This window comes from Lissotriton helveticus, chromosome 9 (genome assembly GCF_964261635.1).
Source record: "Lissotriton helveticus chromosome 9, aLisHel1.1, whole genome shotgun sequence".
NCBI classification, from domain to species: domain Eukaryota; kingdom Metazoa; phylum Chordata; class Amphibia; order Caudata; family Salamandridae; genus Lissotriton; species Lissotriton helveticus.
Window position 1 is genome coordinate 1,039,707,733 of NC_136070.1, and position 576,716 is coordinate 1,040,284,448.

The window sequence follows — 576,716 nt, forward strand, 5'->3', positions numbered from 1 at the left end:
CCCTCAATTCTGCTGTGACCCCAATATTACGTGTGAACATGTAGAACTCAATTTGACCATACAATCGATTGACTAAAGTCAGACATTAGCTCAAGCAATGTCTTATCTGCATATCCAGTCTCACGCCGAAGTCCCCCTTCTCGACATCCCAGCCTTGGTCGGTTCCTTTAAATTGACATCAGATCTGTTGCCACCCCCTTTGCTGGGTTACCGTTCATACTGTGTCTCAATCTTCTGGCTGGGGTTGCCTGTCTCTGTGTTTCCTGGGCCCTTGTGTAGCATCATCAGTTGCCTCCGTCTTGTTTTCTGTAGTGTTGCCTTCACTGCTAGTCGGGTGCTGCCGTTTTCCCACTCTCCCCCACCCATCTAACCACTACCACGCTTTCTCCGGAGTAGAGAACCTCCAGGTCTTGCCTTCTGCTATCACCCGAAGTGTAGATGGGAATAGCATGGAATATTTAATGTCCTTTGCTCTTAGTGCCTTTTTTACTTCCAAGAATGTCCTCCGGGCTTGTTGTACTTTTGCATTAAAATCAGGATAGGATGTTATTGCTGCATTGTCTATCTTGAGTCATGAGATCACATCCCGGTCCCTATAGTTGAAGATACGCTTTATAATTGGGCATGATGGTGCCCTGGGTCTCGGCCCAATTTTGGGTACTCCATGAGCCCTCTCCACTGAAAAGTACCTGGATAGGGCCCTAGGTAGGCGTTTCTTGGTGATGAAGACATCAATGTAGAGATCGACAGAGGGACCCTCCGCCTGCTCCAGCATCCCGATTATTTGCACGTTATTTTGGCAAGACCGCCCATTCTGGTCTTCAAACTTTGCCTCCAATGCCTTCGAGTTAGAGGGTTCCTGCACACGCTTCGGCAGCGCTTTTGTATCTTCCGACAGAGTGGTTGTGATCTTTTCAATTTCTTTCACCTTGGATACCATGTTTCGCAAATCAGCCCTCAACAAGGACACTTCCGTGGTCACTGTGTCTATCTTGCCAGCTAGGTCTGTTCTCACACCTTGCAACATTGTCATTATATCTTGCAGCGTTGGCCCCACCACCTCTGCACTGGACTGTGATCTGATGTCCAGCTCGGTCTCGTCCATGTTCATAACAGTGGAATCTTTGGTCACTGTGTACTTGTCTAGCTTAATTTGGTGGGCTCCCCAGGTACCCCTCCTGCCTGTCATGCCTCTTAGGCCTGTTGTTTATCCCTACGGATTCATCCCTTGGTCCTGTTCACAGCAGGCAATGGCAACTTAGTTCAGGAGATGCTTTGAGCCCAAGCAGTATTCACTGCCGCCTGCTCAGGATCTCAGCCCCTGAGGCTTGTTGGTTTTCCTGCCCAGGTCTCTTGATTCTCGTCCTTGGCTCGGGCCAGTACTCGATCCATCAACCAAGCATTCCTGGGTCTGCTCCTACGAGGTCTTACTCGGTCTTGTCCTCTCCGGGGTAGTAGGTAGCCCCCCCCCTCCTGCAGCACGGGTTCCCAGTTCTTTCCGCTTTTCCTGCCGTTGAATAGCTCTTGCCTCCCTGATTGCACTTCTTTCTTCCCTCGTGCTTCAGGCCCTAGAGGTTCAGAGGCCTAGTTGTTGCAGGTTGTTTTCCTCCTACCAGTCTGTGCGCCACGGTACCTGGGTCACCCCTTCACTACCGCTGTTTTAAGTGGGTCTGTTCTGTGCTGCTTGGGAGGCCTCCACTATTAACACCTCAGCACTTCCTCAGTCGTTCCGTAGCCCCTTCACTTCAGCCCTCACGGATTGCTGTCCCTCTCCTCAAATCTTCTGGACTGCTCCTGCAGGTGCTTGTATTGTTCTCTACTCGCCTTTCATTGCAGCGTGTATTGTCGCGATGTGATTCCCCGTTGTTGGTGGCCCCTCCTCTGTTTCGAGCAATTAGCTAGTTTTCTCCTCCGCCCGTTGATAGGATTCCCAGGCCCCACGCGATGTTTGCCCTAAGTTGAGATTGGAGAGAGGATGGAGGGGCCTCTGACTCAACAACAGGCCCTGTTGCTGCACGCCCCTTTCTTCCGCTTCTCAACGTCCAGCCAGCTGAGCTAATCCAGCCCGTGAATTTCTGGCCTATCTTTGCCGGGTATCTTGTTACGGTTCCGTATGTCCGATTTGGCCCCTTCTAGTGCTGTCACTTAGTTTAGGGGGTCCTCCGATCTCTTCCTCGTTCTTCACAGCCCTATTTGGACGGATAAGCATGGGTTTCTCCATCGCCACCCATGCTTCATCTTCATTTTCAGGAGGCTTAATATATTGCACCCCGGGTAGCCCCTTGGGATTTCTGGAATCATTGAGTGAATCTCTAAGTCATTACACTCTTCGCTATCCCCATTTTACCCTCCTAGGGGATTTTAATTTACATTTGGAATCTAAAACCGAACTTCAGGTCAACAGCTTTCACCACACCCTGGAAATTTTCGGACTTTCTCAAAAAATAGATGGCATAACTCACCTAGCAGGCCATACACTGGACGGGATTTGTTCCAATTTTCCTGCACTATCTACCGACACCCCAATACCCCAAATTTGGACTGATCATTGCTTTATCCCTTTCAGCATAAAGCTATATCATCCTACGAAAAAGGAAGTAAAAGGCTGTACATACCCCAACACCTTAACAAACTGGACAGGGATAGCTAAGAACAGCAGTCTTAGGCAATCAGTCCAGTCAGGGGTTCCTACCCTGTCCGGAGAGGTCGAGCAAGACTCGAAAATCTTCCATTCCTGGATACAGACTGCCACGCGAAAATTTGTCTCCCCGAAGCGTCCCCATAAGATGAATAACAAACTTAGGAAGTTAAGTGCCCCATGGTATACACAGGCCTTGGTGGAAGCCAACCTCCAGTGCAGGAAATGTGAACGGAAATGGAGGAGGGATTATGACCCCCTAGCAAAAGATCTTTATATTATAAAAAGGCGGGAATATCTCGCGTGTATAAAAACAGCAAAGAGAAGCCACTATACTAAAATGATATCAGAGGCCCAACATAGACAAAAGACTGTCTTCTCTATAGTGAAAACTTTCACCCATCCGAAAGCCCTGCAGCCAGAAATTCCACCTTCCCAAGACCTTTGTGACCGGATCGCAGATTATTTCGAAGATAAAATAAAATCGATTCAGGAAGACTTTCCCCAAGCAGCGCTGCTAACCGGTATGGAAATGAAAGGCCCCAAAAGCAAGGTACCTAGCGCCTTTAGCACTTTTCCACCTGTCACCTTAGCTCAATCTAGGGATGCCATAATGTCTTGTAAATCAGGGTCACCTCTGGACTCATGCCCCCGTTTATTCTCCACCAAGTAGTGGATATAGTTAATCCCATTATTAACAGTATAGTTAATGGCTCTCTTAGTAAAGGGACCGTGCCAAGAGACTGGAAAAAAGCCACAGTGAAACCTCTAATGAAAAAACTAAATAAAGACCCCTCGGAGCTTTCCAACTTGCGTCCTATTTCCCTTTTGCCAGTTCTTGGGAAAATAACGGAATCAATGGTCCACAAAGAACTTTCGAATTTCATGGAATGATATGACCTTCTGCATCAACAACAATCAGGTTTCCGTAGTAAGCATGCTACAGAAACTGCCTAATGGAAGTAACTGAGATCATAAAATCTATTCAAGATGAAGGAAAAAATGCCGTCTTGCTATTGCTCGATCTGTCGGTGGCGTTCGACACCATATCTCATGACATCCTCATAAATAGACTGAGAGGGAATGGTGTAACCGACACAGTTCTCGACTGGATTGTTTCCTTCCTCACAGATAGAACACAGAAGGTATTTTTAGGACCTTTTCTTTCAAAAGATAAACAAATAAATGCAGGGGTCCCCCAGGGATCGATATTGAGCCCTCTTCTTTTCAATATTTATATGGCTCCCCTTATCACTCTCATTGAGTCGTTCGGCATATGCGTTACTTCATATGCCGACGATACGCAACTCATTCTATCCCTGGCTAAAACTACCACCAGAGCAGAGGCTAACTTTCAAAATTGCTTAACGGAGGTCTTTCGGTGGATGACAATCAACCACCTTAAATGCAATTCAAATAAAACAGAAATTCTGCCTATGGGGAAAGATAACAGTTTTTGCCCCAGTAAATGGTGGCCCGAAGGCACCACCCCCCCCTCCTGATGTGGTTGAGTCAGCAAGAAACCTCGGTATCCTCTTTGACTCCTCCCTTTCCTTTGATCATCATGTGAGAAACTTAGCAGGCAGCTGTTTCAATATGATAAAATCTCTGAAGAAGTTCTTTGACTTCCTTCCTATTGAAGTGAGAAAGTCTGTGGCAGCGTCACTCCTACTTTCCCGCCTAGATTACTGCAATGGCCTAATGGCCGGAATTAAGAAACAAACATTAAAGAAGATGCAAAGTGTCCAACATGCGGCAGCACGGTTAGTTTTAAAACTTCCTAGAAGATCTTCAGCATCGTTAGCCCTTAGAACTCTGCATTGGCTCCCGATGCATAAAAGAATTCTCTTTAAGATCTTAGTAACTGCCTACAGAGCCTTAAACGATATGGGACCTAAGTATCTGTCGAAAAGACTATGTCGCTACAATCCAACTAGAGTTTTGAGATCAGCGGGGCTCAATCTTGCTAAAGTTCCCAAATTTCATCTTAAAATGAAAGGAGGCAAATCATTTGGCGTCCTTGCCCCTAAAGCCTGGAACGCCATGCCAAATGACCTCAGAATGCAACACACTGAAGCGGCCTTTAGAAAGAAACTTAAAACCTGGTTATATAATCTGCCAGACTCATATGTGTTTGCTGCCATCTAGCGCTTCCTCGTATATTCCATGGAAGCTACTTTTCCAGCGCCAGGATGCTCCTTCCGGAGCGACAGTCTGCGCTCTATAAATACTTGTTTACATTACATTACATTACATAATTACAGGATATTGGGGGGATTACTGGGTCGGCTCGGCGGAGCTCTCCTAACTTGCGCCCATTTTCTCTCGCGGCAAGCCATGCCTCGCGGGTGAGCACTCTGGAGGTATCTTCAGTCCCTCCGTATCATTATTCTCACTCAAAATAATTCAAAACCCATTCAAAACAAGTAGAAGAACAACAAACAATCACAGGAAGGCTATACCAATGGTTAATCAATCACAGCGATTCTTTGAATGCAACGAACTAATGACAGTACAACTCTGTGGAGACATCTCACTAACCCCAGCGTGACTCCTGGGCTGCTTAACCAATCGCAGAACAGCTGTTCCTGTGAATGGAAAACAATACACAGCCTTTTTCTCACTGAGCACACTCCCGAATAAACAAAATAAATCTTGCCTGTTCAATTTAAATACAAGTTAATCAGAAGATTAAACAAAAATAATCTCACAATCATTAGAAACATGACAAGTACGTTCACTGCACTTGTGAAGCACAATTCACACCAAAGCAGACTCCCATCCAGTAGCATCACATCTCTGATTAATGTATTCACTCCAGGGCAGAGGAACAAATGACACCAACCTGACTTAAACACTCAAATCCCTGAAAATCCTTATCTGTGTGAATGTGGTGCCTCGCAAAACACACTACAGTTTTTTAGGCAAGTTGAACAACATCACAAGATCTTGGATTACTACAACTCGATCACTTAACTAATAATAATATCAAAAATGTATCCGACACAAATAAGGCAAGTACGTCAAAATCACAGTAATCAAAACACCAATTAAACCAAAAAGCAACATAACATACCTAAAAGTTCACATGCAGCATAACAATCCATCACAAACACAAACCACACTCTCACAATACATTATCAGCACACCAAAACATTCTCAATCTCATGAATCACTCTGTCCTACTAATACTTAGATTCCTGTGCTCAGAAACAGAACGGCGCTGTCAGTAGCTCAGAAAATACTACACTGGGAAAACCCACAGAGGACTCTGGAATGCAGACAGAAGCCAGACTAGAGACTGGGCAAAAAGGGATCTCTGAAACCAAATAGGAGTTTACTTCGCACCCATCCTCGGTTACCAAATATTTGTGGGCGCACGGAAATTGGACACCCCCAAAAAGTCATCCTAACAACATGCCCATAGGTGGAAAGATGGATCAGAGACCGTGTTAAACATCAATTTCATGACATAATCTGTTCTCAACAGAAGGCACCATAAAGAATATCATTATAAAGTCAATTAAGTGAGGGCATACTCAATAAGTGAAGTCTAGGGCAGAATTAGAAAATATCAGAGGATTTATTACAAAAATTCAAAAGGTACAATACAGATAATATAAATGCAGATGCATAAAGTCTTTGCCATGAGGGCTCTCAGTAATAGGTCAATACAGAAAAAATAAGCAAAGTCACAAATTATTCCAAGTCCAAAATGAGCAGTAAAATCAATAAGAAATCGGACAGCATCCCTAGTAGTATCAGAAAAGTCTGTAGGTTTCTCTGACTCACACACAAATGTAAGTGTTTATATCGAAAATATCATGAGACAGAATGAAAACTGAAAATCATCATGCTGTAAGCAAAATTAATACAATTTGGACAAATCAGAGCCCATAATTGTTAAACGTCATATTGCCTTACCATCTAAGCACTATCCCTCTACATAAATAAATTCATTCAGCCCACTCTATGCTAATGCCATCCAGAGATGGCAAAACTAGTTACCAAACTACAGAGAACTATTGTGAATGAATTCAATACAGAAGGCAGCAGGCAAGACCTTGAGCAGTTGAAACATTCCGGAGCCCATACTGGAAAAGATTTATTTGAGAACAGCGACAAGAACGTAATTCGGAAACAAACAAACATGACTTTGCTAGACTTAGTGCAACAGAAATATAAACAGTGAACGTGCAGAATGAGACATCCATTTTGAAGAAGATGGTGTCAAGACCTAACTGAGGCCTAGTTAAAATAAGCCAAGGGAAAGCAATTTAACAGGTAATAGACACATTGTTTCAAAGGAAATAACATCTGATAAGTGTATACATGTAAATGTACATCCATAGTCTACATGTTGTTAATAATGCACAATAATAAGGGCACAAAACTCCCACAAACTGAAATTAGCTTGGAACACACCACAATACCAACAAGCATTTACAATGCAATGGTTTTGCCTTTGTTAAAGTTAGAGCTATTGGCATTGCTCTTGACACTCTGAAGCTCCACTCTGAAGCTCCACTCTGAAGCTCCACTCTGAAGCTCCACTCTGAAGCTCCACTCTGAAGCTCCACTCTGAAGCTGCACTCTGAAGCTCCACTCTGCACTCTGAAGCTCCACTCTGCACTCTGAAGCTCCACTCTGAAGCTCCACTCTGAAGCTCCACTCTGCACTCTGAAGCTCCACTCTGCACTCTGAAGCTCCACTCTGCACTCTGAAGCTCCACTCTGAAGCTCCACTCTGCACTCTGAAGCTCCACTCTGCACTCTGAAGCTCCACTCTGAAGCTCCACTCTGCACTCTGAAGCTCCACTCTGAAGCTCCACTCTGCACTCTGAAGCTCCACTCTGAAGCTCCACTCTGCACTCTGAAGCTGCACTCTGAAGCTCCACTCTGCACTCTGAAGCTGCACTCTGTAGCTCCACTCTGCACTCTGAAGCTCCACTCTGCACTCTGAAGCTCCACTCTGAAGCTCCACTCTGCACTCTGAAGCTCCACTCTGAAGCTCCACTCTGCACTCTGAAGCTCCACTCTGCACTCTGAAGCTCCACTCTGCACTCTGAAGCTCCACTCTGAAGCTCCACTCTGCACTCTGAAGCTCCACTCTGAAGCTCCACTCTGCACTCTGAAGCTCCACTCTGAAGCTCCACTCTGCACTCTGAAGCTCCACTCTGAAGCTCCACTCTGCAGCTCCACTCTGAAGCTCCACTCTGCACTCTGAAGCTCCACTCTGAAGCTCCACTCTGAAGCTCCACTCTGAAGCTCCACTCTGAAGCTCCACTCTGAAGCTCCACTCTGAAGCTCCACTCTGAAGCTCCACTCTGAAGCTCCACTCTGAAGCGCCACTCTGAAGCTCCACTCTGCAGCTCCACTCTGCAGCTCCACTCTGAATCTGCAGCTCCACTCTGAATCTGCAGCTCCACTCTGCACTCTGAAGCTCCACTCTGAAGCTCCACTCTGAAGCTCCACTCTGCACTCTGAAGCTCCACTCTGCACTCTGAAGCTCCACTCTGCACTCTGAAGCTCCACTCTGCACTCTGAAGCTCCACTCTGCACTCTGAAGCTCCACTCTGAAGCTCCACTCTGCACTCTGAAGCTCCACTCTGAAGCTCCACTCTGCACTCTGAAGCTCCACTCTGAAGCTCCACTCTGCACTCTGAAGCTCCACTCTGAAGCTCCACTCTGCACTCTGAAGCTCCACTCTGCACTCTGAAGCTCCACTCTGCACTCTGAAGCTCCACTCTGAAGCTCCACTCTGCACTCTGAAGCTCCACTCTGAAGCTCCACTCTGCACTCTGAAGCTCCACTCTGAAGCTCCACTCTGCACTCTGAAGCTCCACTCTGAAGCTCCACTCTTCACTCTGAAGCTCCACTCTGAAGCTCCACTCTGCACTCTGAAGCTCCACTCTGAAGCTCCACTCTGAAGCTCCACTCTGAAGCTCCACTCTGAAGCGCCACTCTGAAGCTCCACTCTGAAGCTCCACTCTGAATCTGCAGCTCCACTCTGAATCTGCAGCTCCACTCTGAATCTGCAGCTCCACTCTGAATCTGCAGCTCCACTCTGAATCTGCAGCTCCACTCTGAATCTGCAGCTCCACTCTGCACTCTGAAGCTCCACTCTGCACTCTGAAGCTCCACTCTGAAGCTCCACTCTGAAGCTCCACTCTGAAGCTCCACTCTGAAGCTCCACTCTGAAGCTCCACTCTGCACTCTGAAGCTCCACTCTGCACTCTGAAGCTCCACTCTGCACTCTGAAGCTCCACTCTGCACTCTGAAGCTCCACTCTGAAGCTCCACTCTGCACTCTGAAGCTCCACTCTGAAGCTCCACTCTGCACTCTGAAGCTCCACTCTGAAGCTCCACTCTGAAGCTCCACTCTGCACTCTGAAGCTCCACTCTGAAGCTCCACTCTGAAGCTCCACTCTGCACTCTGAAGCTCCACTCTGAAGCTCCACTCTGAAGCTCCACTCTGCACTCTGAAGCTCCACTCTGCACTCTGAAGCTCCACTCTGCACTCTGAAGCTCCACTCTGAAGCTCCACTCTGCACTCTGAAGCTCCACTCTGAAGCTCCACTCTGAAGCTCCACTCTGAAGCTCCACTCTGAAGCTCCACTCTGAAGCTCCACTCTGCACTCTGAAGCTCCACTCTGAAGCTCCACTCTGAAGCTCCACTCTGCACTCTGAAGCTCCACTCTGAAGCTCCACTCTGCACTCTGAAGCTCCACTCTGAAGCTCCACTCTGCACTCTGAAGCTCCACTCTGAAGCTCCACTCTTCACTCTGAAGCTCCACTCTGAAGCTCCACTCTGCACTCTGAAGCTCCACTCTGAAGCTCCACTCTGCACTCTGAAGCTCCACTCTGAAGCTCCACTCTGAAGCTCCACTCTGAAGCGCCACTCTGAAGCTCCACTCTGAAGCTCCACTCTGAATCTGCAGCTCCACTCTGAATCTGCAGCTCCACTCTGAATCTGCAGCTCCACTCTGCACTCTGAAGCTCCACTCTGCACTCTGAAGCTCCACTCTGAAGCTCCACTCTGAAGCTCCACTCTGAAGCTCCACTCTGAAGCTCCACTCTGAAGCTCCACTCTGCACTCTGAAGCTCCACTCTGCACTCTGAAGCTCCACTCTGCACTCTGAAGCTCCACTCTGCACTCTGAAGCTCCACTCTGCACTCTGAAGCTCCACTCTGAAGCTCCACTCTGCACTCTGAAGCTCCACTCTGAAGCTCCACTCTGCACTCTGAAGCTCCACTCTGCACTCTGAAGCTCCACTCTGAAGCTCCACTCTGAAGCTCCACTCTGAAGCTCCACTCTGCACTCTGAAGCTCCACTCTGAAGCTCCACTCTGAAGCTCCACTCTGCACTCTGAAGCTCCACTCTGCACTCTGAAGCTCCACTCTGCACTCTGAAGCTCCACTCTGCACTCTGAAGCTCCACTCTGCACTCTGAAGCTCCACTCTGCACTCTGAAGCTCCACTCTGAAGCTCCACTCTGAAGCTCCACTCTGAAGCTCCACTCTGCACTCTGAAGCTCCACTCTGCACTCTGAAGCTCCACTCTGCACTCTGAAGCTCCACTCTGAAGCTCCACTCTGCACTCTGAAGCTCCACTCTGAAGCTCCACTCTGGCTGAACATAACAGTCTGCAGTTTCACACGTTACATTTGTGTTAGCTGCATTACGTCATAATTTATTGTCAAAGGCTGGTTCAAATATGTTCTTTCAATGTTTCAAGCTGTTTTCAAGCGTTCACGCTTTAGTCAGCCCACTACCGAGCAGACTGACCCGGACCCAGCCCAGTCCATCCAGGGCTTTCAGTGGCATTCAAAGCGGGAGGGGGCGGGAAAGGGGGAGGAGAGACGCTGACGACGGCCGGCCGGAGCACGAAGGCGGGCACCAGGAAACAAGCGGGAGGGGGAGCAAGGGAGGTGCCGGCAATGCCGGAACAGACTCGGGGGCGTTCCCGGCGTCGCGTGACGTCGGCAAAAGCCAAAGAATGTCGGGAACGCCACCGTGTCTGGTCCGGCATTGACGGACAGGCCCCTCGTCCAATGGCAAGGCTCCATTTACGGAGCCAGCCAATGAATGAGGAGGGCCGACCCAAAGCACACTACAATTCTCATCAGGTTTTCGCCTGCGCGAAAAAGATGCGCAGAGCGCATCTTTTTGGCGAGGCAAAACCTAAAAACGAGTGTGGTACCACCAACAAACGATTTATATGGTGATTAAAATCTGTTATCACACTCTATATGTGATCCTTTTTGTGACCCTCAAAACATGGCATTCACTACAATGTATTTCAATTGGAACCAAATCCCGTAGTCCTGTGATGGCTGACACAACATATTTTATAGTTTGTGGCCAGCCAACCAGGAATATCTAGTCCCTTTTTAAAGTGGCTAATTAGAACATGTTTGGACACCAACAGTCCAGATATCATTCTCTTTTTATTCTGTTCATGACTACCCCAAGCACTTCATTAAACACGAATTTCATTAAAAATGCTCAACGGATTTACATCAAATCACAAAAAGCACATTTTCTGAATAAAGTCATAACTTGCTGCCAAATTTGGTGTAATTTCATTCAGTTGTTTTTTCTGTATCACTTTCCCAAAATTCGTATAGAAATTAACATGAGAAAAACAATGTTTTGGGGCTTCCTGATTGAATTAATTGGCACAAAACTTTCGAACAAGGAGCTGAGGTCAATGAACTTTTTTTTTTTTTAAATAAAGGTTATGTGAAGATTTGTGAAATGACGCCAACGTTATCAGCTAAACAAAAACGTTCTTCATTTGGAAAGTCTGACTTAACTATAACTACATGGTGGCAACTGCCACTGTAGTTGTGAATATATATTAATTTCTGAATTTGTATTACTGGTGAAACAGCTAAAAGTGCCTCAAGGCCTGACTTTAAAAAAAAAAGACTATATATAAACAGATGAATATTAACTATGGATTATCCTAATTTTTCATCGCTTTCCTCCATTTTGAGACAAGCTAATGACAAATAAAAAAATACTATCCATACAATCAACACCCAATTTTGCTTAAAGTCAATATTAGCATTTTCTAGGTAGTCCTTTCGATCAAGGCACTCGGGTGAAGGAGAGAAAAAATGGCCATTATTGTGAACTCGTGTTTTGGGTGGACGTTTCCTATTATTTCTTCTCTCTGTTTGATAGTAAAAATCAAATCCATCAGAACTGAACATATCTTCATTAGCTTGAGATGCAAAATGGGTCTGAATTTCTGAAGAGTCTATGAAAGTTTTAGATGGAAAGACAGATCCACTTTCTTCTTGGGCTATAGCCTTGTACATTGGTTTAATGTCAACAAACTGCTTGGCATTTAAATCCATCCATTTAATCAGGTCTCTTGCTCTACATTGAAAAACACTTATCAGAGTAATTGTATCACCCTCTGCTGTGTGAGTATTATTTGGGTACTCCTTGAAAAATCTGAAGTACAAGTCACTGAGGCCGTAGTTCCCCTTCTTGGGGGCAAACTGCTGAAAGTGGTTGTCTGCACTGTCTAGCCATCTCATGGCTGTCAGAGTATCAGCACAATAAACATCATCAAGGCACAAGAGCCCGTATTCAGACAGCTCAACTTTTAACAATGGGAAGTCATAGTGGTAACCATTGTGTGATACAAAACACACAGGTGGATACTGTCGACTTAGGAAGGCCTTGATCCAATCTAAAACATATGAGTTGAAGCTCTGTTTCCTGTTTTTGAAAAGAACTTCATTATTAAGTCCTGTAAGGGTTTTTGCTGATGACGTGAACTCTTTTTCTGGGTCGATACAAAGGCAGAGCTTATCCACAACACGAGGGAAGCGTGGGACTGGTCTGAAGGAGTTGGTGAATTCAGTGTTCTCCAGCGAATGCCTGCTCACTGCCAGTAGGCTGATTTCTGTAATTTTAGGCCGTGATGGTGGCAAACCTGTAGCTTCCAAGTCCATGAAAACAAATGTTTCAAAAGCCGCCCGTTTGAAATCCCACGTTGAATACATTCTGCTACTGCCTATGAAAAATGAAAAAACAAATACATATTTAATGGTTGGGTATGTTTCTCATCAACACATTTGGTGACTTGCTAAAGATGAATGTTTGCGAACAGTATACAGCTGCTGTTATTAAGCTGTTGTCCAGAGACCCCTAGGGGTTTGCGATTGTCTAGAAAAGTTTAACATGGTAATAGGTGAATAAAATGTAATGTATATAAATAAAGAAACTAAATGTAAAACTGAACATTTTAAAACGTTCTATTAATCTGAAGGTTTTTGAAACTGGAAGCTAAAAAATGTAGTTGGTATCCTCAGACTGATTTGTGTGAGCAGAATATTACAGGTAGGATGGGTGGCCTCAAATACATTTAGAAAACGTTCCCATTAAAATAAAATGTAAACTGTCAACACACCTCTAGTGCTATGAAGTGATAAATTACTAAGAATTGTCTCAGCATACCCTTGACCACACATACTCACTCACTGTCGGAGGGAAAGCGGCAACAACTTTCAAGGATCTCCATCCAACTGATGTCTCATAAATGCTAACGAGGCATTCCATTAAGCTTGTATGGCCACTTCTTAGGGAATTACCAGCACGTGCAGAACCTCAAGACTGCGCTCCTAACAAATGAAGGCTAGTCAGTAATCCTTTGGTGGCTGAATGGCTAGAATTTAGATGCTGGGAGTCAGAATGCGAGGGACTTCATAACTGTCCCAAACAAGCTGGGTAACTATCCTACAGAGCCAGAGAGCCATTATGGCTATCTTATAGAGGTGGCGCAAATACTCTATACTATATCACACGGTGTGATCAGTCACTGGAGGCTACTTTGTAATTTACTGGGCGGGATGGATAGTCTGTGGGGAGTGGAGACTGCATGATCCTCAAAACTGCAGGGTCATACCATGGTTTAAGTATGGTCAGGACTTAACCGGCTACCCCTTAAAGTAGCATAGACAACCTCAGAAGCCTGCATGATCAGAGCCTGCAGCTTGCATGGCTTGCCACTGGGGATTGCACTGCTGTCCCCCAAATTTCTTAACTACTAACCATTAGAGAGAGAAAGCTGGCAGGTATGTGTACGTGTGCAGAAAGTGTGCGACAGTCAGAGGAAATGTATATCAGTGTTCGGCTGTATGCATGACAATGTGAGGTAGTCGGTCTAAGACGGAGTATGCATGATACTGTGCGTGAGAGTGTGTTATAGTGACTTAACCAGACACCATGAGGCTTTGCGAGATCTACTAATGCTGTATGTTTTAAATGTAAGACAGAGACAGATTTACTATGATTTCACATCTGGGCACATTGCACTGCCTTGCATTAGTCTGCGGCAGGTAGGCATTACATGGCTGGATCATCTGCATTCCCATGCACCCACCCATGTATTTTGACAAAAACCCAGATTTAGAAAGACTGGTAAACCTGGGTTTGCGCCAAAATTGGTGCACCTAGCCGACAGAGGCGTAATAAGGAGAAATATTTGTATTTTTCCTCGTTACTTCCTCTTTCCATGTGTGCTGTATTCTACAGCACACATGGAAAGAGGAATGTGACCCCAAGAATTGGTTTTATTGCATGAAGATCTTCCTTACTGCAAAAAAAGCAATCTAGCCTGGTAAAGCCTGCAGTATGGTACGAAGGTACCTGATTGGGTGCTAGACAGCCCACAGTGTATCAGTGTAAGGAGAGAGCAGAAATGCTCTATATCTTTGTAAATATGGAGCATTTCTGCTCTCTCACTCTCACAAACGCTTCGCAGCAAGTATCCTTGCTGCACTGCGTTGTATGAAATAATGGTAAGTGTGCCCCAAAGGGGCATATTAACTACTATTTTGCGATGTGTTTTCATCACAAAAGTAACACATATCGATGCAAAATCTTTTTTCCCCCAATGTACTTTCCAGTGCAAGAATCATTCCATTTGTGGTGCATGGGCATTTCCATGCAATCACCCATGTTTTTTTACGCAAGACTATCTACTAAAAAAGTACCCAGGGTTTTGTGTACAAAAATAACACCTTTTTGAAATAGGCCCTATCAAGGAGAAATGCTTGTATTTCTCCTAGCTATTCCAAATTTGCAATGTGTGCTGCAATGTACAGCACACAAATAATGTAGGGAAAGTTCTAAAGTTACTGTACGCATTGTGGGCCTCATTTATGAGACCCCTTACGGCAACGGCACGTCACTTTTTTGATGTTCCGGTGGCGTAATGTGCCCCGGCATATTTACAAGGCCACGTAGAGCAGTTTTATGTGGATTTTCATGGCCTTGTATATATGTGCCCCTTTCATGCAGGGGCGTTCCATGGGTATTGTTGTGGGTGGTCCCACACAGCACCCATGGAATCCGATACATTTCCAGATTTACAAGAAATCGTAAACCGTGGAATGCGTCAGAAACTCACACCACCCCTGGAGTGGCGTTAGGGAGCCACAATGAGTAGAAATGTTTTAATTTCTCCTTGTTTTCCCTTTTTGTGTGTGCTGCATTCTTTAGATCACATAGAGAGAGGAAATCGCCTGAACGGATTGATTTTGTGCAGGAAGGTGCCACTTCCTGAGCAAAATCAATCAGACCCCCCAACACAGGAACTCTTGCACCATGTGCAAGGGTGCCTGCGTTGGCGCACAGCAGCCCATTGTGCGACTGTGAAAAGGATAGGAATGCACTATATTTTGTAGGTATGGCGCATTCCTGTCCTTTTCTTTTAACGTAGGGCAGCGCAAATAGATACCTTGTGGCGCTGCCTTACCTCAAAATCTCATAAATGAGGCCGAATATTTGTTACTGGAAGGGTACCCTTCCAATACAAAACCTATATTAGACTGTGTGCACAGCACTCGGCAGCCTGATTGCAGTTCTGCCAAGTATCACGCATCGTGTGTGACACTAACGCATACCAGTGCGGTGCTCCGCATCACCACACTGAAATGTATTGTCACGCATTTAGGCATAGCCCCACAGCTGTCACTCAAGCCGTTAGCGCTGCCTAAAACTATTAAAATGGAGTGGCAGCTGGCAGCGCGCACTGCTCTCATTATATCATGCTTAGGGCTCGCTCGCGGCTGGCTGAATTATTAGTGGCTGAAAGTGAAACATTTACTTGTGTGCATTGAGGACGGGGGGGGGGTCATGCCCTGCTGATTGAGAGTTAACCTGAGGGAGGGGGCTGGACTACTTTGCGTCTAAACGTCATGGCGCAGCAGCGCTGTCTGTGGGCACCGTCGGCCGCCGCGTGGCTCAGCTTCTCAGTCAGAAAGCTGCAGTAAATATTTGAGCCTCAGCCGCGCCGCCCGCGGTGATATAAAATTGCAAAGAGAGCCATACAGGAGTGACCGTTGCAGCAGCAGTGATCAGGACTGTCACTGGAGGACCTGAATGGCCTGGCTCGGAGGACTGAGTAAGCAGGGCGGCAAACGGCAATTGCATGGTGGCTCGAGGCCTGCCGCCTGAGCCTACCGCGCAGAGCAGAGTCGCTGCAAGAATTACTGGCAGAGAAGTATGTGAGAAAGTGGTGAAATGCAGCTAAAACACGGTATGTGCGATTGAACAATTCCTTCAGGCAGCGCGCGATCAGCAGCTGCCTGCAGTCAGTGGCTCAGAAGATCTGTAGTGTCCTGGCTTGGCTGCATGATCTAATGTCGATCGACACCCTTTATTATATAAAGAATATAATTTTACTCTGCTCTGTCACACGTGCATTCATACCGGCCCAGCTGGATTCTCCCCTGAAGACTTTCCCTAATTACTAAAACTGCCATGCCCAGGGGGAGGCTCACTGAGCTGACCTGTACCTGCTCGCTGTCTTCCTCCCTGAGACTTCAAAATTTGCAAACATACGTGACAAGAATTTTCAATTCTATTAAGGACAAGGAGGCGAGGATTACGCTTATTCTCATTTCTTTAATGAAATGCTCAGCAGCCAATAAAATACCTAAAAAACTACATTTCCCATGAACACTTGGGAATAACCATAGAGTCTACAGTATAAAGGGTCCTAATGCTAGTCCTTCTTCCTTTTTCTTTGTGGAGGAAACAGTTCAAGTCCAGAAGGCAATCCAACGTAGACCAATAAGAATAGAACCAAACACGCCGCAGATATCCAAAGGAACTGGAAACAGACAGCAGAAGAACTTGGAGTCCTCGAGCCAGGCAAGGGATGAACTTCAGGCGGATGGAATCGGCAAATTCTACTTCGGGTCTGAACCTGAAAAAGATATATAGCCGTAATATCCAAATAGTGCAAGAAAAAGTAAAGTCATTCCAGGGGGGGGGGGGGAACAAGGAATAAGATTTGCAACAGCATGAATACAGATTATAGCAAATAACAATGCAAATCAATTACAATGGGTGGGATAATCCTCGCCTCCTTGTCCTTAATAGAATTGAAAATTCTTGTCACTTATGTTTGCAAATTTTGAATTTTATGTCAGGACAGGAGGCTTCGATTATGCTTGTTCAAAGCTGAGCCACCACCACAGAAACAATATGATCAATTGGTTTATAATAAAACGTTTTGAAAACTGAATCAGAAGACCAATCTGCGGCCTTCATAATGTCAAAAAGGGTGACACCCATGGAGAAGGCCTTAGAAGCCATCGCTCCACGTGCAGAATGTGCACCAAACACAGACACATCAATGCCCGCTTCGGACATGAGCCACCACACCCAGCGTGCCAGAGTAGCTGGAGTGACAGGGCGAAATGGTTTCTGTAATGCAATTAACAATTGACCCTGCATATCTGAACGTAAAGAAGCAGTACTTACCTCGTAATCCTTGAGGCACTGCACAACGCAAAGGTTGGGATGAGTGGGAAAAGAGGGATACGTAATCAAAGTAGTATTAGACTTAGTTCGTCTAGAAAGACGAAAAGTAACACCGTCAGGCGTGAAACTGCGACCCGCAAGATCTAACGCGCGGACATCCGACACACGTTTTTAAGAAACAAGGCACAACAACATGGTCAACTTAGCGGACTACTGTTTACGGGACAACAACGGATTAGAAGGCCAAGCCTCCAAGAACCGCAAGACAATGGAAACATCCCATAAAGAGACGTACTTAGGAGTGGGCGGTTTCGAGAGACAAATACCTTTAAGCAATTTGGAAATGAAGGGGTGTTCACCAGCAGGCTTGCCATCACTCTGGATGTGGCCAGCTAAAATAGCGGAACGAAAATTATTGACCGTCCTATAAGCCAGGCCTGAAGAGGCCAGGGACGCCAAAAAGTTAATGATTAAAGAGACATCCGCTGAAACGGGATCAACTTCCCGTTGAACACACCAATCACGCCACCGCTTCCAAGCGCCTTTGTATCTTTTGTGAGTATTGGGAGACCATGCCTCACTAATGAATTTGGAGCGTCGCTAGAAATGCCTGGGATCGTCCAGCGGTCCCTGAGATCCACCACGCCAGCAGCTGGAGAGAGCCGGACAGAATCAGGGGATGCGGATCTTCGAGAGGATCCAGCAAAAGATTCCACTTCTGGGGAAGAAGGAGAGGAACCTCGCAACACATTTCCAGAAGAACCGGGAACCACGCTTGAGCCCTCCAGAGCGGAGCAATCAGAATCAGATCCGTTCGAAAGCGTGTGGCGTAAGCCAGGACTCTGGGAATCATCATGAATGGGGGAAACGCATAACAGAGTCGAGGGCCAAGCCTGAAGAAAGGCATCCGTGGCTAGGGCCAGCGGATCCGGTCTCCAACTGTAAAACAGCGGAAGTTGCGTGTTGAGGCGAGAAGCAAACAGGTCTATGTGACACTGGCCCTCACGCCGAAGAATGGAACGGAACACTCGAGGGTGAAGCCTCCAGTCGCTGAAATCCCGAAGATGTCTGGAGTGCCAATCCGCAATTTGATTGTTGCGACCTGGAAGATACTCCGCAATAACAGTGATCCTCTGCTGCAGGCAAAAATGCCAAAAATTCTTGGCTATCTCCGCCAGTACCTTGGACCGAGTCCCGCCCAGCTTGTTGACATAGCGGACTGCGGACACGTTGTCCATCCGGAGAAGAATGCAGCAACTGGATTGAAGGGGAGAGAAGCACTTGATCGCAAAGGAACCCGCTAGGAGTTCCAGACAGTTTATGTGGAGAGACAACTCCTGAGGGGACCAACGACCCCCCGTCGAGACAGGACCGCATCGGGCTCCCCAACCCCAGCGACTGGCATCGGATTCTATCACTAGTTCCGGCGACGCACCGAAGAGAGCTCGACCATTCCAGGCCTCCATGTGGTCTAGCCACCATTGCATCTCCCACCTCACTTCCTCCGTCAGAGGAATCCGATCTGAGTACCTGAGGCCTTTCCGGAGATGTTGGATCTTGAGACGCTGCATTGCTCTGTAATGCAGAGGACCAGGAAAGATCGCCTGAATAGAAGACGCTAACAGACCTACTACACGTGCCAACGATCTCAATGACACAGTCTGTCTGGAAATAACAGATGTCAATTCCCTCTTGATGTAACAAATCTTTTGGCCGGGCAAGAGGAGCTGGCAAGCAACCGAGTCTATCTTGAAACCCAGAAAATCTATGGATTGGGTCGGAGTCAAAACCGATTTCGGAACGTTGATCTGAAAACCGAGAGATTGCAAAAGACCTATGGACCACTCCAGATGCGTCAGAAGCCTGAGCGGACAATCCGCCATAAGGAGAATGTCGTCCAAATAAATAATCAGCCGGACACCCCGAGCTCGAAGATGTTCTACAACTGGTCTCAGTAGCTTCGTGAAGCACCATGGGGCCGACGAAATACCGAACGGGAGAACCTGATACTCGTACCAAACTCCTTGCCACTGAAACTGGAGAAACCAACGATGGGGCCTGAAGATCGGTATCGACAGATACGCGTCCTTGAGATCCAGACGGACCATCCAGTCCCCTTCGCGCAGGAGATCCCGCAAGAGATGGATGCCCTCCATCTTGAAGTGCCGGTATACCACCCCTCCGTTGAAGTCTTTCAGGTTGAGAACCAGGCGAGACCCCGCCTCCCTTCTTCTCGACCAGAAAGACTGAGCTGGCAAATCCCGTCGGATGACGGCTGGTTGGAAGAATCGCCCCTTTCCGGAGAAGAACGTCTATCTCTTCGGAGAGGCATGCTTGATCTTGAAGGGAAAAACTTAAACAAGGGGGAGGACGGGTCTGATGCATAGGGTGATAGAACTCTATCTTTAACCCTTGTACGGTTTCTAGCACCCATGCATCGCTGGAGATCATGCGCCAGTTGTCGAGGAAAAACTGCACTCTTCCCCCCCAAAACCACATCGCAAGCATGAATCAGGCTCACCTGCAGAGTTGGAGTCCTGATAATGGCCCTGTTGTCCTCCGGAACGACCTTTGCCATATTGTCCTTTACCCTTGCGGGAGGGATAGAAGTTAGCTCTGGTGGAGTATCCTGAGTCGTGTCCTCCTCCACTATGAGAGGTGTTACCTCGCTGGGACTGTTGAGCTGACCCACGGTGTCGTCCGGCCTTGGCAAAAACCGGACGCATAACCCGGCGCAATGATGCCTGCGCCTTGTCGATGCCACTGAAGGTGGAAACAAACTTGGTAAGCTCCTTCAAGAAAGGCTGCCCAAACAAAAGACCTTGCGCTTCCGGACCCGACTCAGAGGTCGAAAGCTCCGCCAGTTTCGGGTCCAATTTTAAAAGAATAGATCTGCGCCGCTCAGCGGACACAGCACAATTGGCGTTACCCAATTGACAGATTGCCCGTTGTGCCCATTCAATCAGTTCATCTGGATCTACAAGGGCCGAAGCCTCCTTCGCCTGGAACCCAAGATCCTGAATTTTGGTTAGAGGACCAAGGACATCAAGCAGCTTGTCTTGGCAAGACCTCCAAGACCGGTCAAGGCCCTTTTTAGGGTCCTTTGCATATTTCTTTAAATAGGTGACCATCATGGGATCGACCTCTGTCGTATCCGCCAAATGATCTGCGAGGTCAGGTCTCGGGCATTCAGAGCGGAGTCTAGCCCGAACAGATGCATCAAAGGGCTGACGAATGTGTGCCTGAATATAGGCTGCGACTGCAGGGGAAGGCAACCATGAAGATGAATTAGGGTGCAGGATATCAGCGGGCTCAAAATTCAACACAAAAGGACGTTCTGGAGCGTCAACAAAATGTTCTTTGCAGACACGCTTTCTGGGCGGGGGGGAATTATGGTCTGAAGAAGCTGAAGTATGAGCATTGTCAGAATCGTCAGTATCCTGAGGCGCAGAAGACTTGGAAGCCTCAGCCGCCAAAGTTTTAGCCAGTTTCTGGAAATCAGACTTATGGGGATTGACAGGAGACTTGGTGGATTTCTTAGCCGCAGGCAACCATCCTTGTTGCTGCGCATACATGTTTAAATGACGCTTGAGAGGATTAATTGCACGCACCAGCGCCTTATTGACAGATTGCTGGACACCTTTGTCCAATTCCTCCACTAAATTATGCTCCAACGAACCTTCATCCTCGTCCCCATAATAGTAGTCATCATCTGCGTCATAGTATTCAGCCATGATACACAAGTGTATTAATTAGAGCCCACAAGATGACTAGCAGAAATATGGAGTGTCAAAGACACAATGCAAGAGGGAGTGTGAGAACCTCACAGCAGGCTTCCAAAAGAGCAGGCACAAACCTGTCTCCAAATGATGTAAAATGTGGAGGGAGCAAAGCCTGCCAAGCCAAAACACACTAGGCAGAGCCTATGCAACAAAGTCACTACCGAAGCCCTCACAGGACTCCAGCGTCGTACGGGGTTAATTTTAAACAGGCTGTGGGCATGGGCGTTGAAGAAACGACCTCGTCACTCAACCGGCGCTGCGAGGGAGTGCAGAAGCCGGAAACGAAGCAGTGCGCATGCGCGACACTGCCCCCTGAGGAAAAAACCCGACTCGCGCTCTGTGCGCGAGCCGGTAACCCCTTCTCCCGCTCCACAGCGTTCGCAGGCAACACACAGGCTCCCGGACACAAACGGAGGTGAACACACGCTCCAAGACTGACCACGCCGACAGAACGGGTGAAACAGGCAGAAGCGCAATAAAACAGCCGGGGCGCTCCAATGAAGCGTGAACACAGCGCACTACCAAACGCTAAAGCCTAAACACAAGTAAGCAAGAAATACCAATAGTACAGCAAGCATACAGCAATAAGCAAGCAAATACAGGTAAAGGCACTTAACTGGCTGCGGAGCAGCAAAGAAAGAGGAAGAAGGACTAGCATTAGGACCCTTTATACTGTAGACTCTATGGTTATTCCCAAGTGTTCATGGGAAATGTAGTTTTTTAGGTATTTTATTGGCTGCTGAGCATTTCATTAAAGAAATGAGAATAAGCATAATCGGAGCCTCCTGTCCTGACACAGAATTTCCCTAATTACTAACCTTCATTCCCATGCCTCTGAGCTGACCTGTACCTTCTGACCCATCCCCGTGATCCCCTCCAGTTTTGCTCCGTAGGCATAGAGCAGATCACGCTGCACTATGGTCCAGGGGCTGCCTCTCACAGGCCTCTCACAGTCACAGGCCTAGAACAGAAGGAAGCTCTCAGCCGGCCCCTCCGCCTCACGCTCAAAAATATAATAATCGGAGAAACAGACTCGGGGTGCAGTCTGAGGGTGAGACGTCTGCCATGGGCGGCGTGCCCACTGGTGCCTGCACATCGCTACCTGTCATCCAGCTACTACCCCTTCACCCTGACTGACCCCCACAGAGCTGCGAAGGAATTTTGTTTAATGCATGCAGCCTGCTTTCTGAAAAAATCGACATTCTGTTTGTGGTCTGGTAACCCTGGATCTTTCAGTCAGAAGCTGGGAATGAGCTCAGTGCTAGAGCAATTTCCACCGGCTCGGAGCAGAGAAAATTCACTGCCAACTGTCTCTTTAAATGTACAGCACAAAGCAAACATATAAAGGATTACTTGTTGCACTTGAACCATTTCTGCTCACCACTCCCTGGCAACCTCAATGCTCAACGATCATTTACTTTAGGATGCACAGCGGAACCTGTAGAGCCCATAAAGACCGGGTCCCTTCAGCAAAGATGGAACACTTTTTGTATGACCCACATTTGGGGGTCCACAGACACTACTTATCGGAAGGTGCAGGGTGCTCGTCCAGCTTCCAGGCAACAGTACAGTTATTCACAGCAGAGCAGCACATTCGTTTTCCATCCCATAACCGAGATCGTATCTATAAATTAACCAAGCAGGCCAGCGCACCTCTGGCTATATTTACTTTCTGCAATAGCCATGTCAAATGCCTCACATTTGCTTTTCCACTTCCATTTCAGATTTTGCCCATCTCTCTCGCTCCTCCAATATCACCTATACCCTTTCTTTTTCCATCGCTTTCCTTCTATTAACGCTCTCCTCCTTTTATCTACCTCCTCCCCCTCTCCCTACTCCCATTGTCTCCCTCCTTCCCTCTCTTCTACCGCCTCCTATTTTCTTCTTTCTTTTCATCCCTCTCCCTCCACCTTTTACAAATGTATACATGTGTAGTCTGCAGTTAATGGCATGTGATGTCTTAATGAACAGCCTGTAATCTACAGCATGTTCAAAACAGGACAGTATAGTCTGCAATGTCACTGTCGTTGTAAATTTAATGCTAAAATAATGAGAATAGCTAATGGGCAACTGGCTGACGGCCGTGGTTAGAGCTGTGACCAGGTGTGTGTTTCTGTCTCCTCCTTTACGTTTGCGGTTTATTTCTCAAAACCGCCGGGGGTAATTTAAAGCAGGTTTCTGACAATAATAAGGTGTCGGCTATGTTGTATAGGAGATTACTGCGCAAACCTCAGCCTGTGACTGGACAATGCAAAATGGTGCTCGTCAGCCTGTCTGCGCGTGAATCAGCTGAGAGTGAGGCACTTATCCAGCTGAGATGCCTCTGAGTGTAACTTGTTCATGTTGAGGCCTCACACATCCTTCCTGTTGGGCCAGGTCCCACGTCGACAGAGAACATCATGGTCTTGGACTGCCGGCCACCTCCCCCCTTAAACACCGACTGAATTACCCAATTCAACCAGTCAACACATGGGGGTCTTTGGAAGTCAAGGGGGGGTACGGGGCCCCCCCCCTGGCCGTATTTATTAAAATATAAAAACAAATCAAAAATTGTAATCAAATAAACATTTCTGACAATTATTAAAATGCACACTTTTCAGAATATTAGATTGACATCCGTTTCGACATGGTATGATGGGCTAACCTTAACAAATAGCTAATACAGCGTGTCTCCTAACGTAATCTAATCATCCTGAAAATTAAACTGCATTCTAATATTTCCAATACTTTTTAATAACTTTTTAATAACTTTAATAAAGGCCTACGGCAAGGTCGCCAACCGGTGTCAGATCCTTTTACAGCTGCGCTCTCACGTTGAAGATGCGCATGCGCAACCCAGGGCACGTTACACCCACGTGCGCTCCCCGAACTCCATTTAACCATAACAGGAGGGCCCAGACACTCGCGCACCTTAGTGACGTCATAGTGTTGTGAGGGGTGGCTACCAGCCTGAGGAAAGCGTAGACTCCCTCCCCCGCACCCTTTAAATTAATGGAGATCATCTCCTGCCCCTGAAGTTCTGAGAGAGACCAAATGGCCCCTCCCGCGGGCGGCCCCTTTCGTGAATGGGTCCGCCCCCCCCGTAAGGACCTTAAAATGCTGCTCACCGATTAATGACCTTACCGCCAGACACACATAATAAATACGACAATGCTATTCTAAAAGGAAAAAAGGCCTAAGGATAAAATTGTTAACACACAGCAAAGCATAAACATCTACATATATAATTACTCCTGTAAGCGGGAAAAAGGGGCCTAAGGAAAGAATTGGTTAAAATCACGGCACTGCACCAACGTTTAAATTCTGTACTTCCTTCCAGTAAACAGGAAATTCAAGGCCTACTGGATCAAGTCCCCCTTACATCTATGTTCCGGCACATTGACAAAACCTGATACTCACCATTTGCCAAGCCCCAAGGTCTGCTAATAAGGGATGGAGGGTGGGGAAAATTAAACGGCCCCACGGTGGGGCGAGGAGCGAGCCTGGGGAGCGCGGTCACAAAGAGGCCGCTTCCCGCGCTCCCCAGGCTCTTAACCCCTTCGCCGCCGCGACCCCGCCCCCTCGCCCCGGAAGCACACCAGTACTTCCGGGGCGAGGGGGCGGGGAACGCGGCCCCGAAGGGGACGGGTTGTGGGAGGGACCGGGCCCCGCCATGCTTGCGTGGGGGTCTATTGGCCCCCCCTTGTATCATGGTCTTGGACTGCCGGCCACCTCCCCCCTTGAACACCGACTGAATTACCCAATTCAACCAGTCAACACATGGGGGTCTTTGGAAGTCAAGGGGGGGTACGGGGCCCCCCCCCTGGCCGTATTTATTAAAATATAAAAACAAATCAAAAATTTTAATCAAATAAACATTTCTGACAATTATTAAAATGCACACTTTTCAGAATATTAGATTGACATCCGTTTCGACATGGTATGATGGGCTAACCTTAACAAATAGCTAATACAGCGTGTCTCCTAACGTAATCTAATCATCCTGAAAATTAAACTGCATTCTAATATTTCCAATACTTTTTAATAACTTTTTAATAACTTTAATAAAGGCCTACGGCAAGGTCGCCAACCGGTGTCAGATCCTTTTACAGCTGCGCTCTCACGTTGAAGATGCGCATGCGCAACCCAGGGCACGTTACACCCACGTGCGCTCCCCGAACTCCATTTAACCATAACAGGAGGGCCCAGACACTCGCGCACCTTAGTGACGTCATAGTGTTGTGAGGGGTGGCTACCAGCCTGAGGAAAGCGTAGACTCCCTCCCCCGCACCCTTTAAATTAATGGAGATCATCTCCTGCCCCTGAAGTTCTGAGAGAGACCAAATGGCCCCTCCCGCGGGCGGCCCCTTTCGTGAATGGGTCCGCCCCCCCCGTAAGGACCTTAAAATGCTGCTCACCGATTAATGACCTTACCGCCACAGGCCAGGTAGTTAACCGACTATCTGGCCCCCCCCCAGAACTCCCCCCTTCTAGAAAGGTCATACTCTTCCTGCATAAACTTCCACCCATGCCAGGATGTTTCTTATAAAAAGGGCATTCCCTTCCTCTGTTAAGTGCACCCCATCCCGCAGGTAGAAGTGTTCCCCCCAAATGCAACCGTGAGGGATGGTCTGTAAGACCGGAGTCCTAAATAACCTGTCCAGCTTGTTGTTGACCCTCTTTAACGAGCTGTTCAACGCGCTGACTGAGTTTCCCCCCCTCCATTGCATCCTTGGTATCAGTTGTGACCATACTACAACACTACCTGGTAACCGCTTTGCTAGCCAACCCGCTGCAGATATAATTTCTTCCAGGAGGACCCTTCTGCCCAGACCTGCCAGATCATTCCCCCCTAAGTGAAGTATTACCGCCGAGGGTGGTGTAGTATGTCGCGCTAGTAAGTCCGACATATAGTCCCTGAACTGATTGAGGCGGAGCCCCCCCCTGCCATGGAAGGAGACCCTGCACCCCCTACTTTCCACCCTTTGTTTGCCTGAACCTGCAAGAAAAATTTTGTTAGCACGTTTGACATATGAATGCCCCACTACCCAAATGACTACGGTCTTCTGTCTGTCCTCCTGGTCCCTCCATGTTGTAGTAAAGTTGCCTTGATGCTCCATGGGTAGTTTCCGTCCTGCGTCACAGGCCCGTGAAACTGTAAATAACCAGAAAAACAGCAGGTATTAGCAATACTCCACATGGCGGCAGCTCTCACAACATGTGCAACCGCACGTAGCGTTTATAAGCGCTTGAGGACCATCTCCCAATTCTTTGCACACTCTTTGTGGTCAAACCCCTAGCTGTTGCTTCTGTGGCTGCCCCTATCCGGAAGGAGTGTGTCCCAAACTCTTTGTGATTATAACCCGCTTTTGCCATGCTCATGGCTAGTACCCTCTGGAACTGAAACCTGGTAAGAGGAGTCCCATCCCCATGCATTAGCAGTGACCCCACACACTCCTGTGCCCGCTGTCTTATTAGTTCCTCCACATGTGTCACCGGGCAGCAGGGATTGTTCCTTGCCCGATGTAACGCCAAACTTTGGCCCCTAGCGTCCTGATCAGTTTTAGATTTCCTGATGCTGATCCACATAGTGTCGCCCCTTATGCTGATATCCTGCAGCTGAAGGCCGCCTATCTTATCACCTTTGTTGGCCGCCACGAGTTCACCTACCCTGAATGCCCCATAGAAGGCTAAAGAGAAAGCAGCTTTAAATAGGCCCACCTCAGACGTAGAGCTACATGTGTCCGGCAGCGCGAGGAGAACAGCTGACAGACGTTCAAAACCTATGGGTTTCCTGGAATCTATGGAGGGGGGCTGCATGCGCCGCCATCCTTTTAATGCCCTGTGGGCCTGGAAGCTGTGTGTAGGGTCCCTGCCCCCCCGTGCCCGTGCGAAAAAGGAGATAGCGGCCTTGTGCCTGTTGCCACCGTGCGCCCTTCCTTGTGTAGGCTGCCTAAATACTCATTGAAGCTAGCCTCCATAGTCCAACTACTCTCCCAGCCCTGTCCCAGAAAGTGACAGTAAGACCTGAACGCCCCTTCGTATGCCGTCCTGGTCTTGGGTGCTAGGCTGGCTGCCACGAGGTCATGTAGTTGGGGGCACCAATTTGCCAAAGAATCGCCGGGAATTGGGCTGGCGCTGTCTCTGCCTCCGGCAAGTGATCCCTGAACACCTGCATCTTAAAGCGAGAAAGGGCATCAGCTGCATTGTTTAACACCCCTGGGACATGTTTTGCTCTGAAAAGTACATTCCTTGTCATGCAACACAGTACAATCTCTTTTATCAAGCGTAAAATGAGTGGACACCTTGCAGCTTGTTGGTTGATGCATTCAACCACCGACATATTGTCTGACCAGAATATTACCGATCTGTTGGCCAGTTCCTCGGGCCAGACTTTCAGTGCCACCCAGATTGGGAAGAGCTCGAGGAAACCAATGTTCACCGTCAGCCCGCTCTCCTCCCACCAGGCGGGCCACTTCTGCGCCACCCATTTCTTGCCAAGGATGGCACCAAACCCAACACTGCCCGCCGCATCGGTCCATAAACCAATGTCCTCCGAAGACACCGTGGGTGCACCCCACAGCACTCTTCCATTGAAATCCGCCAGGAATGCCATCCATATCCGCATGTCCTGGCGCACCTCAGCAGACAGCCGTGTCCGGTGATGTTTTTCACGAAGACCCCTCATGGCCTGTGCAATTGAGCGTGAAAATGGGCGAGCCATAGGAATTACTCTCAACGCAAAATTCAACTGTCCCACTGTCTGCTGCAACAGCCCTAAATTCACCTTCTTCGCTTGTAAGCACAGTCCTAGAGTCTGTTTGAATTTTTGGATCTTTTCTGCTGGTAATCTAAAACACCCCTCAACAGAATCCAGTTCGATGCCTAAAAATTCCAGGCATGTCACTGGTCCAACTGTCTTCCCCTGCGCCAACGGGACCCCGAAAGAGCGCATGAGCACGCAAAATTCCTGCAATGCCGACGCACACTCCCGTGAACCCGCCGGGCCCAGAAAAAGAAAGTCATCCAGGTAGTGCATCACCCACTGGTGACCCGTATGTTGTCTTAATGCCCATTCCAAAAAGGAGCTAAACTGTTCAAAATAAGCACATGAAATTGAGCAACCCATGGGCATACACTTATCCATGTAGTACTTTCCCTTAAAGGAGAAACCCAGCAGGTGCTGGTCCTCTGGGTGAACCGGGAGTAGTCTAAAGGCTGACTCAATGTCTGACTTAGCCATCAGTGTACCTGCGCCCAAACTCCTCAGCAAATTGTATCATCAATAGCATCATTCAATGATGCCCCCCTTGGTGCGGATAAGTTGTGGATGAGCCTAAATTCCCCTAGTTCTTTCTTAGGCACCACCCCCAGAGGAGAGCACACAAAATTCTGCGTGGGAATGACGTGAAATGGTCCTGCTACCCTCCCCAAACGCACTTCTTTAGCTATTTTTGTTGACACCACTGTTGGATTGGCAAGGACTGATAGCTGATTCCTACACTGTGGTCTCCCGACATACCCCCCAGCAGGAATTCGAAAACCATGTGTGAAACCCTCTTGTAATAATCTAGCAGACGTGTGATTCGGGTACCTGTTCAACCAGGGGATCAATGCTGACAGCTGGATGGGTGAATGTGCTATTAGCGGGTGGATCTTACTATTCAGGTTTCCTCCTACCCCTGCTTCCTGCACCACTATTTTTATTTCGGCATGTTGTTTCGGGGTGGGACGTGTGGCCACATACGCTACATGCGTGCCTGAACTTACAGGTACCTGGTGCCCTGTTGCATGTCCGCCTATTGAAGTCCCAACATACCCCCTTTGCCCCTCCATTTGCTCTCTGCTTTTGGGCCGTCTCCCCTCCCGGTGCTGATCGAAAGGGCTGTTGAAACGCCTGCTGCGGCCTAGGGAAATAACCTCTACCCGCATTTGTGCTTGTGCTTGCCCCCTGACCCTTCTCGAATTGATTGTGCCATGAGATAGAGTCTACCTTGTCCCATGATAAAGTTTTATCAAATTCTTTGGACTTTCTGAAAGCGACATCATATTCCTTCCATACATCCCCTGCATGATTCTCATGGAACATTGTTATCCTACTTTGGTAGCAGTTCATGGCTGGTTGCATCCCCTTAAAACGTTCGCCCATTACTGCGCCGAACACTGCAAAAGCCCTCAGCCAGTTGATGAGGTTTTCTTCCACCCTAAACTTGTACAACTTCGCTCTCCATTCACTGGGCAACAACATTTCCTTCTGTGATTTTGCATATTCCCATTCCCTGTTATCTATCAGCAATGAAAACATGTTCACATACTTGTCGGCCCATATCAATTCCTTTACACTCTGTGACACATGCTGTGCTAAGCACTCACCCCTAGAGGGCAATGTTCCTTCGCCCAGCAAAGGCAGGGCAATCTCCTTACCATTCCCATTGTCGTTGGGTAACATTGCTTCCGCGGTCTTGGCACTGCCTCCATCATTCGCTGGACCTGTTTGGGGAGAAACCGGTGCAGGCGGCGTTGCGCCCCTACCACTAGCCAACAATATCTGAGTCACCAATGTTTGTTGCTCCGTTGTCAGAGCAGTATTGACCGGCAACGCACCCCCCCCTAACCAAGGGAGAATAGCCGCCACCTGAGCTGCCAGGTCTATTGGCACGGGCCCTGGCGCGGGAGTGGGAGTAGGGCCCGCACCTAGGGGCACCGGAGCCTGTGGTGGCGCGACGGGTGGCACTGGTGCCGCCGCCGGTATTACTGGCACATTTGGTACTGCCACTGGCAACTGGGGCACCGGGGCTGGAACGGGCACCGGGACCTGAAGTGGCGGGAGTGGGGCAGCAGGGGGTACCTGTGGTGGCAGAATTGGTGCAGCAGGAGGTAGGATGGGAGTAATATTCTGTGGCTGCCCCCCCACCCTCTTATTTCTTGCTCGCCTGGGTGGTGTCACAAAGACGCCCCTTGGCTTGGGCGGTACTATCGTCCGCTTGGGTCTACCAGATGGACCGGCCTGGGCATCTACTTTGGCCCCCAGAACCGCTAAAGCCTTATCCATTTTATCAACCTTCCCCAGTCTCTTATCCATTGCAGACATTCTGCGCATCATTTTTTGTAACATTACACCCACATTTGGATTGACACGCCCCCTTCTTTGAGACATATTTATGAGCACACCGTGCTCCGTACCTGACCCAGCTGGTGGTGCACGACCTGTAATACCTGACCCGATCACAAGCGCCTGTGCTGATGTATGGCGACCACAACCTAGTCTCGCAGTCCTGCAAAACAAAGAGCGTTACCTTTCCCACTAGTGACCATGAACTAGAGAAACACCCTATCCTTGATATTATCACATAAAACCCAACATTAACTGGCCGGGCACCTTTAGCGTTTTAAATCGTTAAAGTGTAAAACAAAACAACTCTTGCACCGTATTAGCAATACTTACAACATACACTTCAGATAAAATTATACCAGCCGTGATATGCGGCAATAGATTCCACGATACGCCCTTAGCGCGCTATTCCAGTTAAACTATCCCCACTAGTTAACTCTAGCACTGTGTTGCAATTGATTTTTTATAAAACATGGATTTCAGTCAATAAATCACAACATAGACAGTCCTGGCTCCTTTTAGCGTGCAACTTCAGGTAAATTATCAAACCACGTGATATGAGGCAGTAAATCCCAACAGCAACCAGCAGGGCACCTTATCGTGCTAATACAATTAAAATATAAAAACTAAACAATTCTAGCACTTTGCTGCCCTTGGTTGCTCTAATACAGGGATTTCTGGTCTCCCATCCGGCTTCTGCCCTAGCTGCCCCTGCTTCGCTTTGTTTCAAAGCTTGCGCGTCTAATCCACAACTGCCTGCAACCACAAATTAATTAACAGTTTGCTGGGGCACTCGCGTGTCAACTTTACAACTTGTCAATTTCACAAATTCATTCCGCTGTGCTGGCTCGTTTAAAAAACGGCTTTTCCCCGACGTGCACTAAGCCTTCCTGCCGCTGCCCCCGCCCCGCAAAATACCTCGTGTTCCGCCTCTCCCTGAACGGTCTCCACCGCACGGCTGTGTGGCGCCTCTCACTCTTTGTCCCGGCCGCGTCCTCCCGCCTTCCAGCAGCAACCGCTCCCGCTCTGATTCACAAGGCGCCGGTCTGTGCTCCCCGACACCGTGTCCTCCGCTGCGACCCGTTCGCCACGCTCCGATCCAAGGCGGTCTGCTGGGCTCCTGGGAAGATACCGAGTCCTCAGACGACACAGGAACCTGCAAAAACCTGTAACAAAGAAAGAGAAAATTAAACGGCCCCACGGTGGGGCGAGGAGCGAGCCTGGGGAGCGCGGTCACAAAGAGGCCGCTTCCCGCGCTCCCCAGGCTCTTAACCCCTTCGCCGCCGCGACCCCGCCCCCTCGCCCCGGAAGCACACCAGTACTTCCGGGGCGAGGGGGCGGGGAACGCGGCCCCGAAGGGGACGGGTTGTGGGAGGGACCGGGCCCCGCCATGCTTGCGTGGGGGCCTATTGGCCCCCCCTTGTATTTCTGGTGCTTTGCAGGAGTTTTAAGATTTTCCTGGAGTTTTTTGTTGCTAAAATGCGTGTAACTTCTGGTATTTATGTGTCCCTTATCTTCATTTCGCTCGAGAAAAAGTGTCACTCATAATCATTGAAATGTCACTCATAATTACACTGAAAATATTAAAATGCCACAAATAGGAATTTGAAACCTTGGCAGCTATGTGATTGTGCGCCGGACTTGGGAGAGAGGAGGAAGGTGTCGTATTCCTGGCGCTGTCCTGCTCTCTATTTCTCACAATACACAGGAGGGGATTTATTACAAGTCCCTTGCGCCGCCATTACGTCACTTTTTCCTATATTAAAAGTGACGCAGCGACGGCGGAAGGGGCTTGTAAATAAGCCCCAGCATTTTTGACTGCAGCGCTGCATTGCGTCAGACTCTAGTAAATAGACCCCGGAGTGTACAATAGTGTATTACCGGCAGTGTTTGTGATGCTGAATGTATGTGCCCGAGACCTTGTTAGTGTGCTTAAATAGCTGTGAGAGAGAGTATTAGAGAAATAAGATTCAGAGGGCGCACAATAAAAGAACCACTCCGTAAATATATTCAATTAATACAGATATTTAATCATCATACCGCAAGCATTTCTTGAGAACTTACGGGGTTATATTTGCATTCAGAAACGAACGGCAAGGTGTGGCAGGGATCCAAGTATTTACAAAGTGCGCCCGTCTGTTTCTGCCATCTTTTGGGCTGTACTTCTTTCACAAAGACACTCTAATACACGGCTCTCAATGAGTCATTCTTAAAGAAACGAAACCGAAACTAATGACAGATTCACCAAACTCTAACCATTCTTCCGGGTTGAACGGACTATAAATAGGAAAAGAAGCCCAACTCGCTTAAGATATAGAACAGATCCCTCTGGCTGGCCATCAACAAGCATTGGCATAGCAAATAGGTCTCGCCTTTGGGGCTTAAAAATGCAACAGTTGATGTTGTTGCTTTAAGGATATTGCTCTGCATGACTAAATACTTGTAATGTCCCAGAAGCGAGACTTATTGGCGATGCTAATGTTTTTGTAGCATAAGTATGTTTCTAAACAGTGCTACAAAGTAAGGAATTGTCTGCTATTACAAATTGCACCAGGTTCGTTTTTGTAGTGCCAAAGAGGTGTGCGCAAATGTATGTAAGCGCTTTGGTGCTGGGCGTTCCACAAGATGTGGGCAAATGCTTTAAAGAGCCAGCCCTGCCAGCATTAGTGTTAATGTATTGGCAGTATTTTGTATCATATACATAGCTGCCAAGGTTTCAGAATGCTTTGTGTGACTTTTCATAATTTCAGTGTAATTATGATTGACATTCCAACAAATATGAGTGACACTTTTTCGAAAGCAAAATCAAGCAATGAAGATGATGGAAACATATAAATATCAGAAATATTACACTTGAGCAACAAGAAACTAACAAGTAGTTGAACTAAAGTGTACTAACAGCAGGCAGCTGAAAGCAGGGCAGAGTCAGACCACGAGAGTGCACAGTTCTAAGACTCAGAACACTACAGGCCCAGGGTGAAAGAAGCTCAGAATTATTGAAGCATTCATTTCATTTATTAATAACAGCCATAGCAAGTTAGCTGAACTACTAATACTCAGATGCCTTAGCCAACCTTTGCCCACACTCCGTCCCCTGGATCCTCCCTGCTGCCAGCATCAATCAAACTGATCAGGATACCGAGCATCAGTGGGGGCTCCAGGGGCCTTTCTGTCACAAGTGGGACCAGGTCCACAACAGATGGATGTGAGGCCCCAACATTAACATCTCTTCTCAACTGCCAAACACCGTCAGCTGACTCACAGACAAGCTCCGGGCACTGGGCAAGCCTCGAGTTGAGGGGCACACAGTCCCACATAGGTTATAGCTGGCAGCCAGAGCTCTGTAGTGTTATATTTCAAAAACTACTATGAGTCTAACACGTAGCACTGGGCAGGGCTGTGCATATCCGATGCAGCCAGTTTCATATATGTAGGTGTAACTGTCCTGATCGTGATACTGGACAATAATTTCTCAGACAAAGAGAGAGTTTCTGTGGAAACAGACAGCACAGCCAAACATAGCGGTCCGGGTAAGGATTCATAAACTCTCTGGTTAGGATAGAAAATGAGAGCAAACATTGGCCTAGGCAAGACAAAGAACTTCTCTGGAAAAAGAAAGGCAGGACTGGCCTGAGAAAAATGATAAACTCTATTGGGAAGCTGAACTAGTCTGTGAAGGACGGAGAACTCTGTAGCAGAGAAGTGAGAAGAAGGGCTGTGCTGTGCAGGCCTGCTAAACTCTCAGGAAGTGAAGACAGAAGCAGGTCTGGAATATGCAGCACTGCTTAATGAGTGTTTGGAAATAATGAGCCCGGCATGATAATACATCATATCTAAAGCCAGCTCAGCTTGCTTATACAAGCAAGGCACAGCTCATGTCACCCGATCACCAACACAACTCCTGCCGCCCCTTCCACTTCTCCCAGCACCCATGCCTCCTCTCTGCACGGACGCTCTCAGCCACCCAGTCCTATTTCATACCTTCAGTGTGTGACTGACCACCATCCATATCCATAGCTTGCAGGCATCAGGGAGCTATCCCATCTCATGTGAAGTATAACGTGGCTTTGAAGTTGACTTGCTGCCTGTCACAGTGGGTTCTCAGACAAGGACTTGTATGTGCAGCATCAGTAGAGCTGTATGTTGATATTGATTCTTCTTGTAATATGGCGGACAGTAGTCATTAGCCCTTCCTTAGTGTTCTTACCTACTTAGTCCCCCAGAATACCTGTGAGTGTTCCAACTTGTACCAGAGTGTTCTATGAGTGTCAGTTGATGGTCTGGTCAGCTGGCAAGGTTTTGTACTCAGCTGTGTCCTACAATAAATCTACATGTAATCAACTAGAAGTATCCTGTCATCTATCACCATCCTATCTACAACACTGTACTTTCCTGACAGTGTCAAGATTTGTCTCAGGCGCCATTCCAAGCCAAAACCCTATCACAGCCTCCAGTAGGACTCTGCAGCTGAGCATCCCAGTTATGCTGAATGAGAGGCTGAGGGGCCAGGCTGCCATATGATGAGACACTGTCAGCTATTCCTGTGACAACCACCTCTCCACGAGCCAAGCTGCAGAGCACGCTGGCAGCAGCTAAATGCGAACTGCTGCTCTTTCCATTTTTCAATAGTTTTAACAGATACAGGCACTTCACAGTGGATGTGCTGCTGACCCCCCAAAGGATCGTGAAATAGATTTGAGTTTGAGGTGTCAATCCAGTAATGTGAGGATAATCATTAATTTGAATTATTTTAAACCATATGCTTGGCACAGTGGTCCTTCACACACAAACATTCACATACTTGCGCAACACACAAGGTCTCGCCACCAAAGAACTACCCATACCCACCATATTCACTTACCCCTCTCGTAAGCGGGGGCCTGTAACTCAGATTGTCCTCCCTCATAGATTCCTGTGTGGATATATATATATATATATTTTTTTTTCCAAAGTCTAAGAATCATTACAAACGGCAAAAAAGTAGTTAGTCAGATTCAAACAAACTGTCCGGCACACATCCCAGAAAGGACACATTTTATTGTTTAAAGACATGAAAAATAACACACTCAACTTAGTGTGAAATGCTATTATAGGGCTGTACTAACAAAGATACACATCATAAACCAAAAAACATTGTAGAATTTGTGCTCCATAAATTAAGTTACTTTAGGAAATGCCTAAATCACGAATAAGTGTTCAATACCATTTGGCTTACAAACAAGGGAAATGAGTTAGTTCTTATTTTAAGCTAGTGGTTGTAGGTGGGCCCACCAACACTTATTTTTGGGAGCCAGCAGTTACTTTTCCTAATTAGACTTTTACCCAGAGCAAGACAGAGTAAAACACCTGGGAGCGGGGAGAGAAGTGAAAACAGTTATAAAGGATAAAGCAGAGATGAAAAGGAATCAAAGAGTGAGATAAAGAGGCAGTGGGTGTCTAGTGGTGGATGAAAGAGGGATGACGTGGAATCAAGACTACGCAGCAATGGTATTCGGTACCCCCGATATTCCTAGCACCGGCTACAGGCTTTACGAGCAAAATTTAGATCCCTCACACTTAATACTTGACAAATTAAGCACTGGAAATGCCATTGCACTCTTGAAGCACACTAAGCAATATGCCATTTGAGAATGAATACAAATATGGTAGTGGCTTGGTCAACAGCAGCCTTGAATATTACAACATATGAAAAAATCTCGACATGGCTTCCACCTAAGGCACACAAAGAAATACACTTTATTCAGTACAAGAAAACAACACCATGAAATGAACCCCATTTTGACTATTTTATAAAAATGAAATACACAGAAAAGAAACAGGCACGTAGGAAACTTGTTCATGCAATTTTAAAAGCCACATTTTTTTCAGCAGCATTCACACTGCCCAGGTGCATGGAAGGCAGGGGCATGGTAGCACGTGTGCAACATAAACTGACAAGGCCGGAGGAGGTAATCAAATACGAGTCTACTGACAACACCATCCTGCACTCTGGTATATTATTCTGCTCTCTTCAATAAAGCTGCAGCGGATGGATAGCGTTGGATTTGCTGGCTCGAGCACTACCAAATGACCAATCCCACTGGCTCAGACTTGGGATCTGGCTGGATTCCAGTTGACTCTGTTCCACACTACCAAGCCACTAAGCAAGGAGATGGAAGTAAGTCAGAGAGACTGGTAATGTACATGCCCACATCAGTCCAGTGGACACCTCCATCCACCGTCCCTCCCTCATTTTCACAAACCAGAACAGGCTTTTTTCTGATAAACAGATGGATTGCTAGAGAGTGACTCAATAGTGTCAGCACAATAAACCTAATTATGTTGGCATCTGTTTTCACTGGGCTTGAGAGGAGCGGTACTAGACCTGGAATTAGATGCTTATTATAATTATACATTCATCCACCACATCAATGCCTATCAACTCTTTGTAGACAAAAGCAGGGGGGCTTGTAAGTTCAGCCATGTAACTAAGGAAATGATTCCTTTAAGCGCATGTTATGTTTTCCAGTTTACAAACGTCATGAAATAACTTACTGTGATTCAAAGAACTGATGATTCACACACTGCTGAGCAGCAAAACCAGGCGTGATATCACTGGTTGGTCCGTGTGGATATTGGATATTAAGAAATAAGGGCCTGGTAACGGCACATTTTAAGGCCCGCTTTTCTCCACGGTTCTTAGCACCTAAATCATACAGCCCGCTGCCCATTAAAACCATCTCTAGGCCTCCACAATGCTAAAACATTGCTTTTCCTTCTACATTATTTTCATGCATGTCCATTTTATTTTTTTATTACTCAGAAGTGTTTTACCTATCATGGTATTGATGATGTCCTCTTCCCCGTAATGAAAGATCCTAGATAATTTCCTATCGGCATTATCTCATTGCTTCTTGTACAGACTTTACACTTAGTAACCTTTATAAGTTGGCGTTTTAGTCCAGTCAGTTCAGCTAACTTGTACACGGACTACAGCTTCCAGAATAGGTAAGGGTGTCAAAAGTTTGCATATCAATGAACGATGATGTGCCTTTTAACATGGAGTCCTCTGGTACATCTTTGTGTGCCTCTAAGAAACCCTTTCTTAACTGAGAATGTGTGTATGTTATCTCAGGAGTGGCCTTGAAGATCTCTTTAAAAGTGACTCATGCAGACTGTCTTCCTTTTATTTTTGACTCTGCCCTTACCAACGCTTATGGTCTTGTTATAAAACATTTTTTAATATATTTATTGCTTGTAGAGCGCACTTTCACGCACAACAGGTATTTTAGCTCTGTCCAACTATCAGCCAAATGAAAATAATCACGGTGGGACCAGTTAGCAAATAAAACTGTTTTTATAAAAAACAGAGAAGGAATAGTTCTTAAAAACAGCAAGGCGTTCCACAATTGAAGGTCAAGTGGACTAAGAGAGCGCCCTCCAGATCTGTTTTTTTTTAAAGCATGAGACAGAAACAGAAGTTTAAAATTAGATTACAAGGGTTCTTCCAGAAGCGTGATACAAGTGACCATAAAAACATTATGCATGAGACAAAGAGCTTTAAAATAGATTATTTTCTTCTCTGGAAGCTGGTGACAGATTCTGGCTTGTGTAACGATCTCATATCTTTTAGGTGAGCAGTATTACACACCGCAAAGGTGTCGATTCATTAAACTAAAATAAAGTTTTTCCCTTGGAATCAACTATCAACCAATAAGCCACATTAAACCATACGTAATATACATCACTTTAATAGATGTGTACTTTAGAGAACCCAGCATATATTTATAAATACAAGATCACAATATAATATAAAAATCACATACATTTATTCAATATACATAAATACTGATCACGAATACAAGTCTTTAAAAAAGCAAACACTGTCCAAAATTCATAAAAACAATTCATATAATAGGTCTGGAGGAATTCCTCTTGAAGAGAGTTTCTCACATATTGTCTTCTTCCATAATTCCTGTTTGTTCTTGTGCCCCTTCTGGCGCGTTGATCTGAAAAAGAGGAAGTAGAGGTACTAGGACCATATTCCTGATTTTGGTGGTTACCACCTTGATCTGGTCTAGTAGTCCCTTCATCTTCATTACTAGAGCCCGATGTATCTGAGAATATAATGCGTTGTCTCCCGCCTCTTGAATAGACTGGTTTATGGAAAGGCGGTCTCTCCCAATTTTGTTCCCTCTTTTGCTGATAATAGTCTTTCCCTAAATAGGGCTAATTTAGCTTTATACTATATTTGCCCACATCGTTCCTTAATTCTTTAGTCTTTTTATTTAACAAATAGTCCTTATATCCATCTACTTCCATATTGAGCACATCTAACTGTTTTTGGCTTCATCTAAGGCTGTATTGTTTTTAATTTCTAATTCAAGTTGCTCTATTTCTTCCCTTTCTAAGATGATAATCTCCGGGGTAGTTTTGATAATGAGTAAGATCCAGTCCCTACTGCATCTGTTAGAGATCTGGGTCAAGGTCTCGAGGAACTTTCTGTTTTCAGTAAACAAGCCATGTTCATTCCTGACTTGTAGACCAATTGGAATAACACCAGATTTAATATATTCAATGAGAGATTCTGCGTGCATTTCGGTCCAAATAAGTTTTATCTTAAGGTTTAGAATTTACCCCAATTTGTCACCGTTTCCTGAGAGTATAGTTAGTTTATTTCCTTTTTTTGTACTCCTATTTATTTTATTACATTGTTCCTCACTAAACCCAAACGTTTTGATTGAGTCCATAATGTCAGTAGGTTGCATCCAACTCTTAGACTGACAGAGGTGTGTATAACCTCAAAAACAGGTTTTACCAAAAAACGTACCCTCCCCAGCCAGATAGCTCTACAGACAGTTTTGAAAGAAAGGGAGTGGCCCTACTATCCAAGGGACAGGGTGCCAAATATAGTAACAATATTACTATAAACCAATAAGCCACATTAAACCATACGGAATATAAATCACTTTCATAGATGTGTACTTTAGAGAACCCAGCATATAATTATAAACGAAATCACAATATAATATTTAAAATTAACATACATTTATTCAATATACATCAACGCTGATCACTAATACAATTCTTTAAAAAAAGCAAACTCTGTCCAAAATTCATAAAAACAATTCATATAATAGGTCAATCAACAAAAAGAGACAACAAGTGATATATTAAAAATCATCAACAAAACATTAATTTGATTGAATCTATATCGGAGTCATATCATTCTAAAAAGTTTTCTGACTCAATAGTTCCTCAAATTTACCACCACAGGAGCGTCAACGCGTTTCGGTGTGCTAACAAATTTTGCACCGCCTTCATCAGGACCTTTCACGATAATTGTCTCTTTATTGGAAATAGCACAAAGTCATGTGTGCCTGTGTTGGAACAAAATACATATATCAAATATTATATGTACACTATATCTCTCTATCCACACAATCATATACAAAATAGTATTATATCAACTGTGCTTAAACATTTCTAAAAATCCATAACCACATTACATTCTTTTTATAATTATTGTCGGGTTCTCCAAAAAAGATCACAACTAGATTCATATCACTGAATAAAGGACACTAAGTCCAGAAACAATCAACCATTTAGAGTAGAGGTTCAATTATCCTACTCCTATGTCCTGGGTCTGAACGCGTCTGTAATGTTATTATCGTCATACCTCTAGGTCCATAAATCTTTTGTATATTATTGTTATTAGTCATACATCGAACACTACATATAATAAACAAAGTATCTATACACATACCTAACTAAAAATGAACACAGAGGACAGAGCTTAGTATCTGCGTAGTCTCCACTCTGGAGTCCTCAGAATGGGGGTTGTATTTAAATAAGAAGGACAACCTTGTTGAACTAATTCAAGCACAATGTATGTAATGCTAAACATGTTGTGGGTTTGGCTCTGTTCTCCCACCTGTTTCAGGTCAAGTGCATGCTTACGACAACATCACCACTCATGGCAGATGGATTCCATGCTAAACAACATCAGAACCTATCATCAAATTCGTATGGTACATTTGGACCCTATGAAAAATATGGAAAAAATATATATAAGAAAGAAAAGCGAACCCTCATAAACGACTAACTTGATCATATAACTTTCAGAGTTCTAATCAGTCACAAGTAAAGGTGGCATTACTCCAGATCATAAGCCTATCTTCATGTACTTCTTGGTTAAAAACAACGTTGATATGTTGTCTGAATACAGAATTTTAAAATCTATATTGTAGCTCACGTATTCATTAAAATGCACTTGGCCCCTAAAGAGAAAAATTAAAAAGAATTTTGGAACCAGATATCTACATATTATAATGCAATAGTCTAATACTACAATACAATTCTTGTGGTGTAATCCGCTTATCTGCATAACTTAGCGTGCTACTATTTGTAATGATGACGGCTTCGTCCTCACGTCTTTACTGTCCTCCGTTTTCCAATCAAAAACAGTCTTAATTGTTACCGTCACAGAGATCCTAAGATGATACATATCCTGTTAGGAAACGATTCGGAAACTATGTCGCTAGTATCTCACTCTTAGATGCAAGTAATTACAATGCTGTCACACTAGACCTACATCTTCAAAAATTCCCGACTGTGGGACGGCAGTGTACTCCAGCACTAAAATAGTATACAAATTCCCCATGGCTTACCTCAGGGTTGAGTAAACTATCGTCTTAATAGATGTCCGACGCCGCTCTGCAGTCAGGAAGTTCTGAGTCTCTATTAAGCTGCGATTAAATACCCAGCCATCCATTGTTAACGTGCCACACCCGTGGGGCACTGAGGCCTCACCTATGATGTCATCAAGAAGTGCCGAACATGTCTCACAAATCGGCTCACGAAATGTTTGCACGTTAACATAAAAATAAAGAAAATACTACAAATATTCATTCGGAGTACGTGCTAAGTTAAAATCCTCGATGTATTCAAACAACCATAATTATTTCTTTGAAATATGTAAAGGTCAAACATATTTACCGGAAACCTTTTATTTATATATATATATATATTACTATTAAAATTAAGAGAAACTAACATCTCGGAAGTAGAATTTTCCTATATCTCGTTGACAACCCAGGCACCAGCGATGTTGAATGCTGATGTCTACTTAACCCAAATGAAGGGCTATGGGACATGACATTCTCTTAAGAACAAGTGAAAGCCCCTCTCGCAATGATCACGTGGTACGCCAGCCGGGACGACAACCACGGATTCAGTATGTGTAGGGTACCTAACTCCATTTCTTCAAAACTTCCTATTGTCAAGAAGTATCCCCAAAAACTTAAATAAGCGAAAACATTTTTTTTAGTTCATAATCTCTTAATGGGGTACCTCCCATATCAGAAGACCAATAGTTTGAAATACAAAGGTAGATAAATCCTAACCTATTAATTTCAACTAGTCTTCTTTAGAGTTTAATCCAGTCCTGATAGTGTCAAGGATGGATATATACCACTGCTCTCAATTTTTATGTTTGACAGTGATATCACCACCTCTTTTGTTGCCTGTTATTCTTTCAATAATAAACCACTTAAAATCTATACAGGTATGACCAGATTTCAGAAAATGGTCTACTAATGGGGCATTCTCTGTCTGATTTCTTATTGCTGACTTATGTTCTGATACGCGTATCCTTAATTCCCGTCCCATCTCCCCAACGTAGCCCATATTGCACGGGCAAATGACAAGATAGACTACATTCCTACTCTTACAATTATTGAGGTCCTTTGCCCATAAATTATGTTTATTATATACTACGTTCTTCCCTTCTATACATTGATAGCAAATTATGTAACCACCACATTTATGGTTGCCTATTGCTCTAGTGCCCTCAATGGTACGTTGTCTTATTTCACTTGTTTCTCTATATGTGTGTACCAATTCCTTCCTAAGATTATTATTGCGTTTAAATGGAAATATGGGACGATCTATGCTGATTTCTTCATTGTCATTTAGAATGTCCCAGTTTGAATAGATGATATTCTTTATCTTGCTGCTTATGCTAGAAATTTGACTCACAAAAACAATTTTCTGAATCTTATCCTTATTTGGTTTCTTTATGTTAGAATTACTAAGCATGCTATCCCGGTGGTAGAACCTGGCACGTTTGAAAGAGTGATTTATTAGTCTCTTAGGGTAGCCTCTGTCTTTTAGTTTTTATTTTAGATTTTCTAAATGTTTGTAGAAGTCAGTCGGTGAGGAACAGTTCCTTCGTAGACAAAGGAACTGTTCAAAAGGTATATTATCTTTTTGGGCTCTGGGGTGATGGCTAGTATAATGTGGTGATGTATTCTGGTCAGTGGGTTTTGTAAAAAGTTCCACCTCCAACTTCCCCCTACATCCTTATTCTTCAGATGCAAAAAGCTAACGGAACTCCTACTGTAGTGGGCAGTGAATTTTAAATTAACATCACCTAGATTGATCCATGTCAAAAACTAATTTAAAAGGTCCTCAGGTCCATTCCAAATAAACGGAATATCATCGATGAACCTGTGCCAGTTGGTCACATTCTCAAAAAAAAAGGGCAGCCTCATTAAAAACATGTCTCTCTTCAGACTGACCAACGTATAAACCAGCCAGACTAGGGGCACAGGTGGCCCCCATGCTGGTCCCCTTACATTGGAGATATAGGTCGTCCTTAAATAAGAACATATTCTTCTTCAGCACTAGTTTTGTGCATTTGATAATAAACTCTGCACTAGCCCCTCTACATACAGCATCATCCCCCAGGATGTATTCTACAACAGCTATGGTGTCATCCTTGTTGTAGAGGGCTTCAAAGTCGAGGGTAACCAATATCTGAGATTGATTATTAAACATAAATCCCTCAATGATGTTTATCATATGGGCAGAGTCTTTAATATAAGACCGCTGAGCTTGTACTACCGGTCTCAAAAAGCTGTCTATATATTTACTCAGTGGTTCAAGAGGTGAACCAATACAGCTTAAATAGGTCTTAAAGGGGGGTTATTCTCACAGTTATGGATCTTAGGAAGACCATTTATGGCTGGTATCATATCCTTATTCGGAGTTAAAAATGTGTGTTCACACTCCATAATTAACTCATTGCACAACCACCCTGCAGAAAACCCACTCAGGAGCCCCCAAGGACCCCTGCCCAACGCACATATTTCATAGAGCCGCTGGCGCCATCGCAGCCGAACTGGGACGGACCATCAACACCTCCTTCATGTCCGGCATCTTCCCAGATGACTGGTAACGGGCGGAGGTTGAACACCTCCTTAAGAAACCCAAGGCCGACACAACCGACCTGAAAAACTACTGGCCCATCTCTCTCCTCCCTTTCATGGCGAAAGTCACTGAGTGACTCGTGAACGCCCAGCTGACCACCTTCATCGAAGATAACTCCATCTTAGACACCTCCCAGTCTGGAATCCGCAGCAACCACAGCACCGAGACTGCTCTCCTCGCCGCCAATAACGACATCCACTAGTTACTCGGCCAGGGACACACCGTTGCCCTCATCCTCCTAGAGCTCTCCGCAGCCTTCGATGCCATGTCTCATCGCACCCTTGCAGCCAGACTTCACGATACAAGTAATGGCCCTTGACTGGATCCGATCCTTTCTCTCTGGTGGCAGAACCCAGAGGATCAGGCTCCCTCCCTTCCTCTCCGAACCCACCGATATCAACTGCGGAGTACCCCAAGGCTCTTCTCTCAGCCCCACGCTCTTCAACGTCTACAAGGCCCCCCTCGCCGCCATCGTCAGACAGGATGGGCTCAGCATTGTATCCTACGCCGACGACACCCAGACCATTCTCTCACTCACGAAGAATCCTGAAGACACCAGATTCTGCTTCCAGGAAGGAATGAAGAACTTGGCAGCATGGATGAAAGACAGCTGCTTGAAGCTCAACTCAGAGAAGTCCTCATCCTCGGACCCTGCACCTCTGCCTGGGACAATATCTGGTGGCCCTCCTCCCTCAGGAATCCACCCACTCCCACCGACCACGCACGTAACCTCGGCATTATCCTCGACTCCTCCTGAACTGCCTGATCAACTCCGTTGCCTCCACCAGCTTCAACTGCCTGCGCATCCTCCGCAAAACCTTCAAGTGGCTCTCCCGACTGCAGAAAGACCGTCACCCACGCACTCATAACCAGCAGACTGGACTACGGCAACGACCTGTACGTCGGAATCAACAAAACCCTACTACACAGACTCCAGACCATCCAGAACACCGCCACCACTCTTCTTCGGAACGCCACGTTACGAACACATGACCAAACACCTGCAAGACCTCCACTAGCTCCCTGTTGAGAAAAGAGTCACCTTCAAACTCCTCACCCACGCCTACAAATCCCTCTACAACACCGGACCCAAATACCTCAACGAGAGAGTATCCTTCCACGTACCTAAGAGGAACCTCTGCTCAGCCGACCTCGCACTGGCAGAGCTCCCCCGCAGAAACAGAACGGGCAGGAGCGCTTTCTCCTACATAGCAGCCAAGACCTGGAACAAGTTCCCTGTGAACATCAGACGCTCACCAACCCTGCACACCTTCAGGTATAACCTCAAGACCTGACTCTTCGACTGATACGGAGCTCCCCCGCCCCAGCGCCTTGCAACCCTCACGGGTGAGTAGTGCGCTTTATAAACCCATGATTGATTGATTGTCCTTAGCTGAGGATAGGAGATTGGTCACTTTAGCCTTTAATGTTGTCCAACATCTCATAGGGACCATAGAGTAATATTATTCTACATTGAGAAGGTTCAAAATCCTACGTTCATAATCTTGGGTATCAAAAATGACAACCCCACCCCCCTTGTCTGCAGGTTTAATCGTGATATGTACATCGTTTTTAAGAGATGTCATGACTTCCCTATATGGTTTACTCATGTTACTATTTATAGGTGGAGGATTATCCCAAATACTATGTATTTTGGACTCAAATATTTGAGTGTTTGAATGAAGGTAGATTTTGGTCTCAAACCTGAGATACTGTTATCATTAGCGCATTCTCTATTCTCAAAAAATCAATTTAGTCTTATCTTTCAAAAAAATAATTTTAGATGCTTTTCTAACATGAATTTATTGACAAGTAGTGGGTGCTAAACTAAAAACTTTTTCTAGGACTTGTAATTCCGTTTTTTTAAGTACTCTTTTGGAAAGATTAATTTGTTTAACGCCAGTATTTCTGGTTCCTGGACTGGAGGAATTCCTCTTGAGGAGGGTTTCTCACATATTGTCCTCTCCCATAATTCTTGTTTGTTCTTGTGCCCCTTCTGGGGCGCTGATCTAAAAAAGAGGAAGTGGAGATACTAGGACCATATTCCTGATTTTGGTGGTTACCACCTTGATCTGGTCTAGTAGTCCCTTCATCTTCACAAGTAGATTCAGTAAATGACAACTTGCCTGGGATACTAACTGCCAGCCTCCTCCGATCAAGTCTGTTGCTTGCTTTTACGAAGAGCACGTGTGATAGAGATCAGGTTGCAGACAGCCTCGGGTGCACATACCTTCCTAGGATGAGATGGGGCCATGGAGGCTTGCTCCCACCCCATGTTGACAAGTGAGGAAATGGGTGGTGAGCAGTCATACGTAGTGCACCCTCTCTGATTGACAAGCAGCCTTGGAAACGCAGGGCTTCTGCTTAAAGCGCCCAGGCTGCTTGCAATCGGCGAGCTGCAGTACATCAGAGGGCAGGGACTTACACCGGGGGCCAGGGCTGAAATCAGGTAAGCCCTCTAAAACATGCAACGGCCGGCACATGCGCTCTAGCACATGTGCCTGGTTTTACCTGACCCTCGCTCAGATCAAGGATCGTAGGTGTAATGAATTAAACAATACGCATTCTTTAAAAGAATTAGGAAACAGTAATTGAGGCAGAAATTTAAGCGGGGGAGCCCTGACGCCCTAATCAGGAAAACACCCCTGCTCACCAGAGCCCTTAAAGTAACAGTTTGTTTTTTCAGCAAATCTTTCACTTCCGACTTTATCTTCACCACCTTTTTTCCCGGTAAACTCAAAGGTTCCTTCGTGTTTACCATGAAACCCAAAAACTCAAACACTGACTTAGCTCTAGAACTGACTTCTCTCTGTTGATCAGAAACCCCAGACCTACCAACGGACATACAGCCACAGGTAGTTGCTCCTTCAACTCTTCCTGACTCTAACATTATTCAGAAATCGTCCAGATACATGATCATTCTTACACCTCTCTCCCTGAGAAACTTTGCCACTGGTCTCCAAACCTTTGTAAAACACCAAGGTGTCAATGCCAGCCCAAAAGGAAGGCATGCAAACTGATGCAGAACTTCTAACCACCGGACCTGAAGAAATCCGTCACTCTCTTTTGATATCGGAACTGTAAAATACGGATCCTTCAGATCCAATTTTACCAACCAATCGTTCTCCTGCAAAATATCTCTCAACAGACGGATCCCCTCCATCTTGTAATGCCTGTAAATGAGAAATTGATTCAATTCCCTCAAATGTGCCAGGGGCCTCCAGCCCTTGTTCTCCTTTTATGGTCAAAAAGATTGTACTTTTACAAAACCCCGATCTTCCACAGACACACTCTCTATAGCTCCTTTCTCTAGCATCTCCTACACCTCTGCTTTTACTAAATTCTATATCTCCTCTTGAAAGACTAACTGCCTTGGCTCCCCCATCTGCCTTGGTTTCTTTCTAAACTCTCAAACATATCCTTGTACTGTGAGATGCACCCACAAGATATCTTGTTAAAATCTTCCAACTGTTCACAAACCACCTTAACCTTCCTCCTACCTTTTTTGGGGGTTAGAACCAAAAGGAGTCTTTATATTTACCCTGAAATCCTTGAGCAAACTGCTTGTTCTTCCTCTCTGGGGGAAAAACCCTGTGGCAGGCTGAAAACCTCTGAATGTACCACATCCCTGGGTCGGTACTGGGACCTTGATAATGATCGGCCAGGGAAATGTCCCTTTGCCAAGGCCTGATCAAAAACACTTCTGCTAAACACTCTTCTCAGAGAGGATTGACCATTGTCTAAGCTGGTGAAGTTAGACACATACTTCCCTACCCCCTTCACCAATCCTTCTCCAAACAAATATCCGTTAGGGTCCTCCGAAGGCTCTTTTTTGGCAAAATCTCCCAACTTGGGACTTATTCTCATCAAGACAGCTATGCATCTCTCAGCCATAATTGCTGTATTTGAGTTTCCGAGGAAACAAACTGCACTCTTCAAAAATCCATGCAGCAACTTGTTGTCCATCTGCACAGACTTCATCTTTGCTTCCTCAGCCATGTCTAAAATTCTGGCTAATGGCCCCAATATATCCAGCAAATGAACATGACACTGTTGAATTGCCCTCTCTAACCCTATCCTCAGATCACGACCCATCTTGAACAGGAAACTGATTAAATCAGGATCTAAATCAGGCGTCACACAAGTTTTATTCTCTACAACAGTCCGAGAGCACTCCACCCTCATTAGAGCCCTAGAAAGCTCTCCCTCTTAGAAAACCTCCCTCTAAGAATTAAATAACTTCAGTGGAAATTTCTCTAACAGCACCCGCCTCAATCCATCTGGAATAAAGATCTAAAACAACAATTAAATAAGGAGTGTCACATTCTCCATGTAGAGGACCAACAATATCAATTGAAATTTCACCCAAGGATGATTGGGCAACTTCCTGCAAACCATTGGTATTTGTTTGGTCTTCAAGATTTTATCACTGGTACAATATTCAACACACTCACAAACCATCCTTTCAATGTCTAAATCCATGCCAGGCCACCAGACTTTTAACCTTAGCAGCTCTTTTGTCTTTACTATTCCAAGGTGACCATTATGAGCAAAATTGAGTAATTTACTCCTAATACCCACAGAAGGAACTAATTTCGTACCTCGAGCAAGCATACCATCAACAACTGAAAGTTCTTCACAAACAAGAGCCCAAGGCTTCTCCAAACGTTTGTTGTTCATCAACAACTCCATCACTTTCTTTAACTCATCATCTTTTTCAATTTCAGACTTCCAATCAACCTCACTAACTGCACCATCAGTAATTTCACATACATTGATTAAATCATCTTGGCTCACTTCATCCTCAACGCATTAATTTACATGAAACAATTTGGAAAGACAATCAGCTGATTTGTTGATGATGCCAGGAATGTATTCAACTTCAAAATTAAATTCCTGAAGAGAAATTATCAATTTCTTAATTCTAGACAAGATAGAATCAAGACCTTTTTATGAAAACACTTCTTTTAGAGGCTTATGGTTAGACAACACACCCACTTTTGTGCCCCAAATCAAATTCTTTAATTTCCTTAATGCCCAAAATATAGGCAAAGACTCTTTTTCTATAACAGAGTAGCTTAGTTCTGACCCCCTAAGACATCTGGAGGCACAAGCAATTAAACAATCTTTTCCACCTTTCTTTTGAAGTAAGACTGCGCCTAATCCTTTTTCACTAGCATCTGTCATGATGTAAGTAGAATCACCAGGAACAAACGCTTGAAGAGATGAAGCTTTTCTCAATTCATCCTTGATTGAAACAAACTCTTCCATACACTCGCTTGACCATTGAAAAACTACATTCTTCACAGCAAGTCTTCTAAAATTATGAGTTTTGTCAGCATAGTCTGGAATGAATTTACTATCAAATTTCACCATGCCTAAGAAAGAGAAGCTCTTCCTTATTGACTAGTTCAGAAATCTTAATAATGGAATCAACCAATTCTTTCTTAGGGAAAACACCTTGCCCAGTTATTCGATGGCCAAGATAATTCACCTCTTCCACACCAAACACATATCCTTTCTAAGCGATAAACCAGCCTCCCGGAGTCGTTCCAACACTGCACAGACAGGTACATTGTGTTCTTGCATTGAGCTAACAAAGATGAATAGTTACTTACCTGTAATCTGTGGTTCTCCAGTATTGGTGTCTTTCATAGATTCACATGCCTGAATCCTTCCCCGTCGTCGGAGTAGGAGTCCCACGGTACATAAAAAAGCAGTAATATGCCATTTGTACATAGCAAATAACAGTATACCAAACCAGGAAGTAAAGTAGCCCCAGCTACCATGGAAAAAACTTCCACATTAGTGACTATCCAAGTCATTATGTATAGACCAAACTGCAGCCAATCAGGCCACAGCTCCCACCAGAATACTCTCCCCAGAGACCCAGGCTCTCAGATTTTGTAGCACCGGAGTGTACCTGAGTATACATATATATATATATTGATAGTCTGGGTGAGACTCTGAGGGGAGGTGGGTGGGTGCATGTGAATCTATGAAAGACACCAATACTGGAGAACCACAGATTACAGGTAAGTAACTATTGTTCTTCTCCAGTATTAGGGGTGTCTTTCATAGATTCACTTGCCTGAATCAGAGTGGTTAGCAGTAATACAATATATCGCTCTTAGACGCCAAGCTAACAGTTTTCATGCATGAACATAATGTAATGCAACAACATATAAAAGCGTCAAAAGAGCAAGAGGAGGTGGGAGAGATCATCAGAGGCTCACCTTATTGAAAAAGATTACGCAGGACTGCTCTCCCCACCGAGGCATCGGTATCACTTGAAGAATCCAGACAGTAATGCCTCGTGAATGTGTGCCTGCTGGACCATGTTGCCGCTCTGCAGATCTGCAGGAGAGGTACACCAGCAAACAAAGCAGTTGAAGAGGAGACTGCTCTCGTAGAATGGGCTCTAGGTAAGGTCTGTAAGGGTTTACCTGCTTGTTGATGGCAGAGCCCTATCGTTGAAGAGACCCACCTAGCGATAGTCTGTTTTGTCACTGCACAGCCTTGTCTCAGTCTGCCATGCGCTACAAATAGCTGATCCGTCTTCCTGATGGCAGCTGTCCTTGAAAGATAAAACTTAAGACATCTCCTAATGTCTAATGAGTGTAAAGTCCGCTCAGCTGGCGACTGCGGATTCGGAAAGAATGTCTTAAGTATCACTGGCTCATTTAAGTGAAAATCCGATGGCACCTTGGGCATGTACTTCGGGTTGGTGCGCAGTATCACAGAGTCATTCGTGAATTGCAAGAAAGGTGGTTTAGACGTGAACGCTTGCATGTCACTCACTCTTCTGGCTGATGTTAACGCCAGCAGTAATGCGACCTTCCAAGTGATGAACTTTAGATCAACTTTATGGATTGGCTCAAAGGGATGGCGCATGAGCTGAGCTAGTACTATATTCAAATGCCAGGATGGAGGAGGTCTACGTATTGGTGGAAACATACGAAATAAACCTTTAAAGAATTGCTGGATTATTCTTGAGGAATATAGAGAATTCGTACCATCCTGACGGTATCGGGATATAGCCGCTAAAAACACTTTAAGTGTTGAGTGCGCCAAACCTGATTTAGCCAACTGCAAAAAGAAAGGTAAGATCTTTTCCGGTTCCGCATTCATGGGATGTAAATTCATAGTTTGGCACCAAACACAAAAACGCTTCCATTTAAGTTTGTAAGTTTTGTTCGTTGAAGGCGCTCTAGCATTGGCTAGGACTTCTTGACAGTCATGTGGAATGTTCAAGTGTGCAAACTCATGGTGTTGAGGAGCCAAGCCGATAATTTCAGAGAATGAGGGTCCGGATGATATACCCTGCCTTCTTGAATTGTCAGAAGATTTGGAATTTGAGGCAGCTGGACTGGTTCGCGTTCTGAGAGAAGAAGAAGCTGTGTGAACCAATATTGTCGTGGCCACCGTGGAGCAATCAGAATTATTCGACACGGTTGTCTCCTCATTTTCTTGATGACCTTGGGAATCAATGGAATTGGCGGGAAGGCGTAGGCAAATATCCGCTCCCAATTCATTGACAGAGCATCCCCGCAAGATTCTTTGTGGGGAATCCAGCTCGCAAAGTGTGTACATTTCTTGTTCCGATATGTTGCGAAAAGATCCAGATCGGGGTGACCCCATTTCTGGAAGATCTGATCCAGCGCTGGTTGATGCAGTTCCCATTCGTGAGTGCTGCTCTTGGACCTGCTCAGGGAATCTGCCAGCACATTGGCTACTCCTGGAACATGCACCGCTGACAAGTTGATGTCGTGATTCAGAGCCCACTGCCAGATCTCTTGAGCCTGTTGGGACAACCGGGCTGATCTTGTGCCCCCCTGCTTGTTCAGGTAATGCATGCTCGTTGTGTTGTCTGTTCGAATCAACACTGTCGAGCCTTCCAGAATCGCCTGAAAAGATTTCATGGCGAGGAAAATGGCCCTTAATTCCAATAAATTGATGTGCCATTTCTTTTGTTGTCTGTCCCATTTGCCACTGATCGTCATCCCTTGAAGGTGAGCGCCCCAACCTTCTAGCGAGGCATCCGTGGTTACGATGAATCTGGGGATTTCTGCGAGGAAAGCACAACCCACCTGCAGGTTGTGTTTCTGACTCCACCACAGGATTGCATTCTTCATTCGAGGTGTTAATGTGATGATATCCTCGAAGGAACCTGATACCTGCACCCATTGGTGACTGAGTTCCTCTTGCAAGGGTCTCATTCTCAGACGACAGTTTGGAGTGAGAGGGATGCACGATGAGATCATCCCTAGGAAAGATTTGAATTTTCGAACAGAAATGCACTCTTTCCTGAGGAGTGTAGTCGCCATCTTTTGAATCTTCTCCTGTCTTTCGCTTGAAATGAAGACCTGTGCGAGCTTGGAATCCAGCGTTGCTCCTAGGAAAGACTTCCTTTGTGATGGTACCAGATCTGATTTCTCGAAGTTCACTGAGAAACCCAGGCTTTGAAGCAGGCAAAGGCATTTCTGGACATGTCTGCTTGTTGTGGCGTAGGAATTTGCCTTGATAAGGCAGTCGTCCAGATATGGGTATATCTGAATACCCTGTAATCGTAAGTGGGCCGCTACAGGTGCTAACATCTTTGTGAATACCCTTGGGGCTGAACGTAGTCCAAAGGGAAGCACCTTGAATTGGAAATCCCTGCCAGCCACTCTGAACCTTAGGAACTTCCTGTGTCTGGGGAAAATGGGTACGTGGAAGTAAGCATCCTGAAGGTCGAGTGTTGCCATGTGGTCCCCTTCTGTCAGAAACTGGAGGATCTCTTGGAGTGTCAACATTCTGAACGCAAATCGAGGATGGGGCGCCATTCCCCCGATTTTTTGCGTATCAAGAAAAAACGAGAGTAAAAACCTTTTCCTCTCTGATGTTGAGGTACTCTCTCGATTGCCCCCTTTCGAATCATTGAATTGATTTGGATGAACAGCTCTTTGAGATGTGCTGGGGGCGGTCCCTTTGGGGGTGAATTTGGAGGGGTTTTTACAAATTCCAATATGTGGCCCTTGGAAACCACATCCAGGACCCATCTGTCTGTGGTAATATTTGACCATTTTGAGCAATGTAGGGATATTCTTCCTCCAATCTGTTTCTGGCTGGGGCAAAGTGGTGGCAGGATGTGGTTCTCACTTTTTGTTAGTGTTGTCTCTGCCCCGATATGTTGTTTTCCCTCGGGGCTGTGAATAATTATTTCTTCTCTGGCCATAAGGTTGTTGCTTATATGGCTGGTACCTCTGGACATTTTGGTTGTTCGTATATGAACGTTGCTGGTAATATCCTCCTCTATTTGTGAAGTTACCTCTTCCTCTAGCACCACGAAAGGAAGATTTCCGATACTGCAGAGTACCCAACGATCGTGCAGTTTCCGTATCCTTCTTGATGGCATGCAAAGCCTCATCCACATGCGAGCCGAATAGGTACTCGCCATCATAAGCCATGTTCAGCACCTTGGCTTGCACCTCCTGCCTAAAGGATGTAGATTTCAACCATCCCTCTCTTCTAAGGACAGCAGCTCCTGCCAACTGCCTAAATCCTGTAGCTGCCACGTCCACTGCAGCATCAATGATCTCCGACGAAGCACACTCCCGTTCCTGCAGAATTTTTGTGGCTTCGGTACGGTCCGGTTCAGGCAGTTTTTGAATGTATGGCGATATGTCTGACCACATCTGCCTATCATACCTGCCGAGAATTGCCAACGAATTAGCAGCCCTAACTGTGGTCGCTGCAATAGTCGATACCTTTTTCCCAATGGTATCGAGTCGCCTCCCATCTCTGTCCGTAGGAGTGGAGATCTGAGATGATGGGTTCTTCGCTCGCTTTTGAGCTGCTTGCGCAATGACTGACTCAGTCTTGGCCTGGCCGATCAGGCAAGCAGGTGAAGAAGTTGGTGCCCTGTACTTCTTGTCCACTCGCGGTAAAACCGCAGGTAAAGAATTTGGTGTGGCCATGATCTTTAGACCCTCTTTCCAAATGAAGTCTATAATAGGAATAGACCAACTTTGTCTCTGAGACAAACTCTTAAAGTCGTACAGGAAACATTCGTCCTGTTTAGCCTCCATGGTAATGAGAAATCTTTTAGTTGCTTTGTCCATAATCCTATGGAAATTTGCAATATCCACCGGTGGTGACTCAGCCTTTGGTTGTTCTTCTGGAGCAGGTGTGTCAGCTTGATAATCTTCATACTCCGACGAGTCCGTTTTATCTAATTCCCCTTCTTCATGAGTTTCCTCATCAGTATTCTCATCCTCCGTTTGGTGGTAGGGCACCGGTGTGGATGGTCGGGCATGCTCCGTGTCTTCTGTCATTGTAGCTCGAGGCCGTGGAGAAGAGACTTGTGATTCGCCTGACTCTGAAGGCGGAAAACGGCGATAATAATCGCTCAACATATACTGCAAATTTCGGAAAAGTTCCATAGGCATTTGCATCCCTGGCGTTGGTTCAGTCTCCAACCTAGGCGGTTGCATCACTTGCTCCTCTTCCTCCTGATCCTTTACAAGTATAAGCAAGTCAGATGGGCTCTTAGCTGCTTAAAATAAATCATCACCAGATTCACCTTCTTCAGAATCCAAGAGCTTGTCTGGCATCTTTAGTGGGGACAAAGATGCAGACTGTGATGATCGCCTATGTAATACAGACGTAGTGGTGGCTGGAGATGGCAGCTGTATCACATTGCTCCTTGCTGACCAGACTTGAAGATCTGTGCAAGATGACAGCTTTGGTGTTGTTGGATTCTCTTGAGCCACTGGTAATTCTGTTTCTTGTGGCTTAGACTTCGACGTGGACGATGCACTCGTCGACGAGAAATGCTCCGTCGACGACTGTGGCTGTTTAGTCTTCGTCGACGAGACGGACTTCATCGTCGACGACGAAATCGTCGACGGAACTATTTTCGTCGTCGACGGGGCCGTCGACGGGACTATCTTCCTTGTCGACGAGGCCGTCGTCGACGGTGTCTTCCTCGTTGACGATGGGATCGTCGACTGCAGCTTCGTCGACAATGCCGTCGACGATGGTAAGGTCTTCTTTTTTGAATGTAAGGCCATCGTCGACGGCAAGCTTCTTGTCGACGCTGGTACTAGCTTCGTCGACGGAGGCTCGTCGACGAGAGGTGTGACTATTTTCGTCGACGAGATGGGACGAATCTGGACATGTACAAACGTCGGAGAGGACGCTGAGGACATCACCATAGAAGGTTGTGGTGAGGAAAAAGTCACAGTAGAAGTCACTGCAGTGGCTGTCTGACAGGAAAACGGCAGAGTAGTCGCTGCCTTGGTTATAGGCCTCTGAGGTGACAATAAAGACGCAGTCTTTTTTGATTCTGTTGACCTCACATATTTCTCAGAGGATTTTTTCATTTTTGATGTAGAGGGTTCACCAGCGTCTACAGTGAGCTGAACCTGTCTTGCCACCTTAGCCTTAGGAGTAGTCACATTACTCTCAGCCATCCTCTTCCTAGATCCCATAGAAGACCCTGAGGCCAAACTTCCTACCTCAGAGAGTGGCATATCCTTATCCTTAAGCCGCTGTATCCACAGCAGCAGGCGACCCTCTCTGTCCTTGAGGGTCTTTGAAGGAAAGGTCCGACAAATCTTGCACTCCTTAGCCTGATGATCAGGGTACAAGCAGTAGATGCAGAGAGTATGCGGATCCTCCTTAAACAGCCTTGCTTTTCCGCAGGATTCACAGGCCCTGAACAGGGACTTTGATTTAGACATGTTAGAAAGTGAAAACTTTCAAAAGTAGAGAAAAAACTGAGCAGAGCTCAGAGAGACTCCCTATCACACGACGTGCGGTAAAAAATCTGAGAGCCTGGGTCTCTGGGGAGAGTATTCTGGTGGGAGCTGTGGCCTGATTGGCTGCAGTTTGGTCTATACATAATGACTTGGATAGTCACTAATGTGGAAGTTTTTTCCATGGTAGCTGGGGCTACTTTACTTCCTGGTTTGGTATACTGTTATTTGCTATGTACAAATGCCATATTACTGCTTTTTTATGTACCATGGGACTCCTACTCCGACGACGGGGAATGATTCAGGCATGTGAATCTATGAAAGACACCCCTAATACTGGAGAACAATAGATCATCTTGGTAACATTTTACACCTAAGAGTCCTCTAAGAATCCTGGACATGATGCGCTGAAATACTGAAGCAGCAGAAATAAGACCAAATGGCATCCTCGGAAACTTCTACATTCCCATGGGAGTGACAAAAGCTGTTAACTCTTGCGAGGATTCATCTAACTCAACTTGATGATAGGCCAACGCCAAATCAAGAGTAGTGAAGTATTTTGCGCCAACCAACGTACCTACCATCTCATCAATATTTGCCAAAGGGAATTGGTCTACAATAACGTCCTTGTTCAAGGAGCGCAAGTCAATGCAGAGACTTAATTCTCCACTGGCTTTCTTAGCTACAACTATGGGAGCCAACCACTCTGTGGCTTCCACTGGTTCAATGACCCTGATATCCATTAGTCTTTCAATTTCTTTTTGAACACCAGCTTGTTCATTTAATGGAATTCTAACTTTCGCAACTACAGGAACAGCACCTTCTCTTAACTTAAAGCAATGTTTGTACCCTTTGAGACAACCAAGACTGTCTCTAAATACACCTGAGAACTGCTCAGCAAACATAGAAGATGAATCATCTACTTCTTGAACCTGAAGTGAAGCATTGGGATTGAGCCGTACCCCAAGTAAACGTTGATGAGGCCAACCTAAAAAGAGAATCTCCACGTTTATCACATATACTTTTCCTGCAATTATTCGTCCACACAGCTTGATAGTAGCTAAGAAATATCCTGACATTTTAATAGGAATTCCCCCATACCCTAAAGGAGAAAGGTCACTTTTGACAAGCTTAACTTTGCTATAAAAATGTTGACGGAAAACATCCTCCCCTATCATTGTCAAGGAAGAACATGAATCAAATTTAAAATTGAGTAATTTGCCTTCAATTCCCACCAAATGAGAGGGATGTTTTGCTCTTTGCCCATCAACTTGAAAAGCAACCACTTTTACTTGTGGTTGATCTTCTCGTGATAGAAAAATCACCTCTATTAACTTTGCTGTTACATTTGGCAAAATGACCTTTCCGACCACAACAGGCACACTACACGTAAAGCAGGACAGAAGGAAGTATTTGCAAGATGTCCTGAATTTCCACACCTAAAACAAACCTTTTTCTTCCATAAGTAGAGATACCAGTGCTAGGAAACAATGAAGTACTTTTGTCGTTGTACGTCGTGTTTTTCTTCTGCACCTTAGCTGCACTAAGTTTAGGTAGATGTTCTAATACTTCTTGCCTTTCACATCCAAGACAGTGTGATAATAACGAATGTTTACATTCAGCACTCAAATTGGTACCACAAACTAGCATCATTTATAAATATTTTTTTTCCATTCTGCCATTTCACATTCGGTTCACCTGGACTAGCTAAAAAGAAAGAGGGTTGGGTTACATTCTGCATAATGCAGTAATTTCACATTGCAAGCACTTAAAAAAAAAATATATATATATACTTCCAAGCTGAACTTATTTTCTCACTTAATAACAAAATGACATTTACCAGACAAAAGTGATAAATTCTGCACATGGAGTGACAAAGAGAAAAATTCGACTGTCTATTTAAATTGGATTTATACCTCCTTTGGTCAAAGGTGTGCCAGTCACCGAAAACGCTGACTCTTCATGCAGGCTCACGAAGAAATGAATTAAAAGTTGAGTAATACGATTAAATAATCCCCGTGATAAATAACAGGGAAGTTATCCATTAATTCAACCCTAAATGATGTGCATATTGTAATGTTACTAAATTGCGAGAAACTGAAGAAAGCAATCCTCTTGTTCAAGTTGTCAGAACAAATACGCGTTATGACAATCAACGATGTTGCGCGTATTACCGTGTTCCAATGTTAATGCATTGATGTAAGCCCAACTTAACAAAATAGATGCCGATTGTGACGTTTAAACATCCGATTAGTTGAGTCGGACACTCAAACTGAATGCCTTGCGTAGTGACGCACGGTGGGTATCCAATCACAACAACACTGCAGAAACAATCAACTACGTCATAGGCCCACAACTAGCTGCAACGCAAGAAAGTGCGGCCTAGCTTCTCTTTTAAAATGCAGTGTTGAAACGCATATGCGTTTCACAACACACGCCACCCTCCGTTCGCTACACCGCACATGTTAGGGAATGTCCTCATTACAACCTTCACACTGGTAGACGAGAATCAGCCGCTGGAGAAGAGTGAACTTCTCTTCAAAACTACGAACTGCTGCTGGAGGAGGAAACTTGTTTCCGGAGGATTATCTGGTGTTGAGGTGACAACTCGCCCGCTCATGGCCAAAGAAATGTGGTGTTCTCCAATAATATTGGGACAAGAACACGATGAGTAGAAGTACGCAGGTAAGATTTATTGTACCTCATCCACCAACAGCCAGCATCAACTGACCAGTAAAGAATCTAACAAAGGCATTCTAATACAAACATTCTTTAAGAGAACATTAAGTATGGTTCTATGTGTGTGTGTGAATAAGACAGCAACTAATATCACACTTACTTCCTCTTGCACACACTTCCTCAATGAAGCATCCCCAACACCTGAAGATTCACCCTCTTCCCATCCCTTAAGTTTTCTCTCTCAAATAAATGAAAAGATTTAAAATGTATCCCTACGCCCAGACAAATCACTTAGTGAGAAACTTGAAAATCTCCTTTCTCATTTTTTTTTAGATCACGCTCCGTACTGCTGCGATCCTACCTAACCTGCAGACTATCAAAACGCTGTGAGAAACAGCTGTTGTGACAGTTGGCCTGAGGTAACAATCGCCTACTACCTTCTCGAAATGGCGATCTTTGCCTGCAATCCAATATGTCTCTTTCTAAAATATTCCCCTTTTTCGAAATGACCCATACGTGACGCCTTCATGTACGTGTGCATGACAACATCACATTAACCATTACTAACACCTCCGCCTGTTCCCGAGGTGCCTGCAAGAAGCCAACACAGGATCCGACCCACGCAGGAAGGCTCACGCGAGCACCAGTCAGTGCCTGAAAGCCTTACCGATGCAGAGCCCGATGAATACACTCGTGCCCCCGTGGATTCAGTCAATTTTCTTATTTATAACAAAAAATTCCCCAAATCTATATACCTACCAAAATGCTTCTAAGTCATACATTGGGTTACACTCCATAAGGATATACAGTTGAAAATTGAAAATCACCACCATACACATGCTAATTGCCAACAACCATACTGAATTAATCTCAAAACACATAAATATTAAACAATCTTGAACTTAACTTGAAATACATACACTACAGTAAATCCAAGTTCACACAGTACTTATCTATCAAGGAGCAGCATATAAAAGAGGAAGATGGCTGCTGTGATGAGTTATATAGGCTCAAGGGACGTTCTAGTTCTGGAATGTTGGTGTTGGTGATGTTTCCTTTAAAGTGCTGCAAGGAGCTGGCAATGAAAGATATATGCATAATGCTAGCCTCCAGTCTGGACATGAAATTCACACCATCTTTCTCAGCCATATGAAAATGAAGTCTGACAGTTGATTCCCTTGAATTCTTCTGCAGCCTCCCAGAGTGTTCTAAAGAACAACTAGAGTGTTAAACATGTTACTTATGACAAAAGTATGGCACACCTGAAACCATGTTAATTGAATCAAACTGGTAAAAATTAAAATATTTAATTTAGAAAGGACCAAACTGAGGGGATTCAGTTTGTCATAGAAATTTTAGTTCGTGCTGTAGAAAGAAAAAATATGACATTTTAATTGAGTTCTTAAATATCTTCCTTTTCTAATTTATTAAAACATTCTGACATGCAGACTGAAACATCCACTTTCAACACATTCAGACTGAAACATGCACTTTCAACACCAGCAGCAGACTGCCAGTTAACTCCCTGGTGATCAGCAGTTTCGCTACAGGGTTCTAATGACCAACTAGAGTGCTACCATTCAGAAATTATGCCAAAGATGTGGCACATATGAACGCCATCTTGATGGAATCAAAGCAGAAAACTAAAAGCATTTTCTACTGAGGATACTGCAGTAAATAATGAAAATTAGGGGGATCATAACAAATAAGTCTCCCAAGAAGGCCACTGGAGAAAAAGAGCACAAATAACACCAAAATGTAGCCCAATGACAGAAGTGAAGCATGCAAAACAAGTAATTATTTAGTTTTTTTTGCAATGTTATTTAGTGCAGACTTGACCCAAAGGTATAGGAGTGCTTTACATGAGCTTCAGTTACGTTACACAAGGACACATTCATTTTGGTTTTAGGCATTGGGAGATTAAGTGATTTGTCCAGAATCACAGGATGTTGAGTTGATGCCGAAACTTGAACCTGGTTCCCCAGTTGCAAAGTCTGAAGCTCTGGATGTAACGCCACAACCTCTCCCTTAAGTGTAACATATTATCAAGTGATCAACTGGATTAGAAAAACAAAGATGACAAATTCTTTTAAAGTGCTTTGTTGCTTTTGGAGAGCTCAGAAAATAAATCCTCATTTTAGTGGTTTAGAACACTAACCATAATGTCTTTAGGAATAAGACCTTCTCGTGGAGGAGGGTGCACTGGCAACAAGTTGACGAGGCTGGAGGGCCAATGGCTACACAACAGACCATGGAGGGCAGGGAAAAGGAGGGCAGGGCAGAGGCAACAAACCAACCAAGCAGTACAGGCAAGAGAAGCTGTGGCTAAATATCACTGAGGGCAAATGGAAGAGGCAGTGACAGTACCTACATGCCAACAGACCCGATTCAGGCAGGAGATGCTTTTATTTTATTTGTCTCCGGACAAAATATCCTCTTTTTCCATGTAAGTCAATGGGGAAAATCAATTCCCCAGTTTTTTTTCAAAATCTCCCCCTTACCAAGTTCAACATGTTGGCAAGTTTGGTACATTGCTTCACGGGGGCAGAAGGAAGGGGGTAAGGACACAGAATCGGATAAGAAAGGGCAGGAGGGAGATGGGCAAGGGGACCAAACTGACCTTACAGGGCAGTCGTCAGGGTTGGGGAACAGAGGGCAGGAGTGGAGAAGGCTGTTTTTCCTGGTCTGTTGGGTTGAGTGGGATTTGCCAGTACCCTTTACATCCAGAGTACTGATGTATTGTGCTTCCCCTAGTCTTTCAATCATCTTGTCAACTGGAGGGATAGGATAGGTGTCGAATTTAGATAGGTTATTGACCTCCCTGAAATCTTCACAAAAATGCACCGATCCACAAGCAAATTCCATTCACTAGGGATGGCTCTATTACCCATAATTTTAACATATTTTCTACTTCCTCTGTTATGGCAAAAAGCTGGACCTCTGGAATTCGGTAAGGTTTTTAAAAATAAAATCCAGGCTTGGTCATGAACATATGTGTATTACATGCATGCACCCAGGAATTAATTAAAATATTCCACAGTACTGTTTTAGCCATCCCTGAAGCCTGTTTTTGGTCTTAGCTTAATTCTGGATCAATACAGTGTAAATTCTCCGTTATCTCTGTGGTTCACGCTCCATAAAGGGTGGGTGTGGGCCCCTCCCACTTTTTTTTAACAGATTTACATGATATATTGGTTTCTTTTTTCATATGGTTGAGCTCCAATCTACATGCCTCTGGGTTTACTCTTTCTAGAACTTCAAATGGGTCTTGCCATTGGCTTAACAATTTGTTTTCACTTGAGGGTAATAGGAGCAATACAAACTGTCCAAATTGTGTTTTTTTATCATATAATTAATTTGGACTTGTTGACTTCTTTCCATATTGTGTCTGACTAGCTCTCTTATCTCCCTTTTGTTTTTTAAAAACATTTTTTATTAGTTTCATAACAGCCAACAAAATACGTCCTCCACAAACTTCACGCATCAAATCTTCCTGTAGTCCCTCCCCAGCATATCACAGTTGAGCTGTCAAGTGATATATCTGAGTTCAATACAATAAGGACCTAGCGATGTGCATTTTACCATGTAACATTTCTCAATGATGTGAGTCTTAACCACCCTACTTATATTACTCCCAACCCCAACCCCGGACCCTCCCTAGCCCTCCCCTCCGGTGTGTGTTACATTGAGCACTTAATTCAAATCTCACTTTGTCATTTAACTGCAATCCAGCGTTTCCCACAGTGTACCTATAAGGGGACATTCTCATGCATAATAGTCTCCACTTACTCCCCGTCTGAGTGGAGATCAGTCAAAGATTGTACCAGCATTTCCCACGCGCTTGCAGATTCTAGGGCCCGATGTAGGTAAAAGACATTTACCGATTTAAAAATACCGATTTTTACCGAATCGGTATTCTGAAATCGGAAAATGATATGTAGAGAAAAGAAATCGGTAAAATACCGAATCGGTAACATTCGGTATCGTGTTTCGACACTTACCGAATCGGTATTGACCGAATCGGTAATGGCAATACAACCGTATGGCCCAAAAGGCCCATAGGAATGCATTGGCTAAACCGAATCGGTATTTCCCGAATCGGTAAATACCGAATCGGTAAACACGTAATCGGAAAGCAAGGAAGTGAAACTAATGAAAGCAGCCAATGAGGTGGAAGCACCCTCCCCCACCCTAGCAGGGAGTGGCAACCCAGGCAGGTGCAACTCATCAGAACTTTCTGGAGAGGCAGCCAGAGCTCAGCAGTGAGAGTGAGCAGCAGAGAGAGTGTTTGGAGAACTGTGAACACAGTGGAAATGGCAAGCAGCTCTGAGAGCCAGAAGGCTGACAGAAAGCGCAAGGTGAAGTTCAGCAGCATGGAGCTGCAAGTATTGGTGGAGGAGGTGGTGAGGGTCCACAGGCAGCTGTATGGGAGGCTGTCCCTCTCAGTCCCTGAGTCAACAAAGAGGAAACTGTGGAGTGTCATCAGTGAGAGGGTCAATGCTGTTGGTGTGACCCCCAGGAGCATGGATGACCTCAAGAAGAGGTTCTATGATATCCGGAGCCTCACCAAGAGGAAATTATCGGAGCTCAACAAGCAGGCAGGACTGACCGGCGGAGGCAGGAACCCCGCGCCCCCCCTCACTGAACTGGAGGAACTGGTGTCCACAAGGATTTCGACGGAGAGTGTGATTGGAGTTGGGGACATGGACAGCTCAGCCAGAGCCAAAGCAAAAGGTAAGCAGCATGCACAGCATGACACACCCTACCAGACACCTCCCCATTGGCCCCAATGTACAGCCAAACCCCAGTCCAGTACTGCTAGCAAAATACATGAGCAATGCATGATGGGAAATGTAGACAGCTAATGTAGGAACATATTACAGTGCACATAAAACTGCAATGCACCTTAAGAAAGAATGAAAATGACATGTGCAATGCATTTATTGTAGTGACAGTAAGACATTTCCACTCAGTTGACAAATGCTACTTTATTCCTAGGGGCGCCATCAGGTAGTGGAGCAGCAGCTGCACAAGTGTCAGCTCCAGCAACAGCGGACAGTGCGGTGGCAGGGCCAAGCAGCATGGATGCCTCGCAGGAGGTGGAGGACAGCAGTGCCATGGCTAAGGAGGATGACTCAGGACATGCCCTCTTATTTCACCACTCCCCCCAATTGTCACAATCCCCAACATTGCTGTTCTCACCAGAGAACTCACCCACACGGTCCCAGCCAGCACCTGCCACAGCTCCAGCCAGGAGGAGTATTGTGGCCCCATTGTCCATCATGGAGGGAGCTGCGGGTCAGGCACCAGCACCCACACCTGTGACACCTGTGGCACAGCAGGCCACCCAGCAGACCAGCACCAATCGCCGCGGTTCACGCACTTCCAGCAGTGCAATTCCATCACGGGAGGGCACCGTCTTCCAAGGGCTTGAGGGGCGCATGGTGCAAATCCAGCGGATGCAGGCCAAGCCCATCCTCGCTTGCCACCGGCAATTGCGTCAACATAACCTGCAGATGGTGGAGATGACAAAGGGATTTGTGGATTTTGTGGCAAGTAACCGGGAAATTGCTACAGGAATGGGTCGAATGACAACTGCCATAACACAGCTGTGTGCCAAGATGGACCAGCATGAGCACATAAGGCGCAGGGATGCCCGTGTACAAAACCGGGCAATTAACCGGCTTGCCGCAGCAACAGCCCTGCAATGCCGCCGAGGGGCAAATATGGAGGAGTGCCTCACTCAAAACACTGCGGAGGGGACCAGGGGCATGGCCCGCATCACCAGTGCCATGGAGACACTCATCATTTCCAACACAGTGGTGAATCCTGCCCTGGACGTGGCTGAGGCTGGGGACAGCAGCAGCCGCAGCAGTCCGGCCAGCGCAGTGTCGGAGCCGCGCCGGAGCTCCAGGCGCTCCGCAGAGGCAGCCGGACATGCAGAAGGGGGGGAGCCGCATCCCAGTGGGTCTGCAAAGCTCAGCACGAAATGACACTGCCAGTGTGGGTGAGGCAACCCGGCCCATTTCCTGTCCCCACATTGTAGTTAATCTTTTCATTTGTTGCACATCGGTGCTGTAACATTGTACCAAAAATTAAAACTTTACATTTCTTCACATACATAACGTGTCTGTGCATCTGTACTCACTCAGAAATAGTTGTCTGTTATCTCCTCACGTCTCAACCTGCCATCACTTGGTGTAGACACTCCAGCAGGTTGTGTTTGTGGCACAGCAATGTCATCGTCAGGGTCCTCGTAGTCAGACAACTCTACCTCTGTGCCCTTCTTGACCGCAAGGTTGTGCAACATTGCACAGACAGCAATTATCTTGCAGCAGGTGATGGGGGTATATTGCCTTGCACCTCCGCTCTTGTGCAAGCATCTGAACCTGCTTTTCCAGATGCCGAAGGTCCGTTCTACTACATTCCTTGTGCTTTTGTGCGCACGGTTATACCTCCTTTGGCTGGGTGTTGAGGGGTTGAGGTAGGGGGTGAGAATGAATGAGCGGAGGGCATATGCACTGTCGCCTAGAAGGAAAAGGGGTAACATTACTCACATGCATACATGTACTTCACACTGCTATTTAGGTTATGGGGGTCTGACACTGTATCTTACCTAGGAGGTATCCTTCACCGAATTCCCCTGCCGTCAGCCGTGCATAAATTCCGCTATTTTGAAAGATGTAGGAGTCGTGGGTACTCCCTGGAAATTTTGCTACCACGTCAGTGATGACACACTTAGCATTACAAATCACCTGCACATTTATGGTGTGCCGTGACTCCGATTGCGGTATACGTATTCCGTGTCAGCAGGGGGGCAAATCGGAATGTGTGTGCCAACTATGCAGCCAATGATGTGGGGGAATCTTGCCATCTGGTAGAAGTCTGCTTTTGTCTTTACCAGTTCTGCATGGGTTGCAGGGAAGGAAATGTATTGGTCCATCCTTTGTATCATGGCGTCAAGGAACCTGTGGAAGAACCTTGACAGGCTGCTCTGGGTCACCCCTCCTACCGCAGCTACTGCACTTTGATAGCTGCCAGACGCAAGCAGGTGTAGGCTGCATAGCACCTGCACGTGCACTGGGATTGCGTGTGCCCTTGGGGTGGTGTGCTGCAACAGGGGTTGGAGGTCCCTAATGAGCTCTAAGATTGTCTCTGGGTCCAGCCTGTACCTCTGTAGGATCTCTGCATCTGTCTGCATGAACAGGGTGATCCGCTGTCTATACACCTGCTCCTGTCTCAGCCATTCCCTCTCTCCATCCTGCTGTAGCCGTAGCAGTCTTGCAATGACATATAATGCCGCCATGGTGCAAGAAGAATTGCATTTTGGGTCCATTTTTATAGGTTGCACCTGGTTACCACCTGATTCCAATCTATGGTAACTACCGATTCTTAAATACCGATTTTGACACTAATTCGGTATTTCAGAGCTTTCCTACATCTCAATCTTCAGTTTTTCACACAGAATCGGATTTATACCGATTCGGTAATTTTACCGAATCGATGACTTCACCGAATCGTTTTTTTTGTCCGATTCTGTGTTTTTTCCGATTCGGTATTCTACCGATTCGGTGATTTTTCCGAATCCCTATTTTTACCGATTCGGTTTGTTGCCGAATCGGTATATTTACCGATTCTGTTTCATTTCAGATTCGGTATTCTAACGAATCGGTAACTTTTCCGATTCGGTATTGTCACCGATTTGGGCGGTTTTCGGACTGCTACATCCCGATGGCTCGATACCGATCGGTAACGGCCGAAAATACCGATTTTCGGCCGTTACCGACCGACCTACATCGGGCCCCTAGTGCTTTCTCATTATTCAGACGTCGCGCCTGTTGAAATCTGAGTGTACTCTCGCTACTGGCCCATTTTTGCACCTCAGCCTTCCATCTCTTGCTATTGGGGCCCTCTTTCGACTTCCAATGCCTTGTTATTTACCTTTTGGCTAGTATTAACCCCATGTCCACAAATTTACTTGTCATCTTTGTTTAGGAGGTATGTGGGAACCAGTGCAGTATACATGTTGCAATGTCAAATGTTAAGCGTCGCTCCGTGACCACATTCAATATACTCCCCACTTCCTCCCAATAATCTCCTAATTTGGGGCACTCCCACAGAATGTGTTCCAGCTCCACCCCTTCACTCGTGCACCTAGGGCATGCTGCATCTTCAACCTTAAAATACTTCTGAAGCCTACCCGGCGTCAGATATGCCCTGTTTAGTATAAAGAAATGCACCAGTTGGAATCGTGCATTCCTCGTGCTTTTCCAAGCTCTACGTATTATCTGTTCCCATGTGGTTTCTGGTATAGGTTTCCCATTTTAATCTCAAGGCATCCAGTGGTGCCAAACCCTCATTCAGCATCCTGGAGTACAGGCACATGACCGCTTTAAGTCCCAGCCGCCATCGCTTCATACTGGCATGCCATTGTTGTTTTGGGTTCCGTGAGTCCTTCCCTCCACTGCGTCCGTCGTGCATGAACCAATGTGGCATGTAAAAAGAATCCTCCCCCAGGGAGATCATACCTCTCCTGCAAAGCCTGGTAGGACAGCAATTCCCCGTCTTCATACAAATCCCCAAGTACCTGGATCCCAGCCTGTTCCCAGTCCATCAAAGACATCCAATCGCCCCCGTGGGGTAATGCTGTAATCATCCCCAGTGGAATTTCGGGAGCATAGGGATGTAATACTCCAACCTTACGTTGACTACGATTCCAACACAATCGCAACGTCTTCTCCTCTAGGGAAAGATCGGTAAGATCTAGCTTTTGTTGCAAAATTATAAAGGATAGAACGTGCCTTGGGATCCCCCTTCCTCTCAAGTTCTCAGGGCCTCTAAACTCTCTGATCTCCCTTAGCCTGGTTTTTAATTGGCTCATGTATTCGAATATATGCTTTGGAAATCCTATCCAAGAGAATATCTCCACCATAGCTATGGCTATTTCAATAGTATTCGGCTGATGTACAGGAGCTACCTCTAGATACCTCACTAACATGTATCGATGCCCATTCTGCAAGGGTAACTGGGTTCCTATAAGGTCCATCCCTACTCTAGAGAAAGGTTATTCTATAATGGCAAAGTACATAAAGGGGTGTACAAGGCCATCAATTTGTTTTTGTAGTCTTCTCGGTGTGCGGCCTTGAAGTTTCGATTTGATTCCCCAACTGGAAAAGGGTGCTTATCCCCACCAGTATTTCTTCTTTTGCCAGGTATCCTGCACTAGAGATGTTAGTTGAAGATAATCTGCACCGACAATTAGACTTTCTGGTAACTTGGGAATCATTCCTTCTTTTATTGGGATTGGGGGTTCCCCTTCTTTCCCTATATCCACATGAACAAAGTGATAAGCTGTTTGTTCTTCATGAACACATTCTATAGTGACCATTTTTAGGTCGAGCCTCTGTGAGGCATGCTGTAATAGAGTATGCAGTAGAAGCCCCGCCAACTCTCCACCCATACTTTTAATTGGCTGGTGTCATTGTCCTTCGTAAACTCTGAATTCCGATTCATTATGAGGCTTGGTAGTCTTCCTTGGGTACTGTCTTGTCTCCATTTTTACGGCCCATAATGAATGAACCTCTTACTTGGCTCGTTACACGGTCTGCTCCATTTAGTGGGTGAGCACTATTTTGTTTATTGACACTAATGAGGACAATGGCAGCTGCTCTTTTTTTGGTTGTATTTGCATGCTGAGCGTGGAGCCTGCTTTAGGGACACTGCGCTCAATTTAAATTTAATTTTTAAAAGTTTGTTGTTGAGCGCGGCGCTCTTTTCAGGGACACCGCGCTCGGTTTTATTATTATTATTTTTTTTACTTTAATACTGAACGCAGCACCCGCTTCAGGGACTCCGTGCTCGGTTTTATTATTATTATTTTTTTTACTTAAATATTGAGCGCGTTGCCTGCTTCAGGGACACTGCGTTCTTTCCTTTTTAAACTTTTACAATGCCAATAGGTTAAAAACTTGCAATTGTGAGACCTATTGCATTGTAAATGCTTGTGGTAGTGTGGAAAATGACTAAAATTAGGTATACATAAGCGGCGTTCATTTATGTTCACCACAGCCACTGTTGAAAGTAAAGTGAATATCGCGAAACAGTGGCCACGCCATCTTGTCCCTTTTAGGCCCCATCATGCACGTAGGTGGCAGCCATTTTGTGTGTCATGAACTCTCTGCCCACTGCCAATAGCCTGCGCGTCTCTCCCCCTCACTCCCCGGCCTCGCAAGCATTCCCCCGCACCCCGACAGCCCCCGGTCTCTCCTGCTTGGGCCATAAACGCACCTCTAACGCGACCCGGTCTCCGAGCCACATCCCGTGCTGAACCCCCTCGCTCTTTTATCTCATTCATAGAACAGGCCCTTTTGATAACCTCTTCCTCCCTGCCCGATTGTCCGGCCTGATCCCAGGCCATCACCTAGCCCAACAGATGCAGTTTATTGCCCCCTACAGTAGGACCTCGTCTCACATCAAAGGAGCGGGGGTTAATCAATACCCTCACACCTCCAGATCCGACCGATCGCCCACTTTCCCGTTCCCAGCGGAATGTCCAGCTGCGCGATAACCACCACATGCTGAGATCGGGGTGGGAACTCTACTGTAGATGTGTGTGGGAACGGGCCTGGACCGGGGATTCCGAGGATGTCTTTCCTGGCCTTCAAAGAAACATTACGGGTGCAATGTATGTAATAAAGCCATAAACCTGTGTATAAGAGGCCAGGCCTCAGCGATGCGGTTAGAGCACCTCGAGAAGATACCCTGTTGTCTGATTTGACGTGTTCTGCTCCGTCGGAATAAACTCCTGTTTCCTGCCTTCCTGTCTCCAGCACCTGCCTCTTTGTTTGGTAATATTGAATGGTTTGAGAGGCGGCTATCGCCGGGCAAACACTGAAGGTTCTTGGTCGACATCGGCCCTGCCGTTTTACAATTGGCGTCCCAAACGTGGGGCCCATCAGCGACACGTGGATCCAGTGGGAGAGGTCCCAACAACAGAGTGAACGACTGCAACGATCGGGAAGTGCACCTGCCCGATAGACCCTCGTCTGGCAGCCGATCATCCGAACTTCACCAGTTCTGAGCAGACCTCTCTCGAGTGATCTACGGTCCTGACTGGGAACCATCAGGAGTGCCACAGCAATTACGGAGAATAGAGGACGATCAGGCGCTGGAAGCGGAAGACGAGAAACTGTCCATGCGGTCCGGGTAAGGTCGTGTAACACGACGAATTGCGAATTGATTGTTTGATTGTTTGAAAATACTAGTATTCCTCATTTGATTGTTTGAGAGATTCTGTGTCTGCAAACAGGGAAGAATAGGAGTATTCTCTCTTTGCAGATAGTGAGGGGTAGGTAACGCAGGCCTTTGCCCCCGTTGTAATCCGTCGTGCCTGCTTCCCTCTCCATTTGATTGATTGTTATCCAAGCATTTACTGTTTTGGAATTGGTTCTCTTTGGATCATTCTCTATTTGCAAACAAGCACAGAGTCGCAATACTCTGTTTAGTCTTTGCAGATAGTGAAGGATAGGTAACTCAGGCTTTTGCCCCCGTTGTAATCCGTCGTGCCTATTTTTATCCCTCATTTGATTGATTGTTTGTCCGAACATTGATCGTTCGGAATTGGTTCTCTTTGGGTTATTCTCTATTTACAAATAAGCACAGAGTCGCAATACTCTGTTTAGTCTTTGTGAATAGTGAAGGATAGGTAGTGCAGACTTTTGTCCCCTTTGTAACCCGTCATGCCTATCTTTGCCCCGTTTGTTGGTAGTTGGTTCAGCCCGGACCGTTTATTAGAGGTAGATCACCCGGCTCCACCGGAGGGCACCCCTAATAAGAAGGACATCTACATAAAATACGGATTAGCCGCTGTATCTTTGCAACGAACTATGACATAAAAAAATCGCTAGGAAAAACAAAAGGAATCGAGCGAAGTCAGTAGGCCACTGATGGGATCTCTTTTTTTTTGACCTCGCTAAAATAGAAACATTAGGAACAACCCCTCATGAGAAATATGAAACTAGTCAGAGGAGCCGAGCTCGACGCCATGATGGCCGCAAGACAGCTCGACTCCGCCGCCCACCCCGCCCAAATGACGACAAACCCTATACAAATACTATAAATATATACAACACTCCAGCAAAGTAATATGTTAAAACGTTTTTATTATACAAATATTTACATGGCAACCGGCTGCAACATCAATCCCAATGCATTCGCCGTCTGCTTGACGCTGTTCCTGTCCCTCCTTCCTTAAAGTAGCAATTTTGGGCTACTTTTTAGTTGGCTTTGGGCTATAGAAAGTCTACAAAAGCCATCAGCCGGCGAGGTAGCATCGGTGGCGGCCTGGGGTGGAGGACCGTTGTGCGAATAGCCCGGAGGCAACACCGCGCGCCGAGGCCCGTCCCCAGAACGTCCAGAGGTGGTGTCCAGCTAGTTGTGTGCGGGGGATGCCTTGCTGATGGCTCTCCTCACCCTCCCCCCCCTCTTTTTGTTGCCTGGCCCGGCTAGCTCAATCGATCGAGCATGAGACTCTTAAACTCAGGGTCGTGGGTCCAGCCATTTTGTATGCCTTCGCCAGGAGATGGCGTGGGGCGCCCGCGGAGAGGCGGCGCGGACGGCCCCCTCCCCCTCCAGGTGGAGGTTACTCTCCAGCACTAAGATTGCCTTTAGTGTTCCACTCAACGGGCCCCCGCGGTTGACTGGCCGGGGGACCCGCTCCGGTGGCCGTGGTGAAGGGCGGCTGCTGGGGAACTCTCAAGATGGCGGCCGGCTCCCCGGATTTGGGCCTGGTCCACTAGGATGGCTCTGGGCTACCATGGAACTCGGATGCTTGCCTGCTTGGGCATGAGTCCCACTCTTGAAGACGTCCTCTCAGTTTTAAAGATTCTACGAGAGTCATTGGCCCTCGACTCCCGCGGGCTTCCGGTGGGGGCAACCGCCACTGTTGCTCGACCATCCCCCCCATGGATATGCCGCTGCCCCGGGTGACCGCCGCCTTATCAACATCTGGTGCCGTAGGAAAGGCTGATTCAGCGCGACGGTGGAGGGACACGCCTGCTGTCCCGCTCCCTGGAGTGGCCACAACGTTGTCCCAAGATGGTGGTGCTCTCATGCTGACGCCAGCTTTTGTCCGAATTACTAAGAGACGCTGTAGACGGCCAACTCGATCAGCTCCGGTGGGACCTCAGCGTGACCCGGTAGGGAAGATTTTGCCTTCCTCACCTTTAAGTCGCAGTTCATGCCGCCTGTCCTTTCTGCTGGCGTTAACGGAATTTTTTTTTACTGCCGAAAGGGGTCCGACCACTAGTTATTGGAGGCATTTGGACTATACTCTGGACCCGCCCGACCTCGACCAAAATGGCGCCAGTATAGGCGGGACTTGCAACTCCTTATGACGTTCTAGTTGCTTAAGCCTTGATGTTATGGGATATGTATGCGGTCTTTGTGCACACGGCGGGCGGGGAAGGGTACTAACTGGGCATTCGGACAACCCTATTGATGTGGTTTTTAGTCATTATTGATTATTGTATTATTATAGCTTCGAAGTAATGTTACTCATGATATTCGCCCATGGTGTGCGTATGGACGATTTTATTGTAACTGATCCTGTTATACATCCAACTATAAAATAAACCTTCACTGGTCCTGCAACCGTTAGTCGCGTTTAGTTTTTCAAATTAAATGGCTCGTCCTTTACTTACTTCTATACTACAGTGTAATGTCTCCTTACCTCATGCATTTCCCATCTGCTCCGTGACTGGCCTACATGGTTGGAGGCCCGTATTTGAATGCGGACATCTTCACAAATAAAGTTTTTTTTAAACATGTGGAACTAGCCTCATAACAGTCACTTAGATTGGTAGATTCTCGAATAAAGGCTACTATCCTCAAATAAATAAAGGGCAAGTAAAATGAAGCAATTTTGGTTATGAAAAATTAGAAAGACATGGTACACAGAAATAATGCGAAAAGAATAGTCAGGATCTGTCGTATTTTACATTCCTGCAGCATAAGCAATAGGTAAAGATCCTGATATTTAGATATATCTATGAATAGGACAGTAGACCAGTTCCTCTGGGCTTCAATGCCGAGATGCAAGATACTGCATCCCAAAGAAGATAAGTCAGGTACATAGTAGGTAAAAACATTTTCGTGTTTATGCGCGCTGATGTGCTTTGAACGCCGTCACCCCCCCCCTCTTTTCTTTTTCTGCAGGTTAATATCGGAATTTCAGCTGAAGTATGGAGAAGACCTAGAATGCACCGTGTTCCACGCAGAAAGAAAAAAAACATTTTTTGTATGGTATGAATGTGCGCATGGGCCCTGATTTGTGTCGTATGAATGCTTATGTGTGGCGCACGTCTGGGTTGACGAAAGAATGCTTTTTGTATGACTGAGGTGTTGATCGAACGGTCAATGGGATAGGAAAATTAAGCCCGAACATGGTACCTGCATGTGAAAAACGAAAAAAAAATAGAGCACATTCCTTAATTAGAGACGACTCGCTCTCTGGAGCTAGTAAATGGGAGAGTGGCCTACACCAGAAACTTGAAGGGTTATTGCAGTGCAACGAACCCGACCCCAACCGATACCCCAAATATATATATCCGTAATAACGCGCACCAGTGAGTCAATTTATATGCTGACTAAATAAGAGAAGTTAAGAGTACCCCGGGTCGGGGTTCATCCAAAATCCCCCTCAGCCCAGAAATTAGGGATGTTGTCATGTTTTAGATTTACCTCTTCTTCTTCCACCCTCATAGAAAAATCGGAATTGTCCCATTATCATCATCATTTGCTAGATGTTGGAAGACCCCACCGTGAGTATAAGCACGACTGGACTGGTGTCCGACCAATTAAAAGGAGTAAAGTATTTATGAAACGAGGTTACCAACAAAAATTGTCTACTATTAGGAAGGAAGGAGAACAAAGAGCTCGACCCCCCAAATTAATTAATTGGAATACTGAGAATACGCAACACGCATGAAAAAGTCCTTTTGCCCAAAATAGCTCTGTGTTTTGTCTTAGGTTTTCGTACTTGATGTATGTACTGTCGCGCCCTATCTGGTATCCATGTGTATGTGAACTAGGAATTTATGTTTTCCCTCAGCTTGTGTTTTTACACGTAAAACTGACCCGTACTGTTCTATATGTGTGTGCACTGAATAGCCTATTATTATACACGTTTTTCCTTTCTCTCTCTCTCTCTTTATGTTGTACGTGTACTAATAGCCTATTTGGTGAGCACGACGCTCTCTCCCTCTGAGGGCTTCCTTGCTCCCTCTTGAATAAATGACGACACTGTACCTCGCCGGTACAGGTATAATTGGCTTTAGACACGACAGTGTTTGAACAAATTGACAGGAACAAAACGATCGTATTATTGGCATATTTCTACCTCTCCTTTCTGTAAAATGATGGAACTTAATTGGCTGAGAAAGAAAGGACAGGTAAGACGACTGATGTCCCCTAATCTGACCCTTAAAAGGGAACTATATGTCAGTGGCTTTTGTTTTAGTGCTTTAGTAACACCACCCTCGTCATTCGTATTACCACCGCCCATTGCACAAAAATAGAATGTCCGAAACGTCCCCGTTTTTCCAGAATGGTCCCAGTTCTGTACCAGCCGTCCCAGAAAATCTTAAAGACTGTAGCTAATGACCTTGTTTTTAAAGATAAATCGTCTAAAACTGATAAAGGTTAGCCGTTACTTTCAGAAAAGAAAAAATGCTTAACGTATGTCCTTCCCTGGAAAAAGTAGCTGTAAGCCCATGATAATAGCACTTCACACTTTTTATAAATTAGCAGACCTTGAAAAAAAAATATATAGCTCAACAGGATTTGTTTTAGAAAAACACGAGTCTTTACTGGAGGAGCCGGTTTGAATTCGATAAACCATGTAATTTTTTAGATATCAGACTTCTTGCCACGTTCGCAAATATAACAGGAATAAATACCAGACAGACATGATGTTTGAAAATAGAAAAATGCTTGCCGACCTGCACTACAGCAATGATGCATGAGTTAACAGCATACACCGATGTAAGGATTACTAAGCATCCACCCTATCGTGACCAATAAACGTTTCCCCAACTACTTGGGGTTGGGAGAGAAATTAAAGTGTGTAAACGTCTTCCCCTGCCAGTTCTCTAAGACTTGTTTTTTTTGTACTCATTTAAAGATAATGTGCAGTCGTCGGAGGAGAGGGGCCGGACGTGACGCACAGCCTGGCTGCAGATCGGGGAATACCTATGACCTCGACCAAGGTGGAGCCACAGAGCAAAGAGTTGCGGGACAAGGCACCATTCTCAACGTGGAAAGTGAAGGAAAGAAGGGCTGCCCAGAAGCCCCTGCATGTTGATGAGCTCGTGCCGAAAGTCCCAGCCCATTGTGCCCGATTGATGGGCCCACTTGCTTGAAATTTCTGCCCTCCTTGGTCCGTCTCAGATCTGATCCCACTCCACCCTCTCTTCCCTCGGCCTCCCAACGCACGCCCCCATCACCCCCCCCCCTTTTTTATATATATGGAGTTTTTGAACTTGACTTGGAGAAGAAACACAGCACAAAAGATAGAATAGGGTTTGTCACGAAGGAAGAACGGAATGCGGGTACCCCGCCTAAGGTACCTATGATAGATTAGTTAGGGAACAGGACAAAAACAGGACTGTGGTCCGAGAGCAAAGAATGGCCACACCCTGCAACGCGAAATCTGAATTAGAGCTGGACGCATAGCTCCACCGCCGGTGCTCAACAGTGCCAACGAAAGAGGAAGAACAATGAGAGCCTACCAGTGATGGCTCGCTGTAAATAAGACACTGGAAAGACTAACCCTTTTTGAACATTGCCACCCCTTGACTGTCCCTTGTATTAAGTTGGATTCCTCTCCCAACCACTTTGTATTGATTATCACCCAATTGAGCTTTCGAAACCTTACATCGGTCACTTTCAACTGTACATGGGTAACTAAGAAAGCGTTAATTCTGTATCATGATGATTATAGAACACCAGTCATACACATGAACATGCTGTCTAGTTTTGATCCTCACAGAGTACAGACCTCAAGTAATGTACTCAATAGCCCTTATTCTGCCAGAACATTTTTTTGTATGACATCATGTTTGTATTCAAACGAAATCCCCTACATCATCTAAGTAATGTCCCCATCTCCAGGTCTAATGTATGACACAGCTAATGTAATTTTGTATGCACTGCCTCCCCGCCCATCACATTGACTACATATGGTTATGTACGATTTTGTCTACATTGATAGCAGAATTATTTCCATCTGCCTGTAATGCATATGGGCTACCAAAGCGAATTGTATAACTAATGTCAGCTTGTACATCCTCACCTATGACATGAACAGGAATGAACTAACTTATGATAAAAACTGGGGACTGTGGAAAATGACTAAAATTAGGTATACATAAGCGGCGTTCAGTTATGTTCACCACAGCCACTGTTGAAAGTAAAGTGAATATCGCGAAACAGTGGCCACGCCATCTTGTCCCTTTTAGGCCCCATCATGCACGTAGGTGGCAGCCATTTTGTGTGTCATGACCTCTCTGCCCACTGCCAATAGCCTGCGCGTCTCTCCCCCTCACTCCCCGGCCTCGCAAGCATTCCCCCACGCCCCGACAGCCCCCGGTCTCTCCTGCTTGGGCCATAAACGCACCTCTAACGCGACCCGGTCTCCGAGCCACATCCCGTGCTATACCCCCTCGCTCTTTTATCTCATTCATAGAACAGGCCCTTTTGATAACCTCTTCCTCCCTGCCCGATTGTCCGGCCTGATCCCAGGCCATCACCTAGCCCAACAGATGCAGTTTATTGCCCCCTACAGTAGGACCTCGTCTCACATCAAAGGAGCGGGGGTTAATCAATACCCTCACACCTCCAGATCCGACCGATCGCCCACTTTCCCGTTCCCAGCGGAATGTCCAGCTGCGCGATAACCACCACATGCTGAGATCAGGGTGGGAACTCTACTGTAGATGTGTGTGGGAACGGGCCTGGACCGGGGATTCCGAGGATGTCTTTCCTGGCCTTCAAAGAAACATTACGGGTGCAATGTATGTAATAAAGCCATAAACCTGTGTATAAGAGGCCAGGCCTCAGAGATGCGGTTAGAGCGCCTCGAGAAGATACCCGGTTGTCTGATTTGACGTGTTCTGCTCCGTCGGAATAAACTCCTGTTTCCTGCCTTCCTGTCTCCAGCGCCTGCCTCTTTGTTTGGTAATATTGAATGGTATGAGAGGCGGCTATCGCCGGGCAAACACTGAAGGTTCTTGGTCGACATCGGCCCTGCCGTTTTACAATAGGGTGGAGTGTAGTAGGAGGGCAGGCATAACTGCCACCACTGAGTTGGCCTTTGGTTGAGGGGTGGCTGCAGCTCATGCAGGATGGGTTCGCACAGAGCTTTCCGACCTGACCACCGGTGGAATGCAGGATGCTCACGAGGGGTTAGGCAAGGGCAGAGTGTGTGGGTAGTATTAAGGGTGATTACTATACATTTCCAGTGTGTTGGCCTTGTACGCATAGTTGTTTAAGTAACCAAGACAGATCCAAGTACTTTGCTTGGATGGTCTTCTTTGATGTAGCAGTTCTGTATATTGTGCACGAACGCACACACACACACACTCTGACTTGCAACCAACACATTCACATACCATGTGCACACCCAACACACCCGCCCCCACTTTGCCCTTTGCACAGGCTGGACACAGTTCTCAGAACACCAGCAGCAGCAATAAAGAACTAGACGATTTGACAATGACGTCACATGGTCCAGTATTCCGGATTTCGTGGCCTCACCCTCCAAGATGGCTTCGCTCTCTAGTAAGCCGCCTTTCTGAATGTGCTTCTGCACTGCCCTTTCTCATTAAGGGTGGGCTGTGTTCATGTGCAGTGGTGATGGTGAAAAATGAAGTATCTTTGTGAAAGGAGCAGTGTCTGCGGACTGTGTGACAGCGGTGGCTGCTCATTGAAAATGAAGATTCTGGCATAGCTTTCTACTGTGACACATTGGGTTTGCCACCTACCGTTTTTTTTTTAATTATATGAAGGGCAACCAAAAACAAAAAGCGACTCATCACCAAACGCTGGTTAATTGTTCAGGTCTGTTGGTGACAGAGAAGTGGAAACTTATCCTGGCTTAAACTGCTCCCCACCCTCAATTGTATGAGGGGCGCATCAAGCCAGATTAACAGTGCCTTGAGGGAAGGAGTACTGTGTGTAGCACCTCTTTGAAAAGATGAGTTAGCATAGTTTAGAAATAATGGCCCAATCATGGTGTGAAGCAAACCTGAACATGATAGGCAGACCTGAAGCCACAAATCATAAATCTTTCAAAAGGCCTTGAAAACCTGGTTCTTCCATAGAGCATAACGTTGTGCCTTCTTTAAACCCCCCGCACTCCATCCCGTTGTCTGCGCCTTCTTAACCCCGACCCCCCTCTGCCGCCCTCTCTCCCATTGTCCATGACGCCTACCCGTTGCAAATCAATAGGTCTCGCATTTACGCGAGTTTAAGCTATTGGCATTGTCAAATATTTATTTTTTGGTTTTAAAACAGAACTAAAATGCATTGTCATTTACAATGCCAATAGCTTAAACTTGCATAAATGAGAGACTTGTTGCATTGCAAATGCTTGTTTTTGGGAGTTGGAGGTGTCCCCTTCAAATAATAGAGGCTGCATAACAGTTTGTCTAATCCCAGTTTCTAGAAAAGTCGTAACAGGATTCCCGTTGACCATTAAAAGACAATAGTATAAACTTTCCTTTGCTTGCCTCTCATGCATAACACGTTTGGAAAGTGCTATCTTCATGGGTCCGGGCTTCTGGGGTCAGAATAGTACTATACGCCCCAATCCCCAGCAAATTTAACATTGGGGACCGGGAACAATGGGGTGTAAGGATCCTACAACTGGATGTAATCCCTCTCCTTTTCTGAGATTACCCTCCACACGACGCACCACCTCTGGACAAGGAGATGAAGGGAGTTCAAAAACGGTTTGAAATATATTTTCTTTAGTTTGTCTTCTTTCGTAGTCGTCTTTAGTTTCAACCACCTACCCGTTAGATCTTGGACTCTAAAAAAACAAGGCTCGAAGAGTTTCACTAGGCCTCTCTCTAATCTGACGTGTCTTAATACGGTCTCCTAATTGACTCCCAATCTTTCTAATACGCTCCTCTTAATGTCGGCAAATGGTAACCAGCTACAAAAGCCTCCATTTCCTCATATCCAATTTATGATATCACTTTGTGGAGGGATGGTGGAAATAAGGCTTCGGAGACTTTTCAGAACTGCGAATGATGGCTTGCTTTAATGGCATGGGGGAAAAACCAGACAAAGGGTAACAAAAACAAATGTAAGGGAATTTTCCCAGTGTGTAGGAATCAATGTCTCTTCACTCAATCCTCGCAGGGGTTAGGATGGTGTTGAAACTGGGTATTTAACAGGTCCTCCTTCTATTCAGGTCTACTGGGACATTCCCACCAACGCCCTTAGGGAAAGAAACCACAAATAAAACTCCCCAGTTAAGCACATTCATGTATAATTACTGTATCTCTCTCTGGGATGGAGGGTTCTCTCTCAGACTATCCCTGTAGACCGTCGCCGCTTTGTGAGCATGATTTATACATAGGAGTAGTATGCCCATACCAGTGTCACCAGCTTACCGTCCTGTAACCCTCTCGCGAGTGGGGCTGGTGTGGGTGGTGGTGGCGCGGGGGGTTAATAATACATTTTTTTAAATTTAAACATATCTTCGCCTCTGGTCCCGTGTCACGTCTCCTCTCTCTGCGCCTCTCAGGAAGCAGGCAGCCTCCCTCTCCTCCCCTAAGCCCAACACAATTTTGCAATGGCTGTGTTGTGATTGGCTGGGACGCCGACCCCACAGGAGTCTATGCGGAGGACATTTTCTCTATGTAGGCTGCATGCCGCCTACATAGAGAAAATGCAGAGAGCGCATGACTGGTTTCGTCGGCCCTGGGGCTGACCAGACAGTCAGCACCCACAACAGTGGGCAAGCCATTCCTACCCTGCCTGAAGCAGGAACGCTTACCCGCCCACCACCAACCCCAACTTCTGCTTTCTCGCAGTGCGAGAAGCAGAAACAAAATGTTATTTTAAATACCATTTTATGTTTCTGCTTCGCGCACTGCAAGAAAGCAGTGAGGCGACACTTCTCCGCCCACGTGGAGGAGCCATCCCTGCTATTGATTGACTCTTATTAGTTAATAGGGCATCAAATTCTCCTTGGGACTTTAATTGTTAGTTAGGAAATTCGAAAAGTGAGGCATGTCGGTGAGAGCGTAGAGAAAATAAACAACAACAAAAGTAAGAGAACAGGCTCGATCGCTGCCTTCATCCCTCCCTTGTCCTTGCGCCGGGTTATCCAACTCACCCGGTCAGCCACAACTTTCCTGTGTTGGGCGGGCTGCTTTGCGACTGCTGGCCTCATCCAACAGTCTTCCAACCAGCCCTCCTCCTCCCCTTTTGTCTTGTCTGCTTCGACTGGGTCCTTTGCTGCTTCGCCTCTGTGCTTCCCAGGAGTTGCACAGATCAGATCTCCTTTGCCTCACTCATAGGGTCAGTTTGGGCACTCCACTCATGGGGCAGATCTCATCTCGCCTTCGGTTGCTCCCAGTGCTGTTCCCTCCTTGCCACGCCTTCCTTCCTGCGTCTCTTTCAGGCCTCCTCCATCTCTTTTTTCTTTAAAGCTCCACCCTCCTCCTGCAAGTAGTAGTCCATTCTTACTTTTGTATTCCTTCTCTGTCTTTCTCTTGTTTCTCGGTTGGTCTCCTTTCTCTCTTTCGACCCTTCTGTCGTTGTTGACCTAGTTTCCGGCCCTTTCCTCACTTGTTGCTCGCTTTCTCTTTTCAGATGGCGATAGGCGTGGACCTTCATTATGTTTACAGTATTTGCAGTTAATCCCTTTCCCCTAACATAGACCATGCCAATCTCATGACTAGAATGTGAGGAATGGTTGATGAATTTAATCTACTCAATGGTACTGGGAAATATCCAGAACTTCTCCATGTCACAAAAAAGGCAATACGCGATAATGATGTAAAATATAGTTTGGTGGTAGGAATGAAGTAGAGGTAAAATAAATATAAAACTTACCTGAATAATGTAGTGGTAGGTGATGTAGGGAATGGAGCAGAATGAGCAAAAGTTTGGGTTGTGTGGCAGTTTTTGGATCCTACCACTGAGTAGCTGGAAATAGGAGAGAACTGAGGTGTAAGGATATTTATGTTGGGATAAGATATCCTCAGTGTGGGCACAGTAAATGCACACAATTTCCTAGGCAGATAAAAAGCATGTGCTCACTTAAGGCAAAACTGGGGCCAAAACAACTGATGAGTTTCTAAACGTCTTATTTGTGTTACATGTCAAGATTAAAAAATGTTGCAAAAGAACAATGGCAGCTTTAAAAATGTGTTTTCATTAAGGTAATTTCCCTTTATAAGCATAAATTGTAATTTATGAAGTTGTCAATACTGATACATTTCCTTTGTCCAACCAAGCCAGTACATAAATGTTCACTTTTGTGTCACTATTTTGACAAAGTTAAATAAAAATAAAAGACATCAACGAACAAGTGAGAGAATACACATTTAGGGTGACAAACACAAAGTGCAAAATCACAGCTCCTGATTAGGCAGACCTCAGTCTGTGTGACTTTGTAATGCACAAATTTCAATTAAATGGTTGCTCAAAAAGTGACTATAGTTTTTAATTTTTTAAGCAGTTTCAAGTATACAGAAATCCAATTGTGTTTGTAGATCTGGGACAGGGTTCGGATGTAGAAGGCATCTTCTAGAATAAAGCACATTTTCTGCACTGCTCAGTAAGCTGAAGTGGGCCATGATAAAAGGACAAGAAGGTAAAAGCAGGAGCTTTTTGGTCCTTTATACATTTAAGAAGTGAAAATGTGTCCGCAAAAGCACGTCACTTCAAAAAACCTTTTTTTCGAAAACAACCTTTATGTGTTACACAGGACAAGTACAAGTGTACCTACTATTAATCAGTAGAGTATTGTCCAAAGTAATCATACTAATTTATTTTTTTCGATTTCCAACCGTGCAAGTACACAAAATAAATGTTCAAACTATATTTATATTTGACTAAAATTACCCTTACAAAGATGACATTTTTTTTAACTTAATTTCCAAATATTATTTGAAAGATATGTACAAAGGTTTTCCCCAATATTTGCAGCACAGCATTTCAGAAATTCTTCTGGTTAAGTAAGCGTTGTCATTTCGGGTTTTCTGTGGAATGATGGTTTGGTTAGTCACAGTCCATGTCTTGGTCATCCATCTCGGGTTCAGGAGGACAGAGGTCTTCCAAAGCCAGCTCTGAAAGAAAAAAATATGACTGTCTAAAAAAGATATCCACTAAGTTCACAGAGAAATGCAACATGGACTAAGCATTTCACACACAGTATGTATTACGATGGCTGTTGTTAGAGATTCCTAATTAGTAAATATACTTGGGCTCTGATGGAACAACTCCTTAGAGTGCAAATCACTGAATAGGTTAACCCATATTTTCATATTATTAGTTTTATCATAAGGAAGAGAACAATTAACATAGGCATGCCAAAATAAAACAAAAGCACACATTTACTTTTGTCCAAATTGCAATCACTACCAACAATAGGCATACAAATTTATATAGGCCTAAGCGTCTTCATATACAAGTTTCCATATGACGATCTTTGCATAACTTGCACCTACCTACCACCAAAGGCAGGCCAACACAGACCTACTATTCCATATAAAGTTAGTGCTGTTATTGTACCCTCTACATGCCCATGTTGAGAAGCATGCAACTTTCAAGGTCCTCCACTACTATCAAAACTGTTATTCACACAGTTGTCGCTCATTATGTAGGACCTCGTTCTGGAAGGGGATCATTCCTGGGAAGTAAATATCCATAATTGCCAGGTGCATTATTTACCGCTGTGCAGTAACTACAGAAATGTAGGGCTGCATACTCTGAATATAAGCTCTGGATTTAGGCCCAGATCTATGTACTGGGGTGAATGTATGACATTGTTCTGCATGCTGTCCATCAACTGTTGTTTTTGCATTTGTCACCCCGAGTGGGACAGGTATGCTCAGACGTGAGTCCCGTGCTCACCACACCACTGGAGTCAAGCTATCCTGGCTGATGATGGCTGATAGCCAGAAACCGGTACTAGGATGCTTGATTCCGGTCCAGGGAAGACATGGCTTGGCATTTCGGGCTGGACTGTTCCCATGAGGCACAGGGTCAAGGCTGATTTGCATATGGCCATGTCTGAACTGGGGTGGTGGGGAGTTTAAAAAAAAAGATGGATTTAGGCCAGATCTCTGTAATGGGGTGAATGTATGACATGGTTCTGCATTCTGTCATCAACTGTTGTTTTTGCAACTATACAAGAAAGACAGAATACCCCATATTGTCTCGCCAGAATTTATGGTTTACATTCTGGGGTCCCGAGGAAGGTGCTTTTGCATTCTTGACACCACCGAAATGTACGTCGACTGTATGTGGAAAACCCCAGCCCACAACAAAACATCCCTGGATTTAATCTAAGATGTATGTGATATTAGGCTGGGGTATGAATGTGAGACTGTAGTGTGAATGTGTTCGTGTGAGGTATGAAGTAGAGAGTGAATGTACATATGGAGCATTATAAGGAAACATTTGGTGGAATTGTTTTATTGTATGACATTGTGCTTTTGTCATGTGTGTGTGTGTGTATATATATATATATATATATATATATATATATATATATATATATATATATATATATATTCACTGAAAAAACCATAGGTTATAGACCATATATAGTTAGGAATTAGCATTTAAAAAACCTTATTTTACTCACACAAAACCATTGAAATTCCATATATAGTTAGTTGCACTAACTATATATCGCGCACCCGCAATCCACTGCTGATGATGTCACATATTACATCATTCATGACATGGTCAGTGACATCACTGATGACATCTCAAATGACATCACTGATGACATCACTGATGACATCATCCAGTGACTGTGTGTTTCTGTAAAGTTTAAATATGTTTTACATATTGAAGAATGAGTAGATGTAGAAGTGTCTGGATGAAGGATTTAGTAGGTGCGTGACTGACTGTATGAGTGAGTGATTAAATGTGTCTCACTGAGTGCATGGGTTAGTGACTAAACTGTCTTAATTTGTGCATCATTATGTCTGTTGTTCTGTAAACTGCTGCATGTGTTGATCAGTAGCTATATGAGTAACTATATGGGTTATTGATTGATTGCCCAAATATTTGTATGGGAGACTGAGTGTGTGTGTGGCTGGCTGGGAGGTGTGTGACTCTGTGCAGATCAATGTGTACTTGTATCAATGATTGTATAAGAGAGTAATTATGTGTTAGTATATGTTTCAAAATGTAAGGTGCTCTATGTTTAACTGTATAGATTAGAAAATGGAAGTGTGATTGATTCTTTACAGGACTGACTAGGTGTGTGAGTAACTCCATGGATGAGTGACAGAGTGTGAGAGTCTGTATAGGTGTATGAGTGCATATGATAGTGTTGTAAAGATGAGTGATTGTATGTATGAATGATTGTATGGGTAAATGAGTGAATGTGTGTGTAAACATAGGAATCACTGAGTGCGTATGTAGTAACTAGTATTGGTGTGTCAATGGTTTCAAAAATTATACTCTGTATTTAACACTGGGTGTAACAGAGGTTATATTAAAGTGTGAAGAGATGCATTGTATTGTCACATGAATGATATCATCAGTGATGTGGTCATTGATGTCAAATGAGATGTCATCAGTGATGTCATTTGAGATGTCATCAGTGATGTCATCAGTGATGTCACTGACCATGTCATGAATGATGTAATATGTGACATCATCAGCAGTGGATTGCGGGTGCGCGATATATAGTTAGTGCAACTAACTATATATGGAATTTCAATGGTTTTGTGTGAGTAAAATAAGGTTTTTTAAATGCTAATTCCTAACTATATATGGTCTATAACCTATGGTTTTTTCAGTGAATTTTCAAGGTTTTGTAAATGCTAATTCCTAACTATATATGGTCTATAACCTATGGTTTTTTCAGTGAATTTTCAAGGTTTTGTAAATGCTAATTCCTAACTATATATGGTCTATAACCTATGGTTTTTTCAGTGAATTTTCAAGGTTTTGTAAATGCTAATTCCTAACTATATATGGTCTATAACCTATGGTTTTTTCAGTGAATTTCAATGGTTTTTTAATAGCAAATATCATAAGCTGTCGAATGTCAAGTACGTGGTAAGAATTTTTTTTTTCGTGTTTATGCACACTGATCTGCTTTGATTGCTGCCCCCCACCCCTCATTTCTATTAGGAGTACTCTTTCTTTGCAGATAGTGAAGGGTAGTTAACGCAGCCCTTTCCCCCTTTGTAATCCGTCGTGCCTGCTTCTCTCTCCATTTGATTGATTGTTCTCTTTGGTTCATTCTCTATTTACAAACAAGCACAGAGTCGCAATACTCTGTTTAGTCTTTGCAGATAGCGAAAAATCGTGTAAAAAAACAAAAGGAATCGAGCAAAATCAGTAGGCCACTAATGGGATCTCTTTTGACCTCGCTAAAATAGAAACATTAGGAACAACCTGTTGAAAATAGCAATGCGTATGTATATAAGCGGCGTTCATTTGTGTTCACAGTACCCCTTGTTGATTGTTTCAATCGAGCATTGAATTGTTCGAAGTTAATTCTCTTAACGATCTTCTCTACCTGCAAACGAGGAAGAATAGGAATATTCTATCTCCCTTTGCAGATAGTGAAGGGTAGGTAACGCAAGCCTTTAACACGTCGTACCTATTTCATTCCTCATTGATTGATTGATTGTCCGAACATTGACTGTTTGGGAATTAGTTCTTTTTGGAGGTATTCCCTGTTTGCAAATAAACGTAGGAAAATCTTTGCAAGTAGTGAAAGGGTACGTAATGCGGACCGTTCTCCCCCGTTGTAATCTGTCATGCCTATCTACTCCCCACTGATTGATGCACCTTTTTCACCCGGACCATTTACTAGAGATACGTCATCTGGCCCGACCAGAGAGCACCCCTAGTGAAAAGGACATATGCAATAATAACGAAGTGATCACTGTATCCTGTTAACAGAAACTTTACCATGAAACAACCTGGAAAGAAAAAAATAGGAAAACGAAAATCAGTAGGCCACTGATGAACATGAACTTTTATTAAACAACGAACAAAGAAACGATAACATAACGTAATGATAAAACCTATTAATGTCCTAGAAACAAGAAAACGTTAAAATATGCCAGTGGTGAGAGACCAGAAAAACAGTAAGAGAAACCAAATCACCCCTCGCTGTCCCACCGCCTGCCACGCCAAAAAAATCGATAGACTAGGGAAAATGCAAGTCAGTAGAACATCCACCCCCACTCTGGAAACTTCCAAGGTGGGGCAGGGTTCCGGCTACGCCCAGCCGGGAGCAGCCCATATAAGGCAGGTCCTGCTGCCACGCCTCGGCCAGGAGATCCTAACGTAGGGTGTAGCCGAAGGAGAGGCCGAGGCCAGCGGGACCCGGCCAGGGGATTGCCTTTACAACGCTGAACAGTTGCAGGGGGGGGGAATGTCTCCTCGACCCTCCCCTCTCTCTCCCAGTCCGGCCGCGGTGGCCCTTGAGAGTTGCAGGTAGTCCCGCCACATGCTCTTCCGGTCCGACCACCAACGGTCGGGGGGCCGAGGCCGACGGGATCCGGCTGCAGCCGATAAACCAAGAAACCCGTTCATGGGGCCAGAGCCAGGGGCGTCCGGCCGACATCCACCGGAAGCCCGGCCCGAAGACGGACGGGACACTTCTTTCTTTTATAATGGCTGCGACAACACTGGGGGGGGGATGTCTTGCACATGCCTCCGACCCCCCCCTCGTCCTCATCGCCTGGTCCGGCCATAACAAATCTCAAGCGAGACGCCGTGGGGTGCACTGGGAGGGAGAGACGGTGCGAACAGGCCTCTCCCGCCTCCCCAGGTGGAGACTTCCCAGCTGCACCCTCAGCGCTCCAGGCGGTGGCATCCTAACAACTACAGTGCTGCACAGTTTCGGAACGACCTAGATAACGGTTCTTCCACTGTGGCCATGCTGCAACGTCTCGCCCGGCAGGGTGGAGCCCGTCCGCTCATGTGACCCCGCGATCGCCGGTAGCTGCCGAACTCTCAAAATGGCGGTCGACCTGGCAAGAGCGGGCCCAACATAAAGAAATGGCCCGGTCACTGGTTGACTCCACCACCGTAGTCCTCCACGACCTTGAAGATTCTAGAGGAGCCGCGGGAGTCTCCGACCCCCGATGGGGAATGACTGCCATGATCGCCCGTGGAGTGACGAAACTGTATCCGCGGGACGTCGGCGCTCCCATGCTGGCGCCAGCCTCACTTTGAATTACTACAATCCTGCAGACCTCACTTCCGGTGAAAGCACAGTGTGACCCGGTAGGAAAAATTATTGCACCCCCTCCCCTTTTTGACTGATAGTTCAAACCACCGATCCTTTCCTTTGCCCTTTTAACGGAACTTTGGACTGCCTCCCCCTCTTTTACATTTTCTAGAGAAAACAAAACATTAACCACTACATTAGCATAGCAGTTGACACCAGAACTGTTTTCAAATTGAAAACCAACAACATCTTCAACAGAATCCTTTTTGTTTCTGCTGTGACCCTGCTACAGCACAGGCATTGTCCCCAGCAGTAATTCTGCAATGCCGGTAAGAATAGCTGTGGTGCCTACTGGACTCACTCACCCCCGCGGTGCCCCACGCCGTTTTTTGCTGGGCGGCAACTTACTAGACATCACTTTCGTGCCATCTAGATTTCAGCGCATTCTGCTGCCTTGGAACTATTCGCACAACAGACCGCTACTGACAAGAATATTTCATTATTGGTGCTGTCAATTTCAATAAATCTATTGGATAATTAAAAAGAAATTGCCACGGTCTCTTCGTTGTTTAAATGTTTTTACTGTTTTTGTTTTGTTGTATATATTTATATGTTATTAAAGTTTTATATTCCTACTACTTTGTTGGAGTGCTATATATTTTTAATGTGACACATAATTGTAAAAACTTTGATGTACAAAGAGTCATTCCTGGAATCTTCCGCTTCAGGCTCGGTCCCCTCCCCAATCACAATACAGGATGGTTTTCAGATAGTAGGAACACGTGTGGTGTGACGGATCTCATCGAGTGTGGGCCTTGATCTACTATAACTCCTTTGAAGAGGGGTGATTCTTTACAGCTGGGGCCATAAACTACATCTGCAGGGCTAGCTGATAGCCTGGACAATCGGACACAGAGAAAGAGGAGTGTCAGAGGGTGCGGTAGTGAATAGGGCGAAAGGGAGGTGTCGGGCGGGCACAGAGTGTGATTCTCAGGGAAGAGCAGCGCAGATGGGGGGAGGTTTATTGCCCATGCATAAGACAGAGAGCGGTGGTGACCAGTGCCTGGGGGAGATGCTTACGAGGGTGAGGAGCCATGCTACGAATCGACAGCGTGCAGAGAGTGGGTCTGGTCAAGACATCTAAAATGGCTGCCGTGCACGACAAAAGTGTGGCATTTCAAAAAAGGCAAGATGGCGCAGACAATGTTTTTCAACACTTCCTCATTTCCTTCGAATCGAACGTTAACAGACGTTGGGGCATATTACCAAAGTTAAGCGATATTTATCGCTAACGATGCTTACCAACCAATTTTTTACCACTAAGCATCGTCAGAAATTATCAAAGATAAACCTTACTATTATCAAGGTTTATCGCAAATGCGATAATAAACGGCCGCAATGCATGAATATCGCTAAAAACTCAGCGATATTCATGCATTACCGAGCTAATACTCTTAGCCATGTTATCCACCTCCCATTGGATAACATGGCTAAGAACTGCTCAGGGCAGGTGTTACTTTTTGGAGATATTCGCGCTTAGCGCGAATATCTCCAAAAGTTGGTAATAGGAGATAGATATCTTGCATGTTGTAATGCAAGTTATTGTGGTATATGGAACTCATACCATAATCTCTCAGGAAAGCAGAAACTGATCCTTTTGGGACCGCCTAAAAAGGCCTAGGGGGTGAGGAGTACTCTACTTTGCCCCCTTTTCACGTTCCGAACTATTTTATTTTACTCTCTTCTGTAATTACACAAAATACCAGCGATAAGATGCATCGGAGACACACAGTGAGAGAAAGGAGGCCGGAGATGAAGAAGACATGTCAAATACACATTGGAGATAATATAGTGGCAGAAGGGAAGTAAATATGAGTAAACTTACCATGTAACATAAAAATGTTGCACTCTATACTATAAGTCTCATTTTATACTACAATCACTTCGCTACAACCTCATAAATTAAAAATAAAAATGAATAATGTCTCAAACAATTTTTGATTTCTAAATATAAATTTATTCTTCAGAATTTTCTAAATTTGAAAGAACTAGTAACATGTCCTCATCAGCAATGTCCTCATTAAAAGTCTCCAATGATGATTCTTGTAACTCTATGGTCTCCAAACACTCGATAAATTCGCCATCAAGAGATTGATCAAAAAAATCATTCAAGTCATCTCCTCCTTGTGACAATATTTCATTATTGGTGCTGTCAATTTCAATCAATGTAGTGGAATCATTCAAGTCATCTCCTCGTGACAATATTTCATTATTGGTGCTCTCAATTTCAATCAATGTAGTGGAATCATTCAAGTCATCTCCTCCTTGTGACAATATTTCATTATTGGTGCTGTCCATTTCAATCAATCTAATGGAATCATACAAGCCATCTCCTCCTTGTGACAATATTTCATTATTGGTGCTCTCAATTTCAATCAATGTAGTGGAATCATTCAAGTCATCTCCTTGTGACAATATTTCATTCTTGGTGCTGTCCATTTCAATCAATCTAATGGAATCATACAAGTCATGTCCTCCTTGTGACAATATTTCATTATTGGTGCTCTCAATTTCAATCAATGTGTTGGACAATTCAAAAGAAATTGCCACGGTCTCTTCATTGTGAGCCATTTTATTTTGAAATTGCTTGCTGTAAATTGCAGAAAAAAATAATCACTTTCATTTATCGTCTTTAGTAATACATAATATAAAACTAACTTTATCAAGTATTTAGTATAACAGAAGGACTGCAAATAAATAACAGAAAACATTTTTCAAATTATCTTCAAGTGTACAACATAGTTCCCCATACAAATTAACAACTCACCTTTTTAAAAGTAGCAGAAGTGTTAGTACTGTGTAAATCAAACACCAGAAATTCACCACCAAAAATTCCTCACAAATGTACCTCAGACAGTAGTATCACAAAATGGCTGTGGTTTCCTCTCATTTGACATATATACATAACCAATTAACTTTCATCACACACAAATACAAAACCAAAGTAACATTTTAATTGGTTCTAAATTTCAACACTTTCAAATGTGTTTTCCCCATGCAATTTTCCATAGGACATTTACATACGTCTACAGCCTGAATGGCTGAACGGAATTACACCAAACTTGGCAAAATGGTACATCAAACCTAAGAGGTCAGGAAGGATCTACTATGCCCCCTTATGGTCATTTCCCCCTTCGCTTTGGCCTCCTCTTGTCTCTCAATCCTACCGAGGGACAAGATGGCGGCCGCTACGGACTGTTTGGAATGTTGACAGACGCCGGAGAACCAATCAGCTTCGCAAAGCTCCGTAACGCGAAAAGTACGCGAAGCGGAGCGCTGTTACAGATATATATCTTTTTTTCAATGTTAATTTCTCAAAATCCACTGGAGCACATATATTGAGACCTAGCAAAGGCACATCGGGCTACCAGTCCCTAATATTTTGCCAAGTTTCGTGCAAATCCATTCAGCCGTTCGATTATTATTATTTTGTTTTTTTTTTGCCCCGCGGGGCCCTTTTAAAACCTCCACATCAAACCTAGGGGGTCAGCGAGGATCTACTATGCCCCCTTATAGTTATTTCCCCCTTTGTTTTGACCTCCTCTTGTCTCTCGATCCTACCGAGAGACAAGATGGCGGCCGCTACGGACTGTTTGGAATGTTGACAGACGCCGGAGAACCAATCAGCTTCGCTTCACAAAGCTCCGTTGCGCGAAAAGTCCGCGAACCAGTGCGCTGCCTGGTCCGCGCTTACAGATATATATCTTTTTTTAAACGTTAATTTCTCAAAATCCACTGGAGCACATATATTGAGACCTACAAAAGGCACATCGGGCTACCAGTCCCTACAATTTTGCCAAGTTTCGTGCAAATCCATTCAGCCGTTCGGGCTAAAAGTGAGGCCAACCGCCCTATGGAAAACTCAATGTTAAAAACACGTTTTGGGACCCCCCTTTTTTCTCGGCCCCCACTGGACGAACCCCCCCCAAATTTTCAAGGGCTGCTCAGAAACAAAATGTGCCATTTTCCTGAAAATTTCAGCCAATTCCGTCCACAAACGCCAAAGTTATTAGACATAGAATTTTCAAAAAACCCATAGAGAAAAAATCCTAACTATATATACCTACTGGCGACTGCCAGTAGGTAATATATATATATATATGTGTGTGTGTGTAAATTATTTCTTGATAAAATTGTATATTTTGTATTGGTCTATGTATGAATAAAAGAAATGAGTTTGAAGAATAAGGTTGACATTGTTTTTATAAGTTACAATAAAAATATACCAATTTCATAAAAACCTTAATGGAAATGGCATCAGTTGGTGGTCGAGGTGCCAGGCACTAAGAGACAATTTTGAAGATATTCAGGTCAGGTGGACATTCACATATTCTTTACTTGATGTTACAGGATCTCCATCCCTGTGCTTTTTCCTGCTTAGGAGGGGCTACGCTGGTTTCTCCAAGACATGATCCAACCGATGAAGGCCCAGGTCTTAACTGAGGTCACCCCAGATTGTGGAGGACTGTTTACAATCCTTTTGGGCATGACTTTCAATCCGGCAGGCTCCTGCAGATATACTTGAGCCCCAACCGCTTTAAATGGGTCGATGAGCTGTCTCAATTTCCATCTTTTTTCCATTGTAGCGTGGCCCAAATCAGATCTAAAAAATATCGATAAAGAGTCAACCCCAACTAGAGAATTAGGCAGGGTCTTAAAAGACAATACCTGTCTTAACAAAAAGTTCCCCCCAAAAAATCAAAATAGGCAGAGGATACCGGGCCTTGAGTCTTTGGGCTGTTAAAGGAAGCCTGTGCGTTCTTTGAACCTGGCAGTCCTAATCAGACAGATCCGGGAAGACTTTTTGAAGAAGTTGAACCACAAATGCTCGGGGGTAGGCGCCCTCCTTACCCTCCAGAACCCCAAACAATCTTAGATTGTTTCTCCATTGCCGTTTTTCTAAATCTTCAATTTTGGCTTGACAGGCCAAAAGCTGTAGATCGTGAGACTGCACGGTTTTCACTATAGTGGTAACTGACTCATCTGTCTCTGTTAGCCTACTTTGTAGCTCAGTCATGTCTCTTGTAATTTCGACCACTGTACCAGTCACCTCATCCAATGATAACTTAATACTAAGACAGTCTGCTCTAATCTGAGCATGATGGTACTGAGCCTCACGTCGTTATTCTTTTAAGGCCTGCAGTATTACCGCAAGAGACGGCTCTTTAGAAGGAAACTGCTCAACTGTCTCATGCACCATATCTAGTGAGGTTGGCTTAGTCTTATTGCCTAGCTCTTCAATGGGCCCGGGCGAGCTTTCTAAGCTGTTCCCATTAGAGTAGTTCACAGAGTTAGTTAAGGGTGTCACTTGTTCCCCAATAGTCTAGCTATTTTCATTATTCGCAGCGGTCTCCGCACATTGGCCACGAGTCAGGCCGAGGCCAGAACCAGATAGCCGAGATATCAGTACCTTGACCTCTCCCTTTGCTTGAACATATTTTCTTAGTGGGCTGCTCTCCATACCACCTCCCCTGCGAGCTCGAGAGCTATTGTGCCAGCTAGCCCCTTGCAAATCAGTCACTCTCTTCCGAGGTTTGGCTACTTTAAGATCTTTTTTACTGTTGTTTTTATTTTTGTTTCCAATAGAAGTATTAGGTGTCTTTTGTGGATCCCGTCGGTTCTTCCCTATGATCATGGCCTCAGGCGTAGCTTGGGATGTGGTTAAGCTCTTATTTTTTGATTTAGTGCCCAGATCATGGTGCGTGGGAGTCATACCGTGGCCACATAGTATACTTTTAGAACCATTTCCATCCACCTCAGGACTGGACACATTGCAGCACTGAGAAATATTACTAGGGCTCTCGCCATAGCATCTGACTCGTTATCCTTAGTACTTCCCGCCGCCACATCAGACACTTCTAGAATAGCATCCTCCTGAATAACTGAGGTCTCCCCTAATTCAGTGGTCTCACAATGGTCCAGCACTCTTGGTAGTTCGTCAGCATCATCAGATTCAGTCTCCCCTTCTGCGCACCCCGCTGGGTCCTCAAAAGATAGTCTGTGCTTAGCGGGTGGCTCCTTTGTATCTTTCTCCACAGCGCTACATAGTATAGATGCTATTGCATCCGCCGTTTGAACTAGAAGCTCACCCTCTGAAATTTATTCAGCAGTTTTACCTGCTTCCAGAAGCCGAAGTGCGGGTCCGCCAACTCGCATTGGGGCAGCTTTAGCTCCATTCCTCATGTTCGGCACAGTCAAGCCTTCTTCGCCCAGTGAGGGGGGGGCGTGCAAGCCCGCAGTCCTTGTAGCGCGAGCCGCTTTTACAGTGTTTTTCGGGATCGCCATACCACTCCTTAGCACTAACTCTGGAGAAGGAAGGCACGACGAGCAGAGCTCTGATCCATAGGAGCTGCAGGGGCCAGACAACCAGCAAACCCGCCAGCAGACCCGCCGCGGCGTCCGCCAATGCCGCCAGAGATTGCACCCGGGTCCAAGCATCTAAGTTACAGAGTCCGCCACAACGCGGGGGAGCAGCAGAGTGTACTTTCTAGGGAATCACCCGTTTAGGTATGTCGGCGCCTCAAACTTTGCGTCCGCAGCTTGCGATGATGAAAGCTACTGAGGTAGCCAGCCAGGAGCTTCACGGTGCAGCGAGACGAGGTGCCACTAATCCGCCATCTTCCTTCCCCAAGTGTTTTGTGTTTTATATGGCTCTAATAAGGACGATCCGACATTATTTGATATTTTCTTAGAATTAGTGGGTGGGCAGGAGGCGCTCGTTGTAATGGGAGATTTCAATTGTGTTATCAACTGTGGTATGGATTCTACTAACCGGCCACTTTCCCCAAGAATGACGAAGGTGAGGGCTTCCATTTTAGAACTAGGGCAATTGCACTCGCTGCAAGATGCGTGGCGCTCTCTATTTCCAACTTCAGCGGGGTACACGTACTACTCTATGCCACATCGGCAGTACACTAGGATCGACATAGCTTGGGTCTCAGATACCAACTTGATGGGGTCAGATATGGAGATTTGTCCTAGGATCACATCTGACCACAACCCCATAATATTATCTTTTTTGGCCAGCCCTATTCCTAAAATGGGCCGTTCCTTTTCTTTCCCACGCTATTTTGTTACGGACTCTGAATATTTGGCCTTTATTTCTAAGAACATTTCAGAATATCTTACAGATAATATAGGGTCTGCCTCGCCATGTGTGGTATGGGATGCTATGAAACCATTTATTCGGGGAACCACTCAACAGTTTGTTTGGCAACAAAATAGAGAACGGGAGAAACTAACCAAGGAAGCCTATCAAAGGCTTATTACTTGAGAGCTTCAACATGCTAAGGTTGTCTACTGCGAAAGGCAGATCAAGATTCTTTGTATGTCTCTTTTGGAGCACAGGGCCGCGCAAACAGGGTGCTAAAAGAGAAGGTAGCGGCTTGTTTTATTAAGCATAAGACACTGCAATATGAGTATAGGAATAGGATAGGGAAAGTCTTAGCACATCAGTTCATGGACAGCCGCCTTAAAACTAAGATTAAAGCTATTAAGGGCGAGGGTGGAATTTTATACAAGTGCCCCCAGGAGATCGCAATCAGTTTTCCATCTTCTACCAGCAACTATATTCTCCCGATCCAACACAAGACTTGACTGGCATGCAGAGCCATTTGAAGGCGAGCAATTTACCGACTTTGACAGAAGAGGATTCTTCTTTATTAAAGCAGGAGATTACAGTGGATGAAATTATGGAAGTGATCGGGGGTGGGGGGGGGCTTCTGCTAGGGAAGGCGGCTGGCGACTATGCTATCCCGGCTGAGTTTAATAAGTGGTGTAAAAACCTTCTGGCTCCGGTGTTTAGAGATGTAATTGCCCAAGTGGGGGTTACTGGTAGAGTCCCAGATTCATGGAATATGGCCAATATAATCTTTTTTCTAAAAAAAAAATAAAGCGCCAGAGGAACGGGAATCGTATTGCCCAATTTCTTTAATAAACGCAAACGCGAAGGTGTTTGCTAAGATATTGGCCACCTGGTTAGCTCCAATGATGGCCAGCCTGGTTTCTCCCCATCAGCATGGTTTTATTCATGGGAGAGACACCACTGCCCATGTCAGTGACGGCTTTTGATGCTGTGGGGAAGTTAAAAATCAACCTGGGCATGGTCTTATTGGATGCAGAAAAAGCATTTGACCAGGTGGCCTGGGAATATCTCTGGGCAACATTTATTGCATTTGGGGTTAGGGAAAAATTTCGGAAGCTGGTTGGGCTATATATTACAACCACATGGCCAGATTAAGATATTCTAATACTCAAACTACTCCTTTTTTTATTCGCTGTGGCACAAGACAGGGCTGTCCTCTTTCCCCCCTTCTTTTTGCTCTCTCTATAGAGCCATTTATTCAGGCATTACTAGTTAATAATATGATTTGCCCACTGAATATTGGACAGAGCCCCTTGAAACTCACGGCATATGCAGACGCTATTTTTTCTGTGGAGCCAAAGGAGGATATAGAGAGCATTAATAGGGAGGCAAAAAGGTTTGGTCTTTTCTCAGGCTACAAACTGAATAGTAATAAAACCCAAGCCCTTCTCAATTTTCTGCCGGAATCTCCGGTTTAAGGGGCTTGTCGGATTGCTACCTATTTGGGTGTAAGAATTTCGCCTAAGATCGAACTCATCAACTCATTAAATTACGATTTGCTACTAGCTGCTGTTACTAAGCAACTGAAGCTGTGGCATAAGCTCCCATTAAATATCTTATGTAGATGCAACGTCATAAAGATGTAGATACTTCCCAAGTTTTTGTATCTATTCAGGTCAATCCCGTTACGAATTCCTAACTCGTTTTTTAGTAAGTTGGGTAGCTTCATCTGGGGCTATAAAAATCAAGACGTGCCATTGGATTAATGAAGCTCCCATATAATCAAGGTGGTTTAGACCTCTCTGATTTCAAACCTTATTTTTGGCCCGCTTTTGTTGGCCGTTTGCGCAGCCTCCTGAATCCAGAGCAAACAGATTTTTGGCACTGGTTGGTTCTTGGGTCAGAGAGCCAGATGTTTTCATACCAAATCAATGATCCTAATTATTTGAAATGTGTATGGTTTAAGACCATTAGAGACTCTGCATATATTTGGAAGGGCATTAAAACCAGATCCTCTTTATCCTGTATACACAACAACCTCCCTCTTTGGGGTAACCTGATGTTGCCCGGAATATTTCAGGATGCTACAGCCCGCCAATGGGCCAGGTACGGTGTGTACTGTCTTGGGCAATTATATGATTGCAATGGCTTGAAGTCATTTGAGAACCTTCAGCTAATGTTTAATATTCCTCACCAGTAGTTTTTTAAATATATACAGGTCAGGGATTATTTTGTTAAAAACTTAGCTGTTCGGTGTGTTTCTGGTTCAGATATGTGGGAGTGTTTGTATGACCAGAACCGGAGTGCTATCATTAGTAAGGCTTATCAAATTCTTTGCCAGCCTAGAGCAGAGGACTGTGAGAAACTAGCTTCCAGATGGACCGAGGTCTTGGGGAAAAATATTGCTATAGAAAATGTGAAGATAGCCTTTGATACTATTGCCCGTTCTGTTCATTCAGCGAATTCACGACTGCAATTCCGGACACTTTGTAAACTAAGTCATACCCAGGAGAGGATTGTTAGATGGTCTCAAGGGGGGGGGGGCCAGACTGGGTGGGGTCCATGGAGGTACGCGTTATAATTGCCCCAAATGTGGGCTTTATGCTGCCAGTATTATCAACATGTTTGGTACGTGTCCTGCTTTAAGCCTTTTTTGGGATAAGATATCAGCAGCAATCAAACTTGGACTCGGTGCGATTTCATACTCACGACAGCTGAAAAGATGCTAGGACACAAGGAAGATTGTGGCCGGTATAGGTCTATAATGGCAATCATGTGGTTGCTGCCCGGCTGGCGGTTGCAAAAGCTTGGATCGCTCCCAAACCCCCCACTGTGATGGAATGGTGGCGAATTGTTAAAGAAACTGGGGAAAGGCGTTAGCTAAAGTAAGGGGTATCCAGGCCCTGAAAAAATACAGGTCCATATGGGGCTGCTTGGAAGAGGCGTATGGTTAACGGGGCGGGCGGGAGCTCTAGCCCGTAGTTCTTTGAGACCCTTCCGATATTGGTTTGCTTATAACCTTTTCTAAATGTATGTTTATGTAATACCGACTTTCATATGTATACTTGGCTGTGAAATTGCTCAGGAGAATTCTCACCTTCTATGTTATTGTGCTTATCTTTTTGACTGTACTTTTTGACTATATATATATATATATATATATTTTTTTTTTTAAGGAATCTTTTTAGTGGAGTAGTCCAATTTGCAGAACGAAGAGGATGGGGGCAAAGGGGGCTTCGGGGTTCGTGATGAATCTACAGTTAAATGGAGTCTCTTCCAGAAAGATAGTTACTGAATGTAAGTAAATTGTTCTTCAGAGAATTCGAACCACAGATTCCTCACCTTATAACTAGATACCAAAGAAATACCTATTCGAAGGTGGGTCTGATACTTTGCACAAACCATAAAGTCCTGTAGAGCCGTGTGGGCGAAGTGCCCCTCTCTGTAAACCAAGCTGTCCAGACAGTAGTGCTTCATGAACATGTGGAAGGACACCCATGGAGCCGCTTGGCAAATGTCCAGGACAGAAACTTCATGTGCCAATCCAGTGGTAGCAGCCTTGGCTCTGGTGGAATGAACCTTTAACCCTGGCTGCTTGGTAGCCAATGCGTAGCAGGTCTTTAAGCAGACCACGATCCAGCGAGAGATGGTCCTTTTCTAAAAAGGTTTTTACCTTCTTTGGTGTTGCAAACCCCTCAAAGAGCGGATTGTCCATTCTGTGTTCTCTGGCACGATTAGTGTAAAAGCTCAGCGCTCTTTTAGGGTGTAGGCGATGGAGTCTCTACTCCTCCATAGAGCGGTGAGGCGGAGCACAGATCGCAGATGAGGAGATGGTTTCCGATACATGTAATGGCTTCACTACTTTGGGAAAGGATACCCTAGTATGCTGAATGAGTTTGCCTAGCTAGACGGTGATATACATTGGTTTGACAAAGCGCTTGGAGCTCATTTACCCACTGCGCTGTTGTAATAGCAACGAGGAACACAGTCTTGAGGGTGAGAAGTTGTAAAGGACAGCTGTGTAAACGTTCAAAACGCCGCACACATCAAATATGGGAGGATCAGGTTAGGATTTCACTGCGGCATAACAAAGAGAGATGGAGGGAACAGATGCTAGAGACCTTTCAAAAAACGCTTCACAACAGGTGGCTTAAATAAAGAGGGCTGGTCTTGCACCGTAAAAAGTCGGTAAGGTACCCCATTTCAGCAGATACGCATGTCCATTTCTGATTTTTTTTAACAGTTGTACAGCAAGACTTCCTATGGACTGTGAAAATGTACCCTTTTCTAATTTTCGAACAGTGGTACCTTATCACCATTAGGGGCAAACTAATGCAGTGCTATCATAATATGACATCCCAATAGATCTGGCACTGGTGAGCCTGCAATACGTCTTGTTAATGTTTGCAAACATGCATTAGGCACCAAAGGTGTAAAAATAACAAAAAGAAGAAATGCAACGGTTAAAGATAGTGTGCATATAATTAAGAAAACAAATTCACAAAAAAAAACATGAAAGCAAAATTTAAAGTAGAGAATGGTCTACCAAAAAAGGAACGCAAAAAAGCACTGCCAATTAAAGTATAGGCCTACCAGCCCTGGCTCTGAAGTGGACTACTTTCGAGGTTGATGTGTGCATATGAACACTCAAAATATTGTCACTCTTATTGAAGGCAGCGAATGGCTGAAGTGCGCACATCCACTGCTCCATGCTCTGTGGCGGGTGGAAGTGTGTATGTGCATTTTTATTTTGGCAAAAATGAGGTTGGCAAAACAGTTAAAGCGGTCTCAAGCTAGACCTAAATACAGGATGTGACAACCTGTATCACACCGTTGCTTCACTTCCGTCTCTTTGTAAAAGAGCTTTAATTTCGGTCATTATGCTATTTTGTTACATTGTTTAAATGGGGCTATGCTATTACTTACATTAGAAGAATCAGTTCTACAACTGTAGTCTTTTTAGGTCGGGCTTAATAACATACATGCCACCAGATCTTATGTGGTCAACAGAAAAAGAGCTTTAAGAAACTACTGAAATAGAAGCTCTGGCTTCGCCCACCTGTTGATTTCTTTGAGTACAGCATTTGATTGAGCACAAGATTTGAGCTTCCAATAAAAAAACAGTGCTTGTGTTGCACTGTTGCCTTGTGGGAAAGCGTATGCGGAGTACAACGGAACAGAGTTGGGTTGGTTATTATGGCAAGCCACTAATCAAACCTACAGGTCCTATCTGATTATCCTGAAAAGTTACACAAAAGTCTGTAGGCCTGAAGGTTGTTTGTGAAAAGCATACTTTAAAGTAAATGGACGTTTAAGGGTAGATTTCTATTAAGTAAAGATTATAGACATGTATTCTTTTACTTGGGATATCAAAGGTTACTCTGGGTAAAGGTTTTGGTGTTTGCCCCCTCTGACACACCTTTGGGGTAGAAGGGTTGACATGTTGTCAAGCCCACTTAAAATGAGTTGTATTTTGTTTTTCTATCAGTATTTTGTACTTATTAGCAGTTATAAGACTGTGTGCCTGGTGGGAAATCTTATTTGCAGTACAGTTGGTCTGGGTTAGTTATAGTGGCAAGCCAATGATAACGAGCACTTGGATTGGTTCAGTAAGAACAGTTGAGTCAAATGTTCTGATTAGTTCATTATTGAAAAGTAAGAGAGTAAGGTTGGCCTGAATATTTATTGTAAAAAGCCTATGTTGGAGCCAATACAATTACACTTTGTTAACGCCTGTAAACAGGTATTTCTTACTTGAAATTGCACATACTAAATTTTTTGGTTAACCCCTGTGACAGATGGGGGTACACACTTTTTGTGACTGTGCACTGTGAGGGTGCCGCGCGCTGCGGGCTCTGAGCTTCATTGTCTGCCGCCACGGACTCCCTCATACTTCCGTCCGTTCGCTCCACATGGCCCTGGCCGTCTGCAAGCGGCTGTGGCAGCTTAAAGATGTTGACATCACTTTCCTGCTGCCACTGCTCCTGCTCCCTTTGCCGTTACTCACCCAGAACAAGGAAGCAGCAAGTGCCTACATTCTCATGGTTACAGCCACTTTATGGATCTCCGAAGCGATACCTCTTGGTGCGGCAGCGATGGTCCCAGCCTTTCTTTTCCCTTTGTTTGGCATCATGAAGTCGAGCGAGGTGGCTGCTGAATATTTTAAGGACATTCATTTATTGGTATTTGGAGTGGTGTATTTGGCGGCATCAATTCAGAAGCGGAATCTGCACAAACGAATTGCACTTTGGATGGTTCTGTCTGTCGGAGGCCAACCCGGATGGACACTGGACGACTCCTCTCGGCAGCGGACTCTGGACGGTGATTTAAGGTCTCCTCGACGAGGCTTCCCGGGGCTGCTCTCTCTGTGATCGAGGAGCCCACGTCCTCTGTGCAGTCGCAACCAGAGAGTGCTGATCGCCTTAACGCCCGACGGTGGCGTCTTGCACGTTAAAAACGCTGTGTCGGCTCCCGCGACCGGACCCCCCTGCAAGCTGACCGGGGATGGATTGGGACAGGCGCGGTTCGGCATCACCTTTCGGATCCATAGTGAAGTAGTGTGGCTCACTGGTTAGAGGTGGCAGACCCGAGAGCAGAGGACGGCCCGGGACCAGGGTTCGATTCCCAGCGCGGCAGGTTTCTGGACCAGGGTCAGCGGACTCGATAATTCTCTCGCCTCGGTGCCCACTCTGATCAGCGTTCACACTCGGCAACTCTGGGCATTAGCTTGCCTCATCTTCACTAACGGCCCCACCAGACCGCCGGGGATGCCTGGTCTCACCCTGGAGATACCCATTAAGGGACCATCTCTCAGGGAAGCCAGGAAGGGTTTCGCAGCGGTCGAAGCGCCTTGGGACCCTACGGGTAAGTAGTGCGCTATATAAATGCCTATACATACATACATACATCGAGCGCCGCATTGGAAGTTGGCGGCGCGATCATGCAGTGCGCCGTTCCCTGCGTGGACCCTCTTCGCCGGACTCTCCTTTTTCATCAGCGGGCCTCAGACGGAGGTTGGGTCCCTGGTGCACGCCTTTGTCGACCTGCGGGGACATCCCGACACGGACTTCTGCTTGGGTGGTTTTATTTGGCCATGATGACCTCAGCCTTGTAGCGCTCGACAGCCTGGCTGCCCTCTCCACACGACCCGGCGCGCTATCTCAGCTGCATCCACCGGTGAGCCCATCGATGCGCACATAATTTATGCCCGTGGCTCCTCTTTGGGGCCTCGATACCGGCCTAGTCTGCTCGGATCACCCGATCGGCTCCCCGCATTCTTTGCTGATTGTTTGGATCTGTGCTCTGGCAATGGTAAATCTTGGCCTGTTATTACGTGATTTTGTTTTTGTTCAATCGCTCTATCACAGCAAATCTCGTGCTAGACCACTTCTCCTGACTTTGGCTCTGCCAATCTACGTCAGCCACTTTCCCACAGGCAATTTCGAAACTAGGCTGTTTCCACTCTCAACTGGCAGCCATCTTGTAACGGTTACCGACTCAGGGGTATCCATCTGGGACCTGCGCCCCTCTGCTAATCTGGTGTGTTCCATCCTTCTGCCGATCTGCTGTTAATCATTGACTTTATTTTGCAGTAATTCAGGTCTCTTGAAATTGATTTAAACTGTAGTTTTCCTCCCATCAGCTGCATATCTATTTCTATACATAATGGGTGCTATAGTATATAGGATATACACTGCAAACTCTCGCTGGTTTTAAGACTAATGCTATCTCCTGACCTGTCATGTACACTCCCCCCCTACACCCTACCCCTCCCCGCTCTACTCTTCTCCACTTATCTGCTACTGACCTTTGCCCTCTCTGGTCCTGGCCCTTAGCCCCCACCCTGTCTATCGTTGAATTTTCCCTAGTCAAATTGAGACCTAGCTATTTTGTCTGATCCCGATGGAGCTACCTGGTTTAGCTAAACGGGAGACAGGTCGGGGATCTCCCTCCTTGGACATCACCTACCCAGTCGGTCTTTAGACAGACTTCCTTGCGTCTCTCCTGTCGTCTCTTCCTATATCCTCCCTCTATCTATGTCTCTCCCTCCCTCCTCTTTCAATTTACTGAGACTGAACTATTTTGACTGATGCCTGATGGAGCTACCTGGTTTAGCTATAGGGGAGATGGGCCCTGGATTCCCTCCTTGGTCGTCACCTACCCAGTCGGTCTTTAGACAGACTTCCTTTCGTCTCTCCCCTTATCCTCCCTGTCTCCCCTCCTCTGCCCCCTCCACTACTTTTTTTATTTTTTTTCTCTCCTTTCTCTCTGCTCATAATGTATTACCTAATTTTGTGATGTACTTTGTAATTGTAGATCTTTTTCTGTTACTTTGTTGATTTTCATGTAAAGCGCTCTGATACCTTCGGGTCTAGCCAGCGCTATATAAAACTCTTTCAATAAATAAATAAAAGTGATAACCCTTACTAGACACTCATAGGTGGGCCGTTCAGGTTTACTTGTCTGCCTGGCTCTTGTAATTTTAAAAAAACCTACAGAAATACATATCTAGATTCAAACATTTACATGATTAGTGGGACTTTGGGTCAGCTCTAATCTGCCACTGGTCTGTTTGGGTATTATTCACATTCTGCTTCTGCCAATGACTGCCTACACCATATGGAAATGGTGTGCCCACTTCTGCCACTTGCTCTATTGCCTTGTGAGTGACAGCAGTTTGCCTGATCATAAGTACACATGTCTCATAATGAGTACATGAGTGTGCTTTAGGGCTTTTGGGCCAGTTCAAACAATCAAAAAATACTTTTATTTGATTTCATTAAAATCATAAAAGGGTGGACGTTCCACCATGTTTCATAAAACCAACAATCAACATTTTAAAGCTGGAAGTTAAATAGAGACAAGAGTTGTAGGAGGGTAATAAGACAAAAAGGGTTTGAAGCTAAATTGTGTCAACAGGCGGTAAATTAAGAAATTAAAACATTTTTATGCTTCCTTTTTCCAAGAGTTTGTGACATAATGAAACCGTCCTGGACATATAGCTGCTTATACATTAAAAAATTATATGATCAGAGCAGATAAATAGCCGTGTACAATAATTTTCAAGCTGCTTATGTTAAATTGCTACTTTTGTCCAGTTCTTTTGCCGCCATTTTCCAAAAGTTTATGGCTCTACATGAATGGACGTTCCTCCGAGGCATTTTATAACTGCCGCTCTGCATGTCCTTATTTGTGCGTTTCTTAGTGCCTCTCGCAAAACAGATTTCCTGGTTACTAGTAGTGCTGGGCAGATACATAGGAGGTGCAACAAAGACTCGTCCCCCTGTCCACATAGCTGGCATGCTTTAGTTGGCCATATGTGTTTCCATTTGGGGGTTAGGTCCTTCTTAGGGTATACCCCCAGCCTCAACAATGTCAAATAAGGAGGAGCCTAGCTCGAGGACGGAATGGCCGCCTTTTAGCTCGGCTCCGTCGGCCCTCCGGCTAACCTCGACTATCCTGCAATATATCCTGCACTGCCACGATACTTCAATACAGAATTTGAAATTTAAAGATCCACTCTTACTCACCGTCTGGTCCGGAGGTTCCTGTGTGCTGTGGGTCCGCAGCTGTGCCCTCGGTGAGATTGGGGCCTCCAGGCACCCGAGTCCAGGACCTCGCCTGCGGGACCCAACCGGCGGAGAAGAGATTGCCGGCCCCGGCCGCGAAAGTGAGCCACAGGTGGGAACCGTTATGCGTGTGCCCCGGAGATCCTGAACCGGCCCTGACGACTGGGCCGTGCGGCTGGAGGGGGACGAGATGTGTTGGGGGCTGACCGTGTGAAGGGGACCCTTCGCCTTTGTCCTGTCCGGCGACCCTGAACCCCGCGCCTGGCTCTCGCCTGTGGGGCCTGCCACTGTTCGGAGGGGGGAACCCCCCCCTCTCCCCCCCATCGGGCGCTCGCTCATCCTGTGCCGGTGAGGCCGTTGTTGGGAGCCTCCGGAGGTCTGTAAAGTCCTCCATTTGGGAACTGTTTGGGGGCCCACGGTGGAGTGTGGGGCGGCGAAACTCACAAGATGGCTGCCGACAACGCGGGGGATGCTCCGCTCTGCATTGGCGCTCCTTACCGGCCGGATTGTGCGGAGGCCTGGGTCTGTGCTCGGGCGCCCACGCCCGGAGATGTTCTGGACGCCTTGATGTCATTGTACGCTGTCTTGACCCCCGGTGCCTCTGCCGACCCCATGCGGCTCGCCGCCATTTTGGGCCGCCGCTCTTCCATGCACCCCTATCGTCCTGATGCCGCCATTGCTTCGCCCCCTTCGGCTGCGCCAGGAGTTGCTGTTGTTGTTCTTCGGCCGATTGATGGGCCGGTGACTTTTGACCCTCTGCCTCCTCACCGCCTGGATTTCGAGGACTTCCACACGCCGCGGAGATCTGCTCCTTCCCGGATACCTGGGTCTTATGGTGGGCCGCTGTTCGATCCTGCTTCGTTAGATTCGAACTTTTGTCCTGGAGGGGTACCTTTGTATTGTCGAATTGCACGTCTGGACTCCGGCTTGCCTTTGCTTGCCCTGTCGTTGCTACTACAATTGACTTGCTTTATTGACTTTTTGTATTCCCTCCGTACGAAGGCTCTCCCTGATTTATATCACTGCCGTGACTCTGGACAACATTACGATTATTTTGTGCTGGGTGGTCCGCTCCACATTCTCCTTTATTGGGTTGGTTTCGTGGTTAAGAAGGGTTGGGGGTGAGTTGTACGACATGATAGTTTGCTGGTTCGCTTGCCCGTTGCACTGATGTATGTACTCCCTGAGACGGTGAATCGTTACAATCTCTTCCTCCTCCCCCGCCCTGTGATTTTTGCTGTATGTGAAGATGTAGTATTGACTTGATGCTTATTCATTCGTAGGTCGGGGGAGGGTCGCGGCCGAATGTGTTTGCTCATATCCTCTGGCTCCTCCCTCACATTTATTTTAGTTTTGTATCTCTTCTCCTCCTCTTTTTGTCTTCTTCCTCTACTCTCCTTTTTTCACTATATTTCGGGTTTCGGATTAGGGCGACAGGCACGCTGTTTGGAGGGTAGGCCGTAGCCTTCTGCAGGGGTGCGGGGTGGGACGGGTGGGCGGGGTCTTTCAGATGGTTTCTTTTGGTTCTATGGCCCTTTTCTATCCCTTTTTAGAGGTGCCGCTTCTGTCCTCGCTTCTCAGGCATGAGTGGGTTGGGGTCTGTTACTATGCCACTTTTATCGGTCTCGATGCTTCGTCGCGACTGCCATACCCTTCTTTTTGCCAGCTCTTCACTTTCTTCTGTACTATTAGCCGCGGGTTGCCTGGCCCGGGGTGGCGCCCATCTTGCACGATTGTGTTTCTCCTTTTATACTTCTTATTTTGTTCTTTCTCCTTCCTTCCCCCCCTTTCTGTCCCCCCTTTTTGGTTTCCTCCCCTTTGTTTCCCCCCCCCTATTTTTCCCCCTTCCCTTTCCCTATCCCTCCCCCCCCCTTCCCCCCCCCTCCCCCTTTTTCCCAGGCTCGTATTGTTAGAAGTGGGTTAGGTTCGTACATTTTATCCGTTCCTCTTGCCTCTGTTAGCTGTTATTGGGTGGGGGACATAAGATCTTGGTAGCACTTGTATGCTTTTCCACTATATTTTATGTTTATTCTGTGCTGCGATCGACTAGTGCCCTTACATCCTCCTCCCCCCCCACGCCCCCCCCCCCCTCCTCTCGTTTCAGCATGGGTGTATTCCTGTTTCTGGGTTAACCCGTATTTGTGAGTCAGTCATGAGCCTTGTCCCCTTATCATAAAATAGACCTCTTTGATCCTGAGATTGGGCCGTTATTGCCACTTATCCCATTTCTAGCATTGTTTAATTATGTTTGCTTGCCTGCCAACTGGCCTTGTGTCGCTTATTTTGATTCTTGATCGTCTTTGACTTGTGGCCGGCCGGATTGGTTGTAGGCCCGCACATGTTTATCCTAATGATGCAAATAAAGGTCTTCAAAAAAACAAAAAAAAAAAACAATGTCAAATAATGCTTTTTGTTATATGAGAAATGTGCAGACAGATACTGTTGAGGTTTAAGAATCTGGTACGATTGTATCACTGCCCAAGCGTGATTTTTTTTTGCGATAGCAGTTTTATCGGTTAGTAGCGATGTTCGTTTGATCATATTATTCACGACTTTTTAAAATCCAGAGAACGTTGTGATGGTCAACCAAGCATCCTCTAACTGTAGTGCCTGGAGCGAGTTTTTTAACACTGATGTAATAGAGTTTTTTAGCATAGTTTGCATTTCTATCTCCAGCCAACAGCAATGTGCTAAAGTGTTCTCTTCTGCAGCTCTCATCCTCCAGTAATATTTAACTAGTGCGCCTTGTCTGGCTGGTTGCTGGTTTTTTAATCCATATTCCAGTCGGATTTGGGCTTGCGAGATAGATCGGGGAATTAAGAGCAAGCGCTTGAATAGGGTGGATTGTGCTGTGTTTAGTGCTGCGGCGTCTTTGGCATTCAATATTTCTGAGCAGTATGCGATGAAGGGTATAAATTTAGCAGCGATTACCTTGAGCAAGTGCCCTGTTGAGCAACCTGAAAGCTTTTGATGTAGACTTTTAAATGCAAAGAGCAGTTGTTTTGCTTTCAAGCGGCCTTGGTCAAGATGTTGTGTGTAGTTGAGGTGACAATCCAGTTGGAAGCCTAAGTATTTATACGAAGACACCCTGATTAATGGTTTCTCATCTAGTTTCCAGATAAATTTAGTTTTTTTACTTGTGGAATGGTGTTTGGAGAAGCACATCACCTTCGATTTTTTATGGTTGATCGTGAGTTGAACTGAAGTGAAGTAGGCTCCAAGTTTGGAGATGTGTCACTGCAGACCTAGTGGGGTTTGTTCTAGTAAGTCTATATCGTCCGCGTATTGAAGACTTGGAATTTTGCCCAATCTTTGGGGGTCAGCTTGAACAAGTTGGAGGTGTTTATCTAGGTCTGCGGTATAAATATTGAATAGGCAGGGGGCAAGTACACACCCCTGTTTTAGCCCGTTAGATGTTGCAATCTTACTAGTTACGCTGCGCCAATCTCCTTTCCTTATTTGGACTCATGTGTCCGAGTACAGGTTGATGATGGCCGCCAAAAGCTTAATTGGTACCCCCCAGCTTTGCATCTTAGCCCATAATTTGGCTCTCGATATCTTATCGAACGCAGCTTTGAGGTCTATGAAGCAAGCGTACACGGTGTTTGAATTTGATATGGCTTTATTAGCTAAGAGCGTGACTGCAGAGATGTTTGTGAGGGTGCCCATCCCTGCCCTGAATCCAGTTTGAGTGGTAGGAATAAGGTTTGACTGGCGAACCCAATCCTCTAGGTCTATCAACAGGTTTGAAGCTTACATTTTTGCCTCCACATCGATTAATGCTATAAGTCTGTAGTTGGTTGGGTCTGAGCGTGCGCCCAGCTTGGAGATTGGGTTTAGGATACTACCTCACCAGGAGTCGGGAAGCGTACAGGACACAAGGGCGTGGGTGAAGAGAGGGGTCAGGAGACTGGACTAAAATGAAGGGTCGTGACAAAACAGGGCATTTGGCAGGCCATTAGGTCCTGGTGCTCCCGCCGTTTTCAACTTGTTGATGGTTTTAAAGACTTGCTCTTGTGATATCTGCGGGGAGAGGTCGGATGCGTTTAGACTTGGGGTGTCATTAACTGGTCCAGCATTGATATCCCCTGTTAGTATTTCTTGAGTTGGAATGCCTAGGGATGGAATTTCATTATATAAATGTTCGATGTGGGCTCTCCAGGTGTCCTCCATTACATCCGAGTTGTGATGTCGGTGCCTTCCATTTATTAGTTGGTTGATGTTTCCCAAAAGAGTTTTGAATCTCTTCGTTTGCTAGTATGGAGGAGTTTTGCCCAGGTTTGTTCATTGTACATTTTCTTGGCTCCCCTGATGTCCCGTTTTAAGTCTTTTTTTGTTCTGGATAGAAGTAACAAATATCCTGGGAAGATTCTGGATTCCTGTTTCTTAACTGTCTTATATATTTATTCAAACACTGCTTTTGTTTCAGCAAGTTGTTGGTGAACCAAGGTGCCCCAGGTTGTCGTCCGGTTTTATGGCCTTTAGTCAGGGTTGGGAATATGTTGTGTAATTCATGAATGAAAGACTCCCAGGACCTTGGGCACAATGCTTCTGATATGACGTTCTTTAAGAGGCTAATGCATTTGCACATGATATCGTCGATACGTTCACATTTCCAGGTTAGCCGTTTAAGATTGTCACTTTGGGTTAATTGGGACATTGTTTTATTTTTAACTGTAGTTGCCATGTTTCTATGCAGCATGAAGGTTTGGGGTAGGTGATCACTTTCCGCTCTTTCAATTATTTGAAAGTTTGTGATCTGTGAAATCAGCTCCTTGTCCACGAATGTGCAATCTATTGTGGATCTTGATTTTTGAGTTACCCTGGTGAAGGCCGCCAGGTGATCGATCTGGCCTTGTCCATTAAGCTTGTACATTGAGAGTTCCTCTAGACGGGCCGAGCATCTCTTGCCATGTCTATTGCTTCGATTTGGGGCTGATAAATTGCCTACTGTACTTTCTTTGGTGTTGTGCAGTAGGTTCATATTAAATCTCCTGATAGTATTATGTTAGCATCTGAGAAAGCGAGTTGGATTGTTTCTAATGTAGATGTTAAGTTCTCAATTCTTGACCTCTTGATTGGTGGCAGGATGTATGTAGATGTTCAATATTAACAGGCTATTGTTGGACGGGAACTCAAATTTTGTACATTGCATCCAGGACAATTTGAGATCTATTGCTGAGGCCTGCCATGGAATGTCAGTAGAAATTTTGGAAAAAAAAACAGTTGATGAACAGAATGCAGAACAATGTCATACATTCACCCCAGTACAGAGATCTGGGCCTAAATCCATCGTTTTTTTGCTCACCAAGCCACCCCAGTTCAAATATGGCCATATGCAAATCAGCCTTGACCCTGTGCCTCATGGGAATAGTCCAGCCCGACCTGCCAAGTCATGTCTTTCCTGGACCGGAATCAAGCATCTTAGGACCGGTTTCTGGCTATCAGCCGTCATCAGCCAGGATAGCTTGACTCCAGTGGCGTGGAGAGCACGGGACTCACGTCGGAGCATACCCGTCCCACTCGGGGTGACAAATGCAAAAACAACAGTTGATGGACAGAATGCAGAAAAATGTCATACATTCACCCCAGTACAGAGATCTGGGCCTAAATCCATCGTTTTTTTGCTCACCAAGCCACCCCAGTTCAGACATGGCCATATGCAAATCAGCCTTGACCCTGTGCCTCATGGGAACAGTCCAGCCCGAACTGGGGGTGAATTTTCTGCCATCGTGCAACATTCCTTCCATCAATAATTGTTGTTTTTGCAGTAGAAATGTTGGGCCAGTTCTTTAGTTTTACATTTTTCTCATTTTAGGTCCTGTTTAATGTATTTCCTATTATTAGTGTTATTTTCTCAGACTAGCCTGCAGCTCTCCAGATAGTGCTACAGGGCCACTTGCTCTCTGCTCATTTCACCTGCAAAGCAGAGCATCCCACGGGGCCACTGCTTCTAAAACGGTGGCCATCTTGGAATGGTATTGTTCATGGAGTATCAGTTTTAAAATTCAAAGAAGCCTGCCATATTTAGATGCATTCCAGCACCCATTTTGGGTTGATACAAAAATTATACACTATGCTCCATGCCATTATCATTCTGCAGCGTTTCCTGAGAGGCCATCTTGGAATGGTATTAGGCGTAGTGCATCACTGTTTTAGTGCTCCAAGATGACGAACACTTGGCTTCTAATGGTGGCAGCCCATTTTGTAAATAAAAATAATACACTGTACACTAACACTGCAGCAGCTGCCTGCTGCTACGTTTAATTTGATTTTTTATTTTAAGCATATGCTCACAACATTTAAGCGGTGGTATGCTTTTATTTTTCTATTTTTATTCATTAATTTATCTTGCATGTATTTGTTCAGTTTGTGAGTGTGTGTTTTACCGTTGATGAGAAAGAGTATGAATGCAAGAACGAGTCAACAGGTGGATGAATTGATGCACACGAGCGAGGATGAGTGACAGAGGACATGTACGGAAACTCACTAGGTGCATGAACCCATAAGGGAAAGTGATAAGCCACACCTACTGGATTTGCAAATGCTTTATTGTCACTGCTTTGGATTCCAAGCCATGCCACTTTAGGAGTAGATGAAAATAATTCAGGGCAGGCACCTTCTAATGCCTCTATTCTTACCCTCCCTCAGCAGAAGGGGTAGCTCTGAGCTTCAGCAAGAAGTGCAAGTCTTTATTTTGCAGACCTGTTGGCCTCTGCATATCCACCCTCTAGTTCAGGAGTCGCCAACCATTTCTGTAGTGAGAGCTACATCTGGTCACCGAAAAGCATCATGAGCTACCATCTAATATATGTGTGTTAGATAATGGTACATAAAGTCCACGTAACATAAAACACTGCCTCTAGATTATCCCAGTCCTGCTCTAGTGAATATACAGTATTTAGTCCTAATAAGATATAGCAAATGTTCTTGTGGGGTCCCCAAGGATCTGCTTTGTACCATGTTTATGAATCACACTCAGAGTTGTGAGTCTACTTAAGACTTGTGTACTCATTACTGTGCAATACAGAAGCAGACACTGCACATTTTGCGAATTGGGGCACAAAGCACCATAAGCAAAAATACAGTCTGTGAGGCCCATACAGACTTCATAGCCATCTACATGTAAACATATCTCTGCAGTGGCCTTCACACTTTACAACAGTCGGACAATAAAATTAACATATGAAGAGATTGATTTAAGAAGTTAGGCAATCATTAAACAAAGGGAGAAGGAACAGAAGAAAAACCAAAATAGAGCAATGGTAGATGGAAGAGAAAGAAAGGAGAGGTAAAAAAAGAAAAGGAAGTAAGGGAGGAAAAGTGAGGAAGAAAAAGGAGGAGAGTAAGAACGCAAGAGACAAAGAAAGAAACTAAGAGGAGGAGGAGTGAAATGCATGGAAGAAGGAAAGAAAGGAATAGACAAAGCCATTGAAAGAGAAAAGGATACAAAAGAGAAAAGCAGAAAGAAAGGGGAGTGGATGTGAGAGAAAGGAAGGGAGAGAGAGAGAGAGGAAGGTAAGGTGAAGGACAGCATGACAGAGAGAAGAAAGAAAAAAGATGAGAAAAAAGAGGACAAGGGAAAATGAGAGAAAAAAGATATGCGAGAAGGCAGATAACAGAGAAAGAACAAGAACAAAAAAGGAAAAAAGAAAAGCAACAGAGGCTAAACAAAAAACCAATAAAAGAGAAAAGCAAAAAATGAGTAAAGAAAGAAACAGGAAGTGAAAGGAGAGGAATATAGAAAGTGGCAGGAAAAGTTAAGACTGAAACAAGAAAAGAACATTTCAGTTAGAAAAAGTGAAGGGGGGGCGTGGCTAGGCGCCGAAGGAAATGGCCGCCTGAATCCCCAGCTCCGCCGGGGCCGTCAGTGTCCCGTTATCAATCCACACTAAATCCTGGCTAGGGGACTAATCGAAGGCAACCCCTAGCTCCCCCAGGCCGGGTAACTCATCGGACCGATTCCCAGGCACTGCGAACCTTCGGAGGCTCCGTGAGGTGGCCGACGGCCAGCAGCGGCGACCCGGCGTCCCACCCCTGGAGCCCGGGAGCGGCCGCCTCTGCCACTCGAGGCCCCGGCTTTCGGCCTGCCGCGGTTCGCGGCTTGAGAGGCGCGAGGACTGGGGCGTGGCCTCCGCAACGGCGCGAAATCGCCGAGGCGGCCGGCGGGACCCATCGGACCCAGGAGACCCGCACACCGGGACCCGGACCTCCAGATACCACCTACTCGAACAGTAAGGAGGGCTGCTGCACATTGCGCCGCTACCACAGAGGGTGCGGGAGGAGCGACCGGCCTGTGCTGCACACATCCTTGCGGGGAGCTGTCGCCCCCGAGCGCTACACTGGGAAGGCCCCAGAGGTCGGACACAGGCCTGTGATTGTGGAGGTGGCTGGTCGTGGGCAGACAGGGGGACCGGCCGAAAGTGACAGCGGCCCTGAAAAGGACTGGGATAGCGACGGAGGATCTCGGGGCGCCCCCCCTACAGCTCCTGTACCGTATGTACAGTTCTGACTGCGGACAATTGGAGGTGAGGAGTGGACCAGATCTGGCGACAGCCCGGAAGAAGGTGGGTGGCGGACCCTCCGACCCCAGGGGCACCAGAGCGACCATGAGACCCAAGGGGGGCGTAGTGTCTCAGACCAATAAACTTGATCAATATACGGTGCCCAAAACGCAGACGCAGTCCGGAGGGGCGCCGAAGAAGGTCTCGGAGCAGGCGGAACCCTCCCTAAAGTCTATAATGGCGGCAATCCAGACCCTCGGTACCAGCCTCGAAACGAAGATGGACAAAATCACCATCGAGGTGAATCTGCTCCGCACCGACTTGGGAAAGACCACGGATCGCTCGAAGACCAACGAAGTGGATATTAAGGCACTCCAGGAGTCGGAGAAGAAGCTTGAAAGCAGAGTCAGTGAGCTTGTCCACCAGCACCGACAGATGGCACTTCGGCTCGACGACCAGGAAGGCAGGGCTCGGAGGAGCAATATACGCGTGGTGGGCGTAGAAGAAGAACTTGAGGGTGACCGCACGGAGCTCTTTCTCGAAGACTTAATACTCCGCCACCCTAAACCCAAGAGGCTCTCCAAATTATTCACTGTGGAGCGGGCCCACTGAGCCCCGATTCCGAAACCCAAGCCTGGAGCCCCACCGCGAACAATCATTGCCAAAATATTCAATTATCGAGACCGGGATGCGATCCTACAGGCTGCCAGACAACATGGAGACCTGCAGTATGAGGGATCCACAGTAAGGTTCTTCCCTGACTTTACGCTCCAGGTGCAACAGGAGCGGCGCTCCTTCCAGGGGGTTAAGGCGGCACTACGTGATCACGGGGTGCGATACATGATGTTCTTTCCCGCTAAACTGAAGATTATACAAGGCGGCAAGTCCCATTTCTTCACCTCGCCAGCGTCGGTGCAGGAGTGGATTGACACAACGTTGGCAGAGGCCCATCCTCTTCAAAACAGCGGACGGTAGAGAGACAACGGACAACCGTCACCGGGATCGGCGACGGGGGCAGCTGAGGCTGGTGTGCAGAGCCAATGATCCTGACGTTCGAGGTCGAACAGTCCCCGCTGGGACTCACCCGGAGATAACACAGCGCGATGAAGCGGCAAGCACTGGACTTGGAAGCGGCAGGACAGTAATGTATACTGTGTGACTGTTTGTGTGCATGGGCACTTCGAGGGGACAGTGTGGGGCCTGCCCACGGTTTAAGGGACGGGCTCCCCTAGAATACTATTACACCCCTGGCCTGGGGGTCTGATTGACCTGGGACACTGCGGGAGGGCGGCCGGGACGGAGCTGGCCACGTTAATCCAGAGTTAGAAGTTCCTCGGTGTCTCACCGGGGTAGGGTTGGGTGACAGGCGCTCTGCTAATTGGGGTGGTGGGTAGTTTGGAACCCACGGAGCAGGGGGCAGGGAGGGGGGGTTTTGTTTTCACAGAGGTGGGCGGGATGTGGGGGGTCGACATGGGGAGGAGAACGTGGCAACTGTCAGATGTTCAGATTAATGTTTGCACTGTTAGCCCTGTTGGGGGGGGCCCCAGGGTGGGCTCTGGAGTTGGAAAGTTTAGCTGCTGGGGGGGATCCGGGGAGGGACGGGAAGTACTGGTTATGTTTTGGTCGTACAGAATTTATGTCCGTGAAAACTTTACTGGTTCAGGAGTGCTGAGAAGGGGCTGCTGTCAAAGTAATGGTTATGGCTAGCAAATGGGAAAAGAGTCTAAAAATATTGAGCTGGAATGTGAATGGACTTGGGGACAGGCTTAAGCGTACTGTAGTCCTGCAATTCATTAAACGACACCAACCTGACATAGTTATGCTGCAAGAAACTCATTTACTGGGAAACACATGCCAGGCCCTTAACCGGTGGGGTTACACGCTCGCCTCACACTCCGGCTTCACATCAGGCTCAAGAGGGGTGGGAATCCTCATCCGCCGCTCCTTGCCCCTCCATATCGATGGCACTAAAACTGATCCTCAAGGCCGCTTCACGGTGGTCACAGGCAGGTGGGAGGGGTACGTGTTGAACTTGCTCTCGGCGTATGTCCCGCCGGGCTTGCAGGCCTCGGCCTTTGCAGACTTGGGCAAATTGTTACTCACCCTCCCCGAAGGTCAGTTGGTCCTGGGAGGGGACTTCAACTCGGTGGTGTCGGGCACGGTAGATAGACAGCCCTCCAGAACCATACCCCAAGGGCAGCAATGGTTGGCTGAGTTTCTTGAGGCCTTTGGTCTCACGGATGTCTGGCGCCACCTTCACCCCACAGAAAGCCAATTCACCTTCTTCTCTGGGCCACACCACACCTTCTCACGACTCGACTACATCCTCACTGTCCTACAGCATCACACTTTAGTGCGTGAGGCAACACTCCTTCCAAGAGGCATATCGGACCACTCGCCGGTAACGACGCACATTACATTCGGAGAGAGGAGGGAGGGATGCGTGGCGCCGATAAGCCCCTGGCACCTGCGCAATGATGACACTCGGGGGAAAATCGAAACCTCTATCACTCATTACTTTGAAGAAAATGAGGATTCCGTGGACTCCCCTGTCACGGTATGGGAGGCGTTTAAAACGGTGGTAAGGGGGGAAGCGCTGTCCATCATCTCTGGCAAGCGGAGAGAGCAACGCAGAGAAGTCACTACAGCTGAGGCGGAGCTGGCGGAGCTCGAGGCACAAGCACTCGAGACAAAGGGGAGGGCGGCCAGACACAAGTGGCAACTCAAGCTGGCGGAGTATAGAGCACTGGTCTCCCAGGAGGCCCAGACAGTAGCTAGACATAAAATGGGTAGACTATACGACCAGGATGACAAAGCCGGAAAATTAATCGCCTGGCCTGACAAAAAGCAGCAGGCCAAGAAGACTGTGCCGCTAATACATAATCAATCAGGGGAGATTCTCACTGAGCCGAGGGAAGTGGTGAAGGAATTTGCCAGACATTACAAGCAGGTCTATACTAGGGTGTCTGACCGCCCGGAGGAGGACTCTATGGCCCTCCTCGCCGATATCCGAATGCCATGTCTGTCGGACGTGGAGAGAGACACCATTGATAGCCCACTCACTGTGGCTGAAATACAGCAAGCAATGATGGAACTCCGACCCGGGAAAGCGCTGGGCCCTAACGGTCTCCCGATCGAACTGTATAGGATTAAACCTGAGACAGTTAGCAAACATCTGAAAGCCATGTTTGACACTAGCAGAAAGGATGGAATACTGCCACGAGACCAGCGCATCGCTACAATTGTGGCTATCCCGAAGGAGGGGAAACCGGTAGAGTCTTGTGCCTCCTATAGGCCGATCTCCCTTCTCAACGCGGAGCCCAAGATACTGGCGAAAGCACTCGCTAATCGGCTTAAACCAATACTTAATACACTGGTACATCCCGACCAGTCAGGCTTTATGCCACACCGAAACACGGCCCTAAACATCAGACGCCTGCACGGGGTGATCGGCCACCGCCATAACTTGAAGGAAGACGCAGTTGTGGTCTCACTGGACGCCACCATGGCGTTTGACACCCTGGAGTGGCCGTATATGTTCGCTGTCTTGCGGAAAATGGGCTTTGGGCCCCATTTTGTGGAGTGGGTTCGTCTCCTCTATACGGAACCCCTGGCGCAGGTCCTAGTGAACAATAAGTTGTCGGAAGTCTTTACTTTGGAGCGAGGAACTCGACAGGGCTGCCCCCTCTCTCCTCTCCTGTTTGCCCTCTCCCTTGAACCACTAGCGGCCTGGATCAGACACGACGTCTACCTTCATGGAATAGAATGGGCGGACGGATGGGAAGACAAAATATCCCTCTATGCGGACGATATCCTCCTCTACCTCTCTAAGCCACGACGGTCAATCCTTGCGGCCCTTGATATTTTCGCGAACTTCGGTCGGAATTCCGGTTTCGGCATCAACTGGAGCAAATCGTGTCTATACGTCCTCAGCGGGGATCCCCCGAAACTCCCTGACACTTGTCCCATCGCAGTTGCTGAGGACGGCTTCAAATACCTGGGAGTGTTCGTATCGAAGGACAAGGGCCTGTCCTACGAGAGGAATCTCCTACCTCCCCTCCGGCGTCTCCAACGAGAGGCCAAGTCCTGGCAGGGCCTCCCATTATCGTTACTAGGCCGAGCTGCCTTGTTCAAAATGATGGCGCTGCCCAGGTTCCTCTACGCCCTTCAAAACTATCCGGATAAGTTGCCTAACGCCTACTTTACAGCAATCGAGGCAGCTCAGCGCACCCTCCTGTGGGCGGGAGCCCCGCGTATCGCTCTTTCAAAATTATCACTGGGGTGGTACGATGGTGGCATAGCCCTACCCGACATTCGCAAGTACTACTGGGCGGCTCATCTCACCGCGATAAATCAAGGGACTTACGGGGACGGAAATGATCCGGCCTTTGGGATGGACAGGTGGCAACTCCCTGGGGGGAATTATGAAATAGCTCTATACTCTACCCGGAGCAAACTTCGCCTTACAGGACCGACACAACACTCAGTGCAGATCTGGCACACAGCACAGAAACAATTGGGATGGTCGGGGGTCCTCACCATGGCTACACCACTCTGGACGTCCGAAAAATTAGGCAACCTGGGTCGGACCAAAGGGTTCAGGAAATGGGACCTTATAGGCATCTCCCAAATAAAAGACATCTGGGGACCTGAGGGAGTTCTCACATTTACTCAAATGCAGGCCACATATGACTTGTCGCGCACCGAACACTTCAGATACCTACAGGTGCGACACGCCCTTCAGACACACATTCCACCTGGCACTACACTGCCACAGAGTTCCCCTCTGGAAGACAGGCTGTTAGACGGGATCATCCCAGAGCACGCCATATCTCTCACGTACAAAAAGCTGATAAATAATTCCTCTGACCTGCTACTACCCTTGAAAGAGAAATGGATTGCCGATGGGTTGGAAATTGATGAGGAGGAATGGAGGTCTGCTTTGGCCTCCCCTCGTGAGGTGGCCATTTCTGCCCGCCTGCGCCTAGTTCAACTAAAAATCCTACATAGAATTTATATCTCCTGTACGAGGCTGCAACTGATGAGAAAGGGTGGAGATGGACTCTGTCGCAGGGGATGTGGTGTAGCGGGCACCTTCTTTCATATCCTGTGGGGATGCCAGAAAATGCAACAGTACTGGGGGAGAGTGGTGCGATGCATGCAGGAGGTATGGGAGGTTGAAATTAGACCTGAGGCCAAGAAATGTCTACTCAACATCTGGGAACCCACTGACCTGTCGCACAGGGGGAAACTGTGGGTGACACTTGGGCTGGTAGTGGCAAAAAGAAACATAGCGAGGCTGTGGGGGGACCCTAACCCGCCGAAACTGAAAGACTGGCAAAGTGGCATGGACTGGTGCATGCTACAGGAGAAGACAGTATATGTGTGGAAAAGTAAATTTTGCCATGTTCTGTGTCCCTACGTGTTCCCCATGTTATGTTATATGTGCACGATTAATATGCATATGTATTCCCCATGATCGATTAAAGACGCAATTACAGTTGTATCCATCTCTAGTATGCCAGTTTCCAGTCCTCGTGAAAGCTACGAGTATTAGGCCTATGTAAAGCTACGTTGCCACGTTTCTCAGTGTGCACGTTATTTCATTGTAAAGTCCCTGTTTCTAGGCCTCAAAAGGGCCCGGACTCAGATTCAGCTCCTGTCTCCTGAACCCTCGCCGAGGAGCGATACAGCCCCCACCTGTATCCCTGACCCTTCACTTACTTCCTGCCTCACAGTGCCCGGCTCGGCCTGGCTCTGCCTGTCAGTCTGCCAAGAGTATGTTATGATTCTAGTTATCAGTCCAGCTCTCCTTCTCTGCATTCCTAAGCTACTGAATCGCATCAATAGTTTCAGTCATCGTCTAGCCTTTACGTCTCCATGTAAGAGAAATACTGTATTTATGGTCATTTAATATTCCTCAACACACACTACATGTAGAACAATGCATGCACCAGTCTTAGTGTCTGTTAGCCTTTGCCCTGATAACTTTTGGATTCTATCAACATGTTCTCTAAACATCAGATACTAGATAGTGTTTAGGTACATGTCGCTCTGACTCTCCAGACTTTCGTCTCTCCTTCTAGCTCAGAAGTCATAGCCCCCAGCTTCTCCCTGGTAACACGGCATTGCCAGTTTGCGCGCACCACTAGGTTAGAGGTCCCGGCTCCTTAGGTAGCCCCCTCCATGTTTCCGCCCCATTTATGACATATTCCGTTACGTTTACATCACATGTCTATGTATACGCCCTGTTCACGCCTCTTGTTACACCTACTTTCAGCCTTATCTTTCGCGACTGCTATAGGCCCCACCCACTGTTACGCCTACTGTATGTACTGTAATGCAATTGTTTTAACTATATATACTTGTGTACTGTTATTAAAAGCCAGCGCGCTCATTCCAGCTCCTGCCCGACAGCTGTCGGGGCCCCCCTGTTGGCTAGCCATCCCAGATCTTGCCCGTGCAGGTTGTCCTGTTCCTGTCCTTTATGCTGTATTAAAACCTGCAAACTCCTACTACCTCGAATCTTGACTCTTATTTATTGAGCTATTTGTTATTGTTATGTCCAGTCAAAAATAGAGGTATTATTTATTTATTTACCACATAATGGCGCCCGAATAGGGACTTGCCCTTTCCCCACGCGCCGGTGAAGCCACGCAAGCCCCCTGATCCTCTGCAGCCGTGACGGAACCATACCGTGCACGTGCAGATATTTCTGCTTCAAGTATCCCTCAGGCCCACGGAGGAGACGGAGGTTGCGGTCCAGCATCCAGACGAGGCGGTGGAGGAACGCGGCGAGTCCCGACCAGAGCCCAAGCCGAGAGTCCAAGGTCCGAGGTATCCGGAGGCCCACCCGTAACAGAAGTCCGAAGTTCGTCCGTCCGGTGTCGAAGCAGTCCAGTCCAGTCCGAGGCCTTCCGTTCTTGCTGCCCGGTGAGTACCGTTGCTGGGGTAGTATCTAGACAGGGTCAATTGCATTGTCTCTGGTCCGTGGGTTTGGGTACGCAGATCCAACACGAAGTGTCCACTTAGGTGGATGCGGGTCCTGACGTGTCTCTTTATGAGACCGGTAAGTTTCGTACTGTTTTAGCAGTGCATCTAGTTTCTGTTCTAGTCCGTTCTGTTCTCGAGAAATTCATGTATTCTGTTTTCAGTATTCCAGGTAGTGTTTTGTCCGAACTGTTATCCTAAATGTCATTCATGTATTTCAATGTCGTGGTATGAATGTGTTGTTTAGTAATCATCGTGTTCATTGTGTATTGTATTGTGTCTAGACTCCAGCCCAGTCATGCCATTGTTTTCCAAACTACGTCAGTTAAAAACTAGAAAAGGTCTGTTAGAAGAAGCAGTTCCTGTCCCGCCTAGGGACAGTCCAGGTCATTTTATGTATCAGAAGCATGGCATAAGTGCCATATTATATCTAGATTTATGGGTGGAGTACACCAAACAGTTAGAAGAAAAGTACAGATGGCCTGTATCGGGTACATGGGATGCCGAGTGCATCATGCGAGTAGAAGAAGTATTATGGAAAAAGAAAGCCAGACAGTCACAGAAAGATGCCATCGAGTTATGGCGCAAAGAATCTCATAAAAGAACCGAAAAAGAAATCAGAAAGTCAGAATTAAGTAGAGAATCCTTAGAAAGAGCCCAAGAAAAGGAATTAATCGAAATAGGTGAACGAGTTAAAACCGAACAGTCAGACAGACAGAGAAATGCCCTTATTAAGGGTATGTACCCTCTTCTTGCCGAGGGCTTGCCAAAAGCAACCCCGGAAGCATCCAGTAATTTTCCGCCACCTTTAGTTCCGACCAATCTGCGTCACAAACAGACCGCAGCTGAGATTTTTCTCTCGTCCTATTTGGACGACACAGTCCCAGAATATGCAAATCCTGTTCCGCCAGCTCCTGTAAATAATGTAATTCATGATCCTCCAGCCACCGGGGCACCTGTGGCAGTACCTGTTACGGTACCCCCGGTCCAGCCCGTAGTACAAATTCCCGCCACATCAGTCACTTTGCCAGCACGAAGAGTATCAGTCGACGATTCCAGTATAGGGGCCGCGGGAGGAGGTCCTCCTGGTACCCCGCCGCCAAGTAGACGTTTAGGAGCAGTCGAGTTACATGAACGTGCGTTACAGCGTACGCCTAAATATAAGTCCATTGCAGAAATCAGGCGACTTCTTACTGAATGCTGTTATGATCCAGTCCCAGGCGAGGATAGTATGGTTATATATTCCGTACGTATAAGGCAGGTGTCCGAGTATTTGGTCACCCTACCGAATATGAAAGAAGATCTAGACAGAATGTATCGTTTCATTCGTACAGGACAAGATCCAGAAAGTATTGCTGAAGTCATGTCTCTCAGGAAATCTGAGATCCAGTTCATGTTATTAAAGTTTCTGATCAATTGTTTAATACGGGAACAAGATTCCCCGACTAAAGATCCGACCGAAATGAGAATTCTGACAAAGTGGAGTGATAATATAGCCGAGGGTAAGCACAAGACACTCAATAGTATAGAGAGTATGTACAAGAAAATACGTAAAGAAATAATAAGGTTACACGAACAACGCAAAGAAGCACAAGTAAGCGAGAAAGAAAATGACTCTTCTACTGAAGAGGTAGACGACGAGAATACCGCCAGAATAGCGTATGTAGGTAAATCTAGAATTCTAGACCGACATTTACGCCTAGAACACAAGAAAACTGTTCATCTTCCAGCACCAGAACAAGGTTCTCTAGAACAAGTATTTCAAGCTACCGATCAAGTTCTGAAATCACGAATCGGTTATAGTGAATTAAGTACTATGCATGAACAAGAACTAGCCCGATCAGCAGTCCGATGGATTACTGATTCTACCACTTTTCCAGACGAAATAGTGGCACAAATGTTTCTGAAACTGCCCCCAGCCGAGCAGCGACTGGGGGGTATGTATATGATCCAGCACCTCATTACGCTGTATGAGGGTCAACATTCTGATCCAGGTCCGTTACATGATATCCTGAACGAGTTACTCCAGTATAGATGGAAAGGTTTAGGTACTGATATAATTAGTGTCATTCTAGAACAGCGCCACAAATATAGAACGTTTCTGAATCCGCATTTTGTTCACGTCTCACCCCCAGAAAGTAAACCGTTTTACATAGACAGACAGCATCCGTTACGAGAAGTACACCCAGTTAGGACACCAGATGGTGAAATGCAACGAGTATTTGTTTACACCCCAGTTACCAAGATGGAACTCTTAGAGATGAAGAAATTAATTCCCTGTCACGATAAAGATCCAGCAGGGTTCCACCGAGAATTAAAAGACATGCTCCGTATGGGAGAATACACGTATCCAGATATTATTAAAATGCTAAAAGTCCTGTTGCCTGCGGGCATATATGAAAAACTCAAGGAACAAGATTGGGAGGTGGGAGAGAAAAAGATCGATTGGACAGCTCTAGAAGCTGAAGATAAGATACGAGTACCAGGTACCGGTCTTGGAGATAAATGTAAAGAATTACCAGAATTACTGATACAAGTTTTGCCTAGATTATTAGCCACTAAAAAGGAAGACTGGGATGCAATCTCAGCCTGTAAACAGAAACAAGACGAAGATACTAGTGATTTTTATTCTAGATTTGAGAAATGTTTTAGCATCAACAGTGGTTTGAAGACGAGTAGTGAGTCATACCCTCATCTTTTTGTTACTAAATTAGTCGAGAATTCAAGTCCACAAGTTAAGAATCGAGTTTTGAAAGTCGAAAGTACCTGGCAAGCTAGTACCCCGTCCCAGATGTTACAGATGCTCCAGTATCACCAGAATAGAATCAGAGAAGAGCAAGAACACGAGAGAAGACGTATGAAAGACACGAAAATGAAAGTACTAGTTGCACAATCTGTTCCACAAGACAGTCAGAAGAGGGGTCCGAATCAAGCCAGTCATCCCGCAGCTCCCGTTAAAGGGACATGCAATTACTGTAAACAGCCAGGTCATTTTATAAACGAGTGTGCAGTTCTGAAACATAATATAGCGACGGGTAAAACTAAAGAAAGACCACGTCCGCCTAGACAAGAACAGGTTTCACAGACTTCTCAGCCACAGAATGCACAACAGACAGTTCCAGCACCGCAGCCTATAGCTGCAACACAGCATGTTACACAGCAGATGTACCAGTATGCACAGACAGAGTATCCAGAGTATCAAGCGTATTCATGAAACAGCCTAGAGAGGGAGGTAGGCTTGCCTCTCATCGAGATTCCTGTAGATCAAGAAAGTCCCTATGTTCACAGTCAAGTATTAGGGAAAGACAGAAAGTTTCTGATTGATACAGGGGCAAGTAGGACTACCATTAGTCACGACGAGGTTCCTGGGGCTCCGCTCTCAGGCTCTAGAAATGTTTCCCTTGGATTTTCAGGAAAGCCAATTGTTAACGAGATTTCCAAACCAGTTACTCTAGAAGTAGGTCCATTGTCCCGAACTACTGATCTATTGCTTACGAAGTCATGTCCAGAAAATTTGTTAGGTATTAAGACACTGAAAGAATTAGGTGCAGTTATTTGCTGTTCCCCAGAGGGAATACGTTTGTTTTTACGTGACTTCAAGGGTCACTATGTTTTACGAGATTTTGATCCGAGATTGTCTAATGTTCCGCAGCATCTATGGGCGCAAGTCCAACTGATGTTGGTTTTATACAAATCACACCCCATCGTGTGACTCTCAAGCAAGGTATAGTCCTGCCAAGAATCAGACAGTACAGATTGCCACCTGAGGCTGTAGCAGCCTTATCCAAAATTATTGACGAGCTCATTGCTCAAGGAGTAGTTGTAGAAACTGACTCCAATGTATGTAATTTTCCTATCATTCCAGTCATGAAACGTACTGATCCAAATGCACCCCCAGTATATCGATTAGTGATTGACCTTCGAGAACTCAATAAATGTATCATTCCCCAGTACCCAGTTGTTCCAGATATCTCATCTCTATTGACAGCTATTGATCCTGAGGCAATATTCTTTACCGTAATCGACCTCAAGAATGCATTTTTCAGTGTCCCCATTCATCCAGACAGCCAGTACCTTTTCGGATTCTGTTTAAATGGAAGGAGCTATAAATTCACACGAGCTCCTCAAGGTTTCACAGAAAGTCCTAGCATCTACAGTCAAGCACTTAAGAGACAACTAGACAACATTCACATGCCAACTGACACTGCCCTGCTCCAGTATGTCGATGATCTACTGATCACAGCCCGTTCTGAACGTGCTTGCGAGCGAGCATCACTTACAGTTCTGTATTTCCTAGCCGAGATGGGGCACAAGGTGTCCCCTTCAAAGCTTCAATTCTGTGTCCAGCAAGTGATCTACTTAGGCCACTTACTGTCCAAGTGGGGTAGGCAGTTGACACCTGACCGTATCCAGTTAATAGCGAGTCTTCCTCAGCCCAAGACCCAGAAGGAGGTACGTGCTTTTATCGGCCTCACTTCTTATTGCCGACAATGGATTCCTCAGTATGCATTTCTAGCCAAACCACTGATACAGTTAACGACACAGGAGGCAGCCGTATCGACTGTTCTCCCTTGGACATCTGAACATACACTTAGTTTTAATGAATTAAAGAAAGCTTTATGCCAAGCTCCTGTTCTAGCAACACCGAACTACAGTAAGCCTTTTACACTTTTTGTCACAGAACGTGATGGTACAGCATTATCCGTTCTCACACAAGATCAAGCCGGACAATACAAGCCCTGTGCTTATTTTTTGAGCACACTAGATCCAGTAGCCCAGGCTCTGCCTGCGTGCCTCAAGTCAGTTGCAGCCACAGCACTAGCTATCAGACAAAGTGATTCCATAGTATTAGGACATTCCCTGACAGTACAAGTTCCACACTCCGTGGAAGTTCTTTTAAACCGAACGCAGACCCAGCACTTGACAATTGCACGTTTGACAGGTTATGAACTAACACTGTTCCAGCCACACATAGAAATCAGACGCTGCAACGTTCTAAATCCTGCTACACTGTTACCGTCAGTTACTTCAAATCCTGCCACACATGACTGTGTGGAAGTTGTTAACACTATGACTAAGCCAAGACAAGACCTGACAGATATTCCATTACCAGATCCCGACCTGACACTTTATGTGGATGGTTCATGTATGAGAACGAGTACAGGAGAACTAGTAGCCGCGTATGCAGTGACTACTGACACTGAAGTTATTGAAACACACCGTATTGACACCCTGTCTGCTCAAGCAGCAGAGCTAGTTGCTCTGACTCAAGCCTGCATACATGCCAAGAACCTGAAAGTTAATATTTACACAGATTCACGCTACGCATTCGGAGTTGTACACGACTTCGGAGTGCTCTGGCAGGAGAGAGGTTTCATGACTTCTCATGGAACCAAGATTCAGCATGGTTTCCTTATTCAAGCTCTGTTAGATGCAATACATTTACCGACATCCATCGCTATTATGAAATGCAAAGCACATACGAAAGTTACAGACATTATTTCTCAAGGTAATGATCTAGCAGATCGAACAGCCAAGCTTACAGCACAGACACCAGACATACCAGTTAACAAGACACCGACATCCACTCTAGAACAGACTACTTGTATGACAGTTAAGGACCCTACTCAAGATGTCATAGATATCCAGTTACATGCTACTCCCGAAGAAATCAAGAAATGGTCCGAACAAGGAGGGGTCCAGACAGATCAGGGATGGGTGACGAAGGGAAAGGCCACATGGTTTCTCCCCGACTCTATGGTTCAAGTCATTATCAATACCGCACATAGTCCAGCACACTTAGGAGAAAAAGCCATGATAGACAGTATCCAGAACATCTGGTTTAACAAGCATTTACGAGCTGCAGCCAAGCAGAAAGTCCGTACTTGTATGATATGTTGTCAATTCAATCCAGGTAAAAGTGTCCCGGTGGAACAAGGTGGATTCCAACCCCCTGACCACCCTTTTGAAGTCCTCCAAATGGATTATATTCAGATGGAGCGATGTCGAGGTTTCAAGTATGTCCTTGTAGTTGTATGCGCTTTGTCCAGGTGGACAGAAGCATATCCAGTCCCAGATTACACAGCCGCGACCACTGCCAAGCAGCTGGTTCGTGAATATTTCCCCCGCTATGGACTCCCTAGGGTCGTGTATTCTGATAACGGCCAGCCATTCTCATCTGAATTAATGAAGCACGTTTCCCTTTTGTTAGGGTACCAGTGGAAGTTCCATTGTGTACGCCATCCAGAAGCAGCCGGTCTCGTAGAGAGACATAATCAAACCTTGAAAATCCGCATTGCCAAAATCTGTCAAGAAAAAGGTGTAGACTGGTTAGTTGCCCTGCCAGTCGCTCTGTTCTATATGCGCATGGTCACACATTCCAGATCAGGTCTGTCCCCTTATGAGGTCGTATTCGGCCGCCCCCCGAATGTATGGGGTACACCCAGACCCCGAAGTATTACAGATGTTTCCAGTAATATGCTGACAGATTACCTAGCTTCCTTGATGTCTGCCCTACACTCTTGTCGTTCACAGGTTGCCGCCGCATTTCCAGACAATACCGAGGTGAAACCGCATGAAATCGTTCCAGGAAGCTTGGTTCTCGTCCGGAATTTTGATCGTTCAAGTCCGCTGGAGCCTCGCTGGAAGGAGCCGAAGTTAGTCCTTCTAACCACCCGTACTGCCGTCAAGTTGGAAGGCAGGAAGGGGTGGGTGCATCTGTCACACGTCAAGAAATTTCACGGACTAAAAGCTGTTTCCAAGAACATTTCCAAGGATTGTCAAGATTTTAAAGACTGCCAAGAAACTATTCTTAAGGACTGTCCCGCAAATGACATGGATACCAAACCTCCCCTGTTAGAGAAAACTCCACAGCAGGAGTATAAAAGTAAGCTCCGGTCTAGTAAAATAAGTCAGCCAGTTTAATTGTCTAAGTCCTCCCCTAGGTGAAACGGTTAGACAGGTATCTGACATGTATGAGATAGACCCCCATAGTGAGAGAGTTAGTCAAAACTCAATCCGATGTATCGTTTTTCTAAGTTTTATATTGTTTTTAAGCTTAATGGTTACCTGCACGAGTTATGCATTTCATTTATGTTTTCCAATTTCTCATGTAAATAAGTCTTCTAATGCTACAGTAGAGCACACGTTTAGTGATCTACCTCCTCACGAACTATCCTATCGTCTTGCTATGCGCAACAATTCATTCATCCGTATGTTACATTATTCACACCAGACCAGCAATGCCACTAATTGTTGGGTGTGTGGTCGACTCCCCCCTTTCCAGACACCGAAAGGAGTTCTGCCACTCTTTCCTTATCCGTTTTCACATAATGGTTCATGTGGAGCATGGTCCACGTTAACGTCATCCTCAAATGATACGTCCCTTCTGAACAGTACATGTTTTCCAGACAAGCAAGGTCTTCCCCACAGAACAGGGTTAGATCTAGAAAATGAAGTTTATAATTTGGGTAATTATTCTTCGAATTTCATGGTCCTGAATGTTCAGTCTGATCCTACTCCAGACTTACCTGCTATTTCAGTATTACCAGTCAAAGGCGAATTATGTGTCAGAAATAATGGTTCCGTACATGTAGGACATAGTGATTGTACTACTATTGTCAAGTATAGTGACAGTGGGAAATCTATTTTTAAAGCTTCACGTCATTCTTATTTTGTTTGTGGTCAGACCGCATATGTTCGTCTGCCCCTCGATTGGGAGGGAACCTGTTACATTGCCTTCCTACTGCCACCAGTTTTCCTAGCCCCGTCCGATTATCATAGAAACACACATCTAGTATACATTAGACATAGAAGGGAGATTGAATCCCCGATTGTCGATCAAACTGAAACTGCTCTAGAACAGTATACAGATTTCAATAGAGGATTCTTTTTCTTTATAGGACCTATCCAGAATAGTAAGTTAATCCGTAGATTAACCAGAACCCTTGAGGCAGTAGTGAATGAGACTGCTTCTGCCCTAGGTAACTTAACCGAAGAGCAATCTGCTATGAGATTTGTCGTGCTCCAAAATCGTCTCGTTCTTGACGTCATACTGGCCGATAGAGGAGGAGCATGTAGAGTCATCGGATCTAGTTGCTGCATTTTCATTCCAAATAACGCGCCGTCTGTTTATTCAGCTATAACCAGACTTCATAAAATTGCCCATCAGTTACACCAGGATCCAGGCACCTGGACATGGTCCGGTTGGTTTTGGAGTATTATTTCTGCCTGGGGATGGAAAATATTGTCATTTCTAGGTATTGCAGTAGCGATCATATTCAGTTGCTGCCTCTGTATACAATGTGGCCCTGCGATTTGCGGCATTTGTGCTACCTCTTGTATTCCTAGTCCCAAGTCCCGTCCTAAATCCCGTTCCAAGAAAATTCGAGACGAGCAAATGATACTGTATGAAATGATAGATGGTATCATGAATATTGATGTTTCCTGATGGAAACGTAGTGACAAGGAGGGAATGTGGAAAAGTAAATTTTGCCATGTTCTGTGTCCCTACGTGTTCCCCATGTTATGTTATATGTGCACGATTAATATGCATATGTATTCCCCATGATCGATTAAAGACGCAATTACAGTTGTGTCCATCTCTAGTATGCCAGTTTCCAGTCCTCGTGAAAGCTACGAGTATTAGGCCTATGTAAAGCTACGTTGCCACGTTTCTCAGTGTGCACGTTATTTCATTGTAAAGTCCCTGTTTCTAGGCCTCAAAAGGGCCCGGACTCCGATTCAGCTCCTGTCTCCTGAACCCTCGCCGAGGAGCGATACAGCCCCCACCTGTATCCCTGACCCTTCACTTACTTCCTGCCTCACAGTGCCCGGCTCGGCCTGGCTCTGCCTGTCAGTCTGCCAAGAGTATGTTATGATTCTAGTTATCAGTCCAGCTCTCCTTCTCTGCATTCCTAAGCTACTGAATCGCATCAATAGTTTCAGTCATCGTCTAGCCTTTACGTCTCCATGTAAGAGAAATACTGTATTTATGGTCATTTAATATTCCTCAACACACACTACATGTAGAACAATGCATGCACCAGTCTTAGTGTCTGTTAGCCTTTGCCCTGATAACTTTTGGATTCTATCAACATGTTCTCTAAACATCAGATACTAGATAGTGTTTAGGTACATGTCGCTCTGACTCTCCAGACTTTCGTCTCTCCTTCTAGCTCAGAAGTCATAGCCCCCAGCTTCTCCCTGGTAACACGTCATTGCCAATTTGCGCGCACCACTAGGTTAGAGGTCCCGGCTCCTTAGGTAGCCCCCTCCATGTTTCCGCCCCATTTATGACATATTCCGTTACGTTTACATCACATGTCTATGTATACGCCCTGTTCACGCCTCTTGTTACACCTACTTTCAGCCTTATCTTTCGCGACTGCTATAGGCCCCACCCACTGTTACGCCTACTGTATGTACTGTAATGCAATTGTTTTAACTATATATACTTGTGTACTGTTATTAAAAGCCAGCGCGCTCATTCCAGCTCCTGCCCGACAGCTGTCGGGGGCCCCCCTGTTGGCTAGCCATCCCAGATCTTGCCCGTGCAGGTTGTCCTGTTCCTGTCCTTTATGCTGTATTAAAACCTGCAAACTCCTACTACCTCGAATCTTGACTCTTATTTATTGAGCTATTTGTTATTGTTATGTCCAGTCAAAAATAGAGGTATTATTTATTTATTTACCACATAAGTCACGAGAGGATGTCCTCGCAAATGGGTAGAACTTTGGTCCAGATGGAATGAATACAGAGGGAATATATGTGAGCCTCCTCCAACCACGCAATCTAGCTCCTTGGACATGTGACATTGGCCATGGCTAACCGAGTCAATGCTATTAAAGACATCTAGTCACTTTGCGCACACCAGCACTGCCCAGAACCAAATAGTTCTGTAACCTGACGACCAAGTTACCGGGGGGTTTGTTTTTGTTAGTTCCTTTCTGGAAGCAGAAGTTAATACTATGGACCTTACTATGTGCATAATATTGCAAATTGTAAAACTTGACCTTCCTCATCCTACACCAGCCTTCTTGATCTCGTATCCTTGAACACCGATACGCCGCCGTACCCCCGGGTTGACGGCACGGGGCTGTGTTATTGTACTGTTACCACTAAATGCTTGATTGTACGCCGGCCCGATGGGTTGTAAGCAAGGATTGTCAACTGTGATCTAAGCACTAAAGGTCTTTATAAAAAAAAAAAAAAAAAAAAAAAAAGTGAAGGACCGAGGAAAGGAGAGCCAGTAGTGCACCGGTCGAGAAGAAAAGGTAGAAAAGTAGAGCAAGAAAGAAAAAACAAAGGGAAAGAGAAAAATCAGGAAAGGAGGTTATTGCGAGACGGCTGGAGGGAATATAAGAGGGAGAAAAAATAGACCAGGGAGAGAAGTAGAAGAAAGGAGAAAAGGAAAGAAAAAAACAACAAGAACAGAGTGCAAGAACTCAGAAGTAAAAAAGGAGTCAATAAAACTGAAAGATAGAGTGAAGAGTAGTAAAAAAAAAAAAAGAAAGTGGCAAGCAAAGGAAACAAAAAAGCAGCAAAAAAAAATGAAAGAAAAACAAATAATTTTTCAAGAGTGTGGCCGACATGGTCCTACATTGTCAGCTTCCCAGGCCCCACCGAAAGCAAGTGGTGCACTGTTTTTTTACAGTACTACCGTAACATTTTAGCAGGTGCATATGGTCAAACCAGCTGACAGTCAATGATCATGTGCGAACTAATCAGAAATAGCATAAGAGCTACTGGTAGCTCGCAATCGACCTGGTGGAGACCCCTGCACTAAACTATGATATTCTCAGACTGTGTTAATATTCGCTCTCCCACCCTACATTAGTTTAATCCTTTTGGTCCTTTAACTCCCCAGTCTTGTGCTCTCCCCCTCTTCTGGACTCTCTCATCTGATGTGATGTTACCCACCGTGCAGTCTCTAAATTCACAAGCTCCCCCAACCTGCACCTTTAAATTCTGATATCTCTTCTTTACTCCTACTCAGTCCCTATTGTATCCTCTCCTCTCCCAATCTCTTCAAACTTGTGCTCTTCCCCATCCAATACGCAGGCACACCTTGCACCCTATTCCATCATTTACCCTACCTAAAGATGCTCTGCTCTCCGGAATCATCTCTCCCAAAGAGATGCCCTTTCACTCTTTACATTATGTGCTTTCTTTCTTTCCATCCGTTTAATGAATTGTGGATGGTGCAGTGCTGGAGGGTGAGCAAGGAGACGCCTTCCGAGTTCTCTTGCCAAGATCCACGATCTACGGCTCACCAGTGTGGCTCCCGGGGCCTCCAAACTCTCGGAGCCTGAACGGGAATGCATGAAGAGCAGCCGATTGCACTGCGGCTGAACTGAGTGGCCTTGGAAGCCAATCAGAAAAGCCAAACAGAAAAGATCCATGTCTTGTGCCATCTCTCTGGGAATAACAGTGGCACCTCCACGCAGATTGATGAGAGAAAGTCAGCTGCCTGTGGCAAACCTCCATTGACCGTGCAGATAACGAGAGACCTGATGGCCTGGGTGAAACACTGGACAAGAGGGCAAGGTGGGGACAGGACTAGAGGAATTCTCCAAGTGCAGGGTCAACGTTTCGGGCCCAAGGGGACCTCTCATGAAATATCCAGCAGCATGTGGTGAGCTGGGATCTCAGCCTACGGAGACATTGAGATCGCCCCGGCAGCCTAACCGCGGCCATATTTACTGTTTATGTTATTGAAAGATCAATTCTGCTAGCAAAGATGGATGACAGGAGACATGCAAGGAAGATTTACATTCATGAGGTGGCCACTCTAACAAAGTTAAAGATGCAATGGGTGTGGAATCTGGTGTGTAAGCCGACCTTCGCCAGGTGCAATGATGCTCTTATGTTTCTATCAACTAAAAGGAGCCAGCTGAAAGATCAGCCAGTATTCAGACACAGAGAAAATCGTAAAAGGTAAATTGAAAGGTTTGACAGTAAGGGACTGAGTGGCAACAGGAGATTGTAAAAAGAAGAATACAAGTTGAAGAACAGTCTCAAGAGACCTTCAATGCTGTGAAATGGCATATCCGGTTTCCACTCAAATGTGATCGAAGCGATTTCCCCACTCGAAACCATATTTGAGTGCCTCAACAAGTGGTATACACTTGAGTGATGGTTGTAGCGGTGATACCCAGGCAGCAGCATTAAAGGACAATTTCTGCATTGTCTTCCTTGAGAGCATACAAGATAACTCGAAACTGGTAAGGTGACAACACTGCAGGTACAGGAAAGGTGATGATCACTCTTTTAATGACTGAATTGAGGGATAGACTGTTGAAAGCTGCTGTAAAAAAGGGCAGAGTGATGCCAGTGGAAGAACAGGCTCCTTCCTTTCCTCAACCTTAGCCCTGGGACATTGGCCAAGAAAAAGGGGGTTACTGGTGGTGAAAAAGTGTGGCAGAGAAAGGAATCACAGCTTCTATGGGTTATCTAGTGCGACTGAGGTGGCTGGGAAGAAGTATATTTTCTTGCAGGTGGACACGGCCAATAAGCTTTTGGAGAACTTGCCATTTTACTCTGGTGGACCGAAATGAATGGTTATCTTAATCGATGGGAGGAGTAGGACAATCATCAAGCAAGGAGCCCTCTGTTGGAAGATTGGATACAAGGGTTGGAGATAGGAGACAACCAGTTTACCTCTGGGCCTAGGAGGTGGATTATTTTTATGGCTCTACTTCTTCAAGTTGTTATTCGCCCTTAAAGCCCTACACGGACAGTTGAAGACATATTTGAAGGATTTCCACAGGCGCCATTTTATTGTTAGCATCGAAACTTAAGCTGGGACTTTTCTATGCTATAATGGTGTAATGTACATACTATGCTTATGATGATTGGAATTTACTCTGTTCTGTGACACTAATAGAAACAATTTAAATCTAAGGAACTGTGGATTCTGGATATTTAGATCACTCTCAAGAATCAATATCCCTAAGGGGTGAACAACTTAACTGCATTCCCTTTTCCCAAGCCATAATGCGAATTCTTATCTTCAGTCCGTGAAAGGACGACTACTCGCCCTAACTGTTTTACAAGCCATTGCTTCATGAAGTGAAGCTGCAATCCTCCACCCTCAGTCCAAAGTACGAAGTCTAGCCATTCACACAGGCTAGGATCTAGGGTTTATGTTACACTACACCTTACTCTAAAAGTACCCACACACCCTTTGCTGGGAGAAAGTGGGGTCCACCAGCCCTAGCTCGCTACCCAGCTCCTTGTTGTGATATCTACAAACTCTAGCTCTTATTATCTGTCGGATCCACAAAGTGAAGACAACTCACACTAGCTGTTGCTTCCTGCCCCTGAACTGGAAGGGAAGCCCAAGCCCTCTTAATTGCGATCCCAGGCTCCAGTCCATGGCTGAAAGTAATAAAAGTGGTAGGTAACCCTACTTGAATCCATAAATTATACCAAACTGCAGATACTTGTTCAGACAGCTGTTGTTAGGCAATGTGTTATGCAGACACATTATATTCAGTAAACAAAAATTACCTTCGCTCTCCTTTAAGTCAGGTAATTTCCGGAAGATAGCTCGAATACCAGGCACTGCTTGGTCATACTGATGAAGAACCTCCATGCAATGTTCATTAAAAGTTTTATCTTTTTGAGAGAGGCTATGCAGCAACAACAGGGTGTCGCGTAAAAACTGAACTGCTTTTTTCTGAAATCCACAAAGCCTTTTTTCAGGTCTTCTCACTTTCAGCCACTGTCGATGTAGCATTATGACAAGTGCCTTTACAGCCTGCACCAAAAGAAAACAAATTAATTAAAATTCCAATATTAGAAGCAAGATATGTTTTTGTCAAGTTCCAGGGGAATTAAATCAATGGAAGCCTAATTTTACCCTCCAAATGAACAGTATGGACAACAGAAGCTTCAGGTAACATGATATGATGTTGCCAAAAGATCTACTCTCCTGGAGATTTTAGATGAAATCTAAATACATTTGCTGAATATAAATGCAGACCCTTCACCATGCAGAGTTTATGTTATTACAGAAGTTAATTAACTCATCAAAAACAGATACCCTTTTAATCCCCAGAAGAGTGAATATGCCTATTTCTCCCATCCACATACTTAAGTTAAGACTCAATCACACATTAATATCAAAATACATTTCCCGATTTATCCTTACATCCTATTGCAGACAAAAGACTGTATATGGATAAAATTCCCTCTAGATCACCAAACACAATTCTCCAAAACATGAGGGTTGAATGCAGACACCCCAACACATCCATTGTACAATAATCGGATTTCTGGGGACATGAATCATTATTTTCAAGAACCCTCATAATGGACAGATATCTGCCATAAAATGTGTCTTCAAAGCATAATGCAAATTCTACTACAACTACCCTTGCCTTAAAAGCGAACAGAGAAATGTATTGTGAAATATATATGCCTAAGAAGACTTAAGAACGTTAAAGCATACACGAAAAATAAATTAAATTATTAAAATATGAAGCCCCAAAGGTGAGCATTATATCAGATTACAGTAAGATTCTGATGAAGAATATAAGCATTCAAGCCCACAAGGTTTAAGCTAAATATTACATTTCATTAAATGAGGGCCAGAAAAATACTAGCTATTAACAGTAAAGACAATAACCTTCCAGGCTTAGTGCCCCACATAAATTATGCAAAAAAGGAAGAAGGGACCTCTGGCTAGTTCCCAAGTTTAGGCAAAGAACAGCTCCTTTATATGGAGCACGCCTACAACACCACCAACACTCTGAATCTGCTCACCTCAAAGCAAAGGTCTGTTTTTCTAGCAGCGTTCTTAAGCAAAGGATTAGCACAGTGCCATGAACGCCGAGCTAGAAATAACTATAAAGTACAGACAGAAGCCAAACTCCCATTACATGCTTTTGAAAGTTTACAAACAAAACCATTCATATAGACGTTGGAGTTATATTTCAAGACTATTGTCAAACAGTTTATACAGATGCCACTGCCTCAAAGGATAATATCAATTGGTCTCCTGGACAAATGTTACCTGGCCACATTTAGAAATCCTAGGGAAACAGAAGACAACCTAAATTTAGCACTTAAAAATTCCTACGAAGTAAAACACTTTTTAGTGGAATATCTTCCTGCCAAAACAGCTATGGCAATGAAATATACAAAATGGTGGCAAAAAAATCGTCCGAGAGCGGTTAAGGATGTTCAGGAAATTTGAGTCACAAGGCAGGATCACAGGGTCATTCATGAAGGCAAATATTATGGTCATTCGTAAGCACGACAATTAGAAAGATTGATTATAGATTTGTATTTTTTTATATTCTATCAGCTAGTCCCGAATCAGGATTCAGGACTAGCTAGATTCCTCAAAGACAGTTTGAGAGAACTGTTTAGTATAATCACTTGTTAATCTAACAGCCAATAGCTCAAATGACACGCTTAGTCTTTGCCCCCAAAAACAATATCCAAAGGGATTTCTAGTTGTTTGCACTCCTGCTCCTTGAAGTCTAATACCCTAACATTACTAGAAAGGTAAATGTCTCTTTCACTCTCAGAAAGACTGGATTAATCTAATGACCTTATAACTTATAACTAAATGTTCCTTTGCTATCACCTATTTCTTTGTTCTCAACAGTTTCCACTATGTATACCTTTAAGTTCGTATTTTCCTTGCACTGTCATATGTATTGCTTAAAAAAACACAGACTAGATGTATTGATTGCATTTGTAACAAAACATGAATAAAACAAAAATAACAGAAGTACTCCAAACAATCACTGGCAAAGTCAATAGGTGTTACTTTGGCCCCTATTGGCTCTGCCAATGAGTTTTAGCCATGCAGCCCAGCTTCACTGAAGCGGTGCAGCATGGCTAAAACAAATACTAAAAACCCCCCAAAAACTTTTGACGCAGGTAGCCACGTCCTTTTGTAGGCATGCACGCCATGCCTGCGCGTACCCACAAAATGATGCTAATGCTTTTGTTGCATTTTATTAACTGATCTGAGATGTATAGGAAATGGTGCGATAGACCACCAAGGAGACGCAGGGATAGCTGGAAAACACACATTTCTTTTTGGTTACACACTCTGCAAGAGTGTGTAACTAAAGAAAAATGTAACACTAAAAAATCCTCATAAAAACGTGTAGTCCAAGGACACAGTAATTCATATGTGCTTAAGGGGAGGGACAAACTTACAACGAGGATATAAAGCCCACAGAATCCATCAACTAAAAAGCAAGCAAATGAATGACAATGAGGCAAACCAATTGTGATAAATAGGCAGGATGTAAGCCCATTGTAAGCTAAAAATATGTCTCAGAACAGTAAATGTGCTGTCTTAGGCGTGACCTAAAAAGGAGGTACAAGCAAAGGCATCACACTATGTAAAGGATATCTACTTATGCAACCCCAATCTTGATCCACTGTATACAAGATGCATCCCACGAGTCTTCTGTGAAAGATGTTCTGAGTGTCTGCTTTAAAAAAAATAAAAAATAAAAAAATATATATATATATATAAAAAAAAAATTTGAGCAAGGCACAAGGGTGCCGAAACGTCATGTTACCGACAGGCGAATAAAGAAATCTAAAGCCGTAACTCTGGTCCGTGCTTTGTATATCTGCGCCGGCAGGGATTGCTACGCGCAGAAAATACTTTGGTTTTGAATATGTATGTATGTATGTATGTGTATGTGTATGTGTATGTATGTATGTGTATGTGTATATATATATATATGTATATATATATATATATATATATATATATATATATATATATATATGAATATGAATGCTCCGATTGCGCCGAAAAACGGGGCTCAGGCGGTGGGTGCCGCTGCACGGTCGACGCACCGTGTAATATCGATGCTCCAGCAACCCCTCTCCCAGCCGAGAGAGAGGTAGAAAAGCAGCACTCGCGGGGTGGGTTTCAGAGTTTCTTTATTTTCAGTGCAGACGCGTTTCGGGCGAAGCCCTTTGTCAATGTGTTTACAAAACGCTAGCAGGAAGACATTTTATGCAGCGCGTTATTCCTGATGGAAACTGAAAATGGACTACCCGACTCAGAACTGCGGGCGCCATATTGGAATGTGCAAAGTAACGCAGTTACAGTGATCAAAGGGCAACGTAATAACTTTTCTCAACATGATTCATTTAGTTATTAAGCTGTGGATCAGCATACAATTAGAATTCAGTTAATAATTATTGTGACAAAAACTATGAGCAAAAACAGGTAAATTTTAGATATGCTAAATATTGCATGCAGATTCCATCCGTCCTTTTACTTATTTACTGTACACGGTTACTCATTTAGTCACAGGAAAGTGAATGTAAGTGCCCACTCGATCGAACATTCCATTCTTATCTTGCCGTGGATCGGCTTAGGCGGCTCCTATTGCTAGAAACCGCAAATCATAACCCGGGGCACCCCCCAGGTCAAAACAGATTCCATCAGATTTGAGTGAGACAGCAGGCTGTTGACTGATGCAGTTTATTTACCCAGATGGATGGCTAATTCCTCGCCACTGTTCAGACCGTTTGGAATTTTGGTCTGTAGATCAATGATATAACGAGACTCCAAACGTCTCAGCTTCAAAAGTCTGTTCCCACCCCTTTCATTTTCCGGAACTTGGTCCACCCCGAAGTATTGTAGCAAATCTCTGTTGCTCCGATGTTTAATGGCAAAGTGTTTGGCAACAGGAGAAGTCAGATCCTTGTTGGCTATCGCCCTCATATGTTCGAGGATTCTTAACTTCACGCTTTTTATAGTGCTCCCTATATACTTAAGGTTGCAGGGACATACTAGGCAATACACCACATACGGTGTTTGACATGTAATGAAGGACCCTATGTTTTTCTTCCTTGTGACCCCAGGGATTTCATAACCCAAGACCCTTTTGCTATAAGCACAGGCCTTGCATTTGCCACAAGGATAGAATCCTTTCATTTCAGCCAAAGTATTCGTCCTAGCAACTGGAGTCTCTAGGTGGCTATGTACCAGTAAGTCCTTAATGGACTTCGTTTTTCTGAAAGTTACAAGTGGGTTATTAGGGATATCAACCCCAATTATGGGATCAGTCTTTAGGATATACCAGCTGTGGCGTAAGATTCCTTTGAGTTGGTTGGAATTGTTGCTATAAGATGTTATTAAGCGGAATTTGCCCTCATCCGTTTTGTTGGAGGTTATTTTATCTTTCAACAATTCAGCTCTGTCTATCCCGGACACTCTTTTCAGAGTTTCGGTCAAGAGAGCCTGGTTGTAACCTCTTTGTTTGAACCTGGCCAAACTATCTTTTGCTGCTTCCTGGAAGTCCTCCTCACGTGAGCAATTCCGTTTAAGACGTAAGAGCTCCCCGTAAGGAATACTTCGTTTCAGGTTCGTCGGGTGTGCGCTTTCAGCGTGCAAGACGCTGTTGCCAGCAGTCGGCTTGCGGTATAGGGATGTTGTTACTTGGTTGTCAATGATAGTTACACGGAGGTCGAGGTAGCTCACTGCCACTGAGCTAACCTCGCCTGTGAATTTCAGATTGACATTATTGGTGTTTAAATGTGAGATATATTCTCTGGCACTCTGTTCTGACCCCCTCCACACCAGGAAGAGGTCATCGATGTACCTGTGCCACTTAACCACATTGTTGGTCCAAGTAATGTTCCCCTCTGACCAGGCCACCTGCTCCTCCCACCAGCCTACGAATAAATTCGCATAGCTGGGGGCGAAGCAGGTTCCCATAGCGGTCCCGGAGATTTGCTTAAAGAGTTCACCCTGAAAAAGAAAAATTTTATTTAACAGGCAAAATTCTGTTAGCTCTAGCAACATGGTACTGTGTCCCGCATATTTCAGTGGTCTCTTTTTCATAAAATATTCCACTGCTTTCAAGCCTTGCGCATGATCAATACACGTATATCAACTCGTGATATCCATCACAATCATGACATACAAGGGATCCCACACTAGGTCCTGTAGTTGTACAATGAACTCTTTTGTGTCCCTAATGTATGAAGATAATTGGAGCACTGATTGAAACAGGAAATGGTCAATAAACACCGAAAGATTCTCTGTAAGGCTGCCCATTGATGAAACTATTGGGCGGCCAGGCGGTGTTTTAAGATCCTTATGAACTTTGGGCAGATGGTAGAAAGTAGGGATTACAGGATGGCTAGATCGTAAGAAAAGATATTCCTCAGTGCTTAACATATCTTTATTGTGCCATTTCTGTATTAACTTGTCATATTCTTGGATGCTCTCCTGATATTTCCTCATAGTGGTGGGTTCATAATGTTCTTGATTCGAAAGTTGTCGTTTCGCTTCCCCCACATACATGTCCTTAGTCATTATTACTACATTCCCTCCTTTGTCGGAGGGCTTGTAGATCACAGAGGTGTCATCCTGAAGGCTTTTTAGGGCTTTCCTTTGTCCCATAGTTAGCGGGTTTGTGGCATTCTCTTTCATGTTCTTTTTGGACATGCGTAGTTTAATCAGATCTTTTATCACAGTCTCTGAGAAGATATCAATCGCATCTTGGGCCATTTGTGGTAGGAAATGCGAAATGGGTTTGAAAGGACTCTGTGGGGCTTCCTGATCTACGCCCACCTTCCTACTCCTTTGGGTCAGACTTGATTCGTCAGAATTGCTCACTGTTGTTTCCGATCTTATCTCTTCCAAGATTTCTAAAGTTTCCAGATCACCCAGTTGGATGGTATCAGTCTCCAAAATTCTATTTTGTCGTCTTTCATATGTTGTTGGCTTAGTTTTATAATATTTATGCAACTTTAGTTTCCTGGTGAATCTGAAGAGATCGATCCTTGTTTGAGTAAATTCCAGATCTTTTTGTGGGCAGAACGAGAGGCCCAATTGTAGCACGATTTCTTCATCCTTGGTCAGTTGTTTAGGACTAAGGTTCACAATAGTTAAAGATTCAGAAGTGTCTAGCGGGTTCCCCCCTTCTTGGCTTTCCCGCGTGCCGGATTGTTGCCTCTGCCTCTTCCGCGTCCTCTTCCGGCCGCCCCTCCTTGTTTTTCTGCGCCCGAAACGCGTCTGCACTGAAAATAAAGAAACTCTGAAACCCACCCCGCGAGTGCTGCTTTTCTACCTCTCTCTCGGCTGGGAGAGGGGTTGCTGGAGCATCGATATTACACGGTGCGTCGACCGTGCAGCGGCACCCACCGCCTGAGCCCCGTTTTTCGGCGCAATCGGAGCATTCATTTACTTTGACGGAGGCACCGCCTGGGCACAAGGACTACCTTTGAGGTCGTTTTTCCGAGGACACATGGCTGGCATTGGAAGCATTCAAGCAACTGCCGGCGTAATCGGATTTGAACAAGAGGAGACCGCGAATATGGCAGTCTGGGGTAAGTCTGTACCCACACCATAACAATTTGAATCGGACAGTGTGTTGTGGAACGCCGCGGCGTTGGTGAGGGGTGGAGTTTCAGAGGACTCTCCAGTGAACGTTTGAGACGGAGACCGGGACCGGTTCTCCCTAAAAAATACAGGAACTGATGTTTAGCAATGCAGCGCGAGAGGAGGCAGCAGCTGGCATGTTCAATAAAAAAACTGGCGGGCAAACACGCACCATGGTAGCCATTGGCGCTAAAAACATAGACCCTTTGGCTCAAAAGTATATAAAGCTCGAGAGACTTTTCGAGAGAGAGACTCGGAAGTGGTGGGAGGCCACCTCGCTTGAAAACTACATCAAGGTGGGGAGGGTCCCACGGGGTCTGCGTGTGTATACTATACCAGCATACGAAAATCCAGATCCCCAACTTTTGGAGGAGTGGCACGTACATACCGCGGAATTTTGCAAAGGTAGCTTGACATTACTGGTCAAATTCGCGTGGAGTGACAGGGAGAAGGCCATCAATGAGATCAAACTACTCGAGGATGAATTGGAAAAATCACCCGAAAATACAAAACATCAAGAAATGATGGTGGAAATGAAGAAACGGTTGACTAGATATGAAACTAAAATCAGATTGCGAAAGGAAGAAAAATTCGACAGGGACGAACGGGATTATTCAATGGGGAGAGTACTCACTTTCGCCAAGAAATTTGATGGCCCAAGGAAAGATCTATTTAAACAAAAGCAGAACTCTGCACAGCCCCCCGAGAGAATCGAAACCTCAGAATCCGAAGTCACTGGATCCGATGAGGAAGGAGTGGCAGGACCATCCAGGCCAACAAAAACTCCTTTTCACGAGGAATTCGATGTAATCCGTCATGCTTGGCTCAGGGGGGGGAAAGTAAAGCCCCCGGAACCAGACGCAGAAAAACAAGGAGGGGCGGCCGGAAGAGGACGCGGAAGAGGCAGAGGCAACAATCCGGCACGCGGGAAAGCCAAGAAGGGGGGAACCCGCTAGACACTTCTGAATCTTTAACTATTGTGAACCTTAGTCCTAAACAACTGACCAAGGATGAAGAAACCGTGCTACAATTGAGCCTCTCGTTCTGCCCACAAAAAGATCTGGAATTTACTCAAACAAGGATCGATCTCTTCAGATTCACCAGGAAACTAAAGTTGCATAAATATTATAAAACTAAGCCAACAACATATGAAAGACGACAAAATAGAATTTTGGAGACTGATACCATCCAACTGGGTGATCTGGAAACTTTAGAAATCTTGGAAGAGATAAGATCGGAAACAACAGTGAGCAATTCTGACGAATCAAGTCTGACCCAAAGGAGTAGGAAGGTGGGCGTAGATCAGGAAGCCCCACAGAGTCCTTTCAAACCCATTTCGCATTTCCTACCACAAATGGCCCAAGATGCGATTGATATCTTCTCAGAGACTGTGATAAAAGATCTGATTAAACTACGCATGTCCAAAAAGAACATGAAAGAATGCCACAAACCCGCTAACTATGGGACAAAGGAAAGCCCTAAAAAGCCTTCAGGATGACACCTCTGTGATCTACAAGCCCTCCGACAAAGGAGGGAATGTAGTAATAATGACTAAGGACATGTATGTGAATCAAGAACATTATGAACCCACCACTATGAGGAAATATCAGGAGAGCATCCAAGAATATGACCAGTTAATACAGAAATGGCACAATAAAGATATGTTAAGCACTGAGGAATATCTTTTCTTACGATCTAGCCATCCTGTAATCCCTACTTTCTACCATCTGCCCAAAGTTCATAAGGATCTTAAAACACCGCCTGGCCGCCCAATAGTTTCATCAATGGGCAGCCTTACAGAGAATCTTTCGGTGTTTATTGACCATTTCCTGTTTCAATCAGTGCTCCAATTATCTTCATACATTAGGGACACAAAAGAGTTCATTGTACAACTACAGGACCTAGTGTGGGATCCCTTGTATGTCATGATTGTGATGGATATCACGAGTTTATATACGTGTATTGATCATGCGCAAGGCTTGAAAGCAGTGGAATATTTTATGAAAAAGAGACCACTGAAATATGCGGGACACAGTACCATGTTGCTAGAGCTAACAGAATTTTGCCTGTTAAATAACATTTTTCTTTTTCAGGGTGAACTCTTTAAGCAAATCTCCGGGACCGCTATGGGAACCTGCTTCGCCCCCAGCTATGCGAATTTATTCGTAGGCTGGTGGGAGGAGCAGGTGGCCTGGTCAGAGGGGAACATTACTTGGACCAACAATGTGGTTAAGTGGCACAGGTACATCGATGACCTCTTCCTGGTGTGGAGGGGGTCAGAACAGAGTGCCAGAGAATATATCTCACATTTAAACACCAATAATGTCAATCTGAAATTCACAGGCGAGGTTAGCTCAGTGGCAGTGAGCTACCTCGACCTCCGTGTAACTATCATTGACAACCAAGTAACAACATCCCTATACCGCAAGCCGACTGCTGGCAACAGCGTCTTGCACGCTGAAAGCGCACACCCGACGAACCTGAAACGAAGTATTCCTTACGGGGAGCTCTTACGTCTTAAACGGAATTGCTCACGTGAGGAGGACTTCCAGGAAGCAGCAAAAGATAGTTTGGCCAGGTTCAAACAAAGAGGTTACAACCAGGCTCTCTTGACCGAAACTCTGAAAAGAGTGTCCGGGATAGACAGAGCTGAATTGTTGAAAGATAAAATAACCTCCAACAAAACGGATGAGGGCAAATTCCGCTTAATAACATCTTATAGCAACAATTCCAACCAACTCAAAGGAATCTTACGCCACAGCTGGTATATCCTAAAGACTGATCCCATAATTGGGGTTGATATCCCTAATAACCCACTTGTAACTTTCAGAAAAACGAAGTCCATTAAGGACTTACTGGTACATAGCCACCTAGAGACTCCAGTTGCTAGGACGAATACTTTGGCTGAAATGAAAGGATTCTATCCTTGTGGCAAATGCAAGGCCTGTGCTTATAGCAAAAGGGTCTTGGGTTATGAAATCCCTGGGGTCACAAGGAAGAAAAACATAGGGTCCTTCATTACATGTCAAACACCGTATGTGGTGTATTGCCTAGTATGTCCCTGCAACCTTAAGTATATAGGGAGCACTATAAAAAGCGTGAAGTTAAGAATCCTCGAACATATGAGGGCGATAGCCAACAAGGATCTGACTTCTCCTGTTGCCAAACACTTTGCCATTAAACGTCGGAGCAACAGAGATTTGCTACAATACTTCGGGGTGGACCACGTTCCGGAAAATGAAAGGGGTGGGAACAGACTTTTGAAGCTGAGACGTTTGGAGTCTCGTTATATCATTGATCTACAGACCAAAATTCCAAACGGTCTGAACAGTGGCGAGGAATTAGCCATCCATCTGGGTAAATAAACTGCATCAGTCAACAGCCTGCTGTCTCACTCAAATCTGATGGAATCTGTTTTGACCTGGGGGGTGCCCCGGGTTATGATTTGCGGTTTCTAGCAATAGGAGCCGCCTAAGCCGATCCACGGCAAGATAAGAATGGAATGTTCGATCGAGTGGGCACTTACATTCACTTTCCTGTGACTAAATGAGTAACCGTGTACAGTAAATAAGTAAAAGGACGGATGGAATCTGCATGCAATATTTAGCATATCTAAAATGTACCTGTTTTTGCTCATAGTTTTTGTCACAATAATTATTAACTGAATTCTAATTGTATGCTGATCCACAGCTTAATAACTAAATGAATCATGTTGAGAAAAGTTATTACGTTGCCCTTTGATCACTGTAACTGCGTTACTTTGCACATTCCAATATGGCGCCCGCAGTTCTGAGTCGGGTAGTCCATTTTCAGTTTCCATCAGGAATAACGCGCTGCATAAAATGTCTTCCTGCAAGCGTTTTGTAAACACATTGACAAAGGGCTTCGCCCGAAACGCGTCTGCACTGAAAATAAAGAAACTCTGAAACCCACCCCGCGAGTGCTGCTTTTCTACCTCTCTCTCGGCTGGGAGAGGGGTTGCTGGAGCATCGATATATATGTATATATGATATATATATATATATATATATATATATATATATATATATATATATACACACATACATATACATACATATATATACATACATATATATATATACATACATATATACATACACATATATACATACACATATATACATACACACACACACACACACACACACACACACACACACACACACACACACCATCAGATATCGCCCATTTCAATGTGAAATGCCTTTGTTTTACTCGGGATTCTACTATTAATTGTCAATCTTATGTCAGTAAACGAGCGCCTACATTTTCTTTGTACTTGCACCACTTAAAAATTGCTGAACTACTCTTGTTATGTCCAGTAATGATGATAGAAATGTTCTAAAAGTGGTCTGTAAATTTATGGGACCAGGAAATTGTATCTTACCCTTATTTGTAGTTAATCAATCAATCAATCAATCAATAAATTTGTATAGCGCGCTACTCCCCCGGAGGGTCTCAAGGCGCTTGGGGGACTGCTCGAACAGCCAGGTCTTGAGTTGCTTCCTGAAGGAGAAGTGGTCTTGGGTCAGACGAAGGTGGATGGGGAGGGAGTTCCAAGTCTTGGCTGCCAGGTAGGAGAAGGATCTTCCTCCCATGGTGGCTCTTCGAATGCGTGGAACGGTGGCGAGGGTGTGGCTGGTCACTCGTAGCTGGCGGGTGGGAGTGTAGAAGGTCAGGCGGTTGTTGAGGTACCTGGGGCCCAGGTCGTGGAGGGCCTTGTGTGCGTGGGTGAGGAGTCGGAACGTGATTCTTTTGCTGACGGGGAGCCAGTGCAGGTCTCTCAGGTGTCCGGAGATGTGGCTGTGTCAGGGGATGTCCAGGATGAGTCGTGCGGAGGCGTTCTGGATGCGTTGGAGTCTTTTCTGCAGTTTGGCTGTGGTTCCGGTGTAGAGGGTGTTTCCGTAGTCCAGTCGGCTGGTGACGAGTGCCTGGGTGACCGTCTTCCTGGTTTCGGTGGGGATCCATCGGAAGATCTTTCGGAGCATGCGTAGGATGTTGAAACATGATGACGAGACGGTGTTGACTTGTCTGGTCATCGAGAGGGAGGAGTCCTGGATGAAGCCCAGGTTGCGTGCGTGGTCCGTTGGTTTGGGTGCACTGCCCAGGGCAGGGGGCCACCAGGAGTCGTCCCAGGCAGAAGGTGATGATCCAAGGATGAGGACTTCCATCTTGTCCGAGTTCAGTTTCAGGCGGCTGTTTATCATCCACTTGGCTACGTCTTTCATCCCTTCGTGTAGGTTGGTTCTGGCGGTGGCTGGGTCGTTGGTGAGGGAGAGGATCAGCTGGGTGTCGTCGGCGTAGGAGATGATGTTGAGGTTGTGTTGGCGTGCGATGGCTGCGAGGGGGCTCATGTAGACGTTGAAGAGGGTGGGGCTGAGTGATGATCCTTGTGGTACGCCGCAGATGACTTCGGTGGCCTCGGATCTGAACGGGGGGAGGCGGACTCTCTGGGTTCTTCCAGCGAGGAACGAGATGATCCACTCTAGTGCCTTCTCTTGGATTCCGATGTTGCTGAGGCGCTGCACAAGGGTGCGGTGGCAGACAGCATCGAATGCTGCGGAGAGGTCCAGGAGGATGAGGGCCGCTATTTCCCCGTTGTCGAGCAGGGCTTGGATGTCGTCGGTGGCTGCGATGAGGGCGGTCTCGGTGCTGTGGTTGGCTCGGAAGCCGGACTGCGAGTGGTCGAGGGATCCGTTTGTCTCGAGGAAGGCGGCAAGCTGTCTGTTGACGGTCTTCTCGATGACTTTGGCAGGAAACGGGAGGAGCGAGATGGGGCGGTAGTTCTTGAGGTCGGTGGGGTCTGCTGATGGTTTCTTCAGGAGGGCGCGGAGTTCGGCATGCTTCCAGCTCTCCAGGAAGGTGGCGGTGTTGAAGGAACAGTTGATGATGTCCCGGATTTGGGGTGCGATGACGGAGTCGGCTTTGTTGAAGACGTGGTGGGGGCATGGGTCGGTTGGTGATCCGGAGTGGATGGTGTTCATCGTGTGGATGGTGTCTTCGGTGCTGACCAGGGTCCAGGCGTCGGTTCGGTGGTTGGGTGCGTGGTCTGTGCGCCGAAGCTGTTGTGTATGTCGTTGATCTTGCTGTGGAAGAACGAGGCGAGTGAGTCGCAGAGGTCTTGTGAGGGAGTGATGTCGTTGTTTCCGGCGCTGGGGTTGGAGAGCTCTTTGACGATGCTGAAGAGTTCCTTGCTGTTGTGTGCTTTGCTGTCTAGTCGTTCCTTGAATGCTGTCTTCTTGGTGGTGTGGATCAGCTGGTGGTGTTTGCGGGTGGTGTGCTTGAGGGCGGACATGTTGTCTGTAGTCGGGTATTTTCACCAGGCTTTCTCGAGGGTACGGCAGTTCTTCTTGGAGTTCTTGAGGTCGTCGTTGAACCAGGAGGCTTTCTTGCTGCAGGGCCTGCTGGGATGGTTTTTCAGAGGTGCGAGGTCGTCAGCGCAGTTGGTGATCCACTGTGTGAGGTTGTTGGCTGCTTGGTTGGGGTCCGTTGGGCTGGCGGGAGGGTTCTGGTTCAGTGATGTGGTGAGCTGGTCAGTGGTGATCTTGTTCCAGCTCCTGCGGGGAACCTGTTGCGGGTGGTGGTGAGTCGTGGTCCTTCTGAAGCTGAAGTGGACCAGCTGTGGTCTGTCCAGTGGGGTCCGGTGGAGTGACTGAAGGAGATGTACTTGCTGGAGGAGGAGACTGGGTCAAGAGTGTGTCCGGCGTAGTGGGTGGGGGTGTTCACCAGTTGCTTGAGTCCGAGGTTGGCGAGGTTGTCCAGCAGGGTGGTGGTGTTGTGGTCGTTGTTGTTCTCCAGGTGGAAGTTGAGGTCCCCTAGGAGGATGTAGTCAGCGGAGGGGAGGGCGTGTGGGCTGATGAAGTCTGCGATGTCTTCGCTGAATTATGTGCGGGGTCCTGGGGGTCTGTAGTTGAGGGTGCCTCAGAGTGTGGTCCTGTGGTCGGTGTGTATCTGGAAGTGAAGATGTTCGGCGGCTGTGAGGGTGTCGTCGGAGTTGGTCGTGATGCGGATGGTATTCTTGTGGACGATGGCGATTCCTCCTCCTGTCTGGTTCACGCGATCCCTCCGGGTAATCTTGTATCCGTCCGGGATGGAGATGGCGATGTCGGGCGCTGAGGAGGCGTTCATCCACGTTTCCGTGAGGAAGGAGACGTCTGCAGATGTGGTGTCGAGCAGGTTCCATAGTTCAACGGCGTGTCTGTGGACGGAGCGGGTGTTGAGCAGGATTCACTTCAGGTGGTTGCTGCTGGTGCTCGGCTTGGCGGGTGCGGTGCAGGACCGGATGCAGTTGAACTTGCAGGATTTGCAGGTGAAGGGTCCGTGGGTGCGTCCCGGGGTGGCTCAGTAGCAACTGGGGATCCGGCCGGTGTTGAGTGCGCGGAGGGTGGCGTCGTCGTAAGTCCGGCGGGTGGGCTGGCATCTGCGGGGACCAGGGGGTCTGGCGCTGGGCGCGGAAGGGCGTAGACGGGCTTGCCTTTGGCGCACCATTGGCGTGCCCGCTGCGCGTGAACGCTGCGCGTTCATGCCGTCTCTGCCATAACTGGAGAGTAGGGGGGGGAGGGGCGGAGCGAGGGTGGAGCAGCTGGGAGGCGGGAGCGGGGTGGCGAGTGGGGAGGGGAGCGGTGCGGTGATGCTGGAGGAAACGGAGGTGGGGCCGCTGGGGAGCAACGGCAGGGAGCGGGGTGGAGCAGCGGGAGAAAAACAGCGGTAGAGGCACAAAAACAATCAGGGGCACAACAGTGGACGAGAAAAAATAATTACTGGCACAACAGTGGAGAACGAGATCAGGGGCACAACAGTTGACAAGAAAAAACAATTACTGGCACAACAGTGGAGAACGAGATCAGGGGCACAACAGTTGACGAGAAAAAACAATTACTGGCACAACAGTGGAGAACGAGATCAGGGGCACAACAGTGAGGCAGATACAATACTGGCAGCGGCGGTGGCAAACGGAGACCGGGCACACTCAGGATAGGCCACGCGGCGGGTGGAGCGACCGGCTCGGACCAGGTCAGGTCAGGTCACAGCTCCCCGCCTCGCGGACACCACCTTATGTATCCAGTGGGAGGGAGGAGCAGCTGGGAGGCGGGAGCGGGGTGGCGAGTGGGGAGGGGAGCGGTGCGGTGATGCTGGAGGAAACGGGGGTGGGGCCGCGGGGGAGCCGCGGCGGGGAGCAGGGTGGAGCAGCGGGAGAAAAACGGCGGTAGAGGCACAAAAACAACCAGGGGCACAACAGTGGACGAGAAAAAATAATTACTGGCACAACAGTGGAGAACTAGATCAGGGGCACAACAGTGAGGCAGATACAATACTGGCAGCGGCGGCGGCAAACGGAGACCGGGCACACTCAGGATGGGCCACGCGGCGGGTGGAGCGACCGGCTCGGACCAGGTCAGGTCAGGTTATATTGACTTCCCATGAACTGTTGTAGTACCGTTAAACCAAGATGCACTACATTCAATGCACTTAACTTGGCTTGGCCAAACATTTGGTGCTAAACTAAAGAATTACTATGGGCCTCAAGGTGCCCAACACTGGAACACTCCTTGCAATTAAAATTATTTTGTTCCATAACGTGCGTTACAACCAAAAAGGTGTCCTGGCGCTGTTGCTGCTTTCAATGTTTAAATATTTATCAATACAGATGGGTTTTATATAATCCCCTAAAAGTTTTAAGCTTATTAGTGGTTCTTAACTCATTAGGAAGTGTATTCCACAGTCTTGTTGCAGCATATGAGAATACACAACTTCCTTGTCTGGCCCTGCATATTGTGGGGCGTTTCAAAAGGCAGACAAGGGAAGAATGCAAGTTCCTACCTTGTGTATGGACCTCAATAAAATACTTTGCAAACTTATTACTTTGGCTGTGTGGCAGATTGTCTGTACTTTAAACTTAACTCTCTTCTTCAGTGTCAAAAAAGTGTAGTTTATCTAAATACTGAGCCACTGGTGCCCTTCTTGGCAAGTGCAATATTGTTCTTACTGCCATGTTTTGTAACACCTATAATTTAAGCAAATGAGATTTAGGGAGGCCCACGTACACCTAATTGTAAATTATCCAAGTTATTGTCAAACGAAAACCCCAGATTCCATACAGTATTTGATGGAACTGGGCAACATTCCATGGAGGCTGGCCCCTATAAGCTACTACTATACAGAAGTGAGATCTCTCTTTATGAAGACCTCAGGTCTGTCAGTCTTATTTCAGATAATTATCGCTTACCTTGCCACCAAGATCATACAGCTGTTAAAGGTGGCCTGTGAGAATGAGGCATTTAGAGCCAGTCTGAAAATAATCTGTGCACCATCAGCATAAGTCATAACTTCAAGACCACAAGATCTAACAAGGTGAACCAATGGGGCTACATTCATGGTTAACAACAAAAAGCTTAACGAGGACCCTGTGGGACACATTTGTAAATCCTTGTGCATCCCATGTTTAGCACACCTTCTCTGCTGCACAACTCAAATCAATTTGCAATAAACCATCAGTGTCTGGACACCACTCTCTGCCCCCATGCCTCTCCAAGTTACAAAAGGTTTTATTGTTTTAGAAGGTTTCATATTTGGAACTTATAAGTGCTCTGGCAACATTGTGAAAATGATACAAATGGTTTGTTGAGGCATGTCAAAGATGTAACTCATAAGGAGCTGCTTGATAATATTCAAGAGAGAATTAGAAATCAATAAAAAGGCATGTAAGAAAATGAATGCCATTCGTTTTTCATCCATGCTTTTTCTGCTACTTTTGACATGATTGGCAGTAAAGAGATTAACCTAAAGTTACCCTTAATGGATGGATCAACTGATCTTTTTTGAACAGAAGTCTTACAATTGCTTTTTCAAATCCATTGGCACTACAGCAGTTGTAAAGGAGCAGTTACCAATATCTGACAGTCTAGGAGCTACTGATTCCACAGCAAGACGTAATAATATTCTTTCCAGCCTAGTTGTAAAGATTTCTACTGCAATTGCAACCTTACTTACGCCATCCTCCTCAACTGACCTAAACTGAGTAAATAACTCTACTTCCTTATCTGCTTCCCTAAGTGAATGCTGCCCACCACTTTCTGACATTTCCCCACCAAATGCCACCATTTTTCTGTCTCTCGCCTTTGAAAAGATGTATAAAAACGCGTGATTTTGTCAGCGAATAGCTAGCTAAGGAATTAAATGATTCTAAATTAGTAACAAATAAAGTGGCTCCGCAGGTCGGGATGGACAATGAATTTACAAATTTGAAAATCTCTCAGTGGTTATTCGATGTAATATTTCTATTAGTATGAAGGGTCCCCTAAGCTTCCTTAATCATTAATCAACTTTGTATATTCCTTCCGAGCATTAAAAAACTGTGCTGTTTTAAACAGTCCTATTCCTTCAGGCAATTTCTTCCTAAGGCATCACACGCTTGTTCATTCAAGCTTAACTTCTCCATATACCAAACTGGCAGCTGCTGGTTTTTTTCTGAACAAAGAAACCAGTCTTAATGGTGCAAATTGGTAGGTGCCTCGGTTAACCACTGATTAATATCTTTGGTGGCTGTTTTGCTATCATAATTGTCTGTTTACAATTCTACAGAGTTCATGAAGCCAACGTGCTCAGCATTGATGAGGCCCTCAGGAACCTATGTTAGATTAGATTTTATTTTCACCCATCTTCTCCAAAATCTCTCCCTACACTGGCTCCGGAACGGACATCAGCAAAAGTCTGAACTAGAACTATAATGAATATATTAAGGAAGGTGCTTGGTCTTAAGAGTTTTTTACATTTAGTAACTACAGCAAAATCACTTGTACCTCACGGTTACACTGGCAAGGTGATTGACTGTTAGTGGTCTGAGGCCCAAGACACTGCACACAGAGCTTCGTCAGGAACTGAATAATCTGAGACAGAAATCAAAATATCAATTAGAATGCAAAATAATGACATATAATAAATAATAGCATTTCGTAAAATATTTGCAATGCAATGTAGTTGACTGATGGCGTGTTAAACTGCTTAAACCATGGACCAATTACTTCTAAGCAGTTTCAAACCGGATAGTAATTGACAAATGTTTTTAAAGATCTTTTTGAACACGCTGAAAGCATACATACAGAAAGGGTTTCTACAAAAAGCCTATAATATGGCAAGACAAACAATCGGTTATCAACTCTTTACAGGCCCACAGACACGTCATTAATAGCAACAGGCTTAAAGACAAATGCTGAGAGGCAAATGCAGTGGTGTTCTCTAATTAACCTCAACTTTAGAAACCACTCCAAGTCCTGTTTGATGGGTGTAAGACCATTGTTCTATAAGGAATGAAACCGTGGCCACATCTAATAGGTCTGCTTTACGGTGACTACTTGCTTTAGAGGGTCCTTTAAGTGATCTATCTTCCCTTTTCATTCACCATCAAAAGGCTCTGTGACAACGGATCTTTTTATAAAAGAGTTTTATATAGCGCTACATCGGGTATCAGAGAGCTTTACATGATCACCAGTTTCGTTACAGAAGTACACGTTCATTTTTGTTCGGCACGGGTAGATTAAGTGATTTGCCCAGAATCACAGGATGTTGAGCTTTGTTGTAGAGACTCGAACCTGGTTCCACAGCTTCGAGGTCGACCGCTCTAGCCGTAAGGCTACATCCTCTCCCTTAAACTGGAATATGGAAGCAGCTTGTCTTGCAAATGATCTACCATGGTGTCACTGACCGGACATCTTCTGCAGTGTTTCCAGTGCGTCAGGACCACTTTAGCAGACTTCCTGATAGGTATCAGCCAGGGAATGATCTTGCCTGCCCCTATGGACACAGTGCAATCTCTCTGCTCCCAAAATTGCTAATTATGAGCATCTATTCCTAGTTCACATGATATACTATTCTAGCAAATCCTCATTCGCTACCATACAGTGCTGATCCTGGGGATGATTTGCCACTGAGCCTGCAGAGCAGACACTGTGGCTAGGGAAACACCGCAGGTATGATCTAAAAACTAGAATGAAACCTAGAAAGGGGAAGTGCAGTGAGTTGCAAGGAACAGGTAAAGTACATGAGAATGTAATCTTTCAGAAATCATTACATAGTCAGAAAATACATTTGTGGAAAAAAAGAGGAGCACTATAAGGTGTTGTTCCAACTCTTTGCTGAAGAATATCTATAGGCTTAAATGGCTGAATTACACACCTTTAATGTGTCAACTTTAATAGCTGGCCAGAGAGGCATTTACATTTAGGTATTCCTCTTTGAATATTGGTTTATTTCCTCACTGACAAACAATTTAACTCTTTGCTCCTATAAAGTGCCGTAGCAGAATTGTTTTGGGTGCAGCTAAATAACTGTAGAAAACCTATTTAACGCAACATAAAACTAACAGTGATTTGTCCAATCATTCAAACTTTAGGGACTCATTATTTGCATTACACATTGAATCAACATTTCAGTTGTAAAGCAAAATTCATGGGTTGTACCATATTAGGACAATTTTAAGGAACATGTTACAATCTATTTGTAGCTTAAATTGCCGCAGATACACATGATCTGGATACTTTTGCCTTTTAATGTGTGGGAGATGGATGTTGCAAGTTGTTTTTTATGTCTAAATTTCGGGCGGCCACATGACCCCTCCCAAAAACCCAGAATGCACCAGGACAAAGACTCCAATTCAGATTGTGTTGTTCTCCCTTCCAAACAGGTGAGTGACAATAGGTGGAGAGAAGCAAAGTAGGACAATAAATGTACAAGCGCGCTGTTGAAAGAAAGAATAATGTAAGAAATGTACAGCAACTGAAGCATACGCACGCATCCGGGAGTATATGAAACTGCAGAGCTATAAGCTACAAACCGTTACAAAGCAAGTAACATTTGTAGAATTAGTAGCTGTAGATCATATGCTCTGCATAGACTTGAAAGCACTGTTCCTGCCTTACAGCAGTGACTTGCAAGTGGATTAAGCAGGTGAATGGAATAACGTTTTAAAGACCGTTTTCCCGACCTGTGTATCCTGTCGGGCATGAATGCCCATGCAGTAATATTTGGAGAAAGTGTGTGGTATGAACCACATAGCTTTACATAGGTTTGCAAGTGAACTGTGTCAAGGGAAAGCCATTGCTGCTCGCTAGTAGAATGTGTTCTAGGCACAGAGTGAACAGTAAGTTTTGCTTTAGCTCGACTTGGAAATTGAATTTCGTAAGTGGGGTTTTGCAAATGCAACAAAAAATGCTAGGTTTTGCAAATGGACTTGGTACAGTTAATATAAGACATTACAGCCCTCTTTTCCTCTGGGTTGTGCAATGCTCGTTCTGCCACTGGTTGAGGGTGTCGAAAGAACATAGGTAAGTAAATGGCTTGATTGACATGAAATGAGGAGCCAACCTTAGGCAGGGAGCATGGATTCATCCTGAGGGTGACTATCTTTAGGGACCTGGATGAAAGTGTCCAACATTGTTAAGGCCTGCAACTCACTAACCCTGGTCAGGGAAGAGAATGCTTTAAGAATTGCTTCTTTCCTGAGCGATATTACACCCAATATGGATATAATGGCTTCAACAGACTTCCCAGGAGGCTTGTGAGGACCACATTAAGGTTTCATTTAGGGACCAGTGGTGTCCTTGGATGAATGACTCCTACATACTTCCATTAATGCTTCGAAGACTGGAATCTTAAATAGAAACTGTAGCAAGATGGCTGCGCTGTAGTGAAGCTCTGCCGGCGGAATATACAAATCTGTCCAATATACTGAGTTATGACTGCTATCCATGCCTAAAAGAACAAGTTACTTATCTTCTGTAATGATGTATCTGGTAGAGTCATAGTCTAGCCGCAGATTCCTTAACTTAGAATATCCCCCAGGCGTCAGACCGGTCCGGAAAATTTTGCTCAGCACCACCTCTGCGCAGCGGGGGGCGGTGACGTACAGCTCCGCCCTGGAGTCTTCCATGGACGTGACGTCAGCGGAGCCATATATGCCCCGCCCTGGCGCGTCAACATCAGTTTTCGTCAGAAGACTTTTCCACCCCAGAACGCGAAACCACCACCAAAAACTGTGAAAATATGGGAACAGTGTTCAGAAAAAGAAAACACAAGGTATGGTGAAAAAACATCACCATAGAAAGACAATGCCAGGCACCGTATATTGTAAACTGAGGAGGGGAGTGGGGGGGAGGGGGGAGAACAGAGCACCACTCTGGGAGGGACCCCCGCAATTATTAAGACCAAAACCTCCCCCTGAGGCAGAAGAAGATGAAGAGCATAGGCAGGATTCGAACACTTGGCCTGTGTGAGCCTGTGCCACCAGAGGCACAAGATTTACAATTGAGCCATAGCTCCTTGGTGAACCATCACAGCAGCCAGCAGAAAGGCTGTAACCACAATATAAGACAGTGAAGGACAACCAGTCCAGACCCCAGGAGTAAGGATAAACTAACATAAGGTGTCACCCAAAAGGAGACGTCGGATCTGAATAAGGGACCTACCGAATTTAGCATTGCCAGAGACTGTAACAACTAGCTAGAGTGCAGGGGAGGCAAAAACCCTCAAGCGGTCGAAGAAAGGATCGAGACACACAACGGGCAACCCAGGGTAAGGGTTGTAAAGGACACATGGCATATGGGCCTACCGTCCAAATACAAGGATGGGTAGAGCAGAGCCACGAGACAGAATGTAGCATTGTGAGTCGGAGAGAAGAGAAGACGTCACCCCACAGAGGAATAAAGCCACCCAAAGGGAGGCGAAGGCAAGAAGCCCAACCTGAAAAGGTTGTCGCAGGACGGGGAGGACGGGCGGGCATTAAGGAATCTGCGGCTAGACTGTCTCTACCAGATACATCGGTACCAAAGGTAAGTAACTTGTTCATATGATAGAGACGTCTAGCCGCAGATTCCTTAACTCAGAATAGATACCAAAACCATACCCATAGAGGAGGTGGGACTGTGACTAAACCCCACCAAGGGCCAAAAGAACCTACCCGTCAATAAATGACCAAAATAGCGTTGTCAACCAAAGGGTGAAACACAGTGCAGACAGAACTGACAGCGCAGCCAACCGCCAGATCCCTATGCCCTGAAGAGAGCAGGAATCAAGGGGAGGCCTGGGCACCACGGCCCATCCAGAATAACAAGAAAACCTTGTATGTAGAGGGGATGAGAGAAGGAAAAACACCAAGCCAGAACGCTTCTGCCTGATTGACAAATGCCGAACTTCGAAAGAAGATGATCAAAGAGGTACAGGATCCAAGGTGTCGACAAGAAGCCAGAGCTAGCCCCAGCCAAAAAACTCGAACACCGTAAACACTGTTGAACCTGCTCCTGTAGAGATACGAAGGAAGCAGGATACTGACCCCTGCCCAGCATGGGTCGACATGGAACAAAAACATACCTAGTAAAGAAACTGGCTGGAAAAGGGAGTTCAGCACCTTGTAGGGAATAGAACTGAACCCCATGGCGTGAAAGAACCACAGGATGCGGCAGTCGACAAAACCATCACAAAGGACTGGCTACGTGGTATGGCGGAGAGAACGCGCAGCGCCCTCACACGTACCACAGAAGACGAGTACTGCTGAGACCCTTTCCAGTCAGCTACATGGAGAACATCAAAAGCATGCCCCTACATAGCCTGAAAGACACTCACACGCGGCCAGCGGGAACACCAGGAAGCAAGACAGCAGGAACAGCTGAGATGCGCCCAATAGCAAGAAGGCAACGGGCCGCACAAGCCATGAGGAAGAACATGGCGCAAAGTCTGCAGCACGAAGATGCTGAAAACTGGCCAATCCAGGCAGTAGGGTACGCTCAAAAGTACCCGCAGTTATACGGAAAGTGGAACTAGTCGAGGCTATAAGCAATGTGTGCCGTCAGTCCGGAAGAGAGAGAACAGTTCCCTTGCAGGACAATTTTTAGAAGAAAAAACGAGCCGAACAAAGGAGTACTAAGGACCAACTCACGGGTCTTAGACGCCAGAAAGAGCGGGGTTCAGGGAGAACCATCTCTACAAGTCCGCCATATCTAAGAATGCTAGTGGGACGTAGAAATCCCTGCGCGAAAGTAGCGGGATGTGGAGAAAACGGTTTGGGAATAAGCCAAAAGGCCGTAACAACCTACAACAGAGAGGTCCACGGCAACCCCCTACTTGGGAGAACAGCCTAAAAGGGGCTGGAACCAAAAGCCGGGCCAGAGGACAAAAGCAAGATGTCAGGCCCTGGGAGGTAGAAACTACCGAGCATAGACCCAGACCGGAGTTTGATAACTACAGACAAACGAGCGGTGTGATCCTGAGGGATGCCATAAAAGGGAGGTATATGAGCCCCAGCGGGATACCCATAATGGATATTCCACAGGAGCTGCCACCCGCCAGAAAAGGCAAGGGTTAACCCCTGGCAAGAAGGGGGGGGCCTCTTGTCAAAACCGACAATCCGAGGACTTAAAAACAAAAACAGCCCGACCAGACGGCTATACAGACAATACAGAGGCACCAACCTGCCTCTGATAAAAACTGGTCCGTAAAGGGACCGTAACAAAGAAGAAAAGCCAACCGGTCAGTGGCACGGCAGAATTACTGCAGCCCTGACAGAAGCCTGGAGATCGCAGAGTCACTGTGGGGCCCAAAAAGGTCTGTCCCTTTAAACGGCATGCCTTGGAGGCTCTCCCGAATATTATCAGGGAAGCGACTGTCACGCATCCAGGCATGACGGCGCAAAGCCACCGACCGTCCAAGAGCACTTCCCACAGAGTTTGTGGTATCCAGGGAGGAGCGTATTGTAAAATGAGCCATTTCCTTGCTGTGAAGGACCAGACGGAGTAACTCAGGGCACAATTCCTCCGGAAGGGAAGGACGATGGTTAGCCTTGGAGTCCCAGAGTGCAGAGGACGCCCGTGCAAACACGCATGTAGTGTTTAAAGCGCGAACGGCCGCGCTGGAAGAAGCAAAAAGCTATCTTCCACATGCATCCAGTCACCTGGATTCCTTGAGGGGGGAACAAGGGCAAAGTGGAGGAGTCCTGCAACCCAAAAGCCGCCTGAAGCACCAGGCCCTGAGCAGTAGGGTGGAGGGATAGACTAAGTGGATCCCCGCGGCGGGGTGGTGCCTACCAGCAATGGCCCAATTAACCTGGGCCCCGGAAAAGGGCCGTGCCCATGCGTCACGCAGTACCCCTATTAAAGCGCCCCAAGGGGTAGCAAGAGCTCCACAGTAATGGGCTCAGGATGAAGCAAATCCATTAAGGGATCAGGAATGAGGGGTACCACAGGAGGCTGAAAGCCGAGGATATCAGCTGCCCGATGAATAGTCTGCGCATCGGCGGCCACTAGCTCAGTATTCACCCTAGGAGGGGACAAGAGGCCATCCGTAGGAGACGGTTGGAGACTAATCCTCCCAGTTGCCATAATGAGCAGGGCCGGGGAATGACCCGAAGGCCATGCCACACTAGGGACCTGTACCAGTGGCTCCTGACCAGGGGAAGCAGCAGCATCCGAAAGGCGGAGACCGGTGTCGCTCGACCTCGCTGAGGAGAATCCGGAGGAAGGTCAATCCCATGCATGGACACCAGTGTTGATGAATGAATGGACACCGGCGGCGATGGATGCGTTGGTGGGAGCCGTGTCGGAGTCGACCGGACATCGACTGCCTCCACTGGGGATGCAACCTGGGCGTCGACTGAAGCGTTGCCCCAGACGTGGGCTCAGGCTTAGAGCTGGGTGTGGGCTTGTCCGAAGTGGAGCCCAGCTCCAAGCTTGGCATCGTCGACGCCGCCCCCGCCGTCCGCGCAGGAAGCCGCACAGGGTTATGCGTTGACTGGCAGTGATAGCCTGGCCTCGAACCCGGCATCGCCAACGCCGCTTCCAACGTCCGCGCAGGAAGCCGCACAGGGCTATGCGTTAACTGGCGGAGTGTGCAAGAGCGACTAGGACGATCTAGGCCATGGCCCAACGTCATCACCTCTGCTCCGGAATTGGAGTCGGTGCACACAACCCTGGTCGGGGAAAGATCCGCCGACGATGGCTCGGCCTGAGCACCCTCCGCCTCCGTAGATAATGTGGCAGGAAGAGTGAGAACCGTACAAGTAGATTGTTAAAAACTTTTTTTATTGAATGTAAAGAACAAGAAAATAAAGAAACAAAAGAAAACAAGGCAGTCCAGTACAAGCAGGTCATCATGTGGTTTTGCGGGGAGGGGGGGGGCACAAACGTAAAGCTAACAGTATCGCATTCAAAATATATTGTGGGATGGGGGGGAAGAGAAGGAGAACAGAGGCAATCAATATATCTATACTGCTGCGGAGGAAACATCAGGTTGGGAGGAAGACAAGTCGGTATCAAATTCCGAAAGGGGGGGGGGGGTACATATATCTCCACGGTACACGTTCCATTGAGTCCAAATTTTCCCCCACTTGCCAGGTCTGCCCCGGGAGACATACACAGTCTTTTCACGAAACATGGACCAGTCCATGTTCTGTTGCCATGCCAGAACCGTAGGAGGCCTCTGAGCGCCCCAAAGCTGGGCAATGTCACGCTTGGCTATCATGTTACCCAGTGTCACCCATCGAAGCTGCGCTTGGGTACAATCATTCGGTTCCCAAACATTCAACAAGCATCTTCGCGCTTCAGGCTTCAACCGCACACCCGTAACCTCACTCATTACATCATGCACGCGATTCCAATAGTGTAGTACAGCAGGGCATTCCCAAATGATATGTAGGAACGTGGCCACCATACCGCAACCACGTCTGCACAATCCATCCGCCGAGAATCCCATGCGCACCAGACGCGGACCAGTCACATATACCCTATGAAGAATTTTGAGCTGGACAAATCGAAGGCGTGCCGGAATAGCTACCTCCTTAGGAGAAGAGAGCGCAGCCTGCCAGTCCTCATCATCCAGCTCCAGACCATCACTAGTCCACAACTCCCGAAGGCTATCCAATAGATCAATCCTAATATTGATTAACTTTTTATAAATGAGGGAGATCGTGCTATCAGGGACATGCCCATCCAGTATCCGATCCTCAAGCGGGGACGCTTCCGGAACATCCGAGCCCAGGGGGAAAACAGACCGGACCGCGTGTCGAACCTGCGCATATCGAAAGGATTCTCTATCATTCAACCCATATTCAACTTTCATTTCATCAAACGACTTGATCCTACCCTTGATCCATACATCATCAACCTTGCTGATCCCAATCATGTCCCATCGATCGAACCCCTTCGACCGCCAGAGGGAGCCAAGTTTATCCGAGGCATAAAGCGGCGTGGCACGGGTCAACTTATCAGCCCAGCCTGTAGCAGCCGTGGCCCGATGCCACACCTGCACGACTGTTTTAGTGGGCCCCGTAAGTGACCCGACGGTCAACTTCGCATACAGAGCCCTGTTGTAGTCACCACCGGGCAACAACCATTTATCCATCGCAAAGGCCGGATTTGGCGAAGGAGTGTAGGTGCCATGATTGATGGCCCCCAGCTGAGAGGCCCAATAGTAGCGACGGATGTCAGGGAGAGCGATGCCGCCATCGTACCACGGGAGTGTAAGCTTCGAAAGGGCAATGCGAGACCGGCCCCCCCATAGCAACTGCCTCTGGAGGCCCTCGATCTCCCGAAAATAGCTAGCCGGTACAACATCGAGCGTATTCTGAAGCGCATAGAGAAATCGGGGGAGCGACATCATCTTAAACAACGCTGCTCGTCCCAGAGGAGAGAGAGGAAGCCGACTCCACGTTCCAACATCCGCACGGAGGCGCTGGAGGGGGGGCAGCAAATTGCGTTTATATCGAAGTGCGGGGTCCAAGGTAATAAAGATCCCCAGATACCTAAAACCCTCCAGCGCCACCGAGATGGGACAGCCACGTCGCAAAAGTGGAGCGTCACCGGAAAGAACATAAATAAAGGATTTCGACCAGTTGATAACTAGACCGGAATTTTTATGAAAGGAAGTCAAAACATCAAAAAGGACGATTAACGACTTTCGAGGTGACGTAAGGTACAAAAGTATATCGTCTGCGTACAGAGATATCCGATCCTCAAAGTCCGGGGACCATCTAATTCCCTTCAAGGACGGTTCCCACCTCAACCAAGCCGCCAGTGGTTCCAGAGCTAGGGCAAACAGGAGCGGGGACAAAGGACAACCCTGGCGTGTCCCCCTACCAAGAGCAAAGGGGGTCGAGGCCCGCCCATTCACCACCACTCTGGCTAAGGGGTCAGCATAGAGCAATTGCACCCAGCGAATAAAGGCGGGTCCAAAACCAAATTTACTGAGGACCGCCCAAAGATAAGGCCACTCGATCGTGTCAAACGCCTTGGTGGCGTCCAAGGACGCCAAGATGGCCGGCTCCCGCAGAGTCCCCGCTCTCGCGAGGACTCCATGCAGTCGCCGAAGGTTAAGTGCCGTGTTCCGGTGCGGTATAAAGCCGGACCGGTCCGGGTGAACCAGATCGCCTATAACAGACACCAGACGATTAGCAAGGACTTTAGCTAGGATCTTAGGTTCAGCATTGATCAGGGAAATAGGTCTAAAGGATTCACAACGGTCACGTGGCTTACCCTCCTTATGGATAACTACTATGGAGGCCAGTCTCTGGTCAGGAGGAAGAAATCCCTCCTCCAGTGACTCCAAGAACATCGATCGGAGATACGGCGCCAGTACATCCGGACAGAGCTTATAAAGTTCAATGGGGAGCTCATTCGAGCCCGAGGCCCGCCCCGAGCGGATAGCGGTCGCAATCTCATCCGCAGTGGGCGGAGCTTCCAACAGATCCCTCTCTTGATCAGACAGGCATGGGAGCGATATATGACGTAGAAGCAAGTGGGAGTCCCGCTCCGGCCGATCGGACACCGAGGAGTACACCACCCGAAAATAGTCAGCAAAGCGCGTGACGATGCCAGCTGGATCAGTGACATCCACACCATTTTCATCCACCACAATAGGAACTACCCGACTCGCGCATTCTCTCCTATCCAACCAAGCCAGCAATTTCCCAGCCTTATCACCCACATCATACAGCCGCCCCTGCTGTTCACGACTCATCTCTTTCGCAGCATCAGTCACCAGCGCTCTATATTCAAGCTGTTTCAGGTTTAGAAGGTGCAGCTTCTCAGGGGAGACCCCAGAATCCAACTCCCCTTCAAGGGCGGAAACTTCAGACTCAAGACGGACGACCTCCTCCCGCCTACATCTCTTAACATGGCCAATCGATGAGGGCCTGGCCTCGAATTACAGTTTTGTACGCTTCCCATAGAGAAACAGAAGAGGTCACTGAACCAACGTTGTCAGCAAAGTAGTGAGTGATCGCTACAAAGTAGTGAGTGATCGCTTAATCGGGGCGAGACGACCCTCCGAACCCAGATGTGCGTTCACAACCAACCACAACGGGGAATGATCCGAGATACCCCTGGCCAGATGTTTAACCTCCCCTATAAGGGAAGCCTGAGAGGAGGGCATCAGTACGTAATCAAGTCTCGAAAGGCTACCGTGGGCCCCAGAGTGAAGGGTATACTGGCGTTGCCCAGGATGATGTAAACGCCAGCAATCAGCCAGCCCCAGCGCCTCCAGAAAGTCCCCCAACCAGGATTGAGATTGTGCGATAACACGGGGAGGGTAACGGTCAAATGTCCCAGACACTACCGAATTGAGATCCCCCCCCCCCCACCACCAGCAAACCTTCGGGGACGCCCAGAATCACTCTTCCCAGATCGGCATAAGTCGTAGTTTGGAGGCCCGGAGGTATATAGACCGAAAACATAGTGATCACCTTCCCCTCCCAACGCCCAACAATTGCGGCGTACCGCCCTCTATCATCAAGTATAATATCGTCTACAGCGAGAGGGAGGGAGGTCCGAACCATAATACCCACCCCCCTGGAGCCAGAAGTGAAACCAGAGTGTGCAATGAGACGATAGCCACGCCTATTCAGTGCATGGCACGTGTTGCCGAGCAGATGCGTCTCCTGAAGCAAAACCACATCCGGAGACAAGCGTCGCAGCATCTGCAATACCACCCCCCTCTTAATTCTATCACCCAACCCATTGACGTTCCAACACAGTATACGTAGTCCCCTATCCCCCATCCCACAGGCCACCCCAAGGCCCCCCCCACCCCCAACGCAACACGTAAATACAGAAGATCATCAGTACAGTGCCTTGAAGAAAACAGAGAAACAAAAATCGAAACCCCTCAACCCCCCCAAAACATCACCATACCCCCCCACCCCGCACCCCTGCGTAAGACTCAAGAGCCACCCCAACTTGCAGTGTGCCTGTCGCCCTAATATACAACTAATCTACGAAAAGAACCCCAGAGGAGGAAGATTCACCCGACCCCCGCCCACACCCCGTTCTGACAACACAATAGCAAACAATAGTTGCGTAGCATCAAACCACTGCCGAAAGTCAACATGGCGGCCCGGGAGCCGAGTTCGCTCCTCATTCCTGCTCCACCGGGCCGTCCCCCGCACCACCGGAGTGATCAGGACAGTCAAATTGTTCTCGAGGGGGCAGTGAGTCCAGCCAGTCGCTGGCTGCTCCAGGATGATCAAAGAAAAATGTTCTATCATTGTAGACCACACTCAGGCGAGCCGGGAAAAGCATGGCATATTTCATGTCTCTGTCCCGCAGTCTCCTCTTCACCCCCTGAAATCCAAGGCGCTGCTTCTGGACCTGCTGGGTGAAGTCCGGGTAGAAGTTAACCGAAGCATTCTCATAAGCCGTAGGGCCCGATGTGCGGGAAGCCTGGAGGATCACGTCTCTGTCACGAAAGTTAAAGATCCGTGCAATGATGGGCCGCGGGGGAGCTCCAAGCTTAGGCGGGCCACCCGGGACACGGTGGGCCCGTTCTACTGCAAAAAACTTGCTAAGGCCTTTGGGCGCTAAGTGATTCAGGACAAGGTCCTCCACTAGTAGATCCATCGATGACGATTCCGTCGTCTCCGGTACCCCGACCAGTCGGACGTTGTTCCATCGAGCGCGGCCTTCAAAATCATCCAGGCGCCGAGAGAGGTAGTCACGGGCGGACCTCAGGTTACCAACTTCCGTCTGTAATTCGGAGACGTCGGTAATAAGGCTAGATGTCTTCAGATCTAGGGATTTGAACTTCTCGTTAGTCTTCGCAAGGTCCGCCCTGATCAGGGTGACATCTATGGCAACTGTGTCCAACTTATGGGTCAGGGCCTCGTATTGCTGTCCTAGCGTGGCCTTCATCCCATTAATGGCGCCCATGACGTCTTTCAACGACAGATCTCCATCCAACAGGGAGTCGTCCCCAAGGTTGGCAGGGGGTTTACTCGGTCCACCCGGAGAGCCCTTAGTGAGGGTGTATCGATCCATGACGTTGGACTGCACAGAGCCTCCTCGAGCTGCCGGTCTGGTCTTGCGTCTTTCTCCCTCGGGCTTGGTGGCCATTTTGGGTCGTGCGCCCCGAGGGGTACTCTGAGACCTAGTGAAAATGGCTACACTCGAAGTGCCCTCAGCAAGTCGGAGAATCGGTAAAGGCCAGCCACCAGTCAAGAAGCAGGGATAACCAGGATCGCCAGCGCCTGCGTGCCAGGTGAGAGGATCAAATCACCTAGGCGACCAAGGCAGAGTCCATGAGGTGGAGGCACCGGAACCGAAACCGAAAGTTGGAGACCGGGCAGGGGAGAGTCACACTTGCCGTTGTTATTCAATTACCACCCGGCTGGCAGGGAAAGCAAGCCCGGGGCAGTACCATGGAGCAGGCCAAAAACGGTCAAAAGTCCATATTTCCGGCTCCCGGGAGCCTAGACGAAATGCGGAAACGAGGAAATGATCAGCAGGGTCACGACCACAAAAGCCCGTCGTCCAAATCAGGATAAGGTGCAGGATAACCGGTGGAGGTGGCGAGGGTCCGGGAGCTCTGAGCTCACGCGACCATCTTGGGTGCGCGCTAAGCTCCTCCTCCCCTACAAGTAGATTGTTGGCGGGGACCCGTACTACAGGCAGCGAGGTGAAGGAACGCTCATCGACAGGGAGGCTTTTGGTGTCTTCTCTGAGAGGCTCGAAAAGTTTATAATTCCAGCATTCTAGTTTCATTATGGATCCCTGTTATGTGGGAACGCGTTCCCTTGATGTATAGGACTTGCTTTGAGATTGAGAGGGAGGATGAGATTCCAGATATGTCTATACCCTTGTCCTGAAGAAGGCGAAAGAAATTGTGGGCTGAAACGCGACCGTGACCACGTCCACATATATAGGAGGAGTCCAATTATTTTGAATTTGGTCTTAGATTAGTGGCGCCTATAAGCAAATGAGAAAAGAGGTGCGATACCTCAGGTGCAAAGAGGACTACCTCGGAGTGTATTACTCAGAATAAGGAGTGTACATTAATATAAGTTACAATTAGGGTTTTGTAGATGTATATATTGTGTATATGTATTGTACTATAGATGTGATTATGATTTTTATGTGATTATGTATTTGTTTATGTCTTGTATATATTAAGTTTGATGTATTTCATTTTTGTACCCAGTCCCACCATACGACACGTGTATCTAGTAGAATCATGGATATTTATATGTATAAAATATTGAAAGCGTCAGGGTAATTGATGGTGCCTTGTACGAAAATAAAAAATTGATTGATCCCTACATACTTTTTTCTGTTCTACATCTCTGTAGGGACCAAAGGCGCGCCAAGGAGAGAGGGGGGCTCAAAGTAGGCCTGAAGAGCCCGGGAGTAGGCCTCCATTTGAGCGCCCGTCGCTCCAACTCCTGGAAAAGTAGGATATGGAGGTGACCTCCAGGCGCCCATAGCTGACTCCATAAGAGAGGAGTGGGCGCCAGTGGCACGCCTAAGAGGGGTGGACCTCAGTGGACGCTTGTGGCTCCGCTTACCTTTTTTAAGGCGCCGTTCGCGGGAGCAGCCTCGGGAGCGAGCCCCCTCTGGAGAGGGAGAGCGGCGACGAGAAGCTGGTGGGCCGGACAGCCGCACGGCCAACAGCTTCATACGGCGTTCCCGAAGGGACTTCAGCTTCATCTGTTGACAGTCGCCGCATTGCTTGGAATTGTGGTGCACACCAAGGCACCACATGCAAATAAGGTGCGGGTAAGTGCCGGACATCTGATGCGCACAGGCCTCACAGGCTTTGAACCCAGAGGGCATTGCACACTGTTCCGGTACAACACCAACGTGCCGAGAAGGCCCGAAGTAGGTCAGGGACTGCTGGTTTCCAGGATCCGCGTTGTGACGCGCAAAAGAAGAAAAACTGATGTCGGCGCGCCCGGGCGGGGCATATATGGCTCCGCTGACGTCACGTCCATGGATGACGTCAGGGCGGAGCCGTACGCGCCACCCCCCGGCGCACAGAGGTGCTGCTGCGCAAAATTTTCCAGACCAGTCTGACGCCTGGGGTATATTCTAAGTTAAGGAATCTGCAGCTAGACATCTCTATCAGATACGAGGAACACTGCTGCTGAAGGTGGCATGACCTGAATCTGCCTGCCAAATCGCTTGCGTGGCCAAGTCTGACAAAGATTCCCCCGGTCTATAAAGGTCTTTGCAGAAGCGTGCGAAGAAGAAAATGGCAGCTGCCCTGAGAACCTGGAGAAGAAACGAGTCGCTGCGGTGAGTGAGACATGTGCTAGACTGCGCTGACTAGAGAAGAACGCTCGGACACTGCAGGGTCCGTAATTGCACGGACTCCCAGGGTCTACAAGGGCACCCACAGTGGAATACAGTACTGGGGCTGGGGCTGCGCAGTAGGAGACGTGCTTGCAGGGAATCATGAGCTGCGTCCTGCAGCAAGCAGAGATGTTGTGCACATAACTGCCGGCCCGGGCTGAGCACTGAGTCTCTCCTTGAAATACTGGCCGGGGTCAGGCGTGTGGCTAGGTGTGCTATTATGCGACTGAAGTGGAAGCAGGTCTTCGGGAGGAAGGCGCTTAATCTAAGAACATGGTGAGGCACAGAGAATGTCTGCCCTGTAATAAAAAACCATTGAGTAGCTCTGGCGTAGCAACCTCACATGGACACCTGGCCCTGGGAGTGGCGCGCCACCCTGTTAGCTGCCTGACAGGGGGACTGGGCCTAGAAGTTACTGCCTATGCATTGCGGGCTGATTGCTTAAGGCCCCTACTTCCACTGAAAAACAAGGGTGCTCGGAGCATTGGATAAGGGCGCCTGTCAATGGGATAGAGTTGCACTGGCAGTGGGCACCCATAATTAAGAGAACCCAGTGGCTTGGTGTGCACCGCACTAAGACTGCCCGGGAAAACAGAGTTGATTTTAACCAACTGAGAACTCTGGAACATAGCCACTATGGGGAAAACAGAAAACAGCCAGCACGCCTAACATTCAAAACATGGAGGCCTACTAAAACCCAACAACATGCACTCTAAGCAAGGACCTCCATCTAGGGAGCCACGGCATTGTAAACTACTTTCCTAGCCATGCAGCAATGCCTGCAATCAATAGCCGGCATAATATAGATGCTCAACCTGCATAGGGACCACATGGCAGCTAAACTACATAAACAGGGCGCCAAACTGGGGGAGGCACAACAGCAGTGTAATCTCAACAGGAAAAGATGGCCTACAAACCGTCACCATAAAATGTTTAAATATTGAGAAGGTGTTCGCTGTAATGCAAGCCAAGATTAACGACTTAAAGGCACGCCCGCCGCAAGAATCTCCGAAATACTGGTTTACCCGGGTCCACCAATACCGGCAGATTGGAGCTGTACGTCAAAAACATGCTGCGAGAGATATTTGGCTCGGAACATCTGTCTGAAGAACTGAAAGTGGAGAGAGCGCATAGGTCGCTGGTGGTGCGGCCTGTACCGGGAGTTCCTCCACGTCAGATTATTGTTAAATTATTAATAGGGATGCTGTGCTTTGACGAGTGCAGGAGAAGCAGACCATAAACTACCAGGGAAACGACATCACGTTTTATCCGGATTGCACTGCAGCGGTTCAAGCAGCGCGTAAAGAATTTCTATAAGTAAAAAAGAAACTTCAATTTGAACACCTTCAGCCCGGCTGCACATAGAGGTTGGGGCCAAGAACAGGATTTATGCTTCAACCCAAAATGGCCATGGACTAAGACAAAACAATGCGAAGGATCCAAAGAGAACAGCATGAAATGATGGCTGTTGGCATGACCAATAATCAATATTGTCTAAATGGAGTACACCGGTGAGAGAAGGAGGCTGCAATGGGGTGGCAGACTCTAAGTGGTAATAACTGTCCCAGTTCTGAAAGGAGCCTCCTGACTGGACTCTGACTGCATAGCAGCTTTGGTTTGATGTAGGTTATCTATATGAATGTCAGGTATTTACTGATTTGCCCCAAGCGAAATTCATAGCTCCTATGTTATTGAGATCCGGATACATATGGTATTGTAATGCCCCAAGTTAACCACATTGACCTAATGCAGCCTAAGTGGTGTAATTCGGCCATTCCCAACCGTCGGGAGGGGTTAAAGGCATCTAAGATGCTAACTGACTATGCCCCCGTTCTGCTGTAACTTGATTGACATGTTCGCCCGCCGTGTCAATGGAGGCTTCAGCCTTCTTCACTATTAAATCTGGTATTTAAAGTAGGCAGAAGTGATGCAATTTCACACTTTTTCAGGAGAATAAGGGGTCTGTAGAGGGGACGATGTAGGAGACGATCAAGGCCACCATATGCGGTGAGAGCATAAGAGTACAAGCAGCTATCCTGAATAGACTGAAAAAAATAGAGGATACCCTACAAACACTAGAGAGAAGCCACAAACGGTGCCCCACCCAGACCACACTGGCTCAAATACGGGATTTGCTTACAGAATACACTGACATAGCAGAAGAGGAAGTACATCATAAGTTCAGAAGACGTGAAGCGAGGTCGTATGGGGAAGGTGGAGGACCAGGGCGAACTCTAGCCTCTAAAATAGCAGAATCTAAAACACAGGCACACATTGTAGAGATTGCAGAACAGAACCGTGTTAAATGTTACACTCCAACAGGTTTTCTATCAGCCCTAATGGATCTCTACACTGGCCTATATGTGCCACATGAGACACTGCTTCAGAAACTTAACTAGCTCAATACCTGGAAGATGTGGCCTTGGGATGGCTCTCCCAGGGACAGAGAGAATATTTGACACAACCAATAGCACTAGAAGATGTGAAAGAGGCCATACGCTCTTTGCCAATTGGAAAGGCATCAGGTGGGGATGGGCCCCCAAGTGAATTTTATAAAACATTTGCAGATCGCCTGGCCCCACACTCAATTGACACGTATACAGAGGCATACAAGAGGAACATGCTACCCCCCACCCACCCACTGTGAAGCCCTAAAGAACACACTTTTGAAGCCAGATAAGGACCCAGACAGGCGTGACTCATACAGACGGCTATCCTTTATAAATATAGACACCAAAATCCTGGCTAAAATAATCGCTTCCAGATTGCAGCCTCTCTTACCCAATCTGGTCCTAACGGATCAATTGGGTTTTGTACCAGAGTGTTCGGCATCGCACAAATTGCGGACATTGTTTGCAGTATTGTATCAACTAGACCCGGAGATGAAGGCTGCGGCGGTGTTGCTAGACGCCGCCAAAGATTTTGACTCGATCCAGTGGGGTATGTGTTCACTGTATTGCATTGTATGGGAATACCGCAGGCATTTCTGAAGTGGATATGAATATTGTACGCTGACCCAGTAGCAAGGATAAGAATCAATAAGTTCATTTCTGAACCAGTTCCATTTTGCAGGGGCAGCAGGCAAGGCCGCCTATTATCATTAATGTTATTCTCCCTGGCTCTGGAGCCACTGGCGTATGTAATGAAGCAGAGGCATGCGGAGGCTGCACTGAGATTCAGACATTTCCAACTTACTTGCCATTTCCCTATATACGGATGATGTGTTTCTATATGCCCGTGTACCAGAGACATATCTGGTGCCCCTTATACATGAGTATGTGCGATTTGAAAGATATTCAGGTCTCAGCATAAACTGGGATAAGGCTACCACATCCCCCTCACTCAAAGTACTGCCCCACATGACATGAAATTCCCCCTTGGGTGGGAAACCAAACCCATCAACTATTTGGACATATAGATACACAGGGACCCAGAGGTAGTGGTTCGCATGAGCAACAGACGTGCAATTGTGAAACTGACGAACCAAGTGGCTAGGTGGATATGGCTACCACTATCATTGGCTGACCACATAGCAATATTGAAAATATCTGTCTTGCCCAAGTTTTTTATATATGTTTGTGAAAATACCCATAGTACTGACCAGTGTGATTTTTAAGACCCTCAAAACATGCATGATAACACTGGCATGGGTTGGCAAGCAACCTAGATGCAGTTGGGATGTACGGCCAAAAACATATGAGAGGGGCGGTTTGGTGCCCTGGATATGCAGCTTTATTACCTTCGTGCACAATCATAGTTTACATATTATTGGTACTTCCCAATTTGCTACTTGCCACATCTAGCGGTAGAGACTGACGATGCACACCCCATACCGCCATTCTACTACAGACACAATCCGAAATCACACGGCTAGAGATCAATACTATACACAGTACCTCAAAGTCCTGGCATGGATTGAGTGCTAGGGCAGACAGACCCTCTATCTACGCACTGGCTATGCCCTTGGCAGCTCATCCAAATATCTCTGACACACATGAATCTATGGCAATGGAAATATTGCAGAAAGCAGGGGTGACCACACTTCGAGGCCTAAACTTTGACGGACAGTTCTTGACGTTAGACCCACTCACTGCCACACAATCTTCTAATATGCTACTAATGCTTGTATACACCAGACTTCGGGCAGCTGTAACGTCATTATACCCCAAGTTTCCGGAGGAGCCAGATATGCTGAAAGCACTGCAGGCGCTGCTAACATGCAGCTCACGCAAAGGCCTCATAACCAGATTGTACAACACATCCTTCCGGGAAAACCCAGAAGACAAAACAGTGGCCCTAGATAGATGTAATGCAATACTGGATACGCCATTGACTCAGGAGAACTGGGAGATATGCTGTACACTTACGGGGCACCTCACAGCTAACTGTAAAGTTAGGAGAATCAATTTCAAGTGTTTGCAACAAATATATTCTACTCCTCTCAAACTGCACAGGTATGGGCTCAGAGACCGCTCACGGTGTGGGAGATGCGAAGCGGTGAACGCCGACTTCATACATCTGGCCTGGAGCTGTATGCTTGTTTATAAATTCTGGACACAGGTGACACAAACTTTGTCGAAATTGGTAATGGAGTGGGTGCAGTGCACTCTTCAGTTATGTCTACTGGGGCTGGCCACATCGTTACAAACATGCAACCACAAATTGGTGGCAATCACTAAGTTGCTAGTTAAATGACTGGTGGCGAAACACAGGGGAGGAAAAACAGTTCCTAAGGTGGATCATTGGCTGAAAGACGTAGTCTGTTGCAGAGACCAGTTAGATACTTATGCGGAAGTATTACCAGTTGCATCTAGACCCAAGGACATATGGGTACCAGTAACAACGTATTTATTAGAATACCCTGATATGACAACTGATGTAGTAAGGAAGGCTGTCCAGCAAAGATGCAGGACGGTGATAACAGACTGAAGTGGGAGGGAACCTGTGGGTAACAGTCTCTGTGGAACGGGTAATTATGCTATTGTCTGCTATATGTACTGTAATGAACTGCCCTGTTTGTTTTTTATTTCTAAATTTCCTGTTTGTAAGTGAATGAAAAGAATGCAATAAATAAAATATAAAATAATAGAAGCTGTAGCTGAAAAAGAAAGCCTTACATGCCAATCTGGACTTTTGCAAGGGTAATGTAGCAGATCATTTCCTGGAACAATGTTGCAGTGGCTGTATATAGGATTGCTCAGGTAGTAAAGTACACATCTTTTCCAACTTGCGTAATGGCAAGCTTGCATAGTAGGTCTGCAAGCTTCACACAAAATATGCATACATTCCTCTGGAAATTGCACATAACTAAACTGTGAAACCTCAGGGCACAAACAAATGGTCTTTTTTTCTGAGATTTGGACCACTCAGCTGATGCAGAGCTAGGATTATGTTACTTACCATGTAAGCATCTGTTTGTGGCATGTAGTGCTGTAGAATCACATGTGCTGCATTATTTTGCCATCAGGTGTTGGGTCCAAGTTGTTTTTCTTAGAAGAAGTCTTTCGAGTCACAAGACAAAGTGACTCCTCTCTTGGGGATATTGCTCATGGGCATCAACTCCATTGTTAAACTGTTTTCCAGCAGGCGGGTGAGAATGGAGTGAAGTAAGAATCAATAAAGAAATGTCCATGAAAATGAACTAGTGTAAAGGTACTGCAATGGCCACAGGTGTCCGGGGAGGTGGTGGGCACATATGGATCTACAGCACTACATGCCATTAACAGATGCTTACAGGGTAAGTAACAAAACCTGTTCAATGGCATATGTGGCGGGAGAAACACAAGCTCGGCATAGAGGGTAAAGCAGTCCCTCTCCAAAAACAGTGGCTATCCTATGGGTGTTGCAGTGGTTTGAAAGAGTAAGTAGCACTGCCTGTCCTACATTGGCTTCTTGGTGTGCTAAAACATTCACACAATAATGTTTAGTAAATGTGATTGGGGTAGACTATGTTAATGCCTTAAAAATATCAGCTATTGGTATATTACCTAGAAAAGCTATGAAAGCCCCTATTTTACATGTAGAATGTGCCTTATGGTGTGTAGGCAGGGTTCTTTTAGCTTTGGCATAACAGAAAAGTAACTTATCTCCAGTAACAACTTATTTGGTAGAGACATCATCTAGCCACAGATTCCTTACCTTTGAATTTCCCAGGCGTCAGGTTGGATACGGAACACTTTTGCTCTAGCAATACTTTTGTGCACCAGTAGGTGGAGTCATCTGCACTGGAGGTGATGCCCACGTCACCTATATAGGTGCCACCTCAGGGTGTTGAAGACAGTTACTTTTCACAGCTTTTCACGTCAGGAGAGCGGAGCCATGAAGTGCACTGACAATGGTCTGTTTAGACCAACTAGGGTCCTGAAAGGGATCAGCTGTCCGCAGTGTGGGGAGGATGGGTGGGCGGTAAGGAATCTGCAGCTAGATCATGCCTCTACCAGATAAGGCGTTACCAAAGTAACGACCATCTGATAGAGACATCTAGCTGCAGATTCAATTCCTTTGAATAGATACCCAAGCAATCCCATCCCGGGAGGAGGGACTGCGAACAAGGTTAGACCTAGAAGTCCTGCAGACTTGACTGTTCAGGCAGTAGTGTTTGGTAAACATGTGCAAGGATGTCCACGTTGCTGTCTGGCAAATGTTGAGGACTAGAACTCCACGTTGCAATGCTGTGGTGGCAGCCTTAACTCTAGTGGATTGAGCCCTTAAGCATTCAAGAAGCTGTTTTGTGGCCAAAGCATAACACGTTTTGATGTAGAGGATGACCCATCAGCGAGATAGTTCTCTTCTGCACCACAGACCTTTCTTTGATCCAACGTATCCCATTAAGAGTCGGTCGTCCATGTGGAACTCCTTAGTGTGGTCAAGGTATAACAACGCTCTTTTTGGGTACAGCCGGTGGAGTCGCTTCTCCTCTTTAGATGGGTGTGGAGGAGCATAGAAAGTGGGCAAGGTGCCTGATTGCCCCACGTGGAATGGTGTTACCACTTTAGGTAAGAAAGAGTTCCTAGTATGTTGCGCCATCTTATTAGGGAAGATGGTCAGGTAAGGAGGGTTGGATGACAGAGCATGCAATTCGCTCACCCTCATGGCAGAAGTTATTGCAACTAAAAAGGCTGCTTTGATGGTAAGCAGCCGGAGGGGGCAGTTGTGCAGAGGTTTGAATGAAGCACACATCAGGAAGGCGAGAACCAAATTAAGGTCCCACTGAAGCATGACGAATTGGACAGGAGGGGAAACATATTTACAAGCCCTTTAAGAAATCAAATTACAAATGGGGATGTAAATAATGAGGGTTGGTCTGGCAGCCTCAAGAAGGCAGGAAAAGGCAGAGAGGTAGCCTTAAAGAGTGCCCAGAGCAGAGTCCTGCTGAGCAAAGGTAAAAATAAAGAGAAGGACTTGAGAGAGGGAGGCAGAAAGAGCATCAATAGACCTTACAATACAATATTTTACAAATTTCTGCTACCGGCAGGCATACACGGTCTTGGTAGAGGGACACCTCGTTGCCAAAATAACATTACAGACGTTTGGAGAAAGGTTGAATTATGTCAACTGCCGCAGCTCAATCACACTCAAAAAGGCGTAGAGTTGACAGGTTAGGGTGGATGACCCTTCCCTGCTGCTTGCAACAGAAGATCATCATGAAGGGCAGCCAGATCAGAGGATCAATGCTCAGTTGGAGAAGCCCGGGGTACCAGACTCTCCATGACCAGTTCGGAGCCACAAGAATGACTTGGGCTCAGCTGCTCGGGATATTCTTGAGCACTCTGGACAGGAGTGGTACTAGTAGAAAGGTATATAGGAGGCCCGAGCTCCACTCAAGTCAAAAAGCATCGCAGTGCGAGTGCCGCCTTGGAAACTCCAGCGTGCAAAACTTCTAACATTGTGAGTTGTCGGCGGAGGCTAACAGATGAAACCAAGGCTCGCCCCACTTTGAAAGAGACCTTGCGCCACCTCCGGAGGGAAACGCCATTAGTTCGAGTACATTCATCCTGGCATTCAAGGAACCTGCCAAGTGTTGAACCACCAGGGATATGAACTGCTGTTTCAGCCATGTACAGTGATGCAGGGCCTCTTGAAAGATGGTTTGACCCAGGTACCCGGCCTGCCCTCATGCCCGACACTTCGGCTTGACAACCGCTTTCGCCGCTCCGGAACCCGCCAGAACCGAACGCGCTTCAAACCATTCACTATGCACACAACTCCGGTCTACATTTACTGATCGACCGTGCCTCGTCGTGGGTACCTGTTCGGTAGGACTCTGCCTTCCAGTTCCTATGGACTCCATCCGGCCCCCCCTCTACTTCACTTCTCACTGATTTGCACATTACTCCTGCACCGCTATTCAGTAACCTGGTCCTGATGAGGATCCTAAATCGCTAGGATCGAAACGCCGTCGACTTACCAGCGGAACTTCTGTCGCCTTTTACTATGGTTCACGAAATAGCTTAAAAATACTTGTTAAAACTCATGTGAATAACTAACTGTGAACCATAAGTTCTTCTGTATATATTTGTCACTTCTCCACTTTGCGCCATCGCTGTTTTTTCACTTGTCATATGCGCCTGCCACCTTTGAGTGTCATGAGCACAAAGTTTTTGGGTTATTGGCGAATTAATTGCTTACAGTGCTGATACAACTGTTCACAATTCTTATTAAAAAAAAAACCTGTTTCCAGTGTTCTGCAAATGTTTTGTACTCTTCCAAATATATGATGCCTAGGGCACATTTAAACGTACTATGAGTCTCCCTACCTTCCTTTCTTTCTTGCAAAGTTTGGTGCATGCTTGATAACTAGGCCTCTCAATAATAACGGTTGAGATATTGTTGTTTATTTATGCTGCTTGTAGAAGGGACGCTGAAAGGAGCCACGCGAAGCAGGGGTTTGTAGCGCCTCCATTGATTTAGCTACTTCGATGTCCCTTTTCATTTTTTTCAATGCTTGGTCCACCTAGGGACCAAAGATGATCTTTGTCAAATGGTAAATGTAATATTGTTTGTTGCACTTTTGGTTAGAAACCAGATATATGTAGCCATGCATGTATACACAACAAAACACTTGTGTTTATGACTATGGCGGCTGTGTCCACTGAGTCTAGAGTACATTAAATGGAATTATTGGAAATTAACTTTCCCACTTTGACATGCTCATGTCCCCTTTTTTATATTCCTCTAGGAGATGTTGGAGGAGCTCCTCCATCTCATCTCAGCCTGCCTGTTTATATTTTGCTAAAAAGGCTTAAGTGTTAGCAATGCACCAATGATTGGAAGATTGAGCTGCTACCCGCTTGCTTGAAGCATCAGTTAGTTTGGATTCTTTATCAGGTGGCAGAGCATCTGCTGAGGATTGAGAAGGGTCTCTCTTCCGGGCATTACATAATACTAAAAAGTCTGGGAAGAGCGGACCTTTGATGTAAATAAGGTCTGAGAGTGCAGGCTTATACTTTTAGCCAACACAGAATGTGATTGTGTGCGCGCACTGGGTTCTAAAAACATCATCAGCATTTCTAAGCATACCTTTAAGCATAGGCAGGCATTGATACGCTCTATGGGTATTGGAAAGGGTTTCAAAAGGGAATAATTCTCACTAGTGTCTTTATGTGGAGGAACTTGGTGATAGGCAGCTGCCCTAGTGATGAGGTCTTAAAAAGATGAAGCATCATCAAGGGGTGATGGTCTGGCTGAGTAGAGACCTGGGTTAGTATCGCCCGGGGGATCAACATCATAATTAGCCCAGGGATCTTTTGACAAGAATCCTCTCCTCCCCCATAATCATGTGTAGGAGACCCTATTGGCATGAAGTGTTAGGGTTCACCTAGTGAATGAGGTGGTGAAGGTGGTGGTTACGGAGAAGAGGTTGGGGTGGTGGTGGTGGTGGTGAACGAAGATGCAAAGGGTTGGTTGCAATGTCCTTTTTAGTAGGCACCAGTCCCCTTTGCGGAAGCCATGGATGAAGTCAGCGTTTAGATGATCTGGACACCGAGTGCACATGCTGAGCTAAAATACGACCAGTTTGAGACTGCATGTGTAGCCTTTTCTGTTTCAGATCGGGCAGCTCCTGCATGATTTGTAAGATGGATTCTGGTGGCAAAGTCTGTTTTCTTGCAGGTCTCTTGCAATTGCAACAAGGAAGGAAGTGGTCATAAAGACCGTTTCCTCATTCGGAACATTAGACATTTAGGTACCAAGTGTCGGTACGAAGTTTAACCTGTGAACTATCAGAACTTTCACTACCACTTCAAAAGAGGAATATACTTTAATAGCGGACTTAAAAACAAAGACAAGTTGGAAATTACCTCTTCTTCAAACAAAAGCCACAGCTTCTCAGATGCCAGTTTGTCTGGCCGTAAAGTGATGTATGTATACAGTGCAAGCAGAACACAGGTTTCTATAAAGAAAACAAAGAAGAAATGATGTGTATTAACAGAATAGCTCAATTATTCCAAAAATGCAAACACTGTAACCCTTGCACAAAAAACATTTCTTAAAAAAGACCAGTCTGAACTTTAAAGACTGACCGTACATTTTTCCAGTGAAAGCTATATAGTCAGGTTAAATAGATGTAATATCACAGTTCAAAAGGTACTCTGCGCTGGGGTGGCGGTGCGACTATAACCTCCCATTGTCCCCTTCTAGCATGCAGTAGTAACACCCCACCCCCCATTTGGGGGGGGGGGGTTGAAAATCACCTGGCCACCTATCGGCCAGGTATTTTTTGCGCCACCTTTTGCGCACACTCTTGCCAGGGGAAGGGGAGCGGGGTAAACTCCCTCGTTTGTTGTTGGGCGCGCTGGAGTGGCCCAAACTGGCTTTTTTCAGGTCCCCGGCAGCCGTTATGGCGCCGCCCATGAGGCTGCCTTTGGGGAAGGGCTTTGCAAATCACAGTTCAAAGAAACAACTGACACAGTTTTACTTCATACATTTTAATCATGGCTAATTCTCATCACAATTCACATACTGTGGACTAAGTGTGTTTATTCCTTTATTAAAACCATTTTAGTCTTAAAATCACTTTTCTCTGTGGGTTACAGAACTTCACCCGTTGTGAGTTTCCAATGCAAATACTGGACTATATTTCAGCTTAAGAAAGTCAAATGCACAAACCCACATCAGCAAATGGTGAAACTTTAAGTATATCTGTAACATTGTGCTTAAAAAGAAGCCCTTCATTTTTATTACATTTTCACAAATCAACACTGATAATTGTATTATCAAACCATGAAAAGTACCATACCTTTTTTCCTCATAGAAAAAAAAGAAGGGTAAAAATATGGACTAAGAATAAACCATGAGTAATAAGAAAATAAACCTGCCCCTAAAGAAAAACACTAGTTTTAAATAAACTAGCAGAATTTCTTTACACCCATATTACAGTTATGGTCTAATGTAAGAAACTCCAAACAGCACACCCTTAATAACAAGAACTAGAAGAATGGGAGTATTCATCAAAGAACACTCCATACTTGTCTCAATTTAACGGCATTAATTAAGAGTAACCAAGCCACCTATCAAAATATATCTCCATTAATAAGGGTATTAATTAAAGGAAGAAATATTGAAGATAATACCAAACTCACATTTCCAAAAAACACACACCCACGAAAACCCAGAAATCCTCTTGTTGGGACAGAAAAGTAATCTACTTGGTAAAGATGTGTACCCCTGCCCTGAGTGCCCAATTGTATCATTGTCTGGATCCCTAATGCTGATTTTTTTTCTCCCATATATGAACACGGATCATGTGTGTGCGCTGTGGCATAGGCAAGTTTCATGGATTGCGGTCTTGTTGGACTATGAGGGGTGCAGATAGCATTACCCTCATAGTGGTGAAAGGCTACTGCCTTCACCAGGAGTTAAACAGCACGAGTGCGGTGGTGGCAGTATACTGTGTGATGATTAGTAGTACTTTTTACCTTAAGTCACTGGAGTGGGACCTATAGGATCACACAACTTTTTAAAGGTTCCGCTGCTCACCCTTGGACTACATCAGGTCGACGTAGAAGGGCTCTGTATTGAGCGCATGTGAGTGCACAAGACATATACTACACAGAGGGTACAGTGCAGAACAGTGTGCACATGGTAAATGTGTGTGCATAGGCAGAGGGTGCTTAAAGGAATATACTCTGACGCAGTACAGAGAGACTGTAGTATTGAACAGTGTGCTCAGACTGAGTGTGTGTGCTGCATGTGGAAATGCTGGTGGCAGCATGGTACATGGGCACAACAAAACTAGACAATGTAGTGTCTTGTGAATTAATGCCGATTGCAGAAATTCCAGCACTGATACATTACAAGGAGGACCTTGGATTCCATTTTGGGAAGCCGAGGCCTGTCTGGTGAAAACATGACGAGTAGAGGATGTGAGAAGTTGGCCTGATATATAATGTTCACTATTCTAGTGAACACTTTGTATCAGTCCAAACAACCCTTATTGATGTTTGGTTGTAAGTCAACCTGATAGACCAGCTATCCTAGTAGCATGGACACGTGCAGTCTTTAGGCTAAACTCTAGAGGGCGTGTTAAGCCAGCTGTTTTACCATCACATTTACCCCTTGAACACCAAGTGAAAGGACACCACACAAGTTGTTATGAAAAATAAAGTATATTTATTTATAACAAGACTACCCTGGCTCTTTATGAGACAGGGAGCTAAGCACACAACAAAACTATACTTAAAGTCGCACAATTTACACAAATGCCCGAGGGGCACGAAAAACCATATACTACACAAGTGGAATGCGAATTACTAGCAGGTAAGTAACTATTCTCATAGTCTTTAGGATCGCTAGGACTGGACTACTGAACCTTTAGATTACAAGCAGGAGGCCTAGGGACGTCGTGTACAGAGTGGGAACTCTCACGCGTAAGGCGGGAAAAAGTCTATGGAGGCTAGTAAAAGCAAAGTTAGTGTTTTCGGGCGAACCCGACTAGGTAGGTCAAAAACGAAAGTGGATCTAGACACTTAGAGAGTTGGTCTACGCTGGAGCACCGGAGTACTCGGTTTACCTAGCCCAGGGGCTGCGGCTGCATAGGGTTCAAATGTCGTCGGGTTTCTTCGTTGATGAACCAGGAGCCTGAAGGAAGAAGTTGCTGGCAGGCGACCAGTGAAGAAGTTCGTGGGGATCCAAGCCTGGATCGGGGAAGAGGAAGACCTGTAAGCAGAGGGGACCAAGTTCTGAATCACTAGCCAGTGATTTAGGTGGGCACCAGAGTGGCACCGGACGCAGTCACCTCGACCAGGTGAGTGGGCGCTGCTGGGCTCTGCAGTCTCTCGGACCAGGAGGCGTTGTCGGCGACCAGGATGGAGGTGCGAGCTGTCCCACGAAGATATCTGCTGTCGACGTCGCTGGACCCAGGATTGGGGCAACCAGTCTTGGCAAATGCAAGCCCACGCGGTGGACTTAAAATGGCGTCTGGAGTGGACCAGGAGGGTACGGGGTGCTCCTCTGTTGGAGGGGAGCAAGGGCCAGTCTGGAGCAACCAGACCAGCAGTGTTTGTCGTCGAAGTTCGTCATCAGAGGGCCACTAGCCAACGGGCAAGTGACCTGGACAACGCGGTGAGCAGCAAAGAGCAGAAGGGCCCCACGCAGATCTCGTGGATGCAAGGGGGCTGAACTTCGGTGCTGGAGCTGCTCAGGGTTGGGGCTTCTCTTACCCCAAAGCACTCGGTCGAGGGTCACTCGGTGGTCGTGCTGGGCAAGCGTCGTGCAGTCTTGAAGATGGCCGGTCCCTCGAGGTCTCGTCACACCCACGGGTCTCAGCTGGGCTGAAGATGCAGGTAGAGGTCAGAGGTGCCAGGGAAGCCGGTTCTCGTCGAGCTGGGCAGTCTTGATCCGAAGGAGAGACTTACAGCAGACCGCGATGCTTGGATGGTGCCTGCTGCTGCAGGGTGACTACTCCTTAGTCACAAGGGAGAAATCTTGAGAAGAGTCTTGAGTTCCTTTCGTGGAAAGTCGGTTCAGGATTCAAAGATGATCTGATTTGGAAGGGGGCCTGATCCTACCTTTATCCTGCAAAAGGGGGCTGGCACGCGACTAAGTCCTGCCCTATGGGTGGGACTAGGAAGGGAGGTGGTTACACCCCTCTCCCATGCCGGGCTTTCCCCAGCTCAGGGGCTGGTGTGCCCCTGGAACTGGTTCAAGCCGGCATATGCACAGTGAGCACCGGGGTGCCACTTGCAGTCACCTTCCTCTAAAGCCCTGCCTACCTAGGATACACAAAATCCTGTCTGGGACGGTGCTGGCACCGCCCCTGGCAGGAAATCCTTTGTCCTTGCCTCCCGCGCTGGGAGGACTCCCAGCAGCAGGAGGGCAGACTTGTGTCTCGGTGGCAGCATCCATCTTGTGGAGCTGAGGCTATGTCTGACTTTAACCGGGGTTACAGGTTACCAACATGTCGTGTCCCTCTAGAAGGGTGGAATGCTAACCCCGTCGCCAGAATTGGCGAGGGGTTAGTATTCCAATTCGTATGACACCTTACTCGACATGTTTTGATAAAGCGATACCAGAGTTGGCATATAACCGCGAGGATTATAATGCACTTAAGAGTATATGGTATGCGTTATCATGGAACAGCTATTAGGACTTGGTTCCGCAAGCTGCAAACGGGCTCAGCTCATGCCAGAGCACCATTTCAAATTATTCCAAGCACTCTGCCTTCAGGATTGTTAAGGCCTGCCATAGGAGTGACTGATAGGAATATATGTGTCCATTTTAGGGTTAGATATAGGAATACTATATCTAAAGCAAAGGGCGATTACACCACCTTGCCCCAGCTGTCGTGCAGCCAGTTGTGTCAGATTTGGATGGCCAGCCAGGGGTGGCATAATACATGCTGCAGCCCCTGGTAGGCCCTGGGTACACCTATGCCCTGGGTACCTAAGGTACACTGTACAGGGACTGATAAGGTGACTCAGTATCCAATTAGATATGTACCTAATGTACATGGAATCCATTTTACAGAGAGAGCAGTAGGCCTGGGGTCCTGAATAGCAGGGCCCCAGGTCAACTAAGTCAGAAAACCAGCAAAACACCAGGCAAAAAGTTGGGGGCAACCATAGTCAGGGATCTACCTTCCTACAGAGGAATCTCTGCTGCAATCATGTAAGCTGGGTGGAATAAGCAAGCGAGGGAAAGCTACGCTCTCACTGTATAATTTCAAAGGGCTCTTTGATTCAGTGACATCACAAGGAAAGGGGAGAGGATGTGGTCCGACGGCTAGATTGCTGACTTTGATGCTGGAAACCAAGGTTTGAGCCTCAGGGTCATGTCCACATCCTGTGATTCTGGGCAAATCACTTAATCTCCCTGTGCCTGAATGTCCTTGTGTAACGAAACAGGTGCTTATGTAAAGCGCTCCAATACCTTCTGGTCGAGTTCGTGCTATATAAATTTGCATTAAAAAAAAAAACGGGCCTGGACAAATCTCAGAAAGAGGGAGCTGGGGGTGATAAGGAAATCATAAAGGGTAGGGCTGGGGGCCCAGGATGAACCTTCAATGCACAGATCACTGTGGCTGACTTCCAGGTGTAAACTCTGGACACTTCCCTGAATCACGTTTTTGGTTAATCAGTTTCAGAGTACTGCCTGCTGTGACAGACCTCTTTTCAAAGGAAGCATGAGGGTTAGAGATGTCCCTATCAAAGAAGCAGAACCCCAACATAAAACTTCAATGATTCAGACCTTAAATCACATTTGATGTCGGGAAAAGAACTATTAGGGGAGTATCATAAAAGACACATGCGGTTTATAATTCTCTGATGTAAGTAATTGAGATTGAAAGTAAATTGATAGAATGATGACCTTCAATGTTGATCCAAATGTCAGTAAAGAAACATGTTAAAAAAAAAAAGTAGGGGGGTCTGAGACCCCATACCATGTCATCTGCCGAGAAGCCAGCCAGCCAGGCTGCATTAGGAGGGGAAGCTCTGCAAAACTTCAGCCTGTGACCAGGACTTGGGGCCTAGCCTGATAGTCTCCCTGCTGGGTGAGGGACATCACCCAGGGAAACCATGATCACTTGCTCTGAAGTCTGGAGCACCAGCACCTGTGTGCTCAACAAGACTGGTCTGCCAGTGAGGGAGCGGAGCGTGTGAAGGAAGCAAGATCCAGAGTGGAGTCAAGACCTGTGGGGCTCCTGAATAAGGTGTTAGGAGCTGTGCTGCACCAATCCGGCCGTTGCCCATGTGCCCTGCTGCGAAGTTTGGTGACCCCGTATGCCAGGAGGGGCCGCAGTGCATCAAGGACAGTGCCACACCGATTGGGCCGTTGCCTGTGTGCAGAGCTGTGGAAGCTGGTAACTCCGTATGCCAGGAGGGGCCTCCATGTGCCAAGAAGCTGTGCCGCATCAATTGGGACATCGCCCATGTGCGGGAAGTAGCCTTGACCTTGTGTGTAGGATAAGCAGCGGAGGAGGTAACCTGAGGCCAGCGTGATCGGATAATGAGGTTCGTTGGAATGACCCCTATACGCCAGGAGTGGCCACTGAAAGCGCGGAGGCCGGAGGTCCAGGTCGTAACTCGAGACACAAATTGCTGCGACAAACCAGACAAGGGAGGATTTGTATACAAGAGAAGCCAAAGAACAGAGGAGACACTGTCAGATTCAGGAGAATGCCCCATTCCAGAGAGAGAGAACGAGACTTACTGTGTATGCCTGGAGCTGCAGCTACTTTGATTGTCAGGACGCTGGTAAGCGAGGCTCAGGAGAGAGAGCCAGCACCTGCCAGAGCTGCGCTTGTGAGCGCGTGCAGCCTAACTTTGCCGAAACGGACCAGGACTGCACTTCACCAGTTCCAGGATTCATTCTGCCGGAGCAGGTAAGCTGAGAACTGGGCCTACCAGGGCCCGGGGGATATACCGCCTTTGGTTTTTACAACCCTCCTTGCCTTGAACGCTAAGGGACTACACCTTATTGACCATGGGTGTTGCTGCATGTGAGTGGGGAAATAACAGTACACCCTTTAGATGGGAACGTGGTTGCCCGGGGGTGGCCTAACAACTACTTTGGTGCCTACCTCAAGGGAGGGACTTTGTTATTATTTATTGAATGTGGTTTACCTTTGCATGTAGAATTAGAATTAAATACTTCTTTTAAACAAAATAAGTATTTGACTGGACATTGATTTATTGTGTGCCTGTTGAGTTACGAGTCATGTTCACTGATCTGTATCTACACTTCCCATCGAGGAAGTCTGGACTGCTCGCACTACGTTACCTAACTGACAGTGAGATTCAGCAGGGGGTGCTTGACCCAGTTGAGGGGGATCCATAGTAGGGCGGGCACCGGGACATAAGGAGTAAACGGCCTCAATCACCTCGGTTGTGCCCACTAACCCCTGTTGACCATTTGGCCCTCTTAACGGGGTTCTGACACCTCTCTATTAACCTCTTCTCTTCTTTCTGTTAAACAAACAAAAGATATGATCTGTACACTGCATTCTACCATTTTTTTTTTAATGAATAAATAAGCCTGCTCAATGACAAACAACTTACAAGCCTTTGTCAAACCTATCCAAAGAACAGAGTACTCCTCATGAGTGGTATTCCTTCCTGCATTCGTACTCCAATGATTCTCAAAAAGAAGGTTAGAAGTTTATTTTTAAACAGCAACAAATGTTAAATCCAGAGTACCATTCACAAAACTGTTTTAGAGTAAGGTCTGATAAGGGAAAATCTCGATAATACATTTTCACTTGTAAAACATATGCTAACTTTTCCACAGGGAAGTAGATGAACGGTCTAAATATTTTCATGGTCAGACAGAGTGGAGTGGTGTGGCTCACTGGTTAGAGGCGGCAGACCCAAGAGCAGAAGTCGGCCCGGGACCAGGGTTCAATTCCCGACGCGGCAGGGTCGTGGACCAGGGTCAGCGGACTCGACAATTCTCGCCTCGGTGCCTACTCTAACCTGGGGTCCCACTCGGCAACTCTGGGCATTAGCTTGCCTAATCTCCACAACGGCCCCAACAACGCCGGGGATGCCTGGCTCCACCTTGGGGATTCCCAGTAGGGACCATCCCACAGGGAAAGCCAGGACGGGTTCCCCAGCGGTATACAGCGCCGGGACGCCCCTTTGCTGGGGCAGCTGTGCGCTTTACAAGTATACAACATTTAACATTTAACAGACAAGTGCAGTGGGGCTTCCTTTTTATTCCGGATCACTGTGAGGACCGGTTCAGATGAGGTCTGGATTTACTGAGGAGCCTCTGTTTTTGCCATATTGTTTTCCAATTACCAGGACATAAGCTTTGACATTGCTACATTTTGTATCCTAATTTTCGTTGTCTAGGGGTTAACAAACTCACGCTCTTAATTTATATAATTTTAATTTGATTCTAGAGTTTATTCCTCACAAGGACTTAATGGTTGTCTATTGCTGCTCGTTAGTATGCCTAACCCCCCCCCAAACTACTTTGTACTTTTCTAAATTATATCAATTCATAAATGTGACATATGAAGACTGTACCATTTCAAAGAACTTTGTAAAGGGCTAACATTCAATGTGCACTAGACATTCCAAAAAATGAACAGATTCCTGCAAGATGTTTTTCTAGGGCTGTGGAGATGTCCTCGCGTATTGTTTCGGAATGAGGCATTCTGTCTGTTGATTTTTGATCAATCATATGTTTTATTCCAAGATACCAGTTTTTGTTTTTCAAAGTCACAAGCTCTCATTTTTGCTCAATTGCACAAAAGTACTTTGTGTGGAACATTACCTTCCTTGGAGTCTTCCTGGGCATGGGTTCCATGGGTATTCAAATACAATCTGCCACACAAAACCAGATAAATTCAATCCCTCACCTGATTCAACTTGGTTACAAGATATCATCAGCATGTTCAGATTCCAATTCTGGTTGTGGGTCTGGTCAGTACTACATGAGGTACTTCTCTTTTGGAATTTGGGGATGCCCCCTTTTCCGTTTTAATACTCCTGTCTGGATTTCTTCCTGACACCTATCCCCAGCTATTTTACCAAATGTTAGAAGGAAATTTGCTTTCTTTCACATTGGTGACTTGTTATACTTCTCCATTGATACATATGATGACGTAGACAGTTTATGTGCTAATGGTTTGGGACTTATGATTAACTTCATTAATCCGAGTTCAAGTCTTCCCCTTCACATTTTTTGGATTACTGCTTTACCTGGTGCCACACTTGTGACAGAAAATGTTAAGTATCAAATGGGTAAGCCTGTTTTTCTCAGAACTTGGGTATAATATATTACATTGTTATATTGGTTCTGCTGGGTTGCACTGACAATATAATACCTTACGGTGTTAAATTGTCCTATTCACATGTAGTCCTAGTATCCCACAGAATTAGGGTCGAGGTACTGATCATTTATTTGTTTAGCTGATTAAACAGCTTAGGCGGATCTAGCCGACTGTGGACTACTGGAAGCAAAGACCTACCACAACACATCTAACCAAACCCCCATCTCTAGCAAGCACCTAGTACTTGGGGTCAGTGTAGCTACTACTTTGCTAATGCTGTGTTTTCATTCCCTGCTCAGTTATTGGCATTTTATGTAAGAAGCTGTTACTTTTTGGACTTAAAAAATAACAAAGCTCACTAGAAAGAACATTTATACCTGAAGAGGAACAAAGCTGAGCAGCTAACGGTTGATGTTCTGCAAAAACAGCCAGCAGTCGTACAGTGAAATGGGCAGCAGACAACGGTGCCTCAGGACACAAACACCTTAGCAGCACTGGACTAGTGAGAAAACTCTGAAAACTAAACAAAGAAGATACAAATGTGACTTTAAACTTTGTTAACTGCATAGGTGTTAATACAACTAATTGTTTACAAAGAATTTGTATTTGCACAATTCCAAACAACGTCTTTAGTGCTTGGGGGAGGGTGCAGAGCAATGTGAGCTCTCTAATTTTCCAAAAGATTTTTCAGCATTTGCAGTCAAACGTCTGCTGACATAGCCAGACACATTCAACATTTCCCTTCCTTAGCTCTAGCAGACTTACACCAAAGCTGTTCCTAGACACTGCGCATGCTAGAACTATTTTGGGTGACGTGCAAAGAAGGAAAACTGCTACCCCTAGAGTGTGAAGAAGGAAAGAGATGAATTTTAGAAAGGCTGCTTTATTAGGGAGAAAACATGTTGCACCTATGGGTCAATAAAGCAGGGCCTCAGATAATAGGAAACAGCACCAGAAAAAGAAGGAGGGAAAATCAAATTGGACTCTGGTAGGATAGAGGGGAGTTGCAGAGATTACTACAGCAAAAAGGGCACTAATGAAGACAGGCCAAGGGACTTGGCAAGAGAGAAGGGACATAGAAAGCAACTTGTTCTGAGCAAGCAAAAGCCCCATCCAACCACATGCGTCCTATTATCTGGCACACACGCACACAGTAACACTGAAGTCCTAGCACCTGCGTCCAGGTTATTTATACGCTTAACGCTTATTGTAGATGGTGACATCTAAACAATGAGTAATGGGATAGGGGAAGGTAAATGGGCTGAAGACAGGTAAATGAGACACACTGGAGGGGAGAGAGAGACAGGAAAAGAGGAGCAGGGAGCAGAAATGAGATGCAGGCAATTGGACAGGGAGAGACAAGCGTGACAGGAGCAAATAAATCCATCATTGCTAGCACTGTGCTCCAGCTGCTCGGAGCATCACTTACGCATGCATATCCAGTTCAGCGAAAAGCAGCATGGCCTGTGTTCAACAGTAAAGATGGCGTTCTAAAACAGCAGAGAATCATTTCTATAAGGAGGATCAATGCGCTTTCACTGCACTACATGAACCCTTCACAACGCACTGCAAGCTCATTTGGCAACATAAAGATACTTTTTGGGTCCAGCTATATTGTGCAGAGTAGTTAATTTCTTGAAAAAGTATACTTCAATAGTTCTCTCCCCTTAGCACTATCACTCTACAATGACAATACATAAAACTAAATGATACTGTGAAGTGCTCAGCTGGGTAATCATAAAATAGTAATGTATAGAATTAGTCATGGTAGTCTGTAATTAGGTAAGGAGGATCTGCAGCAGATGGTTCAAACTATATAACGCTAAATGCATTTCCCAGCCAAAATATTCTTTTTCCTGCACTTTACTATGCAAAGTTATGTCTAATGATGCTAGTTTCAACATGTTGTGGGTTGATATTAAATGTCAGCTTTGCAGTAAGATTTCCTAATCTTTACTCTCGTGTAGTTCTTAAAAATACATAGGATCTGTGCTTTTGTTGCACAACATAAACTAAGGGCTTGGTGTCAAGACTGCTTCCGACACCTCAGCAGGATATGTTGGCCTATAGACCAGGTAACTCAGTCACTAAGCTCACTTGTTCTCAGAGAAATAAACAGATTAAACTTTGGCGATGCTTTCGAAAAGTATTTATTCAACCAGTGTCATTCTAGTATAAAACATATGTGCTGCAACAATCAGTAGACAGAGGCAAACGTAAGAGATTACAAGCACTAAGAGAGTAAATAATAGATATATGTCTACAATGGCGCTAAAGCAATGAATATATGTAGTCTACCAGATTACAATAGCACAACTACTTCATGTGATCTGACCTTTGTCTGACTTTACCACAAATATTTAAAATGAGATTGTCTTGGCATTATGCTATTGCCCTCAAATCTCACCAAAACTCCACCTACAAACAACAGTCTACAAACCTAGATCTGTATAAATCCATAGCAGCGCAACATTTCCTTTCCTTAAACATATAAGTATTCTGTTGCACAAACGTTTTCTGGCCCTCTTGTCTATGGTTGGATATTCCATAAGTTTGGAGGAAGGAAGAGAGGAGGTACAGTAGTTCCTGGTCCACAGCACTGCCAGAAAGAAATATTTGATGGATAAACAAAAAAGTGATCACCTTTTGGATTCTTATAGAAACCAACGTTTCAACAACATATTCATTTACTGCTGTTTTCAAGGTCCTCACGTGTAAAAAAGTGTTAACATATCACTTGGGAAATATGGATCAAACATTTTTGATAAAAGTGACAACTGATCTGACCATCTTTCGAACTACTGTATTCAAACAAACAAATGGCACATTTCTAAGAAGGAGCAGTGTGGAATGTCACAGAAGACATTTGATGTTGCTGTATTTCCAATATAAACACAATAGAAGGACGAAATGGCTTTACTGTGACTAGGTTATTTGTTTTACTATCACAAGTGATTGGTATCATGCCACCAAGTGCCTGGTCAAGATACTGCTTACAAAACCTACAAACTAAAGCTGTGTGCAAAGGGTCACTATGAACACATGCTTATTGTGGCTACTTTCTTTTCCATGGCCTGCTATGCATCCTCATCAGTTGATCAAGGCAAAAGCTAATGAACGTGGCTTCTTTACCGATATAGAAGAGTTGGCAGGAGAGCACTGTCGATAAAGGAGACCTTGGATTAGTGATTGTAGAAAATGCCCCATTTTGACATGGCCACCCCCACTTTTTACCTAGCATCTGATGCAATTTTGACAGAAGTGCACTGGGTTGCTGCTATCCAGGCCCCCAGTTCCAGATCTCTTTCCCTAGAATTATATAATTGTGCCCCAATTGCCAAGACCTTTAGCACCCCTCTAAGCCCCTAGTAAATGGTACCCCTGGTACCTAGGGCATGGGTACTAAAGACGATCCCTAAGGGTTACAGCACATATTGTGTCTCCCTAAGGAACCCCTCATCACACGTATGCAGACTGCCATCACAGACTGCGTGAAATAGTGCAGACAATGGTGAAGACACGACATGGCACACATTCTGCGTCCCATGCCTACAGACACTGCATGTAATATCTGTAAGTCACCTCTACAGCAGGCCTTACAGCCCTAAGGCAGTGTGCATTATATTACCTGTGTGGACATTTCTGCATGAGCAGATATGCCCCTGTGATGTCCAAGTCGATTCTTGGACATTGCAAGTAAACAGGGAAGCCATCTTAAGTATATGTACTGTGCACTGGTGAGTACAGGTTTCCCAGCTACATGATGACTTCACTGAAACTAAAGGTGTTTGGTATCAAACACCTCATATTGACAAACCCACAATGATTCCAGGGATGGATTTATTAATGCATGCACCCAGAGGGTGTACCTTAGAGGAACCCCCTGAAACCAATTATTCCTCTAGTGTGAGGGCCGACTGGTACAGTCCAGCCTGCCACCACAGACACGCTTCTGACTCCCTTGGAGGTGAAAGCCTAGCTCTCAGAGGTCATGAACAATGCCTGCTCTGGCAGGAGGCATTTACACTTCTTCCAGCATGACTAGGTTAGAGGCTTCAAAGTCTCTGCCACCTTTGATATGCGACCCCAGCTTTCCCCAGACCTAGTAGATGCCACCCCCTGCCCCGAGGCCCATTTGGCACCAGGACAGGCAGGAAATTAGTTAAGCAATGAGGCGTGGAGCACACTCAGGTCAGACGCACCCCTAAGCGAGCTGCTTGATATGCCCCACTCTAGGAAAAGTCTGCCATCTTGGTGATGGCAGAATTAGGAACACTGGGACAGGGTTATGTCCACTTCCCACAGGTGGTCATATAGTGGGCATAGTGACCCCAGGGATAAGTAGCTCATTCACTGCTACTCTACACTCCCCTAACATCCCTAAAATGAGTATTTAGGTGGGCCCCTGGCTCTAGAACTTTAGATTCACCCGACTAAGAAGAAAAGGACACCGAAGAGCTGCTCAAATAAAGAATTGAAGATTGCTGTGGACCTTTGGTGCCAAACCCTGCCTACCCCTCCAGACTCGACAATTTCAAAGACCCGGCTCATCCTGCAGCTAAGCATCCCCCAAAAGCCTCAGAGGGTTGCCTGTACTTCGAAAACCATGCATCATCTCCCTTGGAGTGGAGGATTCACTTTCCTGCATCCTGCAGGCATCGATCGCAACAACAGATTCCAAAAAGCTGCTGATCACCGGGTCCACTGACATAGTAGCTGCCCAGGAGGAGGGCAGCATACTCAAAGAGGTCAGATCGGTCTCCTTGCCAAGTTTGGAGACGCCAGGACCCCTACGAGCCTCCCCTCACCCACACCTGGGGTACAGTAAAAGTAAAGTAAAGTCCACATTTGTAAAGCGCACAATCACCCGTAAGGGTCTCTAGGCGCTGGGGGCCGTCGGGAAGATTAAGCGAGCTATTGCCCAGAGTCACATGGTGCTGGGCTAACCTGCCGCCGGAGCCGGGGATCGAACCGTGGTCCCCAGATTCCAGCGTCAGTCGCCCTGGCCGCGGCGCCACACCTCTCCCGATGCAGGACTCCTAGACGGGACCAAAACTTGTCCAATCCAGACTCCAACGATCCGAAGACCGACCAGCCGATGAGGGACGTCAGCTCTGCAGAGGCCAGCACAGAGAGTGGCTCAGCTGTCCAGATTTTCCCTCCTTTCTTTTCTGGTCCAGACCGAGAACTGGGACCGCCTATGATGCACAAGAGTTAGTCAACCAAAATGCTCTGCATCGGAGCTCCACGGCCGGGTCCAGGAACACTGACAGCTTCCCCTTGCTCCCGTGTCTCTCACAGACTGCGCCTCCCATTGGGAGCTCCTGGACTTGTCCCAAAGTCCGCCTTTGCAGCCTATTTCTAGGTGGCTCTCCTCTTTGCCAATGGTGTAGCGCCAAAGGCTACCAACTCGACCAGCACCTCTGCACTCAGAGACACCAAGGCAGGTAAAACCACACTGCTGGTGGAACATGGGACCTTGGCCCCCCAACATCTCCAGACCTAAAGAGGACTCTAAATCCTATAGCAAATACCTGTAATGCAGTACATTTTCTTTTCTCCATAAGAAAAGCATTACCGCGTTAAAACTCACTGTTTGCAACATAGCTAAAAACTGTATATTGCAAGTAAAATTTATTAGGCAAGTAGAAAAACGACGCGTTTCGCCATTACGGCTTGCTCACGCTCACCAAACATTTCAAATCGCCATCTTAAATACACAAACATGTAGAGTCATCACAGTGCAAAAATTTAATGATCTCGGACATTTTGGCATGGACCTCTGGCAATGGTAGTTCTACTCCAACATAACAATCACCACATCCAATGTGCGTATGATTATATATTCATTTATCATTTTCTTTTTTATATATTTTTTATTTTTCAATTTACGCACACTTTAAACATTATACATTTTTCATCATTAATTAAATTTCCATTAATTCATGTCAATCACAGATATACAGTATCCAATACATTTCGTTATCTTAGTTATAATTATATAAAAGAAACGCCATACCCCTAGCAATTTCAACTTCAACTTCAGCCTAGTCCCTCCTTCCATCTCCTTATAGGATCCCATATTCTCAAGCCCATCGTTTTCCCTCTCCTTCCTTTTCGGGCATATATATTCTTCTCCATATTGTATGCCGCTAGTAAGTTAGCCAGCCAGCACTGCATTGACGGTGGGTTCTTATCCAGCCAGGCCCTAGCTATTGTTAATCTGTATACCGCCATTGCAACAAACATGAACTCCCGCTGTACACCATCCTTATCCATGCCAACCCCTAATAAAATCCAAGACGGAGTAAGCTTGATTTGGATCCCTAATGCTCTACCCAGAAACCCCTCAATATCTCTGACCAACGTATGGAGTTGCGGACAGGTGGCAAATATATGTATACTATCAGCTTCAGCGGCATTAACCTAGGACAGGTAGTACCCGTGGTACCTCCCCATTGTGCTATCCTGGCTGGAGTAAAGTAAAGTGAATATATGGTTTTGTAGTGCTGAGATTGGAGGGGGGATGCACACAATATCGTTCAACCTAAATCAAATGATTCCTGGAACCACCCCATTTCCCCACCTGTTTCCTCCGCCCATCTATGACTATATTTTTCTAAATCATCGGTTTTCTCCTTTACCAGGCTTGCATAAAGAGAGCGAATAGTTCGATCCCCTGCTATTCTTATTTTTTCCAAAATGTCATTCTTGTTAAATCCTGCTGGTCCTCCTTGTTTACTGGCTAGAAAACTCCTGATCTGGAGATACTTAAAAAAATCTCTATTGCTCATATCATATTTATTTCTAAGATCCGCAAACTGTACCATCCCCTCCTAGTTCAATACATCGCCAATTTGTACAATATCAGGGTTGATAGGCCCTCGGGTAGAGGGGGCGGACTAGCTATTATTTTTAAGGAAGGGTGGCACTTCGCCTCTGAGCAACCTGCTGCAGGGGCTGATGGTGAAGTTCTCCACTTCTCCCTTATTATCACTCCCCACTTTACCTTGGGGGGTTCACTGATTTACAGGCCTCCGGGCCATGCCAGTCATTTTATTGACACCCTGGAAGAATGTATAGTGCCACGGGCCCTAAGCTTTCCAAAATTTCTTCTGCTCGGCGACTTAAACATTCATGTAGATGTCTCTGACTCTCTCGAAGCTCGCCGGCTGGGGGAAGTCTTGGACCTTGCACAGCTTAAACAATGGGTGGCCTCGTCGACTCACGTTGGAGGTCATCTTTTAGACGTAGTCTGTTCCAACTTTCCCATTGAGTCTCTAAGCTTAGAGAAAGTAACGTGGTCGGATCATGATCTTGTCAGGTTCTCGTGGGAGGTGGAGGGTGTAGGTCGATCAGCATCCGCATCTCCCACGAGTCATACCCAGAAGGTCAATCTGGTCGCGTTCGGCCATGCTCTTTCCAGAGCTCGCCCTAAGCTTACTTTTGCGGTGGATGAGGCGCTTAGTGGTTTCAATGGGTGGTTGCTGCAGGCGGCTAATGCATCTATGAAACGTACTACGGTGTCCAGGCTCTGCCGCACCCCCTCCCAGCCCTGGTTCGCTCCTGAGCTGAGGGAGTTGAAATTGAGGTGTAAAAAGCTGGAGCGAGCTTGGAGACTTGGGTATAGTTCGGAGTCAAAGTCCGCCTTACGCACAACCCAAAAAGACTATGCCACTATTAAGATAGCCAAAGGGAATTACTAAGCAGGGAGAATTGCCAAAGCAGAAAATAACAGTAGAGAGATCTTCTCTATTGTTAAAAGCTTTGTATCCCCTGCTGCTGACACTGCCATACTCCCCTCCTCGGCGCAATGGTGCGAGGACCTGTCTGATTTCTTTATCAACAAAATAACTAGGATCCAACAGGACTTACTTTCAGCGCTATCAGCGGATTGCTCAGTGGCTGGCCCTCCCTTTATGCCATGCCCCTGTGATTTGCAACAGTTTACGGACTTTTCGCTGGTCGCGGACTGTGATGTACTGCCTCTCCTCCAATCTCTTAAGTCGGGCTCTCCCTCTGACCCTTGCCCTGCCCGGGTGCTTTCAGAGGTGGCAGCCATTGTCTGTAGTGAGGTCACCCACATAGTGAATCTCTCTCTATCTTCTGCTGAGGTTCCTCTTAGTTGGAAGCGGGCAAAGCTTTTGCCGCTTCTGAAAAGACCTGGGCTCGATGCTACTGTTCCTGGGAACTATCCTCCCATATCACTTTTGCCAGCACTGGCCAAAATATGTGAGAAGGTGGTCTTTCATCAATTGGAGAGCTTTGTGGAGACCTCTAATGCTCTCCATCCAGCTCAATCAGGCTTTAGGGCGGCCTATAGCACGGAGACAGCTTTGGTTGAGATGGCGAAATCGATCCGGGAATGTTTGGACGGAGGCGGAAGAGCGGTCCTGATTTTATTGGACCTCTCTGCCGCGTTCGATACCGTTCCATACGAGCTCCTTCTCGCCAGGCTGTCTGCTATTGGCATTGGTGGAGGTGCCCTGGCCTGGTTGTCCTCATTTATATCTGATAGGACACAACAGGTCTGGATGCCGCCCCACGCCTCCGAACCCAAACCACTCCTCACCGGGGTCCCACAAGGATCTACCCTTAGTCCCCTACTGTTCAATATTTACATCACTCCCCTGGTTTATCTAGCGGAACAGTACAGGGCTAAGGTTATAGGGTATGCCGACAATACACAGCTGCTGTTTACCTGGCCAGATGATCATCTGGATACTACAACAGTTCAGCTGTGTTTGTCCTCAGTCTTTCGCTGGTTAACTTTGGCCCAGCTGAAATGCAATGAGGACAAATCTGAGGTGCTTTTCTTTGGTTCTTTCCCCCCCAATTTCAGGAATTCGTTGTGGCCCCCGAACATTCCCAGCCCCAAGGTGATGGGTGGCCCCGCGAAAAATCTTGGCATCTGGTTCGGTGAGGACCTACGATTTGAGGACCACATAAAGAAGCTATCTGGGACTTGCTTTGCCACGCTGAGAATGTTACGCAGATTCTTTCCTCTGCTTCCTAGAGAAGCAAGGGAGACGGTTGCTCGCGCACTCATCCTGGCAAGGCTGGATTATGCGAACGCCCTGTTTAGCGGTATCCCAGCTTACTTGGTTAAACGCCTGCAGGTCATTCAGAATGCCGCGGTCCGTCTCATATTCAACGTCCCGAGATGGAAGAGTGTTCGCTCACATATGTGTAATCTTCACTGGTTGCCAGTATCACAACGCATCCTGTTCAAATCCTTAGTGCTCTCGTTTAGAGCAGTCCACGATCAAGGACCTGCTTATTTGAAGAAGAGATTCACCTTTTATGCCCCCACACGAGCTCTCAGATCATCCACTTCGTTTAAAATGACCCATCCTTGCTTTAAGCGAACTAGACTTGGGGGCCAGTCGATAGCTGTAGTTGCTGCCCGTGCCTGGAATGCTCTTCCTCTTCACTTGCGTTCCATGCAAGGTGTTGCCCAGTTTAAAAAAAATTCGAAAACCCACCTGTTCAGGAGTGTGACATAAGTTGCTTTCTTTTCGTTTGTTCTCCTCTGCTTCTTCCCAATCGCGCCAGGATACTCCCAAGTAACAGAGCGCGTTACAAATATTTCCAGAGGGAATTACCTGTTTTTATACAATCTAACATACCGATTGTATCTCCCCAATTTGGACTTTTTCAGAAAAACATTCCATACTTTAACAGCAGCCAAAATTGTCTTGAACCTCGTTCTTTTGAAGTATCCATAGTCTATGCAGTTTAAAAATCAATTTCCAACATCCAACCCTACTACAGCTGTATATACTTTCGTGGAGAAACTATTAACTCTTGGGTCACAATCATTTCCGCCTATTAACCCCTGCATATATTGCAAAGCGGCTGCCATGTAGTAGAGTCTAAAATCCGGGGCACCCCACCCACCCCTCTCTCTAGGTAGGGACATAAATCTGTAGGCCCTGCGTGTCTTGCCCTGCGCCCAGATGAACCTATTACAAATAGCCTGCAGAGTGTTGAACCAGCTGGCCTCAAAAAATAAGGGGATTGATCTAAAAAAATAAAGAAACTTGGGAAGGATCACCATCTTAATTACATTGGTGCAACCCACCAACGACAAATGCAACTTATTCATCCTCTCCAAATCCGTTTTTACTTGCATCATTAAGGGGGTCATATTGTTTCCCACCACCTGATCCAAATTTGCTGATATTGCCACCCCAAGTATATTGCTGAACTAACAACCCTATCATCATTACAGTTCAAATAGCTATTCTCAACAATCTGCGTTTTAGACCTATTCAAGCTGTATCCGGAAACCTGTCCAAAACAATAAACCTCTGCTTCCGTCGCCCTAATTGCAGCTATGGGATTGGGTGTCAAAATGGCCACATCATCCGCGTATGCCAGTGTTTTTACCCTGCAGCCATTTATGTTCATTGCCGGTATCCCTGGATTTCTTTCTAATCTGCGCAGATCGGGGTCCAAATATAGCGCGAATAGTAGGGGAGATGATGGACAACCCTGCCTGGTCCCTCTGCTGATTCTAACAGCTGTCGAATGTCCCCTATTAACTCTAATCTTGGCCGTTGGATTTTTGTATAGAGTCTGTATAGCTCTTATGAAGCCTTCCCCTATGCCGCTCCAGCTCATGACCGACCATAAGTAACCCCAGGAGACCCTATCAAACGCTTCCTCTGCGTCTAAAAACAGCGCTGCCATAGGGTCTCCTAGGGTACTTGCTGCGTCAAACATAGTTATTACTTGTCTGACATGCTGTGTTGTCCCTTTTCCCGGGATGAACCCATGCTGGGAAGGGCAAATCAAACTTTCAACAACCGTTGATAATCTTTTAGCCAGCATTTTTGAGTATATCTTCACATCCAAATTCATCAGAGTGATCGGGCGGTATGAGCCTGGGCCGGTCGCCAGTTTCCCTTTCTTTGCAATGACTATGATGTCGGCCCCTCCCCAGGATTCAGGTACCAATTCCCCCTTCTGTGCCAATAGCATGATATTAAACATGTCCCCCATAAGTATTGTTTGAAATGTCTTAAAGAATTCCAGCGGAATCTGGTTCGGACCTGCAGCCTTCCCCGAAGGTAGGCTGCCTAGCGCCGAAACAAACTCCTCTAGCTGAAATGTAGCATCTAGTTGAGCCTTGTCATCCAGAGAGAGCTTTGAAGGGAGTACCTCACTCAGATATCCTTCTATGTCCACCACCCCCCGTGTTATCTGCAGCATACAGATCTATATAAAATTGTCTGAATATTTCCCTTATCTGATCTGGTTCTCGAACAGTGTTTCCTCGTGCATCTATGATCTCCTTAATATCTGCTGCCGCTCCTCTCTGCCTAGTCCGAACAGCTAAGATATGGCCCACCCGTTCGCTAAGCTCATAAGTGCTCTCCTTTTTGGCAAAATACTTTTCAGTTGTTTTCTTGGCGATCCCTTCCAGCGCCTCTGCCCTTAGTGCTATACCCTTAAGCAGTATCGGATAGAACGGGGAATGTTGTCTAATAGCAATTGCTAACTCTTCTTCAACTCTCTGTTACGCATCTCTTCTGCCTTCAGCTTCTCCCTCCTCTGTCTTGAAAAAACAAAACTCATTGTCTCCCCTCTGACCCCGGCCTTAAACGTATCCCACACTACCCCTGGGAATGCGGTCTCCCTGTTTATATCCCAAAAGCTCTTGATCCAGCTTGCCATGGCTGCTCTATATTCCTGATCCTGCGGCAACGCCCTTTCAAACGTCCATTGTATCTCTTTCCTTTGAACCTGACCCAGTTTAACTGTTAATACTAACGGGCTGTGATCCGATATGATACGTGGGTGCCTTTCTATTTATGACCCTGTTACCAAACTATTTGAAATTAAAAAATAATCCAGTCTAACCAGTACCTGGTGGGGAGCTGAAAAAAAAGTGCTACCATCTAAATATGGGTGCCATTTTACCCATGGATCCACCAAAGCATTATTTAACACCAACTCTGACAGTGCTCTATAGGTTTTTTTCTTCCTACCTAAATATTGGCTCCCAGGTTGCGAAAATGAACTAACTGGGTCATGCAAATTAAAATCACCACAGCATATGATTGGTTCAGGCCATTGTGCCAATTACACATCCAGATACTGAAAGACATCCGGGTCATCCTCTGTGGACCCATAGATTGAAACCAGCGTAATTGTCTCCTCTTTAAAGACTATTTCCAGCAGTACCCACCTCCCCCATTGGTCTTCTTTTTTCCTTTTCACCACCGTGTCTTTATTTCTACCCAACACTACCACCCCTCTAGTTTTTGTCCCTTGGTTAGTTTTTGCTAAGACTACAAACCCCAGCTGCTCCATAAGATATGCCTTGTTACCTTCTATGTGAGTTTCTTGTAAACAAACCAGGTCCAACTGCAAAGTGTTCAGAAGTGCAGCCACTCTATGTCTTTTATTTATTTCGTTCAGCCCGCATACATTTATTGAGGCTATTCTACACGCCATCTGGGTTGATTCTGTAACCAACAACTACTGATCCGCTAGGTAGAGAATACGACTGTTGATACCATGCATTTCCTTCCGTGTCCTGTATATCTTGTACATATGTTGCCATATTTCCTACCCAAGTGTGCTGTGCCAAGCTCAAATCACCATACCGTCGTGAACCCTTTCTCCCCCCCTGCCCTCCCCCGCCCTTCGCACTCTTTTACCTTCCCCCCAGCCCCCTACCCCCGTTCCCTTACAGTCAAATAGGTCGTGAGACCTATGTGTGACTGCATCAAATTGTGCAAGTCGCTTCCCTCCACTGCTTCATTCTATCCAATGCTGTGTTGTGTTACTCCATTTTCAAAGTTTACCACAACCAAAAAAACCACAAAGAAAAGAGAACACTTAAACCCTACAACTAGTATGAAGGATTCGTCAGTCCTACCCCTGATACAGCTTTCTGCTTCTTAATCTCATCTAGAAAGTGCTGGGCTTTGATCTCTGAAGAAAACATCCAGACCTTCCCTTTTACCACAACCTTAAGCCTTGAAGGATACAGGAGATATGCTTCTGCCCCTATGGCCTGAAAGGGTGCTATCATTTGCCTCAATTTCCATCTGCGCTCAACAGTGGTGTGGCAAAAGTCGGGACTGGTAAAAAACGTGACACCCTGAAATGAACGCCTACTGTCTGGCCTTGCTTTATCTATGATCTCTTGCCTTAACAAAAAATTCCCTATGTTGACAAGAATTGCCCTAGGTAATGCACCCTGACCTCCTGCGGCCTGCCCTTTCTTTAACACAAAGGGCAACCGATGTGCCCTCTGCACCTCTTTCCCACTGCCACTGGGATTCTGGAAAGGCCCCCTTTAACAGGTCTACAACAAATTGCCTTACATCCTGCCCTTCTGTCCCTTCTGCCACACCCAAAATTCTGACATTGTTCCGTCTCTGCCTATTCTCAAAATCTTCCATCTTCCAGCGCAGGTCCTCCGCCATCTTCTCATGTTCGGTTTTAAATGATTGCCAGCTCCCAACATCGTCCTCCAATTTTCCTGTACGCTCTTCTACCTCCGTTACTCTGCCCACAACTTCTTTATACAGTTTATTTACTTTCCTAAGGGATCCTTGAATTTTCTTAGTGGCCTGCCTTGCTCTGGGGGGCGCAAGATGGCCGCTGAGGAGTTGTGCTGAGAAGTCGCACCACTTCCCTCTCCTGCTTATGCTCGATATGGTATGCTTAAGACGCTGTGGACCCTAGATGGCTGGTGAACACTGGTGGCAGCAAGGACTGAAAGAATATATACGCCTTATAAAGCAGTTTTCCAGGGTTGGACTAAGCTGGGACTGGTTGAGAAAGAAGCTTGTACGGTGGGATGGCGTTGTAGACTGCGAAAAGAATCAAGGGTTGGTCTTCAAGATGCCCCCTCGGCCTGCTAAGCAGGACAAACTGAAAGAAATGTCCGATTTATCGACACCAAAGAAGGCAGTGACGGCGGCTACACCGAGCACCGAAGCAGGCATTGGAAAGGCTGGGAAGGCTCTGGGGGAGATACGCAAGGTCCCGGCTATCCCGGCTCCCCCGGCAAAAAGAAAGACAGAGCTTCCCGGCAAGATAGCGGAGGCGGCGGGAAGCGCTCTGGCTAATACTGCAGAATATCGAAACCAAAAAGCGGTCAAAGCAGATAAAACAGCGAAAGGAGCAGATGCCCCGAAAACTAAAGACTTAGGGATGCGACAACCTACCCTCAATGAAGTGTTCTCCGCGAAGGTCCCCGGGCAGTCCGAAGGAGTACAGGAGCAGTTGGAGGCCGGTGGAAGCGTCCTCGAGGACACTGCGGAAGCAGCAGTAAACGCGGGGCATCAGGTTGCTAGGCAACGCTTGGATCCCGTGGATCCCGTGCGATGTTCAGAAGCGGCGCAGACACCCGGGCAACAGGTTGCTAATGGTAATAGCTCGCGGATAGAGGAAGCACCAGAGGCTCGCACGGCAGGATTAACACCCAAGGTGGCGCAAATAACGGTAGGAGGTACAGACGAGACTCTGGGGGACACAGACCAGGGGAATGCGGATATGCTGGGGGGTTTGCTGTTAATGGAAGCGGAGATGATTTCCCAGAAGCAGACAAACAATATCTGGGGCAGCAGGGATAGTTTGACTGGCAAAAGCAATCAGGGGAGAACCAGGATTAAGAATCAAACAGAATGGGGTGAAGGTGGCTCAATAGAGGGGGAGTGCTTTTTTTCTGTGAATGAGGACACAGAATCCGAATCTATAACTTCAGGAAGCCTAGAGGAGGAGGAGAAGGGAACAGATTCAGGCTCTGATACTTCTGGAAAAGACTCCACGCAACGAAAAAAAATCCCCAGATCTAGGAGGCGTGCTTCTGGATCTCCATCTCAACCTGAAAGACGTTTAGTATGGGACTATTCGGCTACATCACAGGTATACCAGGATAATGGTGCAGCTGGGGGCCCCTCTTCTGAGGCCCCATTTCGAAGTGACTCTTTTGAAATTCTATTCACCACCCTTAAGCAGATGCAAGCCGAAGCAAGATCATTTATCATTTTCAATGCAGCTGAATTGTGGATTGCGAGAATATCAAAAAATGCAAACCTTTGAAAATTCATATTCAATTGTAAAACATCGTATTAAAATGCCAATACAATTTTAGCCAGCCTAAATTGCATGCTGAATACCTAGTGTGTCATCATAACAGTTTATATGCCATACATAGGACTCCAAATTAACGGTTGTCAGTTGCGTGTCACGTGATATTACACGGTATTGTAAACTAAGCCGTCATTGGTTACCTCCCAAGACTCTGTTATCGGCTTGTTCATTTGTCTCAAAGACTGGGTTGCTAGGAGATCATCCAACATTCGATTACTGTTGCCGTGATTCTGCCCTAGATAGCGGACATCTTTTCCCTCCATGCGCCAGTGGGCAATAGCCAACCTATTAATATTAAGAGTCCAATTTGGCATAATAATCATAAATCCTCGCCCCAGTGGGCATTCATAAACTTCTGATCCACAATCATACAGCATCACAATTGCATTGTCCGTCTAGAAAACAAGTGCCCCCACCTGAAAAAGAGGGCACCATCGCCTGCGGCTCTGTAATGAGGAGCGGCAGGATGAAGCTTAAAGCATCCAAACTTCATGGCTGTAAAGGAGCGCAGGACTCGTCATTTTAATAACAGCGCGCCAAAGCACAAAAAGCAAGCCTACACAAGGCATCAAATTGAAGCATCATTTACCCAAGATTATCGAGGTGTATTTTTCACCACGGACTACAAATCCCATAATTCCAACTTAAGAGGCCACATGCTTGCCTATGGATTTGCCTGATAGAAAATGTCCATAAATACCGTGAAATACATCGAGATTTGACTGGAAGCAGCCCCTGATGACGGGGGTGGAGTCCCCCAGAAACGCGTCGGGCACATTACTCTTTGCAACGTGGAGAAGCGCGCTGAGACATTTCAGCCCGGAGAGGAGAGCCCTGCAGTGTGCCTCTCATGTCACAGGCATCTTGTTTGAATATTTCTACGCGGCAGCCTGGCCGCGGAGAGGGCACCATCGCCTGCGGCTCTGTATTGAGGAGCGGCAGGATGAAGCTTGAAGCATCCAAACTTCTTGGCTGTAAAGGAGCGCAGGACTCGTCATTTTAATAACAGCGCGCCAAAGCACAAAAAGCAAGCCTACTCAAGGCATCAAATTGAAGCATCATTTACCCAAGATTATCGAGGTGTATTTTTCACCACGGACTACAAATCCCATAATTCCAACTTAAGAGGCCACATGCTTGCCTATGGATTTGCCTGATAGAAAATGTCCATAAATACCGTGAAATACATCGAGATTTGACTGGAAGCAGCCCCTGATGACGGGGGTGGAGTCCCCCAGAAACGCGTCGGGCACATTACTCTTTGCAACGTGGAGAAGCGCGCTGAGACATTTCAGCCCGGAGAGGAGAGCCCTGCAGTGTGCCTCTCATGTCACAGGCATCTTGTTTGACCAGGTTAATTACCATTGATATACGAGGAAATGTATAGGTTTTTTAACATTTGGTTGTATACATATATTTATTTATAGTTTGAATTACTTTGGTGTTGGGTTACAGGCCCCGTGTGGACCTGATGTATTTGTTTTAACTCGTTTTAGCACATACATATTTTAAACATGGAAACCTTGGCACTCTAGTAGTGATTTTCAGCATGAATTTGTATGACTAATGCGTGACAATTTCGAAATTAGATGTACCCGTTTAGGATTTGAGGCTATAGTAAAATAGACTGTATAGATCCCTGTATGAGTAGAGATATATTATCCTGTCTCCTCACCAATATTATGAATCAGGACCCCAGCATATTGCAGTATAAGTATTTGCACATTGCCTATTTTGCACATATTGATGCACTTTCAAAGCACTTATGCACTTTAGAAAGTTAGCACGTAGCACTTTATATGTATTTTATGCTGGGATTCCTGAATTGGAAAACAAAACTGTGAAATTTTTCTCACAGTTTTGTAATTATAATGAACGGGGTTTCTTTCTATCTATTTATATTTTATAAGCCTTGAACAATCTGGTCCCACTGGAGGGTGTAAATATGCATGATTAGAACCACATGAACCAGCGTGCATTGCAAAAGAACTTTACAAGAAAAAGGCACACCTGAGAGCAATTTGTTTTGTTTCATAGACACGCCTGGTATCCTGTGGGGACGCAAGCAAGCTACGGATTGTTCAAGAGCCTCTGAGGAAGGAGGGAGACACCCTCTGAAATGCGTCAAGGAGGGAGACACCCTCTGAAACGCGTCAGGCAAAGAAATAATCAAAACGGGATCGTAAGCTGCCTGTTGACAGAAATAAAGGAGCCTCCTTACTTGTGTGTTGTGCGGCCTCATTCTGCTGGGTAGATGTGATGAATATTTGACGCGGTCCCCAGACCGCGGAGGGAGCGCACCATCCAGAAACTGAACGGATGCTTGCAGGGGGAACCCTTCCCCTTGCGCGGAGGCACATGAGGACGTCATTGAACAGGCAAAGTACGATCCGGGGGCCCAATGGAGGGTTAAAAAATATATTTCAAAAGACTTGAACAATCTGGTCCCACTGGAGGGTGTAAATATGCATGATTAGAACCACATGAACCAGCGTGCATTGCAAAAGAACTTTACAAGAAAAAGGCACACCTGAGAGCAATTTGTTTTGTTTCATAGACACGCCTGGTATCCTGTGGGGACGCAAGCAAGCTACGGATTGTTCAAGAGCCTCCGAGGAAGGAGGGAGACACCCTCTGAAATGCGTCAAGGAGGGAGACACCCTCTGAAACGCGTCAGGCAAAGAAATAATCAAAACGGGATCGTAAGCTGTCTGTTGATAGAAATAAAGGAGCCTCCTTACTTGTGTGTTGTGCGGCCTCATTCTGCTGGGTAGATGTGATGAATATATATATATATATATATATATATACACATATATATATATATATATATATATAAAGTTATTTTTTTTTATTGGTTTCGCGTTTCTTCTTGAGTGTTGGTCTCATTTATTGACTGTGGGTGTTCAACAAATGCATTAACACTACCCTCGGATAAGCCTAAACTGCTCGCCCACACTACCATTAAAGAGCGCATTTAGGATTATTAATTTAAACCCTGTAAGCCAATATGGGTCATCTGGACTTTCTACACAGTGTACCTCTTTTTGGTACCCTACATGAAAAGTCTTTTTCTTACAGTCATGAGTTACCAAACGGTTAACGTAATTCAACTCCTGCTTACTTTTTAATTCCAAACAAACTACTATATTACCCAATAACAGGAAGACACAAAAGAAAGGATAATAAAAAATGGCATGAGGTTGTCAATGAGCTTTAACCTCCTTGGCTGTGAATCAGTTGTGAACAAATAGTCAACAGCCTAGTGCAGACAAACACACTAGTGATACTTCTAAACGGATACAAGTTCATTCATGCTCATATTGGTTTGATAACCTACACATGACTTCAGGGACTCCTCGTGGGAGAAAGGGTACGGTTCATTTCTTTTGAGATGTAATGAACTGAATATTGTGAACCAGTCCGGTCTGACTAGGTTTCCTGAATTGAATAAGCACCAAGAACACTTTGCATGATGACTGGGCATACGCGGATTGGGAGGACCCGGCATTCTATCAGGATAGGATAGGAATGGGAGAGAGGAGCTACCTGCACGTGCTGTACAGTGCCCGACTGCTGCACAGAGCAAGCCCAGCAGCAGGGACGGAGGTAGATACATGGAAGACATTAAACAGGGAAATGGGATGGAGTAGCTTGCCGACTCCAGGTTGCCATTGAGTGAGGAGTCCAGATTGTGCCCAGTGGTGGCCTTGCAGGGTTTCAGGGTTAAGACAGCATCTGCCTCTTCACGCTCACCATGTGTGTGATGCCAACGGGGTGGTTCCCTTTGCCTTAGGAGATAACGTTTGTGGTGAATGGTCCACCTCCAGATGTCTTGGCCTATGTGTGACAGCTGGAGAGTGTCCCCCCCCCCCCAGTTTTTGTATGCAATACATAGCTGTCATGTTGTCTGTATGTACCAAGACAGCTTTGCCTTCCAGATGAGTCTGAAACGCCTTGAGAGCTAGAAAAATTGCAAGCAGCTCTAGATGACTGATGTGAAGTAACTTCTGTTGACTCCACAGGCCTTGCACTGTGTGTTGTTTTAGATGAGCTCCCCAGCCAGTGAGGGACGCATCCGCTGTCAGTATTATCTGTGGAGCTGGGTCTATGAAGGACCATCCTTTTGACAAATGTGTGTTCCACCACTGCAGAGAACGAGAAGTACGGCCGCTTACCAACACTAGATCGGTCAATAGACCCTGTAACTGGTTCCACTGACTGGCTAAGCATTCTTGAAGTGGACGCATGTGCAGTCTGGCATGGGGGACGATTGTGATACGAGATGCCATCATTCCTAGCAATTGCATATAAAGCCGAGCTGGAATCCAATGATTGGGTTGAAAGCGGAGAACTAAAGCCTGAATACTTCAAATTCTGGCTGCGCTGGGAACCGCCAGGGCTTTCTGAGTATTTAGCGTGGCTCCTATGTAGTTCTGAGTATTGGCTGGTTGGAGATGTGATTTTGTCACATTGATTGTGTACCCTGGTTGATGTAGTAGCTGAATTGTTCTGAAAGTGTGCTGAAGAAACTGCTGGTACGTGCTGGCTTTGATGAGCCAGTCGTCTAAGTATGGGAAGACATGTATGCTTTGTCTTCTCAGGTGAGCAGCTACTACTGCCAGACACTTTGTAAAGAGTGGGGGCAGTGGTGACTTCGAATGGAAGTACCTTGAACTGCAAGTGTTGACCTGCAAACATGAACCTGAGGAATTTGCGATGAGCAGGGTGGATTGGAATATGAAAATAGGCGTCTTTTAGATCTAAAGTAGACAGAAAGTCGCCTTTTTGCAGTAGAGGTAATACTTGTTGCAGTGTCACCATGTGGAAATGATCTGACTGGATGTAAAGGTTTAGTTCTCCGAGATCTAATATTGGTCTGAGAGAACCATCTTTTTTGGATATTAGGAAGTAAAAAGAGTATACGCCCGACCAGTGATGTTGCGGTGGTACTGATTCTATAGCACCTTTTAGAAGTAGAGACTGAACCTCTTGTTTGAGGAGGTGTAGGTGATCTGGTGAAAGTTTGTGTGCTTTTGGTGGAATGTTTGGAGGAGTGTTGATGAACTCCAGGCAGTAACCAGAATGGGTAATTTGTAGTACCCAATTGTCTATTGTTATTGACTGCCAGATTGGTAAGAAATGTGACAGTCTTCCCCCGACAGGTGTTAAGTGGTCGGGGGGGGGGGAGTGTAGCCAAGTCACTGCTTTGTATTGGAGGGAGAGATGCATGTGTTTGAACCCCTACACCTGCCTTTGCTGTTGTTACCTCGGTAACCGCCTCTGAAGTAACCCCTAGATGGAGAGGGTTGATTATTGCCCTTATAGGTGGACTCGGTCTCTGAGGAGGTATTTTTAGAGCCTCTGCAGTAAAAGGAGTCCGAAAGGAACCCCAGCTTTGTGCTGACTGAAGGGCTGCCATGGATTTGGCCACTTCAGTGTCCTTTTTTTTCGCTAGGCAAGAATGTACCACTGGGCCAGATAGATGCTCTTTATCAAAGGGAGTGTTTCAAATGGAAGTTTGCACCTCTGGTTTGAACCCTAACATGCGAAGCCAAGCATGTCTTCTCAAGAGGACACAGGTGTTTACCGCGCTTTCAGCAGTGTCTACAGCATCTAGGGAACATTTTATAGCCTTATTGGAAATAAGTTGCCCTTCACACACCTGGTCTTGTGCCTTAGATCTGTGTTCCTAGGGCAAATATTGTATTAATTGCTCCATTTCGTCCCAGTGTGCACAGTCATATTGTGCTAACAATACCTGAGTGTTGGAGACACACCAGAAATTGTCCGCCTGAGAGGCCACCCTTTTCCCGGAAGCATCAATAAGTTTGGATTCTTTATCAGGGGTGGCGCATCTCCTGTGGCCTGGGAGTTGTCCCTTTTCCTTGCATTGGACACAACCAGGGAGTCTAGAGGCAACTGACCTTTTATATATACTGGGTCCGATGGTGCTGGCTTGTATTTTTTGTCTACTCTAGGGGTAAGAATACGAGCTTGATCAGGTCATTAAAAATGTAATCTACATGCCTGATCCTCTCTTTGAGCATGGGTAGTGTATGTGATGACCTCTGCGTGGTACTGAGGGTTTCAAAGAGGAAATAAGGACTCCTTATGTAGCTGCACCCCATGGAGTTGGCAGCTCTACCCAGTAACTCAATGGACCATACACTGTCATCTGCTGGAGAGTGCTCGTTAGGATATAAATTAGGATCATTGCCTGTGGGCGAATTGGTAATCATCCCACGGGTCTTGGATTGGTTGATTATCAACCCCAACCTCATTGTCCTCCCCATCATCCTGGTTGTCCGGTGTATGTGGTGGTGGTGAACGTTCAGGTGAAATAGGGTGAAGGAAGTGAAGGAAGAGGAATAGGAGGAGGGGAAGGGTTTTTTCCAATAGTTCTCTTCTTTAAAGGAATGTGGTATTCTTCCTCTGCATCAGTCCTTTTTTTAAAGTCACTTTATGGTGATATGTCCAGTTTGAGGATGCATATACAGCACTTTTTGTTTCGGATCCAGTTTGTCGATCGGAGCATCAAAACTGTGTCTTTTGGGTGATTTCAGCACATCAGACTGTTTCGGCGCCGAAGGTTTCGGTGCCGAAGTCTTAGGTATTGATGTTTTCGGCTCCGAAGTGTGTTTCGGTGCGAATGGTGGGGGTCGGTGCCGGATTTGTGTTTCAACACAGAAGGTTTCGTATCCGAACTTGATGTGAAAGGAGTCTTTTCTGAGCTGCAAGGCTTTTTAATAGGCTTCGGTGCCGAGCCAGAAGGCAGGGCGTCTGAAGCATGGTCTCGGTGCTGATCGGAGCACGAGGGCGCGGGTTGGACTGGAGCCTTTTTCTTTTGAGGAGCTGGGTCTTGGGATGAGGGGAGAGCTGTACTCCGTGCCATGTGGGATGTCCTCCTCTTGGTTGGCGTTGAGCTCTGGGATGGCGATCGGCTCCTGCTTCTCCCCGGTTCCCATTGCCTCGCCGGCCTCTTCGTCCGATTGGTGTCCGAAGATGTCTGAAATGGAGCTTATGTGCTGGCTCTGCATGTCGCAACGTCGAGCCCGATGGGCGCGAAGTGTCTTCCTGGAGCGTAAAGCGTGGCACGCGTCGCAGTCCTGTGTCTGTGTTCGGGGAACAAACACAGATTACATACTTCGTGTGAGTCGGTGTGTGGGTATTTCACGTGACACCGAGTGCAGCATTTAAAGGGAGTTTGTTCCATCTACTGCGGGTCAGCCCGACGGCCTTCCACGAGCTTTCCGATCGAATGTTTGTTTTTTGCAAGTAAATACGATACGCGATAAAAGGGAAAACGCGATCTGAAACAATACCGTCGTGGGTGAGTATCTTGTGCAACAAGGGAAACAGAAGGAACAGTGTAGAACTGGAGAGCAGGGAACCCGATGGCGGAAAAAATAATCTAACAATGAAGTCGATGCCCATGCGCAATATCATCAAATGGAGGAGTCACCTACCTCGTGACTGGAAAGACTTCTTCAAAGAAAACCAAAGTGCAAACATCCGGACCCAACACTAGATGGGGAGCTATGCACAGTATGTGATCTACAGCTCACATGCCTCAAACATGTTTTTTCTTCTTCCCTTTGATTCCTCCAGTTTGTGTGCTTGTATTAAAGGTACAGGACTTGGAAGCATGTTTTAGGTAAGGTATAATTATTTTACACACTATAGATAATCTCAGTATATTAAAATCATATTAGATCTTTAGCCAGTATTTAATTATTTCACTAACTAGTCATAAGATTCAGAAGACTCTTGGCCAGTATGCACGATCACATTTACCCACAGCCAATGAATAGGTACAACCTTTTGATACATCAGCCCCCTTTTCTAACAAGTCAGTATTGATAACAGGTCAACTGCCAAACTGCCAAACTCCCCAAGCTTTACACATTCACTGCACAGTGTAGTAACAGGTGTCTGCGAAAACAGTGGTGTTGCAATGCACATGGCATAGTGATAAAAACATGACAAGACAATCCACATACCAACAAAATTCTATGTCAGGACTGGAGGAGAGGATTATGCCTTCTTTCTCCACTTTATTGCATAGCAGCGAAGACAACACAACTACACTTCCCATGAACCACAGGGAAGGGAAGTAAACAAAGAACAATGGCAGCAGCCAATCACTAGCCCCAAACACGGTGTCCAATGGGGGATCCAGACAGTCCACATAGTCCCTCAACTGTGTCCTCTCCTCCTCTTTCTTCGGTGCTACGCAGCAAGATAAGTACTCTTCAGTTGTCTTGACTGTTTAGTGCTTGGTATTGTGCTTAGGATTGTTTCTTGTGGTTATTTATTCATTGCACATTGTATGCTCTAATATTTCTTATTAATTGTGCATTCTTGTCATTGCTCTTTATTCCCGATTAGCGCAGTGCGCGTTGTGTTTTTCTTGACGGGAGCTGCTCTGGTTTTGATTACCGCGGGCGCGCCCCGTCTCTCCCGTGTGTGAATTCTTTCGTTAGACGCGCTGCGTCTTCTGTTCACGCCTCCCGCGGCAGGGGCTGCGCTGCAGAGATGCAGGCCGCGGGTACGGTCGGGTTCGTACCTACGCGGCTGGGTTGCTGGCATGTGCCCGGTCCTCCCGCCACTAGAGGGCGCAGAGGTCTTCATGGACGGCGCGACGTAGAATCTCTCTTCTGGGAGTTTTCGAACGTCGCGCCTCCGTCTTTGGCCGGGTCCTGGTCTGAGGTGGACGCCGGAGGGGTGTAGAGCAGCGAGGCAGCGTTTTAACGTGTATTAACGCCTCGCAGCTTCCTTTGTTGTTACGCTTTCCCTCGCGCCCGATCTTTGCTTGAGGGAGAGCCTGTATCCACTGTGGTGGGCTGAACGCCTCGTATTCAGAGGTCTGGTATCGATTTTAGCGCTACAGCTAGGGACTTTTGACCCAGACCATCGCTCCCTTCTCCAGGGGGGTTATTTTGCATTACTACCTTGTGCCAGCAGTTAGTCCCTGGGGTCATCCCCGATAAATTGGTGGTCTTTACCACTTCATGACCTTCTGGTTGCCACCCAACCTTGAGAGGCCTTTGAGTTGGGCCCTGTGGGAGTTCCCTCTTGTAGTGTAGAGCCTCCCAGGATGGAGTATTATGATGAGTATAATGAGGAGGAGGAAGACCCCCTCGCGGACATGCCCTGGGGAGACGCCTTCTATGAGGCGGTTGATTCTTCTATTTATAAAGCGGTGGACCAGGCCATGTCCCCATTAGAAGATAGGCTTTCCCAGCAGATTCAGCAAGCCTTTACCCAGCTGTCTCAGCAACTGGCCCCTCCGTCCCAAGCCCCTTCCACCAGTGGGTCCCTGGGCACCATGGGTCCCCCGCCACCTAAGAGGTCCCGTGAAGCAGGGGTGGATGTAGACGCTTTTGATCGTCTCCGTCAGGCTTTCCTTGCCAGCCGTTCAGCGCTCCCTGGGGTTCCCCAGTCCACGGCTCCTGGGCCTTCTGGCCCTCTCCCAACGCCAGGGTCTGACCCGGCGCCCGGCCCCGTCCCGGTAGTCCCGGTCCCTCAGGCTATCCCCGGTACTTCCCAAGATCCCCCAAATACTTCGGATATGTTGGATCCGAACGATATTGTGCACCCGAGGTCATCGGAGTGGTCCCCAAGCGATAAGGTGGCCGCCTATGTGGCCGCCCATATTCGCCGACCTCTGGAAAAAGAGGCTCGGAATTGTTGGAGAGCAGAATGTCCTCGCCCTTCATTAGATGATAAGGTGGCCCTTACACCCGAGATAGATTCCCGGATGGGTACGTTCCTCCAGAAGTTCATTCGGGGCCCCAAGAAGGGCATAGACAGATCCTGGCGGGCATGCCAGGATAAACTCCTGGATGCCCTGGGCCCCATTACAAAAATCCTCGACATGGCTGAGGAGGCCAAAGAGTCCGGGTCTGTCATTTCTCCCGAGGCCTTGTCGGGTTGGGCGCAACGAGTCATTGTTTTTATGGGCAACGCCAATTGTGCCCTTTCTACAGAACGCCGCCGGTTGCTCCTCATTAAAATTGATCCAAACCTTGGGGACCTGGCGGATTCTGAAGCGGGCCCAGGGTGGGCTGTTTGGAGAGCCCTTTGTCAAGGAGCTGGGCAAGTTCGTGAACACATTCACTTCTTTAGATCGGGCTCAGTCGACCATCAAGAAGGTGTTCCCCCGTGTTTTTCGCGGGGCTGGTCGAGGAAGGGGCCGCTCAGCCGGTCGTCAGCAGCGCCAGACCAATCAAAGAGGCTTCGAAGGCTTTCAGCCTGGGCGCGCGTTTAGAGGATATTCTCAACGCCGCGGACTGGTCTTCTGACTCCACGTTCAAACGGTTCTATTTTAAACCGATTCTGAACGTGGCCAATTTGGTTGTGGGCAAGCTTTGAACGAGCATAATCCTCGCCTCCAGTCCTGACATAGAATGAAAAATTTCCTAGCTAACGTAACGGAAAGTTTCAATTCTATTAAGGACTCGGAGGCGAGGATTATCCCGCCCTGCACTCCTGGAGGAGATCCCTCCCCGTATGGTAGTAAGTAAGCTAGTTTGTACAGATATGTTTAAAAAATTTCTGTCTATGTATTCAAGTTTGATCTTGCTGTTCCTGTTCATTTATACTGTTTATGACTTGGTCTCTCTATGGCCGATGGTAAAGATATTTTTCTTGTCCTCAGGCTCCGATTCTCACAAGCAAGATTCCTGAAGAGTGAGGAATGCTGTGCTACGCGCTCCGAAAGAGGAGGAGAGGACACAGTTGAGGGACTATGTGGACTGTCTGGATCCCCCATCGGACACCGTGTTTGGGACTAGTGATTGGCTGCTGCCATTGTTCTTTGTTTACTTCCCTTCCCTGTGGTTCATGGGAAGTGTTGTTGTGTTGTCTTCGCTGCTATGCAATAAAGTGGAGAAAGAAGGCATAATCCTCGCCTCCGAGTCCTTAATAGAATTGAAACTTTCCGTTAGCTAGGAAATTTTTCATTCATACCTGCAAGGTGCCCCATTATTATATGTGATACCTTCAGGAAATCTGTTTTTTTTGCCCAACTGAACTTTAGTTCTAGGAGTTTTAAGCTCATAGTTACAATTTTAAAAGCAAAATTTCAAGTCCAAGCATATAATGTGATGCCATAGGGACACGTCAGTTATGAATATCAATACAACAGCAGCACCATCTTAATATAGTCAGGCAAAGAATGCAGAAACGCAGTGGGAAGCATGCTTAAAGTGTCAAGTACAGGTGCCTAAGAATGCAGGGCTACAAATTATTCAGGTGTAGGGTTGATAAAGGGCTATATGTTGGTGGGGTTGACTAGCCCTGCAAAGTCATAATATTCAGAAAGACTAGGTGAATGACCCCTTACTGTGTCCAGACATTTTTGTTAAAACATATGAATAGAGGACGCTTACTTTTTAATCTATTAATTTAACCAGACAGCTCCCTGACAGAGTTAGTGTGAGAAGTAATAAGATGTGGGAGAGGGTAATGAGATGTGAGCGTGAATGAAAGTGCAATACACAGTCTTTCTATGCTTAAAACAACTTAACAATAAGCCCATTGCACATACACCCAATGGGAAGACACAACCTATTCTGCATTACTTATCCATTAATTTAAATATGTTTTCTAACAATCAATGCTAAAAACAGGTTATATAAACACTGGAAAAAGCACAGTTTGTCCATGCCTGTCAGTGCCAATTGGAACTGGTACAGACACAACTGTTGCAGAACACTGACCCTGTGCAATAAACTACCAGAAAACTGTCAAGTAACAAAATATGAACATTTAAGTTTGAACTTGTAAATCTATATGGAAATGAGTAAGAGGTATTTAAACGGGTGGAGGTGGAAGGGGCAAAAGTAAGTTTTTCCATTAAAACTCGAATAGGAAATTCTTGGATATCGGCCTAAGGAATACTATGGGGTGGGACAGCAGACACAAAGCATGGCTAAAAACCACGTCCTCTGCATAGTACCCATTGCACAAAGGTACTAGCTGTAGGGAGACTGGATACACAGCCTATGCCCATGTGCTGTAGTCGGGGCCTAGAGGTTGGGAGCTGTGATTCTGGGCACATATTTGATCCTACTAAGTAATGAAGGCAACCACAATCTCCCTTTAGCAATGATGAGATCAGGCAGCTATTTTTCTGTATTATTGAACAACTGTTATTCTCTTGGCAATGAGATTAGGGAATGAACGGGTAGTTCCATCACCACTGGCTTGAATACTCTCTAAACATATATCCTTTAGCTTGAACCCTAAATCTTCCAAAAGATACAGTAAGAAAGAACAGGTTTCAAGCAGTTTGAAAGACGTGCTACAAAGTATGCAAACAAATGTTATAGATTCAGTGGCAGAGCTAAGGTTGGTCATATTTCTAAACTATTGATCTGTCTTCTGTTTCATAAGGACGGTGTCAATAAATCAGATATTGTTGTGCTTGTCCCATAAGATTGCAATAGTATACACGCGTCAAGAGCCGCCCTGGAGGTTAAGATTGGAGAGGTAGGATCGGAGGTTACCCTACTGCGTCAGGACTTCCGCAATTTAACGGAAAGGGTGACCATGGCGGAGACAAGATTGGGTGACGCAGAAGATACTATCCACACACTTAAGAGAGACGTGGCGGAACTCCAGGCATCCCATAAGCAACTCCAATGGAAGGTCGACAATGCGGAAAACAGGGCCCACCGCAATAACCTCCGCTTTGTGGGATTTCGGGAAGGAATTGAGGGGACCAATATGGCGGCCTTCCTCCATACATGGCTGCGGAAGACCTTCCCGGCGGTAAGCTTCTCCAACTGCATTATAGAGCGGGCGCACCAAGCACTGCTGGCGAAGCTCCCGGAGGGAGCGAGACCCCTACGGATTATTGCCCGCTTCCTGAACTTTGCGGACAGGGATTTAATCCTAAGAGAAGCTAGAGAGTTGGGAGAAATTCGAATGGAAAATGCAATAAATATGTTCTTCCCGGATTATAGTCAAGAAGTACAGAAGCAGAGGCGCTCCTTTGACTTGGTGAAAGCAAAGCTGAGAGACTTAAAGATACAGTACATGCTGCTCTTCCCAGCGAAACTAAAGGTGATCTACAGGGAGAGGACGCATTTCTTCACACACCCGGACGATGCGTGGCAGTGGCTGGAAGAGTGGCCTCCGCGGCAGGGAGCGGAGGGCGAGAGGCAGGAGAGGGCGGCGAGGACGCCGGCCATGGAGGCCCAGTGGGCTCCACCGAAGGCTCAGATCGAGAGGAACGCGGGGACGCAGGAGGCTGAAGACGACCCCGTATCCTGCGCTGACCCCGACCAACCGACAGCGACGACGATCGGCGTCCCCAGGGGCTGGGGGCACAGCGGGATCCAGGTTTCGCTGCTTGGAGAGGACCGCCCGCTCAGAGGAAGAGGAAGACATAGCTGGTAACACATCCGGAGAAGAGGACAATGATACGCAGTCCATGCATCCGGTGGTAGCAGTGATCACCGAGATGGAGCAGGAATCGGCCAGGGAGACTGGGGCCTCACAAGACGCTGTCCAGGACTCCCACTCGTGATTACGGGGCAGTTTGGACAGGACGTTTCTGGCTCAGCCGGAGTGCACGCAAGTTGATACACCCCCTACAAACTTTTTTAGTTTCCATTGTTTGGGGAACGTGGCCTTCCTGTATGTAACTACGGTGGAAGGGAGTTCTGTTCGCTCTTGGACTACTGTCCAGGAGCTGGGTCCTAGGGGGTCTTCAGGGGTGGGCGATAGACCTTCTCTACCCGAAAGTCCCTGATGAAGCTAGTAGCGATGATGGGGCTGGCCGGAGGGGGAGGTAGGGTTGGGGGAGGAGGGGGGATTCTGTTGTTCCTTGTTTGAGGGTTCGTGGGAGAGATTGGTATGTGTTTTTGAGTGGATGGATGGATGGGGGGAGTTGGGGGGATTTTTATGATTGTCACGTTGACCATACACACACACGTCCGGACGAACCAGTGTGCAGGACAATGGACACGTTTCTGCCTCAATGCAGGATATGATGCGGGATAGCCCTGCGAGGGAGAGTCTGCCCTGTGATGGTCTTAAGGTGTTGACATGGAATGTCAACGGCCTGGGCTGTAAAATCAAGCGGGGGCTGGTACACAACTACGTGAAGAGGTCAGGGGCAGACGTCATACTACTGCAAGAAACACATCTACAGGGTACCAAATGTGCCTTCCTTGCTAGAGGGCAATACAGAGTTCTTGCACATGCAGGTTTCACATCGGGCTCGAGAGGGGTCGCAATCCTGATTAAAAAACATCCACCCATGAGAATAGCGCAGACCTGGACGGACCCACAGGGGACATACGTGGGAGCGCGGGGTCACTGGAGGAGGAAGGAAAACACGTTTATATAGGCATATGCCCCACTCAAATTACAGGCAGGCACACTCAGAGGCGTCACTGACATCCTCCTCAACACGTCCGACACGGTGCAAGTCTTAGGGGGCGACTTCAATGACGTTATAGACCTGGCGGCGGACAGGACGGGAGACGGAGACAGGCCCCCGGGCCCTGCTGGCTAAAACGATGGATACAGTGGTCCTGATAGATGCCTGGAGATGGCTTCATCCTGAGACTAGGGTGTACTCCTTTTTTTCCGGAGCGCATAAAGTGTACTCCCGCTTAGATTATATATTTATGGCTAGACAGGCGCTGCGTGTCACTGACGTGGCAGAATATCGCGCGCGAGGCATATCAGACCATTCACCCCTGCTGCTCGAGGTGGGAGGGGGGAGTGGAGGGAGACCCGCGGCGCTGCGGCTGACTGCTTGGGACCGACAAAACACGGACATACTGAGAGGCCTGCGGGCAGATGTGAAGGTTTACATGGCAGAAAATGAGGGTTCGGTGACCTCCGGGTGGTGCTATGGGAGGCACTCAAAACGGTCCTGTGAGACAGGGCGCAAAATAGGTTAGCAGAAGACAGGAGGAAAGTACAAGCAGAGGTCCTAGCCCTGGAAGCCCAGATACTGGTTCTGGAGCTGGAGCATCAGACTGCCAAAGACTTGGGGACGCTTAGACGACTATTGGATGTACAAGCCCAATACAAACACCTGGTTACAGGAGAGGCAAAGGCAAAGGCGCAGGCCCTGGCGACTCTGCACCGCCTGTACGATGTGGGTGACAAATCCGGGAGGTTACTAGCATGGCTTAGTAAGAAAAAGAAAGATGAGCGATGGGTGGAGAAGGTGAGAGATGGCCAGGTGGGATGGGCCCGAGCAGATGAACAGATAGAGGAGACTTTTACAGGCTATTATGAGGCCTTCTACGACGTAAGGGACCTAGGGACGAGAGAGGATGCGCTGCACTACATGGCACACATCGAACTCCCGGTTCTGGAGGAAGCAGACCACCGTGACCTGGAGGCGGACATAACGGAGGATGAAATTAGGGAGGCCATGGTTAGACTCCGGGCGGGGAAGGCTCCGGGCCTTAATAGCTTCCCGGCGGATTGTTTTTTTAAAACGGCGGATCTCCTGAACCGTCACTTATTGGGCTTCTTTGTGGACGCTGAATCGGAGGGCGTGTTCCCACTGGACCTCCGACAAGCCACGATCATCCCGGTTTTCAAGGAGGGTAAGCCACCTGATGAATGTTCGTCCTACAGACCCATCTCCCTTCTAAATGTGGAGGCGAAGCTCTTCGCAACGATACTGGCCCTTCGCCTGAGGCGGGTGATTTCGGGGCTGGTGCACCTTGACCAAACAGGGTTCCTCCCTGAAAGGGAGACCAGATACAACCTTAGGAGAACCCACAACTGGTTGATGGAGGTGTACACTAGAGACGATCCACATTGGTTCCTATCCCTCGATGCCGAAAAGGCATTTGATGCAGTCCACTGGCCCTTTTTAGAGGGGGTACTAGAACGTTTTGGTTTTGGACCCAAATACAGGAAGAAGATCGGTCTGCTATACACTGACCCCAGGGCGAGAGTTCGGGTCAATGGGACACTGTCTGGGGATTTCCCTATAAGACGGGATACCAGGCAGGGATGACCCCTATCCCCACTGTTGTTTGCCCTCTCCATAGAGGTGATGGCGTGCGCAGTACGACAGAACGAGGGAATTGGAGGGTTTCGAATAGGACAGACAGATGAGACCGAAGAAAAACTATCCCGGTATGCCGACAACGTCCTTCTGTACATTACGAAACCTGATGTTACCATACCGGCGCTGTTCTTGGAACTAGATCGCTACGGGGCCAAAGAGGGCTACCAGATCAACTGGCATAAATCGACTCTTTACGATCCCCAAGGTCGGGAGGAATGGCCCACGCTGCCTGAGAGGCTACAAAAGACTACAGAGGGATTTGCCTACCTGGGGGTATTTATAAAGACTGATAGGACACTCTCCTATGATAGGAATATTAACTGTGTAGTGCGTAACTTTAATGAGGACGCGGCGCGATGGAAATTGCTCCCCCTGACGCTGCTAGGCCGGGCAGCAATGTTTAAAATGATCACGCTCCCGAGATTCTTATACGCCTTTCAAAATGAATATTTTCCCCTGCAGAGCCGTTTTTTCAGGGACATTCAGGCGGAACTACGGACATTTTTATGGCTAGGGAAGCAACCCAGGGTGGCGCAGTCGACCCTGCAGAGACACCAATATAATGGAGGTATCTCTCTGCCCGACTTAGAGGCTTACTATTGGGCAGAACATTTGGTCTCCATAAATAAATGGATACACGCCCCGGCCACCCACCCTACCTTTGTGCTAGAAAGATACACCATGGACACCCATATGTGCCTACATTATTTATACGGAGTCAGGGGGAGGGCTAGACTACTGCCTGCCACAAGACTCACACTGGGGATATGGACGAGAGCGACAAAGGCGATAGGGTGGGAACGCAAGCCGACGAAACAAACACCACTGTGGAAATGCACCTGGTTAAAGGAGCTTAATAAATTGAAAGGATTCCAGAGTTGGGTTGCCATTGGCATATCGACTCTGGGAGACGTGATAAAGAAAGGGGTGCTACAGTCCTTTCTTTTTTTTTTTCTTCTTTTTTTTATGTTTCAAAAACCTTCATTGATTCATGAAGCATGGTACATCAATGCAAGAAAATCAAATTTTGACATTGAACATTAGAAAGCAAAGTCAAACCATCTTCCCATGCTGCGTTGTACTAGTCATTGAACTAAGATTGAAGAGATAATTAACATTTACCCTAACCCCTCCCTCCCCCCCTCTACATAACGAGGATTAGATCGTAGAAAGCAAATGTCCATAGTAGTCCGGAATCAGGCTATATGCATTGCAAATCACAAACGTTGAAGTAAGGGTATCGTCCATCTCCTGTAGACAGTCGTCCCGAGTGCTAGTAAGGAGGCATGACAGTCGAGCAGGGACCCCAACATAGGAATCCTAATTGGTCCCAGTTCTATAAGCAGACAGAGCAAACAGCCAGTACAGGTATAGCACAAGAAGCAGGTGAGTAAAAGTGCAGTGTATGCGGATGAGGATTCACTTGGATGTTGCAGTGTGCGGTGTTGCAATGGGTAGAGCCTCCCCAGTCTGAACTTCCTCCTCCTCTGCACTCAATTTGAGGAGGTATGCCGTGAGTGGTGCCCATATGTCTTTCGGCTGTGAGGTGGGGGTAGGAGCTCTGCATAATCGTGTAATCTCTCTTGCCATGTGGACATAGAGTGAATCCAACATTTAAACTTGGGGGCACGGCCTCTGATCCAGCGGCACGCTATTAAGCGCTTAGCAAGCAACAGGCCGAGGGCTAGAAATGTTTTATGTACAGTGACTACAGATTGCGTCAGCCCCAACAGTGCCTTGAGTGGGCATGGGGTGAGTGCTACACCGAGCATGCTTGTAAGTCCCGCAAAGACTTGATCCCAGTACCTAGCAATCTGGGGGCAAAACCACGCTAAATGTATGAAATCGGCACCAGCTGCGCCACATCGAAGACAGCACTCAGTGTCTCGTAAGTGAAACTTGTGTAGTTTGGCAGGTGTGTGGTAGAGCCTGTGAAGGAATTTATAATAAAGTAGCCGTACTCTATTGTTGCTGGTAATCGCCTGTGTTTGAGTGCAGCTGGCTTCCCACTAGTCGTCCGTGAGAGGTGAGTCTAGGTCTCAATCCCATTCCAATCTAGCTCTAACAGGGGCAACGCTGGGCGCATTCTGCGCATGTTTGTAAAGCATGGATACCACGTGCCGTGGGGCTTCAGGTTGTACTAGAGCGTGAAGTGGGGGAAGTGTATCAGGTTCAGCGGGGAAAGAGGGAGTTAGGGCTCGGACATTTTGCCATAGTCTGGTGAATAGGAAAGTATCCATAGCAGAAGGAGGCACATCCCCGAAAAACTGTTCCGCCGTGCGGAAAGTGCCCAGTATATACAGGTCTCCCCAGCAGCATATTTTCAATTTACGGAGCATTACATGGCAAATTACTTCGCAGGTGACTTGTAGCCTCGGGTCATTAAGCAAGGTAAGGTTGGGCGAGTAGGCAAATGGGTTATCGAGAGCCTTGATAAGACGGTTCCAGGCCTGTACAGTGCAGTCCACAGTAGAGGGGTAACGACTTCTCTGACTGACGTGGGTATGGATATAGCCGGTTGGGACAATGGGGCTCATATAGCCCTCCTCTACGGCCAAGTGAGCCATATATGGTGGTGGGTGATACCAATAGACTGCGAAGTGAGCTTGCGCGCAGTCGTAATATCGTTCGAAGTTGGGTACTTCAAAGCCACCCAGGTGGAAGGGGAGCATAAGAGTGTCGAGGCTGAGTCGTGCATGTTTCCCTCCCCAAATAAGACGCGTAATCTGGGATTTGAGGGTGCGGGGAAAAAAAGCGCCTGGGTTGTACGGGATATTTACAAATAGGTATAATAGCTTGGGTAGTATGTTCATTTTAATTAGCGCAATGCGACCCGCCATGGATAGGGGAAGGTGTAGCCATTTTGTGATGTTGTCTGTGATCTTGTCTAGTGTGGTGCCATAATTGGCACGCATCATTGCTTCCTTGTCCCTGTGTATATGGACACCTAGATATTTCAAATCTTCCCGCTCCCACACCAACGGGTAGTCGAGCTGAAAAGGTTGCGTGCTGTCTGTGAGCGGGAAGATAGCGGATTTTGCCCAATTAATCTGGACTCCAGCAATTCCTCCAAATTTCGTAATTTCACAAAGTATTGGGCTTAGATTCTCGCAGGGTTTTTCAATGTACAACGTGATGTCGTCAGCGTAGAGCGACACCAGAAGAGGTCGGGAGCTATAAATGAGGGAGCGATGGTTGTGTTTTTGTCGCAGCATTGCAGCCAAGGGCTCAATCGCTAAGGCAAAGAGGATGGGGGATAGTGGGCAGCCTTGCCGGGTCCCCCTTTGGATAAGAAACGGAGTGGACCTGGACCCATTGAGGAGTACAGTAGCTGTGGCCTGATGATATAGCAATTTCACCCAGTCCCGGAAGCTGAACGGTAGACCTATGTATTGTAATGTGCCTAGCAAGTAGTGCCATTCTAGGGAATCAAATGCCTTAGTGGCATTAAGAAAGACCGCCACAGCGTCACATTTGGGGTTGAGATCTTGGAGCACAGCATGAAGTGTGCGAAGATTGTGAGAAGTAGCTCGATTGGGCACAAACCCCGCTTGGTCCGGAAGAACTAAGCATTCAATGAGGAGATTGAGTCTCGTGGCTAATACCTTAGCTAGTATTTTAGTATCGTTGTTTATGAGGGAAAGTGGTCGATAAGAGTCGCATTGTGAAGGGGACTTGCCAGGTTTAAGTAGAGAAGTAATAAGCATCTCCTTCATGGTGCGGGGCAGGCTTCCCTCCTCTAGGGCGGCATAGTATACCTGTTTTAGGATGGGGGCCAATATGGGGGCATAGAGTTTATAAAAATCAATGGGAAGGCCATCTGAGCCCTGGGCTTTGCCGGAACGCATACTCATAATAGCGTCCGTTATCTCATCAAGTTCCAGTGGAGCATGTAGGAACTTCTGCTAACCCTCCCCCAGCCACGCCAGCGGAACATCATCAAAATATGTAGAGAGGTCAATAGGCTCCCTTCTGTGTGATGAGTACAGTGTCTGATAGTGGTCTCGGAAAATGCGGATGACATCGGGGAGGTTCCTATGTATGTCACCACTCTCATCCTGTATTTCTGTGACGTAGGTCGTGAATCTGGGGGGTTTGACAGCATTCGCCAGGGCTTTCCCGGGTCTGTCCCCCTCTCCATATATACGAGCCATGTGTGGGCGTCCCAAAAACTTTCCATCCTTATCAGCCAATTGTGTGTATTCAGAAATTTTGCTGCGCAAGCGTAGAAGAATGTCAGGGTCATCAGGGTTGCGAGCACTGGACCTCTCTAGCTCCTTAAGCTCAATTTCTAAGTTATGCAATTCAGTGCGCAGAGATCTTAATACTCCGCCCCCTTTTGTGATGCACCATCCCCTGACGGTAACCTTGAAGGCTTCCCAGACAGTGGTCACACTGTCTACAGAGGAGATGTTACACTCGAAAAAATCGCGAATATCTTGTTCGAGTTCGGCCTTGAAGGCCTCATCTCGAAGGTGAGCAGGATTGAGACGCCATGACAGGTAGGGGGGACCACTGTGCATTTTGTCCCATCCCCCCCTCCCCCACCCACTGCAGAAACACAAACTTGCCAGAATATTCTCCCTCCCCCCCCAACCCAAAAACTTCCCAAGGGTTGAAACAGTCCCCAATAGTCAAATCTGAAAAACGGGGTATGCCCATAAGGGGGAACACATAAAGAGCGCACAGCCACGTCTTCCTCCACCAGCCCCAGGTGTCTACCGACATCTGAAAGACCGGGGAGGGATAGTGGTCCCTGACATACATTACCACTGGATCATAGGCACAAGGCCTTCACAGGGGAGCGTCCAACGTCCCAAACCAGGCTACGCCACATATCGTGTAAGGTCTTCACAATCAACAAGATTAACAAGTGGGGATCTATCATCCGATCAGGCTTCCTCATCAGTGTCCGGTGAATTCTCCTGTTGCGCCGCTTCACCACCGTTGCCCCTTCGTTGTGTTTTCCTAATGGCTTTTAGATATTCTTCCACCTGGTGAGGTTTAGTGAAAAAGCGTTGTTTCCCCTGGTGCGTAACACGAAGCTTCGCAGGACACAAGAGTGCATAGTCAATTTCCGCAGCACATAGCTTCCGTTTGACCTCCAGGAATTTGCGACGCTCCTCTTGTACAATTGCAGTAAAATCCAGGTAAATGGAAAAATTCACTCCGTTGTATGACAGGTTTTGCTTGGCACGGGCAGCACGTAGTGCCACATCTCGGTCACGATAGTTCAAAAGACGGGCTATAAAGGGCCGAGGCGGAGCCCCAGGCTTGGGTACAGGACCCAATGCTCTGTGCGCCCGTTCGACTATAAATTGTGCAGAGAATGCATCAGCCTCAATGGATGTTAGAAGAAGTTTTTATACATAGTCCTCCATCCGCCCTGTGTCTGTGGACTCTGGAATGCCCGTGACGCGGATGTTATTGCGTCGACTGCGGGCTTCCAAGTCCTCATTCTTTGCAGCGATAACTCTTAGTAGGTTGTCCATACGTGCCAGTTGAGTCGTGTGGGTGGCAGTAGTGCCGTCATTGGTCGAAATCCTCCTCTCGGTCTCTGCAAGTCGCTCTTCATGCTGGTCCACCTTATGCACCAGGGCATCCATTCTGGAGGTAAGTCTATCAACCTTATCCACAACTGTGGCAAATCCTTGGCGCATTTCCTGTAATATCTGTTGCATATTTAAATCCCCAGGAGGGGCGTCACTGCACGTCGCGCCCATACCAGTTGTTTTGGGGTCAGGCGTGGCAGGTTTGGACTTATTTTTTTGGGCGGCATCAAAGGTGATTTTCGGCTGTCGATTGTCCTGCCGCACCATGGTGCCCCTGGGCTCGCCAGTTCTCAGCGACACAGTTGATCCTTCGTACCTTAGGTTGGACAGACGCACTACAATAAGGGATCTGCAGCTGTGCCCCCGCAATAGGGACCAAACGCCGTTACAAATACGAGCTCACCGGAACCAAGAAGTCCCACGCCGGAGACAGTTCCCAATGCAGTGCACTGAAGGAGCTGGCACTATCGTCGGAGGAGACGTCGCAATTCACAAGAGGCAGTTGTAGGCCCGGATGTCTGCTGCCCCAAGCACAGCAGTGTACAAGGCCAGATAGCAATATCGAGGTGCCCAGTGTAGGTATGTCCACACAATTCAATCCACTCGGCAGGTATCTCGTGGAGGTGGGCAACCAGGAGGCTCCGTGCAGCACTCGTGATCGGGGGGGGGTTATCCGCATCCGTTCAGAGCGCAACGCAGTCCACAGCAACAGAGTACCCTCAACTCCTTGCAGGTCCCCACACGCACCTTCTCACCGCGCTGCAGGCAAATCAGGTTGCCGCCTCAAGTCGGAGCTTCCGATGTACTGTATGGTCACGGCCCGTCTGCCTCGCCACAGAGCAGTCGTATGTAGAGGAGGGGGGAGGTCACCAGTGCCCCGGGATATGTGACCTCGCCCGCAATCACGCCAAGGTCCCACTCACCGCTCAACGGCCGGCCCGGGGCCGGGTGTATTCCCGCTCCGGTCCAGGAGAGCAGTCAGCCACCGAGTGGAGGAGGGGGAGTGTAATCTCTCGCAGGCTGGGGCCGAAGAGCAGGAACGCCGCCCGTGTTCACCGAGCCGAGGTCTTCTCCCAGCTCCTGTCAGTTAGCGGGGGGTGGCAGAGTGAGCACCCCGCCCGCAACGCGGCAAATGTGGCGCGCGCTGCGGTACTCACAGCAGGATCTTCACTTTAGGCCTGGCGCCTCGAGGGACGCCGCGGACTTTCCTAGTGCCACAGCCCGAGGCGTGCTATAGCAGGGGGTCCAAAGGCTTCCTCGGTGGAATCTTCCGGACCAGATTACTCAGACACGGCTGATCGGAGCCACAGCAAAATTTAGTCGAGTCTGGCAATGCATATGGGTAACTCAATTACGGAGTTTCAGTGCAATTGGAGTCCAGTAACCCAGGATTAATATCAGATAAGTGAGTCAGGGAACAGGAGCCTCACCGAAAGGCGGCCATACTGTATGTGCGCCCTCTAGCGCCCCCCTGGCGGTTGAGAGAGTTACGTACAAGGCAAGGGGGTGCCCTAAGAAGTTTGGTAGGGTGTGGGGCAAATGGCGCCGATATCATGGACTAGATGGAGGGCTAGGAGTTGATCAGGAAGCTTGGGTTCCTACTCTCTATTAAACAGAAATGGATGAGGGGACTAGGGCTGGTTTCTGGGTGGATTTGGGTGAGAGACTTGGAGGAATTATCGGACAGAATAGACTGTGTCTTGGACCAAATGGTGGGAAGTGAGGGAGGGGAGACGGGTGTGTTGCTCGATACTGACATGCTTGTTGTATGATTTCGCACTAAAAATGTTTATAAAAAAAAAAAAAAAAAAAAAAAGAGTGCAATAGTTGTTAGAAATTACCAACAGGAAATTACAATTGGCGGTCAACGTTAACTCATTTCATTATTGAGACAGCTTACCAGCACCAACAAAAAATGGTAACAGCATTTATGACTATCAGAGTTCAATAATTGCTGCTGCTTCTTTGTAAATATGGACTTACAGATACCAGATTGAAACAAGTGGATACAAAAACATAAAGCAGATTAAGTTTACCTGGTTAGAAGTTCTGGAGTAGAATTTTCAGCCAGTTTTACCAAAACGTTGAGACACTGGTTCACAATATGTGCCCTCTGACAACCTTGAATGGTCGTAGAAAGTCCTAAAAGTTGGAGTGTTTTTTTAAATAGCGGATGCTGTGGCTCAGTGTCACTGTGACCTTTCGGATGTCGAGGAGTTCTTGGTTCATTATCGCATGGGTAAGTGGTTGCTGGGTCATTACCCACCTTTAATGTTCCAGCTACACCAGCAATGGATCCTCCTTTTCCACTGCACAACAATGTGCAAACAACTTCTTGACTATAAAACACTAAATAATACAGGACACCTAGTGATGCAACTGTGCAATCCTCCAAACTGGATAAAAAATCTTCTGTGCTGGAGCCAATACTTTTTGTTGTGCTAGTGGATGACAAAGACTGCTTGTCAGAAGGACCAATTCCTAATTTCTCCATGCCTTGTAGTGCCTGGCAGTACATTGTCACATGGTGCTCAACCAATGGCAAAATATGCACAGCACCTGAAAGCTTACATGGCTTTGGGAGGCTGAATAAGGCCTTTTGGGTATGTGCTAAGTCGTTTTTTGTCTGCCCATCATCCATCGCAATTAGATGCAATCCTGTAATCGCGAGCTTTTGTGCTTCTCTCAAAGAAGAAGGGGGAGCAAGTGGACCATCCGTGGAACCAGTAGTCTTGATCGTCGACAACCCTGTAGATTCACTGTTAACAGAAACATTGACAGTGAGAAGCTGGCATAGGAATACGTTTAGATGGTTAAACAACAAACAATGACAATGTTTTCCCTAGTCCCATCTGAATACCTAAAGATGGTAGGCCTGAACGCATATGCTGAGGAGTTTTATCAATTCTATTAATATCTTACCCTTTTATTAACAGATGAGACTTATAACTTAAAAACAAACTGGTCAAATCTTGAAGAACTAATTTGATGGATTTCACCCTTGAACTTCAGAGCAGAAATTGTGAGAATAGAGTTGGGGTTGATTACATTACTTTTTATAGGGGAAACAGACTCTATGCCTGATGCATGGCTTGGCCACATGGCTGTTATATCTCATAAGGCTAAAGCTCTCATATATGCTCACAAACTTTAGGAGAGCTAATACAAGAATAACATTCCTCATGTACAAGGACACCACATCACTCAGGAAATACAAGAGGGGCAAACCTAATAAAGCCATTGGGTTCTTTACATCAAGCATTTGAAGGAAGCTAATGAGTAATGGTATAAAGACATAACAAATAACTAAAAATCGAGACATCATTCTAACTGTAAATAAAACACAACACCAGTCATGCAACACCATCAAACATTTTTTAAATATATAGAAGGAGAATTTTGGGGCAATGCGGAGCTACTTTTACATTTTTACCAGATCTATGTCTGGCCAAGAAAATGCTAGGACTGTGAAACTTAAAATCGCACCCTTAGTTAAAACAACTGGCTCCGACCCCAAAAGGAGGAGTGTTATATCTTACTTACTAGTATAACATGTACTCTAGCCCTGCTGCCTCTAGCTGCTCAGACAGAGTGTGACTTGGTCTTAGAATGTTGGTGTGCCAGTGATGCGTGGAATGCCTGGGTGTCTGAGTGGGATGAATGTGGCAGTTAGAGATGGGCTGAGCAGCTAGGCAGGCTGCTCCTGGTGGGGCTGGTACCACACTAGGCTGGCTGGAGTCAAGACAGATGTAACCTACAATTGAAGACTGAATAAAGAAGACCTAAATATACATCCTGGATCCTGGTGTCTTTCTACATAGAACACAACATATTTTTGGCGACGACTGGACTTGAACCCTAGAGACTCTTGGTAGATCAAAGAAACTAAGGAACTAAGAAACTACAAGAGAAACCAAGAGATCCTACAAGCTACCACCACTACAAAGAAGGTTTTTCCAGGCAAGCCAGCGCAAACCCCACCAGTGTCCCTCCAATAGCCAGCCCCAACGAGCAGTGTCACCACCAATTGACACTACAGCCTGGAAATACTACAGCCACCTAATAGATTACAGTGAGTTGGAGGAGTAGTACAACTACAACCGCATTTGGTGTTCCATCCACAGAGGACAACAGTCAGTTGGTGGAGTAGTTAAACTACAGCCTCATCTGGTGTTCCAGCCACATGGTAACGTACAAAAATGTTTGTGAGTTGGATGGGTAGCCTCTCTACAACCAGGTGTTGGTGTTCCAGCCACATTGCTCTACAGCAGGGGTCTCCAAACCGGTCCTGGAGGGCCAGATCCATGCCAGATTGTGTGCATATCCCCATTGAGATACATGCAGTTATTTTAAAAATCTGGCATGGATCCGGTCCTGCAGGACCGGTTTGGAGACCCCTGCTCTACAGAGTCTACAGCGTCCTAAAGAAAATGACACAATTTGGGATTTTACGTCATAAAGTGGTTAATACAATCAGCGTGCAGTGCTTGCACAGATGGTGAATTTTTGGTGTTTAAATGACATTAGCAGCATATTAGACCCATAACCAACGTCAGTATCTTCTAGAAACAATGAACCCGATGCGTCTTTATGTCTGTCATCCTCTGGATATGGGTCCTGGAGGAGAGGTGCCAGTTTGGAGTCTGGATGTGATCCTTGGCTGGAGCAGAGATCCCCACAGGGGGCTTTGCTCGGGAAATTGGCTAGCATAAGGACAGAAATGTCTTCAATTCTGCAGTGACTTCAGGAACCAATGTGAATGCAGCAATCACAACACTGAGTGCAGCGCTTGTTCTCGTGGATAACTCTGTTCCACTTTGTCATGTGTTCATGAGGTTACGTGGGTGCGCACTGGTGCTACACAGGAACGGTGTGGCTTTGTGAATATAGTGTTCTTGTGCCACAGGATCAACACTGTTGCGGGTGTTTTCTTTGAATTTTGCTCTACAAACAACATGGTGGGGTGAGCTTTATTTTTTTGTATATTTTAACTATTTCTAATTATCTCTGTCAGTGCTGCATTTTTGTCAGTTCAACTGCTGCTCACAGGTTTGAAAATCTTGGCGCGCGCCATCGATTGTCCTCGCGCAGCTTTATCTCCTCTCTTTGTTCCTTCATCTCACCATGGATTCCGAGTGACGTTCTTTCTTGCTCGCGCTGCCTTGCTGTATCCAGAAGCATCATGCACGGTCGTGCTGAGATCCATCCGGCAGCACGTCTATTACGCGCCGCCATCGTGCGCCTGGAAGCGTCCCCCAGTAGTGGTTTTCTATGCTAACCACATTATTTTCTTTGATTGTACCAATAAAGTTTCAGCCAGGTCGGTCACTACGCGCAGTTCTTTATCTTCACAATGTTCATTATTCTTCTACGAGGGATTCCAAATACAGTTTCTACGAGGTCGCATGGAGTTCGAGGACAATGCGAAGGTATTGGCTGTGCAATCCTGTTCGGGACATTCTTTAGGTGGGCTCCTCCATTTCATGTATGTTGGAGGTGTTGTCATGAAGCTGTTTTTTTTAAAACTCTTATTTTCTGGCAACCAGGCCTGCTCACAATTGTATGTTTCAGAAGGTGCAACTTTTATTCAGGATTACATCGGAAGCCCACTTTTATTTTTGGTTTCTAAATTGAAGGGAAGAAAAGCAATGGTATTTCTTACTTTTTATTTCTGAAGTAACTGTCCTTGTTGGCTTCTTTCTTGGAACATGGATTACATAGAACTTTTGTATGAATGTAACATTATATCGTCTTCTGGTAATCCTCAGTGCTGAGTCCTCCGTTTCATGTATGTCGGAGTTGATTTCAATGTCATTATACCTTTGTTTTTTTAATAATGAGACATTTCCTTATTTGAGTACTCGCACTGGCATGTGGTTATAGTTCTATTTCTTATAATTTGGTTAAAACTTAGGGTGTTGTTGCATGTCTACTTTTATCCATTTTGAGGACTATTTCAAGGACAACTCTGGTGGGAGGTCTCTCACCGGCGTGTCGCATGTGGGCTTTCGAGTTTGCCTATTGTATGGTGTTAAAAAGCTTTAGTATATTAACTGCATAGAGTTTAAGCTGTTTCTTTTACAGCACTTGTGAAGTTGTGATGCCACAGGTTTGCACTTTTTTGAGGATGGGTTTTCCTTCATTCCTTGTGGGTGGTTTTCACAGTTCCCTTACACAAGGGATGGTTGTGGGTCTAATTTTCCTATTTATTTAGACTGTTAGTTACCCCTTCTTGGGGGTATGTAACCTCTACAAGGGGTTTGGGACATGCGTTAGTTCCCATACGTATGTACCAAGGTAAAATGTAATCCCTTTTACAGGTGCGCGCAGTACAATAGTACAGCCCTTCACGGGTGTTCTATGGGTGACGACCCATTTATTTTTGTTTCCCTTACTCTTGGGATTGAAGTTGCAGGGTGTTCTATCTTTAGCACTATTCATTGTTATGCTCTTGGGCATTTGTGTTGTGGGGTCTTTTACCTTTTCGTTATAGTGCTTTACGTTACAGTATATGTTGCAAAATGCTATGTAAGGAAATATGTTTAAGAATTCGCTTTTTAAGGGGGGAGGGGGATATTGCTATTCAAATGTATGTATCTTAACCATCCTTTCTTTACCTAATGGTTCTTTCTCGTGATGTTTTGTCTTCATTGCTGCATTCTAGAGATTAGTACTTTTATTGATTTTTCTTGTTTTTATGACTAATCTTCTTTGATGCTTTGTCCATTTGCTGCATCTTTGAGATTAGTTATATTATTCTACTTGGGCTTAGTTCTCTGGTTTCCTTTTTGCTTTTGTTTAAAGAAAAAGGGATAGTGTTATATCTTACTTACTAGTATAACATGTACTCTAGCCCTGCTGCCTCTAGCTGCTCAGCCAGTGTGACTTGGTCTTAGAATGTTAGTGTGCCTGTGATGCGTGGAATGCTTGGGTGTCTGAGTGGGATGAATGTGGCGGTTAGAGATGGGCTGAGCAGGTAGGCAGGTTGCTCCTGGTGGGGCTGGTACCACACTAGGCTGGCTGGAGTCAAGACAGATGTAACCTACAATTGAAGACTGAATAAAGAAGACCTAAATATACATCCTGGCTCCTGGTGTCGTTCTACTTGGACACAACAAGGAGTCTCCATCCAAAAGTGGGAGTGCTACTCAAAAGGGTGCAAGCATGTATTTTGGACAAAGGAAAATAGTACTGTGGATTTAACAGGCGAGGAGGCCATTCTAATATCACATAGGTATGAACGCATTCTTGAATAGGTAAACACTGAAGTTCTACTTAAAAGGCTACAGGAAAAATGACGATGAAGTAGGAGAATGTTCTGACTGGATAACGGATGCTTCTACAAAAACCAATGCTGACTAGAACTCTGTGCCACAACCTATTTATGGAATTCCTATTACAAAAACCAGATGAGAGTAAACACCTATAGCCAGAAGTGGAAAGTGCATATTAGTTAAGTCGTACAAAGTTCCAAGCATTAGTTTAATACATTGTTTTTACTTCTACTACTTAATGTCAGAAAGGCCTGCCAAGTGCATTGTCCCATGTTATCATAGTAGGGATTAGCCACAGCATGAAAAATTAATTAAAGTACAAATGGTACTTCACTGGGTTGGTCATGTATACCTTTAGCCAAGTGGTCACAACAAAGTGATTCTTTACAATTGGGCAGGTTATCTTTATCCATTTCCATTACTGGAGACAACATGTACTTTCACAGGAGAGATTTATTAAAGGATACCTTGGTCAACCCAATCACTAAACATTCTTCCTTGGTCAACCTTGGAAAAGCTTCTGTCAGATGTGCCCAACAATTCTACGAAAGGAATACCACACATAAAGGAACTCTAGAACATGCCACTGAAATGTTATTTGGATTTAAGTCATTTTTCATAAAGAAATTGCTACATACCTACTACTGGCAGTTTTCAAAATGACAATCATTAAATGATCTACATTGTAACACAAATCCTTTATCTCCTCTTTTAAATCAACAAATTGCGTGGTTGAGGCTATTGTTCAAGAACAGACATGCACTACAGTGCAATTCAAAAGAAACATGGCAAGCCTTATTACCAAAACAAATCTAATAGGTACACTTCTTGTATCCTTCCACCCAACCAGTACTATGAAAACAAGCCATCTATCAATAAATCAGTCCGATTTACAATAACAATACTATCCGAGAGGAGATCCCCACCAGGTAGTTATTGATTGTTGTGGAGTAAGGCCCCTTTACTCCACCCAGATCAATAACTGCAAGGAAGTGCCCTGCCCCTTGGGTAATATTGCTTAAATAACATAAGTGAGAGAGAAGGGAAGATTTACATTTTTCTTGAACATACTCGCCTATTAAAAATGTTAGTCTGCAACATAACTTCTGGAAGAGGTTCTGGACTACTGATCAGTAGGTGATAGAGGCCTAATGACCCTGGAGCCATAGACTGTTTCATCAGTGCATTCAGCAAAATGGAACCTGTAATAACAAGAGAAAGGGGGCACAAAACTCATGATCAATAAATCAAATTGTCTGTTCAAAGTGATTTACGAGCAGGTCAAATTTTTGACAAAACAGTTTGTCCTGAAATCTTGTCTCCCGTAGGTTTATTAGCCTTGGTCTAAGTCTTATGAATGACAATCCAGATCCTGCACATCGACGCTCTGAATTAGTTACATTATTGACAAAGTTATTAGCTATTTTGCTTATGTCAAGAGACTTCAAAGTATACTTGAAAACGTGGGCAATCATGTATGTAGCAAAGGATCGGTTCCTTTTCCTTATTAAGTATGAGTTGACAGGAGTAGGCGACTACGTAAACGTTCATCTTGCATTATTCAGAATTAGCCAAAAAATCTCAATGTGTAATATAAGGTTGAGCCCCCAAATAAGTAGACGTAATTGAATGGATTTACTTTTTGCACCTATCAAAGAATTGTTCAATTACAATATCAACAACCTGTAGAAGGGTGCTACAATCTTTAAACTGGTGACAGCACAGTTCTCCCGTGGATGAGGTGTGCCAGTGACACGTAAAGTCAGTGAAAAGCTTATAAAGGTAAAAATTATTTGGCTATGTGAACTCAGTCAAGAGAAAAAAGTTATTTATTTTCCCGAGCCAGGTAAATTGGCCTACTGAGTCCACAATCATTACTGTTAATGTTTAGAACTTTAGTCTGTCTTCAGGAAGATGGTGGTCTTTATCAAGAGTGTCAGTGACAATGATAGCAGGAGCTCTATTAGAGAAGGAACATAAGTTGTATTTAGGAGAAATTGCGTATATCTAATTTAGGAGGACAGTTATGGCAGTTCTGAGTAATGTTTACCTCTATGTTAGTCATGAGGAAATCTAAAGGAAACAGTACATGCCAATCATTGCAATCTCAATATGCAACAAAAAGAGGGCAAGCACAAGTTGAATACATCACATGGCCACATCAATAGGCTTCGCAGTCAGACTTGAAAAAGAATTGGAATACAATGGGAGAGCGACCTTAAAATAAATTGTGAGATATAGCGTGGATAATTGCTAGAGTGGTACTGAATCTGAACAAGTTACTTACCCTTGGTAATGCTTTTCTGGTGAAAACTATCTGACCGCAGATTCTTTACCGTAGCATACCCCCCAGGCACCATACTGGACCCGGAAACTTTTGTTCAGCAGTGCTCCCATGCTGCTAGGTGGCGCGGTGTGGCTCCGCACTGGCTTTGTACTGCCCTGGAACTGACAGAGCATAGGTGCCTCCCCTGCACACAGACGTTAGTTTCTTCAGTTTCTTTTTCTGTACCCTCAGACGTGAAACATGAACAAATGTTGGTACCAGTGTAATGGACACTACCGTGGTACCTTTTTAGATGTTAAAATGAGGTTTGTGCGGACTCAGTTCAAAAAGTCTTGCAGGACCAAGTGGGTGAAATGTTATTCCAGCCAGACCTGGGTAGTGCTCCGTGAACATATGCACTAACGCCAACGTTGCAGCCTTGCAGATATCAAGGACAGGCACTCCATGTGTCAATGCAGTGGTAGCATCTTTAGCCCCAGTGGAATGGGTTCACAGCCCTTTCAGGGGCTTCTTAGCCAATGCATAGCATTTATCTTATTGCAGCAGATTATCCACCGCAACAAGTTCCACTTCTGCACAGCCATCTCTTTCTTTACTCCAAAGAACCTCACAAAAAAGTTGACCGCCCTCTTGGTCGCCCTTGGTACGATCAATGTAAAAGCATAAAGCCATTTTGGGGTCCAGCCAATGGAGCCTCTAGTCCTCTTTCGAAGGGGGAGCCAATAATGCAGGATAAGGGATGGATTGCCCAATGTACAAGGGAGCCACAACTTTTAGCAGGAATATCTTCCGTTTACTTGGCACCAACTTTTCTGGGAAAATGGTGGTGAATGGAGTTTATACTGAAAGTGCCAGGAATTCACAAACCTGACGAGGTGATAATCGAGTTGATGAAGTCAGTCTTCAAAGTCGGGAAATGCAGCAAGGCAAACTATGTATCATTTTGAAAGGCGTATATGTGAGAAATGTCAAGATCAAGTCACGCTCCAACTTTGGCATCACAAGTAACTTGAAAGGGAATGTGCGTGCCAAACTTTTAATAAATCTCATCACAGTAGGTGGTTTATACATAGACACCTGATCCGGTAAATGCAGAAAGACTGAAAGGGAAAACAATCTTTAATAATAACCACTGTAAGAAGTTGCCGGGCAAAAGTTGAAATAAACATAAGGGTGTCCGATATATTTGCTTGTAAGGAATCAGTCTTACGAGCGCCACACCAAGCCACAAATTTGTCTCTATGCCCGGCATTAATGGATTTTGTGGAAGGGCGCTTGACAGCAAGGATGATATTCACCACATTGGGCTCCAGATTAAATACTCTGTTAATGCTACTCAATCTCCATGCATTTAGGTGTAGACTGCACAGATTTAGTTGGGCACCATGCTCTGATGCAGTGGCAGAATAACTCAGGAAGTGGCAGCCTGATCGGAGGACAGATGCCCAATCCTAAAAGATCAGAGACCAAGCTTTCCTAGCTAAATCTGGAGGCTCTAAGTTGACTTGGACATGGATGCTCTGGATCTTTTGCAGACCTGGGGCAGGAGGGGTCCAGTGTTCCATTATAGTCGGAATGCATCTCCTACCGAATGTTGTTGCCAAAACTCTAATGCACATAACTTTCAACATTGCACCTTTTTGACAGTTTTCTCCAGACATGGTTCTGTCCACTTTTGGAAGATGCCCAGTGCCACCGGAGGATGTAGCTGCTACTCGTAATCTGTCAGACTCCAGGTGATCATTTCCACCACTCCAGCATGAAGGGCTAATGCCAGGTGGCTTAAGGGAAGTGCCCCAGCACTCCAACCGACCCCATATGCGTAGGCCCTCCTGGCACAGAGCCCAGGGCCCTCCTCTGTCCTGCTTGTTACAATTCCACAGGGCAGGGATGTTGTATGTGAGAACCTCCACCAATCTTCCTCTATGGACACAAGAAGGCCTTCCCAGCCAGACAAATGGCCCAAAATTCCAAATAACTGATGTAGAGTCATATTTCTGATGGAGATCAGAGTGCTCCAATCTCCAACTCTCCCAGATGACTGCGGCAACCCAGCAGGGGCCCATCAGTTACCACCCTTAGCTCTGGGTTGGGAAGGGAGAAGGGCCTGGTACCATACCAATTTCGGTCGAACCGCCACTGCTGCAGATCATGAACTGTCTCCTTCAAGATCTGCATTGCATCTGTCCGAGTTATTTGATACTGAACCCACTGGAACTTCAGATTCCAAGGCAGAGCTCAAGTGTTACTTGGCTCAGATTCCAATGAGCATGGACAAGTCTAAGTGGCCAGAAAACCTCAGAGCTGCTCTTACCCCGATCCAGGATAAGGCTGAAACGTCCTGGACTTGTAGCCGATGGAAGGTCTAGAACTGCACTGTGTCCAAGACAGCACCAATGATGTAAGCCTCTGCAAAGTAGTCAGGTGCAACTTCAGCTCGTTGATTGTGAACCCTAATGATGTCAGGAGGTTTGCTATCTTCTGTAGGCAATCTATGACTGATTATGGTGAGCCCGCAGTAACTGATGAAGGAAGAAATGGTATATCCCCACCTCTGAAGGTGGGAAGCGACTAAGGAAAAGTGTATGAAAAAAACTGTGCTGTAGGTCCAAAGATAGCATTCAGTCACCTGGGTCCAGGGCAGCCATGGTGGGGCCCAGCATGAGCATTTGGAATTTATCCTTTTGCAAGAAGGCATTCAGAGGCCAATGGTCCAAAATAGGCCTTAGGCCCTTATCCTTCTTCCCAACCAGGAAAAGATTCAGTAACAACCCTCTCCTCTTTCAGAGTCTAATACTCTCACTCAATAGAACACTTGGAAAGCAATACCCACAGCTTATGCAGAAGAATGGACAGGGGCCCGTCTGAAATTCAGTTTGATTTGGGGGTGGCGGCTAGTTGGGGGCAGCGGCAGGAGTAGGGAGACATATTTGGCAGGGCAAAATTAAGATTAGGGCACAAATATTTTGAACAATTTGTAAGACCCATCTGTTGAACATTTTTTTGGATCACTACCTGTGAGAAAGCAATGGATTCTTGCCACTCATTCCCCTCCCCACTGGGTGGGCAGGTACTACTAGAGATAAACTAAAGTGATTTTGTGGCTGCTGCAGCAGGGGAAGAGGAATGGAAGTACAGATGTCCCTGCTGGCCTGTGCGCTGTCTGCCAAATCCACATTCATGGCCTCAGAAGGTGGTCTTCCGGGACTGCTGGCAAGACCCCGACTGACCGACCCAGTAAGCAAACTGCATTTACCAACAGCCATGTCAGACTGGCAGAGGAAATTATAAGCTTGCCAAATGCCTCAATCCTCCTAGATTCCCTATCTGAAGGAGTGGTTGAAAATAATTTGGGATTCACTTTTCTGGTTGAGGCCTTAAACACAATGTTACCTGGAAGAGTATATATCTGGTAAGACTATTCATGTCGCCAGTAGCCTGGCTACTCGTCTATTTACAGGTGTGCAGGAAGGGAGCTTCGACCAAGTGGCCATCAAGGTATTAGTGAAGGCCTCATTCAAAAGGGAGCAATGGCTCAGAAGTAGCTGGCCAAAGGCTGAAAGATTTCTGTCTGGACATTTGCTTTGGTTTCAACTGAAGCCAGCTGTAAATCCAGAACTTAACCGCATGCGTGCGGCCTCTATTTTTGCGCTGCGCGGCTTTTTTCAAAAAGCCGCGTTACATGACCATTACCTATACCATGTCTCGCTGCACCAACTACCGCGAGACCCGCCCATCAATTAGGAATATTAGCGCGCCAAACCTTGTTTAAATATCAGGTAAACATACACGCACAGCTACGGCGGCATCGGCGAGACGGAATTCTCAGCGCGGATACTCTAAGCAAGTAAGGACATTTTCAGCCAGAACCCCTTGTAATGGCTCTCTGTAACTTCGCTCTTCGGCACCTATGTCGGGAACCACATTAATGTGTAACCGGCCACTCAATAGGTGCCGACTTAAACACTCACTTTTGAATTTTGACTTAATCTTCATTATTGGCTATCGTCACTCGAGCTAATGTAGACGCGAGCCACATGTTATGAGGAGGCCGGCTCTACATAGTTACACTCTGTTTTTTTCCTTTTTTCTATTTTTTTCCATTTTTCATACAAATAGGAATTCATCTTTCCCAGCTATCACTGCTGCCACAACAAGAAATACTACAGACACCTTGCCAAGCCTCCCCAAAAAAAAGGGACAAGCACAGATTGCCGATTTTCACAGGTATAAATTGTCATATATTTAAGATAAATTAGAACATTGGTCCCTTAGACAAGCTGTCAAGGTCTGCAACAAAATTGCTTCTTCTTTTCTTTGGTTGCAGCAATCCCCGCAGCGCCGATGACCTACATATAACCGCCCATTTTTAGCCCTGTTCACGACTGCCAAGCAGACAGGTACATATTATTGAATAATCAATTCATTATAGGAATTAACAAGGTATAAAGCAACCTAATTTAATAGGGATTTTTGTAATTTTATCTCTTGACAGTATCTACATCATCTGACAGAACCTATTAACACAGGAGTACCTACTCCACTTAGAATCCATCGCCTAGTGAACTTGAGCTACATAATTGATGTCAGATTATATCAAACAGGTACTACAGATAATTTTAGGGGCCTCAATTAATATAAGCATACAGATAGACATACATGGTTTCTGATATTAGTCCCACATCTCCTCATTACAGATTTTAACGTCATCTAGGACCTATTCACTGCGTAATTCCAGATACTGTGTCCACATTGTCACTAGACACATAAGGTATGACTTATAAACATCCATTTCTGTTAAAAAAGCGACCACATCCTAGTACTAAATCTGACGCCAATCTGCAGGCGTTCATACTTCTATTAAATAGGAATCAAGATGGGGAATGGTGACTGAAATGAAAATAAAAATGTAAATATATGTAAATGTAGATTGTAAATATGTAAATTGTGATATATATAAATGTGTATATAGGAAGTTTGCCAGCTGCTAGGGTACATAACCATCGGTACTAGGAGAGGGTGCTCATGAACAATGAAAATGTTAGCTAAATATAGATATAACAATTGTCACATGTTGTTCAGTATAGACTGTTTTGTGTACAAGAAATATTAATTGAGTATTTTTTACTATTATAGTATCTAATCATCAATTGAAAATACAGAACTCCTGATGAAGGCCACTCGCCGAAACGCGTAGGATTCAGATTCGGTTTTGTATTTGGCGACAAAAAAATCAATTGTTGATATATGTATCAGAATATATATTATGAATTATTGTTATTAGGTGTATATTTATGATCACAATTTTGGTGAATTATTGTTATAAAAGAGTGTACAAAATTGTCTAAAAAATAGAAAAAAACAATATGATAATTGTGGAAAAATGAGAAAAAGACAATTAAAAAGAAGTTTTATAAATTTACATATCATTGTGTTCTTCAATGTCTTGAGCAACATTTGTGATAATATTTAGGAAATACACACATAACCCGGTGTCTCGGCCAGTTTTTTCAGAAATGTTATATCCCTACTAGGGTTCATCCGTTTAGGTAGGGGCCTCTTTCTTTCAAAATAACTCATTCAAAAGGGAGCAATGGCTCAGAAGTAGCTGGCCAAAGGCGGAAAGATTTCTGTCTGGACATTTGCTTTGGTTTCAACTGAAGCCAGCTGTAAATCCAGAACGTAACCGCATGCGTGCGGCCTCTATTTTTGCGCTGCGCGGCTTTTTTCAAAAAGCCGCGTTACATGACGAGCTGAGCTCGTCACCAGCGTGCGAGCGGCACAACTCATGATGAGCTCAGCTCGTCATGAGCGCAGAAGGGGTTAAGGAGTCCTCCAGACCACCATTGCAAAGGAGGCACATTCTTTCATTAGAGTCCCTAATTAAGAGTCAAACAGTACCTCGGGAGGCGTCAAGGCCTCCTGCCTCTTGCAAATCCATGTGTTAAGCACCATCTGTATAATGAGTGGGAGAAAACCACCACGATCATCATCATCCAAAATGTTGGGCTGTCCCTTGTTCTTAATCGTAGCAAAATAATGGAGTCTCTGATGGTGTATACACCCTAATAGAGGCACATGTACAAAGTGCGGGTGAATGATAATCCGGTTGCTGATTTATGATTTCATAGCCCAACAAAGTTTAAGATTGGCGGAAGACAGTTTGGTGCCCAACACTGGTATCAGTTTTGGATTCTCTTCCGGCACAATCGGTGCCAGTGTCAATAAGGAAGTTACCAACGCGTATCTCAGAGCTGGAATAGAAATCTGTACCAGTCTCAGTACAGGGTCACAAAGGGGGCCGTGAGGCGCTGAGGAAGGATCTGCTGGCTGTAACTCGACTGGGGGCCCTAGCAGTTCCTTTGGGCCTCGAAGGTGTGCCAAATGGGACCGGAAGTGCACCAAAAATTTGCAACATGGCCTCCTTGAAGGCTTCAATCTACTGCTGGGTCTCGGATGGCCTGGGAGATCTGGGAAGCACTGGGATCAGTTGAGGAGTCTGCTCAGGAACTGCACATCTTGAAGTCAGTCATGTATATTTTGTGGGTGATGGCCTGCGTTTCTCAGTAATGTATTGCATTTCATTGGTTTCTTGAATAAAGTTCTAGGGGCAGGGCCAGTGCTGTATAAGGTACATGACTTTTTCATCATTTTCACAGAACACATTCACTTATTAACTTAAGTGCCAGCTCATTATATTTCGGTACAAACTCACCCTAATTCATAATCTTTCCCCCCTCAGATTTCAAATGCAATAACTCTTTACCAAGCCATCACATGCATAGCCCCTTGACATACAAATTCGATATCCTGATTATAAAGCAAAACTCTGCCCAAACTTCTCCCGTTACCCAGTTTGATGCCTATCAGACAGCACAACTGTCTGGTTTGCTAAAGACATCTTGAGAACATTCAGGAAGTTGACCTAGGAATGCATTCCATCCGTTGCTTGCCATTGGCTTTGTGATTTGCATTTCACATTTTGTGGCTATTTGTTGGCTTTATTTGCCTTGGGCTGGCCAGCTTCAGTTCATCCTTCTTGTTGCCCAAACCTTGTTTACTATATTCTTCCATGAACTTACGCTCTGTAAACGGACCTTTAAATTTTGTCACATTTGTTGTGTATTGAAAGACAGAGGTCAAAAGTCAAGGTCAAAAGTCAAGCTCTCGCTTCCAGAGGGAGCTTGGTGTTTTTTTTCTTCATTTTCGGACTTCAAAGTGAGAGAATTAATATGACAATCCTGCTGAGTATCTGTGCGAGGGGAGAGGATGTTTTTTTCTAGCACAAAAAAAATCTGTGCTTATGTATCAGAATATATCAGAAATGGTACAAATGAAGCACATTTTCTTGTAATTCTGAAGTGTGGTGGAAACAGTTGAACACAATCAAAACACATCAATACACAGCTTATTATATGTGCAGTAAAACCGCATTTTGGTGCAAATGTAATGGTTATTTCAACTGAAAATGTGTTGTCTGTAAAGGCAGTGGACTTCCACACTATGCATACAACACACTATGCCATTGCACCCTATGCCCGCCACTCTATTCTGCAACACTCCATTCTACGACATGCCAGTCTACTTTATGCCCCTCCACTGTAAGACATTCTATGACATGATACTCTAATCTACGTCCCTCACTCCACGACACAACACACCACTACCCTCCACTCCACTCCACTCCACTCCACTCCACCAAACTGGAATCTTTACCACTCTACCCCAACCTGCTCTGCCCCCCTCTAATCCAACCCACTCCACTTGACTCTACCCTACTCCACTCCAATCTACCCTACTGCACTTCAATCTACCCCACTCTGATCGTCTCTCTTCAATCTACTCGAATCCACTCAATCTACTCCACTGCACCCTAATCTACCCCACTACACACCACTCAAATCTACCTTACTTAACACTTCCCCAATTTATCGCCCTCCAATCTGAACTCCAACGTAACTCCACTCCACTCAAATCTACCCCATCCAGCTCCAAGGTACCCACTCCAATCACCCAAATCTACCCCACTCTACCCGACTCCAATCAACCACACTCTACCCCGATTTACTACACGCTACCCAATCTACCCCACTTCACTAACCTCCAATCTACCACATGCCACACAAATCTACCCCACTAAAGTTTGATCTAACCCACTCTGCCCCAATCTACCCTGTCCCACTTCACCCCAAACTACCCTACTCCAATCTACTCCATCCAATCTGCCCCACTACAATCTACCCCAATTTCCCACACTCCAATCTAACCAACCCAATCCCAATCTGCACCACCCCACTCTATCCAACTCCACTCCAATTTACCCTACTCTATTCCAATCTACCCTAATCCATCCCAATATACCCTAATCCATCCTAATCTATCCACTCCACCCCAATCTACCCCACTCCACCCCCAATCTACCCCACTCGAATCTACCCAACTCCACTGCACACCACTCTTCACCATTTTAACCCATTCTACTCCTATACTTCCCACTCAACTCTACCCCACTCCACCCAAATCTACTCCAATTCAATCTACCCCACTCCAATCTACTTGAATCTACTCCACTCTACCCCACCCTAATCTATACTACCCAATCAACCCTACACAACTCCAGACTACCCTAATCTTACCCACTCCATTCTACTCTGCTATAATCCACCCAATGTACTCCACTCCAATCTACCCACTCCAGTCTACTCACATATATATCCCACTCCAGTCTATTCTAATCTACCCACTCAACCCCTATCCACCCCACTCCAATCTACCATGTAAATCTACCCCACTCCAATCTACCCCAATCCACCCCATTTTACTCATCCCCACTCCAATCTACCCCTCCCCATGTTTCTAACTTTAAGCCATGTTGAACAGCAGCAACACTGGTATACATAATGGCTAAAACACAGTGCCAACGCCAATAGCTCTCGCGTAGGCAAGACCTAATGGCTTTGTCAATGCTTGTTCTTTCTCTGCTTCTTAGTCGTTTTGTACTCTGAAAATCCATAAAATCATTTAAATTTAAAACAAAATACACAGTACCTTTAACCCTTTCACGATTTTCCATTCAATGTGGAAACATACTGTAGGGACTAGGCAGCTACATCATTTGTCAGTGGACTACATTTTTAAATCTCGCCTATCAGACAACACAATTTGCATGTTAGCAAAGGACTCTCAGTGGGATTACCCAAAAACTTACAGTGGGCTCACAGTCTGCCCACTGCTTATCATGGTTTGGCCTTATTGTCACTCTTATTTGCTGGCTTCTTATTCTATGACTTTGCTGGTTGCATCTTGTATTTCAATCCCTCAGTCAGCATCTATATACCGCGTCTTATCACTTAGGGGGGTGGGGAGATTCCAAGTGCTGAGGTATTGGAGGGCCTAAGTAGTAGAGCCGGGTCTTGGGTCTCTTTATGAAGGTGGCCAGGGAGGGGAGGTTTGGAGGTTAAGTGAGAGGTCTCCCAGGACTTGGCAGCGAGGTAGGAGAAAGAACAACCTCCACTGTCCTCCAGAAGAGGGGGACATGTGCGAGGGAGGCGGATCGGAGCTGTCTGGTCGGCTGCTGGAAGTTCTGATGGTGGTTGATGTAGGAGGGTCTGGGGTTGTGGAGGGCCTTGTAGGAGTGAGTCAGCAGCTTGAACTGGCATCTCTTCTGGACAGGGAGCCAGTGGAGGCTTTAGACGTGGGGCGTGATGCTGGTTCGTTAGGGGAGGTCGAGGATGAGTCTGGGTGCAATGTTCTATATGGCCTGCAGTCGCTTGAGAAGATAGGTGGAGATTACGGCGTAGAGTGCATTTCCGTGGTTCAGTCGGGTGACCTTTTGATTGACTGAATTGCATCCTTCCACTGCTCACATTTAGAGAACTACTTTTCTTTCATATGGCTAAGCACTCTGAGTGGCACGGTATCCCACAAGGTGCAAAGCAAAACCCAATGGAAGAAACCTTCAGGTCTCCCACAAAGCTGGCTAAAATTCTAACTAAAGCCAGATCAGATGGAGCTCCGGCCCAAATGGCCTGCCACAGGCCCTGTTCCAAAAGAACATTCTCTTGTGGTCCAAGCAGCTAGCCAGTCTGTTTGACTACTGTCTACAAAGCTCAACCATACCAGACTCTTGCCATGGCGCCATTATCCAACCTATTCATAAGTCTGGCTCAAGATCAGCGCCAAGTAACTACAGGCTGATAACACTATTGGACAATGAGGCGAAGTTCTTTGCAGCCTGTTGCTGGAAGACCTGAAGTGTGGGCTGATTCAAAGGGACTGCTACCTAAAAATCAAACATGGTTCATGACAAATTCAGGTACAATGACCAATTTCTTAGCTTTATCTATCCTCATTGACAAAGCAATGTCATCTGCTACAGTGCTTTTCTGCTGCTTTGTGGACTTCAAAGGAGCATTTGATCATGTACCAAGGGAGTCCCTCTGGGCCAAGCTATCCTACTGGGGAATACCAGCCAAATTGCTGGAGCCTATCATACAGCTCCATTCTAATACCTGGATTTAAGTTAAGATCAGCACATGATTGCACCGATCCAGAAAAAGTCTGACAAGGGGAGTGAAACAGGGATGTGTGCCAGCCCCTCTGCTTTTTAATCTTCTTTTAGCCTATCTTTTCAGTAGACTTGGATACAACAAACAATCGCAGTCACACCCCCCCCCCCCCCCCCGAGGATTGGCGGCGCACAGATTTGCAAGCATTTAAATGCAGATGACCTCACTCTCTTTAGCCGTACATGAGTCGGACTGCAGCGGTTTGTTAAACACTCTATACAGTTACGCCATCATGAACAAACTGGAGGTAAACCTAAAGAAAATCCAAGTGGTCATATTTGGCAAGAAGCTGTACAGAGGTGGTGGCTGGTCATATGACAACGTCCAAATTTCAGTTGGTAATACCCAAGGGTACCTGGGAATTCAATTCACATCGACTCAAGGGGCACACTAATCAAACATCGTTAAGAAATTGCCATAAAAGCCACGGCTCTTCAAGTTAGCATCTCCAAGCTCTCTAACAAAAACAGACTGGCTGGGAGTAAATCGAGCCAAGATAGATCCCACCCTGTCGTACGTTTTTTGAGATCTCTCTTGGCAAGCTCAGTACTGCTCTTAATCAACACGTGATAAAAATCTATAAAAGCGTGCACTGGCTGCCAAAAACGTCTGCTTCGAGCTAGGTCTTGTAAACTATGTCTTTCAAAGCACAACGGCCTTTCTCAACCTTTGCCACAAACTGAGACAGGCCAGAGCCTGGTGGGTCACAAAGTTGGTACTTCAACGAATGCAGGCTACAACTATCATCAAAAGACCGGGGGTCTCTCAATCCTTGCAAAAAAGCATTTAAACTAAACAATAAGAAGCAAATTCATCTATTTTCTAGAATGTTAGATAGAGAGACTCTAGCCAAATGTACTTAATTCTTACCAGCTGGCCAATCCCCTGCCAAACTTGGCTTGTTCTTACTCCCTACATCTAAAGCAAAGATTCTTGGCATTCAGGCTGGGCGAGTGGCTCCTCTTGAAACATCTACCTTCATGGCAGTGCTCCTCAGACAATCCCGTGTGCAGGGGATGTGGAAAATCACATGACTCTCTGGAGCACGTTGTATGCATTTGCCCAGCGCGGTTAGCCCTGCGTAAAACAAAGTTGAGATCGGAGTGGAACAAACTGGGAGTTCGGACCTGTAGCCAGGGCATCATTGCTGCCTTGAACCCAGATAACCCGGCTTTACAATTTTCATCCATCTGGCTTATCGTCAGTTCATGGTCCGCAAAGCCTCTAATTCAATCAAGGCAAACTGAGGTACCCGCCAACGCCGGTCTCAACCGAAGGCTCATAAAAGCAGAAGTCACAGGTGCTAGTCAATCGCTTAAATTCGCAGGCCTTGCTATTCCTTCTTCGCAATTATCCCAGATCCGTCCTGATTGCTTACATTAAATTGTTGTAGTAGACCATGGATTCTTTCATCCTTTCTAGAAAATTCTTTTTAAACTATCTTACCACTGGACTAATGATCAGCTGGGCCACTTGGATTTTAAGTTCTACAAATGAACCACTTCAGTGACCTAACTCCTGGCCTTGTTCCCATTCGTATTTCAGAGCAACTTTGAAGGGCCTTCTCTTTTTTTTCCCCTACTGTATATATCAAAATATGATCATATTGTGCAACCAGCTAATTATCGATGTTCACTCCCGTTGTAACAATCTTATGTTCAAACAACAAACCTATTAGAATAGTATACAGAGGGTTATAGGTCCCCCCTCTCTTGGTCTCTATGAACATTTGTTGTGTAGTTTTACATTTTATCAGAGGAGCGATTGCAATAAGAAAGAAATATCGATAAGGGAAGGTCAGCGCATTCTGTATTGGTCTGTTGAATTTTTGATTTATTGCAGATGCTTAGAGTTGCATTGATCCAATGGGGGTGCATCTATTTTCTATTACTTACTGTGATTAATTTTGTGATTTGTTTTTACATGTTTTTTTAAATATGTTTTTACAATGAATATTTGTACATGTGCTTTTATGATTTAATTTAAATCTAATAACGCTTGCTTGCATAGTGCACTCCGTGAAAGTGCTTCAGTTTTGCAGTTCTCTCCACACTCTTTTCCCCTGCAGTCAGTGTTGCAATATATTTTGCATGCTTCTCCCTTGCACAAACCCTGTGTTCTGTGTTGTTCTCTCTCCTGTGCCTTCCACCCTTGCCAAACACCCCCATGCCACGGATTCATTTTGTTCTTGCTTGTAGGAGAGTAGGGTCTGCTATCCTATGGTCACCCCACATTTTTGCTTTTTGCTTCACTGGTTTTAGACTACTGAGGCTGTGGGCCTGCTAATCAGACCCCCAGCCTGCTGTTCTCTCTCTAAATTATTAATACATGTGCTATAGGTACATACCACAATTGGAAATGGACTCCTTATCAGCCCCTGTACCATGCACTATAGGTGCTCAGGGCATAGGTGCCACCAAGGCCTACCAGGGGCTGCAGCATATCTTTTGCCACCCCTGGCTGGTTCTTAAATTGACACAACTGGCTGATCACTCAGCTGGGGCAAGGTGGTGTAATCATCCCTTGCTTAGATATAGTATACTTATATCTAAACCTATATCTGGACACATATAAACCTGTGAGCCTCTCCTATGGAAGGCCTTATCAATCCTGGAGGCAGAGTGCGTGGTTTAATGTGAGATGGAGCTCTAGCATGAGCTGAGCCTGTCTGCAGCCGTCGGGAACAAATCCCTAAGCTGTTTCAGGATAATGCCATACCATATACAATTAAGTGCATTATAATCCTCGCGGTTATATAGCAACTTTGGTTTGGCTTTATCAAAACATGTCGTGTAAGGTGACATACGATTTGGAATACTATCCCCTCGCCAGTTCTGGCGACGGGGATAGCATTCCACCCCTCTAGAGGGGTAAGACATGTTACTTTACTTAAATGCGGTTAATTTCTAAAAGGGCCTCAGATCCACAAAATGGATGCTTCTGCCACAGACACAAGTCTGACCCCCTGAAGCTGACCGAAACTCAGCAAAAGGGGCCTGGACAAAGGGTTTCCTGTCGCAGGGAGGTGTTACACCCCCCCAGACAGGAGATAGTGGATTGTAGCAGGGAGGTTTGAAAGAAACCAGACACTGCCTGGGGAGCACAAGGCTGCCCCTTGCATAATCCGGCCAAACCGGTTCTGGGGCACTCCAGCCCTCGTGCCAGCGCGGCCTGGATCAAAGGAAGGGGGTGTATCCACCCACTTCCTGGGTCCCACCCATAGGAGGGGACCTAGCAGGTAATCCAGCCCCCTAGATTGGTATAAGAATGGGAGCAGTGCCAAAGCACTTCAGATTATCCTGATGAAATATAAGAAACGAAACTCTGGACCCTTCGACATCCTACTCAACGTAGAAGACTGAAGAATCTCCCTTGTGGTCAAGGAGTGACCACCCTGTGCAAACAGGCACCATCCAGCCCTCGACGTCTGCTTTGTTGCAGTTCCCGCCGGAACTCGAGCGACAGAGATCGACGAGTTCAAGCTTGCCTGCCTTCTAACAGCCCGATCCACAGTCCCTGCAGAGCCGAGACCCGTGGAGGCGACCGGAAGCGTGGGGCACGCCATCTTGGAAAGACCACGAGACGCTGACCGTGCAGCCCACGAGTGACCCTCGAAGCTGTACAACGGGGTTTGAGAAGCCCCAACCCTGAGCCACTCTTGCACTGAAGTTCAGCCCTCCACACTCGACGAGTGCTGCGTGGGGCCCTTCTGCTTCTTTTGGCTCAACGCGTTGGTCCGGTCACTTGCCAGCTGGCTTGTGGCCCCTGTGTCGACGAAACTTGAAATTCGACTTGCGATTCTGGTTGCTCCAGATTTGCACCAGCTCCCCTGAAAAGGAGCCCCCACTCTGACCCTCCTGGTTCGAGAGAGAAGCAATCTCCCGGTTTCGCGTGGATTGCTTTTGCCAAGTGTTGTTTGCTCCAATCTTGAAGCCGACAGCGCCGACGGCGAGAGCCTGCGTGGGACAGATCGTGACCTGCTCCTGGACTTCGTAGATGCCCCAGAGCCCACGTGACAGCGGAGAGAAGCTCCTCGACAACCACCTGATTGCGCCCGACATTGCCTGGTTCCATCCTGGTTCCACCCTGGTCACTGCTGAGTGACCCAGACTCTTTCCCCTCTGCTTTCAGGTACTTTTCGACTTGAGTCCACCCTTGGACTCCACCGGACATTTCTCTTTCACCCCGCCTGCAGCCCTTTCAGCTCCAAGCACCAAGAGCCTGCGTGACGAAACCCGACTCAACTTCGACCCTGTGCACCCACTTCCTGTGGGTGAGGTAACATTGCAATGCCGGTGTTCCCACACTGGTACACACCTCTAGGGTCTGTGTCTTAAGTTTTGTTCCTCTAGGTTCAGCGGAAGTGTCCTTAAACTCTAACTTTGTAACTTTTACGCACCATTGGTTAACATTGATGCATGCGTGCACTTTCTGCACTGCACCCGAATCCCGCGGGCTTTTCCCGACTTCAGCATTGCTTGTCCCGACTGCTCCCAGCGATTCCCTAGGCCCTAGGCCTAACCACTGATCGAATGGTCCCTCTTATACCATTTATTTAGTATATGGTTTGAGTGGCCCCTTGGCCTCATCCAAAATTGTGCAACTTTGTATGTTATACTGTGCTTTTGATTTAACGCTTGTGCCCCTTTATTCATAAAGAATACTGGGGATTGTTTTTAGTAAGAAATACATATATTTTTATAATATATACTTGTGTGGTGTCCTTTCATTTGATATTACAGGATTGTATTTGGTAAAACAGCTCGCTTAACATGACCTCTTAAGTTAAGCCTTTAAGGCCGCTTAGTCCATGCTACCCCTAGGATAGCTTGTCTAATAAGGTTGACTTACAACCAGACACCATAAGGGTTGTTTGGACTGATACAAGGTGGTTCCAGAATTGGAAACATCATATATCAGGCCAACTTCTCACATTGCTTGTGTGCTCCCCTCGTAGTTCCACATTCTCCTCTATGTTAATCGGTCATTTGTGTGCTTTCTCCCACCATACACCCCCATGTTTCATGTTGATCTCTCCGTTAGTGCGCTTCAACCAGCCAAACAATCTCCATGCTCCATGTCACTACTTTTGGCATGTGATTCCCCACCCCATGAAAACCTAGAGCGCTCAGTGGTGCTCTCTCCCTTGTGCAACCCCCCCTCCCCCCCCGATTGCCCCCCACGATTTACATTGTTTCTACACCCCCCTCGACCCCCCAACCTTCATTATAGACAATGCTGCACAACATTACCAAAGGCAACAGCATCTAGAGGCCTATTTGCTTTACAAATGAATGTTTACTTTCCCCAATGTTTTAGAGAGTATCTGAATGCACCCTTTTGGAAATTGACCATCATAATGTTGGCATACATTTGATAAGGATTTTATTACTTACCCTGTAAGCATCTGTGTGTGGCGTGTAGTGCTGTAGATTCACATGCTCTGCATACTCCTGCCAGCTAGTGTTGAGTTTCGAGTTGTACAAGTTGTTTTTCTTCGAAGAATTATTTTGAGTCACGAGGTAGAGTGACTTCTCCTCTCAGTATTACTGCGCATCGGCATCGACTCCTTTGTTAGATTGATTTCCCGCAGGAGGGTGAAAGAGGTGTGTAAGGAACGTGTAAAATAGAGATGTACATGCTAAAATGTGAATGTATACGAGAGATGTGTCAAAACATAACTGCAACGGCCACAAGCCTCTGGTGAGGAGGGAGGGCGCACATTAATCTAAACCACTACATGCAATGAGCAGATGCTTGCAGGGTAAGTAACAATCTGTTCGATGGCATGTGTGGCTGTAGATAAACATGCTCTGCAAATACTGTAAATCAGTCCCTCCTTAGAAGCGGTGGCTAGCATGTGGGAGTTGCAGTAGTTTTGAAAAAGGGTACGTAGCACTGCCTGACTTTAGTTTGTTGCCATGCTAAAAGATCCACACAGTAGTGTTTAGTGAATATGTGTGGTGTAGACCATGTACAGGCTTTACAAATATCAGCCATTGGGATATATCCTAAAAAGGCCATAGATGCTTCATTTTCACAAGTGGAAAGTGCTCCGAGAGTTATATGTAAAGGTCTTTTGGATTTTATGTAACACGTCTGAATGCATTTGACTATCCACCTACCTATGCCTGATTTGATATAGGGGTACAAAAGGAGGTGGTGATGGACGGAGCATCTGAATCAATCAAACACTCACACCTAGTCAAAAGATCTGGGTTTAATCCATCACCGTTCTTTAGCCCACTCTGCCACCCCAGTTCAGACATGGCTATATGCAAATCAGTCTGACCCTGTGCCTCATGGGAACAGTCCAGCCCGAACTGCCAAGCCATGTGTCTTCCCTGGACCGGAAACAAGCTTCCGAGGACCGGTTTCTGGCATTCCAGCCGTCTTCAGCCCGGCTTGCTTGAATCCAGTGGCAAAGTGAGCAAGGGGCTCATGTCTGAGCATACCCTGCCACACTTATGGCGGCCAAAAGCGGTACAAAAGGGGGTGGTGATGGACGGAGCATCTGAATCAATCAAACACTCACACCCAGTCAAAAGATCTGGGTTTGGTTCAGATGCTCCGTCCATCACCACCCCCTTATGTACCGCTTTTGGCCGCCATAAGTGTGGCAGGGTATGCTCAGACGTGAGTCCTCGGTGATGGATCAAACCCAGATCTTTTGACTGGGTGTGAGTGTTTGATTGGCTCAGATGCTCCGTCCATCACCACCCCCTTTTGTACTGATTTGATATAGGGCCGCCTTTATAAGGTGGAAAAAAGTCTACAAAGAGTGGTTTTGTTTTTCTGGAAAATGTAGAACATGAGCACGCTTTACAACAAGAGTATGGAGAGCTCTTTCAGCAACAGAATCAGGGTTATAGGAAAAAAAACAGGAAACTCAATAGATTGACCCAGATGAAACTGGGAGACTACTTTGGTAGGAATTTAGGATTAGTACAGAGAACCAGTTTGCCATTATGTATTTGAAAGAAAGGTTCTTCTAAGGTTAAGGCCTGGAACAACTCAACATGCCTGAGTGAGGTAACAGCAACTAAAAATGCTACTTTCCATGATAGAAACTGAAGAGGGCATGAGCACAAAGGATCAAAAGGAAGACCCACGAGCCCAGTAAATACTAAGTTCCAAGAGGGTACTGAATGTACACAAAGTGAAATAACTTGTTTGATCCTTCCATAAGTGCTGTTAATGACTAGAATCCTAAAGAAGGATAGAGGCTGTCTATTTTGGAGCTAGACATCTATGACAGCAAGATGCAACCTAATGGGAGTATATGCTAAATTAGATTTTTGAAAAGTAGCAAATAAAAAATAGTATCCTGTACTGTGGTTTTAAGGATATTTATTTACTTAGGTTGACAGTATCAACATTTTGTTGGTAAATTCAAAAAATCTAATTCTAAGACCTCATGTGCCGGATCACTAGGTTGAGCATCTTGGGATCTGGGTGTCTGATTTGTCCATGATCCTGAGTGAGAAGGTCCGGCCTGTAGGGAAGGAGAACTTGTGGACTGAGTTCCCATTCGTGGGTTTGCTGTGGTGTCCTGCTGAGCGGGTCCGTAAAAATGTTGTCCGTTCCCGGCAGCTATTTCACCAGGAGATGAATGTGATGGTGAAGAGCCCAATTCCATATGGTCTGAGCTAGGTGTGACAGCTGAGATGACTGTGCCTCCCCACAATGTCAAATTGTCCGTCCGGACTAGGACAACCTTATGTGATAGGTGAGGAAGGAGAGCTTTCAGTGCTAGGAAGACTGTCTGAAGTTCCAAGTAGCTGATGTGATGGGATTGTTGCTTGGCATCCCACAGACCTTGTACGGTTAGGTCTTCTGGGAGCGCACCCCATCCTGTTTCTGATGCATCTATGGTTAGAATTATATTAGGCATTGGGTCCAAGAAAGGCCGCCCCTTTAACAGATAGTTGGAATTCCACCATTGCAGAGAACGATAAGTGTGGCAGCCTATCAACACTAGATCCTGTAGGTGACCCTGTACTGAAGACCACTGGCGAGAGAGAAACTGTTGCAGTGGTGGCATGTGTTGTTTTCTGTGTGGAACTATGGCAATGCAAGACGCCATCATTCCCAGTAGACGCATGACATTCTGAACTGAGAGGGTGTTCGTTGGCTGGAATGGAGGTAGAATGGTTTGAAAATGTTCTATCCAAGCTGGATTGGTATAGGCTAACCCCAACTGTGTGTTGAGTGTTGCCGATAAGTATGGTTGAACCTGAAGACGTTGAAGGTGAGATTTGGGGACACTGATGGTGAACCCCAAGATGTGAAGTAGATCCACGGCCGACTGAATTGTTGTTAACACTGGTGATGGGTGCTGGCTTTAATTAGCCAGTTGTCTAGGCATCGGAAAACGTGAACATTTTGTCATCTTAAGTTGCTGCCACTACTGCCAAGCAGTCTGTGAAAACACGAGGCACGCTAGTGACTCCAAACGGAAGAACTCTGAATTGGTAGTGTTTTCCTGCTATGACAAACCTGAGTTATTTGCGATGAGCAGGGTGTATGGGTATGTGAAAGTAGGCATTCTTTAGGTCCAGTGTGGCCATAAAGGTGCCCTGTTCTAGAAGGGTAATGACATCCAGAAGAGTGACCATGTGAAAATGTGCTGAGAGGATGTAGTAATTCAGGGGTCTGAGATCCAAGATTGGTCTTAAGGACCTGCCCTTATTTTGGAATGAGAAAGTATAGCAAATATACTCCTGTGACCGGTTGTTGAAGAGGGACTGGATCTAAAACCCCTTTGAGGAGAAGGGATTTCACTTCTTGCTTGAGAAGTGTTAGGTGATCGTGTGATAACCTGTGAGAGCAAGGTGGGATGTTGGGTGGAGTGGTAATGAGCTCCAGACAATAACCATGTTGGATAATGGTTAGTACCCATTGGTCAGGATGGAAAAACTGAAGTCTTCACCTGACTTGGTGTTGTGTGGTCGGGGGGGGGAGGGTTGGGCAATCTGTGTTTTGCAGTGTAGGATGCTCCATGTGTGGAAGCACCCCTGCCTTTACTGTTACCACCTTTAAAGGAACACCAGAAAAACCCTTCTGAGAAGAATACTTGTAATTATTCCTCTTGCGGCTGTGTCTGCTGCAGCTAAGGCACATCTGATAGAGTTATTAGTGATGGCCTGACCCTCTGCGACAATTTGGAGCCCCTTTTTACGATACTCCTTAGGGAGATGTTGTACTAACTCTTCCATCTCAAACTAGTGAGCCCCACCGTACCATGCTAGAAGGGCCTGGGAATTGGCAATACACCAGTGGTAAGCTGCTTGAGCTGCAGCCAGTTTCCCAGCTGCGTCAATACACTTGCTCTCTTTTTCAGGGGGTGGAGTATCTCCAGTTGCTAGACTATTATCTCTTTCATGAGCATCAGTGGCAACTATAGAGTATGACGGTACCTGAGATCATACAGAGGGTCTGATGGGGCTGGTTTATATTTTTCATCTACCTTAACCCTGGGATAGTTAGGTTTGTTGATAATATCAGCGTGCTACAACATACCAGGAAGCCTAGGTAAATACTGTGTGTCCTGGTGTGTAAATGAGTGTCAAAAAGGAAATCTTGTTCTAATGATTCCTTGAGCAACTCAACAGAATGCTAGGTAGCTGCCTTAGCAATAACCTGTTGGTAGGCACTAGCATCCTCAGGAGGGGAGGGTCTAGCGGGATATAGATCCCGGTCATTATGAGTTATGGGATCAGTATCATATATACCAAGGATCTGGGTCTCCTAATGGGCATCCTAATAGGTCTCCTAAACTCCCAGTGTTTGAACTAGGTGAGCCTGGAGGTGTAGCATCTATAGGCTCATGATGAAGAGATGTAGATGTTGATGGTGGTGGAGGAGGAGGAGGATGATGAGTAGAACTTGTAGCAGTGTCCTTGGTCCTTTTTTTTTCTTTTTAGACGCATAGGAGTGTCCAAGGCATCCTCAAAAGTCAATTGCCTCTTTGGTAGAAGAGAGGCCATTATTCTCCCAGTTCCGTATTGTATTTGGATTTTCCTTTGCCGAATATCAATGGTTTCGAGGATAGGGTCACCAGGAGACAAGGAAATTGTGGGATGTTTAGAAGTTTGTGTCTCGGATGGTTTTGGAACGGAAGAATACTTAGAGGATTTAAATTAGGTTGGCTTTGGAACTGAAGCTTTCGAAGTGGAGGAATGTTTTTTGGCCAGCATCGAGGCGAAGCAGCCAGTTGCTGGGTTGGTTCCAAAGAGTGGGAGGAGACAGACACATGTGCTCGATCTGAGGAGGTTGAGACTGAGGATTTAACCTTGGTAGACGTTGTTGGTGCCAAACCTGAAGGTGGAGCATCTGAAATGTCTTTTCAGAGTTAACCATGGCTTGGTGACAGTGGAGGTCCAGTGACCTCTAATGAAGAACAGGGGTCAGGGTCGACAGTACTTATGTGCTGCCCAAGTGGCAAGGTGTACTCTTCCTCCATGTCGGAGCGAGAAATTTCCTCGACAGAGATAGCTTCCTCTTTCTACCCACCAGCATGCTCTTCCTGGGCATGCTGTTCTCTGAAAATCTCAGACGTGTCGTCATCAGTACGACAGGACATTTCCAGCTAACACGCCCTTGATCCCGGAGAGTCTTTTTTGATTGGAAAGACTTCCAGGCGTCACAACCGGCCTCACGATGATCGGGTGAAAGGTAAAGATTGCACACGAGATGGTGGTCAGTGTGTGGGTATCTGACATGACACTGGGGGCAAAATCAAAGAGTTGTCCGTTCCAGGAGGAACATATCTTAAGCACCGACGGTTGCATGTGGAACATAGGCTCGAGAGGCGCGGCGCCCCAAGAGGCGATCGGTCGGTTACCAAACCAATGAAATTGAAGTGGCGCTGTAATGGAACAGCGCAACTAAAATTACTATACCTTCGAAGACAGGATAAGACCGAGAAGTCGTACTGAACAGTAGTCTAACACTGAGGAGAGGTACATACGTCTGAATAACACAGCGGAGAGAAAACAATTTAACAAAGGAGTCAATGCCCATGCACAGCATTACCTAGAGGAGGAGTCACTCTACCTCAGGATTCAAAAGAATTCTTCAAAGAAAAACAACTTGTTCAACTCTGATCCCAACACTAGACGGCAGGAGTAAGCAGAGCATGTGTAGGTTAACCAGATTGTTTAGCCACTGTACTGCAGTGTAAGACAGACACCCACATAATGACCCTGTAGATCAGCATATGCCTTTTAATGGAAAGTCACATCTGGCACACTGGTTTCCAGTTTTTCACAGCTGTGCTGGAGAACAAAAGATATATTGTAGGAGTTTGTAGTTGGAGAAGAAACACTCTTAATTTCACAGTGACCAAAACAAAAATAGAAAGTTACATAAAAGACACAAAAAAAGTTAGTATATGCACTCTGGGTGACTACATTATCAAGGCACAAGAGCTAAATAAGGTATGCTGGGATTTGCTATAAACAAAATGAAAAGGTGGATCAACAAACTCACCCAAAATAAACTTATCGGCATGAAATTTGGTAAGTGTCTCTAATGTAACTACTCAAAGGCAAAAAACTGACCAGGCATTAGAAAAAAAGCCACTAATAACTTTAATAAAGATTACACAAAGACTCCATATGTCTGGGATTATTTCCACATGTTCCATTCTACGTCTGAGGAGGAGGAAGATAAAGGATGTTTATAAAATACAGCCCTAAGAGACACACTAGCAGTGTGTGGGAAGGATTAGTTACTTACCTGTAATCCTAGTTCTCTTCCAGGGGTATACTCATTAAAGTCATAAGCATTGAATTATCTCCGCCCATGAGCGGGAACCCGGAACACATAACAATATACATATATATGTGTAAATATATCAAAAAGTACATTGTACTAAAATAATTATACACATATACATGTATAACAACCATAATATGCAGCCTAACATATACACATAGGCTAATAACGCCAACCTTACACACGTTCTCAAGCATGAAAATATGCTAAATATAAATGCAATAAACAGGCATGAGCCCAAAATGCATTTCATAACCATGAAAAACTTTTATTTTCATCAAAGAACCTGTTGTAAACAGTTATTAGCCTAAAAGGCTGCATATGAAAAATTGTCTGTGTACAGAAAATCAGACTGGCACCCTGCCTTTAAGGCCCCAGAGAATCTGCACACTTTGCCTTTAAGGCCTCTAGGAGAACTCTGTTCCCATCATGCACCACAGGTGACAGTTAGGTCAGTTCTTTTGTACGGTACAGTAAACTTTCAGCAGGAATCTGCACTTAAAAACTTCATAATACATATTGAAAAAACTTCAATGCTACTGCTCGCCCGGGGAGGCGGGAGGGTGCTTATGACTTTAATGAGTATACCCCTGGAAGAGAACTAGGATTACAGGTAAGTAACTAATCCTTCTCTTCCAGGGGATACTCATTAATAGTCATAAGCACTGAATAGAGTAGCAAGCTCATACCCACTAGAAGCGGGCGAACAGATAAATGCATAGATGCACTTTTAACAACAGTGTTTAACTAGAAACAGCAAACAAATTTCTGAGTGATGCTTGTCCCACTTGTGCATCAGTCTGCGCATCAGAATCCAAGCAGTAATGGCGTGTAAACGTATGCACTGAACGCCAAGTAGCTGCTTTACATATCTCTTACATAGCCACATTCCTAAGGAGAGCTGTGGTAGCAGCTTTCCCTCTCGTAGAATGAGCCCTAGGTCTACCTGATAAAGACTTGTGGGCTAGCTGATAAGCCAGTAAGATACATGACACTATCCATCTAGAAATGGATCTCTTGGATGCTGCCAAACCAGTATTCGTAGGACCATAGTTCACAAACAAACGGTCCGTGTGTCTCAAAGACTTCGTTTTATCTAAGTAAAATTTCAAAACCCTCTTTAGATCCAATGAATGCAAAGTCCGCTCAGCCGGACTCGAAGGGTTTGGAAAGAAAGTAGGCAATGTTATGGATTGGTTCACATGAAAATCCGACACCACCTTTGGTAGAAAAGCAGGATGAGTCCTAAGCACCACTCTGTTTCCATGAAAAACTGTGTACGGTTCCTTGCAACACAGAGCCTGAATCTCGCTCACTCTACGAGCAGAAGTGATGGCTACCAGGAATGCTACCTTCCAAGATAAGTGTTGCAAAGAAGCTTTATGTATGGGCTCAAATGGTGGACCCATCAACTTAGTCAATACCACATTAAGCTCCCAAGGTGGAGAAGGAGACCTGACTGGAGGAAAAACCTTCCTTAACCCTTCTAGAAAATCCTTCACCACAGGCATCCGAAAAAACGATATCTGTGTAGGCGATTTTCTATAAGCAGTTATTGCAGCAAGATGGACCTTGATAGAGCTAAACTGCAAACCAGACTCAGCAAGGTAAAGAAGATAAGGCAAGATCACCTGTTCTTGACCATGAATAGGATCAAGACCTTTACTCTGACACCAGAGGTAAAAGCGTTTCCACTTAAATCCGTAGGATTGTCTTGTAGAAGGCCGCTTTGCCTCCATAAGAATGTTCACACACTCCGGATTCAGCTGTAAATGTCCGTACTGGATGACTTCAGGAGCCATGCTGCCAAGCGCAGGAAGGGCAGATTCGGGTGAAACACTCGCCCCTGCTGCTTGGACAGAAGATCCGGGCGACAAGGCAATCTCCTGTGTGGCCTGATGGACAACTGGAGGAGATCTGGGAACCACCACTGGCGTGGCCACTCCGGGCAAATCAGTATCATTCTGGAGTTGGTCTTGTACATCCGGTTGATCACTGCTGGTATCAACGGTGTCGGTGGAAAGGCGTACAGCAAATTTTGACACCAGTCTATCAAAAGGGCATTCCCTTGAGACCCTTTCTGGGAAAACCTGGACGCGAAGACGGGGCATTTTGTGTTTGCCGCGTCTGCGAACAGATCGATGTCTGGTGTTCCCCAAGCCTGGAAAATGCTGTGCGCGACGTCTCCGTTGAGAACCCAGTCGTGCGCTTCGACGAAGTCTCGGCTGAGGCTGTCCGCCTCTGAGTTGAGACTTCCTGGTAGGTGAACTGCTGTTATGGACAGGTCCCTTGCAAGTAACCAATGCCAGATGGTCTGGGCTTCTATGGACAGAGTCCTGGATCTGGTACCCCTCTGCTTGTTTAGATAATACATTGTGTGGTATTGTCTGTTTGTACCAGAAGGGACCGAGCCTGTAGAGAGGGAGCCAGAGACTTGAGAGCAAGATGGACCGCTCTGAGTTCGAGTAGATTGATGTGATATCCTTTCTCGAAGTCTGACCATAGCCCTTGTACCTGAAGAGGGCCCATATGTGCCCCCCAACCAAGGAGAGAGGCATCTGTGATGAGAGTCTGCGTTGGTGGGTCCTGATGAAAAGGAACTCCCTTCATCAAGTGTGCCTTCTTCATCCACCACCGAATGGAATCTCTTGCCGACTGTTGGAGATGAATTCGATCCTCCCAGCGTCCCGTACTCTGTTTCCACTGATCTTCCAGACACTGCTGCAGAGGACGCATCTGCAAACGTGCGTTTGGCACGATGAATATGCATGATGCCATGGACCCCAGGAGAGAGGATACTTGCCGAACTGTCGGACGAGCATACTGGAGGAGAAGCACGCACTTCGCCTTGATAGATGACCATCTCTCCTCCGAAGGACACACGTTTTCGTTTTCTGTGTCCAGCTGCGCACCCAGGTAGTGGATTTTCTGGGTGGGATTCATTATGGACTTCTTGTAGTTGACTTGCAGACCCAACTTGCACATGAGTTGGAGGCATATCGATAGATGTTCTTCTAGTAGCGATGGGGATGAACTCTTCAGAAGCCAGTCGTCTAAGTACGGATATATGAAAATCCGTCTCTTTCGAAGACAAGCTGCCACTACCGCCATACATTTTGAAAATGTTCTGGGAGCTGATCTCAGGCCAAAAGGGAGTACTGAGTACTGGTAATGATGAACCCCTACTTGGAACCTGAGGAACTTGCGATGCTTTCTGGATACCGGAATATGAAAGTACGCATCTTTCAGATCGATGGAGCACATCCAATCCCCTTGGTGTAATTGAGGGAAAATCTGATGAAGAGCCAGCATTCGAAATTTCTCCTTCCGAATGAATTTGTTCAATACTCTCAGATCCAGAATGGGTCTGAACTCTGTAGCTGGACCTTTTTTCTGTACGAGAAAAAAATCGAGAGTACAGGCCTTGACCTCTCTGTTGAGATGGTACTGGTTCTATGGCGTTCTTCTTCAGAAGAACTTCGCTTCCTGCTGCAAGCGCCTTATATTCCACTGAACCATCCTTAAGGGGCGAATGACAGGAGGGGGCTTCTTGAATCTCAAAAGGTACCCGCTCTGAACAATACTCAGCACCCATCTGTCCTTTGTGATTTGCTTCCACTCGTCCAGATACCACACAATACTTCCTCCAACCGGAGTGGCACACGGTTGTGGAGGAAGCATCCGTTCATTGTTTTTGAGGCTGCTTGGTAGCAGAGGATTGCTGCCTGTTTCCATTGCCTCTGCCTCGCCCAGGTCGTCGCTGTTGAAATTGCGACCTCTGCTGATTCTGGCCTTGATTTTGCGAGGACCAATTCGACTGTTGGCCCCTCTGCTGAAAAGATCTTTTGTCAAAGGGACGAAAATTACCCCGACGTCGAAATTCTTTTTTCTTTTCAAGACCGACAGCTTTCAGGGTGTCCAACTCCACTTTCATTTTAGACATTTCGTCATCAGCGTGTCGTAATTTAGCAGCGATTAGATTAAGCATTAGCAGAAGACATCCTGTATTTAGAGACTATATTGTCTTTCTATGGAATCCATTTTGTATTTGGCAGCCATTTTAGATGGCCATGTGCTCACCATGTACTCAGTCCTATCTTGCTGTTCTCTGCTCGGTATATTTAGCCTCTTCCTCCTACTTTGCACATGCTCAGTTGTGCTTGCAGCTGCTAATATTCTGTAACTGTCAGGATGTGCTTGCTAGCATTGGCAAAACTGTTAGCTCCTCCTACTTGTCGACTGTGCATTTTCTGTATGACCATCTATGTGTGTAACTCTTCTTATGTGCACTTGTACTGCCCTTTTTTAGCCCCTGTGAGGGTATATAAGAGATACTGTGGCCTTCAGTCCTCAGACCATCTCATACAGAGTGCTGCGGCTTCTGTGTGACATGGCCTCACTTGTTGTAATTTAATAAATATGTTTCTCTTGATTACAGATTCTGTGCCAACTTTTTTCATGCTGCTTTAAAGGATCAGGTGTTAGTGCAAACCCCTGAGATGGGATTTTGGATTTCCTTCATTTGGCGCCCAACGTGGGGCTAATCAGAGCGGTGACTATCTGCAGGAGCGATTTTTGGTCAGGTGACAGAAGTTTACTGAGGAAGACAAGGCAGGATTCTACTAAAGGAGGTACCAATTCTGGGGGTTCTTAGTCTCTGTAGCCCAGTCTACTTCTGATCTTACTGATTTTTGATCCTCCACATGATGGCACCCCTGACTGAGAACATTTCTGGCGTGAATATTTTAAAAGAAAAGACTGTTAGGTCATTCAAAACTTGGCAGATAGAACCTGGACGCTCGTGCTTGGTAAGAACCATTTTATGGTAATTACTGTGAGCTTATGGTAGCCAGTGACTCGCAAGGCAGTTTTAGGATACGCTTGCTGTGGCTTATGGATATGTATGGATGATCGATCATATTTATGATATGGATTATGTGATATATGCGTTGCAACACATGTAGGCAGGTAATGTGGAGATGTTTCTCCATTTATGGTTATGAGCGGCGCAACGATTAAGTGCCATTTTAGATTATGATAATGCATATTTTGCATTATGTTTGTTTGCATGCCTGTTCCAAACTCACATGTAAAATGTGTAGTTTTATGAGAGGTACCATAGTGAGATATGAATTGAATTAGCCGGCTTCCCCTAGAGGGAAAACTTAAAATAGGTTTTAGGTATGAAAACATATTTCTTCCTTGGTGAAATTTTTCCCCAGGGAATTTAAATATGCCCATAATACACATGAGGATCCTTTGTTCTGTGCAATTTTATGTATGAAGAGATGCAGAGCGGTTTTTGGTGTTCTGCCAGCCTGAATTAGTGAATTGAAAGTATTTCTACTTCAGTTTTTAGAATACTGTTGAGAATAGGGTTTCTCCTTGTAAATATGACTTACAACTGGGATTTACATAGGTGGTTTGGATGCAGTCTGTGAGCTGTGTTTTGTTTCTGGCTTTAGTGTTGACCCATGGTTTAAAAGGTGTGTTTAAATGTCTAGCTGATTTGTGGGTTTTTCCCATTCATGTAACTTTTGCTTGTACATTGCGTCGTCGCTATTTACGAAACATGGCTAAAGCGCTGTATTGTGTGTCTTTTCTGTTTTACCCCTTTCTGTTTATGTCTGAACTGAGCTCATATGTATTTTTGTGGTTATTTTTGATGTTTTCAGTCTGTTCAACATACTGTTAGATTAATTAATATTGGATAAAAATTCGATAGAAATTCAGGAGTGACCTATGTGATGTGCTAACATAACTATATGTTGCTCTTTAAAGTTATAGGGTAAGGAATAGCGCATATGTACAACTGTTAAATGTTTAAGGGATGAAACTAAAAATTCTTATTCACTAGGAATATTAAAGGCCTATAGCAGAAAAATGAAATTGTGTGTTTTTGTAGACAACACACTCATAGCGTGTTTACTTAATATACATTGCATTAAGATGCTTACAGGCAAAACAGTTTAGCTGGAGTGAGTTTTTCTGAACTTAAAATATGTATTCTTAAACACGCATTTCAAAGCTTGGAATGTCTGTTTTTAGTAAGGCTGCCTCCAGGAAATTTAACACTGGGTAGGGCCTGCCGTCAAGGGCACAGCTGTTATTTTCGCAGGCCTCGTTTATTTAGCCAGGACTTCTTCCTTAGTTAAACGTGCAACTTTGCATCTCAGAGTGTTATTTTGGAAGCAAGATTTACAAAAATAAGGTTAATTATTTGTATCACAGACAGACATTTCAATTTCGGTTTTCCTTCTCTTTTAGCATTTTTCTCGTCAGCACATGTCTGGCTCTGTTGCTAATATCATTGTCCTTTTCAAACAAAAGTGGCGCGAAGTTGTCGTATATTTAAAATTGAGCTTATGTACTTAGGCTTGTGAATAGTTGCTCTAAAAACATAAGCAAGGGGCAGATTTATGATAGGGATGCAGCTTGGTTTTAAATATAGGATTATTACAAAAACAAAATATGGAGAGTAATTTTGAATTATGACATAAAAAAAAAATTGGGAAAAAAAAATAAGTGCTTTTTAAAATCGTTTTTTGATATTCATAAAGTTCAATACTCATATTGTGACCTCCTAGCATTATAATTTAATTTAAGTTGTGCAGTACTGCATAATTAGGACATTTATGTATGGGACCTTCACTTGGCGCAGGCGTAAGAACTCATTTTTTAAAGATTTACATGAGATATGTCTAAGTCTGATTTCTGCAATCTGTAAAGAACATTCTGAGGATGATTAATATGTAACACAAGTATAGGTTATTTATTTTTAAGTACCTCAAATTGCAAAAACGATATTGAGTTAAATAGACCGTTTTAAAAGGCTTTCTTGCCATTTAAACTAGTTTTATATTGCCTTAGGCTTCAGTGAATGCATACATTCAAGTATAATACAAAATGTGCACGTTTGCTTTTTCATAGCTTAGTGAGTTAATGTGCCCAGCGCAGAGGCTTATGTTTAATATCAAGGTTGAAGGTTTTGACTTCAGCGGGCCTACTGAGCCATTCATTCATTTAAGGTTGATAAAATGTGTAACATTGCATGGCACAGTGACACACATTTATTCTGAAGCTGGTATGGTGTGTTGTTATGTTCCATGAATTATTCACAGTAAATGTGTTAATGCTCTGAGAATAAATAAATTGTAGTTCTCTAAAAGAAGTAATATATTTAAAATGTCTTTTTTAAATAGGGTTGATTATTGCACAGACTTGCAGAGACTTATTGTCTTTGTCAGTTTCACAGTGAGGGTCCCAGGGAGGTTACAAGAAAGCTTGGTGCTCCAGCCAGATTTTGACCTTTAGGTCAGTGTGGTGGGGGCTTAGGAGTATGTGACAACAAATGGTGAAATGATTGCTTGGAAAAGCGTCACGCAAAAGAGCCATTCACGTCAAAATTTGAAGAGTGCATTCCTGACACGGCTTTTTATAAACAGCAGGGCCTACACTGGGGGGTTGGTGTAAGGGACACGCAGAGGCTGTGAAAGAGTTTTTGCTTAAGATATTTTGTACATTTACAAAAGCTGGGTGGTTCCACTTGAGATTTTGCGTGTTATGTGAAGTATTGGCTGTATGATGAAACAAAGATGTGTTTTTATGACTTCTTTGAAATGAATTATCTGTGCATTTTCATGTTTTTTGCATTTCTTCCATGAATTTTCCCTGCTTTTCCTGTGTGTCTGACGCGACACAGTAAGTTATATTTGACAGCTGATCTTCACTGACTGCTTGATCTGCTGTCAAAAGGGTGAGGATGGATTAAAAGAAGGTGTTATTTAGGTATAAGTCTGACAAAATTAAAATGGGCCCGAATGTTTTTTTTAATGTTATTGGAGTGTTTATTGTGCAGAAAGTGCATGAAATGGTGTTGCATGCTATTGTGTTTTTTCTGTGCTTCGGTATATAGCAAAGTATATCTGATGGCTTGGCATGAAATGTCCTATATTATGTATGTTTGTGATCCATGTTGTTGCCTTTGTAAGTTTTGCTGTGTTGTGAAGGGATGACATGACGATGTATATCCTTTGAGCAACAGTGGTTAAAACTTGTTAAGTGGTAAAACTTGCTGATACTAAATTATGATATATGATATTGTTATATTGTGAGCAAGAACAGACAGCACTTCACCAAGTGCATGCCTATGTGGTTATAATATATACAGCAAAGTGTGCCACCTTTAGTCGTTACTGCTCTTTTCCCTTAAGGAAAAGGCAGCCTCACATTTATATTTCCTTGATTGGACCTAAGGATGCAATTATAGATCTGTGACTCTTATGTAAGGTGACCTAAATCCTATATAGTATTAGTTAAATGACGTTCTGTCTTAAAAGGAAACCAGGTTTCATTTTTCCCGAGAAAGGAAGGAATGGGATCACTAGCTGAGATTACCGTAGATGGTGTAGTGGCCAGCGGTAGAGTTATAATATGTGTACTATTTTTGACTTTTTTGTATCACCCATGCTCTTGGCATTATGTCACAAACTTGATTATCACCCAAGTCATTTTTTTGTCCTTCCTATAGATTTTTCTTTTGCTACTTCTCCCCTGATTGATGTCACATTGTGCCTAGTTTTTGGGGATTTTAGCTGTGTTCTGGTCCTATTTTCTTTTTCGTTTTTCTTTCACCATTTAGAGGTTTACATTTCCAGACTACAGTGATGTATCAGGTTCCTCTATAATATGTGTAATTCCCTTTTGTATGACCAAACTGGTTTTCAAAATTTCTTCAGGCCTACTCTGATGTTTTCTAGTCTGACTGTTAGGGTAGTGATAGATTATAGTAAGATCAGTTGTCCACCTCAATAGGAGATACTTTCACGAGTATTTAGTATGACAAATTCAAATGCCTATTCTAATTTGGTTTTTAGTTCTTTTTCCCTGCTGCTTTAATTTTTGGTGGGATCAGATGTGTCCTAATCATAGAAATACCAGGACTCTAGTTCTTGTCTGTTGTTTCTACATTGCTATTAGCTTTTGTATTATATAGTCCACCTGACGCACAATTAGTCTACATGTCCCTGATAATCTGTATTATGTGATTTCTCTTTTTGAGGTGTTCTAGATAAGGAATTTAGGAACACCTAGACTTAATCATTGAGGAAAGTATGTTTACCCCCTTAGACAATGTCACTATGTGTAAAAACATCCACTCAAACAGAATTTTTTATGTAGCTGTTTTCCTTTAGATGGTAGAGGGTATGCTCTCACATGGAAACCCAATTGAAGAGGCTAGAGGTGCTGTTTTACCTACTACCTTTTGTCTTTGTACTCTATGACAATTACAGTATTTTGTTTTAGATCACTATAGTCCCATGGTGTATGGCCACTCCTTTGAAGATTGCAGGCCACCTGCTTGCAAATCCCCTGCAATGAATTGTTTTTTGTATACTTGCCAATAGGTCCAGCCTGTGTTTTTCTTTACTCTCACATAGATAGATGGAAGTGGTTCTTGGGTGCCTTGCTAATATATGGGGCATCCCAAGACTAGGAAGTATTTTCTAACACTCTGTTGATAGTCTGTTTCTGTGCCTTGTCTAAAGACAATTTGTTCTGTCCACCAATAGATATTTGCTGCTGTACAAACCACTACCAGAGGGGCCAGGACATCAGATTCAGCCTGGGGAGTCAGCGTCAGCACCAGTGCAGCTTGAAACCAAAGTGAAGGTAACCAGCACAAGCATTGCTGGCAACTAGGACCTCAGTGAAGGCGGAAGCCCTGTGATTAAGTGTGTACCCCTGCCACTGTTTTGAGCGAAAGACGGGGTCACAAATCAGAAAGGAGAAATCGTGGATCATGCCCAGCTGAGAGTCACAGACCGATCAGAATGGCAAGGAGGCTTTTGCTTGAGGTGACCCCTTCTGAAACAAGGGTTGCTTCAGAGATCCTAGAAAAAGGCCTCTGATTTCTGGTCCTATGTGAATACAAGTTTGCACCTTTGTTTGTTGGTCAAGTGATACCTGGGTACACTGGATGCAAATGTGTAGCCCCAATGAATGAGCAGTGTGCCAGCAGAGCAATATAGGAGACAGGGAAGGACTTGAGATTAGGGTTCAAGTGCTGTGTCTCTGGTGCCTGTTAGATTGAAGTGAAGAAAAGTGGTGCACTGTTTGAGACACTGGACAGGATCGCTAAGAGCATTTGCCTGTTGGGTGACTGCCCTATCCTGAAAGAAGAGACTTTTTTTCCTTGAAACTGGACTGTGATTCTTGAGTTGCGAGTTGTGCAGCTCCACCGTGGAAACAACAAGAGCCTGCCTGTGAGGCTCAAACGGACACAGGGAGAAGACTCCCCCTCTGGTTGGTTGCACAACGGCTTCAATTTCCCCAAGGACTTCTTTTTGTCAATAATGTATCCCTTTAGTTGTCCCATTTTTGAAGAGCAGCCCTTTGCAGCTCTTGGTCCTAATTCCTATGGCCCTTTGTGGTCCTCCTGGTCCCAGATATGCTTGATGTTCTAGCCATCATAAAAGGAAAATGTAACAGTCAATTGGAAAATGTTTTTATTAGATATGAGCTGTTAGCTATTCTGAAATTTAAAATGAATAGTCACTGAAATGCATAGGAGCCCTGAAAATGTCTACTAGATAATTTTAGGATTTGCTTTAGCTCAGGCCAGGAAAAATTATAATTCTGTTTATAATAGTGGCCATTGCTTTCTCCTACTGTCTGTATGTTTATTATGATCCAATGCCCGTTTTTCTTGGATTCCTGCTGATACCCTTAGTGAAATGTTTAGACTGGAAAATGCTCCCCTAGCAATGAATTAGGATATAGATAAATTGTGAAAATTAATGTACAATTATTTTCTATGTTCTTACTGGATCATGGGAATGTCTTCAGCTAATGCTGAAAGGGTCGTCTGTCGTAATTTAGCAGCGATTAGATTAAGCATTAGCAGAAGACATCCTGTATTTAGAGACTATATTGTCTTTCTATGGAATCCATTTTGTATTTGGCAGCCATTTTAGATGGCCATGTGCTCACCATGTACTCAGTCCTATCTTGCTGTTCTCTGCTCGGTATATTTAGCCTCTTCCTCCTACTTTGCACATGCTCAGTTGTGCTTGCAGCTGCTAATATTCTGTAACTGTCAGGATGTGCTTGCTAGCATTGGCAAAACTGTTAGCTCCTCCTACTTGTCGACTGTGCATTTTCTGTATGACCATCTATGTGTGTAACTCTTCTTATGTGCACTTGTACTGCCCTTTTTTAGCCCCTGTGAGGGTATATAAGAGATACTGTGGCCTTCAGTCCTCAGACCATCTCATACAGAGTGCTGCGGCTTCTGTGTGACATGGCCTCACTTGTTGTAATTTAATAAATATGTTTCTCTTGATTACAGATTCTGTGCCAACTTTTTTCATGCTGCTTTAAAGGATCAGGTGTTAGTGCAAACCCCTGAGATGGAATTTTTGATTTCCTTCAAGCGTGAGAGCCAAAAAGAGTCGAACCATTGAAAGGTAAATTCACCATCTTTCTCTGCGCCTCTGGCTTAAGTCCCGTAAGGCGAAGCCAAGCCGTACGTCTAGCACAAACATCATGTGCATAACCATGAGCTGACAGATCCGCCGCATCAGCAGCCGCACTAATACTCTGGTTCGCCACCAATCCTCCTTCTTCTACTATTTCCAGGAAGTCTTTCTGATCCTCCTTAGGGAGTTTATCTGCAAAACGAGTCACTGAGTCCCAAAGCAGACGATCATAGCGACCCAATAAGGCTGACGCACTGGCCACTCTCATGACCGAACCTGAGGTGTTGCACATTCTTCTCCCCAAGGAATCCATACTCTTACTATCCTTTTCAGGTGGAGCAGAAGAGGTAGATGCCGCAGAATGTGCTTTTCTGACTGCCGCCACAATAAGTGAATCCGGAGGAGGGTCAGAACGCAAAAATAAAGGGTCCTCTGCTGGAGCCCTGTACTTCTTAGCAATCCTAGAAGGACCAGAACCCACCGTGGCCGGAGTTAAGAAAGTTCTCATTGCTGGTTCTATTAGTCCGGGCACTAACGGTAGAAGAGGTCTACCAGTCGTCTTGTGATGTAGGGTTTCAAAGATGACGGACGTTGCTATTTGAGGTACTGCCATCTTGATCCTGAACTTATTCGCCCCACGACACAACACATCATTAAATGTGCCCAAATCATCCACTGGAGACACTCTGGAAGGGGGAGTGGATGAGATTGTGGGAGAATAGTCTCTATAGGAAGATCTTAAAGAAGACTTCGAAGACGTAGAAGATGAGGAAGGAGACCTACTCCGCCTCGGAGGAGTTGCCGATCGCTGCCTCATTCGCTCCCGTGAACGTGATTTCTCTCTCACTAAGGACCTAGAGCGTGATCTTCTATGCAGCTCCGTCTGAGGGACCGGAGCCCTCATCCCCATCAGTCCTGCATCTGGACGCATTTTCCAATGTCTCAGGCTTTCCAGCCACCTCGGTGACAAGTTAATAGGCCGCCCTACACGCTCAGGTGAAGCCTCAGGTGACACCTGCACAATATGCAGTCCAGTTGAAGACTTGGAGGCTCTGGAAACTACACTGTGCTCAGAAAACAATGAGCCAGATGGAGTCCGTTGTCTGGGCACCAATTGTCTATCATCCGACACCTGTCCTGAGGTTGAGCCCGAATGAGCCACCACAGACGAGTCCTGGTGCACTACTTCTTGTCCCACCGCAGACCTGTCGTCTTGCTGGCCACGCGGAGAAGACAGATGTTCTGGACTGATGTCTGACCTCGACAAAGACCTAATTGAGGTCCGAGAGGCCGGTCTGGATAGTCTCGACGCCGACCCATGTTCGGGTGGGGGAGACCTAGACACTCCATGCTTCGAGCCCGAAGCAGACTTCGACATCGACCTATGTCGCGATGGAGACCTTGATCTTCTCTTTTTAGGTCTCGACGTCGACTCCTTCGACGTCGTCCTTTCTCTCGACATCGACCTCTTCTTCAAAGACATCGTAAGTCTCTCTCTCGACCTCGGTCTCTCCTTCGACGTCGACACTTTCCTCGACGTCGACACACCATCCTTCGACGTCGACACACCATCCTTCGACGTCGACACACCATCCTTCGACGTCGACACCTTCGTCGTCGGACGCCTCTCTTCTCTCGACGTCGACTTCTCACGAGCCTTCGACGTCGGACATGGCACCCCCGACGTCGTCTTTACAGCAATCGACACCAGATGTCTCGACGTCGAAAAAGATTTAGACGGCGACCTCGACGCTGAACCTTGCCTTGCCGGCGAAGTCCTCGACGTCGACGGAGCCCTCTTCGACGTCGACACTGTCTTTTTTGACGGCGACGCTCCCTGGAGTCGAGTTTTCTTAGATCTACCTTCTGGAGACGCTGATCTTCGACGTTTAGGATGAGAAGAAGGCTTGGAAGAGGAGAATAAGCCCTTGGAACTCTTCTCACCACGGTTTTCTCTCTCCAGGAGGCCCAGCAACCTCATTTTCTCCCTTTCTCTTAAAGTTCTACTAGAAAGGTTGAGGCAGTGATAACAATCCTCCACCTTATGAGAAGCTGGAAGACACACCACACAAACAGAGTGTGGATCCGTTTTGGACATCTTCTTCCCACAGGAAGGACATTTGTAAAATAAAGGTGGCATTCTGACTAAAAAATACCAACAGTTAGTCAGAACAAGATAGAAAACACCACCAAAATATTCTTTTGTCAAAAAAAGGTAAGAAAAAACCAACTTCTGACAGAAAATACTACAAATGAGCAGAGCTCAAGTTCCAGGTTCCTCACAGAACAAGCCGGAAAAAAGAACTGACCTAACTGTCACCTGTGGTGCATGATGGGAACAGAGTTCTCCTAGAGGCCTTAAAGGCAAAGTGTGCAGATTCTCTGGGGCCTTAAAGGCAGGGTGCCAGTCTGATTTTCTGTACACAGACAATTTTTCATATGCAGCCTTTTAGGCTAATAACTGTTTACAACAGGTTCTTCGATGAAAATAAAAGTTTTTCATGGTTATGAAATGCATTTTGGGCTCATGCCTGTTTATTGCATTTATATTTAGCATATTTTCATGCTTGAGAACGTGTGTAAGGTTGGCGTTATTAGCCTATGTGTATATGTTAGGCTGCATATTATGGTTGTTATACATGTATATGTGTATAATTATTTTAGTACAATGTACTTTTTGATATATTTACACATATATATGTATATTGTTATGTGTTCCGGGTTCCCGCTCATGGGCGGAGATAATTCAGTGCTTATGACTTTAATGAGTATCCCCTGGAAGAGAACTTGGAGATACCGTGCAGGTGGGACTAGAAATTGAACCTGGTTAATGGCAGAGATAGTATGACAGGGCAATTGTAAAAAGAGAAAAATAACAGAGGAAAGGCGAGTGAGAGTGTGGGAATACATGGGTCAGTTGATATGGGCTTTCTAGTTAACTGAAAGCAGCCTTTTCAGATTCATTGCCCCATAACAGCGGCAGGCGCAACACAAAAAAAAAACCACTTGTAGCTAAAAAGCGAAATAAATAAATGAATAGAAGTGTAGTTTTATAAGATGGCCAAGCCATGCGCTAAGAGTTTAAATAGAAGATGAAACACTCCCTACCCCCGGGTCTCTCCTCACCTTCCATATTTTGGTGTTCCTTAACACTTTCATGGAAGCTGTTCGGTTCTCTGTAAAGCGCTTTAATACCGCTCCAGTGACAAAGCGCTATATGAGAACTGGAAATAAATAAGCTGTAATAATGGAGGAAGGATTTGGCACAAGAAAACAGTTCTTGCCTTCCCATTTTTTAAAACACATCTAAAAAACCTACTGCAGTGCTGTGAACAAATTCCAGATTTGACATCTTTATTCCCAATTGCCCTCTCAACAATGAGGCCTCTTCAAGTCATGGAAATCCTGCGCTCTACAAGCATATCAGGTAATCCTCATTCTACAAGGACTAAAAGCACGACTTGCTTGAATTCCGAGCAATATTTGATAACCAAAAAGGAAGGGCGGATTGGCGCTGAACAGAGCATTTCTGATGGTGGTATAGTGCAGTATTTTTTCATTTTAAAATCACAAGCATTTCTCCTACAGCCGGCTTTCTTACAAGGAAGGTACAGGGTGTTAGAGGAAATAGTAAAGTAGCAATAGTTGTACCCCATTCAATAGCTACTGCAGCGGTCTGGGTAGTAAGATTGTTAATATGCTTAACAAACAATCTGCAATACATTTGTACTGAACCCTTTGCCATTCTTGTTTACCTTGAGTATTTTGTCTTTGAACACAAGCGTATGAAATGGGTTCATGAGTCTTCTCCAGATTGGTTTCGGGGAGCAGGACTTTGGGGTCTGCAAAAGAAAGAATATTCTGCTGGTAAGATTTAATATCCTTCAACGTTTTGGTAGACTTCGTACAATGCCGCTTTAGATAAGAAGAAAATGCCAATAAGCGATAAACTGATACAGTTGCACATGTACAAGTTCACAATATGACTGCACACCGAAGACGTAAATGCTGCTCTTGCTGAACCTAAATAGAGTGTTATGGAATCCATGTTCAAATAGTGACATTTTATGATGTCCGCAGTGTCCTCTGCATCTGGGAATCAGTTATAAAGTGGTTTTCAAATGTTAAAACTATGAAAGAATTAACTGTGTATTGTACTGTCTTTTATAAATAAAAAGGTGCAGGGTTCCTTTATTAAGTGATTTTCGAGGAGACAACCCAAACAATGGAATAACCATAAAGGAATAAGTTACTTACCTTTCACAACTCTCTCTTTCCTAGATACTCTAACAGCAGATTTCTCACTATTAGAATAAATGCAGGTGCCAGACGGGATCGGGAGCTCTTAAAGCAAATGATACAGCACGCCAACATGTGGAACTGTCAGACTTTACAATCCCCTTGCGCCACTGCAGTAGAGATGCGTGAGCCATTAAAGGCTCAGGCCAGATCTTTGGCTCAGAGTGAAATGCTCTTGGGCACTCAAGCCGAGCTTTCACATGGTGCCTGCATGTCACCCATGCTCTAATCCCATGCAACGAGAATCAAAGATAAACATTGAAATCCAAGAGCTATCAAGAGTCTCAATAGAAATGATTTTTGTATTTTATTTTTATTTAACAACAGCCTTGGGCATACACGCTAATCCCTACTCAAGGAACCCTCCTAGTGAACCTCTTCCTCTCCCTGGGTACCAAGACAGTACTTCCGGATTGGAAAGCTACATCCACAAGCGCCTTTGACAAATGGTGGAACTTGCTGTGCTCGGTCAGAGGGGTTGGTAACATTGTACATACACTGCACTGCAGGTCTCAGACGTCTGTGGGATGCTTTAGACAGCATTTACAAGAAGGTAAACCACCATGACTTTGCCATGAAGACCACCCCTGCCACATGGGGGATTAACTGGGGTGTATTTCGACTTGTTGCCCACATCCGGATGAAAGCTCCGGCAAATATTGCAAGCCCGGCCCAGTGTAGCCAATGTCCCTTCCCTACTTCGCTCTGTCTCTTTCCCCGGTCTTTCCTTCAGCCCTCCTTAGTGCTTTAATCTGTTAGTCAGTTGCAAACATGAACGGGCACCTGTACTTTGGTTATTAGACCAGGGCCATCATCATGTGGCCCCCCTCATCCTTTGACACTAGACATGTGGTGTACCACTATAATATTACAAGCGGTATCCACCTTTCATGTGGTTTCGTGACACAAGAAGCCTTGGATGCTTCTGCTACACTTATATGTGGACGTTTATGATCAATAGCCCTGATGAAGTTCTAGTATTTCTTTGGTTATAAAATATGTCTACCAACATGTATGTCTGAAACGGGAAAGATTTCACCTCATCTGTTGCGATATTCACCCGATGCTACTGCTTCTCCTATATGTACTGCAACAAGTGTGTACTGCATACCATTGTTATTTCCCTTTGTTTTTGTATGAACATATAAATTACATGAACAAAAACTAAATCTGATGTAAAACAGGAGAAAGCAATACCATCTAGTGGTTGGCATGCACAACGTAAAGCCAGAAAAACTGACTTTGCTGCTTGACCAAACTGTGTAATGTCAGGCAAATATTTTATTTCACCAAGCGTCTTTTTTTATTCATAAGATTAACTTGACATGCATAAGTTCAGTATGTGTGATGCATAACAACCTATTGTGTTTGATTTAATAGACTACAATGTTACCTAACAGAGCAGTAACAACCAAGGCCACATATAGGATGAACATGACTAATGACTTGCCTCTTAGGGTTCTGATTGGCTATGCGTAGGGTTCCCACTGGTCCATGGTCACCTGATCACTAGGTTTACTTAACCCTAGGGCTCAGGGCAACCACTTAAAAGGCAGCAGGTTAAGGGTGTTGCCTGTTTGGGCCTGGAAAGTGCCTACGGCCAGAAACTCTGCATCTCCACTATGAGTATTTCAGGTAAGCAACCACTCACTTACAAAATATTTCTTTGTTATTACTGCATAAACTCAACCTATACTAAATGGCCATCCCTTGAATACATTCACAGAATGACTAACTATTAATAAAACACCCCATCAACCATCTAACCTTTTCAGCAACTAAAACAGCTACACCAACAACACACAAGCTATCACAAACAATATATCATTTCAAAAACCACAACCCAAAGAACTAGTAAACACGTCACTTTTCGGAAGGAAACTAAAAATCAAGGGAAGGCGCGAAAGTCTGATCACAAGGTTTTCTAATCTTACCTTCCCACTCCCTAAACTCCACTCAAATCACCAGACTCATCAGTGCAAAACCATTACCCACCACAAAAGTCCACACACACAAACATATCTCAAACTTATCATTTCTACAACCTAACAACCTCCCTTCCACCTCCAACAAAACCGCAACAACATGATATGATATGATAAAATTATTTGTTGAGTGCACGTTCACCAGCGGTTTCATGGCGCTTAGGCGGAGAGGCATTGACAGAAGCGGCGGGAGGGAACTAGTTGTAGGTCTGAGGAAAAAAGCCATGTTTTGAGCGATTTCCTAAACTGGGGATAGGAGGGGATTTGGCACAATCCTGGGGGAGGGAGTTCCAGAAATGTGGTGCCATGGACGAGAATCTTAGACCACCGTGTTTTTTCTGTTTAAATAGACAAGGGGTCAAAAGGTTCAAACTGGATGAGCGTAGGTCACGAGATGGAACGTAGCGCTGTATTCTGGAGGCGATAAAAACAGATCCGTGGAAGGACAAGGCTCTGTGAATCAGGCAGTCAAGTTTGAAGAGACTGCGCTGGGTCACTGGGAGCCAGTGAAGACTCTTGAGCAGGGGTTTCGCGTGGCTGAATTTCGGCTGGCCGTGGACAAGCCTAGCGGCTTGATTCTGTACCATTTGTAACTGGTGCGATTGATATGCAGGGATTCCGGCATACAGTGAGTTGGCGTAATCGATAGGTGACATAACGAGGGCCAGGGTGACTTGAATAAGAGCCTCGTATGATAGGAGTCTGCTGATTTTCCAAATTCTTCATAAGTGGAAGAGGCAGACAGAAGCCACCGATTTGATCTGGGCCTTCATGGTAAGATCGCTATTTATAGTAACACCTAGGCTCTTGACCGAGCTGACTGGGGAAGGCGGGCATCTCAAGGAGTGGGGCCAGAAGTTAGAGTTCCATGGATTACCTGGGGACCCTGTAAGGACCAGCTCCGTCTTGTCGGGGTTAAGCTTTAACTGGTTTAGGTTCATCCAGTTACTGATGAAGGTCATGGTTGATTGAAAGTTCTCCATAGAGGAGGGTGAAGAGTCAATGTTGAAAATAAGCTGGAGGACGTCAGCATAATTAAATGTGACTACTTCTCTCTTCTGGAGATCAAAAATCGGGGTGAGAATGTACAGATTAAAAAGAATGGGGGAGAGGGAGGACCCCTGGGGGACCCCGCAGGTCAGTCTTTTTTTCTCTAGGAGGAGAAGCTGGAGAGATGAACCGCTTGATAGCGGTTGTTAAGAAAGGAGGTGATCTATCCCAACGGAGGGTCCCGGAGCCGGCGCTCTCGACCCAGTCGAGCAGCAAATTGTGGTCGACGGTGTCGAAAGCCGCAGACAAATCCAGGAGCACCAATGCCTGCGTGATGTTCTGGTCGGCCCCCTTTCTGAGTACATCGTGGACAGCCAGAGCAATAGACTCGGTGGAGTGTTCGGGCCTAAAGCCGGCTTGGTGAGGGTCTATCCAAGTAGTAGGAGTGTTCCACAAATGTGCTCAGGCAGTTTGCAATGTAAGCCTCCAAGATTTTACCCAGAAAGTGTAGCAGCGATATTGGGCAGTAGTTGCTGAGTACCGGAGGGTCAGCACCTGCTTTTTTGAAGATAGGTGCGACTTCCGCTGTTTTGAAGAGGTTGGAGACAATGCCCGTGGTGAGGGAGTCGTTGAGGAGCGATAGGGGAGGTTCAGGAATGTGGAGAAAAATCTCCTGGGCAATATGAGGAGGGCAGCTGTCCCTCGGAGAGCCTGAGCGAACGTTTTTAAGGAGGGAGAAGAAAACCGGAGTAATCGGAGGGAAAAGGGCAAAGAGAAAAGGGTTACTATGAACGTAACCAGGATCAGTGGGTGAGGTGGCCTTGGGGATACTAGTTTTTATGTTAGTAATTTCATCAATGAATAGGAATTAAGAGAATCACAGAGGGTTTGTGAGGGGGAGGGTTTAACAGTGACACGATCGGGTTTCACAAGTTCATCCACGATGGAGAAGATGTCTTTGGCTTTGTTAGTGGATTCCAGGATTTTCAAGGAGAAATAATCAGATTTGGCTGTAAGAATGGCAATTTTATAATCTTTGAGGGCTGATGTCAAAATGGATTTTTTGATGGGCAGTAATCTTGTCTCCACTTGCGCTCAGTTTGGCGCAAGGCAAGTTTCTTATCCACGAGGTCCTTGGTGAACCAACGCGGAGCGTCATGGGGCCTCTTGTTTTTAATTCTTTTCAGGGAAGTGAAGCTATCTCTTGCCGAGGCCAACCAGGCATTGATGTTTTCTGCCTGAGTATGCGGCGAGACCGAAAGGCCCGTGGGCTGAGGGGTGCAAGGCAAAGAGGTGGATAAGAAAGTGCAGAGAGTTGTGATATCTACCCGGCTCCAGTTCCTGACCATGGAAGACTCTGATGTGGGGACTTTAGTGGCTGGGGTGTTGGGGACGGAAAAGGAAATAAAATGGTGATCAGACCATGTGCAGGGAGTGATCTGTAGGTCAGTGATATCAAGGTTGGCGGTCCAGACCTGATCCAGGTATGTCCTTTTATGTGGGTGGCTACTTTGATGTGCTTGGTGAAGTTCATTCCATTCAGCAAATCAGAAAAATCTGCCGAGCAAGGGCTTTCACGCGGCCAGTAGTTGAAATCGCCAATGATCAGGATTCTAGCATGGTTAATAGCCAGCTCAGCTATCAGATTACCAAATAATTGGGGGAAGTTAGGCATATGGGCAGTGGGCATGTAGAATAACGCACATGTAAAAGAGGAGCTTTAGATTCGAACTTAAAAAGGAGGCTGTCAACAGAAGGGATTGTTGATGTGGTGAGAGAAGTGAAATTATGTGACTGGGAGATTATGGCCGCGACTCCCCCCCACTTTACTCTCAAGCCTGTTAGCCTGGAGGACATAGTAGTTGTCCGGGATTGCGGCCAGAATGTCCGGGGTGGATTCGGCTGTTAGCCAGATTTCAGTTAAGAGGAGTATGTCTGGCTTGATGGAGTCTAAAAGATAGAAAATCTCTAATTGGTGCTTAAACATCGAGCAGGTGTTAAGGTACCATATGGCCAGGTTGTCCAGACTAGGTCTGGTAAAAGGGGGGGGAGTTGTTGGGGAGGGCGTCCCTCGGGCTGGTAGGTGGCATGTGACACAGGAAGATAGGGGGTGGTACTGCAAGTAGTGGTTTTGCGGGACAATATCCCAAGTGTGTCTAAAATTCTCATACCCAGCCTCACCAAAATACACTATGCCCCTGCTCCTCCGCCCATACTACACAGCATATCCCATTCAAAGCACTATGACAAGAAGAAAGAAACACAAAATCTAAAATACGTACTCTTCAATGCAAGAAACAAGAACAAAATGTACTTCATAATCTTTGCCCTACTCTCAAGATGCCTCACCTTCATTACAGTAGTATGGCTCGGGAAAGATTTTGCACCAACATAACACAAAGCCAACCCACCTGATTTTCTCATCAACAATAATTGAATTGGTAAAATTGGAGGAGGTCTGGTTATCGTAAAAAAAACAAAAAACACTAAAAATAACACTAATTGAAAACCTCACCATTGTCGGCTGTGGATCCTTGATGATGTCTTCCAAATCTAACTAGAACATATTCCTTCCTCTTAATAATATAGACAACCATGCAGCAATGGCAACTTTAAAGATATCTTACTAGCCACAGAATGCACTCCTATGTATTGGGATAGTGTGATTACCTTGGACTAAAATTGTTTTAGTTGACAATGTGTTTTAATTTACTGGATCTTGAAATCATTTATGTGCACACTTGTGATTTCATTTCGTGACTCCTTACAACTTCAAGAGTAGAAGTGCTTAGCACAGAGCAAAACAGCCTTGCCTGGAACAGATCATGTGGGATGTGAGTTTGAAAGATTGAGAGAGAGAAATGTGTGGAATGTACTTCTCTGCCTCCGAGTGTGCATTATGTTGTCCATTGGGAAATGAACGTTCGACTATTAGCTTTAACGTGCCGTAACTCCATCTTGAATTCTGACTCTGTCTGGCTTGAGTTATGCACGCACAAGCAGGCCCTAGGTTACTCACAGTCATTTAGGTTACTCACGTTCAAGATAGTTTTCCTCTTTGAGGGTGTTTTTATGCTTGTGAGATGCTCATGCTTCACTAAGATAAGGGTCTGGAACATGTAGTGTGGGACCGCAAGGAGAATACATGAGAAATCCTTTGCCTTGGAATGCTTGCAGGAGCTTGGCCAGCAGCAGTAAGTTTCCTTGACGTAGAGGGTGTCTATTCCAACCTTCTCGTGCATTGAGAATATTACAAAAACTGGGGTTTCTTGGCTTGAAAACTGGGTTCTCTCCTGAGAAGTGGAAAAATCTGCTCGATGCTGCATTACCCGGCTTGAGGAGTCTCATGACCCCAGGATTGTAATTTGGCCACTGGTGTCTGGGAAATCTGACCTTCCTGTTTCTCATGTTCTTGTTATTAATTAGATCATTATATATAACAACAATGTCCACATTTTTATCGTACACACTCTATACATTTGCAGCCTTGAAAAAGTCGATGTTACGACAAAACATACGTGGGCTGCCCAATGTTAAAACTTTAATGGAATTTTGGATTAATTGGGAACTCTAAGTGGTACAAACACCCCTCCAGTGCTCTCATTTGTAGCTTGGAATCTGGAATGAGTAGTGTACATAGGCCATCATACCCATCAGCTTCCCCATAACCCTCACTGCCAGTTGTTGCCGATTCAGATAAAGGTGAAATTGCTCTGCTAATACCAGTATTCTATTCTGGGTAGGGAATGATTTCCCTTCTTTAGAATCCAGTCTGCCTCTATGAAGGCCTTTTCCCACTCCGCTGTAGGGGGATTACTGTAGATGTCAATGTGACAAAGATGGCCCCACCTCAACAAAACTATGCAGAGTTCTACAACTCTGTGGCTCACAGTACAGACAATCTGAGGAGAAGAAAGAGAATAGACAATCTGCTGAAAGGTAACATCAGAATCCTGCATCTGCCAGCTAAAAACAAGATAAGGAATGGCCTGCAAACCTAAATGTAAGTGACTTGAATAGTCTTTCCAATGAGAGGCGGCAGTGTTCTCAGTTTTCAGTCTAAGATGCAAGCATAGCCTGCTACAAACACATGGATTCACAACAGGTTGCTTTTTTATGCTCCCCTATAGTGCTCTTACGTGTAACTGTATGTGGAAATAAAGGTGTTAGAAATAATGTTACTCTCCCTTCATTTATCACACATTTTTACACACAAGTGATGGGAAACGCTGTAAAACTTAAGAAGCAATAAAACCATGGCAGTAGACAGTACTTTTTCAATATTTCTGACATCCATGGGAATTATCTTCTGTCAGGATCTCAGTAAAACTGAAAAAGACTCCAGAGAGGACAAACTTGTTAGTGCTCTGGAAAAAATTATGTAGGAAAATGTAACATCAAGAACCATTTTTGAATGTGAACTCTGTAATGAGAACACAACTTCTTTAATAATTTAGAGGTCAACATTTGTGCTGCTTGTCATGCCTGCGTTCATAATGTAGTCGCTACATTGTTTTTATGGCAACTCCTGATTTTGTTTCTTAACTTTTAATTGTTGTTTGCCTGTCTATCAAATGCATCATTTAACACACATCAGAAATTGTTAGACAGTGAAAACAAGGCCAATGGAAGAAAAATAGTACAGAAAGAACAGCCAATCAGTACTTTTGCATTGGCATAACTAGAAACTGGAATTCCATGACGAAAAGCCTCCAAATTGCTTCAACAGATTGTAGAATGCTGAGCTTACTGTAGAGCATGCGGTGTAATTTTACACGACTGCTTACCTTCCTTGTTGAAGAGGTTTCGATTGACTTGCTGGGCTAATGGCATCGATGTTTTTGGGGACATTTCCGCACTGAAAGACTCCTTGGTAGGAAATTTATTTTTTCCAATTTGCGACGAAGAACAACTTTCTGGTTTCGAAATTCCTGGTGAACCCTTTTTGGGACTACAGAAAAATACCATTTTAAACTTTGGCATAGTTACAAATGCTTCAATTAAATATTCAATAAAAACAGGTGGTGACACAGCAGCAATCATAAAAAGTGTTTTTGTTTTAAGATGTCCAACTCCTATTTCCTGGCACCATCAAATTATACTCTCCGAACGACAGACAACCCCCTCCCCCCCCCCCAAGCTATTTCAAACCAGAGGAAGTGGCAGATTGTGTACAGGTTTCAAATAACACAGAGTAGAAGCAAACTACTATTTTTATTTTATTTCTTCGACAAATATAACACTGGTAATGTAGAAGCTTGGCAGATGATAACATGCACTGAAAAGTTTCGGGCAACCTGTCTGAGTTGTAAATGTATGTCATGTGGCACAACTGAAGGTAGTGGCACAATTGGGGGAAATCATTTGTAAAAAAAACCTTACAATCGTGAGTATCTCTCAATTGTCAATAAAACGTTTCGCAACAGGACCAGGCTCTGAACTGACTAATCACTTTGTTATCTGCAAAGTACATTGATCTGTCAGATGCTAGCACATTAGAGCAAATACAAGTCTTCAAATTGGGTTACGTCACAACATACCTTTCGACCAACAGCAACTCGATGAAAAGCAACGCATGCTGTAAAAAGGGAATGGTGCAGTACACTGTAGGCCTTTATATTAATTTACTTTTTTTCTGTTCCACATCCCTCCTACAGCCTCCTTCAGGGCTTTGGTCTCAACATGTATGATGCACTCTAAGAGATGTATCCCAACCAGGTTGTGGCTGAGGCAACATTCCCTAAACAGAAAGATCTTTGATGCGCTACTGAACCAGGGAAGGTAGACATTCATTCCATGTAGAGCAGGTTGCAGAAATAGTCACCAGAGAAATCCGGAGTCTAGAAAAACAAGGGATGGCCTTCACAGAGGACATTAGCCTGAACACGATTCTGTGAGGACCGGTTTGGCGTCTGTCCGGCCAATAGCCCAAAATCCAACATTTATCAAGACATAAAATGCACATCCATCGATGAATTAAACACTGCTGTATAAAGGAAGTAAAATACTATGTATGATGCCTTGGTTGTCTCCCTTCTTGCTGTCCATTATGGCCACAAAATGAGCAACTGCAAAGGAGAAGCTACACCGACCGGGGAGCAGGACTCCAGCCCCCAGCCAGCATTGCAGCAGTATAGCCGCCAACGCCGCGCCAGGAGGTGCCTTAAGCCACCCAGGGCTCCTGTGGCGCGGGAGACCCTTCAAGCTATGTGGACCGGGGAAGCAGGACTCCAGCCCCCAGGACCACCATGGGAGCAGGACCATTACATTGCACAGCTGAAGCGATATCCACTCACTAGCTCTCCTGATCGCAGGCAGACCCCTGCCAACTATAAAAACAAATGGTAGTCCCAGGCCAGTGGGATGGAAAGTGTATATGGTGAATATCCCTAAAATCAATCTCTCTCCATATAGGGAGGATGAAGAGTCATTAGAAAATAAGGAAATACACTGGATTTGACACAAGCGTAACTGTTTATCAGTAATACATTCTGATTTAGTGGAGGTGGAACGCCTGTCGAGTAAAAACGTAGCCTATGACACCTTACTCCTTACATTAAAAACAAAGAGCTTAGCTGTCTGGTTAATAGCACTTGACTTAAGAACATGTCTCCCCCCCAGAACCCTGGTGAGATTCACACTGCACAATCCCTGTAGCATAATAGAAACGACCCATCGAGAGCCTGCTATTCCCAGACTATTACCATACCCTGGTCTTTCGCAAAATAATCGGGAGGCAGGTGATTGACTGTCAATGCTGGTCCCTAAACTTGATCGATGTGTCTGTCTCTCAAGCTCGCCCAATGAAAATTCAATTCTAATTGACCCCCTATTAAACCAACAGGCTAGTCTTGTAGAATATAGGGTAGATATCGGGGCAGATTCTGTTCCAGTCAGCCCACTACCCCGGAATGAAGAAACGCAGCTATTGGAAAAGCACCTAATATCATGGAACATAGCAGGGCTGAAAAGTAAATTAATAGATTATGAATGGCAGGAGTATATAAATCAAAATGTCTTCTGCCTGTTACAAGAAACCTGGGCACTGTGGGTCCCGTACAAGCTTGGCTACAAAACATTCAGTGTCAGTGCTGTTCCCTCAACGAGAGGCAGACCATCAGGCGGTCTGGTACTATGGGTAAACATTACCCTAAAGGCCCAAACATCTCAGTTGGAATTTCCTTCAGCTGACATTTTGGGGGTAAAAGTAAAAATACACAATAAAGCTGAAATCTATTTACTAAACATTTATAACAGACGAGGACCAGCTACAGTAAGGAATCTCCAGTGATAGAGTTACTTGATAATTTCTTAAGTACTATCGATCCCAGGGCAACAGTAATTGTAGGAGGAGATTTTACCTGTAAATTTGAACCAGTTATGGGGTTGGAAACTATTTTGGAGGAGGAGGAGCATATGGCAAATGATGTCCCGCCTTAGGAGGCTGGCTCTACCTTACCCTGCACAACTGCAGTAGCACAACTGATCCGATTAGTTTCAGAGCAGGGACTTAGGGCCTGCAATGGCAGGCTGTCCTCAGATAGATTAAGTGCCTACACATTTATTAGAGGGCTTACCAGGAGTAGAATTGACTATATAATGGCCAGTGTTAACTCTTGGGCAAATATACTCGATCTAAAAGTAGAAGCCAGAGATGATAGTGACCATTTCCCACGGTGTTTAAAAATAGTGGGATCCCTCTTTGAGACCAGGACCCTGAGAAATAATGTTACCACTATAATCCCAATCCAACCGATAATCAGAAATAAATCGCAGAGGTCTAAAATGGCAGTCTATTTTAGGCAATTGTAAAGCTATGACGAGGATCTATAATACTTTCTCAGACGTCTTAGCCCCTTACATAGATCTATCGACACAAGAGATTCCTATAGTGCAGATCCAGTGCACCATGATAGATAAATTGAAACAGATTCTGAGTAAACTCCCCAGAGAACATGAGGCAGCCGGGGCAGCTATCTTACTCTCAACCGGTACAACAGTGAGTGCCGCAAAGCAAAGAGTGAATTACTAGTGGCTGTGAGATCTAACGACATCAAAGCATTAAGGGATAAAAGGAACAGATATAAAAAATTACTAGCACAAACAAAAAGAGACTGGGATGAGATGATCATCGCAGCCAAGTATAAGGACCAGGCACATTTCTGGAGATTACTAGCTAAGGGTAATAAAACAGGCACTACCACCATGGATTTCTTTTTGGACCCAGGTACATGGTATGATAATTTTTCGATATTGTACTAAGAGGTCACTACCCAACCTACAAGCAAATATTCATCAAAGACAACATGCCATCTAGCAACCGCTCAAAGCAGACAAAATGTTGCCCCTTTTTTAGTTTAGAAGAAACCGTGGCGGCTCAAGCCAGGGAAAGCCCCAGGTCATGATAAAATACCTGGCGACCTGCTGAGACACGACTAAACAGTATGGGGACCTTACAGAAGTCATCTTTGTAATGCTGTGGCAGCAGGAGCCCCAATACCAGAGTCATGGAAAGGGGCTGAAATTATCCCAATTTTTAAAAAGGGAAACCCAAAAGACCCTGCTAACTGTAGGCCTATAAGCCTAATCGACACTTTACAGCAGATCTATGCTAAACAGATGTTATCCAAACGTAATAACTGGATACAGGGAAAGAATATTTTATCACAATATCAAGCTGGGTTTAGAGCAAGAACAAGCACAACTGATCAGGTCTTCAGACTCCTCTGTATAGGTTGGAAATATACCATTGTACACCTGTACATAGCTTTTATAGGCTTGAAGGCCGCTTTTGATCTTATTCCCAGAGATTCTCTTTGGAACTCCCTTAAAAATCAGGGTGTACCTGATGATCTTCTAACACAGATAGTCAGATTGCATGAAGACAACTATGCTAAAGATAAATGGGGACCCTGGGGTGAACTCACTGAGGCAATCCCTATAAGGAGAGGAGTAAGGCAGGGATGTGTGCTGGCACCCACCCTCTTTTCATTATATGTAAACAATGTTGCGACTCATCTTTAAGGGTGTAAACATGATTCGCCGAAGTTAGGTGGGGTGGCAGTACTGGCTCTATTATTCGCTGATGATACAATTCTGTTATCACAAACCCTGAAGGGTCTTCAAAACGTATTAGATTCTTTTAGTGAATACTGCGTTTTAAAGGGCCTTTAAATAAATTCTAACAAAACAAAATATTTAGCCATAAAACCTCACAAATCAATTAAGAAAAATATCATAGTCCAAAAACAAAAGCTAGAACATATGGCCAGTTTTAATTACCTCAGCATTACATTAGACACTAAACTGACCTGGTATTCGGACCTACAAAAAAGCAAGGCTATCTTGACTCAAAACACCTTGCCAATACTGCAAAAACACCAGAATAGTGTAACCAAGGCAGGGTATAAATATAGGGCTCAATCCACAACCCTCTACGGTGCAGAACTCTGGGGGGTCACTAGGCGGAATATGTTCGTGGGGGATCAAATCAAGTTTTAAGGATGCTATTACGCCTGCCTGTAGGTACACCCATGATCCCCATCATTCAGGACCTTAATATTAAGCGCATAGACCATCAGGCCATATTGAGACGGTTGCTATTCTGGGTTAGTTTGTGGACCACAGAAGAACTCACAAATTATAAAGAGGGGCTGATTGAGATTTTAAGACTTGACCAACATGTTACCCTTCAGTGGGCTGGCATGCGCAATCATGGTTCTGTAAACTAGGGGTAAACCACTGTTGGGATGCACCCAATATTTTAACATTCTTCTCAAAAAAGATCTTGAAGAAAAATTTGGGGCTTTTATGCAAAATAGTATCCACCTCAGTTCCGATATAGGTAGGCTAACATCGCAGTTCCTGTTGAGAAGTTCAACCGCAATTGGCTAAGTCCTTGTGCATAAAGTTCCGTTTCGACGTCTTGCAGGTTAACTACAATACAACAAAATGGTCATGCAAAAATAGTGATGACCGTGAAGGTATATTGCCTTCTATGCCAACTGAATGCAGTAGAAAACTATTCCCACTTACTATTTTTTTGTCCAGTGTAAGCCATTCCCAGAAAACAAATTGATCAAACCCATTTGTCGAAATTTGGGAATTAGGTAACATTCAGGAGCCATTAGAATTTTAAAAAACAATACATCGCAGAAAGAAACTTGTTTTTAGTGTAAGCAGAAACCCATTTGCTGTCAATCTAATACGTAAGTGAAAAGGCATGTCAACTTTTATATGTGCAGTTTATATTCCAAATGTTTTAAATTCTATTTGCTGCTTTAGTATACACATGCACCTTTTTGCACTTGTACATTATTAATTCCTGCCTTGAACTCATACCTCCTATATGATCGCAAACCACATAATAGTTTTAGCAAACCACATAACAGTTTTAGTATCTACATGTATGCTTTTCCTTTAACAAATTGAGAAATCTGCTATGTATTTTTAAGGCAATATTTTAGACATTATCACTATTACGGGGGAGACAAGGAAATGACAACTTCTTGATTGTATCCACTCAATAAGTATGTATAGTTTTAATGTGCATCTTTTATGGTTTTTCTAAACCGAATAAAGATTAATGACGGACTGACTGAAAAGGAGCCCCTTGTTCCAGACAGAGCCCAAATCAAACTGGCCAGCTCCTTGAAGCAGTCGGACATGAAGGTGCTGGTATGGGTGCCCAGGGGAAAAAACGGAAAGTGTAGCAGAGCCTGCACGAAAGAGAGATCAGAGAAAGAAATGGTTTGGGGCGCCAGCGTACAACAAGCAGCAGTGCCTACTGGACCTGGCATGGTGGGGACTGAACGGTAGGGTAGGGAGGCTGTAAGGTGGGAGATTTAAAGGCATCTCAGAAGGACCTACTAGAATATCAGTGTAGGAATTTTGATTAGGAGAATGGAAAAGTGGAAGAGAAGAGAGGAAACTGAATTGTACAACAGAACCTGGCTTCAGAAAAGAAAATATATATATGTGTAAGAAAGCACATATGTCACCATACAGTGGAAGGTGAAAGGCTTCCACAGGCTCTGCATGTGATTGTAAAGGCATGCAAGTGAGATGGCAGAAAATAAGACATTAATAAGTCATTAAATAGCAAAGCTTCCTACATACCCGAGACTTGTGCATTATTGGATTGGGAGGGCAGACACGGCTGTGCTGTAGTGTTATAGGAGTAAAGGGCGGACAGGTACGAATCAGAGGATTGTGTGGAAGAGTCTATTGGGCAATGAAGAAGAAACAAAGTAGAAGGGAGACAGGATGGTGAAGGATAAATTGCAGAGTGCCCCAAAGCCAGTCAAAGGGAGACAAACATACAAAAAAGTGATCCGTTCTGCGGCAAACTCGCAGGAAGAACAGGAACAGAACCAAGGTGAACCCACACTAAAAGACGAGTAAGAACTGGTCTGAAAAAATAGAACTGAAAGGGTTGCAGAGGTTGAAACTCAGGTTATGACATAACAGACAGTAGTATTGCTGCAAAAGACAGTGGATGACCTGATAAACAAGAAAAAAACTTTGGAAAATAGAGAAGATGCAGAGTGGAGGTCCAGAAGAAATTATTTTAAGGCTGGTGGGACTGTGGGTGAAGGGGTGGTGAATTACTGGAGCTACATCAGAAGACCGGATTACTTATGAGAAAGAAGACAATGGCCCGTGACCACACTCGAACACAATTTACACTTTTGGTTGTGTTAAAGCACTACAACCTCGTTAATTCAATAACAAACCGGTACTCCTATGCATTCAAAAACCTTTGTGTAAGCACAGGGTTGGACTGGACCACACAATTAAAAAGCGCTACCAAAATACTGTAATCAATACACAGGTATTTATTTTGCATAAGTCAAAAACTTTTCAATGAGCAAAGGTTGCGTGCAGAAAAGAAAGGGGAGGCTAGTGATAATGGGAAGTGGAAGTATAAGTCAAAAAGGATAAAAGAATTAGATTTGGTATTTACATGTACTGGTAACAAAGACCAGTCATTACAAGCCTGTCCATAATCTATTTACAAGTAATCTGTAAATTTCAGTTGTGCATACAATGCAATTTCCAAATGTAATGACAAAAAGAATACAGGTACAGGTCTTGATTTGTAAGGTAGCGTCGACGTTTCGACTAGACTATGCTGTAAGGAATTCAGGCCTTAGCTGCGAGTCTTCTTCAGGACTGTATGATGCAACCTTGCCTGGAGCCAAGCCTGGCATCACAGGTGTACTGTTATTAATGTGGGACGTTCCAATGGCCCAAGGTCGCCAGAAACGTGTTCGCCGGTGAGAATCTTCACCGTCTGATTCAGAGAGTGGTACCCTTCCTTAATTAGGTCCGCTTGGAACTGCCGTCTGACATCTGGATCAGCATCAGGTTAGCACACGGGCCCCCGTGAGCCGGTATAAGTAGAGACGTGGCACAGCCTGCGTAACGTGCACGCTGCCGTCTAATGGGAAGGTCAACCACAGAGGCACTATCAGTCTTCTTCAGGACTGTATGATGCAACCTTGCCTGGAGCCAAGTCTGGCATCACAGGTGTACTGTTATTAATGCCGGACGTTCCAATGGCCCAAGGTCACCAGAAACGTGTTCGCCGGTGAGAATCTTCACCGTCTGATTCAGGGAGTGGTACCCTTCCTTAGTTAGGTCCGCTTGGAACTGCCGTCTGACATCTCGATCGGCATCAGGTTAGCACACGGGCCCCCGTGAGCCGGTATAAGTAGACGTGGCGCAGCCTGCGTAACGTGCACGCTGCCGTCTAACGGGAAGGTCGACCACAGAGGCTCAGTGCCTCGTCCATCTTTCCCTATCTGACCAGGTTAATGGCATTACCTCTTCCTGTTTCTATACCCTTAAAATTCTTAGGAAGATCTTACCTTTCATCCCTATGTCCCTCAGGAAAAGGGTAGTCACAGCTCTGATTCTGTCGAAAATCGACTATTGTAACTCACTCTATCTTGGAGCCAAAAAAAGAGTCGCACATAAATTGCAGACCCTACAGAATGCAGCTGCGCGACTATTACTGAATTTACCCAAATTTAGCTCCATCAGTCATGCAATTCAAGAGCAACTGCATTGACTCCCGATCCTAGCTAGGATTCAATTTAAGTCCATATGTATTTTACACAAGGCTCTGCACGAAAAAGGACCAGGACAGATCAGAAAATATGTCGAGCGTTATGCTCCAGAGAGAGCCCTCCGCTCCGCCTCGGCATCCTTACTAGTAGTTCCAAGGATAAGAACACTGAAGTAGGGAGGCAGAAGCTTCCGATATTTAGCCCCGAAGTTATGGAACTCTATGCCCATACATCTTCGAACCCAAAATAATTAACTTCAGTTTAGGCGGGATCTCAAAACCTGGTTGTTTTTAGCTTATAACTGTACATAATCCAGCTGCATTTTTCCCCTACTCTGTATTTTTGATAGTTAAGCGCCAGTGCATACACGCGCTCTACAAAAACCCTCATTTCATTTCAAATGTACTAACTGGGAATAGAAGCTAGCCGTTCAAAGAACAAGATAAGAAGAAAGTTTATTGAGTTTACTTTCCAATTAGCTAAAAGACAACTGGCAACACACTGGCTAAGCCCCAAATCACCTAGCCCAGAGGGTTGGGTGAGCGACATAAGAGAATGGCCTTTAAGTAAGGAAATAACAAGAGGATATGACGAATTGTGGCAGGACTTGGACACAGGACAATAATTAACTTCAAAGTTCAAAGATCTATCCTTATACGCTAGACCATATACACAAATCACTCCTGCTCCCCAAATCGCCACATGCCAACCTCTATCAAAGGCCAACCCAAAAAATAATGCAGTCTGGTCATCATTTACCTCCTACTCCGAAGAGGCCATAGGCAAAATACTCAGGGCACTGAAGCCAGCTAACCACCTTTCTGACCTGCTTCCGGCAAGCGCAACTAAAGTTTTCACGCCACTGCTTCACCCCTCTGGTCTAAGATCATTAACAGTTCACTTCAACAAGGATGTATTCCAGATACGCTCAAAGTAGGCCAGGTTTCACCCATTCTAAAGAAGCCCACTCCAGATCCTACTGACCTTACCAACTATCGACCTATCTCCAATATCCTTACCTTAGCCAAGCTGTTGGAAAAATGCGTGCACCTACAGCTTACGAAACATATTGAGCACTTTAATCTTCTCAACAAACACCAATCAGGCTTCCATGCAGGCCATAGCACAGAATCTGCCATGACACATATCATTGACGACGCGCTGCAAATACTCGACCAAAATAGATCCTGTCTTCTCATCCTACTGGACCTCTCCTCGGCCTTTGATACGGTTAAACATGAGAACTTGTTAGACCTCCTAAAACGCAGAATGGGTCTGTCTGGGTCAGTCCTTGCTTGGTTCACCTCATTTCTCCAAAATCGGACACAACAATTCATAGTCAATAACACCCTGTCCAACCCCGTCCCAGTATCTTTAGGTGTCCCGCAAGGATCCGCACTATCCCCAACACTGTTTAATCTCTTCCTAGAACCTCTCACTGAAATCCTACAAGCCTCTAACGTGCAATATCACATGTACGCAGATGATACACACCCTAGAGGACGTCAAACTTCTTAATTCAGCGCTTAAAAAAACCCAAGCCTGTTTGGCAGAGAACCATCTCAAACTGAATTCCCTAAAGACTGAATTCCTTTTAATAGCTCCTCCGGCCCAAATCCCCAAAATGCAAGGTTGGTCAAACAAATCACAGCGTTTAACGTCTAACCTACCATCATAGACTCTGCGAAATCACTAGGAATCACTCTAGACAGTAACCTCAACATGCAAAAACATATCAGCAATGCTACTAAAGGAGCCAATTTCCAGATAAACAAATTGAGAAAACTGAAACCCTTCCTTCCTCACAATGACTTCAAACATTCAGTACAAGCTCTGGTTATCCCTAGAGTTGAATACGGATGTGTTTCTCTCTGTGGCCTTCCCAAAACATCACTACAATATACATACAATTACTTGAGGGTTTGAGGGAAGTTTTAAGACCAAAGCACAGTTATAACCCCCCAAGCAGATTATAAAAAACAACAAATAACTGTGGGTCTAGTGATATACTCAAGACTTGATGTGTGTAGCTGGCTATGTGTCTGCTAATAACGATTTAAAAATAGAAGACAGACTATTGGACAGTTAACCACTGTGAAAAATGTCCATCAGTTACTCGTTCTTTGGCACCCAGTACATCATTTGGTCTACTCCACAGTAGTTAGTCCACCACTCTATCCCCGTAGATATGTGTTGGAGAGAAGTAGTGTGGGATGGATGTCTGGTAGGTGTTATTCACTCGTAACTGAGAGCAGTGCATAAATAATAAGTGAAAAAGAATGTGTTAGGTGTAAGATTGGATGGTGCATACAGTATTAACTTTATTCTGGAGTCATGCACCTCCAACATTAAAAACAACAATAGTGCAAAAAAGTCAGGTGGTTCCAACAAATACCTTCTGACTGGGTAATCTGGTCGACACGTTTCTGCGGACTATGGTTAAATAATGTACCAGCCGCTTCCTCAGGACCCATAAACTTAATTGCTACTGCTTACGTGAATTAAATAATAAGTACAACAGGACATTCGTGAACAGAAAAAAAGTGTCACCTGTACACTTCCATTTTCCTCCTTTAGATCAAAGGGTCCGATTGTAAATTAGCCAGCGTGTCCACATATGAACAAGAAATGAGATATAGAAAAAACAATAACACCTTCATTAGTAAGGGCTACACAAGAGACATTGCTAAAATAAAATTTATGCCACATCTTGGTCAAATGACCCAAGTATGTAATCCATTGTGTAAGTTATCAAAGGCTCACCTTAATTTGTAAGGGGAATTGCCTCGCCTCACCTGGCAAACAGCTCAGAATAATGAAGCACCGCTCTATAGTGCAGAGAATGTAGAAAAGTCAAAATGAAACATCTGTGTCAGGTAGGGCTAAGTCAGAGTCACAGCCTGTAGATTGCTAGCCAGCGCACCACAGAGGCTGTTGATCTTGCAATAATCAAGTTTCTTAACATTCTTTATGATTTCCAATTTTACTTCGATACCATCATGGATGGAATATTTGTATAAAAGTCTGCCAGATAGCCATGAATGGATTAATATCCTGCTTATACAGCCACCGTGAATGGGATCTAAATACCTCCAACCCCAGTTTATAAAACGGGACTTAAAGTCGTCAGATTCTGGCATTTGTTATAAAAGCCTTTCTCCTAGTACAAAGGCAGAGCCGAATATAAACAACCAACCGAGTTAGTTAAGGCGCACGCATAGAATCACATCATACCGATGGATTGCACGCTCACTCTCTGTAATGCATTACCGAAGCGCGCTCACTCGTTATAAAACATTACCAATTATGCCCGCGTACTAGTAATGGGTTAATCAGGATCTCTCCTGCACCCTTACCTCTCTGTCGGTACTTCAGGCAGCCGGCCGGGCTGTTTGGGGAGGTGCCGCGGGAGAAGGAAAGCACTTCCTTATCGTTTTACTCGAGCGTGATTGGTCAAACACGCATACACTAAAACTACCCAAGTTCATGGGAAATGTAGTCTGCCTTACGCTGTGCACTCTCGCATGTGTGGAGTGTGTTTTGAACTACACAAGCTCATGGGAAATGTAGTCATTTCTGCGAAGGGCAGTGGAGCTTGCGTGATCAATGTAAATTTATTCTCTTTGGACATTATTGGATGGCAAATAATGTCGTGATCTTTTGAACATAATTAAAGTCAAGGGCGCTATTAAAGCTACTGTTAGTAAGACTTCATGGTTAATACATTTTCAGAGCATTAAGGGATATGTTGTCTCGGTAAATGTGTTCACAGGCGCTTGCGTGCACTCTGTTGAATTATTCACTATGGACATTCTTGAATGGCAGATGGGCTCATGACCTTTTTGATATAATTACAGTCAGTTCGAGTGGCGCTGTTAATGCTGATGTTAGTCAATATCATGGTTGATAAATCCTACAAGCATTAAGGAATATGTGGTCTCGGTAAATGTGTTAAATGAGCCACCACAATTTATCGTCAGGATATTGGCAGGTGGCCAGTGGTATTCATGCCAAATCTGTATAAATCAGTCTCCTTTTGAGCCATATTTCTGTTCATGAGATCATTGTAGGGACTAGTAAGTTGTTGTCCCAAAACATCAACAGCACCACTCAGAGCATCAATCAACACAGCAGCAAGACTCATAACCGGATCTAAACGGACCTCCCACATCTCACCGGACCTTCAATCCCTGTATTGGCTACCACTGGAGGCGAGAATCCAGCTGAAAATTGCCTGCATGACACACAGAGCCTTGCATCACAAGTCACCCAGCTATCTGGCACAGAAATTGACGATCTCGGGTGGGTCCAGATCCTCAAGAAGTGCAGCAAAACTACTTCTGAAACCACAAAAATTCCATAAGAAAAAAACTTATAACAGATCCTTCTCTGGGATGGCACCCAGAATTTGGAACGCCCTACCCCCAGAAACCAGACTCAACCCTTCCACTACCTTGTTTAAAAAGGAAGTTAAAGCCATCCTCATGGCCAAGTTCACGTGACTATAATCTACTGAAACCTGATGTCGAAACACTCATGCGCCCCCACCCCCAAGACACTTTCGTTTTTGATGCTACACCTATTTATGCTGTTTATACTATATGTCTTGTGCACATGTCTCGATTTGCTCTTATTTTCGATATTAGTAACATTTACTGTTTGTACAGCGCTCCGATATCCGCGAGGGTCTTGTTCGCGCTCTATAAAACTTTCTAAATAAATAAATAAATAAATTAAGTTAAAGCACCAACCTGATGAACAACCTCCATGAGTCTTTCTAAAATAGTAAGAAATACAATAAAGGGCAGATACAAGAATGATCGTAACAAAAACAATAGTATGACTTGAATTGTGCACCCTTATATTTGATGTGGCAGATACTGCATTAGCCACGTTGTTCCACAATGTGAAGAAAAATGCAGAAAACTAACTCGAGATCTAGTACAAAAAAAAGTTTTTAAAAAAGGGAGGACATTAGCCTCTATGCAGCCGATAGAGTTATAGTTTACACCCAAGATACTGAGGTCTACTGCTCCCTGTAGCTCTGCGAGTCATAGAAAGTACCTTGTATTTCACTCTTGCAGCACTCAAACACTGCAGATGAGTCAGACGTGAATACATGGATTATGATTACAAATTGAACACACTGCTGGAGTTCCCACTTCTGCTGCCAGGAACTTGCACACCTCAGAAAACCTACATCAATGGAGCTGCAATAATCTATCTAGGACAGAACCATAACCTCCATCTGGGCTGCCCAAGATTGATAGAGAACAAAATAAATATTCTGCAGTTCCTGAACTATTTAGAAATTGTAAGCACCGACTAACTCTCAGATGTGGTGTTCATGTGTGATGCAACTGTCTACACTGTGATGTGGGCTACTGAAACACCAAACACATAGGTGCAACGGAACTTGCAAAGATCTTGGTCTTTGAACAATTCAGCATCATTATGCTATGCTGCCTATAAATACATTATTCACTCCCATCACCCCACATAATAATGACAGGGCATCATATGAAGGCATCTGATATTTTAATTGATGTTTTGTAAGCAACCTAGGCAGAATGTGTATGTGGATGTTTGGGGAAATGTAGGATCCCGAAGGGACTCCACAGTTAGGATAAGTTGTGCATCAGAAGTGCTGGCTGAGACCGATAATTTGCCACTTATCTGACGGGAAGTAATTCCATGAACTCTTGGCGATTGTAGGAAGCTGTGATCTGATATAAAGTGTAAAGAGTCCAGAGGTTCCTTTATAAGTGGACAGGGGCTTGATCTAGCTATCCCAAGGTGCTCTATTAGGGGTAGTCTGTTCGGGCAGCCTTAGGCTGAACCGAGAGGAGTGCAAGACATCTGCAAATACAACGATCAATAAATGAGACACGCAACTCAAGAAGGAGATCCACACCAATTTATAAAAAGTAGCAAGTATCTTTGATGTATGTTTAGGCATCAGAGAGTAATCGTTCAGGTAAGTACGATTTAAAATATAAATTTTTTTCAGTTCAAAAACTGAACTCTGCAATTTTTGAGTTTGGTAATGTTACCCTATGAAAGGAAGAACACGTTTTGCAAACAGGTATAATACAGCGACTTACAGAACCAATATTCAGGAGTTAAGGTGAGCGGTGGGCAAGGTCCAAGTCAGGACCAACAGCACACCACCAGCAGTACAAGGGCGGCCGGGTGGAGGGTCAAAAACAGTGTTCGGAGCCCAATGTTATTCTATGGAGATCGGTCACTGCAAAAGAGGTTGCAGTTTCTGGCTAGAAGGCCAGTCGGGCTGAATCAATAGGAGGGCTCAGGCATTGCAGTGATCAGGGATGTAGGGACACCTTTGGTCCTCTTCTCCATGGTCTGGGGTCGAAAGATGCAGAGGTGACTTTATGAATGCGTGCAGAGGCTGCAGTCGAAGTCAGTGGGTCCACAAGGTGTGAAACCACAAAGGACTTGGGTTCTGGGGAGCTGGGGGACCTTGATGATATCGTTGGCCAACTTTGGCCTAGGCTGGGAGTGTCAGGTGAATTGGTGGCTTCATTTGCCAGTTTTTTAGTCCTCAGAGTCTTTTCTATTGGAGTTTCTGCAGGATGCAGGGAACAGTGCCACTGTTCTTCTGGAGGTTTTGGGCTTTATTGAAGGTGGGCAGTCGTCCCAGGTTTTGGAGGCACACAGCTGGAGGACAAGACGTCTTTGGCGCAGTTTAGACGAACAGAGGCAGACAGGTTAGCTGGGCTGGTGCCAAGTCAGGTGCTCTCTTCAGGCTTCTGCGGCCCTTCGTGTCCTCCTTCGTAGTTCATTACATACTGAATCTAGGGGAGTATAGGGTAGTAGCCAATGGGCTACTGACCCTTGGGGTAACTATATCCCCTATATGACCACTTCCTGTTGGAAGTAGGTATATCCCTGTCCCAGAATTATGCTATCACAAAGATGGGTACTTCAGAAACATTGCATCGACCTCAGTCTAGCCCACCTTTGGGGTGGTACTAACCTGGAGGTGGCACGCCTACATGACTAGCTAATTTTCCCACTGTCCAGGTGTCAAGGGAGTCCTGGACAAAGGGGGGGGAAGAGTAGCTTCCTTTCCTGCGAGGGGAGCCAGACTCGCATTACAAAGGCAGCAGCTCGTGAAGCTTACCGGCCTGGGGAGGCTAAACCGCAGGTCATCCTGTGGGAGGGGGCTGTTGCACCCTCTTCCCAGACAGGCTTTTGTTCTGGGCCTTCTTAGAGCAGACGCTCTCAGCCTAGGCGGTCAGAACAGTGCCTCGGGTAACAGGCTGGCAGGAACCAGTCCAGGAGGCTGGTAGGTTATCAGGGGCACCTCTAAGGTGCATGCATTGGTAAAGCCATCACTAGGATCAGTGTGGGTTTCCCCAATAGGAGATGTTTGATACCAAACATCCTTTTTTAGGTGTCGCCAGTGTGAGACATCGCGAAGCGATGTCGCCAGCGAGACCTATAGTCGTCGGCCTTGCTTTCAAGGGAGACAGAAGATGGGCACGCGCACGCTGCAGGCCGGACTGGGGAATTGGACGCGCGTGCCATGTGCATCTCCTGTCCCCCTGGAGAGGCAAGGCACTTTCACTTTCCATGCCCAAGACGTGTCAGCGCACTAGCGCGCCCCACTCACCGGGCTGCCGAGCAACGCGATGCCCAAAAACACCCAGCCTCTCCACTTCACCAGGGCCTCCTCCTGGGACCCGGGACTTCTCTGCATTTCCACCGCTACCGCGGGGCTCTCCCTTCCTCATGGGAGCCCCGGATCAACAAGCAACACCGGCCTCTTCCGACACGTCACAGGCTCCGCCCATGTCACGGGCAAGGATGCCTGACTTCCTCATTTGGCCCCCGCCCGCAACGGTGATTTTGTGCTTGTTTTTGTAGGCAGCATGTGAGAGAGCGCGCGGCGTGTTGCACAAAGCAGGTCTCATAAAACCAGCCTGCTGGGCGCGCGGCTCCTTGGGGCTTGTAGCGGGAGCATGCTCCTTGCATAAACAAGAGGGCTTGGACGTCTACTGGTTTCCCCATGGTTCCAGAGCCCAGCATCTGCCATCTGGAACTGGCTGCTCTGTTTTCAAAAAGCATGTTTTCACAAGTAAACATTCATTTTATTATTTTCAGCTCTAAGTCGCGCCTGGCATCTTGGAACAGCAAATAAAACAATCTACTCACACTGGCAGAATCATGATATTGCAACATTTTTATTTATTAATTTGTGTTTTTATAGTGCCCAAAATCCCACGAGAATAAGTGGTTTGGTGGACGTACACTCTAGGTTTGCTCACAGACGTGCACTGCTTACAGAGTACACACCAGTACAGAGACTTAAATGAGTGGCATTTGGGGTCATGTGGAGACAGCTGCAGGAAAAAGGTACGTGGGGCAGAGTGAACATAGCAGGGCATCATTACATGGCTGCAAGATGGCCTGAAATCATTTGCTCAAGCCTCTGTGGCGCCACGTTTGGCCTGCAGAACATTGCTCTTTGCATACATGAATTTTCCACTCTGAGCACAAAAGACCCACTTCTTGCACACACAGAGCGTAGCGTTTGTGCAATCCGTGGCATGCTCCTTGTTTTTGAGGGACCTGTTGCACACTCTTCAGCAGCCCACGTCGCTGTGAAACTTCTTTAAAAAACACTGACAACGCAAATAGGTCTATTAAAGGCGAAACCTATTGATTTTGCCAGTGCTTGTTCGCTAATGCATTGTTGCGTAAAGTATTTGGCTTTTCCCTGCACTTGGGGGGTGAGGAGGTAGCGTGGAAAAAATGAACTGGTATGATACCCAGGAGCCCTGGAAGGACTGGTAGCCTTTTCATCTGGTACCTCTAAACTATCCATTAACCCCTTGCGTGCTGATGACGGCCCCCGTCCGTCATGCATCACAGTGCTCGTGTGCTGATTACGGCTGGGGGCCGTCATGAACCCGCCCACTCCTCAAAACGGCCGCAAAGGCGTAGAATCGCTGCCGCGCCCAAGGGGTTAAGGCACATGCGATCACCAGGGATCTACATGAGGTCACGAAGATGCTTATGTTTGCAAACTGGTCCACTCCCTGTCAGTGCTGGCACACAGCATCTTCACCTGAAGCAGCAGCTGCTACCAGGCAGTGCCCGCGCACACCCCTCATACATCTGGGACTGAGCTCTCGAGTCACAGTTCTCAGTCGTAAATGAGTTACAGACCAGAGCTGGAAGTGCTCTGATTCATAACCTGCAAAACCCGGCGCCATGACTGCACTTCTTACCGGGTTCTTTCCTTTTAGCGATAGTGCCATGGGAAGCCAGTAACGCAATGGCAGGTTAGAGCCCGCTCTCACCCTAAATATGCATTTTGATCACACCTGTTATAATATTTTACAATCATTGGCAAATCCAATAGGTCTCGTCTTGTAATTGCTAATGCTGGTTGGGTTTCGCATAGTTTGCAGCCATCTTGTATTTCTAACGTTTAAAAAATCATTCCAAAATGATACTCTGTTTGTGCACCCATGCACAGGAGGCCTTCTTGGAATTTCTTTTTAAAATGTAACAAAAATAATTCAGTAATGACTGTCTGTGCATGCGCTTGAGTGTTCCCACATGGTTGCCACCACAGAATAATTTTTGTATACTTTAATATTTACTGTTACAAGATGGTGAATGGCCATTTCTGACTGGTAAATTAAAAAATTAAAGTGTACACAGAATGACAAGCAAATGGGACGAGTGGCCTGTAGCAGTGTGGAACTGCCAGGCTCTTGCAAAAATGTTAACAAATGAAGAAAAAAAACCCAGTAGTGAGAAGGGATTGTGGGTTGTAAGGTTGAGTTAACAGGAGCAAATTTGGCAAAAGCGAGTGGCACAGAACCAGTGTACATCTGCTTAGTGCCTTTAAAAATAAAACCTATAAATAAAGCAGAAGGGATTGAAAAGTTAACAAGTTAACCGATGCACTGTCTTGGAGTGCTCAAAGTGAAAATACTCTAATTGTAGTGGAAGAAAGCAAGTCATCCAATCAAAAACTATGTAAAGAAAAAATACTTTAGAGGGCTAGATAAAAACAAGAAGTAAGAAAGAAAGCCATCAAATAGGCAGCAGGGAACGGAGAGTGACAAGAAAACCAACCAATCATGACCAAGGGGCTGACCTAGAGCCCGCTCTATACATTAGACATTGTAGAAAACAGGTCTTCAATCAAAAAGCTCAAACTGTGTGTAAACCAGACTTTTAAAAACCAGCATTTACAATGCAATAGGTCTTGCATTATTAAAGTTTGAGCTATTGGCATTGTGAATGACAATGCCTTTTATTAATTTGTTTTTAAAACCTGCAATCGGTGCATAAACACACACTTATAGTCCTTGCTTAAGATGAGCAAGGCTGGCAGTAAAAGAGACTGCCAGCCTTGCTTCTCATAAGCATGGACTAGAAGTACAAAGTGCTTGTTTACGCACCGATGCAAATGAATAAAAAGCATTGTCATTTACAATGCCAATAGCTCAAACTTTAATAATGCGAGACCTATTGCATTGTAAATGCTTGTTTCAGTGAAGCCATCATGTTGCTGGGGGAACTCGTTTTCACCAGTGTACAGCACCTCTTTTTAAAATGGCTACCCTGTCCACTTGCACTGGCAGTCATAGGGCTGCCCAGCACAGGGGCATGTCTGCTCATGCAGGTATGCACTCACGTGTAATATTCAGCACCCTGTCTTAGAGCTGTCCAGCCTGCTGTAGGGGTGACCTACAAATATCAGATGCAGTTTAGGGGACATAGCACACAGGGAGGTGTGACATGTGTTTTCACTTTTGTCTGCACCAAGACACGCAGCCTGCAATGGCAGCCTTGCATGTGCTTGGGAGGGGTCCCTTAGGATGGCACAATTAGTGCTGCAGCCCTATAGGGACCCTCTTTAGTACCTTAGCCCTAGGCACCAGGGGTATCATTTACTAGAGACCCACAGAGGGTGCTAAACGTTTTACCAATTAGAGAAACAATTGTACAGTTTTGGGAAAGAGCTCTGGCACTGGGGACTTAGTTAGCAGGAACCCAGAGCACTTCCATTCGAAATCACATCAGTTACCAGGCAAAAGGTGAGGGCGACTATGTCAAAAAGGGCTACTTTCCTACAGTGAACCATACAAATCCCACAAATTGCTCCACCAACAAGTAACAATCTCCAATATTAAAGGAAAGAGGTAGTTCCAACATATTAATCCTTCTGCCATGCCCGCATCTTGTGTCAGGAGGAGTTGAGAGGATGTCCACAAAGGTTAAGTCAATCCCCTTAGCTCGCAGAAATCCAGCCCAATGACTGCCGGAAAGCTGGTGGAACTCAATAGGTTTCTTCAGTTGTTCACAGATAACAGCCTCCATAACTTTAGCGATTAATATAACATTGAAAATGAGTTTATAAATATTCGGGTACTCTAGCATTAGCAATGCATTTTTGAGCTATGGAGACACTAATGCAGGTGTTAAAAATATACGTGCTACCCCTGTTCCGAGGCTACAACTTATGATGATTTTGACTTCCATTGCAATAATTGTTGGGGCGTCACAAAACCAGCTGTATAAGGATCCAATGGAAACTCAACCAAATTACTATCTGTTGGCTTAACTCCAATTTACTGCAAAGTTTGTATTGGCCTGTGCACAACCTTAGTTGAATTAAATTCGGAATTTGAAATTCATCTAAGTTTGCTTTTTGAACTACAGAGGAGGATTTCACCGCCAAAGAGAGTGCCCTAAGGGATGTTATCAGTTCTCAACTGATCACACCACGTTTATATTGTTAACTCCAATTTACTCATATGCCATATTCCACACATCTAGCAGGATAAAGTGACATCATAAAGAATAAACTTCCAGCTTCTGCCCCTATGGATTCCCCAATACAGGTAATATTTTTAGTGAAGATGGGAAGGTTCTCTTACTATGAATAATAGAGAAGTCACCTGGTCTCTTTTAACAATTTGGACAGCGAGATACCGTGGCTTCCTCAGTCAACTTTTCATAGTAATGCTTTTTTTGCACACAATATCATTGTGAGGAGTCAGCTTTGAGCAATTCGGTTCTCTCTATTGAACTTTCTCCCAATTTTCTCCTTATCCTACCTTTAGGCACCTAAACTCCACAAGTAAACCAGCCAATTCTCTGAGAAAGGTGACTTTGCCCCTACACACCACAGGAAGAACACCTGGTCTAATGAAAGAGTGAAATGGATTTATAGCTCATCAGGGGAGAGTTTACCCATAATATTTGTTGCAGTGTGTTGTAATACTTCACAAACCTCTCACCAGAATCCTGTGTCCCATTTCAGACCAACATTTTTACTAGATAATAATCAGGTAAAAGACAAATCTGAACAGGGGAAACAGCCTCACTGAATTCATCTTAAGGATTTGGCATATGAATGCTGAAAACTTTTTCAATGAGGCCAAATTTAAAAGGGCTGCATTTAGTACCACCTTCACTAACCACTTACAGTCTAAGAAATAGGGGGATTTAACACCAAATAACTACTTAGTATGAGGTGTCATTTGATTTATATTTTCAATCAATGTTTTAATCATGTGTTATGTCTCAGTTAAGATTTTCAGGGAGGAGATATCCAGCAACAGGCCTTGTCATGCATTAAGCCACATCACTCTCTGAAGAATATATAGCACATGCTGCAAGCATTTATGCAGAAGCCACCCACCAAGAAGGGTACACTAGAAAAAGATCATGTAACCTGCCCCCAAACTTTACTACTAGCTTCATACCTAATACAGGGAGTGGAAGCCGCCGCAGACCTGGACAGTCTTTCACAATTCTGTAACCTGGTTTTCATTTCATTCATTTCAGCATCTTTGAACTGAAGCTCAGATTGCAAAGACTGTAACTAGAACATAAAAAAAGAGATGCATTAAAATATTCAATTTGGTAGTACAAACGTTTACAGTTGCCACATAGCCAGAGACTTTTTTTTTTTTAACAATAAAACAGTCTATCGTTGGCAGCCTCCACTCATCATTTTTCATTCCAGCCAAGAAAAGCAAAACATATTAAAATTAACAAGTTAAGGATGTTCACGCTGTACCTTTTTAGCAAATTCCTTATCTTTCTCACTCTGGGCTTGGGCTTTCTCCTTCTCAAGTTGTAAATAAGATCTTCTCTGATGCTCTTGATCATGCTCACTTTGTCGCAACGACTCTCGCAAAACTTTAATTTCCCCATTTTTTACCAGGATTTCATCCTGCACTTCTTTCAGCTGTAAATATCCAGATACAACAAGACAGTAAACCAAAGGCATAAAAGGTTTGAATAGATATTCATTACATAAAAATGTCCTTAGTCCTTATTTTCGTTAAATTATTAACTGCTGGTATTTTTACAGCTGAAGTGAGAACAATGGAAACAATGCTATTCAACTAACAATGCTATTCAACTTTAGGCCCTTTCAGGCTAAGTTATTCTTTGATATAATATCAGTTCAAATACTTCTGTTATGTAGTTTCAACTCAAAGTACTCATTGCTTTATTTTTTCCATCATAAGAATGTCTTTCCGTTTTTAGGGGAAAACCTATGGTGAACCAAAGTTCTTCTATCTCATTCATACCTTATGTGCATGCCCCTTCTTTTTTCCTACCATGTCTTTTGTTCTTCTGAACCTTTAGCGCAGGCTCTTCTTTTTCCGGTGGCACACTTGCCTTGTGCCTCTTGCTGCCAGTGCCTGTCTGCTGTGGCATTATGAGAATTATGATTACTTTGTCTCCTAAAATAAAATCCCTTGGGTTCAGATTTGATTCTCAACCCACCATGGAAAGCTGAGTGAGCCAATTTACTAAGAATTTGTAAGTACTTTTGGCATGGGGAAACCTTTGTCCTTTGCTATAAGTCTTCTAGTTTCTGAATTTTCTAGCATTCCAAAGGAAGCCTTTTGTCCAAGGTTTTGTCGATCTTCATCTTATTTCAATCAACGCATTAGTTCCATGTGTTATGTGACATAAAACAATCAACTTTGTGTACTTCTATGATGTAAATAGACAGCTGCCACACGTTTGAGAAATACACTCCGCTTCCTTGTGTTGGACTCATCATGCTTCCAAGCCCTGGAATGACAATGTAGCAGGAACCAGCATTCCACACTTTAGTGATAATCTGCTCCAGCAGGTTCAGAAGAATTATGGTCCTGGACGTCTACTGGACAAAATAATAATAAACTGGAGTGTAGCATGAAGAATTAAACATTGAGGGAGTGTCAGCTGTTTCCAAAAGCAACCTGGGAGAAAAATTACTCCCAGTGGTGTAGAAGCGGCTTTGGAATGAGCTTTCATGTGGTATGAAAAATCTGAAGATCTTCCAATACCTTAAGAAAATACATCAGTACTTAATCTTTGATAGCCTCTTACTCAGCCCCTGTGCCACAAGTATCTGGACACCAATTAGTTATGCCACAATACAAGTGTATGGACTCATCACTCTGAGTCTTTTTAGTGCACTGGAAAGGGAGCTGCTCTGTACACACTACATACATAGGAAAGAGTATGACTCTGAACACACATACTGTACCATTTCAGAATATCAGCTAGGTTTTGGATTACAGCTGTCTTAATTATTTGTCTCCCAAGTTGGCCTTGAAATGATAAAGTGGATTTTGCCTGCCCTTTGTTAGGCCAGTCTCTAGATATAGAAATTAGTTTCAGCAGAGAAACTGGAGAGATCACTTTAGAGATGGAAAATACCAGCCGTCTTTAGGGGTGGGTTTACCCACCTATCGCCTATTCAGAAACGTTCCTAGTTAAAGCAAAAATAGGACTGAAGAGGCTGCTGCTTTATAAAAAGTATAAGGTAACAAGCAACTTCACTTCCCCACAATGACCTGCAGTGCCTGTGTATAATTCACTTCAGTGTGACAGTGGTATCGGGAACTTATATAAAGAATGATCTTGCTGCCATTGGACTGTTTAGAACTTCTGTGAAGATTCCAATGATGGAGAATTAAAGTTACAACTAAGTTAAGTTTTCCTTCTCCATCATGGCATTTACACAAAGTAGTGCACTGAAAATAACTACAAACATGAAATACACAAAAAAACAGCAGAAAAAGTAGTAACATTTGGAAGAATACAAATACAAAGAGCAAACCGGTGTTGTAAAGATGAAATATTTGCCCTAAATCTGAACTACAACCAATAATGTCTGGTAAACGGGATGGACCTCCAGAAGGCAACGTTGCAGAACTCATCAATGGAGGAAATTCTGTCATAGGGCTGAAGTGGTAACATTTACCCTCACAGAATGAACTCTGGGCTTCCTAAGAGTGTAGTTGTGAGCGTTGTGGTAACCCGTTTGGTCGATAATTCACACACAGTTGAATGGATTTTCTGATCTTTTTTGCTTCAAAGGTTTAGCTTTTCTCACTTCAAACATCTAAAGGAATGTCAGTGCAGGAGATGTTTAATCATGAAAGAAGTTGAGTAGAGGTATGAGCTGATTTAAATAAAAACTAAACACTACTTTTGGAAGATGTGCCCTCGAGAGCCCTCAACTTTTGTGAAACAAAATACATGGTTCATGTATGTTAATAATACCTCCTAAAGCTCACGTTCACCAGTGGTTTCTTGGCGCTACAAAACTAAGACCAAAAAAAAGGATCGAAAAATATCAAACCAGCAAGACAAGGAACTCTCTAAAAGTTGATCAAGCACATCTTAGTGTGTCTAAGTAGCTAGGTTTTAAGCATTTTCCTGAAGGTCAGATATCGGTTTTCTAGTTTCAGTTAATCATGTAGGGCGTTCCACGACAAGGGGGCTCGAGAACAGAAACTTCGGCCTCCCTTATGTTGCTTATTATATCTCAGAACCTGGAGAAGGAAGGCGCTGGGGGAGCTTCTTTTGTATGAGGGAATGCATTTATTAAGTTTCTTTGCTAGGAAATTTGAAGCTGAATCTTGCAGAGCTTTAAAAATAGTTCAGTATAGTTTAAACTGAACCCTTTGCCTAACTGGCAATCAGAGTCATTGCTTTAGGGTAGAAGTAACATGGAATGGACTCTTAATCCTAAATAGGAGGCAGGCTGCTTCGGCTTGAATAAACTGGAGTCTCTGGATAACATTATTTGGAAGAACTAAATATAAAGGCATGGTCTAGCTGGGAAATAACTGTAGCCATAATGATAATTTTCAAGGCTTGCATGGGGAAAATGGAGTGAATTTTCCTGATTAACGCCACAGTAAAAATGCATTAAGATGTAACCGCATCAATCTGAGAAACCCATGTTAGATCACTAACATGTAAAAACAGAGTTTGAACCTCACTTGCTTTACTAGTGGAATGATTTCCTGTAGCAAACTACTTTCCAAAGAGGATGCTGTATTGGAGAATTAAGGATGGCTCAAATTCAATAAAATAGCTGGTTAATGTCTTAGCAGAAAGCCATTATTATATTGAAGCAGTTTGGAGGGTCAGAACTGTGATGGAAGAGAACAGGAAGCTAATTTGGTAAAATGATGAAAATATGACAAGGCATTCTATTGTAAATGACAAGATTGGCGATTGTATGGCAAGACAGGAGGGTAGCATTATGCATGAACCTTTATTCATCACTTGTCAGCACAAAACACTTCAAAGAATCAGAATGGTTATGGGACCTGTGGATTAATGTGTTACTAGTCTTAGAACCTGCATACAGGTCTGTTTGTATGTTCACCAGTTCATACTGAAGAAATGCAGGAAGTACCTCCTAAATTCAAAGATAGACTTCTGTGACGTAGGACCTTGCCTTGGAGTCGAGGGAAGTAATATAGTATTCATGGTCCCATCACGCAGCCTCTTTGACATTTGGGGGGAGTTCTGGGAACCACCAATGAAATCAATCACCATCATGTTAGATTGTCTCAGCTTGATGAGGATTGTTTTTTCCAGCAGTAATTTAAGTGTGGTAGGGGAACTTTCTAAGACCATATGAAATAAGTGGACACAACCCTTTGCCCTATGACGAAGAGCTACAAATCCTATGTGAGAGATACAGGGAATATGATAGCTAAATTAGAAAATGCGCCTTTTGTGCCAGATTCGGAAATGTTTGTAACATTAGACATGGAGGCGCTCTATACAAATATCCCTCAACAAGAAGCTATAGAAGCAGTTGAAACTTTATTAGCGAGATCTACAGGAGATCTCCAGATAATTTTACTCTGGAATGTTTGAAAATAGTACCCCTTCAAAACTTACTTTGAGTTTGATGGCAGCTCGTATCAACAAACTAAAGATACTAGAATGGGAGCTTCTTGCGCTCCCAGTATTGCGAATATCTATATGGGAGAATACGAACGTAAACATTTTTGTATGAAGTTACCCCTTTTTTAAAAAAATATAAAGCATTGGGCATCACTTTATTGACAGTATTTTTTTCGTCTGGTCTGGACAAGAGGAAAGCCTTAGAGAATTTGTATCATCGCTGAATTTTAGTGCCAAATCTCACATTTACCACCGAATATAATTCAGTTAAGGTGGAGTTTTTAGATATTTGGATTTCAGGGAACCAGGGAAATCTACAGGTCAGCTTCTACAGAAAGCCTACTTCTAGGAATACAGAGCTACATGACTCGCACTCTCATTCCAACTGTCAGAAGGACTCCATCCCCTTTGGGGAATTTTTAAGGATCAGAAGAAATAATTCAAGTATCAAAAATATGTGATACATGCAGAAGCACTCAAGCACTCAAGCTGAGACTCTGAAAACGAGGGTATCCGAAATGCTTGGTGAGGCAAGCGTTTAAGAGAGCCAAGTGCTATAACAGAGATGCTCTCTTACAGGGACCCAATCGTTAAAAAACAGAAGACAAATTGGTGTGTGTCATCAACCACTCCAACTTGAACTATAAAGTTAAAAGAATCTTGATAACAACTGGAAGATTCTAAGTGTAAATGAAGAACAAACCACACTGGATAGATCAACCTTAGCATATATAAGCAATGCAACTAGAAGATGAACTAATACATAACAGATTAGAATTAAAAAAAAGAACAAATTCAAAGTTCCATCTTAGGAACCACATTGGTCACGGGTGTGGCACCTGTAACGCATGCAATACCGCAGTGACCATATATAGGTGGCAATTTGGAGGGCGTATGGCCCCCCTAAGAGACATGGCTAACTGTAGAAGCTCCAGGGAATTTAGGATTTGGTTATGGAGAACACAAATCAGCTATCAGGACCAATAAACATCAGGCACCCCTAGTTCAGCACTACTGTAAAAAAAAAAAAAAAAAAAAAAAGTCATATAGAAAGGGAACCAAAATGGATTATCTTGGAAAAAGTAAACGCCAGGCAAGGCGAAGCCATTACAGACACTTGCAAAGATAGAGAGTCCTATTGGATTTTCTTGCTTAACACTGTAAAGAAGGGGCTCAATGAGGAAATAATATGGTGCAAGCATTACTTGATCCATTGGGCCCACACATCAAATGGGTTTTCATCATATTTTACCCAATGTGTCCTCCCTGCCATTTGGGAGTGGAATCAATTTTTTTTTCTTGGAGGGGGGGGGGGGGGGGGGGGACTATAGCGAGAGCTCAGAGGATGGGTATTCAAAGTTACGCGGACTTGTATAGAGAGGAGGGCTTTCTTGAACCGCCGGCCCATACTGATACACCTCCCCCTTCTTTCTCAGACTCACTGCTATACCATCGCATATGTGCAGTTTGTCGGCAAACCCATGACACATTTCCAAATACACCACCTATTGATCATCCCTTGGAGAACCTCCTCACTAATCCCTCAGCATAAAAAAACTCATCACCAGGCTCTACTCCTCCACTCAGACACATTACCTAGTCACTAGGCCAAATCAGAGACCAATGGAACACTGAGTTTCACCCACAGGTGACAGAAGAGGAATGGAAGTTCTGTTGTGCACTGCTAGAACAACTGTCCCCCAATTATGAGCTCAGGCTAATTAATTTTACATTTTTAAACCAATATTATCGAACACTCATACAACTGTATCGAATGGGACTTCGGTCGAACGCGGAATGCTGGAGATGTCGTACCGACCAAGCCACTTTCTTGCATTTGGCCTGGAGCTGCCCACCAATAGCAGCGTACTGGAAGGAGATTTTCCAACCTATTAGTGAGATACTCATGATACAATTAACACCCGGGGCATCAATGGGCCTATTGGGCTATATAAAGAATGTGCCTGTGGGGGATTCACAGACTATTGGCCATGCTGCTTTTATTAGCAAAACATAGGATTGCTATGAAATGGGGTAGGTCGCACCCTCCCAAGCTTAAAGACTGGACCGTTGACGTTACATTCTGTCAGGAACAAATCACTGCCTTTTGGGAGTGGATGCCTGTGGCCTCTCGACCGAAAGACATTTGGGGCCCATTTCTGAACTGGCTAAGGGATGCGGATCAAAGTGGACCACAACCTGGAGAAGAGTAAGCTGCAGACTATATTGCCATTCAGCAAGTGAGAAAATGGACCCAGCATATAAAAAAAAGATGGTTTAGTAAGAGTCTTCCACAAGAGATCATGTGTTATGTAAGTATGTGTACGAAATGAATCATTCAAGGTTTTTCCTCTTCTTGTCTCCTTTGTATCAGTGATCAATATTCCTTTTGTAATCTGCTACAACTGTTACTTGTCAATAAGTGAAGCTGATCTGTTTGTCAACTTATACAATACTTCCATGGCCAATAATAAAAATATATATATATACAGTTTTTTTTAAAGGCTGTTTTTAAACCACCTAGTGAAGAGGAGACATAACACTATTGGTCTCCCATGTAAGGATAGTAGAATTTCCTCATTGATATTGCAGTTGTGAGTACAAACACATAGATTTGGATTGCCCATACATAGTCTTTTACAGTACAATATTCAGGGGGGAATCAGACCGGATTGTAATAGATAGCGGCCCACTGGCTAAGCCATATACAGCTTGAGAGCCATTTCAGGGGAACTAGGTTTGAAACTTTCCCCTTTGCCTTTTCAAAGACGTACTATGCTGTGTTATTTACCATCTATAGACGGTATACCTAATAAGATTTTTTGTGTGTAGTCCGGTTTCCATATTTACCACATATTAGACAATGACCCCTTGTCTAAGCCATCATTTCATTGGGCAAGAGAGATATATCGGGGGAAACTAGGTGTAAAACTGGTGAGTTTGAAGACATACCATGCAGTTTTTAACCATCGTAAGATGGCGTCTCCAACACTCTATGGCTTCAGTCCTATATCCAGGTTTACCACATCAGCAAAGTACCTTAGGTCCGTGCCAGAACACCCCGGGCAATTTAAAAAAATGCTTTCGTCCTAACTGCAGTAGCAAGAAGAGCACACCTACATATATAGACACTTGCGATTTCCGTACTATGAGATAAGGCATCCCTTGGACTATATAGTCAAAAACAAAAGAAACTTCATTTACTTTGCTGTCCAGATTAAATCTAGACATGTTGGATTCTTTAAAGAAGTTTATTATGTTGGTAGAGACAACTGGCCGCTAATGTGACTTCTATGAAGACACGAACAATGTTTCACATGTCCCTGTTATTTTAAATCATGTTCCATTCGAGAGGTGAGTACTCGAGTCTGACAGATACTTCTGCCCTAATGGCATCAGCGTTAGGCTATATACTGACATTTTCATGATGAAGGAAGACACTTGGAGAACAGAGGCAATATACATAATTTTCTTTACCTCGGAGTCAGAGTGCAAGATATGCACGCAGGTACAATCCAAGAAAATTAGTGCTTTTATAACAAGAGACAGTCCCCCTGCAAAATCTTTACGCCGATACTTGTATTTTCTTAATTGCCTGTTGGTTTCTGAACATAACTAAGGCGAGAGACACGGACTAGGGTGTCTATGTTTTCAGATCAAAAGATTATTAGCAAGTTAAACGCTTATGTCATCCTACGCTTTTTTAGCAGTCTATATCAAATGATACGAAAACAATAGACGAGAAAAGCAAAATTATGTGGGTTTTTTGTATTTTATTTCCCCGTCTAGGAATGTTGAGTGACCGTATACAGGGCCCTAGTGGACCCTTGAAAAAGCAGAGTTACACTGTGCATCAAAACAGAGGAATTTTCCACACAGAATCACTGGTCTCAGATAAAAAAATAGATTCTATTCTGTAACTCAGGTACAGTGCTGGTTCATTGGACTCCCTGTATAAACAGACAAATGTATACATTTTTGAGAGCTCACCTTTATCTAGTCAGTATTTCAACATTAAGATAATATATGCTTTTCAGATCTTTAGTCTTTTCAAATACAAAGAAAAATACCTAACCTACCTACGGATACTGGATCACAATGTGAGGACCAGTACGAATATTCATAAACTTCCAAGTAAGGTGTAGTTTTACACCGGGGAGCAGAGGGATAAGACACACTATCTAGGTCTTTCCTTATATGTATCAGTACATTGGAGGTTCTATAATCAGTTTCTCACTGTCCACCTAAGAATGAGCATGTGGCAAGAGTTGTCTTCGGAACCTTGGGATTCTTCGGTTTTCCTTGTGGGATATAAGGTTTAAGAAATTCTGATGGGCACTACAAAGGCTTTCTTGGTTTGAATTTTTTTCTATATATTATTTTGGCTTATTGGTGAAGGTATTTCACTTGAGCAGCAGAAGTGTTTTCTAAAAGGTATTTTAAAAATAAATTGCGGCTGTGGCTGGACTGCAGTTAATTATTATGTTTTTCCAGATACCCCTTTGCTGTTCCACCAATTCCGAATAGTTACTCTTGGTGGCCCTGAAGAAGGTGGACTTATAATATATTTCCCACAGGAACGTACGTAGACCAGAACAACAATACCCAACCCTAAAACACAACAATGGCTGAAAAAGATAGTTCTTTTACCGTTTTGTTCGGATAGGAATTGTAAATCTAGGCTGGGTAAGGTATAGTTATGAGTGTATGAGAGGGCGTGTGTAAGGAGAGAGTGGAGTTTTAAGAATGTGGTTATGATAATAAATTGGAAATATTTCTTTATGATATCTATTGTTCAACAACATCAGTTGCCGTGTGGTTTCAGAATTATATTTACTCGCAGAATCACTTCAAATACGAAATGACAAATGGCAACTGAAAGTTTTTATTAAATTGTGTTATTTTAAATATGTATAGTTGTGTATTTATGTTTTGTTTTATTGAATAATCAAAGGAACACATTGTATAACACTTTATATATAGTATGTTTTTATTGTTGTATGTTTATTTCAATTGTGAAAAATATTTCCGAAAATATTATTAATTAAAATAATGAATATTTAAACTAAAACAATAAACTAAGAAAAACACAAGATCCATGCAAGGATGACCTTTTTCATTAGACCAGCCGTGAGCTCCTTTCAGCCTTGGTAGAAGCAATAAAGTTCTGATAGAACACCCCTCTTATTTCATTATTTCGTGGGAAACTACCATACTGAACTTTTCATCCTTCTGTTTATCATCTATAAATGTAGGCGGCAGGAGGGTCTTTTATGGTCAACACATGCTGGGTTCTGCTTTAGAAATTAAGACTTGTTCTGTTATCGGAGAATGATGGTAATTTCAGTGCTTCATGGAGAGGGCAGGTGGAGGGATTTTAAACATCAAGGTATCGCCATTTCGCACAATATACTGCAGTAACTTGTCATTAGCGATCTTATGCCAAGCATATTTCTCTTCAACTCTCAATTATAAAACTGAAAGAAGCAGAGTAAAATATTCCACTTTTTTATACCAAGATGTGTGATTTTCAGCAGGTATAAGTGTGATCTGAGTATAAGAGACAGCTTAATATACGGTCTGAACATCTGCTTTACTGCTTCATTCAGACATTTGAATCGTGACGTATTGCGGACAGTAGCTCTTCAGTGTTTGAATTTCCTTCTTCAGCTTGATGAGAATTGTTGCCGTAACATCATTTAGACCATGTTGCAAAGGCAGGCACCTTTGCTGTGTGCTTTGTGAAAATAATTAAGGAATAGTAGCACAAAAGACCTTACACTCTGATAGTCTCAGATATTCCAGGAATATCTGAGACTATCACAGTGTAAGATCTTTTTGTTACAAGAATCTCACCTACTTAAAGAGGAATGGTCTTTGATTTAAAAAAAAAACAGAAATGGATTGAATACTGTATTTGCACTAATCAATCTTGTACAACAAAGGGAGTTGCTATACTTATTAAAAAAAACGGCATCAGCTGTATTGAGTGAAAGTATAGTCGACACAGCAGGGAGATGGGCTAGCGCTAAATTTAAGATCAATGGGACTGGGATCACTTTAGCAAGTTATTACGGCCCTAATTTAGACGACCCTGGGCCGCTATATACTTTGCTATCTCACTTGACAGACACTAGCGACTATACCATCTTAGGAGGTGATTTTAACATGGTTTTAAACCCAAGTAGTGACTCCACATCACACAGAGCCACATTAAGTACACAAAAAATGAGAAGAGCACTAAGACAATTAATGACCGATATAGGCCTAATAGATATTTGGAAGGATATGACTATCAAGTCTAAAACTAAGGGTGGGAAGTTTACTTTTCATAACAAAAAATGGGGACACAAGTCAAGGATCGACTTCTTCCTAGTTAGTGCTATAGGAAGTAGAAACACAATTCAAGTCAGTCATGCCCCTGAACATCTGGCAGACCACTCGGCAGTCATTCAAAAAATAACGATAAGTAATACACAAGAACTAAGAAGATGCACTATTAATCGTGCGCTATTATTGGATGACAACATAATTGAAAAAGTTAAAGATGGACACTAAGGAGTTTTTTTAACATCAACCTAAACTCTGCCCCAATACAAATAGTTTGGGACACATATAAAGCTTTAAGGGGGTGATGCTAGCTTTTTCTTATACGCAAACAAAAATAAAATAAAAGAGGAAACAAAAAAACTTGAAGATGAAATCCATAGAATACATAAGTGTCTCGAGGGAGATCAAGAGAACGCTACACTCTTATTTAATCTAACCTCTGCTAAACATGAATTAGCCGATTTCTTGGAAACTATCATAAGGAAGAAGTGGGACGCTAGTAAACTGGCAAACCACGAATATGGGGAGGGTTGTAGTAAACTCCTTGCCTGGAAAAAACAAACTGACCAGACAAGGAACTGGATAAAAGATATACGTTGCTCAGACACTAACAACATAGTCTCAGAAGACGCTGAAATAGAGGAGGCGTTTGTACAGTTTTTAAAAAACGTATATACGGAGGATATGATTATGGAAGATACCATTGCGGAAAAATTCTTCGCAGAAGTGTCCCTCCCTACCCTTCAACAGGAAAATAAAGTTAATAAATCGTCCTATACGGTTAGAGGAAGTAATCCATGCACTTAAATCCCTAAAAAAAGGGAAAGCAGCAGGACCTGACTCCATTCCAAATGAAATTTATGATGTACTAAAGGAGGAATCAATACCTATCCTTCTCCAACTGTTTAACTCCTCCTACACAGATGGTGAAAACCCTCCCATATCCTGGGAAGAAGCAACAATAACAATTCTCTTCAAACCGAATAAAAACCCACGTATATGCGAATCCTATCGACCAATTTCACTCCTGAACTGTGATCATAAAATCTATACACAGATTATTACTAAACGACTAGATAAACTAATAGGACCTCTTATCCATCCTGACCAAAAGGGTTTTATGAAGGGGAGACAGCTTAGTGAGTTAACCTACGACCTGATTGGTGCCATAGATATGGCACAACGCTACAAGTCTCCCTTGGCTGTAATGACATTCGACGCCGCCAAGGCATTTGACTGAGTTAACTGGACTTTCCTATTTAAAATAATACAATCTTTCGACCTGGGTGAAAAATGCCTGGCAGCAATCAAGGCCATATATAAGAACCCCTCAGCTAGAATCCTGGTTAATGGGAAGCTAACCAGAGCAATACAGATAGGTAGAGGGACCAGAGAGGGCTGCCCCCTCTCCCCATTACTTTTTAATATGTACATCGACCCCATGGCCTGTAAACTAAGAACCTCTCAGAAAATCATATCCTTTACTTGTAATGGATGGGAGAGAAAAAAAATAGGGTTATATGCAGATGACCTAATTGTTTTTGCAGGTAATTTGGAAAAGTCCTACTCTGAAATCTGGCCACAATTAGAAAGCTTCGGAAAGGTTTCAGGATATCTCCTCAACCAACAAAAAACAGAGCTATTAAAATGGAATACAAGTTTTTATAGTGCCTATGAAAAAAAAGAAATCAGATATTTGGGAATCCAGATAGTCCAAAATATAGATAAAATTGCGCAAGTTAATTTTGATAGAGTAACAAAGGAAGTACGTTCCTAATTATGCTCCTGGGGGTCTCTGGGTCTCTCCTTTCTTGGCAAATCTAAGTTAGTAAAAATGTCACTTCTACCAAAATACATATTCTTGTTCAATAACATTCCACTGGAGTTTCCAAAAATATGGTTCAGGAAAGTCCAGGGGCCTTTTTCAAGTTTCATATGGGGGAACAAACGACCGCGGATGGCACACAAGAAATTTAGAAAGAAAAAAAAGAATATGGGGGGATTGCAAGCCCAGATTTATATCTGTATATGTGCGCATTCCAACTAAAGAATTTTCGTCAATTGATGTCGGAAGATTCTAAATTTTCTCCCCTATTTAAAGCCCTCTCTAGAGACAGCACTCAACAAGCCGGATGTTATCTTTTAAAATTTGGGCACCCCTAATTCTTTAAAAAGATAAAGTTAAAGATCATGATGACAGTGGCTAAGCTCTGGTCCCAAGTAAGTCGAATTTTAAACATCCCATATTATAACGATATCAGTCCAATTTGGGACTCCCCCGGGTTACCATTATGTATGACAGACGCTTTGGCGACCCCCTTGAGAAAATGCGGGATTAACACCTGGGGACAACTTCTAACTGACGCTGAACTCATCTCATGGCCACATTTAACTGAAATCACAGAAAACCAAGTCTCAAAATTTAAATATTACCAGTTGTTGAGCTGGACAAGAGCAATAGATAAAGAACTAAAAGGGAACCCGAACCTGGCATTTAAGATCTGCTCACATGGTAATAAAAAATAGAAGTTGCAGAGTGGTATTTGTTGCTTAACCAGAACGGAGAAGAGGAGCAGGCCTCGTTTACGGAAATATGGAAGAAGGATCTGCCGGATGAAGACCTGGAAAAGACCGGGCAAGTATCTATGTCTCTCCTTTAGTCAAGTGTAAACGCTGCTTCTTTAAAAAAAAAAATCACCTTTTTACAGTTCACAAGGCCTATTGGACTCCCCACAAGCTATCGAAAATGGGTAATCAAGTGATCAAGAGATGCCCTAAATGCGGGGAAGAAAAAGCTAACGAGGTCCATATGTTCTGGAGCTGTCCGGTTATAGCTGCATATTGGAACAAAGTGGGTAAGAACATTTCTGATATTATAGGGTTGGAAACAAAAATAACTATTTTAACAGTAATTTTTGGGGTGCTCCCGAGGGAAGCAGATGAACGAGCATTTACAAAAAAGCATAAAGCACTATTATTTATCTTGATCTTATTAGCGCGTAGAGAGCTCTGTGTTAAATGGATATTATAATGCTCCCCTACAGAAGGAGAATGGATCCGATCCATACAGAGGATAGCTATGTTGGATCAAGCTAGTAATTGCTCAAAAAAGACTAAATTCTGGGAAATTTGGGAGGCCTGGGCCGAGACAGCGACGGTACACACATAGTTACACTTGAATGAATAATGGGAAATGGTCCCTGCTTTCCTTAACTCCATCTCCTCTTCTCTTCTCCTCCTCCCCCTTTCTTTTCTTTCCAATGTTTAATATGCTCTGATTTTTTACACATGATTTCCAAGTCCTATGATTAAATAATATGCAACAGACAACTGTCCAGGGGACGGGTCTGATTGGTCACCCTCCGAGGTGGGGGATCATACTGGCCGCTAAAAATTCTAGATTAAGGTGGAAACTCTGACAAGTGGATGAAGGTGCGGTTCTGGAGATATAAGGTACCCTTTTTTCTACCGTGGGGGTGTAACCAGACCGGTAATCTAAAAAAATTTATCCTTTATACACTTGGAAGGGTTAGAAACCCCAAATCTGGAATTATTGAGCATATTATATTTAAATGAAGACAAAAAAAAAAAAGAACAAAAAAAAAAAAGAAATAGTAGCACAATCAACTCCAGTTATTTGTGCTTCACCAGTAAATGAAACTAGCAAATGAAGCAAGAATGGGAAATATGGCCACATTGTTGTAAGTCCTACATCATGATGATCCTCAAGCAAGTAATGGGAAAGATGGGATGGGAAGGATGGGTGGGAATGGAAGGGTGTGATGCCTAATCAAGTCGTTTCCAGGTCCCATCAACAGGTTTATCCTGCCAGAAACTGTTTATTCACGGACAGAAATCCTGGGTAGAGAAATATCATTAACTAACCTTTTGCTTCAGTTCTTCATGCTGTGTTTGTAGTACTTGAAGCCCAAAGCTATCTCTCTTTACATTTTCTGTGCCGTTTCCTGATTAAAATAAGATGGAAATGATGTTAAAGTAAGGTAAGCTGGCTAACATTTTTTTCATGTAAGGAAAGAAACAAAAAAAACAACAACAAAAAAAATCAACATTAAGGCCTTGATTATGAGTTGGGGGTACTGTAATTACCGTATGCAGGGGTAAATAGCGCGTGCGTTATTTAGTCAACAAGCACTATTCAATGCATGTGCTATTTATCACAAGCGAAAAATAACGCATGTGGTACATAACACCCAATTAAAAGTATTAGAGGTCACAAAAAACTAGCAGAAAATACCACCTAAAATACAACTAGTCAAAACCTGGTGGTATAAATACGTGAAAGTGTAGGGAATGAAAGAAAAGCTGTATAACAATAGGAAATTTAACCCACTGAGTGTGTTTGTCGGCCAACGGCTGTCGCGAGCACGACCTCGGTAGTGCTGCGCACGTCCAGTGGCTGACGCGGCCCCGCCCACGCAATAGAACGCCCGCACTGTGGCGTATTTTACGCTGCAGTTAACGGGTTAAAGACCAACACAATAATGCAAACAAAACAAAGCATATGCACGGTTTTGGATGAAAATAAAATATCGCACACACCTGCACACAAGGCCAGACCTATATTAACAGCCAGATGAAGCTCTCATGGGTTAATTGCAGCAGCTCACACTTCCATTCCACAGTCCACCGAAATGGATGCAGCACTGTGAAGATGAAGCTCTCACAGGTCGATTGCAGCAGCTCACACTTCCGTTCCACCAACCACCGAAATGGATGCAGCACTGTGAGGCTACTATATCATGAATGCAAAATCCTTGTTCTGCTACACCAAACCACGCAGCACGAGGATGGAAACCACGCCACCAATCAATAACCACAAATGGCGGACATCCATAAACATGAGTCAGCTTGAGATTGAGAGGATACACAGGCGCTGTAGGCACCATACAAAACATTTTCACCATTACGGATACCGTGGAGCCAACATGGGGAACCTCTGCAACCTCCGTTTCCTGAAAATGCTAGAAGCACTAGAATTATTTACAATAGGCACCACACAGCAGACAGTAGGATTGGTGCCTGGCATTTGTCAGTCAACCTTTACCAAAATACTCTATTAAGTGAAGGATGTTTTCTAGAGAGCGAGTGAGCAGAATATGCAGTTCCACTAGGACATCCCACACAGCTAATGCCCGCAAAGCAAACATCTGTGCTACAGCAAGATTTTCTGATATCTTAGGGTCAATTGGCTGCAGTTGTGTACAACTTGTGAGCTCAGTTAGACGGGAACAAGTGTCCTGAAACCTTAAAATGAAACACAATATTTAAGTGCAAATGCTGTGTGATGTGGATCTGTTTATACTGAACTGGTTGTGGTGGGTGCTCTGTACAAATCTACAATGTTATGATGCTGATGAGCAGCAAAATTAGCCCTACTGTGGTAACACATCACCCTTAAGGTACTGGGCGGACAAATCAACCCTTCATCAAGATTACAGTGCATTGTGATTGTTGTAGCCTAATCTATATTCATGTCAGCAGTACCATTAGATAGCTGTTAACACTTATGACAAGTACATGGCTCAATGTGAATATGTGTAGCAAATTACTTCAGCCATTCTTTGCAACGTTGATGATTCTCAGCCAAGTCAACTTTTTAATAATCGCATGTACTTCCATTACAACTCTCATGACTGTTAACTAAATTTCCTCAGAGCTCGCAACCTTCTGTAATGCCTTCCACTCCACACATGTTGAGGATGGTCAAATTTGGTTCTTCTCATAACTTAAAGAAAACAATACATCTTTCTGAACCGCAAGCATGGTCAAACACTTGGTTTTACTTAGTCGTTTGTATGCATGATGGAGTAGCAACTAGGTGGGATTTACCAGCTTGCTCACCTTGAACACACCATAACAGATATGTATTTTTGTGCACTGAAACATGGTCTATATGCACAGGGGTCTAACTATAGCTTCGGGAAGCTGCTGGTAGACTCATTGAGATCAAGATGGCTTGATCCGATTTATGGAGTTATCTGTTTTCTTAAAGGTTTGAGATGCTTATCATTGGTTGAAATTGTTCTGTTGTAGCTCAGTATTTATTCCCCTGAAGAAGAACTACGGAGTCCGAAATGCATTGGGCATGAATGGAATGATATGAGAAATACTGTGCACTCAGCAAATTTGAAGAATACACACGTGAAGTTATGGAATGAATAAAAATGTTTAAGAAAAGAATTACTTAAATAAACATTGGTTAAAAAGCACTAGAAATTGGATCACTATCTTTGAAGGCATCACGCCGCATCAATCACTTTGCGTTCAAGGGCTACTTTTTGCCATATAATTCATTGTATAAATGATGAACAAGTCATGTGGAGCTGAGCAAAAGCTTTCATGGGATAAAAGGTTGACCAAGTTCAACAGGATGTCACTAAATTCTGGAGGATAAGCTAATACACTGATGAGGGAGAGGAGTTGTGCATCTAGAAATGAAATTATTCATATTGCCTTCATATTACTGTTTCATTTTTGGGAGGAATGAATGCCTATCATTAAGAAGGAAAATGAGTATTAAGTACAATGTTCCAATATTTCTTCAGGGACTAGGTATGGGTGCGAAATGGGGAGACGAAAACTACAAGGAGATTGAAATATGGCACCAGCTGGATGCAACTGCTAGGGTGCTCCCTAAACCTTAATGTCAAACTCGGTTGCCTAAAGAAATAACATGGGGAAACTAGTGAGAGAGGATGAGCAGAAATGATGTACCTGCACAACACTTACACCCAAGTCCCCTAAAAAACAAGGTTCAGAAGAAATTTCAACATAAACATAATCAGAATATTAGGTCTCAGACGAAAAAAAAGGCAAGAATAGAAGTGGTTGCACTGAATTGTGATGTTTGTTTCTCAGGTCACGTGTCCAAGAGGAAGAGGAACAAAATGTAATGCTTAAATATATAGTTGGTTGATCAAAAGTGATAATGTCCTTCGAGGTCCAAGTACTAAAATAGTGAAATGTACCCTGTAAGGGAACTCAACCTCACAGTGTATGCAGATTTCAAAGCCCTAACATCAGGTACCCTTTAACTCTTTAGGAGGCAATGCTTGCTTATTAGAGAGTTAGACATCCTCTGACAAAAGTTGTAATTCTAAATCATCCGTAAACAACTAGGCAAATCATATTTATGAATGTAAAGGGTTTAGGCAAAATACTGGTATGTGTTAAAAAATGGTTTCCCAACATGCACCTTAACATTCAATGTGTTATCATGAGTGCCTTTTTCTGCAGCCAGGTGTCAGAGAACATTCCCAAAGCATACAATGATTTCAAATCAATAGATAAGTACCAATAAAACAATGTTGAACTGCTCAGGTTATCCAGTAAGAGAAAAAGTCACTGGTGTGGTCAGATTTCTATCATCTATAGTGCTTATTCCAGTTTGGAAATGTTAAACATAGGTTACCTATGCTCATGTGAGCCATTAACAAAAAACATTCACCTTTCTGACTGAACCCCTGTCATTCAAGCCTACTTCAAGTTTTTTGACAGAAAGCCAGGAGTTGCTTTATCAAAAGAAAGCCTCACAGTGGATAGGATGGAGAGGGAATATTGAGACTCCAAATGATCCAGGAACCTTTTGCCTCTTAAAACTTCTTGTGCTTGGTGAACAGACACTGAAATCTGGAGATCTGCTCAGACACTTAGCAGGAATAACTGGCTGACCTCACGTGAAAAAGATTGGGAGAGCTACAAACAAAGAAACGAGGATGCACCAGGTTTGTGTCTGTGGCGTGACGGATGTTTTCCACAAGCATATCCTTTGAGTAGGTAATGGATCGCACTGTTGCGAACTTTGTAATGGGAAAAGTCCAGTTAGTTCTATTCACTTGCACGAGATGTGCCTGGAACAAATGAAGGAAAAGACGGATCCTCATGCCCGTTACACCCAAGGATTCCTGCCTGCTTGAAATTGGCCTATGCTCCGAATTTCTGAATCCATAAAGCCAGCTCCAACACTAGTATCACTAGGCACTTGCTGACACTGAAGAATCCAGACGTCTAGATCCTTCCAGTAAAGCCTGCATCTAGTAGATCTTTGCTGCAGCAAGAGTGTGCAAAATATGCAGGAGCAAAGGAAGCTGTTGCCTGCATGGACGTAAGCCACTGGACATATTACAATAGAAGTGTCATGCATGCCTCCTGTGGAACTACTCTTCTGTGACTACGGAGTGCAGAAGGAAGGTGCTGCAGGACAGAAGTCCCAGAAACCACTTTGAGTAGCCCCCTTCTCAAGTGGAACCATGAATGAAGAAGATCATCAAACAGGAAGATCATGAAACAAGTTATTAGATGTTTTGAAACAGCTGGTGATTTAGAAATGCTTTTTAGGATAGACTATAATAAGGTGCCTATCCTACTCGAAATAAATGAAAAGTCTGATTCTTCATCTTATCATTTTTCCCAGCTCTCAACTCTTTCAGGCAAAGGACTAGGGAATAGCTCAACAGGTGTATTCAACCACGAAGACCCCTTCTTGGTTCCAGCTTCCACCATTGCCCGCTGAAGATCTTTGGCGTCCAGAAAGATTTCTAAATCTGGTAAAACTTTTGACCTTGCCAAACCAACTTTTACTAGCTGATATGGGTGCGCCAGGTCCCAGTCTATCATAGCCTGCATTCAACATTGTATTCATAGTTTCTTTTTGCAGATGTGGGGAGTTTCTATCGCTCAATGTTCAGGTCATATTCTATGGAGCCAACCACCTGCAGCACAAACCCTTTGGTGGCCAGTTTACAGTATCTGTGGTATGGATGAGTGAAAGAGAATCATGTGTGACCAAGGCAAGATTTGTATCCATATGTACAAATTGTTCCAACTTGTATCTATGATTTGTTAATGAAAAGTCTACACCGTTAATGGTTAGTGCCATAAGGAAATGCAAAGAGCTGTTAGCTCAGCTTGCATTACTGCCAGTGGTTCCAGTAGAAAAACATACACTTGTTTGCAAAATTTAACAACTTGAGACTACTTATAATGCTCCCTGAATATATGCAAATATACGCAAGAAACTTCAAGCAAGATTGGCAAGTTTGCTTTCAAAATAAAATATACACAAAAAAAGGTACAAATTGAAAAAAAACTTAATTGTTAAACTACTGTGTAACTTTAAATACTATTTCTCTAAGCCAACACATAGTAAAATGTGCTTGAAGCATGATAATCTTTTTTAAATGGTTAATAATGGAGAATCGGTGTATTATGAGCAAGATGAAAATAAATTAGTAGTCTAATTCTTAAGGTAAGCCTCAAAAGTGCATCTTAAATAAGAAATGCTTAAATTGGTGCACATTGACAACTTTCAGAAATTCCCAAGATCTTTTAAAAGAAGGCTTGGAAACTGTACTCGCAGCAAGCTTTTGTGAATTACATTTTTACATGAGCAATTAATACACATGTATAGTTGCTCATGCACAAATGTACTAAGTGATATCAAATTCACTTCTTGAAGGGATCCTTAATCAAAACCGGTTTATCATGTAGTGTTTTGGCCTTGTCCTAATTCAATCACAGTACAGATCAAAACTGTGGACTCTCTTACCCATAGTTTAATAATGTGATTTCCTACATATGTTTAATTTCCTTGGCAGACAGGAGACCGTTTCAGAAGATAAATTTATTTAGCAAATGATTTTAATTTGATACGGGACAGAACAATTCATAGAACAATGGCATTGAAACATGCCTGCATAAAATTGAGCAACAGAATGAAGGATATGGAATTAACGGCTGTATGAAAGGCACAGAATAAGGCCAAAGACAAACATTCTACTCTCATTTTCATCCACCCTGAAATACAGATAAACACTTTATGGGTAAGGTAACTCATCGCTAAAGTCTTTCCAGGAGCAAACATGTGCGCAGTTACAAGGTTGGGTCACTCCCCAGTTATGAAGGAACTGTTAATGATGGTTTAGCTGGGATGGAAGGCACTGGGGAGTGATAAGTAATCCTCTGTGCTGGAGGCAAATTGAGTCCAGGGGAGGAAATTAAGGTTTCTAGAGGGTATATAGTGAGCAGAGATGATCGGCAGGCCTTATTCACAAGACAATATCATGGACAGTAGCCCAGCAGAAATACTGTTATGAATCTTGGAAAGAAAGTAATTAAAGAACTCTTAAACCCTTATGGAAGGGAACATCTGTTCAGCATTTACTTAGAAAACAGAAGAATACTTATGAAGCTATTGACAACTGCTAGCCTGGTTGTATGTTACACATGAATACACAAACACAGTATGTACATAGTTTCGATTATAAAAGAGTTATACACTTTTGGAATGGGTTCATATTAAAATCCATTCTCACCATTTACACTCTTAGATGTCACCCCCACATTATTCAAGCATTGAGGACAAATGCAAAAGAGTACGCTCTTTGACAAACTGGGGGCCCACCCATCTAATTTACAGTCGGGCAGACCTTAAGTAGGTCAGTGATTGAGACCACTTAGTCTCTGTCACTGACATACTCTTCCGACAGCCCGACGGGGTAAGGGCCTTTGGAGGTGCAGTTATTAAAAGACTTGGACAATTTTGGGATGGGTTTGCATTAAAATTCAATCTGATCATTTTGTGATCTCTAATTACACTCTTAGATGTCAACTTGACATTAACCAAGCATTGACGGTAACCGAACTCCCAATTCAAATGAAGCTGCTTGATGTTATAAGGCATGTTTCATCAGAACTTGATTAAAGCATTTAAAAGGTGTAAGTCCGAAAACTGGGAAAAACTACACTAATATAAACAAGCATTTGCAATGCAATAGCAGCCACTGACGAAGGAGGAAGCACCGTGGTGCTGGGGGTTGATTTGGACCCCCAATTACCCTTCGCCCAGCCTTGGCTCAAGGGGCATTGACACCCTATTTCCAAAGCTTACTACATCAGAATTTCTGATAGAGCTAAAACACGTATATTTATATAACATAACTATACACATTGATAACGATAACATTTATTTACACCCATTAATTGTGGTATAACATTAGTGAGTGACAGGGGGGATCTACACCCGGTCCTGACGAAGGGGCATGTCGCCCCGAAACATGTTGACCCACACAGGAGAGTAAGCTCAGTAACTTGCTTTACCTCTCCGCATCACCCTTTTTAACAATACCAGCCAGTGCCTATTAAATAGTTTTTTCTACCACTTGGCCAGGTATTTTTTAACTTCACCTTTATTATCACTCCTGACCCCACTGACACTCACTCCTATTCACTCACATAGTACCCACATTAAAAAGGTGCTCCAGCGTAGTCGATTGTCGCAGCACTGCCCCGTCCCGCAGCGGGGCGGGAAGACCCCGATGATGAAGCATGACACCAAGGGCCCTTTTGGTGTGTGAGGGGTATTTTAACACACTGTGTGTATTCCATCAACACCAGAATATATACTAACTACATAAGAGGTGGTCTCTGTTGACATCATTGTTGGACTGGGCCCTTCTGGCAGGCCCACCCCTGAAGTTGTGCTTGTTATATGTGACCTGGGGATGGTGATTCCCCCTCTGAGTGCGTGTAGAGGAGAGATGCCTGCCCTCCCATAGGACTGCATGGGGAATGGGTGTGTCCCTGCTAGTTCCTGGTGCGTGGGGGGGTACAAGCCCGAGTCTGGTATGTATGGACTCGTGCGATTGAATGCTGTAAGATGATGTATGCGACGTGTGTGTGTCTAAAAGAGAAGTGCCACTTCTAGGCATCGGTGTGTGTGTGCAGTAAGTATGCTGGCGCGTGATTGGCTGAAGTGAGGGAGGGGCTGTGCCTGTATCCTGTATGGGTCTGGGCTGTCCCCCACAATGCTGGCTCCACCCACCTGGGGTGCGTCTGGTGACCTAGCCTGGCCAGGAACAAGAAATTCCTGATAACCAGTTCTAGCTGGTTCTCATCCTGCCTGCCCCTTTTTTAGACAAAGGGGTCTCCTGTATAAAAGGAGGGTGTGCCCTCTTCTCTCTCTTTTTTCCTGCTTGTCCTGACTGGAACCCTGCCAGGGGCGTGCTGCGGCGTGGGCTCAGGGTTGTCTGGCCTCCCTGAGCCCTGCCCTACTCCTGGACTCCTATGGACTTCCCCTTCTAAAGAGCTGCTGTGCTCCAACCGAGGTCCTGGACCCCTGAAGGACTTCTCTATTCTCATCTAGCGCCTGGGAGCGCTTTCTTCTGACCAACAGTGCCTGGGAGCGCTGTCCCTCCTATCTAGCGCCGGGGAGCGCTGGCTCTTGCCCCCTAGCGCTTTGGAGCACTTTTGTCCGTGTTTCTAGCGCTGGGAGCGCTACTTCGGACCAGCCGGTGCCCCCCCGGCATTTGCCCTGTTCGACGGGGTTCTAGACTCCCCAGCGAGTGCCTACCTCGCTATTGTCCCCATTCTCGAGGGGGCCTGGCCCTCGTCAATTCCCCCGAGTCACCGCCGCCGGCCCGGGACCCCTCCGAGAAGCCCTCCCTCGGGCCGCGCTGCGATTGGATGCCGGCCGGGCTTGGCTTCTGACGTCTCCCCGGGCCCGGCTGTGATTGGACGGCGGCCCGGGGAGCTTGTGAAGCGGGAGGGAGAGAGCAGTAGATGCAGGGGGCGGCGGGAGCCTACTCCGCGCCCCTGCTTGGCCCAAAGACTGCCGCTTCTTCCCCCCGGGGCCCCCAGGAGCAAGAGGGAGCCCCGGAGAGCGAGGAGAACCCGGCGCGCCCGCCGAACGGTGAGTGTGGCGGCGAGAAAGGGAGAGGAGGAGCGTCGGGCCACATTGCCGGTGGCCGCTCCTCCCCTCCGGTGCAGTTCTTGTTGTGCCCCGAGGCCCGTGGGGCCCCAGGGATGCCGGGTCCCCCGAGGGGGGGCCCCGCCGGCCCACACCTAGCCTCTTGAGCCCCGAGGGGCTCCACTTTGACCAGAGTCCCCCCCCCGAGCCTGCGAGGCTCGTTCCACTCCTCCTCCTCGAGCCCCGAGAGGCTCCACCCATGGCTCCTGTCCCGCCGAGCCTGCGAGGCCCGGTCCCAGCAGCATCTTGCCCCTCGAGCCCGGAGAGGCTCCAACCCCAGTTCATCCACGAGCCCGAGAGGCTCCACCTTGACCCATGTTCTTACGAGCCGGCAAGGCTCCGCCCCCCATCATGGCCTCGAGCCCGAGACGGCTCCCACGTGTCCCTGGCTTCCCGAGCCCAGAGGGGCCCCCCACATTTGGCGCCATCCTCCTGAGCCTGCGAGGCTCCACCCAGCATTCCTTGTTCTCGAGCCCTGAGAGGCTCCGCTGGTGGTATCTGTCCTGAGCCTGCGAGGCTCCATTGTGTGGCCCATCCTTGGCACTCAGCTGCCCAGCACTTCGTGGGCAGCTGCCACGTGTAGGTTTAGTCATGGCTCCCTGCAGCCTGTCCTGACATTGAGACTTTGGGGGGCCCTAGCCCCAGAAAAGGCCGCTGGCCTGTTGGAAGTTATTGTTTGATGTTCTATGTCATCCCTGAGAGAGTATCCTATGTGCGCCTTCAAAGGTGCCCTGTTATGTGCTTGTCCTTCCTTCCCTCCTAAGTATCCTAGGTCTCATGTATATGACTTCTGGTTAGAGTGAGTTCTACTGCTAGTTCTATTATGTTCCAGGTTGTCATGTGTTCTAATGCTAGCTCCTGGTTGTGATGTGTTCTGGTACTAGTTCTAGGAAGCTCCCAGTTGTTATGTGTCTTAAATGCCATTTCCATCATGTGCATATTCCTGGCAGTGGTCCCCTGGCCCTGTCCTGTATATATTCCCTTGTAAACCATGCCCGTGCCCCTGGCACATGGTATCTTGTGTATTTACCCCTAAGTATGTTTTTCAATACAAAGTATATTTTTCATATATATCTATATATCTATATATATATATATATATATATATATATATATATATATATACGCCAGATATATTATTTTTAACAGAAACCTGGCTTTCCCCTGGCGCGGAGCCAGCGGTTATAGACGCCCTCCCACCAGGTTTCCTAATTTCACGGCTAGACCGCCCAGAAGGTAGAGGAGGAGGCCTAGAGATAATCCACAAACAGCAATTCCACTGTCGAATGGTTCCTGAAACCATTCTGGACTGTGAAAGTCTCTCTTTTAATATTGAACTGACACCTAACAAGTGCCTTTCTGGCTCCCTTATTTACCGCCCCCCAGGCCCCCCTAAGCAGTTTCACGTCAGCCTCCCTTCAAGCGTGGCTGAGCGCTTATATGCCACGTCCAACTTCATCCTGCTAGGAGACTTTAATTTTCATTTCGAGTCAACAGCAGATCACACGGCGGCAATCTTAACAGATGACCTTGCGGCCCTACGACTCACTCAACGAGTCATATCCCCCACTCATGAAAAAGGCCATTTGCTGGACCCGGTCTTCAGCAACTGTCATGACCTTCTAACCAGCTCTCCTATTCCCTTGCCCTGGACGGATCACTTCCTTATTCCCATTAGTTGGTCCGCGCCCAAACCCCCTGAACCCCTACCCACCACGAGAATCATGAGAGCTTGGTCTCGCTTAGCAGTCGACAACTGGACTAGTAAACTCACAGAGAATCCACCCCTGATTGAAGATAAACCTGACATAGCAAACCAAGCATATACCAACTGGATCACTAATTCGCTTGACGTCGTTCTCCCTAAAAAGGAAATTACGTTCAAACGCTCGCATAAAACAGCTCCATGGTATACAGATGTTCTCAGAGAGAAGAAGCGTCTCTGCAGGAAATCAGAAAGGCACTGGCGCTCTGACTACTCCGCAGTCAAAAAAACCCTATATCGCGAAAGCATCAGTGAATACAAATCACTGATAAAAGCAGCCCAGGCCACATATTTCTCAGAGAAAATCCTGCATGCCAAATCTAGACCTAAAGAAATCTTCCAGATCATTAAACAACTATCCAAACAATCGCCATGTCTGCAGGCGGATAAGACATCCTCCCATTGTAACAATGTTGCCGAATTCTTTCATCAGAAAATCAGCTCCATCTATTCTGCTTTCTCCCCGGAAAATTCCACCCTCTCAGTCACTCCCCCTCTCCCCACAGTCTCCCCGCCCAGCCCACACCTACCTATGCTAAACCACTTCCCCCTTCTGGACTTAGCATCTCTCGAGCCCTTAGCACGGAAAGTAAAATCCGGGTCTCCGAATGACCCAGCCCCTCCAGACATAATAATGGCTGCCGCACACACGACTCTCCCCATCATAAGGGAGGTCTTAAATACCTCCATCTCCTCCGGTACGGTCCCAATAGCGTGGAAGCGGGCTATGGTCAGAGCCCTGCTGAAAAAGCCTAACCTGGACTCCGCCGACCTGAGCAATTATCGCCCCATATCACTGCTCCCATGGCTAAGCAAGATCCTGGAGAAACATAGAAACCAACAACTAATAAACTTCCTAGAAGCTCATTATCTACTGGACCCAACTCAAACAGGCTTTAGACCGAAACACGGGACCGAGACCGCTCTCCTCATGGTCACCGAAGAAGCTAGACATATTCTGGATCAGGGAGGATCAGTGGCAGTGATCCTCCTTGACCTCAGCGCGGCCTTTGATACGGTCAGCCACAACACCCTGCTGTATCGTATGTCCCAGGTCGGCATTAAGGACAAAGCCTGGTCCTGGTTCCAGTCATTCTTAGAGGATAGGTCCTTCCGCGTGTTTGACGGTGAGTCTGTCTCCACTAGCAGGCCCCTGAAATGTGGAGTCCCCCAGGGTTCCTCTCTAAGCCCTGCACTCTTTAACCTGTACATGAGGCCACTGGCGGATGTCGTCCGTCCTTTTGGGATTAAGATCATCTCCTACGCGGACGACACACAGCTAGTGGTCTCCCTGACGCAGGTTGCCAATTCTTCAACACAGGGCAGGCTTAGAGAGTGCCTGGAGGAAGTGAAAACCTGGATGTCCCGCTCATCTTTAAAATTAAATGGAGACAAAACCGAGCTGATGCTCCTCGGGCCCCCAGACCTCAGTCTCCCCACCTCCATGTGGCCACCTAGTCTGGGCCCTCCACCTACCCCTAAAAATAGCATCAAGAGCCTCGGAGTCTGGCTTGACAGATCTCTGTCCTTTAGTACGCAGGCCACAAAACTCTCAGCAACTTGCTTCGGCATCATGAGGATGCTGAGGAGAATCCTCCCTCTCCTTCCTATGGAGGCCAGACAAACAGCTGTCCAAGGTCTAATCCAGTCGCGCCTCGATTTTAATAATGTACTTTACCTCGGGGCCCCGGAATACACTCTGAGCAGGCTTCAGATGGCCCAGAACTGCGCAGCCCGCATCCTACTCAACATTCCTCGCAGACAGTCAGCTAGGGCCGGACTGATAACTCTCTGGCGCACTGGAAGCCAGTGAAGGGTTATGTTCAAGGCCATGTGCATAGCTCATCAGTCCTTCTGGAACACTGGCCCCAGTATCACTCAAGATCTAATAACCCACTACACACCCAACAGAAGTCTACGCTCGAGTCAGACCTTCCGGGCAATAGTTCCCAGGATAAAGAGATCCAGATCCGGAGGCAGGTCTTTCTCACATAACGCCGCGAGGGCCTGGAACGCCCTTCCGCTGCATCTTAGAGCCAACCCTAACCTTCTAGCCTTCCGCAAACAGCTGAAAACCTTTTTATTTCACCCAATCTAACCTACCCCCCCTTCTCCCCACGGGTGCCTCAGTCTGGTCTTACGGTATTCTTAGCGCTTGGACGCCTCCGGGCAGCAATTCGCGCTCTACAAATGCACATTCAATCCAATCCAATCCAATTGTGTGGAGTTCCTTTTGTGGGGGGGGCATGGGATGTTGTTGCTGGGGGTGCGTGCGCAAATGCTTTACACATGACCTCCGAGATAAGCCTGACTGCTCGTGCCAAGCTACCAAGAGGGTGAGCAGGGGTTGTCTTGAAGGGTGACTTCCCTACCCTAACTAGAAATTGTGATTTCTGCCTGGGATCCCATTTCTAACAATCATGTACTATTTGGCTGACAAATGTAACCATTTCTAGCAGGTCTCAACTCACAACCAGGACATTGCCAGACGAGAGACAAAATCCAAGAATCAACACTCAACACGTTAAAAGCACCTTTCCTCTCGACTCGTCCAACAACTCCCCTTCTTTGCGGCAAACAATCTAGGACTAATCTAGGACACCGGCGAGGTACATTGCGCCACTACCTTCGGCTATGTTCTTGCTGTGCAGACACCTAAATACACACAGAGCATCATCCTTAACAGAAGGAACAGTTCTGAGTCTGAAGCAATTGGTTGCAGAAGTGGCAAAGAATAGGTCATCGAGATTTAAGCTTTTCCTTTGTAGGCTAGACTCGACCCCTGCACATTTGTAACAAATGCACGCTGATGCAGGAGTGGTGGAGTGGTGGCTGCAATAGGTGACTTCAAGCAGCATGTTAAGGAGGATAACCATAGGCCCAGTCACAGCAAAATTTATTTGTGAACGGAAAGATTTAAGATGTTATTAAGTCTTCATTCCCTCAAAAAACCTTCTCCTACCGCTTGTAATTATAGAGCATAATAAAACCCTACAAAATTATCAATAGGCTGTACTATGTTAAACAAAATAGTCAAGTTTTTTAAATCCACTGGGTATAGCAATATTAATTTAGTTTATTAGTGCTTTTAACCTAGGCACAATATAAAACAAGCTGCTTTTCGTCTCATTTCACTGTGGGTGTATCAAGTCCCCTGTAAGCTACATTGGCCGAGTTCACACTACATTACTTATGGCACAGTCACAGTGAGAGAAAAGCGCAGGTGTGGAAGTGCATGCCCACATGCAGTGCGTTCCCACTTAAAAAACTATGCTTTCTCGATGACCTATACTCGTAGCAGCCAGCCTGGTCGGCACTTGGCCACATTCCTCACCTCAGGTAAACCACAATGCCTGCACCATTTTCTCAAGACAACATGGCACGAATGTAATATAGCACTAAATTGTGTTCGAACCTTCCACTGCAGCTCCCGTTACTTAATCTAATTTATAATTTGTGAGTTTCTCGAGCTTTAAAAAGGATGTCTGCAGGGAATCTCTGTTGCCAGAGACAGAGGTGGGAGCTGCCTTCCTGGGCAGATGCCTCGTGATGGAAGCGGCCATGTCCTGTCTGCCTGGGAAGGGGGGGGGGGGTTGTTAGGGGTGCCAATATGTTCAGATGCAGCTCTTGCGTGCATGCGATGGGGCACCCAGACCCCGAGCAGTACCTGCCGGGTGCTTCGCGCAGTACCCCCCTGACACAGCCCCACAAACGCTCTACAGCAGCCGCTCCCTTTCAGGCACCTCTGTGTGTCTGGTGCACGAAAAGAAGACGAGGCGGGAGAGGGGGCGCTCACCTGCCCGGATACGCTGCACCAACTTACCTTCCGATCTGGTCTTTTTTAAGTATTAAGCACTGACTTTAAGTTTCGGGGGGGAGGGAGGTGGAGGTAGTCGGTCCCAAAACCATCTCTCCAAAATGCGCACCTACCTTAAACAAGGGCTTGAACATAAGCCCCTCGGAATTTTCCCCTAACTCGTTACTGCTGCGAGCATAAAAATCACGACTCCAATTGCAGTGGCGGGCCGTGAGTAGCTGGAGCTGGAGCTGGAGCTACGGCTTCCGTAATTTTTATGCATACCAGAGAGGATGGAAGTCAAATGAGAAACTAGGTCGCAGTCAGATGGGCTCCCGAGGTACATGTCTCTGGTACATGTCTCTTCTTCAAAATTAAAAGGAGAGGGGCTAACGAGGAATCAAGCATTGTTGCGGGGTGTGACTGCGGGAGAAGGCAGCACGTAGCTTACGCAGAAAAGGAAATCACAGATAGTTCCTGGCGCAGAGAGGGCAGTCACTTTGGGGGCTACTGACAGACGCCTGGCGTTTCCCCGAGGTGCTTGTGATGGGAACGAGGGGTCGAGAGAAAGAGAAAGACCCGAGCGCTAAAGGAGCGAGAGAGGTCGGGTGATGCTAGACGCTACTGTTGGAAATGCAAACGTCAGACACTCACCACCAACCCGGAACCAGAGAATACAGGTAAGCTGCGCGAGCTGCCACACACACTGCGCATGTGCGGCAAAGTTCTTTCATGCTCAGTGCGCATGTGTTGTTAAAACAAGAGCGTCGACTTGTTCTACGAAACATTAAACTGAGAGCACGAACTGGCGTGTGCGCCTAATAGTATCACTTACATTTTGAAGACCAGGTGATGCGGCGGAGATACCAGGGTAGTTGCGACAAAAGAGCCAGGTGAGAAGGGGGGGGGGGGGGGGGTGGCTGTGTGCGTGTGTGTGAGCGTGTGTGTGTGAGCGTGTGTGTGTATGCAGTGTGTGTATGCAGTGTCTGTGTGCGTGCGTGTGTGCACGTGTGCATGCATGAGTGTGGCTCTGTGTGTGTGTGTGTGTGTGTGTGTATGTGTTATTCACTTGCTGAGAATGTGGGATAGGAGATGTGCACGGCGCCGGGCTGGGCGTGTGCGCCCACGAGGTGAAATCGCAGAGTTCTTGCGCGTGCACATCCCCTGTCTCAGATTCCCAGGAAGTGGCCAACAATAGATACTTCGCTGGACGCAATGCTTCGCATTGCTACACCAGCTCGACCTAAAAATCATACGCTTGGTTATGCACCCTCAAATGAAGATTCAATGGGTATATTTCAAAAAAATGTTAACCGACAAAGGTTTACTCATGTTTGAGTGGCCAATGGGTTTTATCCATTTACATGACAATACGGTCAAGTGAAACCATTTGTAATATAGAACAGCTTAAACAGCTGTACTGCTGAAGTTTAAGCTTCATTGGAAATCTTTACAAAAAATTACTTTCTAGCTGTCAGTCCTCACAGCTATTGACCTAGCATTCATGATTGACATTAGAGCAAATAGTCTAAAAGAAAATGTATTTTCTGTGTTTATACATATATAAAAAGAAATACAGACAAGAAAATATATGTTTTTCTGTCTGTATGTATCTGTTAAAATCAGTTAAAACTGGTAGTCTTAATCATAGTTAAGTGAAATGTTATTAAAATATGGTTATGCCTTAATGTGGTTAGTCTTACTCTGTTTTGAAAACCAGATTAAAAAAAGCATGTTTAAAAACATTGTAGTAAGACCAGGACAGCTTTTAAAAAAATTAGTTTCATATTTTCCTGCATACCCAATTCAAAAGATTTTTCCGTACCAATAGGATCTTTCCGCACGCTCCCAGCATTAGAAAGAGTATCCCAGGAATTGCTGCTCCTAGACTTCAGCCCTGTGCTGCTTGGGCTGGCTCTTGTTTTCAGAACTTGTTCAGTTTGTTTTGTTCTTTTGAGAGGAGCAATGGCTTGAACTTCTTCCGTTAAAGCTTGTGTAGCAAGAATGTCAATTTCTTCTAAGTCATCAACTGTAAAATCTTCATTCTCGCCAAACGGATCATCCAGCGCAGTCGCCTCAGTGGATTCCTCACTTTTGTAACGTTTGCTGGGTGGAAAGACATCTCTATGATTTCCAACTCTACTTGAAGAAACTTGAAACACGGAGGATGAAGTGGCTAATGGTGCCTGACCATATAACATCGAACTGTTTCTCTTCTTATTCCCAAAGAGGGGGTTAACCGACATCCTCATCACCTGTGGCAAATCAACAAGAAAATGATTTAAGGAGCAAGTTTGGATCTTTGTATTATACATAGGGTAAAACTCCCTTCTGTTTGAAACACCCACCTTGCAATTTTTAAGTAAATATGGGACCAGGCAACAAAGTGCAAGGTCCATTCATGGAACAACATCAGACATCTAAATCTGATTTATGCCATGTCAGCTGTGAGTAGCACCGTAATTTCTTTCTGAGATGCAATGTAATATCTATGGTTAAGATCTTTTCCTTGTAAACACAAACACTACATATCTCACTAAATTCAAACAAGAAATAGGACATCTCAGTATACTTTCCTCCTTACTATAAAGTGTTAATCATGGCCCATATTAACATCACACAAAGGCGGACTGAAAACTGGGAATGCCACATGTATGAACCCCAAACACTTCGCATTTGTGTCCGCGCCCCGTGCCTCCATCACCACCTGCTCCATGTGCCCCATACTTGCACCCTCTGCACCACTTTGCAGATGTACCCACTGTGCATTCTTACCAGCTGCAAAACAAATCATGCTTGTTGAAGCAAACTTCATACCAACCATACAAGCTAAAACAAATGCACAGTTTAGTCATTTTCCGCAAGTAAACCTTGCATTGCTTCAATCTATACTGCACTACAACGCGGCATCAGAGACGGAATGTACTATATCAATCTACAAAACCAGTCTTGCCAAGTGTCACGCATAGTGAGTGGGTTAATGTAGAAAATGTTAGTATTGGCGTCTGCATCGCAGCACTAAAATGCTATGTCATGCATACTGGGGTAAGCGATTCGACATGTACTGATGAGCTGCACCAGAGCAGTATTATTACAGCACACTTGCTTTGCTACAAGCAGTGAGTTGAGTGTGCACTGTTGGGTCTGGTTTGAGGGAGGCAGCTGCTTTGAACAGAACCCGGGTCTAGGCTTCTGATATAAAGTCACAAGGAGGGCCGCGGCGCACTGTGCTACACAGAAACAAAGAAGAGGAGGCCGGAACCCCGCCTGCAACCGAGCCACCCCGAAACGCACCCACGGACCCTTCACCTGCCAAGCCTGCCAATTCACCTGCCTCCTAACCTGCACCGCACCCGCCAAGCCGAGCACCAGCAACAACCACCTCAAGTGCATCCTACTCAACACCCGATCCGTCCACAGGCACGCCGTCGAACTCTGGAACCTCCTCGACACAACATCACCAGACGTCGCCTTCCTCACAGAAACCTGGATGAACGCCTCCTCAGCCCCTGACATCGCCATAGCCATCCCGGATGGCTACAAGATTACCCGGAGGGACCGCGTTAACCAAACCGGAGGAAGCATCGCCATCGTCCACAGAAACACCATCCGCACCAACTCCAACGACACCCTCACCGCCGCCGAGCACCGACCCCAAGACCACCCTCAGAGGCGCTCTCATCTACAGACCCCCGGGACCACGCACACATTTCAGCGAAGCCATCGCAGACTTCATCAGTCCACACGCCCTCACCTCATCAGACTACATCCTCCTAGGGGACCCCAACTTCCACCTAGAGAACAACAAGGACTGCAACACCGCCGCCCTGCTGGACAACCTCGGACTCAAGCAACTGATGAACACCCCCACCCACTACGCCGGCCACACGCTTGACCCAGTCTTCTCCTCCAGCAAGCACATCTCCTTCAGCCACTCCTCCGGACTACACTGGACAGATCACAGCTGCGTCCACTTCAACTTCAGGAGAACCACGACCCACCACCACCCGCAGCAGGTCCCCCGCAGAAACTGGAGCAAGATCACCGCCAACCAGCTCACCACCGCCCTCAGCCAGAACACACCCACCAACACGACAGACCCCAGCGAAGCAGCCCGCAACCTCACACAGTGGCTCACCACCTGCGCGGACAACCTCGCACCACTGAAGAACCCTCCCAGCAGATCCGACAGCAGGAAAGCCTCGTGGTTCACCAACGACCACAAAAAATCCAAGAAAACCTGCCGCACCCTCGAGAAAGCCTGGCGCCACGACCAGACAACAGAAAACATGACAGCCCTCAAGAACCCAACCCGCAAACACCACCAGCTGATCCGCACCACCAAAAGGACAACATTCAAAGAACGACTGGACAACAACACCCACAACAGCAAGGAACTCTTCAGCTTCGTTAAAGAGCTCTCCTACCCCAGCGCCTGCAACAACGATATCACACCCTCGCAAGACCTCTGCGACTCACTCGGCTCGTTCTTCCACCGCAAGATCGCCGACATACACAACCGCTTCGGCGCACAGACCACGAATCCAACCATCGAACCAACGCCCCCCACCACCACCCTCTGCACCTGGACCCCTGTCAGTACCGAAGACACCACCCGCCTGATGAACACCATCCACTCCGGCTCCCCAACCGAGCCCAGCCCACACCACATCTTCAACAAAGCCGACTCCATCATCGCACCCCAGCTCCAGAACATCATCAACAGCTCCTTCGCAATCGCCACCTTCCCGGAGAGTTGGAAACACACCGAGCTGAGCGCCCTCCTGAAGAAACCCACCGCGGACCCCACGGACCTCAAGAACTTCCGCCCCATCTCGCTCCTCCCCTTTCCTGCCAAAGTCATCGAGAAGACCGTCAACAGACAACTCTCCGCCTTCCTCGAGACCAACGGATCCCTCGACCCATCACAGTCCGGTTTCCGAGCAAACCACAGCACCGAGACCGCTCTCATCGCAGCTACCGACAACATCAGATCCCTGCTCGACAACGGGGAAACTGCTGCCCTTATCCTCCTAGACCTCTCAGCAGCCTTCGACACCGTATGCCACCGCACCCTGATCCAGCGCCTCAGCAACACCGGAATCCAAGGAGCGGCCTGGAGTGGATCATCTCGTTCCTTGCCGGAAGAACCCAGAGAGTCCGCCTCCCCCTGTTCCGATTCGCGGCCACCAAAGTCATCTGCGGCGTCCCGCAAGGATCCTCACTCAGCCCCACCCTCTTCAACGTCTACATGAGCCCTCTCGCTGCCATCGCACGCCAACACAACCATAACATCATCTCCTACGCCGACGACACCCAGCTCATCCTCTCCCTCACCAACGACCCCGCCACCGCCAAAGCCAGCCTCCAGGAAGGAATGAAAGACATCGCGGAATGGATGAAGATCAGCCGTCTGAAACTGAACTCAGACAAGACGGAAGTCCTCATCCTCGGACCATCCCCTTCCGCCTGGGACGAATCCTGGTGGCCCCCTGCACTGGGCACCACACCCAAGCCAACGGACCATGTACGCAACCTGGGCTTCATCCTGGACTCCTCCCTCACGATGACCAAGCAAGTCAACGCCGTCTCGTCTTCCTGCTTCATCACCCTGCGCATGCTCCGAAAGATCTTTCGGTGGATCCCCACCAAAACCAGGAAGACGGTCACCCAGGCCCTCATCACCAGCCGCCTGGACTACGGGAACACCCTCTACGCTGGAACCACAGCCAAACTCCAGTAAAGACTCCAGCGCATACAGAACGCTTCTGCGCGACTCATCCTGGACATCCCTCGCCACAGCCACATCTCTGCCCATTGGAAAGACCTGCACTGGCTCCCCGTCACCAAGAGGATCACGTTCAGACTCCTCACCCACGCACACAAGGCTCTCCACGACATGCGCCCGAAATACCTCAACAGCCGCCTCACATTCTACACACCCACCCGCCAGCTCCGATCCGCCAGCCTTACCCTCGCCTCCATCCCACGAATCCGCAAATCCACTGACGGAGGAAGATCCTTCTCCTACCTGGCGGCCAAGACATGGAACTCCCTCCCCACCCACCTTCGGATGACCCAGGACCATCCCTCCTTCAGAAAGCAACTCAAGACCTGGCTGTTCGAGCAGTAGCGACTCCCCCCCCCTCCAAGCACCTTGAGACCCTAGCGGGTGAGAGGCGCACTCTACAAATTTATTGATTGATTGATTGATTGAGGAGGCTGCATCGGTCCTTCGTCTGTGGCTCACGCAAGGCACATGGCATCCATGTGGTACGTTCAATAAACCAGGAGAAAGAGGGTCTGAGGGATGGCTTAACAACCCAACAGTACTACTGTCCCGGGGGGCGTGGCTTGGTAGCCGATGGAGGAAGACGTGTGAGCGCTGAGCTCCGCAGCGGCCTTCCCCCATTAATCCTGTAATTGCTGATCCTGGCGGCCCTGACGCCCTGACTTCACCCGCGTCTCCTCCTGCACTCCTGGGGACCTGACCAGAGACGGCGGGAGCGGGCCCCCGGCTGTGAGGAGCCCGCGCTGCACCGGCGGATCGGTGGGCGGCGCCGGCCATATTGCGGCCTTGACACTCGGCCGCATCCCCGGCCTCAGGTGCTCCGGTAGCCGGCTCGCAGCGGTACCTGGCCGGCCACCGGCTACCACGTGACCCGGGGCCCTGGGTTTGGAGTTTGCGGCGGAGCTTGAGCCGCTTTCCTGAGGTGTGTCTGCGGGACCCGACGGGGGCGCCTGCGGGTGTGAGGACCGGGTGCGGCCCCTGGCCCGGGGGGGCCCTGCTGCTGGCCGGACGTGGAGCTCGTGCTCGTGCTCGGACCTCTCCCCACTCGGCCTGCCAAGGACACGACTGCCCGGTGCTGCCCCCTGCCAGCTTGAACTTGGGGGGCCCCGCTGGGCGCCGCTTGTGGAGCGCGGGCTCGGAGTGCGGACCGGCCCTGTGCTGCCCAGAAGAGTGAAGGGTCGCAGGCCTCAGACCCCGTGATTGGGACGAGTCCAGGTTCTGGGGCTGCCGACCTGTAGGGGGGCGCTCCTGTGCTGACCCCTGGCCATTTCCCGTCGAGGGACACTGCTGCCACCAAGAGCCTAGTGACCTGGAGCTGGGGACGCCCAGCGGGACCTGTTTCTTGGAGCCCGGGCACGCTACTCCCTGACCCCCGCGCACTTGGATCCCTGCACGGCCGCCCCTGCCGCCATTTTGGGCTGGTGGCTTTGCACGTTACATTCGGACTTGGGGGAGAGTTGCGACCAGGGGGCCTCCTGGTGGTCGGTGGACTGCACGGCGACGAGTGGGGCCCAGGAACCATTGGAGAGTGGCTGGTTTTGGGGGCCGGCAGACCCGGAGGAAGTGCCGTGCGGCGAGTGACCCCGAGGATCGCGGCCTGGCGAGTTGGACACGGGGTAGGACGCTGACCCTGTTGCTGCGGGGGCGAGACGTGACCACCCCCATGGGGAAACGCCCCTTAAAACCCCCCCCTGAGGCTGCTGGGGGGCCAGAGGTTGATGGGGGCCCCATTCCGGACACTGTCCCGGCGGCGGGTCTGCCGCAAAGCCAGCTGGAGCAGATTCTGAAGGCAATCGCAGATACCAGGGAGGCCCTGCATCACGATATCGGGCAGGTGTCCACGAGCCTGGGCCTATTGCGTGCAGACCACGGCAAGCTGGCGGATCGGGTCAAGGAGACTGAAACCCGGATTGATGCGCTGGAACCTTCGTCGAAGGCGGCAGACGCCTTGCTGGGGGAGCTGCAGCGGAGGGTGCACCTGCTGGAGCAGAGGGCGGAGGATGCTGAAGGGCGCAACCGCCGCAACAACATTCGCGTGGTGGGCCTGCCGGAGAAAATTGAGGGGGCCGACATGTTGGGCTATCTGGAGGCCTGGCTGCGAGATGTGGTTGTCCCGGAAGGGCTATCGCCGTTCTACACTCTAGAGCGTGCTCACCGCGTGCCGGCTCGTCCTCCAGCCGAGGGCCGGCCTCCCCGCCCGGTGGTGGCGCGATTGCTGCACTACAGGGATCGGGACCTCATCCTGCAAAGGGCGCGAGCTCTGGGGCCCTATAAGGTGGACAACGCCCAGGTCTCCATATATCCTGATTACTCCTTGGAAGTCCAGCGGCAGCGGTCGACTTTTCTGGCGGTCAAGAAGGCGCTTCGGGAGGAGGGCGTCCGCTACTCTCTCCTGTTCCCGGCCCGCCTACGGATCATGATTGATGGCAAATCCTCCTTCTACGACACTCCCGACGACGTCTGGAACTGGCTGGAGCTCTACAGGACCGGCGCGGATGCGCTTCATGCGCCTGGGGAACAGCGGAGGGCGCCGCCGAGACCTAGACGGGATAGGAGACGCAGGAAACGACCACCGAATGTTCGGACACCCACGGTCTCGCAGACTGAGCAGGGGCGCAGGGATGCCCTCCGGGCGGTCTCCGACATCTCCCAGACATTGGACTCCGCGACGGCTGTGGAATCGGGATCTCGAGGTGGCACTGACGGGGGGTCCTCGGAGGAGTCGGTGACTGGGGACCCCGCACCACCACATGTCACGCCTGGGACTGCAGATGGTTTGCTGGACGAGTGAGGCTGATGCTCCCCTGCACTGGTATTGTATGCCCTGCTGTGTTCCTGCCCTGGGATGGTGGCATTGACCTGTTGGGCCTGGGACTGGGGTTGGGCGGCCACCTTCTGTGGTGCTGGTTGCTTTCCTTGTGGAGGGGATGCGGGGCGTATGGGGCACGTAGGGGAGGCCTAACTGACTCGGAGGAGTGAGCTACTTGCGGTCTGGTGAGAGAGGCGACAGGCCACCCCCTCATCTCCCGCGCCTACTGTGGGACTCTGGTAGTTACCAGGGATTGTTACTGTTGGGAACTACTTATTTGGATGGGTTTCTGCTGTTGGGGACCTATTCTGGGGTGGGGTGGGACGTGGGGATGTTGGGGAATATCGGGGTTCATTTCTTGGGGTGTAGCCAGTGTGCGTGCGAAAGTTGCTTTCATGGGGGTTGCGCTTGTCATGAGGAATGGGGACCCTCCTTGATCTGAAGTGTGTGACCTGGAATGTGAGGGGTCTGAATTCCATGCTGAAACGCCACAGGGTCCATGCCCATCTTGTCCGCAGGGGGGTGCAGGTTGCCTTCCTGCAGGAGACCCACATTGATCATACTGAGGGGCGGGCCCTGCAGCGCAGGTGGCGGGGGCGTATGTTTTACACCACTTACTCGGCCTTTGCACGGGGGGCTTTGATATGCGTCCGGGCGGGGGTTCCCTTTCAGCCTTTGGTGACGATAGTTGACCCTGAGGGAAGGTTTGTTGCTGTACAGGGCCGCCTGGATGGGAGGGACGTGACGCTCTGCAGCGTCTACGCCCCGAACGTGGACCAGCCTGCCTTCTTTGCGCGACTGTCTGGGAAGCTGGCGACTGTCCTGGCTGGCACGGTCCTGCTTGGGGGGGGTTTCAACTCTGTGCTGGACGTGTGGCTAGATCGTTCTCACCCACCGCTAGCGCAGGCAGCAGCTCACAAGTTGGCGCAGAGTAGGAGAGAGTGGCAGAGTAGTTGGGGCCTAGTTGATGCGTGGCGGACCCACCACCCAACGGAAAGGGATTTCTCCTTTTACTCCCCCCGCACGATCTGCATGTTCGCCTAGACAGCATTCTGTGTTCACTGGACATCCAGAGCCTGGTCCGCCACAGTGAGTACTTGACCAGGACGGTATCTGACCATAACCCTTGCCTAGTGACGGTACAGTGGATGAGGCGACGCCAAGCTATTCCAACGTGGCGGTTGAACCCGCTGACGCTGGAGGACCCAGCCTTTAAGGCCAGTGTGCGTAGTGGGGTGGAGGGGTATTTCGACACCAATGTGGGCACGGCTTCCAGCAGGGCTATGGAGTGGGACGCCTTTAAGGCGGTGGTTCGGGGTGTCTGCATCTCGGCTACCGCAGGTGTCCGTAAAACCCTACTGCAGGATGTAGAGCGCAGTGAGGACCGATTGCGCGCGGAGGAACGGCGCAGCCACGCGGACCCCGAGGCTCATGGTGCGGTATCATAGGCACGAGAGGTGGTGGCGACAGCATTGGAAAAACTGCGCTGCTTTGATTATAAGGAGTTCCTGGTCCGAGCTCACGCCGAGCGGGACAAAGTAGGTTCGCTACTGGCGTGGTTGGCCAGCCCTGGGGCCCGTGGCACCCCTATAGTGGCGCTCGCCACGCCGGAGGGGCGCATGGTCTACACGCAATTGGACATTAACGACCAATTCCTTCAGTATTACAAACACCTTTATAGGAGCAGGATGCCGGGCCCCCCAGCGGAGCTCCTGGTGACAGCGCGGTTGCCCAGGCTCGACCCGGAGCACGCGAAACAGCTGGGCGGAGATGTCTCCGAGGGCGAAATCAGGGTGGCCATCAAACACATGGCCCGCCGCAAGACTCCGGGTACGGATGGGCTCCCGATTGAATTTTATGTGGCCTATGCGGATGTGCTGGTTCCGCGACTGCAGGCGGTTTACCAAGAGGCCTGGAACTCGGGGTGCTTGCCGGCGTCTACACGCGAGGCCTTAGTGATACCCTTACTGAAGCGAGGGGGTGATGCGAGCTGCCGTTCGGCGTACCGCCCGCTCTCCATGCTCACCACGGATTAGAAGATCCTGAGCCGGGTTCTCGCGACGCGACTCCTGACCCACATGCGCTCCTTGGTGCATTGCGACCAGGCGGGCTTTATTCCTCAGCGCACCACTGCCACCTGTGTGCGCCGGTTGCTCAGGATCATGGGGGGGGAGGCCGCTGGCTTTCCGACTGCCGCAGTCCTCTCGATTGACATCGAGAAAGCGTTTGATAGCGTCGAGTGGCCATACCTGCTCCGTGTCCTGGAGGCTTTTGGGCTGGGTGAACGCTTTGTGAAATGGACAGCCCTGCTCTATGCCTCGGCCACGGCCCGGGTCAAAACGGGGACCACCATTTCAGCCTCTTACGCGGTGGGTAGAGGAACCCGACAGGGGTGTTCTCTGTCACCCCTGTTATTCGCACTGGCCATAGAACCACTGGCTGCGCATGCCCGGCTGGGCCGGGCGTATGCAGGGCTTCCGCTGAGAAACGACACCCACTACATCTCCCTCTATGCGGACGATTGTCTGTTGTTTCTGGCGGACGCGGACGACTCCCTGCGTGGGGCCGAACAGCTCCTATCGGACTTTGGTCAGTTTTCGGGGCTGAGAGTCAACTGGGGGAAGTCTTGCCTCTTCCCGCTGACACCGAGGGCCGATGACACCCAGCTGGAGGGTGCCTTGCAGTGGGAGCATCATTGCCTCCCCTATCTGGGCACCCTCATCTATCACTCGCCTGCGGCCCTCCTAGACGGTAACATCAACAGGGCGATTCGGAGTCTACAGGGTTGCATGGGTTTCTGGCAGACGCTGCCGCTCTCGGTCGCGGGACGAGTCGCACTGTTAAAGATGGTGGCACTTCCCCGATTGTTGTACCTGTTCCGCACTCTGCCGGTCTGGATACCCGTGTCAGTTTTCAACAGACTCCGCTCTCTGACGACGGGGTTCGTCTGGGGATCGGGCAGGAGATGGGTTGCGCTGACGCGCCCCAGGGCGGACGAGGGCCTTGCGGCCCAGGACTTTGAGTGGTATTACCTGGCAGCGCAGCTGCAGTGGCTAACCCAGGCGGTGGCTTTGGAGTTCCGTGGCCCGGAGGATGCGCCAGGCAAATTGTTCCCGAGACACATCATCTCCTTTATAGTTTTGGGACAGAGACTGGACCTAGCTCAGCTCACCTTGGAGGAACGGACGATTCGCAGCTGTTGGCTTCGGGCGCACAAGCGCTCCGGTGTCGTTCGCCCTTACGCCCCAGAAATTCCGCTCGGGATGTGCACGGCCTTCCCACATGGCGGCGACTGGTCCGCACTAGCAATCTGGGAGGAACTTGGCCTGCAGATGATCGGCGATCTCTACAAGGACGGCTCGCTGCTCCCGTTTCAGGAGCTGCGGGACTCCTACGATCTACCGAGGGGTGGTTATCTGCTACATGCTGCATTGGTGGCTGGTATTCGCCGATACTGGAAGTGTGGGCTCACTGAACCGCCGGCCTCGGAGTACTGTCAATATGTGGTGACGGCCGCTGGCACTTATAAGGCTATCACATGCCTTTACCGACAGCTGTCGTCTACTGCCTTGCAACCCTTGGACGGGCTGCGAGCCAAGTGGGAAGGGGACATCGGGCGATCTATCCCTGACACAGTGTGGCCACAGCTACTGCGCAGAGCGTGGAAGGGCACGAGGAACGCCAGGTTCCAACTGGTCCAGTTTTTTACCCTACACCGAGCGTACCTAACACCGACGAAAATCTCGCAATATTTCGAGGGGGCTTCCTCGCTTTGTCCCCGATGCGGAACCGCGGATGCGGATTTCGCCCACATGTTTTGGACATGCGTCAAGCTAGCGGGTTACCGGGAGGCGGTGATGTCCTGCCTGAATGCTGTCACGGACCGGCAGATCGCTCTTGACATGGGTACATGCCTATTATTGTGGTTCCCTCACACCCCTCGTACTCGAGTTACCAGCAAATTTTGTGACCTGGGTTTGATATTAGCCAAGCGTGAAATCTCCATGCACTGGAAATCTACTCAAGGCCCCAGCTACCTGCGCTGGAAGACCACTCTAGAGCGCTGGGCGAAAGCGGAGAGTACATTGCGGCTGCGACAGGCTAGGAGCCTAGATAATGACAAAGCGCTGGAGGTGGCCAGGGCGTGGGAGGCCCTGGTAGTAGCGCTCCAACAGCCGGATGGCGACCAGAGCGAGGATGAGGGAGGGACTCCAGGGTGAGAGCACTGAGCCTGGGATTCCCCACACTCACCAGGATGCACGCACTACTTACACCTACTGATGGCAGACCCGGGGGTCTGGACACTCTGTTGAGGGGCGCCTCTTACCCCTTACTGAGGTCCCTGTCTTGAACAAGTAATGTTAACATGTCAACGACTGGAAAGGAGGAGTGCAGCACACTGGCTACGGGGGGGGGGAATGCGGGGTGGGGTGGGTCAGTTGGGGATTGTTCTATATAAAAGGTGTCTTGTTGGAGCTGTGCTGCTTTACCGCATCGGTGGCTGATGCCTGAATTGCTTTTATCCTGTAATGTACCCTCTACACTTGATTGCCAATAAAAATCGTTTTTACAAAAAAAAAAAAAAAAAAAAAAAAAAACAGTACTACTGTCCCTAGGAACAGTTACTTCAACAAAAAGTAGCAAGGGGTCAAAGGCAAACACAAACTAAGTTAAAAACCCTACACAGTGGCTGAAAAGAAAAAGGAAATGAACTACTGGTGTGTGTAGTGCGAATCACACATCGGGTCTCCTATCTCTTGAGAGAAGATTCCCATCAGTCACCACTCGGATCCGCCCTTCATCATCTGGGGTCCTACACCCTCAGAGATAAAATCTGGGACCCACAGTGGACTGGCAGATATTGAAAGCCTAATCCTACCTGTGGTGTCCAGTATGAGGGGAAAACAAGATGTATTATGGTGACCAAAAGCAGTGCTGAACAAGTGAAGTGCAAAGTGAAGTTGTGGAGAGAATTATAAAATTAGGTAGGAAAGTGAAAAAATTATTTATTAAGGTTCACTTCAATCCTAAAATTAAAAATGAGTGCGTAGTGGTCTAAACAAATAACCACTGTTGGAAATAAGAGGTCGACATGTTTCTGCAGACTGATCAGATCCACGTGGTATCTAGCTGCTTCCTCAGGACCATAACGCTACTGCTTTGCAAAAAATTAGTGGGAAAAGGAAAGAAATAAACAGATATCACCTGAGATCTAGTGATACTGTCCTTCTCCTGACAAATTGGCAGGAGAGAGAAGTCCCACCTCACCTGGCCACAGCGCAGGTAAAACAGGGCACCGCTCTGTCCGTCGGTACCCCGGGCGTCCCTCTGGGGTGTCGTTACCTAAACCAATGGTGCCTATTTTGTCCATTTCAGAAGAATCGGCTGGTAAATTGGGCGTGCAATTAAAAGATTAGGAGTTCGATCCTGTGAGATATAGGTTGCACACAGGTCCCTGCAGTTTTCTCTTAGAGACTCGACCACAGATCTATGACTATGAATAATAGTCTCCCATACCCACTCTCGTCTTGTTGCAAGCCACGTTAGGAGTCACAGAAAACGCAGGTCATCTCACCAGTGGCGTAACGAAATTTGAAGCCTCCCCCCGCAAAGTACACGGAGATGACCTCCTCCGACCTCACTTCGAAGCTCTCCCCTGGAGCTGGGGGTGTGTTCGTTACGCCACTGTATCTCACCCACTTTATTGTCGCTTTATGTTAGGCATAAATAAGAGTGTTTTTATTTTGTGTGTTTCATGTTATGTTAGGTTTCAGTTGTATGGTACTTTTTTTAAAATCAGTTTCACGGTCTCGTGGCGCTATTAGCAGTGTGGCGACGTTCAGACTGGTTCCGGTGCGTGCCCGCGCAGGCCGTGAAGCCTTGTACTCGGTATTGTTGAGTCTTTCTTCCAGTTATGTGATGGAATTGAAAATTCCTAAACCGTGTGTGTGTGATTTTGTGACCATGCTGAGGCAGCCTCGCTGGGGCGCAGCCGTCAGGCCGAGCCTTGAATCTCGAGGGAGGTGGTGGATGCAGGGGGGTAGCTTGTGCGCCATCTGTGCCTCTCAGATGGACCCTGCATTAGGTGCCTTAAAGTGCAGCGTTTCCTGGACGCAGCTGCAGCACCGGTGGAAGCTGGAGGCAGTTCAGCTCTCCAGGGAGGAAGAGGGAACGCATCTGTGGGGGAACCTTTTCGGGAGGTGATGTCTTTCTACGTTAGATTTAAGAGCTCCTTTGTGGAATAGTATCTGAGCTAGAACAAAATATATCGTTTTCCATTCGGTTTCTTAAAGCATGATGTTGGTTGGAGTGAAGAATATATTTATTAAAGTACCACGTACTTTCGGTTTTGTTTTTCAGTAACACAATTGTCTCTTCTCCAGACAGTGTGTGTTGTGTATCAGACATTCTGCCCTTGCTAAAACCAGTCGGCCGTTTAATGAACTTTATTAACTGCCCGTTTAATTAACTTTATTAACTGTAGCCCTTTATGCGAATTAAAATGCCCTCGTGCCAAAACTAAAAACAATAGTTTAAAACGAAATGCAGTCAACACAGCCTTACTCGAGCTGCTTCTGCAAAAGCCAATTCTAGCGCCGCAGGACCTCAATGGCAACGAGTGAATCGATCCTCGAAGCACCAGTCCAGCCCTCCAGCGCTCCAGCGCTCCGCCTCCAGTCCCCCGGCACGTCTCGCACGCCACGTTCTCGCTGCTGGAGCTGTCTGTTCTGACATTTGGCATAGCTCACTTCCGGTTGAAGATGGCGACTTCCATGGCAGGTCAGGCAGTAAAAGTTGCCCGTAACTTAGCAGCAAGGAGGTGTTTTTTGAGCAGTAGACAGGTAAGAAAAAGCTCCATCTACATAGACCGTGCTGCACAAATCTATCTGCAAGCAGCAAATCACAGATTTAAATCTCAAGGTAGTAGGGGGGGGGTAAGGCAGCAGCTTTGGGGGTGCGGGGGCACTACGTGAAAATGTCGGGCTAGGACTGGCCAGGAACCCGGAGTTTAGGCAGCTCTGGCTGTTACGCCACATCATCTCCCCTGTATGATTTGTGCCGGGGGACACAGGCATCTGCTGGTCAGTAATGCCCTCCAGCTTTAAGAGAGAGGCTTATCGGGGTGAACAGAAGGGTCTTCTTCGGAGAAAGGTGATGGTACAGCCATTTAATGGAAACGACGTGGGCAAAATCAAACGACCAGGGCAGCCTTACAGCCTGAGACCAAAGACAGAGCTGGACACCAAGTAGGATTCTGTTTCAGAAGATATTTTAACCATTCTTAAAACGGTCTGCCCAATGCTCCAAGTCTTTTCAATTGTAAACCCTATAACATGATTATGTTGTGCAAATATGTGGCATTTTTTTAAATCAATTTTGAGGCTGTAAGTGTATATGCAACTCCAGTTTTACAAGCCATTGCCTTTACGCAAGTTTGAGCTATTGCCAATGTAAATGACAATGTCATTTCATTATCTGATTTTAAAACCAACACATAAATACAAATTTTATCATTTACAATGCCAATAGCTCTATCTTTTCCAAAGGCGAAACCGTTGCATTGTAAATGCTTGTTAATTTTAGGATTGAAGTGAACCTTAATAAATAGTTTTTTCACTTCCCTACCTAATTTTATAATTCTCTCCACAACTTCACTTTGCACTTCACTTGTTCAGCACTGCTTTTGGTCACCACAATACATCTTGTTTTCCCCTCATACTGGACACCACAGGTAGGATTAGGCTTTCAACATCTGCCAGTCCACTGTGGGTCCCAGATTTGATCTCTGAGGGTGTAGGATCCCAGATGATGAAGGGCGGATCCGAGTGGTGACTGATGGGAATCTTCTCTCAAGAGATAGGAGACCCTATGTGTGATTCGCACTACACACACCAGTAGTTCATTTCCTTTTTCTTTTCAGCCACTGTGTAGGGTTTTTAAACTTAGTTTGTGTTTGCCTTTGACCCCTTGCTACTTTTTGTTGAAGTAACTGATCCATGTGGTACGGCCAGGCAGTATGCTCCGCTTGGGCCACGCACTGTCCACTGAGTCATTTTGAACATTCTCTTCCTGCTGCCATTCAGCCCAGCCAAGATTGATCATGACAATGACTTCTAGTGCTGCAGACAGTGCACAGACAGGCGGAGGAACACAGACTGGACGACAGAGGGTTTGACAGTCTCCTTCCCCCTTCTCAGACCACCAGTGTGCATGGGTGCTGGAAATAGGGGTGCGGGGTGGGCTGAGGGGAGGTTATGCAGCACCCTCAGAAATAACCATGCTGGAGTTCAGATGGTGAATGAGCAATAAAGATGCCTTTTTCTCGTTAAATTTGATGAACGTTCAAAGAGAGGTTTAAAGTCAGGCTCGGTCTTCTGACAAATTACTGCCTATTCGTTTAAAATGGAAGTTGGCGTTTACTTCTCTTTCTCTGACTGCAAAGTGAGAGGATTTTGCAAAGTGAACTATGTGACAATCATACAGGTGTGAAAGGAAAGGTGTAGGAAGCCAATTTAATGTATTGCACAAATTATTACAAAATAGTCCAGCAGTTTAGAAAGCACAGGTGTAGCACTTTTTGTAACTCTGAAGGGTGATGAAGCAAAGATTTTAATAAGGAGCAAAACAAATCAAGACATTTTACTTTGTGATGTGCACATAATAATTAGTGAGCTGTATAGTTTTATCATTAAAACAGCATATCCCGGCTACACACCATACTTTTGCCACTCTCCTGCTGGATGGACATGTCCCATTTGATATACTTGCTCACTGTATATCGCTCGGATTGTTCACATCCTTATGACTTTAATGATGCAGACCTGATGGCAGCACCCCAGCTCTCAAAACTGTTGAAGCACCACTGCAAGTGTAAACAACTGTCCACCAAGGTCCGGGCTTCAGCAGATGTTAAATCAGAAGCCACCAGGATGAGCACTTTGAGCGAACAGCGGTCCGTAAATTTAATAGACTGTCTGGTAATTCTATCTCAACAACGCTATCATCATCACTTTTACGGACGCCTTTCGCCTGCAATTCTGATCATTTTAGTGGCAAGCTGGGGACAAGTCGGACCATTCAACAGTCACTCAGCACCGCAATATGATTGACACAGTATCCGCTCCCGGCATCTGTCCACCCCTAGGGGAACGGTTGGGGGGGGGGGGGCACAGAATGGCTGGTGGAGTTGTGGGCCACGCCCTGGCCTCTGAGTCACTAACTCATCCAACGTCTGTATTTCATGAGATGATCTCAAAATGGTCCTTTGAGATTGCCACCCACTCAACCATCCCATGCTCAATATTGCATGTCTGTACGTTAATGTGTTTTGATGAACCACGAAATGTCTCACTGATCATATTGCTTTTTGCTTTCACTGTATACCTCAAATGTTTCAATAAAGAATAGGGGGGAAAACTAGCCACTCAGCGCCCACTGCTTATAGGAGAAAAGGAACAGTGCCAGGCGCATCAGCAGGCATTCCAATTTGAGAAGTATTAAGCACAGCTTTTCTACTGCAAGGCCTGTGATCCTGAGTGCTATGTGGCGGTGGGTCCAATAAGAGGCTAAAAAGAACAAGATATATGCACCGTAAGTGAACAGTAAACGCAAGCTAAATTTATCTGTAGGAAATGCATTGTTCTGGTACCAAAGTTTAGCTGATTAGTGCAATTAATCAGGAAAGTCACTGATTTGAATATTGTTTGGTACACTCAAGAATAATTAACTTAATATTGTGTTGCAAAGTCACAGCCTGTGATAGAAAGCAGTATGAATATATGTTGATTATTTATATATATTTTTTAATGGAATCACCCACAGTAAGAGAATGCGCCTCGAGGTCCTACTGGCATTGCCAAAGCACATTGGCAATACTCTATCGTAGTGAGCTTTTTTCCTAACACTGTGCAGCACTTTCAAAATAAATGATAAAAAATTGTATGAGGACTACCATTGCTGGCAGTCGCATCATCTCACTGGCAAATACATTCATGGTGATGTATGCACATGCATGCATCAGAATGAATACGCGCGCATTGGAATACTATGGGCGCTATTTGCTATAATTTTTTATTTACCCACCTGTGTACCCATGTTGTGGACACCAGGGATAATCTACATGTTAAGAATAAGTCTTGTAGGTTGTCGGAAAAGGTGAGGGCCAGGATCAAGAGTGAAGTTTTTGAAGTTTAGAAGACGTTTGAATTAGGGGTGCTAGAACCCTTTAGTAGCCCTGGTCCAGTCCTGTGGTTCTTTTACCAAAAGCTGCCCCAGCAGGTACAACACCGGAACTGAGCTTCTGTGTGGATTATAAAGGGCTAAACTTTGTAACAAAGACGGATGCTCATCCCATCCCCAGGGCAGATGAGCTGATTGACAGGTTAAAGGCTGCCCCGATCTTACATCACGGTGCTGGCCGATTGCCCTAACAGAAGGTGCCAAGGAGAGGTCCACGTTCTCCACTCCAGAGGGCCACTATCAGTTTAGAGTGATACCAGTTGGAGTCAAGAATGCCCCTGCCACCTTCCAGAGGTTGTTGAACCAGCTACTCGCTGGTATGCAGGCCTTCTGAGCTGCCTATCTGGATGACATAGCAGTCTCTAGTAGCAGCAGGAAGGACAACCTTTTTCACCTCCAGGAATTTCTTCAAGTTCTATAAAAGGCAGGCCTGACTATCAAGGCCAGTAAGTGCCAGATAGGGTAGCGGTCTGTAGGGTACTTGGGACACCTGGTGGGCAGGGGTAGGGTGCAGCCCCTATAGGCCAAGATAGACTATCATGGCCTGGGAGCCCCCCAAAACCCAGACTGAGGTCAGAGCATTCTTGGGCCTCACTGGGTACTACAGAAGGTTTGTCAAGGGATATGGCACCGCTGTTGCCCCCTTGACAGAGCGGATTTCTAAGAAGCAGCCAAGAAATGTGATTTGGACAGAGACATGCAAACTGAATGTATGACGTTACAACACATACATTTACAAGGCATGCTTTTACAACACAGTTTTTACATCGCAACATCCATTACAACGCATTATTTTCCATCGCATGCCATTACAACGCATTTTTAGAAACGACATTTACAAAGCATTCCATTACATCGCATTATACATTACAACGCATACCATTACATTGCATTTAAGTTAAATGTTGGATAGTGTAGGAGTAAAAATTACTATTCTAACTCCAGTGGGTGCAACAGTAGGGTAAGTGTTGGATAGCGTAAGGGTAAAAATTACTATTCTAACTCCAGTGAGTGCAACAGTAGGATAAGTGTTGGATAGTGTAGGGGTACTATGCGTTGTAATGGTATGCGTTGTAATTGCATGCGATGTAATGCCTACGTTGTAGTGACATGCGATGTAATGGCTGCACTGTAATGGCATGCAATGTAAAGGATATTGCGATGTAATGACTGTTTTGTAAATGTAGTGCGATGTAATGACTGCGTTGTAAAGGTTGTTTCCCTGCCAAACTGTATTCAACCCCTCGAAGCATGTCATGTGCACAGCCCCAGTGCTCAGGGCTCGATACTTCTCTGAGGAGTTTATCGTTCAAATAGATGCCTCAGAACATGGCATAGGGGCAGTCTTATTACAGCTAAATGAAGAGGGCCTGGACCAACCTGTAGCCTTCATCTCCAGGTGGTTGCTCCCCAGGGAACAGAGGTGGAGTGCTACAGAGAGAAGCGTTTGCTATGGTCTGGGCACCGTAGACGTTGAGGCCATACCAGTTTGGTACTTTCTTCCTGATTCAGACCGACTACAGGCCCCTCCGATGGATCATGCAAATGAGGAGTGAAAATCCCAAATTGTTGAGGTGGTCCATTTCCCTACGGAGTGTGCACTCCAGGGTTCAACACAGACCAGGGGAAGCCCATACCAATGCTGACCGTCTATCCAGGTTTTTCCGCCTTAGTGAGAGGAACTCACTAGAGGTTGGGTAGATCCCCCCCCCCCCCCATTTTCAGCAGAGGCGGAGGGACAGGGACATATGTTAGACCGGTCATCCTTAGGGTGCTTTTCCCCAAACTTTTTGCCTGCTTACCTCCACTTTTTTTGCTGTATATTTTTGCTGGCCATAGGACTCTGAGCACTTTACCACTGCTAACCAGTGCTAAAGTGCATGTGCGTCTTCCCTAAACATGGTGATATTGATGAATACCAGATGGGCATATTTCGTTTACCTGGAAGAACTTTGGAAAGTGGTATACCATATACTCAGGGCCTGTAATCTAAATGCTACTAGTGGGCCTGCAGCACTGATTGTGCCACACACAAAAGTAGCCTTTCAAACTGGTCTGAAGCCTGCCATTGCAGGGCATGTGTTTTCAGTCTACTACCACTTTGACTTGCCATTTAAAACCACTTGCGAAGCTTTAAACTCCTCTTTTATAACACATACGGCACCCCTACGGTAGGTCCTATGTAGCCGTAGGGCAGGGTGCTGTGTAAATAAAAAGGTAAGACATGTGCTTTTAATTTTTACATCTCCTGGTAGTGACAGATAAATTCGTTTTTCACTACTATGAGGCCTACTCCTATCATAGGCTAGCGCTGTGAATTCCTTAAAACACTTTAAAGCTGTAATTCCTCATTAGAAAGGAGTAGCTAAATAAGGTTTCCTATCTTTTGAATGTTAATGATAAATCCTCTTTAGTTACTATTTTAGAAATGCCACTTTTAGGAAGTGGACATTTCTCTGCTCCTAACTTTGCGCTGTGTGAATGCAGCCTGTCTCCAATATACGTCTGGGCTGTGTGACAGCTATACTTTATGCATTTCCTCTAGACAGCCGCAAACACAGGACGAGTGGGTGTGACAGAGGACTCATCTGCATATGGATAGCCTACCTGGGCAGGAAGGGGGGGCAGCTCACACTTGCATCTGAAAAGGCTGTACCTGTCCCCACACAAATGACTGATTACCCCTCCACAGATAGCCTGGCCAGGGATGAAAGGGGACCTGTATACTTCAAGGAGCTGCTTTGAAATCACCCCCAATTCAAAGGCACATTTGAATACAAGTACTGAGGTTCTGATCTTACCAAATCACTACAGTACTGGACCGGGGAAGAACTCTGCAAATGTAAAGACTGTTGTGCTGGTAGGATTGCCACTTTCCCTTGACTGACTGTTCTGAGGAACTGCTTCTCTGCTTTGCTGAGCTGCACTGCTGAGGACATGGACTGGACCCATCTTACTTAAACCTAGCGTGACTCCAAGTGCTTGCTGGCTTGCCTCCGGTTTTCTGAAGCCTCAGTGACTCAAAAGACTTCCAGCAATTCTTCTGCTGTGCTATGCCATTAGTGAGTCTACTTTGCTTGAGGTGCATCCTTTAGTCCTGGGCCTTAAAAGTGGGTTCTGCAGCGGACTTTCTACAAAACCGATATATCGTTATCACTGCGCCAATTGGAACCGATGCAGTACCCTTCGACGCCAAGCCGATCCAAAGACATCCCTGCGCGGCTCGATGATGTAGAGACAGCGCGGATCCGAGGCCCCCAGAGCGCGGCTCAACATTAATGCATCGACCCAACTGCATGAACTTCAACCAACGCATCGAACTCTCGATGACGAGGCTTTGATCCATTCAAGGTACTTTTACAGCGGACACTGCGTGGGTCCTGTAGCCGGCCTGCACTCCGTCGCAGTAGGCCTAAACTTTGTATTTACCCTGGTCCCTCGTGACCTCAAGTAGCCTTTTAATGATATTGATTTCAGGACACTGTTTTTGCATTTATTCTTTAAAAATTACTCTCTCTACTCTACTGATTAGATTTTTTAAATTTTAGTCTTGTTTTACTCAGATAAATATCCTCTATTTCTCTAAACCTGTGTGGAATCTTTTTGTGGTGTCTGATTGTGTTACTGTTGGTGTGTGTTACACAAATACTTTACCCATTGCCTTTTAATTTAAGCCTAACTGCTCTACGCCAAGCTACCGGGGGGTGAGCACAGGTTAATTTTAAGTCTGTTTCAAGCTTACCCCGATTAAGACTGTGGTCCCTACTTGGACAGGGTGCAAACCTCTGCCAACCAGAATCCCAATTTCTAACATTGGTGATCAGCTGTGAGGATAGGACTTGTGTTAGTGCAATACCATATGGGTAATTCAGTGTTCACTACAACTCGACAAAGACGAATATGAAGCTTATTCAATTCTCCTGGATTTAAACATTTGAATTTTCCATAAGTCCTTTTGCCCCATACTCATTTTCTCTACAATGTCTGTGGTCCTACCTGGCAATATCAAAAATACGAGCTGGCCAACCTGGAGGTCTAGCTTAAAAGGTTATGCCAAAAGAAAAGGGTGTGCCATAAGGGAAGTGTGAAAAAGGCAGAGCATCAGAAAGCCTAAAGAGCATGGGCAGGAGCCCATCCAGAAAGAGAAGCGGCTGAGGTGGAGGGATCAGATTCTGCGGAAGAGGAATTAGAGCACAACCAAGATGGAGGTCTTGTCATGCAGCCTACTTAAGTGGGGGTAAACTCCTTAATAGGACTGGAAGTCAACAGCAGAGCAGGCATCAGTGTGTCGTCAAGGAACATGTCCCCAGAGGAGCTGGAGAACAGAAGGGAGGAGCGAAAGTTGAAACTAGAGCTTGCACATTTGAAGTTGGAGAAAGAGCAGGATCTTGCCAAACTACAGAAGGTACAAGACTTTGCTAAAAATGGAGCAAGAGCAAGCTCTAGAGGTGAAAAGGCTGGCCATGGAAGACAGAAAAATGGCCCATGAGCCCAGCATGAGAGAGTTGAACTTAAAAGCCCTTAGAGAAGGGTCCAGCAACAGCAACGGTGGCAGGATACCTGTAGTGTCTACTGGTAAGTTGGGAGTCAGAATCCCAAAAGATTTGGTGCCCAGTTATATGGTGGATGCCATAAACAAATGATTTGAGGCCAGTTTGAAACTCCTGCACTGGTTGCCTGTACGAAAACGTATACGTTTTAAGGTACTTTCCTTGACGCATAAGAACATGTACATAAAAGGCCTAGCTTTCTGGGCTAAAAAAACTAACCTGGTATCAACCTGGCAGAACTCTGAGATCCAGCAATCAATCGCTTCTTGTGTCTCCCTGAGTACGCACTACTACTGGTGGAGGGCATTCTTTCTCCTTCCTTGCTCCGTCTTTCTGGAATAAATTACCTTTACACCTATGCACCATAAGTGATCACAACTGTTTTCGTAGGAATCTAAAGACATGGTTGTTTGACCTCTAGCTGCATCGAAGTCTTATCCTCTCAGAGACATCCACCAGCGCCATGAGACTCTCGAGTGATATGTGCGCTCAATAAATGTTTAGGATTTCATTTGAAGCCTGTGAAGTAGCTCTGAGAGTGCAAAAGGACCCAGAGGAGTTCTAAGGTGGACATTTGTGGAGGTATATGTCCACGGTGGGGAGGGCCACAGTTCTTATACACTAGGTAAAGGGCCAGACATGCTACACTGTAATGGTAGCAACGCCAGGACAGCGCTTCAATCGCCAACTTGGATTCACAGCGGAAGATTGATTCTCCGCTTCCTCTGTGGTTACGCCTTGAATTGCTTCGATTACTTCAAGAACCACCGCATTTTCCAGCTTGATTGATTCTCCGCCTCCGTGGTTACGCCTAGATTCGCTCTGACCAAAAACCACCGCATTTTCAGACTCGACATCAAGGGATTCCAGGATGTTACCTGGTAACTTATCACCTACCTACACCTGATTGCCCTATTGATTCCCATTACTTGGGCACAATCCAGCTACCTGACGCACTGCTTTCAGCCCCACAGTCCTGATGATGATCCCAATTACCAGGGATCGAAACGCCGTCGACTTCTCAGCGATAATTTAGGCGCCCTCTATCCAGTGGCTGTCAGAAAACAGAAAAATTGTGAAATTGAATTGTTTGAATTTTATACTGTTTTCATGCACTGTATATAATTCTTCACATTTCACCCTGCGCCGTCCACGCTGCTTTTTCACTGTCACTTGCGTCGCCGTAGTGCCACTCACCTTTGCACTCGTGCACCTAGTACAACCCTGGGCTGTTATTTGTTAATTGTTATTGAATAATTGCAGTGCTGTCTTCAACTGTAATTGCCATTGTCTTTTATCCACCCTTTGATAAACAGATATAAATGATGTATTGAATCCATATGATATACTGAATCGAGTCTCCTTGTTTCCTTTGGATAATACTGTATAGATATCCTAATTAATTGTCTACAAATAATACCAGTTGGGATATTGTTTTTTTAATTGTTTTTTTATAGACCTTTATTGCTTAGATCACAGTTGACACTCCTCGCTTACAACCCATCGGGCCGGCTTGCAATCAAGCATTTAGTGTTAACAGTACAATAACACAGCCCCATGCCGTCAACCCGGGGGTACGGCGGCGTATCGGTGTTCAAGGATACGAGATCAAGAAGCCTAGTGAAGGATGAGGAAGGTCACATTTTACAATTTACAATATTATGCACATAGTAAGGTCCATAGTAATAACTTCTGCTTCCAAAAAGGAACTAACAGAAAAGAACTAACAAAAACAAACCCCCCGGTAACTTGGTCGTCAGGTTACAGAACTATTTGGTTCTGGGCAGTGCTGGTGTGCGCATAGTGACTAGATGTCTTTAATAGCTTTGACTCAGTTAGCCATGGCCAATGTCATGTCCAAGGAGCTAGATTGCGTGGTTGGAGGAGGCTCACATATATTTCCTCTGTATTCATTCCATCTGGACCAAAGTTCTACCCATTTGCAGTTGGGATATTGTTGTTTTTGTATATACACTGTAATGAAGGGCGTGCTACTCAGCAAGTTTGGACTGACCCCTGAGAGGTATTGGCTCATAATCAGGAGCAGCCACAAGATCTCATCACAAACATGGGTAGACTTCTTGGATTATGCCAACATGGCACTAACGGGTTGGGTGAGAGGCAGCAAAGTCAATGATTATTCAGGGCTGTTGAACTTTAGAGGAGCACCTGCTTGATATGTTTTTCAGAACTGTGCCAACACCTGGTTGATAGCAAGTTAGCAAAGCCCAGAAAAGTGTTTGAGGATGCAGATACCTGGGTCAGCATCATAGCGTCCTAGAAGGCATCGTGGGGGGGGGGGCTCCCAAATAGGTTGTCAGGGTTCCCCACCAGAAAGAGGGGTGAGATAAAGAGTTTTCTAAAGGCCCCCTTAACAACTCACAGGGAAAAGGGTCAGACTCTCATTCCCAGTCTGGCCACCAGAAGAAAAGCTACCTTGTCAAAAGTCAGCAGCTCAAAACTCCCAAGTGCTCTGAGTACTTTGAGTATGGACATTACAAAAGGGATCCCACGTGTCTAAAAAGGGCACAACCTCACACTGTAGGAAAGAATCCAGGGGTACTAGTGTAGTGCTGGGGAGGAGTTTGTCACAGTTAATGTTGTGGGGTAAGAGTTTAGAGGTGTTACCCTAGTGTCCCTGGGTGATGTGATATGGTTCCCAAGATCCATATGCCCTCAAAAAATACAAAGTATAGGCAATGGGTCACCAGCAATGGGCAAGGTGTATAGGTTCTAAGGAACACAGGAGCCAGTATGACTATAATACGGAGTCAGCTGGTCTCCCCAGAGTAAGTAATTCCTAGTGCATTCCACCAAGTTGTGGTGATGGACAACAGAGGGGGTCACAATCCAGTGGCCCTGGTTTCCTTTGAAGAAAGGGGGGGGGGGGGGGGGACCAGTCTTCTGTAAGTTTCTGTGATCCCTGCCATGCCTGTGGACCTTTTGTTGGGTAATGAGCACACTCTGTCATCTGCGAGTCCTACCCTTGCTTTACGTGCCCCCCTCCAGTCCTAGGCCTCAGAAGTGGGTTCTGCAGCTGACTTTCTACAAAACCGATGCACGTTGATTGGAACCTGCGCAGTGCACTTCTACACCGTGCGATCGGAGACAACCCTGTGCCCGCGGCATCCACCTGACTGCATGAATCGGAACATACGCATCAGACTCTCAACAATGACGCATTGCTCCATCTAAGGTACATTTTCAGCTGACTGCATGGGTCCTGCAGCCGGCCTGCTCTCCATGACGGTCGACCTGAACTTTGAATTTGCCATGGTCCATCGTGACCTCAAGTAGCCTTTCAGCGCTATTGACTTCAAAGCACTGTTTTTGCATTTATTCTTTAAAATTCATATCTCGACTTCTACTGATAAGGTTTTTGTAATTTTAGTCTTGTTTTACTCCGATAAATATAGTCTATTTTTCTAAACCTCTGCCAAGCTCTTTCTGGTGCTTTCATTGTGTTACTTATTGTGAGTGTGTTGTATAAGTACTTTAAGCATTGCCTCTTAAGTTAAGCCTGCCAAGCTACCAGAGGGTGAGCACAGGTTAATTGAAAGTGTGTATCTAGCTTACGCCGACTAGGATTGTGGTCCCTACTTGGATAAGGTGCAAACCTCTGCCAACTAGAGACACAATTTTTAACACAAGCCAAGCTGCGAAGAGAGAGAGGACTGCTGATGTGCGGGCGGACGTGACACGCAACTCCGGTGTGCTGGGGCCTGGATTCCCTGCGCTGCGGACTACATCCGATTTCTGACTGTCTTCCTTGTTGGGCCCCGGGGGCGGAAAAGTGGTAATCGGGACCCGCGAGGGAGGCTCAGAGGGGTGTGATCTGGAGATCCGGCACTGCAGCTGCGACACTGGAGGAGCCTCAACGTGAGCGGACTGCAGAGTCGACACGAGCCGGAGACCAGTGCACCAGAGAGCCCAGCAAAAGTGCGGTGAGTGGGGCAGGGGCCCCTTGCGGTGTTGGACACGGGCCGGGTTGCATGGCTTAGCTCAGACGCCCTTGTGTATCTGCACGTGCGGGGTCCAGGCGAGCCGGGGCGGGCTGGCCGGGCGTAGTGTGGGGGTCTCGCCTTGCAGAGCGATTGTCCCGGCTGAGCACCCCGGGGTGCGATGGTACTGGTTTGACTGCCCCGGTGTGCGGCTTGGCCTGCTTAGGTGTTTGGGTGCGGCGAGGGTTATGTGGTGCCTCTGGCCCAGGGGTGTAAGCCGCTCTTGAGCTCTGCGCGCGAGTTGGGGTGCCAGTGCGCCCTGGGAGCTGAGTGAGAGGCTCGGGCTAAATCACTGGGCGGAGGATTACCCCTGTCAGAACGAGAGGCAGACTCCAGCGGTGTTCATCTCTGGCAGAGGGGGAGAGCTGTGACTGATTCGGCCGAGGCTAGATGGGGCCCAGCAGTGCACAACATATAGACACTTTGAGTGGTGGTGAGATATAAGACCGGCCTGATTCCCGACTTGGTGACTGCGGCGTGTGCGACAATTGGGGTTCTTGCTGCTACCTCAGCCTTTTGCGGCCTACTTGGGTGCTTGCATCTATTGTTGGAGATAACTGCTGCCTTGCTGTGAAGCGCCAGTTAATGCACTGTTGGGTTGCTAGTTTGCTGACGCTGGGGGACGGAGTATTTGCAGTTTGAGTGTGCAGAGAGATACGGTGGGACTGGAGTCCTGTACATTGCTGACACACCCCCTCCACTATGGGCAAATCTGACCCCAAACAGCGGAAACACCAGTTTGAAAGCAAGCGCAACACACGTGCATCCGAGGCCATTGGGGACCAACCTGTGACGCAGAGAGCGTCGGACTCTGTGGAAAACCAGGAGGATGACACCAGAACAATCCTGCTTGAATTGCGCTCAGGGTTGAAATCCATAGACAGTAAGATAGATGCGCTCACGTCCAGCCTCGACGTGGTAAAAAAGAAGGTGGATAAGCATGAACATAGGCTTGATGTCCTGGAGAACAGACTATCGGATATGCAGGATTCGCAAGCGGAATCCCGAACTCAGATACTTCAATTGGAAAAGATTTTGTAGCTCATACAAGCTAAAAAACGAGGATTTGGAGCGCGATCCAGGAGCAACAACCTTCGTATAATTGGCCTGCCGGAATCCACTGCCATTTCAAAAATGGAGCCGTTCATAGACAGTCTGCTGCGCGAACTCTTTGGCTCTGTTTTGTCATCAGTAATGAATGTGGAGAGAGCGCATCGATCTCTGGGCCCTAGACCTAAGCCGGGCACACCGTGGCGTCCGATAAACGCACGCCTGCTAAATTATGCTGACAGAGATGCTATATTGCGTGAGGTCAGAGCTAAGAGTCCCATAAATCATAAGAGTGATAACCTGTCCTTTTTCCCCAGACTACACCGTTGCGGTGCAGGCGGCGCGCAGGGAGTTTGTGCCGGTAAAGAAGATTCTTCAGTCTGCCTCTATCCCGTACGCTATGTTGTACCCTGCTAAATTGAAAATATCTGACGATGGTCTAGCACATATTTTCACGGACTCTAAGCCAGCCCTGAAATTCTCTAAATAGGTCTGCAAACCTAAACACCGTAAGGGCGAGCTGGGGAGCCCGTCAGCTCCACCAAATCTTGAAGACTCGGATTAGAAATAGTGGTTCTTTATATCTTGTGGACTTGGGTGGACTCATAACGAAGCAGTATGTTGAAGCTTGTTTTTTTTTTCTAAATGCTGTGGCTGGAGGAAAGTTTCTCCTTTTCCTGTCATACCTTTGCATGCTGTTCTATGCTTTTTGTTTGTTACGCATTCCGGATGCTGATCACATTCATGGTTGATGGCGCACAGGTGTGTCACATAGTTATAGCCTAGCAACCTCACGATATGGTGAGTGTTCGCTGCCGTTCCCTCCCCCTGAGCGGGTGTTCCCCTTTTGACAGTTGTATGGAAGATTAGGTAAATGGGCGGGAGGGTGGAAGGAGACGGACTCGACCTAACTGAGAGGTTGGAGTGGGTGGGGGGAGGTGGGGGGGACGATGGGGAAATTTGTTGTTTTACATTTTTCTGTTCATTGTAACTTTGTCGTCTGGATTCAGAGCTGGTGTATATAGTGTGCTGCCCTCCTGCTTTGACCCGTTTTGATTGCTGGGTTGTCATGGGTTGCGGTAATGTTATACGGGTGAGCGATATAGATTGTTAACTTGGAATATGAGGGGTCTAAATTCCCCAAAGAAAGTTCGCCAGGTGCTTGCTTACTTGACCCGCCATGATATACATATAGCTCTGCTGCAGGAAACGCATTTAACTAGGCATTAGGAGCGCAGCATTGCTAGCAAGCGGGCAGGATATAGGCTCGCCTCCTCCTATTCATCTTATGCCAGGGATGTGGTGATTTTGATCCGACGAGGCATTGCATTTGCACCAATCCGGACACATGTAGCTGGAGAGGGGCGCTGTGCAATGGTGCTGGGGAAATTGGGAGGCTCCCTGGTGTCACTAGGCAGTATATACGGGCCAATTGTAGATGACCTGGAGTGCTTTTTACGAATGTATGCCAAATTGAGGAAATGGCCGGAAGCAGACATGTGGGGAGGTGATCTGAATACCTATCTGAACCCTGATCTAGATAAATCTAATCCATTATAGCATCGAACTCCCAAAGTGGCTCAGTGACAATGGAGTGCTAAGTTGGAATTTGGATTGATGGACGTATGGAGAGTTCGCAATGCCTTGGTGAAAGAGGGAACACATGCAACACCGCTACACCATAGCTGGTCCCGATCGGACTATTGGCTTCTAGGTGGTGATGCGATTGAATGGGTATTGGAGGTTACTAACTTGCCGTGCACCCTATCACAATCCATAACAATTAGATATCAAAATTCCAACTGCCATACATCAGCCTTTCACGTGGCGCCTGCGTTCGGAGGCGTTGCTCGACCCAGTATACGAGGCTGCGGTGCGAGATGCCATAGAGCAATACTTTGTAATCAACAATGGATACTTCGATAGCGCCTCCACTTTATGGGAGACCTTTAAAGTGACAATCCGGGGAGTGTGCATTGGTACCGCGGCGGGCATATTGAAGGATCTCAGGGCGCAGCTTGCTAAAGTCGAGGCTACGCTTCTGGAACTAGAACATAGCTACACAGCTTCCCCATCGACAGACACCCTAGCCCGCATACATGAGCTCGTATTAGAATATGACACCCTGGCTGAGTCTGAGATACGGTATATCTCGCGCAGGCATACAGCACGTAGGTATGGAGAAGGGGGGAGACCAGGTCGTACTTTAGCTAACAAAATCAGGGACCGTATGGAACAACCTCATATCACCAAGATCACAGATTCGTAAGGGATAGAGAATTAATATCCCCTCGCTATCACCGAACAATTTTGCGATTTGTACGCGGATCTCTATACATCTAGGGAAGAGGCAGCAACGGCTGAGATGGAGAGCTAATTGGAGGATGTGGCGTGCGTCTGGATGTCGGATATCCACAGGGAATATTTAAGCTTGCCGATTGATGGAGGATATTAAATCAATCAATCAATCAATCCATTTATAGAGCGCGCTACACACCCGTGATGGTCTCAAGGCGCTGAAGGGGGGGGTTGTCGCTTACTGCTCGAAATCCGCAAATCTGGCTTTACCCAATGGGGAGGCGCCAGGGCCAGAGGGCCTCACGGTCGAATTTTATAAAACATACGCAGACCTGATTAGTCCTTACCTGCTGGAGGTGTACGCAGAGGCACACGACTGGGGGGTACTACCGCCATCGCTTCGACAAGCACTGATTAAAACACTGCTCAAAAAAGACAAACCCCCTGATGGGTGCGACTCCTATAGACCCCTATCGTTGATCAATATACATGCCAAGATACTTGCCAAAATTCTAGCCATTAAATTACAACCTCTAATGCCTGGTATTGCTGGACCAGTCAGGTTTTATACCTGACCGATCTACATTGCACAATTTGCGGACCATATTTTCAATGCTTCATAGATTAGAGCCGAGCATGTCTACTGCGGCAGTCATGCTGGACGCGGCTAAGGCTTTTGACTCGTCGAGTGGAAATATATGTTTTTTTATCTTCTAGTGTATGGGATTCCCGTTGATATTTATACAATGGGTCATGTTATTATATGTGCAGCCATCGGCTTGGGTGCGGGTCGGTGGTCTATCGTCAGACCCATTCAAAATTAAGTGGGGCACTCGACAGGGCTGCCCCCTGTCTCCGCTGCTTTTTGCGCTTGCTTTGGAGCCGCTGGTGTGCGTTATCAGACAGAGGCATAGAGAAACGGCTCTAAAATGTAACTATCGCCCAGCTGCCATCTTGCTCTATGCGGACGACATGGTGCTCTTTGTCCGTGAGCCCTCGCGCTATCTGGCACAGCTGTTACGGGAATATGTCGGATTCGGCCGCTTGTCGGGACTGGTTGTAAATTGGGAAAAATCTATTGTCATCTCTCTAACGGATTCCACGACTCAACCTGATGTGTACTTCCCGCTGGTATGGTCTGCAGACCCAGTTAAATCCCTTGCAATCTGGATCCATCGAGACCCGGATGTAGTTATACACGAAAATTATGGTTGGGCCTACACCAAGTTGGATCAACAGGTGGATCTAAGGGTAACTTTGCTGCTCTCCTTGGCGGACCGTATTGCCCTAATAAAGATGGTGGTCTTACCGAGGTTTTTGTATTTATTTACGAACATCCCGATTGTGTTATCAAAAGGGTTTTTTAACACCCTCCACTGGACCCTGCTCCGATTGGTTTGGGGAGGCAAACATGCCCGAGTGAATTGGTCGGTTTTCACTAGCGATTATGATAAAGGGGGGTTCGGGGCTCCGGACTTTTATGTCTCTTATCTCAGTGCGCAGGCCCAGTGTGTGTATTATTGGACCAGACAGCGCGCTTTTACTACGCATGTCGCGGTGGAGGAAAGGGACGCCTGCCCAGTTCCGTTGCACAGCATGATCACACACAAAACACGTGGAATCCCGAAAACGGAAATCAATGCGGTAGACACACCGATTGCTGCCTGGCAGGAGATTGGAGCATAAGCTGTCCATATACGAACCAGCTATGCGCACAGAACACCACGCTGCACTGTCAGTGACCCACGAGGCGCCTTCGATGCGGCTTCTTAAAGAGGCGGGTCTTCAGCTGATGCAAGATCTATACCCTGAAGGGTCGTTCAACACACCTGACACTTTGCAATACATAAGTAATCCTACGCTGATGTTTAGGTTCGCGCTGCATACACTCAGACATGTGGTTAGAGCGCACTATGACACCTACCCTCTTGAGCCTCCTACGCTACTTTCCTTAAAGTTAGTACTCACTGCTCCCACTAATAAGAAACTAGTCTCCAGGCTATATAGATTAATAAAGGAATAATGTATAAGTCAGCCAGACAGAAGCTGGGAGAGATGGAATGCATGTCTGCCTTCCCCGATATTGGAGAAAGATTGGAAATTTATATGCGGGTTGACAGGTGCAGTTGTCATGAATGGAAACTTACTTATAATACATTTTTTATATATACACCAGGTGTATTATACACCGGCGCGGTTACACCGTTATGGGCTGCGAGAATCTAGCTGCTCTGTACGTTGTGGTCAGTGTGATGCTCACTTTTTGCATCTTGCTTGGGGATGTCGGAAGGTGGCCGAGTATTGGACACTTGTGGTGAAGGAAATCGGGGAAATGTCGGGACTGGAGATGCAGTGTACCCCACTTGTCTGTTTACTGTGTTGTGTACCGCATGCAAGAGGAGCGGGCGGTAGATTTGTATGTCTGGCGCTGCTCATGGCTAAACGCAGAGTGGCTATCACTTGGGGCGGGAAGGGCGCACCGAAAGTAGATCACTGGATCAAGGATCTTGTATACTTCAAAAGAAATATGGAGACCTACGCAGAGGAGTTGCCAACGGTCTCCAGGCCAAAGGATATCTGGGAGCCCCTGAGACAATTCCTCCAGAAGAGGGCAGCTGAGGCAGAGCAGGGTGACCTGAGCTAGTTGGTACTGGGTAGGGCGGCGGGCGGCTCGAGGGCGCAATCGGAGTGCAATGGTAGGAGGATACTCTAGTATTCCAGCATGACTGTTTTATCGCTCAGGCACGTTTTTTATTTTGTCGTTATTATAATTTGTTGTTTATGTATTTTTGTTGTGTTTGCGAGAAGGATTTAGTTTATTATCATTTTCGCATAGTGACGATGTGTGAAATGGATATTTTGTTGTGTATGTATTTTGTTTCTTTTTGAAACATAAAAAATTAATAAGATTTTTTTTAACACAAGCTATTTAAATGTTGAGTTATAAAACAACTCACTGCCAAACACACCTGCGAGCAGGTACTTGGTATAGGCATACCTGCAACTCAGACGTGCACACATTGGTTTCTTGCAAGAAACCCATCTAACCCAGATTGAAGCAGACCACCTTTGCAGGCAATGGCAAGTATATAGTACAAATTACTCATCCCAGGCATGGACGGGCGATGATATGGATTAAGGCAGGTGTCCAAAACACAGCAGAAGAAGTGGTCACAGACCCTGAAGGGAGATTCTTTGTGAGAGGCAAACTAAACGGACAGGAGATGCGAATGGGCACCATATATGCACCAAATGTGGACCTAGCCGCATTTCCTAGAAAACTCACGGGGGTACTTGCCAAATGGAGTGGACTTCCCTGGTTGTTGGGAGGAGACTTCAATGCTGTACTAAACATAGAACTAGACAGATCGTATCCGCCCCTAACGCGCACAACAGCAACCTCCAAACGCGCAGGCCCTTTGGGAATGGCTTGCGAATTGGGCACCGAGAGACATCTGGCACACCCTTAACCCCGCACTACGAGTCTACTCATTTCACTCTCCTGTACACTACCTGCATGTTAGGTTGGATTGCTTCGTAGGGTCAGCCGCTCTTATCCCACTCATCAAACAAAAAGAATACTTAGGTCACGCACACTCAAACCACAACCCCCAACTATTACAGCTCACATATGATACAAGACACCCCCCGATCCCTAGATGGAGCCTGCAGCCAACAGCGCTATAAGATCCAGTATTCCGCGCCTCGCCAGGAACAGCAATACTCGAGCACTTCAAGATTAATGACCATTACACTAATGACCATTTCCTTGAATGTGAAGCCTTCAAAGTAACCCTGAAAGGGCATTGCCTAGGGGCTACCCGAAGTATAAGCAAACAACTAAACACAGCACTCAGCAGTGTTGAAAGGCAGCTATTGCACCTAGAGACTAAGCAGGCAGAAGGGAGTGGAAGGAAACTAGTTAAACTAAGGGCAGAACATGCTGACCTATTAGAGCAGCTCCGATGCCACAACTATGCAGGTCACTCAGCGCGCACACACGCTACGGCAGATCGCGTCAGCAAAATGCTAGCATAGCTAATACGTCAGGAGCAGGCACGCCATCTGATAGCTGCCTTGAGAACGGACGCGGGCTGACTGTACACACACAACACGAGATTCATGAGGCACTGATGAATCACTACACCACTCCATGAGACCGCAGAAAGTTCACCGCATCGCCCTGTCGTGTTGCGGCGCTTGCCGTTTCCTTGGGGGCTACTAGGCACATACGGGAGACCGGGATACTCACTTCCGGCGGAAGTAGAGTCCCGGTCCAGTCTTTCCTGTACCCACCAGGCAAGAACTTCCGGGGGAAAACGCATAACACCGCGTTTCCCCGCCGGGTCTGCACTTTGGATTCGAGTAGAATCCCCGAACGCCAGAACCCGCCTGCAGTGCCGTCGCAGCATCAAAGCGCAGGAACGCTAAGACTTGGTTTCGTGTTATTTCCCGCTTTGCAGCCGCGCAGAGCACTGCTGATTCTCTCCACGTTTTCCAAGCTGGGAGCGTGGTTTGCTTCTAACTCAAACGCCGCGCTGGAACACTGGGACACTGTTGGTTCCATCCTCGAGTGCCGCACTGAGGGAGAGGTTTCCTTATGGTTTTCCGCGCTGAAGCGCTGTTGCTTTTCCTTATCTTTGTTATCCTCAACCCTGTCACAGCGCAGGAGCGCTATTGATGATTTTGCCTTGCTCAGAGGGAATGCCACATTTTGAGTGCTTTTCAACAGTATTGCACTAACGCGCAGGAGCGCTATACTTTGGGTGTTTCACACGCGCAGGAGCACATTGCTTTGGGTTTATTTCATGCGCAGGAACGCAGTACCTTGTGTTTGTCTTACGCGCAGGAGCTCTATTCTTTGGGTTGGTACATTATGTGCAGGAGCGCTATTCTTTGGTTTACCTGACTTTGGAGTATCAATCCACATCTAGGTACGGCAGACTGCGCTACGCTGGTGAGTCCGTGAGTGAACAGGCTTTCTGTATGTGCTTAGATGTCTGCAATGGAAGGGGGGGAAGTGAGGTCATTCCCTAATTTAGTCTTCTTTGTCTTCCAGTTGGTGCCAAGACCCTACCCGAGCTCCACACAGGCCAGGCCTTTTGTTTCCTTTCTGGCTTCCTTCCCTGTTCCCATCTCATCGTTACCGTGTATTACGTTCTGTGCGGGTCAGGTGGGTACAGGGGCGGTAGCTCCTGTCGTCTCTGCGGAATCGCTTCACAAGCAGAGGTAAGACTTGTGGGGCTCTGACAGCCCTGTCCTTAGCATCGTGACACCTACCAGAGGCCACATCAGAACAGAGGGAACACGTGAATGAGCCTATCACGGCTGAGGAAATCCGCAGCACAATAATGGCACTGGGAAGCGGCAAAACCCCGGGCCCAGATGGATTCCTTGCGGAATTCTACAAGGCCTATAAAACTGCAATTACTCCTTATCCTCATGAGTTATAGAAGACGGCCACCCGTGAACATCGTCTCCCTCCTTCAATGAATGAAGCCAATTTGGTATCTTTACCCACACCTGATAATGACCCCACTGATCTAGGCTCGTATAGGCCACTGGCACTTCTCAATGTTGATTACAAAGTGCTACCAAAACTACTGGTGGACCGGCTTACACAAGCGGCCCCAACTCTGGTTCACCCAGACCAGAACGGGTTTGTACCCTCAAAAAGCACATCTCTAAATCTCAGGCGATTCATCAGGATCGCCACCTATTCAACCACCCAATGGCCAAGAGCGGGCTACCTCGTATTGGACCACGAAAAAGCATTTGACGCCTAACAGTGGGGGTTCCTATTTGCTGCGTTGGACAAATACAAACTAGGAGACTCTCTCCTAGGTATGGTTAAGCTACTATACAGCGCTTCCACTGTGAGAGTCAAAACAGACCCCTACATATCAAACCCGCTGAACATCAGGAGAGGGACGAGACAGGTGTTCCCTTTCCCCACTACTCTTCTCGCTGGCGATTGAGCCACTAGCGGAGGCAATATGCTCCGGGGTAAACAACAGCATCCTACTGGGATGTACACTGATGACCTCTTGGTATACATAAGAGACATACATCACATTCGCAAAACCTGGCGTTGATTTTAGACAACTCTGCTTCTATATCAGGGTTGCGAGTCAACGCCTCTAAATCCAGCCTATATCCCTTCAGCGGACAATGTGAGGACCCCAGCTACGTTCTCAACGGGACGAGAGTCTAATGGTGCGCTGACACATTCCGATACCTCACACTCCGTATATATTGGAACCCAGCGAACTTACAGGATGTAACCTAGGCAGGGTCCTGACTGCAATCCAATCACATCCGGCATTCTGGAAAAACCTTCCCACTGTCAGTGACAGGGAAAGTAGCTTTACCAAAGATGGTGATACTGCCCTGACTATTATATTATTTCACTAATCTCCCGCACTACATCCCACCATCTTTTTTCCGCCCCCTGGAAAAGCTAATGAAAGATTTCATATGGAGTAACTCCAGGCACCGGGGGGCAATCCATAAACTTTATTTGCCTGTAGATCAGGGAGGCTTAGCAGTCCCACACTTAGAGCTGTCCTATCTAGCGGCTCAGCTACAATGGATATCCAGGTGGCTGGCGGAACACCACAACGGAGACACAGCAACAATGCAGCTGCCCCTACCTACCACAGAACTAACAGCACTATTCCACCCCTGCTCAAAAACCAAGCCGCCACTCACCGCTACTGACAGTAGCACACAGATGCTACCGGATAGCACTCTACTTCACCTGTAAATTAACTCCATAAGCACCAGCCTTCCCACTGGAGGGCACGCCCGAAGGCACTAAAATCACCATGGCAACAGAGCTAAAAGACTGGCATGAGGCTGGGGTGCAAGACATAGGAGACCTATTCTGCGAAGAAGCATTAATTCCATACACAACACTGGTGGTGACTTGCCCCCCGGCCGGTTCTTACTCCATCGCCTTACTCCATCGCTCCCTGATGGCGGCACTCACCGCTAAATGGGGAGACTTAACAACCAAGCCAACGACACGCCACACAATACAATATTTACACCTAATGGGATAGTGGGGACACCTCACTAAATGGTTTGCTGCATCACTCAGACACCATACAGCAGCCAACTTATCGCCCCTTCTCTAGCACTGGGAAATAGATATGGGCCGTCAGCTCACAGACCCGGAGTGTACCTCAGTACTGGCGAGTCCGACACAAGTCCCTAGAAAATTAGATTAGGGGCAAGCCTGCCCCTAATCTAATTTTAGATTACACACAGAGCATCTCACGCCCACAAAAAGTAATCAATAATTTAAACGCGAGGTCTCAACATGCCCCAGATGTGCACATGAAAATGCACACCTACTTCACATGGTATGGGGATGCCCCATCCTTGCTGGATATTGGTCAGCGGTGGCAGACACACTGACACAATGCACTATCCGCACCCTCCCATTAGCCATCACCACTAGAGCGAAAACCACGAACACCAAAACTGGGGAAGGGAGGTCCGTGGTGCACAGGACCCAGCATCATATTTCATACCTATTCCCTATTATGTCTTTTTTGTCCCTGTTCAGTTGCAGCCCGCTTCCACAGTTCAACAGCACACTAGTTCAGACATAAGTAGTAAAATAGACATGCACGGCAAGCCCCATCGACAGCGGACGGCTGGCATCATGACACACGCTCGCAACCTACTGTGAAATAAAAAATAATGGACGAAGCGCGTCGATGACCCATAAAGCTGTTAACATAGACGCAAAATGAATCACAGTACAAGAGATACTATTTTTGATAAGACGTATAGTAATGCCTATGTAACCAGCCAGTATGCAATGTAATGTTTGATCGGTGGTACAAACCAAATATGCTTGTTAAACTGCAAAAAAAAAAAAACACACACACTAACAACTGACATCCAACAACCTTTCATTTCATACTTACTGTACTCCAGCAGGACTGCCACAGTTCACTTTACAAAATGATCTAACTTTACAGTCAGCGAAAGAAAACACCAATCTCTCCAGAATAAAATAAGCAGCCGTTTGTAAGAAGACCTAAACTGACATTTGACCTCTGTCTGAATGCACAGCAAACATGATACAGTAAAAACTAGACATAAAGGCATCTTTATTGCTCATTCACTTTCTGAATTAACAGAAGACCTGTTCTTTGTCAGCTCCAGCTCTCTCTCCAGAACGGGCCAGTGGGCCCTAAAATAGCTTACCGCAATAAAATCTGGCACGCCAATGCATGCGGGCGAATAAATTTTTTGAGGCCTGTATAGGAGGAACTGAACGCTCTGAAATGCAAGTTACAAACTGACCTGAACATTATCGCTCTGTTCAATCCATTTTTAAACTCCTCTCTCAGCTCACCTTTTCTCTATCTGTTCCCTCCTTTCTCCTACCTCTGCCGATCATCTCTGCCTCTCTCATTCTGTTCCCTCTACCTTTTTAGGTTTCGGCTACCGTCGCACTGCGTAAGCAGTGGGCGGAGCCGAAATCTTATGTGTGTAGTATGGGGGCCTGAACACGCCCCTCTTCTCCATTGGCTGGCCTCGTAAATGCTGGTCAGCCATTGGAGGAGAGGAGCGTCACTCAGTTCAGGGCCCGCCTTGACGCGATTCGGGGGCGTTTCTGGGTCTTTTTTTAAGTCCCGCCCTCTCCTCTTCCCATTGGCTGGAATTTTACCTTCCAGCCAATGGGAAGGGGAGAGGGCGAAAAACACGCCCCGAATCTCAAATTGACCTTGTTCTGTTTGTGTCTGTTATGTAACTCATGGACTCCGAAGTCCTTATGTAATGTAACTGGTCGTAAAACGCGCTGACACCTTTGGGTAAAGTTCGCGCTATATAAAATCGCATTAAATATAATAAATAAAATAAAAATTCCCTGTCTGTATCTGAGACCCTACGCGTACGACATGCCGTCACAAGCTTCCGTCATGCCGCTCCAGGCACGCCGCATGCCGGAGAGTTCCGCTTCCCGCTCAAAAGTAAAGCTGAAAGTTTCTGCAGCCCCGGGCTGGGCTGACAGCAGCGGCGCCGCCTCGGCATTCTGCGGGTAGAGGCTTCCGTATCCGCCCGGGGAGAGGGGCGGCTGCAGCCGGCGACAGAGCGTGCTGAGCGGGGGCTGTAACTGGCCTCGCCGTACCCATGAGAGGCATGGACATAGAGGCGGAAGCCCTCCTGCAGGAAGCCCAGGAGAGCATCGAGGCTGCACAGAACTACGGACGGGAGCTGCAGCAGCGGCTGCACGGGCTGCAGCAAGCGCGAAGACAGGTCAGAACCGGCGGCGCCCGGGTTACGGGGAAGTTATTAGGGTACCTTGGAGTGAGGCAGGCACATCACATGTCACTCATTGGGATTCCGCACTCGGCCGCTGATAGTAAAGGGGAGGGGGCGCGGGCGGGAAGAAGATGGAGGCTGCTGAGTGGTGAGTGTCTGCGCGGCGCATGTTGTTGACATGAGACCTGTTGGGGCCTCATCCCCCGGCGGACTGGGCGCCGCTCCCTCCCCGGGCTTTCTCGCGGGGCGGGGGCTGGTGTTGGTTGGAAAAGTGTGTATGTTTTGTTAATGCTTCTTTCAGGCGTTTGTTCGTGCTGGTCGCTCTCCTAGGTCTTTTGGCGCAGGCGACGTGTTGGTTTGGCGAGGTCGCAGGGTGTGTTTACACTGTAGTGTGCTTCGCTGTGGCGCACGTGTCTATCACAGGAGCTTTTTTGTTGCTTGCGGTGCGAGATTGTGGCGTTTGCTGCCGGCGAGTGGATGGATGGGGAGCCCTGGTGCAGGTGGTGCGAGCGCGGTTGATGGTGGTGGAGGCGCGGTGCGTGTTGTCGCGCATGGCGCATCCTCCTCACTACTGCTGTGGGTGTCAGTGAGGGACATGTAAATAGGCGCTGCGCAGTGTTGCTGCTCGCAAGCGGCGGCCATGAGGGTGAGGGGGCTTTGTGTGGCGGGGTTGCCGCGGTGCGCTCCACGCGGGCGGGCGCCCGTCCTGTCCCCGCTTCCCTTGTTTGGGACGCAAGCCGCGCTGCTCCGGGTATCTCTAGTACTGCGGGGATTGTGGCCGTGCAGGGTGCGCGGCCTCTGCCATGTTGGAGGTACAGGAGGCAGGCAGTGCTTGAGGGGGGAGGGGCAGTGCCACCAGGATCGTCTCCTACGGCTTGCCGCTGCACGCACCCCCTCGAGAGCGGTGAGCCTGGGTCCCTTCTATATTACTCTCCTAGAAGTGGCTTTCCTGGTTTCGTAACTGTTCCAGGAAGTGAACAATTATAAAAGTGAGAACACGCCGGATAACTTTCGCCTCACTGTCTTTCGGTTTAGTCCCTGATTTTTAGTTTATTATGTTAAGCATTTTTATTATTTAACTTAACTTTCGGCATTATTTATTCAAACACTTCTGTTTTGAAGTAGAAAAAAATCCGACACTTACAAATTTTAGTTTGCACAGTGGCACGTTTTTAGTCATGTCAAAGAAGAGTAGATTAATACTGTTTTCCCTGCGTGCGACAGGCAGGACAATTTTCACACCTACAATTCATTTGGTCACCGGTGTCGGGTATGGTTGAGTTGAGGATACTGTTTATCAAGTAATGAGCATGGGCGGGAGGTTTTTAAGTTTCGCCTGTGTGTGTGTGTGTGTGTGTGTGACTGCTCTTGGGTGTGTGTGTGTGTGACTGCTCCTGGGTGTGTGTGTGACTGCTCCAGGGTGTGTGTGTGTGTGACTGCTCCTGGGTGTGTGTGTGTGTGTGACTGCTCCTGGGTGTGTGTGTGTGTGTGACTGCTCCTGGGTGTGTGTGTGTATGTGACTGCTCCAGAGTGTGTGTGGGTGTGTATGTGACTGCTCCAGAGTGTGTGTGTGTGTGTGTGTGTGTATATGTGACTGCTCCAGTGTGTGTGTGTGACTTCTCCAGTGTGTGTGTGTGACTGCTCCAGTATGTGTGTGTGTGTGTGTGTGTGACTGCTCCAGTGTGTGTGTGTGTGTGTGCGACTGCTCCAGTGTGTGTGTGTGTGTGCGACTGCTCCAGTGTGTGTGTGTGACTGCTCCAGTGTGTGTGTGTGCGTGTGTGTGTGACTGCTCCAGTGTGTGTGTGACTGCTCCAGTGTGTGTGTGTGTGTGTGACTGCTCCAGTGTGTGTGTGTGTGGGGGGGGGGGGCTCTGGGTGTGGCTGGCTCTGGGTGTGTGGGTCTGGGTGTGTGTGTGGTAGTAATTGCTGTCTGCTGAGCTCGTCCGTAGGGTACAATAGTTCTCACATTTGCGAGATATTAAGCTATTGGCAATGTAAATGACAATGCCATTTATTTATCTGTTTTCAAAACCAACACATAAATACAAATTTTGTCATTTACAATGCCAATAGCTCTAACTTCTCCAAAGACGAAACCGTTGCATTGTAAATGCTTGTTTCTATTTTCTTCCTTCTCTCTGCCACCCTCAGCATATTTCTGTATTTCTTTTATACTTCTTTCTCTGGCTTATCATCCTGTGATCCTCTTTTCTTTCTTAGTCAATTTGTTTTTGTGGTCCTCTCATCTGGCTGACCCTAGCTTGCTTTCCTCTTCTCTCATTATTCACTCTCCAAATGTCTGTTTTCATTCACACTGTATATTGCCCTCTATTACTGATGATCATAATTCACACAAAACAGTGGTATATACTTCCCTTAAGGTAATCTTATGTAAGTAATGCAGTCCCTCTTTACATGTTTTACTTAATATAACCTTCCCTAATACCATATACTTTTCCCCATGTGATTGCTATACTGCGCATACTACTTACAAAATCACCTCTAGGAGGCTTGGTGATTTCAGGTTGTGGTGGGTTTTCATGTTGGGAAACGAATGAAAGCTCTGGAGTAGAGTCTTAAGTCAGTGAGAGTTTTTGATTGTGCCTGCCGGTGGGTCACTAAATTGTTTCGACTACATGATCATCCAATCCGTAGCCTCATTGAGGAGCACACAGCAATTGTGACACTTATGCTAAAGCCTAATTGCAAAGACCATTTTTGGTGAAAGAATGTGAAGGAGGTACACAACTGTCGAAATACTGACAGCACCAAATTAAAGAAAAAAAAATTCAGCATTTGCAGGGGAGGAAAGTGGATGTGTGAGAGAGCAATCATGGCGAAGGGACGATACAAGTATATGCAAAAAGAATGAAAAGACAATGAGAGGATTTGGGAAGATTTTTAAAGAAAATGGCGCAAGTGGCTAACTGCGAGAAACTGAAGTGGTGTGGCAGGGCGAACAGGAGTGACTTAAGACACTACAAAGGACACTATCCTTTCCACAGCTCTGGTAACAGAAAATTCACAGAGGAGCACTCAGAAACCGATCAGTGCTTAGATTTATATGCGATAAAGTGGTATACACTTGACAGTAGAAAGGCACTTTAACTAGACAGAAACCATAGAAATGTCACATGTTTTACTATTAAAAAAAATACAACGATTGGTGTTGGTTATATTCCCTTTTGCGCTCCTACAGCCTTCTCTCAATCCAATGCACTCCCACAATACACAAATCTTACCCCATTATAGCATGTTAATTAACAACATAGTGCAGCGTGCCACATAATAAATGTGCTCGACTCAGCCATCTCAAGAACTTACCTCCAGACGGAGGATCTTAAAAATCCTGTCACTCAGATTTTGCTAGCGACTCTACTTCACTTCTAGAACTGAAAACATTGTAAGCCAATCGGAAACTCTGTGTGTGACGGAGTGCATGGCGGCAACCGAAGGGAGCATCCAGCCGTGGCTCATTCTCAGCATAAAGCCTACAATTGGTTACTGAAAGAAAGGGCAACTCCCCGGAAATGGTGGGTCGCAATATTATTGAAACGCACCGCCCTATTCCCCCGGAAGTAAACGCTCCACAATGTCCTGAACTATTTCCGTAAATTGTAGAACCGCCCTTCTTTGAGAAAACCAAATTACGACGAAATTGTACATCTGGCGTATGGAAAGGAAAAATACCAGTAGAAGCACCGGTCTGTAGCCAGGATACTGCTGCCAACTGCAGGGGTATTACTTGTATCCCATAACTTTATTTATTTATTGCAGTTTTATATAGCGCTAACTTTACCCAAAGGTGTCAGAGCGCTTTACAATAAAACCAAGTAAGTTACATAAGGAGATTTAGACGCTAACAAGTTACATATAAGTCAGGATAATTATTTTTTTTTAAAATATCTTTATTCAGATTTTTTAACAATGATTTTTCGCCCTAACGCCCGCCCCCCCCTACCCCCCCCCAACCCAGCGGTCAGACAAGAAGAATGCATATATTTACATTTACATAAATTATCTCATAACAATTACATATCAATTAATAATTACAATTATCATTTACAGAGTTGTTGTTGCTAGCTTCAGTTTAGACTCAAAATACCTTTATTCAATTCCTGCCTTGAGACTGGCACCATTCCAATAGGGGAGACCAAGTTTCTAACCCTCTTTTGCGTCGCCTTCTAACCTTCCGTTTATATATAGCACTTTCCATATTGGAGATGGCCAGGAATCCAGTTAACCATTGTTGAAAAGAAGGGGCCGTAGAGTCTAGCCTAGCTGAGGCAATACATAGTCTAAAAATAGCTATAAATATGAGTTCATGTCCCACTATAGCATTGTTAGGATCTGCTGCCCAAAGTAGGATAACGTCACTAGATAAAACTATCGGGCTTTGTAGCACTGTTGATAAAAACCTCTCAATTTCTTGTTTGGTAGATCTTAATCTGTCACAAGTAGAGAAGATGTGCACTGAGTCAGCGCTATAGAGCCTGCATCTAGGGCAGCATGTGCTTTTGCCACTTCCCCACTTAGCTATTTTATCCGGGGTATAATTTAGAACAAAGCAAGTTGAAAAAAATTGTGCCTGCAATTTGGTTGACAGGAGAATTGTTTGTGACATTGAAAAAGCATAATTAGATTCGGCATCGGATACTCCCACTTTCTCTTGCCATTTCTGTGACGTATATACCATATCGTCCGGGAACTGTGCATTAATAAGTAAGTAAATCCCCCCGATAGTGTTTTTTTACCATGAATTAAAGTCTCCATAAATTGTGTGTTTTAACCCGTTGGCAGCTGCCGCGATTTCGCGGCAGTGCGGCCGTTTTAAAAAACGGACGGGGCTGCGTTGGCCGTTGAACGTGCGCAGCACCAGCCAGGTAGTGCTCCGAACATTCAACGGCCTATGGCAGCACTTAACGGGTTAATGCCCCCCAGCCCCAACTTTGTGTGACAAAAAGTCCCTAATTGGAAGGTACTTTAAGAAGTCTTGCCAAGCTAGACAGAAGTTGTTTTTCAATTCTTCAAAGGAATGTATCCCATCCGGGAAGAGTAAACAGCCTATTTGTACAATCCCCGCATCCAGCCACTTATGTATATACCTGTCATTAAAAATTCCTGGGATAAGTGGATTGTTTTCTAGGGGAGTGTAAAAAGACCGTCTCCCTATACCCAGCATTTTCCTAACAGCCTTCCACACCTTAAATCCACTGAGTAAAGTTTTAAATGTTACTTTCTTGTGGTAACTATCGTGTATATGTCGCCAAAAATACCCTCTGTACTCCCGTCCTAAGAGTAGTTGAAATATAGAAGGTGTGTGCTCCTCTCTCTCCTCCAAACCTCAGGTGTTCTGTAGCAGCTCGTTGCTATATAATAACACTGTTGCCCAATAGTATGCTTTTAGATTAGGGAGTGCTAGTCCTCCTCTATCTTTGCGTAGCGTGAGAACCTCGAATGCCCGCCAAGGTTGTGAGTATGCCCAGACAAAGTTTGAAAACACCCGTTCTAGTGATTTAAACAACGAATATGAAAATTCCAAGCAGATTGCCCTGAAAAGATATAAAATTTTAGGGAAAAATATCATTTTGATCACATTCACTCTTCCAATAATAGAAAGGTGCAAGTTGTCAAGGTGCAGAAGATCTTTCTGTATAGCAGGTAACATAGGTTTCAAGTTTATATTAACCAGATTGTCCAGATCAGATATTATACTGACTCCCAGGTAGGTAGCTTGTTCCACCACCCGTGCATCCCGCATATTGCTGTTCTTGTTTAGCACAATCTGTGTTTTACTTTTATTAAGTGCATATCTGGACACCAAGCCAAACTGCTTCGCCTCTCCTTCAATAGCAATCATGGCAGTGTTAGGTACGGCTGTCACGATTGCGATGGTATCCGCATATGCAAATGTTTTGGTGGCATAGTCCTGTGAGATTATGGGTTTGATTGCACCATTCTCTTCTAGCTTGCGGATGAAAGGGTCTATATAGATTGCGAAAAGCAATGGTGAGCAAGGGCAGCCTTGCTGGGTTCCCCATGATATCGTCAGTTCCTCAGTTAAGCTACCATTCACCATGACTATGGCCTTAGGGTTCACATATAGTTTTTGAATTGCCTGTATGTACCCTTCCTTTATGCCCAGTCTGGCATGGCAGCCCATAGGAAGGGCCAGGAGACCCTATCGAAGGCTTTTTCCTCATCAAGCAGAACCAGCGCCATAGGGTCTCCTGTAACATCCATGCCGTCAAACAGGGTAATCACCCGCTGAATGTGGTTGGTAGTAGATCTGCCTGGAATGAAGCCATGTTGGCTTTGAGCTACCACTTTGTGGATAATTGGTGCTTTGTGTGCCAAAATGTTCGAATATATTTTGGAGTCTGAAGTAATAAGAGTGATGGGCCGATATGAGCCAAGTTGTTCCGGGGGTTTACCATTTTTGGGGAAGATAACTATTTTTGCCCGGGACCATGACTTCGTTGGCAGTCCCCCTTTAAAGATGTGATTGATAAGATTTAATAAAGTGTCTTTAATTTGATTTGAGAAGGCAGCACAGAACTCCCGAGGGGATGCAGTCCAACCCGGTTGCTTTCCCTTTTGGCAGTTCTCTGATGGTGGTTAAAAGTTCATCTATTGTTGGAGCTTCCTCTAGGAGATCTGAGTCCCCATCCCGGAATTTCTCTTGGCTGACACTCTCTAGGTATTCCTCACAGTTTTCCTGGTTTCCCCTCCCGGTTTCTGTGTATAAAACTCGGTAAAACTGCCAGAAAGCCTGTCTTATAAGTTCTGGGTCGGATACAAGATTTCCATGAGAGTCAAGAATTTCCCGAATCAAATTCGAGGTGGTCTGTTGCCTTGTGCGCACAGCCAGTTGGTGTCCGATTTGTTCATTCACCTCGTATATAGTTTCTTTTTGTGAAAGCACTTTTTAACTGCTTTATCGGTAAAGACATTCATAATTATAGCTTTGTCAATTGCCACTTGGTTCTGCATCTGCTCTAGCACTTCATTCCAACCGGTCATATTTCCCATTGTCACCCTTACTAACCCCTCCTTTGCCTTCCTTAGATTTTCCTGCATCTGCTGCATAGCTTCCTTAGTTTGTTTGTTAGCATTTAAGGAGTATTGCAGTGTCTCCCCACGGATCCTGACTTTCAACGCGTCCCACACTATTTCGATTGATGTACTCCCCACATTGTCTGATAAAAAATTCGGAATCCACTCCCTCATGTGACTACAAAAATTATCGTCTAAAAGCAAAGTTTTCTCGACAGTCCATGAGGTCGGCGTACTTTTGTCAAGATCTATTTCTATGGAGCAAATTTTTTTCATCTCACATTTAGTTTTTATTGAGTTGGACATAAATACATAATCCAGTCTTGCGTGGGTAAGATGTGGACTAGAAAAGAATGTAAAACCGGGGTCATTAGGGTTTATGGTCTCCCAACCATCCACTAGGCCGTGCACGCTGCACAAATGTCTCAGTGCTCTAAATACTTTGGGTTTGCCACCAACATACTGCCAGCTGTCTTTTAAAGACCAGTTGACAGGGAGATTGATATTGAGATCCCCGCAAACCATAAGGGGTAATGGCCAATGCATAAGTTCGTTTGAGATAACGTCCAATTCTGACGGGTCATCGCTGTTGCTACCATAGACAGTGCATAGCGTCAATTTTTGTCCTTTCCCATACTGGCATTCTGTGATCGCCCAACGACCAAATTTGTCTCCCTTAGAGCGACTAAAAACAAACCCACTTCCCCTAGCCAGAATAGCAACCCTGAACCCTAGCGCCTTGAGTAGTTGCACAGATCAACCTATACCCAAGTGATTTTAGGATGTCCATTTGTGATCCCTCTATATGCGTTTCTTGTAAGCACACCACATTTGTCCCCCAAGCCTGAAGTCCTGCAGCAATCTTTTGTCTTTTCCTGATATCATTTAAGCCGCATATGTTCATTGATAATACTCTTAGCAAACCCATTTCCTTCTCTTCCTTAAACCATACTCATAATCAGAACTTGGCACATATTGAACCCTGGTATTACCGACATACCTAGTTAGATTGCACCATATTGTGAAATTTAAGGCACCCTGTCTGACCCAACCCACCCACACCTCCGTCCCACCCCCCACCCACCACCACCCTTGGAGGTTACCTGCCCAAGCCAGGAATTTGACATCCGACGTGCAGAGCCCCGTGAGGAGAGAAAAGCTAGAATAAAAAACAATTTCCTCATCTCTGGTAGCAATTGACCCCCCCCTCATGAGGCTTCCTACCATCAGGGTAAAAGTGAAGAGCTAAAAAAGCGAGGTTCTGTGCATTAATCCGTTTTTAAGCCTACTTTACAAATCCCCCCAGTGACAAGTTCAATTGGGGCTCCCTCCGTTTGCTTCACCCCCTTCCCTCCACTCTTCCTCTGTAGAAGAACACTGTAGTCTGTTTCACTTATGACTAGTCAACTCTAGGTATTTTTGTGCTTGAATTTCGGAAACAAAGCTGCGTATGGCCCCCTTGTATACCACTTTTAGCCTAGCCGGGTTTTGCAAGTAAACCTCAGCTCCTTGTCTTTGAAAAGGCTCAAAAGGTTGCCGGAGTCGCCACCTGCACTCCACCGTGGCGTGTGCGAAATCAGACCTGGTGAAGAAAGTTATCCCCTCGAAGGTTGGATTGTTAGTGGGTCTTGCCAGGTCGAAGAGAGTTTGGCGGAGTAAGAAGTTCCCAAAGAATACCAGCATAGTACGGGAGTGCTGTGGTGTTGTCGTGCATTTCCCAGGAAACAGTGGAAATCTAAGGGCCTGTTGGATTTCTCTGTCCAGATCCCAGGTTTGTAGTTCTGGAAGAACCCCCTTGAAAAGGTTATCATGAATTTTCTGGGGTCCTCTTTCTCGGGCCCCCCTGGATTTCCAAGAAAACTGAGGTTATTGCGTCTGTCTATTTTCTTGCTCCTCCAGTTTCCACATTAAGTCTTTTACCACCCCCTTGTGCTCTTCATGTTGCGTCTGCAGTGTAGCAACATCTTTTTCGAGCTGTTCTGTCCTTTCCTCCACCATGGCCATTCGTTCAGCAATATCGGATCAAGCACAACTTGAACTCTCCAGCAGTCTGTCAAGGCTACAGGAGCGGGGACTTGGGCATTGTCAGTCACTGCAGAGGGGGAGGGGGGAGGGGGGAGTAGCTAGCCCTGCTAAACTTGCTATGTTCTGGTTATCGGCTCCCAGAGTAAAGCCATTGCTTTCCACCCCTTTTGCTGCCATAAAGCTGTTCGTTATTAAAGGCTGCAAGGAGTCAGTTTCTCTTATTCCTTGAGTAGTGTCTTTTTTTCACGGTGGCTGAGTTTAGAATGTCCTTCTCCTGTGTGCTTTTATTTAGGGAATCTGTGTTGTCTCCACTACCACCTCTTCCCTTTGCACTCAAGGCATCCATTCTTTTTTGGCGGGTGACTGCCAGCGAACCATTCGGCTGAGAAAAAGTTGGCGTTGATTTCCCCTTGCCAGCCCTCGCTCCCTTGCCGGTCATACTTACTTGTTTGTTGATTCTGAAGCGGCGCTTACAACCGGACTTGTTGCAACACTGTATCTGCCCTGGAATTTCGGTCCACACTCTTTCACCGGGGCGCTGCTGCTGCGATGAAATGAGCTTTTCCCCCACGGAGAGGTAACCGCGCTGGTGCTGGCTCTCGCTTGATCCTCTGCTATCCTGCCGTGTCGGAAGAGGATAATGCAGGCCAGATCTCATCAGAGATAGCAGAGCAGATGACAGAGCAGTCTGGACGTCCTCGCGGGTAAAGCAGAGCGTGAGTACAAGATGAAGGGATGAAACTTGGCAACTCTTGAAAGTATTATTCTGCTGCATTTCTTTTCAGCCTTTTTTCTCTGTGTTCTCCGTGTATCAGGATGGGGGGTTTATTCTGCCTTCAAAAGCTCAGCATTTTTCCGCTACCAGAAGCGGGCGAAGGCATCTGGATTCCTCGAGTGAAGGGAGACCCAGCGGAGCGTCCTCGCGACGATGTCAGTCAGTCGCCATCTTGCCTCGATAAGTCAGGATTATTAAAAAAATTCAAGGTAGCAAAATGAGGTTAATACAGGTATAGATTATACATATTTACAAAGTTGCTCAAGTGAATGCCAAGCGGCCGTGAATTATTGCTGGAAGTGTCCTTGGAAGAGATCTGTTTTGAAAGTCCGGGTAGAGGCCGTGGTTCGAGGATTGGAGGAAGCGAGTTCCAAAATCTAGCCGCATTGCCTGAGCAGGATTGAGCCATAAATCTTTCCCTTTTGAAAGTAGGAGGCTCGAGCAGTAAGTTTTCACCAGATAGCGATGGGTGGAAGTGTGCAAGGCTTTGTTGGTGATAATTGGCAGTCTTGTAAATTGACCTAGCTTCAAGAGAAAACAAGCATTGGCATAGTGTAATATTTAAATCAGGAATACGGGAAATGCTGTTGTTGAAGTTGTAGTTTATTACAGCTTACAGTGAACACAGCGACACAAGAGAACACCAGGCTTCAACTGACAAATCTTAACATTCTACTCAATAGCCCTAGAATCCTCAATGTGGAGAGTTCTATCTACAGGTGCCAGTGAGGCACAGCACAGAACACTACATTATCCTCTTCCCTATAAACAAAAAGGGGAAGAGCTCGGAGAAGAAAAGAAAGGAGAAAACGAGGGAAAGGAAAAGAGAAAAGAGAGAAAAAAGAAAGGGAAATGACAGTGAGGAAAAGTAGAGTAAGAACTAAGACAAGAGACAGGAACTGAAAAGAGAACTGAGTGATTATCTAAACCTGGCAGGAATCCTAGGGACTCTCGAACTCCTGCGAAGTCCAGGAAAACCACCACCATCATTGTTAACATCATTAGAGCACTTGGCATCATGGCGAGAATCAGATAAAAGGTCACGGTTAACAAAATCAGGTTCCCTGACATTGACTTTCACCACTTTACTGACATTCCACCAGTGATTATTATTGACACGAATGGCATTGCCACAAACCTTATCAACAACTAAAGACTCAGAGAATTTGCTTCTTCCCTTGGTGACGTGAACAGGACTCTTAATACGAACAACATCTCCAGCATGAATACTATGTGGTACAGCTCTGTTTCTTTCATCAAAATAGGCTTTCTGTTTTGCTTGAACCTTCATAACATTGTCCCTTACAAACCCATCAATCCCGTCCATTACATTCATCTTAACCCATTTCGACATCCACCCTGGACACATTTTTGTGGATGGTTTTCTCCCTCTTAGGAGTTTGAACGGAGACACACCAGTAGATGAATGAGCAGTGGTGCGATAAAACCACAACATGGAGCGAACAGCATTTTCAAGAACACACTTGCAAGCAATAGCCCATTGCACACAATTGTTTAACACACGGTTCATCCTCTCCACAAGGCCATTGGCCTGAGGGTGATAAAGTGAACTCTTCTTATGAGAAACACCACCTTGTTTTAGGAAACCTTCAAATTCTGAACTTACAAACTGCACACCATTGTCCGTCATAACGACAGAAGGGAACCCTTCCCTAAGGAAAACATCTTTAAGAAAGGAAATGACATTGGCTGAGGAAGGCTCACTGATAAACCGAATCTCTGGCCATTTGGAATAGTAATCAATGGCAACGATGGCAAAACGTGAAGAAGAAGGCAAAAGATTAAAAGGACCGACTAGATCAACCCCAATCCTTTCCCACGCCCTCTCGGGAAGAATAACAGGTTCCAAAGGAGGAGTTCTAGGTTTGTGGCTTTTGTCAGACGACCTACAGATAACACAACCATCAACTAGAGCATCCACACACACATCCATCAGTGGCCACCAAAATACATCCCGTAGTCTGCGTTTGGTGAACGTTTTCCCCAAATGACCTTCATGCGCACCATCTACAAGACGTTTTCTTAAACTCTCGGGGGGAATGAGTCTACCACCCCGCATAAGGATGCCATCTTCCACCGTGAGCTCATCAGCAACTTTGACAAAAGTCTGGAATTGTCCTGAGACATTTTTCTCTTTAGGCCAACCTTTTTTTAAGAAACTTAGGACCTGGACAAGTACCTCATCTTTCAACAACTCCCTTGTCCATTCTGCTTCATTGACAGCACACATCCCCTCAAGATCCAATGCAGCGACAAAACAGTCTTCTTGATCATCATCATTTTCAAAATCAGAGTCATGACCAGAAATGGGGAAACGTGAAAAATAATCTGCTCTGACATTTTTCGAACCAGGCAAATAGACCACATCAAAATTATACTGGAGTAGCTTAGTTGACAACCTGGCAATTCGCGGGTATGTTCTTTAATTTTCTCACCAGACAAAATAGAAACTAAGGGATTATGATCAGTACGTATGACGAAGTGACTACCCCAGAGAAAAGAGTTGAATTTCCTCACAGCACACCAGTAGGCTAAAAGCTCTTTCTCTATCACAGAGAAATTCACTTCAGCACCACGCAACACCCTTGAAGCATACGCAATGGTGTTGTCGACCTGACCACTCTTCTGAGTGAGCACGGCTCCAAGACCGAACCCACTTGCATCTACAGTCACCACACACTCCTTATTGGGATCAAAAGCCTTAAGAACACTATCACTCACCAATTGAGACTTAATCCACAGAAAAATTTCCTGGCATTTCTTATCCCAAACAAAAGGCACATTTTTCTTTAACATATTGGTAAGTGGATGAACCTTAGATGCATAATCCTTTATAAACCTGGAGTAGAACTCACTGAGTCCTATGAAAGACTTCAAACCTGACTTGTCGACTGGGGGAGATGCATCCACAATTGCTTTCACCAACCCTGGACGTGGCTCTACCCCATTGTGTGAGACAACATGACCAAGGAATTCCATCTTTTCTTTTAGGAAAACACACTTTTCTCTTTTAAGAACAATGCCCTTGTTTTGCATTATTTCCAAAACCTGATTCAAAGAACTGTCATGATCCTCTTTGTTTTCGCCCGAAATTAAAACATCATCCTGGAAGACGATTACACCCGGGGTACCTTTAAACATTTGACTCATCAACCTTTGGAAAACAGCAGCCGCCGACGCAAGGCCGAACGGCATTCTGCAGTACTGGAAACTGCCAAATGGAGAGACAAATGCAGTTAAATGTTTAGAGGACTCACTCAAAACGACTTGATGATACGCAGAAGCTAGGTCCAACTTAGTGAACCACTTTGCGCCTCTGGTAAGGGACAACAAATCTGTGATTTTTGGTAAAGGGTGTGAGTCAATCCAGATGTTTTTATTTAGACTGCGCAAATCCACACAGACGCGCAAATCACCATTCCTTTTTCTGGCGACAACAAGAGGAGACAACCACAAGGATGACTCAATCGGTTCAATGATCCCCTTCTTGCATAGTTCGATAACTTCGGCCTCTAGACTATCCCTTACACTAAATGGAATACTTCTGACTTTGTGTTTGATGGGGATGGCACCATCTTTAACCCTAATCTCATGACTAAAGTCCTTGATCCTCCCAAGTCCCTTCCCAAAGACAGTGGGAAATTTTGAACCGAGACCCTCAACGTATTCATCGGAATCAGCAACAGCAAGGCTAGCAATACAGTTATCAGGTTCAGCTAAGCTGACTTGCTCTTTTGCCCCTGGTCTCAAGATCAATCCGAACAAACCCCCATGAAACCACCCCAAAATGTTCAACCCTTTAATTGCGACATATATTTTCCCGAAAATTTTCCTGCCCCTGAATTGTAGAACATCTTCAAAATAACCAAGCAGGGCTATTCTTCGTCCTTCAAAAGAAACAGGAGCTCTATCAGGAGGTTCAAGTTTTCTCTCTGGCCATGTTTCTCCAAATAATTCTTGGGTGATCATGGTAACCCTTGCTCCTGAATCTACTAGCAGGGAAATTACTTTATCACCCACACCAAAATTTTCGTAGGGATCAACGCAATCAGAGGGGTCACCAACAATGACTCCATCCTCACGCACAGTTATGACCATCACCTTTGCATCACCTTTGACATTATCAATTGAATGTGAGTTTTCATGTACGACCACAACCATATCTCTGAGATCGTCTTGGATGCTGTTAACTGGACTTGCACCCATACTTGTATTATCTTGCATATCTGAAACATTTCCAACTCCATTGACATTTCCTACACCCTGAGATTTACTGACAAATGTAGAATTTCCCTGCCTAGGATTTTGACAAATTTTGGCAAAATGACCATATTTTCCACAATTCCGACAAACAGAACTCCTGGCAGGACAAAATTTGTTATTCTTGTTGTGAGAGAGATTCCTACATCTGTAACAGATGTCGCTCCTAGGAAACAGATTTCTTTCAAAACGTTGAAAATTTGGAACGTTGTTCCTATCGAAGCGTTGTTGATTAGGGACTGATCTGTTGTCCCTGTTCTCCTTAATTCTAACTACAGAAACTGCTTCATCGCTCTTTTTTTCTAGTTCTTTAACTTCTTTCTTAGATAACTCAATACTTTTTGCAGTTCGGATAGTCTCTTCAAGTGTAGGATTCCCTAAAGTAAGCAGTTTTTGTTGTATCGCCTTGTCGGTGCACTTACATATGTATTGGTCTCTGATTAGTTGTTCCCTGAAACCCTCAAATTCGCATTCTGCACTCAACAGTCTCAGGCTAGATATGCAAGTCTCAACGTCTTCTCCAGGCAATTGTTCTTTCTTAAAGAACTTATGTCTAATTACTACAAGACTGGGTTTGATGTCAAATCTTATTTCTAATTTCATTCTTGCTTCGACATATTCATCCACATCTTCCTCTGCGTTGTTCCTTACTAGAGGTGGTAAATGTTTGTAAATCTCTCTACCTTCGAAACCTAATGAATGTAGTAATAATTTTTTTTTCCTCTCTGCGCGATATCTTGACGCGCCAATTGCCCCTATATAGGTTTCGAATGCATCAAACCACTTCCTCCAAGTAATTGGTGGATTACCCGGTGTCTCAAGAAAAGGTGGAGGAGGAGAGACTGACTGCATGGTACACTAAGAGGGTTTATTTACTTGTAAATTTATCCCAAATCAACAGATTATTTGTGTTGTGTCGCTGTGTTGAATTGGTATTTGGGATAAGCACAAAACCTATATTTGCCTTCACAGAGAACAGAATACTGGTTTAACAGAAGCACATCTTCTTAAAAAATTGTGTTTTACTTTCCTCTTTTTTTTTTTTTTATGACCAAGTCATTTATTCCTTTTGATGATGATAACACCGTAAAAGCGGATTTTACAGTGAACGTGCAGTGTTAATATGACAATGTTGTTAGCGACATCGCAGTCCTTGCGCGTTGAAAGGGAACTGCATCACACGTTGCCAATCGATGCGTGCACGATGGGAAGGAAAACTTGACGTGAGGCTGTATGCGTTGCCAACCAACTGCATGTACTGGAAGTAATCAAAACGCGAGGTACGCACAAAATGGTCGACCTTCACGTCATGGACGTGTGGTAACGTTGCCAACCACGCGCGACCTCGGGATGCCAATCACGTAACAGTCTTTCTTTTTTTTTTTCTTTTTTTTTTTAATACGGAATAGACAATGAGTTGCTCACGGAAATACAACGGTGTTTTACGCGCTGCAGACTTATCTCTCAGATGCGCCTGTTCTTCTCCGAAGTAGAGCAGGTCACCGCAGCCTACGCACCTTCGACGGAAAGGATCAGTTGATCAGCGCCTTGCTTGACAGGTACGAGGTGAATGACATGTGGTTCATCGTCCGCAGATCGTCGCCATCAAATTTGTAGTATTTAAATCAGGAATACGGGAAATGCTGTTGTTGAAGTTGTAGTTTATTACAGCTTACAGTGAACACAGCGACACAAGAGAACACCAGGCTTCAACTGACAAATCTTAACATTCTACTCAATAGCCCTAGAATCCTCAATGTGGAGAGTTCTATCTACAGGTGCCAGTGAGGCACAGCACAGAACACTACACATAGCCAATAGGTTTCGCTTTTGGGACCTTATAAGTATTTAGTTATGCAGCACAATATCCTTGGTGCAACAACATTAACTGTTGCATGGCTAAACACTTATAAGGTCCCAAAGGCCTATTGGCTATGCCAATGCTTGTTGACAGTGCAAAGAAAAAGTAAATTGCTGCTTTACCTTCTCCCAGTCGATCAAGGCCCATGACTTTCACCTCCCAATAACACAAACAAATCCAGTCCTAGGAGGTCTGTACATCTGTCTTATCAAAGTAAGCTATATGGAAATAGAAGCAGATAGCTCATCTACTTAAATAAAATGTGAAAATGGTTGACTCCAGTCTGACATTACGTGTTTGCCCTGAGTGCTAGTGAGTGGACTCAAGCAGTTGTCTCTCTTCCACACAGAAGGCAGACGTCAATGCTGTGTCCATGCCGCTCTGCTGCCATTACTGATACTGTTTGTGTACTGCCTGGAACCTGTCACAGCAGAGACGGCTGTGAGGGGAACTGCTCCAACCTATTTCCTTCGAAAGTGCACAGTACACGTTTTCATGGGACCATGGGACACAGGGTGATTACAAAGCACCTGTATTGTACTGATGACCATGAAAAAAAGACGCCAACTGTAAAAGAAATAGAGTGAGATAGCAAGAAAGGGAATACAAGAGAATAGAATGAGAGAGAATCAAAAAGAAAATAAGACTACGAGAACACTACAAGCAGGAGAAGTACAGTAGTGTAAAGATTTCACAGAATTCCAAGAAACAGTTCAAGATCCTATTGCTCTTTAAACCATGGGAGCTCCTGCTGCTCTGTGAACAAAAGCTGAAAACTACGCATTGTTCTCTAATCCGCTTTTTGCATTAGATGTCGAATAACCTGCCATCCCATGCGCTGAAGTGACTTGACATAAGCCAGAATAACAAACATCTTCTATTTTAAAAAAGCTGTCTTTTTCTTGATCGTGACCTAAATCTCTTATCCACTGCCGTCTATTCTTGCTCGAAGGATGTTCTTGGAGCGCAGCGAGCTCTGTATAGTGTGGGTTGCACCACGGGAATCACAAACTCCCCACTTTAGTAGCTTAAGTGGGTGAGTGCCACTGGGGCGTTTGTGTAGCATGCAACCTTTACTTTATTTATTTCTCTTTTGACTTTGATCAAACGGACTCCAAACAAAACCTCATTAAACCACTGAAAGGGAATAGCATGGTAGAACTATGGAGTGGGAGAACACGCGTGACAAGAAAACATGAAATCAAAAACTGAGGGGGGTGGGGACAGAAAGAGGGATAGATGGAGGTAAAGATGAATACACCGAGCAAGACAGATGTGGTGAAAGATGTAGAAATAGACGGGTGGGGAGAAAGATACAGAGATGGACTGATGTGAAGAAAGACGGAGAGATGGGTGGATACATGAATAAATGGAAAGAGAAAAGTAAGAATGGATGCAAAGAAGGGTCTAAGGTGTGGAGAAAGGATGGCTCAGGAGGCTGGATGGAGAGATGAATGGATTGCTGGCGGAAGGAACCAAACGAGTACTGGCCTCTTGCCTCACGCACTCACTCATTGCTATTTGGGATATGGGTCACTGAGGGAGATATTGAATTGCTCTGGCGAGTCCCTTTCAGCACAGTACGGATCCTCACAGCCTGCTTTAGATTGAACAGAGACGTGGCCCTAGCGCCCAACAGCATGCTATGGAATAAGCATTTCCAAATTCTCACCATACTTTGTGACTATCAGATGTAAAAAAACTAAAAGTATGGCTAGGAATATTTTGGTCCTCTTATAACCAAACCGCTGATAAATAGACAATGTTAAATGTCATGTAGGGTAGTTTCCTACAACACGCTGTAGACTAAAAACGGCGAAGGAAACAAGGCGCTTTAAGAGCGACTCCGTTGTAGCCGCGATTAATCCGCCTGAGCCAATTAACAGATCATATCGAGCACGCATGCAGCCACCGCCGGGGCCCGCCGAGCTGGCTGGCACGTTATTGTTACAGTTTAACGGACTGTTTTCAGCAAAGTAGGAAGATCGAATCAAAAGTGAAGAAGGACTAACTTTATTGTGCTGACGGCTTTGTTTTGGGATACTACTTCAAACAATGACGTAATCTGCAGATCAAGTATTTGGCTATGTTTTGGGAAGAGTGAACTTTTCCATTCTTCCCTGAAAGGACTGCAAAGATGACGTATTGTTAAATAAGCAGCAGGAAGGCACAAACAAAAAGAGGAACATACGCTGCTATAACAAGAGCGCGCACACTGGGGAGAGCAGTCTGCTCTTTTTCAAAGCACACAATCGTGCTTGTGGGGTGCCGCTGCGCACTCCCGCAAGCTTATGTCGCCACAAGCATAAGTATGTGCTTGGAAAAAGATCTGTACGACGGCTAAAGGTCTCCTATGTTGCGCATGCGAGACCTACAAATATGGGTGTGACGTGATAATTTCTTTTGGCTCCATATTCGAAACATGCTCCTGAATGGAGGATGGATTTTAGAACAGAAAGGTGGGTTTTGGGGAAGCCAGCAGGAGAGAGTTGCAGTAGTCAATCTGGAGAGAACCTTTGATCGGACTGATCCAGCGCAGACCCAATAATTTGGACAGGGACGAACATTCAATTATTTAATTTACTATGGCCCATACACATACACCCAAAATCCCTGTTGCGCTGGTGTCAAGTTTGTGAATTTAATACTAATTCATACTCGGCTGTTTAATAATTAGACAGTTCACCATTTTTTTCTATAAACCCTTTCGTTCAAATTTCCATCTTCTTGGTCGATGGACCAATTAGTTGAAAATTTTAAGGCAACAGTTATTCAAACATTGATAGACTAAAATAACCACAGACTCTTTGTTTGAAAACTGTTACATTTTATCTAACTCAAATGCATTAATCTTAAAAATTACCTCATGAGAGAAAATACACTTGAAACAGTCCGCAAATAATCAATCTCAAGAAACATATGTTGCTTGGAGGGGATAGAAGAAGAGACATCAGATATATGCATAAATCAATTCATAATTTAGAAGGATAGATGAAGAGACAAAAGTACAGGGATAATAACTTCAACAAATTATCAAAGATACTAACCCAAGAATTAAGAACGGGAAACCACCACCCAGGCCTAGGAAGCGGCAGGGGACCCCCAGACAGAAAGTCAGGGATCAAAGATTTCTAGGATCAGGGCAAGGATAGGGCTGGAACAGCTAGGCCTCTCTGCAACCCGATAATCAGTAGCGTACCCTCTCTCTCTCCTAGCCTAAGACAGCAACTGCATCTGCCGCCCTCACATCGATCTAGACCCCACCCCTAATTCACCTATTCTTTATACCCTTACCATACATATCAATCCCACTAAAGTTGCTAAAGTCATCCATTCTAGCTACGGGATTGGTTAAAACGAGGAGCGAGTGGTAACCCTATCGTTAGGTCATACTTCTTTGACTACCCCATTGTTAAGGTATTACATAGCCAGTATACATCCCTGTTCTCTCATGAGGTTAAAGTAACAAGTTAAGGACAAATGTTTATATATTTAACATCTTGTGGGTCTTTCGCACGAAGACACTGGAATTGGCTGCTCGTCAAGCGGCATGTCCTTCACCACGTCACTCTCTTTTACCTTGTTCAGCATTCCAACCACTCAGTCACGTGGTTTATGCGCGCTGCGAGTTTCACTCATCACAGTCCGGCTAACTTAACTCAAAATGGAGACTTGTCCATTTACTAAAAGAACAGAAAGTAGATATTTATTAATAATGGGACGATGCAATTTTCACTGTTAACCACCTACCTTTATCTCTAACTCACATTAACGTTTATCGTAGCATAGAAAAAACAGGAAAGCGGCATTAATTATTATGACAAAGCAACACAGGTCATGCTTATCACTACATATCCGTGCAATGTGCCTTGCAGAACATTCATAACACGTGCTACACACAATATTATTATAATTTCAGTTATTTACGTATTAAGATTAATTTCATGCATATTGCAAAGCAAATTCCCAATGTGTGATGTGTAATTGCACGTTAATATTACTTACTACTTAAAATTAGTATGTATTGCAGGGGTACTAGATTTCATTTTGGGAACCCCCGCTCCATAAATACTCACCATATTAAGTGCCACCTTTCATTTTATCTAAAGTTTAGTATCTCTATCTTCTTTCATGGCACTCTCATTTAGTCTTTTCATCATATCATAATATTCTTCATTTATTTTTTCAAGTTCTATTTCATCTCTTTTTCTCTTTACTCCACTCCTTTTATGCTTTTTATCTGATAAAACGTTTTTCTTTCATGCAAATACAACGTTTATATGTTGTTATTATTACTAAAATTGTTATTGCTATTAAAGAAAAACGGTATTACTATCATGCCTAAAAGACTCTCTCCAAACACTGAAAACCAATTTCTCACAGCTGCAATACTCTTGCCAATTCTATTCCAAACACCGTCAACCTCCAGTTGGGTTAAATCTTTATGTAACCTGGTAATATTTCTAACATATCCTTCTATCCCTTTACTTTTATCAGGGATATAGGTACAACAGTGTTGAATTTTTAACGTTCCTCAGACTCCACCCTCTTTTGCAAAAACAATGTCAAGGGCAAGTCTATTTTGCAAAACCATTGATCTTATTGCCACCATTTCAGTATCAATCATTAAAAATCCTTCAGCAGTATCTCTTGATAAACGATCAATCACTGTAGACAGTTTCAGTATTTTATTTGAATTTAGAACTACCCCAACTGAGGGTATTAGTGCTGAAAATAAATCTCCCATTATTTCAGAAAATCTTGCTCTCTTACTACATGTTAATCCTTGCTTTATTTCATTGACACTATGATCTTTTTGGTCTATATGATAGACTTTTAGAAAGACAATTCCTAAGTAACAACTCCCATACCAGTGGGCAGGTAACCTGTAATAAGGTTTCCTACCACATACATAATATATCCCCGGAAAAACAGGATCACTTTCACCCTTTAATCCCCAACCTCCAGTAATTTGAAAAGTATGTTCACATTCACTAGTGCCAATAAAATCATTGTTGTAGTTAGTCTTTGTTCTCAACAAACATAACTTCCCTTCCTGTGACCAGTCCAGGGACATTGCAGCATAGTTCTAACTTTTTTTTAGAATTTCCCTCCCTAAATGCCCAAGGTGGTTCTTGTGTTTTTTGTTTAGCATCTTTCTTCTGGAATCTTTCTCTTCTATGTTCTACCATGTCCAAAAACAGTCATTCTTCATAATGCAATCCACAAGTCAAATTATTCTTATAAGCATATACTAAATCTAAGGGTTTAGTAATGTGGAAAAATTCACCCACATAACGTGCATGTTTACCACTTTCTACCTTGTTTAGTTCTCTTATAATTGGTACTTTGGAAAATACCAAGTCTACATCTGTATATTGATATTCCATCTTACTTTCCAAGTAAAATAGAGTACTAAGGACACAACATGAAATAGCATATGTTAAATAAAGATGATGGTAGGTTACACCTTCAGAGACAGATGATGTAATTTCATGCAGACATAGCAATCACTCACATGATGTTAGTATATTCATACAACAATTTAGTAAACACATTTAATGAAAAGTCATTAGTTGATTCATCATGATGGAAAATACTTCCATCTAATTGTTCTTTATTAGTTTTCATTATTGTTTTAGCAACATCTTTCATTCCTTCATTGGAGACATCATTAGTGTTATTTCCGTTGTTATTCACATTAAGAATTGGTATGACAACAGTTAATAAAATCCACATAAATGTTAGTAGGAAAGCATCACGTAAGCAACATTTAACACATCCATGTTTTAGTTTAGATTTTAGTTGTCCAGTCACTCCATCTCCTTCCATTTTAGTGCCCTACAAAAATCTAACAATTTCTCCATGTTTGGGCCTAAGAAAAAAAATCTAAATCTTATCTACTAGAAGTATATATAAAGGTGGTGTAATCCTACAATCAATGACGTTCGCCGTCATCCTCCTTGTCTATTCCTAAGTCCCTAGATGTCTTGATTCTGACAAAAAATTTCCTTTCCACCTCAGTTTTGTTGCAGTTTTTGTTAAAGTGGTGTGAATTTGTTCTCATCCTCCTTTTCAGTATCACTACTCTTGTGTTCCTCACTTAGGCCTAAAGTTTCAAACTCTTTGAGGATCACCTAGGTCCATTCAGGGGCTTTGTAATTTCTACAGGAAATGTTGGTTCTTTTCGATCTTCTTTTACTTTTCACTAAATCTGCCTGTTCTGTCAGACTAGAGATGTTGTTGCTTTGTTCGGGTCTTCTTCTTAATCTTCTTCTTACTATTCTGTATTTCATTTTCTTCACCCCACTTGGCCAACAATCTCATTTTCTGGGTTTCTATGCCTGAACTATCTTATCACCTTCTGTGTTCTGTTCACCGTTTCTCTTATTCTGTCTTATTTCTATTTGTTTTTCTTGGTTTTCAGTCTCTGCAGCTTCTAACTCTTTGGTGAACTTGTTTTCTTCTGGAATGCTCTTTTGAACCTCAGCTGTTTCTTCTTCTTTCTCAACAGCTATTTCAGTTTCTCCTGGTTCGATAGCAGCCTCACCTTCTTCTAACTCAACAGCAGTCTCTTCTGTCCCAGTATCTGGTGCCCTCTTTACTCAACTTGTGCTTGGCTGTTCTTTATCAAAATCTTCATCAGAATCTGTCACTCCAGACTCTTCAGCTTCAAACACTTCCGCTCCTGGTTGTGGATTTCTGTTTCTCAGTTGCTGTTCTTTGGGTCTTTCGATGAGACTTGGGATTAGACGAGTATGGCTTGCATGTATCCAATTTGGCAAACCAAAACACTTCACTGGTGTGGTCTTCGCCAATATGATCTGATAAGGGCCGCTCCAACGGGGTTCTAGACATGTTTTCCTCATTTGCTTCTTCACTGGGACCCCCTCTCCAGGATTCAGGTTGTGTGCTTGGTCTCGCTGTGTCGGTATGGCATCTCCTCCAACCTGGCGAGACACAGAACGTACCAGATGAGCCATTCCTCTACAATAGTCCAGCACACGATCATCATATAGGTTCATTAATTTATTTGCAGGTATGTATGCTTGTCTCATTGCTCTTCGCATCAGCACCTCATGGGGACTTAATCCAATATTTTTGTCAGGTACACTTCTGAGACTCATCAATACAAAGAGCAAAGCATCAGGCCATTTGAGTGTTGTGGATGCACACACCTTCCCTAACCTGGACTTTATTGTGTTATTAATTTGTTCTACAATACCAGATACCTCTGGTCTGTAGGCACAATGCAACTTCTGTTCAATTTGCAAAGCAGCACAGATCATTCAAATTATTTCATTATTAAAATGCAATCCTCTATCTGATTCCAAAGTGACTGGAAAACCAAATCTTGGGATCAATTCTCTCAACAACAATTTTGCCACAGTAAGACTGTTGTTCCTTCTCGTTGGGTAGGCTTCCACTTAGCGAGAAAACAAACAAACAAACAATGACCAAGATATATTTTAGCCCATTACATGGAGGTAGTTCGATAAAATCAATCTGCAGTCGAGTGAAAGGTCCTCCTGCTCTCCCTATTACACCCCAACTGACAACTGTCTTTCTTCCTGGGTTTTGTTTCTGGCAGATAATTCTCCTTTAGCATAGACTTTCAGCAATCAACCTAAACTTGGGATTATACCAGGACTGCTTGAACATTCTTACCATGGCATCTCGTCCAATGTGTGCATGTCCATGGTACATCCTGGCCATGTGAGAAAGCAATGAATATGGTAATACTAGTCTTTTATCATAATAAACCCATATCTCTTCAAATTTTTCCTGCAACCTGCCTTCTTCCATTCTTTCTTTCCTTTGTCACTGACTTCTTCCTGCATTTGTCTTACCTCATCCCAAGTCTCAAATCTGGCGGTGACCATAAGGTGGCATTCGGTATTTCCTCTTTCTACTGATCTGTTTATTGCCAGGGTATTTTATGTACAGTAACGAGCCAATTGGTCCGCATATCCGTTACCCTTTGTTGCACTGATGTGCAGCACATTTTACCACTGCAATCCTTTTTGGCAACTGTAAAGCTTCCAATAGTTCTTTTACAGTTTTCCAATTCTGAATTGGAGATCCAGAGGAAGTCATAAATCATCTTTGCATCCATTACTGACCAAAGTCATGTACGACGCCAAATCGTACTGACTGTCAGTGAAAATCGTTACTTTTAGACCTTTTGCCAATTTACAAGCTCTGGTAAGAGTAAACAGCTCTGCAACTTGGGCAGACTTTATGCCTTTCAGACATGATGCTTCCAGGGCTCCAGTCAGTGTACAGACAGCATAACCAGTGCACAATTCCCCCTTTGCATTCCTCATACATGATCCATCACCAAACAATTCGCAATCAGATTCTTTCAATGGTTCATCTTCAATATCTGGGCGGGGATTAGTGCAAAGCTCTGTCACTTCCAAACAATCATGTTCTGCTTCCTCTCTCATATCTTCATGTCTTGAACGTGGTAACAAGGTGGCAGGGTTCACAGTAGTGCATCTTACCACTGTCACGTTTTCAGCACCTAGGATCACTCTCTCATATTCAATCAGCCAACTATTTGTCATATGTTGAGTTTGAGTACCAGTTAAAAGTATCTAAACATAGTGTGGTACATAGACCTTCACTTTGAAACCCATCACAATTAATTCACTCTGTTCCAAGCTTACGCAAGTGACAGCTACTGCTTTTAAGCAACCTGGCAATCAATTGAAAGATTCCATACTCCCTTCATCCAGCACAATCTGATCCTTCACATCTTTTCAGGTCAACCTTTGAGGAGGTTTGGGGCGTGGCTTAGCCGTGTAGCGTGTAGCGTTCTAGTGGTCCGAGGGTCTCGGCTGAGCCCCGGAACCACTTGCACACATTGTAACACCTTCAGGCCAGGCGTGGCCGGAAGGCTATAAATAAACGGGAGGAAGCCGCTCGGGACTTCCTGTCCAACCAAACTTATAGTTGTGTCAGTGTCCATTTTATTATTGCTCCTCAGCGATAGCCGGCCCCTACATTTTGGCGACGAGGATGGGATCGTACATATCCCTACCTGCAGGCGACGTCTGTGGCGAGTCCGGATCCGGAACGACGAGTGGCCCGCGAAGTCCTCCCTGAGGGCGTCGAAGCTGTCCCCACCCGAGACTGTGTGGCACTCCTCAGCCCACGAAGGAAGAAGGCACGCGAGAAAGACATCCCGGTAAGCAGCGTGAGCGGGAGCTGCGTTAGGCACCGGGCGGAGGAGAAAACGAGGGTGAGGCCCAGAAACGCCTCAGGAGCCGCGCAGAGCACGAGCATGCGCAGAAGCAAGGTCCGGCGCCCGACTAGGCCCCAAGCACGCAGAAACTGACAGGAACACGAGCGCAGAGCAGCGCTTTCAACAGCAAACGGGGAAAAGCATCGGCGAAGCCGATTTCAAGTGTACAGAAACCCCAGCTGCCCAAGGCACATTACTAGAAGAGGAAAAACGAACAGTTTAAAAAAAAAAAAAAAAAACATTGGCAAAAAAAACAAAACAATAGAGTGAGAAGCAAAACAGACAGTTGGCAGCCATATCTTGAAAAAAAAAACACAACAGAGGGACACATTAATGCCAACAAGCACTAGCAAAACCAACAAACAATCCAACAAGCATTGGCAAAGCATCAACAATCACTTGAAAGGCATCACACTAAAGCCAAAAGGGACCATCGGCACCCACAATGTCTGACCTACCAGAGGAAAACGTGAGAGGAGGCCCTTCAGGTAATGCAGGTAATGCTGCGCTTCCACAAAATGCAGCAGTGCAGCCTCCACCCCAACAACACGTACCAGCGCCGATACCAACCCCACACTCATCGCATGCGCAAGTGCAAGCATTACCACCATTCAGTGGACTGGCGGACCCGTCGACGGCGGCACCTAGGTGGGCTACATGGCTAGGGAGACTGAATAACTATTTTATAGCCACCAGGGAAAAAGATGAAGAAGTGAAGCGTTCACTACTGCTTCACTTTGGTGGTGAAGAAATATATAAAGTATTTGCACACCTCCCGAACACTGGGGAATCGAACAACTACGATGCCGCAGTGCAAGCACTAAATGCACACTTTGATCCTCAACTTAACCCACACTATGAGAGATTCAAATTTAGGCAGTCCAGGCAAAGGGAAGGAGAAAGCATGGATGCATTCCACGCCCGCCTACGTGAACTGGTCAGCACGTGCGCAGAGGATGATTCGAATAAAGAAGTCACAGTCCAGCTCATACAAGGGTGCAGAAACAAACCCCTAAGGACGCTGATCTTTCTGGTTTTTTTTTCCAGTGATAATTGAACATTACCTTCAAGACAAAGTGTTACAAAAGGTGGCAAACACCATACGAACAGGAACATGGAAAGGATTCTTAAGGGACAACAATGACTGGTCAGAGAATGAGCGTTCTAGGATAGGCCAAATATGGAAAGTTCACAACGAACTAAGCATGGCAAAGAACGGACTGATTCTCAGGGGACGCCGCATAGTACTACCACTCAGCTTGCAAGAACAAGCCACCATGTTAGCGCATGCAGGACACCAAGGAACGCGGCGGATGAAGAGCCGAATGAGAGAGAAAGTGTGGTTCCCAGAGATGGAGAACAGCATCGACACCCTAGTAAAGAACTGCAGACTGTGCCAACTCACCAGCACTCCTGAAAACCCAGCGCCTGTCATCACAGAGGAACATGCCCCTACACCCTGGTCTTGGGTTAGCATGGATTTTGGAAGTTTCCCAGATGGGAGAACAACGGTTGTTCTCATAGACTCATTTTCCAAATATCCCATCGTGGAGTTAGCTGAATCCACCAGCTTCAGAAATGTTCAGCCTATATTGAGCAAAATATTCGCCATGTTTGGTCGTCCCCAGATCCTTAAGACGGACAATGGGCCTCCTTTCCAGGGGAGTGAATTCCGTGACTTTATGAGTACACTAGGGATCAGACATCACCGCATAACACCACAGTGGCCGCAAGCCAACGGTGAGGCCGAAAGGTTCATGCGAACCATCAACAAAGCATTAAGGATAGCAAATATTGAGGAAATCGACCCAGAATCAGCACTACAACAGTTCCTAGGAGAATATCGAAGCACGCCACACAGCACAACACAGAGAACACCGTGGTCGTTGATGTTTGCAGGGAATCGGCAAGACAGTCTCCCGATGACAGAAAGCTGGGCACCAGAACCGTACAAGTCCAGTGAGACTCAGCGGAGGAGAAGACTGAACAATGAACGGATCGACAAAAGGAGGAGAGCACAGAGTAGAGACCTAGCGCCGGGAGATACGGTGCTACTGCGGACACGAAGACCCGGGGGCAAGTTCAGGACACCATATGAGCCCGAACCATGGGTCATCAAGGACACCAAGGGCACTGCAGTCACCGCACACAGAGATGGAGAGGAGGTGACCCGCAATGTATCCTGGTTTAAACGCATCCCAGCGGAATCAGCAGAGGCTGAAGAAAACTTTGAAAGCCACAATGATGACCAGCCAGCGGGACGGCGTGAAGAACAACCCAGGACAACATCACATGAAGGGGAACCGACTCTACCGGCACCAGTATCACCAGTGCAATCGCCTGTGCGAACAGCAACGCCAGCGAGAGGAAGACAGATGTACCATCTCCGACCTAACCCTAAGCCCAGTCAGAGACTAGCAGAATATATGTGCTACTCGTGAACAATGTATGAACACAGCAAACAAGAACTAACTTGGGAAGGGATGTAGCGTTCTAGTGGTCCGAGGGTCTCGGCTGAGCCCCGGAACCACTTGCACACATTGTAACACCTTCAGGCCAGGCGTGGCCGGAAGGCTATAAATAAACGGGAGGAAGCCGCTCGGGACTTCCTGTCCAACCAAACTTATAGTTGTGTCAGTGTCCATTTTATTATTGCTCCTCAGCGATAGCCGGCCCCTACATAGCGGAATGGCCGCTAGTTAACGCGACTCCGCCGGCTGAGCTCATTTATCCAAAATTATCCGACCCCTACACGCTGAACACCGGGACAAACCCACTGTATCGGAAGCGGAGGCCGATCCTGTGCACATCGGTGCTGGTCCGTGTGACTTACTCCCACAGTGGACGTGGATGCTGCCGTGTGAAATCTGAGGCCGGAGTGAGGCCTGCACGGCTGCACCCAGCCTGAGACTGGCGTGGCTGCTGGCTCCGCGGCACGTACTGGCGGGATCTGCCTGCGAGTGGCGGGTTTGCTTGGACCTGCTGTGGGGGCCTCCCAGAGGACCTGGGGTACAAAGTGAGCGGCGGCGCGGCATCAGAGGGCCGCTACAAACACCCTGGTGACAACAACGGACTAGGCTGCATTGACTGGAGGCCCGCAGCGTTCAGAACCGCAGCCGCGGGTGAAGGCGCACGGTGAGCTGCGCTGGATGCGAGACCCGGGGAGGTGGCTGGGAGAGCCTGGCGCTGCGAGCGGGGGCGCGCGGCTCAAATCCTGGTAATGCGTGGACCTGCCTAGCAGGGTGAACATCTTATGGGCCATTACTGCCGGTCAAAGGTGAGAGGAGCTGGCGGCAGAGACGGCCGCCATCTTATGGATAGCTACTAGTGCCCGGGAGGTGCCAGGTGCGTGACTGTACCTGTGAGCCCCACACCTATTGAAATAAGGCAGCAGACACCTGGGCCAGATATAAAAACACTACAACCTGGAGCGCACTGTTGGAATTTGTGTTGGCGCCTGGGAGGCCTGAATAACGAAGGGCGACGCGCTGAATGAGGAGCGCTATTGTGAGACAGCCGTGCGGCGCGGGCATGGTGAAGGGAGACCTCCTATGAATGGCAGAGTGGCCCGGCGTGTCTCCCTGTATGGCGCAGTGGTTTCCTCTTACTAGCCAGGACATACGGAGGGTGGAAGGAGAGAGCTGGTCTTCTTGGGCCCTGGAGCGCCGCGCTGCTGACTGGTAACGTCTGAGAGAGCGCCGGGGGAGTCGGGCACGGTCCCTGAAAAACACAGATTTAGGCGCGGGCTGCACCCATCAATTCACTTTGAATACCCCCTCAACAGACGAGACACTGTGCTGTGCAGAGGATTGGGGTGTGACACATGAGCCATTGAAGCAGATGCGTGAGAGCGGAGCGGTACACAGGGCTAAAAGGGCTGGTGGTGAGGTGGAGCAGACTGAAGCTTCAACTGGACTGTGGTGTGAGACCCGCAGATACGTTACTACACGGTACTTGCGCCGCATGCGTGGGGTCGGCTTTTGGCACACACCCGTAACCGGTAGCAAAGATCACACTCGGCGGTAGTGGATATCCCACGGCAAAGACCAGCGCTGCGAAACCATGGGGAAGCCGGACACGAGGCAACCCCGACTCAATTTCGACAAAAACAAATCCACTGAGGTGGGTGGCCGGGACCCATTGGAAGATGGGGCCACTAACCAGCTGCCAGCAGAGGACGTCCGATCAATGTTCCAAGAACTGAAAACCAGCCTGCAGGGCATTGATTCTAAAATGGACACCCTGGCTGAACGTATGGATAGAATAACCCAACGAATGGACAAGCAAGAGGGGCGCGTCAGCGGTTTGGAGACGAGAGTGACGGAAACGGAGGAGGGACAGACCGACATGGAGAAGAAACTGCGAGGCATGGACAAAGTGCTGGTGGTAATCCAACAAAAGAACAAGGATTTGGAAGCAAGATCGAGGAGGAACAACATACGGATCCCGGGAATTGCTGAGTCGACAAACATTCAGAACATGGAGCAGTATATAGAAACTATGATGAGAGATCTCTTTGGGTCCAACTTGTCTCCAATGTTCCTTCTAGAAAGAGCGCACAGATCCCTGGGACATAGGCCTTGGCCGGGCGCACCGGCGAGGCCGGTACTGGCAAGAGTACTCAACTACAGGGACCGGGACTCAATACTCCGTCTCGCTAGAGAAAAGGGGGCCATCCAGTATCAAGGAAACGAGATTGCTATGTATCCAGACTTCACTCTGCAGGTGCAGGCGGCTCGTAGGGAGTTTATCCCTGCAAAGAAAATATTTCAACAACTTGGAACTAAATATGCATTGATATACCCGGCCAAGTTGCGTGTCCAGGGACACGGTAGGCCCACATTTTTTACGCACTCTAAGGCGGCATTGGCATATGCGAAGCAAATGGCGAAGGATCATAAGCAGCAGAAGGCTCCAGCTGACGGACAGACAGAGGGCAGACTCAGTGACAATGATTAACGTTACATGGCCTATAACGCATGTTGTGGACCTTGGCTGATCACTGTAGGTGTTGGAGAGCTGAGGACAGAAGTTATCGGGTAAGATAAGAACTCTGCTATTGGTCGGAGGAGTCATGCTGCTCTGGGCGCTTGAAGGTCTCTCTGATGGCTGCAGTAGAGCGTTGTTTATGGGTGAGTTCTGGGTGTATGAGCATGGCATTTGCAGCTCGGCAACCCTGCCATAAGTGCAGGGGTTACTGACGGAGACCCTACGCACCCCGTTGGATGATTCCCTTAGGTTGGATATTGATCTTGGACTGGTTATTGTTACGGGGAATCAGTGGGAGGACCTCACAACCTGTTTGGGGGGGTTGGTGTGGGTGGGGGGAGGTTTGTTGGGTTTTCTGGACTTTTTGAACTGCCATGGAATGTACAAATGTGCACACGGGGTGCCAGTCTATTGTGTTGCGTGCTCTGTTTCCAGTTGCATGAAGGGTATGAATGTTTGCGACTGCATGCGCCAAATAACCTGGTCATTCGTAGTCCCAACAGCGGACACGTTGCACGATTGCAATTTAGAGATTCACAATGTCACAATCACATAATGTAAACACACTGACATGCCTTATGTGGAATGTTCGAGGCCTCAATGATCGCAGGAAAACAAGGTTGATACACTCCTATCTCACGAGGCATGGGGTAGATATATGTTTTCTGCAGGAAACGCACTTAACGAGCGCATCAGCGGGGATACTTAAGACCAGGCGCTGGGAGGTGGTGGTGGAGGCTGGCTATTTCAACTATTCTAGGGGGGTTGCGATACTTATGCACAGGGGACTGCACTTGCACACTCACAGTACGATTGTGGACAGAAACGGCAGGTACATAATACTACAGGGGGAGCTATGTCACACGCCAGTAGCACTCATTAACACTTATGGCCTGAATACGGATAGTCCGGAATTTTTTCAACACATATGGCACAAGATTCAGACACTGGGACACACTGCGATCCTGTGGGGAGGCGATTTTAATGTAGTCCTCTCAACTTTGGTAGACAGACAGGGTTCCTCCCGGGCACATCACCCGAAGGCAGCGGAAGCGCTGCATGATATGATAGATGATCTACGTCTAATTGATTCCTGGAGGGCCATTCATCCAACAACCAGAGCAGGAACCTGTATCACGGACCATCGTAATGCATGGTCGCGGCTAGATTACTGGCTGGTCTCTAGACACCTACACACTTGGCTGACGGATGCCACACACCATTCCTGCACTTTCTCAGATCATGCACCCGCCCAGATTCGGTTACACCTTCCCCCTACATATGCCCAGCCGTTCGCCTGGAAATTCCCGTCCGGTGCTTTGCTGGACCTGGTCTTTCGCGAGGAGCTACGTAATAAGATCACGGAATACTTTACATTGAATGAGGGTACAGTCGACTCGCCGGGAATGCTCTGGGAAGCCTTTAAGGCCCCCCCGCATTCCCCCCTTTCTCCTTCGCCTCTATTCTTTCACGCTAGGTCCTCCCCTTCCTCTCACCCCTCTATCTGATTGGGGAACTTTGTACTTCTTTTTGTGAAAAAAGCCTTTAAGGCAGTCACAAGAGGAGACTGCATAGCGCTAAAAACCGGGGTGCTGAGAGATATTCAGAATACACTAAGCAGGTTAGAACGAGAGATAGGGGAGTTAGAACGACTACAAATGTAAGATCCATCCCCCGAAACCACAGCTAAAATTAGGACTAAACTAACAGAATTCCAAGACGAGGCAGAGAGAGAGACGACGGCTCTAAATAAACATGCTCAGGCTAGACGGTACGGGGAGAGTGAGAGACCGGGCAAGACACTGGCTGGCTTGCTGAGCACGCCTAGGGGAGCTATTTATATAACTGAATTACATAAGGATAATGGAGAAGTGGCTAGAACAGCGCCTGATATTCTAGATGAAATGTCCGTCTATTATTCTAAATTATATACTTCTCAAATGAACCCCTCGCAAACGGACATAACTAACTACTTAGATGACATAGGGCTAGCTTTGTTTAATGAAGGAGCCCGGAAATATATGGAGTTGCCAATTACGATAGAGGATGTAAAGCAAGTAATAAATAGCATGCCTGGAGATAAAGCCCCGGGAGTGGACGGCCTAACGGCAGCATTTTATAAGGAGTATGCAGATATACTGGCCCCCAAATTATTGCAGGTGTTCCTGGAGGCCATGGAGACTGGTGTACTCCCTCCGACACTTCGAGAGGCCACCATAATAACTATATTGAAGCCAGAAAAAGATCTAACCAAGCCAGATTCATATCGCCCGTTGTCTCTTATAAACTTTAACGCTAAAATATACGCCAAGTTAATAGCTAATAGGCTAAAGCCCATGCTGCCGCAGATAGCCTTATCGGACCAGTTGGGTTTTATACCGGGCCGCTCCAATGCCCATAATCTGCAGAAGATTTTTGGTATACTGCACTACTTGGCTCCCCATGTACAAGCCACGGCCGCACTTTTGAACGCCACAAAAGCGTTCGACTCCCTGGAGTGGGCGTTCCTTTTCGCTCTGTTGACGCGTATGGGCCTCAGTCCATTATTTATCAGACAGATTCAAGTATTATACACCAACCCGACAGCTAGGATAAAGATAAATGGGCAGATATCTGAACCTTTTAACATCACTAGGGGGACATGGCAGGGGTGCCCATTGTCGCCATTACTGTCCGCCATAGCCACAGAACCGCTTGCGGCCAAACTCCGACAACACCACACACAGAAAAGCATTGGGTTCGCGACAAGGGGCATCTTGGTCTCTATGTATGCTGACGACATGACTATATACCTGACCAACACCAGAGACAATTTGATGCGTTGATGAGGGAGTTCATATGGTATGGAGGACTGACAGTAATTCAGATTACCTGGAAGAAGTCTGTGATGCTGCCGCTTACTGATGATACAGTCCCCTTTGTCTCGGAATTCCCGATCCAATGGGCAGAGGGAGAGACGAGGTATCTGGGCATTTCCATAAGCAGATCATTGCAGGAAATATGGACGGCCAACAACGGTAGGGCAATGGACTGGCTGGAGAGAAAGCTACCAAGATGGAAGAGCCTTCCGCTCTCCCTGACGGAACGCATAGCCATTGCAAAAATGGTAATTTTGCCCAAATTCCTATACCGCTGCGTAAATATTCCTATGCCACTAAATGTACATTTCTTCAAGCGGCTACGATCCAACATACTGGAGTTGGTGTGGGCGGGTAGGCAACCCCGCATTTCATGGAGTATACTCACGCTGCCTTTTTCACAGAGAGGGCTGGGAGCCCCGGATTTCGAATTATACGCCTACAGCGCACAGGCGCAGTTCCTACACTTTTGGCATCACCCCACCCCATTCCAACCGCACGTGGCGATAGAAATAGACAGGATTGCACCACTCCCGCTCAATACGGCCATATATAAACCTTATAAACGCCCACGACAGGAAATAGATACAGTGGAGGCAGTAAGATGGGCATGGAAAGGTATAGCGGAGAGAGCGCGACAGGAGGTGCTTTACACACCATCTATGCCCCTTGGTGGCAACCCCCTACTCAGCCCTCTATTGGACAAAGCTATTAAGCTAAGGGCACAGTCACATAAGTTAGAGAAAGGAAGTGACCTATTCCCTGGCGGTGAGTTTTTAACGTTACCTAACATGTGCGGCCCTCAGACGCCCACCGCATCTGACACGCTATTATATTATCAGATTAGAGCAGCATGCAGGTCCAGATATAAAGAATTTCCGAGCGAACCACCTACCTTGCCTGCGCTGGAGAATGTATTGTCGAATCCATCGCCCCGGAAACTCATCACGCGCATATATAGCATTACACAGAGGGAATCCCCAATTACATATATTACTTCCAAAATAGAATGGGAAGAGGAGGCAAGCAGTGGCAGTTTTGCTGCACACAGCTGGAATACCTCTCACCGAATTACAGACTTAGGCTCATCCACTTTCATTTCATGCATCGGCTGTATCGCACACCGTTACAATTGCTACGTATGGGCTTGCATCCAGATGCGAGGTGTTGGAGATGTGGCGCCTGGAATGCCACGTTAACCCACCTGGCCTGGAATTGCAGACCTGTGGCGCACTATTGGGTAGATGTGTTTAGACACATACGACGCATTATAGGTGTTTCGCTGTCGGGTACACCGATGATGGCACTGCTGGGATACGTGCAGGAAATCCGGACAGAACACCGCAAACTTGTGGCCATGATGTTGCTGTTAGCAAAAAGACAAGTGGCCATTCATTGGAAGAAGCAGAGCCCAGCCACAATAGCTGACTGGATTAGGCGCCGTTACGAACTGTAAGGATCAATTATCTGTCTTTTGGGGGCTACTGCCGAGTAGATCTAGACCAGAGGTACTCATAGTACAGCCCGTGGGCCAGATGCGGCCCGGCAAGCCTTCCTTGGCGGCCCGCGGACCTTCGAGACAATCGTACCTGTGCTTAAAAAAATAATTTATTAGTGTTGGCAAACACCGCCGCAGCAGTGCTTGACTCGGAGACTTTGATAATCACTGCTGCCCCGGCCCCCACAGAGCAGAGGCTTTGTTGTATTTCACCTCTTAGCGCCCCTGCATCTCCACTCTGACAATCACTTCTCCCCCGGCCCCCACAGAGCAGAGTGGAGATGCAAGGGCGCTAAGAGGTGAAATACAACAAAGCCTCTGCTCTGTGGGGCCGGGCGAGATGATTATCAGAGTGGAGATGCAGGGGCGCTACAACAAAGCCTCAAAAATATGTAAATGGTCTTTTAAAGACCTGCTAAGTACTTTGGTGCGACTGATGGACGGCTGTCTCTCTGGCCCCCCCCCCCTTTAATGACCCTGATACGGTGTCCATTCACTCACAGTCGCGTGGACACTCCTATAATTATCAGAAGGGCGCGCGCAAACTGCATTTTAGTCATGAGAAACTTCTTGCCAGATAGGGATCTTTCTGTGTGTGCGCGCTGAGGAAGCTGTATCAGCCCGGGCTGAAGGCTGACACAGACAGACACACACACACAGTGAGATGACAGAGGGGGAGGGAGAGGGAGGGCTGGATGGAAAGAGAGATGGAGAGGGAGGGCAGGAGGGAGAGGGAGGGCAGGAGGGAGAGAGGGAGGGCAGGAGGGAGGGAGAGGGAGGGCAGGAGGGAGAGGGAGGGAGGGCAGGAGGGAGAGAGAGAGGGAGGACAGGAGGGAGAGAGAGAGGACAAGAGGGAGGGAGAGGGAGGGCAGGAGGGAGAGGGAGGGAGAGAGAGGGCAGGAGGGAGGGCAGGAGGGAGAGAGAGGGCAGGAGGGAGGGCAGGTGGGAGAGAGAGAGGGAGGGCAGGAGGAAGAGAGAGGGCAGGAGGGAGGGAGAGGGCAGGAGGGGGAGGGAGAGGGAGGGCAAGAGGGAGAGGGAGGAAGAGAGAGGGCAGGAGGGAGAGAGAGAGGGAGGGCAGGAGGGAGAGAGAGGGCAGGAGGGAGGGAGAGGGAGGGCAGGAGGGAGAGAGAGAGAGGGCCGGAGGGAGGGCAGGAGGGAGAGAGCGGGCAGGAGGGAGAGGGAGGGAGAGGGAGGGCAGGAGGGAGAGAGGGGCAGGAGGGAGGACAGGAGGGAGAGAGAGAGGGAGGACAGGAGGGAGAGAGAGAGGGAGGACAGGAGGGAGAGAGAGAGGGAGGGCAGGAGGGAGAGAGAGGGCAGGAGGGAGGGAGAGGAAGGGCAGGAGGGAGAGGGAGGGAGAGAGAGGGCAGGAGTGAGAGAGAGGGCAGGAGGGAGAAAGAGGGGGAGGGCAGGAGGGAGAGAGAGGGCAGGAGGGAGGGAGAGGGAGGGCAGGAGGGAGAGAGAGGGCAAGAGGGAGAGGGAGGGCAGGAGGGAGAGGGAGGGAGAGAAGGCAGGAGGGAGGGCAGGAGGGAGAGAGAGGGCAGGAGGGAGAGAGAGAGGGAGGGCAGGAGGGAGAGAGAGGGCAGGAGGGAGAGGGAGGGCAGGAGGGAGAGGGAGAGAGAGGGCCGGAGGGAGGGCAGGAGGGAGAGAGAGGGCAGGAGGAAGAGGGAGGGCAGGAGGGAGAGGGAGGGAGAGAGAGGGCAGGAGGGAGAGAGAGGGCAGGAGGGAGGGAGAGGGAGGGCAGGAGGGAGAGGGAGGGAGAGAGAGGGCAGGAGGGAGGGCAGGAGGGAGGGCAGGAGGGAGAGGGAGGGAGAGGGCAGGAGAGAGAGGGGGAGAGAGGGCAGGAGGGAGGGCAGGAGGGAGAGGGAGGGAGAGAGAGGGCGGAGGGAGAGAGAGGGCAGGAGGGAGGGCTGGAGGGAGAGAGAGAGGGAGGGCAGGAGGGAGAGGGAGGGCAGGAGGGAGAGAGAGGGCAGGAGGGAGAGGGAGGGAGAGGGAGGGCAGGAGGGAGAGGGGGAGAGAGAGGGAGGGCAGGAGGGGGAGAGAGGGCAGGAGGGAGGGCAGGAGGGAGAGAGAGAGAGGGAGGGCAGGAGGGAGGGAGAGGGCGAGAGGGAGGGAGAAAGAGGGCAGGAGGGAGGGCAGGAGGGTGAGGGAGGGCAGGAGGGAGAGAGAGGGCAGGAGGGAGGGCTGGAGGGAGAGAGAGAGAGGGAGGGCAGGAGGGAGAGAGAGGGCAGGAGGGAGGGAGAGGGAGGGCAGGAGGGAGAGGGAGAGAGGCAGGAGGGAGGGCAGGAGGGAGAGAGAGGGCAGGAGGGAGACGGAGGGCAGGAGGGGGAGGGAGGGCAGGAGGGAGAGAGAGAGGGGGCAGGAGGGAGAGAGAGAGGGCAGGAGGGAGAGGGAGGGCAGGAGGGAGAGAGAGGGCGGGAGAGCAGGAGGGAGAGAGAGATGTATGTATGCTGGGTCTGGTGGCTCAGTGGATGAAGGCATCTGCTGCAGGGACCTGTGTGCAACCTCATGGTCACAAGTTTTCTTATTGTTTTAGCCCCGCCCCCTCCCCCTCTGACCCCGCCCCCACCGGTGCGGCCCTCGGCCACAAACCACACTGTAAATTTGGCCCCCGAGAGAAAGTTTGTGAGTACCCATGATCTAGACCATCTGACATTTGGGAACCATTTGCTGCCTGGTTGCGATCGGAAGGGACTGACCTCCAGAGAGAATAGAGTGTCTGTGTCGGAGACACAACCCCACAGGCGGATCATTGGGGGAGACATGATCGAGGGCAGAACACTAGTGTGCCATTGTGTATGGTTTAATTGGGATGTGGGACGTTGTATTGGCGCAGATTGTTGACTGATTGCAGGGCAGCGGACTGAGCGATTTGTGCTTGGAGAATCTTGCCTCTTGTTTTGATGGAATGGCAGTCGGGGAGGGGGGACTAAATGGTTTAAGATGATTATTAGGTTGTATTATGTATGTTTACATTGCAGACTTATTTTTAAGTCGTGATGCATATTGGTAAAACCTTGCTGCCTGCCCCTTGGGATGTTGGCCAACCAAGCTGTGTAGTGCTATCCGGATAATGAGCCGCCGGCCTCAGGGTTGTAGGCAAATGGCAGTGTGAACTGTGAGATATGCAATAAACTGTTTAAAAAAAACAAAAAAAACCTTTGAGGAGGTTTTGCAATCAACGAGAAGCCGCATATCCACTGTCTGCAATATCCAACCATTTCCAAAAACATCCTCACTTCCTTCTGATTTCGGGGTGGATACATTTTCTTGATTATACTGATCTCTCTGGGGTCACTTTCTTTAGTCCCTTTTCAATCTTATGACCTAAGTACTCAACTTCTTGTCTACAGTACTGTACCTTGGATGGCAAACCCTTGTGTCCTCCTTCAGCCAAATGGTTTAGTAAAGCAATGGAGTCTGTTACACATGCCTCTCGTGTTTTTGATGCCAACAGTAGGTCATCAATGTATTGGACCAAGACAGAATTTCTGGGCAGTTTTAGAGTTTCCCAATTTTTATTTTTTATTTTGATTAAAGATTAATGGACTCTCAGTATACCCTTGAGGAACTCAGCACCATGCCAAGACACGATTCACGAACCGAAAGCAAATAAATATTGGCTATCCGAATGCAAGGGGATGGAAAAGAATGCCTGACACAAATCAATAACTGTATACCATTCGGCATCACATGGAATCTGGTATAGAATTACAGCAGGGTTTGGTACCACCGGGCAACATGGCACAACAATTTTATTCACCTTTCTTCAATCCTGTACTATTCTATCTTTTCCGTTAGGCTTTTTTATACCAATAATGGGCGAATTACAAGGACTGCTCAATATTTCTTTTAAAATCCATTGTTCAGTCATCTATAGGTGTGACTCCAGCAATTACTTCTGGACTCATTTTGCACTGTGGGGTATTGGGATATACTGCTCCATCCTTCACTATCACCTGAATAGGGTCCACATTTCTCATTAATCCAATTTCTCTTCCTGTGAAATCCCACACATCTGATCTCACTGTACTCTTTAACTCTTCTGGCAATTCTTCTTCTGTCAGTAGTGAATATAATTCACTTACTTCTGATTCTCGTTGGGCCATCATTGTTTTGTATTCAACATCCTCATCCGGTGACATTATTGCAACACCATCCGGTGTACAATAAATAGTGCAATTCATCTTGCACACTAAATCTGTGCCCAAGAGATTTACCGGACTGGTATCACACACTACAAACCGATGCATGTCTTTAAAATTTCCAATGTGAACTTCTATTGGGGCTGTGACAGGAGTTCTAATGTGTTTGTTTGCAACGCCTACAACTTGGATAGTTTTTCCTGAGAGGGGTAGGTTTGGGGATTTCGCTGCTCTCACAGTGGAACGGGTAGCACCAGTGTCCAATAAAAAGGTGATATCTTTTCCTTCCACCTTTCCATCAATAAATGGACCTGACTGATCTACCGCTAAAGATGCGCAAGTATGCATTCTTCCTCCCCCCTCAGGCACCGTCACTGTGTTATATCCATGTCATGCTCACTACAACGCACCAAATACTGCAAAACTAATGGATTCTTACCAAACTGATCTTCTCCTTGAAATCCTAAACTTGCACTGTACATCTGCATGTGAGCATTCACGTTGGGAGGTATTGGTGGTTGTGGCACCTGTAAATGGGGTGTAATTACCTGTTGCTGCTGCCTAGTCATGTCATTCTGCATCTGTGGATTCACATTTTGATTTACTCCGTTACCCTTTTGTGCAGATCTACACTTGTTCTTCCAATGTCCTAACTTCCCGCAAGCATGACAAGGATATTTCTTCTTAGCCTCTTCCTTACTCATTTTAAACTTCCCTCGATTTTCATTGTTTGTCTGTCCTTCCTGGCCCTGTTTTTGTGTAACATTATTAACTTCCTGTTGCTGTTCTGCTAATTTCACTTGTGCCCACATCATTTTTTCTTTTATCTTTTTAAGACGACATTCTATATCGTCGCTACAATACTTGGCATATCGAGGAATCTCGTCGATTGACTTACTCTGCCAGCACAGCATATGCTGCTGTATCATGGCACTAATTTCGGGTCTTAATCCATATACAAACAGATACACAAAATGTCCCATATCCTTATCTCCAATATTCTCAAACTTACTATAATGTTTAAACACCTGTAACAACCTCTCTTAATGAGCGTGAACTGACTCTTTAGGCTCTTGGGTTGTTCTGTCAATTTTAACCCAATCTGTTTCTTTTGGACTGCTTTTTCCTTTCAAAAAGGTAATGACTTGATGATACTTTTTCATCACCTCCTCAGATTGGGCACCTGTTTTCACATCACTAGGATACTCATCCTTTGATCAATCAACAGTAATCTTACATTCTGTCCATAAATCAGCCGGAACCACTATCTCAAAAAGTCCATCTAAATTTTTCAGAAATACCTTTGAAACTTTTACAAATCTGTCCACTTGCTTATACCACTCAACCGGTTTCACTCGTAATCTGGGAAAATCATTGGTAAATGACAATATATCCTGTCTAGTCCAAGGTACGTGAACATATCCTCCACCTGGAACTTCTCTCATGGGACAAACTCTTTCTACCGGCTCGGTTTCCTTTGATGGAAACATGGATGTTCCCTTTTCCTGGTTTCTTCCTTCTTTTTCACCCATTTACTTCTCCATTTTTCTATAATTCCCCATTTCTTCAAAATATTCATCAATTCTTTTATCTGCAATCTCTTCCCATGCGTATTGAAACTTTCTAAATCGTTGTCAGTGAAAACCATACGGTACGTCTTTTGTAACACCTTTGATTTTTCAATATGACACCAAATTCATTAGCTACTTTTTACAATTTCTCATGGATGTTCTTTGCTCTCCAAGTAATACTTTTACACAAAAACAACAGCTCTTCGTCTGTATAAGTCCCCAATCTATCTGGACTTATCGTTCCAATAATCATTTCTTCTAAATCTACTTTTAATTGGCTCACTTTCACACTTTTAGGCTGTGTATCTGTTTTAGTTAACTCTTTTACCCAATTACCGAATTCTTCTGGGGAGGGACCAATCGAACTCCCAGCTATTGGAGTGATAATTTTACCTATTTTCCTCGGCTCCAATTGGGTACTTCTTCTTGGGGTTTCAATCATTAGATCTCCAACGGGTAGATCCAACAGGGTATTATTTTGTCCTCCTTGACTCTCACTATTCGTTATTTTAATTATGTTACTCCTGACACTACTTCTTGGGACTGCTAAGGTTGGCATTTTCTGTAAATTGTAATTTTCCCCAAATAGTGGGATCACATGACCAATAGTCACGGGTACTGTCAGAGCTTCTGCATTCATGTTCAATTGATTCAGTTTCTGCGCTTGTTCCATTTTAGCCTTATTTAACAAACTTACTTCATTCTCTCTTATTTGTTTAACTAATTCGGTGACTTGAGGAGTTACTGGGGTTACATTTACTATTTGCGGAGCACTTGTAGTCACCACCTATGAATTTTCTTCATATGGCGTAGGTCTTTTTATCATCATTTCTTCTAATAATTCACCACCAGTTTCATCCAAACCCTGTCTAGACACTTCTAGATTTTTCATTTTTTCCTTGTATTTAGCTCCAGTTTCACTTTCCACTGTCAAAACTGGGTATAACCCTGAAGTTACTACAGCTTTTCTCCATCTTTTCATTTGATCCTCTCGCCTCTCAAATGGGTAACCTGCGAAAAATCTTCTATTCTTTCTACCACCTCGATCCCTCTCCCTTTCAGATGCTTCTGCTTCCCACTCTTCTAATGCTTCGTATTGTGTGAGTCTTGGATTTGGCTCTAAGGAGTTCATTTTGTCTCTCAAATTTTGTAACATCCTTACATTAAACGTGCCAAACTCAGGAAAAGCTAACACTCCATCATCTTTTTGTATATTTCCTCCAGTTTTCTAACAAAACACACGTATAATATCCTTGCTCCATCATCATATAAGATGTGGGCGTTTTCGGAGGCAGAAAAGGAATTCCCTCCCTTGTCACAATCGGTCTGTCCTTATTAAAAAGATTCCTAAGTTTCTTCCACAAACCCATCTGGGTATACATTTTTTTCAATACCGCACAAAAAATGTGTTCGCTTAGTTTACTTTTTGGTTTAACAGCATTTGACAGGAAAATAGAATTTAGAGATTCTTCCAAAACTTATATCCGATCATAACCCTATATTACTGGAAGATGGGTATCGTCAACATATGGCCAAAGTCATACAGGAGTTTTTTTTAACTCAATAACAAAACGGCACCTAGCAAGATAGTTTGGGACGCTTTCAAAGCGATAGTCAGGGGGGAAACCCTTAGTTATTCGCAGGCCCGAGTGAAAAAAAGACAGTTCAAATATAAAGAGGATAGCGATATGGTCATGTGGGCAGAACGTAAATTAGCTAATACAATTAGACTAGGCCGGGATATAGCAGCGGCACAAAAAGATCTAACTATTAAAAGAGCGAGAGTGTATTCTAATATCGCTGATCAAATTGCACTCAAATATACTCAATATAAGGAGGAATCGTATGAATTTAGCGAAAATACTGGGAGAATGTTGGCCAATAGGCTGCGACAGAAAACAGTCTATAGTGATATCCTAAAGATTGTTGATTTGAATGGGATCTTACAAGAAACTAAGAAAGAAGTTTTGGAAGCTTTTCAAAATTTTTAGAAATCCCTATACAGGGGACCAATAGAGGATCCGTCAGGCAGTCATACGTCTGTGGAATATGTAAAAGATTTAGAGACCAGCAAGCTTTCCGAAATGCAAAAAACTCTGTTATCAGCACCCATAACTTGGGAAGAAATAGAAGTAGCTTTATTGATTTTAGCTCCTGGTAAGGCTATGGGCCCTGATAATATCCCACTTGAATTATTTCGTACCTTTAGAAAGATTTTGAAGCATGAGTTATTAGAAGTCTGCCAACAATCCTTTAGGGGCAATCCTCCAGATTCCTGGTCTGATGCCACGATTGTAATTTTTAAGAAAAAGGGAAAGGAGGATACTGATATGGGGTCATATAGACCAATCTCGCTTCTTAATGAGGATAGCAAGGTCTTTTCTAAGATACTGGCTAACAGACTGAATGATCTTATGTCTAGTCTAGTTTCCAAAAGGCAGCATGGATTTATTTCCAAACGAGATACAACTGACCATGTAAAAATAATCATATCTCTTTTGGATTGGGTGCAGGCTATGGATTCTCCTGTTGCGGTTGCCCTGTTAGATGCTGAAAAAGCATTTGACAGGGTGTCTTGGGAGTTTTTGTGGTCCTTCTGATTTGGAAGGGATTTCCAGAAGAGTTTATCAAAGCAGTACAGGCACTGTATATTACACCAAAAGCCACAATCCGAATTGCTGGAAACTCATCGGCAAATATAGCAATAACACGGGGGACAAGGCAAGGATGTCCTTGTTCCCCCTTGTTATTTGCTCTATATATAGAGCCCTTTCTAGTCAGATTAGAAGAGGATGAAGAAATCATGCCAGTTCAGATATATCGGAGAGAGTATAAAGTGTTTGGGTATGCAGACGATATTGCTATTGTCACACCTGATGTTAAGTCTGCATTGCCAAAGATAGTTCAAGCAGCTGATAAATTCGGGAGGTACTCTGGCTATAAATTAAACCTCTCCAAAACGCAGCTGATTCATTCAGATGCAGGACGCCCAAAGGCTATTAATTTTGCTTCAGGAGCCCTTTATTTGGGTATTAAAATCTCAGCAAAAGTAGACATAGTGCATCTGAATACGGAACCTATTTTAACTGCGGCCAATAAGACACTGGAACGATTGAATAATCTCCATTTATCGCTCTATGGGCGGAGCAACGTTTTAAAAATGTTAATTTTTCCGAAATGTTTATACTTGTTCTCTTCAGCTTTTTTCGTCAGAACTGATAGATTGTGCTCCAGGTTTCTCTGGAGCTATCATAGAGCAAGGGGGGCTATGAAATGGTGCATATTACCTAGGGATAGAGGAGGTTGGGGGATTCCAAATTTTCGGCTTTATTATTGGGCTGCACTGTTGAAATACATGGGCGTCCTGATTTTTCATGATGCTACAATGGAAGAGGCGATTAGCCCATCAATCTATGAGATGGTATTGGGTAAGGAGGTGAAGCAATGCTTAGTCCGTATAGTTGAGCCTAGTTATTACAAGAAGACAAGATTCAAAATTCTGTTGACCGCCTTCGAGATTTGGAGAAAAGTAAAAAACAGATTTGGGTGGAATTCAAATTTTAATTATTATACACCTTTAAACAACTGTATTTTATTACCGGAAGTATTCAGGGATCGGGTAATGGGCAGATGGTATGCAGCAGGGATTCATACTTTAGGTGATTTATTTCAGGGGAACAAAATAGCTTCTTATCTTTTTTTGCAGAATAAATATAATTTAGTGAGGACAGAATTTTTTTAATATTTACAACTACAAAGTTGTCTGGATTTAAAAAACACGCAAAACCAAATAGCTATCGAAAATGTTGGCCTGTTAGAAGCTCTAAGGGTGCAATCGAAAATTGGCCAAATGGAATTCTATAAAAGGGGATAAATGTAATCGGTGTGGGTTTATTGCGGCAGATGCTGCTCGTATGTTTTTTTACTGTCCAAAACTAACTCAATTCATTTCTGATGTTGAATATTTTTTGAATGGTAGTTTGGGGATACAGGTACAATTATCTGCAGAACTGGTAATTTTAGGTCTACAGTCAAGCCAAGCGTGTAGTAGAACGGAAGCTGAGCAAGGGGTTTTATTTATTTGCATGTCAATATTTCGGGTGTGTATAACATCGCAATGGTTAGATACTGCACCACCAGTATTTAATAATTGGCAATCCAGATTAATGTCGACATTTCATTTAGAGACTGCATTGTATAAAGCAAAGGGAGTTAGAAGAAAGAGATATGGACTGAAACTCTGGTCTCCCTTGTCAAGATGGAGCTGAAGAAAATAATTATTTGTGTTCCCGCTGCTAATGTTTTGTTGTAATATATCGTATGTATTAATTTGATTATACTTTATTTTAATTTGATTATGAAGATGTAAATGGTTGCTTGCTGACATAAAATGATAATAAAAACATAAAAAGAAAAAGGAAAAAACAGAACCAGTCTCAAATTTGCACAAGGGAAAAAAAATGTAAAACAAAAAACTTTATAGTCCCATAATAGTTCAAATTCAATAAATGTAGCCATTTGGGCATAGTGAGGTCAATAGGTCTGGGCCAGAGTAAAACATTTTTTGAGGCTCTATAAAAAATATCCAATGTCCAATTAGCGACCTCAGTCATGGAAGAGAGTGAAGCAATGACACATCTCATTCTAACAATGAATATGCAAACTATGCAGCAACAGCAAGTCATTGTTCTCATCTGAAAATATTTCAGCCATCCAATTTAACAAAGGGAAAGAACATACATGTTCCTCAATTACCGGAGCCTCTAGCACCATCAGAGGACAACTCGGTGGGTTTTCAATGAAGCTGTGTTCCAAGAAATCTTGCGCCGCTGCGAACACATTCCAACGACCCAGAACTCCATGCATCGCTGCAAAGGCCATAATCCCTCCACCAGAACAAAGCAATTCATGAGCAATTACGGGGCTCACAAGCTGATTATAATCAGCATCGGGAGACACTGTATTGCAGAGACACAAATCCAGGGCCCAGTCCAAATCGCAACTCAGGCAATGAAAGACAGGCTGGACACATGTAGAATAGGAAAATCTAAACGATAATCCATAAGCCGCACTCAAAGTAGCAAGAGGCAGCGCTCCATAGTACTCAAGCATTCGGTTGTGAAGCAGCTCCAACCGTGATAGCTCTTCTTGTAACACAGGACGTGCATCCATTTTGAAATAAACAAAACAGTAAAAGAACGCCTGCAGCCAGAGTCAGTAGCAAGGGAAATCCACCAAACAGGCTGGAAAAAATAGAATGAAAAAATGCCGGGAACACACCAAATATAGTTTGAAAAGAAGTCACAAGGCCACTGCTTACAACTTTAAAAAAGTGTGCCAGTCCTGTGGTAGAGGATGCATTAAAGATAGTGTGAATTGACTCACTGAAATGCAAGGACAAATCAGTATTTAATAAAGCATGGACCTCTGTGCGGGTGTTTGCCACGTGAAGGACGAATGTCTCACGAGCAGATGTGAGGGCAACTTCTTTCTGGGGCAATAGAGCTCTTATGCGACTCATCTTGTTGAACTCTGCTTTCAAGGTCGGAATTGTGGGCCAGATGGAAACATCAAGCTTCCCATGCGGAGGAGGATACATTACATTATTACAGCAAACCACACGCTCACTGGCAGTAACAACATAAGCAATTCCCGCTACTAACCCACAACAATCCTCAATATTTAAAAGTAAATAACTCCCGTTTGCCAGTAATGTGAATGTGGGTACGATAGCAGGCACAGGTGTACCTTTCAAAATACAGGCTAAATTCGGCTCATTCTGCTTACAAGAGCCATGTAATTGAATATGTCTACACATCAATGAGTGATCTGGTGTTTCAGTGCAATCTTCACCATTCAAATAAACTTCCTTACCCTCCCTAAGGCACCTATCGGTAAATGGAAGCGACCAAGCTTCATGGAGATAAGTACTGCCGAGAGGCTCATATCTACCAATGGCAAAGTACTTCATACACGCCTCGAACTTGAATAGAGGAAACGGGAGAGTTATTAACCCGTGGATAAGCCACGTTGCTGAATTGGCCTCAGCCACTGAAAATGGTAAAGGTTCTAACTTTTCAATGTGTAACATAGAAAAAGTTGCATCTTTCATTGACATTCAACGTTGCTTATATATAACACAAGAACACAGAGGGTCTGCCACATCTATTATGTGGCTGCACTGTCAAACCGAGTTACCAAAATCTCGAGCGTGTAAATCGCATGAAGACAGCGTGTTACAATAGAGGGTGAACACTATATGTATAGAAAGAACCAACACCATTCGGAGCATTCACATATGGTTGACAAATCCAAAACATGTAGCAATGGGTTACCATCAAATTGACTCAATGATCAGTCCTATCATCTGGCCAAACCCAGGTGTAAATCCGGCTGGTCCCCCTGATCATTGGGACATCTAGCGCCACACCATTTGTTGCTGGTAAAGGATTTGGACCACCACTACAAATGAACCGTCAGTAATGGCTGATCTTTGATGGTCAAGTGAAAAAACAGTGCAACAAAAAATATATAGTGACATTAAAATAGGATGGAGTGTTCTCCTATTGATAACTTTATTCTACGGCCGAACCACACCTCCTAATTAAAAACCAAGAACAGTGCAAAAGAGACAGTCAGCAAATATCTGTCTTATAACGGGCCAACATGTTTCTGCCTACAGGGTATTAAATCCCATGGCATTCGTCAGGGCCTTTGTTCTTTTATTAGTTGCACTAGATAGTAGTGAGAAACAAAAGAAACACCACCTTCACCAGAGTGATTAATCTTAGAAATAGGTTGAATACGGTACAACCTGTAACAACCTGGAAACAATACACCTCCATATCAATTGGGAAATACAATTTCTGATGATGAAAAATATATAAAACATTCATTATAAACATTATTGTTGACAGTACTACCTGGGTGTCTCGGGGTTCCTCCCCCAGACGGGCTTCACCCGGGGTAGTTCCCGCCCAAGTCCGGCCTCCACTGGCTTCTCCCCTCCCCTTGCGCTGCCGCCAATGCTTAGGAGGGCGGGGACGTCACTCCCACCTTTCTTCCCGGTGGCCTCCTTCAGCAGCTTCCGCCTCCCCTCACCGGCACTGTTACGCGGCTTGGTTGCTCCGCCAACTTCGCGCGACACACCTCACCTCTATCACCTGTCGCGTGAAGGTCCGCCACTGCAGCAAAGCCCTGAAGAGTCGCCGAACCACCCACCACTCTGGTAGGTTCTTGGGGTTGGTAGGGCCACCTCAGGCAGAACGCGGCCGCAGGCAAAGTAGTTCTTGCCCCGAAGTCACACAGCGGCTATGTTCCGTTTTACTTGTCGTGAGGGAGGAAGAGGGGGAGGGGTCAAGGAAGTTCAGTCCAGTGATGTCGCGATCACTTCTGGGGGCTCACGCACCCTGGGTGATACCAGGGCTACAGGCTGGTACACTGAGTGGGCTAGATCAGTGGATGTGGTGTAACGTCAGGAAACAGGAAGAGCAGCCCCAAAAGGCAGTCAAGCTTCCCACTCTGCGCTGACCTCCTACTGCCACAGCCTAAACTCCAACTGGCCCCACAATGACAAAATGGCTTCCCAGGTGTTGGCCTTATATACTCCTAGTCCCCTGTGTCCAGAACAAGCCAGAAGGTTCTAGAACCATTACATGAAGGCCTTTACACTTTATCTACACGAGAAAGATGGATGTGCATTGTCAGTTTTAGTACAGACACACGGTGACAAGCAGGGTCCCTGTGCATATTTTTCTGCAGTTCTTGATCCTGTTGCTCGTGCATTGCCTGGTGTTTCCGTTCAGTTGCAGCAACAGCTGTGTCCATACGTCCGAGTGAAGGGATAGTTTTGTCACACAAACTGTTGGTGCTAGTACCCCATGCAGTAGATGCCCTTTTGAATCAGACTAAGACACAGCACTTAACTAGTGCTCATTTGACAGGATGCGAATTGACACTGTTAGCACCTCATATTACCTTGAAGAGGTGCCCGACACTGAACCCAGCCACTTTGTTGCCATATCCTGCGACTCAGTCCCAGTCAAAGGAACCTCACGATTGTATATTCCTTACTGAGCAACAGACAAAGGGTCGCATCAATTTGAAAGATATGCCCCTTCCAGATGTAGATGGGGAACTGTGGGTTGATGGGTCCTGTCTGAAGTTACCAGATGGCACGACTTCAGCTGCTTATGCAATCACCACGCTTGAGACAGTAGTGGAAACAGCTCGCATACCTCAGAAGTCGGCTCAAGCAGCTGAACTAATAGCTTTGACACAAGCGTGTGAACTTAGCACTGACTTGTGTGTGAACATTTACACTGATAGCCTCTATGCTTTTGGAGTGGTTCATGATTTTGGCCTACTCTGGAAGGAAAGAGGCTTTCTTACATCCCACGGGATGCAGATAATGCACAGAGAATTAGTACATAATCTCTTGACTGCACTTACATACCCAAAGAAAGTTGCTATTATGAAGTGTAGCGCACGCAAGAAAATCATTGACAAAATAGGACAAGGCAATGCCTTTGCAGATCGCGTAGCTCGTGAAACTGCGATGCAGTGAAACACTACTTCCATGTACGTGGTGAAGTCTCAAGCTGAGCGTTGGCATGATGCTAGAGAGGAAGTATTGGATATACAGAGATCTGCCTCTGTGAAAGAGCTTGACCAATGGTCTAAAGAAGGAAAGTTAGACGATGAGGGTTGTTGGGGTAACAAAGAAATGAATAAATGGAAATTGCCTGCAGCCTATTTACAACCTATGGTTCAAATGGCACATGGGCTGGCACATGTTGGAGCTCCAGCAATAACTAAGTTGCTTTCACAAGTTTGGGAGCATCCTGAAATTGCCAGCACATCTAAAAGAGTGGTACAGTCCTGTTTGATCTGTTGGCAGTATAATCCTGGAAAAGGGACACAGACTCCTACAGGTGGGTGTGCTACACCAACCGCACTTTTTGAAGTCTTGCAGATGGATTACATCCAATTTGAACAGCTGCAATCATCTAAAATATGTCCTAGTGGTGGTATGTGCCTTCAGTAAATGGATAGAGGCATACCCTACAAAGAATAATACTGCTCTCACCACAGCAAAGGTGCTTCTAAAGGAGTTTTTTCCTAGGTATGGTGTTTGTAAGCTTTTGTGGAGTGACAATGGACCTCATTTTATTGGGCAAGTTGCTTGGCAAGTTGCTGAGCATGTCCTGAAAGGGTTAGGGATCAAACAGAAATTCCATGCAGTCTTCCACCCGCAATCAGCAGGATTGGTGGAAAGGTATAACGCTACTTTAAAATTGAAGCTGGCAAAAATACTGGCTTCCACGTCCCTAAAGTGGCCAGATGCACTACCTTTGGCATTATTATCCATAAGATCGGTGCCACACTCACGATCAGGTCTTACCCCGTATGAGGTGGTATTTGGGACACCGATGAACATTTGGGGAGTTCCTAAAACACGCCCCATACATGATGTTCCTTGTGTTCTGATGATTGATTATTTGGCACAGTTAACCGACAGTTTGATCTCTATTAATCAACAGGTTCGAGAAGCTCTTCCTGACAGATCTACAGGTGAGGCCCATGAACTCCGTCCCGGCGACTATGTGATGGTCAATGTCTTCGACAGATCGAACAGCTTGGAACCGAGGTGGCGAGGTCCGGAGCAGGTGCTCCTGACTACAAGGACAGCAGTTCAAGTGACGAACAAGAAGAACTGGGTCCACAGCACACACTGTAAGCTTGTGTCGCCTGCCTTGGTGGAACCTGCTGTGCTGACTGTCCATCGAGAGATTCTAGAGACAGAGAAAGGTCAAGCTATCTCACCTGACGAATCTGCGGAAGTCTTCCCTGACCACACGATTCCTGGAGCAGCGCGATACCACTTGAGACCGAGGAAAGAATCTGCAGTGTTGAACGAGACTGGTTGAGCTACCGCCCTGGGTTTGTGAAACGGAGAGCCAATGTGGCAAGGGGGGGGATCAGCCCTGCATTAGTGTAGTGACACCCGTCTTGGCCCGTGGTGAAGAAATCAGCGGCTGCCCAAATGGATAAGAGCTCCAACGATTGTTTTCAACAAGTTTCAGAAAGATCAATCATCACTGTTGCTGAAATGAATAACAAAATAATTATTTGTGTTGGAGGGTTTGTTGTTGCCCTGGTGGTTATGGCAATAATCACCTGGTTTGTTGAGAAAGTGGCTCCTGCTCGACAGCTTTTGGTTGTCCCTACTACAGCTCCAGTGGAACACTATTATTATACGCTTCCCTATCATGAGCAGAAGCATCGACAATCCTACCTAAATAACACATTTATCCAGATGTTGCATCATACACACAAAGCCACGAATACTACCAACTGTTGGGTGTGTGGGATGATACCTGCACACCAAAATAAAGGAGGAACACCTGTTATTCCTCTACCGTTTTCCCATAATGGTTCTTGTCAAGCTTGGTATGCTCTTTTGTTTGCTTTCGGAAAGCCCTCAGTAGGTGGAATTATTTTTCGGTTGAATAAAGTATGTTATCAAGATAAAGATGGTTATCCTCAAGCCAAAGGGACTAAATGGGAATGGGAAGAATACCAACCGGACAATATTTCAACACAATATGTCTTCATGAATATGAGGAACATTAAAGACAATGGACCTTTGGTAATTTCTGTGACCAAAGCTAAAGCAGAACTATGTATAAGTAGTGTTGGGAGAATCCCAGTAGGACGGAGTATATGTATTTTGACATTGATTATTGAAGGAGCTAACAACAGTAGTTTTATGTCTTCACACAATTCATATTTTGTATGTGGTAATAAAGGATACAATCAATTACCTGTTGGGTGGTCCGGGTATGTTACATATCATTTTTGTTACCACCTGTGTTCTTGGCCCCTCCATCCTATCATCTGAATTTAAAGTTGTATAATGAGATTTCCAAGAATAGATATAAACGAACAATAAGTGCAGATGAAGTTGACCAGACAGATACCACTTTGCAACAATATGTCGATTTCAATTTGGGTTTGTTCTTCTTTGTGGGTGCTGCATTGAATAGCAGAAAGATAAGGCGATTGACTCGTGTTGTAGAAGCTGTCACCAATCAAACAGCTGTGGCACTTGGGAACATTACAGAGGAACTACAAATTGCAAGGAGTGTAGCACTCCAATATAGGATGGTGCTTGATGTGATTTTGGCTGATCGAGTGGTGCATGTCGCATCATCGGAAGCAGTTGCTGCGTATTTATACCGGATCACTCCCCTTCAGTATATGATGGAATCTCAAAACTGCATAAGATTGCTGCAGAAATTCACACAGAGACTGGTACATGGACATTTTCAAACTGGATATGGACACTCATTGCTACGTGGGGCTGGAAACTACTGACTATTCTATGTATACTACTGGTGATACTATTTACATGCTATACTTGTATACAATGTGGTCCTATGCTTTGCTCCATGTGCATCACTGCTTGTACACTTGCCAAAAGAAATATTGCAGATATAAAAGCACAGCAAATGTTAAATAAAGAAATAGCTGAGATGATGAGCATCAATGTACAGGATGCATATCTAGATTACCCCAGATAAACGAATGTCTTCAGCTAATGCTGAAAGTGTCGTCTGTTGTAATTTAGCAGCGATTAGGTTAAGCATTAGTGGAAGACATCTTGTATTTAGAGACTATCTTGTCCGTTGTGTGGAATCCATTTTGTATTTCTGGCAGCCATTTTGTTTGCCATGTGCTCGCCATGTGCTCTGTCCTACCTCCCTGTTAACTGCTCTTGAAATCTGCCTGGAGACGAGATATATTTAGCCTCTTCTGCTTTGCACATGCTGAGTTGAGCTTACAGCTGTCTCCAACGTGTAACTGTCGGGATGTGTGCACCAGAATTAGCTAACTGTCAGCCCCTCCCACTTGTTGCCAGCACACTCTCCGTATGACCTTGTATGTATTTGAAACCAGCATTCTGTACTTGTACCGCCTTCATTTGAGCCCCTGTGTGGGTATAAAAGGACCAAGCTCCTTCCAGTCCGTGTGCTACCTCATACACTACCGAAGGGTGTTGTGTGAATGTAGTTCCACCTCATGAGGTTTAATAAACTCTGTCTTTTCTATTCCAGCTTCTGTGCCAACTTCTTTCTATTGGTCTGAGGACTCTGTGCAGAGAAGGGAGAACCCCTAGCACTGGTAGGCCTTGCTGAGGCTCACCACCACATTGACTCCATTCAAAACTGGATGTTTACTCATCAACTGATTCTGAATCCCTCTAAAACTGAATTCCTCCTCCTCTCCTCCTCAATTTCTCCTCCCCCTGTTCAATCATGGATGGATCAGATGAATCTTCTTAACAATAAACCCATCATTGTCGACAGCGCAAAATCCCTTGGTGTCATACTTGACACAAAACTCAATCTACTCTCCCACATAAATTCCATTGCAAAGTCTGCTTGATACCAACTGCGCCTTCTTTAGGGGATTTGTCGCTTCTTCCCGGAGCATGACCTCACCCTGGTCCAATCGCTGGTTCTCTCCCGACTGGACTACTGCAACTCTCTTCTTACTGGCCTCCCCAAATCCCACCTGTCCCCCTTAAATCTGCTCTCCATTCAGCAGCTTGTTTCATATATGGGGCCAAAAGAAGCGACCACATCACACTCATTTTATCCACCCTTCGTTGGCTTCCCATCGAGGCAAGATCTATCTACACGACTGCCTGATTCACCCACAAAGCCTTGCACTCCTCCTATCTAGCTGGCAAATAAACTGAAACTCTCTGGAGGCTCTAGACCAGCACGTAATGCGGGAAATCTATTGCCTGAACCTCCCACTTTGAAGAAGGAAAGGTCGATGGCCCAATCCTTTTCAGGCAACGCGGTGAGAATCTGGAACTCACTTCCGCCTCAGCTCTGGACCACCACCTCTTCCCAGGCCTTCAAAACTGACCTCAAAGCTCTCGTCCTTCAAAGACACTTCCAAATGTAATTCACGCTCTCTCTATCATCTGAAGGAAGTCCTTCCATTATAGAAAACTCTGTTCTACATGAAGTGCCTTCCCAATGTGTTCTTGTGGTTTGAGTCTGCCATTTATTGCAGTATTATACTTCTACTTGCATTGTGTACTCCTTTGTAACATGCACACGTCACTTTCCCTCTTGTAATGTATCGTTTGCTACCTCTTGTACTTTGTTTGCTCTTGATACATGCACAACTGCCATCATTGCCTCATGTAAGGTAAGGTTTGTTCTTGTGTTTTGAGTATCTGCCGTTTAGTGCAGTATTATACGGTCTCTATTTTGTACGCTTTTGCAACATACACACGTCACTTTTTCTCCTCTCGGAACGTATCGTTTGCTACTTGTACTTTGTTTGCTCTTGATACATGCACAATTGCCACTATTGCCTTATTTAACGTAACGTTTGCTTTTGTAACATGCTGATTTGCAATTTTTCCTCTTGTTCCACTACTGTTCCTATTGTGAAGCGCTCTGACACCGTCGGGTAAAGTCCGCGCTATATAAAAACGCATAAAATATTATAAAACCACCGCTGAACGTTTACAAAGAAAGCGCAGCCTGCAACGTCCAACCCGCTATCCGGACCAGTGAACACCATGGCCCCGCCCAGCGTTTTACCACTGAATAATAGGGCAGGACTCTCTGACGGGCAACGGTCTCGCTGGACTTGAAGCAACCAATCGCTACCTTTGCTACACCCAAGTCTAGTCCCCAAAAACATGTATCGAGTCTAGGTATTGGTTGATAGTAAGGTCTCTGCAGTACGGTGTCCTCGAAGGGCCAGCGCAATTTTTGAAATTTGGAAGACACCAACCATGCTTATTGCATAAAGGCTTATAACTGCTGCTGTGCCGGCCACGTGCGTTGACAGCGGATTTTATTTTTGGGAGTTGGCGTTTAAAGCGGCGACACTAAATATGAAAAGTGCCATGGGGAGGTATATGTGTAGACTACAAGGTGAGCTTTCTTGGAGTAGAGTTTAATATTGCTTTTGGAGATCCAGTGAGGTCATTTGTCTCTATGCAGAAGGATTTCGCTTGGGGCTGTGCGAATGTTAAAGGGTCTTGGAGGTGCATTGTATGTTCCCTGCCTCCGGACCCTTTTAAGGGATTGCTTGGAGAAATCGCCGACGCAGCAGAGTAGGGTTTCCTGCACGCGGGTGTCCGCGTTATATTTTGTTTTTACCGAACTTAAACGCTTACCTTTCCTTCTTAATTGAGTCTTGTGCATAAACATGGGAGCTGTTAACAAGGTTTTGCAAGCATGCTGCCATATGATCTAACAACAGTGTAACGGTGCTTGAATTCTTATGGGCCAAAGCGATGATTAGTAATGGTGTTTAAAGTGTGAAATGAGATAATTAATATAAATGTTGAGCGAAAGAAGAGTTAATACTCATGCCTAGATTAACAATATATCCTGTCAGATTATCGTGCTTGGTGTATTCACTCGGTGCATATGAGACCAAATAGAATCTAGTTCTGCAGGGCTTAACCGGCGAGTACTTTGGTCCTCAGACGCGTGGGGCAGTCCATCGAGTGCTTAAAAAAAACAAAAAACTGAAATTTCTGTATCATGTAATGGTCCGTATTATAGCTTGTCATTATTCTTTGCAATTACTATCATCTGGTGTGAGTTCTGCCTTGATACTTTTTAATGTGCGAAAATTCGCCCACTGTCTGCTTTTTTGTCTTTATGCACTTGGGTTAAGTCTAGTACGACTGTGTCTTGAAACTAAATGAGCATCTTCAGTAGTAGGCACTCAAAGCTTACTTACTCTGCTGGCAGGTTTAATTGTGATCCTAAAGGTCTATTGTGTATCACAGCCCCAATGCCTTTCTTATGCGTGGTTCGATTGTTAGCAGGGCACGAGTCCTATAAAAAGAAGTGGGGGGACTGACCAAGTAAGACAATAAGCAAATTACCTCATGATGTCCCGACCTAGCGCTATAAAAGAAATAACATAGTGCTATTTAAATTATTTGTGTGTTTGACTAACCCATCTGATAGTCTTGCAGTGCCTGAATTACAGGGACAGAGCCGAGGCAAAAGCGTGCCTCTCAAGAGAAGGCAAGCTGTGTACCCTTGTTTCTCTCTGTGGCATTTACATTTAAATGTAAGGTTCCAGGCAGCCCCCAGTCAGTATATACAAACAAAAGGAGGTAGGATGGCCCCTTGACTTCGGCCCAGCTGGAGGTGAGAAAAGGCTCCCTCGCTGCCTGCACGTTGCTGCTGGTATTGGAAAGCAGGCAACTTTGCTGCTGGTATTGGAAAGCAGGCAATGTGCAGGTGCTGCTGAATATGTACCTGCGTGTACCCCCCCCCCCCCCCCCCCCAACTCGAGCCCTGATTGTTGGTTATAAGCCTGCTGCATGCATTAAACTTGGCTTCGTTTGAATGATTGCTTCTCAAACTGGTGTAGACTGGCATGTACTTTTATTCTTATAGGGCTGCTGTCAAAGACTCCATTACGTGCGCGTGTGTGTGTATACGCGAGTACCTATCGGCGGTCATGTGATCTTTTCACAGTGGGCGTCTGCACTTGTGGGGGAAAATGTGAATTGGTTCTGTGTGAATTCACTGCAGTGAATTCAATCTACCGGATGCTTATGGTATTGGAAAGGAATGCATATGATTTTCAGTTTTTGCCATCTCGGAAAGTACTACTAAATGGCTTAATTCTCTAATCCTTATTTGTGTGAAACAACATACTTATAAAGCATCTTGTAAGTAGAATTCTTCTCCCGTTACATGTTGTGCTGTGAATGTTATCCCCCTCTTTGATGCCCAGTGAAATGCCATGGTCCCTTCCCCCCCCCAGTCAAGGTGATCTTGTCCCATCCTATTTCATAAAATTCCTTTTGGATTAGCACATTAGTTCTGTATAGCTATTGAAAGCAAATCAAGCGGTTCTGAGTTTCAATGTATTCCTGTGCTGATCATTTATCCTGAGGAGTAAATTACCCTATCTGGAAATGCAGCTCTAGTCTTGGTCACCTGGTGTTTTGGTTTTAAGTTCCCCTTTAAATCCCTATGTTAGAAGCATTTGATTTTGTTGTCGTATACCAACCTCGCTCGAGGTCAGTCTGTGATGTCTGATAAAAGGCAATCACCCTTTGCAAAAAGGTGATTCCCTCCTCTTCTCCTTGGGGGTTGTGGGCGGCGGAAGGCAGAGATCTGATTTTATTATCACGTCCTGGAAGAGTTTTTCACTTGATCAATGATGATTATTATTTTTATAAGCTGCAAACTTCAACTGTTGTACAAGGGTTATTTATTTCTTCTTGCCTAAGACACATACAGAACTGTAAATCTTAAAAAATTATTTGCCACTTATCGTTAAGGGGGCATGTCCTACCTATTTCCTCATGTGCTGCTACTACTGATACAGTTCAGTCAGGAGCAATCTTAGAGTACGTTTAATTCAAGATGGTAACATTTTGACCTGATGATGCTTTACACCTAGTGGGAATCTAAGGCAATTCTGATGTATTGGTTTGTGGGATATTGTGCATCTTTCAGTTCGCTGGTTCTGAGGAATTTGATGCTATTGTTGCAGGCATGTCATCCGTGAACTTGATCATTCTGAAGCGCTACACCAATCTACTTGTGTAGCCTCATGTCTAAGGCTTTCCTAATTATTCCATTATTTTTGTTGTTTTTGCAATCAGGAGTATATTGAGAACACCATAACTTCCACTCCTGGAAGGATACTTCCCCTGTCACTTCCCTCTCCATTAAGAGGTGTTGTAATTGTATGTATATAGTACTTACTACCCCATACAATGCATGAAATCGCTTTTCTGCGAGTAGCACACTACTCCGGAACCCAAAAGGATTAGGATAGGGAAATATAAGTTAATCTGAATGGTGGAAATGTGAGTGTTAGTTGGATTGAGTAGGATAATGGAGGGAAGAGTCTAGAAAGAGTTATTTTGGAGATCATAGTTGCAAGATGGTGTTTGGGATGAGTAAAAGGAGAGATGGGAGGATGGAAGAGTCTCTAGAAAGGGATTAGTGAGATCATAGTAGCGAAGTGGGTTTGGGATAAGGCAAAATGAGGATAGATGATGGAAGAATTTAGAAAGGATTGTCTGGGAGGTTATAGTAGTAAACTGTGGTTTGGGGTGAGCCAAGAAGTATGAATGAGGGGAGAATCTAGAAAGTTGTTGTTGGATCATAGTAGTAGAATGAGGTTTGGGATGAGTCTGAGTGGAGGTAGAGAATATGAGAGGTATAGGGTGAGACAGTAGTGTATTGCTTTATTTCCCCCTCTACAGTAGGAATAGAGTGACAAATATATAGATACACGACTACATAGGGTATACATATATATGGCAGATAAGGTTTTAAGATGTATAGTTGTATACAATCAGACTTTGAAGTGTTGCTGTACTTGAAGCTAATTTATTTGTGTATTTTTTTTATATCTCAGGTTAATTTTTTGTATATACCTGTGTGTGTGTGTGTGTGTGTGTATGTATGTATGTGTGTATATATATATATATATATATATATATATATATATATATATATATATGTGTGTGTGTGTATTGAAAAGCAACTGTTTGGAGATCTCCCCATGGATTAGTCCAATTTTAAAACCCATACTAAAACCTCTTCAATAAATGCAGAGGGACCTTCATGCAGCCAGGCAGTGCGCCCTGACAGAAAGCAGGAGTTGCGCACATATTTAGCATAGCATGCCTTATTGCGCATTAATGATCCATTGGTATTCATAAACTGTTTAGACCGTTACACAGCATTAACAAAGATATGAGGACAAAAATATAGTAGACACATGCAATGCGGGGATAGGGAAACAAGAGTTTTAACCATGAGCCATTTGGCGAGCAAGTCAAAAAGTTGCCATTTAACTGTGTGAACTGAGTTGCGGTTTTGCACCATGGTGGGGGAGAGATACTACAGTTTGTAAAGTTTTTACATTGTATTTGTTTAGCCCTGATGATGGTGGGGTGATCCGAATCGCTGAGCCAACATTTATGAAGAGCGTGTAAAATTATGGTTGTAACTTGTAAATTTAATTCATGACTAAACATTGGAGAGCATTGTGATTTTTAATTTTTATTTTTATGTAACGGGTAAACATCGAGTGAGGGAATACAAAACCCATCTCTGGTGTCTGAAATAAGATGCTACCTCTTAGCGTCATCATAGAGGTGGCATAAGTCCCCAAAAGCAACAATAAAGCAGATCAAATCGAACAGATTCAGGCGTACATGTGATCATACTCCAGTTTTCTTTGGTGGGCAATACATCACACCTAACGGCTGCCAAGATGTTTTTAGCACTATGTATGTTAGACAACTCCAATTCAATGGAGTGAAATAGCTGAATACTTTCCAAATGGATCACAAACTGATAGACAATTGCCATTCCCAGTAGTTTCAAAAGGCCAATTGATGTAACACAGCAAATATCTTGGGGCTAAAGCTGTTCAAGAAGGGCAACAAACTAGAAACTTGCTTGAGTAAAAAACATGCCATTCAAGAATAAGGAGCAATATCTGACCGGGTTTGCGCAAAATATTTTGTAAATACTACTTTGTCCCGCTATCATGAAGCTAGACCAAATGTAGGCTTTTAGTAACGGAGACAGAAATTCAAGTGTACCAAGGACTAAGGGGCCGATTATGATGGCGGGCGGACAAAGTCCGCCCGCCATCGTAGCTGCAAAAGGGACCACCCGCCATAGGTGCGGCGGTCCCGCCATACAAATTAGGATGCGCCACAATGTTAAACATGTCGTGATTTTGTAAGTACAAATTTGCAGGGGGTTACCATAGTTTCTGATACGCGCCCCCCCCCCCGTGCAGCACCCATTAACCACCTGTCTTTTTGCGGCCAAAAAAGACAGGCATCCTAATGCCCACGGCGGTGCCTGCACGCCACTGCCGCCATTGTACCTGGTCCCGCAAGGCGGACGGAAAAGGCCCGCCTTGTGGGACCTCGGCGGACGTATTTCCGTCTGCCGCGGTACCTTTCCCATTCCCACCGCCATCCTCAGTTAGCGGTGGGAATATTCAGGGTGATGGCGGGAAGTCCGCTGGGCCGGCAATCCTCAGCGCTGGCGGACTTCCTGCCATCGTAATCGGGCCCCTATGCTTTTAAGTCGGGATTCCCAGTTTTTTGTGAAGCAAAATCTAAAAAGAGCAACACGCGTGCTAATGCCAAATATTCAACTTTATCCTTTTTAGGTCTCGCGCCTAGCGTTGCAGTGCTCGTGCAGCGAGACTTCATGTACGGGCTTTCAGAAAAAGCTTCAGATGCTCGCTGCATGTGTGCTTTTACTTTTGCCCCAAGCTATTGGCCTTCGCGTGCGTCTTTTTAACAAAGACAGCACGCAATTGGCCAAAGGTGGGCGCATTGCTCCGCCCATAGCCTATTGGTGTCGGTTACCCGCGCGGCTGCCATGTGGTTTCAATTATCGTGCCCAGACACAGGCGTGATAATTGAAACCAGATGTCTCGCTTTGGCGCGCGCAGGCTCCACTCGCGGGCTTGTTCATGTTTGTTTTTTAGGTCTCGCCTGTCGATGCGCATGCGCATCGAGCAAGCGAGACTATAGGGGCTCATCTACTCTTTATCTAACTTGCAAGGAATCGTGGCGATTCCTTGCAGTGCCCGTGACTTTTAAGCTCAATGCGCATGTGCATTGAGCTTAAAAGCGCGTGCACAGCCGCCCGCATTCCTCCGACACCTTTGAAGTGAAGCTTAGCTTCACTTCAAAGGCCCGGCTTCTTCACACCCACATGCCGCTCTGCCCCGCTCCGCCCCCTCCCCTGAGTCATCCTGCCTGCCCCTTCCCGCCGTGTCGCATTTCTCCTCCCCCCTCCCCTCTCCCCTCTCTTCCCTCCGTCTTGTTTTCTTTGATGCTGGTATTTCCATATCTGGCAGCTTCCTGCCCTCACCCCACGCACGCTGTTTATTTATTTATATTTAATATGCAGGAGATCTCAGTTTATTTAATTTATAATTAATGATGCCGCCCACGCTGAGGCTCGAACCCTGTTCTCCTTCTCCAAAGTCGGCATCGTTATATGTTGAGCCACCTCTTCGCACCGTTTGTTTGTGCTGACTTTCTTGCTCTGCCGCTGCTGGCAGCGGCATTGCGCTTGGAGGGAACATGTAATTGACCCGTCTCGCTTCTTTTCATTTGAATTTTTTTTACATTGTCTCCTTCCTTCCGCCCCTCGCAGTTTGTTTTCCTTGCACCGTCCCTTCTTACAGTCCCTTTAACCATTTTGGTGTTACTCAGCCCCAACTAGCATGTTATTGTCAAGCCTCCAAATATGCAGCACAAACACGACGTACAAAGAGATTAACGTGTTGCCTGGAGCACATTTCGGGAATAACATTAAATGAAAGCCCAAACCCGCTTTACCGCAACTTGCTTTCACTTGTTGTCTTTGTTTCCAGTGCTATTTTAGAGCTTTGTGCAAACTACACTCTCGTTATTTTGCTGGTAATAACTTTGAGGGAATAGCGTATTTTTGTTTTTTAAATAGCATGCACGAAAACAGTATAATTTCAATTTGCACCACTTATTTCCCATGTTTGTGTCAATGTAAAAATCGACCCTGCACACCCAGCACCAGGGCCGTGTGCCTCAATGATGCAGTACACGCACCAGTAACTGAAATATGACGAAAGACTGAAAGGAGTAGCTACAAGCTGTGCTCTAGTTCTGCTCTCCAAAAAATCAGCAAAGAAACAAGCAATTAAGAACATTTCATTGAAGAAACCATTGAGCAGGAAACAGAAGGAAATCCTACAGAAAGAATCCTAGAGAAAGAAGCTTGAGGTATGTAAACACTTTTATTATGCAAAGGACGTCAATTTCAGGATGCTCAGATGCTCTCATTGGAGTGAAGCGATGGCTTACGTTGAATGAAGAAGCAGCTCTGAGCACTTCAAGAACAGCTGTAGTTTACCACAAGGCACAGAGGCTCTGGCAAGCTTGCATAATGTGGCGGTAGTCCACATCTCGTCATCTAGTGCCCCTCCCTCTGACCACATTATAACACGTTTGTGCCGAGTTGGCTCTATGGTTTATGCAGGAATGAAAAGAAACAAGTAAAATGCATCAGAGATGAGAAAATAAAAAACAGCGAATCTTTCGTACTAAAAAGATGTATGTGAAATAGTTACGAATCTGTTAAAATATGAGCGACAATCCTCAAGTCATCCACAACTTACACTGGTGCTGTTCACTGAAGGGTTCACACTCTGCTTATTCAATTGTTGGCCTCTTGCTGAGATGGTGAATAAAAAGCTATTTAGTGTTCATTTGTATTAGAGCATGAATTACAAGATCAGCGAGTAGTAGTGAGACCACCCAACAATTCTCCATCAGTTGGCAAGTAAGGGGCCATTCTAAAATGGCAACACCCAGATCCTGGACTGCCTAACTCTCGGCCCACCCATAGTATAGTCTGGTAAAGATGATGCTCACGAGTGCCTGTGCAGCAACAAAAAATATCAAAAATGCATAATCTCGCCGGCGCTGAACTATGGATCGATAATTATTTGTCAAATACATTTTTAAAACATAAATGTTCCTCTAAGGCACATGGCAGATGCTATCTGTAGCCTTGAAAGTCCATAGGCCCTGAGAAGTGAAAGGTGATTGGTGAGGGCAAGTTGTGCTAAGACATACTCCTAAGCTTGTGTGCTCACCCTCACCCTCAAACCTTCACCCTCAACCCCTCACTCACCCTCACTCTCACTCACCCTCACTCAGCCTCAACTACTCTCACTCACCCTCAACCCCTCACCCTAACTCACCCTCACCCTCACTCACCCTCACCCTCACTCACCCTCAACACCTCACTCACCCTCACTCACCCTCACCCTCACTCACAACCTCAACCCCTCACCCTCACTCACCCTCACTCACCCTCACTCACCCTCACTCACCCTCACTCACCCTCACTCACCCTCACTCACCCTCACTCACCCTCACTCACCCTCACTCACCCTCACTCACCCTCACTCACCCTCACTCACCCTCACTCACCCTCACTCACCCTCACTCACCCTCACTCACCCTCACTCACCCTCACTCACCCTCACTCACCCTCACTCACCCTCACTCACCCTCACTCACCCTCACTCACCCTCACTCACCCTCACTCACCCTCACTCACCCTCACTCACCCTCACTCACCCTCACTCACCCTCACTCACCCTCACTCACCCTCACTCACCCTCACTCACCCTCACTCACCCTCACTCACCCTCACTCACCCTCACTCACCCTCACTCACCCTCACTCACCCTCACTCACCCTCACTCACCCTCACTCACCCTCACTCACCCTCACTCACCCTCACTCACCCTCACTCACCCTCACTCACCCTCACTCACCCTCACTCACCCTCACTCACCCTCACTCACCCTCACTCACCCTCACTCACCCTCACTCACCCTCACTCACCCTCACTCACCCTCACTCACCCTCACTCACCCTCACTCACCCTCACTCACCCTCACTCACCCTCACTCACCCTCACTCACCCTCACACTCACCCTCACTCACCCTCACACTCACCCTCACACTCACCCTCACACTCACCCTCACACTCACCCTCCCTCACCCTCACCCTCACCCAGTGCAATAGGTCTCAGACCATGATAGAGGGGTGTGTGTGTGCTAGTGAGTGGGGGGAATCCCCTAGTTGGAACTAGAACCCTCACACACCCAGCAAGCTAGGTGTCATGCTTCATCATATGGGCTCTACTCCTCGTCAGACTGGCGCTGCAATGTCTGACGGGCTCCTGAAACGAGGGGAGAAACAATGACCTTCAGGACCTAAATATGCAAACTGCAGCAGGACTGACTAGCCTGCATCTTGGTATTTTTGACTATAATACGGTCATAGACATACCTGCAAGTTTCAACCCTTCACTTTTATGTATATATATTTGTCACTAGCATTTTCACAGTGTGGTACGATCATATTTAGGTCCTGAAGAATTGCCATCAGGCAAGAAACATGTCGACCAATAATTGAGGGTAGCAGTCCAATAGACCCTAATAGTACTGGGGTCATTGTTTCTCCCCTCCCACACCACTTTCATTTGTTTTTAACCAAGGGAGTCTACTACGAGAATAAATTCTTTATGTAGACTGACTCACCTTTTTTAACCTAACACTCACGTCACGACCACACTCCCCAGGCCCTCTCACACACATGCACCATATGGCGGGAACAAAAGATCTCCGATAAAGAGCCCCGGTTTCGGGAGCCCGTCAGACATTGCAGCGCCAGTCTGACGAGGAGTAGAGCCCATATGATGAAGCATGACACCTAGCTTGCTGGGTGTGTGAGGGTTCTAGTTCCAACTAGGGGATTCCCCCCACTCACTAGCACACACACACCCCTCTATCACTCTTCCCGGGGAACTTTTGTACATCCCTCTGTGTCATTAGTCTATAGGACAAGTACACTGGACCCCGTAAAATATTGTCCTAACCTAGTTCCCTTCCTGTATTGATAGGTCTCAGACCATTTCAGTTAGAGCTTTAAGAAATGTTTATGGCTTTTTTTATTTGTAATTCTTTAGCATTGGCTACAGGAAACAAAAATGCTAAACATTTACAAAAAAAACCCATAAACAATTCTAAAAGCACTAACTCTAATGGTGCGAGACCTATTGCATTTCCAATGCTTGTTTTTTTTGGGGGGGATCCCATTCACAGGGAAGCAACTAAATGAAAGAAGGAAAGAGGTTGTGAACCGTTTCTTCTTGTCACGGTTTTCAGTAATTCATTTCGTAGGCACTCTTTGTTCGCCATAGCATTTGTGCAGGTAGTGGGAACAGTTCTTTATTGATTATTTGTTGAGATGTAAGCCAGTGGATGATTTAAATCGCACTACAGCACTTTGAGTATTTTAAAGGGAGTCGCCTCGCTTGTTCCTGCATGGATCACGTTTCTGTAACGTTTTCGGGTTTAGGCTGTTGCTTGTCTTGTGACCCTACTTTTAATTGGTACTGCTCGCTGTCCTTCGGAGCACTCGAACAGGCGCCTTTTTCTATCCGCTTGTCAAGGTTGGGGTCCCTCAGCCGAGTGTATATAATTGGGGTCCTCACTCAGCCAAAATACTTTCTGCGGTCCTCTGAGTGAGCATTTTAGGGGCTGTTGCTTGGGGGGTGGGGTGTAATATCACATAGATCAGTGACTAGTATTATATTGAGTCTCAACCTCCAAGTAGGTACGTTAGGTCCTGTGGGTCGAAATAAGAACACCCTTGGTGCTCTCCTGTGGACGTGCTGGAGGTGCTAGCTACCCATCGGCGAGGTAGGCTGTCTTATTCTTAAGATGGAGCGGCGTCGGTGTAGGAGCGCAGCGTAGCTCCTTGAAGCAGCTTGGTGAACTAAGTATAACATTATGAGGTCACTAGCATAGGCCTCCGGGACCCTACTTAATTTTAACCGGGTGATTCCCTAAATGAAGAATAAACGTTTGTGGAGTTTTAATGTTGTGGTCAAGATATGTTGATATCTAGCGCTACGAGGCGATAACGGGGGTGAGCTATAAATAAAAAATAGTATCTAACCGGCTGTGCAGTACTGGGGTTGGGCAGCAGACTGCGTGATTTGAGGGGGGGAGGATTGGAGATCAAATGTCGTTTTTTTCACTCTTTGGGGCGCGCACACACACACCAAAATTATCTCTGTTCTATGTGTAACATGGAGATGCACTTTTCTGAGAGTGGAGAATGACTTTATACTAAACCCAGGCACTTGTTCTGTATGCAGCGTGGTAGCAAGGCTGGGAATGATGCTGTCCCTGGTCTCCCTTTTTAGGTCTCGCCTGTCGATGCGCATGCGCATCGAGCAAGGCGAGAGTATTGGGACTTATCCGCTCTTTATCCACACTGCAAGGAATCGTGGCGATTCCTTGCAGTGCCCGTGACTTTTAAGCTCAATGCGCATGCGCATTGAGCTTAAAAGCGCGTGCACGTCCGTCTTTGTTTACCCGCTCCGCCCCCTCCCCTTCCCGCCGTCTCGCATTTCCCCTGTCGCACTTCTCCTCCCCCCTCCCCTCTCTTCCCTCCGTCTTGTTTATTGTACCCGCTCCGCCCCCTCCCCTTCCCGCCGTGTCGCATTTCTCCTCCCCCCTCCCCTCTCTTCCCTCCGTCTTGTTTTCATCTTTGTTGTCTTCCTTTGTGACTGTTTTTCTATCTATATCTTCCTCGGTCTTTCTTCGTTTTCTGTCTTTCTCTGTTTAGCTCTGGGTCACCATCGAGTGTGCGGGCCCACCACCACAGGCACAATTTAAACACACCTTAGCTGTTAAGAAAATGTTACTTCCAATTCCGCTAAAAGGCAAATGTATCAGTGGAATAAAAAAAGATTCCTGATTTGTTGTACATTAAAGCACAGCTGCTGTGAACTGCCATGGTTTTCTGTATAATGGAAAATATTGCCGGTAACTTGAAGTTTGGATCAAATCTTTAACAAAATTATGTTACATGTCTGTATGCAGCGTGAAAAAAAATAAGTATTTTGAAATGAAAAAAATGAAAATAAGTGGGCAATTTCCTCAGCTGCTGTATAAATCTAAAGATTTCCAGTTTATTTTTCATGGAATTTTGCACAAGCTCTATTTTCAGTACTTAAAATTACAGCTCTTACCGTCAAACCATTAAGTCGAACCGTTTTTAAAAACATTTTTTATGCTGTTACGGTAGATAGAACACTGCCTAAAGTAGCTGACATCTTTCCGAATGTCCCTGCCTACCATATAGTTTCTAGTTTGCTACAGAGGCGTGGCAGGATCGGCATCTATAGCATGCCTACGAACCCTTACCCTCCCCCTTTTGTTTCAAGTTTGTCTTGCCACTTGCCCCATTCTGCGTGTATTTTGCTTCATTTCCCCATTCTTGGTTGTGTTAATCCTTATCGCTCGCGCATTTATATCTTAAATGACCTGACGATTTTCAAAATCTCCTTTAGCAACACTACCCCCCCTCCCCCCCACCACCACCATATCTCCTCCCTGACTCCCTAATATGCACTTCAAAATTTGACCTAGAGTGTTAGAGAGCTGTTATTATGTGAACCTGCGTGAGATCGAATGAGTGGGTGCCATCCCTTGCATACCACTGTGTATCACCTCGGGTGGTCTTCTAGGCGCCCTGGTCCTGCTTCAGACGTCTGTCGAGTTAGCTCGAGCGGTTTGCATTATAACAAACGCTCATGTGCCGTCCGCTTCGTAATCTTTACCTGCAGAAGAGACTTGAATCATCGAAGATAGATTGAGTTAGCCTGGCAGAATTTCCATGCCTGCTTTAAGTGCGTCACAGCATTCTGCTCTCGCCTGGTCATGCTGTTTTCCCTGGAATGACTGTTTTGCTAAGCAGATCCCTCTGTCATTGTTCCAGCATGCTGCTTCACGGGCTACATTACGGAATGCAGCACTGTCTTAATTATTTGCATTTGGCACGCGACCTTCTAAATCTGCATCCTGTCAGGCAGTTCCATTTTCGGTGCGCCTTGCACCTTTTCCTGGAGTCTCCTGCGTGCATTGAAATGTACTTTATCCGTATTCTCTGAAGTTATCCAAGTTCTGGCAAGCACCATGCAGGAGTCCTGCAACACCGCCGCTGCTGCCGTGAGCAATTCACGGATTTCCGGCTATTTGCGCGTCCACAACACTGTACGCAGAACAAGAACATCTGGGGGCGCCGCCATGCTTTCAATAATCTCCAAATTCTCCACGGACCACCCTCCGGCGTTTTTCACAAAGCTGCTCCTATTTCACACTCCCCAGTCTCACGTGGTACACCCCTCCTACCAGCCTTAGTGGTACTCAACCCATACCAACCCCAGAGATCTTCTTGCCATTCCAGCTTCGCGCGGGTTCTCTGTCCTGCCACTGTCCCAGTGCGTTTCTACCCTGGGAATGCCCCACCGTGCGCCGGTCACAATATCTCACACAGTTCGCACCTTGCTGTCTCGCTGTGGTGCTCTCTCTGCCCTGCAAATCTCTGGCCGTTTTCCCGCTCTATCAACTCCCAGTGGTATTTATGCTATAGCCCCCTCCTGTGGTATTTCTGCCCCCCATAGCTTTGCGGTCCCTCACTCACCCTCAACCCCTCACCCTCACTCACCCTCAACCCCTCACTCACCCTCAACCCCTCACTCACCCTCAACCCCTCACTCACCCTCAACCCCTCACTCACCCTCAACCCCTCACTCACCCTCAACCCCTCACTCACCCTCAACCCCTCACTCACCCTCAACCCCTCACTCACCCTCACTCACCCTCAACCCCTCACCCTCACTCACCCTCACCCTCACTCACCCTCACCCACCCTCAACCCATCACCCTCACTCACCCTCACCCTCACTCACCCTCAACCCCTCACTCACCCTCAACCCCTCACTCACCCTCAACCCCTCACTCACCCTCAACCCCTCACTCACCCTCAACCCCTCACTCACCCTCAACCCCTCACTCACCCTCAACCCCTCACTCACCCTCAACCCCTCACTCACCCTCAACCCCTCACTCACCCTCAACCCCTCACTCACCCTCACCCTCACTCACCCTCAACCCCTCACCCTCACTCACCCTCACTCACCCTCACCCTCACTCACCCTCACCCACCCTCAACCCATCACCCTCACTCACCCTCACCCTCACTCACCCTCAACCCCTCACCCTCAACATCAACCCCTCACCCTCAACATCAAACCCTCACCCTCACTCACCCTCACCCTCACTCACCCTCACCCTCACTCACCCTCACCCTCACTCACCCTCACTCACCCTCACTCACCCTCACCCTCACTCACCCTCACTCACCCTCACTCACTCACCCTCACTCACCCTCACTCACCCTCACTCACCCTCACTCACCCTCACTCACCCTCACTCACCCTCACTCACCCTCACTCACCCTCACTCACCCTCACTCACCCTCACCCTCACTCACCCTTACTCACCCTCACTCACCCTCACCCTCACCCTCACTCACCCTCACTCACCCTCACCCTTACTCACCCTCACTCACCCTCACCCTTACTCACCCTCACTCACCCTCAACCCCTCACCCTCACTCACCCTCACTCACCCTCACTCACCCTCACCCACCCTCACTCACCCTCACCCACCCTCACTCACCCTCACCCACCCTCACTCACCCTCACCCACCCTCAACCCCTCACTCACCCTCAACCCCTCACTCACCCTCAACCCCTCACTCACCCTCAACCCCTCACTCACCCTCAACCCCTCACTCACCCTCAACCCCTCACTCACCCTCAACCCCTCACTCACCCTCAACCCCTCACTCACCCTCAACCCCTCACTCACCCTCAACCCCTCACTCACCCTCACCCTCACCCACCCTCACTCACCCTCACTCACCCTCAACCCCTCACCCTCACACAGTGGAATAGGTCTCGGAGCATTTGAGTTAGAGCTTTTAGAAATGTTTATGGTTTTTTATTTTTAATTCTTTAGCATTGGCTACAGGAAACAAAAATGCTAAAGATTTACAAAAAAACCCATAAACAATTCTAAAAGCACTAACTCTAATGCTGCGAGACCTATTGCATTTCCAATGCTTGTTGTTATTTAGGAGCCCGGAGAGCATAGTTTGGGGGTTAGGTGGACGGGAGAGGTATAATTATGAATGAACATAAGGGGCGGTGAAGTAGTAAATACCGGGTTTGTATGCTGAGGGTGCGCCCCCTTCCAGCACTAGGTTCTAATTTTTTGGGGTACCTGAGCCGGGCGTGCACTGAACACTGTTTTGCTGCTGATCACGCCAGAGGTGATTTATGGTGCCGAGTGGTTGTACGTGACTGGCCCGGTGCAGGCATCTGGTCGCACTGGTACTGCAGGTCTGGGGGAGCAGCATTCCTGCCCTGTGCTACAGTGAGGAATTATCTGTGGACCAGCTGTGGATCTCTGGTGTGGGGGGGTCACGTAACAAGGGAGGGGTGCAAACCAAGGGCCTGACTGGGAACCCCAAAGCAGCCGTGGCACATGGTCAGGCCAGTCCCATACGGTGCACAGCGAGTGCAGTGTGCAAGTCTGACCACTACAGACGGGGTTCGGGGCGCTGTGCCCCCCCCCCTTCCCCAAAATGGGGGGGAGGGGGTGATGGCACAAAATTGTGCATTCTACACCACATACATTTAGTCTATTATACTGACTTTTACAGCATAGTAAATGATAACTTTATAGTGCACCAGGAAACTGCATTCTTTATTAGGGCCCTGCAATGGTTCCTTGCAAACCAGTTGAGGATGTCTGAGCATTTTACATCATAACACTATAAAATGTATGTGAAATGGTGTATATGTTGCAAAAAGACAGGACTCTACAAGGTGTAGAATTCACATGTCACCCACTCACCGTTAGGGTTGAGTTTAATATTAACAAGCATTTGCAATGCAATAGGTCTCGCATTTACTCCAGTTTAAGCTATTGACATTGTAAATGACTGCCTTTTTATTTGTTTCAGAAACCAAAACATAAATAAGACATTGTGATTTACAATGCCAATAGGTCAAACTCGCATAAATGCGAGACCTATTGCATTGCAAATGCTTGTTTCCACTTAGCATGTAAATTTCAGAGCTCAGTTGTATATTTACTTAGTTCTTCTCATACTAGCAGGGTTTAATCTTTCATCACAGTCAGTGTCACGTTCCTAGTTTGGTCTTTTTGGTATCTGGCATTTCGTCCGCTTCACTACAGTATTTATTATATTGCCCTTTATAATAAGATTATTGCCATTTTGAAGCTGTTATCCCAGGTGTTACAATTAAGTAAGCTAACTGCAAGCTAACTGCAATCAAATGATCAACCTCACAAGTGAGAGAGGCTGAGTTGGCCATACAATATTCAGACTCCTAACCAACCGGTCAGACGAGATTCCAGGAGCAAACGTTCAACTCGCTGAGCCATCTACACTGCAGGGAATGTAGCTAGGTCTGCAGTTTGAAGAGGACATTGAGGTCATAATGTCTGTTGAATACATATCTTTCATCAAACTCTGATATCAACAAGTGCTTTCAGAGCAGAAAGATATGGAAAAGTACATTCCTTGAGTGAGACCTGTGAGAAGTTGGCCTGATATGCAGTGCTCACTATTCTAGTGATCACTATGTATCAGTCCAAACAACCCTTATTGATGATTGGTTGTAAGTCAACCTTATAGACCAGCTATCCTAGTAGCATGGATACGAGCAGTCTAAGGCTAAGACTCTAGAGGGCGTGTTAAGCCAGCTGTTTTACCATCACATTACCCCTTTAACACCAAGTGAAAGGACACCACACAAGTTGTTATCAAAAATAAAGTATATTTATTTATAACAAGACTACCCTGGCTCTTTATGAGACAGGGAGCTAAGCACACAACAAAACTCTTAAGAAAATACTTAAAGTCGCACAATTTACACAAATGCCCGAGGGGCACGAAAAACCATATACACAAGAAGTGGAATACGAAATTACTAGCAGGTAAGTACTACTTTTCTAGACTGTAGAAACGCTAGGTCTACAATGCTGAACCCTTGGATTAGAAGCAGGGGGCCTAGGGACGCCGTGTGCAGAGTGGGAACTCTCACGCGTAATGCGGGAACAAGTCTAGGAATACTAGCAATCACAAAGTTACTGTTCTCGGGCGAACCCGACTAGGTGGGTCGAAAACAAGAGTGGATCCGAACACTTAGGGTGTTGGACTATGCTGGAGCACCGGAGTACTCAGTTTACCTAGCCCAGGGGCTGCGGCTGCATAGGGTTCAAGTTGCGTCGGAAACCCTCGTTGAAGAACCAGGAGCCTGAAGAAAGAAGTTGCTGGCAGGCGACCAGTGAAGAAGTTCTTGGGGATCCAAGCCTGGATCGGAGAAGAGGAAGACCTGTAAGCAGAGGGGACCAAGTTCTGAATCACTAGCCAGTGATTTAGGTGGGCACCAGAGTGGCACCGGGCGAAGTCACCTCAACCAGGTGAGTGGGCGCTGCTGGGCTCTGCAGTCTCTCGGACCAGGAGGCGTTGTCGGCGACCAGGATGGAGGTGCGAGCTGTCCCACGAAGATATCTGCTGTCGATGTCGCTGGACCCAGGATTGGGGCAACAAGTCTTGGCAAATGCAAGCCCACGCGGTGGACTTAAAATGGCGTCTGGAGTGGACCAGGAGGGTCCAGGGTGCACCTCTGTTGGAGGGGAGCAAGGGCCAGTCTGGAGCAACCAGACCAGCGGTGTTTGTCGTCGAAGTTCGTCGTCAGAGGGCCACTAGCCAACGGGCAAGCGACCTGGACAACGCGGTGAGCAGCAAAGAGCAGAAAGGCCCCACGCAGATCTCGTGGATGCAGGGGAGCTGAACTTCGGTGCTGGAGCTGCTCAGGGTTGGGGCTTCTCTTACCCCAAAGCACTCGGTCGAGGGTCACTCGGGAGTCGTGCTGGTCAAGCGTCGTGCAGTCTTGGAAGATGGCCGGTCCCTCGAGGTCTCGTCACACCCACGAATCACAGCTGGGCTGATGATGCAGGTAGAGGTCCGAGGTGCCAGGGAAGCCGGTTCTCGTCGTGCTGGGCAGTCTTGATCCGGAGGAGAGACTTGCAGCAGACCGCGATGCTTGGATGGTGCCTGCTGCTGCAGGGTGACTACTCCTTAGTCACAAGGGAGAAATCTTGAGAAGTCTTGAGTTCCTTTCGTGGAAAGTTGGTTCACGATTCAAAGATGATCTAGTTTGGAAGGGGGGCTGCTCCTACCTTTATCCTGCAAAAGGGGGCTGGCACGCGACTAAGTCCTGCCCTATGGGTGGGACTAGGAGGGGGGTGGTTACACCCCTCTCCTTTGGCGGGCTTTCCCCAGATCAGGGGCTGGAGTGCCCCTGGAACTGGTTCAAGCCGGCCTATGCATAGTGAGCACCGGGGTGCCACTTGCAGTCACCTTCCTCTAAAGCCCTGCCTACCTAGGATACACAAAATCCTGTCTGGGACGGTGCTGGCACCGCCCCTGGCAGGAAACCCTTTGTCCATGCCTCCTGTGCTGGGAGGACTCCCAGCAGCAGGAGGGCAGACTTGTGTCTCGGTGGCAGCATCCATCTTGTGGAGCTGAGGCTAAGTCTGACTTTAACCGGGGTTACAGGTTACCAACATGTCGTGTCCCTCTAGAAGGGTGGAATGGCAACCCCGTCGCCAGAATTGGCGAGGGGTTAGTATTCCAATTCGTATGACACCTTACTCGACATGTTTTGATAAAGCGATACCAGAGTTGGCATATAACCGCGAGGATTATAATGCACTTAAGAGTATATGGTATGCGTTATCATGGAACAGCTATTAGGACTTGGTTCCGCAAGCTGCAAACGGGCTCAGCTCATGCCAGAGCACCATTTCACAATATTCCATGCACTCTGCCTTCAGGATTGTTAAGGCCTGCCATAGGAGTGACTGATAGGAATATATGTGTCCATTTTAGGGTTAGATATAGGAATACTATATCTAAAGCAAAGGGTGATTACACCACCTTGCCCCAGCTGTCGTGCAGCCAGTTGTGTCAGATTTGGATGGCCAGCCAGGGGTGGCATAATACATGCTGCAGCCCCTGGTAGGCCCTGGGTACACCTAGGCCCTGGGTACCTAAGGTACACTGTACAGGGACTGATAAGGTGACTCGGTATACAATTAGATATGTACCTAAGGTACATGGAATCCATTTTACAGAGAGAGCAGTAGGCCTGGGGTCCTGAATAGCAGGGCCCCAGGTCAACTAAGTCAGAAAACCAGCAAAACACCAGGCAAAAAGTTGGGGGCAACCATAGTCGGGGATCTACCTTCCTACAAGACCATCCAAACATTTAGGCATTTAGGCGATCATGGCAGTCAATTACTACATGCAACTTCTTCCCAGCCCCTGCTAGCCTCTAAGTAGGCTAGTGTTGCGGGTTGAGTGGTAGCCCTTCACGCAAACTTGAATTAATTGCTCCTGTCTGGCTTGGACTGAGGGGGGGAGGATTTCAGAGGCCCAGGACGGTCCCCTAAAGTTAAGCATGAGAGCCTCGCACAGACTAGGGTACCCACAAGTTTAATATAAGTTGGAGTCGTGGCTACTGTCCGGAATCCATTCTGGCTGACGACTCTAAGTTGGGTTATAAGTATCCCAATATGTATTTTGGTATGTTACACTTGTTTGACTGCAATGAACTAAGCCTTTGGCGCTTGAACGGCTGGACTGATCACAGCTTGTTTGCCTTACCTGAGTAAATAACCAACAGTTAACGTTATCAGTCTTCTTAAAAATTAGTAATATTTACAATTGTAAAAGAAATGAGATCCAGTATATGAACTTGCAATGAACAAAATAGTTCCCCATGAATAAAAGGTTGATGCAAACTGCAAATAAACATTTCACACAATAAGAAAGGCAGAGAGCCAGCATCTAGAAAAGTTACCGTGAACATCTAAAGACGGGGACATGCCAGAGCAAAGATGCTTCTAAGTGGCAGATGGAGTGAATGAAGAGTACGATACAAACTGACCACACTGCCATGCACCAGTCATTTCTTTTGCCAGAGTGCAGCGTTTCCCCTTTCACCACATACCCATGGAGCAAACTGCACAAAGGGGGAGCCAATTGCCACATTCATTACAGGAGTGTACTGCTCTGCATGTCACAGTCCACGCACTGAGTGTTGCCTTGAATGTTTGAGATTGACTGCATGGCAAGAGCTTTATTCTGGCTTGCTGTCTGAGACTTGTTTGGCTGACTATGCTGGAAATGGAACAAGGCTGCTTGGAATTTTTATCAGTTCAAAGTTTAGTGCTCATCCTGCTATCTGCTATTGACGCTCACATGAGAAGTTGATTTCACAGGGTTTTTACTTTAACAGTACATGTTAAATGGGGCATAAAGTTATGGAGGGGCAAGAGTCTACATAATACTGTATTGCATTGTTGATTAATGCATAGGGCACAAACCCCGAACTGTCACTAGACCTTGAGATGGCAAGCTGTTAATATGCACAAATGCGCAATAGAGATAATTACACTCCTAGTTGGTGAAAGGCGAGCGGAGGTAAATTCAAACGCATGGCCATTTTTCACAGTTGGCCCTTTCCGGTTTTCCTAAGCAGTCCGTTGCGCCTCTGGAGTTGGGTGAGGGAGGGGGTGCAGACTTTGATTGGCCCAACTTTTTAGTTCTCCCATTGGATCAAGCGGGCGCCTGCCTGTGAGTCGCACCGGGATTGGTTGGAATGGTAGCAGCTGTAATAGCTGCCCTAGGATACATCGAATTCAGTGAGCCTGGCACCTTAAAAAAAAAAAAAAAAAAAAAAAAAAAAAGGCATTCATAAATGTGCGGACCTTTTAGCACCTGTTGGTCTTATTAGTAACACAGTGGGTACATGAGGGCTCAAATGAATGGGTGTGGCATGCAGATTTTGTTGAAAATATACTTTACGTACCAAGAAGCCGCTGCTTCCAATTACTCAATACAATGTCTAATTATGTTTTGAGTTGCCAAGTTTCCAGACTGCTTTTGCATAACAGTACTATCTTTTAGTGTTTATGAGCAGTGGTCTACTCTACCGCCTCAAAGGAACCAAGCAGAAATAAGTCTGCACCGTGTAGAAACTTGAATTGCGGCGGACGTGAGGAACAGCTGTTTTTGTTTGTTTTTTTTGGTACAAATAAAAGAATTAAGTTCCCAAGCCACATAATACAACGACAGAAGTGGAAGAGGACAAATCCTGTGGGGATACTCCATGGAAGATCACAATTACGAAAAAGGTGGGACAAACATGGAACATTAACCACTTAGAAGCAACGTTATTTAAATAACACTAGCATAAGCCAATCAAAAGCTGTGGGTGGGGTCTAACCCCACAGAGTGAATACAGCATGGCTCGAAGACAGTGCATTCGCGCTGCCTAGGCTTGACCTAGAAAGGTCCACTTGACAACTTGAGTCCCAAATGGCCTTTCCCAAAGATCATGTTCATAACCTGCACCTATATCGCAGGCCTGAAAGCAGACATGGTGCCATTCCAACTTATGACTACCAGACCAGTTGTCCAATTTATTTAAATTTTATTTATAAAGTTGTATTTACTGCGAACATGACCTGTGAGGGTATCTGAGTGCTTTACAGAGTTCGGGACAAAAGAAAATCACAAGAAAGCAAACCACATAATCGAGAGAGGTACAAAACTGTGTACATTTCCCAAATTGAGGAGAGTAAAATCACTAAGACAGGTCAATTAGATAATGTGACCTTGAAGTTGTAGTGCTTGTACTGGGGATCATCCTTCCTGATAAAATATGAGCTCTTCTGACTATTGTGGCGGTAACACTACATGGTTCCTAAAGCTGGCCTCCATATCTTTACACTGATGGTGAAGAAGTGATCAACTACCTGGAGAACTGTTCCTTGAGTTGAATGCCTTGCTGAGCACTAGCCGGTATGGACAGCACTGACAAGTTTCTACTACTAGAAAACTCCCTTCATCTTCGTTTACTTCTTGTGAGACTCCACAATGCTGAAAGCTCTCTGTACAACAGCATTAGAAGTAGAAATCTCACTAAAAGTTAATGCTTTTAGCTTCTAGGAATCAATACGGTTAGAGGTTTGTTTCACCTTGTTGCCATCGCATACATTTTAAAATTGTTAAACCTATTGAATTTTTCACATGTAATCTATTTTGTCTGATGCCCGATGGAGCTACCTGGTTTAGCTATAGGGGAGATGGGCCGTGGATTCCCTCCTTGGTCATCACCTACCCAGTCAGTCTTTAGACAGACTTATTTTTGTCTCTCCTTATTGTCTCTTCCCTTATCATCACTCTCGCACCTTCCCTACCCCCCACTACTTTTCTCTCTCCTTTCTCTCCTCTCCCAATGTATTGCTGATTGTTTGATGTAATGTGTAATTTGTTTATCTTTTTCTGTTATATTGTTAACCACATTGTTCCACTTCCTTTCATCTCTCCAGTCCTCTCCTCCCGCATCCTCCCTCTATTTTATGTCTCTCCTTCTCTCCACACTCAATGTATTGAGACTGAACTATTTTGTCTGGCGCCCGATGGAGCTACCTTGTTTAGCTATAGAGGAGATAGGCCGTGGGTTGCCTCCTTGGTCGTCAGCTACCCAGTCGGTCTGTAGACAGACTTCTTTTCGTCTCTCCTTATTTTCTCTTCCCTTATCCTCCCTTTCTCACCTCCCCTGCTCCCTCCACTACTTCTCTCTGTCCTTTCTCTCCCATCCTAATTGTATTGCTTATTTGTTGATGTACTGTGTAATTTGTTGAATTTGTCTGTTACATTGTTGATTCTCATGTAAAGCGCTCTGATACCTTCGGGTCTAGCCAGCGCTATATGAAACTCTTTAAATAAATTGTGTGTGTGTGTGTGTGTATATGTATATGTATATGTGTATATATATATATATATATATATATATATATATATATATATATATATATATTCACTGAAAAAAACACAGGTTTTACACCAGTTATAGTTAGCTGGGAATTTTACTCTCATAAAACCATTGAAATTCCCTCGTTATAGTTAGTTGGACTCACTATCTTGCGCGTGCAATGCACTGCTGATGACGTCACATATTACATCACTCATGACATGGTCAGTGACATCACTGATGACACCATCCAGTGAATGTGTGTCTTTCTGAAAAATAAATAATAGTGAGTAATGTTTAAATATTTAAATATATGTATTAATGTAACACTTTGTGTATAAGTGGCTGCATGGGTGGGTGTGTAGCTACATGTGTAGGTATATGGGTTATTAGATGTTTTTCTTAGTATCAGTATAAGTGTTTGTATGGTTTGGTGGGAGTATTACTTAGCACATAGATGCATGAATGACTGACTCTCTGTATGTGTTTTCAATACAGCACATGTGCAGGACTGTATGGGTGGATGAGTGTGTATATGTGTATGTTAGTGAGTGAATGACTTTCTCACTAGTGTCTTTATCAGTAACTACATATGTTTTAATGTAGTATATGTGAATATTGATGTATATAAGTGAGTATATGTGAGAGTGAGGGATTGTAAGAGTTCCTTTTTAAATTAGTATATGTTTCTATAGGTGATTGTTTAAGAGAGTAAGTATGTGTAAGTTTCCTTAAAAGTAAAGTGGTAGTGTGTGTATAACTGTATATGCAAATAAATGGATGTTTTTTTTTTTTTTTTTTTTTTTTTTTTTTTTAAACCTTTATTGACAATGAAAGCTCACAAATACTGGCCTACAACCCCACGGGCTGGCCAGAAACAGAATGGTCAAATAACCAGCATACAAAAAGAAGATCTGCACAGGATATAACATCAGGAGCACTGGTGAAACAAGAAAGACCATCGAGCGTCCAGCAAGAGCAGGATAATAAAGGTTAAATTTTCTAGCACGGGGAGGGGACCAAAAGAATAACGGGCCGTATACGAGAATACAAGGGAGGGACCGCGGCAAGCCGCCATTTTATAAACACAACGTATAAAATGAAGCCATATAATCAAATCGAGCAAAGGACAAAAACAGGATCAGACCATCAAATAGCGACAGTGGCAACAATCAATCGCGCACACTCACCTCCGCCCCCACCCAAACAAAGAAGACGTGGTCAAAAAGCCCCATCACAAAGACTAAGCAATACGCACCCCAACGGAATAAGGGCACCTCCATAAAGGAGGAAGGGAAAGAGGGAAAAAAAGACAACAGAAGGAACACCCGCCAGACCATGCATCCTCAGGGGGAAAAACAGGACAATAAAAACCGGCATGCGATGTAACAGCAACATAATACCAGAATAGGCAGCAAACCGCAATCAGCCACACACCGGAAGAAGGATAGAATACCCCCGGGGGAGATACAAGGTGACAGAGTCCCGAAAAAGTGAATACACAAGAGCCATAGAACAAAAAAGGGAAAATAAGGGGGGAAAAAGACCCCCCGACACAGACCCCCCCCACCCACCCCTAAGCCCACCCTGCACCCCTGCAGAAGGCTACGGCCTACCCCCCCGCAGCGTGCCTGTCGCCCTAAGTTGAACCCGAAATTTAGTGGAACAAGAAAAGTTGGAATTAGAAGACAAAAAAAAGGGGGGGGGGGAAAGGGAGGGAAGGAAAGAAGGGAATAAAGACATACAAACATACACACGGGGGAGGGCCAAAGACAGGAGTAAATGCACCCATCCACCCGCCCGGGTTAAGGGTCCAAGTCCTCGGGAAGCCAAAGAGTATCAGGCCAAAGTCCAGGAGCACTAACCAGTTACACAGAACCATATCAGGACACAGAGATCATCCAAACCGTTCACGAACCACCGCATATAGGAGCCAGTTTTCATCAGCCCTGACCCTTTTTATCCAAAGCAGTAAGGGGCCGATCCAACGAGGACCCCGCCAGAAAGAACAGAAGGCAGGCAGCAGGAAAGTGCAACGGCAGTCCAAAGAAGTCACAGGAAGAAAAGCATGGAAGATCCAGGAAAGTCACAGAATGTAGCAAACGATGCAGGCACAGTTCCAAGGATACATCCATAAAAGCCGACCCATCCGGGCCGGTACAGGAGACGTCATCGGGCAGTGGTGATTGAGAGGGACCAGGAGAATCATGAAAGTCCGGCAAAACAAAATCCGGCACCCGGGCCAAGGGCAGAGGAGGCAGCGCAGGAGGAGAAGACGCCATCAGGATGTGCGCCTCCGGGGTGGCAGCCGGGGCCGAGTCCGCCAGGAGAGTACCAGCCACACCCCGCGATATCGATGCCTCATCCGGTCGCGGGGGCCCGGAAGGCCCGTAGTGAGGAACCGTCTCGAAAGCCAGGAGTGGCGCGGCCACCGAGAGCCGCCAGGATAGCAGGATGGTCAGGATCCCCTTAAGTGCAGGAAAACATTCACAGTATCCGACACCCGGGCCTTGTGGCGGGCCCCCAGTGCTCGCCCGGGCCCGGCCCAAACAAATGGGGCTGGTCGCCATCTTGAGAGCCCGAACAGGCCGCGCGGCCAACAACCTCCGCCGGGGCGGCATTAAAGCAGATGAAGTCCCGTCAACAGGCAGAAGAACACCCCGGACAGGAAGGGGGGCCACCAGAAGAAGGGGACTCGCCGGCCCTCCAATGTCGCCAGTCCCGGTCTCCGAGTCCGGGCGGCAAAGAACAAAATGGCCGGACCGGAGAACAAAGGGGGAGGAAGCCGAACACACGAGGAACCCCAATAATGAAGGGCAGCGTCACCATCAAAGGCCGCTGCCACACAGGAGTCTCTCAGCCAGGAACCTCCGGCTCACACGAACAGCGGCCCTCCAATCACCTCCAGCGCGCCCCGAAGGGCAAGCCCGCAGGCTGCATCCGGCCCAGGATCCGGGACGAAGAACCAGGCCAGTCCGCTCTCGAGTCCCGGGAACGATCGGGGACACTGCACCGGACCCACAGCAGCCAGGACAACCGGAACAAGTGGTAAGTGCCTGCAGTGCGTCGTAGTAGTACCACACAGCAAGGAGGGCTTCCCGGGGCAGGATAAATGCAGGATAAATGTGAAAAACGCAGGCGGGCGAACGGAGCCGAGCTAAAGCGCGGCCATCTCGGTCGCGAGCTAGGCTCCTCCCAATAAATGGATGTTTAATAGTTTATTTGCATGTGTGAGTATGTGTGACAGTATCTTTTGGATGACTGTCGGTGTGTAACAGGATGTATAGGTGTATCACTACATATGATGAGTGAGTATATGTATGACTGACTACATAGAACTGTTGGTGAATGAGTGGATGTGTAAATAGATGGTGGAATTACTGAATTGGTTGTTGTAACTGGTATGGGTATCCATTTTTTTGAAAATTTTAGTTTCTATTTTTGAATGTGTTTCGAGGGTTACATTACAGTGAAAGGAGGTCTGTCACTCTGTCACAAGGATGGTGTCATCAGTGATGTCATGAGTGATGTCACTGACCATGTCATGAGTGATGTAATATGTGACGTCATCAGCAGTGCATTGCACGCGCAAGTTATAGTGAGTCCAACTAACTATAACGTGGGAATTTCAATGGTTTTATGCGAGTAAAATTCCCAGCTAACTATAACTGGTGTAAAACCTATGGTTTTTTCAGTGAATTTCATCGGTTTTTTAATAGCAAATCTCTATAGGTATGAAATAATAATTTTTATAATGAATTTTATATTGTATAAATATGTAAATTTATTTATTTTTTTTTTTTTTTTCGCCCGGAGCGCTCCCGGGGCGCGTACCGGTGAGCGTCCTGTTAGCACTATTCCCGCGAACGAAAACATCGTGACGTATCGCGTAGCCGCGTGATATGACTCACTGTGTAAGCGCACCCGGAAGCACGCGATCGCATACGAACGCGCAACGTAAGCACCCCAGGGCGCGTAGCGTAAGCGCGTCAAGCCATGTGACTTTAAAATAACACTTCATTGGTTCAGAACATTTTTTTTTCTCCAAATATTGAGAAACCCACCCATTTCTCTCACTATTGCTTTGTACTTGGAGAGAGCAAGAGGTGTTCCTTGCATTATCTGCTTCTCAAAGTTTCCTGATCTACAGCAATGGCTGCAAGGGAGTCATCAGCAGTGATTCTGATGGTTTTTGTGCCTGAGGACCCTCCTCACCACAAAACAAAGGACCACTTCATTTGGAAATTTTTTGACATCCCTGAAGGAAAAAAAAAGGTTAATGCTGCTAAGGTAACCTGCAAGATATGTGGCAGTATTTTATCCAGAGGCAATCCTAATAAAAAATATAGCTTTGGAAATGCCAATTTAATTAGGCATGTCCAGAGAAAACACCCAAAAAACTATGCCAGGGAGAGTATGATGGACCTGGCACGGAATTTACCAAGAGATGGCAGCAGCACCTCCACTGGTGGAGCAACACCTTCAGGAACACCACGTGGAAGAATGGTCCCTAACGTGCAGCCGGTGTTTGCAGGCATAACATTTCTATGCGTGGACTGTGATGAACTGCTCTGTTATGGGGAGCAGAGCGTTGAACTCATTGCTATAAAGAGACTGGAACACCGCTGCCCTCCCCGTCCCTAATTTTTCACAATTTTTTGCTCCTGTTGAGCAGTTTTGGAATCCCTGTTTTTGTTTTTCCCCTGAAAAAATCCAAAAATAATATAAAATCGTTTTAAAAAAGTATAAAAAAAGAAGAAAAAAAGTTTTTTTCAGAACTACCTCCAATTTATAAAAAATGCTAAATTTTTTTAAAACTGTCCTTTTTTTCTCCATGGTACGCTCCCCGGTACGCGTACCGGGCGCTCCCCCCGTGAAAATCGGAAAAAAAAAAATATGTTTTGTCCCGCGGGACCCTTCTATGGCCCCCACATCAAACCTAGGGGTTCAGGGGGGGTGTACCCTGCCCCCTTTTGGTCATTTCCCCCTTTTGTTTTTAGCCACCTCTTGTGTCTCGGTCCTACCGAGACACAAGATGGCGGCCGCTCCGGACTGTTTCGAATGTTTACAGACACCCGAGAGCCAATCAGCTTCCCGTGCGCAAGTCGCGTGGCGCGCCCGGAGCGCTCCCAGGTGCGCGTACCGGGGCGCGGCTATAGATATATACATTTTTTTAACCTAAATTACTCAATCCTCTGGAGCACATATCTTGAGACATAGCAAAGGCACATCGGGCTACCAGTCCCTACAATTTTGCCAAGTTTGGTGAAAATCCATTCAGCCGTTCGAGCTAAAAGTGCGACAGACCGCCCTGGGGAAAACATGTTTTGGGACCCCCCTTTTATCTCGGCCCCCACTTGACGAATCCCCCCAAATTTTCAGAGAAGGCGCGGAGCGCCGCGAGGCAAAGTTGCTGAAAAATTCAGGCCGATTCCTCAACCGGCGCCAAGGTTATTCCAAATAGAATGTTGCGATTTCCCTATGGAAATCAATCCTAACTATAACTACCTACTGGCGACCGCCAGTAGGTAATTTATATGTATATGTATGTGTGTGTATATATGTGTGTGTGTGTGTGTGTATGTGTATGTATATATGTATGTGTATATATATATATATATATATATGTGTATGTGTGTGTATATATATATATATATATATATATATATATGTGTATGTGTATATATATATATATATATATGTGTATGTGTGTATGTATATATATGTGTATATATGTGTGTATATGTATATATATATATATATATATATATATATATATATATATATATATATATATATATATATATATATATATATATATGTGTATTACCTACTGGCGGTCGCCAGTAGGTATATATAGTTAGGATTTTTTCTCTATGGGTTTTTTGAAAATTCTATGTCTAATAACTTTGGCGTTTGTGGACGGAATTGGCTGAAATTTTCAGGAAAATGGCACATTTTGTTTCTGAGCAGCCCTTGAAAATTTGGGGGGGGTTCGTCCAGTGGGGGCCGAGAAAAAAGGGGGGTCCCAAAACGTGTTTTTAACATTGAGTTTTCCATAGGGCGGTTGGCCTCACTTTTAGCCCGAACGGCTGAATGGATTTGCACGAAACTTGGCAAAATTGTAGGGACTGGTAGCCCGATGTGCCTTTTGTAGGTCTCAATATATGTGCTCCAGTGGATTTTGAGAAATTAACGTTTAAAAAAAGATATATATCTGTAACAGCGGACCAGTTAGCGCACTGGTTCGCGGACTTTTCGCGCAACGGAGCTTTGTGAAGCGAAGCTGATTGGTTCTCTGGCGTCTGTCAACATTCCAAAAAGTCCGTAGCGGCCGCCATCTTGTCTCTCGGTAGGATCGAGAGACAAGAGGAGGCCAAAGCGAAGGGGCAAATGACCATAAGGGGGAATAGTAGATCCTCGCTGACCCCCTAGGTTTGATGTGGAGGTTTTAAAAGGGCCCCGCGGGGCAAAAAAAAAAAATTATAATAATAATCTTACGGCTGAATGGATTTGCACGAAACTTGGCAAAATTGTAGGGACTGGTAGCCCGATGTGCCTTTGCTAGGTCTCAATATATGTGCTTCAGTGGATTTTGAGAAATTAACGTTCAAAAAAAGATATATATCTGTAACAGCGGACCGCTTCGCGTACTTTTCGCGTTACGGAGCTTTGCGAAGCGAAGCTGATTGGCTCTCCGGTGTCTGTAAACATTCCAAACAGTCCGTAGCGGCCGCCATCTTGTCTCTCGGTAGGATCGAGAGACAAGAGGAGGCCAAAGCGAAGGGGCAAATGACCATAAGGGGGCATAGTAGATCCTCGCTGATCCCCTAGGTTTGATGTGGAGGTTTTAAAAGGGCCCCGCGGGGCAAAAAAAATAAATAATAATAATAATCGAACGGCTGAATGGATTTGCACGAAACTTGGTAAAATATTAGGGACTGGTAGCCCGATGTGCCTTTGCTAGGTCTCAATATATGTGCTTCAGTGCATTTTGAGAAATTAACGTTCAAAAACAAGATATATATCTGTAACAGCGCTCCGCTTCGCGGAGATAAAATTATATCTGTATTACGTAGCTGTTGCTAGCACCAGTTAGCGACGGCTAGTAGGAGATAGCGACCATCTTGGGCCCCACTTTGCATGTGAGTGATATTTATCACTAATGACATGCAAAGTGGGCATGCCAAGATGTTAGCGACTGGAAACAGTCGCTAACATCGCTATCTCCTATTATCAACTTTTGGAAATATTCGAGATAAGCGCGAATATCTCCAAAAAGTAACAGCTGCCCTGAGCAGTTGTTAGCCATGTTATCCAATGGGAGGTGGATAACATGGCTAAGAGCATTAGCTCGGTAATGCATGAATATCGCGGAGTTTTCAGCGATATTAATGCATTGCGCTCGTTTTTTATCGTATTTGCGATAAACCTTGATAATAGCAAGGTTTATCTGCGATAATTTCTGACGGTAAAAAAATCTTTGCAATGCATCGTTAGGGATAAATATCGCTTAACTTTGGTAATATGCCCCAACGTCTGTTAACGTTCGATTCGAAGGAAATCAGGAATTGTTGAAAAACATTGTGTGCGCCATCTTGTCTTTTTTCAAATGCCACACTTTTGTCGTGCACGGCAGCCATTTTAGATGCCTTGACCAGATCCACTCTGTGCACGCTGTCGATCCTTAGCATGGCTCCCCACCCTCGCAAGCATCTCCCCCAGGCAGTGGTCACCCCCGCTCTCTGTTTTATGCATGGGTAATAAACCTCCCCCCATCTGCGCTGTTCTTCCCTGAGAATCACACCCTGTGCCCGCCCGACACCTCCCTTTCGCCCTATTCACTACCGCACCCTCTGACACTCCTTTTCCTCTGTGTCCGATTGTCCAGGCCGGTCCTAGGCTATCAGCTAGCCCTGCAGATGTAGTTTATAGCCACAGCTGTAAAGAATCACCCGTCTTCAAAGGAGTTATAGTAGATCAAGGCCCACACTCGATGAGATCCGTCACAGCAGAAGCGTTGCTATTATCTGAAAACCATCCTGTATTGTGATTGGGGAGGGGACCGAGCGTGAAGCGGAAGATTCCAGGGATGACTCTTTGTACATCAAAGTTTTTACAATTATGTGTCACATTAAAAATATATAGCACTCCGACAAAGTAGTAAGATTATAAAACTTTAATAATTTATAAATATATACAAGAAAACAAAAATAGTAATAACATATAAACATTTTTAGAGAAAAACAACGAAGTAGCGGTCGGCTGTGCGAATAGTCCCAACGCAGCACAACGTCCAGATTTCCGGCGTGGGGCGTCGCGGGGGTGGGTGATCAGTAGCAAACTGTTGTGCGAATAGTTCCAAGGCAGCAGAACGCGCCGAAATCTAGATGACACAAAAGTGATGTCTAGTAAGTTGCCACCCAGCAAATAACGGCGTGGGGCGTCGCGGGGGGTGGGTCATCAGTAGCAAACTGTTGTGCGAATAGTTCCAAGGCAGCAGAACGATGGCACCAAGGTGATGTCCAGTAAGTTGCCGCACTGGTTTTGGTATCCTACAATGCTGCTCCGAATAACGGCGTGGAGCGCCCCGGGGGAGGCGGCGTGAACGGGCCTCTCCAGGTGGAGTCTCGTCTGTTGTAGTGGGGCGCCCCTTTACCGTTTCAGTTGCCATTCCGTCCGCTTTTGGTCCACTGTGTCAAAATCCGCCATTCAGCTGAGTTGCGCCCACTCTTGCGGTGCAGCGATAGGCGGCTGTCACAGGACTCTCAAAATGGCGGCAGGCTGTTTCCTTTTTGGGCCTGGTCCACTGAAATGGCCCTGGGACACCTTGGAAATCGGACGCTTGTCTGCTAGGTCTTGGACCCCATTCTCGAAAGCGTCCCCTCCGCCTTGAGAATTCATCAAAAGTTTTGGGGGCCCCGACTCCTGCAGGCTTCTGGTGGGGAGCGGCTGCCATGATTGCTCGCGGAATGACCACGACGGAGCTACGAGATGGTGGTGCTCTCATGGTGACGCCAGCTTCAGTCTGAAACATCCAGAAACAAGGTGGGGCTTTCATCGTTTGGGGGAAAAAAAAAGTTTTCATCCAATGAAAAGTGTTGTTTTTAGGTCATATGATCAAGCCTTCCATCATTAGGAAACCAAAAGTAAAATGAACCAATGAAAAGTTTTATAAACAAGTCACATGACCTGTTATGCGGCTTAGGGTATAAAATGCGGAGAAAATACGTTGGCACGTGAGGCGGCGTCAGTAGCGGACCGATGTGCGAATAGGCCGAAGGCAACACAACGCGCCAAGATCCGGATGGCATCGAGGTGGTGTCATAGTAGAGAGTTCTGAGCAGCGGTTGTAACACTGTCTGAAGCTTATTTGCAGCTGCTGCAGCTTCACTACGCGCCAAGATCCGGATGGCACCGAGGTGGTGTGTAGGAAGTTGCCGCACTGGTGTGGCCATCCTACAATGCTGAAAGTCGGCGTGGGGCGCCCCGTTGGCCTGTGAGTTTGCGTCAGTAGCGGACCGATGTGCGAATAGGCCGAAGGCAGCACAACGCGCCAAGATCCGGATGGCACCGAGGTGGTGTCTAGTAAGTTGTCGCACTTCTGTGGCCATCCTACAATGTTGAAAGTCGGCGTGGGGCGCCCCGTTGGCCTGTGAGATGGTGTCAGTAGCGGACTGATGTGTGAATGGGGCCAAAGGCAGCGCAACAATATTTTCTACTATATTTCCGGTGTAGAAGAGACCACAAGGCGCTGAGATGCCAAGATCCGGATGGCACCGAGGTGGTGTGTAGCAAGTTGCCGCACTGGTGTGGCCATCCTACAATGCTGAAAGTCGGCGTGGGGCGCCCCGTTGGCCTGTGAGATGGCGTCAGTAGCGGACCGATGTGCGAATAGGCCGAAGGCAGCACAACAATATTTTCTGACTGACACCACAAGGCGCTGAGATGCCAAGATCCGGATGGCACCGAGGTGATGTCTAAGTTGCGGACTGATGTGCGAATGGGGCCAAAGGCAGCGTAACAATATTTTTTGTATGGAAGATACCACTAGGCGTTGAGATGCCAAGATTCGGATGGCACTGAGGTGATGTCTAGCAAGTTGGTGTGGTCATCCTACAATGCTGAAACTCGGCGTGGGTCACCCCATTAGCCTGTGAGATGGCGTCAGTAGCGGACCGATGTGCGAATAGGCCGAAGGCAGCACAACGCGCCAAGATCCGGATGTCACCGTGGTGGTTTCATAGTTGAGAGGCACTTCATCTGCAGTGGGGCGCCGAGATCCGGATGGCACCGAGGTGATGTCTAGCAAGTTTCTGTACTGGTGTGGTCATCCTACAATGCTGAAACTCGGCGTGGGTCGCCCCATTAGCCTGTGAGATGGCGTCAGTAGCGGACCGATGTGCGAATAGGCCGAAGGCAGCACAACGCGCCAAGATCCGGATGTCACCGTGGTGGTTTCATAGTTGAGAGGCACTTCATCTGCAGTGGGGCGCCGAGATCCGGATGGCACCGAGGTGATGTCTAGCAAGTTGCTGTACTGGTGTGGTCATCCTACAATGCTGAAACTCGGCGTGGGTCGCCCCATTAGCCTGTGAGATGGCGTCAGTAGCGGACCGATGTGCGAATAGGCCGAAGGCAGCACAACGCGCCAAGATCCGGATGTCACCGTGGTGGTTTCATAGTTGAGAGGCACTTCATCTGCAGTGGGGCGCCGAGATCCGGATGGCACCGAGGTGATGTCTAGCAAGTTGCTGTACTTGTGTGGTCATCCTACAATGCTGAAACTCGGCGTGGGTCGCCCCATTAGCCTGTGAGATGGCGTCAGTAGCGGACCGATGTGCGAATAGGCCGAAGGCAGCACAACGCGCCAAGATCCGGATGTCACCGTGGTGGTTTCATAGTTGAGAGGCACTTCATCTGCAGTGGGGCGCCGAGATCCGGATGGCACCGAGGTGATGTCTAGCAAGTTGCTGTACTGGTGTGGTCATCCTACAATGCTGAAACTCGGCGTGGGTCGCCCCATTAGCCTGTGAGATAGCTGTTCTTTGGATTTGGGCCTGGCTCGTCTGCTGTAGTGGGGCGCCCCTTTACCGTTTCAGTTGCCATTCAGCTGAGTTTCGGCTGCTCTTGATGCTACAGCGACAGGCGGCTGCAACAGGACTCTCAAAATGGCGGCCTGTTCTTTGGATTTGGGCCTGGTCCACTAAAATGGCCCTGGGACACCTTAGAACTCGGACGCTCGATTTTTTTTTTCCTTTCCTGTACATGCAAAAAAAGGTAAATGCCCGGTACGTTACACGCTTCATCTGCCACGATGAACTCTCCAGAGGAACCGAAAAAAAATAGTTGTGGTAACTATACCATGCATCGTCATATGGAGAGGTGGCACCAATTAATTATAGTGCTGCATAAAAGAGAGATTTGGAGGAGAACCCCTGACCTGCTAGTACATTCATCAAAGAAGTGGCACTGAGAGCTTCAGAGGCAAGGGAAACGGTCCCAAATATTTAGAAGAACTTTGGAAAGATTAAAATGACATGTTTAGATTGTGGCAAATTAATTTCATGTGGACAGATGAGTGTTACTCTAATAAATACAGCATATGAACATCATCATAGTCGATGGTTGGTAGAGACATTTTGACTATATCCTGGACCTGCCCGTCCTCGCCCAAAATGGCGCCAGAATAAATGGGAGTCGTAACTCCTTGTTGTGTACTGGTTGCAGAACCTTGAAATCACGAGATACGTATGCAGTTTTGAAGCAAATGGCGGGCGGGGACGAGAATTGATTGAATATTTCGACATCCCTATTGATATTAAGTTCTGATGTGTTATTGATTACTGTACTGTTGAAAGTTCGAATTAACGTCACCCATGGTACTTGCCCGCAAATGTATATCTAGATAATTTTATTGTAACTGGCCCTGTCGTATTTTAATTATAAAATGTACGTCCACCGATTCCGTAACTGTTAGACACCTTAGTTCTTGCAACGTAATGGCCCGCCCGTTACGTTCCTCTACAGTGTAAATGTCTATTCATCATATACGATTACAGTTTGCTCCGTGGCCGGCCCACGTGGTTATAGGCTCGTATTTGTATAATGAAATTTTCACAATAAAGGTTTTTAAAAGAAAACATGGTAGTATATACATTGGTAAAGTTTTTAATAATAGTCACTGTTTTAGAATCATTAAAAGGCAAGTGAAATAAAGCAGACCAATTACATGAAGGGTAAAAGGTATAATACGAAGGAACGCAGTAAAGATAAATGGTCAAGGGCTGTTGTGTTTTCTATTCCTGCAACATAAAGTGATCGATAAGAATCTCATATTCAGGCGTATCGGCGACTAAGACAGCAGGTCGACCCTCTTTTGCTCAACGGCTCCGTCATGGGACGAAGAAACGCTCTTTTTCTCGAAAAAAGAATATATTTTACTTGCAGGACAGTTGTAAAATTTCCGGGAAAGTACATTAGCCTGGAACATTATAACATATATTTAAGAAAAAATAATGTTCGGAAGTAATGAAAAGCGTAATTTTTAGGTCATATGACCAAGCCTTTCATCATTACAATAAGAAAAGTAAAATGAACCAATGAAAAGTTTTATTAAAAGTCACATGACTTGTTATGCTTACGTTACGCGCTGCGCGCCCCGGATGACTTCCGGATGCGCTAACGCGGCGCGTCATATGACGCATTACGCGACAACGCAGGTACAGAATATAGTCAAAATGTCTCCACCAACCAGCGGTCGGAACACAACCCCTTTCAGCAGGCTAAATAGTTCTGTTAAATGACAACAGAAGGGACAGGCAACAAGAACCATCAGTCAAAGAGGGGAGGGCTAGTTCTTCTCTACCGGGTTACATTGGGGCGCTACCGGAACTGATCGAATTGGTAGTCTACAGTGTTTCTGGATGTTTCAGACTGAAGCTGGGGTTAGCATGAGAGCAGCACCATTTCGTAGCTCCGTCGTGGTCATTCCGCAACCAATCATGGCAGCCGTTCTTTATCGTTATTTTGGGCGGGGTGGGTGGCGGAGCCGAGCTGTTTTGCAGCCATCATTGTGTGGAGTTCAGTTCATCTCACTAGTTTTGTATTTGTCATGAGGGGTTGTTCCTAATGTTTCTATTTTAGCGAGGTCAAAAAGAGATCCCATTAGTGGCCTACTGATTTTGCTCGATTCCTTTTCTTTTTTTTTTACACGATTTTTCGTTATCTGCAAAGACTAAACAGAGTATTGCGACTCTGTGTTTGTTTGTAAATAGAGAATGAACCAAAGAGAACTAATTCTAAAACAGTAAATACTTGGATAACAATGAATCAAATGGAGAGAGAAGCAGGCACGACGGATTACAATGGGGGCAAAGACCTGCGTTAACTACCTTTCACTATCTGCAAAGAGAGAGTACTCCTAATAGAAATGAGGGGGGGGGGCACCATTCAAAGCAGATCAGTGTGCATAAACACGAAAATGTTTTCACTTACCACGTACTTGACATTCGACAGCTTATGATATTTGCTATTAAAAAACCATTGAAATTCACTGAAAAAACCATAGGTTATAGACCATATATAGTTAGGAATTAGCATTTACAAAACCTTGAAAATTCACTGAAAAAACCATAGGTTATAGACCATATATAGTTAGGAATTAGCATTTAAAAAAACCTTATTTTACTCACACAAAACCATTGAAATTCCATATATAGTTAGTTGCACTAACTATATATCGCGCACCTGCAATCCACTGCTGATGATGTCACATATTACATCATTCATGACATGGTCAGTGACATCACTGATGACATCACTGATGACATCTCAAATGACATCACTGATGACATCACTGATGACAACATCCAGTGACTGTATGTTTCTGTAAAGTTAAAATGTGTCTTACATATTGAAGAATGAGTGGAAGTATAAGTGTCTGGACAAAGGATTTAGTAGGTGCATGACTGAATGCATGAGTGAGTGATTAAATGTGTCTCACTGAGTGCATGGGTTAGTGACTAAAGTGTCTTAATTTGTGCATCATTATGTCTGTTGTTCTGTAAACTGCTGCATGTTTTGATCAGTAGCTATATGATTAACTATATGGGTTACTGATTGATTGTCCAAGTATTTGTATGGGAGACTGAGTGTGTGTGTGGCTGGCTGGGAGGTGTGTGACTCTGTGCAGATCAATGTGTACTTGTATCAATGATTGTATAACAAGGTAAGTATGTGTTAGTATATGTTTGAAAATGTAAGGTGCTCTATGTTTAACTGTATAGACAAGAAAATGGAAGTGTCATTGATTCTTTACAGGACTGACTAGGTGTGTGAGTAACTCCATGGATGAGTGGCAGACTGTGAGTGTCTGTATAGGTGTATGAGTGCATATGATAGTGTTGTAAAGATGAGTGATTGTATGTATGAATGATAGTATGGGTGAATGAGTGAAGGTGTGTGTAGACGTAGGAATCAGTGAGTGCGTATGTAGTAACTAGTATTGGTGTGTCAATGGTTTCAAAAATTATATTCTGTATTTAACACTGGGTGAAACAGAGGTTATATTAAAATGTGAGGAGATGCATTGTATTGTCACATGAATGATATCATCAGTGATGTGGTCATTGATGTCATTTGAGATGTCATCAGTGATGTCATCAGTGATGTCACTGACCATGTCATGAATGATGTAATATGTGACATCATCAGCAGTGGATTGCAGGTGCGCGATATATAGTTAGTGCAACTAACTATATATGGAATTTCAATGGTTTTGTGTGAGTAAAATAAGGTTTTTTAAATGCTAATTCCTAACTATATATGGTCTATAACCTATGGTTTTTTCAGTGAATATATATATATATATGTGTATGTGTATGTGTGTATATATATATATGTATGTGTATGTGTATGTGTATATATATATGTATGTGTATGTATATATATATATATATATATATGTATGTATATATATGTATGTGTATGTGTGTATATATATGTGTATGTGTATATATATATGTGTATGTGTATATATATGTGTGTATGTGTATGTGTATGTGTGTATATATATATGTGTGTGTGTATATATATGTGTGTATATATATGTGTATGTGTGTATATATATATATATATATAGTGTGTGTGTGTGTGTGTGTGTGTATATATATATATATATATATATATATATATATATATATATATATATATATATCATACACGTACACTGGTGTTAATGTGTAGGTCAACCATACATGTCTAGGTTGAGTATTTATATATTTAATTTTCGATTAATATAGAAATTGGGCTGTCTTGACATGTGATTATGCATTTGTGCCAAAGCTTTGAAAAAGATTTGGACTTTCAACACTGCTATTCCAGAGTACTATTTCGGGGTCTATTCAACCTTAGACCAATGCAGACTTTTCTATACGTGTGCTTTGTTAGGCACCATTGTATAAAGCTGGCTTTCCCTATAGTACATCAAAAGGCTTTCCCTATAGTACATCAAAAAGACCTGCACCATTCAAAGAATCCAGGTACCACCTGAATAGTCGACAGGGTCCTGCTCTAGCAATCCCAAGTGGCCCTTCCAGAGGGCAGTGCGGTTGAGCAGGCCCACCAGAGAGAAGTGCCAGACATCTGCGCAAATACAAAATGGTCAATAAATGATGCATATGACTCAATAAGGAGCTCCACAAAAAACGACATGCATCGATCTCTAAAATCTCTCCATATGACCAAGCAAGTATGCTTTCCAATAGAGACACTTTTGTCCCCAAAAATTCAACACTTAGTGCATTTTTTTACACGCTGGAATGTTATTTCATTTCAAAATAGCTTTATTTGGGCACTGGGCCTTAAAAGCAAAGAATGCAAACCTGCGTAAAACCTATATATATAAGCAATACCAAAAACTAACAAAATTGGCCATACAGTCCCTTTATAAGAACAAGCATTTGCAATGCAATAGGTCTCGCAGCATTAAAGTTTGAGTTACTGGCATTGTAAATGACAATGCTTTGCATTAATTTTTTTTCTTTAATTTGCAATTGGTATATAAACATTGTTTGTGAATGGTTAGCTGTTGCTTATGCTAAGCCACGTTGGCAGTCATATAGAGTGCTAGTCTTGCTTGTTAGAAGCATGCTGATTTAAAGCACTCTGATACCTGCGGGTAAAGTTTGCGCCATATAAAAGTGAAAACTAATAAATAAATAAAAAAAAGCCTACCTGTGCCACGTCCACCAGACCATGAATAACGTGCAAAAAGAAAAGACCATTCACCATCTCCTTCTAGGAATGGGGCTGCCAGGCCATAGACAATAAAATCCATTAACACCCAGGCACAAACGCAATTAACTGTAATTGTTTTATTTGTGGTGGCCCCCGAGTGATGCGGTGGTGCCATCCCCGAGTGATGCGGTGGTGCCATCCCCGAGTGATGCGGTGGTGCCATCCCCGAGTGATGCGGTGGTGCCATCCCCGAGTGATGTGGTGGTGCCCCGGAGTGGTGCCCCTGAGCGCTCTTGACGGCTACAGTGTACCTCTCACACAAGTACTCTTGGCTCAGGATTAGCATACATTAATTCCTGAATGAGGATAGGCAGACTATATTTGTGTATTCTGCTACAGATTTGTTGGTCTGGGGGATTAGGGGCACGGGGCTGGGATCAAATCCTCTTGTATGCTCGTATTAGGATACGGATTTCACTTTTGGAGCGTGGGGCCTTCTGGAGACCACTACCAGCGGGGTTTTTGGCACCAGTCAAAGCTTTAAAAAAAAAAAATAGTGTGCGATCTTGCCTGGACATATCCAGAAGCCTTCTATAGAAACGTTCCTGTCCACCGCCGCAGGCTGCGCACCTCTCCACCCATCTCTTGCCAGCCCATCTCTCTTCCGTGCCCAGCATGCCCACCCCGAATTGACAACCGCCACCACCAGGCCAGCAGTACCCTCCACCCACTTCGTGTCCTTGCTGACTTTAACTCATTGACACCTGCAGAAAGGGATAAACCAGGCACACCGTTGTGCATATTGACAGCACATAGTTAAATAAAATGAAAATGTGAGATTCTCTAATGAAGCTTAAATAGCTGCAAATGTATATGTGTACACGTACTACATACAAAGTAAATGGTTTCACAAAAGTATATTGATATATTGCATATGGCCACGTAGCAAACTAAAAACACTACTGACACAAGTGTACATTTAAAAGTTAAATAAATGTAGAAAGCCACTAATTGCAGCTTATTTTTTTCACCTACCTAAAAATAAATATGTATAAAGTGCAAGAACATGACAAAAAGAAGGCTAAATAGAGATCAAAATATCAAAATACAGAGCCACATCTAAATATCAAAATACAGAGCCACAAACACTGGAGCCCTCAGAGTAATACAACATAGCCATAAACACGTATGTGGTCATTCAGAGGCATTAGGCCTTCTAAGGATTGTGGGTCAGGTTCACGGGTCAGAGAGAGAGGAATTACTTGCTCCATCCCTTACTTCCGATGGGCACTGTGGGTTCTAGGAGTTCCACGTGGCTCGTAAGTGGAAGAGTAGATAATCCCCTGTTGTGAGGTATGTGGAGTTCTTGAGTCGCGGTGGGTGCATTGAGTTTAAGGGATGACTAGACTCTGTGTAGCAGGCAAAGCAGAGGCGAGTTAACCATTTTATTCCGCGTTTCTTTATTACATGTGCTGCTCACACTTGCTCTGTAATCATTGTTTGAATGTTCAAGAGCTTTTGTCATACGTTTAAAGCACTTTACAAGGCGAATCTTGCTGTGGCTCTATGTGTGCTTTGCTCTGAGACAGCCATCCCACCACCCTTTAGAGGCCCTGTCTTGCCTTTGTGGCTCGGTGGCTCCTCCTGTGGGCCGCCTGTGCATCGCCCCTCCCCAGAGCGAGCCGCCCTGGGCCCAGGCCCTCCGAGGCAAAGATGTGTGAAGCTCTCAGAGGTGTGGGTCAGCCTTGCACCATCACCGATCTCCAAACCGCAGACTTGCACGTTGTCAGAAAATGCCCCCGGAATACCGCCGCGGCCGCACCGGAAGTCAGGCAAGGTCGCCTGTGACGGGTGCGGGGCCGCGTCCGGACCGGAAGAGGAGGCAGGCGGAGTCAATGCGGCTCGGGGCTCCTGTGAGCGGTGGAGAGCCCCGGGGCCGCCAGCAGGAGGTTGCGTGCCACGTGTTGAGAGCAGAGTCCCCCGAGATTGGCCAGGTAAGTTCCAAAGGGCTGGGGGGGCTTGGTGCACGTGTGTGTGTGTGTGTGGAGGTGTGGCGCCGCGGCCAGGGCGACTGACGTTGGAATCTGGGGACCACGGTTCGATCCCCGGCGGCAGGTTAGCCCAGCACCATGTGACTGGGCAATAGCTTGCTTAATCTTCCCGACGGCCCCCAGCGCCTAGAGACCCTTACGGGTGATTGTGCGCTTTACAAATGTGCACTTTACGCTTGTGTGTGTTTGTATGTGTGCGGCGGGGGAGGGGGCCTCGGTGCACTTGTGTGTGTGTGTGTGCGCGTGTGAGTATGTGTGGGGGTGTGTGTGTCTCTGTATGTATGTGCGTGGGGGCTTGTGTGTGTGTGTGTGTGTGTGTGTCTGTGTGTATGCGCATGCGTGTGTGGTGTTTTGAGCTTCCCAGGAGACCGCGCCTGGCCACAGCGCGCGTTCGCGTGCCAGTTTCAAATCGCCTCCAAGGCGATGCGCGTGGCCAGGATTGTCTCCTGGGAAGCAGACACGGCCACAATACGTTCTCGGCGAGAACGCGCTTCCGCACGCTTAGCCGAGACCTAAAAAAGCATCACCGCGTGCAAAAAGGTTGTTAAGATGATGTAATCTGAAATTGATCATTTTAACGACTTACTAAAAACGTTCCATAGAGTTATAAATACGATACGGGGGAAAAAGGTCTTGGCTTCTTGGAAATTTGTTCTCGGTTAGGTAGGTAGGTCATTGACATTAGAGAAACACCCCCCCCCCCCCCCCCCCCCCCCCCCCTAATTCAGAGCCATACAAGGCTGAACACAAAGATATTCCAAGACATTGAGGCATATAAAGTAACACCCAAACTGCTGAAGACCCCTGCCATCTCAAGTGGGACGCCATCCAGCATTACTCTACACTTAAACAGACCCTGCCCATGATGTTGCGGCTTTGGGTGGCAAATTTTGAGGCCAGAAAGTCAAATTTGCAGCCCAAAACATCAAAACAAGCTGTATTTTGGCGGGGGTGGAGAGGAGGAGATTGAATGTGCCTGCCACAAAAGTGGTGGCAGCTGTGCCTTGTCACAGCCTGTAACTTTGCGGTCTCCAGCAGCATAGTGCTTTGAACCAGATGGTGTCTTGATGCCAAAGATAAAAGATTAAAATATGATACACTTTTTTTGCATCAGACAACCTGTGTGTGTAGGGCAGCGGGGTAAGATGGGGGTGGGTCATTTTTTTTTTTTTTTTTTAACGAAACGTGGAAGGTTAGGGTTATTCGGAGATGGGCAGGTCCGAGGAGAGGAGACAGGTCGGGAGTGGTAGTTGTGGGAGAATATATGCAAAGCATATACATCGGCTTCCCTTGAGGCAGGCAGACCACTGTCACATCTGCTGACTTTATCTTGCTTACACAGCTGACTCCCGAGGCACAGTTTTATGATTTATTATGGAGCCCCCCTCCTTTTACCGAAACCTGCAGTATTTGTGTGTGGGAGGGGGCACTTCAATGTGCCAGAAACTGGCAGTTCTTCCCCATTAAGGGAGTTTCCTGCAGAAAAAGTATGTCTGGTTAGAGCTTCTGGCTGTACACAAGATTGCTCCCTATTAATACTATGATTGATTGATTTTAATACTTATATAGCGCATACTGTCACCCTACGGGTATCCTGGCGCTTCAGACTAGGAAGAATTGACCAGAATGGAATAGGTCAGAGCAGAAAGACAGGGAGACATGTTAAACCCTAGGAAAGAGCCAGGTTTTTAGACTCTTGTGAAACTCTTGACCCTTCCAGGTAGGTCGCTCCCCCTCCGCACAGCACCGCCTGTGCCTGTTCTCTCCCTTGCTGCCCACGTGTCTCTCTGCCCGGTTTTTCCTTCTGCTCCCATCTCGGCCCGTGTCTCTCTGCCCGTTTTGCCCTCTGTTGCTTAGCTGCCCCTACATTTCTGTGACCTTTCTGCCCTTTCTTGGGACCTTTCTGCCTCTGTGCCACTCGTTTCCCCCCATTTTTTGTGACCTTTCTGCCCCTTCTTGTGAGCTTTCTGCCTCTGTGCTACTCGTTTCCACCCGCTTTTTGTGACCTTTGACCGCCCCCACGCCACTGCTCTTCACCTGACTGCCTGGTTCCTGCCTCCCTGCTGCCTCCTTGTTTCCTGGGTATTTCCACCCCCTCTGCCCTGTGCACCAGTTCCCCCCTGCCCCCCCACCCCCCTGCCGCTCCCCATCCGGCCATTTCCTGCCGCTGCTTCCCTGTGGCCCCGTCCCCCCTGCACACCCATTCGCCTCCCCGCTCCCGCCTCCCAGCTGGTCCTCCCTCCCAAGCCACCTCATATGTAGGCTGAGAAGCGGCCGTGCGCCGCAGGTGCACCGCTGGCGCGCCTAAGCAAGCCCGTCTGCGCCTGGACTGCACCCAGCGCCAGAACCCCTGGACCCCGCGAATGCCACAACACCAGAATCCACTACGACGCCAGCACCCTCCACGCACTCCACGCCAGCCGAAACCACACCTGCTTCCCGGCCGCCCCGAAATGGACCCACAGACCCTTCTCCTGCCACATCTGCAGCTTCACCTGCGACAGAACCTCCAAGGATGGACCCAACCACCTCCGCTGCATACTCCTCAACATCCGCTCCGCACGCAAACTCGCCGTCGAGCTCTGGGATCTGCTCGACACCTCCGCCCCAGACGTGGCCTTCTTGACTGAGACCTGGTGGAACGACTTCTCGGCGCCTGACATCGCCATAGCCATCCCAGACGGCTACAAGATCACCCGCAGGGATCGCGCCAACGGAAACGGAGGAGGAATAGCCATCGTCCACAAGTCCACCCTCAAGGTCGCCACCCACGCAGACGACACACGCAACACTGCCGAACACCTGCACTTCCGGATCCACACCGACCCCTGGCTCAGTTCAGCGACTCCATCGCCGACCTCGCCAGCACCCACGCACTCGCCTCCACTGACTACATCCTCCTCGGGGACCTGAACTTCCACCTCCAGAACAACAATGGCGCCAACTCCGCCACCCTGACGACAACCTCTGCCTCGGACAACTAGTCACCGCACCCACCCACGCCGCCACCGTCTTCTCCACAGGTTCCCACGTCGCCTTCGACCACACCACCGAACTCAACTGGACCGACCACCGTTGCATCCATTTCACCTTCAAGAAACCAACCACGCACCACCGCACCCAACAGCTGCCTCGCCGCTGCTGGAGCAAAGTCACCGAAGACCAGCTGAACACCTCTCTCGCCAAGAACCAACCCAGACTCTGCAGCCCGAAACCTCAGACAGTGAATCGAGGACTGCGCCAACACCCTCGCCCCGCTCAAGAAACCCTCCAACAGCTCACGCCAACAAGAGAGCCACCTGGTTCACCCACGAGCTCCAGACCTCTAAACGCATGCCGGAAACTGGAGAAGACATGGTTCCACTAATGCACACCGGACAACCACGCAGCCCACAAGGACGCCGCCCGCAGACACCACCACCACCTCATTAGATTAGCTAAGAGATCCTCCTTCAAAGACCGCTTGAATAACAACGCACACGACAGCAAAGAGCTCTTCAGCATCGTAAAGGAACTCGCCAACGACATTCCGCCCTCACAAGAACTTTGCGACTCACTAGCCATCTTCTCCCACCGCAAGATCGCTGACATCCACGACCGTTTCAACACCACGACTGCCCCGACTACGCCAGACTCCACCTCCTTTGTGAACAGCGCCAACTGCCTGACCTCCTGGTCCAACATCAACGACGACGAGACACGCAAGGTCATGAACTCCATCCACTCAGGATCTCCGTCTGACCCGTGCCCACACCACATATTCAACAAAGCCGACTCAGCCATCGCACCCCAACTACGGAAGGTCATCAACATCTCCTTCGAAACAGCAACATTCCCGGAAAGCTGGAAGCACACCGAAATCAACGCCCTCCTCAAGAAGCCCAAAGCGGACCCCAAGGACCTCAAGAACTTCTGGCCCATCTCCCTGCTCCCGTTCCCGGCAAAGGTCATCGAGAAAATAGTCAACATGCAACTGGCCCGCCACCTGGAAGACAACATCATCTTGGACCCGTCCCAGTCAGACGAAACCACAGCACCGAGACAGCCCTCATCGCCGCCACAGGCGACATCAGGCACCAACTACACAACGGCGAAACATCAGCCCTCATCCTCCTGGACCTGTTAGCCGCCTTCGACACGGTCTGCCATCGCACTCTAAAGACACGCCTCCTACAAGCTGGAATACAAGCGAAGGCTCTCGACTGAACCACGTCTTTCCTCTCCGGCAGAACCCAGAGCGTCCGCCTCCCACCCTTCCGATCCGAAGCCAATGACTTCATCTGCGGCGTCCCCCAGGGCTTATCCCTCAGCCCAACGCTTTTTAATGTCTACATGGCCCCCCTCGCGCAAGTGGCCTGCCATCACGACCTCAACATCATCTCCTACGCTGACGACACCCAGCTCATTCTCTTCCCTCACCAAGGACCCACACACCGCCAAAACCAACATCCACGAGGGAATGAAGGCTGTCGCCGACTGGATGAGGAGCAGCCGTCTGAAGCTGAACTTGAACAAGACCGAGGGCCTCATCCTCTGACCCACCACCTCAGCCTGGGACGACTCCTGGTGGCCAACCACATTGGGAACAGCACCAACACCCACCGACCATGCACGCTATCTAGGATTCATCCTCGACTCCTCCCTCTCCATGTCTAAGCAGGTCAACGCCGTCTCCTCCTCCTGCTACAACACCCTCCGCATGCGCCGCAGTATCTACAAGTGGATCCCGACCGAAACCAGAACGGTGACACAGGCCCACGTCAGCAGCAGACTCGACTACGGCAACGCACTCTATGCAGGAATCCCAGCCAAACACCTACGACTACTACAACGCATACAAACCGCTTCTGTCCTACTGATCGTCAACGTCTCCCGCCGCAGCCAAATCACACCCCACCTGAGAGACCTACACTGGCTCCCCCTCCACAAGAGGATCACCTTCAAGCTCCTCACCCACGCACACAAAGCACTCGACAACGCCGGACCAGCCTACCTGAACAGAAGACTCCGCTAACGCACTCCCACCCGCCAGCTCCGCTCTGCCAGCCTCTCCCTCGCCGCTGTCCCCTGCATCCAACGAACGACCTCCGGTGGCAGATCCTTCTCCTACCTCACTGCCAAGACCTGGAACACGCTCCCTACCCACATACGGCAGACCCAAGACCTACTCTCCTTCAGAAGACTCCTCAAGACCTGGCTCTTCAAGCAGTAGCAGCACTCCCCTCAGCGCCTTGGGACCCTCACGGGTAAGTAGCGTGCTTTACAAGTACTTTGATTGAACTCTAACAGAGAATCAAGCTCTAGAGAATCTAGTTCTCCATTGCCGTTCCTTGTTAGTAGTGTCATCAAACTACCCTTCCCGGCCAACTTTGTCTCGGGACTTGCATGTCCATTTGGTATAATGCTAAGTTAGGGAATGAGTCATGAGTTTATGGTGTGTGTGTGTGTGTGTGTGTGTGTGTGTGTGTGTGTGTGTGTGTGTGTATGTGTATGTGTGTGTGTGTGTGTGTACCAATTGGCTTTCAGACCTGTGAAGATTAAGCTTGTCTTTTTTTGTAGTGAACTTTCAGTTGAAAATGCAAAACCACCCACATTCACCCAAAAAACACTTTTCAAAGGAAAACTGTGATAAGTTTTGAAAGTACAAAACAACCAGTTGGGAGAAATATTAACAACTGGTGAATTTATTATATTCCCATTCTACAAAACATTAGCTACAGCTAGTTGGCTTCTTTTCACCATATAAAAGACTGCATGATCTTGTTTCAGTGTTTATAACGTTTGAAGACCCATAATGTTGTGTATCTTTCACTTTTATCTGCAATTCAGTGTTTAGAATTAAACCAGTTTCACTTTTTATGGATATGGCGATTGTGGTTACTGTTTATTTAGCGCATTGCAGGCCTTAAGTGTGTCTTCCCTCCATGGCTGAAATCGCATTATTTTCTTCTCACACTGGTCTTTAGAATTGAACACAACCCATGATCTATATGTTGGTGCGATGGTAGTCTCTGAGGGATGAAGATGGGTTAGAGTGCAGGGGTTTGACGGCATTGTGCATTCAGTGGTTCATGAATCTAGGCTACTGCAGCATGCAAACCTAGTTCTTTAATAGCTGGAAAATTAACCTTTACTCGGTACATCATGAGCAGTCTTTTATGTCTTCTGTTTTTATTTCATATTGCAGATCATCCAATCAACGTTAACAGTGGTGATAAAATGCCTTTGCGGGTCCATGCACAGATTGATGATAGGGTGAAGAACAGAAATTCCTGTCTAAAGCGTATTGAAATGTGGCGAAAGATTCCTTTATTGACTTGAGATGTCTGTACTAGAGATTACCTCTGAATTGGAGTGTTTAAGAGACGTGCAAGATGCAGGAGAATCTGAGCTTCTCCTAAAGATGCAAGCAGAATGATACAGTTGCTTCAATATAGAATGCCTGGAGAGGTAAGTTGCTTGTGATTGTTTGTTGTTTTTTTGTTATTTTGCCCGGTGTTTTAAACCTCCTTTTTATGTCCGTCTAGAGATGCTCCATCTATGTGTTGTAGAAATGTGTTTGCATTTTAAAGACATTTATATAAAGCTAGAAGAAATTGTTAGGTATGTCACAACTTTGTCGCTAGAAACAAATGTTTTTCGTCCTTTCTGTTTTTCAAAATTCACCTACTCTTTGCTGCCAATTTCCTTGTGGTTGCTACTGGATGACCTTAGTCTGCTTAATGCTAAAACCTTAGAAAAAATGTATTCCACCACACCCACTCCCCTCCTCGAGATATGCATGATTTCAACATCCCAATTATCATTACTTAAAAAGTCTTTGATAACCAATCAATTCACTTTGCTGTCGCCCCCTGTACAGAATGATTCCAACTCAGCAAAGCTTTTCCCTCATTTCAGACAAACTAAATATTCAGTCCAAATCTCGATATTCTTCACTTCTTATCTAGCACCCTGTTCCACAGGAACAGCTTCATTTTATGTCTTGTACGCCCAAAGCTGTGGGAATCTATTTGTACCTCCTTTAAGAAGTCCTGCTCAATCAAGGAGGCTAAAAATATTAGCACTTTTTTGGCGACTTGTGGGCAGGGGCAGGGTGGTCCCCTTCAGTGATCTCCAATGGTATTACGAATTACATAGCGTAGAAACTACCCCGGGAGGTGGCGATACAATCACGTTTTAAATGTATCCGACTCAAACTTCTTCACTGAGCATGCTACACTAGTTTGGTGCTTGTTAAAATGGGTGCCCTGAGCTCCACTGACTGCACTAGGGGATGTGGTCAAACTGGCACCTGCCTGCATCAGTGGTGGGAATGCCTGATCCTTCAGACATATTGGGGGAAGGTCACATCAGCATTGTCTTTAACCTGTCATAAAACTTTGGAAGTCTCACCCGCTTGTACCTTAATATCTGTGGGGCAACTAAGCTATTGAGAACTCAGTGTGAGTCTCCCTGGGTTGTATGGTTGCGAAACGCAACATAGCTGGAACGTGGAAGGGGGTAGCTAAGCCCAGGATTGGAACAACCATTCTAAAGTAGATATAGAGATTGAACGGGAGACCATCTGTTTCGTGTTCTAGTTGCATCTAAACACTTGGATCGAACTATGGGTTGCTGACCAGAACTAGAAAAGGAGAAATAAAGCGCAAGCCAAGTGCATGCATGTTGGCTGGGAAAGGTACCAGAGATCACCTCGGGTAGTAAGTCAAGCTGAAGATCCATGTGTAGAAGTCTCTAAGCAATCGTGGATGGCGTTCATTTTATAGTTGCCGCACAGCACATTTGCTCATCAAAGAGTTCTCTCAGTTGAAGCTTATTTAAACCAGGGACCTGTTCAATGTGGAGGGAGATGGCGCCAGATTTCAACGTCCTACCACGAGCGCAGCCCATCTATTTGACCTCCTGTTATTTCAGTGTGCCATGAACTGTTTCTCCATTACAGAATTCTTTGTCATTATGAAACTTTTTTTTGGTTAGATTTCTTACTATAACACTTGATTTTTTCCTTATGAAGAGGGAAGTGCTGGATGAACCACTTTGGAAGTTCTTAACCCAGCAAGACCGCGCATGTCGGCATCCTCTCTGTAGATGTAAGGTCCATAATGGTTTTACATAGTCATGCAGTCTTCGGTAAAATCCTACCATGCTGCAGGTAGCCCAGTTCACTGGAGTCAAGATGTTTGTTACAGACAAACTACAGCTAAACTGGTACTGAAGGTTCCTCTTGGTTTTGAAGACCCCTTCGGAAGTTCAATTGCTTCAGATATGTTTGGCCGTTAACTTGAGTTTACTGTCGATGCTAGATAGAAATGCATGTGGAGTGGTAGTCCTTTAACATTTAGAAAACTCACTTTGAATAGGAAGTAAAATAACTTCTTCTTTAATTCGGATTATTACCTGATGTGCGTTATGTGCTAGGTATGATATTTAATTCAAGGTCAGATTTTGCATGTGCAGGAGAACCAGGTGTACATGAGTGAAAGTTTCCTGCGCTGCATGTTTCATAGTCATGGTGACTTGGATGATAGTCTAATATGCCAAACAATCAGCGTATCGGGTAGATAGTGTAGTGCTGTTTTCTTTAGAGATAGTTTAACGATATCTTAACACCTGAACCTTCCACATGAGCTAACTTAAAACATCATGCTTTATATTCGAAACGTTCGATGTCCGTGCTATTTCTTTGATCAGGGTTTTTCTTTATACACCCCTTGGGCATTGCAGACCATATACTCCCAAATGACTATCTTCTGCATCATAATCTCAATCCTTCATTTAGGTTTTTGAAGCTTTTTCAAGTGTGCTTTATCCAGTCCTTGCTCTAAAAATTTGGACTAAATGGGTGTTTGCAAACTATCCAGGAACCCAATTTCAAGAAGTGCCTTTTAATGTTTTACCTGATTTTTAGGGCGACCGCCCTTATAATTCCCTTTCTCGTTTTCTGCCTGTGAATCGGGTTAAATGCCAGAGATACCTCCGTGCAAGACCCATGCTAAATATTGTAAGCCAACATAATATTACTGTCCTTACACCTGGCCTTTCAATTCAAAATGTTGCTGCTGTCCCTGATCATGGCTTGTTGGTGATGTTTGAAACCACTCTCTGAGTTCTCAAGTGTGGTTGCAATTCGAGAGCCTTTATCTTTTTTTCTGGAACATTAACCATTTGCATTTCTGACAGATTACTGAATAGCCGGGGGGTGTTTCTCCAAGAGGGGGTCAGTTTATAGGGAGGGAATAAATATGGAAATGTTAGAGTATATGAATGGCTGGTCCGATAGGTGTACAGAAGAAGCACATTCAGTTCTACACAGATCTATCTTCTTTATGCATCTTCATGCATGATTTCTCTGTAACTAGCAGGATAATTTGGACCATGAGTTACTGTTTAGACCGACCCTTACCATTTTCTAGTGAAAATTCAGGTGTTATATAAAGGATAGCAAGGGTGAAGTTCACTTGATATGGTCTCTTCATAGTCCAGAATAATCAAGGGAGATAAATCGATGCCTTGAAGGGGGAGTGCATTTAAAGGTGATGGCATTGGGAGTCTGCATAAGCTGAGTTCTTAAGCATGCTGTGTGAAGCAGTATCAAAGTGGTAACTGAGGGCAGTAATTTAGAAGCTAGATGGAAGTTTGCTAGAAACATCTTTTAACTGCAGCATGGAGAATATATCCTCTGTTAGGCTGTTGCATGGAGGTGTACCAGAATCTTTGCTTTCTCAAACCGAAATTATATGTGGCTGTGAATAAGATGGACTGTGTTAACCTGTGGTATGAGGAAGCAATGCCAGAAAAAAATGGCAATAATTAGAGACTAACTGGGACGAGTGACACACAAGCTGTGTTTGAGTACTTAGCATATATTGCAACTCTGTATAGTAGAGAACTTGAGCCATGGCAGGATAGCCTTCAACATCTCAGATGGAAAAGAGTTGAACAGAAATGCCTGAGAGGGAAGTGAGACCGGGGGGGGGGGGGGGGGGGGGGGGGGGGGCACATGAACCCAAGAGATCACCTTGAATAGGTTTGCCGTAAAACCCATAGCAAGTGATGGTTACACAGTTACTTTTTCTAATAGACAAGTGTTTTGGCACGGACTACAGCTGAGTTGTAGCATTTAGTCTTGAACAGGGAGATATTTGTCCATATTCAACTAGAGATGCTGATTTCTGCAATCCTGACAGCTGGCTGGGGATTGGTCTGCCCTAGTATGGTATCTTTCAGTCCTATTTTATTGCTGGCCCACTATCCGGTGAGCCTATTCAAAAAGAAAATGTGAGCGTGCCCTGTGATCCATGCTATTCCAATTAAGTATGCTGCACCTTGAAACATAGGATTATTAAAAAGTGGTTCATTTCATTTGATGAAAGAATTGACATTGTAAGGGAAAGGTAGTACCATATGATTAGAGACCCATTTCGGGCATGAAAATGAACAATGATTCAAGTAGCGGGCGTCACATGCATGTTAATGGATAAGCGCTCGTACAGAATTATACAGGCCATATATTTTTTTGGGGCGGGGTTGGTTCCTCTTTCAGTTGATTGATCTATGAAGGTGGACTCCACTTGACTAGGTCCATTATATATACTTTAAAAAAATGTTGCGATAGCGCTTTTGCAGAGGGCTGGCAACATAAGTGAGAAACACACAAAGGAGTCCGCTACATGGATTACTGAGGGAGAAGTACATGGACAACAAGCAGCTATTGGAGGGAGCAAACAGAGTAGGAGACTGGTGATTGTTTGGTGCAGTGTTGGAAACCCAAGATGAAGAGAGCTGGAAAGCACATGCACAGAGATAGTGTGCTTAACCAAAAAGAAGAGTATTTCCTTAAAAGTGAGAGGTGGAAGGGCACAAGTAAATAGGTAAAGAAGATAGTACAGAGACAGTGCGCCAGGGCATGGACAAGAAAACCCCTCAAGCAAGAAGCAAGCATATGAGGGACTAAGTCAAGAAATAATAAACAATTGGCGGTCTGTAAGCCCTTAAAAGTTCTTGGCAAGCCTACAATAGGTCTCTTGTAGCCAGACAGCTTGCACGGTGTGATAGGCTCAACCTAAAAAGAGTCTTGGTGAACTAATGGAAACAAAAACTCTAAAGCACACAACATGTGTGGGAGTGGGGGGGGGGCGAGAGTTCAGCCCCCAAAAAGGAAACTATAATATAAAGACTGTGGTGTTTAAAGAGCTCACTTATTTGGATATCGTTGGAGATGGAATAAATCTCAACAGGCTGAACGCGTTGTAACACATGGTACACAAACTAAATTTTCAGATGTCAGGACTGTATCCTTGATTTGCCCTTTTTCCTCCCACTCACCTTTAGGTTCTTTCATTAGTTGATGCTTGCTTCACCCTGGATTTTGTCTCCTCAGTCTGCGCCCACACCTATATGAATGCTTCTAGGACTTCTAGCCCAGTACATGTATGTCACTGGCAGAAGATTAAAGGCGTAGTCTTGTAGTGCCTTCCCTATTTGGGCCTGCAAACTGCCTATGGTCAGAAATTCTGCACCTTTTAAACTGACCATCGCCTCCCCTTAGTCCTTTCTCTTCTAGTCCCGCCTCTTAATTTTCAGTTAAATTATCACCTTCCGTCTCAAATATCCTCTGCTAAACCACAAAGAATTTGTGTATGCACAGTTTCCAGTTAGATATCTATACTAGATTGCACATGTAAAATATTGCTGGCTGTTAAACCGTTTCCCCTGTAGTGTGATCCTTTTTATATAGTCTTTCACTGGTTGATCAACCTTTCCAACTTGTGTGGACTCTCCTCCAAACCCACCTGGAGCAGTTCTCTCCCTGTCCAGACTTTCAAACACTGAAACACACTCCCATAGAGAATAATAAACTTTTTAAGCCACCTGACTTCAGAATGGCGAGCAAGACGTAGTTGCTCCTAAAATCTGACGCCGTTGTTCTCAAGTCAGTGGTTTGTATTTGCTACCTATGAAGCTATCTTTCTCTCGCCCATTGCTTTCTGCTCCATTTCTAAGAAGTTGATGCTCTGCTGCTCAGTTTGCATAGCACTATCCAGGCCTCGTACACGCCAATGAAACTCCACCCTAATGGATGACACTACAACTAATACCTTTTCCTCAAACATCCAGCTGGAGAGCACTTTGGGACCTTACCAAGCGGAAGGAAAGCAATATCAAAGTAATGGAATGCAGTGCAAAACAGTTTCAAGTTTAGCCACTCTCACATAAACCATTTCTTCAGGAAACCAGCCAGTGACATATTCTGCAGGAAGAACTGAGTAGTCTTGTATTTGACTGTTTTCCGAAGAGCCTACTTACAACTCTAGCATAGTGAACATAGTTGTACTTTTCACTCTGAAGCTTAACGTGGGCTTTGACAAATTAAAGCTTTACGTTATAGGCATCCTGTTTAGTTGGACTGCAAGTTTGCCTCCAATCTTCTTTTAGGCTGCTTTTAATTCCCAAATGTCCTGCTAATAAGCATGTCTAGGTATTTCAAAGCATTCCATATTGCATTCGTGTTTAAAGAGCAGTTGTGGAAGCTGGGGGGCAGGTGGTAACTTGTTTAATGGGTGCCTGTTTACTCCATACTGATGGACACTTTCCTTTCAAATAAACCTAGTCAGCACATCGGGCAGGGCAGCACTTCAGTCAATCCACGGTGTAGCCTGTGAAATCCACGAAGACTTTTCTGCCTGAGGAATTAACTGTTGCTCTGCAGGACTCTGGTTGTTTGCAAGGTAGAGGTAAGGATGCTTTTCCTGTAGCATTCCGTCGGTGCACCCTGTTTTTTCCTCAATTAACCCAGCTCCCCCTCTGATGTAGTTCTTGAGGAACCATAAGAACGGTGACTAAGCTGCAACTCTCGCCATAACCCTTCTAGCTTGCCTCTTCTGTGGCACAGGAGGGTCCTGCTTTTGATCAGATTTGGTCACTCGGCTGGACCGTACAATGCCAACGTACCTTTTTGCTATGGTTACGGAAAGCAGCATCGGTTTGCCATCAATAAGGCAAACACAAGGAGATGATGGTCAGAGCGCTGAAACTTTCAGACCCTTCCCCCAGTCACAGATCTGCGTTGAATTCATCTTAATTCTTTAGCTCACTTCGCCACCTCCGTTCAGACCCAGCTATATGCAACTCAGTCTTGACCCTGTGCCTCATGGGAACAGTCCAGCCCGAACTGCCAAGCAGGTCTTACCTGAACCGGAAACAAGCATCCTGGGACCGGTATCTGGGTATCTCCCCTAATCAGCCAGGCTAACTTGAATCCAGTGTCAAGGTGAGCCAGGGACCCACATCTGGGCATACCCTGCGGACTTGGGGCAAAGAAAGCAAGTACCAGGTGATGATGGACGGAGCGCTGAAACTTTTCAGGCACTCTCCCCAGTCACATCTGGGTTAAATCCATCATAGTTATTTAGCTCACTTCGCCACCTCAGTTCAGACCCAGCTATATGCAACTCAGTCTTGACCCTGTGCCTCATGGGAACAGTCCAGCCTGAACTGCCAAGCCAGGTCTCCTCTGAACCAGAAACGAGAATCCTGGGACCGGTTTCAGGGTAACCTATTAATATGCCACTTTTTTCAATTGTCTGTGGCTCGGTGAAGCATATGGAGGAGTACGCTGTTATTTTATCTGGAGAAAAAAAGAATTACATCAGCATACCCTTACAATTTATGATGTAAATGTTGTTCAGAGGCTATAGGCAATAAGATTCCTACCACCTGCTGCTGTTAATGGAAAAACAAAAACCAGCAGGGAAATCCCGCTGATGTTTGTGCATGCCCTGGTGTATAAAATATCCACCCGCCCAAGGACTGGTAGCTCAAGTTGTCCTGTAATAAATAGAAAACACTTTTCCTATTTGATGCCATGCAATAAGGTGTCAATTTGACTCCATTCCCATTATTTAGTAACTTTTTGATAAGTCTCTCTGATGATGTCAGGGCTGATAGTTTTGTTTATACTACCTTTGACTAAACTGGACTCTGAACCTACCAGGGCTCTGGTTATGTGAAATCTTTGAATAGTCCTAGGCTACGTGTATGTAGGACTCTGAATATACCAGCACTTTAATTATGCTGAAGCACTAATTATAGGAGAGTTCAGGCCTTATACTTTTTCTTATCGTACCATTGTTGCTTTTCATACTTTAGGGAGCAGCCTGTGAAATCTTTTGACAAATTCACAACGAACTATTCGCTCGATTTCACAAAATGTACAGTGATTATTATTTTTGCATTAATCTAATCCCTAGGCTGCCACCTCAGTGTCAGTAAAACTGCTCAGTCTGGCCGTCTCTACTTGACCACACTGTGTAGTTCTTTGGCAAAACACTTCATTCTCTGTTCTAATGTTTTCCATAACTGTGTCAAATACCAAGTCCTTGATTTATAACTGATTTGCATATGTCCGGTAGAAAATGGGTGCTAGGTCTTGTCAGTCTAATGGTAAAGGCTCGATTCTGAACACTATATACAACTGCAGTACGAGTCTAGTTGGTTTTGCAAGAATTAATGGATGTATTTCCGTGAAGATGTTGGTATTCTCAAAACTGCTTGTATGTCATGTAGCAAGGAAGAGATCTGCCTTGTCAGTTTGTGCATTGCTGCACACATACATACATGTTTAAGTATACTCACCAACTTCTCTGCAACCACTTCTCAAAAGGGAAAAGATTGGAATTGCGCTTTTGATAGAGGTAGGAAGAAAACTTTTTCTAGGGTGGTAAGCGACTTTACCTCCTTGCAAAAATTTTTGCTGATGAGCGAGGATATTTTTCATTTGGGGAGGGGTTGGAATATTTTACCCTTAGGAAAAAAGAAAAAACTTTTAACAAGTGAATTTGCACCTTATCGGCAGATTTTTACATGTGCAAATACCTTTGTATATTTGCTCATGCAAAAAAAAAAAGAATTCACATAGGTTTGATAGAAGTGAGGTTCCTAGACATACTTCTGTAAACTTTGAGAAAGCTGTAAATCTGCACTCATACAATGCCGGAGACCCGCGGGTGCACTTCTGTAACTATCATTAAGAAAGCTGTCTTATATTAATATGTTGCCATTGGTCTTTGAAATTGAGAATCCGTATAAAACTAGTCAATCCTCGTTCTTGCTGCCGTTGTTTGGCAAGTATTGCATATGATCAAAGAGCATTCTTGAAGCATTATAAACAGCCACAAATTATTAACGATTGCAAACATATATACGTGTTTCCATATTGGAACCAACATCATTAACGTAAGCCGAGCTTGCAGTTCACTGTACTTCCTTACAGTGGTCATCCGAATAGTGTATGTTTTGGGTTATTGAACCATATCTAAACTTTTGAACATCTCGTACATCTGTAGGTCTATCTTTCCTTAGCCGTAAACCGTTGTCTTTCCCACAACCACACTTAACCAACCAATACTTCTGAAAACTCATGAATCGCATATTAACACAAGTAAATGAGGGCACTGTTCTCTCTTGGAGTAATCTGTTTTACAGCAGTTACTCCTTTGACCAGGATCTAAATCGGTTAGCAGGTAAATGTAACGCTCTTCTCCAGAAAAGCTGTTGCATGTCCAATGCTAAACCAGTTTACTGAAAATTGAATTCAGTCAAACTCAAAAATGTTTTCCAGAGTCAAATGAAGAAACCAGTGGATTTCTTGTCAAAAATCTGATCTAGAGATGCGGCAAATATATAGAAAGGGCTGCTTTCAAATGTTTTCAGATACGCCTATCCCACTTTATTCTGTGCATTAGGGCACATTCGGCATTAGAAAGCCTATTTAAGGTGATGGAGGCTTACTGTAAAGCAAATGTAAAAAATACATACCCCCGAGACAGTTTTGTCATTGTTGTGGATCAAAAACACCAAGTCCACAAATTCAAATTGGATATCCGTCATTTTGGTAGAAGTGGAAATGTGTTCATCATTGGAAGTGCAAGTGGCCAACACCTTAAGCTGCAAATGGCATATTCACACTGCAGTGTCCAGGCTAAGAGGCATGAAATTAGGTCATTTAAACTCAACTTACAAGGAGCATGTCCATTCTCTTTTCAAATTAATATATACAAAAATGGTTCAAACATTTTTAAAATTGGATTAAGTTATGGTCGGAGTGAAAAATAGATACTCCCCAAAATACTTTAAATGCTCTTAACGCAGGACTTGTGTAGAAGTTAGCAAAACCAAGTGGAGACCAGTCCAGCTCATTATGTGAATAAAAAGACCTCTAAATTTAATCTGGTGGGTACGGCTTGTCCCAAAAATCTGAGCTAAGAAGAGATACAGGCAACTAAACACAAAAATCCTACTGGACCTGGCGTCCCTCTAATACAGATTGAAACTAAGCTTTTTTAATTGTTGAAGATTAGACCTTTTCCTGGCGAACAGAAAATGTAGAGGTACAATTGAAAAGAACAGCTCCTGCGGAGGACAGTGTATTTATAAGATAGACCCCTGCCAACAGGTTTTTGAGAAAATGTTGAACACAATTACTTGTTTGCAATGGCAATGTGCTACCACTGCCTAAAAGTCTGATATGGTGTAATTTGTCAGATGATGGCACTTGCCATTTAAGCTATCCAGAACCTCTGTATCACTTACTCTTAAAACTGTCTCCAATACAAAGCACTCCAGGGATAAAGATTTGTGCCTTGGTGGAGATCTGGGGTAAGACCATGCAATGTTGCTGCGTTGTGATCAGTAGCGCTCTTTGATAAGGATGGTTGGACTGAATCAGAAAAGTATCAAGAACAATTAAACTGTTGAGGAGGAATAATGTTATCTGGGCTCTACGTGATTTTAAGCTGTTGATCTCCATTTTTGGCATATGAAATAGATGACCCACCAGCTCCAGATTGGGGAGAAAAGTCCAAAACCTTCTAATCCATGTATACTTTTATTATCTTTGGTATTTCTTAGCTTTTAGTCTTGTCCCTTCAAAGATGTTTACCTTTGTGCTTTTGTAGTGCTTTTATATATTTTTGTACAGAGGTAGTTTGTCAATATCTAATTAAATCAAAATCTTAAATGAAGAGTAGCAATGTGCTTCCAGATTTGAATTTTTCACCTGCCTCACAAATGATTTGAGGGCCGTTTTAATTGCATACTTGACTGATTGCAAAATCTACTGTTATCTCGAAAGGTATACAATTAAGAATGAGCATTCTTCACTTAAAGTAAAATTGTGTAATTTTAGTAGAAACTTTCCTTAAAAATGTGCCTGCAAAGACAACCTGCTCTTCACCAAATGTTTTGCCACTGGGTTGCTCTACTTAATTTCCTCATTAAATATAAACACTGTGTGGTCACAGGAACCATGTCTTTCCACTGAGGTTACTTCATTGCCTGCTAGTCTGTATCATAGCTTTATTTGGTACAAAAGCACCATAAAATAGACTCGTATTAAAAACGTTTGCATACAATGCATTGCTGCAAGTTCAGACCAGCATATCTTTTTTTAAACTAGCTGCGCCATCTTCAAACACAGAATATCTTAACAGAACTTGGTGATTGTGAGCTGACTGGATAGATGAATTGCCGATGAGGTCAAGCTCTTAATTTTCACTGCAGCCAGCAGAAATTTCCAGATCTCATGGCAAATAAGGCAAGAATCCAACATTCTAAGTCAAGGAAAGCGTTTCAAAGACCCTAGAGTGTGTGATTGTCAACTCTATTTGCATGTGGACACTTCATGGAAGCCAAAAACTAAACCACGTGCATATGGTTTGATTAGGCTGTTGATTGCCTAAGTAGAAGTTTAAAGGATCTGTCTGAGACCTACTTCTTGGTAAACTTAGTAAGATGCTTATGATGCCCAGTCTAAGTCTGCTTGAAATATTTTGCTTATACATAGTGTTCAAACACAGAAGGGCATATTTCTAGAAAGATAGATTATAATTGGGAAGTATACTCGAACCAGATTTGCAGTATTTATTCTTTTACCCAATATATAGCCTTTCCTGGGATATGATGGTAAGCAGAGGCAAGTACATTGAAGAATAGCCCAGTTGTTCTAGTTCTAGCTCTAATCTCTATCGTTTTACCGTCTTAGGTTTTGTGCAAAGAGTCCTGTTCGCGTTGGAGAGAGTTGTAAGGAGAGCATCGCTGGTTGTAGTCAGTGTGGTGCAAAGAGCAGGATAGGCATTGTGGGCGGCAGGCTGGAGCTTCGCATTGGAGGTCCTCCGCAGGTGATTGATGCTTGCTGTGCCAAGGCAGCAGCTCGTGCTGAATTTTGATGCAAGTGGTGCAGTTTTGGTGTGAACTGGGCCGGTCAGGAAGAGCCCAGAAGCTTGTTTTTTTTTTTTTTTTTTTTTTTTTTTTTTTTTTGTAAGAGCACAGCCACACCAAGGGTCCAGGACCTGAGGGGCACCATTTTGGGGGGGGGGGGGGGTCAGGAACTGTCTACAGCAGAATCTGTGAGCTGGTAGGGGAGCCCTTTATGTCCCTCTGACCCAGATCAGAAGTCAGCAGACAAGCCCTTGGCGTCACACTGGGGTCCTGGGTTCAGGATGAAGTTGCGGGTCAGGTTCTTCCCCAGGAACTCTACAGCAGAATCCGTGAGCTGGTAGGGGAGCCTTTTATGTCCCTCAGACCCGGATCAGAAGTCAGCAGACAAGCCCTTGGCGTCACACTGGGGTCCTGGGTTCAAGATGAAGTTGCGGGTCCGGTTCTTTCCCAGGCAAGAGGGCAGCAGGTAAGCTGAGCAGGCCAGCAGTTCTTTTAGAGCAGCAGTCTAGCAGAGTGCAAGTCCGTGTAGCAGCACAGCAGTGATTCTTCCTAGCGGAGTATACACAGGTCCAGAAGTGTACTGAAGAGTTATCAAAGGTCCTACTTTTATACACAGTTGTGCCTTTGAAGTTGGGAGAAGCTTCTAGAGGCATGCCTTTGAAGTGCCTCTTCCCCCTCAGCTGAAAGTGGGGAGAACTACCGAACCGCTTTGGAGTGGTCTTCACTAACTCTGGAGAGACAAACATTGGCTTGGTCTGTTCCACTGTGAAGTATATTCCTTATAGAGGGATGGACCACCTCAACAGTTTGGGATTTTCGCCCCTAATCTGCAGTAACCATCTGAGGGAGGCTGTGATCTGTCTGAAACTGGAATTGAGGTCTGAAGGCAAAACATTGGGGGGGAAACCACACCAAGGATGCTAGGTTTAACAACTACCTTCTAATTCCAAGTGAGGAAGATGTACTTCTGCCTTGATCCAGAGTTAGTTGGTTAGCCAAGGGGGAAACACACCATTAGTCTGGTGTGTTTACCACTAGAGGTCAATATATACAGGATGTGCCGCTCCTACCATAGGGTTCCAGTGTAATCTTTATTTACAGGGGGCTAAATTCTAAAAGAGGCGCTGAGTCTGTCTGGGAAGCTGTAATTCTAGTATCTGTAAAACATTGAGATACAAAGATCAAACTCCTCCCGCACCATGTGAAAGTATTTAATGAGGTCTCCTTCATATATATATATATATTCTAACTCTGAGATTCCATGTTCTGAAGCCTTTTAAGGCCATTTAAGTGAGACAGGCATTTGCCTGCTAAAGAAGCGTTGTATGCCTGAGTTTACCAGTGCAGCATGTCAATCTGAGGGGGTTCCACCAATAATCCAGTGTTACCCTAGTAACTTTGGAATGGCGGTGCTATATAGAAAACAGATACAATCTCTCAAGTGTGTTAGATAAATGGTGAAGCATAGAAAATAGTGGTTTATTGCCAAGCTTTGCTGCAAACATAAAAATAACTTTATGGGCACCTATATTGTTACACCCAAAGTTGAGCTAAAAGGTGCTCCCAATTCATTCCAGAATCAACGTCCGTTCCCGGTAACAGATTGCGTCTACATCATTCAGCAAGGGTGGTTCTGGCCTTCACTTTACAAGGACCAATCACCATTGCTTCTTATGTCCAAAGATCTTTGGTGTCCATATGAGCCCAATTTGTCATTCAAATTTTGAAGGGCATTTTTAATCCAGGAGGTAGGGATTGCATTGTTGATGTAGAAGATAATGAAGAAACATTCGTCCTGTCTTGGGAAGAATTTCTATTAGAACCCTTCCTGAAGTATCTTTACATAGTGTGAGAATAAGGGCATAAAACAGCAGTTTATACCTTTCTGAAAAGCAATAGGCGATTACTCTACCCAGATACCCTGTAAAAAATGGAGACCAAAGGGTGGTCAGGCAATGTTTGTAGATTGTTGAAAATCTGATAAAAACTCATGAGTCCCAGACAGGTTCCATAGGTTTGCTCTTAACATTATCAAATGCTGTATGAAGTGCCATTATGATTGGTGTTTTATGTTTCTAGGAGGCTGTGCGAGACTGTTAAAACTGTGCCCTCTTTGGCAGTATGCCAAATTCTAAATAATGTTATAGAACACAAGTCCTATTATCTTGACTGTGAATACGTGATATTGGTTGCTAAAGCTCAAGATCAGGATCACAACTATTTTCCTCCTTGTGGTTGATTTGGATCAGTAACTGGGTAAGACTTGGATAACTATATTAAACTATTGAAAAGTTGTCCCTAAGGGTATAAGCCCCTAATAAACGAATTGAGTGGCATTTGTATCGACTCTCTATGAATTGAGGTATTAACCTTACACTTTGTGTTTCCTAAAATTGTTTCTAATAAATGGCTATTTAAATAGCATTTCCCAGTGTTGAGTTATATACTTCTTCTGGACGAGATATGGTCTTTTGAATTATAATATCAGTATTGGCATTTCTTCTCTGTTGTTGTAAAGGCTCAGCCTTACTGATTAGCCAGCCCTAGTTGTTACTTGTGTTTAAATTCAGCAGCATACATCAGAGTCTGCCACTCTGGTACATTTGGCCCTCTGAGGCATTGTTGATACTCCTGAGGCAGTCCCCACATGTTAATCTATCTCCAAAAAAGGAATTAACAGTTGGCTATTTTGGACTTGAAAATCGCAGGCAGTCACAAGGGTGATTTCTGCATTGTTGCAGCAAGATTTCTGTGCAAATGCGTTTCCAATAAAATCACTAAGCAGAATAATTAATTAAAGTTGCTGAATTGGTAGAGAAGCAGGTGTCATTGAAGCTTACAATAACGAGAATGTCGCACAATTTACAAATAGTTTTTTTGCGTGAGGCATTGTCCTAAGCAACATCAAAGCAGGACAACTGTGCTTGTCCAAACCAGAAGGCTAACAACCCCCCCCCCCCCAACCCAACCGTATGAGCAGGTGAAAGGAAAGCACTCAAGTAGTTTTTGCCAGTTTGCCGAAATATCGGAACGTAATCCCATTTAACGCGTTCTGCATATGACTGCAAACTCACAATATCCGATGGCATTGTTTTAAAAGATCCTTGAGGATTTATTCACAACTGATTCGAAAAGAAAAAATATTTATCTTTTGACTAAAGAAAATAATTCAAATGTCAGTTTGCCTTGTGTATTTGCTGTGCTGTTTTGATTATTCGATCATTAATTTGACGATATTATAACTATGAAATAGTTATGAATAAATCCTCAAGGATCTTTTGTTGTACAATTACACATACCCATTTCCTTGGGGAAGATTCGGTTGCCCTATCCTATAATAGGACAATATTTTAAAGGCAAAGCTTGAAAATATGGTTCGACTTAATTGTTATTCTTGACGTGTTTGAAGGGTTTTGTAAAGAGCAAACAAGCATTGATCATATTGACCTGTGACTGATTTATCAGCCTCATTGTCACCCAAACGCCATTTAATATTTTCAAGCAATGGCTCCTGCTGTGTAGCCTTTTACGTTGTTTGTGGATTGCAGAGCCAACATTGGGATCACATCAAGAACAAGGAACATGTGGATTACCGGACTTAGTTCCACATCTTAACGTTTCTGAAGCTCTTAATCAACAATTGACAAGACTACAACACTCGGTCTAAGGACCTCTCAGAACAGATATTAATTAGAGACGCTCTGAGGCTTTTGTCTTGGAAAAAGCCCCAGGCCTGTGCGCCACCAGGGTTAAAACACATGTTGGCTGTAGACCACGAGGCAATGAACAGAAAAACCCAATAGAGAATAAATAAGCTTTACTTTCTCCTATACTGTATTCATGCTTTTGTAAAAAAATGACATCTTGAAGTCTGAATGTGCACTTATTAATGCTGGCAATTCCAATCTTCGATGTGAGAAGTGCCCCGTGAGGACTATGCCTAGCCATAAGAAAGTCACTTGAGCGCAAATCTGTGATGTCCTGCTTCACTTTCAACGAGTATAAGATTTCGTTCTTAAGTATGCAATGGTGTTATATAACTTGTGCCTCCGGTTAATCTCTCTAGAACTTTGATGGGCTGAAAATAGGAAAGGAGTCAGCAAGTCACTTCGATAGCAATATGGAGAAGTCTTTATCTTCCTGGGTAGTTTTTTTTGTTTTTTAAATTTTTTTTTAAATCCCAAAGCCTACATACAGCACATCGGAAGGAGTTCACTGAACTGGTTGCACTGTCTGATCACTAGTAACGCTTTCCACTTATGAAAATAATTTTGTGCTGACCACGTAGGGGCATGACTGTGGTGCCTTTTTATGATTGGACTTTATGCCTGACTTAAGACGGCCTTCTGGGCGGAGTTAGAAGTTTGAACTCTGCAGGTGTATTTAGGCTTGACAAGATACATATGGACAGTTTTTAATTTGAAGATTTAATCCACAGATTTCCATTCTGTAATTAATGTATCCAGCTCTCACCAATTGGCAGAGAATATTGTGCTCTATGTATTCCCCTCTGCCTTTTTGTAGGCTTCTGCTCAACCTTTACTTGGCTATGTGTTCTACTTTTCCTGGATGAATTTGTTCTGCAGTCTCGTGCATTGCCTGCAGGTGGTTCGATCTGTAATGGGTGTATTTTTTGCACCACAACTGAGGGGCAAAGGGGTGAGGGCTTTCTGCACTTAGAAGCAGCCTGGTCTCCTCTTCTGCACAGGAACACGCAGAATCACGGATTTCTTTGTTTATTGCAGTGAGGTTGGTTATTCCCCCCCATTCTGTACTGGAGGCCACTCCCAGATGCTGCCCACACTAGTGTTCACAAAACAAGTGTCTCGCCTTAAGACTTCATGCTAGCATCATTTTGGTGCGAAGTTCGTGCAAATCCCCAGCAGGCCTTATGGTGTAGTGTAGTTCCTATATTACCAATAGGCTCTGCGCATTGGAATAGTTTATCCTGTAGTTTAGACGTAGGACTGAAGTCAACTAGGTCTCTACCGAATATACTAAACTTAAATGTGTGTGTGCCAGCTAGCTCAGAGGTCACTAGAAGCTTTCTCGAATAAACGAGAAGGGATTAGTTTCTGACAACCGCTTAAAACATGACCACTTTGTTCCCCAAGACTAAGAAATATATCTCTAGAGTCGAGGAAACAATAGATAGTTATTTCACTCAGTCAATCGTGCATGCTTCGTTTCACCAGAGGTGCAGAGAACTAGAGAGACGGGTGTTTTCCATAAAAGGGTATTTATTGAACAGTCTTCTTTCTCAAGCATAAGAAATGAACTGCTGCAATCGTAATGCTTGCTGTAAAGTACAGAGCATATAATACGAAGAGTATTATAAAATACTGTAAAAGCATGATATGGTTTCTAAGCCATAAGATACCTAAAATGCATAAAATACTTAGTGATAAATAATGACTAAAAGTACTCAACTGGTGCTTCTAAAATACGCCTACTCCGGTGTACCTAACTTAGGTCTAGTACAATTGAAGACGTAAGTGAGGTGTAGCCTAGTTTTAGTATTAGTTGCCAAGAATCTATTCCGAGAATTCTTAGGGTCTAATCAGCTCCGTACCTTGGTTTAGAATGTAGGAGGTCTTGTAATCTCTCTCCGGACTCCATTTCCAGTGCTGATGGAAGTGTAAGACAGATGTCTAACACTCATTCTTCTCTGCAAAGCAGGCATCGTAGAACAGGTAAGATGCAATCTTGCCAGATTGGTCTGAATGAAAGGAACCAAGTGGTATTCAGATCTCTTAAACGAGCCAAGCCAAGAATCTGTGTAATTATGTCACGATACCGCATGGCAAGGAGAGCTTGTTCCATGGTAGTCTGGGTATCGTTGGTGACTGGACTTGCCATATCGGAGCAGGAGAAATAAAAATAGAATTCCTAATACGAGTCCCAAAATGAGAGGCAGACCGCCGAACACAGAATGCACGAAATTTGTAAAATGCCAAGCACTGCTTCGAATGGTGTTAACAGTCCCGAAAAGATCGTCTTAAATAAATGTGCGATGCCGCTGGTATCAGACATGTTTAAGATTTGACCTAACATTTCTGCGAAATGTACTGGGCAGTTTGTTGATGATAATGCATGTATCTGTGCAGAAGTCCTTGCAACTTGCAGATCATATGTTTCTCTAGACGAGGTCAGTGGCACAGATTTTGTAAAAGAATGGCTTTCATTCTGCTTAAACTATCAATTCGTATAGAAGAGATATTCAGTGAAGGCCAAAACGCCGTCTCCCTGTCTGTAGTACTCTTTGGATACAATACTTGCATACAACAAGTGTCCCTGGCTGACACTAACCAGATAGGCACTCCCTGGCAACATGCCACAACAGCTGTGATAACGCAGCTCCCATTGGAAAGCTGCCATAACGGCTGCTGGAGTACCGTGCATGTGGCAAGAAAGGTTATTTAAAGAACCTTCGCAGGCTCCATGTAAATTAATACCTTGACATAAAAGTGTACCGCTTAGTGAGTTTTTACAGTTATTTGTACTGAGAAATACCTCCTTTCCCCCACTCCAACATGTGTGTGTGTGTATATGGTAAATTCCAGGTTGACTTAATGTATCCTGTACCCAACTTTTCATACAGGCCTGCTGGTATGTGCTGAAGACAATAATGAAATTGGAAAATCGTCACTGGCATTGAGATGGTGCCATGTATTACCCATTCAACGACCGGTTTCTCAAACTGTCAATGGTAATCTTTCCAGTTTTTCAATGCTCAGCACCGTATAGTCTGCTCCTCTTTGTGCCAAAGAGATTTGTTTATCTGTAAGGTTAAGGACAGTAAACAATGACGTGGTATTGATTAGACGCCATGGCACATAGCCTGAACGGAGATTTTGCAACGTCCAGCCGAGTAGCATTATAGAACGCAATTGAGACTGGCCATGTTGTAACATTAGCAAATCCTGTTCTATTATGTCAATGGCAGATGATGCAATGCTGTCCAAAGAATAACTTCTGGAGGACAGAGTAGTTCACCCATTGTCCACTACAGAGTGCTTTCTCTAAATTAATACGCTCAATTTCTCGTATTTTTCTGCAGTTTCCATTTGCGTTATTTTCCACGCTTCGTTGTACGCAGCGTATATACCAGCGTATATGAAACGTTTTTGTCGTTGTTTGCGAGGCCAGAGTAAGAAGTCTCGCAAGTCAACGCCTTCCTTAAGTAAAGTCAAATGTTTAATTTCTGGGAGTGTGGATTTCTGTAGCCAATCAAGGCATAGTTTTCCTACACTGTATGTGATGACTATCCCTGGATGTTGTCTCTGGCTGTACCTTGGCTCTGGCCTATTCGTTTTGAACCCTTCTGTTCTTTTTGTGAATCTATCTTGACAGTTATTCATGTCTATGAGCCAGATTAACCATTGTTTCCAATCAGGATTGGTTCTGTTGTTTTTCAAAATTGCGATTCTCATATTAACATGTCTAGAGAATCTGGATTTCATTAAAGACACGGAGGCTGACATTATGCAAAGTCTTTTATTGCAGATCCAAGCAGCCGCATACATCATAATAGACAAAGCTCTAAAACAGAACAAAGGCAACACAAAGCCTATGAGACAGCAATAATCTGCCTCTTTTAAATGAACAGTCCAAAAAAAGAACAACTTTGAAAAGTCTTGAGTCCAGGTTAAACTTCAAATGTAGAACGAATGAAGAAAGTGATGGATGACATTGCTGAGTAAATGGATGATGAAAAGAAATCCATTGATGATGATGATGATGATGATGACAAACAGCAATCAAGGATTTTCTGAAAAGAGAATAAAATGAAGTCGCGAAAATAAATTGCAGTAGGCAAAACATTTAGTACAATACAATAGGATGCATTACAATGAAATGTAATAAACAACAATATAATATAGTAATCTAATGCATTTCAGTAAGATATAAAAAATAACAATACTAGTGAAACACCACCACCATAGGGTGGGAGGGAGGGATAATGTCAGCCTCCGTGACTTTAATGAAATCCAAGTTCTCTAGACATGTTAATATGAGAATCACAATTTCATAACCAGACCGGAGGCTACATTATGCATGTTGGTAGCTTTCCAAAACAACATTAGACATGTGTTTAATAGGTTTACAATAATGACGAGCAAAAGTACTAGCATTAGACCAATCATCAGCCTTAAGGATGTCATCCAACTTACCTCCAGACCAGAAAGACTTACTGGCCATAGCGCCTCTTAAAGAATGAGCTTGAAATTTATTTAAGTCAGCTCCAGCAAGACTCATAGCAGTTTTGATCCATCCTGCGAGAAGCGGAGGAAATTCTTTTGTGGGGTTTAACAAATGAAATAAGCAATTGAGTGACACCTTTAGGACGAAGATGAACCATCCTTCGATCATATTTTTTCATACACTCCACAACAGAGTTTAGGACAAAGGTCGAAACGAGGATAAAAGATAGTCAGACATAGTTTTAGTTCTCTTAAAAATATCAAATTTAACGCTAAATACATTGTAAGAACGTCTTGAAATTTCCAGAGCTTTGATGTCAGAAGCTCTTCTGCAAGAGATTAGACACCACAAAGTGGCTAATTTAATAGAAAGGTTTTTTCTGTTCAGAAGTGAATAGGAGGCCAATTATTGAAGAGATCAAGAACCAAATTGACGTCCCAAAGAGTCTCATACCTGGCTTTAGGCGGTCTCCTTAAGCGGATACTTTTCATGACACTACAGATAATAACATTTTTACCAATAGTTTTCCCATTGATGAGCGTATGACTAGCAGATCTATAACAATTAATAGATCTATAACTCAGCCCCCTCTCAAACTGTTCAACCAGGAAGTGGACTATGTCAAAAAAAGGGGCCTCCAAGGGATCCAGGTTCCTTTCCAAGCACCAACGTACCCATACTCTCCAGATACTATTGTATCTCTAGTGTGTGCCAGGTGCCCAAGATTCTCGGAGGAGGGTTGAAGCAGTTTCCGAAAGACCTGAGATTTCATTAGATCTCCTGACACTTTCCAGGCAAAAAGGGATAAACTCTCGTTCAGAATTAGGGGATGAATACGACCGTCTATGTCGGTGAGAAGATCTCCCAGGGAAGGAATTAAGAAGGGGACACTGCATGTCAGTTCCAGAATGGTCGGGAACCAAGCCTGAGAGGTCCAAAAAGGAGTTATCAATATGAGGCAAAATTGTTCTTGTCTCACTTTCTGAAGGACCCTCTGAATCATGGCAAAAGGAGAAAAAGCGTATTCCGGATGTCTTTCCAAGATTGTAGGAAGGCATTGACTGCCATAGCACCCGGGTCGGGCATCCAGCTGAAGTACTTCGCGATTTGAAATGTCAATCTGCTTGCGAAAAATCTACATCTAGAGGACCCCAGATCTTGTTCAGGGTGTTGAAAACAGAAACGTTTAGTTTCCAATCTCTGTAATCAACAAAGAATCTCGAGTTCCAATCCGCCGAGAAGTTTGCCTCTCCTGGAAAATATTCTGATTTGAGGGATATCTTGTGCGCCAGACAAAACATCCAAAGTTTCTTGGCTAGGCTCGATAAGTCTGCGGACTTCGTTCCGCCCAGACGGTTGATATAAGCTACAGCTGACATATTGTCCATCTTCAGAAAGACGGACCTCCCCTGAAGGGAGTGCTTGAAACTCATAAGACGGCTGAAATGCCAGAAACCGGTCCCCAGAAGCTTGTTTCCTTCCCAGTGTAAGAATTGGCTTTTGTAGTCTGGTCTGCCCTGTTCCCATGATGCACTGGGCCAGGGACAGACTAATTTGCATACAGCCAGGTTCTGAAACTGGGATGGTGCAATGAGCTAAAAAACGGTGTTGGATCTAGCCCTGATCTCTTGACTGGGTGAGATACTCTGCTTAATTCAGAGACTCTGTCCATCACCACCTCTTGTTGTAAATAAATATGAAACTCATAAGGGCATAGAGTCCTGCAGTCCAATTCTAAAAAGTTTGTGGTGAAGAGATTCTTCTCGAGACCAAAGACCACCGGTGTTTATTTTTTTTATTTTTATTTTTTTTAAAACCTTTATTGCGCAGAAAGTAAACAATTACGGGCCTACAACCGACTGGCCGGCCTCGACAGAAACGGTGCACAGTAGCAAGCAATATGACAACTCAGTAGCAATGTAAATACAAAGACAGGCAGTCCAGATTCCGCAGAGACATTTGCACTACCGAGAGGCAGGAGAAAGCAAGGTTCAATTTTATAATGTTCATAAGACTAATGAAAATAATAAACATTAGAAAGGATCAAAAGTCACAATACACATCCAGATCAGAGGCGGGCGACGGTAAGCAGGAAAGTAAACGAGCATGAAGACAGGAGCAAAACGGCAGCACAGAAACAACTGAAAAAGGACTGAAAGTCGCATAATAAGCCGTGCGCCGATCGCCACCCACCCCACCCCGACCCACACATTGACCCAAGGAAAAAGAAAAAGAGATAAAAAGAAAAAGGAAAAACAAGGCCCATAGGAACGAAAGACAAAACAAAGACCCCTCTCCCCACCCCCCACCCTGCACACACGTAGAGGCTACGGCCTACCCCCCCCATAACGGCGTGCCTGTCGCCCCTTAAAGAATACCCGAAATGCAGAAAGATAAGAAAGAAAGAAAAAATACACATATGAAACCGGAAGAGGGCCAAATTTACGCAGCTTAAAAGAAACCAACAGGATATTCGCGGCCGCCCAACCCATCAAACCCCAATTAAAACAGATCCAGCGTACAGGTCCCCAGTCTACACATCACAGTCCCAGTAAGCAAACAGCAGTAAACAAAGTGAAAAGGATTGTCAACCTTGTCCCTGACGATCCAGTGTGGCAGCGAGAATCAAAAAGAAAACCGCCCACCAGAGTAACGTGAACCGCTGCAAGTGCCATGGCCGGACAGGGCGTCGTACACGAAGGCCAGTCCAACACAAAGCCATGTGGGCCATCGGCGAACCAAGAAGAGCGGTGCGCAATATCAGTCCTCCATAAGTGAACAGTGGAAGCAGAAGCGGCGCACCCAGGACACCAGAGGAAGAAGCAGCAGCAGGTCCAGAATTAGGTGTAAGACATGGCGCCCAATGCTGACCTCCCCGCAGCTGCGCCAGTCCAGGATTCGCACATCCCTCCACGATGGTTGCAGACAGCGTCGCCGCGGCATTCAATTCTCGCACCTCCAGCGTCTCTATGCACATCAGGATAGATAGCTCACAGCGCTCGGGCTCAGGGTATGGCAAAGTGCTCTGCATGCGTTCTCCATCTCGGATAGTTGAGGATAGCGTAGATAAGATGGAGTCCAAGCGGCCCCCCAGGTCCCGGTTGTGACCAACCCAAGCAGTACGCAAGGCAGCCAGGGCACCCAGAATCGAAGCGATCTGGAGGGGAACCTCCGGAGAGGAGGATAACGCTGCACTATGCAGACGAGGGTCGACAACCAGGGCCAGTCCTCGAGACCACATGCCGGCATCCCCTTCCCGCAGTTCGTCATCCAATGGGCGCCCCGGCAAGAACAGCGAGGTCACAGGGACATGGGCAGCAAGGTCCATACCTATGCGGTACACGGACGTAATGTGCAATCGGCCGAGGTAGACACCCTCAGTAGTTGGTGAAGCCACCCAGCACAATCGCCGAGCACTCGGTACAAAATGGCCCCCCTTCACTGCTCCGTAAAGGGAAGGAACAGGGGATACAAAAGTAGCACCGGCAGCTGTGAGACTAAGCAAGTGCCGAGGTGAAAATGAAGGAGAGCGCGCCGCTGCAGATATTCCAAGCGGCCGCCGCTTCCCGCTGATCGACTCCGCTCCGCCGTCCGTGGCCGTTGTTGTGGTGGCCGGAGCACGTCCGCTCCAAGAACAAAGAGCAGGTCGCCGCCATCAGTAGCAGAAAGAAAACGGGGACGCTCGATCAGTCCTGCCGTAGGGATCACATCGGGAAACACACCGCTGGAATCAGCGCAACTTCCCGGGTCCGATACCGCTTCAAGAAGAACGGATAGGTAACAGGATGTGCAGCGGTACGGAGGGAAGAAGAGCGAGGCGGCGGAGCTGAGGGTTTAGGCGGTCATCATGTTTCCAGGCTAGGCTGCTCCTTCACCACCGGTGTTTTGATTGAGTAAACCAGCTCCCCAGCCACAAAGGCTCGCATCTGATTCTAAAACAAATTCTGGTTTGGGGCCAAAGATTGCTTTGCCATTCCAAGCTTCCAGATTGTTTAGCCTTCAATTCTGAGCGGGCTTCTAGATCCAAACAAACCCGGTCTCCGTACCACAGTCCGGATCTCAGAGCCCTTGCTTTGATTCTTTGAAGGGCCCGATAATTGAGGGGTCCAGGGAAAATGGCCTGGATGGAGGACGATAGAAGACCTAAGAGTCTCGCAAGCTCTCTCCGGGGTAAGTCTTGATGTCTCAAAACATATCTTATCTTTTTTTTTTATTTTGGATATTTTCTTTGAGGGAAGAAGACAGCGTATCGTGTCTACTGTAAAGCCTAAAAACTCTATGGACATTGTGGGAGTCCAAGATGATTTTTCTTTGTTCATGATGAATCCCAGATTTTCCAGAAGATTCATGGCAAAATTCAAATCTCGAATCAATTGATGAGGATCTTGGGACATAATAAGGATGTCGTCGAGGTAAATAATTAGACTAACTCATCTTGATCTTAGATTTGATACGACCGCCCTCATCACCTTGGTGCATGCGGTTAAAAACTTTGCATGTTCTGTTGCGCTTTATCAAGTGCGGTAAATGTGGAAACATATTTCCCAAGAGATTTAATCAGGTCTTCTCCGAATAATAGGCCTTTAGGATTCTTGGAGGGTTCTTTATAAGCCAGAGCCCCTAATTTCTGATTTATTTTCGTAAGGACAACCTACGTCTCTCAGAATTAATGCTAGCATTAGCATTTCCCAGGAGGATAATGGCCCTCTGGCTCCAACCTCTGACCATTTTGGTATCTAATGGAGTACCGTTGATGTGGGATTCCTCGGCCAAGTCCAGGATTCTGGCTAGAGGACCCAGAACATCCAGGAGACGGTCCTGGCATCCTTTGAAAGATTTTTCTACTCCTTTCCTTGGGTCACGCCCAAGTTCAAATAAAAATTTGATAAGTTCTGGGTCTAAATTAGGCGTATAACATACCTTCTCTTTCAAGGAGGGCCTTGAGCATTCAGCTCTCAGAACATTTCATGTTCCTCTGTCAAGGAAGTTTCTAAGCCACTTCTTAATAAACTTGGAGACATGTTCTTGAGGTACCCAGTCCGAACTCCTGGGATGTTTGAGATTTTGTGGCGAAAGCATCTCCTCCCCCAAGGGGTCAAGGATTGCGCTCTTAGATGAGGAAGGGAGATCATCCATAAATTCATCAAAGCCCTCTTTATTATCATTAAGATCAAAGACGTATTCGTCTATAAAATCTGAGGAATCAATTGACTCGTCATCTTCCATGTTAAATTTTGTGCTGCCAAGGGCACCCTGGGTGATAAAGGCACGAAGGCCTCCACTATTAGACTAGGTGCCAAGACATCCCGAGTGGTTATTTTGAAGGTGATTACTCCTCCAGTCTTTTACCCTTAGAGTTTTCGTTAAACTGAGAGTGGGGATGAGTGACGTCCTCCAAAGGGAGTGGACGTTTAGAAGTCATTAATTCAGACAAGCTTTCCATCATGCAGGACTTATCCTCCATGTGGAGCATTGCCTTAAAGGACCCTTTGTCCAGACTTGGGTAGGGGCCGATGCCCCATCAGAATCTAATTCGGACATAATAGGGTAATTGGAAATTGTAAATAAAGGCGTTAGAATCAGGTAAGTAATCAAAAGCATTCTGAAAATATCATAAAAGGTAGGAAGTATTCAAAATCAGGCAAGTAGTAAATGCCAGAGTTAATAAATGTCTCCTTAAACTTGATATTAGATTAGTAAAAGTCCTTTGAATAAAGGGTTAATAATGAGAGCTAGGTCTCTTTAATGAGGGTGATATGTAAGAAATCAAGCCAAATTGAGTATTAAATGCCAAAAACGAGTCAAATGAGGGATATATGCTAGAAATTAGCCCAAATCAATGGTTAATGGTAGAAATGGCCAAAATGCAAAGAGGAAACAGCTGATCGTTTAGGTAAACTGCCCGAGCACGAGTGCGATCAGCTGTTGCCATAGGGACGCCTCTTGTGAGCTAAGGCGTTGAGGAAAGGACCTAGGCAACAATAACACACAGTGCGTGTGTTGCCCATGGTCCTTCCTCTAATTCAATTAGGTCGGGGGAGACGCGGTAAATCAACGGGAGAGCTTGAGGAGTGAGCCGACATACGTCTGCTAATGAGAAGGGCAGAGGAGCTCTCCTGATATTAATGACACGCGCCGGGGGGAGCGCGGAGGGTGTAGTGGGGAGCTTTCCAACGAAAAACCAGGCCCAAATTCGGGATTTCCCTCGCCGATTGAGGCGGTGGGCTAAAGAAAACACCCGTAGTTGGAAGCGGGAGAAAGAAAGGCGCGCTTGAGGCCCGAGTGAGTTTAGTGGGTTTAGTGGGTAAAACTGGCACAAACCGGGCAAGATAATCTGTAAACACTTAATTAAAGTGCGACGGAAATAAGGGGAGTAAATGCGTATTCACACAGATAAAGATAAGAGGTCGAACAAGTGAAAATCTCCGTAAATTGGACATGGAAGGGGTGTGGAAGGGGTGGGGTGCTGGCCACACTACAAACACACCCTGAAAAGAATTTTTTTTAGAAAAAAGAATTTAACTAACAATCTAACAAAGTCAAGGTAAATAAGTTAGAGCCAACTTATCTGCTTGGAGCCGCATTTAAAAGAGGCAGATTATTGCTGTCTCATGGGCTTTGTGTTGCCTTTGTTCTGTTTTAGAGCTTTGTCTATTATGATGTATGCGGTTGCTTGGGTCTGCAATAAAAGACTTTGCATAATGTAGCCTCCGGTCTTGTTATGAAATTTGTTTCACGTCTACCTCCTCATCTGCAGTGCCATTACTGTCAGGTGTGGCCTTGGGTATGGACGGTTTGTTTACATCTTTTATCTTAGCTAAGCCAATACATGATGTTTGTTGAACGGTGTCGTTCAAAAATATGATTTGTTCTGCTACAATGCAGGCTCTGAACAAGGCTTCTGAACCCTGCACCTGCCATTCTTTTGTGCCCCAGACTGTTACAGTCTCATTGTTGTCTTTCCAAAAGTTAAAACCTAATGTAGACAGCTGAGCATAAAAGTTTGCAGAATAAATTTGTTTAGTATTGGTCAACATAGTTTTCATTCCGGTCTTATTCACATTTGTGAAATAAGACGTTTCTGGGTTTGTGACATTAAAACCTGTAAAGTATTGAAATTTGTCATAGAATGTTTTAGAGCTGCCTTTTGGCGGTGTTGGACAATTTTCCCATTGATTATAAGTAAAAACATTTCTAGGATTTACAGATTTGTGCAAATAATGGTGACCAAAATGATTGTAACAATACAGTTCTTCATAACTTGTTGAACCTTCTAAGTGTTCATGTTTTTGAAATTTTGCTGACATTTCTAACTCTGACATCATATTATTAACAGTTTCAAAGTCCCAATCATCTAAAAAGGTGCTTGATGAAGCAAAATAACTTAAAGAAACCTTAAACTGGTGTGGAATCTTCAACAGCTCCACCGGGCCATAAATGTCAGTCAGTTTTGTCCCATACTATACCACCAGGTATAGGAACTGCTGTAATGTTCACAGATGCCAGGTCTCTTTGCTCACGATGAGATGATTTGTAAGGTTGCAGGAGTAAGTTGATCTTGCTTGCTGTGTCCATTGTACTGTATTTTCCATCTATCATTCGTCCCAAACTTAAAACCAGAATGAGCCATAGTAGTAAAAAAAAAGTACATCCTATCCAAAATTCAACCCATGGTGAAACCAGATATGTTTTCTCAAGTTGATGAGCTCTGTTATTTTTTCTTTGAAAGTTTTATTAACTGGCGTTGTTTCAGGTTCACTGGGATCATCAGAAAAGTTATCGAAGTTGATAAAATAGCCAGAGGCAGTTCTGTCAATAGTTGGTATCGCATCCGGATTCTTTGAAATCACTGGAGCTGTTTCCTCTTTTGTCATATTAGTATAGTCAGAGGCTATATCATTGTAGACAGGTGTTTCTTGACAAACTGTTATTTGGGTATCAAGAGGGACGAGTTCCATAGCTTTGTTGCTTAGGCCTTCTTTTCTCACTGTATGTTTATCAAAGGTGATAAGTCTTTCAGTTTGAACCTCTTGAATATTAGCCAGATTTGGTCGTCTGCTACTTCTTGGTAGTCCACTGGGCCTACTACTTATCAGCCACATGATGTGGTTTTACCAGGTCCAGGGGTGTGAATGAATGAATGAAATGGCATTTGTAACGCGCAACTATGCCCAGTGGGCGTCAAGGCGCCTAACGCAAACAACTAGCTGACGGCAGTCAGAAACAGGAGCTTACTGATATGCTTTAGTGAAAAACCAAGTTTTCAACGCTTTCCTGAAGACATCAAGTGAAGGCAGTAATTTGATCTCCAGGGGAAGTGTATTCCAGATCTGGGGTGCCAGGATGGAAAAGGCCTTACTCCCCCATCTAGCCTTCTTAGCTCGCGGAACAACCAGTTGGTTTAGCTCTAGCGAGCGTAAACATCTGCTCGGAACATACCTGGTGAGCAGAGATCCAAGGGCATCAGTTGGGCCTGCCATCAGAGCACTATATGTGAGGCAGAGAAGTTTGAACAGGACTCTGGAAGGAACAGGGAGCCAGTGGAGATTCTTCCTAGCCAAGGTCATAGAGGACAGCCAAGGCAGGGCCAGAACAAAACGCGCCGCCGCATTTTGTACAACCTGCAGGCGCTGCAGAAGGCCCTTGTTGGCCCCGGCGTAAAGTGAATTACAATAGTCGAGCCTTGAGCCAACAAGAGCGATCACAACCTGCTTCCGTGCCTGAGGGGAAAGATAGTGGACAATTCTTTTCAAAGTCCTAATGACACCCCAGCAGGTGGCCACCGTCCTATTGACCTGGAGTTCCATGGAGAGCCGAGTGTCAAAGATGACGCCTAGGTTCCTAGCAGATTGTGTGGGAGTGGGGCAGATGCCTAAAGATGAAGGCCACCACTCACCCGACCACATGCCCTGGTCTTTGCCAAAGACCAGGACCTCTGTCTTGTCACCATTCAGCTTTAGTGAGTTGAGAATCATCCACTCTGCAACAAGTTGCATGCAGGATCTAAAGCTTGACGCGGTGACATTAACAGAGTGGGTCAGGGACACCATAATCTGCGTGTCGTCGGCATACGACACTACCTCCATCCCCTGAGATCTTACTAGTCTTGCAAGGGGGGCCACGTAGACATTGAACAGGGTCGGACTCAATGCCGACCCTTGTGGCACCCCGCATTGCAGAGACTTGACAGGGGAGAGGTACTCTCCTAGCATTACACGCTGCTCTCGTTGGTGAAGAAAGGAGCTCAGGAGACTGAGGGCCGGTCCTGCTACCCCTGCCTCCCTTAACCTAGATGTTAAAGTATCGGGAGACAGGGTGTGGAAATTTTTGCAAAATCTACTTGGCCAGGGGACAAAATGTTACACAAATCTACTTGTCCTGGGAAGGTAACTGCTTGCCCCGCCTACTCCATAAATCACTACGGTAGATCTGCACGAAGAGAACTTGCACTGCAATCGGTGCATCATACTGAGCAATATATATTTTAAGTGCAAGTCCAAATATGCAGTGCATGGTCATGCACTCTCAAATGCAACTGTTGCACTGGGTTGTTGTACAGCATGCATGCAGATGTATCACTGTGCACTGCACCCAATAATCAACTAGTGTGCATGTAACACATTTTCATATGTTGAGAAATAGTGCCTAAAGGCAGATTGCAGACTGGTAATGGTCTAAATTTCTTGAAGTGTTTTTGGCACAGACCAGATTGCATTGAAATATGAAGCTGTAGGACAGAAGGGCGTTCTTCATCATAGGGCCAACTCATATCTGTCCAGCTTAAAAAATACTCAGATGTGCTGCTCTCACAAACTTGTGGATGAGAATGACTGCACTGCTTGGCAGAGCTTATGAACGATTTGTGGTGCAGCAAAATCACATAGCAGATGTGGTTCACTGAGGCAGTACCTACAAATACACAAGAGGCAGTAATGGGCAGTTAAATCAATCTCTCCTTTTACATTTCTGTGTGGTGTGTTTATATTCTTGTGCACTCACTGCTACATCTCCACATTCTTCTTCCACACAAAGAGCATATGCAGCACTGGCAGTAGCAGACTGTATAGGGTTATCTCATGCATATCGTAATGGGAGCAGCAGAGTAAGCTACCCTAACATGAAGAGGTGCAGCTCAACAATTTATGTTCAAGTTTGTCACCCTCAGATATGTAGGACATGTAGCAGCTACATGTGAACATTTTCACAGACACCCAACTGGAAAGCAAGCGAAGGGAAGGAGAGTTAGGTTGAAAAGACAGTAAATATACAAGTGAAGAGCTGAGCATCATTGAGATGGGGGCTAGTGAGTAACTGCAACCACTCAACATTTCATGTCATACCTAGCAAGGACGCCTAAGCTCAGTCATAGTAGAGTTGGAAACACTGTCCTGGCCTCTTGAATAGTCAAATGCTATCTGGCGAATGAAGTTTGTTTATACTTCAGCGGAATTTAAAAATCTAATAATAGCTGAACACCCAAAAGCACCACTAATTCTATGTTCTCTAGTGACATATTGGGTCTGGTGGCTTGGTGGACGAATGCGTCCATTGTAGGGCCCGGTGTTTGACCTCATGGTCACAAGTTCACATCCCACCGGGTGCACTTAGCCTTTCATCCTTCTGAGGTCGATAAAATTAGTACCATTGACTTGGGTAACAAACATCTATTCCGCGCAAAAATACCCCTCTGGATGAATGTATGCTTTACAAATGCAGGTTATGTTATCAAGCAAGGACACAGGCCTAAACACTGAGGCACGTTCCTTGCACCTCTTGCACTGATGGTGGTAGAATCTGAGTTCAAGTTGCAGGATTCTTTCCTTTCACTTTTAAAAATGGGAAAGCTTCAGAGTCTGCTTCATCTGTGAAAGGAAAGCATCATGCTGGTCACATGAGCCTGGTACGGGCGTTTATTTTTTGCAGTTTGTTTATATATCACGATCACGACCAAAAGGTATTGGAGTGCTTCTCATGAGCACCAGTTACATTACACAAGGTCATGTTCACTTTTCGTTTTAAGCCAGAGCAGATTGAGTGATCTGCCCCAAATCACAGGATGTTTAGCAATGCTGAGATTCAAACCTGGTCCCCAAGGTTCAAAGTCAGGCAGCTCTGGTTGTAACAGGGAAGTCAGGAGCGGGGTAGGTAGGTAGGTAGGTAGGTGTGTGTGTTTCCCCCCCCCCCCCCCCCCCCCCCCCCTAGGGATGGTGATTGGTAAAATGTTAGGGCAGCCCCACTCTCTCTTCCTAATAAGGGGACTCTTTGCTCCGTTCACTCAGTCTGGAGTCTGTGACAGGAGGCCCTGGCCATACCTCTTCTCCTGTCCTACTCTCCAAACCCCATGGCAAAAAGTCCTGAATACTGCATTCAAAGGGCAGTGTGAGTGCAGCGGTGGTAGCAGGAACAGCTTGCGAGGCTGGAGAATGTGCTGTCTGCTCAGTGGTTGAATTGCAAAAAAAAAATGTATAGGAACTGTGAGCCTGCACGAAATGGGGGAGGAAGTGTTAGTGAGTCTGGAGGCGGGGTCAAAGCAGTGGCTAAAAAAAAAAATATAGATAGATAGTCTGAGGGCGATAGATAGATAGATATATATGTATGTGTATGTGTATGTGTATGTGTATATATATGTATGTATATTCTAAGTTTTTATGGTCTTTCACCTTCAAGGTAAACTACATGTCACATGGAGAGCTTTAATTGAAACGATTATCAGTGAGACATTATGAAACCTCTATTAGTTCTTGTACTGGCCAACCAGTGAACATTTAGCAAAGCAGGCACGAATCTCTCTGACAAGTCGTCCTAGGCACAGGCACCCACAAGTGCAGACTGCACATGCATCCCTGTGCACAGGTGACTGTGCACGTTTTGCTGCATATTTCTGATGCTAGCCACAGGCAGCCGTCCTGCAGGCCACTGAACTCCACCAGAGACAACATCAAACTGTCAAAAGAGCCGGGCCAGCCTTTGAGTGGCTCGGGTTGAGGTGGAAGCTGTGAGATGCCACTGGGTCTCTGCTGAAGGAGGTTCTGGTCCCCAGAGGTGGAAGGGGGCAATGAAACAGCTCTGTATACGTGGCTCCATACAGCACTCTGGGTCCTCAAAAGCCAAGCAGTTATTTTAAAATGTGATTACACAGGCACATGGTCCCGGAAAATAGCAGGAAAGAGAGAATGAAATGTTGGTGGATGAGAGAAAAATAATGCGAAGGAGAGAGAACGAGACAGATCCTGTTAACTCATGTCACATTGAGTGAAATGTGAGGCGCACACTCTATTAGCCCCCCCAATGAATGAGTGTGTGCGCTATGTGACTGATTCGGGACACTGGCATTTCAACATCTCTTCATCTTTACACATATTATATAACCGCATACAGAGGCTCCCTGTTCACCATCACAATTATTTTCCGGGCAAAAAGTAGTCGACTTCAATCAGGCGCTGTGCAGGTAACTGATTGCAACTTCTGTCCCTAAAGGAAATGAATGCATATCACCCATCCACCCCACTAGTTTCACAATCCGCCAGCTGTCAAGGACAATACGAGGTAAAACTATTAATTTCCTCTAATGCTACAACGTGGTATTGCTGAGATACTAAGCGCGGGAATTTTATATGTTTACGAACCGGTACAATTCTTTAATGGCAAATTTAGTATAAAATGTGTAGTTACATTGCAGAGCTCCACTTAAAAAACAGTCCGGTCCAAACCCCATGTTAGCGCGCTCTGTTTTCTCGAGTTGACTCGGAACTGGACACTAGCGTAATACCGTTATTTTGACTGCGATCAGTTGAGCTCTCAGCAGGATGTTTGCGTTTCTTTTTTCCTTTGCAAGCAGAGAGGATAAAGTTAACTGCATTCCTATAGCCCTGATGCCGCAAGTTGACTTTGCATTAGCCTAGTAACATTAATGCTACACTTCTTGCTTACCTCGGTCTCAGGTCGCACCCCAGCAGCGAGCTATTTGTGCTGCCCTCTAGTGATAAAATGGAGACAGCTTCCTCATGGTTCTGCACGTCCACCCCATTGAGATTTAGAAAGAGACACCAGAATACGTACACTGCCGCTTGTTGAGACTGACGTTTCAGTCCCCCAGCCAATCACTGGGTAGAAACAGTCATGGGCTGCTAGCCAATCAGAGGCCTCAAAAGCGTCTCCGGCCTTTCTGATTGGTTGTGAGTCCCAGAGTGCACAAAGCCTGTCTTTTTTTACACAATTTTTTTACGCGATTTAATGTCTACTTGTCCATCAGACAAAATAGACATTAAATCTTCTTGCCCGTGGTAAAAATCAACATGGGTCGGGCGATATGATTCCCCCACCCCTGCAGGTCAATTGATACTGTTCTGTTCTCCCTTTTACCAGCAAGCGGCGGTAGTAACACTGATCGTGTTCCAAGAATTGCTAAGACAGGTACTGCTTTTCTATAAGAAGGCCCAAATTCCTTATTCACCGCGATCTTTTCCCTGACTAGATCCCCAAACTTTGGAATCCAGACAGGTCTTGCTGGGACAGGTGGTTTTTCTTCAGTGGTCATTGGCTTTTGTGTTGTGTTACTCAGACTTCTTGTTTCATATAAGTCCTGTAAAACAGCCAAACGGTCTTTGATATCAAAAGGTTTCTGTTCCACCACTGAAGTTTGACAATCAAGGTCCTGGATAAGCATTCTAGTACCAAATAATTCATGTGGAGTGATTTCCCCCCCCCCCCCCCCCCCCCCCAGAGAATTTCTTGGCAGATTATTAAGACTTCTTTGGACACTATTTAGATGTTTGACCCACCCGTCACCCGAACCTAATACCTTAGCTGTTATAGATTGCTTTATGTCAGTTTTTTGATTCCACTACCGCATTTCCCTCAGGATGGAAGGGACTCGAAAACCGCAATGCAACGCCCAAGCTGGCCATGGCCTCCTTGTAAGCTCGAGAGCTAAACGCAGGAACCTGGTCAGAATGTAGCGTGCCGATTGCGTATGTGCCGATAAAGACTCGCAAATCTTTTATAACCGTTCTGGCGTCAGCCGAGCGCTGGGGCCACATCCAAATGAATCTTGTGCAGGAATTCACTGCGACCAGGATATATTTATAGTTGCCATCCCTCTGTAAGGGACCACAGTGGTCCAGGTAAACGCATGCAAATGGTTTATCTGAAATTAGAAGGGGCGTCTGCGCAGGTCATTTCACTGTAGAAACTTTCATTTTTTGGCAGATTTCACATTCTAACACACAGTTTCTAGTTTGTTTCCTCGTGTGTGGCCACCAGTATCTCTGTTTTAACAATGATACTGTGGCGGAAATTCCTGCGTGTGCAGAGGCGAGCCCTTCATGTGCTGCTAAGATTAGTCCTAACCTATGTTCCATGTTTGGGATTGCCCTATCCCCCACTCCAGGGATTCGAGCAAAAGGAACATTGTTTGCATCAGTTATATATGAATACTTTACTGGAAAGACTTTCGGGAGTGTCTTACCACTGTCTTTTACTGTAGCAGTGACCGCTTGCATTATTTTGCTGTTTTTTTTTGTTTTTGAACGAGTGATTGCAGCTACGGAAGCCGTTTGCGCAGCTGCCTTTGCGTCTTCGTCAGCCAATGAATTCCCTGCAACTTGAAAGCCATCACGCTGATGACTCAGTGTATGAATCACGTGAGTGTTTTGTAGTTCTTTTTGCAAAATAACTACTTGTTCCCATAGCAGTTTATGATTAATTGTCCCGCCTTTAGCGTCTTTGAAACCGTTTTGAACCCAGTTCTGCAAATTTTCATTGTAAGATTGGACGCAGTAATATGAATCGCACACTATGAGTGTGGGGAATTCGCGATCTGTATTTTCAAGCGCCATCTTGAAAGCCTGTAGTTCAGCTCGCTGAGCTGTACAGTCTCCGAGTGATTGAGTTTTAGTGACCATTGGTCTAAATTTACCTTCGCGCCAGCGACCTTTAACAATCTCGCACGCAGCACTATAAGCCTGTTTACCCCCAATTGCGGGTTATGCTGATCCGTCTGTATATATTATACAGCCGTAATGTTCAAGTGGCAGAATTTCAGTCGGCAGAGGACATTCTAATTCGTATTGTAGGAATACTTTTGTTTTTAAATAAGGGTCAAAAAAGTATTCAACGTCTGTTGCAGCAAGAGAATTAACCCCATTCTAATTCGTATTGTAGGAATACTTTTGTTTTTAAATAGGGGTCAAAAAAGTATTCAACGTCTGTTGCAGCAAGAGAATTAACCCATTGTATCCATCTCGGATGTAGAGCTTTAGCATTTGGAAAGCGTGTATCCATCTCGGATGTAGAGCTTTAGCATTTGGAAAGCTTGCCTTTGTCACTGCCTCTAAGGCAGGTACAGGTGTAACGATTTGTATGCGTTTACCCTGTGCGAGGGCTCTTTCTTTTGCTTCTGCAGTCTGAACCGCTGTCAGTATCTTTTCTGTTGAAGTGAATTTCATTTCAGCTTGTGTGTACAAGTGACTTGTATGCTATTGGTACCGTCTCACCTTCGTTAAAGGTTAGGTATGTGAATCCGCATCTCCCTGGGATGATTCGGATCACTAGGTTACTCACGTTGTCGCGTGTTTGTAACTGTGTTTTTGATAACATGTCTGTTTGCACTGAAAGCAAAATTTCTGTGTGTTTTTGTGTACAATTAGTAGGTTTGAAATCAGGTTTTTTAGTTCGTAGAGAGGTTTAACCCTTTCGCGTAATTGAGAACATAAGTTCTTCCAAAATTCAGGAAACCTAGAATTGACTACGTTTAACTTTTTGGAGGTTGGAGCAGCGCACATTTCTCTAATAAGTTTGCTGCCAGGCTTTTGCCTTCACTTGATAACTCCTATCCCAAAAATAGGACGCTGAGATGGGCAATTCGTGAGTTCTTGAAATTGAATTTATACCCTTCAGAAGCAAACCCAAGTATTATGGTGTTCACTCTTTTCAAGTGTACGTCCAAATCGTCATCTGTAAGATAGATGTCATCGACATAGGACAATGTCTCATCATCGTGCATTTGTAGTAACTCTGTCACTCTGGCTGAAAATAACCCTGGACTATTCTTGAATCCCTGGGGAAGACTGCAAAATTGTCTCTGTGCCCCCATTATGGAGAAAGCGGTCAAATACATGCTTTCAGATGCAATGTTTTGACAAAAGAAACCATCTGAGACATCTAATGTAGTTATATATTTTATGTGCACAATGTTATTCATCAGTGCTGCACTATGTGCGTTTTGTACTTCAAAAGTTTTGCAACAGGAATTTAGATGTCTGTAATCCAAAACTAGATGATATAAATTGTCTGGTTTGGAGACTGGAAACAAAGGATTGTTCATTTAGGTGCATGTTTCAATCACCCCTTGGTATTCAAGTTGATTTAAAATCTCCCTGACCTGTTTTTTAGATTTCTGTTTTACAGGATATTGCCTTTGCATTGTTGGTTGAGTTTTCAACTGGATTTTATGGTGAGGGGAATCCTCATCCTTTCCTACATAATTTTTGTATAGTGCTGGGGCCTGGGCCACAGCCCATTTCCTAGCATATGTGTATTTTTTATGAATTGGAATGTGATTTGAGAAGGCTGGCATAATTCTATCTTCGCCATGTGAGCACTCCCTGACAAATTGAGGTGGCCAGTCTTGTTCAGCTAGTAGGTCTCCCAAAAGAGTGCTCTGATTTTCCTTGGTTTGTCACCCTCCATCCGGAGTGTTACTTCATATAACTTATGTGGTACACTAACCCTGCTATCTGCAGTTTCAGCTTGGATGCTTTCATTCAAGTCCACTGTCTCCAGAGGATCCTTCAGGATCTTGCGAGCTATGGTTACCTCTGCTGCGCGGTCTAGCATTGTTTGGGCCCACTCCCCGTTCTTGAGCTGTGTCCTCAAGATCCTCTGCATGTCTGATCTTTAGACTTGATACCTTCTTTTTTGGAAATTGGCTTTTCTTATATTTTGGAACGTGCTGTTCGTCTTTGGACTTCACTCGTTCTTTTTGTTCTGAACGTCCTCTTCTTTCGGATATCTGCGAGGAAGTCTGAAAGGTACAAGAGGAACGTGTATCATTATCTTGATATCTATCAGGTTTTCTCAAATTATCCCCATTTCTAAGGTTGTACCTTTTTTCGGAGGGCTCCAGCTGAGGAGACCTTCCTCTGGACTGGAAACGCTTCTCTTTAGGAAGTGTCTGTTTAGTGATTTCCCACTTCTTTTTAGGAGTAGTGAGATTATTTTTAATAAACTTTTTCAGGATTTTCAGTTAGTTGGGGTTTTACTGGTTTCCCACCCAAACTATCTCTACCTAGTTCTTCATAGGATTTTTCAATAATTCTGTCAAGCTCGTACGGTTGCTCCAGTAATATCTGTTTCTTTTAGTTTTTGACGGATCGCCACTGATGCTGCATCACCTTTAATGTTGGCTAATAGTATATCAGAGACCTGTTTGAAATCCTTCAGTAATGTCATACCCAGATTCAAGGCAGGCTCTGGACCGTATTCATTTTGAATCTGTTTTAGAACGTCTGGTATTACCGCCATAGACGGAACACAATGTGTTTTTGTGTAGATTGAAGCAAAGACTGTACCCCAAGTGTCGTAATCCTCTACGTGTGGTGCAATCCCCATTGGTAAACAGAATGTCAGAATCCTGTGTTTCTCATGAGGAGTACTATCAGTGAACACAACCTCTGTTTGAGTAATTTTTTTGTGCTAACTAGAACTAAATTTGTTCTCGTTTTGCGGGCAATTTACCAATGACTGACTGTATAGTCTGGTGTAATTTTGTTTGTGTTCCCTTGATAAGGGATGTGCTGTGGAATTCTTACAGCTGGTTGGACTGTTAAAGTCCTCCTGACATATTGAATCAACTGCCTGTGTATTTTAATCGGCTGTTTTAGCTGGGCTAATAGTTCAGGACCTGTCATTGTTTCAATGTCCGGATGTGGTGTATAGCTCGCTAGTACCGGCCATGTTGTAAATGTAGTGCATATATAGCGAACAAATCACCCCCGAAGGGGTCTAAAGGCGCTGTACACATACCACTGTGGAACCCTTCCTGGCCTTTCCCTGTGAAGTGCCCACTCCTGGGCACCCCCAAGGTGAAGCCAGGCATCCTAGTGCTGTTGGGGGCGTTGTTGAGATTAAGCAAGCTATTGCCCAAAGTTGCAGAGTGGGACCCAAGATTAGAATAGGCACCGAGGCGAGAGTTATCCGGTCCGGGGAAATTGAGCCCAAGACCCGCCGAGGCGGTAATTGAACCCTGTTCCGGGTCAGACCTCTGCATCAGGGTCTGCCACTCTAACCATTGAGCCACACTTGCTCCTGGTCTACCTAGTGGACCGAGCCTGGTAATGTGATTTTGATGTTGTAGGGCGCCTTTAAACCAGAGCTGATGCTCTTGATAAGTTAGTGGAATTTCAACGTCCTCGAAAGGAACGTATTCCGCTGGAGGTTCCTCTTCTTTGTAGTAGTGGAACATGTGGTGTTGGATTTGCTTATGGAAAGATAATACATGAATAGAATACCTCTGTCTGACGATATTCATGTGCGTCTGACAAATATAACTCTACCACCTCTGGGTGATAGACCATTTTCTATAAGTTTTATAGCTATGGTTTTTCTTAAGTTTTACGGGATGATTATAGCATCATCGTCCTCTTCATTAAACCCTGTAATGTCTACACCCGGCTGGGTTGCATTTACTGCAGCTCCACCAGTTGCGTTATTGTCGCCGTTATCCGGCATTGTTTAATGAAAGTTTGCAGAGCAAGTTTTCAAGGAAACAAAGTGTAGGTGCACAATATTTTGGAACACTGTATCCTTCAACTTTGAACAAACTAAAAACTAATACATAGGATTTTTTGGTCCTACTCAGTTTAAAGCGGATATTTTATCCATTAACCCACTCCAGACGTCTATTGGAGTATTTTACGGGAAAAAGGGGTCTGTGTGAAAAGCACGACTGAGTTACTCTAGTATCTAGCATTAAATTATCGCCTTACCAAACGTTGGGTGCCATGTAGTGTAGTTGCTATATTCCCAATAGGCTCTGCGCATTGGAATAGTGTATCCTGTAGTTTAGACGTAGGACTGGTCTCTACCGATATACTAAACTTAATTGTGTGTGCCAGCTAGCTCGGTGGACACCAGAAACTTTCTTGAATAAACAAGAAGGGATTTGTTTCTGACAACCAATTAAAACATGACCACTGTGTTCCCAAGAATAAGAAATGGATCTCTAGAGACGCGGAAACAATAGATGGTTATTTCACTCAATCGTGCATGCTTCGTTTCACCAGAGGTGCAGAGAAATAGAGATGGGCGTTTTCAATAAAAGGGTATTTATTGAACAGTCTTCTTTCTGAAGCATAAGAAATGAACTGCTGCAATCGTAATACTTGCTGTAAAGTACAGAGCAAATAAAACGAAGAGTATCATAAAATAATACTGTAAAAGCATGATATGGTTTCTAAGCCATAATATACCTAAAATGCATAAAATACATACAGTGATAGATAATGACAAAGTACTCAACTGGTGCTTATAAAATACGCCTACCCCGGTGTCCCTAACCTAGGTCTAGTACAAGGGAAGAAGTAAGTGAGGTGTAGCCTAGTTTTAGTATTAGTTGCCAAGAATCTATTCCAAGAATTCTCTTGGTCTAATCCGCTCCGTACCTTGGTTTAGAATGTAGGAGGTCTTGTATCTCTCTCTCAGGACTCGATATCCCAGCCACCCGCAAGGGTAGCCTGGAAACACTGGAGCTGGATTTTTCGGCTGGAGAAAGTTCAGCGTCTCTCAGTGCGTCAGCTGGAGGGTCTGCTTCCTTTGGCACTTGCTGCAGCAGGGCACGTTGGGCAAGTAGATAGTCTAACTGATCCAAACCACCGTGTGTTTTTTGGACAAGTGTGGGCATATTTATACCTTGAAGCTGCCGAGTTTGACGTAAGATTGGACATAATAACGTCATCAGAGACTTAATTCTCTGAAAACTCCCATGATTTCTTGGATAACTTAATATTCATGCAGGGGGAAGTCCCTGACTGCTGAAGACTGGTTTTTCCAAGAAATCGTTGTAGATTTTCGGAACTGGTGGAAATAGCCAAGCCTTATTAGGACTACTTGAGCTATGTCTTAATATGGTTATGCTTTCTATGCCTATATAAGGATACAGTATTTTATATCTATATAAGGGCATGAATCTGGAAAATTACACTAGGGTCTTAAAACGCTATACAACAATGGCTTGTAAGTGGGTTACCCAACCTGATTGCTAGCAATCTCTGGAGGACCAGGGTATATCTTGGTGAGCGTGGTTCGCCTGAGGCGGAGGGCCTACGACTTCACTTTTTTCCCATGATTACATTTTGGTTGTCTAAGAGGTCGGATGTCCTCAACCGTGTGCTGCAGCAATTGGTAAGTGTTGGCTTCCTGGGCACAATGAACCAGGGCAACAGTCTTGACTCATGGTGGGCCTTGCCCATTCCTGGTCACAAGGGGGAGGTAGAGTACTCTATTTGGCGGCAGTCTTGTCAGTGGCTCCCTGTTGCTGGTGACACTTGGGGTCACTGAAATTGGTGCCTACATGGGTGTTCCCACACACCTTCGAGCCTTGGGCTGCTCGACTCATGCTACCACTGATGGTGAAGTGCTGAAAAAGTTGGTACCTTGACCAACTATTCAGAATGTGTAACTCCGGCCGTATAGCAGGGCAGGCCCTATCCTTTTGAAATAGAGTAGTCCTTAATATAAATTAAACAATATTTCAGTGGTAAATCTGTAATTTAATATTTCCTGTCTATTCATCCGTGCAAATGCTTTGGAGCTTATTCTCTTAAGTTCTACTGTAACATTGTTGTTCACCTTCTTTGCTGTAAATGTGTGTTGCCGACACTTAAACAAATCGGGTTTTTTGTTGTTAAAAACAGATGTTATTGAATCTTTCTGTTGCATAATATAATTGAAGTAAAAGCTGTTGCAGTTTACATTTCTTCGAAATTCGGGCGTCACATGATGCATAATGCTCGTTTTTGTTGAGCAGTATATTTCTGCTAGACTGTTAGACCCATGACTTGGCGGTTTTCCAGATTCATGTTGCTGTCTGTGGTATTGGTGTGCATCTGAGGTCCTCTAGCCGTTCACCTTTAGGGCAAGTTAGAGTTCACTCCTGGCGACCCCAGATCTTTTCCGTTTCTTCAGCCCAACGTTTGAATGAACTCTTCGCAAATTAAATATTTCTTGGTTTAACAAAATCTCAAAGATCAATCAAAAATGGAATGTACATTTGAAACTCCAGTTTTGGTGGGTGTGTGGCTGAGCATTGCACGGCATGTGTATTTCCACACTGCCTGCGCTTTGACAGAAACAAGCCCTCCTTGTTCTCATTACCTCGTTGGAGTCTTGTTCTTGGCACCAGACTGGTCTAAAAAAAATTCAGTAGCCGCAGGTCAAAGTTGAAGATTAAACATCAGTTAGTAGATGAAATAATGCACCTTTTTAAAATTGCGAGTGTCTTCCAGACGGCTTAGTTGTGTACCTGCCACAAAGACTCTCGTGTGTTGGGAGGAGATGGGCCCGATTTTGTATTTGAGGGCCCCTTGATTTGTATTCTTAAAGGATGCACTAACATTTCATTTATCACCGGTATACAGTTGTCCAAATACCAAAATTGGCAACTTTTTAAAATATTTTTTTATTAAATACTACAATATTTTGGTGAACAGCGGTTGGGACTGGTACTCACAACCACTGTTCACCAAAACATTGTATAATCTTTGGTATATACTTAAACAGCCAGTTGGTATTCAGCAGGTATTCCATTTCATTTTATTAACCAGGTTCATTAATGTCTTTTCAGAAATAGCCTGTAGCTCTTAGTTTGTATCTGGTTAATGTGTTGGCTGGGGTGTTTTACTTGGGAGTGAGACAATTTAAGGTACACTGCAAAGTTTATCAAAGTTTTTAATGAATTTGTGTTGCTGTTTTGATATGGACTCCTCCCTTCAGATCATTAGAAACACTGATTCCATATATGGACTTTCTTGTGATAGACTAATTCATTTTGGGTGGTGTAGACTAGTTTTGCTTTCATTGCACTAAGTAGACTAGCTGACCAGAAAACAATGACTTGAACTTAAAGTTCAGGAGCTGAGACAGTGTCCTTGGTGACCTAGAGTGAGGTTGTCACCCTAGTTTAATTTGTTGTAGAGTTTACTAGAGGTTAATAGAGGCCAGCCCAGCTGTTACACGCAATTAATAACCGTTAAAATGAAGCATTATAAAATGTCAGAGTAATTTGACTTGTCCTCTGACCTGTGCCTTTTTTTTCCAGGAAAAATGTTTTTTTTTAATTGCTTTTCCTATGACCTCCGCTTACATTTGTACCATTGGTTACATTGTGACATACAGCCTACACCCCATAGTCAAAGAGATTGTGATAGTTTTATTGATAAAGCAGTTTCTGTAGTAGGGGATCTCTGTATATAGTCATAATCTAGTAAATAGTCCCGCTCATGTGCGGGGACCCCGGAGCAATCAAAAATCTCTTAAGCTGTCTTTATGTGCAGTCCTGCATAGACACTTAAGAGAGAATTTAAAGACAAATAATTCAGCCTATACATATCGGGCTACACTGTCCAGTACTTCAACTAGATATTCCACCAAACTTCAATTCAGCACAGCCTGCCAAGTTTCTCTCATAGAAAAACTTTCCCTTTTACCAAGAAAGCCTCTGGAAGATAGAGAGGAAGGGGTCGACAGACAAGCCCCCATAGGCTGCCATTATGTAAAGGGATACTGTGCCTTTAAGGAAACCTTTTAGAACTCTCAGTATCCCAGAATGCACAGCAGGTCCCCATCTCTTTCAGTTCCTTTTTCCGGCTCCTGCTAGCAGGACCCTGGGGCATTGAGCTCTCCCTTTTAGGGTTTATTTCAATTCTTTTGCACTTTTAAAGTGCTAGAGTGTGTTCACTCTACGTGTTTTTGAGCCTTCCTTAATTACTGGTGTTTTTTTGGTAATTCTGAGCCTTCATTTATCAAATATGCCTGCCTTATTTGATAAATGCCCTGAATGCTCTAGGAAGAAGGCCAAGTCCGATCCACACGAGGTGTGTATCCTGTGTCTCCCTTCTGCACATGTTCCTGAGGAGTGTGAGATTTGCCAGACTTTCACCTCCAGGACCCTGAAGGACAGACAGAAGATCAGGCTGCAAGGATTGGAGCAGAGAAAACATCAAGGTCAAGGTGGATCTGAGCATGCTGGATCTGCTTCATCTGCCCGTGCTGAGGCCTCTGGGGGGGGCTCCCCAGTGAGAAGGCCAGAAAACTCCTCCCCTCTTTTCTTTGGTATATCTTTTCTGGTCATATTTTGCATTGTATTATGTTTTGAGAAATGTAAATGTTTATGATGAGCATTGGCTGTATGATATATATATATATATATATATATATATATATATATATATATATATATATATATATATATATATATATATATATATATATATATATATATATATATATATATATATATATATAAATTTTTTTTTTTTTTTTTTTGCCCAAGCAATTCGAAGGACGCACTCACAGCCAATGCGAACCAAGGTTCATAAACAAGGAATCAACCAGCAATGATATTTCCATGCCACATGTTCCTAGCTGCCTGATGAGAGGCGGGTGCCTCGAAACGCGTCGCAGCATTACAAATCATCGACAATAAATCCTGGAAATATAATTGCCGGTTGATTCCTTGTTTATGAACCTGGGTTCGCATTGGCTGTGAGTGCGTCCTTCGAATTGCTTGGGCGTTTGGTGGAAAATAAACAACACGGCAGTCCTGCCGTGGGAGGATGCACCACTTTCAAACTGTGAGAAGGGCTGCGCAGTAACAGAACTGTCATAACTGCGGTCAGCACAGCTTTTGCATGAAATATATCAACTTGCTGATACGAGGGGCCTACTTAAGGTACATTGTATAAATATGATGATTAAATATAAAGATGTGGCATGGAACCTACTAAAAGGGATATCAATTTTTCCAACAGAACACTATATCCCAGAATGCATGGGGACGCATCCATGGAAATCCATGCCACATGTTCCTAGCTGCCTGATGAGAGGCGGGTGCCTCGAAACGCGTCGCAGCATTACAAATCATCGACAATAAATCCTGGAAATATCATTGCCGGTTGATTCCTTGTTTATGAACCTGGGTTTGCATTGGCTGTGAGTGCGTCCTTCGAATTGCTTGGGCGTTTGGTGGAAAATAAACAACACGGCAGTCCTGCCGTGGGAGGATGCACCACTTTCAAACTGTGAGAAGGGCTGCGCAGTAACAGAACTGTCATAACTGCGGTCAGCACAGCTTTTGCATGAAATATATCAACTTGCTGATACGAGGGGCCTACTTAAGGTACATTGTATAAATATGATGATTAAATATAAAGATGTGGCATGGAACCTACTAAAAGGGATATCAATTTTTCCAACAGAACACTATATCCCAGAATGCATGGGGACGCATCCATGGAAATCCATGCCACATGTTCCTAGCTGCCTGATGAGAGGCGGGTGCCTCGAAACGCGTCGCAGCATTACAAATCATCGACAATAAATCCTGGAAATATCATTGCCGGTTGATTCCTTGTTTATGAACCTGGGTTCGCATTGGCTGTGAGTGCGTCCTTCGAATTGCTTGGGCGTTTGGTGGAATATATATATATATATATATATATATATATATATATATATATATATATATATATATTACCTACTGGCGGTCGCCAGTAGGTATATATAGTTAGGATTTTTTCTCTATGGGTTTTTTGAAAATTCTATGTCTAATAACTTTGGCGTTTGTGGACGGAATCGGCTGAAATTTTCAGGAAAATGGCACATTTTGTTTCTGAGCAGCCCTTGAAAATTTGGGGGGGGTTCGTCCAGTGGGGGCCGAGAAAAAAGGGGGGTTCCAAAACGTGTTTTTAACATTGAGTTTTCCATAGGGCGGTTGGCCTCACTTTTAGCCCGAACGGCTGAATGGATTTGCACGAAACTTGGCAAAATTGTAGGGACTGGTAGCCCGATGTGCCTTTTGTAGGTCTCAATATATGTGCTCCAGTGGATTTTGAGAAATTAACGTTTAAAAAAAGATATATATCTGTAACAGCGGACCGGTTAGCGCTCTGGTTCGCGGACTTTTCGCGCAACGGAGCTTTGTGAAGCGAAGCTGATTGGTTCTCCGGCGTCTGTCAACATTCCAAACAGTCCGTAGCGGCCGCCATCTTGTCTCTCGGTAGGATCGAGAGACAAGAGGAGGTCAAAACAAAGGGGGAAATAACTATAAGGGGGCATAGTAGATCCTCGCTGACCCCCTAGGTTTGATGTGGAGGTTTTAAAAGGGCCCCGCGGGGCAAAAAAAAACCAAAATAATAATAATCGAACGGCTGAATGGATTTGCACGAAACTTGGCAAAATATTAGGGACTGGTAGCCCGATGTGCCTTTGCTAGGTCTCAATATATGTGCTCCAGTGGATTTTGAGAAATTAACGTTGAAAAAAAGATATATATCTGTAACAGCGCTCCGCTTCGCGTACTTTTCGCGTTACGGAGCTTTGCGAAGCTGATTGGTTCTCCGGCGTCTGTCAACATTCCAAACAGTCCGTAGCGGCCGCCATCTTGTCCCTCGGTAGGATTGAGAGACAAGAGGAGGCCAAAGCGAAGGGGGAAATGACCATAAGGGGGCATAGTAGATCCTTCCTGACCTCTTAGGTTTGATGTACCATTTTACCAAGTTTGGTGTAATTCCGTTCAGCCATTCAGGCTGTAGACGTATGTAAATGTCCTATGGAAAATTGCATGGGGAAAACACATTTGAAAGTGTTGAAATTTAGAACCAATTAAAATGTTACTTTGGTTTTGTATTTGTGTGTGATGAAAGTTAATTGGTTATGTATATATGTCAAATGAGAGGAAACCACAGCCATTTTGTGATACTACTGTCTGAGGTACATTTGTGAGGAATTTTTGGTGGTGAATTTCTGGTGTTTGATTTACACAGTACTAACACTTCTGCTACTTTTAAAAAGGTGAGTTGTTAATTTGTAAGGGGAACTATGTTGTACACTTGAAGATAATTTGAAAAATGTTTTCTGTTATTTATTTGCTGTCCTTCTGTTATACTAAATACTTGATGAAGTTAGTTTTATATTATGTATTACTAAAAACGATAAATGAAAGTGATTATTTTTTTCTGCAATTTACAGCAAGCAATTTCAAAATAAAATGGCTCACAATGAAGAGACCGTGGCAATTTCTTTTGAATTGTCCACTACATTGATTGAAATTGAGAGCACCAATAATGAAATATTGTCACAAGGAGGACATGACTTGTATGATTCCATTAGATTGATTGAAATGGACAGCACCAAGAATGAAATATTGTCACAAGGAGATGACTTGAATGATTCCACTACATTGATTGAAATTGAGAGCACCAATAATGAAATATTGTCACAAGGAGGAGATGGCTTGTATGATTCCATTAGATTGATTGAAATGGACAGCACCAATAATGAAATATTGTCACAAGGAGGAGATGACTTGAATGATTCCACTACATTGATTGAAATTGAGAGCACCAATAATGAAATATTGTCACGAGGAGATGACTTGAATGATTCCACTACATTGATTGAAATTGACAGCACCAATAATGAAATATTGTCAGAAGGAGGAGATGACTTGAATGATTTTTTTGATCAATCTCTTGATGGCGAATTTATCGAGTGTTTGGAGACCATAGAGTTACAAGAATCATCATTGCAGACTTTTAATGAGGAGATTCCAGATGAGATGATTGAAGAGGAAATTACTGATGAGGACATGTTAGTAGTTGTTTCAAATTTAGAAAATTCTGAAGAATAAATTTATATTTAGAAATCAAAAATTGTTTGAGACATTATTTATTTTTATTTTTAATTTATGAGGTTGTAGCGAAGTGATTGTAGTATAAAATGAGACTTATAGTATAGAGTGCAACATTTTTATGTTACATGGTAAGTTTACTCATATTTACTTCCCTTCTGCCACTATATTATCTCCAATGTGTATTTGACATGTCTTCTTCATCTCCGGCCTCCTTTCTCTCACTGTGTGTCTCCGATGCATCTTATCGCTGGTATTTTGTGTAATTACAGAAGAGAGTAAAATAAAATAGTTCGGAACGTGAAAAGGGGGCAAAGTAGAGTACTCCTCACCCCCTAGGCCTTTTTAGGCGGTCCCAAAAGGATCAGTTTCTGCTTTCCTGAGAGATTATGGTATGAGTTCCATATACCACAATAACTTGCATTACAACATGCAAGATATCTATCTCCTATTACCAACTTTTGGAGATATTCGCGCTAAGCGCGAATATCTCCAAAAAGTAACACCTGCCCTGAGCAGTTCTTAGCCATGTTATCCAATGGGAGGTGGATAACATGGCTAAGAGTATTAGCTCGGTAATGCATGAATATCGCTGAGTTTTTAGCGATATTCATGCATTGCGGCCGTTTATTATCGCATTTGCGATAAACCTTGATAATAGTAAGGTTTATCTTCGATAATTTCTGACGATGCTTAGTGGTAAAAAATTGGTTGGTAAGCATCGTTAGCGATAAATATCGCTTAACTTTGGTAATATGCCCCAACGTCTGTTAACGTTCGATTCGAAGGAAATGAGGAAGTGTTGAAAAACATTGTCTGCGCCATCTTGCCTTTTTTGAAATGCCACACTTTTGTCGTGCACGGCAGCCATTTTAGATGTCTTGACCAGACCCACTCTCTGCACGCTGTCGATTCGTAGCATGGCTCCTCACCCTCGTAAGCATCTCCCCCAGGCACTGGTCACCACCGCTCTCTGTCTTATGCATGGGCAATAAACCTTCCCCCATCTGCGCTGCTCTTCCCTGAGAATCACACTCTGTGCCCGCCCGACACCTCCCTTTCGCCCTATTCACTACCGCACCCTCTGACACTCCTCTTCCTCTGTGTCCGAATGTCCAGGCCGGTCCTAGGCTATCAGCTAGCCCTGCAGATGTAGTTTATGGCCCCAGCTGTAAAGAATCACCCCTCTTCAAAGGAGTTATAGTAGATCAAGGCCCACACCCGATGTGATCCGTCACAGCACACGCGTTCCTACTATCTGAAAACCATCCTGTATTGTGATTGGGGAGAGGACCGAGCCTGAAGCGGAAGATTCCAGGAATGACTCTTTGTACATCAAAGTTTTTACAATTATGTGTCACATTAAAAATATATAGCACTCCAACAAAGTAGTAGGAATATAAAACTTTAATAACATATAAATATATACAACAAAACAAAAACAGTAAAAACATTTAAACAACGAAGAGACCGTGGCAATTTCTTTTTAATTATCCAATAGATTTATTGAAATTGACAGCACCAATAATGAAATATTCTTGTCAGTAGCGGTCTGTTGTGCGAATAGTTCCAAGGCAGCAGAACGCGCTGAAATCTAGATGGCACGAAAGTGATGTCTAGCAAGTTGCCGCCCAGCAAATAACGGCGTGGGGCGCCGCGGGGGTGAGTGAGTCCAGTAGGCACCACAGCTATTCTTACCGGCATTGCAGAATTACTGCTGGGGACAATGCCTGTGCTGTAGCAGGGTCACAGCAGAAACAAAAAGGATTCTGTTGAAGATGTTGTTGGTTTTCAATTTGAAAACAGTTCTGGTGTCAACTGCTATGCTAATGTAGTGGTTAATGTTTTGTTTTCTCTAGAAAATGTAAAAGAGGGGGAGGCAGTCCAAAGTTCCGTTAAAAGGGCAAAGGAAAGGATCGGTGGTTTGAACTATCAGTCAAAAAGGGGAGGGGGTGCAATAATTTTTCCTACCGGGTCACACTGTGCTTTCACCGGAAGTGAGGTCTGCAGGATTGTAGTAATTCAAAGTGAGGCTGGCGCCAGCATGGGAGCGCCGACGTCCCGCGGATACAGTTTCGTCACTCCACGGGCGATCATGGCAGTCATTCCCCATCGGGGGTCGGAGACTCCCGCGGCTCCTCTAGAATCTTCAAGGTCGTGGAGGACTACGGTGGTGGAGTCAACCAGTGACCGGGCCATTTCTTTATGTTGGGCCCGCTCTTGCCAGGTCGACCGCCATTTTGAGAGTTCGGCAGCTACCGGCGATCGCGGGGTCACATGAGCGGACGGGCTCCACCCTGCCGGGCGAGACGTTGCAGCATGGCCACAGTGGAAGAACCGTTATCTAGGTCGTTCCGAAACTGTGCAGCACTGGAGTTGTTAGGATGCCACCGCCTGGAGCGCTGAGGGTGCAGCTGGGAAGCCTCCACCTGGGGAGGCGGGAGAGGCCTGTTCGCACCGTCTCTCCCTCCCAGTGCACCCCACGGCGTCTCGCTTGAGATTTGTTATGGCCGGACCAGGCGATGAGGACGAGGGGGGGTCGGAGGCATGTGCAAGACATCCCCCTCCAGTGTTGTCGCAGCCATTATAAAAGAAAGAAGTGTCCCGTCCGTCTTCGGGCCGGGCTTCCGGTGGATGTCGGCCGGACGCCCCTGGCTCTGGCCCCATGAACGGGTTTCTTGGTTTATCGGCTGCAGCCGGATCCCGTCGGCCTCGGCCCCCTGACCGTTGGTGGCCGGACCGGAAGAGCATGTGGCGGGACTACCTGAAACTCTCAAGGGCCACCGCGGCCGGACTGGGAGAGAGAGGGGAGGGTCGAGGAGACATTCCCCCCCCCTGCAACTGTTCAGCGTTGTAAAGGCAATCCCCTGGCCGGGTCCCGCTGGTCTCGGCCTCTCCTCCGGCTACACCCTACGTTAGGATCTCCTGGCCGAGGCGTGGCAGCAGAACCTGCCTTATATGGGCTGCTCCCGGCTGGGCGTAGCCGGAACCCTGCCCCACCTTGGAAGTTTCCAGAGTGGGGGTGGATGTTCTACTGACTTGCATTTTCCCTAGTCTATCGATTTTTTTGGCGTGGCAGGCGGTGGGACAGCGAGGGGTGATTTGGTTTCTCTTACTGTTTTTCTGGTCTCTCACCACTGGCATATTTTAACGTTTTCTTGTTTCTAGGACATTAATAGGTTTTATCATTACGTTATGTTATCGTTTCTTTGTTCGTTGTTTAATAAAAGTTCATGTTCATCAGTGGCCTACTGATTTTCGTTTTCCTATTTTTTTCTTTCCAGGTTGTTTCATGGTAAAGTTTCTGTTAACAGGATACAGTGATCACTTCGTTATTATTGCATATGTCCTTTTCACTAGGGGTGCTCTCTGGTCGGGCCAGATGACGTATCTCTAGTAAATGGTCCGGGTGAAAAAGGTGCATCAATCAGTGGGGAGTAGATAGGCATGACAGATTACAACGGGGGAGAACGGTCCGCATTACGTACCCTTTCACTACTTGCAAAGATTTTCCTACGTTTATTTGCAAACAGGGAATACCTCCAAAAAGAACTAATTCCCAAACAGTCAATGTTCGGACAATCAATCAATCAATGAGGAATGAAATAGGTACGACGTGTTAAAGGCTTGCGTTACCTACCCTTCACTATCTGCAAAGGGAGATAGAATATTCCTATTCTTCCTCGTTTGCAGGTAGAGAAGATCGTTAAGAGAATTAACTTCGAACAATTCAATGCTCGATTGAAACAATCAACAAGGGGTACTGTGAACACAAATGAACGCCGCTTATATACATACGCATTGCTATTTTCAACAGGTTGTTCCTAATGTTTCTATTTTAGCGAGGTCAAAAGAGATCCCATTAGTGGCCTACTGATTTTGCTCGATTCCTTTTGTTTTTTTACACGATTTTTCGCTATCTGCAAAGACTAAACAGAGTATTGCGACTCTGTGCTTGTTTGTAAATAGAGAATGAACCAAAGAGAACAATCAATCAAATGGAGAGAGAAGCAGGCACGACGGATTACAAAGGGGGAAAGGGCTGCATTAACTACCCTTCACTATCTGCAAAGAGAGAGTACTCCTAATAGAAATGAGGGGTGGGGGGCAGCAATCAAAGCAGATCAGTGTGCATAAACACGAAAAAAAAAATTCTTACCACGTACTTGACATTCGACAGCTTATGATATTTGCTATTAAAAAACCATTGAAATTCACTGAAAAAACCATAGGTTATAGACCATATATAGTTAGGAATTAGCATTTACAAAACCTTGAAAATTCACTGAAAAAACCATAGGTTATAGACCATATATAGTTAGGAATTAGCATTTAAAAAACCTTATTTTACTCACACAAAACCATTGAAATTCCATATATAGTTAGTTGCACTAACTATATATTGCGCACCCGCAATCCACTGCTGATGATGTCACATATTACATCATTCATGGCATGGTCAGTGACATCACTGATGACATCACTGATGACATCTCAAATGACATCACTGATGACATCACTGATGACATCTCATTTGACATCAATGACCACATCACTGATGATATCATTCATGTGACAATACAATGCATCTCCTCACATTTTAATATAACCTCTGTTTCACCCAGTGTTAAAAACAGAGTATAATTTTTGAAACCATTGACACACCAATACTAGTTACTACATACGTACTCACTGATTCCTACGTCTACACACACATTCACTCATTCACCCATACAATCATTCATACATACAATCACTCATGTTTACAACACAATCATATGCACTCATACACCTATACAGACACTCACACTCTGCCACTCATCCATGGAGTTACTCACACACCTAGTCAGTCCTGTAAAGAATCAATCACACTTCCATTTTCTACTCTATACAGTTAAACATAGAGCACCTTACGTTTTCAACCATATACTAACACATACTTACTCTCTTATACAATCATTGATACAAGTACACATTGATCTGTACAGAGTCACACACCTCCCATCCAGCCACACACACACTCAGTCTCCCATGCAAATATTTGGGCAATCAATCAATAACCCATATAGTTACTCATATAGCTACTGATCAACACATGCAGCAGTTTACAGAACAACAGACATAATGATGCACAAATTAAGACAGTTTAGTCACTAACCCATGCACTCAGTGAGACACATTTAATCACTCACTCATACATTCAGTCATGCACCTACTAAATCCTTCGTCCAGACACTTATACATCCACTCATTCTTCAATATGTAAGACATATTTTAACTTTACAGAAACATAGTCACTGGATGTTGTCATCAGTGATGTCATCAGTGATGTCATTTGAGATGTCATCAGTGATGTCATCAGTGATGTCACTGACCATGTCATGAATGATGTAATATGTGACATCATCAGCAGTGGATTGCGGGTGCGCAATATATAGTTAGTGCAACTAACTATATATGGAATTTCAATGGTTTTGTGTGAGTAAAATAAGGTTTTTTAAATGCTAATTCCTAACTATATATGGTCTATAACCTATGGTTTTTTCAGTGAATATATATATATATATATATATATATATATATATATATATATATATATATATATATATATATATATATATAGTTAGAACTGTATTATCTGATGATGAATAATAAAAAAAATTCCCCCCCAAAAATTGGAGAAGGCCAGAAAACGCCACCGGTCTCAGTCGACGTCTGCGTCGAGGAATGACCACGGTCTGTTCCCTGTCTCCCCCGGGCTCGGGGTTGAAGCGGCTTCGACGTCGAGGGGACTGACATAGAGTCCTCGACGTCGAGAGAAGTCGCGCCGGCACTCGCCGTCGAGGCGACACCGCCGTTCACCTTCGACGTCGAAGAGGAGATCGTCGACGTTGCGAAGATCATCGACGTCGAGACACCGTTTGTCGACGCCGAAGAGGCGCTCGGCGGCTAAGAGGAAGGCTTCGTCCTCCAGGAGACGTTCTGACACCAGAAGTTCCTCCAGATCATCTGGGGCACGGCGGCGACGTCGTTCACCGACAGGGGGCACAGCCTCTTGGTCTCCCCAGTCGGGTCTGGCTAAAAAGAAGAGGAGAGAGAAGTCTCTGGGCTCTGTGTACTGTGGTATACTCGCCCCCTAAACCGAGGTCGCTTTCACCACCGCCTCCGTTCCCAAAGGATCCGCCCCCTAGGATTCCGACACCGCCTTTGCCACCGCAGCCGCCTCCTCCTCAGCCTCGTCCTCCTCAGCGTCCTCCGCCGCCGCCTTGTGGGCTACCACCGAATCCACTGCCGCCTCCTCAGCGGCGTCCACCGGCTCCACCGAGGTCTACCTCGTTGCCGCGCTTTCCGACTCCGCCTGCAGGGCCTCTTCTTCCGAGTTTTCCGGTCAGGCCGCCACAACTTCCGCCGCTGAGACCTGAGGAACGACCAAGCCGAGGAGGTCTAGGGCCCGCTCCAGACGGAGAGGGAGATCCAGGAGTCACCATCGTTCGTTTACCAGATCTAGACGGCGCCTCAGGAGGGGCAGGTCTAGATCTCGTACGGATTCGTCCAGTGCCAGGGGCTACTCTCCTACCCGGTCAGGGTCCCCTCGGACGAGGGTGTCGCCTGTGGACGACATTATATCCTTCCAGGATGTACTGCTGAGAGGGGCGAAAAGCTGGGCATCACGCTCACTGTGCCCTCGTCGACGACCTCAGTCATTTTTGAGACTCTTCATGAGAAGCAACTGTCTCGACCTCTGTTGCCGTTAGTCCCGGGTTTGGAGGAGCCCGCCATGGAGTTGTTCCTCACTCCCGCGACTACGAAGTCAGCCCCCTCCAGGCTCCAAAAGAAGTACAGGCTCCTGACTCGGACCCAGCATTTCTCAGGGTGGATCCAGCTCCGGATTCGGTGATAGTGACGGCGGCGCGGAAACATGCCACCACCCAGTCATCTACAGTGCCTCCAGACAAGGAGAGCTGCTGGATGGATTCGGCAGGCAGGAAGATCTGCGGGACGTCCGCCACCTCCATGAAGGCCGCGAGTGCCTCGGCGTTGTTGGGGAGGTACGATCGGGCTCTGTGGGAGTCCCTCCAACAGTTCGCTGACCTCCTGCCCAAAGAGAAGAGTGAGGATTTCATGAAGATCCTGAACGAGGGGCTGCTGGTCTCTAATCAACTGTTCAGCGCAGCTGCGGATTCATCGCTCCTGGCAGGTACTGCCATAGAGTCAACCAGAGACATCATGCCTGGCTGCGGCTTACGTCCTTGAAACCTGAGGCCCAACAGAGGGTGGCCAACTTACCATTTCGGGCGAGAATCTCTTTGGAAAGCACGCTGACAATGAAATGGCCAGGATGAAGGCAGAGGCTGAAACCCTGACGGCTGTCTGGTTGGAGAAGCCCAAGGAACAAAAGAAGACCTACCGCCCGTTCCAGAGACGGTATGGGGTGCAGGGCAGGAGGAGAGGCCAGTAAACTGGACCGCAACAACAGCAGTGAGGAGGCCCTTCCAAAAATGTCAGAAGGGCCGGGGTGGGCAGCAATCTGCCACCGCGACCAAGGGCCCGGCTGGGTCTAGGCCCTGAGCTGTTACTTCCCCGTCCTCCGTTACCCACTCCGGTGGGGGGAAGTGACCAATACTACCTGGCAGAGTGGAGAAAAATGAGTCTGCGCAACTGGGTGCTGAATATTGTTTGCAATGGATACAGTCTTCGGTTCATCAGCCCGCCTCCATCAATTCCACCAGTTTGCTCGCAGTTTCAGCTGCGCGAGCTCCAGGCGGAGGCCGATACCCTGTTAAGAAAAAGGGCGATAGAAGACGTCCCTCTGTCTCAAAGGGGGAAGAGGTCTTTACTCGCGGTTCTTTCTGGTACGCAAGAAAGACCAGAACAAGTTCAGGCCCATTCTGGATTGACTGGGTGTGAGTGTTTGATTGGTTCAGATGCTCCATCCATCACCACCCTCTTTTGTACCGCTTTGTTCGCAATAAGTTGGCGGGGTATGCTCAGACGTGAGTCCCTTGCTCACTTTGCCACTGGATTCAGGCAAGCCGGGCTGAAGACGGCTGAAATGCCAGAAACCGGTCCTCGGAAGCTTGTTTCCGGTCCAAGGAAGGCATGGCTTGGCAGTTCAGGCTGGACTGTTCCCATGAGGCACAGGGTCAGACTGATTTGCATATGGCCATGTCTGAACTGGGGTGGCAGAGTGGGCTAAAGAACGGTGATGGATTAAACCCAGATCTGTTGACTTGGTGTGAGTGTTTGATTGGTTCAGATGCTCCGTCCATCACCACCCTCTTTTGTACCGCATTCTGGATTTGCGGAAGGCAAACCAATGGATTCGCAGGGAAAAGTTTTGCATGCTGTCTTTGCACCAGATTTACCCTCAACTGCAAAGGGGAAACTGGCTGTGCGCGATAAACCTACAGGATGCGTACTTCCATGTGCCCATTGCACAGAAACACCGGAAGTTCCTGCGATTCCAAGTCGGCGCCAATCACTATCAATACACAGTACTACCGTTCGGGCTGAAGTCTGCCCCCAGGACCTTTTCAAAATGCATGCCAGTGGTAGCGGCACACCTGAGAAAGAACAAGGTGTTTGTCTACCCGTACCTGGACGATTGGTTGATCAATAAGGACCCCCTGTTTAGGATTGATAAATCACGGGACAGGGAATTAGACAGCGTGTATAGTATATCAACAATTCTAGCTAGCAGAGGTAAGATACGGGACAGAAAATTGGTTGATCAAGGCATCCTCCTTCGCGGAAGCTCAATCGCACTTCCAGAAGACGTCCATTCTCCTGAAGAAGCTGGGGTTGCACATCAACATGGCCAAGTCTGTTCCGACTCCGGGCCAGTGTCTCCAGTACTTAGAAGCATCCATCAATACGCTGTCAGCAAGCGTGTGTCCTTCGGAGGAGAGATGTTTATCACTCTTTCGGAAGGCTCAGGCTCTTTGACCGTTCCATCTACAACAGCGAGGACGGTGTCTTCTCTACTGGGGTCGATGGCCTCCTGTATCTTCCTCACGCCACACTCACGACTGCACATGAGACCGTTGCAGGAGTGTCTGGAGGATCAGTGGGACCAGAGGCGAGGAAACTGGGACGACCGGATATGACTGTCTCTGCATGCTCTACAGTCTCTGAAATGGTGGTGTTTAGCGGAGAACCTCCTCAAAGGGGTTCCCTTCCACAAGGACATTCCCACTCAGACCATCGTGACGGATGCTTCTCCACGGCTGGGGAGCGCATTCCGGAGAGTTACAGATACATGGAACGTGGTCCCCGACGGAGTCCACGTATCATATCAAATTCCTGGCACTCAGAGCGGTTCACTTGGCACTGAAGGCCTTTCATCCGTCCTTTCAGACCAACTCGCTGCTTGTACAGACTGACAATACGACCACGATGTATTACCTCAACAAGTAGGGGGGGTTCGAGATCGCGCACTCTGTCGCAGGAGATCTGGCATTGGCTGCTGGCCAGAGGACTGACGATAACTGCTTCCCATCTGCCAGGTGTACAAAATGTTCAGGCTTACGCGCTGAGCAGACTGATTCAGGAAAACCACGAATGGGTCATAAACGACGAAGTACTCGGACGTCTTCGCCAGGTGGGGCACTCCAGACGTAGATCTGTTCGCCACTGCCGAAAACAGCAAATGCCGAGACTTCGCGTCCAGGTATTACCAGCAGGGGACGCTGGGGAATGCGCTATGGCTCAACTGGTCGAACAGCTTTCTGTACGCTTTTCCACCCATTCCCCTGATTCCGGCGGTGCTCATCAAACTGTCCCAGTCCAGGGCGAGGATGATCCTAATTGCCCCGGAATGGCCCAGACAGTGGTGGTTCACGGACCTGATTCACCTGTCTCTTCTTCCTCCCATACGGCTGCCGTGCCGGCCGGACCTTCTCACGAAGTTCGGGGGACAGATGGTACACCCCAACCTCTCATCTTTGAGTTTGGCGGCATGGCTCCTGAGAGCGTGCAATATAGCCATTTGAATCTCCCTGCGGATTGTATGAACATACTGAAGGAGGCTAAGAAACCTTCCACTAGGACTTCTTATGCTTACAAGTGGAAGAGATTCTGCATCTGGTGCAAGTCCGAGAGCGATGATCCGAGGACATGTAAGGAAGATGCCATCCTTCCATACCTTTTGCATTTGGCGCAGTCTGGCCTTAACTTCCATTCCATTAAGGTACATCTAGCCGCGCTGACTGCCTACAGGAAATGCCCTTCACAGACTTCTTTTTTCCAAATTCCTGTGATAAAGGATTTTTTGGAAGGCTTGAAAGTGTTTCCTCCTGTTCGTCTTCCTTCGCCTTCATGGGAATTGAATATGGTGCTGTCTAGATTGATGAAGGAACCTTTTGAACCTATTCATAATGCTTCGCTACAGCACCTGTCCTGGAAGGCGGCGTTCCTCGTGGCCATTACATCGGCCCGAAGGGTGAGTGAAATTCAGGCGTTGTGTTGCCAAGAACCTTATACTGTATTTCATGCTCCTAAGTTTGTAATTCATACTCACCCTAAGTTTCTTCCTAAGGTTATTTCTGATTTCCATATTAACCAGACTATATTGTTACCTACATTTTTTCAGAATCCCTCCACTCCAGCGGAAAGATCTCTTCTTTCCCTGGATGTCAGAAGGGTGTAAAAATGTTATCTGGATAAAACCAAGGATATTCGTAGGTCAGACCAATTGTTTATCAACTATGGGTCAGTCAGGACTGGTCTTGCTACCTCTAAACAGTCCATCTCGAGGTGGATTGTGTCCTGTATACAATTTATGTTATCAAAAGGCTAATAAGACCTTGGGGGGTAAGCCTAAGGCTCAATTCACCAGGGGCAAAGTGGCCACGACAGCTTTGCTCCGTAATGTTCCCATTGCAGAGATCTGCAGGGCTACCACTTGGAAGTCGGTCCATACCTTTACTAAGCATTACTGTCTGGACTCTGATGCCAAGGCAGATGCTCAGATTGGGTAGGCTTCACTGCGAAATCTGTTCGCACAGTAGTGGTGTATTTCTTCTTCTCCACCGCCGCTTTGGTGTTGGGATGGGCTTGCCATTCTATTCACTAGATTATGACTATACACAGAGATCCCCTACTACAGAAGGAGTAGTTTCTTACCTATAACTCCAGTTCTGTCGTAGGGGTATCTCTGTTATAGTCATAAGCTCCCGCCCTCCTCCACAGTGGAGAAAGATGTTCATGTACTGAATGCTACAGGTCTAGCTTTATAAGCCTCCAAAAAGAACAAAGTGGAGGGGACCACTGTGCATTCTGGGATTCTGAGAGTTCTAGAAAGTTTCCTTAAAGGCACAGAATCCCTTTTTGAGCCACATAATGGCAGCCTATGGGGCTTGTCTGTCCACCCCTTCCTCTATCTTCCAGAGGCTTTCTTGGTAAAAGGGGAAGTTTTTCTATGAGAGAAACTTGGCAGGCTGTGCTGAATTGAAGTTTGGTGGAATATCTAGTTGAACTACTGGACAGTGTAGCCTGATATGTATAGGCTGCATTATTTGTCTTTAAATTCTCTCTTAAGTGTCTATGCAGGACTACACATAAAGACAGCTTAAGAGATTATTTTTGATTGCTCCGGGGTCCCTGCACATGAGCGGGACTATTCACTAGATTATGACTATAACAGAGATACCCCTACTACAGAACTAGAGTTACAGGTAAGAAACTACTCCTTCTCCCCCATTCCCTTCTCCACCCCCCAAATCCTCCCTACCTCCTCACCCTAGCTCTCGTCCTATAGGTTTTCTGTAAGAATTTATTTTCCTTCTAAGCTCTTAAGCGCATTACTTTCTCACGCCAGTGTCTATCTGATAGTAATTGTTTCATCGCTACGTGATGGTTCAAACTTGCATAGTACCTGCAGGGGCTTTAGACATCGGAGTCCCCTTTAGTTTTAGGCTGTTACCAGTAGGCCCCACATCTGTTTGTGTTTTTCTCTTTGGTGTAAATACCATACTCTTGCCCATAAGGATTCCAGTCAGTGTTTCTGGCCTTCCCCAGCGTACTGATCATTCTTGTTTTGCTGCTGAAAGTAATTTTGCTATTAGTCTACCTTTTTTCATAATTGAGTAGATCTCCTTTGACAGTTATTTATTTACTTAAAGGTTTTATATCGCGCTGGGTAGACCCGGAGGTATCGGAGTGCTTTACATGAGTATCCGACAATAATTGCAGGTTACATCTTTACAAAGGTTACACAGTTATTAGAGCATGGTAACCTAGTGACAAGTAAGGTTGAGACCAACAAAAATAAACCTATAGGTAAGGGAAAAAGCAGTCATGGGGAGATATTCCGGGGAGTGGGGGGGGGGGTTGGAGCAGGGGGAAGTAGACTGAGAGTGGAGGAGGGAAAGAGGGGAGGGTTAGAGGCATGGCAAGAGGAGGGGGAGGGTGACTGGGACACAAACCGGTAGACGAGTCAAAGCTGCGCCCAAAGTCCAGTAAGCTGTGATCCCAGGGGGAGTGGTATCATTTCCCCATCTCTGTTGCGAGAGGCTCCCTAGGAGCAGTGCACTCTCTCAGAAGGGTCTCTGAGACTCTAAGGCCTACTTACTGGATCCTTCCCCAAAAAGGGGAGAGGGAGGCTTTGGCAAGGGGTGCCATACCATACCTCAATTGTGAGTGGTTCCCTTGGCGCTGTGGACTCTCAGCGGGTACGCTGAGACTCCAGCGTATATATCTTGGTTCTTTCCCAAACAAGGGGAGGAGTGCTTAGTCAAAGGGCGCAAAAGGACAGGGAGCTAGGCGGTGTAGCAGGCAAGGGGAAAGATTCAGGTGAGAGAGGATAGGAGCAGAGGAAGTAGACAAAGAACAAAATGATGCTGAATGGGAACAGATAGATAGGAGACAAGGAAAAAGCAGCGCAACAAAGACGTGGAGAAAAACTGTGCCCAAAGTCCGGCTGGGTAGGTAACGGCAGGGGATGAACCAAGGCCGATCTCTTTTAATTAATTTATTTATTTTTTTATTATATTTTTTATTTTCCAGCATATACACACTTCTACTTAATACATTTTAGCATGAATAATTCATGTTATTTCGATAAATCATAACTATTATCCATATACAGTATACTTTAAAAAAACAAACAAAAAAAAAACAAGAGATGGGATATATTAAGCTTTTACACATCTTATACCAAGAACCCAACAAGTTCAATGATTGCCCAATCCTTCTTTCCACTTTTTCACTGGTTCCCAAATTAAGCCCAGGGTCCTTTTCCTCCTACCCTTCCGGGCATAAATATTTTTCTCCAAGTTGTATGCGGATAGCAGATTAGCTAGCCAGGTGTGCATTCCCGGGGGATTTTTGTCGAGCCACCCCCTAGCTATGGTTGATCTGTATACCGCCATTGCTACAAACAAAAATTCCCGCGGTACCGCATCCCCCCCCCCCCCCTACACCGACCCCCTTAGGAGAATCCAGGGAGGGGTGAGCCTTATTTGAATTCCCAGTGCCTTAACCAAAAAAAACTCTATGTCCCTAAGGAGTGTATGCAATTGAGGGCAGGTGGCGAAAATGTGGAGACTGTGTGCTTCCAAGGAATTACATCGAGGACAGGAGATACCCGTAGTGCCGCCCCATTTTGCAATCCTGGCTGGCGTAAAATATAGTGAGAATAAGGTTTTGTAGTGTTGTGATTGTAGGGGTGAATGACACAGAACCGATCGACCTAGTTCTAGGGATTCCTGAAACCAGGTCTGCTCACCACCCAATTTCTCCACCCACGTGTTAGTGTTTTTCCATGTCATCCTTTTTCCCTTTTACCAAAGTTGCATAAAAAGATCGTATCGTACAATCCCCGGAGAGCTTAATTTTCTCAAGAATCTCATTCCTACTAAACCCGGCAGCCCCACCCTGCCTATTGCCTAGAAAGCTTCTAATCTGGAGATACTTAAAAAAGCCTTTGTTATCTCAACCATATTTATTCCTCATATCACTAAACTGCATCATCCCATCAGTATTAACAAGATCACCAATTTGTGCGATTCCCCTTGCCTGCCACTCTGCCATTGTTGTATCTGAAAATATAGCTGGAGGAAATGACCTATTTTTATACAACCTCACATATCTATTGTATCTCCCCATTCTTGACTTTTTCAGAAAAGCACTCCAGATATTCACAGCGGCGGCTAATGTCTTAAACCTTGTTCTTTTAAAGTATCCAAAGTCGATACTATTTAACAGTTTCCTTCTTCTACCATGAGAACTATTGAATACACCTCCGTGGAAAAACTGGCAACCCTTCGGTCAGTGTTCGCCCCACCAATTAACCCCTGCATGTGTTGTAAGGAAGCCGCCATATAATACAATCTAAAATCCGGTGCTCCCCACCCCCCTTTCTCTCTCGGCAGGGAGATGTACCTGTAGGCCCTCTGAAGTCTTTCCCTGCGCCCAAATAAATCTATTCAGCATCCCCTCTAGTGCATTAAACCAACTTGCTTCAAATAATAACGGAATGGATCTAAAAAGGAACAGAAACTTAGGAAGAATCAACGTCTTCATTATGTTGGTGCAGCCCACTAATGACAAATGTAGGTTATTTAATCTATCTAAATCTGTTTTTACCCGAGACATTAAGGGAGTCATATTATTTCCTACTACATCCTCTAGTTTTGCTGAGATTATGAATCCCAAGTAGATTGCTGAGCCAACTACCCTACCATCATTGCAACCAACATACCTATTTTCTACTATCTGTGTTTTTAGATTATTCAAGCTGTATCCCGATACCCGACCAAAATGTTGGGCTTCCTGTTCCACCTCCCTTATAGCCTCTGCCGGCTTGGGTGTGAGGATGGCCACGTCGCCGGCGTAGGCCAAAGTTTTAACCAAGCAGCCATTTATCAGCATTGCTGGAAACTCTGGGTTCTGTTCTAATCGGCGTAGAAACGGATCTAAATAAAGCGCAAATAACAGGGGAGAAGAGGGACAACCCTGCCTGGTCCCCCTCTTGATCTTGACCCATGCTGAATGCCCCCTATTAACCCTAATCTTAGCTTTCGGGTCTTTATACAGGGTTTGTGTAGCCTTTATGAATCCCTCCCCTATGCCGCTCCATCTCATGACAGACCATAGATAACACCAGGAGACCCTGTCAAATGCTTTTTCTGCATCTAAAAACAGTGCTGCCATAGGGTCTCCCAGGGTACCTGCTGCGTCGAACATTGTAATTACTTGCCTGACATGCTGAGTTGTACCTTTTCCTGGGATAAACCCATGCTGAGAGGGGCTAACCAGAGTCTCGATTACCTTTGATAATCTTTTGGCGAGTAGACTTTTACATCTGCGTTCATTAGTGTGATGGGTCGATACGAGCCTGGAGCTGTTGGTGGTTTACCTTTTTTGCTATCACTATGATGTCAGCAGCTCCCCAGGAATCAGGTATCGAGTTCCCCTTCTGAGCCAATAACATAATGTTAAACATATCAGCTGCTAACACCGTATGGAATGCTTTGTAAAATTCCACTGGGATCTGGTCTGGGCCCGCTGCCTTCCCTGAAGGGAGGCTTCCAAGAGCCATAGCAAATTCTTCTGCACAAAATGTGGCTTCTAATTCCTATTTTTCGTCCATCTCAAGCACAGGAGGGCGAATATCCCTCAAATACCCTTCTACCTCCTCCATACTCTCTACAATGTCAGAGGAATAAAGTTCTGTATAGAATTGTCGAAAGACTTCCCGCACCTGATTTGCCTCTGTAAAGGAGTTACCCTGTGCATCAACAATCTCGTTAACATCCGATATTGCTGCTCTCTGCCTACTCCGAACTGCTAGAATATGGCCCACCCTCTCGGTGAGTTCGTATGCCTTCTCCCTTTGAGTCAAATATTTCTATGCTACTTTTTTGGTCATACCTTCAATGGCATCTACTCTAGTTGCGGTTATCCTAAGCAATAACTGGTCAATTGGAGAGTTCTGAGTTAACGCTACTGCTAAGTCTGCTTCTAGTTTCAAGAGTTTATCTCGCAGTGCTTCTGTCCTTAATCTCTCCTTTTTCTGTTTAGATAGTACAAAACTGAGTGTCTCCCCCTAACTCACGCTTTGAATGAATCCCATACAACACCCGGCGGCGCTGTCCCTCTATTTATACTCCAGAAATCCTTTATCCATATGGCCATATACTCATGATATGTCTGATCTTGTAATAGTGAGCGTTCAAAAGTCCACGATACCTCTCTCCTTTGAACCCTTCCCAGCTTCAGTGTTAAAACTAATGGGCTATGATCTGAGATCATTCGGGGGTGCCTTTCGATTTTTGAGTCAATAATCAAGCTATTCGAGATTAAAAAATAATCCAAACGAACCAATACCTGGGGGGGGCTGAAAAAAATGTACTGCCATCTAAGTGCGGATGCCACTTAATCCAAGGATCTTCCAGGGAGTTATGCGCCACCATGTCTGACAATGCTCTGTATACCTTCTTTTTCCTCCCTGCATACTGTCTCCCAGATTGAGCAAATGAGCTAGTAAGATCATGCAAATTGAAATCACCGCAGCAAACGATTGGTTCGGGCCATTGTGCTAGTTCGATATCCAGAAACTGAAAAACATCAGGGTCATCCTCTGTTGACCCATATATCGTGACCAACGTGATAGTATCCCCCTTAACAGTCAATTCCAGTATTACCCACCTCCCCCACTGATCTTCCTTCTTCCTTTTCACTATTATATCTCCGCCTCTCCCTAGAACCGCCACCCCCCTAGTCTTGGTCCCTTGTTTGGAATTTGCTAATACTGAGAAACCCAATTGCGCCAAGAGGTGACCTTTAACACCCTCAATGTGGGTCTCCTGCAAACCTACAAGATCAAGACGCTGTGCTTTAAGGAATGCCGCAACCCTGAGTCTCTTTTTTAGCTCATTGAGCCCACAGACTTTAATCGAGGCAATTCTACACGCCATACAAATACCTCCATTTTCCTACCAGTAAAACTCCTGCATCATTAAGTAAGATCTGCCTCTGCTGATTCCATACAATCCTGTTCACATACTGTACATATTCCATTACATTCCATTACATTGCAGTCCCCATTTTGTAAACATTCAAATACATTTTCCCCCCACAAGTGTGCTTTGCCAACATAAGAAAAGTACCAAACCCTCGTGCCCCTTTTTCCCCCCTCTCCCTCCCTGTAGCCCCATGTCCCCTCCCCCTTACAGGCAAATAGGTCAGGAGACCTATATGTGCCCACCTTAAATTGTGCCAAACGCATCCCTCTCCCCCTTTTGTTTTGCTGTGCTACCCCAATTTCTTATGCCTATACTCAGTGGACTATGTTATATACGACAATTTATGTCCAGCCCCTTTACCCCCCTTTCTGCTTCCTCAATTCCTCCAAGAATATCCGAGCTTTGATCTCGGACGAGAACAATGAGACCTTTCCCCTTACACCTACCTTAAGTCTAGCAGGATAGAGAAGGTATGCTTCACAACTCAGGGCCTGGAAAGGGGCAATCATTTGTCTCAGCTTCCATCTCCTCTCAACTGTGACGTGACAGAAGTCCGGCCTGGCAAAAAAAGTGATACCTTTGAATGCCCTCCTGTTGTCTGGCCTTGCCTTACCAATGATCTCTTCTCTCAGCAAGTAGTTCCCGATATTAACCAAAATTTCCCCGGGCAGGTTTCCCTGGCCCTCGCCTCTTGCAGCCCCCATACCTCTAGCTTTCTTTATTGTGAAGGGGAACCTATGTGCCCTCTGAACCTCCCTCTCCCACTGGGACTCCGGAAAGGCCCCCTTTAACAGATAAACCACAAACTGTCTAATGTCTTGCCCTTCTGCCCCTTCCGCCACACCCAAGAGTCTAACATTGTTCCGTCTCTGTCTGTTTTCAAAGTCCTCCATTTTCCAATTCATATCTTCTGCCAGCTTCTCTTGCTCGGTCTTGAATGCCTGCCAGTTCCCCATGTCGTACTCCAATTTGCCTGTGCGCTCCTCTACTTCTGTCACTCTGGTCTCTACTTCCTTATACAGTTTATTTACTTTCCTCAATGAGCCCTGGATCTTCTTCGAAGCCTGCCTTGCTCTACAACTTTCTGCTCTTGCCTCTGATCGCATCTCCTTTAGAGTGCTAAATAGGGTCACGTCGTGGTGCAGTCTCCGAAGTAGGGCCCCCATTATTGCCATAGTCCTGCAGGTCCTGATAAACCTGGGATGTGGCCGAATAGTCCCATAGCAACCGCCTGTCATGATGGGTAGGAGACCCCAGGTTGCACCCTCTAGAGTTAGGAGGCCTTTTCTTTTGTGTTGACTCTTTGCCAGAAGTACTAGACCCTGAGTCTGAATCCTCCTCGTCTTTGTCTTCTTCCAAGCTACCTTCCGACGATATTACTGAATCTGAGTCCTCATTTATCGAGTAGAAGCACTCCCCTTCAATTGATCCACCCTCTAGCTTTGTGTGTTTGTTCTTGTCCCTTTCCTGCCAGCCATTACCTACTAGGCTTCCCATACTGCCTCAGGTATTTGTCTGATTTTGGGGGTTTATCGCACCTCTCATCTCTGCTTCCACTAGTCTCGGAGCCCCCAACATATCGGCACTCCCCAGGGAGGTATCTGCCTGTCTCTCCATACCTCTGTCTGCCGTCTTTTCCATCGACCTTAGAGCAGCTTCTACAGGTTCTGCGTCTTGAATCGTTGTAATGTCCATCGCCCTTGTGCTTTGACTGGATTGCATCGGCAAGAGAACAGGGCCTACCGCCGCCGCCGCGCTGGTCTCTGCTGTCCCTTTCGCACTCTGACTCCGTTGCCCGGCAACCAGATTCCTTGCGGCGTCTGCTGCTCCCGCGGCGTCCTCGTGGACGTTGTTTCCTGACTCCAACATCCTCGCTGGATCATCTGACTACTGGGCTTCGCGTGGCAAAAACCTCCGTCAAGGTAGGCTGCCTCATCCCAATTTCTTTGCCTTTTCCCGCATCGCCTCCTTTCAGTGTTAAATCCTCTGTTTGAACTCTGTCAGATTGTGCGGCTATCAGAGACACTTTTTAAGGGCACAGCAGTCTTTCCCCGCGGCTCCGTCTTTCTTTTGACCGGCAATGCAGGCACCTTATGTATTGCTCAAAGGTTTTTTCCTGCAGTCGCCTCCCCAGTCCCCGCTCCTTTTGTCGCTGTGTCTGCGACTTTCTCATGCCGGGGTGGTCGGGGGGGCATCTCTATTGCCGAGTTCACCAGGGTTATCAGGATCGCCTTGCCACTTATCACTCTCTGAAGTCTGGAGATTCTCGGCTTTAACCAATACCAAATCGGACCGCTCACTCGGTACTGTTTCTTGATTTGGCTAAACACCTTCAGTCCACCTTTCCACCATGAATCATAGGCCATCAGGGGAAACACAGCATTCTATTCTGAGACATCCGTATTCAGCAGGAGAGGAATGAGATGCGACCTCTCAGCAAAACTCCTCAGCGGCCATCTTGCCCCATCGAACCAAGGCCGATCTCAATAGCTGAACAGAACTGCTCCACCGGGCGTCGGACATAGTGCTCGGACTCCGATGTCGGGATGAAAATCAGGAGTATGCTTGTCATTGTGTGTTGATTAGGTGGTGGTCACTTCCACCCCTCGTTCACCTCTGCTCCATTGCTGCCTCTTTGGTCTGTTTACTCTGCTCCAGGGTCCCAACAGGCGCTCCGGTCCCAGGCACATTCTCTACCTAGTGGCAGTAGCAGCGAAGAATTGCAAGACCTTGTTATTTTTTGGCTATTTTGGGTGGCATAAGGTGAGCTCCATCCAGTCAGCCACCGGCCGCTCTTCGTTCTTCGTGTATTGTACACGCTTTCTCATCTGCAGATCCCCAGAGGGGCAAATTAGGAGGAGGAGGGAGGAAAGGACATGAAGTAGTCTACCTTGCCGCTCCGATCGACATCTTATGATGCGGGGAAGGGCACAAGCTTGGTTTAATGAGTGGCAGCAGCAGTGGATCGGCTGGGGTCAATTTGAACTGCTTGTAGTCAAATAGTACTTTACTTTGCATTTTCTACCTCTGGCCCAGACACAAGCCTTACAGTATCGAAGCCACACGGCTCAGACGTGGGTGGGGGTAGCTGGTCAAATCTCTTTGACCCCCATGAATGTTCAATGCTCGAGCCACTTTGTTCACATGGGTGAGGACCGTGGGGCAACATCCAGCTGCCTTTCTCTCCTTGTGAATACAGGGTCTTAGCGCACCACCTTGCACCAGTGTGAGGGCGCCTGGCTCTTCCATCTTTATGGCCTGAGGGTGGTGCGGTGTCTAAGCCACACAATGATGTTCTTTTTGTGAGGGGCTGCACACGCTGCAGGTGCTCTTTTCTCATTGTCTCTACAACTTTTGCCAGGCCCAGGTAGTCTGTCCAGATATTGAACGCCATTTGACCTCTATAATTGGCGTCCTTGCAGTCACTAGGGTCATGATTTCAATGGTGCAGCAGGTGCAGTGACACCGGGGCTCAAAGCTCTAGGAACCCGGTGTCCCAGTAACAGAAGTAGATCAACTTTGAGGATGTATACCGGATGGTGCTGTTTGAAGAAATGCCTCGACTGCTTGCTTTTCCGTGTTTTAGTAACAGAAGTAGATCAGCTCACTATGTATACTGGATCGCCATATTGTTACCATAAAATACACCTCACTAAGAGGCATCGGGTATTGACTATTTTGAAACATCCAATGTAGGGAGTTTTGGACATATCTGTGAAGTGGAGAGGACGCGACTTGTTCGGAGGCCTAGAGGAGGTGAGCAGCGTTTGCAGATGGTAAGAGTGGAGTGCTGGCACATTCAGGGGCCTATTATGATGGCGTGCAGACACCGCAATGGAGCACGGGACCGACCGCCGAAGTTGCGGCAGTCTGTCTTCGACACTGCCCAGTATCCACAGGGGTGTGAAATTTATTAAAATATCTACTTGTCCATGGGGCAGGTTGCCTCATAAATCTACTTGTCCTGTAACAAAATCCTCTTGTCCCTTTGGTGCCATGTTGTGCGGCGACAAATTATGGCAGCAATCTCATTATAAAAGAGCTCTTATATAGCCTCTCTGATTATGCCAGGGCTCATACCATAGTAGTGTTTGAATACTAGTAATCCCTTTATGTCACTACGTTTCCGCAGATCTACATACTGGGACTAAAGGAAGTGGTAAACAATTGTTCCAAGGTTGGAATGTCCTTTTGAGTCTGTGCAAACTTACTAACTTGCATGTTTTAAAGGTTTTCAACAACTCTTCTCTAATCTTTTCCAATACTGAGAAATGTTGGAAATTTACTCCTGACAATGGCAGACGTAAACCTTCTTCCAGAGTTGGGAAAAAGTGATTGGAGGGAAAATAAACTTGCAAACACTCAGGTTTTCACATGAGCAAATCTACACATGCATATTTGCTCATTCTAAAATGCAGTTCACAAATATTTTCTAGGAGTACTATTTCTTCCCCTACTGCTGTAAATTCTTGTGAATTCACGAAAGCCATATAGCTGCCCTTAATGCAAAGACCTAAACCAAGGGTGCAGTTTTGAAACTTTCTTTAATAATTGGGCCCCTAATTTGGTCTGGTGTTAACCATGAACTTTAGTTTTTATTAAAATTCTCTCTCTGTATCGGCTGGCTTCACGTGAGTGACAGCATTCTGCTCTTTCATAACTCTTTCATAAGGGGCTTATCGGCACACAAAGTAGTTTTGTTCAGTGCCAATAACTAATGTGGCAGTGTGTGCTTTTTTGAGACCAAAAACAATTTTTGCTTTTACCATTGTTTGTTATAATGGTGAGGGTCCGGCAGCTCCTACATCAATAAGGTTTTACAAAAACCTAACCCACAACAAGTCACGCATTGCCAAAACGAAAAAGCTGACCACCATTTCAGACCTACTGGCTTTGCCAATACTTGTTAATTTTTATGTTTCCCAAAATCTTATTGAAACTGGTTACACTGATTTTCTAATATGAATATTTTGGGGAAATACTAGCATGCATCAACACATTTTACTAAATGCGGCAAAGAAATGGAACCTGAAATTTTACAGTAGTTTAACAAAAAAAATGTTTTCCTACTTTCATTTTTAGGGACATTTTATATTTAAAGCAGAGAATCCTTATTCTTGCTTTCAAGCTTCTGCAAATATTTGCATCTAATCAGAGAGCATTCGGGCAGTCCCGACCACCACTGCATCTCCACCATGGATTTGCAGTCTGATGGACTTCCCAATGCTTAATCAGGCCCTTAATCCTCCCCACCACTCCTTGTCATGCAACTGGTGCTCATATAAAGCACTCCCAATACCTGGGGGTCAAATTTGCGATATATAAAACTTCCCACAAAAAACGGATGCTGTTTTTCATGTGCTTTTCTTATCTGACATCGACATGGCGGCAAAACAGTTGCTCCCATTTTTTTTCTTCACTCAACTGATCTAGAAATTGCTGTACAAAGAAAATTAGACCAGGAAGGTGTTTCTTAGACAATGTTTTACTTCGTATGCATGTGTCTGAAGAACGTAAAGTTAGTGGGGAGAAACCGAGAACCCCTAACTTTACCGTAAGCGGTGTTACACATGCTGCTGTACAGCATGGCTAAAAGACCTTGGCAAAGCCGTTAGCCCTCACACAGGCGAGTCCTATTGGCTTTGCCAATGCTAGATGCTAAATTGTGATTTAGCATGCACTGCCACTTTGTCTCTCCCTTTATCTATTTCTGTCAAGTAACGAAGTTGTTATGCCCAGTGATGTGTTGCTAATGGGAATACACAAGCCCCCCCCCCCCTTTCATCCTCCCCTCTCTTTCTTGGTGTATGGAACTCGGGGCCCTGCACATTCTCTGCCACCTGACATCTATGAAACCGCCCATTTAGTGTGTCATTATGATTGCGGGTGTTTACTCTCATCCTTCGTTACAGCTACCCGATCCAGCCGGAGCATACAAACGAACCCTATTTTAACCCTAATACATATTTACGCCCCCCCCTCCACCCCAAAAAAAATTCCAGTAATTTTAACACCAGCTGTCAAATGCTCCTAAACCTCTAACGGAGAGATCTGAAATATCCCAGTCGTTTAACACGTGCTACAGTTGCCATAAAGAACGAGCTCACGCCACACAGCATTTGAAGCCAGCATTGGCCACGAAAGTCATCACGATTGCTGTGAAAGCGAAAGTGATCGCGATGACGCAAACACGCAAGGGATGCGCGAGTTTTAGCAAGCTGGTCGCCGCTTTGGGAACACTCCCCAAAGCAGCTACTAAATGTCTCTCCGAGCAACGCATGCGAGCTGACATAAAAAACAAATACTTGTAAGACCAATTCGGGCATTTTCTTTGATAAATTAACCCAAAGATATTTCAATCTTACATATAATTTCTGCGTGCAACCTAATGCCAACGAATTACTTCCGTGATAAGAAGTCTAGTGACAAGTCTAAAACCTACACATTCATCAAATATTAATTTTAAGCTGTATTGTCATCAATAAAGTGCATAATCTTAGCCTCTGTCTTTAATAAAATTCAAATGTTCTGCCCACCAGGCTGTGGAAGATCTACCTTTACTCCCTTCACCACCCCTAAAAATATAATCCTCCATAAATTTAGTCCCTGCAAGTCCTCCTTGGTCCTGCAATGGTGATGCATGGAAAATGCATAGTAGTTGGGATTCCCCTGAGCTAATCTGACTCTGAGTAAGGGGAAACAAATTACAGGGTGAATATTAGACTGTAGGTGACGGGCCAGAGTATGGGTTAATGGATGTAGTAATTTGGATCATTTAGTGCTTGCTATGCAAATAACTCAAGATATTTTGGAAGCTTGCCAGTTTTGTAGTTGGACCTTGATATACAGTGCAATGTAGTTTTGCTGTGTGAATCTTTTCTGGATGGGTCCGAAAAAGTCTACCTTTTTCATGTGTGATGTCTCTCACCCATGTTCCATTTATGTGACCTTTTTTTTTCTTCTTCCTCCTCCTTCCTCCTTCTTGGCGCCTAGGGATCCAGGTATACAGTATTCAGAAGTGGGGACTAGGGGCAAACTTGCCTCGTACCCCTGGCGATTCGAAGTTGTCTTGCTATGTCTATTGACACCTACACTGGCCTATGGTGACCCATAATATCCTCCCTGTAAATATTTCCCTAAAATCCATCAAATCCGGAGTCGCTCTAATAAAGTAACAATCCACCCTCCCAAAGGCTCTTTTGGCATCGAGAGGCATTAATACCAGTTGTTTGTTTCTTGGCTTCATCAATCCGAGGAACTTTTATTTGGTGGTATTGTTGGGTTGTGCCCCCTTTTTAAATCCCGCCTGATCTGGATGGATAAGTTTGCTGATTATATTTTCTATTGGGTTGCAAATTTCCCAGTGAACAACTTATAAATATTCAGGAAGTAAACCTATGTTCTGTGGGGACTGGAGACTTATCCTTAACAAGCGCCTAGAAGAAAAGCCGCAATTAGCTTTGATATTGAAATCCCGGGACTGAGTTGGTAAGCTATAGATCCTGATTGCCATGGAGAAACTAACATAGGGCTCCCTGATATGGGCTACAAGTTTGACAGAGTAACAAAACCTGGTGAATTACATAGCGGACAAGGGAGCTGGTGTGGGTTGTCATAAGTCCTATGAACTTTCCAAATAATGACTTAATGTCTCCCTCTTATTTTAGAAGCGAAATACGATGTAACGTAACCGCACTGATTTCTGTTGCATTGGATGTTCACTTTGTCTGAGCAACCATTAAGCTGAGGGGATCTGGGAGGGGGGGGGGGGATTTCTTATTGAAAAAAACAAAATATTTTGCTTGCCTGTTAATCCATTGTATGTGTGCATATTATTCCAAACCGGCGGCTCTTTTGATTGTGTTGCTTTGTGGTAACTCAAAGTATCTTTAAGGGGAAAAAATCGCCTTGCCTCATGCCCATTAAAGTTAGGTGACTCTTGAAAGTGTTCTAGAAATAGGGTCACGGTTCTAAAACATTTGGGAAGCACTGTTGTAGATTGCAAGAACCTTTGGTTAGACTTCTTTCAAACGATTGCTAAAAGACTTGTACCTCTCTGCCACCTTGAGTGGTAAGTTCTTCCTGATTGGTATTGCAACCCTTATTACACCAGCAATTAAAATTGCCCTGAACGGATGCACGTTCACTGAAGCTACAATTTGCACTCTGTGAGAACTAAGAGTTTCCTTAGAGATGCCACATCGAAGCTGATGACTCCTCCAAACAGGGGTGTCCTCTTGGAAGTGATCTCGGGATAGTCAGGAACACAATGACCGGTCACTGCAGCAAATGAGACCACTGGACCAGTGTCCAAGGAGTTGGTGGAGTTGTTGAAAGGTCAGATCGACAGGTGGTTGGCATTTACCCCCCGAAACAAGAAGTTACCTATTTAATTCTGCAGACCTAAACTAGGTTTGATTATTTTGGGGACTCTGCATATTCTTTTCAGGGCAGAGATCAGTGTTTCTGCTTGGTTATATCACTGACTTTTTTTCCACTGACAACATTTTACCCAATAAAACGATCACGGCACAAGCATTGCTACACTATGGGACAAACTCGAGGTTGTGATGAGGTAAGTGATTATAACTATTCTGCCAAAATCTAAGAAGGAGAAAGCAAAGGTAGAACGGGAGAATCTGGTGATGGTTTAGAAGCAATTCATAAAAGCCCAGCACGTTTCTAAATCCGCTTTTGTTTTTTAGATTGTAGTAGATCTGTTCATGTATCCGTGCATATTCATCTTTTTCCATATCTAGCACTTTTAGCTTCAAAGTCCGTGAACGATTGGCATAAACTTCGAGCAAAGAGTCCTGGAGATTTGTAAGCAAAGAGATGGGAATGTGAGAGTGGATAAAGATATTGCTGAAGTATTTGGGTAATTCTATAGGGAGCTCCTACACAACTGAAAATACTCTTTATTGGTGTTAGATCAGACAACAGAACAGTTTGGAGAGGTAAGGGTACAGTGCGTTATATTTGTGTTCAGGAATTTAGAGTTAACATACCCCTAAATATGTATGGGAACTCAGAGTAGTGGAATCCAGGGAAAAGTATTGAAATATGCATAATCATGAGGTAGAACATGTAATCTTTGGGCAATGCTACAGGTGGAATTAGCCCACGCTGAGACAGACGTCTCTTATTCAGACCTATAAATCAATATCATATTAGCAGAATGATAAACTATAGAATTGCATAAAGGAGTTGTCTATCACAAAGTGTGGGGGTTTGTTAAAGTTGGGGTAAGTTTCTTATTTTTTTTTTAACCTCTTTCATGAATACCTCACTGGCCTTAGTATGTAGGTGGGCACATTTGTACAATCAAAGAAAATAAGTTGAACCATGAAATACAGAATCCGTTTTGGTGCAGTTCCTTTTCACATTTCATTTTTTGGCTGCAGGTCAGACAGACATTGTATAAGGTGATGGCTCTTTCAACTGATAGTGATGAGGCTGGCTTTAATTGGGAGTAACAAAACAACAAAATAGGGAGTATAGAGGTAATGGATAGAATCCGCCTCCAGTACAACGTTTATAAACACAGATTCTATCCTTAGATATTTTTTAAATACTCTTGTTATGTGCACAAAGGTGGGGATTGTTACTCCGGGAGATGTCTAGGAGGAACACTATGTGTTTTTAAAATACCCCTCACACACTGAGTCCCATAGTGTCATGCTTCATCGTGGGGGTCTTCCCGTCCCTCTGCGGGGCGGGGCGTGCTGCGACCCACGACTACGTGGGTGCACTATATTTTGTGATAGACTACGTGTGGTGTGGGTAATGGGAGTGGTAGGGAGTGTGGTGACTAGAAATATAAACTTTAAAAATGTCCTGGCCAGTAGAAAAATATCTTTTATTCGCTTCTCCAGCTGAAAATATTAAAAAGGGGTTAGGTCGGGTGTCTTTAATATGCCCTCCCTGGTCGACATGGTTCGTAAGCAGTCCCCCTGCTATACTGATCAGGACCATAAGTGATCCCTACTACACTCATAAAAATCTAAATATATGTAATATGCCTATTTTCCTAAAAACAGATTGCAACAATAGGCTAATCTGTTTTGAAAAAGGGGGGAATTCACCCTTTACAAAAAATTGGCCATTTGGCCATCTGAAATGTAAAAGCAGAAAACATTTTTTATTGCTTATGTTTGTCAACACATCACCATTAACGTGGAACATTAGTTTCACAGACACATGAACAGTGATATATGTTTTGGTTATATATTTATGTGATATGTTTTTCTGTGATATATTTCTAGCGAAATTTCTACTCAGAAAGAAGTTCTCTTTAAGCAAGGTGCTGCTCCAATATGGCGTTTCCTTGCTTTTACTCCTATGTTAAATGCACATCTCTTATATAGTGAATAAGAAAAATACAAACGCAAAAACTTGCATTCTGTTGAAATGTGGCGTTGGAAGGCAATGACCCACACCCACTCACTTGTATCAAAACACACGTCAGACTGCATAGAAGGTTAGAAACATTGTATATATATCTCAGCGTAAAGTTACGTCTATTGTAAAGCATTTTGTTTTACAGAAAGTGTATATATATAATGTGATACATACATAGTTCCTCAATTAAACAGGCCCCATGAGCTCGCCACGGAGGGGAGGTTGTCTTCAATAGTAAACACTGTGGGGGGGGGGGGGGGAGAACCAGAGAACAAAAAAGTTCTTTTTTGAAAACACACTAACATCGCTATTGAAATACTGTTGTAAAACCGGTCTGGGACTCTAGAAGGTTGGTTATCGGTGAGACTAAAATGTAGGCGTTCTGAATATCTGACCTGTATCAGAAAAGAATAGCTGGATGTGGATAGTAGCTGCTTAAGTACATAGGTATTACTGGGAAAATATAGGTCGAGGACCTTTTGAGATCGATTATCGTTAGTGCCAGAATGCGGGCGTACTCTGGTTACCGCCTTGGTCTATGAATAGCCGATTGTTAAAGACCCTGGCTTGGGTCTATTACTCACATGACCTGAGATACGTCCTCTCCTTCCCACTGGCCTCCGTGCTGCTCCGGTGGTTGGGGAGAGTGTGGTAGCTGGGCTTATTTATGTGCCCGATGATTGGATAACGAGTGTGCAGATACGCAACAGCTGCTCTGTTGGGGCCGGCAAGAATTCAAAAGTTCTTGCCGCTTCCTTCCTGTGTAGCACGAAAGAAAGAAAAGCTAGAGCGCTAACAAAAATGGCCGACACTTTTCCTGCCGGTGTCTACAGTCGGATACTCACTTCCTGTTGCATATTTCGGCTAAACAGATGACGGAAAATAGCTAGAGAAAAACGTGGGTAGTGTTATTTAGAGAAAAACGTCATTTGCAATTCATTAGAAGGGGCTAGCCACTATCAAATGCGGGGTTCCCAATTTAGAGTTTGAGCAAAGCAATATAATAAGTCAGTTAATTGACTGTAAATTCGGGGGGGGGGGGGGTGTTTGTGTCCAAAGTTCTCTATTCTGTTACATGAAAAAAAAAACTTCTCTCTTACTCCCCCAGATACACATGGTGTGTGCGGGGTTTGCAGATGGCACGATGTTAGATGTTGGTATTTGACAGGTGCCTTGGATTTATAACTGCTGGGGGTGCTACATATTTTCACTGTGATGTTCAGAGTTAATGGGACGCCATGATTAAAGTTGGCCCCATGGTATTTCATCCTTTAGCCCATTCCTATTCGTTTTGAGACGAAAAACCCATCTCTGTTCCTTTTCAAATAAATATCTCTCGTTTGTACCTGTTCAATCCCAGTCCAAGAGATATCATCCACATTGTGTCCTTTCTCTAGAAAATGGGATGCCATTTTTGTGGTTGATTTCTTGCACTTTATGTTGCTCATGTATTCCCCAATTCTTGTTTTGACAGGTCTTGTTGTCATGCCAACATATTCCAAATGGCATGGGCGGTTATTAGGTATACCACGTTGGCGCTGTTGCATGTGGTGAATTTCCTCTGTGGTGCTATTTTGGAATGTGATGTCTTTGCTTTTCTTCGTGAGGTGGCACACCTTACATTTTCCACAAGGCCGGTGACCTTGTATGTTGGCCAGAGTGGACGTTGGGTCCTGTGTTGTCACTTTTTCTGGTCTTGTATGGACAATAGTGTCCCGTATGTTCCCTCTTCTGTGCGAAAACATAGGTTTAGGGATGTTTAGACCAGCGCTGTTTAGAATCCTCCAATGTGTGTTGACAATTTTAGTAACCTGGTTTGAATTGGTATTGTAGGTTGTGATACAGAAAGGTCTACTATTTTCAGTTCTCACAATAGGAACTTCAAGGAGGCTTTCTCTGCAATTGTTGCGTACCCTTTTGTACGCTTTACTGATTATTTTTTGCAGATATTTTCATGTTTCTAGTTTCTTTTTTAGTTCTTCCGATTGAATTTTGAAGTTTGAGATTTCAGTACAGTTTCGTCTTAAACGTAGAAATTGCCTGTAGGGGAGGTTGTCCCTCAGATGTCGTGGATGGAAACTTTGGTACATTAGTAGGCAATTCTTGGATGTTGTCTTGAAATGAGTGGTCGTCATTAGTCTCCCTTCTTTGGGAAAAATGTTCAGATCTAAAAAGACCAGTTGTTCATTTGAGATGGTGCTGGTAAAGTTCAAGAAATCATCTTGGTAATTCAACCAGGTGATAAAGCGGTTAGCAGTTGTTTCATCACCATCCAAGATGTTCAGAATATCGTCTATGTACCTCTTCCAGGTTTTGATGTGCTTGTGGTAAGGGTTTTTGGGATGCAGTATTTTCGTTGTTTCTAGGTGGTACACCTAGAGACCAGCTATGTGTGGTATATAAATAAATAATACCGGATCTAGGTTTTACTGGACATAGCAATAACAGATAGCTCAATAAATAAGAGTCAAGATTCGAGGTAGTAGGAGTTTGCAGGTTTTAATACAGCATAAAGGACAGGAACAGGACAACCTGCACGGGAACGGGATGGCAGCGCTGCCGGGGGCAGGATCAGAATCGGCGTAACATTTAATAACATTGCACAAATATATATACTAAAACAGTTACATTACAATGAATTACAGTAGGCGGAGCAGTGGGTGTGGTCAATAGCAGTCGCGAAAGATAAGGGTGAAAATGGGTGTAACAGGGGCGTATACATAGACATGTGATGTAAACGTAACAGAATATGTCATAAATGGGGCGGAAACATGGAGGGGGCTACCTAAGGAGCCGGGACCTCTAACCTAGTGGTGCGCGCAAACTGACAATGACGTGTTACTAGGAGAAGCTGGGGGCTATGAACTCTGTGCTAGGAGCAGAGACTGAAGTCTGGAGAGTCAGGGCGACATGTACCTAAACAGTATCTAGTATCTGATGTTTAGAGAACATGTTGATAGAATCCAAAAGTTATCGGGGTAAAGGCTAACAGACTCTAAGAATGGTGCATGCATTATTCTACATGTAGTGCGTGTTGAGGAATATTAAATGACCATTAAATGCAGTATTTTCTCTTACATGGAGACGTAAAGGCTAGACAATGACGGAAACTATTGATGCGATTCAGTAGCTTAGGAATGCAGAGAAGGAGGGCTGGACTGATAACTAGAATCATAACATACTCTTGGCAGACTCAGAGGCAGAGCCAGGCCGAGCCGGGCACTGCGAGGCAGGAAGTAAGTGAAGGGTCGAGGATTACAGGTGGGGGCTGTATCGCTCCTCAGCGAGGACTCAGAAGACAGGAGCTGAATCTGGTGTCCGGGCCCTTTTGAGGCCTAGAAACGGGGACTTTACAATGAAATAACGTGCACACTGAGAAACGTGGCAACGTGACTTTACATAGGCCTGATACTCGTAGCTTTCACGAGAACTGGAAACTGGCATACTAGTGATGGACACAACTGTAATTGCGTCTTTAATCAAACATGGGGATACATATGCATATTTAATCATGCACACATAACATAAGATGGAGGACACGTAGGGACACAGAACATGGCAAAATTTACTTTTCCACATTCCCTCCTTGTCACTACGTTTCCATCAGGAAACATCAATATTCATGATACCATCTATCATTTCATACAGTATCATTTGCTCGTCTCGAATTTTCTTGGAACGGGATTTAGGACGAGACTTGGGACTAGGAATACAAGATGTAGCACAAATGCCGCAAATCGCAGGGCCACATTGTAAACAGAGGCAGCAACTGAATATGATCGCTACTGCAATACCCAGAAATGACAATACTTTCCATCCCCAGGCGGAAATCATATTCCAGAACCAACCGGACCATGTCCAGGTGCCTGGATCTTGGTGTAACATATGGGCAATTTTATGGAGTCTGGTAATAGCTGAATAAACAGACGGTGCGTTATTAGGAATGAAAATGCAGCACCTAGATCCGATGACTCTACATGCCCCGCCCCTATCGGCCAGTATGACGTCAAGGACGAGACGATTCTGGAGCACGACAATTCTCATAAAGGATTGTTCTTCGGTTAAGTTACCTAGAGCAGAAGTAGTCTCGATCACTACTGCTTCAAGTGTTCTGGTTAATCTACGTATCAGTTTACTATTTACAACAGTACCTAAGTAGGGGAAGACACCTTTATTGATATCTATGTATTGTTCTAGAGCAGTTTCAGTATAATCGACAATCGGGAGATTTCTCTTGTGTCTAGTATGTACTAGGTGGGAATTCCTATGATAGTCAGGTGGGGCTAGGAAAACTGGTGGCAGTAGGAAGGCAATGTAACATGTTCCCTCCCAATCGAGGGGCAGACGAACATATGCGGTCTGACCACAAACAAAATAAGAATGACGTGAAGCTTTGAAAATAGATTTCCTACTGTCACTATACTTGACAATAGTAGTACAATCACTATGGCCTACATGTACGGAACCATTATTTCGGACACATAATTCACCTTTGACTGGTAGTACTGAAATAGCAGGTAAGTCTGGAGTAGAATCAGACTGAACATTCAGGACCATGAAATTCGAAGAATAATTACCCAAATTATAAACTTCATTTTCTAGATCTAACCCTGTTCTGTGGGGAAGACCTTGCTTGTCTGGGAAACATGTACTGTTCAGAAAAGACATATCTGTTGAGGATGACGTTAACGTGGACCATGCTCCACACGAACCGTTATGTGAGAATGGATAAGGAAAGAGTGGCAGAACTCCCTTCGGTGTCTGGAAAGGGGGGAGTCGACCACACACCCAACAATTAGTGGCATTGCTGGTCTGGTGTGAATAATGTAACATGCGGATAAAGGAGTTATTACGCATAGCAAGACGATAAGAAAGTTCATGAGGAGGCAGATCACTAAACGTGTGCTCTACTGTAACATTAACAGACTTATTTACATGAGAAACTGAAAAACACAAATAAAATGCATAACTGGTGCAGGAAATCATAATGCTGAAATATAGCAGAAAACATAAAATAATAGTGCAACTTCTAGAGTTCTCACTAACTCTCTCTCAATGGGGGTCTATTATATACATGTCAGAAACCGGTCTAACCGTTTCACCTAGGGGAGGACTTAGACAATCAAACTGGCTGACTTATTTTACTAGACCTTAGTTTAAGCTTATACTCCTGCTGCGGAGTTTTCTCTAACAGGGAAGGGTTCGTAGCAATGTCTTTTGCGGGACAGTCCTTAAGAATAGTACTTTGGCAGTCTTTAAGATCTTCGGAAATGTTCTTTGAAACAGGTTTCAGTCCAAAAAATCTTTTCACATGTGACAGGTGGACCCAGCCCTTCCTGCCTTCCAGCTTGACGGCAGTACGGGTGGCCAGGAGGACCTGTCGGGGTTCCTTCCAGCGAGGCTCCAGCGGACTTGAACGATCAAAATTCCGGACAAGAACCATGGATCCGGGAACGATTTCATGCGGTGCCACCTCGGTATTGTCTGGAAATGCGGCAGCAACCTGTGAACGACAAGAGTTGAGGGCAGACATCAAGGAAGCTAGGTAATCTGTCAGCATATTACTTGAAACATCGGTAATACTTCGAGGTCTAGGTGTACCCCACATGTTAGGGGGGCGGCCGAATACGACCTCGTACGGGGACAGACCTGATCTGGAATGTGCGACCATGCGCATATAAAACAAGGCAACTGGCAGAGCTACCAGCCAGTCCACACCTTTCTCTTTACATACTTTTGCAATTCAGATTTTCAGGGTCTGATTATGTCTCTCTACGAGACCGGCTGCTTCTGGATGGCGTACACAATGGAACTTCCACTGGTACCCTAACAACAGGGAAATATGTTTCATAAGCTCGGATGAGAATGGCTGGCCGTTGTCAGAATATACGACCCTAGGGAGTCCGTAGCGGGGGAAGAATTCACGAACCAACTGCTTGGCAGTGGTCGCGGCTGTGTAATCTGGGACTGGATATGCTTCTGTCCACCTGGACAAAGCGCATACAACTACGAGGACATACTTGAAACCTCGACATCGCTCCATCTGAATATAATCCATCTGGAGGACTTCAAAAGGGTGGTCAGGGGGCTGGAATCCACCTTGTTCCACCGGAACACTTTTACCTGGATTAAACTGACAACATATCATACAGGTACGGACTTTCTGCTTGGCTGCAGCTCGTAAATGCTTGTTGAACCAAATGTTCTGGATACTATCTAACATAGCTTTTTCTCCTAAATGTGCTGGACTATGTGCGGTATTGATAATGACTTGAACCATAGAGTCGGGGAGAAACCATGTGGCTTTACCCTTCGTTACCCATCCCTGATCTGTCTGGACCCCTCCTTGTTCGGACCATTTCTTGATTTCCTCGGGAGTAGCATGTAACTGGATATCTATGACATCTTGAGTAGGGTCCTTAACTGTCATACAGGTAGTCGGATCTGGAGTGTATGTCGGTGTCTTATTAACTGGAATGTCTGGCGTCTGTGCTGTAAGCTTGGCTGTGCGATCTGCTAGATCATTACCTTGAGAAATAGTGTCAGTAACTTTCGTATGTGCTTTGCATTTCATGATAGCAATAGATGTCGGTAAGTGTATGGCATCTAACAGAGCTTGAATAAGGAGACCATGCTGAATCTTGAGTCCATGAGAAGTCATGAAACCTCTCTCCTGCCAGAGCACTCCGAAGTCGTGTACGACTCCAAATGCGTAACGTGAATCTGTGTAAACATTAACTTTCAGGTTCCTGGCACGTATGCAGGCTTGTGTCAGAGCAACTAGCTCTGCTGCTTGAGCAGACAGGGTGTCAATACGGTGTGTTTCAATAACTTCAGTGTCAGTAGTCACTGCATACGCGGCTACTAGTTCTCCTGTACTTGTTCTCATACATGAACCATCCACATAAAGTGTCAGGTCGGGATCTGGTAATGGAATATCTGTCAGATCTTGTCTTGGCTTAGTCATAATGTTAACTACTTCCACACAGTCATGTGTGGCAGGATTTGAAGTAACTGACGGTAACAGTGTAGCAGGATTTAAAACGTTGCAGCGTCGGATTTCTATGTGTGGCTGGAACAGTGTCAATTCATAACCTGTTAAACGTGCAATTGTCAAGTGCTGAGTCTGTGTTCGGTTTAAAAGAACTTCCACGGAGTGTGGGACTTGTACTGTCAAGGAATGTCCTAATACTATGGAATCACTTTGTCTGATAGCTAGTGCTGTGGCTGCAACTGACTTGAGGCACGCAGGCAGAGCCTGGGCTACAGGATCTAATGTGCTCGAAAAATAAGCACAGGGCTTGTATTGTCCGGCTTGATCTTGTGTGAGAACAGATAATGCTGTACCTTCACGTTCAGTGACAAAGTGTAAAAGGCTTACTGTAGTTCGGTGTAGCTAGAACTGGAGCTTGGCATAGAGCTTTCTTTAATTCATTAAAACTAAGTGTATGTTCAGATGTCCAAGGGAGGACAGTCGATACGGCTGCCTCCTGTGTCGTTAACTGTATCAGTGGTTTAGCTAGAAATGCATACTGAGGAATCCATTGTCTGCAGTAAGAAGTGAGGCCGATAAAAGCACGTACCTCCTTCTGGGTCTTGGGCTGAGGAAGACTCGCTATTAACTGGATACGGTCAGGTGTCAACTGCCTACCCCTCTTGGACAGTAAGTGGCCTAAATAGATCACTTGCTGGACACAGAATTGAAGCTTAGAAGGGGACACCTTGTGCCCCATCTCGGCAAGGAAATACAAGACTGTAAGAGATGCTCGCTCGCAAGCACGTTCAGAACGGGCTGTGATCAGTAGGTCATCGACATACTGGAGCAGGGCAGTGTCAGTTGGCATGTGAATGTTGTCTAGTTGTCTCTTAAGTGCTTGACTGTAAATACTAGGACTTTCTGTGAAACCTTGAGGAGCTCGTGTGAACATATAGCTCCTTCCATTTAAACAAAATCCGAAAAGGAACTGGCTGTCTGGATGAATGGGGACACTAAAAAATGCATTCTTGAGGTCTATGACTGAAAAAAATGAGGCTTCAGAATCAATGGCTGTCAATAGGGAAGAGATATCTGGGACAACTGGGTACTGGGGAATAATACATTTGTTAAGCTCTCGGAGGTCAATCACTAATCGATATACAGGGGGTGTATTTGGATCAGTACGTTTCATGACTGGAATGATCGGAGAATTACATACATTGGAGTCATTTTCTACAACTACTCCTTGAGCCATGAGCTCGTCAATAATTTTGGATAAGGCTGCTACAGCCTCAGGTGGCAATCTGTACTGTCTGATTCGTGGTAACACTACACCTGGCTTGAGAGTCACACGATGGGGTGTGATTTGCATGAAGCCAACATCAGTTGGACCTTGTGCCCATAGATGCTGCGGAACATTAGACAATCTCGGATCAAAATCTCGTAATACATAGTGACCCTTGAAGTCACGTAGGAACAATCGTATTCCCTCGGGGGAGCAGCAAATAACTGCACCTAATTCTTTCAGTGTCTTAATGCCTAACGGATTTTCTGGACATGACTTCGTAAGTAACAGATCAGTAGTGCGGGACAATGGACCTACTTCTAGAGTAACTGGCTTAGATATCTCGTTTACAATAGGCTTTCCTGAAAATCCAAGGGAAACATTTCTAGAGCCTGAGAGCGGAGCCCCTGGAACTTCGGCGTGACTGATGGTGGTCCTACTTGCCCCTGTATCAATCAAAAACTTTCTGTCTTTCCCTAATACTTGACTATGAACATAGGGACCCTCTTGATCTACAGGTATCTCGATGAGAGGCAAGCCTACCTCCCTCTCTAGGCTGTTTCATGAATATGGCTGATACTCTGGATACTCAGACTGCGCATACTGGTACATCTGCTGTGTAACATGCTGTGTTGCAGCAATAGGCTGCGGTGCTGGAACTGTCTGTTGTGCATTCTGTGGCTGAGAAGTCTGTGAAACTTGTTCTTGTCTAGGCGGACGTGGTCTTTCTTTAATCTTACCAGTAGCTATGTTGTGTTTCAGAACTGCACACTCGTTTATAAAATGACCTGGCTGTTTACAATAATTGCAGGTCCCTTTAACGGGAACTGCAGGATGACTGGCTTGATTCGTACCCCTCTTCTGACTGTCTTGAGGAACAGATTGTGCAACTAGTACTTTCATTTTCGTGTCTTTCATACGTTTCCTTTCATGATCTTGTTCTTCTCTGATTCTATTCTGGTGGTATTGAAGCATCTGTAACATCTGGGATGGGGTATTAGCTTGCCAGGTACTTTCGACCTTCAAAACTCGATTCTTAACTTGTGGACTTGAATTCTCGACTAATTTAGTAACAAAAAGATGAGGGTATGACTCGCTACTTGTCTTGAGGCCACTGTTGATACTAAAGCATTTCTCGAATCTAGAATAAAAATCACTAGTGTCTTCGTCTTGTTTCTGTTTACAGGCTGAGATTGCATCCCAGTCTTCCTTTTTAGTGGCTAATAACCTGGGCAAAACTTGTATTAACAGTTCTGGTAATTCTTTACATTTCTCTCCTAGACCGGTACCTGGTACTCGTATCTTATCTTCAGCTTCTAGAACTGCCCAATTGATCTTTTTCTCTCCCACCTCCCAATCTTTTTCCTTGAGTTTTTCATATACCCCTGCGGGCAACAGGACTTTTAACATTTTAATTATATCTGGATACGTGTATTCTCCCATACGGAGCATGTCTTTTAATTCTCGGTGGAACCCTGCTGGATCTTTGTCATGACAGGGAATTAATTTCTTCATCTCTAAGAGTTCCATCTTTGTAATCGGAGTGTAAACAAACACTCGTTGCATTTCACCATCTGTTGTCCTAACTGGGTGTACTTCTCGTAACGGATTCTGTCTGTCTATGTAAAACGGTTTACTTTCTGGAGGTGAGACATGAACAAAATGCGGGTTCAAAAACGTTCTATATTTGTGGCGCTGTTCTAGAATGACACTAATTAAATCGGTACCTAAACCTTTCCATCTATACTGGAGTAACTCGTTCAGGACATCGTGTAAAGGACCTGGATCAGAATGTTGACCCTCATACAGAGTAATGAGGTGCTGGATCATATACATACCCACCAGTCGTTGCTCGGCTGGGGGCAATTTCAGAAACATTTGTGCCACTATTTCGTCTGGAAAAGTGGTAGAATCAGTAATCCATCGGACTGCTGATCGGGCTAGTTCTTGTTCATGCATAGTACTTAACTCACTGTAACCGATTCGTGATTTCAGAATGTGATCGGTAGCTTGAAATACTTGTTCCAGAGAACCTTGTTCTGGTGCTGGATGATGTAAAACTGACTTGTGTTCTAGGCGCAAATGGCGATCTGGAAATCTAGATTTTCCTACATATGCTATTCTAGTGGGATTCTCGTCTACCTCTTCGGTAGAGTCATTTTCTTTCTCGCTTACTTGTGCTGCTTTACGTTGTTCGTGTAACTTTAGTATTTCCTTACGAATTTTCTTGTACATACTCTCTATACTACTTATAGTCTTGTGTTTACCCTCGGCTATATTATCACTCCACCTTGTCAGAATTTTCATTTCGGCCGGATCTTTAGTCGGGGAATCTTGTTCTCTTATTAGACAATTAATCAGAAACTTTATTATCATGAGTTGGATCTCAGCTTTCCTTTGAGACATGGCTTCGCCAATACTTTCTGGATCATCCCCTGTACGGATGAAACGATATATTCGGTCTAGATCTCCTTTCATATCTGGTAGGGTGTCTAAATACCCGGTCACCCGTCTTACACGGATGGAATATATTACTGTACTATCATCACCTGCAACTGGATCATAGCGGCATTCAGTGAGAGCTCGTCGGATGTCTGCAACGGACTTATATTTGGGCGTGCGCTGTAACGCACATTCATGTAACTCGGCCAACGTTCTACGTTGGTGTGGTGGCGGGGTACCAGGAGGACCTCCTCCTGCGGCCCCTAAACTGGAATCGTCGACTGATACTCTTCGTACTAGCGCGGCGGGAAATTGTAATGTAGGCTGGACCGGGGGTACCGTAGCGGGTACTCCGGTGACTGGAGGAGCAGGATTTACATTATTTACAGGAGCTGGCGGAACAGGATTTGCATATTCTGGGACTGTCGTCCAAATAGGACGAGATGAAAATATCAGCTGCGGTCGGTTTGTGACGTAGCTTAGTCGGAACTAGTGGTGGCGGAAAATTACTGGATGCCTCCGGGGTCGCTTTTGGCAAGAAGAGGATACATACCCTTAATAAGGGCATGCCTCTGTCTGTCTGACTGTTCTGTTTTAACTCGTTCACCTATCTCGATTAGTTCCCTTTCTTGGGCTCGTTCTAAGGATTCTCTACTTAGTTCTGACTTTCTGATTTCTTTTTCGGTTCTTTTATGAGATTCTTTGCGCCATAACTCGATGGCATCCTTCTGTGACTGTCTGGCTTTCTTTTTCCATAATGCTTCTTCTACTCTCATGATGCACTCGGCATCCCATGTGCCTGATACAGGCCATCTATACTTTTCCTCTAACTGTTTGGTATACTCTACCCATAAGTCTAGATATAATATGGCACTTATACCATGCTTCTGATACATAAAATGACCTGGACTGTCCCTAGGCGGGACAGGAACTGCTGCTTCTAGCAGACCTTTTCTGGTTTTTAGCTGACGTAATTTAGAGAATAAGGGCATAACTGAACTGTAATCTAGACACAATACAATACACAATGAACACGATAATTACTCCACATTCATACCACGACATTAAAATACGTGCAGAACATTTAAAATAACAGTTCGAACAGAATACTACCTGGAATACTGAAAACAGAATACATGAATTTTCTCGAGAACAGGACTGACTAGAACAGAAACTAGATGCACTGCTGAAACAGTACGAAACTTACCGGTCTCATAAAGAGACTCGTCAGGACCCGCATCCACCGAAGTGGACACTTCGTTTTGGGTCTGTGTACCACCAACCCACGGACCAGAGTCAATTAGATTGACCCTGTCTAGATACTACACCAGCAATGGTACTCACCGGGCAGCAAGAACGGAAGGCCTCGGACTGGACTGGACTGCTTCGACGCCGGACGGACGAACTTCCGACTTCTGTTACGGGTGGGCCTCCGGATACCTCGGACCTTGGACTCTCGGCTTGGGCTCTGGTCGGGACTCGCCGCGTTCCTCCACCGCCTCGTCTGGATGCTGGACCGCCACCTCCGTCTCCTCCGTGGGCCTGAGGGATACTTGAAGCAGAAATATCTGCACGTGCACGGTATGGTTCCGTCACGGCTGCAGAGGGTCAGGGGGCCGGCGTGGCTTCACCGGCGCGTGGGGAAAGGGCAAGTCCCTATTCGGGCGCCATTATGTGGTATATAAATAAATAATACCGGATCTAGGTTTTACTGGACATAGCAATAACAGATAGCTCAATAAATAAGAGTCAAGATTCGAGGTAGTAGGAGTTTGCAGGTTTTAATACAGCATAAAGGACAGGAACAGGACAACCTGCACGGGAACGGGATGGCAGCGCTGCCGGGGGCAGGATCAGAATCGGCGTAACATTTAATAACATTGCACAAATATATATACTAAAACAGTTACATTACAATGAATTACAGTAGGCGGAGCAGTGGGTGTGGTCAATAGCAGTCGCGAAAGATAAGGGTGAAAATGGGTGTAACAGGGGCGTATACATAGACATGTGATGTAAACGTAACAGAATATGTCATAAATGGGGCGGAAACATGGAGGGGGCTACCTAAGGAGCCGGGACCTCTAACCTAGTGGTGCGCGCAAACTGACAATGACGTGTTACTAGGAGAAGCTGGGGGCTATGAACTCTGTGCTAGGAGCAGAGACTGAAGTCTGGAGAGTCAGGGCGACATGTACCTAAACAGTATCTAGTATCTGATGTTTAGAGAACATGTTGATAGAATCCAAAAGTTATCAGGGTAAAGGCTAACAGACTCTAAGAATGGTGCATGCATTATTCTACATGTAGTGCGTGTTGAGGAATATTAAATGACCATTAAATGCAGTATTTTCTCTTACATGGAGACGTAAAGGCTAGACAATGACGGAAACTATTGATGCGATTCAGTAGCTTAGGAATGCAGAGAAGGAGGGCTGGACTGATAACTAGAATCATAACATACTCTTGGCAGACTCAGAGGCAGAGCCAGGCCGAGCCGGGCACTGCGAGGCAGGAAGTAAGTGAAGGGTCGAGGATTACAGGTGGGGGCTGTATCGCTCCTCAGCGAGGACTCAGAAGACAGGAGCTGAATCTGGTGTCCGGGCCCTTTTGAGGCCTAGAAACGGGGACTTTACAATGAAATAACGTGCACACTGAGAAACGTGGCAACGTGACTTTACATAGGCCTGATACTCGTAGCTTTCACGAGAACTGGAAACTGGCATACTAGTGATGGACACAACTGTAATTGCGTCTTTAATCAAACATGGGGATACATATGCATATTTAATCATGCACACATAACATAAGATGGAGGACACGTAGGGACACAGAACATGGCAAAATTTACTTTTCCACATATGCTGGGAGCAAAGGTGCTCCCCATGCTGGTCCCATGTTTTTGGAGGTACAAGGTGTTCTCGTACTAGGAAAAAATGTCTTTAAAGGATAAATGGCAGCATTCCATCACGATGTTCCTTGGTGTCTGATACTTCCAGACGGTGTCAAACAAAACTTCTTCAATGATATTTAATGTAGCATCGTGCGGGAGACTCGTGTAGAGGCTCTCCAAGTCGCAGCTGATTAGTAGTTTGTTGTCAAAAGTGAGGTTTTCAAGGAGGATCAAGACCTCTTTTGTATCTTTCAAGTATGTTGATGTACGTTGCACCATAGGTTTTAGATATGCATCCGCGAATCTAGAGACTGGCTCAAGGATCGATCCTATTGCTGACACGATAGGGCGGCTTGGAGGGTTGTCTAGGTTTTTGTGGATTTTAGGGATGGTGTATAAGTAAGGTGTCGCGGGATGCTCTTGGATGAGAAACTCTCCTTCCTTCTTGGTGATCCACCCGTGTGAGGTCGCTTCTTCCACCATGGTCATTATTTTGGTTCTGATTTGGTCTGTGGGGTCTTCAGAGAGAATTTCATAGTTTCTCTGATCTTAAAGTAATCGTCTGCATTCTTGGTAATATTTCAATGTTGTCTGTATTACTATGGCTCCCCCTTTATCTGCTGGTTTTATTACAAACTGAAACATATGTTTGTTGTCAAGGTCTTCTAGGTCTTTCAGTACTGCTTTTTCAAACGTAAGAAGTTCGATGGGGAGAGTGCAGTCCAAAGGTGTGAATTTGGATTTAGATTTCAGGCCAGTGTCTCCTTGTTGAGTTTCATCATTCTTTTTGTTTGAAAAAAAGACTTGGAGTTTCAGTCTTCTTATAAACTCCTGCATTTCTTTACATAGCAGGAATTTATCCATTTGATTGGTTGGCACATATCCTAATGCTTTTTCCAGAACAGTGATCTGGGCATTGTTGAGTCACATCTGTCAGGTTCACTACCAGGCTCATTTTCTGTTTGTTGTGGCTTTGGTCATGCTCCGGGTTGATACCCTGGCTTGTTCCTCTGCTCTCGTTGTCCAGTGAACGTTGTTCCCTCCGATTTCTGCCTCTGTTACTTACCTGGCCTTGCCCTAAAAAAATGGGTCTGATCATACTGAGGGAAAACTTGTGGTGAGTAAGCCCAAGGTGGAAAATGACCTTGTGGATGTTGGAAAGGGGGTGGGCCATAATTTTGCGGGGCGGTACATCGGTGGTCCCTGGAAATTACCCCATCCTCTAGGGCCGTGTTGATACGGCCGTCTGTAGTTGTTGCGTGTGTCCTGATACCTAGTGTTCCTGCTGCGACTAGAGCCCGAGCAGTTAGATCCCGTGTCTGATGAGTCATCGTCAGTTGTTTCATCACGGTTCGGCCTGTAGTCATCCTTGATACATGGGTAAACTCTCTCGTGACTGAAACGGCTAGTATCCTTTTTCAGCCTATTGTATTTGCTTTGTTTTAGTGTGGTTTCAAAATCATTGTGTTTTGTTGAGTTCTTCAAGATGTTTCTTCATACTACTTGGTGTTTCGTAGCTGCGAAGGCGTACCTCAATAGCCTGGATTTCGATCTCTAATTCCTATGCTAGTCTACTTGCAGTTTTTATGATCAGTACGATCCAGTCCCTCGTGCAGTGCCACGATATCTGTGACCAATCTTTTTTTAAACTTTTGTCGTGTTGGAAAATATAGGGTTCATTGCGGACTATCAGCCCTTGTGGTGCTGTATTTACCTTTAGGTATTAGGACATTAGTAGCCCATGTAAGGCGGTCTTTATCTGAGTACGTCTTAGTTCTTCCATCTCGTCCCAGTCATTGCTGCTGACTGAGGGCTCTGCTGTTTTAAGTCCTTCGAAGGTTCCCAGGGATGCCATAATTGTCAATTTTTTCTTCTGTGAAGGTCAAACCTGTGTTGTCTGCCATGGTGTGTGTAGTAATTACTAGTCTCTAAAAGGGGTGTGTGCTTTCTTTACAGAGGAGTTCCAAAGAGCAGGGAAAATAAACTCCCACAGCTGTACGCTGTCTATAATAATAAAACAACAAAATAGGGAGTATAGAGGTAATGGATAGAATCCGCCTCCAGTACAAAGTTTATAAACACAGATTCTATCCTTAGATATATATATATTTTTTTTTAAATACTCACGTTATGTGCACAAAGGTGGGGATTGTTACTCCGGGAGATGTCCAGGAGGAGCACTGTTTTTAGAATATTTTAATATTTCCAGCTGGAGAAGCGAATAAAATATACTTTTTCTACTAGCCAGGAAATGTTTAAAGTTTATTTTTCTAGTCACCACACTCCCTACCACTCCCATTACCCACACCACATATAGCCTATCACAAAATATAGTGCTCCCATGTAGTAGTCGGTCGCAGCGCGCCCCGCCGAGGGACGGGAAGACCCCCATGATGAAGCATGACACTATGGAACTCAGTGTGTGAGGGGTGTTTTAAAAACAGTGTTCCACCTGGACATCTCCCGGAGTAACAATCCCCACCTTTGTGCACATAACGTGAGTATTTAAAAAATATATAAAAATATCTAAGGATAGAATCTGTGTTTTTAATTGGGAGTACCCATAACAAAAGCACAAGAGGTATGAATCTTTTGCCTAATGGCATTGCTTATGAAGGGCTAATTTAGCCCTTCATAAGCAATGCCAGCCTAATTGGCAAAAGCCTGCTGAAAAAGTTAACACAGAATTTCTAAAGGCCGCCATGTCTCTCTTTTTTTTTTTTTTCAGAGTTTTATATAGCGCGAACTAGAACCGAACTGAATCAGTTATCAGAGCGCTTTACATAGCACCAGTTACGTTACATGAGGACACACTTTCATTTTAGGCACGGGGAGATTAAGTGATTTGCCCAGAATCACAGGGGGTTTTTTGGCGTCGTTACCGAGACTCTAACCCAGATCCCCAGGTCCGAGGTCGAGCGCCTTAGCCGTTAGGCCAACCCCTCTCCCCACTTCAGTGCCCGGGGCTACTCCCCGGCTCAGGAATGCAGGCAGTCCACTTCCACTGCTTGTGTAAGCTGTAGCACAACTTCCATCTTGTGCCTAGTCAATCCAGGGGGCAAACCTATGTGGATCCTACTGGCTTTAGCTTTCAAGCACTCCCACAAGGAGTCCTAACATTCAAAATGGAGGAATATCAGTGGAGAGATTTTTACACGAGTTGGCCTGTATGAATTGTTCTATCACTTTGAACAGGTAAAAAGGCCTGTCCAACCCTATAGATCAAAACATGTTATGCTGCCACCACCGCAACAACTGACACAGAAGGTAGTCGTGTTTCCACTAGAAAATTGGCACCCCTGCTGACCTCCGATCCAGGCCCTGGATCTTGTGGACCACTTCTCCAGAGACAACTACTCTCTTTTGACTCTGTGGCAGGGTTTCTGCTCATCACACCGACGGCCTGTAGGGCTGGTCGCCCCCTTTTCCCTTCGGACCTAGCCCTCCGTGCACGCAAAAGCTGCTTCAAAACAATATAGGTACCAATTTAATATGAAGTTGGGTTACTCCGAAGAGACATGCACATCAATTTATCATGCAGGGGACTTGCTACCATTTGTAATAAACCACTTAATGCTGTTGAGGATGCTTTTGGTTAATTTCTCTGGAAACTACCTCCGTACTATTGGCAGTACCGTCCCCTGTAAATAACTTAGTATTTATCTTTTAAATGTATTTTGTTCAAATTCTGGCAGTTAGGCGGTATGTAATCACCAGAACCCCATGATTTCTTATTCTCCTGGTCTTTTAGGTCTTGGGACTTCGGGCCCTTAACTTTATATCTTTTATTGGTACTGGTAACATGGCTATGTGAATCAGAATTTTAAAGAAAATGTGTACTTTAGGTGTGACTGTACCTGTTGAAGCCACAGAATAGTTGGCTTTGGTGGTGGTGACGTGTAAAAAAACAAAAAAACGGTCTATGTAATTTTATATATAGATCTTTGTGAATTGGATAGATGCTTGCTGTTGGACAGACTTCTACTCCCAAATTTTGGAGAAATGTTGCAGTGTGTAATGAGTGATGGGAGGGGAAGAGAAATAAACAAAATCACGGGAACTAGAGTTTGAGCTGGGATTACAGTGTCCAATGTTACCAGCAGGTAGCCTATTAAAGGTAAAAATTCCAGTGGGAAAGAATTGGTGGCCTATTTTTACCTATTTTGTTAAGTTGATCAAACTGTTTAAAAACAAAAAATGCCATGAGGACAGCCATGGAAATCGCTTTTTTTTTATTGGATACGTGCTAGAATTGCTCTAAAAGTATACACCGTATTTTAAAGGGAGACCTGGTCCTTTGTGAAAGGTGGTGGACAGGAAGGTGTGCACTTGAAAAGAAAAAAAATAATACAGCTTTAGAGTTAGACCGATAGTTACAGAATCCATCTGTCTGTAGACTCATACTTTCATTTTAAACGAAAATTCGTTTCGTGTTGAAGCTTACCGGAGTTCCCCCATTATAAACTTAAAATGCCAAATGAGATTGAATCGCGCTAAGCGAAGCCTGTGAGACTGCCTGCACATAAGAAATGCAGACTGCCTGTTTTTACACCGTCAAGTCTCGACGATTCCAAACCTCAAATTGTTTTGCCCTGGAATATACATCGAGGTGGAGATGTTTTGGAAACTAGCAGGGACACGTTTCTGCGTAGTCGGTACTGTTACGAACAGTTTTCAACCAGGAACTAATGTACTTTTATTTAAAATAAAAAAAGTGGCTGAAGTGTTCTCGGCTGCGACATTCATGTTTGTTTTATCACGCTAGGTGTTTTGTGAGGGTCGCCTACTCGCTCATCGTATTTTACTTTTTCTTAGATGGGTTTGAATCGTGTTTACCCGCTTTCGTGCTGAATGTTTTTCATAATAAACGCTAGTTCGGCCTAAATTTGTAGTTCAAATGTCTAACAGAAGATGCACATTTTGGAAGGTTGCAAGTGAAAACCAGTCTGCCTCAACAAAGATTGTACACTGGTAGTAGTCCTTTGAGGGTTGTGGCAATGTGTGAAAGTTGAGCATCAGCCAGAAGGTGAGGCAGGAACTGGAAGTCCATTAGCCACCACTTGTTGCCAGGCAGAGTCCTCCGCCCCCTCTCTCCAAGATGGCTGCGGACTCTATCCCGCCTCCTCGCTGGCTTCTGTTTGTGTGCATAAGTGCAGCTGGCACAAGGGGCCTTTGTGACGTAGTGAGCGGGGAGCGCGCGCCGATTGGCTACCGCTCGGCTGTGACGCCGCTGCCTGTGTTTACCAGCATCGGTTGTTGGGAGGGAGGCGGGGGACTCAGCGTGCGTTGCCTTATCAGAGAAGGGAAAGCCGAGGCAGGCGACGGAGGTATCCGCGGGCGGCAGAGAAAAAACTCCCTCCCCGGACCGGGAACTAACGTCCCCTCCGCCTCGCACGGGTCACTTCCTCCTCCTCTCTGCTGCCCTCGGCCTCTGTGCAAGGGTAAGACTGACCGCGAAGTCTAAGCGAGACGCGCAGGCCCCCGTGACAAGACAAAGGGAGGCTGCGGAAGGACACAAAGTCCCGAGGGGAAGTGCGCACTGACCGAAAGAAGACCGCGAAGTTTGTGGCTCTCACCTGGGCCTTACTGTGCAGCTGGTGGGCCGCGGACCACGAACGGTGCTACTCACCCCACCAGGGGAGGGCAGGACGTATATCTTTTGAATATAGAGATTATATAATTTTTTTTCTCCTCGCGGCCCGTGAGCCAATTTTAATTATCCCAACCCAAAATCATCCAAGATATTTGGAGCGACTGTGACCCGCCAGAAAGCCATGAAGACGGAAATCTCGACAGCTGTGGGCTTCATCACAAAGTTGCTAAAAACAACTGGCCTGCTCGCCGAGGACCAGATATCCCAGTTCAGTGACAGTCTTCAGGGCTCCCTCAGAGGTAAAACAGACGCCCCTTCAGCAATTGCGGCCGGGCTGCGCTCTGCGTCTTTGTCCCTCCTGGATGAGTGGGATGATTAAATCGAGACCGAGGCAGGGTGTTACTGTTTTCGTACAGCAAGTGTTTGGGCAGGGGTATAGTAGGTCACTTCTGGCAAACGCGTTGGTGGTGGTGGTGGTGGGGGGACAGGCAGGCATCTTTTAGATCTCGGTTATTTCAAGTCTGTGGAACATTCGGAATGATGAGATGGTTAAAGTAATTTAAAAGTGGGCGGCATCTCTAAGAGCGAAGTGAGAGGTGTGCAGCTAGTGGGTTTAACGGTGAGGGGGGGGGGGGGGGTCAGAATTGCACAGTGATGGAGACGTTTACGCGAAGGGGGAGGGGGCGCCCCCGGCTGCAGACATGATGCGCTTCAACTGAAATTGGTGCGGAAAAGCAATCTACGATGTCATTCTTTGGAATTACTGACGTGGAGAAACTAGTTACCACATGAAAGGTTGGCGAGTTGGTAATGATGGTACAGGTGGAGTAGACGTGCGGCGGCGACTCTTGAGTTGGAGTGTTGGCAGCGTTTGATTGTGGCTCAATTTCTCTCCTGAAGGGTAGCAGACTTGTGTCGGTGAAAAATGAAAATTCACCAGTAGGTAGGCCTTTGGTCTATGTGGCAGTCATGGCCATTGCTACTTAATGTGGTGGAGGAAGTGTGGTGGAGGAAGCAATAGTTTATTCAGGCAGAAAGTTGGCAGAATAGTGTACTGTAGAATTCTCAAAGGCAAGGTTCCTCGAGTTCGGAGGAGAGGGGGTGGGGGGTTTGATCCCTGACCGCGGGGCGCACTTTTTAACATTTTAATGTTTTGAAAAAGCATATTTTTAGGTTTTTGTTTTATGCATACTTTCACAAAGACCATACTCGTATCGGATGGAATCAGCGCAGTGTCTTATGTATACATTTGCAATGTTGGTATCTTGTTTGGGTATTATAACTTTTTTCTTTTGTTTTTCAGATCATTACCAGCATCATTGGTTCCCTCAAATGCCCTGCAAAGGCTCAGCATATCGGTGCATTCGGATTAACCATAAAATGGATCCCTTGATAGGCAAGGCAGCCGGCTTCATCGGACTGAGCCATCGACAGCTCTTCGCGCTCTTACCCAGCGAATTAACTCTTTGGGTCGATCCGTTTGAAGTGTCCTATCGAATAGGAGAAGACGGCTCCATTTGTGTGCTCTACGAGAGCTCTCCCCCAAGTGGTAAAATAACCATAGCATTGGAAAACAACCCAACCAGCTGTAAAGAGGAGCTGCGAATTGGCAGATCCAGCCCCTCCAAGAATTACATGATGACAGTGTCTAGCTAAAGCTCCACATTCATTTGTTGTACAATTATGTATGTATTGCCCCACTTTCATAAATGAAGTTAGATAATGTAATGAATTGTTGATCTTCACCCCATAGCCATTAAAGTTGTAGTAGTACTGCCAAGCTCTTCTTTGTTGTGGCCAAGGGCTCTTGTATAAAGCAGTTTCTTAGACTGCATGTAATTTTACCTGGATTGTATATTGTAAATGAGATGTCCAGTCAAGTGATTGTTTTACAGAGTTATATTTTGAAAGAATCCTTGACTCTTTGTAATAAAACAAATGAATCTAACTTCTTTTAAAACTATATTTGGGTCCTATTGATCATCAAGCCTGTGTTTGAGGGGTTTTACAAAAAAGACTACCAATAGTATGGCCGGATTGGGGCATTTTTTATGTGAACATAGACGGCTTTGGGTGGAGCGCACGGTGTCAACTCAGATGTTCATAATTTGCTACAAAATACTGCAGCAAGTCCTTCATTTTTGCAAGCGCTTCATCTTGTGCGTTAATTCATTTCTAGGAGGTGGTAATTTGTGTCAACGAGGATGCCCCGACTTTAGTGCTTCATAGTTGCGAGATGTTGCTTTTGATACATGCCGTCGCAGATGTTGTGCCGTAAATAGGTTGTTGCGCAGTAAAAAAAAATGGTCGCGATGTTACACCTTTCGTTAAAGAGGCCAATCTAACCTAGATTGCTGGTTCACTCTGGAAGGAATCATTCCCTTTCCTAATAATTATATCGGTCACAAACCGTGCTTTCGAGGGCCACAGTAGTAACCAGAAAACATGCTGTGTATTTTATCTACTACATGTTATAAGGCATTGGCACTAAACACAAGTATATCACGGTTTATACTTTGTAGGCAGATTGATTAGCCTTATGTTCGATTTGGTGATATTTTTCCCCAAATGGCAAATAGTTAAGGATGAGACCTCAAAATACTTCACCTAATCAGGATTTGTTTTAGTACCGTTTCCAGACCAGGATTTCTTATTGTTTCATGAGCTTGGCGCGCTTACTTCACCTCATCTAAAAGTAAACAAATGTGAACACGCTGTTTATGTTTTGAAAACCGTGCAAAAAACCTTACAAAGACATGGTTCCGTACACCTCCGAATAGAATGTGTTTCCAAGAAGTGTGTGTAATAGGAAATGTTTAAAATGTATCTTCTGTTCGTCGTTACTTCCGTTCTATTGCTTTGCAGTAATGCGAAGCATCTTCCGTGATACACGGTTCTCGTACAGCCAGTGCTGCTTTGGCTCAACCCACCAGCCCTGCTCTTGGGAGTACTTTCCGCCCCCTCCCAATGCTCTCTGCATGTGAGAGGTGACGTAATTGCCAATGTGTCATCAGAGGAAGAAAATACCAGAGGTTTCGTGCTGTCGTACACATTAAGCCAATGCTATAACTTAACGTACCCATGCAAACCAACGTAAGTATATTTTACCAGAGCCCAAGGGAGATTCTCTTGTGATAAATGCCGATTGATTACTGTTAGCTTACATTCGAAGTAAGTCTGCTCTTCAAAGCGAAACTGTGAAAACGTCCAGAGGCTATTTACAGTGCGAGCTGTGGGCTAGTATTAGCTGGGCACCAAAGGAAACCGTTGTGTGCATACTTTGGATTGCATCTGGTCTCCAGAACACTACAATCGGATGTCTTTCTAAATGTACCAACCCAAAATGCGCTCTGTAAAATGTTTAAATCGTTGGGTGGTTTATACCTAATATACATATTAAAAGATCAAACCAATGATGTCGCAGTACAGGCGTCGTGGTTCTTGGTTTTTGGGATGGGGAGTAGGCTATATAATTCCAGGATTTGTTTTTGTGCGGAAGAAAAAACTTTACACTACTGAAAAGGGTGTGTGAAATAGCTCTGCGGATTGGACGAAAACAACCATGTTGTCCGGCCCGTTTTACCTCGTGATTCGTCATTCATATGCTGCAAGAACAGAGCGTTACCAGACTATGGGTCCTTGGATCAATCATGTTACAGTAACATTTCCGATTCAGTGTCCTTGAATCTATTTGCATTTTTATGCTGCAGACAAAAGACAATGATTCCTCGTTCCCTCCCAGTCATTTGAAACCGGGATAGGGACCTCTGCAAATCTAGCTAACGAAGCGGTACTACAGCTAGCTCAATTTATTTGTAGGGCATCTTTTAATTCCTTTTTGTACTGGATTAAACCTGATCTTTTGCTGTGGTAGGAGATGTAGTTTGTTTTTAAAGTTTCCTGAATTCTGCGTATCTCATTTCCATACTCGTTTTTTTTTCTCATACAAGAAGGTAGAGGGGACGATTGTGAGCTCCCACCAAGCCGAAAGATTGCTATGCACACCTGCTAATGATCCAATCTTTTTTTTTATCGAGGAAAAAAATGCACTCTTTTTTTAGTTTTTGGGGAGTTGTTGCACTACGTACTGTTAGATATTTGTCTCGTGAGCAGTCTTCCATCGCAACGAACAGCCACCAAAAGTTGTTTAATTCTTTGGCTGTTAAATAAGCAATTATGGAGAGGGGTCGGCTTTCGTCTGTAATATATAAGAATACTATTGATTTCTGGGAGGTTTAAAACAACCAGGGTTCAAAACGTGATGACGATACGAGTTAAGTAGCGATGTATTGTTTTTTTTTGTTTTTTTTTTTAAATAGGCTGGCCGGTGTTATATATATTTGGGACGTATTGTAGCACGTGCAAATCACCAAAGGCATCCTGGCACTAGAACAAGGTTTGTTTAGACAGGTAAATGAGCAAGTCGAGATGAATGTGAGGGAGCTATGTAACCAGGCATTGATCTTTTTTGGATATGTAAAAATATCTGGTATGTATCTGATGGAGACAGGAAGATTGAAAGTTTTGGCTACACAATAAGAGAAAGAGCTACCCCCTTGTCTGCTACGATGGATTTTGGACCCAGTGGCCAAAACGTTATAACAGAGCGAAGATGACGGAGTGTACCAACGCAGTTTTTCGACAGATGTAGGGTAGGGCCACAACCATAAAGGGTTCTATTTGGAGATGCAGCGGTTTCTGAAAATGTAGCGTTCTGAATTGGTAGCCAGTGCGGTGCTGGCAGACTGTTTGATAGGTTCGCAAGCTGGTAGGTGGGTCAGTACTCTGGCTTCAGCCTTTTGCTCTTGCTGAAACCGGTTAGATACGAATTGAATATTAGTCAGTTGGCATAATCAAGATGGGGGAAGACTAGAGCCTGAAGCTCAGTTTATGCAATGAAAAAGGGAGCAGAGGAAGAAATTAGCAGACCAGCTAGACTCATTCAGAAGCTGGTTGCTAACTTTTTCATGCTGCATGTGAAGAAGCCTGCTTTTGTACGAATGACTACGAGGTTCCTAGCTGAATTAACAGGTATTTAGTCTTCTCTACTTTGGAAAGTCAGTAGGCTGCAGACCAACCAGAAGGTTGGAACCGTTGGTGAAAACAAGAACCTCTATCTTATAACCATTTAGTTTGAGATGGTTATGCCACATCCAATTGGCACCAGAGTTCCTTCTGCTGTTGGAGTTCAACTGCGTGGTGGCCCTGTCTTTGATGTATATGATGATCTGGGAGTCCACATAGGAAGTGATACAGAAACCATGCAATTTCACCAACCCTTGCAGAGGGGCCATATAGATGGTAACTAAAGTTGGGCTTAAAGAGGCGCCCTGCACTATGGAAAATTCAGAAGATTGAAAAGCTGGGCAGTTCAGTACTTGGTTTTTTGTTGCTAAGAAAGAAGCAGAACCACTTTAAGGCCGCATTTCCTTTGCCAAACCCTTCTGCATTAGTTGATACCTTTTAATATGGCTTCTGAGCTACTCACAGCACCAAAACCACCCTGGTCGCTGCCACCAACTAAATTGGGACCCTCCCTGACCGAGGAGAGAAGGCAGATCTGATCCTCTGCTACCTCTCATCAGCGTTTGCAACAGTTTCCCGCCACACCCTCCTCAAGAGACTCCGCCATATCGGCATTGATGGAGACACGCTCAAATGGATTGCGTTCTTCCTTACAGGACGAACCCAGAGAATCTGTTTACCACCCTTCACTTCGAAATCCAAGAGCATAATCTGTGGCGTCCCTCAAAGCTCATCCCTCTTCAACAGGTATATGAAGCCCAACTTCATCAAATCCCATAGCCTTGAGATCATATCCTACGCAGATGACACCCAGCTCAACCTCTCGCTCTCAGAATGCCCCCCACCACGAGGACCAACTTCCACAACTGCGTGACCAGCATCAGCGACTGGATGAAGGCTAACTGCCTGAAGCTCAACACAAGATGGAGTGCTGATTTTTGGGGAATGCCACCTCCTTGAGGAACGACACCTGGTGACCCTCTGAGCTCAGAACCACACGGACCGGCCATGCCTGCAACAGTGGCATCATCCTGGACTGCAAACTTGCCATGAAACTTCAGATCAACGCAGTCATTTCTGCCTGCTTCCACACACAATTGCTCTGAAAGATCTTCAGATGGCTCCCTGCCAACACCAAGACAGCAGTCACTTGAATTCTAGTAACCAGCCAACTGGACTGTGGCTAAACACTATGCTAGACTCGCCACTAAACTCCCTAAAAAGACTCCAGGGGATACAGAACTCAACAGCCAGATACAGCTTCCCCAAATGGACCCCCAATTTCAGGAACCTCCACTGCCTTCACCATCCAGAAGAGTCAAGTAAAGAGGTGCCTATTCAAGATGCTGACACGTGCCTACAAGGCCCTCCAAAGACCAACGTACATAAACCACCGCCTGACCCTCCACTAACCCTCCAGACACCTACTCTCTGCCTCCCATGCCCACACTACAGAAGTAACAGTGGAGGGTGCTCATTCTACTTCCTCGTTGCCAAGTCATGAACAACCTTCCTTTGCACCTCCAAATAACTTCCTCTCTGAATTCAGAAAGGCTTTCAAGACCTGGCTCTTTGACTGATCCCATCATGAACCTGGTGTCCGGGTACTCTTGTGGGTGATTAGCTATGCTCCACAAATCCAAGTTGATCAATACAAGTTAATTGTTTTTCCAGGAGGGTGGCGATGGACATAATGTTTGGATGCCTTGCAGATGTTACCCATTACCACTTCTCATGTGGCCCGGGTATCCGATTGAAGCTACACCGTGTGGTTGGAAGCGTGTATTTTAATATTTGTTTTGAGCCTGTGTGGGAAGTGTTTTCATTTCTGAGCAGGAAGACAACTGAGGTGCAGTTATGGGAAACAGTGCCTGGAGTTGTGGTGGGCGAGGGAATGTGCTTGATAGATGTGCAAATTGTAAATATACTAAGTCTAACCAGTTTAGCTACGTAGGCAGCAGGATGTGGCGTGCCTGAATGGGAAGGGGGGTGGGGGGGTAGTAATTGGGGATGTGCAGTAATCCACACTGCAACATACAGAGATACTGTTAAATGAGGGGAAGGATACCAAAAGGTAAAGTATGGAAGTTGGTAATTGGTGACCTGGGGGACACATCTACAGAACAAGATCCTCCCATGGTGAAAGGATGCAAAAGAGCAGTCAAGACTGGCAACCTGAGCTCACATCCAAAATCCCCTCCATGGCAGATGGGCTCAGCTGGGTGAAGCGAGCCCTTGTGAGACTAGCTTTGACTCCCAGCTAGCTGGTCACTCTGCACATGCAATGGTGAAGGAAGAAGCACCTGGTTGCTGCCCTGGCTAAAGAGCATATCTGTTTGCCTTGTGTTACCCTGTTGACCCCACCCCTGCATTGTTCGGCCAGCACATTTCTTGGATCCCAGAAGCCCATGTTCTTTTAATTTTACATAAACAGGCATCTTCCTAATCTAGAATTTACTCCTAGAGTGACTGCTGCTTTTAATATTGGCATTGAAAGACATTTCAGGATATAAAGCCAATGTGGTGAAAGGAGACTTATCCAACGCCCATTATTTCGGCTGGGGAAGCAGCATGGCACCGATCTGTTCTCAATTTATCAATCTCAGCAAAACTCTTTCTTTCTTTTGGACAGGTTTAGAGTATTATGTGCTCCTTTGCTGAGGCCTTGGGAATCATGCATAATACATGTAGTTTTTCCATGGCTGGGCCTTAGTCATTGGGTGGTTGTGTTTTTGTTCATGGTACTATGGTTTGCCAGGTTCCTATAAGAGTGCTGTGCTTGCTTTTGTGTATTGGATCGAGACAGATACTTTTGCTCTTTCTGTGCTTTCTCCAGGCATTTTTCAGAAAGTGTGATTGATTTGTTTTGCAGTTTGCTTCTTGAGACATTCAGGTTGTCAGTGAGGCGTGCTCATGCAGTTATCTTTTGCAGTGACTTTGATGCAGAGACACTAGAGTCTCCTTTCTTAGCATGACTGCTGATGGGGTATGGGGTGCTGTCGGCTGATGCTGCACCCACTTGGCTTCACTGCGGGCAGACCTTATGCTCTGCTGGTTCTGGGTAATTTGTCATCTGGTGCATCTGCTAGATGTGGACCCGTCATCTTGGAGAGTCCATGTTTCAAAGCATGGTGGGGAGAATGGCCAGGGAAATAGGTATGCATGACAAGGTAGTAGAGTGCTGCAGCAGGATCTCCCCTAAAGCACTTTGCATTCCGAAGTAAGCACTGGGGAACATGGCCACATGCATTTTTTTGCAGGCCTAAGTGTACAGCCAAGCTTCAGCTCTGCCCGCTTAAGATACTAGGTGAAGTCTGTATCATGTGCTTCAGCTGTCGCGTGAAGCTCTGGTGTTTGAGTCTGGATAGTTTCTTTCCAACCATGTCCTTGTTTTGTCCACCAGTTTTGTGGTAATGGTATGCAATCACAAAGTATGTCTTTTTGGTACCCAGCGTCTGTATCTGCCAGAAGTGTAATTCCATGTTTTGTTCTGTGCGCAGTCAAATATCACTATAACATTGTCTTTGACACTTAACATTCACAGTAAAAGTTGCACCGTCATTCTAGTAAAAATAAGTGAAACCTTCGCACAGAGGTTTAAAAAAACAGATGGTATCTACCTAATTTTAAAAGGGGCTAACAAGCCTACGTTTTATTTTCTGCCATTATGTTGCATATATACACACCATGTTTACCTTGGATACACTTCTATTGACGGAACTCCCTTCTGCTTTTCAATTATAGCCCAATCAAACTGATCACTGTAATACCCCAACCCCCTTCTTCCAAATGAGCGATCACAGCTCTCCAAGATAAAGCCCCTATCTCCTCTTGGATTTCAGACCACCAAATAACTAACTTTTAAGTTTGCTGTTTCCAATCTTCACTCTTGAATCATCCTTTGAGCTCTGCAATTTACCTGCATAGTTTCAAACCTGCAGTTATCCAAGTTTTACGAAATACAAACTTAGAGCTGATTAACCGTGTCATGTCTTGCGTCGTCCTCTCCTATAGTCTTGTTAGAAAGTGTTTTCATATGCCTCACTACACTTCTTAAGACCAAGATCCCAAATTACTGCCATCAAGCAGTCTTCAAGCTCTTCACTCCATACTGCACGCTCCTGTTCCAAGCGTCATGTCTGCCCATCTCAACTCCTATAATATTGTACCTCTCTGCATTATTTGACACTTTATGATTCTACTTACCACCCTCACTGCAGTAAACCTCTCCAAATTAAGCACTTGATTGGTTGTCCTATGGATCTCTCTTGGATCTTTAATTGTGCTCATCACACACCACCATTAATTCTGCTACTGTTGACATTGCCTATGAATCGGCTCCACACCCTCTTTTCTCCTTTTACATCATGGGACATGTTTCTTCTTTTGCCTCCCTCACAATGCTGATAACCAATTATTTCCTTCCATCCACATTTCTTGGCTTCCGCCCGAAATCTCAGGCTGCTTCCCCTCACAGCTACTTGTCCCTGGATCATCCATGCTTGGTCATGTTGAATTGATCCGAGCAGAAAATTAGTATATTTTTGACAGCTTGTTCCCTCTACATCTACTTATCCCCATAATAATTTCCCATGCTCTCCCAGCCAGTAATTTCTTGGTACATTAAATCCACCATACACCTAGAATCTATCAATGCAACAGCTAGATGCAAATACCTTAACTTCTTTAAAAATGATTATTTATCCTCTTACACACGGCCGCTGTATAAGCCTAAAGGTCTTACTAGGTCTTCTCTCTGCCTAGCTTCACCTTTCTGTAATCTCTCCAACCTGTTGACACTGGGGGCAAATTAAATTGTCCGCAGAAAACGGATGATTATACAAACTATTAACCTTTTGTATTTAAAGCTTTACATTTTATTCCTCCAAACTAGCTATCTCAAATGGTTGATAAGTACATGCCGTCCCACAACCGTAGGTCTATAAAAGTAAACTGTCATCCTGATGCCTCCATATGCTACCTCGTTCTTACCTTGAATCTATTCTTACCCCACAACTGGAATCGGCCCCCACTTTAGTTTCACTCTATGTTCTGTATCTGCCAATGACTCAGCATACTTTGTATGCTTTTATCATTGGTCCCTTTATCGTCTCAATTTTTTCTTTCTACTGTTCCACCAAAACTTTTATGTATTGGGCCCATGGTGCTATTTATAGCTTTTCTTGTTGGTATTGGTTTCTTCAATAAATATTACTCCTTTTCATTACTCAAAAGTTAAGATGTGCCTACAGTTATTATCTGGGTATGACCTATTCGCTGGTCACTTGTAGTAAGTGTCTTTTTCAAATAAACATTTTTTTTAATTTTAATTAGGCAGCATAAAGTGGACTTGAAGATGAAGAAAAAAGCAATGAAGTCGTTTTCCTTGCGATACCTTAAAGTATATCCCTGTCAGCACTGCAGTCCTCCTGGCCCCTTGCTGAGGAGGTAATCTTTTTGCGCTGCGTTAAGTCAGAAATCTGAATAAACAGGTTAGTGTTAGATTACTTACCTTAGAATATCCCCAGGCGTCAGACTGGATCCGGAAAGTTTTGCGTAGCAGTACCCTTGCGTGTCGGTAGGTGTTTTTGGCGCCGTGATGACGTCGTCTGAGTACTTAGATGCCGCCCTCGCGCGCTGACGTCAGTTTTTCTTTTTTCCGCGCCAGCAAGCGCAGATCCTGGATGGCCATGGGGTCTCTCCTCCGTCGGGTTCCGCGGCGCCTTCGGGCCCCATGGTCCCGGCTGGGAGACCAAGCGGGTCGGGTGCTTTGGCGATTTCGGTCCCGGCGCCGCAGGGCCTTGCTGAATCCGGATCCGGCGCTGTCCCTGATTCTTCCCTCGGTCCGGATCCGGCGCCGCTCGATGCCGGCAGAAGAGCAATTCTTCTATGATCCAGCTTCATCCTTTGCACCTGATTTTCAGGAGATGGAGGGCGATGGTGACTGGGAGGTGTCTGAGGACCCTCTGGCACGGGAGTGTCAGTCATTTCAAGACTGGACAGACGAGCTAGGGGAAGCCAGTGGTCTCAACACTTACCTGACACTGGCTTTGTCTCCCCTCCTACCGTGACTACGGAGGAGGGGGCTGCCTGTAGTGTGGTGCTGACGAGGGCGGCCTTGGCTCTTGAGCTCCCCGTCGCTACTGTGAGGTCTAACATCCTCACTGAGGTCCTTAAAGGAGCCTCTACTGCTGTTTAATGAGGCTCTCACGGATGTTCCGTTGGGCACCTGGTCCAGGCCCGCTACAGTTTCCCCTGTAGATAGGAACGTCGCCAGGCGCCTCCGCCCGGCTTCGGGCGACAATGGTTTTCCGTCCATCCACCCCACCCCGAGAGCCTGGTCATCCAGGCCTCTACTTCCCAGTCCGCATTCCCGACTGCACCTCCAGATCGGGAATCCAAAAGGTATGAACAGTTTGGCAAGAAACTGTTCTCCTCCCTCAGTTTGGGGTTGCGGCCAGTCAACTCGCTTGCCTTTTGGGCCGTTACACCCACTCTCTGTGGGATACGGTTGCGGCCGTGCTGCCAGAGGGGGCCCGGGCAAAGCTCGCTCAAGCCCTTGCGGAGGGACGAGACACAGCGTGGTATTCCATTCGATGTGGGCTGGATACCACGGACTCGCTGGGCAGGGCGATGTCAACGACGGTGGCGGTTCGCTGCCACGCCTGGCTGAGGTCTGCCAACTTCTCGGCTGATGTCCAGAACACCCTCATGGACATGCCGTTCGATGGCAGCCACCTCTTTGGTGGCAAGGCAGCTCATGCTCTTGAGCGCTTCAAGGAATCCAGGGCTACGGCCAAGTCCTTGGGGCCTGTTGGGCGAGCGCCCGCCATCTTCTTCCTTTCGTGGCCAAGGAAGGGGCGCCCCTTCACGTCCTGCCAGCCATGGGCCGCAGTCTAACATCCAGCGCGGCGGTGGACGTGGTAACCGCTGTGACGGTGCCAGGGGACAACGGCGAGGCCAGTCCACATCCACCCCCGCAGCATCTGCCTCAAAGCCCTCCTAGTCCGAGCTTTCAGGCCCATTTGACGCCAGTGGGGGGACAGGGTACGCCATCAGCTCCTCCACTGGTGCGACATCATTTCGGACAGATGGGTGCTGCAAATCGTCCAAAGGGGCTACTCCCTCCCCTTCGAGGCGGCGACTCCTGCCATGCCACCGCAGTACCACCGCGTGTCAGGGGATCACTTGCAACTTCTGCAAGAGGAAGTATCGGCCCTCTTGGCCAAGGGGGCCATCGAGCGCGTTCCTGGGCCAGAAGTAGGATGTGGTTGCTATTCCCACTACTTTCTGGTTCCCAAGAAGGGCAAAAGGGGGCCTATGCCCTATCTTGGACCTGTGGAACGTCAACGGCTTCCTCCGGAAGGAGAAGTTCAAGATGCTGACTTTGGCTCAGGTCTTAGCTGCCCTGGACCCCGGAGACTGGATGGTAGCGTTGGACTTGCAGGACGCTTATTTCCACAACCCCGTCCTGCCGGGCCACCAGCGTTACCTGCGGTTCACGGTAGGCCACAAGCACTTTCAGTTAACCGTGCTCCCCTTCAGCCTTACCAGCGCCCCTCGGGTGTTCACGAAAGTGATGGCAGTGGTCGCTGCTCATCTGCGCAGATTAGGGGTGTCAGTCTTCCCCTATCTCGACGACTGGTTGTTGAAGGCCCACTCGCCCCAGACAGTCGTCAGCCGCCTTCAGACTACGGCCGACCTCCTGCACTTGCTGGGGTTTTCCATCAATGTGCCAAAGTCACACCTGTGTCCCTCAAAAGCTCCTTCATCTGAGCAGTTCTGGATTCGGCGCAGTTTCTGGTTTATCCTCCGGAACAGCAGGTTCGGGATATTCAGGCTTTGATTCCGATCTTTCAGCCTTTAGGCCTGGTCTCGGTCAGGTTGATGCTGCGGCTTCTGGGGCTGATGGCCTCCTGCATCCTTCTGGTGCATCACACCAGGTGGCGGATGCGGGCTCTGCAGTGGGACCTGAACTTTCAGTGGGCCCAGCATCAGGGCAACCTGTCGGACCATGTCCTGATCTCGGAGGGCACTGTGAAGACAGTTGCAGTGGTGGCTCACGGACCGCGATTGGGTCAGCGGCAGATCCCTCTCCCTACCCCAACCGGAGCACGTAGTCGTGACTGATGTGTCCCTCCTGGGCTGGGGGGCCACATGGGAGAGGCGGAGATCAGAGGCCTCTTGTCTCCGGCGGAGTCCCGGCTCCATATCAACCTTCTGGAGCTGTGGGCGATCTGACTTGCACTGAAGGCATTCCTTCCCTCTCTCTGGGGAAGTGTAGTGCAGGTGTTCATGGACAACACCACCGCCATGTGGTACTGCAACAAACAGGCCGGGGAGGGGTCGTGGACCATTTGCCAGGAGGCTCTGCACCTCTGGCAATGGCTGGAACACCAGGGCGTCACCCTGGTGATTCAACACCTGGCAGGTTCCCTGAATGCTAGGGCGGACGAACTCAGCCGCCGGTGCATGATGGATCACGGAAGGCGTCTGAACTCGGACGTTGCGCAAGGCCTCTTTCAGCAGTGGGGAGAGCCTTGGTTAGATCTATTCGCCACAGAAGAGAACGCACAATGTCATCAGTTCTGTGCGTTGGAATTTCCAAGGCGGCACTTGCTCGGTGATGCTTTTCGTCACGAGTGGAGTTGTGGTCTGTTGTACGCCTTTCCGCCTATACCACTTCTGCCCAGAGTGCTGAAGAAGATCAGGCGCGACTGGGCCCAAGTCATCCTTGTGGCCCCGGACTGGGCACGACGATACTGGTATCCCGAGCTACTCAGCATGTCAGTCGATCCCCCGATTTGTCTGCCTTTTCAGGAGGACCTTCTGTCGCAGCAGCAGGGGACGGTCCTCCACCTGCACCTGTCCAGCCTCCACCTCCATGCGTGGAGATTGAGCGGTGGCAGTTGAGGCCATTTGACTTGCCTCTGAAGTCCGGGATGTCATTCTGGCAGCCAGGCGTCCCTCCAAAAAAGCGGTATACGCCTGCAGGTGGAACATATTTGTGGCATGGTGCACAGCAAAGGCTGTGTATCCCCTTTCTGCCCCTCTTTCTGAGGGGGGTTTCCTCTTTCTGAGGGGGTTTTCCTCTTTCTGAGGGGGTTTTCCTCTTTCTGAGGGTTTTTAGGGTTTTTTCCTCTTTCTTCTTTTAATTGCCCAGCGCAGGGCTCTGCTCTGGGCACTATCAAAGGCTACCTCTCTGCCATTTCAGCCTTCTTAAGGCTTCCTGATCAGCCTTCTCTTTTCAAGTCCCCTGTTGTAAATAGATTCTTGAAGGGCATCACTCACATGTTTCCTCCTGTTCCTTTTGTGATGCCTCAGTGGGACATGAACCTTGTTCTAACATATTTGATGTGCGCTCCCTTTGAGCCTCTTCACAATTGTCCTCTCTCCGTCTTCTTATTCTTAAGACTGCATTCCTGGTTGCCATCACCTTTGCCAGGAGAGTGAGTGAACTCCAGGCTCTTTCTTCTAAGCCTCCTTTCCTTTCTGTCCATCCGGACAAAGTTGTCTTAAAAACACGTCCCTCTTTCTTACCCAAGGTTGTTACAGCCTTCCACTTCGGGCAGTCCATCACCTTGCCCACCTTCTTTCCGCCTCCGCATCCCTCAAAAGAGGAAGAGCGACGCCACCGTCTGGACCCAAAACGTGCGCTCATTTTATTGGGACCGCACGCCCCAGTTCCGGGTGGACGACCAACTCTTTGTTGGTTACGTGGGCGCTAAGGGGGAAACATCCTTTACAACGCAGCGAACACAACGCAATACCATTACAACGAAACTTGTACAACGCATGCCATTACAACGCAGCTGCTATTACAACGCATGCCATTACAACGTAAGTATGGGTAAGTATTTAATTTTAACCCCTACACCATCCAACACTTACACTATAAATTACTTACCCATACTTACGTTGTAATGGCATGCGTTGTAATAGCAGCTACGTTGTAATGGGTCCTGCGTTGTAATGGATCTTGCGTTCTAAAAGTTTTGTTGTAATGGTATGCGTTGTAACGTCATACATCCGTGCTAAGATTGGCCGGGCAGTGCACAAAAGCACCATTTCTCGATGGGTTGTTTTGTGCATTAAGGCCTCTTATTTTCTGGCTAAGAAGGAGCCTCCGGTGGGGCTGCGTGCCCACTCCACTCTGGCCACGGCGGCTACTACTGCCCTGGGTCGGCGAGTCCTCTTGCAGGACATCTGTCTGGCAGCTACGTGGGCCTTGCTGCACACGTTCGCTAGACACTACTGCCTGGACAGCCAAGTCCGGAGAGATGGCTTCTTTGGCCGTTCCGTGCTCCAGGACTTTCTGGTGTGATCTTGGTTCGCAGACCCACCACCGAGGCTGGGGTATCTATTCTAAGGTAAGGAATCTAAAACTAACCTGTTTCTTTCAGATGCACAAGTTAATTACCTTCGGTAATGATATATTTGTAAGAACTTACAAGCGCTCCTTCTCAGGAATGGCACCCAGGATCTGGAATGCGCTCCCTCCTGAAACCAGGCTGATCTCCTCCACTGCACTCTTCAAGAAAGAGGTGAAAACAATCCTTCTGGCCAAG

The 576,716-nt window shown here is 45.7% G+C and overlaps 3 protein-coding genes across 5 annotated transcripts; 1 reads left to right on the forward strand and 2 right to left on the reverse strand.

Annotated features, from left to right (window-relative positions):
- Window positions 1–10,829: 10,829 nt before the first annotated feature.
- Window positions 10,830–32,474, reverse strand: LOC144782169 (three prime repair exonuclease 2-like). 2 transcript variants are annotated; one of them, XM_078661378.1, is made up of 2 exons: window positions 32,369–32,474; window positions 10,830–12,671 (listed from the first exon to the last, which is right to left on the reverse strand). In XM_078661378.1, exon 2 carries the CDS (start codon window positions 12,658–12,660, stop codon window positions 11,602–11,604), a length of 1,059 nt encoding a protein of 352 aa, XP_078517504.1. In that variant the 5' UTR covers window positions 12,661–12,671; window positions 32,369–32,474; the 3' UTR covers window positions 10,830–11,601. The 2 variants fall into 2 exon arrangements, 1 of the variants encoding a protein (XP_078517504.1); XR_013601113.1 differs by lacking the exon at window positions 10,830–12,671 and adding an exon at window positions 15,796–16,871.
- Window positions 32,475–80,404: 47,930 nt separating this feature from the next.
- ATRIP (ATR interacting protein) lies at window positions 80,405–369,742 on the reverse strand. 2 transcript variants are annotated; one of them, XM_078661380.1, is made up of 14 exons: window positions 369,549–369,742; window positions 328,028–328,457; window positions 311,761–311,840; window positions 297,404–297,574; window positions 297,087–297,205; window positions 276,043–276,206; window positions 267,737–267,823; window positions 228,941–229,067; window positions 222,628–223,350; window positions 184,237–184,379; window positions 174,942–175,033; window positions 149,845–149,931; window positions 132,151–132,400; window positions 80,405–81,341 (listed from the first exon to the last, which is right to left on the reverse strand). In XM_078661380.1, exons 2-14 carry the CDS (start codon window positions 328,452–328,454, stop codon window positions 81,274–81,276), a joined length of 2,538 nt encoding a protein of 845 aa, XP_078517506.1. In that variant the 5' UTR covers window positions 328,455–328,457; window positions 369,549–369,742; the 3' UTR covers window positions 80,405–81,273. The 2 variants fall into 2 exon arrangements, with proteins under 2 accessions (XP_078517506.1, XP_078517505.1); XM_078661379.1 differs by having other exon boundaries at window positions 80,689–81,341; window positions 328,004–328,457; window positions 369,549–369,684.
- Window positions 369,743–560,755: 191,013 nt separating this feature from the next.
- BTG1 (BTG anti-proliferation factor 1) lies at window positions 560,756–563,071 on the forward strand. The gene is made up of 2 exons (XM_078661381.1): window positions 560,756–561,422; window positions 562,427–563,071. The coding sequence occupies exons 1-2, from the start codon at window positions 561,305–561,307 to the stop codon at window positions 562,777–562,779; spliced, it is 471 nt and encodes a 156-aa protein (XP_078517507.1). The 5' UTR covers window positions 560,756–561,304; the 3' UTR covers window positions 562,780–563,071.
- Window positions 563,072–576,716: the final 13,645 nt, after the last annotated feature.

Excerpts from the sequence above, each read along its gene's own strand:
- LOC144782169 (XM_078661378.1), bottom strand. The coding sequence starts at position 12,660 with ATGTATTCAACGTGGGATTTCAAACGGGCGGCTTTTGAAACATTTGTT.
- ATRIP (XM_078661379.1), bottom strand. The coding sequence starts at position 328,454 with ATGAGGATGTCGGTTAACCCCCTCTTTGGGAATAAGAAGAGAAACAGT. Across the intron at positions 267,824-276,042 it reads AAACCTCTTCAACAAGGAAG|ACCCCAAAGTCCTGCTCCCC; the intron begins GTAAGCAGTCGT and ends TTTCTTTTGCAG. Across the intron at positions 132,401-149,844 it reads CTTGCCAGTGTAACCGTGAG|GCTGTAAAGGCACTTGTCAT; the intron begins GTACAAGTGATT and ends CTTTTGGTGCAG.
- BTG1 (XM_078661381.1), top strand. The coding sequence starts at position 561,305 with ATGAAGACGGAAATCTCGACAGCTGTGGGCTTCATCACAAAGTTGCTA. Across the intron at positions 561,423-562,426 it reads TCTTCAGGGCTCCCTCAGAG|ATCATTACCAGCATCATTGG; the intron begins GTAAAACAGACG and ends TTTGTTTTTCAG.